Genomic DNA, 467,201 nt, shown 5'->3' with positions numbered 1-467,201 from the left:
CCCCCCCCCGCCTCCCCCCAGGAGGATCATCATGTGGGAGAACATTTTTTCAGACAGTCAGCAGACAAGCTACAAAGTGATTGCGGTTAGGAACACTCAGCTGTTTCTAAAAGTGAATTTGAACTTCAGACATTTGGTCTGTTTTACATATCAAAATCAACTCTCAGCACAGTGGAACACCTCATAAAAATGCATAATCAGAGATATATCTGTACCATCTGAAAATAGATTTAAAAAAAAAAATTGGGGAAAGAATGTGGCATTGGATTTATCTGTGGGATATTTTCCGTGTTTGGAATTTGGAGCACCGCGTTAAGAGACTGTGCACATTTAAATCTGCATTGAAACTAATTACCGCTGAATCTGCAGGACTTGGAACTTGGAACATTGGTGTGAGAACATGTGAGGACTTAAGAAAGCAAAAAGAGCCATGAGCAATTGTTGCTTGTCCACAGTATCCCGAGAACTTGAGCCAGACTCCGGAAGGGGGACTGCTGCTCTAGGCTGATACTGTGTGAAGGAAGTGGAGGCAGCGCAGGGGCAGGAGTCAGCCGACAGGCAGGAAAAAGGCCCGTGGAAGTAATGGTGGTCATAGAACGACAGGGCGGAGGGTCTCAGCTCCTGTCTGAAACAAGTTTGTGTTTTGCTTACACATTTCTTCTTTAGCTCTGCAGCCTATGGAGTTCCATTAGGAATACAACCAGAGAAGGTGTTGACACATTCTTACCTGACATGCAACTTAGCTATGAAGTGAGCAGAGCAGTTGAATGAGTTACCTGTTAGAAACGGAAAAACAATCATCTACTATAGTGCAGTCACACTACCATAAATTCCTGACTATAAGGCGCTACTTTTTTCCCAAACCTTCAACCCTGCGGCTTATTCAGTGATGCGGCCAATTTATGTAATTTTTCTAACAGCCGCCAGGGACTCTCGAGTAGAAAAGGTAAGATTAAGACCAGTGGAATATATGCGTCGAGGAAGACTGCAACTTCTTGTCTTGTGCATAAATTAAATTAGCGTGAAAATACCCTCATCATGGAAAATGCAAAAAGAAAGGCATATGACGCAGCTTTCAAGCTAAAAGCAATCGAGCTGTCCGATAAAGAAGGAAACAGAGCTGCTGCACGTAAACTTGGCATAAACGAATCAATGGCGAGACGCTGGAAACGGCAGCGGGAAGAACTGGAGCAATGTAAAGTTATATTACTATATTATTATTATTATTGTTAAGTTCATTCATTTTCTACCGCTTTTTCCTCACGAGGGTCGCGGGGGTGCTGGAGCCTATCCCAGCTGTCTTCGGGCGTAAGGCGGGGTACACCCTGGACTGGTCGCCAGCCAATCACAGGGAACACATAGACAAACAACCATTCACACTCACATTCATACCTATGGACAATTTGGAGTAGCCAATTAACCTAGCATGTTTTTGGAATGTGGGAGGAAACCGGAGTAACCGGAGAAAACCCACGCATGCATGGGGAGAACATGCAAACTCCACACAGAGATGCCCAAGGGTGGAATTGAACCCTGGTCTCCTAGCTGTGAGGTCTGTGCGCTAACCCCTAGACCACCGTGCCGCCCTATTGTTAAGTTATATTATTAAAACTTTGAAAACTCTCTCTGTGTACCGTCTTTCTTTGTAAATATGTTTACATGTTTTAATGTGGGCACATGCGGCTTATATACAGGTGCGGCTTGTGTATGTACAAAATCGGTTTTCCTCTAAAAATGTAGTGGGTGAGGCTTATAATCAGGTGCGCTCTATAGTCCGGAAATTACGGTATATTCCGTTGCAGTATGTTAGTTTTTAGTTTTCTACAAAATTGTTGCCTCTGTTCATGTAAAATGGTGTAGTATTAATAAAATATGGATGGACTACTCCAGTGTTGCTCGTTTATTCAGCCATCTTGGATCACATACCCAACACCAAATCTACCGTTTACACTATACTGTGTTATCCTGTAAGAGACATCTATTTGGCACACTAAGATGAGAATGTTACTCAGACTAGACTGTTTGTTTGTGTATCTAAACTAATCAAATTAAAGAATCCCATGTGGTGTTGGTGATTCATACCTGCTAGCACTGCGTTCAACTCCCACTCAGAAATCATTGTCCGCTTTATGACATCATCACTATGACATCAGTCAATTTGTATCGTTATGTAAGTGTTTGGTATTGAAAGTGTGTTTGCTTTGTGGCGTCTGGAGCGGATAAACTGTATTATATCATATCATGTTGGAATTTTTTTGTTCAGTTTTCATACCATTTGATTTTACATGGAGCCTTTGGAGTGGTTAATAATGAAAATGATGTTCCACTGTATTTCCATGGGCACTGAGGTAAGGTATGGGACAAAGATCCCAATACAGGCGTAGATACGTACATCCATCCATCCATTTTCTATACCGCTCATCAAAATGCAATATACTAAGTTCTATGTGAAGTATTTCCATAATGCCTCATATTAACTCACTAGCAAGATCTCAGTGTATGGACTGGTCATATATCTCATCTCGTCTCAGGTTATCTGCATACTGTATTGTATATAACTCTGGGAAAAACTGTTGATTTTGTTAATACTTGGGTTGTTTATTTTTCTATATTGTGTATTTTTGTACTGCTTAACTGATTAAGCTCTGTACTCTTGCTACTGTGCAATGCAAATTTACCCACTGAGGGACGAATAAAGGCATATCTTAATCTTAATCCTTACTAGAGTCGCGGTTTAATGCTGGAGCCTATCCCAGCTGTCTTCGGCCGACTCAGCCAATCACAGGGCACATATAGACAAACAAGCATTCACACTCACATTCATACCTATGGACAATTTGGAGTCGGCAATTAACCTAGCATGTTTTTGGAATGTGGGAGGAAACTGCAGTACCCGGAGAAAACCCACGCATGCACGGGGAGAACATGCAAACGCCACACAGAGATGGCCGAGAGAGGAAACGAACCCGTCTCTCCTAGCTGTGTGGCCTGCACGCTAACCACCATGCGTCTGGTGGTCCGCACTCCACTGCCATCTTAGTTGACATCCTAAAACGCTTCCTTATGGGTGAGGGAAACGATACAATAACTGATTTCATAAATTGAAAACATACACAATTCATGATATGCATCGATTTACTGCACTACAGCTCTGTCGCTGCACATAAACAATCTTTGTTTATTGCAGTCTTAGACTTGCTGTGTCATAATTTGCTCTACAGGAGACTTCAAAAACATTCCTTATTGCATTCGGCCAATGGAAGGCTTTTAGATTTGATGTACAATTGTAGCATCTCCCTTCAAAAATGTTCCGATTTGAAGCAGATGTGAAACTGCTGTGTTCATGTTATCATATTTCCAGATGGTGAGCACATATGGACACATAAACTGAAAGAAATGCTAACAATGTGAAGCTGTCGGATTTTAGATTTACACTAAGTTGGCTACAAACGACTATGGAACCCACAAGTGTTTGAGTCTAGCTGGGATTACTAAAGATCACAATGTGACTCGTGTGTTATAAGGCTCGAAGAAGTGTGTCTTTCTATTGTTCTGTACAGTGTGACACGTGTTGCCGTTTCCTATGTCCTTCTAGAGGACTAAGCAAACCTTCCCTATCTTTCTCACTGAGTTGGCCATGGCCTCAGACCTCTACCATCTCTTTGAGAAGATAAATAGCCAACATCCCATGGTAGAAAATATGGAAATCCCCCGTACACTCTCCCCCACACCTGCTGCAAAACATCTTGAAGTTGTTTACAAATGTTTGGACATTACCTCATACCTCACAGAGGCTGTCTACAACAATTTGATTTAGTTTTTTTTTAAGTTTATGTGTTCACCGGGCATATTTCACTAATTCACTATAACACTAAGCACAGATGCTGGTACCTTTGCATATATTGCCTTACATTTAATTGGTTTTAGCATCTTTAATGAAGAAAATGTATCCATTTTTCACAACATTTGGATACACTTGATTTCTACCACAGCTCCTCATCTCCTTATGCAGTATCATGCATATGTATCCCATTATGTTTTCAGTGAGTAAAGAAAATAAAAGAAATTATGACTCCCTTATGAGTTCTTACTATCTGCTTCGCTCAGATGAGGTATCATTTGTCATCCTTGTCCCAAACCTCAAGATACACAGTTGAAGCATCCTGAAAGACATTGGGAAAAAGGAAGAGTGAGGGAGGGAGAGCACTATAGAGAGCATCGCCCAGGGTCCGGGAAGTGGTCCTATTGTTTTCAGGGTCGCCTCGGTTTTCCTTTCAGAGCCACCCGGCGTCTGTTGTGTCCCCAATGGCTGTTGATCTCAAACAAACAAAACTTGTTGTTGCACGATGTGTATTGCACACACTCATCTACAGTATTTTAGTCTCAATTAGTTAAAACTGGGGTGTCCAAACATTTGAAAACATGAAGGACAAAAGGATGCAAGGGCCACTTTTGACATTTCAACAATATATGCTAAATATCTAAATAAATGGTAGAAATAGGTGGAAAAAAATTATTATAGGAACTTCAGTCTTTGCTTTGTCCTCCCATTTTTTTCCCAAATTTCCTTCCTTCTCACATAATATTTGTAAATTTTATTTTTGTAGTATTAGGACTGTCTTCCAATAATATTTGTAAATTTTATTTTTGTAGTATTAGGACTCTCTTCCAATAATATTTGTAAATTTTATTTTTGTAGTATTAGGACTGTCTTCCAATAATATTTGTAAATGTTATTTTTGTAGTATTAGGACTGTCTTCCAATAATATTTGTAAATTTTATTTTTGTAGTATTAGGACTGTCTTCCAATAATATTTTTATTTTATTTGCATGAATTAACTTTTCCCCCAACCTAATAAAAAAAATACAATTTTATTTTGTTTGTCGTAATATTATGACTTTTTAAAACTATTTTTTTTCTTTGCTTTTTCAACTTTATGCTTGTAAAATTACGTTACTTTTCAAAATATTCTCATTAGAATACAGCTTTTTTTTGTCTTAATATTTTTTTCTGTTGCTTTAAATGTTTAAAATATTTTTTTCATTTTAACTTTCTTGAAGTTCTCACAACTTTATTCTCATAATATAACTTTATCAACTTTAAGCCACTAAAACAGTGCTTCTCAAATAGTGGGGTGGGCCCCCTTGGGGGATGTCGGGAACTGAGGCCAGAAGCTTTCATTTCAATGCAGACCTACCCATATGTACAAATTTATGCAATTATGCAACATGTAATTTGACTCTTGAATACGCTTGTATGCTCTCCATTTTGTTGCATTTGCATTTTTAAGTTCAGTTAAGTACAGTACAGATAAATGAATAAATATTATCAATTTCTCTAGTATTTCTAATCAGGGAGGGATGCGAACAAAATGTCTGTCCCTTAGGGGGGGATAGAAAATCCTCACATGAAAGTCAAAACCCACCCTGGAAGACAGAAGAAGATGTACTGTATTTTTGCAGAACAAACAATCTGAACACAACAACAATAAATTGACAATTGATGTTGTTTTCTGTTGCTCTTCTAATATTTTTGTCCCTCCAGTGTCATCCAGGATCTCTTCCTGGTTGGTGCTTATGAACGAGAGTACTGGACTGACCATATAAAAAAACAGCAGGTAAGCGGGAGCACACCTTAGTCCCCATGTTACTCATTAACAGCGCTTCACAGGGAAGTAGCTGCAGACCACGCCTCTCTCAACCTTTGCACAACGTTTGTCCATTTTACAAGCCGAAAAATGGAGTGAATGTGAAATCTGAGAGCCGGCTTACCTCGCATCATTTCTTTCAGGCAGGATGAGAATTCCAAGTGATCAGGTAAGACGACTTGGAAACAGCAGAGCTTGAAAGTTAATCATTCCAGTGCGATTACTATAAATTAATATAATGCCACTTTAAGCATGCTTAAAACATTGTGTGACTTTACATTCCAGTTCCTGGAACTAAACTACAGTTGAACCAATGTCATATTTGGTCATAATGCAGGTGACGCAGGGTGGTGTTTTACTTCCTCGTGATTGGTACTGACAGGCAAAAACAAAGGCTTTCCATTTGTTTTTAATATCCAAGTTAACCATATTAACCATATGATTTAGAATAGATGTTTAAATTGGAATTGACTGTGTGAGATTGTCCTTGGGGGGGGGGGGGGAATGCCACTGTCAGGATGAAAATACTTGGACTTGGCAGCGGGATAAGATGGGAAAGGGGAGTCCTGTTTTGCTGCTCAGTGAAGTTCAGGGGTGAGGGTCGGCCGGGGATGTATTAGCTGTGATGTTTGACAATATACAATTGCAGCTGCACAGAGAGAGAGAGAGAGAGACGGTGCCAGCTCTGATAAGCACTATTTGTGATGTGAAATGCATGTTTAATTGCCATCATATTTTGGAGAATAATGCAGTGCACAGCTAAAAAGATTATATAGCATTATATACCATTTTCAGAATGTTATCAGGATGTTTCATACTATTTGATGGCAGAAAGAAAGAATATTTTCAACCCTCATTAGCCATCATTAGTTACACAAAAATGACTCCCATCTCAAAACACATCCCAACCCTAATAGACATTTGTAGACAAATACAGAACTGTAGGCTTTTCACATACTTGTACATATACTGTACAAACATATGTGTCGAGTGCAAACAAATCTGGACTTCATATCTTCTCTCTTCCTCTTCTAGTCTTCTAACGTCTGGCGTGTGGCTCTTTTGTGCTTTGCCTTTGTGTGGACAGAACAGGAAGAGACAAATGTGCCCCTGTTGGTTTGTTTACAGCCAAGCCTACCGAGGAGAATAGCTGGAGAGGACCAGAGGAAAGAGGCCTAATGGCTGGTAGAGCATTCATGCTATGAAAAATTATCTCAGAGTTATTGGGAGATACTCTATTTTCATTTCAAAAGTAAACAAAATGACTTACTGAAACATCACTTCAAAACTTTGGCAGATAGACTATAATGCTGATTTATTGACGTGTCCAAGAAAATGCTCCTCCTTCCTGAGGAAATTTTGCATGAAGAACCCGAAAGAGACAAAGCCTCCCTGCTGAATGTGAAATCACTGCATGAACATAAACAGAGCTTGTTGGCCTGCATCCTGACAGCGAGCCAACATAAAGACTTGCAGTATGCAAATATCAGCCAAAGCACCAGAAACCATATGTAAAGGGGCTTTCTTGTCCTAACAACACTGACAGTGGTGTCCAGATCTGGAAAATGTGCATCATCAGGAACTGAATGTTGAAAATATACATCCCAGTTATCACAGCTATATTAACATTTACACATGAATTCCTAATGTTGGACCAGAGGCTTATTAATTACACCAGTAATTACCTTCAGTGCCATTCTCAGAGAGCCATAATACTTTCAGTATCTGATAGTGGTAGACAAAAATGTATTAGTACCTTTGTACTGTCATTTCCATGCACCAGTGTACTGTATATGCCACACCCACTAAATTTAAAGAGAAAAAAAATTGTACCGTATTTTTCGCACCATAAGGTACATTGGATTATAAGGTGCAGTGTCAATTAAGGGGTCTATTTCTGTATTTAACACATACACAAGGCAGACCGTATTATAAGGTGCATGCTAAAACATACAGACTAGTGAGTTTAGTTGAGTTTAGTTAACTTTATTCTAATATTTAACAATACACTCACCTTATTTTTAATTAATCTTCTCTCCAAAATCCATCAAATTCTCATCTTCTATATCTGAATTAAACAAATTAACAATTTGGCCATCAAAAATGCCAGGTTCCCTCTCATCATTGTCGGAGTCAGTCTCTTTGTCAGATTAGTAATGACGCCGGCTATCGTAAAAGCTCGAACAACAGTTCAAACCCAGGCATCTGCAATCCATTCACATATGGTGGCGGAATGTAATGTTCTCTGATTGGTTTATCACTACCAGCATACGTACTGAATGTAATAATTACTGTTCTCCGATAGGTTTATTGCTGCTAGCCTGTATTACGTCCTTGTGTCAGCGGGAAATGGTCCAACTGTCAATGAAGTGTTGTGCTTACGGAAAGCACAACAACATTTTTACAGATTTTGGAAGTCAAAATCGATACAAAAAACAAATACATAAAAAGGCAGCATGAGCATAAAGACATAACAGTAAACATATTTAAGAAACTGTGTGCGTGTTTCTGCAATTCTATTATTTTATAAACGCTATCAACATAAAGTAGCTCTTGTCTTATGTGGTGAAGGGAAGTCGTAGCACACGCACAACAAAATATGTTCACACAAACAATGTCGGGGTTGTGCGAGTATTTATCATGACCTAAGGAAAAAGGTTACACTGTATGCGAGCCTTCCTGTTTGGGACACACTTTTCCTGTTGTGGTTCTTATCCTCTGGAGCTCCTGGCAACTCAAACTCAATTAGGATTTCTGAATGCAAGGAATCTATGCACACTTCAAACTAAGTGAAATATTTAGGTAATTGCATTTGGCACAGTTATGAAAAATGTTTTTACTTGCACACATAATTCATAAGAATTGCATTGATGATGCATTTGGAGTTTGGAACAGGAACACCCCCTCTTTCTTGAAATGATGTCTTAGTAAAGATGCATGGCAAGGTTAATAATGATTTTATCTCCACTAATTTTGTTTTATGCTCCTCAGCCTGATTAAAACAAGAGGACGTGTTACTCACATGTGGAAAAACTCTACACTCAAGAGTGTACTGTGACTCAACGTTGCCCTCTACTGGAACATTGTGGTTACAACACCCACTACTTCCCTCGTCTCAGAAGATGCAGCATCTCATACAGTGTGTTTGACCTATTGAAGAACTGTAAATCTAGCTTTAGATACAACAGTGACTGTCAGCTTGGACATGGGGATATTGTTATGCAATATAATAACATATGCTAGAGTTTGTGTTAAAGAAGAAACAAATTGAGTCTAAAAAGGGAAAGACAAGACAAAAGACGGATGGACGCATTGCCAAATAGCACACTAACCACAGCTACAGAAGCTCCAAATGGTGAGCGAACTTTATCAAGTGATGTTGTTTTGATTTAGGATCATTCAAATGATTATTTATTTGTTATTCTTTCTCAGACACAAAGAAGTCCAGCTCTCACAGATGGGAGTTCCTGGTGGCTGTCTTGGCCACCGCCATCTTGCTCTCCATTATCATGGCCGTCGTGGCTAAGTGTCAAGTGATTAGGCGCTACCTGGCCAGCTACCGGCACACTCCGCTCAGAGAGGAAGACGCACATAACCAGTGTGAGCAATCGTCAGGTCAGTCCTCTATCTTTACCTTACATTACATTACATTACCTTAACACTGCATGGAGTCAGCCATGGCATGTCAGACATAACATAGCAGTGGTCTGTGTTCAGGCCTGGAAGTGGAGTTTGACATGCATGGGGAACGTATAATGAACCCTCGCCTTCCTGTGTGTGCTGAAGACGATGACGGCTTCATTGAGGACAACTACATCCCTGCAAGTGAAAGAGAGAGAGCTCAAAGAGAAGCAGAAGACATGGAGGGCACAGAGGAAGAAATGGATGAAATGGATGAAACTGAATTCAATGTGGTTTAGAAAGAGTGGCATCCTCTGCCACATAAACAATTGAACTACTGACCTATAGCCACTCCCGCTTTTCAATGAAAAATCTTAATGTATTTGGTTACAATTGTTACATAATTTATTGTATCATATTGCCATTAAAAATATATGAATAACCAGAAATGTATGTCTATGTTTTTGTGTGGAGGCGCTGCTCATGCTGACCATTCACCTTGCCATCGCGAGAACAATACTTATTCATTGTGATTTCTCACAAAAAGCCCATGAAGCGTTCGGGATCCTTTGAGGCCATCCAATTGATGGGAGCGCACTGCCAGTCTACTCTGCAAGGGGCTGTCAACAGAGTAAACACAGCAAGTCAAGCTCAAATAAGCAGGAGTAACCACTTCCCAAGAGTTGGAACACGTGCCTTCACAGTAAAATCAAATTATCCGTGTAAGTTGACGTTTAACGTTTTTCAGGAACTGCTTCAAATAGCACCGTACTACAGATCTGCTCCAATATGCCTTATAATTTATTTCATTTAAATGAAAAATGAGTGGTGCAAGTACAACTATTGAAAACTAAACGCTACTGAATTTGTAACTAGCTTAAGATGCATGATTAGCAACTATATACCGGAAGTTAGTTTTTTGTCACAACGGTTAGCTTGACACTTTTATGCGGAAGCGCTGTAAAACGACTGGGGCAGAGACTGGAGGAGAGGAGGAAGGATGATGATGGGAGCTAAAATTATTCCACACAAGTGACCCACTTCCAACTGTATATCCGCTCGTTAGAAGCCCGGTTCTTGTACTTGGATTTTTTTATATTACCAACGACAATGTCGGCGTCAGCGATATTTGTTCTGGACCTGAAGGGGAAGGTAAGTTTGTTTGGACTTGTTGGGGCAAGTTGAAGATGAGCTAAAACACCTGCTCAATGAAATACATATGTTTAAGTTCTGCATGTCTCATGAATAATATAATAGTTATCGTATGCCCTTGCAAAATAAAGACTACTTTCTGTCTTCAATAAAGACAGACGTGTCAGGAAGAGAGAGAACTTGACAAACAGGTTCTGCTAGCCAGAGAGAGGACCTGTTCCTGAGCAGCCATGCCGCTTATTATGCCCACCTAATGTGTCATATGGCAAAGTTTCAAACTCAAATATTTAAGCTTAATATAGCATTCTGATGAATGTATGACCATCATAGTTAGTGACTGAACTAAGATTATTGTTTTGACATTGCTAGGCTTCTCAAATTGCAAAAAGTTGACTTAGAAGATCTTTTTTTTGTCAAAACAAATGTGATATATTGTAACTTGTTTAGTCTCACAAGCTGTACACTATATTTTTTCCTTTGAAAACAATGCACAAAATTGATCAAATCTACAGACTTGCAATGATAATAATATATTTTTTTAATTGTACAACTTTGACACTGTTGGTTTGTTTGTGTCACTGATAGTGGTTGACTTGATTAATTGATTCAAATGCGACTCAGGCCTTATTTGTATGTGGATATAAATCCAATATGTATGTGATGTGCTGCAGTAGGAACGGCTGAGTCGCATATATTTGACCTATACGTCAAAAGACATGCAATGTGCTTACCGAGACTTTGATAAAGGTAAGCAAGTTCCACACAAACCGCCATATCCAAAATTTTGTAATTAATCTGCTGTGCAGGATCCTTTGGTTAAGGAAATATTGACTCCTGTTACACAAAATCCTTGAAATTTACACAAACACACAGAGGAGCGCAAAATGCTGTAATCTTTACTTCCCTAAACACACCGAAATGGGTGTGATCCATGTCACTTCCCACATGCTTAGTGCTCACATCAACAAGTCACATATTTTTGGTAATATGAAAGACATAAAAAAAAGCAGATTTTAACAAAACATCTGAATTGGGCATCATACCCTGCAGTGTGAATGTTTGTCCACTGTGAGTGCTGTGTTGAATGTAACGTTACATCCGTTTGCAGTCATCAGGTGCATGAATGCACTGTTCTTGGCTGCACTGTGAACTAATGGTTTGCATGTTGGCCATATAGTCAGGAATTCTGGAAGTGGTTTGAGCATGCTGGAGTTTGACTGACAACAGCACCCAAAAAATAATAAAAAACAAATATTTCTAAAAAAAAAAATGCCTTGGTTCAGTTACAATCAAGTTGCAAGTATTGATCGCCCATGTCAACTGCAGGCTACTAGGAGGGTGGAACTTAAACTGTTGTTTACAAAACATTCTTATGCTACACCCCCATTGAAAAACAGCAGAGTGAAATGTTGAAGGAAACATCCATTCATGCTGACTTCCTTTTGCCCAACTTCAGGATGCTTCCTTTTGGGCTTTTGGGCTTTTTACACCCTGGATGGATTACAAGGCAGACTACACGTAACTAAACGTAGACTAAACATAGACAATCATTCACACTCACTTTTATGACATCGAACCATATAATAAACACAGACGGTTTCTGTATTTCTGTCAGAAAAGCATATTTTTAGATGTATATGCTGTCAATGCAGTGGAAAAACTACTCAATTAAATCTGTCTACACCTAGCTTCATTTATTTGAGGACAGTAAAAGAAATTGGCAAAGATATGTATGCACTTGCTAAAAAACATAGCAGTAAAAACGAACAAGCCCTCATAATCTGGATTTTTGATTGCACAGATCAAAGGTTCTTGCTTTCTGTCGTTGCTTGAGGGCAAGTCAGTAATGTCAGTATCATCACCTTCAGTCCTCCCCACACGCTCTCTTTTCTGACCAAATCTCTTCCCCACTTCCTTACCCTCTTCTATTGGAGATCCTGGGCTGCAGGCTGCACTGTGCTGGCACCCGCTGTGAAAACTGAAATGTCAGGCTATTGGAATCGGCACAACCCCATTTGTTCCCACTGTCTTCTGATTGCATTTTTAATGAGTGGGTCTGTTCAAACCAAAGCTTGGAGTTGTAATGAGCTGGGGGATCATCTCATTGCCAGGGGCAGTATAGTGGGAGTGAAACACACTCAGGACTTCATGAATTCCAGTTTACAGTCATGTTAGTGGCATAGTTCTTACATAGTTTTACTTTATATATAAACTGGACATGTCTCTCTGTTTGTCCTCGGAACAACCCTGCCTCATTCATTTTGCCGATGTGCATACACGGACACTCCGATCATCACATCAAGATCTTTATTAGTAAATAAATGTAAAGAAAACAATAAGTGGATATTCTTATCACTACACTCAATGTAAGTCAACATTGGTGCAAAACATAAACTCACTTATTGGTTCATATAATGGACATAAATGATGGGCACCTCCATAATTGGAGCAGGGCTCGCACTGTGCTCTCCGTACTGCCCAGTCGTTCAAAACCTTAGGTGCTGTCTTTGAACGCAACCCTTCCATGCTTGTAGTAACATGATTAAAAGTGTGATTCAAATGTTTTCAGAACTAATATCAGTCAAATGTGTGCTATTTATTTTAGCTTCATTTAAAGTGGAGAGTTTAGGGTACTTTATTTATTTGTCCTGGTGTACTTTCCCAGAATTGGGAAGTCATTCTCCTGTTCCCAGGCAATGTCAGTGTTACAGTTCCTTTTGATGTAAAGAATTGTCCTTTTCTCATTCTCCTTCTCTTGTGACACCAAACTATCTGCCTTGTAGTTTTTAGACCTCTCTTACAGAAGCTGAGCAGTGACCTGTTATTTCATTCATTCTCTTTTCCGCTCCAGACTACATTACTTTCCTGGTATTTCGTTTTGTATTTATTTCCTTTACTCTTTGTTGCGTCTAGCCCCCATGTGACCCCTGTGCAACACAGCCTCATCTATTACAAAAATGGGACAGTGTCTGTGATCCCTCAAGCATTGGAGCTTTGATCATTTTGTGGTACTTCTGGCACTTTGTATGTCCACAATACAACCGAAATCCAGACTCACTGAATGTGTATCAGTTCTTACAAAGGTAAAAACAGACATTTTTGTCTGATGAAACTTTCTTTTGGTAGGATGCAGAATATTGAGTGTGCCCTAAGTGTACAGTACATGTGGTTGATGTTTGGTTTGGTCGTCTATTTCTAACATGCTAGATGCTGTATCCATCTTTGGTTGTCAATGAGGAAATAAAGCTTGTAAAGAACACTGTAATATCATCAGAGTTATGATTAGCATTTGGCATTTCAACAGATATGCAGTTTTAAAATGTATGTAATATTTTCAGATATTGGAAAATAATATTGTGTAAAATCATAATTCCAAATTGATCAATATTCCCAAGAATAGATTCATATACAGTAAATCGGGCATAGATGGAAATGTAATTTTTTTTGGTCTCTTTTTGAGATGAACTTTGATCATCTCTTCTGTCCCGAGTTGAGTGCTCTTAGTAAGCATGTGGTTACTGAAGCACCTTAAAGCTTGAGTGCTCAGATCTACGTATAACCTCAACCAAGGCTGTAAATATTTCATCACTCTATTGTGCCTCTCTCACGGTGTCCTCTGCCTGTATATTTTCATTTTTATGTGATGCATTCAGGTCTTGATCTGCCGTAACTACATGGGAAACATGGACATGAATGAGATTGACCACTTCATGCCGATTTTAATGAAGCGAGAGGAAGAAGCAGAGATGACTCCGCTGGTCACCCATGGCTCATCACACTTTCTGTGGATCAAGCACAACAATCTTTACTGTATCCAAGGAAAATTAATATTTCACATCAGTGCTTTGTTAAAAGGGATTTTAGTTGGAAAAGAATGGGTTAAGTACAAAATGGAACTCAAGTATGCTTTGGTTTAGCTTCCCGACATTGTGTATCACAGACACTTTAAAAACGGAACATCACTCGCCACCTTTTTTAATGCAAATGATTTAAAGGGGACCTATTATGCTAATTTACAGCCTTTTATATTCAGTTTTAGACTCCTGTAGAGCAGCTACACACAATAACCTGAACAGAAAGCTTTTTAGATCTTCCAGAGTTTGCACCTATTCCAGCTGCATTTCCTTGGATTTCCAAAATGGCCTGTTTTAATTTATTCCAACCCACAGCCACTCCCATATAAAGAAGTCTGGATTACTGTGAAACTCTCTGAAGCTAACTTCTTTCAGGGCTCACTTCCAAATGTGCAAACCTCATTATCAGAAACTTTGGCATTGTTTAACACAGTAATACAACATTTAAACAACATTTATAGGTCAGAAAAATGAAAAAAAAGCATAATAGGTCCCCTTAACAGTCAAATTTCATGAAATATTATTAATTCAGCATGGTATTTTGCTTGTAAGTGTTATTCCCAGTGCACTACATTAGGCATCAGAGCCATTATACTTCCCTGTGGCCATGTTCCCAATTGCTTTAATTTAATTGCAGCTTTCAAATATGTTATGTGCTATGAAATTGTCTCTGCACTTCTCCGTCCTAGATGAACAATTATTTCTTAACAGACCCCTTTTTCAGTGGTGGCCATGACCAAAAAGAATGCAAATGCTGCTCTGGTGTACTCCTTCCTTTATAGAATTGTCCAGGTTTGTATCTTTTCAACATCAAGTAGAATTTGCCATTAGAACTGAACCGCTCAGCCCCTTTTCTGGGATTGAAATAAGTAATAAAAAAATAAAAAGCGCAATTGGTGGTTTACACTTTCAGCCAGTATGATTGTGTTTCTTTAGTGTTGTACCATGTAGTATTTCATTTCAATCATATAAGATAACAATGCACAGCTAGGGGTTCATAAACAATACATTATTAAGTGCCCTTTCTTTAAATGTATTTAGATATGGATTTCAGCACTACTTAAAGAAAAGAAAACCTTCATGCTGACCTAAAAAATGTTGTTTTGCTTTTAGAATTGTTTGTGTGCGCACTGTGCCGACTTAATTCTGCGTATAGGTGTTTCAGGAATACTTTAAGGAGCTGGAGGAGGAGAGTATCCGTGACAACTTTGTGACTGTTTATGAACTGATGGACGAAATCATGGATTTTGGATTCCCACAAACAACTGACAGCAAGATTCTTCAAGAGTAAGAAAAGCACATTCTAATTACTAATAACGTAAATTTCCAAACATCAGTAGGCATGTTCACTTATCCCTTTGGTTCACCATTTGTATTGTATACTTGTAAAACTATAAAAACATGTTTTGTAGTAACATTTTTGGCTTTCTGGAGCAGATTAATTGATTGACATTATTTTTAATGGGAAAAATTGATTTGGTTAACGTCCTATTTTGTTAAAGTACGACCTCCTGGAATGAATAATGACGCTAACCAAGGTTCCACTGTATTTTGAAACCTAACCTGCTTAGCTTACATATCCTTGAACGGACTTAATCCTCAAAGTCATCCAAGATAAGGAGAAATTCTGCTTCCTAACACATGTACCCCTTTGTGTGTGTTCCATGGGTTGTTTCTGCTTTTGTCGCTGCATCCTTTGTGGTCTTTAAGTTTGATCTAAAAAAACAAAAGTGATGCCTTTGTTTCCACAAGCTGATAACACAAGTGAGTCAGGTGTATGAGCGCATCATGGTCTGGGGATGCATGAGTGCTGCCAGCACAGGGAGCTCCTGTTAATTGAAGGAAAACCAAATTCCAACATGTACTGTGACATTCTGAAGCAGAACACGATCCCCCTCATTAGGAAACTGGGCCAAATGGTGGTTTTCCAACATGATAACGACCCCAAACACACCTCCCAGATGACAGCTGCCTGGCTGAGTAAGCTCAATGTGAAGGTGATGGCTTGGCCGTTTGGTTCAGGTCTCCTGCAGGGTTTCCTCCAGCTGAATGTGGGGAAGCGCAAGGTGTCTAACATCCACCACTCTGTGCTGTCATCATCGAGTTGTGGATTCGAGCTGTGCAACCTGCCCAAGTTTAGGCAGTACAAGATAAAAGTGGTTGTCAAAGTAAATATTGACACACAGTACTTACTGTTGACTGTTACTAACTTTGTTGTTACTAGCTTTGTTTTGGCAATAATAGCTGTGCTGGGTTAGAACAGTACATTTTACATAGTACGGTCTGTACATGACATGTACATAACTCAGAAATGTTTCAGTTCCAACTGAAAAATACAACTAATTGTATAGCCGGTTGTTATTTGAATGTACCCTGGAGTTGTGATGCCATTGTTGATTAGTGAAAAGTCACTTAGTTTATGGTGCATTAGTTCTGTTGATTATTTTCCACTAAGTGACGCATAACTAATGACTTAAGCTGCATTAATAATGGAGCTTTATCCAGGGACTAAATGGACTGCGGCAGCTGCAGTGACTCCTCCTGAAGCATGCACTCACTGTTCACAGGGTTGTTTCTGTTTTCTTACACTCAAAGAGCCAATTCTGTCAAATTAAAGGCTTTGTTTGTGCCACAGCTAGCCTATAGTACCACAGCAACAAGTCTTATATGCATCACTTTTGTTCAACAATGTCAACATTTGTTGGAAAAACATTTGGTCCTCTGTTTGTAGCTACAAGCTTGAATATTTAGATTATTTAATGTTGATTGCATCTCTCAAGAGGACTGATGAACATCCTGTTGACAATGGTATTTTCAACATTATGTGGGCCCAATGACACCTACAGTTAGAAACACTTGAGACTGTTAGACTCAAAAGCGCCGCTCTCATGTCTCTGTTGTGCACACAAACATGCACATAGAAACTACTTTGTGGTTTCTGACCTTTTCATGCCCTGACCGCAAAAACAAGCTTTTACTTGCAACATATAGCACATTCTGTCTGGTGACAGTAAATGTATGAAAGTTTGTGATGTGAATGTCACTAAAATAATGTGTGTGCATGCATGTTTTTGACACCTATTGTTATGCTAATCTTGGAGTACGCTGCCAACTTCCCCTTCAAGTCATTAGCATTTCTGAGCAATATCGGGGCACAGTCGAACAATCAGCAAAACAAGAAAGCAACCACACATCGACCCCAGAGCTACCTGTCAGTGCCTTTGATCTCTCAAAAAGTCTTGACTTTTTGTGTCAAGCAAGACACATGCAATACACATGTGTATTGTGTAAATATGTAAATCTGCATGTAGGATGAACAGAATAAGTTTTTCCCCCACGCGTAGATGTACTGTAGCGTACACTTGAAGATGCTGAGCTCCAAATTATTATTTCTATTCAAGAAGAGATAAGGTGATTACATTTTAATCAGAGCTGCAACCCACTAGGTTGTTCTGCATGATTACTGGCCAAGTGTTAATTGTTTTTCTTTGTTTATTTTAGGTACATTACCCAGCAAGGTCACAAGCTCGAGCTCGGGGCCGTTCGACCTCCTGCTACTGTCACCAATGCTGTGTCTTGGAGGTCTGAGGGCATCAAGTACAGGAAGAATGAAGTTTTTATGGATGTGATTGAGTCAGTAAATCTACTGGTGAGGACATATTTTTTTATTTTTATTAAATGTGTGTTTCTGGGTTTAAAACTTTGAGGTTGCGTTTTCTCCCTGTGCCTGTGTATACTGTGGGGGGAAAATAACTTTTATGACCCAGTGATGCATTTTAAGATCACTCCCACAAAGACATGGTTCAGAATTTCTTGGTTGATTTGGGTATTTTGGTGTTTAATAATATGCAATGTATTACAATATGTTATTCTTACAGGTAAGCGCCACTGGCAGTGTCCTCCGAAGTGAAATAGTGGGTTCCATTAAGCTCAAAGTGATCCTTTCAGGGATGCCTGAACTCAGACTGGGCCTCAATGACAAAGTGCTGTTTGAAATCACAGGGAGTAAGTAAAACCTCTTGGCATTCCCATTGAACTCACCCTCTATGTAAATTGTTGTAACTCCCATCGTCCTTGCAACGCTGCATTCACAGTCAACTTTCTCTGTGACGCTATGCGTTTTTTCCTGTTTTTCTAGCTTTAGCCACGTTCCCTTGATGTCTCCCACCACTTGGAATTTTTACGTTCGACTTAATCTTCCCACCAATCAACAGTCATGAAAATGAAAAGTGCATTGGGATTGCCCAAAATATTCTGCTCGGACGTGTTTTGCTATATAAGACACATGTGAAAAAATAATAATTATTATAAATGATCAATGATAAAAATGATGACACTGAAAAATTAAACAAGAAACAGAATATTAATGCACATATTTATCTTCATGTTTTCACTGTACTGTATTGCTGCCAGTTCACATAATTCATCATTAAACACTGCCCTCTTCTGGATGAGGCCTAGAAAGACAGGAAGCTCAGCCATATTAACATATTAACAGTACTGTCAGTATAATTGCTCACACAAAGCAAGTTCTGTATCTGTCAGGCATGTCTTATCTTTACAATGTTATACATAAGATGTCACCTTATCATCTACAGGCTTTTGAACAAACAAAAAATTATCTGGTTGCTATGAGTTTTTGTGGTCGTCTTAGGTTTTACAGTAAAAAGTTCAGAGATGTAGCAACATTTGTTGAGTCAAATGTGGAATATCATTGTAGACAATGCAATGTTTTTCTGGTTATTCCGTTGCTGTATTAGTATTATGAAAATACATGGGAACAGGTGAGAGGAACTACAAATCGTAACCACAGGGGATACTGTAACATTTTCATCCCTCCCCTGACTTGTGCTCACATGTACAGGCTTGTTCCATGGCCCCGTAGGACCTTACAGGGACAAAATGTCTCAAATGACCTTTCATTCTAGTATTTGGCAGAATATTCAATGCCTGTGAGGGTAAGTGATGGACACAAACACATCGGGTGGAACAGAGAAAGAGTGAGAATCAATTCAAAAGTGTTGCTGCGATTTGCTTGAGCTCCCAGAGAAGATGATCGCAGACAATTCTGTCACATACTGTACTCTTGCAAAAAAACTAAGCAAAATCAGCGATTGAAAACATGCACACCAACACAGCATGCATGCCTGTACACATGTACACATTCTTCTTTGAAAATAGGTGTAGCATGTTTTAGCTGACTTTGAATAGTGGATTTAGCTGAAGACCCACTGGCCCACAGTCATTACAGCAGTTTTCCACCACTCAGCACCCGCCATTAACCACAGCAGAGGAGAACACTGGGCTTATTTCTAGTTGAGTATGGATGGCACCATTAAAGAGGTCACTTTTTAACAGCATTTTGCAGTAATCCTGCACTTTTAATTTACTCTTGAGAGACAGTGTCTTTACAAGAAGACACAGTCTGCAGATTTTTGTCGATCACACCCTTTCAGATTCGGTTGATCAGCAGAAAATGTCAATTTATTTATCCTCTATAACAGTGACGTGCGTTGAGGTTCATGGCTGGTGAGGCACTGACCCTTTTGGAGGTTTTTTTTATGTTAATATGGGTTGCTCATTACTAAGATAATAAGAAGAGGAGTCTTTACAATGTTGCAGATTACAAAACAGTGGAAAATGGTAGAAACAAACCTCCTGATTAAAGATGAGAGTTTAAAACTTTTTTGTATATACCAATAGCCACATAACAATACTCTGTGTGCTTTGAAAAATCTATCAAAATAATCCAAATGGCCAGTACCGAGAGGGACAGCTTTTGACAAATTGCTGGAATTGACATAAATTGACATATATTGCTCAATATTCCCAAGACTTTATTGAATGTTTGTTAAAAAGACTGATGGCTGGTCGAACACCAAAAAGGATATTGGATTGTCGAGACAACAACAATTATGCAGTTAGTGTGAGCGATATGAATATACAGTATATAAACCAATGTCAGTGGGTAGCTTGTGGCTTTCAGTGTATTGATGTCAGAGAGCTGGTCTCATTGTTATGGAACTTGGATTGCTGTGATGGAAATTGGTCACACTGCCTCATATACAGTGGCACATTTGGAATATTAAAAAACCTATTCTTCTGAATATTGTTGAGTCAGTATTATTGTACAGCTAGTGACAGTATTTCTGATACAAATGTGTTCTTTGTCAAGACTGTTGACAGCTAAATAATAACAGTCGATATAAGTAAGGCAGATGTTGGCACACTGTTATAATATTTCGGTTAGTTGGCAAGTTTACTTTTCTGACTGTGTACTTGTGTATCTGTGAGAAAGACAAAGGTGCCAAATAGTTCTTTGATTACCTCGACCTTGTTTTGATTCTGACTTTTTTTTCCCTCTTTGTGCATTGTGTGTTCATGTGTATTGTGTGTGTGTGTGTGTCTCAGGAGACAAGAGTAAAACCGTGGAGCTGGAGGACGTGAAGTTTCATCAGTGTGTCCGTCTGTCGCGGTTCCAGAATGACCGGACAATTTCTTTCATTCCCCCTGACGGCGAGAGCGAGCTCATGTCCTACCGTCTTAACACAACAGTGAGCAAACAAACATACACACATCGGTCGTAGTGTATTAATGTACCGCATTCATCATGTGAACTGCATCTGTGCAGCACATATTTTCAACAATGCATATTATCATCTTTTTTTCAAATTGGTAATGTGTGTTGTGATGCTGTTAGCTCTGTACGTACCCCTCTAACCTTGTCCAATCTTTCTTTCCCTGTGACAGGTGAAGCCACTCATATGGATCGAGAGCGTGATAGAGAGGTTCTCCCACAGCCGTATCGAGATCAAGGTGAAGGTAATGACATATGATGCACAAGCATGAACACAAACATTACTCAGGTTTTATCCACTCACTAGTAGTCCCTCCTTTTGAAACCTTGTCAGTATTTGTTACAAAACCTCAACGGCATAGAAAATTAATGGATTGGTGGGATACGACACCATTTGTTTGGCATAGAGACAGCCGTACTGCTATGTGTGGATGTCATTTGCATGGTCCCCTCATCTGTAATGATTTTTGGGTTGCCCTGTGTTTTCTATCGCAGGCTCGGAGTCAGTTTAAGAGCCGGTCGACTGCCAACAATGTGTCCATTTTTGTGCCAGTGCCCAATGATGCAGACTCACCAAAGTTCAAGACCAGCATGGGCAGCGCCAAGTGGATGCCCGAGAAGAACGTGGTGCTGTGGAACATCAAATCTTTTCCTGTTAGTGCGGGACATGATCATTTTTCATTTTTTAGTATATTATGTGCATTTAGAAGCAAAGTGTGAGATCACAAAGAATTATCTTGACATACACTAGGAATTTACACACTGAAATGTTCTCATTGTTAATAGTCTTTTAATGAGGTTGACACATTATGCTCAGGAGTGCTATACAGTACAAGTCTGGGCTGCAGTGTTATGATCTCGCCTTGGTTCATTTGCTTCAAGTTGACTTGGTTATGTGCCCACAAATTGAATGAGGTCACGTGAGTACATGAATATACTGAATGAGTAGGTTTCTTTTTTTCGTCTGGTACAAGTCCAGTCATTTAGGAAACAGGAGTGTGAGGTAGCTTTCTGATGTGCAGCAGTCCAACAGTATACAGGATCTTAACCAAAACTGGGTTTCACGTGACATAACATCCAGTTGTTGTCAGCTTGTGAGGCTTACTAGCTAGCTTCTATTAGCTTGGGAAATAGTGCGTAAAATCTGGTTGAAAATTGGTCATGGAGCTACAACGATGAAGCGAAACGAATGTAAAGAATGTATTCATACACAATAATTTGGTGTAAAAACGCAAATTGACATACAGGGTCCGGCAAAATGATCTGACACTTTTGTAGGTTAAATAAAATACAAATATATTGTTTATATATTGTAAATAAATTGTTTTTATTTTCGAAAAGTACATACAAATGCGGATGTGGGAACAATGATTAACCAGCTTTATGGTTTGATCGCTATGGCGTGTTTAAGCTGATTCAGACACATGCCAAAGCTGATCTTTTATGATCATGAGCTGTTCCATGATGGCACACCTTGTACTGACATCCTAGTTCAAAAACAGCTGTGGATGTGATCCTTTTAACAACTGTGACCTTTCCTCTCCTTTTCTGTGTTATGTTTGTAAAGGGTGGGAAGGAGTACCTGATGCGGGCACACTTTGGGCTACCCAGTGTGGAGAGTGAGGAGCTGGAGGCAAAAAGACCAATCACTGTTAACTTTGAAATCCCCTATTTTACAGTGTCTGGCATTCAGGTGTGTTCATTTGTGGTCTGCATCTCATTTTTTTATTAGCAAAATTGTGTAATAATAGGTGTATAATGTGCTTTGTCACTTATAACACAAATCTAACATACAATTTTGTCTTTAAATCGGAAGCCGTTTTACCAAATCAATAGTGTCAGAATACCCCTGACTTTTCCATATGCGACCCTCGGTAGAAAAAGTTTGGACACACCTGGAATGAAAAATCCTTATTTCAGTACTGTTTTTAAATTGACTCCATTTTGACATGTTTAAGTGATATTTTGTACTCCGTAGGTACGCTACTTGAAGATTATAGAGAAGAGTGGTTACCAGGCCTTGCCGTGGGTGCGCTACATCACACAAAGTGGAGGTGGGAACACACTTAAGTACAACAGAACCTATTCAATTCAGTTTTGTTACAGTTAGCAAACACGTTTTTTTTAAAATAAAATGATTCCAAACTAGGGGCTGCACGGTGGTCGAGTGGTTAGCGTGCAGACCTCACAGCTAGGAGACCAGGGTTCAATTCCACCCTCGGCCATCTCTGTGTGGAGTTTGCATGTGTGGGTTTTCTCCGGGTACTCCCGGTTACTAAAAACACATTCCAAAAACATGCTAGGTTAATTGGCGACTCCAAATTGTCCATAGGTATGAATGTGAGTGTGAATGGTTGTTTGTCTATATGTGCCCTGTGATCCAGGGTGTACGCCGCCTCTCGCCTGAAGACAGCTGGGATAGGCTCCAGCACCTCTGCAACCCTTGTGAGGATAAGTGGTAGAAAATGAATGAATGAATGATTCCAAACTACTTCAGTTTGTTGTTAAAAACCAATTATGTGATACAAAGTGTGGACACAATTAAAATATGTAATTTGCCCCTAATTTGGATACTCACTGATTCTCGCAGCCATGCTGAATTTTGGTCAGATGACACACTGCACTTGAAAGATACAATATATTGATGAGCCTGCTGCAAAACCCTCATCTTCATCATCAATCTCATCAGTCCGAATGAGGGACAAATGGAAATGATATGGAGATTGAAACACAGTACTTCCACGGGACCATTGCCAGAAATCATTAGGTTTCGTACCTGCCATCCACTCTACGAATAAACTCTCATACATCCATCACATCTATTACCCGACTTTGTCAAATACAAGTCAGGAGCTGCGGAGGCTGAATTGCCAACAGGCGCTTTTGTGTGGCTTTCAGAAGAAAGATTACGTTTGTAGGAGTGTAAGCGAGGGCTTATTGTTTGTGTTATCTTACTGCTGGCTGTGGCAATAAGATACCCGTGGTCACATTTCACTCAACTCAACCCACACATACGGACGCTGGTTAAACCACACCTCCGTGCTGTAAAGTCAAGTTGATGACTTATTGTACAGTTATGATAGTTTGGGTCAAACGTCAAGCAGATGTGTGGTTTTGAGTACCTTTTTGTTTCCAGCCTGGACGGGATGTGGACATTTGGTCACACTAGTATATATAATTTAAGAGTATATTTCCATAATTTTCTTGATAATAACCAAAATATTGCGTCAATAGTCAATAGAGTACTGCAAGAAACAGTGCTTTTAGGCATCCCATGTTGTTGTGTTCATTGTGTTCTTCAGGAAACAAACCTTTTAATGGTACAATCCATCCATCCTTTTCTATGCCGCTTATCCTCATTAGGGTCGGAAATGTATGCTGGAGTCTATCCCAGCTGACTGCAGAAACTCACCTATATTATACTGCTGACTACTAAAACATGGAAAAAGGTAGAAACAAATTACACAATATTCTGTGTGCCTTGAAAAATCATCAAAAATGTCCGAAATGTACCGAAAGGCTTTGATCATAGCCAGCACAACCATTTGGAATGTCCTGAAGAAGAATTGAACCACTGGTGTACGTCCAACAGGTACACCCAGGAAAACATCCATAGTAGATTACAGAATAGAATTTGCCAATAAGGCAAGAGATCCATCCATTTTCAACCGCTTATCCTCACGAGGGTCGCCGGGGTGCTGGAGCCTATCCCAGCTGTCTTCAGGCGAGAGGCGGACTTTCGTGGTACCAGCCACAAAAAAAATAACAAACAAGCCATGACTGAAGAATTACATTTAGCTATTTGGTGTTTCGAATAACCATTGCCAGGAATGTCTTTCCTTTCACCTTTGTCGAAGGAAAGTAGTAATTATCGGGTATTTGATTTAGTGAGACAGTACTACAGCCAGTGTGAGTGTTAATCTTGTTTAAGGATTTGATGCTGACAATGATGGGATGTGCAGGAGTGATGACACGGACAAAAGCTGTGTGTTAATGCTCTGCTGTTACATCTCTTGGCAGATTACCAACTCCGGACAAACTAAAGGGTAAAGATGCTGTTAGACGAATGGCTGTCTGTGTGTCTTCCTCTCCGCTGCTTCTTGCTGCGGGCATGGGGCAGCAGAAAACTGTTCCATTCCATATAAAAGCATGACCCCTTCCCTTTCCTTCCGGTTAATTTTCAGCAAAATCCTGATTTAACATTTGGTTCCAAGGGAATTTTTTTTATTTTGAGAGTGCAAGCAAATTTCTGATATCTTGTACTTTTTTATGGCTCAATGGATTTACTGAGTAACAGCAAAAGATCAATTTAGGTTTTTCTAAAAAAAAAAGGTAATCCTGCACAGAAGTGACTTTTTTTATGCCAAGAAAAACAAATTATTACGTGTATAGTCGATCCCTGCTATCGCTGCAAATAGTCCCACCCCTAAACAGGCTCCTGATCTTGGATCAACATTCGCAATAAAAGCAACCGTTTTAATTATTAGATTAGATTCCGCTCCAGAACCCTCCTTTTATCTCTTCAATTGCCATTGCTCACACACACACACCATGAGATCATGTATAGGTACTCACCACTAATGAATAATCAGACAATCCATGAACAGAACACAGTCAGTTCTTTAGCCTAATTATCATGCTCGCACTAGAGCGGGAGCGGACTGACCATAGGGAGTCGGCTCATCAATAATGGTCTGATTGACAGCAATTTATTTCTATATTTATTGCTGTGCCTTGCTTTGGGAAGTCATTACAGGAACATGCCACTGTAGACACACAACAATTGCTGGTGTCCGCAAACACAGACTGTAGACACACGACAGAGGGAACATGTTGGCAGCATCACAGCCACCCCCCTTCCCCACATGCAGAACAAGCACTGTGCATAAGGCCCCTTGATCCATGGTGCTGGAAGGGCCATTTTGTTCAAGGGAACCATATGCGCATCAGTCAGCCAGTCCGTTTGAGGCTTTGTCACTTGTCTTCTGAACCACAAAGTCCACCCGTGCGCTAAAGGCTAGCAGGCCAGCCAAATCATTTCTCCAAGCCCGGTCGACAGAATCCACACTGCTTGTCTCTTGTAATTGATCATGTAGCCATGATGCTCATTCACTTTGCATCTCACATCACACGACTATGGTGCGTTCAAGGACCGCAGAACAATGCTTGACGAAAAAACATTACCAGTGAAGCATGACGACATAATGCGTGGTGTATATTACCTGTATTTCCAGCTTAGGGTGAATGAGACGTGTTTTCTACTGGAAAAAAAGCCTATTTTCAGAGAAATAAATAAAAACAAATACAAAAGTCTGCAAATTTGATGTGTCGCAAATGTGCGGGGATCCACTGTATACTGAATTCGTACAATGCTCACCACAAGGGATATCATGAAAACTTTTTTATAGTACTACCTGGTTGTATTTTACCACGTCTATAGAGTATCTTTACGACAACCTCCATACAGTATTGTATGTTTATGCCTTAAATAAACTGTTGTGTCGTTACCACTACCACTGTGAACATAATCCCCGGTGAAGTAAACCTAAAACCAGCAAGCAAGTCAATGATTAATAAGGCATAATATTGTCTGAGACATTGAGAGTATAGCATTACACCGCCGATGGCCACATGGAGCCTGTAACCTTGTCCTTGTGCTCCAAATCCTTTTGCAGCTTCTAAGAGAGTCTGAGTGAGTGAGTGAGGATGCAACATTTGCCATCTTTACATCTGGTGTTGCTTGGACAGGATAAAAGTCACATAGCGTAAAGTGGTTGCTTAGCGATATGTTTACACATTGGTCTGTTTTTATGCACCAGTTTTTGCAGGTGTGTATGGTTCTTCAAAGTAATTTTGAGTGTTCTCGTTATTATTATAAATCTGTACATGTTTCATTGAAAACTTAGTCAGGCAACATAATGTTGTGTTGTAAGACTTCAGCAACTGATTTCTTCTTCACTGTCATGTGAAGCAATGATGTATTTGGAAATAAAAGGGTTTTTGTACATTCTGGGATATTGAGTGTTTTTTTTTCAACACTAAATGTTGAAATTACATATTATTATTATTATTATTATAAAACTAGATCCCCTGTGGTTTATTGTCTTGTGCCTTGGACCAATGGCGAAGATTAAGTCCCGCCTCTAACCTTTTTTTTGTGCCTCACAAAGAGCTTGGTGTTAACCTGTGCCAGCCCCTGCAGACCACCACTTTGTGCACTGCGCCTCCCGTTTTTGTTGTCACTGCTGCAACAATGGGTCATTGTGTGTCCCCTCTTGCCCCGAGGTAGCATATGCAGAGTGTGATAAAGACCACTTTACTGAAAAGGATATGGAAATTACTCTCAATTGTACTCACACCTGCACAATCTACCGTGACACAATATAGGTAGGGGGTGTACCAGTTTTGGGGATTGATTAATTTAACAATACGTTGACACAGAATATATCATGACTTCGAATGAAGATCCAGAGCAGCGGGTTGCCAACCCCTGGCTTAGTATTACACTTTAATATAAAACATAGAGCTGTGAAGCTGATTGCACTGCCAGACATTGAGTCTGATTATTACTGTTATTATTACAAACAGTCAATGTTATCGTACTATTCCAAAACAATGGGTGTTTCAGGGAAATAACATGCTGTAAGAATTTGAGAATTGAGTTCATGCACAAAAACACATGAAATTCAAACATTTAGTGTGCAATCATCACGTTTCATCAAACAGATGTTACAATTAAGTTCGAAAACGGGTCACAAACACCTCATGATTTACTACCCATGTTATGTTTGTATATATTCATATTACCATGGTGAAGATGAATATATTTTCAGTTTTATTGACCCATTTATTGGACATTCTGTACCTGTAATTCAGGTATTTTAAACCGGTCAGTCCCTTTGTCACATATACACTACACCCCACAAGTATCGGTACAGTGAGGTCAATTTCTTTATTGTTGTCTTTATTGTAGACATAAAGACATAAACATTTGGGTTTGACATCAAAAAATAAGAGAGCAACATTTCAACCTTTACTTCCAGATATTTACATTTGGATCTGATGCACAAAGTGGTGATGATGCAACTGTACAATTAAAGAAAGCATGTTTGGTGCAGTTTTAAGCTGAAAAAAGGCCAACATGGTGACCGAAGTGCTTTTTATAAGAACTCGGCATGCATCTCTCTCCCATAGAAATAGATTCTCCACAGCAACCAGGAAGTCAAAAGGCATTTCGCCGTGTAGCACAAAGGAGGTTACACATCCTAGGGATATTTTAACACACACAATTCAGGTGTATTTGTGAAAATTGTGACTAGTTCATGGTGTTATATTTGTAAAAAAATATAAATATTTTTTTTCATTGAAACCAACCATTTTTTGTGTCGTTTATGTTGTGGCACCATTTTTTTGACATTTTGGGTAAATATATATAGCTACATTTGTGAATGTTTTGTTTTGTTTTATTTTGTTTATATTCTACTGCTGACTACTAAAAAATGGAAAAAGGTAAAAACAAACTATTTTTATATAGCCCAAGAACACAATATTCTGTGTGCCTTGAAAAATCTGTCAAAATCATCAAAAATGTCTGATACCACTGGTGTATGTCCAACAGGTACACCCAGGAAAACATCTATAGTAGTTTATAGAATAGAATTTGCTAATAAGGAAAGAGATCCATTCATTCAACACTTATCCTCACGAGGGTCGTGGGGGTGCTGGAGCCTATCCCAGCTGTCTTCGGGCGAGAGGCAGGGTACACCCTGGACTGGTCGCCAGCCAATCACAGGGCACATATAGACAAACAACCATTCATACTTATGGATAATTTGGAGTCGCCAATTAACCTAGCGGGCGGCACAGTGGTCTAGTGGTTAGCGCACATACCTCACAGCTAGGAGACCAGGGTTCAGTTCCACCCTCAGCCATCTCTGTGTTGAGTTTGCATGTTCTCCCCGTGCATGCGTGGGTTTTCTCCGGGGACTCCGGTTTCCTCCCACATTCCAAAAACATGATTGGCGACTCCAAATTGTCCATAGGTATGAATGTGAGTGTGAATGGTTGTTTGTCTATATGTGCCCTGTGATTGGCTGGCAACCAGTCCAGGGTGTACCCCGTCTCTCGCCCAAAGACAGCTGGGATAGGCTCCAGCACCCCCGTGACCCTTGCGAGGAAAAAGCGGTAGAAAATGAATGAAAGAATGAATGAATTAACCTAGCATGTTTTGGGGAGGAAGTCGGAGTACCCGGAGAAAACCCACGCAAGAAAACCCGTAGAACATGCAAACTCCACACAGAGATGTCCGAGGGTGGCCTCTAAAATTCATCCATCAGAAATAAAAGCTGTAATGCTGCTACCTGGTCTCATATTCATCTATGGATGTCAAAACCAAATGTTTGTGTCAATTAGGACTAGGATTCACTGGTCCAATACTTCTGTGTGTGGGGGGGGGTGGGGGCAAAGTCTCTTCCAAAGGCACCTATGACTTGATTTTAAAGTCTCTAAGGTGAGAATCCGGGAGAAACTGCTGCTCAGGATGCTTTGTTACACGTCCGACCGGTTAATACTGCCTTTCCAGCCGATGCAATAATGCTACCAATGCTATCCAATATAAACGTTTCATATAGCACAATGTCTGGCTGTGAACTTGAGTCCATCTCAGTTAGTTGGTTAGTCTTTAATATTGTCATCCATTCTTGTCGCTACTGTTTGGCTTCCGCTGTCATCTTGCAATGAATGATCATTTTTTGCCATTTTTCCAAAAGCAGTAATCCTGCTGTTACGTCTCATATGAGGTTGGCCAGACTGGAGGTAGTTTCTCTACGAGCCTGGTGGTTCATGTGTCCGGAGATGGTGAAGATGTTGAAAATACGGTCCACAAATCTTTGTCTGTGCCGCGTCCTCTCCAGTAGGATGACCACAACGGAGTATATTCCAACCCCCACCACTGCAGCACCCCCTCCAGTCAGCAACACCACTCCAGAGATGTACATGTCATTAAGTGCTTGGCCCGGTTTAGGCATGTGGTTCACCAGGGCCAGATGCAGTAGAACTCCTCCGCAAATGAGCAGCGACAGCCCGGTAATCAAAACCACGAGAAAGTCAGATAATCCGCCGCTTTTTAGCATGTCAATCTGCTGTCGGCTTCGAACGCAATTCATGTCCTGCACGGCGGAGCTGAGCAGCTGTTTGAGCAGAACCCCCAAGGCGAGCAGACAGAGCGCGGTGCCCGCACCCAACCGCCATTCACTTGAGACGCTGGTGGTGGTGGAGAGCAGACCAACACCTCCGAGCCCACAGCCCAGGATTAGAAAAACAGCGACGCAGTAACACAACAGAGACTTCCCTGGTTCTCTGAACCACCACAGCTCGACTTGCTCCTCCAGGATGTTGTGTTGAATCCGAATTGGGTCAGCGGGCCCGTGGAGGCCCATTTCAGAGCCTCTAGGTCCCCTCAGGGGGGGAAAGTCGTCCAGTTCAGGCATCCTGCCGCCACTCCCAGCCTGATAAATAAGGCAGCCACCACCACAGAGGGAAAAGAATCCACTTAAGAATCCTTTCAAGTCATGTCACCTTCACTGACAGCTACCGCTGCTGGGACCGGCGAGTCCAGGGGTTTTAACGGGGGTCACTTTGGATGTTAACCGGGAGATCTCCCAAGTGGCTGGAGAAGCTCTACTGTGGGAATAGAATACAATGTTGTAAATGTACCAAATCACCTGCCTGTTTGTCCACACTGGTCCCTTTTGTAATCAATTCGGGTCCCCTAGCCCAGGCTGCATACATCTATGGCTCCACATTCACCGTTCTGATTCCATGTCCAAGGCATGAATAGAAACCTGCAAGGGGCGGCAGTCCTCATCTGAAAGACAAGACGGGAAGAAAAGACTTTCTAAGTCGGGGTGCTTGTTGTTCCCATTAAGGGCTACAGCAATTATGTAAACAAACACATAGACACACAGATATATACTAAGAAGTCATGTGTATTTCAAGGAAAAACTGCAGGTTAGTGATAGTATTACCACAATTTCCACACCTTGGATACCCCAAACACAAACAGTTAGTGGTTAGTTCTGCAAACATACCAGAAAAAAGGCAAAAATGTTGATCACCGTTTTCCGAAGTCAACGCTAATGTGTGTGATTAAAGATAATTTGGACTGACAAAGGTGGTTAGCACGCAGGCCACACATCTAGGAGACCCGAGTTCGATTCCACCATCGGCCATCTCTGTGTGGAGTTTGCATGTTCTCCCTGTGCATGCGTGGGTTTTTTCCGGGTACTCCGGTTTCCTCCCACATTCCAAAAACATGCTAGGTTAATTGGCGACTCCAAATTGTCCATAGGTATGAATGTGAGTGTGAATGGTTGTTTGTCTATATGTGCCCTGTGATTGGCTGGAGAACAGTCCAGGGTGTACCCCGCCTCTCGCATGAAGACAGCTGGGATAGGCTCCAGCACCCCCTGCAACCCTTGTGAGGATAAGCTGTAGAAAATGAATGAATGAATGAATGGTCTGACGAAGGCTGCGCGGCGACCGAGTGGTTAGCACGCAGGCCACACAACTAGGAGACCCGAGTTCGATTCCACCCTCGGCCATCTCTGTGTGGAGTTTGCATGTTCTCCCCGTGCATGCGTGGGTTTTCTCGAGTACTCCGGTTTCCTCCCACATTCCAAAAACATGCTAGGTTAATTAGCGACTCCAAATTGTCCAGGTATGAATGTGAGTGTGAATGGTTGTTTGTCTATATGTGCCCTGTGATTGGCTGGCCACCAGTCCAGGGTGTACCCCGCCTCTCGCCTGAACACAGGTGGGATAGGCTCCAGCACCCCCTGCAACCCTTGTGAGGATAAGCTGTAGAAAATGCCAATGCAATGAATGAAAGAATGGTCTGATGAAGGAAATAAAAAAAAATAATTAACAAATTGAAAAGTAGACCCAATTATTGTTGCATACACTCTTTACATCCAAACTTTCTGTTGTGGCTGCTTAAAAACAACATCTCTCTCATTATCTCGATGCAAATGAGTGTTTGCTACAGAGAGCTGACAACATCAGCTGCTGACGCCATGAAAAATGTACTCACACACACACACACACACACACACACACACACACACACCAAAGCAAATTTCCATCACACTGACTTACATTCATTTACGGAATGTTTGGCCAAACAACAACCACATGATTGCTACACCAAGTCTTCACAGCAGATGTCTATGAATTATGGAGAATGAGAAACGTGTCAAGTATATTGAATTTCATTGTCTTTTGCTGCATTCAAGGCTTTACTGTGTGAAAAATACCATTGTTTAGCATGACACCATTTATATTGGATTATATGTGCTTCAAATTCACTCTATAACTGTATTTAATTCATTCAATTTGAGGTTGAATACAGCCAATAATTATTCAAAAAATGAATAAATATGAATGATGAATGGCCAAATGAAGGGGGGGGGGGGTAAGGCGTCGTCCTTTCTATCTAATATCACACCTCAGGAAGAGTCACTCGGCATCACATTCAGTGTTTTGTCACTTGTTGTATAGCTTGTCTTGAATACTATAGTATTTGTCTTATTTTGCAGTTTTTGTGACAGTTTTTTGTGCAGTTTACAACATAGTAAAATAAGCGTCATATGTCTATTACGTGACATTAGTTTGAGGGAGGACCCACTGCTTATATCGGTATTAGTTGATATTGGTATCAGGACATTTGTTAGGAAGTTCCAGAAACCACCAACTGGAACACAACAAGATATGTGCCGTGTATGCTAACCCGAAAATGTACACAAATTGAGGCAAAATTTTGCCTAAATTTTCTACCTTAAAGGGGATGCTCATTTTCGGTCCTTTAGATTGAGTTGTGGACTCCTATAGAGCATCTACACACAATAACACACACAAAATGCTTTCTCGATCTTCCAGAATCTACACCGGTTCCAGCTGTATTTACTTGGGATTTCCTGCTTCCCACCAAAACAGTCTTCTACTTTATTCCACTCATGGCCCGCCTCCAGGCATGCCCACTCCGCTGTAATTGGTCACAATCCCAAGCGCTCCCGGGGACTTCCGGAGTTAGGAGCTACTGCTGGCTCATGAGCTACTCAAAAAATGGTGACGTAGGTTTACTGAGTGCAGGCAATCTTGGGACAACATCGGTAGTGGAAATGTGGTAATTACATGTTTTTTGCGGGACTACCTGTGTTTAAAAAAAACGTGGGTAGACCCACTGATAAGGCCATTAGCAACTTCAGACATCGGTTAGCTTGTAAGTAACATGTATGCAGGTAACTTCTGCCTGATGCTTTCCTCGTTAGGACCTTACCCCCTTAGAAGCATTTCCTGGGAGTCATTGCTAACACCATAAATAGAAACCGAGCATTCAGAGCCATCCACTTTCAGGACTTCTAACAACATTTATTGGTCAGAAAAGTGAAAAAAAAAAAGTATAATAGGTCCCGTTAAGGCTGCACGGTGGATGATTTCTTATAGGCTGCATGGTGATCGAGTGTTTAGCGCGCAGGCCTCACAGCTTGGAGACCCGAGTTCAATTCCACAGTTGCTATCTCTGTGTGGAGTTTGCATGTTCTCCCCCGTGCATGCGTGGGTTTTCTCCGGGTACTCCGGTTTCCTCCCACATTCCAAAAACATGCTAGGTTAATTGGCGACTCCAAATTGTCCATAGGTATGAATGTGAGTGTGAATGGTTGTTTGTCTATATGTGCCCTGTGATTGGCTGGCGACCAGTCCGAAGACAGCTGGGATAGACTCCAGCACCCTCCGCCACCCTCGTGAGGATAAGTGGTAGAAAATGAATGAATGAAAGGTCCTCTTAAACTGACAAACGCATGGCGGATGCAAGCCTCGGTTCCACTGTGTACTTTATGTCTCTGTTTGGCATTTTGTCTCATTGCATCATCTCATTTATCAAGCAATTCTTTACATTTTGTCCTATGGTAGACTTGTCCTCTATGATGCTTTTTTTCCCCAGCACTCAGCATATTTTATCTCCCGCTGTTCATCACAGCCCCATCACGCACAACCACACGTAAACATATACAGCAGGCACACATGCTAACAAACATCCTCAAGGTTATGGCTGTCAGCAGCTTGTCTTTAAAAAGCTGTCAGCGGCTTCATTTCTATCAAAGTCAGCAAGTGTGTGGCCACAAGCCCACATGTCCCAACGCAATCTGACAGGAGTTACAGCTCGTCCTCATCACACCGCTCAGCAAAATAAAAACTCAACATCCTGTGTCTCTCCAAAACACGATTGCTCACTCAGGCTTGGGATTTTGTTTTTGTTTTTTTGCGAATGACACGACAGAGAGATGGATTAAAAATATTCAAATTTGATTTTCTTGTTTGGAGATACATGCAGAATGACATTGCTTATTAATGTCGGCAGGTGCTGCCTTGCAACGGCAATAAGACTGACACCGGGAGATATGAGGTGCATACAAAAGGGCGGGAAGTGACAAGTAAGGTAATTACAGCAGGAAGGCACCGTGTTTATTGGCAACATGCTGTTCTTGATGCATTTCACTTCCTGTGTCTTACTGGTGACTGCGGGTGAGTGTTCAATCCGTGGAAATAAACAAAGAAAGTAAATTCTATGAAATGTGAATATTAGCCAGTAGGAGTGTTTAGTCACCTATAACAGTTTTGTATCACACATAAAGTTGTTTTTTTTTTTTAATACACATGGGTTGGAGTGTGCACGCGTGTTTGTTGAGTCACTAATTAATCCCATCTGGTCTGAACACAACATCAGGTGGCGCCACAAAAATAGGACAGTGAGTCAGCTGGGTTTATGTCTCAAGTTTTTAAGTGAAAGTGCTAAGATAATGAAAACGATATTCCTAGAGACTGAGAGTCTTGAAACTAGGATGTGTCTCGATACCAGTAGTAACCAGACCGAAAAACTAAGTAGTGAACCGTGTTGGATGTCATTGATTTATTTATCATAAAAGTATATATGCAATTATTTATATACATAGTTTAAATGTATTGTAATATTAACTATTAACTTGCTGAATACCAAAGATGTATACCCAAACGATCCTAACAACGTATTATATATTATATTATATATACGTGTTTTAGAGGCAATTTTGATGTAAAACAACCTCCTTTTTGTGTTGTTTATGTTTGTTATAGTTATTTAGATATTTGTAACAAAGCTTGAAACGTGTCTTTCACAAAAATCTGGCTATCTCCCTTTTCTAGTCGGGAACTGATATTTTCCTGAAACTTACCAATGTTCTTCTGCTGATTACATAAGAACGGAATAAGGTTGAAACAAACTTTTTTTTTTTTTGGCAGGTTCCATTTTCATTCAGCCATAGAACACAATATTCTGTGTACCTTTTTCTTTCAAGTTTTTCTTTCACTTGTTGGAATAACTATTGCGAGTTTTTCGTTCGTCCAGTCTTGAAATTTACTTTGGATCAAAAACCAACTTTCCGCAGCAGTCCAGTGTCGATTCCTTGCCTCCAGTTTTAAATTTGAAGAACGTCTGGAGCTGCATGTTATGTCATATTTGAGCATACGCTGAAAGAACGCACCCGGGATAAATTTAAACAGGAAAAGATTAAATTCAATCTTGCTAATATTTTATAATTAAAGAAAAACTGGACTTGGCGTATAGAAGGGTTTAGATTCTGTTCCACGAGGGTGGTAATAGATGTCATTGCCTGGCTCCCGTATAATAATAAATAATAAATAATAATGTGCAGAATAAATAGATGACATCAAATATGAACAATGTACAGCGTAAACAGTAATTTGTACAAATAATTTAAATAATTTAGAATAAATAATAATAATTTAAAGTTTTGGTTGTGCGTGTGGGCAGGTAGAGGGGCTTATTTGGCATTTATGCTAATTCCTGCATAATGCACACCGAAAGCTGCTTGCCAACAGCCAATAAACAACAGAAGAAGAAAATCACAATGAAGAAGGACGCACCCTGACAACTTTCCGTTTGAGCAGGTACAAGATACCTCAATCGGATTGGGGAAAGGAATATATAAACCCATCGTCTGATGTGTCATATAAGGTTGTCTCATACTGAATTATGCCAATCGATTAATTAATGAGCTGATCCTAAAATTGTATTTCATCAGCAGTACTTTGGGCAGTAATACTAGGCAAAAAATGTGGTCGATAACTAAACTCGACCTTGACCATGCAAGAATGACCGTGACAATAAAATGATGATGAAAAACATTGAATTGCCGCAGCCTTGTGACCTCTGAACTCCAACCATATCAGCTTTATCGTAGTGGCGTCAAAATGCGTAAAGATTAACAGATGCTGTGGCAACAAGAAGCACGCAGCAATACGACTGATGAATAAGAGAGTTAATGGTCAGACATTGAGCGAGAGGAAAGAAGTTATTCACTAAAAAGTCAGAATGAGACATGAAAAATATGCTTCTGAGAACAATTCATTGAAAATTGTTTCTTTGAAGTGACAGGAAAAGTAAGCCTATGTCGGAGACTAAGAAGACTGAGGGCAGGCTGACAGTCAAAACACCCTTTCTTATGTAAATGGATTAAAAGTTATGATGAAAAAAACAGAAGGATAATCATAAACCTCAAACATAAATCTCTATCAGTACTTCTCATTGTCTGCGTCTTGGAAGTGCTCAGCCTTACAAGGTCACCAGAGAAGATGTAGAGTTAAAAAAATAATAATAATAAAATACACCACACTACACTCCAATTACCTGGGAAGCTTTGGGACTCCGGAATTCCCCCCTCTGTTATGTTGGCCCGGTGAATTCATTTCACTGGTCATTAGTGTCTCATTTTATTGTTGATGCTTTGTTCTTTCAAGATTGGATGTCTGGCAATATGCTAATCCGAATGCAGATCAGAAGAAAAGGGCTAACACAAGCAGCGGTGGATCTGGAGGGGTCTCACTTCAACACATTTGCAGGTTCTCACAAAAACTGTAGAAGGTAATCTAAATTCGGTCATCCCTCGTTTATCACGGTTAATTGGATCCAGACTCCACTCAGTTAAGTGAATTTATAAATGGAATCGTTGTAAATAAATATTTTGAAAACCTGTTTACAAACGAATTATGGTTTTCTAAATTATTGAGTTGGGCTGCACGGTGGACAAGTGGTTAGCACGCAGACCTCACAGCGAGGAAACCCGAGGTCGATTTTGGAGTTTGCATGTTCTCCCCGTGCATGCGTGGGTTTTCTCCAAGTACTCCGGTTTCCTCCCACATTCCAAAAACATGCTAGGTTAAGTGGCTACATATGAATGTGAGTGTGAATGGTTGTTTGTCTATATGTGCCCTCTGATTGGCTGGTGACCATTATTGAACATTGTTGAGTCCTCTAGACATAAACTAACAACCCTATAGTCACCTTTATGTGTTACAAATGAGTTCCCTAAGGCCTAGGTTTCCAAAGTGGGCTACACGTACCCCCCAGGGGTACACCAATAGTCATGGGACTATGTGGATAAAAACAAAAACAATTAGCGCTTAACACGCCTCACGGAGCAAGGAGAACGGAACAGAAAAGAGACAGAGCATGAAGTTGTTCATTGCCTTGTGTGCATTACATGAACGAATAGGAACGTTTGATCATTTTTTTGTGCATTAACAACGATTTCATTCATATAGTTGTTTCAATTCCACAAAAACCATATGGTATTTTTGTGCTTCAGATACTGCTTTATCATGATTATTAAACTTTAAACTTAAATTTCCTAATAGGTTCATAGGCAGACTTAAACCCTAGCCATTATGAGGGGACAAAAAAAGTGAAGCTCAAATTCAACTCATTCAAACGGAAGGACGGCAACATCAGACTTCATTTTTGACCTGGAAGTACTATAAAATACATTAATTAACCAATTAATTATGTGAAATATTTAGAGTTAATGAATATAAAAAGGGTTTTGTACCTGTTGTGAGATAATTAAAAACTGCAATAACAACCTGTTGTTCTGGCAATCCAGAAAAGTGCTTGTGTGTCTCACCGAAACATTACAGTACACATTACTGACACCTAGTGGCCAGTGTAGAGTACAACATAGTTTTTTTCAATTCCTTATATTTGCCTTTTACTTTTTAATTTTTACGCTTGAAAATGCTCAATTTTGGCAAAAAAATACTTGCATGTTTTGACGAATAGGCTGAGTTCAACCGCAATACAGCATGATTACAGCAAGAGACGACTGTATTTCAACTATGCAGTAACACAAACAGGACGTTTGATACATTAGTGGAAGTTCAGTGTTGACATATAACAAAGTTTTATTCCCTTTTTTTGAGTTTATTGTGCTACACTCAGGTATGACAGTACAATTAAAGTTGCAGTATGCTTACAGTATCTTTGGGAGCCATTGTCTTGTTTTGGCATGGAAGCCCACCTTGTGGTGCTTCTCTATATTTAGGATGTTGTCAGTGTTCACATCCTCTTTTCACATCCAAGATATTGCTGCCAAATAAACAAAAGGAAAAAACATGATGCCAAGTTAAATTTATAGAAGAGATATAAAATGAAGCCCTTCTGGTCCTGTAAGAGGAATATGTATTCTTATCCCTGGGTCTTGGTTTGAGTCGAAGGAGTGATGTTTTAACGTGGTGACAAAGCAATATCGTACTCCTCTCCTTTCTATCTCCCATTCACACAGCTCCCTCTCCTCTAGTCAGGCATTGATTCTCTTAGCGTCCCTGCAGGCGAGGAGAGGGGTCAGGGTTGGCTCCATCTGTCTATGTGATGGGCACTGGTGCCAAGTTCCACGGGGCTGGGACGGACAGAAAAGAAGGCTCATGTGGTGTGGAAGGGTAACGGATGTTTCTGAGCTGTCATCTGTGACTTGAATGCGTGGGGGGGGGGGGGCTGATGTGGCTGTGGGACAGGATAAGGAGGGAGCAAGGACACTGCTGAAACTTCTTGCTGACGTTAATTCACTGGGAGAATCCATGACTCTACATCAACATTATCTTTATCAATGGCTCGCATTTGAATCAACGAGATTCAACCGAATAAGAAGATGTAGCAGGAGGGATCAGTGCTGCCAACTTAGCAACATTAGCCACGTATACATAGACCCAAATATTCAATTTGCATTCGGTTTATTTGCTCAAACGGTAAGAATTTAACCTTTGTATTCAACTCAATCCGAAAGAAAAGTGCCAATCCAAATAAACATATAATCGGATTCCCAGGGGTGGAATATTCCTTTCCCCAATCCGATTGAGGTATCTTGTACTGGCTCAAATGGATGCTGACGTTAATTCATTGGGAGAATACATGACTCTACATCAACATTATCTTTATCAATGGCTCGCCTTCGAATCAATGAGATTCAACCGAATAAGAAGATGTAGCAGGAGGGATCAGTGATTTTTTTTTCCTGTTTAAATTTAAGTTCTTTCAGCGCATGCCCAGATATGACATAACACGCAGCTCCAGACGTTCTTCAGTTTTAAAAATGGAGGCGAGCAATCGGCATCAGCGTTTGTTTTTGATCCAAACTAAATTCCACGACCGGATGAACGAAAAACTGGCAATGCGGAGTTATTCCAACAAGTGAAAGAAAAACTCATGGAAGCCGGTATCACGTGATGTTGATGTTTACGCTTTACTGGGCATGCCCCATTGACTATTCTGTTTGATTATAGCGGCACATGTAGACAAGAGATTGGAATATTCCTTTCCATGTATACCATTGTTTTCAGAAAAGTCATTCAGAAAGATTCAATTCAGAAAGAGGAAAAACTCTTCATGTAAACGTGGCTATGGTTCTTATATTAAGCAACTAATCAGAAATAGCAAATCTCCCGAAGGACTTTTGGAGACTAAAATGGAAAGGTTCTCAAAAGAGTGAAATGCCACTTGGGATTTGACTGATTTAGAGTCGAAAAGTATGAACGGCACTTAGCTTTTTTAGTAATTGGTGGATTTATTAAGCTGTGGCAGCATCAGGGGAAAGTTATGAATAGGTTTCACTTTTGTGTTTCATAGCACATAACCGTGGTGCGTTCAAGGATGGTTGAATAAAGTAGGAAATCTTAATGCTTGAAGAAAAACATAGGCATACATATACAAAGCAGTTGTTTGCAATAAACAAAGCCATTTATTTAACGTTTGTACATAAGAAATGTGAGTTGAATAATTTCAAATATAACTGCAACATTTGCTTAGCATTTATTTGGTGTCATTTTGTTATTTGGCACTTTATTGCCTCTTTTTCTGGTGAAATGCTTATATCTCTCACTGGGCTAACCCAGCCTCTTCATTTCAGATATCGTGAAATAGTCACTCATAGCACATCCATGTGTTCTTTTACATATCACTGCAAACAATTATTATCAAGAGTGGAAATGTTGAATGGAGTAATTCCCATACACATACTCCGGAATCTAGTCTATGGACAAGCACTTCATTTTGTGCAAATGTGCAAGTCCGTCAACGGATGCATCCTAATGTCTCCAATGACCCCTCGCTTTTAATTCCGTGCATATCTTCCAGTAGTTTCTATTACGATGTATTGCCATGAAATCAGGATGGATTTAGTGGCCATGTGACATATTGAGCACATTCCCCCCCAAGCTCATATATAACTTTAATTGTTTAGTTCTAATTATCACACATGATACGACTATGGAGATGTCATATTATCATCATTGTGAGTGAGTCACATTTACCAGCCACACAAAGGTACTAGCCTGGCTGTGGACATAAAGTCTGAACAGTTATTAATGTCACTAGAGGCTTTAAACAGATCCTTCCTATTTCATGCCCTGGAGTGCTCCCTGGCCCTTATAAGATGGTTTAATTCCATTTTTTCTGCATGAGCTCGTTTTTCAGTTTATGGCACAGCACCGGCTATGACCACCCCCACTCTCTACCCCCCCTTACACTGCATCTTATTCACACACCTTCGTCTCCATTTGTTTCCTGTGCTTATCTCGTCAGTCTTCCCGCACCTTTCATTCTTCCTTGTCCCTCACTCCTCTGTTGCACCGCCAGTGCTCTTTATCTCCCTAACTTCTTATCTGGCTTGTCTACTCAGGAGTTGTGGTGTTGCAAGGAGAGAGATGTGTGTCTTTGCTACAGATCTCCCTCTGGCTCAAGGTAATGTCGGACGCCTGATGCAAAGCCCTTGTGGCATTAGAAACGTACATAAAAAACACATAAACACAGTCGACTCGAGCAGTTTCACCATGGAACTGTTGCCATTGTTTTGGCCTCATTCCCCCATGCAATAGTATATCTGCTCGCTGTCATTACCAAATTAAGCAATGCTTGAATCTATATAAAATGTCTCAATCATTAACAGGATAAGCCCTCATAATCAAACATAACTAATATGAAGACAGCTTAAACTACAATAGCTCACCTTGGCACCAGCTTCCTGATTTGAGTTCAGTAAAGCTTAGAAGAGTATACAGTAAAGCCTGATCTGGTTGGGTTTCTATGTAGCTGTATGTAAATAGTGTGACATCATCATCAGCGTGACTCGGCTTAGCCGACCAATGACAACAAAGAACAAAGAAAAGGAACATGACTCAGTAAAGCAAGGAGAACAATGGTGGGCATTTGCGCCCTTGTCTTTTTTTTTTTAATAATTTTTTTGTAGACTATTTGTGTTGTGCGTTTCCCTTTCCATTATTGTTGAGGCTCTATTGATTTGTCAACAAACTGCAGTGTATCAGTGGAATATTTATCAGAAGAAAATAGTGAGCCCCAACAGGTTGCTAATGTACCTCAGATAACTACAGTACTCAATGTACTGAACAGATATAACAAATGCTACACGATTCCTTATAAAAACTCGGAATAAATACTTGCTAGCTAGTAGTAGGTAGGTGCAGCAATCAATATTGCCAACTTGGCAACTTTATCGCTAAATCTGGCAACATTTCAAACCCCTTTGCTGACATATTTTCTCAAAAGCGATTAGCGACAAATTGAGCGGCTCTTTCTGGCGTCATTGGACATTTTTTTGGTCTCTCTCACGAGGTTATGCTTTTTTTTTGGTTCCCATCCCGATTAGTTCCAGACCCAACTGTGATAAGTTAATTTCCACAAAGTAGGATTGCTTATTTATTTATGTACTATTCCATACTTAAAGCACAGAAAATTGAGTTTAACATCATTTGAGCCCCCTTAAGATAAACCTAACCCCATTCATATTACTCAATATAATTGACATAAGAAGAGTTAATGAGCCATTTAACACTTAAATAAAACTCATGCTCGTATGTTGCTATAAATGTGTGAGTGACAGGCAGATAGAAAGGACATCTGCAGTTCAGAGTTGAGTTTTTATTAGGGATTTTTATTTGGGGATTATTGTGAGATAATTCAAACCTGCAATAAAATCCTGCTGTTCTGGTGATCAAGTCTGAATGTCTTAAAGTATCATTACTGACACCTAGTGACCAGTGTAGAACACTACATATCATTCACAGCTTCTTTGAATGCATTTTCCGAATGCCTTATATACTGTATATATGTGTATTTTTAGTTAATTTTGTCATTTTTATGCTTGAAATGGTTTTGTAACAAATATGGAAAATTTGCATATTTTTCATTAATGGTAGCCCATATTTAACAATAGCATCATTTATTAATATATCTTTGGAAACCAGTGACAGAGTGAAGCCTTGAACTTGATTGACTCGGTGCCTCATTTTCCACAAATTCCAACAGGTGTCGCTGCACCCATTTGGTACCATACCACCATACTTGGTACCCCAACGAAAGGCCGCTACAAAATTGCGCAAGCATTTTCCAACGCTGCACTTTTGACAGTGTAAACAAAACAAACCCACCAGATTGAACCAAACTGCACTGCTTGTCATACCGAACTACTTTTCCTCCAGGAGGCGCAAAATGGGACAGCTGCTCTCAAAAGCTGCATCCAAATTTGCTTCTTTCGGATAATCTCCAATTCCAATTTGGAATATAGTTTGAGGAAATTAACTCAATGACGCACATAAAGCTCATGCGTGACCCCCCCCCCACCCGCCGCCCGGTCTTTACATTGGCGCTGTGAAACCCTCTGGACAGCTGCTTGCTTTCCTTAGTGGTGCACAGCTGCAAATTTAAAAAGCTAATCAAATCATATATTAACATGCTGGTCCCCGCCTGCTGCTCTCCTGGGTAGAATGCCACCTTTTTTGTTGTGCGGTTTTTTTGTTTTTTTTTTAATCCTCCTCTTGTGGGTTGAGAGGTGATATTGAGTTTATTCTAATGTGACTTAGGCTGTCTAGCGATAACGATCACAATGAATGAGACTGGTTTGATGTCTGTCTTGTCTATAGACCCGTGAAGTGACAGCCTCTCCTAATATGGAAGCAGTGCTTTTCATACAGAGAAAAAATTGGGCCTTTTAACGCACTGCATCCTGTAACATTAACATTTGTGGCCAATCACAGCGCAGTGGGCGTGCCTAGAGAAGGGCTGGGGGCAGAGTGAATTAAAGTCGATGGAAGTCCATGGAAACACTGCAGAAAGAGGTGCAGAATCTGGAAGATCTAGAAAGCTTTCTGTGCGGGTTATCATGTAGCTACTCTATAAGAATCCACAACCCAATGCAAAGCACCGGAAATGAGCATAATAGGTCCCCTTTAAAGAAAAAAACAGCGACAAAGTATATCATCACATTCACATATTGATTTTATTTATAGCTAATTTTCCAACTTTAATTTCCAAAAATTGCAACTTTATTCTTTGATTTTGTTTCTAATATTATGACAAAATATATATTTTTGTGAAATATGCAATTTATATATATATTTTTTTTTATATTTTTTATATTTTTTATATTTTTTATATTTTTTATATTTTTTATATTTTTTATATTTTTTATATTTTTTATATTTTTTATATTTTATATTTATTTTATATTTTTAAATATTTGTTAATATTTTTATTTTTTATTTATATATATATTTTATTTTATATATTTTTCTTAATATTATGACTTTATTCTCCTAATATTTTGTCTTTATACTCACAACATTAGTGCTTTTTTTTCTCAATTTTTTATGTTTTTTTGTTTAATTGTATTAAAATGGAGACACAGTCACTTCCTGTTCAGTGCAAAATAAGCTTCAAAATATTAACTTGGATTGTACAACAATTTACCTTTTTTTAAGATTCTTCCAGAATGTACAAATCCTTTATTACCAGTGTATCCAAGACATTAAGCAAAATCTCCAAATTGTATTAAAATGGAGACAACAGTCACTTCCTGTTCAGTGCAAAATAAGCTTCAAAATATTAACTTGGATTGTACAACAATTTACCTTTTTTTAAGATTCTTCCAGAATGTACTAACGCTTTATTACCAGTGTATCCAAGACATTAAGCAAAATCTCCAAATTGTATTAAAATGGAGACACAGTCACTTCCTGTTCAGTGCAAAATAAGCTTCAAAATATTAACTTGGATTGTACAACAATTTACCTTTTTTTCAAGATTCTTCCAGAATGTACTAATGCTTTATTACCAGTGTATCCAAGATATTAAGCAAAATCTCCACAGCAGCTCTGTTAGATACGAGTATAAAGTATTGTAATATTGGCAGAATGACCATGAGGCAGGATGACTGTGCACAAATCAGCCTTTTATTGGCATCTACAAAACTGCACTGTATACTGTCTTACAACAAGACACACTCCGCACCTCAATGCAGCCAACGTGGCTTGGTAACTTTTGTGTTCTATAACAAGCAGGCAAATGCCACTGCCGCCACAGAACCACATACCACTCCTGTCGCAACAATAGCATAACAAAAATAAAAATATACACAAATGTCAACAAATTCAATAGGTTAAAGTAATCCTTTTTTATCGCTCATTCTCCTTATGGCTCTGGTGAAAGTCACAAGCTATGATTTTAGGCTACATCGACAACCGCTTATTTCTTCGTCAATCAGCCAGCCAATTGGAGGGGTCGTCGAGATGACTGGGTTCCACTGTATACGATCATATCTAAACACACGTACAGGTATCAGGTATACATGTGCTGTATATTATGGGGTGTCCTAACTTTTTCCTGCGAGGGCCACATTCTGAAAAATCAAAGTATGCAACCAACCCTAGAAGTTACGTATGTTATAGTATAGTTGACAAAGTCAATTTCTTGCTCATTTTTCCATTTTTGCAGTTGTTTTTTGCTGTGTCATTTTCAAATACTTCAACTTTTTTTTTGCCCTGAATAATATTTAATTATTCCAATAATATTTAACTTTATTCTTATAATTTAACGTCAACTTTTCTCCCTTTTTTGCTTGTTGTCATAACATTACAACTTGGAAAAAAAAGTAATTTGAACTACAACTTCTTTTTCTTAATATCATGACATTATGTTTGTAAAATTACTTTTTTCCACTTTTTCTGTTGTTTTGTCTAGTTTTCTTCATTTTTTTAAGTACTGAGGGCCAAATAAAAAAAATTTAAAAAACACCCTGGTGTAGGTGCCGGTTTCACCTTCATGATCTATGTAATCTTTTCTATGATTTTCTTATTATTTGAGCTAATTCCTTTTACTTACTACTACTACTTTTAGTTCAATTCCACCCTCGGCCATCTCTGTGTGGAGTTTGCATGTTCTCCCCGTGCATGCGTGGGTTTTCTCCGGGTACTCCGGTTTCCTCCCACATTCCAAAAACATGCTAGGTTAATTGGCGACTCCAAATTGTCCATAGGTATGAGTGTGTGAGTGTGAATGGTTGTTTGTCTATATGTGCCCTGTGATTGGCTGGCGACCAGTCCAGGGTGTACCTCTCAGACCTCTCAGACAGCTGGGATAGGCTCCAGAATGAATGACTACTTCTATGGTCCAAGTTTAGCTAGACAACCAATATTTTTCATAATATAGTAAAACTGTTGTTGATACTTATTCATCTAATCTACTGAAAACAAATCCTCTATCAGCTCTGAATTGACCGGACTCAGTGGAATTGATTATGCCTAAAGGGGAATGTGTGGATGGAGTCTGTCCAATTACATTTGCAAACCCAGTGGCCTGACATTGTGTATCTGCTGACTACGAAACTAGAAAACCGTCTTTAAGATTCAGCCCTTATCTGTGTTCCACTCTGTGTCTGGCACGCACTACACACATATAAACACCTGCATACCCCAGCCTCACCTTTAAGGGGCTCACCATCCACCAGCATGCCTGTCCGTTCTTTTCTTCAGCACTCTCATCCTTGTGCTCTGTGTTGACCCTTCACTAATGAGGCCCTATCACATGTTGTTTTCAGCCTGACTTGTTTTCACACCTTTGACCAAATCTTGAAAGATTTTTAAAGTTGTGAAGTTTGTTGTGACATATAGACAGCTTGGATGATTCAACTTTGTTTTTAGGTGAGATATGCAACTGGAATTCCACGTCAACAACACTTACCCCGTCTTTGGTCTCTAAAAAAAAAAAGAGTATCACTATGAAGTTCGTGCGGGCCATCCCACCCGTACAAAGGTTATACTGTGATACAATGCCACCATTTTTACTTCCTTGATTTGAATAACGGCAAAAACAGGCAAGGCTCAGCTCAATAAAAGCAAAATTAATTCCATTCAGTATGTGTCGTTATTGTTTCAGTTATTTGTTTTTCTTTGTTTTTATTTCACTGACATTGTCTCATATACAAACTCTTTTTTTGTGATGAATTTCTATTTTAGGCTCATAAAGGTAAATACAAAAAATACTAACAATGCAACTCTGGACACCCATTTATTTTATTTTTGTTTTATTTTTAGTTTTATTTTGTTTTGGGATTTTTTGTTTTATTTTTATTTCACTGACATTGTCTCATATACAAACTGTTTTTTGTGATCAATTCCTATTTTAGGCTCATAAAGGTAAATAGAAAAAATACTAACAATGCAAGTCTGGACACCTATTTATTTTATTTTTGTTTTATTTTTTGTTTTATTTTGTTTTTGTTTTTTGTTTGTTTTTTTATTTCACTGACATTGTCTCATATAAAAACTGTTTTTTGTGATGAATTTCTATTTTAGGCTCTTAAAGGTAAATACAAAAAACAATGCAACTCTGGACACCTATCTATTTTATTTTTGTTTTATAAGCCATACATAAAAACTCATGCATGTTGTACTATTGGGATATTTGAGATTATGCCCATATAAGCTGTAAATGATGGAGAAATGTATACTATATATACAGTATTGACCTTTTTGGAAAAGAAAACTTTGTTGCCATAAAGTTAAAAATCATACTAAAACCGAGCTTACCTGTGCACTCAGCTGATGCCGGCTGTTCCCCGGCGTTCTGCACCGGTCTGAGCTTGCTTTCTATCCGAATTGCAGGTGCTGTCAATGCACCAGTGGGTGAATTCATCCGAGCCTCCAGCGGATCACCGATTCCCGTGGAAGCGACTCAATCGCTCCGACCGCTGCCTCCGCTCGCGCTGACGTTCGTGGGTCTGCGCCACCACGGGGCGGGCGGACTTCCCTCGGTCTGCTTTGCAGGTGTGGCCGAGCGAGACGGAACGAGACGCCGGTGGGAGGGGACACAGGCGGCGGATGGACCTCTGCACTCACGTGAGTTCTATGACTCATTCATATTCTACGTGGGTGTTTTTATGAGAAGACACATGCTGCAAACTTATCAATACCAGTCATTATCAGCTTTATGATAATGTCATTGATTACAATTAAGAACCAATAAGTGTGATCTTCTTCAATGCCATGTACACTGGCCTTTGAAATATAATTGAATATGATGTATGATATAAATTCTGATATTTTATCTGTATATGAAGTACTCTATCCTTCTCCGTGAAAAGTTATAATACTTTCTAGTAAGCTTGTGTATATAATCCAAATATATTGGCAAAAATCCTGCCTTTAGCTTTCTATGGCATGACAAGCACCTTCCAGCTCAAGCACGCCCCCACCTGTTCAGGATGAAACAAGTACTGCAACACCTCCGCGTACGACAATCTCTCTGTATTTTATTGTCCGGTTATAGCAAGAATAATGATATGACACTTATTACACAGACTGTAGAAAGTCATGGTGTATAATAAATGTTTCTGTAACGTTATATTACTGGCCAAATGCAGACAAAAAAAATGTCAGGTGCCATTAATAGTGCACTCACGGAGTGCACTCAGACAATATGGAGACAATTAGAGATGCTTGCAGCAGCCCAGCCTCATGCGAGGTTATTGCCCTGTATTTCCTGTATGAAATGTGCAAATTCAGCAATTTTTACAGAAGAAAATGTTAATATTGGAATCAACAAATATACATTTGGCTGCATGGTGGATGAGTGGTTATCGTGCAGACCTCACAGCTGGGAGACCAGTGTTCAATTCCACCCTCGGCCATCTCTTGCATGTTCTCCCCATGCATGCGTGGGTTTCCTCCCACATTCCAAAAAACATGCTAGGTTAATTGGCGACTCCAAATTGTCCATAGGTATGAATGTGAGTGTGAATGGTTGTTTGTCTATATGTGCCCTGTGATTGGCTGGCCACCAGTCCTGGGTGTACCATGCCTTTTGCCCGAAGACAGCTGGGATAGGCTCCAGCACCCCCGCGACCCTCCTGAGGATAAGCGGTAAAAAATGAATGAATGAAATATAAATTTTGTCATTATTTATTTTATTGTTCATCATGACGTGATGGCTTTATGCAGTTTTTCTATAGGAATACCTGAGTGTTGCTATACTTTTAACCCTGCCAGGTCCCCAGCATAACCTTAAAGCAACTTTATACCAACTTTATTAGCGCTTAGCGTTGTCTTTTTATGTACGTTTGATTGTTTGGAGGTCAAAAGGATGATGCGGAAATGATTGGCTATGTTTTATCGAACAAAGACGGATCTATCAAAGATGAAACAAGAACTTAACAACATTTTTGATTGGATTTTGTCTTTATATCCCCTCTCTGGTCACAACATTGCGTACACATGGAGAATATTAATATGTCCTATACCAGAGCACCAAACAACAACTTTATTATTGTGGCTGCAGATTGCCATGATAGAACAACACTGCCTCAGAGGTCTTCCATATATAAGATGTTCAGCATTTAATATAATAGGCACCTCTGATGTACAGCATTCACTCTACTATTGGGAATAAGCTCTTTTTCAAGACTTTCAAATTCAATATTTCCATCCTCATCAGGGCTACATTCCAAATTTAGATCAAATATTTCATTCGCACTTAAGGGTTGACTCATTGAAGTGCTATCACAGGTCGGCGCCGTGCGATCAGACAAGTGTTATTTATAGAACTAAGCCAGAAAATGTATGGGCGTGTCTGTGTTGATTGGGTGCAATCGTGAGTGAGAGGTGTCAAGATAAGTGTATCAAGGTTCTCTGTGAAGAATACACTCCATAGATTCAATTTATCACCCTACTGCTGGCAGTTAGCAAACAAATAATTTACATGTTTCGGCACTTGCAGCATGATTTGTTCTCTCTAATATATCGATTCCCTGTGGCATAGAGCATTGATCTTTGCATCTCTGACCTAGTGGCTGTTATAGATTGATTTCATTTGGCTGTGTGAAGATTGATTCACTTCTGTTTACATCGTCTGTTGAATGCTAATTTGCTATAATCATACAAACCTGAAAAAACTCCTTCAGGGTGAAATTACAGAGTAGAAACAAATGACTATTTAATACAAAGCAACATGAGACAGCAAGTTATTTGAAATTAATGTTTTTAAGTCTTTTTGACACAGGCTGGGAAGGAATATATTGTTTCATGCTGTAAATGAGCAGCAGGAAACAAAAGCTGCGGTAATTTGTGTTGTGAATGCCAATCGTCACTAAAAGTGAGCATAAAAACTGTACCTGGACGATGCTTTTTATTTTAATTTTGCACATTTTAACTCATTCAATACCAAAAATGTAATTATAAGTATTTATGAACACGAACACCCGATCCCAATTACGTATTTATACGTTTTTGTACAAAAGGCTCAAAGAGATAATGCCGCAACTCCCCGCTGATGCATGTGGCTGGAGAGTAGTTTTAAGTAATAAAAACGGCCACTAGATGGCAGAAATGCATACATACACACATACTTCCATTCAAATGTGAAAATTCTAAATAGTTTGTGGTGTTATATTTGGAAATAAATTGTTATTTTGAGGTAAAACAATCATTTTTGTGTGGTTTATGTTGTTGCGCAGTCATTTTGATATTTGAGCTGTCACAGAAACAAAAATATTTGTGTTATGCCTGAAATGTATCTTTTCAAAAAACGCCGTTTTTCTCCCTTTTCTTGTCGAGAACTGATATTTTCCAAAAACTTACTTGTGTTCTACTGCTGATTAGTAAAGAACGGAAAATGTTAGAAACAAACTTTTTTTTGTGTGACAGGAGTGTAATCTTTCTTTTGGTACATTCCATGTACATATAGCCATAGAACGCAATATTCTGTGTGCCGTGAAAAAGTCAAAATCATCTCAAATGGCTCCAAATTCACTTTGGACATGAAAGGGAAAAATCCATTCTTGTGGTCTACTGGGAAGAGTGTTCAATTACACACCTTAGTGTTTTGCCTTACATTCATTAACTTTGCTCTTTGTTGTTTAAAAAAAAATCTAATCTAGTGCTGTTAATTTGCATTTTTCACAGGGTTTAAAAAAGCCGCCACAACTCTTTGGTTTGTGCATTGTTAACAGTGAGCAAATTAACTAACACATTGCTGTAAAAAATGCTCAGTGGGCTACCAAAATAAAACCACAGAACCTGAAGTAACAAGTCATGTAATTCCATCAGCCATCCTCCAGAGTAATAAAATGCGCTTTATTATGAATGCTGCAATGTTTTATCGAGTATAAAGTGGTAAGTAACAAAAGGTTTATTTGCCCTGTGCAGCGATCCATTTTGATAATTTATTTGTCATGACAGACAGCTCCACCTCAGTGCGTGTTCATTGTGTTGCATTTAATGTGTGGTTATGTGCAGGCATTCATGCTCTCCTTGAGGAGCACGGCTTGAAATTTAGCATGCAACTGTCATTTCTGACAAGGTGGAAAAAAACAACAAAATATTCAAGATAATGCATGCACAGCCTGTTTAAAAATATGAATACACTAGAAAGCAAACATAATATATTCCAGGATGCTCGCCGACCTTTGTATTTCAATAATAATAAACATAATTGTAATAAAAATAATAATCACCTGTAGTTAGCACATCTGCCTCACAACAAGACATGTCTGGGTTGCGAATCTCAACTTGGACTTGTTTTTGTGGCTTCAGCCCCCCTAAAATGTTCTAAAACCCACTTAAATAATTTGATATTTTTTATTGATTTTAAATTTTTTACCAAAAAAATCTCTGACATATTTCTTATAATAGGGCAAAAGCAGGCTAATAAGCAAGCCAATTAGCAGGCTAATACTAGCCTACTACTAGTAGTAGTAATAATCAGAAGAAGAATAATGATGATAGTAATAATAATAGGCTAATTAATAATATAATAATGATTATTATGTAATTGATTACTGTCCACTGGACATAATGGTTACAGAGCTTGAGTAGTGGTTTTGCAGTGTACATTGTGTGTACTTGAGTAAATTTAATGGTGGCCTAAAACAATTGAGTATCTCTACTAAATCTGTCCAAAAGTGGGAAAATTATGTTCCGGTTCTTGTTCATTCATATCCTGTGCATCTCCAGGGGGCTAAGCACCCCCTGTCCTCAGAACTTAGTGACGACCCTAATATGGACAGTAACATTTCGTAATGTGTTCCTGCTGAATCGGACCCCCTCAGAGAGATAAAGGTTATGAAGGATGTTGATAAGATATCGTATACTGCAGTACATCCAAGTACTAAATGTTACCCAATAGTCTCCCTCAATGACACAAATTACAAAGGCTTGTTTTTCATCATGTTGCTGCTCTGGGCCACCATGCTTCACTCCAGGCGCTCCCTCTAGCAGCAAAACTCCATCTGTGTTTATTACTCCTCGAGCTCCATTGCCGAAAAAGGGGAGTGCTCTTTTGAACAGATGTACTGCAATCTGTTCATTCTGATGCAGACACTCTGAAATGGGGGAGGCAATGTACTGTATGTATATGCAGAGTCTCAGACATCCAGGTCATGGTAATCTGCAAAGGTTCAATCGAAGGAACTGGACTCCAGGAGGCTTCTTGTGTTATAAATGTAGATGTGCAATGACCCCTACGTTGGAGAGACCAAAAAATCTTTATACAAACACCCGGAACAAGCAGTTCATTGCATTTGAAAGAGTGTGAAAAAAAAAATCCTATGACAAACTAGAAAGGCAGACGAGGAGGTTTGCAGGGTAGATGATCAGTCAGCTGACATTTAGCTCCCCGCCTGATTCGCTGTTGCTCCAACACATGCAAGAGTTATGTGGTTTGCAAGCTCTAAGCAGGATGACAGAGGAATTTTGTATGTTTGAACGCTTGCGCCCCTATTGGAATTACCATCCATCCATTTTTTACACCACTTATCCTCACTAGGGGTTGCAGGGGCATGCTGGAGCCTATCCCAGCTGACTTCCGGTGTGAAGCAAGCCAATCGCATGGACAAAGATAGACAAACAATCATTCACACTCACATTCATACCTATGGGTAATTTAGAGTCACCAATTCACCGAACACTACAGGGACTACAGGCACTTTTATGGGTCGAGAAGGGTCTTCTTCTTTTCTTCATTTCTCCCCTTGACCAAGATTCATCCAAATGGTTTGTTGTAGTGCCACAGTGACAAGCTGCCACTCATGTTTATCTGTTAAACAGTGTTCTGCTTATCAAACAGTTGTGAAGATATTTGCGACATTAAGATTGCCCCTTAAAATCTCATTATCAGCATTTGTACACTAAGCGCATACTGCCACATAATATAATTTTTAAAGAAAAAATTACCCACATGTAGTCAGTGCATGTATTTAACTCCTTTCAAACATTAGCATACAAATAGATTTCTTTTAATTTGTATACAGCCATTTATGAAAGCAAATATGACAATGGAATGCATCGTTCAGCAGGTACAAATCAGAGCAATGATCAAATGAAAAGTAAATGTAAGCAGCTGTTCAAATGGATTCTAATTAGAGTGAGCCACAAACCCATCTAGCAACAGAACAGCAGCTGCTGCACTCTGAGCAGATCTTTATTCATGAATGGGCGGTGAATGTACAAACTGTCACACACACACACACACACACCATCCCTCCAAGACATAACATTCACCACCATTAAAGTCCATACATTAAAATATCATGAAGTACACTGTAAGGGCCAAATATTACAAGTGAGTGTAGACTTAGTACAATACAGAGAGTTTCGTTACTAGGGAACAGATTTCTCCCAAACTTATGATGAATGGGTAAAGCCTGGGAAAAATATTGATGCAGTATATTGAGCAGGTAAACCCAGCCCTGTTACATTGCTTAAAGAGCTTGATTTAATAGACTTCTTGATGCCAGAATCAATTTGAAGATCATCACAGATTTTTTTTTTGTTCATTTTCGGTCACTTTCCACACAATGCGGACTTTCAGAATGCATTGACATTAATAATCCCTTGTTTATTAACCGATTGTGATAAGTTAATTCATTCATTCATTCATTTTCTACCGCTTATCCTCACAAGGGTCGCGGGGGTGCAGAAACCTATCCCAGCTGTCGTCAAGTGAGAGGTGGGGTACACCCAATCACAGGGCACATATAGACAAACAACCATTCACACTCACATTCATACCTACGGACAATTTGGAGTCGCCAATTAACCTAGCATGTTTTTGGAATGTGGGAGGAAACCGGAGTAGAAAACCCACGCATGCACGGGGAGTTTGTTTGTAACATTAGAGCCCTCTACACTTGAAATAACATCAATATAGTCACCTTTTCACTCCTATTACCCAATATAGTCCACATAATAAAAGTAGCGCTAGGACACCCGAGTTCAATTCCACCCTGTGTGGAGTTTGCATATTCTCCCCGTGGGTATTCTTCGGGTACTCCGGTTTCTTCCCACATTCCAAAAACATGCTAGGTTAATTGCCGACTCCAAATTGTCCATAGGTATGAATGTAAATGTGAAAATGGTTGTTTGTCTATATGTGCCCTGTGATTGGCTGGCGACCAGTTCAGGTTGTACCCCGCCTCTGGCCCAAAGACAGCTGGGATAGGCTCCAGCACCCCCGCGACCCTCATGAGGATAAGCGGTAGAAAATGAATGAATAAAAATAAATAGGACTCGTGCTTGTGTGTGTTACTATAAATGTGTTCCCTGGGGGAACTGAGTGGCAGGCGGACGAGTGAAGTTTTAGCTTGGTGTTGTTTCATGTCCGATGTGAGATCATTCAAACCTGCAATAAAAGCCTGTTGTTGTGGTGATCAAGTTAAGTACCGCTACTAACGAATGATGATATTAATATTCCATCTGGATATTTTGGGGTCATTATTAAGCATGAGCCTCACAACGACTGTGTCTTGGTCACCTCAGACTGTGATGTATGAGACTATGATTCATTGAGCACAAACAAGGAGAAAACTATGCAGAATTTAGAATGGCTTGTGCGAATGATTGATGATTGGATGATTGGGAGAGATACGACTAAAGATCTTTGCAGTCCTATTTTTCAAAGCATGACAACTTGCATCCCAAACAGTCCGGTCTGTCAGATGGAAGATAGAAAATGACAACATGATTAGCAAACCTTTGATTATTCCTGTTTCTCAGGAATAAGGAGACTAAAGCAAAACACATGTCAACCTCAAACTATCCTACGATACTTTAAACATTATCTCATCAGTGTGGCACAGCTTCAGTAACATAGGAGTATTTCCTGCCGCTAGCCAGCTAATTCAAAGTATTCAGCAACTGGATGTCATGGCAGCACTTGGTAAGGAAAGTTATCCTTTCATACAGTAAATATTTTTTGTTACAGACAGGCTCTCTAGAGACTCTTTGATATTTTTACATCTCAGCTCATCTTCATCTTGTCTGTGCCGGTGGTTCTTTCTGAGTGGCCTAAATTGTACAATTTGTCTATAACACAAAAATGATCTGGCATCAGCCGCAACCACTTATGGCTACACTGTCCAGGGTGTAGTCTGCCTTTCCCCCAAAGTCAGCTGACTAGCTAAAAAAAACAACAACAAATCCTCCATTGAGTTATTATACAAACTCTTGACTAGCAAAAATCTACCCTAACATATCTGACAGCTGCAGTAGATGCAATCATTCATTCATTCTTTTTCTACCGCTTTTCCTCACGAGGGTTGCGGGGGTGCTGGAGCCTATCCCAGCTGTCTTTGGGCGAGAGGCGGGGTACACCCTGGACTGGTCACCAGCCAATCACAGGGCACATATAGACAAAAAACCATTCACACTCACATTCATACCTATGGACAATTTGGAGTCACCAATTAACCTAGCATGAAAACCCACGCATGCACGGGGAGAACATGCAAACTCCACACAGAGATGGCCGAGGGTGGAATTGAACCCTTGTCTCCTAGCTGTGAGCTGTGCCGCCTAGATGCAATCAATCACCTGCTAACCACACACATGTTCTGGTCATGTCCCAGCCTTAACAATTTCAGGCGCCACGTCTTTGACACGCTCACTGTGGTGCTCGACGTAATTATTCCTCCTGAATCGTGTGTCGCTTTTTACGGCTCCCCTTCCCGTGCCGCCTCGGGTCTCCCATGGCAAAACGACGAATCCTAGCCTTTGTATCCCTGCTGGCGAGATGTCTTATTCTCTTCAAATGGAATCACTCATCTGGCGACACCTTCAGTAGGACCTGATAGCCCTTAATGGACTACCTGCATGGAACTGTTATCCACGCAGAAAGTACTTAGATGCCGCCGCATTTTTATATTTTTTTATCATTATTTTCTCACCATCTGCTCATCCTTGTAGTATTATATACATAATACTTATCCTTGTAATTGTTTATCTGTCACTTTTGTACCTTATTTACTTATTCATATATATATTTCTGCTCATTTAGTTTCTGTTTATTAACATAGGTTGCACAATGTTAGCAGCAACATTGTTTGTTGTTCCCCCAAGTTTTGTGCTGCTGATCAACTTTGTATGACTGCTGATTTACAAATAATTTCATTCATTCATTCATTTTCTACCGCTTTTTCCTCACGAGGGTCGCGGGGGTGCTGGAGCCTATCCCAGCTGTCTTCGAGCAAGAGGTGGGGTACACCCTGGACTGGTCGCCAGCCAATCACAGGGCACATATAGACAAACAATCATTCACACTCACATTCATACCTCGGGGAGAACATGCAAACTCCACACTGAGATGGCCAGGGGTGGAATTGAACCCTGGTCTCCTGGCTGTGAGGGCTGCGCGCTGTAATGTAATTTAAAAATGGAAATTATATACAAGTAACTGTGCCATTCTGGAAACACTGTTGCTGCAGTTGGTGAAGATGGCTTCACGGAGGGCATCCACTGTCTGGAAATGATGTCTGGAACGTCCCTTGCCATCCATCCCCAAATGTTCAATGTGTCAATGTGCCAGTAATACTGGATGTTTGGTGCTCTTGTGCAAATTCCATATGCACAATTTTGTGGCATTGAAAATGATGATGTTTTGTTTTTTTTCAACAACATAAAAAAAATTACTTACATATTTTTGTCTGACTTACATACCTTCTTTTTTCATTTTTGAAGCTCTACTTAGAACCTCTTTAAGATTGTTGCAATTTCTCAAATACCTTAAAAGTTTGATCAGGACTGTACTATGACACATACTGTATGTCTCTCCCATATGTTTTATCCTCATTCTGCTATGTGGCTGTGTCCCTTATTTGGCCTTCCTGGGCGGAGCCACTGTGGCACACCTGCGTGAAATCAGGCCTCATCAGGCCTTCTTAAGGTTTTGCCGCCACATCTTTTGGATGCCAGACTGTCTTCACTCCTTTTTGTAAGTGGCATATGTTGTATATACCCCCAAATGTTTAATTTAATTTATGAACCACTCTGTGAAAACCCACATTTGACAGACAGTCCATTGACTGCCTTTTCATATTCATACCTTGAGTAGTGTAAAACTCAAGGGTGGCTGGGCTCTCTCTGTGTAAGGAGTTCGGTCATCAGGGAGGGGATCATCCCCTCGTCCACCGCCGAACGAGGAACCAGTTGAGACGTCTCACGTTAGATTCTTCAGTACTACATCTGGTACATTTCAAGGACAGCTGTTTTGATACTATACCTCAGATAAAGGGATGTTTGGGACTGAATATGTATAACCGCAGGGTGCTTGTACCATAATCTGTCCTGATTATCATACCTCAATCCAGACCTCGAAAAACATAAACACTGACACAGATAGAAATAATCAAAAAACCCAGAACACGTTCGACTGTGGAAAAGTGTGCCAAGGTGGAGAAAAATAAAATGAGAAGTAAAAATATATTATAGTGAAGGTAATAATAGAGCAAGTAAATCCTCATAATTATTCTTTGTACAATATGTACCTGTTAAAAGATTTAGAAGCACAGAATCCAGCCAGGAAGCTCAAACGATAAAGAAAACCGATTTGCAGCCTGGTAATCATGAAGGTAGAGAAAGGGAAGATAAATGACTGGACAATGAGTCAGTGAGGAAGGCAATTATTTAGAGGGGACCACTGAAGATGGGAGAGAAAGAGAGAGAGAGAGGATGGAGACGAGTCGGCAATGAGAGCGCGACAGACCGAAACAAAGACGCACATGTGCAGAGAGGACGAAAAACAAAGCAAGAAAATGGTGACGGGGCCAAATGGAGGTTCAGGTGCAGAGAAATGGGGTGGAGGAGATAAGATCAGCAACTGCCATGTGTCACTGATCCATCTCTTAGCTCACAGTTAGTTGATTTCATGTCATGCTATTAACCTGAGAAAGTCTTAATAAACTCCCTTTTGTGTTCATACAGTACAATTAAAGACTGTGTCTAACATTTATAAGATGAGGCGGGCATTGACGTTAATTTGAATAACATGAATACAATTTATTAGTTGTTGTAAGACAGTTAGTAGAGCACAGAAGGCATTAGTATGACCAGATGGACTAATTGGCTGGCCGGTAGGAAGTAACAGTCTGTACACTTGTTTTTGATTGGCTCTAATTATGATCTAGTGCCATGCCTTCCAGAGAAGTGCTGACTGGGGTTTAAAGGAGCCAAGCTTTCCAAGAATAAATAGGTCATGCAAAGGTGTTTAGCAGGTAAAAAGCAGCCAGAGTGGACATGTGGTAATTCCACTATCTGAAGAAACCCCAGGACCTGTAAAAAGCAGATACAGTGTAACGTCAGATAATGGGAACTAAGGTTATTTTCCAGTCAGTTTTAAGAGAGAGAATTAAATGTTTGCACTAAAGATGAAACATGCTGACTCACCTACCTACCTACATGCCTTCAATTTTCATGCAGGGATTATTGCTATACACAGTGGAACCTTGTAAAACAACATAAATCTGAATTTTGACCAAAATGTTCATACATTACATCACACAGTGAGTCGGCATATTGCTCCAAACCTCAGCAAATCTTCCAAGATTGCCGTTCAATTAGTGTCAAAGGCAGTCACAGATACAGATAAGCCCCAAGTGGTGCTGGAGCAGCAGCTACTTTTCCCTCTTGAGTGCCCCTCTGGTCATCATTTAAGCAAGAAACAAAACAAGAGTTACTGTATATGCAACAGGAGGCATGGTCATGACGAAAACGTATCAATTTAAGTCAATTTAACTTAGAGTTATTTGTGGTTTCAATTATGTCAGCAAATTAGTAGAGTACACTTGGCATTTTATAGTAATGGATTCATTCATTTTCTACCGCTTTTTCCTCACGAGGGTCGCGGGGGTGCTGGAGCCTATCCCAGCTGTCCTTGGGCGAGAGGCGGGGTACACCCTGGACTGGTCGCCAGCCAATTTGGAGTCGCCAATTAACCTAGCATGTTTTTGGAATGTGGGAGGAAACCGGAGTACCCGGAGAAAACCCACGCATGCACGGGGAGAACATGCAAACTCCACACAGAGATGGCCGAGGGTGGAATTGAACCCTGGTCTCCTAGCTGTAATGGATTCAAACCCAACAATTTTATATTCATTCATTCATTTTCTACGAGGGTCACAGGGGTGCCGGAGCCTATCCCAGCTGTCTTTTGGGCGAGAGGCGGAGTACACCCTGGACTGGTCAATTTTATATTTTTTCTTGTATAATTTAATTACATATCAAATCCGGGCTGTTTTTTCAAGAATGTTTTTTTACTTTAATGTGACATGTTTAGGAACCCGTTTCTTATCTGTAAAAGCAAGCCATTATGATGTCTGACTCGTGTGGGAAGAAGCAAAACTAAATAATTCCAGTGCATTTTTGTCATTTGCTTTTTTTTTATTATAATTAAAGTCCTTACTAATTATGAATTTAATAAACTTGACATTTATTGGAATGAACTTATATTAAGTAAAATATTTGTTAAAAAAATAATTGACATTACAAACAATTGTGAGCTAAATCAACTTGATGATGAATCTAGTGGAACTATGTTTGTGAATTAGTTTAAGTTGAACTTGACGGGGCTGCACAGCGGACGAGTGGTCAGCGCGCGGCCCTCACAGCTAGAAGACCCGAGTTCAATTCCACCGTCAACCATCTCTGTGTGGAGTTTGCATGTTCTCCCCTGTGTGTGCGTGGGTTTTCTCCGGGTACTCCGGTTTCCTCCCACATTCCAAAAACATGCTAGGTTAATTGGCGACTCCAAATTGTCCATAGGTATGAAGGTGAGTGTGAATGGTTGTTTGTCTATATGTGCCCTTTGATTGGCTGGCGACCAGTCCAGGGTGTACCCCGCCTCTCACCCGAAGACAGCTGGGATAGGCTCCAGCAGCCAAGCGACCCTCGTGAGCATAAGCAGCAAAAAATGAATGAATGAACTTGGCTTTTAGTGAATTGTACTTAAAATACCCAAGTTCAGTACCTTAAAGTGTTTAATTGGAACTCAAGTTGTCATTTCATTACTTTCATTTTTTGGGCAACCGGTTTCCTCTAATTTTAGTAAATTTGAAAGTAAATTCAACTTATCCGGGTTTACAGTATACAACAGACAGCCTATACTACCAGCTCTATTACCAGATAGGAGAACAATCCCAGCTCAAAGATTATGTAATCAATACTCTTTTATGAAGACTGTAATTTGGATAAAGATGAGGGAGAGATGGAGGCATGGTGTTCTAAAGCACAGGCTGAAAATTGGCAACAACCTAGCTAGCATTAAATGAAACTTTACTCCCATGTCGATTAAGTGCAATAAAAGCTACATAGTATCCGTGTGTTGCAGTAATAATGAATGATCATATTGTCGAAGTGGCTGTAACTTTGTGCTACTTATGATGGGGTGCAAAATCAATTTTCGTATTGGATGCAAACATGTCTTTGAGTGTTCATTTAAGGGTTACAAGGCACAAGCAAATTTGCACCCTCCTCTCATTCTTTTCACCATGTTCTCTTCTCTCACTTCTCCCTTCTTTTTCTCCATCCTGACACTGATTAGAAGTGAAGAGGCAAATTAATCGGTGCAGCACCGGGTTGCCAGCTTTCTCTGACAGAGGACATCCACAGAATTTTTTAAGGGAAATGCGATGTCAACTCCATTCAGTGCTAAAGGAGCAAGGCATGCTAGAAGTCTGGATAAGAGCAGCATTGGAGCCATGCATAATCATCCTGTTACTTCCCTGTAAATGGAAGGCTGAAATGATTTAAAAAGCTCCCTCTGATAGACCTGGAAAAGAGAGGGCATGCAAAGAGGGAAAGGAATAGGGCAGGAGGAAGAAAGAAGAAAGGGGACATTTAATTGAGCATAAGTAAGCAGGGATAAGAGAAAGTTTAAGGTAAAATGTTAGGAAGGAGCTTTAAGAAAATGCATAATTGCAGAGGAGGTCTATCCTGCTCCTTTCAGGGGCTTTGAAAATGATATTGAATCCCAGCGGGGTGCTGTACAGTAAGTGTATTTAATAAAATACTCCATAAATCTAAGAAGTGTACATTTGAGGTCCTCAATCACCGGGAAGTGGCCTGGTATCAGTCTGTAGGAGATGTTTTTTAAAATAGTTTTGTAAATAACTACATCAAATTTAACTTAAAAGCATATCAATAATATAAATGAACGCTATTATTTGATTGGGAAACTAACATCCATTTTCTATACTGCTTAGGGAAAATAACAACAAAAGCCCATAGTTGCATGTGCATTTTTATATTGTTTTGTTTTGTTTGCAGTTCTTGAACGCACCATAGTTGTGTGCTCCAAGACAAAATTAAAGTTTATTTGATGTTGCTACAAGGCCTCTGATGTACTTGTTCCTGATCCTATCCATCCTGGTCACTCCCAATGACAACCTGAGCATCCGCATCTCTGCTACCTCCACTGTCTCCACACCAAACAACACGGCTTCCTTTTGTTTTAGCTGAAAGCGCTTTCTGTTTGAATTTTTTTTAACACAATCAACTGTACTGAGCAGCGGTTACAGCTCGAAACCCGAAAATTCCTAAAGTTATGACATTAGATATTCAAAAGATCTCATGGAAATCTCAAGTTCATGAAACCAACCCTCAGTTAAACCATGGATCATTTTAAAAACACACCAACCTCATGATATTGCGCTTCAGCATATGTCTTTTTAAAATGGATTTTCATCCCAAGGCTGGATAAATAAAAGGTAAGGGCCGTGTCTGGCCCATGACTGATCCACGGTATGTCATTAGGATCAAACAAACGGGACACTATTTGGTTAGGGACAAATGTAATGGAGTTTTCACACCCGCCTCAAAGTTTCATGGAAATTGGTTGTGTAGTTTTGTGTCGTCCTGTCAACTAAAATAATGAATAAAGAAACAGAAATCACAAAACAATACCCCAAGCCCTTGCACTTTTGCACCTTGCAGAACAGCAACAACTGAGCTGCATCTGTGTTTGTGTTTGTTGTTACCAAAGGGAAAAAAAACAAAAACAGGAATGCATCTCACCTTTGCGCTTGGTGGAGGCAGTGAGATCTGCCGTGAAATTATATTTGCCTCTTCTTTTTCCCAAGGTCAAAAAGTAAAGAATCTGTCTATTCAGACCGAACAGCTCCACCAACACCGCTGTTCACACATTTTGAAAAACATAACCACCATTCTGAGAAAGATTGTGCCACATTAAGAGCATATTTGTTATTTTTTTTTATGTAATATAACATAACAGGCAGCAGATTGTCGCTCCCAAATCAAAAAGTGACAGCGGAATAATAAAGGTCGACATAAATGTTGTCCCGCTCAAGCCGTTATAATGACAGACAAGGAAATGAGTGTGTTTTCCCTTTTCTACGCATTTCAGCATGCAGAGAATGCTGAGGAACAGTACAAATCAAATTGTAAACGCCGTATTGATTGCAATAAAGACTGTGAAAATTACTCTCATCTGCTTTGAGGAGCTGGAGGATAGTCATTGTGTATAAACATTGTAGTTACAAACATATATGGACTTTGCCACATCTATTCTATCATCTATAAAATGATCCAGAAAATATTACTATACATACACACTGTATACACTAAAAAAGAAACTAGTAGTATCTACTAGTTTGTCTTTCCTTCACTCACCCATCCATCCAAATTACACGCTTATCCTAGTTGGAGTTTATCCACCTGACTTAGAGTGAAAATCATGCACTGATATTCCGTCAATAGTGGACACATAAATAACCGTTCACACCAGTGGACAAGAGTCTCAAGTTAGTAGTGGTAGTGGTTGGTATTAGAGATCTGCAAATTTGTAATATGTAACATACACACAGCTTTTGATCTTGCATGTTATTCTCACTTGACCACTTCCTAAGTAAGAGCAAGTTGCTTTCTGCTCAAAGGACAACATTAGCATTCAGAGCGTGCACTCCATTGCTTTAACGGTGGTATGAGTGTGGCATGACTACAAAGAAATAATGAAAACTGTAACATAAAAGTGAAAGATTGTGATTCCCATTGGGTATACTGTAACAGTAAAGTGACTTTATCTGGGTGAAAAGATCGACCTAAATATTAATAGTTTGATGTCAAGGGCGGTACAGTATCCGTTGAGATTTATATTTTTCAGTTCTCTTCATTTTTAAAAAAAAATATATTTGTGTTTATTGTTGTGTTGTCGATATTTTTCCATTATTTATATATTTAGGGGCCATAAAAGCCAACGGATTAGAACAAGAGCCCATGATAATTTTAGCTTCATTTTAGTTATTATGTTTACTTTACATTTTATGCATTAAACGGGATTTTTAAAAAATATATTTTTACATATTAAAGACAAAAGTATTGGTATCGGCACAGCTGGCTCTGTACTCATTTGGTATCGGATTGATATCAGTATCTCCCATCCCGACCTTCTGACTGCAAGTGTGGACGTGTTTGACGAAGGAAATGTCCTTTCTTTCACAACATCATTAATTAATTAATCGTCATGTGTTTCACTTTGAAATTTCATATAACATAAAATGGCAACAGTCAGAAAGGTTAACATTCTTATACAAAAGTGATAATGTGTATTTGAGTTAAACGAAACTGTTTTTTTTATCTATTTATAAGGCTCACAACACTGTCTCCAGGTGGTTTGAATTGGAATTACACAGCATTTTCTTATTCGGTACAAAATGCAAGTACAACTTTGTACGCATTTATATTTTGTTATTTTAGTGTCGACATGTTTTGCTTTTTTTTTATTAATTATGTATTATTTTGCTTTTTTTTAATGTTTCGTGTAGGAACCTTCGGTCATACTCGTTCCGCCTCGGCGGACTATCTTGGTGGTACCACAAACACAGGGCTCTTCCTCCCCACGTGAAGTGCTTGGTAAATGACTAGCGTGACTTCACATCCAGGATTACTTGAAAACGTATATTTGTCTTATGGTTTTTGTAAGGGAGACCATGGCGCCAGCAAAGGAGGACGAGTTGATCAGCGAGGAATCAGAAGATGAAAACAGCGAATTATCAGATAGTGAAGTGAGTAATCTCACCTTGTTAGCAAGCTAACCGTTTGCTCATGGTTAACTAGTTTACACGGATTTGGGTTGTATAGCCCACAGACTTTTTGTCCTTCATTGAAACGCATGGCATCTTTGCAAATAGTGATACCTGTTTGCTGTCTGAAATATAAAGTTGTTCCGTGTCGTCATCTTTTTATGTTTAGCGGATACACCAACATCTTTAAATTGTGTGTGTTTGGTTTTACTGCATTGAGAAATAAAAATATCTATCATATCCTCTTTATAGCTCCAAGATGCTTTTGCAAAAGGCTTGTTGAAACCTGGAATGAACTTGGTGGTGGAAAAATCCAAAAAGTTCGCCAATAATGTGGTGAGTGAGAATACGTAATGTTTTTTGACTGAATGTTTGTGACATACTGCTTAAGTTTGTAATTCACGACACTGTTGCTTTATTCAGGAGGGTTTGAAACATTGTTTGAAAGACTTGAAGAAAGACCTTCCCTGGGTGGAGAGATTGGACCTGACCAATCCACCAGTTGATGATGTCTTTGCTAAGATTGGAGGAAAAGTGGCAAGTGGCAACGACGGAGAAGTCAATGCAGATGATGATTTCCAGAGGGAAATGTTCTTGTGAGTTTGTGTTTCTATCCAAACTTATATTATACTCTGCACTAAAGAGACTCCAAACTAGTCTACAACATTACAATAAAGGCATGTCCTTTAATTAGTGCAATAACAACGGAGAGCAGATGTAAGATAAGGCTATTCTACTAAGTAGTATTCCTTTTTTTATAAAGACTCATATTAAAGAGATTGCAGGAGATTAGCTTTATGTTTACACTAAAAGAGCTACATTTCCCATGATGCTGAGAAAATAGCACATATAGGATAATGATTTGAGAATGAATAGCTCCCTTGGCTCTGCCTCCTAAATGCAGCACAGGTAGTGCGTCTTTTACTGAATGTCCTGTCATGTAGGAGTGCTGCTCTTAAGAACGTTAACATGCCAACAATGTATATCTGACTGGCATAAAGCCATGAGTATAACCGCTTCCCACCACTATTAAAGTCAGTATGGAAGAGTCAAGTTTAGACACATGGTCTTAAATATTGATCTTTGTCTGGACACTGCTGACATCATGTATTTGACATCTAAAGCTGTCACCTTGTGAGTCTTTGAACAGCTCTCTTGGATGCATCTGGTTCATGTAGTACTTGCCCTTGCTATGTACGTCATCAGCTCTTCTAGACAATGTCCCTGATAACTAGAGCTGTGTCAGCCTTCCGTCTGTTTTCTATGCCGCTTAGCCTCATTACGGTCAAAGGGGTAGTCCTTTTCAGTGAGATCAGATGATCAGACGTATACTGAAGTGAAGCATCAAACTTGATTTAGAAATAATGAATTTTCACTGTCAAATTCTCCCACAGTTACCGTCAAGCTCAAGCAACAGTTCTTGAGGCCTTGCCCCTCTTGAACAAGCACAATGTTTCTACCAAGAGACCTGATGACTACTTTGCTGAGATGACCAAGTCGGATCAACACATGCAGAAGGTGAGTGCTTTGTTTAATGAGCCAGAATGCCGTCGGAATAAACAGTGTTTTCTAAAAATTCTGACTTGATTCTGAGTGCAATCAAAATATCAGGTCAAATTCTTGTGACTGGTCTGACTTGTTTTTTTTTTTAAGCATTTACAAACTTTTGAGGTGGATTTGAAGTGGAAAAATATGAAACAGCATTCAAAGTTTATTCTAACTGACTACATTCTATGAATACACTTATGGTATATTATAACATTCTGATTGCATACAAAAATGCAGCCAGTTGCTGCTGAAACCTTATGATGTGAAAACCAATGTCGTGACCAGGGTTGCTAAGGGTTGGAATATGTTCATGCTGATTAAACAGCAAATCATAACACTGGATCGTTGTACACCTATTTTAGTCCATGGGTTCTAATACAATATCAGGTACAATTTCCAGGTTGGAACATTTTTGTATTTTTGTAATCCTTTCCGTGTGTGTGTTTGTCTTATGTGTCGCCACCTTTTCAAAGTATCCCAATCAGATTTAAACATGTGCACACAACACTTTTCTTACTCACTTATGTTTCACAATCCAGATCAGGAAGAAGCTGCTTTCAAAGCAGGCGATACTGGAGAAGTCGGAGAAGGCAAAGAAGATACGTGAACAAAGGAAGTTTGGCAAAAAGGTTACTTTTTTAAAAATGTTTAAGTCGAAAGTGGAGGGAAATTGTATCTTTCCTTTTAGTAATTAAATCATTATTAATGATTATGTTGTCATGCCAGGTCCAAATAGAAGTGATCCAGAAAAGACAGAAGGAGAAGAAGGCAATGATGTCTGCTGTTAAGAAATACCAGAAAGGTTGGTGCACAGAAGTGGGGATTAAATCCTTCTGATTTTCTGCCATTGTACCGAATCATCCTCTACCTGCTTCTCCTTTCTTTGCTCTAAACTCCTTAATATGTGACAAGCCGTAAATGTTCTGATTATTGTGCTTTCAGGAATGAGTGACAAGTTGGATTTCTTGGAAGGAGACCAAAAGCCAACAAGTACAGACGCATCTCAGAGCTCCAAGAAGGCATTGAACAAGAAAGGGTAAGGCGTTTAGGTTAACACAACTGTTATTCCTCTCCTCTAACATTTGTGACCATTCCTTTAATAGACCCAGTGCCAAGAGGAAGTTTAAAGACCAGAAGTTTGGCTTTGGAGGCAAGAAGAGCGGAAAGAAGTGGAACACCAAAGAAAGTTACAACGATGTCTCCAGTTTCAAAGCCAAAGTGGCTCACGGAAAGGGTACAAAAGGAGGGAAGAAAGGCAAGGGAGGAAAACAAAATGTAAGTAACACACATTGAAATAAACATAAAGACACATACGGGTCCGGCTGCTTGTGCTAATTTGCTTTTCTTTACAATTTCTTCCAGAAACGTCCAGGTAAGTCTGCAAGAAGGAAGATGAAGTCTCGCTCATGAAATGCGGGTTAAGGATATTTGGTAGGACTTGAACTTGGCTTTTAAGGTGAATTTACCACAGCTGGTCGACCTTCGTTCAACCTTGAAGACACACAGGAGTATTGACTGCAGTTTTGGTGAATCATCTGTCATTAAAAGTGAAAATAAAAGTGTGTGTGGCTGGTTGAGGATTTACAGAGCAAGAGAGGAAGACATTCTGCTGTGTTAAGGAGGCCGTTTTGCTTTTTATAGATTTACACCAATCAAACATTGTGTTCCTACAACCAATTTTCACATTATTGTAAAGCCTCCTGAATAGTTATGAAACGCAACCTTTGCCTTTATTAAATGTCATACTCATACATTTGTGTACCCATTGTGCTAATGTGATCCCTGTCCCATCATTAACTTTGTATTATTTTTCTGTTCAGCTTTGTTTTTGCCATGTCAGCTTATTGTCTCCCATTTGGCCTGGCATTTTAATAATACTGAGCATGTCACGTTTGCCCTTTGCTTTTCATTAGCATGTGATGGCTATAATTGCTTTATATAGACCTTCCCAATACAGTACTTTGTTTTTTTTTCTCCCACTGGTTCATATATCATGTTTTTTTTTTAATTCTGTGATGGTTGAAAAATGTTGTCGCTGAATTATGGGGAATAACCTATTAGGATTTGATTCTGTGATTGCCACAGCAATTGGTAATTAAAGACAGAGACTCCTTTTGAATTCATTTCTATTGTGGGCTTACAGACAAAAGCAAACTGTTCATTTAAGCTTCAATCTTGTAACATAACTAGGTAACTTAACTTGGTACTTGCAGTTTGTATATAAAATCCACACATCACAAACACCATAAACATGAGCACTTACTTAGAGATGACAAAGCTACTACTATAACAAACTGGGTGTAGAACACGATGACTTGATGACATCCACTACTCAAATCTACATACACGATAGTTGACTAAGATGTTATCAGGTCCAATATGAAATACTACAGATATGACATTTGGCATCTTAAAAATATAGTGGAACCTTGGTTAATGTCGGTTCCAGAAGGTCCAATTCTAACATGGCAAAAACACTTTGTATAACAAATGTGAGTGCAGAATGAAAGGTGTAAATGAACATTAAACATCACCTTGATTGAAGACGTAATGGCAAAGACTGCAATGTGGCAATGAGATCCACAACATTTGTGTTTGAGTTATTTCTTGAATTCAAAAGTATTTCTTTATGAAAATATTGGCACTTTTGCTCAGTGGTGGGCTATTTTGCAGAATTGGTCATATTGTACACTAACCAGAAAATGTACTACGTAAACAGAGGCAACCGGAAAACATGCTGTGGATATGCTTGTTCGCAAAGTGATTTTTTGCATGAACACACAATGTGTTTTTGCGTCCTTGTGGTGTATTAGAGCGATGTACTGGTGCTCTGTTGGATGCTATTGTCTGTTATTGCATGTACTACTGCTACCAGTAGAGGGTGTGGTATTATGCTCATGGAGCGTTTGACGACTGCGCAGACTATCCAGTTCGTCTTGGTACATAGTATGTGTAGGCGGCAAAATACAGAGCCACAACAGTTCTGATTGGCTGAGGGGAGAACCCATTGTGTTCTGCGTTCTGATTGGCTCTAGACCATTTGCCAATCAATCTCCGTGCAGGATTGCCTGTTCCCCGTTGTATGATGCTAGCTGCTAGCAATAGTACATGTTGAATAAAGGCAGAAGTTAGGCTGCTAACAGCGCCAGGACCAGCCACGATAAGAGGAGTGAATTCGTGAGTCTTATTTTCAAGTCTCCAATCTGCTAAATTAATCATTATAATTCAAATTAAATTTGAAATTTGAGAGTGTTTAAAACAAGAGACAAATGTGATAAAAATGTTCATGCCTATCTGAGAAGGTGTTTAAATTGTATAGTGAGGGGTTTTACAGCCTTAGACATGTTATATACTTATTTATACACTTATTTCACTTATTGTGGGCTATTGGGGAACCAATCCCAGCAATAAATGAGGGAACATTAAATGTATACCAATCTATTGAAGGTTTATTTTGAAGAGCGCAGGATAGACTCTTGATGTTTGGTGATGTCTGAGCTGTGGCGGTAGAAATTGAATCTGCCGTCATTACGATTGGTAGGGATCTGCATACAAAACAAATAATGGGGGGAAAAATTGAGCTGGGATGTATCGGTGGAATGGAAACCAAAAAATCCTCACCAGAGCAGTGGACACCCATCCAATCTCTTGACTCTCAGTCAGTGGTGTTGAATATTTCTTAGTCGGCTCCTGGCGAGCTTTGTGGAAGGCCTCAATGAAGTCCACTTCAGGAAGTAGTGTAGTACATCATTAGCACATACAGTACATTCTCAACACCTCTATACTACGGTATATAGTACAATGTGTTAACTCAGCCAAATACAAGTCGGGGTGTCCAAAGTGCGGCCCAGGGGCCATTTGTGGCACACAAGTCACAATATCAAGAGAAAGTATGAGAATAACGTGAGGAAATCGACTTCATTTTAGTAGCATAAAGTTGAAATATTGAGAAAGTACGTTTATTTATATGTCCTGATATGAGAAACATAACAATGAATAAAGTTGTAATTTTTAGAAAATTAGGTTGGGGAAAAGTGGTAAAATTATGTGAAGTAAAACAATAATAAGGAAATAAAGTCATAATTTCAAGAAGAAATTTGAAATGGTTGGTGAGGAAAACAAAGCAGTAATTGTATTTTTATGAAGTTGTATTTTGTTATTAATAGTTTTTTTACAAGTTGTAATATTATGACAAAATTAAAGAAAGAAAATAAAGTTGTCATTTTTGGAAAATTAGGTTGGAGTCGTAATGTTACAGGAAGAAAGGAAGAAAATTTACAACAACACAATTTTAATATTTTGAATAATACACTGATATGTAGCACAAAGCTGAGATGTGTTTTTTTTTTCTTGAAATTTACTCTATATAACTTATTAGCATATATGCATCTATTGCTTTACCAAATATCATTTTTAAATACCAAAGTGGCTTCCTTTCATTTTTCAGTATGTGGCCATTTGATAAAGTTTGGACACCCAAGCTCCGTACATCCTACAATGTGCCACAGGCTCCAGTCCAGGGTGCTCGGAGACAGCTGGAATAGGCTCCATCACACCCTTGACGCTAGTGAGGACAGGCGGTACAGGCAGTGGGTCTCAAATGGCCCTTGGGTCACATGTTGGACACATTCTTAAACTTTGGGTCTGATGCACAGCCTAGTTCAGTTCAAGTTGTAATTGCCTGCTTTCTTTTTGCATTGTGAAGCTCTACTTATGAAGTAGAAGCTCTACTTTTCAGCTGATCAGGATAATGATTAAACTCACAGTTCTCTGAAATCACTTCTTTCTGTTTCCTGGACATGGGTTTGTCTGGTATGATGTGTACTAAAAGTGAAAAAAAAACAAAAGTTCAAGATGTAAAACAGTCAATGGTCTATTGGAGGTAGTTTCAAAGTACCGTACTTACATTTCCTGTGTGGATTGATGCTGAACTCTGTGTGAAGTATTTGCTGTCTTTGCTCTTTCCGGATCATCTCAACGTGAATCGCATTCTGATGGACCAAATCTTTCTTCTTTGCTGCCATATTGAAAAGAATCAACCAGGACTCACTTGCTGAAATGAAAAGCTTGCTCAGCTACTTAAGAGGCCGTTGCTTAGCAACAGTAAACGTTGCTTCAGGCTGCAATAGCAGGTTCTGTCCACACGGTGGTGGTGCGTGCTCTATTTTGGCTTGTGTGTAGGACTACAGCAGACATTCACAGTATCTCTTGTGGACAGCAGCCCACCTTGACGTCTATCGTTCAGTGAAGGTGTCATTTTAGGAGCATAGAGTTGAAATATTTTTAAAATTAGAATATGAGAAACAAAACAACATAAAGTTAAAATTTTAAAATTTTTGGAAAATTAGGTTGAGCAAAAAGGGAATATAGGAATATCAGTATGGGAATAAAGTCAAAATTGTACAGAGATAGTTACAATAAAAAATCTATAAAGATAATTTAAGAAGTAAGTTGAAATATTTGAACAATTAAAAAAGGAAAAAAAGAGCAAAGCACCTTTGCTACAAAGGTCAGATGCAGGTTACTTTGAAATATATCTTCTTAGCCTATCTACATGTGTTTCTATACAAAATTTCAAAAGTGGCCCTTGCCACTTGTCCTTCCACTTTTCAGTATGTAGCCCTCGCTAGAAAAAGCTTGGTCACTGTTGGGTTGATGGTTCTCCTCAGCCAATCTAACATGACTTTCTTTTTTCTTTTTTGTAAGTAAGTAATCAAAAAATAAACAATTTACTTCATTACAACTATACTTTTTATTTTACCGGATCAATAAAATGGCAAGATCAATAGAAACTGAAATAGAAAGAATACACATTTTCATCATTTCTCATCATAGCACATGTGGACTCCTATAGAGCACCTACACACAATAACCAGCACAGAAAACTTTTAGAACTTCTAGATCTTCCAGAATCTGCACCTATTCCAGCTGTGTTTCCTTCGATTTTTGCTTCCTGACAAAACGGTCTGTTTTAATTTATTCCACCCAAGGCCCGTCTCCGGGCACGCCCACTCCATCCTGATTGGCCACATGCCCTAATTAGAAAAGAACGCTCTCTTTATAATATAGCCGGTATAGGAGTTGATAATGAATGAATAACATTTTTGGACAGCTAATTGGAAAGTGTTTAGGGGTCACTACTCTGTGACATCACAAACGAACAATTTAGCAACGCCCTCTGAAACAGAGTGTTTTGAGCCATCCTAAACTTCTTTCAGGGCTCACTTCCAAATGCGCAAACGTCGGTATCTGAAGCTCTGGCATCATTTAACACAAGAAAACAACATTCTAACTATATTATAGGTTAGAAAAGTGGAAAAAGTATAATAGGTCCCCTTTAAGTTCTGTGGGACAGGTTGGAATAATAGTTTCACTTTCCTTTGTTTCGACAATTCTGCTTCTGTTTGAGGGCACTTGGTGCTGATTAGTAATCAGATTAGTAATCAGCTGGTGTCTTCAGCTTGTTGTTGCCTCATTCATCGTCGGCTGGAATTGTTAGTTTGTAACACAACATGTTTTTGCTCTCGGATTCCTGTGTTTCCCATATACTCTTGCTGCCTGCCTTCCTTTAATATTCCTCCTAATACATTAGTCTTATTTCCTGTACTTACCCATTTGAGTTTTTCTTGCACCTTTCGCAATGATTCCATATTAGCCCCAAGCTGAGCTTTCAAAACAGCTGTTGTATATTTATATTTTGGGACTCGTACTTTTGTGAGTCATGCTGCTCCCTTCATTTTGGCTTAATAAAGATATTTTTTGACTGCACCTGTCAACATGTCCCGAATCCTGGGGCATCACAACACACTTGTAGATCAAAACATAGCATGTCTGGCTTATTTCACAGTGTTATAAAATCATGAAGAGGTCAAACAAAATTCACAATCCTAAAAATATGTCTTTATAATAATGATACAATATACTAAATATTTTAATCTAATAATTTTATCTTAATAGTCGTGTGTGTGTCCCCACACATTGAATTGCATTTCAGAAAATAACATAATGCCAACAGTAAAATATGGTGGTGGTAGTGCGATGGTCTGGGACTATTTTGCTGCCGCCGGATCTGGAAGACTTGCTGTGATAAATGGAACCATGAATTCCGCTTTCTACCAAAAAAACCCTGAACGAGAATGTCCAGCCATCTGTTCATGACCTCAAGCTGAAACCCACTTGGGTTCTGCAGCAGGACAATAATCCAAACACACCAGCAAATCCACCTCTGAATGGCTGAAGAATAACAAAATGAAGATGTCGTAGTGGCCTGGTCAAAGCCCTGAGATGCTGTGGCATGACCTTAAAAAGGCGTTTTATTCTGGAAAACCCTCCAGTGTGGCTGAATGACAACAATTATGCACAGATGAGTGGACTAAAATTCCTCTACAGCGCTTTAGGAGACTCACTGCAAGTTATCGCAAACTCTTGATTGCAGTTGCTGCTGGTATGGGTGGCCATAAAGTGCAAATGTCATTTATCTTTTCATGTATTCATAGCTGCCAGCTTTCTTTTTACTCTTTCCTGATCACACCAGCACTGGTTGGATCCGACCCACCAGGAGTCCCACTGACCTTGAGTATGTCCAGTGAGTGTGAAGAAACACGGAGTGGCATATTTTTAAATTGCCCTGGTGTACACTTGACTTCCCCTGCTCTCATTTGTGTTGTGACACACACAGGAACAAGAGCCTACTTCTTTAAATGCTGTCACTTCTTCTGAATTGTAATTGTGGTCAAATGGTGACAGTGTGATTAAACAGTGTGCTTTTAGAACTGTGGGGCAGTAGCTGACTTGGGACTTCTCATCTCTTCTTTGTTCATTTGAAATTGTAATTTTGCATTCAATGGCGAACACCACACAGAAACATACACTCAATGTTATTGCTGGTAGTGATCACTTGGTTCCTCACAGTAACAAGTTGCTATTAAAGGTTGAGATGCTCAGCTCTCAGTTCCTGTCTCACAAATATATGTGAAGGGTTTATTGCCCCCCTGTGAGAGACGCTGTATAATAGAAACTGCTAATAACACAAACACTCAAAGGATCATGAGTGTGTGGGTGGGAATTTCCATGTGAGTGGGTGGTATGATCCTTGTGTTGAGGAAGAAGACGGAGCAATATTGTATGTATAATACAAATGCTCTCTTTATGCTCTACAGTGCTTTTAAGACAGGAGTGTCCAAAGTTTGTATTGGCACATTCTAAAAATATAATTAACAGCAGCAAAAATGGAAATTTAACAAGACAATATAGTCCAAATATTAACGGATAAAAGTTGTAATGTAACAAGAAAAAGGCAGATTTTTTTACGAGAATACGGTCATAATATTATGACAAAAATGAACATCATTTTATTAGCATAACAATGAAATAGTAAGAAAGACATAATTGTTTAAAGTTGTAATATTATGAGAAACAAACACAATTAAATAAAACGGGGGAAAATTAATATGGTAATAAAGTCAAAATATGACGAGAAAAAAATTACAAGAACAAAGTTGAAATATTTGTGGAAAAAAACTAAAATAACTAACAGAATAAAGTCGGAGAAAGAGAAACAAATATATAATTTTATCACAACAAACGTTATCAGGAAAAATTTCATTTTAGTAGCAATATAAAAAAACATTCTAAGTAATTTTTTAAAAGCTGCACTATTTTGAGAAACATACAAAACAAGTTGTATTTTTTGGAAAATTAGGTTTGAAAAAGTTTAATATTATGGGACTAAAGTCAAAATATTAGGAGAAACACATTTACAAGAAGAAAGTTGAAGTAACTGGAAAATGTATTTAATTTTTATTTAATTTTATTTTACCAGTATCAAGTTAAATATTAAGTTAATTATTGTAATGAGAGGAAAAAGTCACAATGTTACAAGAATAAAATGGTTACATTATGAGGTAACATCATGTCATTTTAGTATCACAGAGTTGAAGTATTAAATGAAAATGTTCTTTTTTTTATACCATAATATGATGAAAACAAAACAAAATTGTCATTTTTGGAAAATTAGGTTTGCAGAAAAATGTAATGTTGTGGGAATAAAGTCAAAATACGAGAATAAAGTCATAATATTACAAGAAGAACATTTACAAAGGTTATTGAAGAAGAAAGTTGATCTATTTGGAAAATAAAAGAAGAGCAAAGCCTGAAGTTCATACAATTAATAATACACTTTTTCACCTACGTATATCATTAAGCTGAGGAGCCGTTTTTTTTTTAATATAGGTATATGACAATAATGGCTGTGTGATGAGGTATTTTCAGAGAACAGTAAATCAATACTGCTTTCCAGGCTTTTAGCTGCTACTATGCAGTTTCTCAGACCTTACCAAGATTTGCACAACTTTGCAAGTTTCTATCCCATACAGTATTTTATTAGTCACGATTTCAGTGTGATCTCTGGCAACGACTGTGAGAAAGTAGTTCTGTGGTTTGGAGCCAGACCTCCATGACTGCTCTGCCTATGGCTGCCAGTCGACTATGACACCAATCTAAGAGCAGATAGAATCTCACCCACCCACCCTAGCCCCCTTTGTCTCCTCACATACTCTTGATAGGTCTTTATCTCAGCTTTTTATCTTGTTTTTTTTGCACTTGGAATAGGACTATGCTCTATACGTATCTGATTTGTATGCTGTCCTGGCAGCAGACCTTTTATGCAAGTGCATGTACATGTAAACACACTGTAGCATCTGCATTGTGTCTCCAGCTATTCATTCTGCGCCGGTAGCACTAAGTGATGACATGTGGTGGTCCATGCACTAACACACACAAGCTCACTTCTCCCTCCCTGTTTGTTTTGGTCGTTGTGTAGGTGTCTGGGGCCCACTGGAGACACTATGGTCATGGGAAAGCTGTGTTACCATCAGATGGAAGTTCTATGTCACGATCACGCTTGTCTGCAATCTCCTGTTTTGTCTCGCTGACAGAGACTTTCTCAGCAAAAACAGACCTCAGCTGAGATTGGACGTTGTTGCAGGTTGCTATACTATAAATTGAGCACGTCAGGCACATGTTTAGATTTCAATTGAATGTTTCATCACTTACTTGACTGCACATGTCTTTGTGAGCAGAGGTGGCCTGAAGTGAGCATGTCATCTTGATGTGGTTTCTGCCCTGATACATACATACATACATGCTAAATACCTCATTGTTGGCTGGTGGAATGGTGTCTTTGTGTGGATAAAATTTTATATTTATGAACGTGTGGGAGGCTACATTAATATTTAGATTAAAAATGAACATTAATATACTGGCGAAATTGTGTTATTGCTCTTACTCAGCCCTGCAATGTGGGTGTTATGCCCTTTACCAAAGACCGTCACAATGCATTCAAGGATGTGCATGCAGAGACATATGTAAAATGCAATCATGGGAAAATTACAGCAATTCATCGTTCATCACAGCTCCAGATGTGGCTTTGTGTGTATGTGGACAGATGTGGGCTTCATTTGTTTTTGCAGGAAACATGTTGAACATGGTTCCCGACACCTCCTCACTTCACCTCATTATATGCAATCAGGCATAAAATACTATCTGTTCATGTCTCCTATGGCGACATCATCAACACATCAGTAACTAAACCAAACACAAACTGACATATTATCACATACAGTATAATAATAACATAAAATAAATATTAATATTTGTCTTTTGGACTGTATTAGAAGTGTATATTCAGTATGATTCCAATCATTACCATTTTCTTAAATAAAAATCACAGATGGGGCTGTAGATGTTGCCAACTTCGGAAGTCCTGGAAGTCACTAGATGACGTCATGCATTGGCTAGTTTGCTATATTTTTGAATATGATGCTGTAAGAGATGCTGCAGGAAAAAAAGCACAACCTCGTAGGAGGGACAAAAAAATGAGCAAAACCACCTTAAGTATGTTTAAAAACTACAAATAAATGGCCTCCAACCTCCACCCTTTATTTTGCAATTAGGACTACTTATTTCATTATCACACAACTTTCTTCTATCACACATTCTAACACACTGACAGGGAAGTGAATATGTTTTCTGTGTAATGAGTAGTAATTTAATTAAGACTAAGTAACGTTTACGTTTTAGATCCCACTCTGTAAGACAGTGCGAGATCCACCCCGGTAGCAACGCGCCTGCACATCACAAGCGTGATTCATGGATGCATAGAGCTGCACTATGCTCTCAGTGTGCGGCGGAAGATGGCTTGTGAGTGCTAAGGGACGGGGTGGGGCAAACAGAAATTGTAGAACAATGCGTGCTTTCACTTTTAAGTCCCAAAATACCAGAAAACTCTCCAAATTTGTGAAAATTTAGCAGTTACGTCACAACCAAGATGGCTTGTCAAAATTATGTCAAATTCACAACGTAATTTCACTCCTATTTCACTTTATAATGGTTTTTTGGGGGGTGTCATCAGCACTTTGAATCTGCTTTATTTGCATATAAAACAACTCTTTTTGAAGGAGCCTGATTTTGCAGTTTCTCCTTGAAATTGCAGTGTTTTTTGTTTGTTTTTTTTGTGATAAAATTGCAGGAGAAAGTGGAAGTTACAATAAATGGTTAAAGTGGTACCCAGAGAAAACCCACACAAGAAGAACAGAAAATCTACACAGAAATGCTCCATTGGACCGAGTGCGACTTAAACAAACAATCCACTATTCCACTGTGCTGCCCAACTGCAGTTTCATGAGCAGTAAAATATTTTATTTCATTTAGTAAAATCTGGTTTTAGGGCATTCTTTTGATTTGCTGGGGAATGTTATGTCCACATTAATTCCAATCAGACGAGCAGCCAGGACAATGAAAAGCATATTGAAGGTTTTACAATATTCTCTGTCTGTTACTGGAAAAAATGAAGCTGTTTCATGATTTGAAGTGTATTTTTTATGGACTCATTTTCATTGTCTTTCAAATAACATCAGTGAGTCTATCCGGTCATTAATGTCAGGTCTTTCCTTCTAGAGTATCATCTTGCGAGAGATTCATTTGGAGATTATTGCTCAAATTAAGATAAGCACACATTACTGAAATTAATCAAACAAACAACTCAGTTTCCACTGCAGGTCAGTCAATGGTGTTGCACGTTGCAAGTTTTGTGTGTTTTTTCACTTAATATTGGCCTGCCTGTCGTTTTATTGTGTCAACAATGTTATACTTTGTTGAGCAAATGAAGTAACATAACAACAATGGCTTTTCAACAAATGTTTGAATATTATCCGGAAAGTAACACAATTGGCTGTATATTTCACATTCTCCGCTCAACAGATGAGCAGTGCTCCCATTCCATGGTGTTTATGGCTTTGCTGCACTGCATCATTAACTATGTGTAGCCGTGGGGCTAATAACATAAACCCAAGTCTGCATGGCTCAGATCTCCTGAATAGGAAGATCGTTAGTGGAGAGCAACAGGGTTATCGCTCATGTCAAATTCCTCGCCAAAGTGGCCACTTTGTTTTGGAAAGAGATCTGGCTTTGTCACGCCTCGGCACTCACTCATTCCCCTCGAGTAAAAGAACTAAAAAGAGCTCAAGACAGCAGAACAAGCCTTTAAAAGATAATATTGCTGTGTTGAAATATTGGACATTTCAGAGTAATGATGAAATTGGCATTGTTTTCTATGTATGTGGAGGCATTAGGACCTCACTGAAGAAAAAAAAATGTCCGAACCAAAGTCATGTCCAATAAAACGGCAAAATATATGAGTAAAGCTGGAATCTTATTCATTTTTTTCTTTTATTTTATAGAAATGTTTCACAAGGGCCGACTGAACTGAACTGAACTTTATACATGCATTGTGGTCATCCCTTGTTTACAGCATTTAATTGTTTCCAGACCATACCGTGCTATGTTTATTTTATTATTTTATAAAAAAAATTCATAATTTCAGAATACAAAACCTTTTCATGACCTTCTAAATATGTATTTTTTAAACATAATTAGAGCCCTCTAGACATTAAATAACACCCCTATGGTCACTTAATTAGTTTTTTTTTTGATGACATAGGTCTTGCACTTGTGTGTGTTGTTATAAATGTGTTTTTTAGGGAGCTGAGTGACAGGAAGCGATGTCGGGGGTTCAGAGTTGAGTTTTAGCCCATGAAACAATTGCCCATTACATTTTTATAAGGGATTATTGTGCCGCTGCAGTAAAAGCCTGATGCTTTTGAATGTCACCAAACATTACAGTAACATTACTGACACCTAGTGACCAGCATAGGATACTGCATGTCAGTCACTGCATTTTTTTTAATGCGTATATTTGTATTTTAGTTAATGTAGCCAATGTAATGATTGAAAATGTTTCATTTAGGCAAAATGTGAACACAAAATATGAAGACGAACGTTATTATTAATGAAAAATGCGATAGAGTAAAGCTGCAAAATTTGACTGTATGAGCAATATTAAATTTTGGGGGTAAAATTACAACACTATTATTGAAAATAGACATTTTTTCTAAATAATATTTTTTTTTTCTTTTCAGTATTCAATAATCTGTGCACACAGTGAGTGACAGCTTGTGCAAAAAGTACTGAAAAGTTTATAGAATTAAGTATTAGAATTCATATTCACTTATCAAGGTGTCACCCGAAAGCCGAATATAGTCAATTAAAGTTTTTGTGAGTAATACAGTTGGGTGTATTCCCTGTTTGAGTTCAAACACACCGGTGGTTATAACACTGTCATCTTTGACAACTAGGACATGACAAGTCAATTGCTGATCCAGTAGTTTTCTCTCTGTGTCCGCTACTAAACACCACATCTGTCAACAACAACCACTTTGGCTTAAGCCACTAAAGTGGGGTCATGTTGCTGCTGTGGACAGCCTTGACACGTGTGGGGTGGGATTATAGATTCCTTGCTTTGAATTTCAACACATATTATACTATAATAACAAAATGGAGAACATTCTAATCTAAGTTTATATGAAGGGCCAGCTTCAGAAATATATTCCATCAGTTAACTACATGTAATGTGCTCAACACTTTACTACTACATTTTTACAGCACTACAAACTATAACCACAATAATAAACATATTAATACCTCTCCTCATCACTGGGAGTGCTTCCGGCTTCCCAGCATGCTTTGTGGCACATGTGTTATAAAATGTGACTGAAGTTCCATATTTAGAATTAACCCGTTGTGGCTGTGGCTTTGTATTTCAGAGTTACACAACAACTAGCCTCTTCATTCCTGACTTATAGAGTCCTGCTAGTCTAAATGCAGTTGCATGCATATCTTAATATCTTTTTTCCTGTTCGAAGGGAAGAGAAATCTGGTGTTGCATTTATTTTGTGAAGCATTCCCTGCAGCTCTCCCACGGTGGCGAAAATGCTGACTGGCACGTTCCGATATACTGTAGAGCAGGAGTGCATGTATAATATAGCCGTACAAAGACTATACACACTATATATTGCAGGGCTTACACGAGTTTACTATAAGTGCTGGTCTGCAGCCAAATGGTGCTGTTTGGATGCCATCATGCCACCCTTTACTTGGCTGTGTCTCAATAGTGCATCGTTTGACAGCCATTCTGTTAAAAAGTGTGTGTGTGTGTGTGTGTGGAGAAGGTGCTAGGAAAAGTGAGAAGCAAAGAGGGAAGATTGTTTATGCTAATCTAACCACATTAGACTCTGTAATAAGCTTCATCTTTGACTGGTATAGATCTGTGCTTTATACACAACAAATCGAATTGATGACTACGAATGCATAGAACCCTCTTGGGTTCTCCTGATGAAATATAATGATTAAATGAGTCTGAATATTTTGTTTATTATGTGTGCTACAACCTGCTTGCTGTTGTTTTGCTCACCTCTACTGACTGGCCAATCAAATTACTTTCTCTTTGGCTCCACAATGGATTCAATATGATAAATCAGCTTGAAAAGCAGCCAACCGCAGCGTTGACATGCAGCACATACTGTATTAGAGGTTACGGGTCCAACGCTGGCCAACAGACACCCATTGATCCATTGTGTCAAAGGTTTTAATGAACATACAGTAGCCTTTGCATCCTCAAATGTACGTATACATCTTGCTTTCATAATTGCTGTATTTAAATGGGCTGGCACATTCAAATGGAAATGCAGTCCAGAATGTCGGAATGGAACATTTGAGAATAATATATGAAGATTTATTCAAATTTATGTGGTGTGATTGATTTCTTTTAATTATCTTTGAATTATGGGTGCTGTTTTTAATTATATAAATGACATAAAACACTTGAATTTGACACACAAAAAGACAATAATTGACTCTTAACACAGCACAGACAAGCCATGAAGATGTCATGAAGATGCATGTAATAAAAATATTGAGTGGCAAAAAGCACACAAGAACACATAACATTATTTGTTTTGTCTCTGTGTGCATAAATAACATCTATACGGAACAACAATGCAATTGTTCTTTACTGAATCCCAAATGGACCTCATTATTGGCTCATTTAAAAAAAATGGCCCATTTGACAGTTAAATCCATGCTCTTTTCCTAAGTGTCCTCATTTGTCCCACATGGACTATCATGTTTTTCCTGTCGGCTGCCTGTGATGCTATCCAAAATGACAGATATCAAGCTGCTCAGTTCCAGACCATTGTCTCACTGTCACACACACTTAATTATATACATATAACCCCTCCCCATACACACACATTGTTAAACTCATATACAGTACTTACAGTGTATTAGGATTTATTTACTCCATGAAGTGAGCATGCTTGCCCACTGACTTTGTGATGAGCGCTTGGCAGCATAATTAATTACAGCCTTTGTACATTTTGCCAAAATAGACACATTTCATTTCACACAGTCTCATAAAATCACCACCGTATCACACACAACTCAATAAATGCGCACCTGTTGACGCAGCTGAATCTTGTCTTGGTATAGGTTAGCATTGTATGCATCCATCCATCCAGTACAGTACAGTACACATTGGTAAGACAGATGAATGAGACATCAGAATCATTTTTTTTGTTGCCGATAATGATATCTGTCCCGAGTTTGATTCCACCCTTGGCCATCTCTGTGTGGAGTTTGCATGTTCTCCCTGTGCATGCGTGGGTTATTTTATTCGGGTACTCCGGTTTCCTCCCACATTCCAAAAACATGCTAGGTTAATCGGCGACTCCAAATTGTCCATAGGTATGAATGTGAGTGTGAATGGTTGTTTGTTTATATGTGCCCTGTGATTGGCTGGCGCCCAGTCCAGGGTGTATCAGGGTGTGTGGGATAGGCTACATCACCCCCGGGACCCTCGTGAGGATAAGCGGTAGAAAATGAATGAATGATATCGGTCAGCAACAAACTTGAAAGCTCATTTTTTCCGCTGTCTGGAATTATCTCAAACATTCACCTTGTAGCCAAGGTCTTAAGATGTCTCATCCAAGACTGTGTGTTATCTATTATTGTTGTCTATTAGTATTTTTTCTCACTTTTTTATCTCATAGTTTTGGACTTATTGTTACAAAAACTCATTTTGCTTCAAACCTTACCTTACCTTAGTCTCAATCACGTCACAGTTAATACGAAAGTCTTTACTCTCATCCTGAGATTCTGCTGTCAGCCTGTGTATACCAGTGGATGTATTCATGGGGAAAGTTTGAAATCACTGCTTTACGGGTGAAACATAAAGTTAAATGAATGATTTTTTTTTTATTGTGACACGTTCTTTTTGCAGGTCGCTGCACAAACACATTGATGCATCACGCATGAGTAATGGCTAGTGGCTCTCTGACAAATGTCTTTCTCCATTAGACTCAAAACATTCCCCCTTTCTTTTGTTTATTTGGAAAAAAAAACATGCTGTGGGGATTTTGTTTCTAAAAAATACCAAGTCAAGACTCCACACAAGGAGGAAACTTTTTAGATTAAATCTACTCAGCGAACTATTGGCAGAATCTGCATCGAAGCAGTGTCTCAATACCATACAATGCATCCCTTTCTCGTTTTTTATTTGACCATTTATTGTGTGCTGTATTGTAATTTCTATGTGTATCCACCCAGGTTGCTTTCTCAATGTTGACTCCAACATTTCCCAGCTATATCCTAAAAAAATATCTTTCAGAATGAAAAAATCCACTAAACGCTAACAAACACACACCAAGCCATGATGTGTCTGACAGGAGGAGGGTAAATGATGGACAGATTGTGGGAGGACGGGGGAGAACTTGGAGGCGTCTGATCTGACGCGCAGTCTGACAAACAGCAGCCTCGCTGTCTCCAGTCTTTATTTCTATCTGACAGTCTATTTCCTTCTTTTACTCTCTTCAACTTTCATCTACTCTTCCAAAAAACTTGCTCGTATGAAATCTCCTTAACCTGATATTGGTTGTTATGCCTTCAGAAACTTTCGTGACATATCAAAATAATTAGTTCAAAGCCTGCACGCCTACAGAAATATCTCGACTCTCTTTGTAGACATACTTTAATTCATACCTTCTACAAACACATACACTCACAATCCACTGATTTTAAATAAACATAATTCCAATAAAATGTATTATAAATGTCATAAATTAACACAACCTAATCCCGTTATCGTTTTTTTTGCGGCTTGAAATAAGATATAACATGGTAATGGTTTATTTTATTGAATAAAATCAAGAAATTTGACGACACGGTTTCTATTCTTGAGAGATAAAGTCGATTCTTCTGGGTGTTTGTGTGTTTCACCAAACATTACAGTGTCATGATTGACACCTAGTGACCAGTGTAGGATATTATGTATCATTGAATGAGTCTTCTGAATGCCCTTATTAGCTTTAGGTCTTGTCATTTATACAGTATATAATTTGAACAGTTGTGGTCCCAGTATTGACCCCTGGGGTACGCCATATGATATATTTAAACTTTAAAATAATGTATAGTGTCCTAGCTTGACATACTGTATCCTGATTGCCAAGTAGCTTTTTACCAAGTTTAACATGAATCTTCTGATTCCATACTGTTCTAGTTTGTTTATTAAATATTGTAAGTGTATCAAATGCTTTTGTTAAATAGATAAATACTGAAGCCGTGCACTCTCTGAAATTTAGTGTTGTCCGTCCGTCCATCCATCCATTTTCTATGCCGCTTATTGGTTATTTCAATTAATGCTATTGTAGCTGAAATGTTCGCTTTGCATCCATATTGGCTTTCCATGAGTAATTTTTCATATTTGTGAATGTGTCTAACCTGAAACTGGTCTTCATAATTACAACTTTAACATAACACACATCACTGTGTGTGTTATGTGGGGTGTGGTTTGAGTGCTCTGAGCAAGAATAAGGCGGGACACAGCACATTTGAACCCCACTGCAGTACCCAATCATGACAGGCACCATTGAGATCATCATCAAAAACACTTTTGGGAACTATTGTAAAATATATTCATAGAAAAATACCAGTGTATATTTGGCCATAGCCTAAAAAAGGAACATAATTTGTGAAAAAGCCCTGAGCTGTCACAATTTAAACTGAGGTAATCACCTTATTCGTGCATGAACCCTGAACGTTGAGCAAGACTTGTTAATGTCAGTCCCATTTTTGTCATCCATCCATCCAGAAACTGCACTCCCTCATCTTCTGAGAGGAAAGTAGAGCCATTTGTCAGCACTGTCATGGCTGTATTTTCTCATTTATCTGTCACTGATTCGCCTCAGTGAGTTAACGGCAACCCGATTCTCTGCGTTCTTTGGTTCTGTGTTCACTCTTGCTCAGGTGTCTGAGACTCGCTATGGGGCAGTGATTGAGCACTCGGGAACTTAACCACTTGAAACTCACATAGGAGAGGAAAGGCTTTCCCCACTTGTGTGCTGATTGATAAATGGTAGTCAGGGGGGCCTTGCAGCCTCTCTCCCCTGCTGCAATAAGTGCTTACACAAGGAGAGGAGGCGCACGGCTAAATCCATGCACTGTTCTGTCCTGCTCTGTCTTTCTTCTGCATGTTTCTTTACCCTCGCTTCCAACAGTGTCGCCTCTGTCTGCGAATCTGCACCTGATCTACAGTGACTTAAGTTATTTTGTTCGAGGCATCATCGTATGGCCGACACGTTAGTATGATGGATTATTAGAAAACAGTGTCAAGCCCATGCTGTAATTGCAGGCCATTTGAAGCCACATTAAATTAGCATCACATTCAGTTGGAATATTGTGAAAACTGTCAATTGAAAAGGAATGGTTTGTTATCGTCCTATGTGTTTATTTTGAAATCAGATTTTTAAATGGCCTTTTGACAGGCTAATTAATAGCCTGTCACTACTCATGTTGAATGTTGAATTCTGACATACTCTCACATAGCACCACTGGAATTGCACAACACTCACTGATGGTACACAGATGACCCAATGTGTAGGGATCGGTAGGTCGTGATCGACATAAGGGACACCCCTGCTTTACACTACCTCCATGACATTCATGCAGGGACATAATTGGAGAATACACTATATACCATTTTTACGGTGAATTTTGCATAGGGTAACTAGACATCCTGTTTTCCAAGGTTCTGTTTTTTTGTGTGTGTTTTGTTTTTTTTAAACAGTGATGAAATTGTTTTGGTTGTTTTTACATCGGGGCTGCACGGTCGGCGAGTGGTTAGCACATAGGCCACACAGCTAGGAGACACAAGTCCAATTCCACCCTCGGGCATCTCCTCATGCATGGGTTTTCTCCGGTTCCCTCCCACATTCCAAAAACATGCTAGGTTAATTAGCGACTCCAAATGGTCCATAGGTATGAATGTGAGTGTGAATGGTTGTTTGTCTATATGTGCCCTGTGATTGGCTGGCGACCAGTCAAAGACAGCTGGGATAGGCTCCAGCACGCCCGCGACCCTCGTGAGGATAAGCGGTAGAAAATGGATGAATGAATGTTACATTGGGTAATTTAATTGAATTAGGGCTTCTTCTTTATCCATATTTCTGACAGTGAAATCTCACTCGAACCTTCCTGTTAAAGCTGCCAGAATTCCTCGGTTAAAGCAAGCAGATGTTAAACAGCTTTGGATTACATGCTCTTTGTGTTACTGATCCTGACTGGCCACCCCCTGGCTTTTCCCCTTCAGCTAATATTTGATCGTCTCAAGCTGTGACGTTATATAAAGTTGCTTGGGGGCAGGGAGCAACTTGAGGTAGTGATTCATCACCTGTTTGGTGCAGAAGACTGCACAAGCGACTGGTGTAAACGTGTGGAGTGAGCATCTGGTGTAGTGGGTTAATTGAGAACGATTAAGGTGATTAATAGCTCAGTTAGAAGCACAAACACAAGACAGATCAACTTGTCTTGCAGAGTAAATAGTTTGGGGAAAATGTGTGGGCAAGATAGTACAATCGTGTAGTATATGTCAAAAATATGTGCTGGGCAAGGTTAACCAACTGACAGATTTGTGTATCGTCATTGAAAGTGGGAATTAACTTTGAAGCCTGATCTCATTTTAACTTATGAAAAATATTTCATATTACAATTTAATAATATATTGCTGCTGGCATTTGTGAATGTACACAGTGTATGCATGTATTGTCAAGGTTTTATTAATTCAATTTAATATGAAATTATTGTGACAAGAAATTGTATACTTGGGAAAATCACTGGTTAAATCGTTTTTTCACACAAAACTATGATTCCACTTATGATCATGGCGAGACAAAGGAAGCACATTATCTCCAAGCACCATATAAACCGACACTATTTTCTTGAACGACAGAAAACAGAGATCTTCATCTCAAAACAAATACTACAATCCCTCCCTCTCCCCTACTTGAAAAACATTTTTGCTCTATATTGCGGCAATAGTTCAAATATCAAATATTCTTTCCGGAATTTTTTGGAACTACTCTCCCAGTTTAAGGTGTCCATAACTGTTGCAATTACCATAGGGACCTCTAGGTATTTGTCCCGTCTATATCCAATCCTCCAGCCCTTGGTTATTGTCATGCAGACTTATTGATGTATAGTCAAGTCAGGTTTCCAGCACCACTATCACCAACCTCACCACCAGCAACAATAATAAGCTGCCCCTCTGGAATACATGGTTTCGTAACACACTACATGGATGGTGAGTAGGGGTGTCACAAGAGTAAAATGTGACAATATATCCCGTGCTGTCTCATGAGAATAGGCCAGCCAGAATCCAATGGGACTGTGAACGACGCCATAGCTACTCTGAATAATAATACAAGTAAAATGGAAGTAGCAATTCACAAGGCGGGCTTGGCGCATGTGTGGCACACATTAAGTGATTTACATACACTATAAACCTTGCAATCGAACATTCCTCAGTGTTCACAACATCAGCAAGTGATGAGGCCGTTTTGTTTTTTTTTACATTTGAGTTGAACAGTTGCACGAGTGTTTATGTTCAAGCAGAAACTGTAGTATATCTACAAAGTTACTTTAAAAAAAAAACATAGATGTTGTGTCCTGTCTGTCTGCACAAAGAAGTGCTTACAATGCAGGTACATTTTGAAATGTAATATAACTTTGTATGCATGATACTTAATTTTTTTCCCACAAATTGAAACAAAAACTGAAAATGTTTATAATAACATAGTTATCTAAAGACATGTAAAATAGATTGCAGATTTCAGTAGATTAGCTTTTATGTTTATGTGAAAAACACTACAGTTCCCACAATAGAAGCAGGAAGTAGTACATTTCCGAAATAGATGCTTGATGAGCAGTGATTGTGTTTTGCTCTGACAAATCTTAAGTGAATTTGATCAAACATCCAATTACCACAGCTTCTGCTTGAACGTTAATAATACTGCAGCAGCAAAAAAAACAGGCATGCGTCGCAAGCAAGTGATGGTGGAAACGAGTGCAGGAAGATATGTTAATATCGAATATTGATCATATAAAAAAGACTCCAGCAGATCCTGGGAGTCTTGATGGGAGAACAGGTCCACTTTGAGGGGCTTGGATCCCATTGGCTTTTTATTTTCATTGTACAAAGATACTAAAGTCAGCCATATATATGTACCTCTACATCACAGATGGCTTACTTACTTCCAAGAGCTTTCTAAATATTTACAATTGATATTGATGGTAGTTGTTTTAGAATTTGACAAGCTTGTGTGTCAAAGGGCAAACATTTTACAATCCATAGCAGAAAAAGTGACAGGCTTTCCAACTTTCTTACCACACCTAAAAAGAATAAACCTAATGCCTTGGTCTACACATGAGTCCAACTCAAACCAGACATGCAGAACATGCAATTTTTGACAAACCTGACAAAAATCTGTCATCTTGTCTGTGTTTTTCCTTTTCTTAGTTTTGGCGTTGGATGTGCAAAGGAGTGTTTGTGAGTATAATCTCGACTAAAGAAAAAAAAAAGTCAAATACAGTATGCTGCTGATTTTGGCACAATGTATCACCGTTACTGGTCCTACTGAGCAACTATCTTCAATTGCAGACAGTCTCCTGGAATGCCCGAACCAAATGTTATTCTTATAGGTTTGAGAACCTGACATCAAAACACAGTCTTATGTGTCATTAAACTATCAACTTCTATGATAACTGCTTTTGAAGTTACCAACAAGCCTGCACATAATAATCACATGGATGAGGTTGCAGATGCAGTTTATTCAGCATCCAAGGGCATGAAATCGGGACCCAAAATAACATCGGGAGGGGTTTGATTATCAGGAATCCAAATGTAGCAAAGAGAGTTGTTTGACTTTGCTTATGTGAATGTGTCAAAAGAATATAATCAAAATCAAGCTGGCCAAATATAGTAGTGATTAATATCTTGGCTGTCCAAACTCTTTTTATATTGATATTATTGCTGCCTGACTGGGTCGACAAAGTTCCAAGCATACACAGTAAATGTGAATTCAGGAAAGGAAATTAATCAGTGAATTATGCAGAGGCTTTGTAGGGTTAATCACAGCTATAAAAGGAAGTGCTGACATTTATAACCTTTATTTGAAGGTCAATAACAAGTGTGACCAGATGCTTCTACTATTTCTTGGTTACCAACTAAAAAAAGTGGTTCTCAAAGGCTGGACTCACCCGTCCCACAAAAAAAGTAAACTAGACTTAATTTCTATTAGTATATCATATCTAATTTCTTGTGCAAATAAAGAAAAACACTCCATTCATGTCATCTTTGTAAGCCAGTTTCGGTGTATGTTGGCACTCAAGTGCGTCATCATTTTACAAGAGTGCACTCATATGGGGATGTTTTAACAGTGTTGAAACATACCAGCATACTCCTTAGACCTGGGGTGGGCAAACTACGGCCCGGGGGCCACATCCGGCCCGCCAAGTGTTTGAATACGGCCCGCCTGTTCTTTCCAAAGTATTTCATTTAAACTTAACATACAACCTGGCATTATTGCTTGAGCCAACCTTATGATGATTTAAGGAGCTGTTTGATCAATTTGGTTATTTTTATGTGGTCTGCTGTTTACAAAGTGCTCCTGAAAAAATGGACGCAAGCACATATTGCAGATTGCATGACACTTTTACAGATACAATAATTCTAGGTGGACAGTTATGTGTAAAATATATAGTATGGCCCCTCGTCAATTTTGTCAAAAAGTTTGCCCACCCCTGACCTAGACCCTAGTGAGGATAAGCCTCATAGAAAAAGGATGGATACATTTTTCCCATTGGAAATGAATTGACAATTTCAATGCAGCCCCCTGTTGCTGGAATTAATTTTACATGTAACATGGTCATCTTCTAAACTGATGGTTGCTTGTTCAATCCTCAGAATAAATTTCAACACCTTTCTCGGACATTTCAACATTCCTTCTACATTTCAGCTCAGCTTCATCTTGTTAAGGATAAAGCTTGTATCCTTTAGCTTGATAAATGATCTTTTCATATGAAAGCGACAGTGAAAACTAGCAGGACAGTGGTCTTATTATTGGCTGGAAGACTAGAATCAATCACAGTGAGCCTTTTGTTAATTCAGGAGAAAGCTTTTCCCGACTCTTCCAGTAAGCCACATGGATAAAAGTAAGGAATTGTTCTCTCATTTTTATGACTGTTGCATTTAATTTTAATTTTTGGATTTCATCTCATTATTACTTTATATTATATGCATTCTGTGTACAGTACAATGTATGTACTATGTATAATAATACCGTCGTTAGCCCAATCTGTACTCACCAAATATGTACTGTATGTTTGGTCAGAGTCAAACATGTACCTTTTTTTCTGTCAGGCAACAGTGCAAGTCATTATTCTGCTGGGCTTTGGAAGAAGTAATTATTGCTATTGTTAAGCTATAAACCAGGGATGCTGTGATAATGACTACAATATCTCACCAGATGACAGATGGAGAGACTCTTTATGCCATGGAATAGACTTATTGATGGTGACAAGCTTAAGTGGTAAAAATGAAATAGTTTGGCAGAAGGGTGAATGCAACGGACAATCAGTCAAATCTAAAATGTTTTAAGCTGCTGCGGGATTTCAAAGAGGGGTTGGGTCAGCCTCTTCAGCACTATAGTGTTTTCCATAGGGAGAGAACACTTGTGAGAGTGAGAGAAAGTGCAGTCTTGCGGTCTGCTTTGGTTTCTAATATTGCAGAGGCAGTTCTTCAGTGGCCAAGTGGCATCATGCGATGGTAACAAGATCGCAACACAGCTGCAGCCACGGGGCACCCTTGGTTTGTCCCAAAGGCTGCTGGAATGATGACAGGGCAGATCCACACATGTGCATGCACGCATACGCTGTGTGCACATAGTCGCACACTCACAAATGGTAAAAAAAAAAAAAAAAGAAAAAGAAAGAAAATCATACAGGATGGAGCTAAGTGGAGCAGCGGTGAGGGACAGAACTCTACCCTGCCTGTTTCAATGATGTTTTTAAAACTGTGAAATTTGGACTGCACCCACAGCAAGGGTCTGTTACACACAGGGCTTTCTTTTCAAAAGAGAGCCGTGTGTTTATTATTCTGTTAAATGAAGGGTGGTGGTGGTCAGCGAGGAAACCAACTACAGTAAATGAGTTTCAGTGGCAGAGAGCGGCCTTACGTGCTTGTTCTCTATTAGAAGCATATTGTTCCAATTAGCTCTGTTGACCAGCTATGAATTTTTGAAGTATGCTGCTTTAGACTAAGTGACACTTTAAGTTTACAGTTATATTGTGTGGTTTGAGTGTCATCAGCTCAAACATTCCAACGCCGCACTCTCCTTTACACATTTACAGCAAATTCATGCGAGAAAAAAAACAAAACACGTCTTGTTCTGCTTTATGTTTGATGGTCATTGTTAGGGAGTCCCTAAGGGATGGATTATCAGGAGGTATTGAAGACTTTTGAAATATCTTTAACAATGTTCAGATGATCTCTGGAGGCCAAATGATGTATTTTAGAATGTCTCAGATAGCACTGTCACTGTCATGTTTAAATAAATGACAGAATATGCTCAAGGCACTGACTTTAATTACAGGTTTATATTTCAGGCTCACAAATAGAGATGGTCAAATATTGACCGAGATGTTCAAACCCCTGCTGCCGCTAGCTAATTAAAAAGGAAACCATGTAACATTGTTGCATGTGTTGCTCTAACGATAGTTGCAGGGGTGCTGGAGCCTATCCCAGCTGTCTTCAGGCGAGAGGCAGGCGGGGTACAACCTGGACTGGTTGCCAGCCAATCACAGGGCACATATAGACAAACAACCATTCACACTCACATTCATACCTATGGACAATTTGGAGTCGCTAATTAACCTAGCATGTTTTTGGAACCCAGAGAAAATCCACGCATGCATGGGGAGAACATGCAAACTCCACACAGAGATGGCCGAGAGTGGAATCAAACTCGGGTATCCTAGCTGTGTGGCCTGCACGCTAACCACTCAACTACCGTACAACCAACCTGTAAAATTCTGTTTCCTTATTTGATGTGGTCTGATGTTTAAAGTGCTCCTGGAAAATAAGGACAAAAGCACACAGCAGATTTTATGACACTTTTAGAAATAAAATAAGTCAATAATTCCAGGTGGACTAGTGTGTCTGTATCAAATACGTATATACTCTGACCCCCCCTGGCCAATTTTGTTAACTGCTCTAAATGCATTTGTGCAAATGTATTAAGCAACAGATCTGATCCTTGCCACAAAGTTCCGCTTTCCAATGCTGGGTATCTTCCATCTTCCAGCCATCCATTATCTTCATTTGGGCAAAATAGCATAGTTATATTTTTGAAATTGAAAATAAATGTTTTGCTATGAACGGTACTTGGTGTTTCTATGTTTCCGCATCGATCATCTCAATGGGCATGGGAGTAGGGGCCGACAGGCAACAATAACAGCTCAATCACGACAACAATCACAAGTGAAAACCCTTACCCTAAAGCAAGACCCCATTACAAACCATTTTAAACATTTCCTTAATGTCTTAGTGAATAATGTGTACCTTCTGCAGGATATGGTTGTTTTCTATGAAGGTATAATATTGGATGCTGATGTGAAATAACATTTTTCAGCCTTTCAGCCAGAAGTCTGCTTTTTACTGGCTGCCATTGAGTATATGGGATTGTATGAATTGAAGTGATTGCACACTGAACATTACTTTGCTCAGCAGTTAATTTCAAATAATTCATTCCACTGGACTCAACATTCTTTTAACCTCCACCAACATTCGATTCATGTAAATCAGACACAAAGTCAACAAAATAATATATTCAGGACCTCCAGTTGGTTATCTCAAAGAACGCACGTCGAGTCGTACACAAACACACACATCTCTGTCATGAAACCTTACACCAATGTTTCTTATTCAGGCTTTGCTACCAGACACCAAAGAGCATGCACGGCTGTTGCACAGTTTGACACAGGAGAACCTAAAGTGCGTAATGGGTTGGCAGACACATCAAACACTTTGTGCTGAACTTAGATACTCAATGTTGCAGATAGTTTGTTGAAATGATCAGAGAGAATACTGCCGGTGGTGTAATGATATCATCCATCAGCACACCGACAGCAGTCTTCCAAAAAGGGAATGGAAAGTCACCAAGTTTAGACACCTTGGATCCATTAGAACTTTAAAAAAAAAATAGTCAACAGAAATGTAAACACAACACTTGCTCCTATTTTTCATGAGCTGAACTCAATGATGTAAAATGTTTTTTATGTACACAAAAGGCCAATCTCTCTCAAATATTGTTCGGAAATCTGTCTAAATGTGTTTTAGGTTAGGGTATGCTTTCCTTGCAGCTTCCAGGAACCTGTGATGTGGATCGGGTGATGTATGTTATGGAAAAGGAACATACAGTTACTGCATTTTATTGATAGCATATCATAATGACATTCATCTAATGCACACCCATGTTGCAAGGATCTTCACGCAATTCCTGGAAGGTCACAGTTCCTGTGTGGCCAACATACTTACATAACCATTCAGCATGTTTAGGATGCTCTGAATTGGCATACAGTAATCAATCGTTTATCGCAGTGAATTGGTTCCAGACATGACTGTGATGAATGAAATTCTATTATGTAGAATTCCTTATTTGTGTTTGTATTGTATTTGTAAATAGAATATTTCTGAAGTAAGAGTATAGAAAATCTTTTTACAACCTTAGAAATACACTTTTTAACATCATTAGAGCCCTCTAGACATGTAATAGCACCCCTATAGTCACCTATACACTATTACCAATGCCTGTCATGATAACAAATTTTGCTGGTTGATAACTGTGCTATTAATTATTGACCAATATTTGATCATTTTGACCTTTAAAAATATATATACTGTATATGTATATATTAAGGTTGTCAAATGATTACAATTTCCATTTGACAGCCATAATATATACATATACAGTATGTATGTTTTTTTCCCTTTGTATATTGGTAGAAGAATGCTGCCTTTAGAGCTGCCAGGTAGGAAGCGTAGAGGAAGACCAAAGAGGAGGTTTATGGATGTAGTGAAGGAGGACATGAGGGTAGTTGGTGTGAGTGAGACAGATGCAGAAGACAGGGTTGGATGGAGGAGATTGATTTGCTGTGGCGACCCCTGAAGGAAAAAGCTGAAAGCAAAATAAGAAATTATTAAAATTTTTCATCAGATTAATCACAGTTTTTCCCAAATTAATTAATCATGATTAATCACCATGTCTCATTATGTCTGAAATATGCCAATTTTTACCGTATTTTTATTGAAAGAATAAACTCTTAAGAACCTCTTAAAATGCCACACCAGTGAGATTAATTGTGACTTATGAATGCTTACTAATACAGATGTGCCTGAAGGGAAAATCCAAAAGCGAAAGAAGATTAATCAGATTAATCAGATTACTCACAGCTTTTAAATTAATTAATCATGATTAATCACCATGTCTCACTATGTCTGAAATATGCCAATTTTTACAGTGTTTTTATTGAACGAATACATTCTTAAGAACTTCTTAAAATGCCACACCAGTGAGGAGATTAATTGTGAATTATGAATGCTTACTAACACAGATTTAGACCGATTTGTCTATGTTGTAAAAGGTTTAGATGTTTGTCACCTCATGAAAAATGGACGCAATAATTAAAGTGTTAATATTTTTGTTGAGGTTACTTTTTGTTTCTATTTTCATATGTTAAGACTCTGCAACATGCTTGAGTATCCACACTAAAATGTTGCTGACGCTTAACCAAACACTTGACTTTAGTCTGGCATGCACTTGACACCATAAAAGAAGCACACTTATTAGTTCTACCCTAGGGTTGGAGAACAAATGTAAATGTGTGAACATCAGCATACGAGAGGGATGCCAAAGCAAAGCTTTTCTCCACTGGACAGAGTGAAATCAATCCAGTTGAAGTGGAAATTAGTCATAAAGAGAGAAGTGCAGGAGTTGAGGTGGCCCACAAAAAGTTAAAGGGCATGGAAAAGACAGGTTGAGGGTGAGAGCGTCGATCCAAAAACATGTTTCAACTTGTTGGAAATGCGTTGTCAGCACCATAGCCTTCACTCAGTAAACACCCTATGTCCTTTTTCCCCCGTTTCTACTCTTTTTCTGGCCCACAAAAGAAAACCTTATTAGACTGGTCAATCATTGCAGATGGAAACATTCTAAAGAGCAATGCAAAAGCAATGAAGCAAGACTTTGTTTGTGGCACTATTCTATCAAGACCGAAAGAACGTGAGGTGCATTTCAGTGTAGCGACACTCTCCATTAAGATGCCACATATCCTCTCGAAGGACACCCAGCAATGATACATGAGGGATGAACGAGCTTTTCCACTTGCTTTGCGGAGAGAGAAAATTGATTTAGATCCTTTTGTCTTATTTTGCACAAAATTCATTATCCTCCCTTTGTGATTGATGCTTATCTTTTAATCATAGTGCAAATGGAAATGTGTGCTTTCAGCAAAGAAAGATATTCCACATCTTTTGACAAACGTCTCTATTGATAATATACAATGCAACTCAACGGCAAAGGCAATGCTTTCAAAGTCACAACCTCATCTTTCTTTGTACCAATCAGCCCTCAGCTCGTCTGTGAGGAGATGGACTGAATAGCATTCCGATGTGCTGGTAGATACGTGCAAACAAAGAGAGCGCTATCACCTGTGTTGACGCCACAAGGTCCAGAGTTGTTAACCATATCTGATCTCCATCTCCGAGAGATTACAGAGCAGCACAGGAAAAAAAAAAAAAAGAGAGGAGGGAAAAAGTAAAAAGCGGATATAGATCAAATGCATCTTCAAACAAACTCTACCCGCACCTGGTTCAGCATACAACAACAAAAAAAAGAACAATGTTGCCTTGGCAACGCTGGCTCTCTCCCATCTTTTGGGCAAATTTCCTATCTTTGTTTGTGTCATGAAGTGATACATTTCAAAGTGATATATTGAGTCTTATGCTGTAAATTCAAGGTGTCCACATACTGGAAAAAGAAAGGACACATGTACTGTAAATATGCTAAGAAGTTGTACTATATATATATTTCAAGAAAAAAATTGCATCCCATTTTTGTGATATAGGTGAAAAAGCGCCGTATTAGTATGGTCTTTGGTCTTTTTTTTCTCTCGTTTTTGCGTTTGCTTTTTATTACTCAAATATTTAAACTTTCTAGTAACTTTATTCCTATAATATTATAACTTTTACCTCAACCCAATTTTCCAAAAATTACAACTTTATTTAGCTTTATTTAGTTTCTCATAATATTGTGACATTAAAAAATAAATATATATATATATATATATATATATATATATATTTTAATTGTATGTTCCTAAAATGACATTATTTTTTCCTAAGGATATTGTGTTCATTCTCTTAAAATTTTGACTTTTTTTTTCCTCTTCATATTTTGACTTTATTATTGTAAAGTTACAGCTGTTTTTTTTTTCAATTTCTGCTGTTTGTTTCTACCACCCATTTTGACTTTCTTTTTTTTAATTAATAACTTCATTTCCATAGTATTTGGACTTTATTGTAACTATTTTGGGTGGCACGGTGGTCAAGTGGTTAGGAGCTTGGAGACCAGGGTTCAATTCCAAGCTCGGCCATCTGTGTGTGGAGTGTGCATGTTCTCCCCGTGCATGCGTGGGTTTTCTCCGGGTACTCCGGTTTCCTCCCACATTCCAAAAACATGCTAGGTTAATTGGCAACTCCAAATTGTCCATAGGTATGAATGTGAGTGTGAATGGTTGTTTGTCTATATGTGCCCTGTGATTGGCTGGCCCCCGCAACCCTCGTGAGGAAAAAGCAGTAGAAAATGAATGAATGAATGAATGTAAGTATTTTCTGCTACCCAATTTTCCAAATGACAACATTATTAGTTGTTTTGTTTGTTTCTCATAATATGACAAATTATTTCTTGAATATTTCAGCATTGGGCTACTAAAATTACATTATTTTTCCTCATAATATTACATTATTCTTGTAAAACGATGACTTTTTCTTGTTACAATATTACAATATTTAGACTTAATTCTTGTAAAATTCAATTGACTGATTTTTCTATTTTTGCTGTTAATTTTCTTTAGTTCTCTTTTTGAATTATAGGCCACAGGCCAATGAAAAAGTCCCCCAAGTTGCAATCTGACTGAGTATACAATGACCTGAATGAGAATTCACAAGCCTTTTATTTCATTCTGAAAGCATCAAAGTCCAAACTTTACTTGATTTTGTGTGTGTGTGTGTGTGTGTGTGTGTGTGTGTGTGGTTGTGGCTGTTTTGAAGTAATGGAGATGGAGGTCGAGGTGGAGGATACAAAAAAAAAAACACACAATGGTGAACTCCAGCAGATACATACATTGCATCATTATGATAATGATGTATTAGTATTATTTAACATACACCTTTTACACTACAACATATTAACCTATAAAATGTACTATTTATGAGGTTATGACATTCATGTGAACATGTGGAAAGTGTTTAGCATTATCTGCATACACATCATTTAAATAGGCTGCATATCCAGGCAAAACCCACACTAAAATCCACATTTTTGCACGTGGTTTGTTATTACGTATATCACTAACTACCTTCCAGTAGCTTAAAAACGGCATCGCTGGATGCTGTGTATGATGTCTCTACTGTTCCTGACAGTGCAAATATGTTGACAATCGCATGTACTTAACTGTACTGTACTGTACACATTGTGGGTACATGTAAAAATGATATTCTATCCTTGTTTTTCATGTCTTCTGTTTTTGTTTTATTCATGTTTTCATCCCCAGATTTACTGCTTTATTTGTTGTTTTGTTTCCCATATAAAAAATAACATATTTCAACGCTATGCTACCAAACCATTTTTGCTCATAATATTACACTACAACTTTTTTCTTAATATTTTGACTTTATAAAATTACTACAGATTTTTCCTCTTTTTTGCTGTTGCTGTTTTATTGTAGTTTTTAGAATGCACCACGGGGCAATAAAAAAAAGTGCAGCTGAGCGCAAATGGGCCTCCTGCTCCTACTCTTGGATTTTGTTAAGTTTATGTGATTTTGACATTTTCCTCAATTCTGTGAATATTCATGGCATAGTTAAATACGCAGGAGTTAGCAAAATTTGTTTTGTTCTGTCTTTGCGGAGGTCTGGACACAAGTGGCATTTTTGTTTTTAATAGAAACCAGGTCCTGTCAGTGAAATACAAGCAAGCCTTTGTGTTTGTATAGTCCATATGTCACAGTGAACCCTGCACATAAACACATCCTAGCGCTTTGGCTTGTCAGGCTCTCAGCAAAGCCTCTACTGAGAAAGGCAATGGCTTCACAGCTGGAGTCCTGCCTGAGCTGCCATGAGGGTTCTTGACAGAGTCTTCACGAGGAAGTGCCAGGGTGGCAGGAGTGCCGGCGCACCAGCTTCGAGCTGTCAGCGCTAACGGATCAAAGGTCTTGCTGGCGGCTCTGACATTTGGCAAGTCCGGTATCCCCTGATCTGATACAAAAATAGAGCATGTGACATTTGAGTCTTGAATTTCTGCTGGTTTTGAGTCAGCTTTGACCAGGTCACTACCCAACAAAGTGCTACTGTGGTGTTTGAACATTGGAAGCAAAGGCGCGGGTATCAGCTCGGGTGAATCTTTCTTCTCACAGCTTTTCCAAGCTTGCTGCACCTCTTTCTTATCCCTACATTGACCTGAGCTTTTATAGATTTGGAAGTTGCCACAGTCGGTTTCTGTGCTGCATGTGCTCTTAAAATGGAAGCACTGATAGAAGTGGAAGTCATGCAGAGGCGTAAATCTTTCACGCACATGGCTGGATGATCCTGCAGATGAGGGGGCTTTGTTGAATGACTGCAAGCCAGGGGTGGCGGGTAGAGGTAGCGGATGAAGCATGGGGAGGAAGGTCGAGTAGGAAAAGGAAAGGTCATCCCGGAGTTCTCTATGTCGGATCTCCCGCTCCAGCATCACGTTCTCCAGCTCCTTATCAGCGAAGGCTCGCCTCTTTCTCATGCGGGCGCTGATGGAGGGACATGTAAAGTGTGCCTCGTCATGCCTCGTCTGCTTGGAGTGACAGGAAGTGACATCCTCTGCTGGTCTCAGCCCTGCAAAAATACCACAAACACATGCTAAGGTGTTTTAAGTGGTTCTCAATCACCATGGCAACAACGAAGTCCGTCATTTGAAATACTAGACAACTTTACCCTGAAGGAGGCTTTTGGTCTGCAGAATGCTTTGCCCTGCCATCTCAGTAGTCAAACGCAAAAATGGTGTCCTCTGTGACTGGGACGCACACTTGATGCTCCTCTTTCCCTGAGCAAGACAAGGACCAGTTAGACATTAAGACATTAAGACACTGGTCATAAGTCAGATTCATACTGATTCAGTCGTATAAATTCATCAGATATTACTGATAATGATGAAAAGAAAAAGTTCCAATGAGGCGAGTTAACGCATACTATGTTTTTGAAGGGGCGGCACGGCGGTCTAGTGGTTAGCATGCAGACCTCACAGCTAGGAGACCAGGGTTCAAGTCCACCCTCGGCCATCTCTGTGTGGAGTTTGCATGTTCTCCGGGTACTCCGATTTCCTCCCACATTCCAAAAACATGCTAGGTTAATTGGCGACTCCAAATTGTCCATAGGTATGAATGTGAGTGTGAATGGTTGTTTGTCTATATGTGCCCTGTGATTGGCTGGCCACCAGTCCAGGGTGTACCCCGCCTCTCGCCCAAAGACAGCTGGGATAGGCTCCAGCACCCCCGCGACCCTCGCGAGGATTGGTAATGAATGAATGTTTTTGAAGGGTTAGCGTGAGCAAAGCAAAAAAAAACATTGAACATCAGCCGCCCAAAACACCTGGGGGCTTGTTTCTATGACCGCAGCATTTGAAAAGTGTAAAAAACTTTGTGAGGTTATGATATTCATGTGAACATGTGGAAAATGTTTAGCATTATCTGCAAACACATTATTTATATTCATATTTATCCAGGCAAAACCCACACTGAAATCCACATTTTTGCACGTTGTTTGTTATTATATTGGCACTAACTACCTTACAGTAACTCCAAAATGGCATCGTTGGATGCTGTTGTTGATGTCTCTACTGTTCCTGACAGTGCAAATATGTTGACAATCGCATGTACTTAACTGTACTGTACTGTACTGCATAACTCTTTCTAAAATGTGCCAAATGTGCTAAAAAAAAACATGGAAAAACACAGACAGTTTCAGTTTTGATGAATCACATTGTGGGTACATGTATTTAAACTACTAGTATATTATACTAAAATTGTATTCTATCCTTGTTTTTCATGTCTTCTGTTTTTGTTTTATTCATGTTTTCATTCCCAGATTTACTACTTTATTTCTTGTTTTGTTTCCCAATTCGGCAATTAGGGGGGGAAAAAAAAACATTGAACATTAGCCGCCTGAAACACTAGCATCACTACAACACCTGGGGCTTGTTCCTATCACTGCAGCATTTGAAAAGTGTACAAAACTTAGCTTAAGTCATCTGTGATCTCATCATGAAAATGGCTATTAAACCCCTTGGAGTTGGTACTTATGATCTGCTGCTATTTTACATTTTGTGCTATATGTTTTGTTAGTAGTGGTGATGTCATGATAATTTGCTAAGGAAAAATCTACATGTACAATTTGTGAAATTTGGAGCTCTTGTATTGGACCTCAGTAGGTTGCGAGTGGAAAATGTTATTCTTTGAGGCATTAATATTAAGCAATATCATCTTTTATGTGTACATGTGTTACCCCTTTGGCTTACAATGATGGTTAGTCCATTCCAAGTCAATTATTCCACAATGGGGGCTTCTCTACATCACTGACCTGACATAGCAATGCCCCCCTGACCTCCGCAGCCTGCTGCCTCCTCAGCGCGACCTGCGCGGCCATGACGCGCTGCCGCTGCACCACCAGCAGGCAGCAGGCACATCCACAGTCCCTCCAGCGGCACAAGCGTTTGTGGCCTTTCAAGCACGAAACCACGCCGTGGTTCCGACAGCGGGCGCATTTAGGACTGCGGGTCATCTTGAGAGGCTTCTCCTTGAAAGGTTTACTCTCTCCGCCTTGCCCGGTGGTCAGCATTGGACTGCTGTGCGCTCCCGAGCATCCATCAGGACTTGTCACGTCAAGAAAATCTTCAGATTTTGGTGCATCAAGTTTGTCTGATGTTTTCAGCTGCAGGCTTGATTCCACGTGAGTGGACATCTATGACAAGTATTGCAGAAGCACAATTATAAGGGATTTAGGCAGCTTTTTACTACTCAACATACAGACACCTTATAGTTAAGTCATCTAGGAGTAAAATGCGGCAAAATAACAGAAATCTTCTCTATCAAAGTTATATCAGAAAAGAAAATACGCACACGATTCCTCCGCTTTAACAAACTATTCCAGTCTTGTTTGCAGTCCCTTCATAGACGTACGTGATCCTTTCACATATTGCTCAACTCCAACTGAACACCAAGCACCGTGTCTCCCCATCCAGCCTCCAACTGTTAAGTGTTTCTGGGTGGAAACATTGCAGCCTACCGCCAGACGTTTGAAAGGTTAAGCCCCCCTCTCAGCTGCTATCTGACGCGCCTTCTAAAAACAAGAGGACCACGATGCTTCCAAGTCCTGGCGCAGCACCTTGAGCAAACATTTGTGGGGGAGCCCACCTGCAAGAAAGTCAACGTTCTCTATTTAAACACCATACCTTCATTACCTTAAACACTTTGCCCACTTTGGACGTTGTCTTGACTTGACAAGCCACATCCTTGCTGGGATTGTAGAACTATAGCAGATACCATGAATGTGGTAAAGTATTGCTTCTAGAATGGAGGTTCTTCGGATTTAAAATACAAATATACAGCAGGGTAAATAATTATTTCACCCCATACATAAATATTCATTACATTCCAATTGTTCTCTAGGAGTGTACTCCGTTAATTAACTTAATCCAATGCAAATGATTCCTCGGTGCAAATACGTGCACTTAATCCAATACTTCATTGTTCTTATCAATACTACATCTGGCCTTTTAACTTCCATGTTTAGCATACATTATGCAGCAGCACAATTAAATTGATTACGCTCCACTCACCACTTGTGCTTACATTGCTGATGCTAATACTTGCTTTATTGGGTACAATAATGTGAATGCTCCTTTGACCTGTGCGGCTGAATTGCAGCTCACTCAGTGTGAAAAGTGCCCTCCCTGCTGGTTCATTAGTGTAACTACATTCAGGGTAATTCTTGGCAGGAAGCACTGAACTGATTTAATGCAATTTCAAGTATGAACTAACGTAAGTTGACTAATAGGACACTAATGAGACTTTTCAGTACAAATATCAGCACATGCTGTGTACTGTATAACAAATGTGATATGTTCCTCCAAATTTGTTATATGCTTTTAATTTGAATAATGCCCATCAATTCCACAAATTAAATATGTTAAAGCAGGGGTCTCAAACACGCGGCCCGTGGGCCAAATGTGGCCCGCAGGACACTAGTTTGAGGCCCCCGCCTTGATATGAAAGTTTAATGTTAGTCCGGCCCGCGCAAGTTTGATATGGATGCTGTATGGTATCATGTACCCAGAAAAAATTATTACGTTTGATTAATGTTCATGTTAAAGGTTAAATAACTGTTAATAGTTATCCTCCCTATCCGTGTGGAAGTGGTAAGTTTTGGGCTATTTAAGTTTAAAGGAAATAACTTGAAGGCTACCGTTTAGGTCGCTAGCTCTCTAGTTAGCATGTGTCACAAGACCCTGCAGTTGCGCAATATGTTGTAAATAAAAAGAGTATAAATGTGACTATAGTCGTGTTTTGTCATGTCTACAGGGCTCTAATAATGCTTTGTTAATTTTAATCTGAAAAAAATTTGTCTACCCACCAACTATATGTGGTTTCTTAAGTTTTTGTTTATTTGCCGTTTTATTATTATTATTATATTTATTTATTACTGATTGATTGATTTTATTTATTCTTGATTTGTTTATTTATTTTTCATCTTATTTTGTGCAGAAAAATAAAAATTAAGTGGAATGTTTTATCAGAGCTTTTATTGTAGAAAATCGGAACCAAAGCACTGAAAAAGTTTGTATATTTTTCTGTTTTTAATAAATGCGTTCCAGTGGCCCCCAAGTAAATTGAGTTTGAGACCCCTGACAAATACATACCAACATAACAGCATATCACAACAGTAATAACAATGCTCAGCATGGGGTGTTTTTCTTACTACACTAGTAATTGCAATTAATTTATTTATCATCAGACTTTTTTGTTGTTTTCATCTCAAGGCATTGAGACTAAAAGTGGAACCTTTTTCTATTTTTCTCATGTTCATTAGGATTACAATTTCAATGAATGCTAGAAGAAAAAATCACGTTTATTCTGGTGAATGATGACTGGGATATACAATGGTGTGAAAAAGTGTTTGCCACCCTTCCTGGTTGAAACTTTTTATCATTAAAGGAGAAAAAAAAATCCAAACCTACACAGCCCCGTGCGAGACCAGGAGCCAAAATACCTGATTGTTCCTCCTGCTACCTAAAAGTGTCCATCAGTGCACTTACCTGACAGCAATGTAAATGATTGCTGTGAAGTGAGTGCGCTAAAAGGGGAAGAACTGCAGTACCAACCACTTTAAAAGCTATCTCCCAACGCCCGTAGCTGTCTTTTGATGCGTGCACCTCTCAAAACATGACCAAACCAATTGACTTCCATTAACAATGGCATTTTACTATGACAGTCCCTGTCCCGTGTCTCTCTCTCTCTTCGCTGCTTTTTCCCTCGATGACCTGCGGTCATGCAGGAGGTAAACCACCCAACTTCCATGTATGCCACACAGATGGAGTTTGACAGGATGCTCGTCTCTCTCCTGTTTGGCCTGCCAGCATGTCCTGCTCTCTGCCTCTCCATCCATGCAGAGCACTCTCAATCATCTTGCAATGTTACTCAAACTAAACAACAAAGACAGCTAACCTGTGAGCTACTTTCAAGGACAAGACGGCTCCTGCAACTTTATGCATTGTGCTGAGGTTTAGTCGAGAGGTAAACACGGGGGTGTGAAGACCGACTCTTTTTTTTCCCCCCCTCAACTAAATCCTGAGCTGAATTTTAATCCTTTTCAAAGAGAGGAGTCAAAAATTGGGCTGCATTTCACAAGGCCTTAGCACAAAGCTTTTAGCACCTTATCCACCGACTTCTAAAGAGTAGAAGACACCTTTAGCAGCTATCAGCCAGGAGCTAGGAGCGTATAAGCTGACAGTTTTAGCAAAAGGTTGAACCCGCACCTTAGAGACTTACCAGGCTATGGAGCTTGGGGAAGTCATTATTAAACATCTCTCACCTCTGTCACATGCTGACACAAACAGGCGGTCTTGTGATGTTGCGGATGATGTTCGAATGTTTTTTTTATGCTTAGTGAAGCAAAAAAATTGGATGCACTGTTATCGAGAGTGGTTATTGGTTAGTGGTTCGAAGCTCCGCTCAGGCATCTCTGTGGGTATTCCGGCTTTCTCCCACATGTTAATCAGCGACTCTAAATTTGTAATAAGTACGAATTACAATATGATGTAATGTAAGTAATAAGGTAGGTACTGAAAAAAGGGATTACAAATACACACATTATTTATATATATTGTTTATACAACAGAAAACTGCTGACTGTTCCCTTTTATGGAAGGACGGCAGTGACAAGCAACTTCCAAGCACACATGCCCCCCCCCCCCCCCCCCTTCAGAGGAATGAGGGAGTGCTGCTTTGTCCGATTGTCACTTTTACAATAAAGACATCAAAAAATCTGTAGAAAATCATTGTGTATATTCAATGCTTGGCTGCACGGCGGTCGAGTGGTTAGCACGCATACCTCACAGCTAGGGTTCAATTCCACCCTCGGCCATCTCTGTGTGGAGTTTGCATGTTCTCCCCGTGCTAAAAACATGTTAGATTAATTTTTAACCCAAAATTGTCCATAGGTATGAATGTGAGTGTGAATGGTTGTTTGTCTATATGTGCCCTGTGATTGGCTGGCAACCAGTCCAGGGTGTACTCCCTCCAGCATAGGCTCCAGCACCACCGCGACCCTGAATTAATATTCAATGTTTATGCAACATTATATTACCATGAAACCAGCAGGAAATGTGCAAATCAGCAATTTTTATGAAAGAACATGTTTTGAAAATTATTGGAATCATACAGAAAATACATTTAATACAGCTATATGGAGAAACAATATTTATTATTATTATTATTATTATCAGTTTTTCAAATTTTTGCACCATTACCTGCCTCCCCTGATCGCACTTACACACATCTGTCAACATTTACATTTGAAAATAAGGAAGATTTTACAAAAAAAATACGCAAAAATATCTGTGTTAACACATAGCTTTTGTGTTGGATTATAATGTAAATTCTGTATGAATTCATTGTTAATGAAATATCTTATTAAATATTACACACATTTGCAGTGTCTCATTTAACGCAAAGCAAAAATTACGATGTATTTGATGGTTTGACATATACTGGATTATACTTATACAGTTTTACATTTTAGTTTGCTATATTTTGTAGTGTAAATTAATAAAAAGATTTAGCTAGATATTTCATGACTTTTTATTCCAATTTCACCTCACGTTTAATAAAGTAACTGTATATCTGGCTAGATATTTTAGGCACCCCTGTTTTTTTTTTTATATCATAGATTAAATACCGTACTGCAATAACAACAAAACAAAAGTCTCCCAATTTAGTTGTCGCTCTATCCACCATATCAGATGGATTTTTTTTTTCTACTATCTTATTTCCTCTTTGTTTTTCAGATTGTCTCAGGCTATCGAGGACAAGACATTATGAATGGAAAGCAATATCCTTTGAGACACATTGCAAAGCACACCGTCGGGTATAGTTATCGTAATATTATGGCCTTCCGGTGATGTTCCAAAACCATGAGTCAGCAGATAAGCAAAAACAATATTCAATTGTGTTTGGAGAGGTACAGACAAAAATCTCAGGCGTTACATGTTGAGGAGGAAATATTTTGTATATCAGGCCATCCTCATGTGGAGTAAGAAGGATGAAACCGGATTGGGAAAATATTTTGACTGTATTTGCCGCACTATAAGGCGAACTGGATTAAACAGGACTACTGTATATATGACAAAATGTTCTCTGATTGGTTGATCGCTGCCAGCGTACGTATTAGTAACAAAATCGCACAACAACATTTTTACAGATTTTGGAACGCTAGGCTGAGTAAATCCACTGAGATGTTAATGGCTTGGTTGGTGGTCAAAAGTTTTTCGGAAAACCGCCTTCTTCTTCTGTAATTTATTTATTTCAATCCAGATTCACTTTACAATGAGGTACGCAAAATAACAGTAGTCGTTAATGAGGAACGAACTACTACCATTTCAAAGTAAACCCCGTGTAGATTCGCTTCCAACAGCTTTCAGTCTGAATGCAGTCGATTTGCCATGTATACTGAGTGTAGAATTATCACAATGAGAATAAACTTTATTGTCCCAAAGGGGAAATTTGCCTTGGGCTAAAGTGCAATGCAGCTGCAAGCATAATAAATACACACTAATAAATACGAGATGTAAAAGGTCACATAAAACATACTTGCAACAGTATTAGGAATGCAGGGAGTGCAACACAAGATACATCATAAAATACACTGTTTCGCTCTTAAAATACATCAAGGCGACTGAGATATGTGTTTATTCGGCAGAGAGACTGACAGGGATACAGTTTTCTGAATTTACTGGTTCTAGATTTAGCAGCTCTGTAGCGCCACTCGGAGGGCAGCAGCTCTAACAACATGCTGAAAAAAACAGCATAGACCAGCATAGACCAGCAAACCAGTAGTCTGGAGACCAGTATACCAGCACGAAAATGGAAATCATGCTGGTCAGTGCTGGTCTATGCTTGGTCCACCAGCACTGACCAGCAAAAAACAGCATAATTTTCATGCTGGTCTATGCCAATTATCCCTTTAAAGGGGAATTGCACTTTTGGGGGAATATTGCCCATCATTCACAATCCTTATGTGAAACATTAATAGATATGTCTTTCCCTTTTCTGTGCATTATAACGTGAGAAAAACAGACAATACGAGCTAGCTAAAGTGCACATCATTGGGACATACATAAATACTTTGACGCTAACAGCTATTTTGTCCTAACAAAAACAACGCCAATAGTGTTTCATTTCCATTAACCGAGAATACAGCGATATTGTTAATGTACTATATATAGTACTATATTTCTGCCGGAATAAGCGTCACTCACAATGCCTGGTACTGTGTTGTTTGTTTTAAAAAGTTAACACTAGGTTTTAAATAATGCTGTGTATTTTGTACCAGTGTATTGTCAAGAGTTATGGCAATAAGCAAAAAGTTGGTCAACTTTGAGTGTTATTTTGAAGTAAAAAATATATTATTATTATATATTATATGGGCTGTGGTCAAGTGGTTGGCACACAGACCTCACAGATAGGAGACCTGAGTTCAATTCCACCCTTGGCCATCTCTGTGTGGAGTTTGCATGTTCTCCCTGTGCATGCGTGGGTTTTCTCCGGGTACTCCGGTTTCCTCCCACATTCCAAAAACATGCTAGGTTAATTGGCGACTCCAAATTGTCCATAGGTATGAATGTGAGTGTGAATGGTTGTTTGTCTATATGTGCCCCGTGATTGGCTGGCAACCAGTCCAGGGTGTACCCCGCCTCTCACCCGAAGACAGCTGGGGTAGGCTGACTCTCGTGAGGAAAAACGGTAGAAAATGAATGAATATATATTATATTAATTCATTAATTCAGTAATTCATTTCCCATGTATTCGTATTACTCAGCATCATGAAGTGATACAGACTACCACAAATAGCACTCAAATTGATTTGAACTTCAAATCTTGTTTTCAGATCAGCCATGAAGGATTTGCCATTATTTAAGCTTACGGCAGCGATATTAAAATGCAACCTTGGACATGCTGAGAAAAACAACATTTATGGTTTGCAACTTGGAAAAAAAAGTTCCTCAATATTTGACAGAAACTGTGCATCACTGACATATCTGGGAGATCGAAAAAGAATGAATGAAATTGGCATTTGACTTTAATCTGAAATAACTGTGTTAACTGTGAGCCAGCTCTTTGCAAGTCATGTGTGTTTGGTTGTGGTTGGGTTTCCCTCCATGAGCTTCGGGGGGGGGGTCTTTTAAGCTATAAAAGTGTAATATTGTCTTGTCTCCGCTCCCTGCTGACTGCATGTGACAGCTGGGGTGAACGTATGGGGAACAATCAGTGGGTTACATTATAGATGTGCTCATGCTTCACTGTTTCTCCCATTAAATGTATTCATGGTTCAAATTAGCTTTCTCTTCTCAACTGTCACATTTCACCAAGATGCGACAAAGAGGGTATGTGGCCCTGATAAGTGCCGTGATGACGGGAATAATGGCATTTCACATAAATAGAATAAATTAGACATTTTGGGAAAGAAAGTGTAGTCTTATCAGCATCTACTGCAACTGTCTGAAAACTCATTAGCATACAGAAACGTGTTTCCACTTTATTGGGTCCTAATTGTCGCTTTCTCTGACTAAATGGCTTCCTCCACCCAGATAATGATGCAATACCCTCCTTCATCCGCAGAAGGTCTCAAACAGTGGAAAAGAGATTGGAAATATATTGGTAGAAGTTGCTGGAGCTGTTCATTTACATGCCATCCCTACCCTCCGCTGAACTGTATTCAACTCACTCTAGTGTGTGACTTGCAGAGAAGAAACAGAATAGGTAAGACTGAGAGCATTGGGCATTGCAGGTCTTTACTTTGAAGAAAACTACCAGAGCAGAATTCTTTCAACCTCAAAGAAAAAGAAGAATACAGATCTCATTGGTGTCAAGTTGAACAGATGCAGCGCTGAGGCTTTAATGTATTTTTTATACATAGCGGTCAAAAGATGCTCTATACATCATATTTGGACTCTTTTCAGTCTTTTGACTGGCTGGAACGTTGTTTTTTGGTGTAAATTGACCATCATATGTTACATAATGACAATTACATTCAGTGGCTAGTATATATCCTATGAAGGTGGAGCAGAACATAACATAATCATTATTCGAAAACATTGGAAATACTTTGAATATATACTTAAAGTCAGCCCACGCCATGTTGCAGTTCAAATTCCGTGGCTCGATCAGGGTATTATTTCTAAAAATGTGTATATTTTCAGCAAATTATATATATATATATTCAGTAAATACAAGCTATGTATTTCCAAGCATAAAAAATGTCTAAAAGAATTAAAATACAAGTAAAAGGCATTCAGAAGACACATTCAAAAATGCTGTGAATAATATTTAGTATTCCATGACACTCGGTGAGACTCGATTGCCAGAACAACAGGCTTTTATTGCAGGCTAGAATTATCACAAAAAAGGCACAATGATCCCTAATAAAAACACAAGATAATGTTATATTCCTAATCCGCGTCAGGCATCACTGACATCACTTCCTGTCGACTCGGGCTTCTTTCATAAGGAGATATATATTCGATATCTGATGCTAGTGCAGTCTGAATGTTTGGGGATTGTACATCTGACCAATAAGGCAACAGACATCTAGTGGCTAGTGGCTAATATATATCCTATGAAGGTGGAGCGGAACATAACATAAACATTATTAGAAAATATTGGAAATACCTTGAATATACACTTAAAGTCAGCCCAGGCCATGTTGCAGTTCAAATTCCGTGGCTCGATCAGGGTATTATTTCTAAAAATGTGTATATTTTCAGTAAATTTGACCCAAGCTATGTATTTCCAAGCATACAAAATGTCTAAAAGAATTAAAATACAAGTAAAAGGCATTCAGAAGACACATTCAAAAATGCTGTGAATAATATTTAGTATTCCGTGACACTCGGCAATCACATTTGATTGCCAGAACAACAGGCTTTTATTGCAGGCTTGAATTATCACAAAAAAGGCACAATGATCCCTAATAAAAACAGAAGATAATGTTATATTCCTAATCTGCGTCAAGCATCACTGACATCACTTCCTGTCGACTCGGGCTTCTTTCATATGGAGATATACATTCGATATCTGATGCAAGTGCAGTCTGAATGTTTGGGTCTTGTACATCTGACCAATAAGGCAACAAACATCCCAATTTGTATGTATTTGTATGTGTAAGAACAAGCAAAAAAATTGTCATCGACCGATTCTACGGCCAAAGGTTAAGAACATTTTACTCCAGTTTCACAAAACCCTTGAAATTTCCCCAAAATCAACAAAACTACGATGGTTGTTTACCTCCACAAACACACAACACAGTGTGTGACATTGTGTTGTCACTTCCTGGAAACATTGCATTCATATTACACACATTACATTACTACATGAGAAAAAACCCTTACTACCATATGTGAACACAGCCTTAGAGTATGTATAATGTATGAACCAGCTCCCATAGTTTTGTAACTGGGGAGTACCTCTGACCTTCTTCAGCAAATGAAATGTTGCCACAAGCATAAATGGATCAGAACACCATGTTCTATCATGTTAATGTTCTATAAAATATTTGTTTAAGTTAAACACAGCATTAATCTACTTATTTCATGTATATTCAGGCATACTGTATAGTCATCTTCTCTTCTCGCATTATTCAAGCCCTGTTGAAGCTGGATGATTATTTGAAGTAAGTGTTTTTGTGAGCATTTTACACACATATTATGTATTTTGAGCGATATCTGATAATATCGGCCTACCAATATTATCGGCCCAATATTAGCATAAGAATGTATTATCGCTATCAGGTGTTTTTTTGGTTATGCAAGGTGGAACCTGGATTTCTTTTTTCAATACTTTCAAGCCATCAATCGGGTAATCACAGAACGGATGACTCGGATTAACCAGCCCTTTTCTATTGCGCAAGACAACGGATGCACCGAACTTGTGTTCTTTGAGCCATGCGATTTTGTTTACAGCCACGCAGAGAAGCTAACAGCTAACACAGATATGTGTAAGATCACATATCGGTATCAGTTGATATTGGCATTGGAAATATAGTATAATATCGGTGTAAGGCTGCACAGTGGATGAGTGGTTAGTGTGTAGGCCTCACAGCTAGGAAACCCGAGTTCAATTCCACCCTCGGCCATCTCTGTGTGGAGTTTGCATGTTCTCCCCGGTGGAATTGAACCCTGATCTCATTCCAAAAACATGCTAGGTTAATTGGCGACTCCAAATTGTCCATATGTATGAATGAGTGTGAATGGTTGTTTGTCTATATGTGCCCTGTGATTGGCTGGCGACCAGTCCAGGGTGTACCCCGCCTCTTGCCCGAAGACAGCTGGGATAGGCTCCCAGATAAGCGGTAGAAAATGAATGAATGAATATCGGCGTATCAGATATCAGCAAAAAAGCCAATATTGGACATCCTTAGTATTTCGAATTCCAAAATGGCCATCCTCTGCATTATAATCCAGTGCATATGACGACAGATTTATGAATGTTGATTATCCAAGAGTGAAAACATGTTCTTATCAATGAAGTACTAGTTTGGAGTAGCAGACAGAAGTGAGGGCATATGAATTATGAATGTAGAGGTGAACCACTCAATGAAGGGTCTATAACAGCCTGCTAAAACAAGTCGGTGCTGTTAAATTATGGAACAGAATCAGTATCTCCCAAATCAGAGAAAATTGGATTGTTTGGATTGTTGGAGATTAGATCACAGCATACCTACCCTTAACATCACGATCCATTGAGAGATATTGTATGTGTGTGTATGTGCACAGATCTATTATGCAGACATCTATGAGGCAAAGACATTAATTATGTGTGCTGTCTAGTATGCTCTAAGGTTATCGTATTGGACAATATGCTACATATTGTTGTATTGAGGAGAACCTTTTTGAACTTTTGAACCTGAGTGGGTCTTCTGAGTTAAATCAAGGCTGAATAAGTTGCATTCTCAACAACATTATTTGTATTGTTCTGATTTGGACCGATAACAGCATATTGCAGCTATTTATTATGCTCTTAAATGTGCATAGTTACATTATGCAAATGCAAGTCAAAACCCAGTCTACTGGCAGTGCTGGGAAAACAACTGGGTCGCTGCTGTCAGGCCAGTTGCCAGGCCAATAGCCTTTTGTTATTTATGCGGGAAAAATGTAAAAAAAAGTAAAGTATGCTGGCTGAGTATGAATCACTGTTCCTATTTGTGCCATGTCAGACTGAATACTCTATCTAAAGTGCATTCATCGGCAGGCTCGGTGACCCCATTGCAGATGAGCGGTATAGAAAATAGATGGTTGGGCTCTTACTTGAATGTACAAAATGATCAGATTATATTTTCAGTTCTGAATACTAAACATAAATGGATGCTTTGAGTTTTGTATTAATTTAATGGGCCTTTAATTGACCTTTGAATTGACCTTTGATCTTCCCAGCATGTTCCATTTACGTAGATGTCAATCAGTTGTGTGCTAAAAGCTATCCTCTCAGTAACATTCGCACAACAAAAATCTGAGCTGGGATGTCGACACTGACCAAAGCATGACATGATTTAAGATCAGTTGATACTGGAGATTGACACCCAGCAATGGTGCGTATATCTCAGAGACAGCACATGAAGAAAAATGTGAGATGAAAAAGAAAAATCAATTCTTTCAGACAGTGTTGGCAGTCATGTCCTTACGAATTAGGATCAAATGTGCTGTTGTGGCCTCTTTTTGTTTTGTTTATGACAATATAATGTATATGAAGCTGATTCTTACATGCTGCTTTTTGTCTTTGTGTCAGTGTACTATTTGGAGGATACATGCAAACAAGTATGTGTATGTTTAAAATATTCATTCATTACCACGTATCCAACAAGGGGGTTGGGTGGGCTGGAGCCTATCCCAGCTGTCTTTGGGCAAAAGGCGGGGTACACCCTGGACTGGTGGCCAGCCAATCACAGGGCACATATAGACAAACAACCATTCACACTCACATTCACACCAATGGACAATTTGGAGTCGCCAATTAACCTAGCATGTTTTTGGAATGTGGGAGGAAACCGGAGTACCCGGAAAAAAAAACCCACGCATGCACGGGGAGAACGTGCAAACTCCACACAGAGATGTCCGATGGTGGAATCGAACTCAGGTCTCCTAGCTGTGTGGCCTGCGCGCTAACTGCTTGGCCGCCATGCAGCCCTGTTTTAAAGTATCTTATATATAAAAAAGACGCTAAAATAATTATTTTTCATCCATCCATATTCGTTTTAAATTTGGATTTATTTCGTAGCGGTGTCACAAGATCTGATGAGACTAAAACATGACAAGATTTCTCGTTCATAAAAAACATATCTCATGGAAACTAGGAAACTATTGCCATGTGCGTTCATGTCTCTTGCCTCCAAACAGGCACCTTAGTGTGATAGAACAATAACATTTTTGTCAGTCATACAGTTTCTTTGTCTTGGTGGGTGGAGGCGGGGGCCGCTAGCATACACAGAGAGTGCAGAAGAGTGTAATTACATTAGTAGATTGCAATACATTGTCATATTTTTTAATTGTACACCATTATTTTGTAATACTTGTTTCTACACTGGTTCTCCCCGTGCATGCGTGGGTTTTTTCCAGGTACTCCGGTTTCTTCCCACATTCCAAAAACATGCTAGGTTAATTGGCAACTCCAAATTATCCATAGGTATGAATGTGAGTGTGAATGGTTGTTTGTCTATATGTGCCCTGTGATTGGCTGGCGACCAGTCCAGGGTGCTGGCCTAAAACAGGGCTTAAAACTGTAATTATTCTAAAAAGAAGTCCAGTCATCCCTCGCTACATTGCAGGTCATCTTCACCGTATTACATATACTAAAACATTATAGTAAAAAATGCATATTTAAGTAATGTACATATTTTTTGCTTCAGTTAAGCATTTTCAAGCATATAAATGGCTAAATGAATTAAAATACAAACATAAACCAATAATAAGACGCATTCAGAGTGTGACTGTAGTATTCTATATTGGTCACTAGGTGTCAGTAATTGTTTGATGTGACTTAAACACCAGGATCAACAAGCTTTTGTTGCTGGGTGTTATTTCATCTCTAAAGATGCTGTATTGACTAGAAGATTAGAAGATCATAAAGAGATTTTCTTTGCCATAACCTTGAAAATATGTTAAATTATCACAGCCTAAAACCAAATAAACACGATAAATGAAGAATTACTGTACCCCACCCCCTTGCTTGCTGCATACTGTAAGAGACAATTACATGAGGGAGAACATCATCTGATAGTGAGGCACGCCATTTCACTGTAAATTTATTTTTAGAAATTTCTCGTTTTGTCTGATGGCGGAGCGCACACAAGCTAAGAGCGGCAAAGTTTCTCACCGCGAGCTTGGATGTTGTCATGTTTTATCGTCTTCTTGAGCCACATACAGCATTCCAACTGAAATATAGATGCATACGCGTGAGTGTAAAATAGAAAATCATAAAAAAAGATGCTGCCGATGATGCACCATATTATGGGAGGTGGGAGGAATGAGTTCACATAAAAGACAAAAAAACACTGATTGAAGAAGGGAACAGTGGAGTGTTCCCAGTGGAAGAGATGTATTGTAAGACTGTGGACGTGTAGGCTTGGCTTCATTTGGTAGCCATAGGTGTGGCATGTGTTCATCTGAAGTTGGAGGGCATTACTATCTCTCTGCAGCTCAGTTAAATGTCAATCTTTGACAAGTCCGGGCACGGGCGATGTGTCCTTTGTGGCTGTCACTCTGATGTGACATGCAGAGATTACAATCTTGTTTACTCATCGACTTATGTATACCTGACCAGAAGTGTGTACACGTGTCTTTTTGTGGGTTGCACGCACTCCTCCATTTCTTGTTGTGGAGCTGCGGGGTGTAAAAGATGAGGAATAAGATTTAAAAAAAAAAAAAGTGATGACATTTATAGTCATCCCTTGACACTTTGTGGGTTGAATTGCGTACTTGACTGGATCACAGTTTTTCAACATAGTGAAGGTCTGATACAATTAATCGTGATAAACGAGGGATTTGGATATTTTATCACTACTTTACATTGTACAACACAAGTCTTGAACAAAAACATTTGAACAATATGAGTCCAAGTAAGGGGCAGTACGGTGGACGAGTGGTTAGACCTCACAGCTAGGAGGACCAGGGTTCGATTCCACCCTCGGCCATCGCTGTGTGGAGTTTGCATGTTCTCCCCATGCATGTGTGGGTTTCAATTGGCCACTCCAAATTGTCCATAGGTATGAATGTGAGTGTGAATGGTTGTTTGTCTATATGTGCCCTGTAATTGGCTGGCCACCATTCCAGGGTGTACCCCGCCTCTCGCCCAAAGACAGCTGGGATAGGCTCCAGCACCCCCGCGACCCTTGTGAGGAAAAAGCGGTAGAAAATGAATGAATGAATGAGTCCAAGTAAGGGGTGGCACAGTGGACGAGTGGTTAGCGCCCAGACCTCACAGCTGGGAGGACCAGGGTTCGATTCCACAATCGGCCATCTCTGTGTGGAGTTTGCATGTTCTCCCCGTGCATGCGTGGGTTTTAATTGGCCACTCCAAATTGTCCATAGGTATGAATGTGAGTGTGAATGGTTGTTTGTCTATATGTGCCCTGTGATTGGCTGGCCACCAGTCCAGGGTGTACCCCGCCTCTCGCCCAAAAAGACAGCTGGGATAGGCTCCAGCACCCCCCACAACCCTCGTGAGGAAAAAGCGTTAGAAAATGAATGAATGAATGAATGAGTCCAAGTAAGGTTTTCTTGAAGTGTAAATGCTGTCATTCAGTGTTTGAGAACCGCTTGTAAATGAACCTCAGCACAATTTGGGTCACTTCTGCTTCCACGTGACTCCTGTAAACCAAGGTTATCTCTGTTGTTAAAATGAGAAATCCATTTTTACATTCATTTTCCATACTTCATATTTTATTCAGGGTCCATGGAGTCTATCCCAGCCAAATGAGGACTACACTGCACTGATTGCCAGCCAATTGCAGGGCAATTGTGAGTGCTGATCCCATATAGCAGAGGTGCGGAGAGGTGCATGACTGGTGAGGCACTGATTCCTTTGAAGTCAGATTTACACATACACCACGATGACTTTTCTCTGCAGCTTATTGCAGCAACAATAATTATATCACACTATGTAGAAAGTCATGGTTTATTTCTGTAGAAATTATATTGGTAACATGTTGAGAAACACATGGGAGCATAGGAGTCACGCAACACAATGTAATGCAGGATGTATTACAGGATTTTTTTTTTTTGGTTCGGATTCAACTGCCTCCCCTGACTGCCTAACATTGCCAGGAATTAAAGTTAAACGTGAACCACTATATGACCAATGGATGAATAAGGAAAAAAGTGACACAATAATAACACAGTGGCGACTCGGAGAACCAACGCTCAGGTGTGAATTTATTCGGATACCTTCTAGACACCTCCCTGCTGAGGTGTGCCAGGCATGCCCAGTCGGGAGGAGGCCCTGGGGCAGACGTAGGACACGCATGGAGAGATCATGGCTCACAGCTGGCTTTGGTGGAACTGGAAGAGGTGGCCGCGAACCAGGAAGTCTGGTTATATTTCACCTTGTGCTTCTCCTTTAGATCCTTGATTTCTGGTTTCCGGTCTGTCCCCATTCCCGTCATCAATTGTTTCCTCTATTTGACCTGCTCCTGCACGGCTTGTAGGTGCAGGCTTGTATTGTCTCCATGTCAGATCTTTGAAGCAGTCAACCGTCATCTTTGTCTTCTGACCTCCCTGAGGCACATATTGTATATGTAGTTATCTAGTTTTCCTGGAAGGATTAGATTCTTTTATGAAGAATAATGATTGGTCTTCTTTATATGATGCATGGGCAAAAAAAATGGTCGCCATCTGGATTTGACAAAGCAAATAGGTAAAAACCTCCCATGTGATAATAATTCATTTTTTTTTAACCCTAACTGATGCAGTGAATACCAACATCGACCATACTGAAAGACACATTCTAGGCCGTGAATGCAACTCTGGACATAAATAAATGCAAATATGTGCCATAATCAAAGCTAAATGTGGTCCAAATAAATATTACAGTACGTAGCCAGGTAGTGTATGAATTCAATGGACTTCTTGGCAATCAACCTTTTTATCACATTAGTTGTTGCTCACCCCATCTGCTCTCGGCTGACCTGGTTATGTTACAGCTGTGTCCTTTCCCCCTTGCATGTTTCATGATAAAATTGCTATCCTTTTGATGACCGTCCATGAGATCCTGATTTAAAATTCACGTGATATTTCAAAGACTGCTTCTCTGCGCAGGAGCCTGCTGTCCCTCTTTGAAATTATAATAGGGCCATGTGGAATAACAGATGCAGGTGAGGAGAGGTGGGAGTGATGGGTGCGGTTGGATGCGGATCTAGTGCTACTGAATGCAAGGATGAGGAACAAAGTTAGGGAAGACAACATGTCTGAACTGAGGGAGTGATGAGGCATTCATGGAAGAATTTGATTTTTGCCATGTATACTATGTGTATGTGTATGTGTGTGTGTGTATTCCACCCCTATAATGCATGGAAAATACAACAAGTAATCAATACACAGTAATAATACAGTGATATGAATCAAATAAATTTGACATTAGAAACATGCAGCCCCTGCCTCTTTTAGTCTAAAGCAATACCAGGGATAAACATTAATTAGGAAGCACATAATACATCATCATTATATGTAAAATATGGTGTTGTTGTTTTGCATTTCTGTCTTCAATCACTATAACACGGAATATGAATAGTGAAGCTAAAGTGCAAACACAAAGAAAATATTGAAGAATTGTGGAGTGAGGATTTTTTTTTACTGCTACAAACAAAAATTTGATAGAGGCTGTACAGTGAACGAGTGGTTAGGAGATCGGAAAAATTAGGTTTGAATCTCCTCTCCATCTCCATGTGGAGTTTGCATGTTCTCCCCATGCATGCATGGGTCTTCTCTGGTCCACACCGATGTCCACACTAAGTACATTTAAGTTTAACAGATGTGCAGCTCTGTTTGTAAGAATTTCGACTCTCATTCTGCAACTACCTGGCAACTCCTGGCTGAACCAAGTAGGTTAATAAAGGCTCCAGGAAAGTGCAGCGATCTGACAAAGACGAGACAGAAAGACAGGAAAATAGACAACATGACACACCTGGGCTAGACACACGACATTGAGGAGAGAGCTGACTTGGAGGAGTCACGACGGTCAGGGCGAGACACACACCAAAACACAAAGAGCACATTGGCAACAAAACACAGCAAGAACCAGAACATAAATAACTTTGTAGTGAACTACACTATATTACATCAATGTTACATACAGTAGCATTGTCTTTAGCACTGACTTTCCATTAAAACTGAAATTATCTTACCTTTTGTTGGCTATTGTCATGTCATTTCTTTCTCTTAAACAATACACACTTGTGTGACAGAATAATATGCACTATGTGGGTGTAGCACAAGCAATGTAGCTCAATAATATTGTATAGATTCATAATTGCCTTAATATGTTACCCATTTCATGCTTAATATGTTAATTGTTGTAGCAGCAAGAGAACAGTGAAATGTTCTTTTGGCTTAATGTGTAACAGAAAAGAGTCAGTGTAGTACTGGAGGGCTCCAGCAGGGGGCGCTTACCGCTTTTGTGCCTTATTAAGGACACTTCGCTTCCTCCTCTTCTTCGGTCATATTTAGGAAAGATCGTGTCCATTTGTACTGATACAATAATTCCCCTTTTCAGGTGTTGTTTCTTCCACATAAGTAGTTTATGCTTATGAGTGTGTTATTGAGTGGTTAAAGGTGTTATAGAATTTATATGTGTTACGGTTTGTGCGTGTATTTCAAGTTAATTAGGTGTAAACAAGCTAATGCTAAAGCTAACGGCACTGCCAAACGAGCTAAAGCTAATATTAAAGGACCCGCCATGTTTATGATAGTGGTGGGGGCGGGATCATTGTTGATGCTATTCTCTCAATGGTATTTTTAAATGCAATCTGACCAGGATCTTTTGGAAGCTCACATTTTTCAAAATGTTGCCAGCTCAGATGAGAGGCTTTAGTTGGCACACGAAGGAGACATGACAGCAGAAAACTAGGGGTTTATGTTTATCTCCATTTGGCCACAGACTTCTCTCACAGCATGGTATTTCATCAGAAGGGATGTATAATAAAGCTGTGCGTATGAGTGGAGTAAAAATGTAAAAACAAAACAAAACACTACACTGGATTGGTCTCACATTTGCAACTGAAGTGTGTGTGCGCACGTGTGCATGCGTTAAAATTTACCTGCAATGCGAAACCTCCTTTAGTGCAACACAGCAAAACAACTGGACCCAGGTGGTCGATCAAAAATCTCTTTATTGCAAAAATATAACAGGCCGAACCACACCAAAACAACATTAGCAAAGCCAGCTCTTTTCTTGCTTGGGGTGAATGCCACTGTCCGTTTTAAAATGCTTTGGAATAGCAACATTAAAACAAAAAAAAACAAATCTTCAACATTTCAACTACAATGCAAACCAGGTGGGATGGGTAAAAGAACACAAGTATAAAGTTAGCTATGTGAAGCAGGTACTCATGCATTGCTTTTTCCTGCACACTCATGCCTACTTCTGCTGCATTAACAACATACTCAGATATACTCAGCAAATATTCTATCTACAACCTCTAAACATAGTACTGCACCCGCAGTAAAGGAACTTTTTGCCCTCAAGTTGTGTGTCAGCCCTCCAATCATGTCTGAGGGATGCATTGTTAATTATATCGCATTAGCCCCGACTTGACGTGGGAAAGGCGTCTGAGCAAAAGAGTCACTAAACACATTTGGCCTGCAGTGTAGTCCTGTGGGTGTTTGGAGTCTAGCTCCCATGTGCAAGTGTGTTGGTGAGTCAGTGTGTCACTACATAGAGTTTATGAGTGTATCAATGCGCTTAACAGGGCATGGTAGCACATATTTGAGTTTTGCATTACTGAGCTCATCGTGGGTAGTGTGAGCGCTAGGGCTGCTATCTTAATTTATACTAGAATGTGATAATTTTTTTTCAAAGATTTTAATTTCTATTTTCATGCTGCATGTGATACATCAACATGATGTATGATCGAGGATCTTTCTATTCATTCTGTTCATTTCTATCAAAAAAGTCCATTGGGAGTTTCCTTAAAGCAAAACAAGACAATAATGAGTCTAATAATAAAAACAACAAACAGGGTGGTCTGTTTATAATATAAGCACATGTCTCTGAACATGTTGTGTGTTCATCCTAAAGAACATTTTATTGTAATTCAAATTTTTTGCATTATACTGCATCCTTAGTGTGTACCCACACTCTCTTGACCTATGATACATGCAGCGTTCCAGTCATATATGGTAGTTTGTTACAGATGTACATACCTCAGGGGGTTTGAACCGCCTCACTCGGTTACTGTTGTCTCGGTTGTGTCGCTCTGTGGTCTCTGCACAGATGTGGTGGGGTAAAAAAAAAAAAAAAACAGGTCATACGGAAATAAAAATCCTTTTCTCTTTTGATATCATATCATAATTTATAATGCTAGCTGATATTGTTTTCCTATGTAATCTCTGGCATGTTAAAACGGTCTATCAAACTGCTGTGTAATCTTTTGGGGGATTAAATTTGTAGGAACAGCATGACTATGCTGGTACCTTTATAACCCCTGCAATCATCCCCTCACAAACACAACAAATGTCGGACTGTTTGTCCAAATGTTACTTTGACGTCATTCTGCAGTGTGAAGCTTTGGGATTATTGTGATGTTTGTGCATGGGATTAGAAACATACATTAACGTAAAGTACAACAGCTAATTAATTACAAAAATGAAAATCTGCAAAAACAAAAGCAAACACATCCCTGCTGGTGGACCTTGCTGGACAATGGTTAGCTGGTGGTCTATGCTGGACCACCATCATAGAATATCAGCATCCATGCTGTTGCTGGTTTATTCAGTTTTTTCCCCAGCAGGGATAACATATATTTCTATGAGGGATGTAGATCTCTCAGTGATAGATGATTCGATACGCATATAGATACATGTGTTATGATACGATTGGTATTCCGGTAAGAAGACAGGGGTCAAGCATTAGATTGTGCAATATTTTGGAGAATAAATTGAATAACGGGGCTGCATGGCGGCCAAGTGGTTAGCACGCAGACCTCACAGCTAGTTCTATTCCACCCTCGGCCATCTCTGTGTGGAGTTTGCATGTTCTTCCCGTGCATGCGTGGGTTTTCTCCGGGTACTCTGGTTTCCTCCCACATTCCAAAAACATGCTAGGTTAATTGGCGACTCCAAATACAACAGCCGTTAAAATACCAGTTCAGTCCGTTCAGTCCGTTCAGTTGCAAATGCTTTTTTTTTGATTGGCTGTCATGTCCTATCGTTGTGCCTCGCTCTGTGGATTGAGAACTTGACCGACACTGTCAGTGCCCTTGTTCATTGCGTTCACAAAAAAGAACTAGTTCTTTTGACTCGTTCGTTCATGACCGACACATCACTAGTCATGTTGTTGCGCTGTTGAGTCGGAACAAACGTGAACATGAGTGAACGGACTGACTCGACACGGAGATCATAGGCTAACGACCAATTGACCGAAATGAACTAATCTTTTTACTGAATGAACCAGAATGAGCCGGTTCTCTGAAATGAACGGTTTTGCCCACCTCTAGTCAAGATCATTTTTATTATATGAGTATTTTTTCTGACATGAACCTCTCTAGCAGTGTCACAGTACAAGAAGCATAATGTGTTTATTCATTACACAAGATGTAAATTGATATTAGTCAATACTAGTAATAATTACACAGTGGCAAAAGTTTTATTGTAAAGTTACTTCATCTTCAGCACCAGTGAGAATGTCCCAACAGCCAAAACTGCTCTAAGGCTGAGAGGGTAGAGATTTGTTCAAATTATAATGGATGGCTTTTGCAAAGGTTTTCTGCTGACAGTCACCTACTGTGACTGGAATATGAATATGAAATATGAATCAGTCTTCCACAGCATTGAAATAAACTGGAATTTACTTTTTTCACCTTCTTTTCCCATGGTGCATTTCTTTGGAAGGAGTTTCTCTGCTTCGTTCCTTCTTGTGTTCTGCTCCTCTCCAGTTTCTCTGGATTTGTTTGCACTCACATTTTATTCACAAATGTTCTCTCATTAGCAGAAATTCATGCACCTCTTTGAGCGAATTGTTGGAACATTTTGGCAGCTGTATCGTCTGTTTTTTTTTTTGCTGCTTATTTTGATTAGTCTCTACTGTGAAACGAACAAAACACTCTGGAGGATGTCAATTAATGTATTTTTTTTCTCTCCCGAACAGACTGTTTAATTAAGCACAGTCAGCCTCTTCAGTGTTGATTTACTCAAAAAATAAGAATTAATACCTTTTATTCAGTGAATGTGAAATGTCTACAAGTACTCTTAGCAAATCACTTGCTTTTTCTGAAGAAAGAGGTTGGATTAGAACCTCAGTTTTAGATTTTGAAGTGCACTGGAGGAGACAAAGCTCTGCAAAAATCTGCAGGAATCCAAATATTGATTTGTGTCGTTTCCATTGCTGTATCTTTTGTACATGCTGTTTATCCTTAATCTCTATGAGGCATCAATGGTACCCCATAATGTGTGGGCCATTGATGCAGTGGGCAACCTCCTTTCGCTCCTTCAGATCCTCCACTATTCACCTGCCGAGCTTTCCGTTGCTCTGCGCTATCTCTGCTTAATTTGTGACTCTCACCCATCGGACATCCGTAAAACTGATTCTCTTCGTCTTTCAAAGACTTGCAACTGGATTTGGACTTTGAAACCAATGACTCGGGCCTTGATTTTATACTTTAATACTTATTCAACTGGGGCGGCATGGCGGTCTAGTGGTTAGCGCGCAGACCTCACAGCTAGGAGACCAGGGTTCAAATCCACCCTCACCTCTCTGTGTGGAGTTTGCATGTTCTCCCCGTGCATGCGTGGGTTTTTCTCCGGGTACTCCGGTTTCCTCCCACATTCCAAAAACATGCTAGGTTAATTGGCGACTCCAAATTGTCCATAGGTATGAATGTGAGTGTGAATGGTTGTTTGTCTATATGTGCCCTGTGATTGGTTGGCGACCAGTCCAGGCCCAAAGACAGCTGGGATAGGCTCCAGCACCCCTGCGACCCTCATGAGGAAAAGCGCTAGAAAATGAATGAATGAACTTATTCCATTGTTCCAGCAAGACAACACATTTTCCCATAGAATCTACCACATTGAACACATCTATTAACAGCCAATCAGGTGTCAGAACAAACAAGGATGCGGATTACATTTCTGAGTGTCAGAGCGGTAGAGAGTTATCCATATGGTGTTCATATGGCCCTTAGGTATCGTCCTCTGCCCACTTTCCTTCACTGCCTTCAGATCTTGTTGAAACTTAAGCGTCTCGTTCATAATCTATGTTGTGACTTGAATCCATTGAATCTTAGCTGGCCATTCCTTCAGTGAATAATGAGTTTTGCATCAAAATTTTGATTTTTCAATTATTTGACAATTTGGTTGCTCTTTGAATCACGTACACTGTACTGACAGTACATTCAGGAATTAGATGGTTTACATATTTTTCTAAATTATTTCTTTGGCACTTTAATGGCAATTTTGGCCGAGGATCAATATGAAATGAGCAAATAGCCTCGCAGGTGTGAGGACATAATGGGCAGAGAGGATATTTATAGAAGAGTGAGAGCAGCTGCTTTGCAGCGTGCCTCTACAGCTAATGAGGGCTCCAGCATGTGCGTCTTTGTACAATAGACTGGAGTTGTAATTGGCTGTGAATATACAGATGGGTGGAAAATTACAGGACAAGCCATCATAGATGTTTATTTTCTTTCTTATTTGGAAGTCAGCTGGAAGTATAGAAATAGCATCTGCGCTAGCAGTTTAAAACATTGTCTGACACCTCGTCGATTGTTCCTATGGAACAATGCACCAAGGTCTTCATTTTTTAAGCTTCGTCAAGGAGTTTACATTTTCATTGTCATTAGGTTGTCATTAGGTCAAAGGTTTGTTTGTTGCTGTTCTGTGTTGTGTCAGGCTGGATTTTAATGGTATTTTACAGAGAGACCGTATGCACATAATGATAATGACATTATTCCATCATCTTTGTTACAGAGATAAAAGGAAAATAAGCAGTGAAACCGAAAAATGACCATAAAAAGCCATCCATTTCTTTTCTACCACTTATTCTATTCAACATAATGGGTGACAAGCAGCCTAGAAACAGACTGGACATCTTTATGAATGCGTTACTGGCATGACGAGGATATGTTTAGACACAAACAATAAACTTGACATCATTACTAAGGGTGTCATGAGATCTTGCAAGATCAAAAAGTGATCATATTTCTCATTTAGCGAAAAGCTGTCTTGGGAGAACAGGGCTGCCAATCAGACTGTGAACTATGGTATTGCTACTATGAATAATAGTACATGTACAGTGGAAGTGGCAGACCGAGAAGCAGGAATAAAACCACACTTAAGTGGTTTGAGTCCACTATAAACATATTGATATTTTTTTTTCAGCTGTCGTTGTGATAATGTCTATGCAGAAGATGGAGTGATTCTACATTTGATCAAAGTTACTCAAGATTTTGTCAGATCAACACACGTAGATGCTCGGGCTTGTCTAATAATAGCTACTACAAACAAAAACGTAAACGTTAAATGTATGTACAGTACAACTTTGAAATAAATTATTTTATTAAGAGTGGTTAGCGTGCAGACCTCACAGCTAGGAGACCAGGGTTCGATTCCACTCTCGGCCATCTCTGTGTGGAGTTTGCATGTTCTCCCCATGCATGCATGGGTTTTCTCCGGGTACTCCGGTTTCCTCCCACATTCCAAAAACATGCTAGGTTAATTAGCGACTCCAAATTGTCCATAGGTATGAATGTGAGTGTGAATGGTTGTTTGTCTATATGTGCCCTGTGATTGGCTGGCGACCAGTCCAGGGTGTACCCCGCCTCTCGCCCCGAAGACAGCTGGGATAGGCTCCAGCACCCCCGTGAGGAAAAGTGGTAGAAAATGAATGAATGAATGAAAGAATATCAATGGACAGGTGGACACCCCTGATGTAAATAAGAGAAATAAAACATGATGCAGACAGTATTGTGTACAAACCACGAAAAGGCTTTGGATACAGCCATCAAATCTGCACAATCTGTACACATTACTGCTCTCAACCCACCTTCTATCTTCCATGTCTACCATGAATGGTAAAATGTAAAAATAAATCAATCAGAAACACTTGCAACAGCACAAGGCAAATCTGTCCTGAGAATGTTCATAGTCTGACCACCCACGTGTATACATAGTGGTACCTGGATGCTATTTTAACATCCTTCGTTCCATAGTAGTATTCGGTATCTTGTGAAACAAATAATTGATATGTGCATATGAAGTTGTTTTTCATATTCCTAACCTACAACTACAGTAATCCCTCGCCGCTTTGCACTTTGAATTTCTTGGCTTCACTCTATCACAGTTTTTCCAAAATATTTGAATGAATAAATCATGCTGTTTTGGGGTTGAATATGGTCTTTTAGTTAGTTAGTGAATTTATAATTGAAAATAATCGTTCAAAAGTGAAAACCTGAGTAATGCAAGGCAAAGATGAGGAGTTTCACATTGCATACTTTATTCTGTTACACCTTTGACATGTCTTCCTTACAATTCCTCAGTCCAACCAAAAAGACAGAATATTTATTCTATCTCACCTTATTCTCAGTGAATTGTGAGAAAAAAAAACAATTATGATCTAAAATCCCATTATAGATTGCTAGTCAACATGCATCTCATAATTTCCTTTTTTTCTCAGTTTGAATGTTTTGATGTTCTGTCAATCAGCATCTTGGCTTATTGGACTTTTACTGAATGTGCATTTTTTTTCTGTTTTAATTTTTGCTGCAGTTTATTAATTGATCATACTTGACAGTTCTCTTCTTTCCCTACCTTTTGTCAGCCTCTTTCCAAAGTGCCTCTCCTCTCTGTAAATATTATGACCTCTTTTTTTTGCCTCGTCTCTCCATTCCAGCTTTTCCCTTTTTATCAGCCACCCACTGCTTTCTATCATCACACTCTCGTCACTGAATGGAAGAAAAGTTGTAGGCAACTATTTCATCCATTATGATGAAAGCAACAGTGATAGTGACACTCTGCATTTCTATTTTTATACTCATTTCCATGCAGTGCTTGACACTTGAATGCTTCAAATACTCGAGATTGAGGGCTGACGGTTTCAGCAACGTACCAACGTCCAAATAATTTACACTATATCCACCATTTTTTGTTTCGTTTTCTTGCTTAATTGTAGTTTTCAGATCTCCTGACTATAGGGGGGCAACATGCTAACTACTTGCAGCCATTATTTTATTGAATCCTTATTTCTGGTTTCCATGCAAGTCTGTAGAGCTGGTGAGTATGATATCATTTCACAACAACAGCTTATTTGTTGTGCACACACAAATGCCAAATTTGGCCATAACATTGATAAAAACCCTTCCATGTAGCCTTCATTTAATTGTGTGTTTCTTCACAGCTCGTGTTGTTTGCCTTTCGAGTAGATGGCAAGGGTGCGGTTCCTGTCTAGTACCCCAACACCCCACCATTGGAGCTATCCAGTGCTGGAATTCTGATTAGTTTATTCATTCATTCATTCATTCATTCATTCATTTTCTACCGCTTTTCCTCACGAGGATTGCGGGGGGTGCTGGAGCCTATACCAGCTGTCTTTGGGCGAGAGGCGGGGTACACCCTGGACTGGTCGCCAGCCAATCACAGGGCACGTATAGACAAACAACCATTCACACTCACATTCATACCTATGGACAATTTGGAGTCGCCAATTAACCTAGCATGTTTTTGGAATGTGGGAGGAAACCGGAGTACCCGGAGAAAACACACGCATGCACGGGAAGAACATGCAAACTCCACACAGCGATGGCCGAGGGTGGAATTGAACCCTAGTCTCCTAGCTGTGAGGTCTGTGCGCTAACCACTTGACCTCTGATTAGTTTAGCAATTCAATATTGTCTGTATATCAGCTTCAGATACAGTATTACTGTTTTTGTATTCCTCATATCTTTATAAGATGAACAGAAACCAATGTGAAATGACTAAGCTCCAATGTAGGGACTGATGTTAGAGGAGGGTGTAGTGAGGCTTGGAGAGAAAGCCCATGAAGGTGGATGCTTGGATTAGTGCCCTGGCTCACTGTTAAATCCATTGCTCATATCCATCAGTGTAGAGATGGCATCTGCCCAGTCACCCAGAGACAAGAGAAAATTATTCAACCATTACCATACAATAGCTGTTATGATAATAATAGCAGAACACCTTTTAATCATATTATTAATGTATTTTCTGTATGCTTCCACTTTCGTAGGTAAAAATTGGTGAATTTACACATATCCTGATCAAATACAGATGAAGTTGCCGCAAGCATCTTTTAGGTGTAGTGTGCAAGCCTACCAAATGCACAGAGTTGGACCATGGCGCCTGACGTTTTTTTTGTCAACACGCCACCAATAATATAATGTGGCAGAAACATTATACTTTACTTTATAATGTGTGATGTTAGACGTATATACAAAGATATCAAGATATCACCTAATTAACTAATTTGTGTAATGAGGAACAGTGTGATGAACAACCCGTATTAGTCATTACCTGTTTTGAACTGAGACACAAACAGAAATAAAAAAGTCATTCAGATTAATTCAAATACTTAAGCTAGTATGTGAGATGTAAGGATTTTTTTGGTTAAGTGTAAATCAGGGGTCTCAAACTCGCGGCCCGCGGGCCAAATGCGGCCCGCAGGATGCTAGTTTGAGGCCCCCGCCTAGTTTGATATGGATGCCATATGGTTTCATGAACGCATAAATGACAGCTTAAAGTTGTGTGCACACCGCACACAATTGACGCGATTATGCCCTGACCATACGCAAGCGAACAAGGCCGCCTGTTTTGCTTTTTCTCTCATCATCCATGACTGAGATCAAAACACTGAAAAAGTGTTTTTTTTTTGAAAACCTGATGCGGCCCAGCCTCACCCAGACCCTAGCTCCAGTGGCCCCCAAGTAAATTGACTTTGAGATCTCTGGTGTAAATAGTCAACAGGGTCGCAAGAAATGCATATAAAAGAAAATGTTATCTGCAGATTGGAGTCTCTGGCTACTGCCTGTTCCGTCCTGTAGTGCCCTTATATCCGAACACCGTATGTCACTTCCTGTCTTCCACTCACTCGCCCCCCCTGGAGATCATATTTATAGCAACGCACACGAGCAGGAGTCTTTTATGTCTTTACTCTTATTATATCTACTATGTTGGGCAGTGTAAAATTGACTATAGGGTTGTTAGCTCATGTATGGAGGACTTTAATAATGTTTAAGGTTTTCTATGCTTTGAGTACATCCATCCATTTTCTATACCACTTATCCTCACTAGGGTCACAGGGCTATGCTGGAGCCTATCCCAGCTGACTTTGGGCGAGAGGCGGGGTACACCCTGGCTGATGGACCAGTTAGTAGTTAGATGATTGTAGGTTGAAAATGGACTGACAAAAGCCAACATTTTACAGAGTACTTTATTGGGTCAACAGTAGATTAAATCAGAAAAATATACATATTGCGTAATAGTGAATTTTCCAGAAAAAAAATGGTTGAAGTCCAAATTGTACAGTTTAATAATCCTTTCAATAAAAATGACCTGATTATTTTGGCAATGCTTGACGATAGACGTAGTTGGAACTTATTCATATCATTTATTTATTCATTTCCCTCAGTGACCGATTTTCCTCATTAAATTGAAATCTGGTCAACATGCTGACAAAGGCTCTATCTTGTTAGTGCTTTTCTTTTCAAATGACCCCCCCCCACCCCCCACCCCACCCCGCACCCACATACCCATTCAACCAATCATCCAGCATGCATACACTGCACGCATACTGTAAATACAGTTGTTTGCACCAGTGGAAACATTGCCCCATTTCAGTCATTTGCATCATGCTCAGTAGATAAAGTAGGCAGTTAGATCTGCTGTTTGAGCTTCAGACCAAGAATTCAGTTGCTCGTTGGATTTCCTTATAGAATGTGCTAGAAAATCTAAGGAGATCATCAACAGAAAAGGGCTTCCTATATGATAGGGCTTCCTCAGCATTCAATCAGTTGTGTTATCACCCCTATGCATCCTACACATTTCAGTGGCATGTGGAGATTGGTTTTATGTTGTGTATTGCATTTTATGTAAGTTGCATAGCTAGGCTGAATCTCTTTGGTTTCTGAGATTACAAGATTCAAAAACACTTTGAATTGCACTAAATATTTGTGCCATGAGATTAACTTGCTGTGCAGCAATGATGTCAGGCGGTCCATGCTTTGACCTAATAATACATCAGGTCCCTGCATAGCATTAATTTATAAGACATAAGAGTATCGCCTAGATTCAAAAGACATTAAAACATGATGAGATTTCTCGTTTATGTCGCCATCACAGGTCAACCAGAAGCCAATCAGACTGTGAATTACGGCATGGCTATTATGAATGATAATACAGTCATATGGAAGTGGCAGTGTACAAGGCATTATTTGAAGCACACATTAAGTGCTTTAGACACACCTTGCAATCCAACCTACCTTGATGGGTGGCCAGCGTCGGTGAGTGTCGTGTGGCTTTTTTTTTTCCATAGGAGTTACACAGCTGCTTTGACCAACACACTTTGCTTAGCTGCTTTACGCCTGCATGGCAAAACATGCATGGGTGTCCAAAGTGTGGCACAGGAGCCATCTGTGGGATGTAGTTCATTGCAGAAATAAACAAAAATGCAGCTAAAGAAAAAAAATTGTTCCGGTTATGCTTGAAAAGAACCAAAATACAGCAAAATACTGTAAGTATTACATGTTATCATAAATGTACCTATTACTACATGGTTTCAGCATGTATATAAAACCATAATACCTTTTTGGAGGCGTTTTAATTGTGGTCTTTGTCGGCTGCATTGGTGTGTCCCATTACGTTTCTCCTTTTTAATCTGTTTTTAGAATGCACAGAAAAGACAAATACGTGTGCTAAAGTCTCACATAAGGATTATGGATGATTTTTTTTAAAGAGCAGTTTTCCTTTAAGGTCCCTAAACTTGTTTTGCGTTGATCATGTGAAAGTCATGATATAGTTTGAGAAACTATAAGGACCGAATACTACTTTCTGCTCTCTATGACCTCACAGAAGTCCTGCTATCTGTCTTTTCTGATATGATATAATGTTGTAAAACAATCATTCTAATAAACTCAACAAACACCCACACACACAGGATATTGAGCTGAAACATTATTGCGAAGACAATGCAAATATAACTGCTAGTATATTTCTTGTAACCGTGACCTGTGGCTTTTGACTTCATCTTCACTCGCTAAATGTACTGCAAAAAAGGTCAGTAAGGATAGTTCGTAATGCCGCCTAAAGAGGACATACTAACTCCTTATTTCTAAAATGACAAATACTTAAACTTGCTGATATAGTTAATCTTCAAACAGCTAAAATAAGGCATAAGGCTAAAAATAACCAATTACCTAAAAATGTCATCCAATACTTCTCTACAAGAGAGCAGAAATATGATCTCAGGGAAGAATTAAATTTGAAACACTTATATGCTAGGACTACGTTAAAAAGCCATAGCTTTTCAGTATGTGGAATCAAACTATGGAACGGATTGAGTAAGACCCTCAAACAATGCACAACGATGAGCCAATTCAAGAAACAATACAAGCAGTTGATGTTTGCTAAATACAAGGATGAAGAGTCTTGAACCAGTCATGATGTGCTATACATATCACTATATTGACACTTACTATGGTACCCATTATGTCATTGGATGCTAATATCACCTCCTACTTCGGTACGGGACATAAATAAAATAACAAAAAAATAAATCAATACAGAAAAAATTAAAGAAAACTTAAACTATATTAGGAAAGCAGGAAGTGAACAAATGTAACAGTTACTGATTGTAAAAGTACCAGATGGAGGGGTAGGATTTAATAAGCTTTGCTTCTTCCTCCTCCTTTTGGACATGTGGAACTGTGAACTGATTATGGGATGCACTCAATTGTAATCTGACGCATGTTCAAATGAAATAAAACCATACACAAAACGGCCATTCTGAGCCATATCATGTAACCAATATATTAGAAACCATTAGGTGTCATAATTGATGTGGTGCTAGCCAATTACAAACTATAATTCAATTTAATGAATACCTTTCTGGTTGTGTCAATCAAAACTGAGCATAGTACTAGGTAGGTTGAATTCAGGTTACAGCTCATTACATTGCGTGAGTGTGCATAATGTGGAGGCCCGAGTAGTTTTTAATAAATAATTTTGCAAAAAGACTTTGCACCCCCCCCCCCCCCCACTTAAAAAGAAAAAAATATCCATAGGTATGAATGTGAGTGTGAATGGTTGTTTGTCTATATGTGCCCTGTGATTGGCTGGCGACCAGTCCAGGGTGTACCCCACCTCTGTCCCAAAATCAGCTGCCTTATGAGGATAAACGGCATAGAGAATAGATGGATGGATGGATGGATGGATATTTGTAAAAAAAAAAAAAAAACACACACAAATAAGTGAAGCTTCGAAAGTCAAAACATAAAGTGTCAGGGTAAGACTGTACAGCATGAGCATGTACAATTATGACAAAAATATATATTGTTGAGACACAAGGTTAGGTTGCCAAATGTTTGCAAGTCGTCGCAGTAGTCCCACCTGCTGTTGTGATTGATGCAGAAAATGTTCTCCTGCAGGTAACAGCATCATTTTGTATTTGTAACTCGTCACAGCTTGCCGTCCAACTTGCTAGTGCTCTGTGTTTTGTGGATAGTCTGCACTTTACAAACACCATATGGCCAGGCTTTTTCAAACCACTTTAATTTGAGTCAGTCATCCTGGGACTTTATTGAATGAAACAAACAGTTCTTCTGTCATGTGAGCAATCCGTGAGGAAGACACCTCTGACCCACTTTTTGCTTCAGACTATTCGTTAAAAAAGAAACAAGGACATATGTCGTTGAAGGTATAGGCAGGGTGGATTTGTTGTGAAGTTTGCAAAATGAAGCTTGATGCTTGGCTAAATAGTATGTTAGTTTCAATGTAGAATACAGCCTACCCATACTTGATTTGTGAGTCCTCTCCAAGCGATATTTCAATTACTAAGACAAGGTTTCAATAATGAGCTTTCAAAAGCACTATGAAGGCTACTAAAACCCACAAAACCAAACCAGAATTGTCTTCACTGGTCTTCAAAGGCCAAAAGAGCAGAACCAAACTCATCGATATCCACTTCCTGTGTGATGTTTATTTTGTCATTACGATTCATAAATAAAAAATTCCACCCGACTTCTGGACTACCTATCCTATTCAGGGTCAAGGTGAGCTGGAGCCTATCCCAGCTGACTTATGTTTGAGACATTCACAAAGAAATTGAAAAAAAAATGCATGCAATCTAATAACCATAACCAAAAGTAACATGTGAATATTCATGGTAAAAAAGTAATTACAGGCTTTTTTTATATTTGTTGAAGTAATGTGTCTTATTATATTTGTATTATTTTCTCATTGGATCTCATTTCATTGGCCATATTGTGACTTTGGCCAATCGGTGAGCTATTTTCAATACAAGCAACTGTCTTATTTGTCATTTTATATCAAGACAGTTACCATTGTTATTTTGTCAGTACTGTAATATTGGTACACCATGAGAGTTTTATGGTGTTGTGGTCAAGTAAATAGGAAACATGTTGTTGTGCTGTGCTTCCACCAAGCTCTTTTCTTCAAGACACTCAGGAGGGTTTAAAGAGATGACAAAGGCTATCTTGCCAAAGCTGCACTTGACCTATTTTAATCGCGTCTTATTGGGCTCGGTGGTGGCAACATGTGGTGGTCTATGCTGACCCCTATCAAGTAGCAAAGGACACATTCAGCAGAAGAACAGAGCACAACCCTATTGTTGATGTCTAAACCCTTACACCTAATCCCCAAGGGATTTTTTTCCCCCAAGAGTAGTATCACTCCAACCACTGTAGAGAACACCAACCACTGTATTATTCCCCCCCAACATCAACATCATATCTTACACCAGGGGTCTCAAACATGCGGCCCGTGGGCCAAATGTGGCCCGCAGGACACTAGTTTGAGGATGCTGTATGGTATCATGTACCCAGAAAAATGTATTACGTTTGATTAATGTTCATGTTAAAGGTTAAATAACTGTTAATAGTTATTCTTCCTATCCGTGTGGAAGTGGTAAGTTTTTGGCTATTTAAGTTTAAAGGAAATAACTTGAAGGCTACCATTTAGGTCGCTAGCTCTCTAGTTTGCGAGTTAGCATGTGTCTCAAGACCCTGCAGTTGCGCAATATGTTGTAAATAAAAAGAGTATAAATGTGACTATAGTCGTGTTTTGTCATGTCTACAGGGCTCTAATAATGCTTTGTTAATTTTAATCTGAAAAAAATAATTTGTCTACCCACCAACTATAGTATGTGGTTTTTATTATTTGCCGTTTTATTATTTTTATTTTATTTATTCATTTATTACTGATTGATTGATTTTCTTTACTCTTGATTTGTTTATTTATTTTTCATCTTATTTTGTGTAGAAAAATAAAAAGTAAGATATTTGAGAACAGTGGAGCTTTTCTTGTAGAAAATTGGAACCAAAGCAAAGTTTTTTTCATTTTTTTGTTTTTAATAAATGCGTTTGGGTTTTTTTTTAAACCTGATGCGGCCCAGTCTCACCCAGACCCAAGCTCCAGTGGCCCCCAAGTAAATTGAGTTTGAGACCCCTGTCTTACACATATACAAACACACAATATGTGCCAATCGACCTCCGAGACCACAGCATGCACATTCATGTACAAATGTACAGTACTTGTGTGTCCATGCAGCACAATGCACCATGTGACATTATTCATTCTTGTTTGGCAAGCTGAGTCAGCATCTTTTTTTTCTGCGACTGATGGGGTTTTATTCCCATGTGGAAATCCATATCCCTTATATATATATATATAATTGCATGTGAAGAATCTGACAAGTATACTTCCTTTACGCTGTATAAGGCATGGAACAGGCGTCCTGTTTTTGTCCGCCTGGTGTTTACTGCCTGGGACTGAAGGATTAGAATTGATCTTAATTTTCAGTCTTCATCCTTCGTCTTAATTCCACTTAAATGCTTGTCTGAACTCAAGCCAGGTCATCCCTATAGCCTACTTTCCATCTCACTTCATTAACATTGTTGCAGCTCTCCACTTTAATCCCTGCTGAATGGTGAATAATTGGACATCCCTCGTGTGTTTGCGTAAAGAAAGACATGTCATACACAATTGGTGTCATGACTTCTGGCCTCTGTCTGTCTGTACATATGTGACTGCCATAAGGTTATATTATTACGTCTGTGAAGGTGCCAATAAAAAGTGAGCATTATTATCTTTTAACAGGAACACTTTCTAATGCAAACCTTGCAATGCATCACATTAGATGTGTACCAAATCTTATGACCAGATGAAAACGCCATCAAAGGCAGGATATGTTTTTATTTTGATGTTTTTTGTACTAAGGGTGGCACGGCGGTCGAGTGGTTAGCGCGCTGACCTCACAGCTAGGAGACCAGGGTTCAATTCCACCCTCGGCCATCTCTGTGTGGAGTTTGCATGTTCTCCCCGTGCATGCGTGGGTTTTCTCCGGGTACTCCGGTTTACTCCCACATTCTAAAAACATGCTAGGTTAATTGGCGAGGTATGAATGTGAGTGTGAATGGTTGTTTGTCTATATGTGCCCTGTGATTGGCTGGCGACCAGTCCAGGGTGTACCCCGCCTCTCGCTCGAAGACAGCTGATATAGGCTCCAGCACCCCCGCGACCCTCGTGAGGAAAAAGCGGTAGAAAATGAATGAATGTTTTTTGTACTTCATTAATGTGATGTTATGTCCATGTTTCTGATTACCCTCATTCTCAGACACACTAACATGTTGTACTCATCAGTATTCTTGAGCTCCAAAAATATTAAACTTCAGTAGGATACAAAGCATCAAGTGAAAGCCAACAAAGTTGCCCGCGAGTAAATGGAAATTGGACACAGTGAGAAAATAATTGGAAATGCCATTTATGATTAGCATTTAGATGAGGATATTTTCATTTTGCACTGGATATTGTTATGATCTGCTCTGGGAAACAGCAGAGGTGTGAGGGAGTGAGTAATGCTGACTGAGCATGGTTCAGCGTAACACACACATTGCTCACTCACATTCATTCAGTCACCAGCCAAGTGTATCTGGATAATGTGAGATAATACGATTAAGAACAAATCAGGTTGAATCATGTTTGAAAAGGACACATGCTGCTGCAAAAGCCAAGTAAACAGCTTTTTTTTTGTAAGTATACTTAACAATTACAAGAGAGACCTGCCTGTAGCTTCGTTATTTAAATCAATCTTGAGCCATCCTGGCTGTCGGGATTTGTTATTCTGAACACTGTTCCTAATCATGCACTGGCACGACGATAAGAAGATGTAAAGTCATGTTCGACATCACATGAAGATGCCAAATTGATATTTGGTAAGCCAGCTCAAGAAAAATACATTTTAGAACAGCAGAATCCAAAGTGCGGCCTTCGGGTCATTTTCAGGGCGCAGCTTGCTTTTTAGTAATATTCTAGAAATGAATTAACCTTGTTTATCTTGGTTAATTGGTTCCAGACCTGCCGTGTCCATTAGTAGGACTCCTTGTTTGTAAATGGAATATTTTCAGTTATAATATTCTGAATAAACACAATTTACCATGCAATGTTGAGAGTGTCTAAAGTGGGACCCTTTTTTAATTGACCTTCAGCACTTTCTAAAAAATACAATTAAAAATAAAACTATAAGTAAAAATGTGCAATTTTGGATAATTGGAAAAATGAGATAATATTACTCTAATAATATACAAACATTATGAGAATAAAGTAATCATATTATGACCAAAAATAATTTTCTGGGGAATATACTTATTACTATATTTAATAATTACTATATTTATATTATTTATATTATATTATTTATATTTAATATATTTTTCTGGAGTATACAAAACATTTCCGCATATCGACATGTTTTGGTTAAAAAATTGTAAAACTTCAGTTTTGTGATACCTGATGGAAAATATTTTAAGTGTGTGTTTTTCATTTGCAAGCAATTTTCCATACCGCTTATCCTTATGAGGGTCGCAGGAATACTGGAGCCTATCCCAGCTGTCTTTGGGAGAGAGGCAGGGTACACCCTCCACACAGAGATGCCCGAACGGGGAATTGAACCCTGGTCTCCTAGCTGTGTGGCCTGCTCACTAACCACATTTTTTGCATTCAAATATTCATTCAGTCATAGGCTGGCAGCAACCCAGTCATGCAGATTTGCTGCGGAGGTCACAGCTTGAATCCTGCTCAAATTGTTACAAGTTGTTAAAAGGATGTCGAGGTGCCTTTGAGACACCCCCCCACCCCCACCCCCACATCGCCTGTATTTTTGTCTATAAGATGTGGTTTCATTGAAAATGCAGCCAATAACGTACCACTCCACTCTGCTGCTTCCAGGCTGCCCCCTCCTGTGAACTCTCACCCCTTTCGGCCTAATGATCTGGCTTCCCTCTATATCGCTCTTCCATCCCTCTCCTTCTCGTTTCCCAGGGGATGTTGAGGTTGAGGACTCAGAGGGAGGAGTGCCCTTTCCGGCTGCTTTGTATCCTTTCACCCCCACCTTAGTAAGGCCCTCTCTTCCAATGTCTTTTCTCACTTTCCTTCTATATACTTTATCTGTCTCTTGGTTAGCTACCGACTACCTAAATCCCCCAAAAGGACCAATCTGAATAGGCAATGCTGCTCTCTTTGCCATGACGGAGGAAGAATACAGATGGCTGTGGAAGAAAAGAGCAGAACTGGAGACATGTGTCTCTATAAGGAAGAAACTATTGGGAAAAGGGTGGCAGTGTTTTCCAAAAACAAATTCATCAGATAGAAATTGGCTCAGATTTGGATTGCAGGCAGAGATAAGAGTGTGGGTATTCCAGCTGGTTTGACAATGGTATCTCAATCTGTGAAAATAGTAAATAAAGCTCATTAAAGTGGAATTTGATGCTTTTGCACACTGTAAATGACAATATATATGCTCTTCCTTTTGCAAACCAATCAGGCTTCCCACCCCAGTGAGGTTTCTCGTTAAACTGCCTGCGTCAACGTCACAGCTCGGCCCGGGGGGGTTGAATAAACAGCCCTATTAGCTCTTAACAAAGCATCTCAGATATGGAACCATGCTTGGGTTCACCACTGAAGCTAGTCAGCCATTATCCAGTCTGCAAATACATGAATGGCTGAAGTCTTTGTACCACACAACAGAGGGCATTTCATGGGCAGAGAGCTGATCCACTTACTGGTGTGCAGCTAAAGCAATGTAATCCCAAATTATTTAACCAGATTACTAGAGCATGAGCATATTTCCACTTTTGAATTATGTATGGAGGGTTTATGTGGTGAGATATGAGTTCTAGTCTATGTGTGATTAGGTCTCCATAAAGTTGAGAGCTTATCCTTCACTTGGAGACGCTCTATTAGCAATGTCAGCAAATGACTCACACTGGGGTCGAACGTAGCATGCTTAGGCCCACTTCACAACTAAAGAGTAGCTATTGTGCCATCAAATCCGGCACACTTCCCCTTGGCGGGATTGGACTAGGTGGGCCAGAGCATGGCACAATTGCCTGTTCAGATTCTTAATGATAACACATTTTATGATAAACATAAAACACAAAGACTAAAAATAATTCAAAAGGCTACATCATAAGGACCAGGAGTCGAGTTAGGTATGGATGGCCTTGTATGAGTATGCCCTAATTTACACATTCAGTATGCATTTCAGAACAAAATAACTGAAGCTGTTGAGGCAGTGACAATGTTAAGCCTGGCCTTGAGTGCTATACGCTACACTTACACTACTACACAATTATACAGAACAATGAAAGGCGTATACGACCTTGACAATTTTGCCTCCGCGTTGTCCCGCAATTTGCTGTAACAATGCATGTCATTTAGGTGGTACGCCATGAAGCGTGAAGAGTTGGCGCACTGTTTGCCTTCTGTTTATTCGGAAGTTATGCACACAATTCATGACTGTAGATGGGTTGCATTGTCATGAAATGGCACTCCACCGCAAAACTTATTTACACTAAAATCAAGTACTGGTTAGATGACGTCATACGTGCATTGTTCACCATTTTGGTAATGGTAATGGTAATGGTTTTATTTCATTTGAACATGCATCAGATTACAATTGAGTGCATCACATAATCAGTTCACAGTTCCACATGTCCAAAAGGAGTAGGAAGAAGCAAAGCTTATTAAATCCTACCCCTCCATATGGTACTTTTACAATCAGTAACTGTTACATTTGTTCACTTCCTGCTTTCCAAATATAGTTTAAGTTTTTTTTTATCACGTACCGAAGTACGAGGTGGTATGACCATACAATGACATAATGGGTACCGTAGTAACCGTCAATATAGTGATATGTATATCGGCACTAAAGCAACTGGGGGTTCAGTATCTTGGCCAAAAATACATTTGTTCACGTCCTGCTTTCATAATACAGTTTAGGTTTTTTTTTTAAATTTTTAATTTCTTAATTTTTTGTCCCGTACCGAAGTACAAGGTGATATTACCATACAATGACATTATGTGTACCATAGTCCACCACATTTTCACCACCACTTCCTGTATTATGACATATTTATAAATGTTTACCAATTTAGGCTAAATATGTTTTCTGTGAAAAAATTATGCATTAAATAAATGCATTCAGGCTGCACTGTGACCGAATGGTTAGCGCGCAGGCCTCACAGCTAGGAAACTCAAGTTTGATTCCACCCTCTGGCATCTCTGTGTGGAGTTTGCATGTTCACCCCGTGCATGTGGGGGTTTTATTCGGGTACTCCGGTTTCCTCCCACATTCCAAAAACATGCTAGGTTAATTGGCGACTCCAAATTGTCCATAGGTATGAATGTGAGTGTGAATGGTTGTTTGACTATATGTGCCCTGTGATTGGCTGGCGACCAGTCCAGGGTGTACCCCGCCTCTCGCCCGAAGACAGCTGGGATAGGCTCCAGCACCCCTTGTGACGATAAGCAGTACAAAATGAATGAATGAATGAATGAATGAATGAATGAATGAATGAATAAATGCATTCAAATGCATTCAAATGTGGTATGGTATAATAATGGTATAATAATTAGTGAGGTTTCGATGTAATGCTGTCCACATTCCATCCGGTCCATTTCCCCTTCAAATTGCACCTGCCTAGCTACTGACAAGCCCTCACTCATGGGTTTTTGGGTCACAAGCTGTAATAGCAGACCTGTGCACACACCATAGACATGCATGCATTCTGCAGGAAAACTAGATAATTTGCTGGCCTTTTCCCTCTGACACTATGCTGCAAGTCAATGGCCTGAAAAGGACAGAGAGTAGAAAATGGGGATGGACGGAGAGAAAATGAGGGAGCATGAGAAACAGGATGAGGGGAACAGAAACAAATAGAGGTGGATAAAGAGACAAGAGAGGAAAAAGTAATCACTTAAAGGTCTTAAGGTCTCAGTCTGAGTCACTCACTGTCCTGCAGCCAAGATGAATGCAATACACAGGGATGAACGATGAACACAATTTCAGCACTGACCTCAAAGGATAAAATCAGAAACAGTTGAATGTGGAAATCGGGTGACAGTTTGCTACTGAATTCTTGCTGCTCTGTGAAATCTTACTTTGTATCGGTGATAACATTATCAGCTATTTCCGATTATCATCATTACTGTCCATATCCATGGAAAGGATGAAAGGATAGGATGACTGATGATAGCGAAGAATCATGGACCGCAGTCACAACGACTACATAAGGAGTCATGATGATTATGGCTGTCTTGTACTGTCAGTACTGCAAATTAGTCACTTACTTACACGAAATAGATTTGTAAATGAATTATATGGCTTGATACTATATACAACATCACATCAAAGAAAGTTACTTTTGGGTAGCAGATGTGCTCCAAATACTGATACCCATGAGTCAACATGATGGAGTCACATGATCTGGAATACGGAGATATGAGCGGAGACAGGAGCCAACTTAGAAACAATTCCAAGTTTCTTCAGTTATTAATATTAGAATAGTGACTGGCTGGCTCTTGTTTAAATCCTATTATCTGAAGTAGATGGAAGTATTTGAAGAGCTTATTCCCAAAAATGGTTATATCCACATTGGGAGATACTGTAGTAAGTTATTTGAGGTTTTTCGCAGGACCACTTTTCTTTTTTTGGACACCTCAAGAACCGCTCACATATTGAAGTGTTATCCATCCATACATTTTCTATGCCGCTTATCCTCACTAGGGTCGTGCTATAGCCTATCACAGCTAACTTTGGGCAAGAGGCGGGGTACACCCTGGACTGGTCACCAGCCAATCGCAGGGCACATATAGACAAACAACCATTCACACTAAAAACTTCAACTATCTGTAAAGAGGAGTGAACTAAAATCTATAAGCCTGGTGGCCAACAACAAGCAACCTCTGACCTTTATGCTTGCCAACAGTTCTTTTTTTTTTTTTTGCAACACTAATCCATGTTTTTCTTGCGCAGACATGTTTTTATGATGATTGTTTCCTCCAAGAGACTTCCGTTCAGCATTTGGCAGCTGTCTACTGAGTCTGGACAGCAAACTTGCTCTTCTGCTCTAGTTCACGATACATTTTAAAGCTCATTGCTACTGCAGGGCAACACTGAAGGTACACCACAAATGGTGTATTCCTCTGGGCTTGATGGATGAGAGATGACACAGTATACATGTGTGGTACTTACATGAATCATATTGTGAACAACTCAAAACCGAGAGGATGTAGGCCAATACCAGCTGTGCACATATTGTTTCTGGTTCATGCCACTGAATAAACAATCATCATTGGACTGAAATACTGTCATTTACTGAGCATTTATTTTGGATCATTATATCTGAGTATTTCCCCGCTTTTTCTGTTTTCTATTTCCACACCAATAATCCCCATCCCAACAGTACACACATCTAATATGATGCATTGCAAGGTTTCCATTATAAAGTATACATTTTAAAAGATAATAATGCTAACACATTTTCCCTTTTTTTTCCACTTTTCTGACCCATAAATAATGTATTATCCTGTTAAACGATGCTAAAGTTTCAGATAATGAGGTTTGCTCATTCGGAAGTGAGACCAAAAAGAAGTTTGGGATGGCTCAAAACGCTTGGTTTCAAAAGGCGTGGTAAAACTTGCTCTTTGTGATGTCACAGAGGGGCGGTCACTTTGGGCGTGTGACCAATCACAGCGGAGTGGGCATGCCCGGGGAAGGGCCGTGGGTGGACTGTTTTGGCACAAATCAAAGGCAATACAGCTGGAATAGGTGCAGATTCTGCTAAAAATGGAAAAAGTTTTCTGTGCGGGTTATTGTGTGTAGCTGCTCTATAGGAGACCGCAACTCAATACAAAGGCTCGAAAAATGAGCATAATAGGTCCTCTTTGATGTATAACCACACAGGAGATAATTGATGAAGGAATACTCACATGAGATATGCCATTCAACACGCTGGTCATTCAATTTTGTATGAAAGTTCTGCACTAAAGACTTCTCTGCTGTCCTTTGATGCATACAGTTTTTACTGAGATCCTACTTTATATATCTGAGTCCCTTCTGCAGGTATCTTGGCAGATATGAATGTTTATTTGTTTAATGTTACCTCCAAATAGAAGTCTCCATGGATTCTTTTTCATTCAAAGAAACTGCTCAAGTGTGAGCAATCGGATTAAGTAGACATGACCTGAAAACGTAACTAAGACAAAGAAATGCCTTCAACTTGAGGTCGTTGGACTGAAAAGACGATCACGTTATGTGGAGCAATTGTCCATGAAAGTGGATGTTAAGTAATAGAAGCAGCTTAATATACCCTAGGAGGAAGTATCTACATTAAACATGGTCACATACTGTATGTGTGTACATACTTAAATACTTCTTGGAAGTACATATGAGTTTATTCAAGCATTCAGTTTTTTTATTTGCAGCAGAGTGCATACTGTATATACCGTATATCTCCATTTGCAGGTTTACAGCAAAGCCTGTTTTTTTGTATGTATTTTTACTCAGAATTGTAATTTTTTCTACTGTGACTAAAGCCTCAGGTTCCTGCAGACTTTGGATATGCTGAGTTACTTTTTGTGCCTAAAATAGATTTCCTTACTGCAAACGGGTTGAACATACTGGCCCAAATCATCCTCCCATGTTGTTGTCTCAGTCAGTAAAAAGAAACGAAGGAAAGTGTTGTACCTCAACTTAACATGAGTCACTTTTCAGTAAAATGCTGGTCTGTCGGGTTTCAAATATGGCACCATATTACAGGTACACACACAGCAAGTGACAAGTGATTTGTTTTCAGCATGCTTTATCGTTCTCTACAGACTGTCAGCAAGTAGAACTGGGGTGGATTTACCTCTGAGTTGCAGCCTGATATTGAAGTGCAGTCAATAATAAAATAAAAACATTACGTTAGTTTGACGGCGATTATGCATTGGAGACCCTGCACCAGAGCATTTTGCAGCCAATAGCTTCCATTGGCTCCAACGTAGCTCACACACGTCTCTTTTCCTTTCTGTATTCTTTAACAAATACAGTGTAACCTAGTTTAGTGCCGTCTTGGTTAGCATATTTTTGGTTAACATACAAAACCATTTTTCTTTGGTATGCATGCATCTTGTTGTGTTGTTAATACACCACCCGAGTCCAACTGTGTTCTTAATGTACTTTTATCATGAAACGACCTTGCTTGTTAGCATCCTATTTGCAAGCTAAACATAATGACAATCACTAATAATTACTCACTAGAGATAAGTGAGTACACCACTATCTGTATCTGTTCACCCATCTAAATGATCTGTATCCGTATCTGTACTCGGTGTGGGCGGGGCATAAACCAGAAGTGGGTGTAGTTTAAACAGAATGTGTGGGTCTTACATCTGTACATTATTTTAAGTCTGAAATTGACATGGATTGATGAGAGGTTGCTATATTTATTATTAACCTGCTATATGTTTACTGTGTATGTATGTAAGTGATCTGTAAGACTTATTTCATGATTTTTTTTCAATGATCTGTGTGAAGCTGTAGATTCATGCAAAGATGGCAGCTTTGTTCACTATATTTTTCTCAAAAAACATAGCGTTCAGTACTTGAAAGCAAAGTTTTCCTAGTGACTTTATCTCACCAGCCAAATTAGAAGAGAGCAGACGAAAAAAAAACAGCTCTCTTGTTCGCTTATGAAACAATTACAAAATGCATACAGTAACATATTGAGTGTAATATTTGACCATAGCCATACAGGCCACAGAGTATTTGAGGCTGCTACTGTGCAGTTGTACCTAATGTTGTGGCCAGCAAATCGGTTAATGTTACCACTGTACTGCCAACTGAAAGTAAAAGTAGTAAAGTAAAAAAGTAAAGTAAAAAATAGCGCTCATGCTACCCCGATTGCATAAGTGATTGACGTCACACAGGCCTTGCATACAAGATTACTAAGTAACTTTAGATACAAACTGAAATAGAGGCGAGCTTAAAAAAGCCTAATAAAGTGAAGGCAGAGTGACCTACGCAACACGAGACGCCGCTCAGCCCCCCTGCTTGCAGAGTGTGTCTCGTGAGAGGCGGTCCCTGTGTGTGACTGGCCAATCACAGAGCGTGACGAGTGAATACATAATGAGCATTTTCTTTGGTGCCACCAATACTGCTCGGCGTTCCTCCATGGAAGCTACTTGTGAGCTGCACATAGTGTATTCTTCCACTGCATGTTACAATTCTTCAATGCGTCTTTTGTTTATGGACCAAAATTACATTATTATTTAATGTATGGGAGCCTTCATAATTACACACCACCATCTGTACATGATACATATAACTCATATAATCATTTTCCACCACTTATCCTCACGAGGGTCACGGGGGTGCTGGAGCCCATCACAGCTGTCTTCTGGCGAGAGGCGGGGTACACCCTGGACTGGTCTCCAGCCAATCACAGGGCACATATAGACAAACAACCATTCACACTCACATTCATACCTATGGACAATTTGGAGTCGCCAATTAACCTAGCATGTTTTTGGAATGTGGGAGGAAGCTGGAGTACCTGGAAAAAACCCACGCATGCATTATCAGTGCTGGGAAAAACAAATTCTAATTACACCACCCGGAAGCGGATAGTACCTTTTACACCCTCATTAAAATATTTTCTGGACTACAGTAATACATTTGTTCTTTCCTTATGGTAAGTATCATTCAACCACTATATGTGCCACAAAACGTGCAAAACATGACGCCAATGTCCTCCATTAACACCAAATGTCACCTCCTGTCTGATTTGTTTAGTACAATCCCCTTCTGGGTGGTGTCATTGTAATTTGATTAACTTTCTGTAAGTGTTTAGCACCTGAGAAGGTAATACTATCTCCTCGCAGCTGATTGGTCCAAACTTTATCACTTCCTGTAAAGCTGGGATTCAGTCCATCCCCTTTTTGTGTGTCATTGCTGCTGTAAATGCAAATGTCAAAGAAAGAAGCAGGAGGAATGGAATGTAATGTCCCACACCAATTCTTACTCTTGCTCATTAATGCGGCAGCATGTTTGAGCAGGTTCTATCCAGAAGTTTAATACCACGATAATGACAGGTGATTATTAAAATATCACAGTGACTCAGCATAGCATTCAGGTAAGCGTACACTCCCAAGCTGTTTTTTTTAAATAAACTACAACTGAATTAACCGCACACCACCTTCTTCTATCCCGCCCATAAACGTCACTGATTCAAACTGCAGCCGAGGCAGCGGCAGAGAAAGGAGGCAGCCGAGTGGATCGCACACATTACACGGACTCAAGCTAAGAGCGCTTTAACACTACACAGAGCGACAGCTTGGGGGGACTCCTCGTTGGGCTTTCTATTGTATGAACACAAACGGAGGATTTTTTTAAAAATGTGGACAGAAGTCGGCAAGCTCGTCCTGTTTCATTTACTGCTTATGGAGCTCCATTACGCGAAAGGTAAGACACTTTACCTCAATGGGAGCATAGGGTTGTACTGATTGTGTGTACATTGCGCACCACAGGAGGAGATTTTGCTAACACTTTAGTCATCACATAAATAAAACGGACCCCCATGGATGATCACCTTTGTCCCGTTTGTAGCGACAGGAGGTGACAGACGCACACTGCAGACGCAACACAACACGTGTTTAACATGCGGTATGCTGGGGTTGTGTGTCATTGTGGGCTGCAATGTGTTTCTTTTTTGGAATTGGATAAATAAGTCTTCAACACCAGTGACTGTCAGCCACTGTGGCACCAAAGTAGCCCACTGACACATGAAACAAAACATATCAATTCAGTTGAAGGAAAAGTCTGGAGTGCTGAAGGCACACAACTGCTGGGGCATTTAAATGTGTAAAACAGAAACTGCACACAATTTAAGAATAATTACCACATAAAAAGCTAACATGACTTTCTTTTTTTTTAATGTATCACAACACAGGGACTCATACTGAATCGGAGTGTGAAACTGGGCAGTTTAAGTGCAAGAATGGAAGGTGCATCCCAGTCCCTTGGAGATGTGATGATGATGACGATTGCTCGGACAACAGCGATGAGGAGAACTGTCGTAAGTAGCCTTGACAGTCATATGCACTGGTGCACAAATATAATGATGCCGTTGTTGTTTGTGTGTGTTACAAAACACACATGACCATCATGCTCAGGTCCTGCAAACATTTTTCAAAGGAGGTCTCCGTCATGCTTCTATCATTAGTCACCCTCCTAATGGCTATTAAGTGGTACATTGCTGGATGTTGAATAAGTTATGTTGAGAATAAGCTACTTTTCTTGCTGGGGCCCCAGCGGAATCTCTTGTAGACATCAATGCAGGACTAGCAAAACTTAAATCATTGGTCACATGGCCTGAGGAATTCACTTAATTCTTACTATATTTACTCCTCTACCAACTTGTATTATGGTCCTTTTAGGTCACATCAGGACAAGTTTTTATTAGGATTTTTTTTTTTTTTTTACACCTGTGCCACCGCTATTGTGTACTCTAGCATAGCGGTCTTAATTTGTGGAATGTTTCTTTTTTGGAATGAGATTATGGATGCATCATGGCTGAGGAATACAGCATGCACTAATGCAAAAATTACTGCATTCAGATATGGATGGACAATAACTCACTGCTTGTTCTTCTGAAGGCCGCCCGTGCTTTTCCATGTTGGCTTTCAGTAATCACAGTGTAATACAGTTCACTAAATATCACATTATATCCTCGAGAAATAAGTGGGGGGAAAGACCAAGGCATGTTATTTTCCCTTGCACTGCCTCGGAATGCCTTTAGGAAATTGCACGGACAACCAGACGGGTAATTATCGCTTATGAATTTGCCATGGTGCTAATTACTTGAATGGTTATATTAGTGGCCGATTGATTCATCACTTATCTTCAGCACCAGCACATCCCTTCTCTCATTTTGCACGCCCACCATGGTAGTTGATGCTGCTGTCGTGGGACTTTCCTATCTGACTGCGGTAACATCACAGTTGCCTCATTGAGTGCAGAGAGAGACTGATTGTTATGCATTTGTTGGTAGAAAGAGATGCTGAAGTATTTGACTCGTACTGGTTAACCATATGATGTCCTGACTCTCTTCTGCTGTGAATTTACCGATGCACCCCTCAGCCGTGCTGTATACTATACCGTATCCATATACACTGTATTCCGGCTTCACACTTTACAAAGGATTCTTCACCTTCTCAGCATTGTAACACCCACCATTTTTACATTTCCTGTGGGTTACTGAACCGTGCCAAAAAGCCTATGCCCACTCGTTTTATGCCCAGAATGAACATCAGCTGACAGGTTGGTTGGGGATAAATCCAGTGGCATGAGCCTGGTTGCCAGAGTGATGCTCAGTAGCTGGCACTGTGCCAACTCTTCTAACAGATGCCACCACTGTGCACCCTCCTTGCAATGTAATATCACTGGCAAGGCTCGGGAAGGTTCAGGAGGACGCAGGGGAATGATAGAATAAGTCTAGATTGAAAAGAACAGGAAGGTGTCAAGCAGAGCTTATGAATGAAAGGGCAGAGTCATTTTGGAGAATGGTCAGGGTGGTAAATTGAAAGAGGGACTGTCTCTGCCTTTTATATTAGGAAATAACAATGTACTACATGGCTCCTATTGTTATCACTGTGTAAAAATTTGGGACACAGCATAACGTAATTGCCTCTTTTTGTTTTGAGTGCAGATGTTTGTTTTGAGTAGTCTTGGACTGATTTGATCATCTTTGACGAGACCGCACTAGAGCTACTGAATATTTCAACTTGGAAAACATTCAAAACTTACTCCCAGATTTATGGTATTTTGCAACATTTTCTGTTATTTTGAAAATTAAATTTAACATAGGGCTGCATGGCGACCGAGCGGTTAGTGCGCAGACCTCACAGCTAGGACACCCGAGTTCAATTCCATCCTCGGCCATCTCTGTGTGGAGTTTGCATGTTCTCCCCGTGCATGCGTGGGTTTCCTCCGGGTACTCCGGTTTCCTCCCACATTCCAAAAACATGCTAGGTTAATTGGCGACTCCAAATTGTCCATAGGTATGAATGTGAGTGTGAATGGTTGTTTGTCTATATGTGCCTTGTGATTGGCTGGCGACAGCTGGGATAGGCTCCAGCACCTCCCGCGACCCTTGTGAGGATAAGCGGTAGAAAATGAATGAATGAATGAATGAAACATACTCATCAGTACGATACAATCATAAGCTACGCTCACACAATCCACAATCTATCGAGAAGAAGGTTGGGTTTATTTTGATTCCTCTGACTGTTTCTTTCAGTGTGGTGGCCATGTCATTGTGTATATGTGCCTACAGAGGTGCAATAATCATACAATCTATACTATATATATATATATATATATATATATATATATATATATATATATATATATATATATATATATATGTCTTTGTGGGATGTCTTTGTGCTTTTTATCACTCTCTCCTCTTTCCCATCCAGCTCCTCTCCTCTATTCTTAACATTCCTTCTTTGGTAGATTCCTCTCTTGTTGCCCTGGGAAACGGAAAAGCGCTGTTGATGGTTGGTGGTGGGGCTTCTTGAGCATTTTTCTGCTTTCTTTATAGTGAATACAACACTGCTAAACATGTGCAAACACATGGCAACACTCCTCCTCTGCATATCTCTGTATGACCTATATTTCAGTCAGAACGTACAGAAAAAGAGGCCTTATCATTTTGACAGCGGATTTAAGTGGATTTAAACATGCCTAATCCAATGTGCCACAGCAAAAATCATCTAAACCTGATGTTAGCATTCAATTGTCCACTATTGCTTACATAACTGTAAGAAACTGTTGAACATCCAACCAGTTTTGATGATGAATGATGAAATAATAATTAAATTTCGTGTTAAGAATGTCGACCCTTGCCACTTTGAATTTCATGGCTTCACTCTATCAAAATATGTTATAAAATAATGCTGTTTCGTGGTTGAAAATGGCCAAAATATATATAGAAACACATATCACATATCTTTTGCCCAAATTAAGCATTTTCAAGCACAAAAAATGGCATTCAGAAGACTCATTCAAAGATGCTGTGAATGAAATGTAGTATTATACAACAGTCACTAGGTGTCAGTAATGTTACTGCAGTGTTTGGTGAGACACCCAATCGCCAGACTTGATCGCCGGAAGATCCGACATGTATTGCAGGTTTGAATAATTTCACAACAGTCAGAATAATTCCTAATAAAAACACAGGGTACTGTTACGGCTGCACCCTATGCCAAGCTGAAACTCAACTTTGAACCCCTGAATCTTACTTCCTGTTGTCCCACCACTCAGCTCCTTTAGGGAACACATTTATAGCAACTCGAGCACAAGTCTTATTTATGTCTTAAATGGCTTATTTACTTTTATATTGTCTACTAAATACACCGACACTATATTTTGGAATAGATCTCTTTAACAGAATAGAAAATAGACTTTCATTAACTCATTCACTCCTAAAGACGTATTTATACATCTTTTATGCTTTTTTTGTGTGACAATCACAAACATGTGATGATGTAACTCCACAGTAGAAGAGAGCATGTCTGAAACTTACCTATGTACTACCGCTTTATTACTAAAGCACAGAAAAAGTGTGCCTTGAAAAATCAGTCAAAATCATCAGAAATGGCCGGTACAAAGAGGGACAGCTTTTGAAAACTGGGATTGAATGAGTTAATGGTCTCTCTTGTAACATGTTATGATCAAAGGAATAGGATCAGGGTTCAGGGAGTGCACAATTTGTGTTCATATATATGTGTGTGTGTGTGCGTGTGTACAGTATAATTATTTGTGGTGTGACTCTATGAGCTATGGCGGACAATGAGCCTGGGCAGGTCAAAGGGGCGGGGGGCGCGTCTCCTCATCAGCTTCCCATGGAGGAGACATCACAACACATTTCACGGCGCCGCACTACATGTTAGGGTGACACCCCCAACTCATGCACTATCACACATACATACACACACATACAACAGAAAATGCAGATGGAGGGGTCCTAGGCATGAAAAGTACTGTAATAACGGGCTTGCACAAACTATACACAGACACACGTACACATCTCTGTTGCACAGCTGAGGTCAGACTTCTAATGGAAGTGTGAGGTCAATGGGACCAGTGGCTTAATCAATTACACACAAGCATACACATACTTACAGCAGTGACTGTCACAGCAAGGAGTGCACGCAGCCCCTTGATTGGACAAACTCCAACTGAAAGGATAAAACGCACAGACCCTCAAAGGGCGACTACTCACTGATCATGTTTGGAGATACTGTGGGTGCACACACGTGTGTTTTGTGACTGTGTGAATTAAGTGTACACAGCTGAAGTGCCCTCGGTTGCAAAGAGCGATACCCACTGCTGTGTTCGTCTTTGCAGTGATGTAGCATCTTCAAAACAAGTCGGCAAGCTATAGGAAAATGCCTGATGATAACAAGTATGAGGATATTAAGTGACTCATGGTTATTTTTTTAGTCATGACACCAGAGTTTCTGAATTCACCATTGTCCTATTCCATTCAGTGTTTGCCACAGGACTGCAATCTATTTGTGGTGACAATGGACGGATGAGACAAATTTGCACATTTTGACATTATTTGTTAGCAAAATTGTGCGAAAAACATGAAAAACAAAACAAATATATATTAGACCTAAAACTGCACTTTCTTTTTTGTTGTATTTTTAATGTCACAAACAAAGCTGTGCTGCCTGTGATTGGTTTTGTGGGGGAGGGGCCCAAAGAATCTTGAAAAGACTCACTTGATTTTCGCAAGTCAATGTTTTGAAAAACGGCTTCCAGAGTGGGAAAATCTGAAAAATTGGCTTGTTCTTTTCGTGTTGACAGGCAACCCAATTGTGGATGCAAATTTTTTTCAACTCACCAAAAAATACAATTACAGCAGCATTCCTGTGTCGACAGGGCCTTATTCCCTGGCCGACCAGGTGCGTTATATTGTGTTTATGAGCGACGACAAATGGGTAAATCTATTTGTGGTGGTCCACATATATTTGTTGCAGGCCGCCACAAATAACTTGAACTTTGTACTGCCATTGGGCCGAGTCCTAAGAAATGGAATAAAGGGGTATGTACGGTAGTCTTCCGACATAGCATTGTACAGGCATGCTGTACTTTGTAAACATCAACTACTTGTACTGTTCCTTGAAATGCCGTATTTCAAGATTGGTTGTTTGGTTTGTACTTCACCGACATATGACTTGTTTCTTTTTTTCTTTCATCTGGTTGCCCCATGCAACAAGCTATTCTATCAGAAGAGAATCCCACAATGTGTGAGAACATCACCTTTGTCAAACACAGTACCACACTCTATGAACTAACAATACCCGGCGTGCTGAATAGGTGTTGGGTGCAGCAGTGCAAAGCAGCGACAGCGGTGTAATTTTAGCTGAGGTCAGTGCTGGCCTAAGGCGATTCTTTCTCTCTGTCCATCCAGCGGAGCTCTGCTGGTCATTTTAGGCACACTTCCCAGCTCACCCTCCCTACACATTGTATCTGATAGACCTTTCTATCCAGCCTTTGTGTTGACATGAAGGTCGGGTACCACGAACCAGTCTTGTATGTGTGTGTTTGTCTCAGGGGGTGAGATGCAGCGGTTAATAGAAGCTGGTTTGATTTCCTCGCCTTACAAGGATAACAGGACAGGTTTCATTGCAAATAACATTTCCAAATAAATTAATGTAATTCACTGCAACATCTTCATATGCAACATTGGGATTTCTGTTTTGTGGAATATCAATTACTCATCCAGACTGTGTTCATTGTGAGCTGCAGATAAACACTGTTTATTGATAAATTTCCCTCAAGAGTTGCTAGAGAATAAACATGGCGGTACGGTGATTGAATTGAGAACTCAAATTTATTGACAACGATACAAGATGTCTGTCATGTCAGCACTGATTTAAAGCTGCTTTTAATGCCACAGACAGATACACCTGATATACAGTTGGACATTTGCATGCAGGGAACTCGATTGTGTTTTGTGAGGATAATGAATTGGTCACAGCGTGTTGAATGCATATAGGAATAAGGACCACATAGTATCTAAAAATTATGCTCATTGCTTTTCCTCCATTTTCCCTAACTATACTTTCTTCTTTGACACATTTAGTAATATTACCTTGAGTTAGTTAAACAGATCTGTGCACGTGCCTGCAGTTAAATGTGTCACTGCGTTTTTGTGCATGTGCCTGTGATTTTGCTGTTATCTCCCCATTCCCAAAGTCAGCTGTCTGACACGGTATCATGGCATTAATCCACAGCCCAGATTAACTGGATAGGCTCATGTGCCTCCATTTTATTATTTACATTTGGAGTAATCTTGTTTTTGAGAGTGCTCTCTTCCGCCAGGCATAGGCAGCTGGGGAGTGACGAGAAATAACAGCTAAGAACGCTGTTGAATAAAACATGACTGTTAATACCTGAGTGCGAGGTTGACACCAAGATGGAGTTCTGCGGCACCACATGAAGTGTTTTGGATGGGGGTTACATTGATGACGTTTTCTAATTAATTTTCAGTTTTCTTTTTGATGCATTCACTGATTCACCTAATGTATCTTTCAATAATTATCTTTTCTTTCTTTCTGTCCGAGTATGAAACATGGACATTTGGGGTTGGGTTTATTTTTCTTAAATGTCATAATTCACCTGCACCATTATCATAAAAAAGGAAATGTGGCTAAAGCTAGCGTTTAGTTTTTCTCTCCGCGGGTTGTGGATTTGTCATTGTTTATTCACAGATTTGTGCAACTAGACTTACATGCAGAGCACCTGCTGACTAGCAGATGGAAGGAAGCTTTGAGGACTTACAAAGAAGCTGAAGACCGTTTTCTATTAATCTTTTATCTCTTAAGTAATAGACAGTACTGATAAGACAGAACACATATATTTACACTGTTCTTCCGTCTGCCATCATAATTTCCTTATTTCTATATAGAATATTTTTGTAGTTGGAGCATAGAAAACCTGTTTACAACCTTCTAAATAGGACCTCGTCTCTCTCATGAAGTCAGTTGGGATAGGCGCCAGCATAATCGGGGTAGAAGATGGATGGATGGATGAGACAAGACTTGGACAGCGTGCATGTGTCTGTCAACCATTTATCGACTATTGGTTTGCCGTGCCCGTGGCCTTGCCTTGACTGTCGAGTGCGTGAGCTGCGTCTGCTGTGTTGACGAGACAGTGACCCATCTACAAAAGCACGTGTATTGCAGAAAAGCTTTTCATTTTGTCACCATGACAGCGGCGACACACCATAGAAACTGCATCTCATATACTGCACATGTAAATTAAATCGATTGTTACATCATTAAAATTACATTATATTTGAGACACAAAAAACAAAAAAACAAAAAAAAGACAAAAAAACCCACCCCTTTTACCTTTAATCTTTTCTGTTGTGTTCCTTACACCTCAATTGCTCATGCTGGTACTGAGATATGCAAGACATATCTCCCAATACATGGTTTGCTGCTTAATAAACCTGAAAATAGTTGCATTCCCTTGAAGGGATTTTGCCTGTCATCCTATGTAGGATAGTGGAGGTCACTCTTTGATGACAGCTCAGTCATGCCAAACATTAGAAAAATGACTAGTGTGATACACACGGTATCTCTTTCTCAGTGAGCGCACACAGTTTTCAAATGTAACACCTTTATCTCGCTGCATTATCACAGCACGCTGACATTTTGTCAATGTGACTAGACAGAGGTAGCGTCGTGTGGACGTGGGTTTGCTGGTTCCGCCTACAGTCCAGAAATGGGGTTAATTCACCCCATTAGTTACTGTTGCTAGGTCTGTGAACTCCATTGAAAAATACAAAGTAATCCTCTCAATGTACCATCCACAGAATCAAAACAAAGAAATAAATAGTTTTGGATGATTGTATTCACAATTGACCAAAATAAACTGCACTGGTTAAGCAAACGCATCACATTTGGTTTTAACTGCGACTAACCCTAATAGTGTGAACACACCCTTGTGTTTAAGAGCACAGGTCGAATCTGCTCTACTTGGTCCTTTTTCTTCAACCTCAACTTTTTCCCCCCCTTCTTTTAGCTGTCTTCTGTCACTTCCTGGCATGTTTTCAGTGTATTTAACCAGGGACAAGTTCTTTTCTTGCTCTCTGATTTGCTTCGCCCTCCTCCCCCATGAACTATTATGTGTCATTGGACGCAGTGCTTGAAAACAGGGTGACACCTCAATGGAGCCTGGGAGGCCCATCCTCTAAGTGTGTGTGTGTGTGTGTTGGGTCCTTGCAAAAAAATCAAATTATTGCTGTTCCAGTTCCTCTCTTGCACTCACAAACTACTCCATATTATACACATCAAAATAAATGTTCTTACATCATTTTGACTAAAAACATGTAAATAAAATGAAAGGAGGAGCAACAAAATGGAGACAGTAATGAGGGAAAAGGGGATGATGTAAATGTAAAAACATGTGTGAAATTTAAGAACCAAAAAAACAGATGTAATGTTCAAAATGTACACACCAACAGAGTAAAACATTGCAGTCACATCCAAAACAAATTGCACATGAGTACACAAAGTTGTGGTTTGTTTTTGGTGAAAAAAACAGTCTGATGGCATTTGGGATGAAACTATTTCAGAACCAACATGGTTCTGCAACGGTCACTGCAGAACCCCTTACCAAAAGCCATCTTGCTGAACAGTCCATGATATGGATGTGGTGGATCAGTGGTGATTATCAGTGCATCAGGGTCAACAGTCGGAGGCTCAAGATGCGGTCTTGAGGATACTCAGAGAGATGGTGCGGATGTGTTGTTCCCCACTTGCAGACACTGAGGTCTGTCCATGAGGATATCTAATAGAAAGTTGCACGGAGGGGGTTCTGATTCCAAGAGAAGTTAGTTTGTCCTCCAGGTGCTGTGGGATGATCGTATTAAATGCTGAGATGAAGCCTACAAACAGCATTCACACATGATATTTTTTCTGCTTCAAAAGGGGAGATTGGATCCTCTGTGGATCAGTAAGTAAACTGAAGGGTATCAAATGAAGGGGGATTTCTTGAAGTCATATGGTCCAGCATGTCATCGTGATCGGAGCCATGCTACATGGTGATAGCTGTTGAGGATGGTGATGGTGGGATTTTTGGACACAATGATTATAGTAGCTGTATGGCCTGATCTAGCAAAGTCTTAATAAAAACGCTTGGTAGTACCTACGCCGCTTGGTCAGCACGTTTATGAGCAGCCTCTGGGAATTTTATAGGGACGTACAGCTTTCCGGATGTCGACCACCCTGAGGGTCCGCCAGACATCAGCTACCTTAAGGCTGAGGGCTTGCTCATCCAAGCAGTAGATGGTCTTCCTTGCCTGGGTTGTTCAGTGCCTTAAACAGGAAAAGACGATTGTTAGTTTTTTCCGAGAACTATAAATAAATAAACACTCTGAACTGTCATAACCGTTGTACAGTTGATCTTAGAAATTCTCACAAAACAATTTACAATGTATGTCACAGAACCTTTTATCTGTAACTCATTCACACAGAATGGGAACTTAGACTCACCCTCTTATCCACTTCAAGTTGAATATCGAAAACCGAGAGCAGGATAATGGGCAAGTTGGACTCATCCAGTGTATCAAAAATATAACAAGCCCGAAAAACCAGAATGTACTTCTTTGTTGTGCACTTAAGTCAAGTACCGTACAGGATACTGCAGTATTGAGTGAATTTAGTAGTAGTCCAGTCAGACCTTTATTAATACCACAATATTCAACATGTCCAAGGGTAACATGTTTATTATGCACAATATTGTATGGTAACCAAGACAGTACACAAGAACTGAGGGAAATTTTTGGTCAAAAACTGGGGCATTCGTAAGACTGAGGTTCCACCGTAGAATTGGCATTTGAGGTATGATTAGCAATATAATGCAATGTTAGGTTTAGTGAAATACTATTCAACCAACCAGAATATTGAGACAAGTCTGTTTTAGCTCTGAGAGTGACAGGAATGTATTCCTGTCCGCCATGGTCCATCTGCCAGTTTTCATGCCTTGTTGCCCATTGTGATGCACTCAGTTTGAGCCCTCATTTCAGGGGGAAAAAAGAAAACAGTTTAGTCTTTTGGAAGAACACAAAAATAAGGACTGTTTTCTCTTCCAGTATGACTGTACACTAGAACATGGAACAAGACCCATAATTGCATTTTGTGTGGAAGAAATTGAATCACACAACTCTCCTCAAACCCCATCAAAGGACCTTGGGATGAAATAGGATGGAGATTGTGAATTGGGCTTTCAAGTTTAACATCAGTGACCCCTGATGATGTAAATCATTTTCTAGATTATTGGACCAAATTGTTGGAATTACACTGAAAAAAAACTTGATTTTCAAGTGCTGAAAGTGTTAAACCAAAAGCAGAGTGAGGACCAGTTCCATATTACCAAACCAAACTCGGTGGACGAGTGGTTAACGCGCAGGCCACACAGCTAGGAGACCCGAGTTCGATTCATGTGGAGCTTGCATGTTCTGCCCGTGTGTGTTTGGGTTTTCTCCGACTTAATTGCCGACTCCAAATTGTCCATAGGTATGAATGTGAGTGTGAATGGTTGTTTGTCTATATGTGCCCTGTGATTGGCTGGCGACCAGTCCAGGGTGTACCCCGCCTCTCGCCCGAAGACAGCTGGGATAAGCGGTAGAAAATGAATGAATGTATTTCAGGAGTGTAATTGTATGCCATATTTGATACAGTTAAAAACAAAATGTATATCATAGAAGCACATTTGTTTTGTAAGATTAAACATAAGAAAATGCTAAACACATTAAAAATTATATCATAGTTTACAATGTTTCATTTTAGGAATGTGCAATGTATTGAACAGTTAGTAATTATTCTTTTCTTTTTCGAAAATGACCATAATACAATTGTTCCATATTGTTGTGACCTGAAAAATCACATTATGTGACACGTACATGTAGGCTTTTTGTAAGCAAGCTCGGGGGAATTACTCGGAGGTAGACAGTTTCACATGGCTTTGACTTGGGTCATGAATATCTAGAAAAAGGCAAAAGGTGCACACAATTTTAGCTGAAGCAAAAAAATGAGCGAGTTTAATCCCTCCAGATCTTTGTAATGAAACATTTAGTGTGTGTTGATGAATTCATTATATCAGCAGCATCTCTCCAGAGGGTCTTTGGGGATGGGTTCAAAGTTAGTTATCTGCCCCAGCTAATTAATTAAAATAACACATTTATATTTCGCTTAGTGAATTAGTGAACTAAAATGCAGTGTACTTGTGTATGTTATTTATGTGTTTATTATGAGGGTGGTTGTTTTTAATGAGATCAGTGGGTACCTTTTTGCATATGCAGATAGTGGGGGGCTTCTTACTCTTATACAATTTAGAATTGTTGTGCCCTTACATGTGCAGGTGAAGAAAATAAAATGATGACATAAATGTATGATTTCGGTGGTCAGCAATAACCCGATGAGGTTAGTGATTGTTTGGTTGAGATGAGAATATCCTTGATCATGCCCCCCCACATGCTTACCCTGGGTTCACACTGAATCCAATCCTTTGGTGGTCCAAATTTTTGCAGACGCTAGTGCAAACTTTGGTCAAGCTGTGGGTTATCGGCAGCCAGAGTGGCCCCCGCTGCTGCAGTCAATATGAGTAGCACTTTGGGGTTGTATGACATCCCCAACAGCAGTGTAGTTCATCAACTTTAATAGCTTTTGTCTAATAATAGTGTGTTTTATACATAGGGCTTTGTGTGCTGTATAGAATTGTTTTTAAATAGTTTGTTTTTCTTTATCTTGACAGCAGTAAAACGGTTTTCCTTTTCCCTCTGTGAATATTTGGCATCGTTTTAAGCCTTGCTCTGCTCCATCTGGGGGATGTATGCATTTTCATCAACAGCAAAATATGTGCCAAGAAAATAAGGCTGTACAAGTGTCATTGCTGTGAGGTTCTTGTTTTCTTCTGGCGTAGGTAATAAGAAAGAAACATGTAACCAAGTGTGCTACGGCATTAGAAGGGAGTCTACAGCATTATTAGACCTTTTTTCTGTCACTATAATTGTGCATCATGGGTAACTTTCCATGACGCATGTGCATGTAATTGTATTGGATGCTGTACACAACAGTCCACATCATTGATTAATTGTCCCCTCTCCCCGCCCCTCCTCATGCTCACAACTTTCCTGCACATTTTGTGCAATGGTCATTTTTGTCAGCTGAATTTCTCTGAGTTACGCATGCATGTCATCTGTTTAACCAATCAAATGTCCTCACTTCCTCACTTTGTTGTTTACACTGACAGAAATGTCGATTTGTGATGAGAATCTCTCATCGCTTCTCATTAGTTTGGTTTTACGCACTTCACACGAGCAGGATGCTGGTATCCTACCTGTAGATGGCACCTATCTGACATACGTACTGTATCCCGAGGTTGGCAAGTGAGTGAGTGCTGAGCACCGCCCGCCCCCTCCCAACCTCCCCTGTGTATTCTTTTATGTTAGTTAAAAGAATATATCTCCCAACTAGCATATCAACCATGTTGCTCTGTGTGAGCACTTGTGTTGTGCTTGAAAATACATAAATTAGGAAATTAATTGGCAAGTCTGTGAGTGTTAACAGTGGGGGAAATACCTTTTATTTCTTCCATAGGGCTGTGTATGTGTGTGTGTGTGTGTGTGTGTGTGTGACACGGCATCCAACAATTACTGTCAGTGTGATGGAGAGTCTATAGATTGGGGTGTCGGTTAATGAGTCTCCCAGTGTGTTTCCCTACATAAAATTCAGAGATGTCCCAGAAATGAAGTGTTTTGTGTGTGTGTGTGTGTGTGTGTGTGTCTTAGTGACTTAGAGGAATGGAGACATTGCATAGTTTTCCCAGAGAAGGTCATTATCTTTGAGGGACGGTAAAGCCAGTGACCCTGGAGTTGGAAATGGATCCCCCTTACAATTCCCTGCTCGCCATCAAGGACTGATGGATCCATTGATGAGGAAGGGACGGACACAAACCCTCGGTTCAACTCCAGACTTAAACCTCACACCGAGATAATGTACACATCATCGAAGTCCACTCTCATGACCTCGTTTGCTCATACTTAAATGATCAATTCTGAAAAAGTGCCTTTTGGATGTACTTTTGGTAATGGTAATGGTTTTATTTCATTTGAACATGCATCAGATTACAATTGAATGCATCATATAATCAGTTCACAGTTCCACATGTCCAAAAGGAGTAGGAAGAAGCAAAGCTTATTAAATCCTACCCCTCCATCTGGTACTTTTACAATCAGTAACTGTTACATTTGTTCACTTCCTGCTTTCCTAATATAGTTTAAGTTTTTTTTATGGTATGACCATACAATGACATAATGGGTACCATAGTAACCATCAATATAGTGATATGTATATCGGCACTAAAGCAACTGAGGGTTCAGTATCTTGGCCAAAAATACTTCGACATGATCACGAGAGGACGGAGGCTGGAACGCCCAGCCTTCAGGTTGGGTGACGACCACTCTACTACCTCAGTCGTGCCGCCATGACTGTATATGTCACAGCACATGACATTGCAGATGCTGAGTCATAAATACCCTGAACGAATCGTTTTTCCGGTACAGTTTGAGTCGTAACAACCCTCACCGTTTTTTGTTTTGTGCACATCGACACAAATGAGCACAGCATATCGGCTGGCATCTGTTACACAGACGTTTGTTAAAAAGGTCAATGACATGCATGGAGAAGTTTTGAATAACAGCTTTGAAAACCAAAAAAATCCAAACAAATAACCGAAATCTGCACAGACACAATAAAACATGTAATTTTGGCCACAGTGTGTCAAAAACATCTTTTTGTACGTCTCAGGTGAAATGTTCATATTGACAAACTGTCGACATTTTTCCCCCAGACTGCAAGGCGCACCCTTTAATCAACTTCCTCCACAAGGGAAGGATATTTCTTGATTTTGACAACATGGTTCTTTTGCTTTGACAGCTAAATTAACTGTTGTCCTGTTGCTTGTAAATCAAAGCAATACACTATTTTGTTCAGGTAGCAATAGGAGTAATATCCAAAATACTGCTGTGGACATGCAGGGTTTAGTGGACGGTGGCCAGTAATTGTATCAAGCAGAAAGCATTCATTTTCTCCAAAGCAGCCTAACAAACTGAAAGAATTCATGGTAGTAAATAGATAATATTATATATATATTATATATTGAATATATTTCCCTATCTACTGCGTGGTCATTACATCCTAGTTGGCTTTGGTGGGACTTGCATACTTTTAAACCCCTTTGGGCTTGTTAGACAGCTCTTTTCCGAGTGTTTGAAATTTTAGTTAATACTCCAGGTTAGTTCTTTGCCTTCTTGTGTGATTTTATGACTTGTCTTTTTTCATGGTTGGTTGATATACGCACTTTCTCTTTCTTTTTAGTGTCCTGTTGCTGTTGTATATTCTACTGACTTTATCGATGACATAACGTTTTATGTAGCAGCCATATCAGTACAGGGTTAGCTGCTTATCTTGACGCTTACAGTCGGCATACAGTAGTTGTTATCGACATAAGACAAAATGTAAACAGCAATTGCTTGCACATTGGGCAATAATAAAGGATTTCTTTATATTGTTTTTGCATATTATAATCTTGATTCTTTGTGTCATATGATGTTGATAATGGTGTGACAACTGTGATTCAAGGGTTGGGCTATAGGGGGCGGTGACGTTAGAACCATTCATTCATTCATTTTCTTCCGCTTATCCTCACAAGGGTTGTGGGGTGCTGGAGCCTATCCCAGCTGTCTTTGGGCGAAAGGCGGGGTACACCCTGGACTGGTCGCCAGCCAATCGCAGGGCACATACAGACAAACAACCATTCACATTCACATTCATACCTATGGACAATTTGGAGTCACAGATTAGCATGTTTTTGTACCTGGAGAAAACCCACGCATGCACGGGAAGAACATGCAAACTCCACACAGAGATGGAGCCGTGCAGCCCCACGTTAGAACCAGTCCAACTGCAAACAAGAGTTGCCAAGCTGGGATGGCGGCATTGAAGTGTGGAGTGTGTCTTGCTGTAATGTACAGTCCTGTTTTTATAGACGCCAATAAAATGTTGATTTTGTGCACAGTCATCCTGCCTCATTGTTATTAGGATGACATTATAATATTTTATTCTCTTATCTTGACTACAAAGACATTAAAGCTTTCGTACTTGCGTAATTTTTTCTCACTTTGGCTAAAAATCTAAAAAAAAAACACATAAATGATGTATAATCCGGGCTAATACTGCCATGCTTGTATTTTAAATCTTATTTTGCAGTGAACAGGAAGTGACTGTTCATGTTTAAATGTAGTACTTGCCACACATTAACCTACACGGACCAATTTTCATTGAAATGAGTCTCAAACTTTGTTCACACAATATTCAGCTCCCCCGAATGAATACATTTAATTGCCCACAACAAGTTATACATTTCTAAAACGCGCACAGAGATTTTTATTTCACTTATTGGTCACTAGACATGCAAATATTCACAATTCCATAAGTGAAACTTTAGTTTAAATCTCTGTGTTAAAACAAATGAAAATCTAATTGCAGTATAACTGAAATGAGATACTTCACTCTCAATATGGCCAATACTTCTATTACATAGCAAAACACAAAAGGAGTTGCAATGTTGAGCACGACTTACAAATGATAGCATATCCACTTGAAAATGTACAGCGGCACTGGCCTTTTCAGGAACTCACAAATTGAACATAAATGTGGTTCCTTCAACATGAGGGGCAGATTGTTTTTCCGTAAAGTAAACATGTCAGCCTTCTCACTTGTCTGCTCCTCCTTTCATCAATAATAATGGAGGCTGCCCTGTGGAGTCTCTCACTCTGCACACTTGTTGAAAGTGCACTGACAAATGTAGTTTAGGAGGACTGCCTGGATTGGTGGATCAAAACAGCAGTGGATTGAATGCCTGCTGTCCGGCTGTCCTTCGTTCTTAACAGAAAACTGCATGTTTTGGAGTATTTTGTCCATCCTCCCCAATCCCGATTCTTTTATTTTACCTGTAAACCCAAAATAAGACAACAATGCTCCATTTACATAGCGTGACCTGCATATTAACCAACATTCAACTCTGATGCTTGTGTGCCTCACTGAACATTACAGTGACATTATTGACACCACTGACCTTGTGAACCATGTAGAATACTGCATAGCATCACGTCTTTGAATGCATCTTCTCAATGCCATGAATGTGAGGGTGTACCCTTCCTTCCTCTCGCCCGAAGACAGCTGGGATAAGCTCCAGCACCTCCCGCAACCCTCGTGAGGATAAGCGGTAGAAAATGAATGAATGAATTAATTAAAGTTGCGCGGGGCTGCACGGCGAGGAAGTGGTTAGCACACAGGCCACACAGCTAGGAGACCTGATTTCAATTCCACCCTCTGCCATCTCTGTGTGGAATTTGCATGTTCTCCTTGTGCATGCGTGGGTTTTCTCCGGGTACTCCGGTTTCCTCCCACATTCCAAAACATGCTAGGTTAATCGGCGACTCCAAATTGTCCATAGGTATGAATGTGAGTGTGAATGGTTGTTTGTCTATATGTGCCCTGTGATTGGCTGGCGACAGTGAAACATGGTATCAGCAACCTTAAGCATACTTGTTGTGAAGCGGTAATAGAAACAAGATGATTTCTTTTACTTGCATCATATTATATCAATTTTAAACATCGTAACATCTGTCCTTTAATTGACCTGTATTTGGTGACATCGTATTGGAGCAAACACGCTAGTGCAAGGAGAAACAGGGAGTGATTGATGTTGACTGAAATGTAATTTTTAGTGTTAGCTCTCTCAGTTTAGTAGCTTTTCTTCCACATGAACAAAGTGTGATATCATTGCTGTAAAGGGATGGAACCCACTGTTTGTCTGCATGATGCTGCATTTGGGCTCTCAGCCTAGGTGCACCTGCTGCTTTGCAAAAGGATGATGGATCCAAGAAGCAGATGAACCCTGTTTCCATGGACTTAGTGCGTGTGTGTGTGTGTGTGTGTCCGTCACTCTGGGCTGTGCCTTAAAGTGAAAGGAAGAGCAGGCCAGCCAAAGATCAATTTCTTTTTTATTTGCTGAGTGGAGACTTGAGATGCATGGCCTCCTGTGACCCAGATTCATCCCTTCCTTCTCAGTCTTCCTCATTGGCACAGTGGCATAACATCAGAAGAATGGGGAGACACCGAGGGAGACATGAAAGCAGGAGCGAAAGAGGGAGACATTGAATGAGAATGGATGGAAGGGAGGCCACAGAGAGTGTGTTGAGTCAAAGATGGTGATGTAAAAAAAAAAGAGGAATCGGAATGTTATTGAAGTATGGGGTTATTGCAAGGACAATGTGAGGTTTGCACCTGCGTTTGGAGACTTTTAGATGAGAGCATTTCACATGCGGCTTCAGTAAAGATTGGCATGTCGCTATGAAGTGAAAAGTAAGAAAAAAAGTAGCTGAGCAATCTATACCAGTCGAGTATTTCACTAAATTGTACATTAACGTCATAGCCATGACCCATTTAAGTTGGTACTGCAGTATATCCAATTGAAGACCGGTGGTTGTTCCACGTGGTTTTCACACCACATTGAGTCTGATCGTGAAATGCCCTTCTACCTACCATGGGAACCAGGCAGGTTAATTGAAAACTGTTAGTAGGAGTCAGTAAGTGATATTGCTGCCTATTTCATCACCTGAGCTGATGTAATATAATCATGTTCATGTTACCTGGTCAGGCGAAGTCTTTCACTGTCGGCAAGTGACAATGAAGTGAAACGAACAAAGGGACAGATTCAATGAATATTAAATGGGGCTGTCAGCAGTCAGTACCAGTGCATTTTTTAAAAAGTTATTATTAGCCAATAGACACCCATTTTCTTTTCTGGGAATGTGGTCACACGATTTAAGATGATGTGAACTGTAGATGGTTTGCTATGCTGCAAACTCAATTTAAAATGATAAAAAAAAGCTAACGGCGAGCAGAAGCACCACAGCTGAATGTGTCAATTTGTCTTGTCCTTCCCTTCTGTGCTGCCATCTGTCCCCTCTTCATTCTCTTCCCAATTACAAATTGACATTGGATTTACATGCTGTTAATTCTGGACTGTATTGGTCGGGCAATTGTGTTTGTGACCATATTCTCCATATCAATTTACATTCTATTAAAAAGTAATTGCACAGGCTTGTGGTGTTAGCCTTGGTTTTGTTTTGGCCATCCTTAGCAGTAACCGGGTTTGGTTGGGCCATCACCGCAGTCCATTCCGCCAATGGATCTTGAGCGAATCCAACTACAGGGGAGGCCCCCCCATCCTAAAAACCTTGGGAGGTGTGAAGGTTATCACATCCACAAGTCTCTCTCTGCTACCCCCATGTCAACTTCCACTATGTGAGGCCATCTGTCACATGGAGAAAGATTGCCAGCCACCGACACACACAGAAATTTAGATGCACTCATACACACGGCGTCGTGCTGAGGGAGGGGAAATGGCTGATTATCCCGTGTGTGTGTGTGTGTGTGTGTGTGCAAGCGTGTGCATGTGAAGCAGTGCAAGGGCATAACATTCTGTCTAAACTCCACCCATCTTTGGCTCAATTGACTAAAAGAGCATAGCCATAGATATCAGATGTGTGTACACACACACTTTCTGTTTGTTACATGAAGTAAAAACAGTAAATGTGTTGTGTTTTTGGACACTTTTGGAGCAAGCACTATTGCTGCATTCTTCATGTACATTCAAAGTGACTGACAGGGTGAGCCTGGAAAACTCACTATAGTCTGTCAAACGCAGATAATATTGGCAAAGTACAAGAAGTTTGAAAAGTCAATAACAATTGTTGAACGCCTTCTGTTTTGCTTCTAAAAAGAAGCCAGTCCATCCAAATTACTCCACGTGAATAAACCATTAAGTTATTTATATATTCAGATTTTAATATCATGTGGTGTCCAATCATCACCATGGCTTTTGTGAGTGCAAGGTTTTATTTGCCACTATTTTTAACTTAATGTTATATTTCTACATGTTTTTATTATGTAGCGATGACTGAACTTTGCAAAAAAAAAAAGTTAAACTTTTAACTCTCTTGTCAGGTTTTTAGTCAGCGAGTTCAGAGAATGTTTCATATCCACAGATCAGACCTTTATCACTGGTAATTGCATATGAATAGAATATCTGCCAGTGTGACTGCAGCAGAGATGAAAAATGGTAATATCCTGTCGTGAAATCTCTGTGATTGATGATGTATACACAAACACATCTAACTTTGCATTACACCTATGGTAAATCAACACAACAGTAAACAATCAGAGTCCACAGACCATTAAATAGATGATGGCAGGCAGCAGGCAGTGGAATAATGACCTGATTACCTGCATAGTGGACTCGTGTAAGCAACATTCAACCAGTGTAAATGATTACAAACTGTAAAGCCCATGCTTGAGATTAAAGGGGTCCTATTATGCTCCTTTTCAGCTCTTTGTATTGGGATGTGGTCTCAACCGCATGATAACCTGCACAGAAAGTTTTTTAGATCTTCCAGAATCTGCACCTATTCCAGCTGTATTTCCTTGGATTTCCAAAACGGTTTGCTTTAATTTATTCCACCCGCGACCTGCCTCCGGGCACGCCCACTCCGCTGTGATTAGTCACACTCCCAAGCATGACGAAGTACTTCCGGACTACTTCTGAATCCCATTTTCTAATTTTGATGGTACTGGAGATGATAATAAATGAATGAACCCTTTGTAGAGGCACCTGACAAGTGGTTAGGAGCTACTGGTAGCTCATGAGCTACTGTTTGGAAACCCCCACCTTACCGTGTATGAAGGAGAAGAAAGTGGATCAGCACTCAATGTCGGACACACTTCTGGTGCCGTGGAGCTCCGAAGCCAGATGTGAGGGCGTGCAGGGAATCTTGGTATAACATCAGTAGTGAAAATGTTGCCATTAACACGTTTTTTGCGGGATGAGCCATGCTCCAGACATCGGTGAGCTTGTAATTTGCATGCATGCAATTAAGACGCTCTCTGTATGCGCGCCTCTATAATGCTACACAGACAACCGGTGAACTAAACTAAAAGCAAAACCCCTAGCTTCCATTCACGCTTCGTAAGAGGAGGTTCCAGCAAGTTTTATTGCCATTTCAAAATGTTTAGGTAATGATTGAGCCATCCGCCAGGGAAATACTCCCCCACACTAGTTTTCCTTCTCACAATGACATCATTCATTAACATTGTCAGTTGGATATAATGTTTGTTTACTTTTTGTGTTGTTGCTGCCTGATGTTTCTTCAAATTTCTTGTTTGATTTTTTTGTGTATGTACGTGCACAAATATAAATACATAGCTTGACTCTACGTACCTAATGTGTAGATAATAGAGGTAATAATAATTAATAGAGATTTTTTTTCAACTCTGCTGTAATTTGTCAGTGAATAATGCATACATCTGAAGACAAAATGGCATATTTTAAAGGTTTGATTGTTCAGCTTTGTATCTATGGAGTGTCATTCTCCTTTAATACCCTTGATTTTTCTTCTCCCCATTCCCTCTGCTCCTCATGTCAAATGTTGTCTCTCCTTACGATTGACTGTCCTCTTCATTCTTCCCTTATCTCCACTACTCTGCCTCCCTCCCAGTATCCCGCTTCCTTCTGATTTAGCTTTCAGTAAGTGTTAATCAACGTCGTGGCTCCAGTGTGTCACAGTGTGCTCATTGTGTAGGATCGATGTGTCGCTTGTCTCCTCGTCGGCTGGACCCTTATCAGTCCAGACAAATCACAAATCCCGTAATGAAGGTCGCCGCACTTTCCATGCTAATTCAACTCTATATTGGAATTAGGCTCATTGTCTGCCATCCATCTCAATGAGGCATAAGGACCCGGAGAGAAGGTTGGACAAGGTGCTGTGACCATTAAGTGCAGTCATGGCTCCTATAACTAAAAAAGCCCATTTAGATAAAGCAGTTTCTCCCAATGTGATGACACTTAACAGTCACTAATTAAACGAGCTTGCCTTAAAATAACACCCACTGAAGACATTTCCTTGAGATGCTCTGGATCTGATAGTCAGAGCTATTGCACCGATTCTGAAGATAAATTTCCTGTCCTCACATATATTTGGTGCACTGGGAAGTGTTGGGAGTAGTTTAGACTAGAGAAAGAGAGGAACTAATAACCTGAAATTACCCGTCATAATGGAAGAGTGAAGTTTGAAAGGAACAAGGTGATTACGTCACTTGATTGAGCAGCACTGATGGATTTTTTTTTCAATTTTTTATTTTTTCTATAATTAAAGGTTGTAACCCAACTTATAACCCAAAAGGATACAATGGGACTCCAATCTGCAGTCAATACATGTCAATCCTTCTTTTAAAATTGCTGTGAGAACTGCACAAACTGCAGTGAGACATGGAACTTAGTGCAATAATAAAGGGGATAAATGTTGAGGATTATTGGACATGTGTAGCGCAACAATGCTTGTTAATCTTCACCCCGATTGCCACAACCACAGTACACCAACACACGCTTAACCAGTCTGAGGGGATAATCGTTCTCCAATCACATGTCAGATGGTGTACTTGGGGGTCTCCCTTCCAGTCACTAATCCTTGGAATAGATCTGGGTAGATTTTGCAATCTGCATGAGATTTCAATACAGTGCGAGTAACTGTTGAATTAAACCACTTTTTCAAATTCAAATGTTGATGTTTTTATACCCATTCAGAAATATTACAATTTTTTTTACAGTACTTAGCTCCCTTTTAATCAAGATGTACATAACCTTCAATAATCTGTTACAATTATTTCAAATTTTACATTTTTTCCAAGTAAAAATTCTGTCACAATATTAAGGTGGTGTTGTTTCATGTGGTTCATTGCTCTTTGCACCTCCAGCTCACACCCCTTTCCTGCCCCATAGCGTTTCATGATCCAGCCATCCAGATAATAGATACTGACCTCTATTTGAACGGCTGACATACCACTCAGCAACTTCTTTAAAAAAAAAAATCCTTTAACCTCAAGATGAAGGTCATGCTCATCTCTTTTCGTCTTCTTTTGTTTTACTGCATGCTTTGCTTCATTTGTTTTCCCTATCTATTGTCGTACAGTAGTCTATGGCTTACGATGCTTTTTATTATTGATAGTAAAGAACGGTTTCACATGCTTTGTTCCTCCTCCCTCCTTGCTATACTGTAATGATGACAGATCCTGAGGGTGAAATGCGCATCTACATCTTTGTGTCTTCACACTGTGTGTGTGCGTTATATACACACACACACACACACACACACCTTACTTGCTCAGGACAGAGGGACAGCAGGCCTTTATATTATTGTTTTACTGCTCCTGTACAAAATATATTCCAATTAACGAATGACACAGATTGATACGGTGGATATATAAAAGTCATTATCTTTTATTGGTTCCCTTTGTTACATTTATTCTAGGGTCACATTACCACATGAATAAGATAAACAAAGGCCCCACCTCATTACTTGCGTGTCAACATCTGTGTTCAATGTAAATAAGCAAGCCAAAAAGCTATTCTCTATAATCTAATTTAGCTATCCTAAAAAAATTATAAGCAACAAATGGGTTTAATTGTATTTAGCACATATTTGTACGTGTGCATTGTAATTGTTGCGTGACGAAATGTCATACTACTGAATATATTTTGATAACTCAATGATGCAAAGATCTAATAATGGAAATTTGTTTATCATTGCGGGGTGCACGGTTAGCGTGCAGGCCTCACGGCTAGGAGACCCGAGTTCAATTCCACCCTTGGCCATCTCTGTGTGGAGTTTGCATGTTCTCCAGGTACTTCGGTTTCCTCCCACATTCCAAAAACATGCTAGGTTAATTGGCGACTCCAAATTTTCCATAGGTATGAATGTGAGTGTGAATGGTTGTTGGTCTATATGTGCCCTGTGATTGGCTGGCGACCAGTCCAGGGTCCAGCACCCCCCGCGACCCTTGTAAGGATAAGCGGTAGAAAATGAATGAATGTTTATCATTGCATTTGCATCTATTAGTACTGTAGGCTTTTTCATTATCATTTGGGTGAATTTCAACTGTTTTTTTAAACTGAATAGACATAATTTCACCAATAGATGAAAACAGTTTTGTCAAAAATGGTATCCTTGGACCTCTGAGGAGATGACTGAGTAGAGTTTGAACTTCTGCATGGCTAAACATCAGGTGCGTCCTGGCTCACCCATATTTGTCCTCTGCCAGACTACGATTCAGGTATACCCAAACTTTTTTGTTTTGTTATTTTTGGAGGGATGGATAAGGAGCCATGTGATCTAGAACTGCAACATAGAATCAATGAAATTATGGTTCATTTATTATCCAATTTTTGGTATTTTAAAATAGTTTTTTTTTAAATAGTAGGTGAAGTGGAATTGTTGTGGAAGGGAGGAAGCAAAACATTGGGAGGCATTTCAGGCAAGGCCTGCCTTGGAGGCTGAAAACAATTCTATACAACATTTGACAAATTGATAGAATTCTCACTACTAAGAGAGGACAAGTTGATGTCTTCAGGTGTTATGGTTGTGAAAAAGACAGAAGGGGAAAATGCCTTTCTGTTCAATGTGAGAAATGTTAGCAATCTTGTGTCCTTGTTATGCTACCATCCTTTTTCAACTCTACTCAACTAGGTAGGGTGAAAGAAATCAAGATGTTCTAAAGCAGCGATGAACATGTTTGCCTCTTTTCTGATATGATGTGGATCAAACCACTAATGGCTACTCGATTTATTGACGGTACTGGACTTTGTACATTCAGTGATATTTTTGTTGTTCGGTCTCCCAGGTGATATCAACATCCATCAATTTACAGTAACTGTGGCTTTGCAGCTGCTATGTTATTATTAAGCATCAATTTGCCTTTCTGGGCACCTCATCTTCTCTGTCAATGCTTTTTGTATTGCATTGACACAGTGAATATGCAATATGTGCTGGCAATGGTGGACTGCATTCATTCTGAAGTGAGATACGGGGATGACTTAGTCGTCCATCGAAACATTACTGCAGTCGCCCCACTGCCACACATCTTAAATCAAACGTGACAACTATGGTGCGTTAAGGTGTCGTAATAATTGTGAAAATGCAAATGTTATTAGAATTTGAAACAGATCATATCCATTTTAGAAAAAAAATTGAGGTAAAATGAAACAACTCATGCTTCATAACACTCTAATGATGCCTTAATTACTTCCATGTTTACTGTCTTATTCTGTTGGGAACACTGATACATGTTCAGTCTAAATTAGTGTGCTTGTACTGTGTACTCAACATCTGAATAGAGATGCCTCAATATAAATTATGGTATCTGCTAGTAGTACTAATGAATTGAGATTAAGATAGCTAGAACTGGTTGCTTGTATACACACTGTATATTCTGATAAACTGTGTTGCCTTCTTTTCACCCAATACTGCATCTTGGAAACTATAGCCAATCTGCAGTTCTGACTGTTTCTTTATTAGTGACCTAAACCAAGAAATATTTTGCTTGTGGACTAGTGTTCTATAGTGTATATATGTACTGTATACCTGACTATAATGCGCAGGACCAGCCAACTAAGTACAATTTATAATCCGGAAAATACGGTATATGTGCCGCTTGCAGCTGATTCAAGCCAATGGAGCTCAAAAAGTGGAAAAAATGTCATGTCGCAGCACCTTTCTTCACTTGGATTCTTCTCCTATCCTTTGCCCCAGTTACCCAAGTACGGTCTGCCATAATGACTTACCCTGTCGGGAGGGTGTTGGTCAAGAGGGAATGACAAAGAGAGAAGGGCGAGGAGGTGATGAGGTGTAAGTGATCTTGATACGTCCTCCTTGTTACATTTCCCCTTCCTACCTCTCATCCACTTCCTGGAGATGTAGACCCAGTGAGTGGAGAAGGTTATAGTCACCGCTCCAGGCCTGTATTTGCTCCTTGAAATGAAACGCAGACACTATTAGTGGAATCGCAAGCGCTGCCATCAGTGTTCAATAGATCGAATGTGAAAGCACACTTCCTGCCTCATCCAGGCATTGCTTGATCCCACATTCCATCTCTGCCTTCTAAGCTTTGCATGCTCAAGGGACCTTGTTCTTTCCCTAATTTATATCGTTAGCCTCCTATAATCCAACCATACCGTATGGTTAATAGTAATACCGTATAATAAGCATATAATAGAGTTGTGTTTCCACTTAATTTTAAATCAATTAATTAATCGCTTATCCTGTTCAGGGTCACAGTTCTAGAACTTTGACTTTGGGCGAGAAACAAAATAAGCCGGAGGGCTGGTTGCCATTCAATCACATACTAACCAAGACACCATTCACATTCACACCTATAGACAGTTAAGGGACTTTGGAGTATGGAAGGAAAACATGCAAGCGATGAGAACATGCAAACTGCACAGATTGAGTGCTCAAGAACCTCAGGGCTGTGAGGCAGACGTTCTCACCACTCGCTCCACTGAGCTAGCTACACTTCATTTATTGTATCAAAAGTATACAGTATATGCAGTGATGACTACACATTTAAACTTGCAGTTGAAATGCTGGAGGCAAAGACTACATTGTTATGGTTGAGCTCCACTCTAATATTTTCTTTGAACAGAATCGCCCTTTGTCTGAAAAAAGAAAATTACACTCAGATGGCTCTGGACTCCCTTTGTTCTACCAAGCGCCTAATCTACAGTTTGATAGTTTGACGATCTTTTGAGTACTTGTGTAAATGCAAGAGTCTGATTAAATTGCATTTACTTTTTATGTTATTTATTTCTGATGGTGAGCCTTTGGAGGCATTTAATTGATGTATCCATTGATGAATAAGGCAGGCTTTGTAAAGATAAGTTATTTTTTATTAATTTTAAGTCATTTTATGACTATACACTAATGATGTAATGCTGCAAATACCAGTACCGATAATCCATGAGTGAAATTGGCCGATACCAATACCAATCACTCAATATTCATTTTTTTAACATTTATTGCATAGCGTATTTCAAGCCAAACAAAGCCAATATGCTTGTTTTACCAGAACATGAACAAAATGCTGGTATCCACCACTCAAATGTAGTATTTCACAATGCATTTATTTCTAGTCTTCTGACATTAGTAACTGAAAACCTGAATAAAGAGCGGGTTTATCCACCTCTGCTGGGTCCCTCCAGCCGCATCCGCTGCCTTCTGAAGCACAGATCCAGCCGACTTCCTCTTCTGAGAGGAGACAGACGTAGACCTGCACACAACGAAAGTTCCTCCTGCACTAAAAGTGCTACAAAGTGTCTTGGGACACTTGGGACGGGGGTTTATACTCGCAAGCTTCAAACTCACCACATCCTTCCTCAAATGCTGCATCCCGGTGCAACATTTTTGACAAACTTTCACAAAGACAGAAAGTCCCACACACGGCAGACATGCTTGTTCTTAATGCTGCAGCTGGGGGCAGAACTGATCGCCGGGAATCTGCGTTTTAAAGCAAATACCGTCCTTTTTCACTGATATCGACCGATACTGATCGGTGGCCGATCGATCAGACCACCCCGAGTATAACATCCGACATCATGTCCAGAGATGTGTATTTGATAAAAATATGCAACGGTCTGGCGGGTACTGATCAGCTCCATGTACGCCTTTCAGTGACTCATGTACGCATGATTTTACTTTACACGGTCATGAGTTATCCGTCTAAACTCAGTGATCTTTTACCGCGTTTTATGTATTGCTCACAGGAGATGTTTGATGAGGTGACAGAAGTCCATTTCCTCATTGTACTGTAAGGTCATGATATTGCTATGGGAACAACATTAGGTGGAAGTCAATGGGCATTTGTAGAGTCATATCACTGTGCTTATAGGTGTAGTATGAGTGCTCCCAGGCACTTAATAGCTGTACTTATATGGTGTGGAAGTGAAGAATAGCTTTTCAGAAATATTAGGGAGAGTTGTCGAGCTGGGATGAAGCTGCATGCAATGTAATATTGGTGCACCTAAGCTTTCCTTTTAGATCTATTATTGCAAAGTGGCTGAATATTTAAGCACAAGCACCTCACTTAGCGCATAATATCAAATGCGATGATATTCAGGGTGTGATCGCCCATGCATGTATTCATTTGAGAAGCTGTGTTACAGTATTACCATATTTCTATCCTGTTGTGTGGCCAGAAGGAAGAGGCTCTCAGCCCAGACACAGTCTCGGCCCGTGCCTAACAGGGTTAGTTGCATGGTATGACTTGAGCAACAAATCACTTTGAGGCCAAATTTTTAATCCATTCTTGTTGATACAGTAGCTTTTTCAGTGCTATGCATGAATTTGGTTCAATTTAAACCATATGAAACCCTACAAAGTACCGTTGGCTCCTGGACTTTCCCAGGACTTAGAAGGCGAAGTCCTGTAAACGGCAAAAGACCAGCTCAAGTGGTAGGCAGTCTCACAAGTCAATGGGCAGAGCATAAAGACTTGCAAGAGTGGAGGGTTATTTTTTTTTTTATTCTCGGAATGTCTTTCTTGCTTTCTTGTCACATTCTTGTCTCTTTCTACATCCTTCCTCCCACTTCTTCATCTTTTTAATGAGTAATGATGGCTTATGAGGGCATTGGTTCCAATAGCAGTTCACCGGGGTTGAATACATGAATGGCACCTAATGAAACACAAACACTTCACTGCCCTGCTGAAACTACTAACTGGAGGACTTGGTTTGAAACCACCACACAGTGTGCTCTTACAGTCACATGCACACCTGGAGACACTTTTTATAGTATGTGTGTGAAAGGGGAACAAAGTAAATCTACATTTTTTTAATGTTGGCACATTCAGGATTGCATCCTCACTGATGCGGTGAGGTTCATGGTTGGTGAGGTTGCTCGGTAAAGTAGTAATTATTCTTGCAAAGTCAGTACACAGTTTACTGTGTGTGTTTGAAACATATAATGATTAAAATGGTATTATTTTTTCACGTTTTATTGTCGAATTCTCTCACACCATGCAGAAAAGTTAGCTGTGAGCCTTCATTTAAATTCCTAGAACCCTCAGTTTTACATATGACTCCCACTTGTATGTACTATGTACTTGTACTTGAATGTGAGCGGTGGTGTGATTCCCGAGTATGCCAAGCAGGTACGGAGATATACATAACAGTGAATGATGCTCTACACGTTGTAAAGTGCATACTCTTACTCTGTCCTTTTCATTCCTCCGAAACGAGCACTAAAGAAAGAGCTGTAAAATTTATAGAAGGACGACGTAGACGTATTTCTTTCATTTGGATAACTTTTGAAAGTTCAAGGTATCCTAAAATGTACTTGGCCCTGATCCTCTTGACAGTGAATGTTAAAGTCATTGACTATAATAATATTCTATTGCCTGGGGTTTTGCTCTTTGTCCATTAATATGAATACAATGTGGCCTTAGGTTGTCATGAGATTACACATACTTATAATTAGAGCTGCAGCAATTAATTCTACCAATTATCCACTGAATAACAATCCTGGTATTTAATTATTTTTATTTAAAAATGTGACTATCTTCTGATTTCCTCTTCTCTTTTTCTTAGTCATCCATGGAGGCGCACCTTTGTGTTTTCGGCAAAACAAGATATTTTCACACATAACTGTTGACTTTGGTAAACAGTGATGGACAGTTTTGCTTCTGTGTTGCACAACAAACTACTGTTTGTTTTTGGTTCATATTGATTTGGTCCATCGACTTTTTGACTCGTGGGCCATATTAAGTTAACAAAATTGGCTGGAGGGGCCGTGGGGGGTGGGGGGGGATCAGACGATATGTTTGATCCATGCATACTATTTACTATTTTACGTGTGTATTCTAACAGACCACCTGGAATTAATTGTCTTATTTTATCTGTAAAAGTGCCTCAGTTGCCTTTCCATTTTGGCCATATAATCAGTATGATAATATATGTACAGATATGGACATGTAAACAAACCTTTATAGTTGGCAATGGCAATTGACCTAATTGGTAACATATGAATACGAGGTTAATATGCCAAGTCACACGGAAGAGGGTCAAATAAAAGATGCAATGAAGGTGCTAGATTCTCTCACAGTGTTATAGTCTCTCATTAGGATTTAATGGGGAGCTGGTGTTCAGCATTGATTTGAAAATCAACACCCGTAGTTCTTGAAAGCAAAGCTCACCGGTTGTAATTATAACATTAAAATCATAACAAGCATCTGTTGTTATATATATCACATGAACATATTGCTTGTTTTAGTTTTTTTTTTAATGGTCTGTGCTTGTGTCACTTTTGTTCTCTTTAGTAAGAGGCCATGGCAGTGTTCGTATGCATTATTTATGACTTGTGTACACATCAATTATGGAGGTTTGTAATACCGATGTTAGATAAATGCATTATTGATGACATTTAATAATTTGGAATTAGCATGCACAAGTAATTTGTGCCATGCCGTGAGCGTTGCCCTGTGTATAATGGGGATCCTTTTGTCCTAATGTAGAATAGGGATATGCACTTGGTGCTTCTATGCTGAGGCGGATTCTTGCTGGGAATGTTTACTTCCCATACGCCGTCTACTGTATATATTTCTTACTGATATTTGTGTCAAGAGAATGTAAAATGTTATTTTTTTTTATTCTCACACTGTACTATGTTTATTATTAAATGTTTACTGGTCTTGTATTTCATCTTCCTTGGTTAGAAACATCACAGAAGCAGCTTCTTTCTCTCCATCTGATGTATATTCTGTATTCTTTTTTAACTTGCTACTCCAGTGACCCAATTTTGAAGCAGCAGCAATGAAATTTTGATGTCTCCCTGCACATAACAATACTCTATGGTCATATACAGTACAGATGTGCGATTTAGTTTGACTTCAGATTCCACATGAATGAAAGCTCTCCTGTATATAACTTTATTGTCTTTGCGGGTTTTATTCCTTTTTATTCCTTTTTCCCACTTGTGATATGTTTTTGTCTCCTTTATTAGCCGTGATCTTGCCAGAGAATCGGAGATTGCGCTATCTACGCGTTTACCTTTCCGTTCTCTGCTTACCGTTTGTTCTCCATCGTAGACTTTGTGAAGGAGGAAAGGAGAGACTGATGTGTACGGTTAAAATCTTTCAGAAGGGAAATGAGGAGACGCTATCACCCGCTCATCTTGATGCAACACAAATTGGTTTTGCTAGACTACCTGCAGCACATTACTCTCCCCCCCGCCCCCCCCCATGATCCCCCTCTCTTATGTATTGTATCTCTAATCATGTCTCTCGCCTCATGTGTTTGCCTCGTCTTTCCCCCACATCTGCCTCCTTCTCATCATAAGGAGACACATAAACAGAGAGCATCCATCGCTGTCTCTACTCATTTCTACACACAGTCATAAAGCTTGCTGACGTCTGTTTTGCTGTCAGATAATGCTGTCGTTGTGCATTTCCAACTGTGATAGAGACATCTATATTACTCTTTTTTTATCTCCTCGTGCTAGATTGTTGCGATTATTTCACATAAGTGCTGTGAACAAGGTGAGGGAAGCAGTTAAAGTTAATTCCTTTTCCTGTTCTGAAGTTGCAAGCCACACCCCATGTAACACACCTGCATGCGCATTAGTACATTTTTGGGAAAACCGTGATAGGCTGAAACTGCAAAATTTGAGGGATGTCTGCAGTTTAATTGGGAATTTGCATTTGCGGCAGTTGCTTTCAAAATATTCATGAATAAACACATTTCGGGGGCGGCACAGTGGTCGAGTGGTTAGCGCGCAGACCTCACAGCTAGGAGACCAGGGTTCGATTCCACCCTTAGCCATCTCTGTGTGGAGTTTGCATGTTCTCCCCGTGCATGCGTGGGTTTTCTCCGGGTACTCCGGTTTCCTCCCACATTCCAAAAACATGCTAGGTTAATTGGCGACTCCAAATTGTCCATAGGTATGAATGTGAATGGTTGTTTGTCTATACATGCTCTGTGATTGGCTGGCGACCAGTCCAGGGTGTACCCCGCCTCTCGCCCGAAGACAGCTGGGATAGGCTCCAGCACCTCCCGCGACCCTTGTGAGGAAAAGCGGTAGAAAATGAATGAATGAATGAAAACTTAACTCATTCGCTACCAAAGGAAAAAAAATCAACCCAACTGATTTTTTGCGCAAGAGGTGATGATGCAACTGTACAATAGAAGTGTCCCCGGTTGGTAAAGTTTTACGTTTTAAAATGGCCACAAGGTGGCAGAAGTGAATTTTATAACAGCACAACCTTTATATTACTGTAATACATGCTCCGCGGCAACCACAATGTGCAAAATCATCTCATTGTGTTGCAGGAAGGAGGTTTTAATGCGTGCACACACAGTTCAGATGCAATTGTGAAAATTTTAACTAGTTCATAGTGTTATATTTGTAAATAAAATGGTTGTTTTCATGTTGTTTTCTTTTTGTGGCATTTTTGTTTATATATTTTGGCAAAATATGCAGTATATATGGCTACATTTGTGTCAAAATTTATGTAAATTACATGGCTGGGATTGAATGAATTAATATTATGGTATAAAATTTGTAAGAACAAAGTACAGTGACATAATTGTTGCCTTTCGACATATTAACACATGCTTATCAATGATCACATTGCTCCAAGCGTGAATACCTGACTATGGTATGAATCTCGAGAACAGAATGTCTGGGCACCCTAATGCTAAGACAAGGTCACAGCAGCCCCCCCTGCTGCCACGAGCCCGGTAGGCATGCCGAGTTTAAAGTCTTCCATTGGCTCCATTTTTAGGACTCACTTTCTGTCACACGTGTAATTTCTTGTTGGAAATGTTGCTTTTCTTTCGTCTTTTTTAAGATACTGTAAGTAAAGCTTGTGATTCAGTGCTGACCGTCAGTGTCACTACCTGTAGCAGAAACCAAGCTAATGACTCAAACTGATTAAACTGCACCAACAACATAAGGCTGTTGCATATTTTTAATCTTTTCCAGGTTGTTTTTTTTTTAAACAGTAATGACAAAATGATGACTCCAACTGGTCCTGAGGGCTTTCGTGGCCCACTATTGGCCCGGCCACACACACACACACACATTTAAACATGTCTGTATCCAAGCACACTCATGCAAAAAAATAATCTCTCTAACGCACGGCACATCTGTTCTGACCTCAATCTGCAAGTGTGTCACACCTTTTTTGACTACATAAAACAGCTGTCTGAACTACACTGTATGTTTTTAAGTCATTTTATTCATCACGCATGCTATTTCAGATATATACTGAAAAAAAATATTTGAACTACACTTGTGTCATGACAAATACTACTACTAAATACTACATCCTAAAATCAACAGCCTGCTTAAAAATGCCTAAATATAGCATTAGGGAATATAATGGAGGAATTATCCTATAATATACCTTGTCACATGAATGCAAAGGCGATTTACTTTACACATCTAATCTCTTTTCCCCTCGACAATAATTGGACTTCTACCTCGAGATCATCCCATCAGAGAGATTAGATTACTATTCACTGGAGCCATGGATGGGGAAAAAAAAGGGATTGAAAGCAACACTAAGGTACATATAGGACGGTACGTTAGTTCTCGGCTGCAGAGATCATCCACCGCTTTTTATATTGCATTGTGCTCCTTTAATAGTTGGACTGAGGATTCAGACGCGCATGTCCTCCAAACCATAATGACGTTTGATTGTGTGCTGGTATAAAAGAATGATGAGTTTCAATTCTGAATGACCTTTACATATAAGACTTGTATCATCCTTTTTAAGGCAACCAATTCATATTACTCATGCTTTGGACTATAAATGCTGTTTGGTACTGAAGTGAAGTGAAGAATGTACTGTCCTTCTGCACAAGAATTCTTAATGTTGCTTGCATGTTCTTTTATTCATTCTTAACCGCCACGAAAGACATTTCTAATAAGGTGATTTTTGTGTGGTTCCAAGTTGTATTATTGAGATGGTTAACTACTGTAGTGAACGTTAGTGAAAGGTCCAAAGGGAACTGAGGCGGTCTTATGTTATGTTCATCAACCAACACATCACAATAACAATGCAAACCGTTGTCATCAAGATTGGAACCTATAAATTAATGTATGCTGAACAGTGCTTTTTACTAATTCAATCCTGTCCCAGAATAACATTCGGTGATGTCTTTTTTTTGGTGACATACAACTCAAACTTTGTACACTACATTGACACGTGAAGTTGCCTGTCACAAAACTATTTTTCCCCCACTGTGAGCACATTAAATTTGGCCTGCATGACACACCAAGCAACCAAGGACAGAGCTCTTAACAGAAGCTATTAAGCCACCACAGAGGAAGGGTGTTGCTGCAGGGGAAGAGCTGCTGCAGGAGTGTCCTGCTGTCTGAGCAGGTTAAGGCACATACTGAGTGCTCATTATAATTTGAATTTAAATGATAATTAAGATCTACAGGACCTCGAGGGTTCGGTCTGTGTTGCCCAGTCGGTTTTGCAAGGAAACGAAAAGTGTCAGCATAAAATATATTCAACAATTGGAAGACATTTTTAATTGGGGATGTTCGATAATATTGATAGGCTGTGATATTGATATTGTATTTTTTTGCCAATAATGAGCGTGTGTTGACATGCTCCACACAGCAACAAGATTGTTAGCTCAGTTAGCATGTATACAGTCTGGAATTATTTACAACGTTCGCTTGTGGATTGTCAGTACACATCCCCTGACATGGCCTTAAAATAAAAAATAAAAAAAACGACACACAATTGTCAGACACTAGCAAACAAAATACGGGTCTTTGAGAAATAGCTTCAGTTTAGAGTGAAAGTGCGGTATTTTTATATTTTTGGAGTTAGAACATAGAAAATGGTTTATGGGCTTCTAAATGAGGTTTTTAACAGTATTAGATCTCTCTAGAAATGAAGTAACACCCCTATAGTCATCTTTACAATAATATTACCCAATATAGTCGACATCATAACATCATTCATTTTATACCGCTTATCCTCACGAGGGTCTCAGCTCTCTTCAGGCGAGAGGTGGGGTACACCCTGGACTGGTCGCCAGCCAATCACAGGGCACATATAGACAAACAACCATTCACACTCACATTCATACCTATGGACAATTTGGAGTCGCCAGTTAACCTAGCATGTTTTTGGAATGTGGGAGGAAACCCATGCATGCATGGGGAGAACATGCAAACTCCACATGGAGATGGCTGAGGGTGGAATTGAACTCGGGTCTCCTAGCTGTGTGGCTTGCGCGTTAACCACTCGGTTCCCGTGCAATGGAAAATAAAACATATTATAAAAACATAAAATAAATAAGAACATAGATTCACATGATAGCATGTTTTCATTTGAAGTCGACACATGATTTCGTATTCGTATCCATGCAGACGCTCAAAGCAACGTCATCTTAGTAGTTGTCTTGTTTTCCTGATTTATTTTGTAATTGCTGCTCTAAACCATCATGCTGAACATCAGTGCCCTCTATAGTTCATACGCAATACGCCTGCCGTTACAGTAACATACTGCCACCTAGTGACCAGTGCAGAATACTACATGTTACATTTAGCCTGCTATACAACACATTAATTCTTCTATTTAATTGTTTCTGATGCATTAAAATGTAAGTAAAACAAGGACAGTCAAAGTGCCTCTGTAAAAAAAAAAGCCCCCCCATATAATACCAAAATAATATAGAGGTAGGCATCGCTTTGCCCATGTTCATATGAAGAATTTACAAACTGGAAAGCATTTTTTCAATCAATAAGCCATTAGCCACCACCGGAGCTGATGCTGTCAGATGTTTGTCCCATGCTGTCGACCTTAACGCCATCCTACAGATTTTCATTTTCTTAACTCTCTCACCTCCTGCGTCTTCAGCCGTGCCTGGTTGAATTTACCACCCCGGTCTCCTTAAAGCTTTACTGGGGATAGGCTTTCAGCTACGTGGCTTAACCAACACGGCATCCAGTCATGAAATGAGATTTTGCTGCTGTCGCTACATTGCCAGGGAAGAAAGTCACATCTCACTCTGACTGAATGCCTCGCTGCTCTTCCCCCCTTTTTTTTTCCCCCGAACCTCAGCACGGTCATGCCTAAGCATCACTAAAACAGATCGATGGAGTTGAGCTCTGTAAGCTACCTACTGTCAATGTCTGTGTGCTGTAATAAGACGGCCATATTAAACAGTTAAAGAGTATTAGCCAAGCAGTAAAAGCGCTTTCTTAGTACTCCGAAACAACACCAAAAGAGCTTTGTTGGCGTATTACCTTGGTTGATGGAACATACAGTAGATATTGACAGCATGTGAAATGTCTTAGAAGAGGAATTTTTCTGCTGATCTGACAGTATAGCCTGTGAAATATCCAGCTCACTTGTTTCTTTTTCAAGGAAATCTTTTTCAATTACACAAAAAAATCTATTAAAAGTATATGCCGTTCCTCTGCTGTTGTTCTCAGAGATTTGACTTCTGGCAAGTGCCTCTTTTTAGTCAACGTTTGTTACATGTGCGCCTTTGAAATCTTTATCAAAAATTCTGTTGGATCCCCCACATGAAACACTTTAAAAAGTTTTTGCTCTGCGGATAAATTCTTTTGAAGCCAATCTTGATCGATCGAACATCATATATATATATATATATATATATATATATATATATATATATATATATATATATATATATATATATATATATATATATATATATATATATATATATACATATATATGTATCCACCACACACACGTATTGATTTTACTGTCTTTTGTATGTGGAGTTTTCTGATGTGTTGGTTTATTTTTGCCATTTTTATGCTTGAAAATGCTTAATCTAAGATTTTGTTTTGTTTTTAATTACTAATAAGCCATAGTCAACTATGAAATCGAAAAATTGTGATCGAGTGAGGCAGCGAATCACATTTAGAGCAATACACACAAGTTTTGTTTATATGTTAAATTGCTAATTTACTTGTATTATGTCTACTAAATGGTTGTTTGTCTGTATGTGCCCTGTGATTGGCTGGTGACCAGTCCAGAGTGTACCCCGCCTCTCGCCCGAAGACAGCTGGGATAGGCTCCAGCACCCCCAAGACTCTAGTGAGGATAAGCGGTAGAAAATTAATGAATGAATGGCTAATTCACTTGTATTATGTCTACTAAATGGTTGTTTGTCGATATGTGCCCTGCCATTGGCTAGTCATTGGTTAGCCCCGCCTGTCGCCCAAAGACAGCTGGGATAGGCTCCAGCATACCCACGACCCATGTGAGGATAAGCGTTAAGGAAAATGGGTGGGTGGATATTGGGTTAATTCGATTCTAAAGTGACTATAGGGGTGTTATTTCATGTCTAGAGGTCTCTAATAATGTTAAAATTGTATTTAAAAGGTTGTGAACAGGTTTTCTGTGTTCTAACTACAAAAAATATTAATTCATAGAAATTCATTTATCACAGTCTGGATCTAATTAACCGATAAACTATTGATTACTGTATTCCACACAATAATGATGAGTATTTGAAGCAATCTGAAGCATTTTTTCCCACCCCAAAATCTGAAAAAATATAAATATATTGTCGAGAATAATTATAGTTTGGCAGAAAACAAATTAATTTATAAATGAACTAGTAATAATCAAATAAATTATACCTTTTTAAAGAGGGAGGCACCATTGGCAAATAGACTAGTTGGTAATGAACAGTATTATACTCAAACTGTTGTGTGTTGTACTAAAACAAAGCTAAAATTCTGGTTGATAACCAATTCGTATGAAAACGGGTGTTTTTTAACACTCTGGTATTTCATTCAGACTGACTTTCCATATTGCTAGATTAAAAACGCTGACATTATTACCACACAATCCACATTACGTTGACTGAGATGGTTTACACAGTTCAGGATGGATCTTGCTGCCTTTTCTCTGTAATATACTCCCTCCTCAGTTTCAATCTGGAGAAATGAGTCTATTTGTCTCACAGCGCTGTATAAGAAACGAGTTTATCTCCTTTTACCATTAGAGGGGCTTATTGCCCACTTTCGTTATTACCTGTCACACAACTATATTACATTTTGACGAACAGTTCCTCACTATGTGACTCCTCCCGATGAATTGTTAGACAGGTCGATCAAAGGGTACATACCTATCTCGCCCTTCTTTTTCTTCTTTGGTGCTCATCTTTTTCGTTGATTTAAAAAAAAAAAAAGATGTCTTCAGAATGAGAAGACCCTTCAATCTTTTCTATCATGCAGGATTTCAAAAGAATTTATTTGCGGTCCCATCACGACCTGGAAGGGTGTGATGCAATTCATGCATTTTCATCCCTCGTGCCGCTCTAAGCATTCTTTCAACTTTCTGTAAAACTGCACAAATGCTGTGTGAAAACAGGGCTGTCACAGATATGGACAATTTCAGTCTCTCTCTCCCTTCACGTCTTTGTTCACACCTGACCGGTAGATAATTGGACAATTAAATTGTGTGACCTCCTCACCTCTTCATAAGATCTTCAAGTGTTGCTGCTGCACTCATCACCTTTTTGTTTTAAATTCCCTTATACACTGTTATGTTCTCTTCAGTCTGTGTGGTCATTTGACCTTTTTTCTTCATGAATGCTCTTCATATACTTTTTTAGAACCAGCCCTACATTGGTCATTTTTTAATTCTTCTTTAGAAGAGGACAAAAATGTTTCATTACAAATAACAACAACAGTTATCCCTCGTTTAGCACATTGAAATGGTTCCAGACCCGACCGAGAAAGTGGATTTTCCACGAACTAGGATTTCTTCTTTGTGAATTGAATTTTACCACAAGCAAAGTGGTGCTAGGAATGGAGGTACGGCACGATGGCGATCATCTGGCACAGTCTCAAGAGGCAACATCAGCACTCGTTGGAGGAGATGAAGGGGTTGGGTCCAGAGTGAGCTGGGTGACCTTGGAGGGTGTAGAAGCAAGCTCTCGGTACGTGGAATGTCACCTTCCTGGCGGGGAAGGAGTGTGGAGAAGGTGGAGATGTTCCTGCTTAATATAGTCGGACTTACCCCGCCGACAAGGGCTCTAGAGCCACTCAGTTTCACTCTAGGGTTGGCAATTCTTGTTGTCCCCCGGCTGGGGGCCTGTACGTTGGAATTTAACCTGGTGAACGAGAGTAGTAACCAGAATATCAGAAATCAACAACTTATATCATACTAATACCGTGGAAACGTCTGTTTTCATCTCATAACTGAAATGTACAAAAACTGAAACAATTGGCTTGTGCTTCATATGAAGATACATTCGTTACTCATTCTTAGTGCCTGTTTGCCAATGAAGCAATTGTGTGTGTGTGTATTTGTATGTGCCTCATCTAAGTGCTGGGGAGGGAACATTTATAAAGTCCGGAGCCAGTGTTTGGGACAGAAAAGGGACCAACATTAATCTAAGAGTTCAATCCTATAGTTGTCACCATGTGTTGGATAGTTTGGGCAAAGGGGTTGTCACTGACTTAAAGGCCTTTGGTCAGGACAATGGCTGCCCTTTATTTGGGGGGGGGGAGAAAGGCAAGGAGTTCAAAGTTGAATCCTCCCAAACATTTCTCTCACGCCTTACTCATTACTTCCCATTCCTTTTCTAACCAACTCACATGTACATATCCATGTTATACTCCTGCAAATCCTTTTCAAAAATAACGTTTGCCCCAACCTAATTTGTGACTTAACAAACCATGTTGATCTTTATTACTTCATTGCAATGCTACTAAAATGACATTACTCACCTTTTTTGCCGAAATATTTTGACTTAATTCTTATAAAATCACAGCTGTTTTTTTATTACTGCTGTTTTCTTTTCTATTTTAACTTTTTTTCTTGGAAAATTTCTCCTTTATTTCCATATTTTGACATTGCAACTTAATTCTATAAATATTACAACTTTATTTTCTTGTTTTGTTTGCTTTTCATAATATCACAGCTTTAAAAACATTAATTTTATTATTTAAACATTATGCTACTTATGTATTATTATTAATAATAATAATATAACAATAATAAATAAATATATATACATATTAATAATAATATCTATTATATAATAATATATAGTTTTATATAATTAATATATAATAATACTACTACTAACAATAATAATAATAATACATTTTATTTGTATAGTGCTTTTCAGAGTACTCAAAGATGCTTTACAGTAGAGAAAAAAATAGAGTTGAGTAAAAACAGAGTAAACGATGCATTAAAATCCAATATCCGTACATTCATTCAGAGCTGAAACAAGGCTAAAAATATTACTATTATTATATTATTGTTATTTTTATTATTATCAGAAAATTAAAACTTTATTCTCTTAATATTTTGACTTTATTGTTGTAAAGTTACCACTGGTGTTTTCATTTTTGCTACTGTTGTTGTTTTAGGTCCAATACTTTGGACACGACTGTTTAAGAGACAGTGTAAAGTTATGTTGACTGAATAAGTGATATCACTTCATTGCCACACTGATTTTGCATAAATATAGCAATCAAAAGGATGATAGGGTTGCACACAAAATGCTTATAATAAGTAAATGTGCTGTTACATTCTTAGACGTAATCAAGTTCTGGGGATATATACTTATTAAATATATGATAATTAAATAGAATAGTTCACTCTCTACATTTTCCCATGCTTTGTTTCAATTCAAACTATTTTATCGGAAACACTCAAGTCAAGTCTTCAGAGAGGTTCTGTAGTTGTTTGTCAGCATCAACATTTAATGCCCTTACACAGGCCCTTAGTTGGATGGGGGTTGTGATGAACAGATGCTGCAAAAGCTTCACATAGAATTGAATAGTGTTGAGTTTTTTTTGTAATGAAATTACACTATTTAATACTCTGGTCACACCATTTCATTCATTAGTAATGCATCAAGTGCATTACCACTTCCATTTATTACACAATTACCGCAGCGGCTGAAAGAATTCCCACTTCCCCAATTTAAACGTAAGCGTGGAAACAGTGTAATCAACTTAACTGTTTGCATCGAATTGCTCTAATGTGGAGAATTTTCCACAGTGGTACACCAATGGAAATTCTGTCTGTGAAGGAGTGGCGACATATCCTGAAAGAGTATGGGGGAGGGAAGACGGATCAGCTTCAGAGTGTCAGCGAGGGATTATTCTCTCGTCTGTCAGATCAAAATTCCATTTCTGGTGTTCACTCACTAGATTTGGGAGCTAACTCTGCTTCCTGATGCCCCCTGGTAATACAATTAAGATTCTTGAGCTTTTCCCATGAATACAATGGGTGAAAGGGGGATTTCTCCGTGTTTCGTTGAAGTAGAGAAAGTGTCAATATGTGTATGTAGTTTTATATGGGCCTCGAGTTTAGACAGTTCAACTCCTGGTCCCTTGTAGTTGTATATATTATTATTCCTTCATAAGAAAAAACTAAACAAAACACTATGATGCTTAGTTATTACTGTCTCTTTCATGGGAACAGATCCTTTAACATGATCAAGGATTATGTAACAATTAGGCAAAACAATTCGTACATGTGGTAAGTCAAATTTCTTAAAACATTTCATAAAACATTAAACTATTTTATAATCATAACATCAGATTCTTATAAAATAATTCCATAAAACGTGAAAGTAAAAAAATTATTAAAAAAAGCTAGGAGACCAGGGTTCAATTCCACCCTCGGACATCTCTGTGTGGAGTTTGCATGTACTCCCCGTGCATGTGTGGGTTTTCTCCGCGTACTCCGGTTTCCTCCCACATTCCAAAAACATGCTAGGTTAATTGGCGACTCCAAATTGTCCATAGGTATGAATGTGAGTGTGAATGGTTGTTTGTCTATATGTGTCCTGTGATTGGCTGGCAACCAGTCCAGGGTGTACCCCGCCTCTCACCCGAAGACAGCTGGGATAGGCTCCAGCACCCCCGCGACCCTTGTGAGGAAAAGCGGTAGAAAATGAATTAATGAATGAAGAGTTAGAACGGTTTTCGGTCTGGATTTGAACATTGCCGAAGTTTAGGATTGTCCCACATCTTCTGGAAGACTGTTCCAGATTTTGGCAGGATAAAGCTGAAACGGAGCCTCACCGTGTTTAGTTCCGACACGGGCACCCGCAGGGGACCACTCCCTGAGCATCTCGGAATCTGCACCGTTCATGTGGCTCTAACATGTCCGAGATATACTTTGGCACAAGACTATGAAAAGACTTGTACACAAGCAGAGTTCTTTCAAAGACCAACAGGAAGCCAGTGCAGAGATCTAAACACTGTACTATTGTGGTCATATTTCCTTGTTGTTGGTGTGGATGTAACTCAGAGTGTTGTTGTGTACATGAGAAGATAATTGGCTTTTCACTAAAACAGTTTTATGCTGATGCTATCGAACCTCTGTGCACAGCGTAAAGGTTAGACTGACATTAGCCTCCATACAAATGAGTTTAGGACAGTGCACACTGAGGCAGATGCCATAGCCAATCTCTTCTTAAAGCATCTTCACTCTCAGGAATGTGTGGTGCGGCACTGCAGGTTGTATAAAGTCTGTCTTGCTTCTCTAAAAACAACTGCGTTGAGTACAATAGCTATAGAATAGCTTTTATTTATAACACTTCAGTTCACACTGCACGTGTGCTTAGCGCGCAGGCCTCACAGCTAGGAGACCCGAGTTCGATTCCACCTTTGTTTTATTGCTATGCTACTAAAATGACATTACTCACTTTTTTTGCCAAAATATTTTGACTTAATTCTTATAAAATCACAGCTGTTTTTTTTATTACTGCTGTTTTCTTTTCTATTTTAACTTTTTTTTCTTGGAGAATGTATCCGTTATTTCCATATTTTGACATTGCAACTTAATTCTATAAATATTACAACTTTATTTTCTTGTTTTGTTTGCTTTTCATAATATCACAGCTTTAAAAACATTTATTTTATTATTTAAACATTATGCTACTTATGTATTATTATTATTATTATTATTATTATTATTAATATATATTAATAATAACAGTATGTATTATATAATAATATTACATAATTTTAAAACCACTGCACGTGTGGTTAGCGCGCAGGCCTCTAGGAGACCCGCGTTCGATTCCACCTTTGGCCGTCTCTTTGTGGCGTTTGCATGTTCTCCCAGTGCATGCGTGGTTTTTTTCCAGGTACTCCGGTGTCCTCCCACATTCCAAAAACATGCTCGGTTAATTGGCGACTCCAAATTGTCCATAGGTATGAATGTGAGTGTGAATGGTTGTTTGTCTATATGTGCCCTGTGATTGGCTGGTGAGCTCTCGCCCGAAGACAGCTGGGATAGGCTCCAGCACCCCCGAGACCCTAGTGAGGATAAGCGGTAGAAAATGAATGAATGAATATACCACTTGACTTGAATGAGTCAGCGGCATGCTTGGAAAGCAGACTATGTGCATTTTCCTTATGGGACCATGTTATGAATTGTACTTAAACACAACTGCCCCGCGTGTTTTGGACACATTTGGTTTTATCGTCTATGTGACAAACATTCAATAATGCAATTATTGGCTTTTCACTTTTTCTCTCTTAGCTTTAACTTCCTGTTGCTCACCTTTCTATAAGCCAACTGTGCTGCTTTTATACAGTAAATCTCTAAGGCTCTTTGCTTGTAGGAAGGAGTGTCTCTGTCTGAACTCTATATTATTTCTCTGGAGGGCAAAAGAGACGAAAGCCCACACTCGTTCCTGCCTGCCCTTTATCAGTACCCAGTCAATTCCTGTGGGCGTCTTATCCATCAGGTGTAAAAGGGCCATGCCAAGCAGTACCAATGAGTGGAGCCACAGAAACGCTCTTTTCTGTGGAGAGAGAAAATGGGAAGACGGTGGGTAGCAAAATATTGGCTTTAAACAACATCCTTGTCATGATATTACACGGATTCTGTGCAATACAAAATTACATAAGTCAATACCGTAGCTTGTGTGCCTGTTTCACAAATGCCCGGTCTTTCTTCTTGTGAAAACGATTCAGTTAGTTTTCTTTGTGTACCGTATTCACATGCAACAATGTGTAGCTTTTTATAGCTGGTGTCACTCGCATATGGTTGTAGTCCTTAATTTAGGCAGTCGACTACTATTAAATCTTAAAGATATTTAAAATAACTCACACCTTACAATACTAGACAGTGCAGCATTGTAAATGTGATCTTTAAAGGTTTGTTTACATGGTAGACAGGACTCCGCTGTCTCGTCGTCCTCACCCACACACGCTCTGTGCCTGAATGAGGACTTCCTTGCATTTTGATAGCAGGCCTGTCTGTTCACAGGCACTCTAAAGAATACTAATCAGAAACGCTGCCACCGTATTCACACTTTATTCAGTCACAGATGTAGACAATAACTTGGGGCACATGATAAATGACTAGTCCCGTATTGCTCGTACGTATTATATGGTCATAGACAGACCAAACAAAGAGAGAAAAGATCATTTGGGATTGAACCTCTGATTCTTTAGAAACTTCCTGTGGTACCTACACAATAAAACATCACAGATAAACATTTCTCTCTTTGAAAACAGTTGGATTTTTGCGCTGCATAAGCAAGGTCTCCGGCAGCTCGCTGTTGTTGCTAAGGTTGGATGCAGTAAGAAATTCATTTGAAACCTCTTAAAAGATCCTGAGCATCATTGAAAAAAAAAAACAAAAAACTGTCACCGACCCCAAGCCGGAGGATTGGCTGACGGTTAAATGAAGCTTGTTACTGGTGGCGAATGCAGGCCAATAACCATCAGGCATCATCTGTTTTTAAGAACAAAAAAATAATAATAATTTGTTATACCATGTGATTAAGGCTGCACGGTGGAAAAAAGGGGTTTAACGCAGGCCACACAGCTAGGAGACCCAGATTCGATTCCCGGCTCAGGCATCTTTGCATGTTCTTCTCTGGTTTTCTCCTCCCACCAAATTGTCCATAGGTATGAATGTGAGTGTGAATGGTTGTTTGTCTATATGTGCCCTGTGATTGGCTGGTGATCTCTCGCCCGAAGACAGCTGGGATAGGCTCCAGCATTGCAGAAAATGGAAAATGGATGGAACATGTAATTATTTCTATAATACTCTATGTTGTTAGAACTGTTTACTATGTTGCTGTAATTTCCATAAGTTCACATAACATCTGTTTCTTTCTCCATCTACCTATTTTTTTAAATCCATCAGGTGTGAAACTAATGCCAGATTACTGCTGCCCATTTGGATCGTCTTGGCACTTGATATAAAATAGCTGCAACACAAGATCAAAAGGAGCAACTTTGGCTTTTCAGATTTAGTTCCTGGGGCCCCTGAGTTCCTTTTTGTTGAAAGGATCTGTTAGTAACACACATGGGGGCCTCCAAGAATAATAGATTTGCTTTTTTTTTTTTTTGCAAGACCCTGAGCATTTCATTTCTTTATATTGCTTTATAATGCCACTATTTTACCATGATTGAGTTTTAGTATTGTTAATGGAGAAAACTTAACATACAAATTAGTAACACCCAATTCAGTGAAGTAAACGTAAATGTTGGTGGCTAATTTGTAAAACAATAAAATATTCAAAACTCACATCAACTTATAAGATAAGAGAACCAGGACTTTGGGATGTCAAAGAGATTCACTTTTCACCTCACTAAACAACGCAAACACACACTTTCAGAAAGAAACAGAGAAATTAGAAAACATTGTTATCCAAGAATGCCCTCCAAAAATGCAAATGCGGTGTAGGCTATTTGACCTGTTGGCTCAGCCTTAAAAAAACGCACTGACCTCCCCAGAATATTGAAAGACAGTCTTGTGTGAGGTTAAAACCATGCTGTTATCGCTGTGAGCCAGTGAGCTCAGCCCGTCTTCCCCCTTTTTTGTTGCTTGTGGCAAAGTAGCGATGAATATAAGGGGGAGAAGAAAGTATTTAAGCTCCAGTCTCCATTATTGGATGCATCCATTGTTTTTTTTTTAATTGTTTTAGCGCACAGATATGAACATACCCTGGCATGGTCCTTAGGGATGAGGCTGATCAGGTTTAAACGCCCTTCTGGCAGGGATGTCTTTGATGGCTGCCGGCTCGATGAATTTGAAGCAGGATTCATTGCAAGCGCCATGACAGGACACCGAGATACGAAAAAAAAAACAGCCTGTGGAAAGAAAGCTCGGCCTGAGGGGGTATAAGAGAGGAAGCCCATGCCAAGTTTGTGTGAAAATGTGACTATTATGCGAGTGAACCAGTGTGCTCACCTTGCTGCCAGTTACAACAATCAAAGTGGACAGAGGATGAGATTGTACAGAGAGTTCTCGCCAAGTAGCCGGCATTCACATTTTGTTCACTGGAAGCCGAGTGTGAAACTTTGATGAAGAGCAATTTGCATCTCTGGATGGCTATGAAGAGGTTGGCTTTGTTGTTGCCACCAAAAAAAGCTGCTGCCTCCAGAACCTGCCAGCCTCATCACCAACCGGCAGCCACCCTCTGCCCTTCACCCTCCACCCTCCTGGCATCTCTTTTGTCTGCTTCAGCCAGCAGCATATCCACTATTGTATTGTGTAGCCAAGGGTACCTGCTAGGAGTCTTTTCATTGACACTCCCTCGGGTGTGTTTTTTTTTTTTTTTTACTTTTGGAATTTAATGTTTAGAAAAAAATAAGCAAAAATAGAATGGCACATAATTTTTGATGGAATATTGGATAGTACTGCTGTCTAGGGTTGGGTATTGTTCAGTGTGTGCTTATGGCACATTCTAAAAATATAACCCAAAAAAAACCAAGAAAATATTCAGCAACAAATCAAATCAGAATCATTTTAGTATCATATCATATTTAAAATCATATTAAAGTGCCCCTTGCATCCTTTTATTTTTTATTATGTGGCCCTTGGTGGAAAAAAAAAGATTGGACAACCTTTGTTTACGTATTATCCAATACCAGTGCCAAATCAGAAGGTGTCACCATCAGGACCCCAGATGCAGAGGCAAAAAGCTGCTATTTTAATATATGATGGTTCCAAAAAGGGGATTGAAAACATAAATGAGCCTGGCTGAGGAAGGTAGGTTAGCAAAATTAAATTTAAAGCAAGTTAGCGCGGCACATGGAGGATTTGGGCGATCTGAAGAGACACAAACAAACAAGGAGAAGGCAGGGAAACAACATTAGTGGTTAGATTAAACATGAAAACGATTTTGAATAACGCTGTATCATGAGGACAACGCAGCCAGGAGCACACACATCTGATATATATGGAAAAGATTTGTGTTGACATTTTAGCCACATGGTGCATGTGGTGCATGTGTAAGTGTATCTAGTGTCATGCATTTATTCAGTAATTAAAACCATCAACAAAGGCAAAGTGTCCATCGAGCTATGTAACGCCGTGCAATGCACATCTGAAAGCTGTAAAAACCCCTCCACAATGCAACCCAAGCCTTGACTAACATGGCCAAGAAGGTTGTGCCTTCCTGGCAAAACAAACATGTGTGTCTAAAGTGTGGCACAGGGGCCATCTGTGGAATGTGGCTCATTGTGGAAATAAAATAAACCAAAACTCGGCAAAAGTGAAAAAATTAAGAAAAACACAAAGATTTGTTTTAAAATATATGTGTAATGTTGTTTTTATATTGTATTATACATACTTTTTTTTGTATTATAACTATCAAAGGACAGCTGGACATCCCAGACGTAAATAAGCATAGGCAAGTAGACAAGAGAAAAACGTGATCATTATTATTATTATGATGATGATGATGATTATTATTATTATATTGTATCATAATAGTGGTGTACTCGGTCTCAAAAAACATTGACATTCATATATTTCAGTGTCAAAAAACAAACATTGTTTTGTGACTCATTAAAAGACGTTACTTTCACAATATCACCTTCAAGCACTTGTTGTAGGTAGCCAAGTCTTTAGAGCTATAAGCCATTAAGATGTATATTGACAGCTTTACTTTTCCCAGCAATAATTATACCGGTATCATATAGCTCAGTTTTAGTGCATAAATACACAACTAAAATACAAAAAGGCCCCTATGATGGTCTCTATTATTAAGAGAATGTCAGTGAAGGGGGTTGGTGTAGGATTCTGTGAATCGGAATAGAAGACAGGGTATGGTGTGTGTGTGTGTGTGTCTGCGTGTGTGTATTTGTATTCCAGTGGCTGAGGGTATCCGTGGATACACCTAGGTGACTGGGAAACATGCAGCATGAAGAAGTGGGAGAGTTGTTATATCACAAACATGCCCTTGATACCCACAATGATTAGAAAAAACACAGTGGAAGGTTACTTTAGGTCATTCCTGACCGTACTGATGCTGATCCACAGATTCATACTGGTTGCGTTTGTTTACTTCTCATTTGTAAGTGATTCTGTGATTAAGATAAGGAATATTGGCTGTTTTACTTACTTTGAGCACAACTGACAGTTAGTCTGGGTATAATTTGTGTGTTGTTTCGGAAGTATTTTTGGTGTAGTTCTGAGGTCAAGATGAACGCATGTGTTTTTAAACATCACTGATAGTAAACAACAAAAAGAAAAAGAAAGGGCTGCTTGCTAAGGAGAACAAGGAAAGGAGTGAAGGAGAGAGTAGCAAGGAAGATGATAAGGAAAATCAAATGAGCGTGGCAGAGAAGACTAAAAATGGAGACTGTGTTCAATGTTTTGTTGCGTGAGGAGATCAGAGAGAGGCGGGGTCATTTTGTCACAAACAATCACATACCCACAGTCACCTCTGGCAAGTCTAAGTTATGCAAAGTAGCAGCTTGCGATTTCCTTTGTATTTTTCACCTTGGAAAAATTCCTTCTGCAGCATCCTTTGAACCTATTTCAAAAGGGATGCCAAAAGCATGCACAGAATGTTAGTATATTCTCAAATGCTGGGATGGCCGGCGACCTTTACATCCTTATTGGTTCTTAGCCATTTGGAATTTTAAACGTTTTTTTTTTTCCTTGTCAGCATGAAGATAATTCCTTCTCTCTTTTGTCTGCTGATGCTCAGCAGGCTCCAACCTCCAACCCACCCCACCTCCAAACCCCCTAACCCCCCTTTTACACTCCCCACCGACCCACACCTCAAATAACTGCAATCAGCGGGTGCATGATTTTTGATAATAAGCCCGGTGGTAATTTGTCATGTGGGCTGACCAGCCGTGCGCCGCGTGTGTGCAGTTTGGGACATGAATGGCGACGATACAGCAAAGAGGAATTACAAGGCTCACAGTGAGTGTCGATTCATACAGCCAGCAGGAACATGTTAGCTTGTTAAAAAGACTTTTTTTTTCTTTTTGTTTTTGTCTGGGTGGGTGTGCAAAAATTCCCATTGGTTCTGTCTGTTCCACAAAAAAATAATTACAGAATGCATAGTTATTGATTTTTCATGAGAGCTGTCACTTAACCAAGCACTAATATACATGATCACTCCCTTGTCTGGCTGTGAAAATAAAATTGCTCCCATCATCACTGTTACTAATCATCTTTTTGTTAAACGCTAATAAAAAAAAACATTTGGCAAATTGATTTCAAATTAATATTTAAGTTGTCAAACATCAGTAAAATACTTTTAATGAATGAAACAGTACTATGGGGGATGGGGCCAGACTCGTATAGCACAATGTGGCACCTCCCCCAGCTTCCTTGGTTCAATGGCAGCAGTGGGACATTGGTGCTGCATGTGCATGTGCATGTGTATGTGTGCACGTGTGTTATGGTGCTAGCAGAGGCGATACTGTATCATTCAGAGTGTATTTGACTCAGTAGTGGGAGGCGTTTCCTAACCTCTACCATCAGACTGGAAGCCTTAGATGTACTGCAATGTAATTTTAATATGCTATGCTCATTTTAATATTCTATACATCAAGCGGTGTTTCCGATTATGGTTGTTTTGAAACACTGTGTGGTCATAAAAAAAGCTGACCGGTCATTTTGGATTATTTTGACAGAATATGGTGTTCAACAGCTACATAGACATGGTTTATGCCAAAAGAAAGGTTTAACGCTCATATTTCAGTGTGTTTCTACCTTTTTTCCGTTCTTTAGTAATTAGCAGTAGAACATAAGGTAAGCAAAATATCAGTGATCAACAAAAAAGAAAGGATACATTTCAGTTTCACACGTATTTAACCATATATATTTATCCAAAATATATAAACAACACAAAACATGGTTGTTTTTACATGAAAATAACAATGTATTTTGAAAGAGGAATGAAAGAGGACTACCCCACCATATGCTCTCAGCTGTATGCAGATGTAGATGCAGTGGGGGTGTACCTTCAGGATTGATAGCTGCTCATTAAAACAATGACCCAGTCCAGAGAACTAAATGTCTCGTCTTGTGATGTGATTGAAGTGTTGGGGTTGGATGTGGGGCATAGGGGAGGAAATGTCTAGCTACGTTTTTGTCTGGTGGAGCATAACAGTGATGATATCGATGTCTGTCTGTGTAATAAATCAATGCAGGTCAAGTCTGAGAGCCTGACGTCACCCGGTCAGTCACAACAGTCAGTCGGCATCAGCCTATGTATCTTTAATATGAGGGCATTAAAGTGTTGTGGTGATCAGAAGTGTGTTGTGTTGAAATTAATAATTTTTTATTTTATTTTATATAAAAATAAAAAAATAATATAATATAATTATACAATAATTTATAATTATATTATATAGAAAATAAAATAAAATATAATGTTTAAATAAATGTGACATCAGAAGTTGAGTTTTAGTTATTATACCTGCAACAGTAACCGGTGGTATTAATATCATTATGTTGTTTTTATTATTGTGCTGTTGTGAGATCAACAATCATCTGTGATGCTTGTATAGATACTTCATCCGTCCATCCATTTTTTTAACTTCAGTGCAAAATATATGTCATTTTTCACAGCTTTCACAGTGTCAGTTTTAAACATTATTCCCCAACATATTGAAAGAAAGACTTTTCTTCATTTCTTAGAGATTAGAAACCAAAACAAGTAACAGTTCCATGTTTCCAGTGAAGCTATAAAAAGATGTATGAGCAGGTGCAGACAAGCATGAGAGGTTGTATACCCCCAGTGAAGTCGTTACATACATGGAGGAGATGACAGCAATTGCATTGTGAAACCAAGGTGTTTGAAATTCACGCTATCTATTCTACAGGATGGGTTTGTGAGCAATTCTTTATATTTGCAAATAAATGATGGATTTATTTGACTTTTTTATTTTAAGGGCTGTGAAAATAGATTATTACATTTCTTGGTTGGTACCAGGAACATAATTGCACTCCACCAGGAAAAATAATTATGTTATATACGGTTGATGTACTGTATGGTTTATTTATTGTGTCAAATGTCAACTATGGCACTTTCAAAAAGGTCAATATAAGAAATAAATGCAACAGTTGTATCAGAATTTTAAAAAAAATGCTACATTTTGGCTACATCATGGCTACCTGTTTTATTTAAAAAATAACCTTTCAAAGGCTGTTTACATGACATAATAGGGATGCACATTTAGAAGATGTACTACAGGTCTTCTTGTTATGGAATTTGACACCGGCTGCCTTGTCATTCTCTGCTGTGAGCCTCAAAAATTCACCCAACTCCACCAAGTGTTTGCTCTTCACATCCTGTATTAAATTTGTGTTGAAGCTTTTTAACAAGCTCCCCCCTGCGAGATATTTTTTCCATGGCGTGTGTTGCAGGATGCAAACTCGACATCATTCTCACAAATGGTATGAAATTCCACATGGCAGACATGATCGTTTGTGGTTTGTCTCAGTACGCCTGCACAGTGTGTCGGAAATGGGGAGGGGACACTGTGCTGCACACAGACTATAGCCTGTGCACGTTGGAAAGCATTGATCGGCACATGCTGATCAGATAATTTTCCCCGGAAAACGGACGATATTGATTGGTGGCCAGTTGATCATAACATCACTAGTAAGAACTCATATCCAAAGATCGTTCAATTCACTGTGCAATTGTTGTTATTGTTGTTCTGTAAGACATTTGTAATTATTTGTAAATCAGAAATCGTAAGGTACATTGCTTTTTCTTCCACTCAGGATAGTATGTGTGATTTTAACAACTTAAAACTTTGTAAACAAGCAAAAACAACAACAAAAAATTCATCCATGGTGTAGTCGTCATATTCTGGTCTTTTCCTTGGCGATGGAGAAAGTGTTTTTAATCTCTTCCCAAGAGCAATATTTTCTTCTGTCCACTTTACTGTGTTTCACCCAGATGAATGTACACACACACAGTTGCACGTACTGTAGACCTTGAAGTATTCTCCACTCACTCATGGCTGTTGTTCAACCTTAGCTCTCTGATTAACGGCCTCCGTCCCTCCACTGACATGCAGTGTTCTTTAGCTCTTTAGCAGATCACAACAATGTGAAGGACAATCCATATCCTCTGTTATTTCTCCTGCATTCACTTTTTTTTCTTCCCCCTCATTTTTTTCTCTTTTCTCGTTTCTCCCTTACGTATTCTTCCAAGACCCACACTTGTGTTAGTTATGACTGAGAATCAGAGGGATGTGTGTTTAAATTGCATCTCATTTGTCACATATTCAGGGTTTTTCCATATGTGACCTGTATGTACATGTAACCCTGTCTTCTGCATGTGTCTCTCTCACACCAACTACCCTCATGTCCTCCTTCACTACATCCATAAACCTCCTCTTTGGTCTTCCTCTACGCCTCCTACCTGGCAGCATCCTTCTACCAATATATTCACTATCTCTCCTCGGGACATGTCCCAACCATCTCAGTCTGCCCTCTCTGACTTTTTCTCCAACTTTTTCTAACATGTAATGTCCCTCTGATGTATGCAGTTCCTGATCCTATCCATCCTGGTCACTCCCAATGAGAACATCAGCATCCTCATCTCTTCTCTCTCTCAAATATAACATTCAAGTTGCACTCAAAGTGCTCATGACACTAAGGTTCATTAAAAACGTAGGCATGGTTAATTATCAGCCCAATATCAGCATAAAAGTATGATATCAGTCGATATCAGTATCTGATTTTTTCCTGATCCTGATGATGAAAAAACAATATTTTAGAAATGCTCTGTATAACACGTGTTTTCCACTGATTGTGGAAGCCCTCTGCAGTGATACACATTCAGTCCCAAACTTCCCTTTATCTGAGGCAGAATATCAAAATAACTGTCCTCGAAATGTACCAAATATAATACCAAAGAACCTGGTGCGGAGAATGCCATTTTTTTAAATGTGAACCGGCTTACTCCATCTGTTCGAGCAAAAGCCTGCCACATGAGTGGGCATAATATCCCAAAAATATTTAACAGAAAATCATAGCAATATGAAAATAATGTATACCATACCATGTCTCTTCGTTCTTCTTTTCCAGTCTAAGACCAGTTCGTTTTTTAGTGCCAAAAAATGTAAAAAAAAAAAAATTAAATATGTCAACATTTGATTACAGACTAACATGTTTTGTTGTTATGTGCACTTTGACATTTGTCACATCCAATGGTTGAATAAATGTATCATGTGAACTCCACCCTCATTAACGTGTTTCTTCTGTCTCGACAGCCAAGAAGACATGTGCAACGACAGACTTTGCCTGCAAGAACGGACAGTGTGTTCCTTCTAGGTGGCGCTGCGATGGAGAACAGGAGTGTGCAGATGGTTCCGATGAGGCTGACGCAATCTGCAGTAAGTAGCTGAGCGGACATGGTTGTACAGACACACAGCCGCGCACGAAAACAAACAATGTTACATAGCCTTGGATGTCGACACGGAGAGGGTCACTTCAGTCACACATTTATCTTTGTAAAGGTCGTGTTTTTGATACAAGCTCATTAGATGATATTGACAAAACCGTACCTACTGCTGTAATGTAGAGCCAGGTAGTCCATACTATAATGGATACAGGTTTCTGTTCACGTTAATAAAACAAAAGTCAGTTACAAAGACACCATCCTCACTTTTAATGACACCAATGCCAATTAAGTCACTTCTGCTCTTTGTACTGCAGTTTGTGCTTAAATGAGCAGACATATGCGTGCGCACACAAGCACAATGTTTAACCAACACAGACACAGATGCTGTCCCTCCGGCACGAAGAGCTCTCAAGGTTGTTTGTGTTGCATGTTCCATTTTTCTGCCTTCATACCTTTCGTGCAGAGGTCACACTACCCTGCCAGTTGTTCCATACATGGTTTGTTCATGACAACTATAACAACTACTAATAGTTACATAATTCCAACATAATTACACCATCATTTCTTTACCTTGGGTGCATTTGTTTGTCCACACAATTTCAAGTCAGTAACATTATTACTGTTGGTCAGCGGTGTCCAAATTGTGGGTAGGGGGCCATTTTTGAAATTGAAAAACAACAGCAAAAATGGAAAAATCAGCAGAATGAAGTAAAAATATTATGAAAAAAAATCTAACAAAAAAGTTGTAATATTATGACGAAAAATAACATAATTTTAGTATAATAAAGGGGAAATATTACAGTTATTTTTTTCAAGTCATGTTATAAGAAACAACCTAAACCTCATCTAAATTTTACATTTTTGATAAAAAAATGACATAACTGAATAGAGTTTAAATATCCATGAAAAATGGTATTATACTAAAAGTAAAAATATGTGAAAAGTAAAAAAAATAATAACAATAATTAAAATAATCAAAATTAGGTTGGGGAAAAAGTTCCAATACATTCCTGATCAAAATTTTAAGGCCAGTTAAAAATTGCAAGGATTTACATTTTTCTCTTTTGGGAGTTAAGGAGGTTCTAAAAGAAGAAATGGGATCGAGACACCAAAAATGAGTGAGCAATTTATTGCAAACAACCATTAAATGAAACATCTCATCAGCTGATCAAAGGTTTGCCATTAAAATCTGAATTTCTGTTAGCTGCTGACATACCAGTTATTGCTGCTGAGGTTGGACATCATTCGGACATCAGTCATTTTAAAGTCTTAAAATATCCTGATGGTCATGGAACAAAAAAGTCAAGTGGGAAACCCAAAAAAATGTCACCGTCCTCGAGCCAGAGAATTTGATTGGCTGTCCATCAAAACACAGGAGATCGTCGGCCAAAATGAAGGTTGTTACTGAGTGCAGTCCAGAAATATTTTCAAATTAATCATAATATGTCAGGAATATTTTAGATACATTTCCGCATCAACCTGAAATGCGTACTACTGAATGAACTTTACAGGTGAATTTGATTTGAGCTTCACTAATTTTGAATGTACCTGCCCAGCATGTTCAATACTGAACATACTTAACAACTTCCTGGTGGAAAACGTTTTGACACCCCTGTGTCGGTGTACTGCTGTGGCACTAATCAAGACATATCTTATCTTTGTGTGACAAACTATGATCCTCTTATATCAGAGAGCATTGCTTAAGGCCTGCACACAAATAAATCATATTTCAGTGTTATGAATGCATTGCTTTTATTCCATTTAATCATGGTTATAGAATTCAAGGCCCAATGGGACTTATACTCAGTACACATACCTGCGTCATCTGCCTGTCTTTGTTCTGGTCAAGTCAAATGTAACCAATGTTGATAGCCTTTATAATAGTGCATTAATGCAATTCAAGGTCTTCAAATAAGTCACCCCTTGCGGTCTTATTTAAAATCTGTTGTAGCTGCTGACTGCTTCAATTATGAAAAATGAAAGTCAAAACGCTGCAATTCTAAAGCTTCTCCTCAGCGTTGGTCAGAGGTTATTCATCACTGCGGTGTGATGAGTGTGAGAGCGATGAGGATATAGGTTGTGTGTGTGTGTGTTACAATTGCATGGCCTTCACATTTTGTTGATTATCATTTGGAGGGCAACAGAGGCCATCCTACAATTTTCTATTCTGCTTGTCCTCATTAGGGTCACAGGTAAGCTGAAGCCTATCCCAGCTGACTTAGGGCAAGAGGCGGGCATTGCTCAGTATCCACATATTGACAAACAACCAATCATACTCACCTTCTCACCTATGGACGTTTTAGGGTCTCCAATTAACCTAAAATGCATGTTTTGGGGATGTGAGAGGAAGCAGTGAATTATATACAATGCATTTAATTAATCTCATCCAACCGGTGTTTTCACCCAAGATAAGTCACAGAACTAAGCTGAACTGTCTTATCAGCCAACTTCATGTGGATGTGACCACAGGCCATCCCTTGTATTTTACTAGCATGATTCTTAAATAGGTGATCAAAGAGTCTTTTGAAGATTGTCAAAATAATAAATATGACTTGCAAACGCTGTGTATGTGTGGGTTTGCTTGTGCACAGCTTCATTAACGTCAATGGCTTCTGCATGACAGTAAATTACATTTGTGGCGCAGGTGACTACAGGATAGCCTCAATGATTTATAATCATTACAGAAATGGTCAATGATGTATACAGTAAGGGCAAGTCACTCACATGCCCTTGCAAAGATGTTTTAATTGACTGTAGTCATATTTTGCAACCAGATTCTTGAGATTTCAAGTCAACCAAGTCTTCTTTTTCTTTACTCTTTTGGCTTTTCCCTTCAGGGGTCGCCACAGCAAATCAATCTCCTCCATCCAACCCTGTCTTCTGCATCTGTCTCTCTCACACCAACTACCCTACGTATGTCCTCCTTCGCTACATCCATAAACCTGCTCTTTGGTCTTCTTTCTATCAATATATTCACTATATAATATATTCACTATATTCCCAGGACATGTAATGTCCCTCTGATGTACTCGTTCCTGATCCTATCCATCCTGGTCACTCCCAATGTGAACCTGAGCATCCTCAACTCTGCTACCTCCAGTTCTGCTTCCTGTCTTTTTCTCAGGGGCACTGTCTCTAGACCAAACAACATGGCTGGTCTCACCACAGTTTTGTATGCAGCAGTCTGTGTTGTAATTATTACCAACCGGGTCTCATTGCTGCCATTTCACAATATATTCATATATATTTTCATGTCTGTAACTCGTCTTTAACATCCATAACCTCACCATGTTGTATTAAAGCCTCTGCTCTGTCCTTTCAGCCCACTCCGCTGTACGATCACCACTTAGTGATCTGAGTTCAGCTTAAGTAAAGGCTTTGATTAAATTGATTTGCCAGGGAGGTAATCGATGTGCTGATCCCTGAAACCTCTGGTTGACTGCTGATTAACTATAGACCGAAGGTAATGTCTCTGAAAACAGCATCGACAACGAAGTTACACATCTGAAAAAGCAGAGAGCTTTGGGTTGATGTTAATACTGTTGACATATTAGATTTTTTGTGTTTTCTTTCATCATTATTGTTTTGATAATATTTTAACCTTTTCCACAAAATTACTACTATATTATGTTTAGTTTGTTTCTCCTAATAGTACAACTTTTTTTAAAATATTTTTTTTCCTTAATATGTCAAATTTATGCTAGTAAAATGACTAAAAATATAAAAAAAATAATTATTGTATATATTATTATTATATAAACTATGAATGTTTATTCATAAAATTCAAATATCATGTATTTTTCTCATTAGATTACAAAGGGGTGGCTTATTGGTTAGCACGCAGGCCTTACAGCTAGGAGATTCGGGTTCAATTCCCTGCTGGGGCATCTCTGTGTGGAATTTGCATGTTCTCCTTGTGCATGTCCAAAAACACTTGAACAGGTTAATTGGCGACTCCAAATTGTCCATAGGTATGAATGTGAGTGTGGTGTCTATATGTGTCTATGCAGTATGTGCGAGCAGTCCAGGGTGTACCCCGCCTCTCGCCCAAAAAACAGCTGGGATAGGCTCCAGCATGCCAGCGACCCTCGTGAGGATAAGCGATAAAAAATGAATGAATGAATGTCATAAACTGATTTTTTTTCCACGCTTCTCCAGTTTGACAATCAGTGCTCATTCGCAGTGTTACAGATATTTTTTTCTACCGTGCATTTGTGTTCATTCAGCGTTGCCAAATTCTACACGGGGATTAACCTCAGCCCTTCTCGCCAACTGAGTTTTTCGGTAAACAGAAGTTCAAGATTATAGAATTGCAACACCATACACTCAGATGACCTTGTTCACTCTCGTATTGAGCTGACACGGAAACACCCTTGAGATTTTCTGTTCTTCAAAACTTTTGTTTTGAAGAAGAAACTTTTCAAACATTGAGCACTGTATAATATGGGAGGTGTTTTATATTCATCATGTACGACTCTTAATGGAAAGTCATCTCATCATCACTTTACTTCGCACAGGCACTTTGCACACAGAGGGGGTGGTGTGCAGAGCTAAATGCTAAGTGTGTTCTTCCTGCTCTGTATGGCTGGTATACTTCCCCCTGCACCTTTCCTTCACACTGCACAGAAGTGCAACCGCAAACCCAAACAAACATGTCTGCCGTGTGCAACACATATACTGTTTGTAAGCAATGTAAAGTTTCCGTGGGTAGCATGTTAAATAACTTTGATTTAATACGGCATTTGAAGAACAAACACGTGTACAAAAATCGTTTAATAGACAACGAGCCTTTCTCCGTGGTGGAAGACACCAGGTTCCGCTGGCTGCTTTGTCACTTGAAGTACCACGATATACCTGGAAGTCTTACCGGAGCTCCATCAAAAGTGATATATGTTCTCTTGAAATCCCCCCCATACGGTACCCCTGGCAAATAGCACTCATCATAAATAGATTGAAAAATGTACAGTTCATCCACTTGAGCAGTATCGTTATCGGTTGATCTCAATCATGCATGGTATCGGAATCAGCAGCATAAAACCCCCATCAGATCACGCCTAGTCCATTTGTATTTATGTATTTATGGCCATACAGTACACACTTCTGTACTGTCTTGGTGTTAAGCATCACTATCATCTGGATTCATTTCAGGAAGCTCATTTAAATTAATGCACATTTACCTTCACAGCAGTTTGTGGGAATTGTATCAATTCAGTGTCAATGTATTTCAGTAACAATGCAATTGGATCAGTTATGAATGGGATGGGTAGGCTGGTGTGGTGTAGATATGCCACCGCTCAATACTTATTAAACTGGTGCTCCCTTGGTAGAAATTTGCAGTTGTCTTTCTAAAAATCCCCCATGGTCTTGTTAATGTGGTCAGAAATATAACAAGTAGACAGTGTATATGTATGTATTTATGCATGTATTCATGGTTAGAGGCTTTTCCGTAGCATAACTCTCCAAGTTCAACAGCAGGGCAATACAATTGGATTTTCCACAAATGCATGACTCGTGACATTTAGAAATGCATGAAATAAATAACATAAACTCTTGTTTAATTATTTTCAATAGTTTCAACATCAGGGGAGAGTTTTGTGTTGTGGGTTAGTAACCAGTGAACTTGTATTTCTTCCGATGTGTACTAAAGTGAGTTTTCCATCCTTGCACGGGGGCAATAGGAAGGTGAGCATTTAAAGCATGAGGCAAAAGGTTGTGTTAATGAATTATTTTTAAATATACACGGGAAGGATATGGTGAGTTGCATTGTCTGGTTTCAATTTCATGCTTGAGGCAAGTGGCAAGCATAATTTCCCGGGTGGCCTCTCTCTCTCTCTCTTTCTGTCTCTCTCTCTCTTTCTTATTCAGACACACAGACACTTCGGCATGCACATTCACCGTGATCATGAGTCATAAGATCAACCAAGAAAAATCGTGAGTTAAGGAAACTCAGAGTAACAACTTCATGTGATTGACTTTATGATCCCGGGGGGTTCAGGTTCCTGCAGCAACGGTAGCCTGTGTTTTTATTAGAGATTGTAATTAGGAATTATTATGTCTTCAGCCTCGCTCACACTGGATCCTGCGGTACTGACCCAATCCGTCTTGCCACAAAGTGCCACTCACACTGACTCCAGTAGGTACTCCGGAGAGTCCGCTCTGGCTGTGGAAACTGCGCTTGCGGGAATAAATGTCCATGCAATAACTAGCCTTGTATACAGGAAGTTCTCGTAAACTTCTTCTGTCTCTTCAGGGTTCCATCCAACCCTGTCTTCTGCATCTGTCTCTCTCACACCAACTACCCTCATGTCCTCCTTCACTACATCCATAAACCTCCTCTCTGGTCTTCGTCTACGCCTCCTACCAGGCAGCTCTAAACGCAGCATCCTTCTACCAATATATTCACTATCTCCCCTCTGGACATGTCCCAACCATCTCAGTCTGGCCTCTCTGACTTTATCTCCAAGGCCTCTAACATGTAATGTCCCTCTGATGTACTCGTTCCTGATCCTATCTATCCTGGTCACTCCCAAAGAGAACCTCAGTATCTGTGTATGTCTCGTATTTTTATTTTAGTGTATTTAGCTATTTTAATGCTTAATTTAAACTTTCTTGTTGATGGATACTTTTTGACTAAAACAGCAATAGGCTGTATTCATATATTATATATATTATATATTCATATATTTTCTGCTGAGGGATGACTGGTTGTGAATAAAAAGTGTGACATGAATCCCAACAGGCATTACATGTGTGTGTGTGTGTGTGTGTGTGTGCGTGTGATATTTGAATCATTAATTATGCATGATGAAAAATGATTCCTATGTCAACATTGAAGGTCATCCCTTTGTCAATTCCTTGTAGACTGACCATCTCTGGGATTCATTGACGTATATTGTTGTCTTGTGTTATTTGATTTATCATGTGTCTTTGATCATATTAATCATGTAAAATGCTTGTTTCACCATATAGAACAAATACGTGCAAATAGAAATGTTACAACACTATGTGTTTCATTAGTCAAGTAAACCACAACCTCAAATTTGGGTGACAACCAATTATGGACAAAGCCTAAATGGTATCCAGTAACACAGTACATGGAAAAATTGGTACTTTCAGATATTCCATTTGGCTTTCCAGACATCAGATTCATTTTAGTTGTAAATTATAGTTTTATTTATCAAATAAAAACAACAGTAATTTATTATCCACTGACCCTGAAGCAAATGTTGTATTGTAGCTCTATTTATGCTGCCAGCAACTACAGTACTTTGAAGTTTAGAAGATAATATGGGGACTACTTGACCCCGACACATGCACTTGTTTATGTGTTCAGTATAATTTGTTGACACATATTAATGTTCATGACCCCCAGTGCTTCTTTTGGAAACAATCCAGAGAGGAAGTGAACTGAGATTTGGGCTTTCAAGTTTATTGGTTGAAACGCGGCACAAGCCATCGGCAAAAAGTGATGAGCTGCGCTGTGCTCCCCCCCCCCCCCCCCCCCCAGAGGCACTGACAGACCCCTGGTCTAAACTCCACTAATGGTTCCACATTATCCAATACCACTATGCCTCTTTCACCCACCCTTGAGCGCCACAAAGATCCTAGAGCTCTAAAGCTTGATGGAAACAGGGCTTTCGTGATACATCATATTTCAGTACCTGCTGCTATAGCCCCAACCTCAACTGCATCAACAATTTTTGGATAGGATTTCCGATGACGGTATCTCTATGTCGGCTTCTTACCAAACTTTTATTCATCCTTTTTTTTTCTGCACCTGAGTCATTTCTCTGTTCTGACTTTGATGACTTCACTTTCAACCACACTCTCAATCTACTTAAAACAGAATGTTAATAAATGGGGATCAGTGTTCCAATGAAAGCCACTAATCAACAGTAACCTTAATTTAAAATTTAATCTGATACTAGCCACATACGCACTTTGGGTAAATTGGATTTCGCATCAGAAGGACAAAAGAAGGGTGACACAGCAACATTCAAGGCAGGACATTTCTGTTAATTGCCTTCGTGTTATGCACAGTGGTCTATAGTTGTCACAACCCAAAGGCATGGATTGAATATACAGAGTAGTGTTTTTGGGAGGGTCGGGACTGAGGTATCCTTGTGGATGTTGTTCACGAGGATGAACCACATCTAGCGTAATGTGGTCGCTGTACTGGGCTGTTGTGGTGAAGAAAGAGCTGAGCTGGAAGGCAAAGGTCTCGATTTACCGGTCTATCTACGTTCCTACGTACTACTCACCTATGATCATGAGCTTTGCATAGTGACTGAAAGAGCAAGATCATGGATGCAAGCGGGCCAAAATGAGTTTCCTCGGATGGGTGGCTAGGCTAACCCTAAGATTTAGGGTGAGGACCTCGGCCATCCTGGAGAAGCTCAGAGTAGAGCCGCTGCTTATTTATGTCGAGACGAGTCAGTAAAGGTAATATTTTCATTGGTACATTTCATGAAGGAAAGGTGCATCGTGGCAAAACCTTAATTTGTTTCTGAACGTTTCTAAATAGGCTTTTTTACTCGGAAAACATTTAGAATTTGAAACCAGTATCATAAATAAACAAATCTTATTTTGAGGTGACACTGTAACAAAAAAAAAAATGTTTGTGTCAGTGTGAGAGGTCTCACTCGCTCACATTTTGTATTTGCTGAACGTTTGTGAGCAAGTTTAAGAGCTAATATGCTAATAATAAAGAAAAGTTTTTTTTTTACAAAAAATATGCTTGCTGACTGTATTGTTTTAAATGCCCCTAGTTCTGAAATTAATATCCTTTTACATAAAATTTGGTGTAATTATCGTTCAAATCGTTGACCACAAATAGATTTCCCCAACTTATTATATCTGCGATTAATTGTGAGTTAACTATAGACCAAGTGCACTTAATCACTATCAAATATTTTAATCGATTGACACCCCTACTTTCTATTCATTAAATACAGTGAAAATTGGCATATTTCAGACATAGTTGTGAATGGTGATTAATCATGATTAATTACTTAAATTTTTGATTAATCTGATTAATTTTTCGAAATAATTTCACACCCCTAGTAGCGATACATTGCTTTGGATACTAACACCATATGTTTTTCAAAAACATCACTGATCTGTGACATTAGAATCACCAGACCGTGTGGTGAATTGTTCAATCCATTTATTAAGCTGACAGCTATTAACCCTCGTGTGAAATGACGCTTTAAGTATCTCGGTTGGAGGTGGGGAAAAAAACCTGCTGTAATAAACATGGATGGTAGTTTTATGTGAAAGTATTCAAAGATGGCTGTGTTAAAAATTAATTTTCAAACTGTTAATCCACGCTATATAATTACAGGCTACCCAATTTATGCTGCATGCAAAGAAAGTACCATGGCAAAAAAATATACGCAATTACGACCCCCCATCTACCTTAACAAGCCTTTTAAAATAATACCAAAGCTCATAAATGAGGTTAACAAGCATCACAATGACAATCTGAGCCACCGCAGTACATCACGGCAGCAAATACTGGACTAAACCATACATGTGTAGTCTTTTATGACTCATTGACGAACACACAAATTTCCATAATTTTTGTCCTCATAAAGATTATTTCCGAAAGCAAAGTTGCACTAAAATATTTGAGTTAACCTCCAGACACCACACTCTTTCATGAAGTTTATTGTCATGTAGTTGATAGAACTACAGTCATCTGTGATAGTAAAGGCGAGTAAATCATTTGTACGCTTTCATCCATTTATCATGTGTTAAATTGTCACATATATTCCTCCCCTGTTCCTTTCCCTTTGACAGTGTGTCGCACTGTGACAGATCGTGAGTCAAGGGCAACGTATATTACCTGCCAGCCTCAAACACACACCTCATGTTAAATAAATTATCTGTGCATTAGCCTGCGAGGCTATGAACTGTCTAAATCAATCAGCGGTGAGGCTAGCTAAGATGCCAAGGAGGCTGCAGGAGAGCGGCCGCAGTGTCATGCTGAAATGCACCAATCCCCTCCCTCCTTGTGAAGGGAAATTAAGAAGGTAGTTAATCAAAAGTGCATTAGCATACGCCGCTGAGCTCAGTCCACCCCAACACACCCTGCACATTATAGTCACTTAGGCAGACCGTGTGAGGAGAATAACAAACCCTAACCACTTTTCATTGTGCTCTTGTTTGACTTAAACAGACGCCATTCGACCTGAAGCGTTCAATGTGTTTTTTGACCTCAAAACCGGGAAAACTTATTTAAAATCTCCCACATCTTTTTCCCCAAAATTGCCCAACAATGTCAATAATATTTGTACTGTATATTGTACATTACTTAATGGAGTTAAAAGTGGTGTTCATTGTTGAGAATATTTTGGTAAATTCCTTAACTCAGTGGCCCTCGGACAAAGCAAATCAAGAATGAGCATTACTATTATGAAGGGCATTGTTTTTGTTATAGGGCCACACGGTGGTTGAGTGGTTAGCATATTGGCCACACAGTCAGGTGATTGGGAAGACCTGGTTAATTGGTGTAATACTGTAGGTATGAATGTGAGTGTGAATGTTGTTTGTCTATATGTATATGTATATGTATATGTATATGTATATGTATATGTATATGTATATGTATATGTATATGTATATGTATATGTATATGTTGCAAGACCCCAGTTCAAGGACACGGAGAAATATATGTTGTATATAATATATACATTGATTATGGTAGGAATTTGTCAGAGATTTGATAAATGTTTTAATTTCAATGTTTATATTTAAAGAGAATGCAATTCAAAGCTCGTGGGAGTTGAGCCTTGCATGCTTTTTACCTCATATGGACTAAAATGAATGTAAATCTCCCTCCTACATGACCCCATTTTTGTTTTCTGCAGGCGGTATTCTATGAATAGGATTACTTAAATATACAATATGCAACATTTATTTTCTATTTACTTTAGGGAATATTATTGTACCAGAGGACTCCAGAGTGGAGTTGAGTTGATGGGCAGCTCATCCAAATTCTGCTGAATTGTGTTGTTTAAAAGGCAAGTGACAACTACTCACACATAATAGCCTGAAATCCACAGAGAGTTTTTTTTGTTGTTGTTGTTTTCGCTGTGTTGATTCCAATTTGAGTCTAAGAAGCCCAGAATGATCACTCCTCACATATATATTGATACAGACTTTTGATAGCAGTAAGAACTAGTGATGCGGTGATACCAATCACATGGTATCGATTTATGATGGTATAGATTGGGAATTTCAACTGACCCCACAAAAAATAGGAATGGGGGCCCATTTTGTTTTGTTTTTTTCTAATGGGACCCAGAATTCTTCGATCAGTCAAAAACGATCTGTGGTCGATTGATCAGAACATCCCTAATAAGAACAAATTGTCTTTTTTGCAGTTGCCTTTAGATCACATTTAGATAAATTGGATGGCACTTCTGTGAGGTGCACATGTATTTTGTGAGTGGTTGTGCAAGCCAAACAACATACACAACATACACAACATACAAACACCATCCATTCAGCCCCCTGAGTGGCGATAACCTTGCCCGTGCTCGCCCATTTCCTCTCTCTGTAGAGAGATTCACAGAAGGATGTCTGCTGTTAGTGGCCTTTTTATGATTAAAGAAAACACTGGGAAAAATACATGCATTTCCAAGATGCTCACAGAAGAGCGTACTAGTCGTGGTTGAAGTGGTCATCGGAGAATAGCTCTTTAGAGCAACGCTAGGAGTAAACTGACTTCTTTTCAAACTAAGCTCATAACAGTGAAAACGTATTTGAAAAATGGTGAAAAAAGATAAATAAAATAAGAATGAAGAATGAAAGAGAAAAATCTAATAGGTACGGTTGACCCTTTTGCTTTCAACAGCCACAACTGTTTTTTCAAAGACGCATGTGAGTGGTCATCATGTATAATTGATGAAGTTGTGTTTGGCGTGCTGCTACATTGTTATCTGGGGACTTGTGCTGTTGGTTTAAAGTGTGTGTGTGTGTGTGCGTGTGTTTGTGTGTATCATGATACATTGGTCATATCTGCTGTAATGGGCTTTTGCCTACAGTTAAGTCATTGATACATAATTCATATTTAGCATATGTGTGTGTGTGTGTTTGTGGTACTATGAAAAGTGAGTTTTCTACATTCCCAACTGATTTCCATTCAAAGGCAATTATTTTGATGGACATTCATTCAAATCAAGCAAGGTGAAAAAGAGGCCTGATGTCTCTTAATAAAACGGCCACCCACTATTACACTGGTGTAATAGCGCAATAAACACAATGCTATTGCATATAGCCTAATCTCTGGAGACATGGATTTGTAATGTAGGTTTGTCTACATCAGGGGTCTCAAACTCAATTTACTTGGGGGCCACTGGAGCTAGGGTCTGGGTGAGACTGGGCCACATCAGGTTTTCAAAAAAAAACCCAAAAAAAACGCATTTATTAAAAACAGAAAAATATACAAACTTTTTCAGTGCTTTGGTTTCCGATTTTCTACAATAAAAGCACTGATAAAACATTCCACTGTTCTCAAATAGCTTAATTTTTATTTTTTTGCACAAAATAAGATGAAAAATAAATAAACAAATCAAGGATAATGAAAATCAGTCAGTAATAAATAAATATAATAATAATAATAAAACAGCAAATAATAAAAACTTAATAAACACATATAGTTGGTGGGTAGACAAATTATTTTTTTCAGATTAAAATGAACAAAGCATTATTAGAGCCCTGTAGACATGACAAAACACGACTATAGTCACATTTATACTCTTTTTATTTACAACATATTGCTCAACTGCAGGGTCTTGAGACACATGCTAACTCGCAAACTAGAGAGCTAGCGACCTAAACGGTAGCCTCCGAGTTATTTCCTTTAAACTTAAAAAAGCCAAAAACTTACCACTTCCACACGGATAGGGAGGATAACTATTAACAGTTATTTAACCTTTAACATGAACATTAATCAAACGTAATAATTTTTTCTGGGTACATGATACCATACAGCATCCATATCAAACGTTTGCGGGCCGCACTAACATTAAACTTTCATATCAAGGCGGGGGCCTCAAACTAGTGTCCTGCGGGCCACATTTGGCCCGCGGGCCGTGTGTTTGAGACCCCTGGTCTAAATGATGATCTTCTGTTGTAGAGAATCTTCTGTAGACACAGACCTTTCAGCGGTAATCAATTTGAGCTGCAAGATAACCGATTTACCTGACCATTTGATTGACTGACTTTTCCTCCACCTCCCCACCCTCACCTCCACCCCTCAATTCAGGCCGACAGACCTGTCCACCGGAGAAGTTCGATTGTGGCGGGACCACCAGCAAGTGTGTCTCGTTGTCATGGCGATGCGACGGTGAAGTAGACTGTGAGAATGGCGCCGATGAAGAGCACTGTGCCGCAGGTGAGTCTGTAGAAATGAGGAAGGTGGCGTGCAAACTTTGGTTCTACTTTATACATTTATACACACTGTCAACACAAACAATGGAGGACAAAACAATGAGGAAAACTGACGTCATTTTAGTGTCTTAAAGTTGCTATGTTAAAGAAAGACTTTATGTTTTTGAAGTCATAACATTATGAAAAACAACAAATGAAGTTGTATTTTTTGGAAAAAGTAGGTTGCACAAAAGGGTATGTTAAGACAAAAATGTTAAGTTTATGAGAATATGGTCAAAATAGCATGGGAATAAAGTCATAATTGTGGAAGAAAATTGACAGAAAACAACTGAAATAGTTGGAAAATGTAAAAAAAACAGCTGTAATTTTTCGAGAATAAAGTCAAAACTATAAAGGGAAGAAAGTTGTATTCTAACAAGATAAAGTCTAAATTTTGCAAGAATACATTTTTAATTTGATGACTACTAACAGTATACAAAACTATGGTGAGACCAGCGCTGTTGTTTGGCATAGAGACAGCGCCACTGAGGAAAAGACAGGAAGCAGAACTGGAGGTAGCAGAGATGAGGATGCTGAGATTCTCATTGGGAGTGACCAGGATGGATAGGATCAGGAACGAAAAAGTTGAAATATTAAAGACAAAAACACATACATCTTTAAAAGTTGTGATATTATGAAAAAAAAACTAAATAAAAGTTCGAATTTTGGGGAAATTATGATGGGGAAAATATTACAATACAATGGGATTAAAGTCATAATATGACAAAAAGAAAATTTGCAAAGATTACTCATGAAGAAAGCTGAAATATTTGGAAATTAAAAAAAAAAAGACATGCTTTTTCACCTGTCCCACAAAGTATATACAGTAGAGTTGTGAACCAAAGTCTTCATCTTAACTGCGATCCAAAACTTTTAATGATGTCTGCAGCCCAACCATTATCATATTTTTCTGTGTCATGCACAATCACCATTAGAACTGGATGGAAGTTCAACACAGAGGGAAAAATAATTGTTCTCTCAAGTACATAAACTCCAAAGTCTCCCTCACAACTTTTCCCTTAACAGCCACAGAGAAAGATGGATAAGTGCCTTTTTTATTCCTTTTCATCTCTATCTGTAGACACAAAGGGCAATCAGGGATGATATGATCGCTTTATTGCCTCTCATATACCTGACCTATATGAGCAGAAGAAAATCAAGGTGTAAAATAATTCATGAAGATCTAGATGATGATTGATTTTCTGCCTTGTTTTGAACGTGTATAGTTGAGGGACGTCTGGGAGTTGTGCCAATATTAAAACCTGTGTGGATCATCGTTTGATCTATCATTTAAAGGTAAAAGTGATGAAAGCCTATCTGACATTTGGGAAAAATCACCTCAAAGCTTACACATGAAAGTCCACTTGAAGAACGGCATAATTATTTCTTTCATGTTAGTTCTCGTTATATCAAAACGAGAGTGATTTGTCACTTTTGACATAGCGTGACTTTCTGGTGTCTTTCAAGAGAAGTATTCCATTCATTGAGTGGAATTGCAATTATTACATGTAATACTTAATGTAATACCTAATATTAAGAAAAAAACAAACAGTTTATGCTTCTATTTTTTTTCCTAGTTTTGTTATCTCTATTGCGACATAAAGAGTATATTTTGACAATTTTTGCCATGCCCCCAACTGAGATGCAAGGGTTAAAATTAGCGATATCCCCATCCGATCTTCAGAATGCAACACCACCATGCAGACCTGTCCGGACGTTGGCTTTTCGTCTCCGAAGCTACAGCGGTAGTTCCCCGTCACTGTGCCCGTACTGCTGTCTCAAGGCGCAGGGAGTTCGTACGGGACCAGTTGTTTATACAAGGAACCGTCAATAAATTACTATTGCTCTGACATGTCATATATTTTAAAATCACACCACAAATTTCTCTATTGTCAGACCCTAATCATATTTTGCTCGCCCATTTTTTCAAATTGTATCTTTTATTGGATGGACGTTTATTGGATTAGCCACCTGACTCATAAGGGTTGGTTAAAAAAGCCAAACAACATGTAATGAATTATTTTAATATGACAAACACAATTTCTCCATAGTCGGAGACAATTTTTTAAAATTAATTCATAGTTGCATGATTAGTGCAAAACAAGGAAGTGCGCGCTGTATCTGGAAATGAAGGGACATGGCTGTTTTTTTTTTTAATAGAAATAATTACAGATGACAGACACCTATCAAAATTAACCATTGCACCCACGCCACTGTTTAAAGCTCAATAGCAATTTTCAATTAGCACTCCCAAAAACATCCACTCTGCTGATATGTTTCTGTTTCATTCGTAATATCGGAATCTGTATTTGATGACTCATTTAAGAAAACACAAACACAAAATTGGACACTAAACACACATTGCATACATATGCTAAATATTGTATAAGGGTAGTATATAGGATGTATCTCATTTAAAGTCAACAGGCTTTTTTCTTCAGCATGATTCAACTCTAAACGTTTGACGATTTAACAAAACAAAAAAAACAAAACAAAAAAAAAAACACAACAAACTTGTGCTGAATATAACCACACACAGAGATCACAATATAACTCCAAGTATATCACCCTTCTGGGATATCAAGCTGTCCAGTTCAGAAACAACAATGATTGGGAATCAATTTCCCCCCCTGTTGTGCAAATGGAACAGACAGCAGGTGGAGATGACAGGCAATTAGGTTCTGTTGTGGTTTATTGCTGATGATTTTTGGTCACTTCTGCATTTTGCCCGTGTCCTCCACACGAGAGCTAGCAAGAGGTTTTGTCTACAACCCACATAACTTGCCCGGGTAGTACAGCTCTGCCAAAATGGTACAGGAATGCACGCTGTGGGAAGAGGTTTGGCTGCATGTGAAGAGCATAAAGAAGATACCAGGAGCTGTAGAGGGGTCCGTAGAAAAACAACCTGTCTGCTCGTTTGAAGGACAAACAAGAGGATCACTACAAAACCCTACGAATCAACCTCCAACAGATCATTAATATGCATGTTTCTGCTCAAACTGTCAAAAACGGACTCAATGAGGGTGGCACGATGGCCCGACATTCCCAAGCGGGGCCAGTACAGTCCAACGTAACTGCCAGAGAACACCAGGACTGGCAGATTCTCCATTGGTGCTCTGGGCCGTACAGACTTCAATGTGCTGGCTGGAGTTTCTCTTTACCAGGATGCGATCTTCAGACCCATTGTCAGACCATTTGCGGTGCAGTGAGCCCTGGGTTCCTCCTGATGCATGACAATGATCGGAGTGTGTCAGCAGTTCCTGAATGACGAAGGTACCGATGCGATGGATTGGCCTGCCTGCTTCCCAGACCTTGAATCCAACCAAGCACATCTGTGACTTCCCGGGAGTCGACTAATTACCTAACCCAGGTCTAAGAGCAGACCCCTCAGGATAACATCTTTTCAAGAAGCGAGAAGCAAGCCCAGACATTGTAGGGAATGCATAAAGGCACCTGGGGGCCACACATACACAACGGAGCCACATTTTTGATCCTCATTGGATCAGGTGGTTGTAATAAAACAATAACGTTGTTCAGTTCAGTCTTCCTCAAAGACTCATCTACAATTGTATGGATGGACATTCCATATACAACGATGTGAAGTGTTCTCCCCTTTCCTGATTCATTATTGTTTTACACGGTCGATGAGTTGTTTGCACGTTGGCCACGCAGTCAGGAGATCGGGAATGGATAATGGTTGTCGATGGTTTGGTTACTATACGGTTATGTTAGTTTGGAGTTCAGAGAGAGAAGATATGGAGCCAGCTAGAATGAGGAAATTGTGTGGAAACATTTTGACTTGATCAGTCAGCGAGAGGTGAAGTGCTTATTGTGTTTCAAGAAGTTGGGGTACAATAATAACACCTCATCCATGTTCAGGCATTAACGTGCCTTTCATGAACAAAAAGATTAAACTGGACCTTCACCCGTCCATGGTAAGGTTAATAGTACTACATTATAATATTAACATATTACAGTATTACCAACACAACCATGATGAAGCTAGCCATATCACATGATACATGGCATTTATGGACAAGAAAACATTCAGTATTTTATATATACTGTATATTTTATCGGGCGGCACGGCGGTCTAGTGGTTGGCACGCAGACCTCACAGCTCGGAGACCAGGGTTCAATTCCACCCTCGGCCATCTCTGTGTGGAGTTTGCATGTTCTCCCCGTGCAAGGTGGGTTTTCTCCGGGTACTCCAGTTTCCTCCCACATTCCAAAAACATGCTAGGTTAATTGGCGACTCCAAATTGTCCATAGGTATGAATGTGAGTGTGAATGGTTGTTTGTCTATATGTGCCCTGTGATTGTCTGGCCACCAGTCCAGGGTGTACCCCGCCTCACGCCCGAACACAGCTGGGATAGGCTGCCGCCTATGAGGAAAAGCGGTAGAAAATGAATGAATGTATATTTTATCTTACACTTTGTAGATTAATCATTTGGTTATACATTTTTTTGTAGTACATAATCATTTCCAAGAGCCAAAACAGATCAGCATTCAATGCATCACACATGAAGATACATCCGCCTGTAATTGTATCCAAGGCCAGCAGGTGGTTTTGTGTGCACATCAAGCTTCAAGAAATGAATCCATTCTCAAACCAGTTGACTGAAATGGTTCGAAGTCTCATGGGGCTTCATCTCGCCATCCCTAGTTTCTTCCCACATTAAAAAAAACATGCATGTTTTTGGAATCACCTGGAAACATGCATTTTTTGTTCTGGACTCTACATTGTCCGTAGGTGTGAATGTGAGGTTGAATGATTGGTTGGTTACCAATCCGGACTCCAGAAGACCCCTGCGACCCTAACGAGGATAGGCAGCATAAAAAGTGGTTGGATGTTTGAGATGATCAAACAAATTCGAGTAAATGGTTGTTTGGCTCTATATTGATAAGTCTTGTGATTCGTCCAAGGTGTACCTGACCTATCCGTAAACGCTATTCTGAGATAGCGCTATATTGTTTCCCTGGTAAGGATTTGTGCGTCGTGGTAGTCAAGAACTGATTATTTACTTTATCTTGAGAGCTTTTCACTGATCTGGCTTCAAATTATTTCTCTGCAGTGTCTGTGTTTGCAAGTAGCTTAGGCGCTCTGGGAGAAAGTGGGCTAAACAGAAACATGGAGACAGCCAGTCAGACGAAGAGAGAAGACTGTACTCTGAGAGACTCCCGTGGGCTCGGGGGACCTGTTGCTCTTTTCACATCACTTGCGCTGCTATGTTACATTACAGAAAGCCGCCGCAGGATCGATGCCCGCGAGGGATATGTTTGTTGGTGTTTTATGGCAGGGCACAGAAGGGTTGCGTGTCTGTGTGTCTTTTTGTGTATTTGTGTTTGCCATTCTGGGTGGAAAGCAAAAAGGTGAGCAGAGAATAAAATTGATGTAAACGATACCCACATGAAAATAGTGCTGCTTGGTGCACAATGAATGCAACCTCTACTCTATCATTTAATAGCAGACCAAAGAGAAGCAAGAGGAGTCCACCCACATGAAAAATAGCTGCTGTGGGATTTTGCTTCTTTATTCTTTAGAGGTGTCTGTAGCCTCTCGTGTTGAGGTTTTTCCTATTACATCCTCCTTCATTTACAATCCTTTGACTGCTCTCACTGTGTGCGTAGGTGGAATGTAATGGAGTATGGATCACAAGCAGGCTCATATGCACCCAGAGGCTGTCCCAATTTTGTTTTAGGTTCAAAGAACCTCTATCTGCCCAGTGGTCCCACGAAGATCATTGCTGTATGTGCATCCTAAGTCAGGATCACCTGGAAATGAAAGCTAAGATAGCATAACCAAGGTTAAGACCTCGCTCCAAACAGAGGAGACAAGCCAGCCATCCATTCAATCCGCCATACATCCATCATCGAGTCATCAAATATATCATGATATCTTACATGTTCAATAGATGGATATACTTTATTACAGAGGTCTCAAACTCAATTTACTTGGGGGCCACTGGAGCTCGGGTCTGGGTGAGACTGGGCCGCATCAGGTTTTCCAAAAAAAAACAAAAAAAACAATTTATTAAAAACAAAAAAATTAAAAAAACGTCGCTTTGGTTCCAATTTTCTACAAGAAAAGCTCTGATAAAACATTGCACTGTTCTCAAATATCTTAATTTTTATTTTTCTACACAAAATAAGATGAAAAATAAATAAACAAATCAAGAATAAACAAAATCAGTCAATCAGTAATAAATAAATAATTATAATAATAATAAAACGGCAAATAATAAAAACTTAAGAAACCACATATAGTTGGTGAGTAGACAAATTATTTTTTTCTGATTAAAATTAACTAAGCATTATTAGAGCCCTGTAGACATGACAAAACACGACTATAGTCACATTTATACTCTTTTTATTTACAACATATTGCGCAACTGCAGGGTCTTGAGACACATGCTAACTCGCAAACTAGAGAGCTAGCGACCTAAACGGTAGCCTTCAAGTTATTTCCTTTAAACTTAAATAGCCAAAAACTTACCACTTCCACACGGATAGGGAGGATAACTATTAACAGTTATTTAACCTTTAACATGAACATTAATCAAACGTAATAATTTTTTCTGGGTACATGATACCATACAGCATCCATATCAAACTTGTGCGGGCCGCACTAACATTAAACTTTCATATCAAGGCGGGGGCCTCAAACTAGTGTCCTGCGGGCCACATTTGGCCCGCGGGCCGCGTGTTTGAGACCCCTGCTTTATTAACTTCAGTTGTCAGTTCTGCTTACTAGTTATCACCTATTACGCAATATTGTATGTGTAAGTAACCTACTGTGTTTGAAAAGTTTAAAGCAGTAGCTGTCAAAATGCTTTAATGCTGATTCTAAATTGTTTACCACTTCTTTTAAGCGATAAAAGATGCAGTATGTCTCACCTGCCTGATGGCTCTCTGAGATTATAAATACGATAAAGATGGACTTCACTAACTGTATCTACAGCAGGGCCAGTGACCATGTCTTAGAGACACACCTCATTGTTTAGTCAGAGGACATTCTGGCTCCAATGGTGTTTCCTTTAGCTCGCATCTTAAATTCCCATCACTGTGGGACTGTAGCGAAGCGCCTTGAGCGGTCAGGAGACTAGAAGTGCGCATCCTACTGTTAATGAAGGTCATTTATCATTCACTGCAATATAACCTTTTGAAGACTCGGTAATCACGATCAAGAATCATGTCGCAAAGGTGAAGCCCCAGTGGTGTTGAGCTATATTAACCCAATGACCCCGAAAATAGATTCTTATAATACTTGATTTACTTACTTTTACACAGGTTCTCCCGATATGTACCTGTCTTGTTCTAGAATTTCATTTTGTTTTTTCTCCATCTTACAGTGTGTTTAAACTGTAATTCTCATTCCTCTGCTACTACACTTACTTTTAATGTTGTTTTTACCCCGGGCAAGGCTGCCTAGCAAGCGCTGCTTACTGCAGAGACATTGTAGAAAATAGTTCATCCAATTCATCCATTTTCTATGCCGCTTATACTCGCAGGGGAGTTGGTATGCTGGAGTTTATCTAGTAAATAGTCATAAAAATCTGTCTTGTTTTACTTGCCAGACAGGACTAGTCTGCTGTTCACTGAACGTTTACGTGATAACAGTTCCTGTAAATAGGTCACTTACTATCCTAACTCTGTTGATGCCTTTTGGCAGAATAATGTTCATTTTGTCTTTTCAAACTTTGGACCTAAGTGAACTAAAAAAAATACTGGTCCATAACACCATAACATTTCAATTATAAGTTATTTTAAGGCAAAAATAATAAGTATATATTATTTTGCCTTAAAGGCTGCACGGCGGTAGACTGGTTAGCACGCAGACCTCACAGCTAGGAGACCTGGGTTCAATTCCACCCTCAGCAATCTCTGTGTAGAGTTTGCATGTTCTCCCTGTGCATGCGTGGGTTTTCTCCGGGTACTCCGGTTTCCTCCCACATTCCAAAAACATGCTAGGTTAATTGGCGACTCCAAATTGTCCATAGGTATGAATGTGAGTGTGAATGGTTGTTTGTCTATATGTGCCCTGTGATTGGCTGGCCACCAGTCTCTCGTCCGAAGACAGCTGGGATAGGCTCCAGCACCCCCGCGACCCTTGTGAGGAAAAGCAGTAGAAAATGAATGAATGAATATTTTGCCTTAAAATGACTTAAAACGTAATAAGCATCATAATATAGTTCCAACAAAACTTTTTTTTTCATATTATACCCAAAAGAGATGACTGACATGCGAGATGGCTCTCTTCCACCAGTGTTCCAGATTTGTGTTGTTGGCTCCGTAGCTGCTAAACAGCATTTGCCAAAAATGCTGGACACTCACAATCCTCTGTTTGTCAGCCAGTGATAAATCAATTTTAATATTGTACTCCTCTCACTGTCTTTCCACATTCCATCATCATGGTGTGTGTGTGTGTGTGTGTGTGTGTGCGGGCTTCCGACATTGATGTTTCAAAGACTTAATGTTGCCAAAGCACCGATAAACACTCAGTGTGGCCCCTGTGAGAATGAACCCCGTGCCAAGTTGCCTACGGTAGACAGAATACTGTATCGCTGTACACACACGCAGGCACACAATCCCCCACATCATACAATACACAATCATACAATGATTTCAGGTAAAAGTTTTGTCTGTTTTTGCTGAATTCCAAAGTATTTGACTTTGAAGGTTCCACGTACTGTGGATCAGCAAAAAAAAGTAAGGTTCTGTCAGGATGATGCTAATAGTCCACTGTATCAGCGTTTTGTTTTTTTTTGTTCTTTTTGCTATTTCTGGACTCTTGATATTTGCCTGTGTTTTGGTGAGGTCGGGGGTCCTGCTACATCAGGTTAGGCTTTTATTTGAGCGTGCATGTTGCAAAGCGGCAGGTCATGCAACAACACTGCTTTCTAGTAACTTCAAAATTTTAAAAGACTACAGCTACAAAAATATGATTTTGTTGTGAAATATTGCAACCCTGCTTTTTAGGGAATATACAGTTTGTATAGTTCTCTCAATAATTACCATGAACACAAATGCCATAGTTCATTTTGTTGGGACACTTCTATGCAAAAAACAGGCATACAAAATAGTGATGAGCAAGTACGCTATTATCTTTATCTGGAACTGTTGACCCATCTAAATGATCGATATCCGTATCTGTACTAAAAATGGGCGGGGCATTAACCGGAAGTGAGTTCCACAATGTGCCATTCATAGGCCGATAAAAAATACGGCCATGACAGCGCGTCATGACATCATTACAGTACGTCACAGAGTCTTTCCTGTTGAGTCGCTGTGTGTGACTGGCCAATCACAGAGCATGAAGAGTAAACAGTGAATACATTATCCAATTTTTTTTTTAAATAAACTTTATTTCTAACAACTACAGAACAAACACCATGATGACTTCCCTTACAGATACACATAATTAACAGCTGTACTTACTCGTAATGGTCAAAAATGCATTATCCATAACGGATAGTATCATTACGCCACTAAAGAACATCAGGCACTATTATGTGCAATTCTCTTTTTATAGTTGAACTCGCCTCTTATCTTTTATCTTGTTTTCCTGCAGGTACAGGTGGTAAACTGAGATCGATGCTTATGTGTACAATATAAGACTACGCCACTTATTTCATGGTTCGCTTAATAACATGTTTAGCCAGGGTGTGATTTAATTCCATGCTCTAGAAACATTAAACCACATACTCTTAAGTGCTTGTGTGCATGTTTGAATACCTTGTTAAACATGTTTCATGTGCACCTGCAGCCATTAAAGTGTGATTCTTGCAACGATAGTTTCATTTCCGCTCAGTTTGACATGTACAGAGCTGCTAAATATATCCTATGCCAATGAATGCATGAATTGTCCTTGAGATCAAGGTCACTGAGCTGAGTCATATCTCTCTGCTTCATCTATCGGCTCTATCGGACAAATGTAGAGAACATTGTTTCACCTCCTTGTCGAACAGGTTGCTGAAAAACCAACCAACTAGCCTTGATAATAAAATACACTACTTTTACCGGTAACGGACACAGGTGATGTGAAATATAAATAGTGTGCACAAACCTGTTGTTGATTGGCGTTGCCACCATGATTCATTTTGGATTCTCTTGGAGCCTTGTGGTGTATACCTGCGGGAATCAATCGACGTGATGATGTCAAAAATAATCAAAGTTCTGGGTCAACAAAGTTGACAACAAAGGGTTAAAACATTTCATAACCCCCGCGGCTGGGTTGTTGAAATAACCCAGCAGTTGTAGTGTCATAGCCCAAATCCCAGTTGAAAAACCCATTACGGGGTGAAACATTTCATAACCGTTTTTTGAGTGCATGTGCTTCCCTGAGAAGCTGTCTTCTCGAGTGCCCCGTGTGTACCCTTTCGCTCATACTGAGGAATGGTTTTGTTGTGGGCACAGTCATCAAAACCAGAATGAAAGGAAGCAAAGACTTGCTCACAGACTTTTAAAGTTAGAAAGATGACAAATGTGATGCATGGAGTCACACACGCAATTGAAAATAATTTTCAATGCCTACACTAAAAATACATGCTCCCAATTTTCAGCTTCTGCATCAAATCATATTGATTTTTCTGAACAAAGATGAGATAATTATATGATCCTGCAGACTTACACTGCATGTTATAAATATATCTCATGGCAACGTACTTTCATACAACTTGTATTTTATGAGTTATCTGTCCTCTGAATTTCAAATGTATGTTATTTTTATTGAAATTACCCATTTTGGAACCCATCACCAGTGTATTCTCCAATAGCTGAGCATCCCAATGTAAATTCTGCCAGGGAAAAACACATTGACAACATGCAGAATACATGAATACGTGCATGCGCTATTTAAATGTAAATATGCATGAAAGAAAACCTGCTTAGTTTTATTTTGTTTGTGCAGCCCATACGCCAAACCAAACAGTTGATGTCCTCATGTTAATTGAATTACCTAGATGTGAGTGAGGATGCTTAGCATGTTAACGGTAATAGCAATAGCCCCTTATCATAATGAGTGTCTTTGGCACACTGTGTGGGTAGGTGAACGAGAAAGCGAGAGCTCAATAGTGAGGTTGGTCTTAACAGTTTAAGACAAGTGTTTTTCTTTTAATCAAATCTATCACCACTGTAATTATGGATACAAAGAAATATTAGAGACTGTGGGAGGAAAAGCCACGTAGAGCTGAGCTTTATAATGATGTGAGGCAAAGGTGTCACTGTGCTGACCAATGGTAGTAATCTGAAAATGCATGAATACAGGTGGTTCTCAGGTTACCTATGAGTTTCGTTTGATACTGAAATATCGATAATTTCGATACCAGCTCTTCATGCTCTAAAATTGATTCTCTAAAATCGAAATAATGCTACTTCAGTCATTAGAGGCAATATTTGTCTGAAACGTGTGTCTGTTAAAATGACGACCGATCGCAATTTAGACCAAAGATCGCAATCCTTCTTTGACTAACATGAATGGGAAAACGTTCTCACATGCTCATTAAGTAAAATTTTCCTTGTAAGATGGAAAGGAGAGCTTATTACTGCTTATATTTCGGGCCTCCCCAATGAGTTTTAATGTATGCTGTGATAAGTTAACTATCTGTCCTCTAATTCAAATTTTCTCTTATCGACTCCCACATGCTTCTGAAGTTAGCTTCTAAGAGGAGCACGAGAGCAAACTTAATTTAAGTCGAAGATAGGTGAAGTTGGCAAAAATCAAATCTATATTTTAGAACGAACAGCATGCAATTCATGGACAAAAGTATTTGGACACATGGCTGGGAACACCTCAAGAAACAGGAAATAGAATAAAATAGATATTTGGTCATATTGTATTGGACTTATCAAATAAAAAATATGGAGAGATTAATTAATTGTATTCTGTAATTATTTCATCTAATTAATCTCACCGAAAAATTGAAGAGAAAAGCCCTTTCTTTGAGGTATTTTAATTTCAATTAATTGATATATAACAAAAAAGTGCCTTCATAAAGTATTGTTTTTAACAGGCTTGAACAGATTCTGCTGTATTTTTTGAAACTGCTTTAGTCCAAAGTGCTGCCTGCAACCGGATTTACAATCATTCACAATCTTTATGTGAAATATGAAGAAATATATTTTTAAATGTTTTAATAATTATTTTATTATTATTTTCACATCTCTCATCTGCCACTCGCCGCGCCTCACCTTGCCCTCCTATAGTTCAGGATGACAGAATAACTCCCTCTGCTTGCTCCATGTTACCCGCAGATGCCAAGGCTTGCCCCGCCAAAGACTTTCAGTGCCGTAACGGGAAGTGTATAGCACCCATCTTCGTCTGTGATGGCGACGACGACTGTGGAGATGCCACTGATGAAGAAAAGTGCTCGGCCCCCAGCTGTGACCAACATGAGTTCCGCTGCAATGACTCAGAATGTATCCCGGCACTTTGGAGCTGTGACGGGGACCCGGACTGCAAGGATAAATCTGACGAATCCATGGAACGCTGCAGTAGGAGGACTGAACCCCAGAAACCTCGATGCATGGTGAGCGAGTTCCAGTGTGGGAGCGGCGAGTGTGTCCGGATGAACTGGAAATGTGATGGAGACGCAGACTGTAAGGACAAATCGGATGAGTCCAACTGTCGTAAGTAAGCTTTCTGTTCATTGTAATGAATAAGTAGGTGCAGTGGATCCCAGCATGTGAATTTTTACATGCTTAACTGGTATTGTTTAGTCGTTTCATACATTGTTATTGGAATCACAACAAACAAGTATAGGTAGGTATACACCCTACTGTATACCTATTGGACATATTATTATTAGCTATACTTGCACACTTGAATGAAGTCCAATAAATGGGGTTCAACAAAAACATTCTCTAAACATAATTCATAATTAATGACTCTGAGCATGCAATTAATCACTACATCATTATTGGAGCTCACTATAGTAGTAGTATCTGATGCTGTGGCGTTGAGGCTATACAGTAATTGATGTCACGACCGAATGTGTTTTCTTTGTTACTACATTTTCAAATTACAGTAGCTGTCGAAGCATTATTTGAGAAAATAATCATTCTTGTTGTGTTCCCAAATGATTGAAGAAATATCATTGCAAACTTTGTCAAATTAACCCTAGAATTGGGTTGCCATGCAACTGTAGAATGTGGAAAAGGAGTGGAGCCAATAGTGCGACTGTGTGTTTGTTACATGTGCACTTGTGGGAGGTCCTTTTATGAGGCATAAAGCCCATCTGGTCTCCTCTTCACCATTTGGGGAGATGACAGGAGCCCTTCTGCAACATGAAGATCACACACTCAAGATACAAAGACTGAGATAGATGTCTCATGTAACATACCTGCACTTACATGGTTGCCATCATCCAAATAGTGAACTAATTACGATAAGATATGCCTTTATTAGTCCCACAAGGGGAAATTTCAGGAATACAGAGTGACAGGGTGGCGCCACAGCATTGCACCAACACTTTGTACTAGACCTATTTTTTTGTTTTTAGGTTTTGGTTTAAATTTTATTGGCCTAGCTAACTTATATTATAAAATAATAGTATTTGTAATTGTAGTTTATCAGTCTACGGTAACTGTGTCTGTACAAAATAATTAAACGATAGGAGACCTTAACTTTTCAATGTAAATAACTCATATATATATTTCCACTCGTCTCAGTTGTATTGTTTTATAATACATGAATGTGAAATGTATAAAAAAAATAGCATCCAACTTTATTGTCCTTGAAGCAAAACACTGTTAATCAAAATTATCATTATTACAGTCAGCGGGTTATAACCGTTACAGGATTATGACTATTCTTCTTGGATCCTGGCATTGATTAGCTGAGTTCAGGTCCAATTTGGCAAGGGTTTGAGTACATTTTGTATTCATGCGTATTCATATTCAGTGTCTCTGAATGCCGATACTAAATAGGTGTTCATAAACAATAAACATATTGAAATATTGGGACACGTTTTACCGCTACAGTTTTGATATTATACAATTTTATAAAAAGAATGTTTCAAATAAATCATTAAGGTACCAAAATTGATGTGACATTCACGCCCATGATGGGTACAGCTTATGTTAATGTTGGACCTGAACTGTAGTGAAGCAGAAATCCATCTCATCTCTTATACATTTGTGACAATAATTCATGATTCATTCATGCTAAAAATGCAAAAATAGGCTTTGCAAATGCCAGACGTATAGAATGAGCAATGTATGAGCAGGTGTTAATCCTCTCGGGGGTTGTTATAATTAGCTGAGCTGATATCTCAATTGTTGAAAGCGGAAAAATAGGAATACAATGTTTGACAGTGGGCTGCACGGCGGTCCAAGTGGTTAGCGCACAGGCCTCATAGTTAGGAGAACCGAGTTCAATTCCACCCTCGGCCATCTCTGTGTAGAGTTTGCATGTTCTCCCCGTGCATGCGTGGGTTTTCTCCGGGTACTCCGGTTTCCTCCCACATTCCAAAAACATGCTAGGTTAATTGGCGACTCCAAATTGTCCATAGGTATGAATGTGAGTGTGAATGTGTTGTTGGGATAGGCTCCAGCACCCCTGCGACCCTTGTAAGGATAAGCGGTAGAAAATAATGAATGAATGAATGTTTGACAGCTGTAAGTGCGGTCAATATCAGAGATGTCCATTTGCACATTCAGCTGAATTCTCAGTTTGCGTCCATGAAATTAGATTTGCATTTAAATCAGTCAGTTGAAAACTATTAACTATTCATGGTTTGATTGATTGCTAAATTCTTCTATCTTTTTGTAATCCTACGAATATGTACTGTCTACTGACCACTACAGTGCAATCCTGATTGAGTTTAGCATATTAATTAATTAATTAATGCCTCAATGTTATTTCTTACATTTTGAAATAAAATGAAAACTGTTTTCAGCACGTTTTCATTCAACGCAGCCATCAATTATGCCCCCCTCCCATTGCGGAGACAGCCCCGAAACAGCCCATCTGAATAATTAAACAGCAAGTTAAAGAGAGAATGAATTTAATGAGCGTATCCTTTTACTGTTGCAGAAGGCCCAGTTAAATGCCAACACTAATAATAATACTAATAGTACCACAATTTCTTTCAGATGAAGACACGGCTGTAACAAAGTAAAATGTCCTACAACTTTACCATTTGTCTGTATTTTGTTCCCCAGCCGTGCTTACATGTCGACCTGATGAGTTCCAGTGCGGAGATGGTTCTTGTATCCACGGCACCAAACAGTGTAATAAAGTTCATGACTGTCCAGACTACAGTGACGAAGCTGGCTGCATCAATGGTAAGAAACATGCTACAGACAAATCAAGAAAAGTAGTTGCTTTTATTTGTACAGATATTTGTGCAGACCACTTAGAAGTCTATCGTAACATTGCTTGAAATAAGTAATGTTATACAGTTAAATATATCTATTAAATATACACCACACAGATGGCTGCACTTGGGTTTAGCATCTACCCCGTTAGAAATGGTTTGACATTTAAAGGATGACTAAACACACAAATATATTACATAAACAGATGTAAAGAAATGTTTGGACTTGAAGAAGCATGCTGATAGCTACAGTATTTACTACGGGGTGTCACAAGATCTCGTAAGAAATTTGTCGTTCAGAAAAAAAAATGGCACAAAGCCAGGGATAATAATAAATTAACTAATTAATCACACAATAAATAAAAATCATTTTGCCGGCCTCAATATATTGGCAGGAGGAAACTTCAATCTAAAACGTAGTCCTAGCATATAAGTGTTTCAAATGTTGTTCTTCCCTGAGATCATATTTCTCCTCTCTTGTAGAGAAGTATTGGATGACATTTTTAGGTAATTTGTTATTTTTAGCCTTTTGCATTATTTTAGCTGTTTGAAGATTAACTATATCAGCAAGTTTAAGCATTTGTCATTTTAGAAATAAGGAGTTAGCATGTTCTCTGTAGGCGGCATTATGAATTATCCTTACTGGCCTTTTTTGCAGTACATTTAGCGAGTGAAGATTGCTTTTATAGATATTACCCCATATTTCCACACAATAAGTTGGAAATGGTAAAACCAGAGAGCAATAAAGAGTCATATTTTCATCTATTGTGATCCCCAGAAATTTATTATCCTTCACCCTTTCAATGTCCACACCGTCTATTTGTATTTGTTGGTGTGTGTCCTTTCTGCAGCATGATTTTAGTTTTACTTAGGTAAATCTATTATCATCAAACCATCTTTTTAGTGTGACCATTTCTTCTCTGACCTTTCTTGTGATTTTCTCTGTACTCCCTCCGCAACAAAAAGCAGTGCTATCATCACAATATATTGCAATATATATAATTTATTTTCCACTATGTTACACTCGTCTGCACTCCACCCCATCATACAGATGGTTGTTGTTGTTCTATGGAACAAATGCACCAATGTGTTGAAACCAATGCACAGAGAGAAGCCTCTTACTGCCTGTTTGGAGGCAAGGGACTAGGGGAAAACAGACAATTTTACGCTGTGCATCTCCACTGTTTTACATGTGGACATAAAACTGTAACCGTAAAATTTATGTGTGTTGACAGTTACAAAGTGCGATGGGCCAAGACACTTCCGCTGTAAGAACGGGGAGTGCATTGACAGCAGCAAGGTGTGTAACAACGTAAAAGACTGCAAGGACTGGTCTGATGAACCTGTGAAGGAGTGCGGTAAGTTTGCTTCTCCTACACAAATACTCATTAAATTGGAGATTCTCTTCATCTGCCGCATCGTGTATGCCCAAGCCAGTGCGGCGCTACTGATTAACACATTGACTTCCAGGCATCATCAACTTCTTTGAATGTGGGCGGTCATTCTTGCTGATAAGAGGAGCTTAATTTGATCAAGGCAGACTAAATCAGGACTTTCTCTGCAGCCTTGTTATGATCAAAGATCCATGTGCCTCTGCCTTCTCTGCCGTGCGAGCTGAGACAGGAAAATGTGATCAGACTACATTACCCATTCAGAACCATACAGATTATCCACACACCATAGATAATTAGCCTTTAGCGCGCGTCAGTCACAGATTCAACATCCCAGTCGCTGCAGAGTACTGCAGTTGAGAAAGCACATACAGGTTCAGAAATATATTGGGGAGCGGCGGTCTACTTTTAAGCTAAATTGCAAGCACATTTATAAATGACTTAATACGCACAGTCCTGTATGCTGAAGTCATGACAACGACAAAGATGGAAGCAGTTCCTCTAGTCAGCTCAAATATAGCGGCTGATGGATAGACACCCTCATGACATTGTACTGGAACCACATCATTATTTAAATCCTGATGTTCCAGGTGACGGGCTGCATGGCAGTCCGAGTGGTTAGCACATAGGCCTCACAGCTAGGAGACCTGAGTTCAGTTCAGTTCAGTTCCTGAGTTCAGTGTGGAGTTTGCATGTTCTTCCCGTGCATACGTGGGTTTTCTCCGGGTACTCCAGTTTCCTCCCACATTCAAAAAACATGCTAGGTTAATTGCCGACTCCAAATTGTCCATAGATATGAATGCTAGTGTGAATGGTTGTTTGTCTATATGTGCCCTGTGATTGGCTGGCGACTAGCCCAGTGTGTACCCCGCCTCTTGCCCGAAGACAGCTGGGATAGGCTTCAGCACCCCGACCCTCGTGCGGAAAAGCGGTTGAAAATGAATGAACGAATTAATGTTCTAGGTGACACCTTCTCTTATTCATTCCTGAAGAGTAATCAGATTTTTTGTGGCTTTTCACAGTTTAACAATCACAGTTTTTGAAAAATACGTCATTTCAAGCGTATAATGTGCACCGGTGTTTAAGCTACACCCACTAATTTTAGAGAAATTTGTACATAAATGATCTGCAGCTTTTTGTTATAGACTTCACTTGCCAGAAGCCAATCATTAAGTATAAAGAAAACTCAAAATGAGCATAACAACCCATCGGAAATAGCAAGAGGCCATCACTCAATATAACAGCCCATCATAAAATCATCACACAGTAACTTAACATTCAAAAGGTAGCTAAGAAATGTACATGACGAGTACCGATATGAGTTTAAAATAAAAGCATCTATTTTAACTCCTTCCCATATGGCGACCACGGTTGCTAGCAGAGGGTAGCTCAGGCAGCCGTTGGCTAATGAACTGCACTTCTGGCGTTAATACAATATGGGAAGAAGTTAAAATTGAAAATTAAAATACTTTTTTTTTTAACTTCAAACTCGTATTGGGATGTATTCAGAATGCCGTGCAGTGCATTCATTCATTCATTCATTCATTCATTTTCTACCGCTTTTCCTCACGAGGGTCGCGGGGGGTTCTAGAGCCTATCCCAGCTGTCTTTGGGCGAGACAGTGCAGTGTAGAACTCTGCAAAGCCTGAGCTCTGCCTAGACATACCAAGTCTTGTACTAAACTATACTTACTGGTTTACTATGTCAAAATGAGGCTGTTGATGGTCTATTTCTTAAAATCTTGATTTGCTTCTGTCTTTCTTCCCATTCGTGCAGTAAGTGGCTCTCTGCAGTACCTGTAGCCTTGAAGCTTAAATCTTTAATATAAACCGGTAATGAAATACCAACTTAAGCTTTCTGCAGTGATCTCTCCACACTCCCCGGGGGCAGCTGAAAGACAAGGGGATAAATGGAAACTTTGAAACAAGATACAATAGAGAAAGGACATGCAGAGGAGACAAGTGGGGGGAATTAAACAAGTGGATGAAGAGGAGCATATGGAGAGAACTGAATGTGCAATAATTGTGGGCGGAAATTGAGTGCATAGGCCCATCTTCCGTGCTGGAAGATGCTGTGTATTGTGGGTCACGAACATGAACACTACCATGCTGACATTGAAGTACAGCTCTCTATGTCTCAGGCTGTTATTTTGAATCAACATTTTCCTGCACTCCAACCCGTGGAAAGATGATCAAGAAAACGTATCACTCAGTTTTGACTTGCTGTTGCTTATTCATTGTTATTTCCAAATGTTGTGTCATAACTCGCATGCATTACTTCTTCTGCTGTTCTTCCCGCAGGCCTAAATGAGTGTGCAGACAACAATGGCGGCTGCTCCCACATCTGCAGGGACCAGAGAATTGGTTATATTTGTGACTGTCCCTCAGGGTACAAACTTCTGGACAAAAAGACTTGTGGTGGTAAAGACAAAAATGATATTCATTTGAAAACTGTGAAATATTCCAACCATGGTTGAAACAACCTTTTTTCCTGTATTGCTATTATGTAATTATGACCAATTTGCAACCCTGTTGAGTACAATCATCTCTCAGCACATCACAGTTCCAATTTTTGCCTTCACATTTTTTAGTATATTCATAAATCATCCTGTTTTGTGGATTAATATGGCCGAAATGCATTTTTAACCATAAAAATGGCTAAATGAACTAAAATATATATTCAGAAAATGCACTCAGATGTCGAAAGGAAATGTAGTATGAGACCCACAAGCACCAGACTTGATCACCAGAACAACAGGCCTTTATTGCAGGTTTGAATTATTTCACAACAGGCACAAAACATGGGCAACTGTTGCTGCCATAACCCATACCAAGCTAAAACTCAACTCTTAACTTCTTGTCCACCCGCCACGCCACTTCCCTATAATAATAATAATAATAATAATAATAATAACACATTGGATCACATTTATAGCAACGGACACGAGCGCTAATCTTATTTATGTCTCAAATTTACTCTTATTATGTCTACTATATTGGGTAATGTGAGTGTCAAGGTGACTCTAGGGGTGTTAGTTCATGTCTTGAGGGCTCTAATTATGTTAAACTTATTTAGAAGGTTGGAAACAGGTTTTCTATGCTCTAATTATGAAAATATTGTATTGAGGATTAAGGAATCCTACTTTGCAGAAATTCACTTATCACGGTCTGATCTGGAACCAATTATCATTTGTTCACATGCCCCCAACCCTTCAGGATGAAGCTAGTACTGCACGTGCCTCCAAAAATGACATTTATCTCAATTTTATTGTCAGAATGGCAAGAACAATGATGTCACACTTGCATTAAGGACGTTACACAGACTGTAGCAAGACCTGGTCTTTAATAAATGTTTCTGGCTTCTCAGCCTGTGCGCCGTGAGTTTGAAACCCGTGCTCATATTTTCAATTGCATACTTCAGATAATAACTTTCTTCATTTCTATGCAGATGATGGGCCTTTCACGCTATTCTCTGCATATATTAGTCGCCAACAACTTTATTATTTGCAAATGGTGACTCACACATTGAATCTTGACTGAATGTGTTTTCAGCAACTTTAGACATCACTGCAGGGTTATAGCTATCATTCATGTACTGTACATAAATACCTGTAGACGTGTGTCCTGCACATTACCTGAGACAATTATTGCCATTTAAATGATGCTATGCTTCATATCCCTACTCCACAATGTGTGTTTTTATACTCCTTTTCATCTGTCTCTGCTCTTTACAGACATAGATGAATGCGAGAACCCAGACGCCTGCAGTCAAATATGTATCAATTACAAAGGGGATTATAAGTGTGAGTGCTATGAAGGTTACGAGATGGACCCTGCCTCCAAGACCTGCAAGGCTGTGGGTGAGTCATTCGTCACACATATGCACTCATATTGAATGGACGGCCGCACCAAAATGCAGACAGGCATATCATTCTGGCAGTCCTATAGCTACTACCTGGTTACATTTTCCACTTGTATATCTCTGCGGGACCCCCTACCCCCCCCCCCCCCCCCACCCCCTTGCTTTGTATGCAGGCCTTGCTCAGCAATCTGTGTGAAGATAAATATTTGCCATCTTTTTCTGCAGTCTTCGCTAATGAAAAGTTTGCAGTCAGCTGCCTCTGCTATCCCAGGGGTGTGTAAGAAAGGATGTTGTTGGAGGCCACTGTCTGTTGGCTAAAGGGCAGAGAGGCTGGCTTTGTCGCCTCGCTTGGCTTGGGTAAACACTCCATGCGCTGTAACAAAAAAGTGCCTGAATCCTGAAGTAGCAACAACATTGTTGCTTGCTCGCTGGAGCTCAGACAGACATTAACATTCCCACATTTGCACATTGCTTTACCGGTAGCTATACAATTTGAGGGTATATCTTAGATTTAAAATTGGGTCCAGATCTAATCTTGCAGTGGTCCCATTTGGGAATGGAATCACTAACCGGTTTAGTTAATTTTGTGCAAAGAGAAAATCAGATTGCGTTAGCCGTCATCGAGACCGTCTGTCTAAGGTCAAGTCATTACTGAATAAAGTGGTGTGGTAATGAGAAAGCATCACAACAAAAAACAAGCCCTCGTTCTTGGTTTAAGTGGTATAAAAACACCACTGAGAGGCCGAGAAAGTATTCATTGAAATACTGACATTTTTTTGTCATGTGTCTTAATTAGAGTGCAAATGGTTGGACTGAATTTGGACCAGAACTGTTACTCAGAGGAAGAAATTAAATTGTTAAAAAAAATAAATAAATACTAGAACATCAGGCAGGGAGCCACAACAAAGAGACTGCATGCGGCTCTGAAGCCGTGGGTTGCCGGCCGCAGTATTTCTTCTTGATTATCAGTCAAGAAGAATGTCTTATTTTATTGTGTGATCAAATGCAAGAAGTGATTAGTGGCAGTATAATGTCTGCACATGTGAGTGCAGGCTGTGAAAGGCCTCTTTCTGCTTTTTTGGAGAGGCACTAAAGTGTCAAAGTCATCTTGCAATTTGCTTTCTATAGTGCCAGTGAAGTACATGCAAGTAATTGTTACATTAGTGGCTAATTACTGAGCGAAAACTGCTTTCTCCAATGTACACTAAGTGCATTTTATTGTAATTGAAGGACAGTAACGTAGGTGCTGGAGATTAGTTTTAGTGTGCAACTAATTGTCTAAATGCATTTGGCTATGAACATTTAATACACTTTTGTCAGAAAGGTAATGCAACTATAACTAGTAGTAGTAAGTAGTGGAACACTAATGTATTTTGGACTACTTCTAACATTTTTATTTTTAATATAGAATAAATAGGCTTATTATAATAAAGTGGTTAGCGCGCAGGCCTCACAGCTAGGAGACCCGAGTTCGATTCCACCCATGGCCATGTCTGTGTGGAGTTTGCATGTTCTCCCCGTGCATGCGTGGGTTTTTTGTCCGGGTACTCCGGTTTCCTCCCATATTCCAAAAACATGCTAGGTTAATTGGCGACTCCAAATTGTCCATAGGTATGAATGTGAGTGTGAATGGTTGTTTGTCTATATGTGCCCTGTGATTGGCTGGCGACCAGTCCGAAGACAGCTGGGATAGGCTCCAGCACCCCCCCGCGACCCTTGTGAGGATAAGCGGTAGAAAATTAATGAATGAATAAAATAAATACATATTCTTAACCTGCACGGTGGACTAGTGGTTTGGATGCTGCCCTCACAGTCAGGAGATGGTGGGTTCATCAGAACATCTCTATGTCGAGTTTGCGTATCTTCTCCCTGGGTACTCCGGCTCCCTCCCACATTCCAAAAATATGCACACGCGGTTAATTGGACTCTAAATCAGAGGTGTAAAACTCAATTGCACCAGGGGGGCTAAAAAAATTTTTTTTAAAAGCTCAAAAGTCTATTTAAGGTTGTGGGTAGGACTTGACAGTACCCCCCACCCACATGGATTTTTTTTTGTAGGGGGAAATATGCATTTTTGTTGTGTTTTTTCAAAAACTACAGTATTTTTAGTTTACAGCTGCGGTATGTGCAGAGTACGCATTTCCCAACATGATCTGCATGAGAAAGAGGTCAGATGATGCTGGACTCTGTGTTTACTGACAAGAGTGAAGATGTAATAGAACAGTAGGAATTATTGACACGTCCACATCCAGGATACAAAAACAAGACAAGCTGTCACAACAATGCCAAGGAAGTTTCTTGTTGTTTCCGTCCCATGTTCCATGTTTTCTTTCTGTCATCCTCCGAGAGCTGCAAGCATAACTACAGTGCCAAGAGCACTTTTTTGACAGTTTGAGCTCACACTTTTGATAAATTGTTTCAATAGGTGGTCATGGGTTTCCTGACACCAAGAAGATTGGTACTTTGATACTTTTAAGTTCTTAAGTTTTTGTCTTTCTGTTTTAAACGGGAAAAAATGTTGACTCATTCAAAACGGTATTCACAAACTGCAGGAAATTATTTTATTATTATGTATTGTTAAAAAAATCACCCAAAAAAGTTTTTCAGATGAAACAAAAAAAAGAAATTTAGTGATATGTACAGTGATTGTGCACCAATAATGATGAAGGATGTTTGCTCCATAAAGCACATTATTGTAACTTTAAGTATAATGACTCCTCAGTGGAATGGTGTGCTCAATGCTATTACTTACTGTATGTGTTTTACGTATACTGTATCTGTACCATATTGCCTAGGTAATATGGTATGCTGTTTTGGTTTGAGTCCAGGCTGCTTTGGAGCATGTGGCGCATTGGGGGTGGCGCTGTCGGCACGATCACTGGATATATTTTAGTATATTCGGGTGCTTTTTTTACCGCTTACTTTCATGAATCACTGTGTTTGTCGCATTTTTACTGTTTTTTTTTGTATATTTTATATGTATTATTTAGTGTAACAAATCTTACATTTGTATGAATGAGCCTGCTTTTGAAGAATGTTGATGTGTCAATTTGCAGCTATAACTTTGTCCTAATAATCTCATCAATGAGGGCACATTTACACGACTTCAATAAGCAAACTTCCATTAACTCTTGTCTGATGTCAGTATTTGCACACCAAACAACTCATTTTCTGCCACTATGCCTGAAATTGGCTAAATTGTCAGGCTTGTAAACCTAGAAGTTGGATAAAATGAAAAAAATTGAATTATTGGGACAAGGTCATCTCTGAATGAGAGACTGACAATGTGGCTGTGTGTGTGTGTGTGTGTGTGTGTGTGTGTGTGTGTGTGTGTGTGTGTGTGTAACCGTGCCAGGCAGTGTTCTCTTGGCATGGCATGAAGATATACTAACATAGAAGATAGGAGAAACTGTGAGCCACCCCATTGGGTACACCTGGCCAACCTAATGATATACAATGAGAGTAGTGTTGACCTCGTCCAATGCATGGAAATGATCCAAAGGCTTGAATCGTAGTGAGCTTTAGACTGCTGACACAAATCCCCCAGGTAACTAGTGTTCTAGTGACCAGCAAATGATGTATGAACCTGAGAAGGGCAACCTAGAAACACATTTATTTCACACTAAAAATAGAACACAGTTTGTTTTTTTTAATCCCTGCCTACACAAAATATGTTACATTACAACGAAAAGACACCCACATTAAAACAATATATTCTTTTTTGTAATTGACATTTTTTGGACTATCTTGTGAAGTCTTATTTTACTGCTAAAGTTCAGTGTAATTGCATGAATAATTAAGTGTGTATCTTGGGTGGTGCCAAAAGCTTCTCTGGGTTTATGTCAAGACTATATTTTCCTTTTAGTGGTTTATTTAGATGATTTATTAATAGTCACATCATTAAATATACATACTGTATGTTTAGAGTTGTAAGAGGAAAACCAAGTCCTCTGTTAGCTTTTATTATTTTACTCATGGAGATTAAAAAAAAAAAAAAATCAGCATTCAGCACTGCGTATTATGGCTTTTGGTAACAAATGTAGCAGCAGCATATCGAGTAATAATAATAATAATTTTTTTAATGTGTGCCATTTTGATGTTGTTTCATATCAGGTGCTGTGTGAAATAGCGTCATGGGTATGGGTAAGAATATGCAAAAAGCCTCAAACTTGAGTGTTCAAAGTCTTTCAAGCAGGAAGCATATTCTGACACTTGCTGCGAGGCATCCGCATCAAACACCTTTTCACCGCGCCACCGCACATAACATTGATTTCACTACTGCATTTTTTGTTGTTGTTGATATTGCTGTTCATGTGATGCTTTATTCTTGTACTTTGTGCTTCATCAGGAAAGAGTCCATACTTAATGTTCACCAACCGTCATGAGATCCGTCGTATTGACCTGCTGAAGAGTGAATATACGCAAGTGGTTCCTACACTGAAGAATGCTGTGGCACTGGATGTGGATGTGGCCATCAATAAGATGTTCTGGTGTGATCTATATCATCGTAAAATATACAGGTATTCACCCAAATGCACACATTATTGTTACACTTAGAAAGTGTGTTTTTTTGGAGCTTTTCAGTTGGTTTACAAACTTATTTAGACATTTTAGTGTGATTTAGATAGTGATCGGTGGTCACTCTGGTGTTTTTTGTTTTTTTTCCACTCTTACTGATGCAAAATTTGACCAATATTTACATTTTCATGGCAAGTCTTGTTGGTTTGTCGTATTTACGTGTTTTCTGTTCAGTAAGCCAGGCTGAATGAGGATGCTGCTCATACTTAAGCAGATGTTTCTCAGATGGATTTAGACGTTCTGTCTACCATCCATGGTCAAAAGAAACTTATTTGCCGCTGTATGACGCCGGCCCACGGAGGCAGAAAAAATTGTTAAACGGCAGTATGGATTAAATGATGAGTCTTTACTTGGTAAAAGTGGTACAATTTGTATTAGTTTGCATACATTAGGCAGATTCTCCAGTCAAGGTATTTATTTTTTAATGAGTTGGCATAAAAAGTGGTGTACACAATATTCAGGTCCCATGTTGTGAGTAAATGTAAAAATAAAAAATAATATTACTGGTATTTCCACTTATTTATTGACTATGTCACCATTCTGGTGGTGTGGGTATTTCTTTGTCAATCACAACTGAAGGATTTTGTCACCTTCTGACAGTTAAGGTGGAGTTGTTTGTCCTCCGCAGACACCCACACCCACTCACAGGAACCACAGTACAGAATGTGTGCGTGTGCATGCATGCTGATGAATAATGATGGTGATTATTGAGGCGGTAAAATTAGAGAGCGAGCATATGGCTCATTTGAGAAGATAAAAAGGCCCTTCCCACTACTTCCACCCAGGTTGTGACACATTCAGGCACGTCTGTATACACGCCCGTGCAGAGGCAACAAATAATCCACTACAGACGGTTGAGGCAATGAAAATGAAGAGACTGAATGAAATATATTATTATTGCAAAAGCTGTGCCACATGAAAGGGTTATTCCATTTATTGAATTGAATCCGAAAACGGCGCTTTGATGACATTACAGTGGATTCTCGCACATTTGCAATTCAGCATTCCCAACCCTGTAAATTTACAGCTTTTTAAAGCTAACTTTGAAAGTTAAATAAGTGTTACTGTTTACTTGAGATTTCACACATTGTTGGTCCTTGAACTCACCAGGTGCTGTGAGGCACAGTCAGTCAGTCAAATTTATATATAGTCTCATTAGTCATCACTGGAATAAAAATAGCCAAGAAGTGTGGAAGGTCAGAGAAAGTTCCTCTGTAGCCCGTTAGCGTCTAGCACTGGCCTGCTGACCATGCTAAAGGCTACACCGTGAATCTGATTCCATCTCTTCATTGGTGTGGTGAGTAGATCCCTTTAAATGAGTGGGTAACACTTTATATCAAGGTGCTTGTAATAAGCCTTATTAAGTAGTAATTAAAGTTAATAAGATTGTTACATAAGATTCTTATATGCCTATTAGTATTACTAATGCTATATAAATGTTAATTAAAAAAATATTAAAATATATTATTTTATTTTATTATTTTATTATTTTATTATTAAAATATTAAAATATCATTACTGCTTATATAGCCCTATAAATGCTAATAAACATTTAATAGTAAATTGTATTAATATAATAAGACTCTTATTCATTTTTTTATCATATCAGGTAATGTGCAGGACACACATTTGCAGGTATTTATGTACAGTACATGAATGATAGCTATTCTTATTCATTATAATTACTACTTATTAAGGCTTATTACAAGCACCTTAATATAAAGTGTTATTAATGCATTTAATAAGAGTGTCATTCATATTTAGGGCTTAAATCTGGATGGAGTCACGTATGATCAGTTATAATTGAAGAAGGGGGGTGGGGGGTGGGGGGTCACTTTTATTGCAAATTTTGATTGGAAATCAGAGAAGGACAACATCAAGCTCGCAGGAGCCAAAATGTGATATTTTCATGGCCATTTTCAGTCAATTCCATCTTTCGCTATTTGCTGGTGGTGTCGGACATTAGCCCCATAAAAAGTGTCTTAATATAGTCTATTAAAGTATTAAGTCAGATTGGGTGTTTACTGTAAATGTACTGTAAACAGTAGAGAATGGGCTTTGGTATAAGTACTGTGACTTTGCGTGCTACCTTCCCAGTTCACTGCTTATTAATTGACATATTTCAATGCTGTTTTTCATTCTTCCACTATTTGCAAGCATGTGTCAGTGGGGTGTAAAGGGGAGCATTTCATTTCCCAACCTTTAAACAAGGATGTCTTGTATTGCCTTTTTTCATAGCACACATGCAGAGAGGAAAGTAATGTGGTTTGTCTGGAGGCCTGCCAAGAGTGAAAGGAGTTGAAGGAAGGAAGGCAAAACAAGAGAAGCGGGAACAGGTAGAGAGCACGTAGAAGGCAGAAAGAAAGATTAAAAGAAATTGAAAAGACGCACAAGCACGGAATGACAAAACCGGAGAAGGAGTCTGGTTGATTTGTAAGCTGAAGATAGAAGTAGACACATTCATTCTCTCTGTGAGCGGCTGTTTGGTGGGCAGAATGAGGTTGTGATAGACGTGCCAGGTTTGGGTGCCCTTGACATTATCTGCAAAGAATACAAGTTTTCTATCATATGTTACCTGCACTCAATCATTTTGACACAAGGATCCAACTGACAAATTGAGCAAGAAAAAATGTAATAATTTACTTTACCAGCACATCTTCTTTTCCGTCTACCAGCGCTTACATCAACAAAGCCAATGACTCTTCGCACCAGGAGACGCTCATAGAGGCGCTCCATTCCCCCGAGGGCCTGGCCGTTGACTGGGTCCATAAGAACATCTACTGGACCGACTCGGGCAACAAGAGTATCTCCGTAGCCACAGGAGATGGTAGTAAGAGGAAAATGCTCATCGTCACGGAGCTGAGCGAGCCGCGGGCTATCGCAGTCGACCCACACCAGGGGTAAGGAGCTGGAGGTGGATTGTGTTGATGAGGTGTAAAAGGTAAAAGGGAGCTACAGTATGTCTCCAAGCTATTAGTCAATGACTTAATGTGATGTCTTAACCCTAAAAGTGGGTGCGTTCTCTTGTAATTAGCATGTTAATGTTGCCTATTGGATATCATAAAGGAACCCATTGAAATTTAGGTTATGCCCGAAACAGATTAATGAAGGTGTAATTTATGCTGTATGTGCACAACCCTGAGAAAAAAAGCATACCTAAAAGGGCAACGGTTCAGTTTTAGTATGGTAACTATATTTTTATTACCAAAAACCAGGACACTTGGCCCAGCAATGAGCAACTCAAATTATACTCAAAGTTTATGCCTTTATGCCTATGTCTTTTTTTTAGGTGTTTAATGCTAAGACTGTGACGGTGTGTTGTGGTTTGGACCACAAATTCAGAGGCGGGCAACACAAGGAGCAGTTTAGAGTCTTTAATAAAAAATCAAAAGAAAATCCAAAAGGGCAACACAGGGCGGTGTCGAGAAAAAAAGGGAAAAAAAACATAAAAAATCACCAAGAGAAGCAGCTAAAGAAAACAACATTTGGTTAAAGGCTGGCTAGATGGCTACGGAGAGCTGGGCTAATCTAGCAGGAGGCACACAAGAGTTAGCTTTAGCAAAAGGTTAAGGAGGGTGCTTGGGAGACCCAAGCGCCGGAGGGCTAGCAGGTTTCTGCAACGAGGAACCAGCGGAACCTTAAGTAGGATGACGTGTGATGAGCTTCAGGTGTGCCCAGTCCTCCCGCCTCCAGCCCGCTCGAGGACATCTGGAAAACAAGGAGAAACACAAGCCAGGAGAAGGCAGGGACTCGCAACAAGGAGGCAGCAGTAGAACTCTGACAAGGACTCCACTGGGCCGGTGCCACTTGGTGCCAGTTCACGCCAAAGATTATGTGATTGGCACGTAGTGGCTTGCTGTGGCGCCGATTTAATGTTCGCTCGGCATGTTGCCATGTTGCCGTTATTTGGTGCCACAGTGAGCCACTACGCACCAATCACATCATCTTTGGAGTGAACTGGCACCAACTGGCGCCGGCCCAGTGGACTCCTAGCATCATTCCCGCAACTTGGCTCGTGCCAGTACATTCCAGTGGATTCCAATAGGTGGATTGTTTGTGACATTTGGTTCCACTTGGTGGACGCTTAAAGATTTTAAACATTTTGAAATTTTCTTGCCGCCAAACTCAATTTTTGCCGCCGTTACGGGCCACCACGAGCCATTTGGGAGGCAGTTTGAGCCACTGCACGCCACTAGGCACCTTATTGCTGACACTATGCGCCACAGCAAATTGCATTGGCGCGAACTGGCACCAACCGGTGCGGGCCCAGTGGACTCTTACCATAAACAACACTTTTGTGGTCCGGGAGGTGGACAAAACTCACCACGCATTCATCAGGGGTCCTGATAGAACCTGAAGAAGGCAAAAAATCCCACTTTTCTGACGAAATATCCCAAATTTGAATGGAAATTGTGCATGACGTCCCCAATTTTACGAGACTCAAACTGAGCATGTACCTCAGGATGATCTCTGTGCATGTGTTTTGCTTATTTTTGCTTAAATTACTCAGTTTACTGGCCCAATGAAAACCAGGGCATTTTCATCACTTCAGAGGGAAAAAAATAACTAGAAAAGAAGAGTATAGCCAGGACAGACGTCAAAAACTGGACACGTCCTGGGAAAACAGTCTGCTTGGTGACTGCAGATTGAGATTTAGAATATCAAATGGAATAGCTCCACCTCCCATGGTTAACAGCCCAAGCAGTGCAATATAGACTATTTATATGTGTGACTCACACATTCATGTTAAACAATTCTCTACACCAGCATGAAATATATGCAAATGATATCAGTCTATGCGCTCTCTGTGACATACACATATACACAGAGGAGAACAATGTCATAGTAAAGTTAGGGCTTCTTCAGCTGCCTTGAGTAAGATGTGGGAGAACTTTGGGAAGTGGGCCAGGTTCCTATATCCGACAGCAGTGACTTCTGACTACACAAATGTTCTTCTGTACATTATTCCAGAGAGACACTTAAAATCTTTAGGAAATCATGCAGGAGGGGAGTGCAAGGAGGCGGACCAATTGTCATCCATTTTTACCTTTAATTGTTAGGTGTCATATTTTTTTTTCTTGACTTGACACTGTGTTTTAACTCATATGACTGAGATTCTGCAATCTTTATCTTTGTGCAATGTATTACGGAATACCATCACTGCTAGGGAGAAATCAGTATATAAGGTGCTGAAGCTGTTTGGTGATTTTGTACGCTATAACATTTTCAAAAGGGACTTTTTTTTCCAACTTTTCAACAAATGGGACTCTCTAAAATGTCTGTGTATCTTTTCACAGGTTTATGTATTGGTCTGACTGGGGAGATCAGGCCAAGATTGAAAAAGCTGGGATGAATGGAGTGGATCGACAGGTGCTGGTGTCTGAGCACATCGAATGGCCCAATGGAATAACCCTCGGTAAAGAATTGCACAAAACATCAAGTCTCACAGTCTGGAAATTGAATGTTCGAATCGCTGCTTGGTGATCTCTTTGTGGCGCCTGTTTTCTTTGGTACTGTGGCGTCCTCCCACATTCCAGAAACGTCCATTCATCCATTTTCTATGCCGCTTATCCTCATTGGGGTCATGGGGGTATGCTGGAGCCTATCCCAGCTAACTTCGGCGAGAGGCAGGGTACACCTCATGTCAAACATTTTAAACATTCATATTAAATTGAGACTTTAAATTGCCCATAGGTGACAATGTGGGATTGGCTGGTGACTAGTGGAGGGTGTTCCCAACTTTGCAAGTTATCTGGAGTAGACTTTAGTTCACCAGTGACGCTAATGAGAACATTGAACAATATAAGAAAGAGTTGTGAAAGTGTTTGCACCCTTCCTGATATCTTATCTTTTGCATATTTGTCACACGTAAATGTTTAAGATCATCCAACACATTTTTATATTAACAGAATGCAAAATGCAGGACACTTGTTATTAGTCATTCATTCATTTATTTTCGCGGGGGTGCTGGAGCCTATCCCAGCTGTCTTCGGGCAAGAGGCGGGGTACACTCTGGACTGGTCGCCAGCCAATCACAGGGCACATATAGACAAACAACCATTCACACTCACATTCATACCTATGGACAATTTGGAGTCGCCAATTAACCTCGCATGTTTTTGGAAGAAAACCCACACATGCACGTAGAGAACACTTGTTATTATTAAGGGAGAAAAATAAATCCAAACATAATGGCCATTTCAGAAAAGGCACATCATACTAACAGTAAAATATGGTGGCGGTAGTGTGATGGCCTGGGCCTGTTTTGCTGCTTCGGGACCTGAAAGGCTTGCTGTAATAAATTGAACCATTAATTCTGCCGTCTGCCTGCTGTCAAAACTTTTGTCAATGACAGTTTGTGTAGAACTTGCTGAGACCTCAGAGGAGCTTGTGGTGATACATCAGAATCAAATGTACCCACAACTACAGACACAAACTTTTTCCTCCGCTTGTGAGTACATTTGCACCCTTTACGATATCGGCAACGTTCAAAGTTCAGACTGAGTTCCATCTCTATATGAAAGAGGCCTGGTTCGCAGTTGACTTGTACTCATCACACTGACAAAACAATTGGAATTGACCTGCAATGTAAACAAAGGGAACCATCACATCACTATCTGCTCGTTGAGATGAGCAATACATCCTTTCACCTCTCTTTCCTGGTGTGTCACCAGTCACTTTTTTGTAAAAGAGTATGTGACAATATGTTTGTAGGACCGTCAACGCCAAGGGAGGCCCTAATGGAGGTGGGATTTTTTAGAAGAAAACATCTGCGGTACTGCAGTCCCCGAGCCTCTGTTATTGCTGTAGCTCACTTTGTGTCTGCCTGTCATCTATCAAGCCAGCAAATATGGGCCTTTGAATTAATAAGCCAGACGCACAGTTCTGTCGATACCTCCCATTATCGCTTTCAACTCCCTTCGCAGCAGCAGCCAATTTTTCTCCGCTGCCCTTGCCTGTGGAGAAACAGAGTCATCGAGTTGCCACACTCTGTGGAATTGAGAGGTCACAACATGTTTATGAAAACAAATTCTGTTTCTGAAAATTGGCCCGACTTGTAGTAGACAGCCCTGGGAACGGGGGGGGGGGGGGGGGGGGGGCATCTCTGATTTGATATAGAAAATAAAACTTCTATCAGGAAAGTAAAGGTGGGGAAGGACAACGCTTACTGATCACGATCTAATGAGAATGACGTAACAAGATGTGTCACAAATTATGCCTTTATAAAGACAATGCTCAGTTTTTACTAATTGGATGTTAATATAAAAATATTGTTATTATCATTACTGATGTAATGGCACTTGTGTTGATTGACAACATTGCTTGGCTTCCCACCCTCAGCCATCTCTGTGTGGAGTTTCCTCCCACATTCCAAAAACATGCTAGGTTAATTGGCGACTCCAAATTGTCCATAGGTATGAATGTGAGTGTGAATGGTTGTTTGTCTATATGTGCCCTGTGATTGGCTGGCGACCAGTCCAGGGTGTACCCCACCTCTCGCCTGAGGACAGCTGTGATAGGCTCCAGCACCCACGCGACCCTCGTGAGGAAAAGCGGTAGAAAATGAATGAATGAATGTTAAAGCTGAGGCTGCACGGCGGACGAGTGGTGAGCGCGCAGCTAGGAGACCCGAGTTCAATTCCACCCTCGGCCATCTCTGTGTGGAGTTTGCATGTTCTCCCCGTGCATGCGTGGGTTTTCTCCGGGTACTCCGGTTTCCTCCCACATTCCAAAAACATGCTAGGTTAATTGCCGACTCCAAATTGTCCATAGGTATGAATGTGAGTGTGAATGGTTGTTTGTCTATATGTGCCCTGTGATTGGCTGGTGACCAGTCCAGGGTGTACCCCGCCTCTCGCCTGAAGACAACTGGGATAGGCTCCAGCACCCCCGCGACCCTCGTGAGGATAAGCGGTAGAAAATGAATTAATGATTGAATGAATGAATGTCACAGCTGAGCCACTTAAGTGTGCTTTAAACTGCTTTTAAAATAAATAGTGTTTATTTGAACTGTTCCTGTTTGTTACTGTTCACTTTTTGTAAATTCCTAGTTCAAATATCAGATTTAAAAAAATGTCCTTTCCTGTAAGATACTAATATAATCATAAAAATATGACATTGCCAGCAGAAATGTTGATTTTTTTTTTATACACAGTTTTCCACAGTATTGTATTTTGGTCTGAGTGTGAGAAAATCTAATTTCTAACAGTTTGTTCCCTTCACCATCGTACCTGGTACGTATGGCACCTTAAAATTCCATTTAAATCCAGTTGAAAAAAGCATATTCTGTGAAGTGGAAACAATTCTGTTAAATGTTGACTTTGCCAAAGCCTGACAGTGTCCGCATTGCTTTAAGTACAAAAGTAAACTGTTTTGAAAATGTCCGCAGGCCTAATTAGTTGGTAAAGTAGGCTCGTGAAATACACATACGTACATCCCCCACTAACAGAGAGGTCAAACAGCATTACAGTATTATAATCACATCATTGTTTTCTTAGCGCATGGGCCTGAGCTTTCACCAAGATTGATGGTGTGCTACTTGGCCAGTGCTTTCATAAACCCTTTTTTTTTCATTTGGAATGACCTTCGTCCCTTTTTCACTCTTGTCTGTTCATTTCTCCTTGGATAACCTCCATTGAATAGCTTTTTCCCTCTCTCTTTTCCATGTTGCCAGACTTGTCCAATAGGCGTCTCTATTGGGTGGACTCCAAGCTGCATCTGCTCTCCAGCGTGGATTTAAACGGAGACAACCGCAGAGTTCTGTTGTCCTCCCAGCACCACTTGGGACACCCGTTTGCCCTCACGGTCTTTGAGGTACGAAACCATCGCATAAGCATATTCTTTGTATACTGTGAACTTCTCAATCGTTTGTTAAAATTGAAATTGTGGGGTGGTAATTGCATCCTGTAACATAGTTTGCAGTGGAAGTCATTGTTGATGTGTTGTTTGCAATACGCACACATTTTCTGCTACACTAATGATATCCAAACTTTGGATATACAATAACAGTTATTACCTTATATGTAAACCTATAACCTATAATGGCCATTGGTTCAGAAAATATATATAATATATATAAATATATATATATATATATATATATATATATATATATATATATATATATATATATATATATATATATATATATATATATATATATATATATATATATATATATAAATATATATATATATATATATATATATATATATATATATATATATATATATAATATATATAAATACCAAATATATATATATATATTATTCAACATATTGAATAAGGATATCAGGCCAAGAAATTTAAAAAAGTAAAAAAAAAAGGAATGGGAGTTTGGTCCTAGAAAATACAATTTGCTCAAGAAGATAAGATGATGAGTCAATTTGATGATGACATAATATAGAAGAAAAAAAAACATACCACAAGATAAATTCAGACATGAGAGAACCCTTGAAGGGCCAACAAGAGGAGAGGCCGAGCAGAGGAATCAATGAAAACTATAACTTGAAGAAATGAAAGAGCCAATCAAATATATATAGATGATGTCTAAGGTGTCGAAGGAATACTGTGGAGAGCAGAGTGAAGATGGGAGGGGGTGAAATGAGATCAGAGGGAAGTACTTTCTTCATTCCTCGTTTTGCTGCACACATTGTGAAAATTGAAAGAAAAGAGGTGGCATCCATCATGTCCAGCTGTGTGTGTGTGTGTGTGTGTGTGTGTGTGTGTGTGTGTTGGCTGGGAAAGACCAGTGTTGCAGGCAACCAAGTTCATGTCTGATGATTAATCACTCTGAGTGCTTTTTGTATGCGATCTGTTCTGCTTAACATATAAACTAAATTAAAAATCCCTCAGCATGCAGTTCCTGTTCCGATAGACCGAAGCCTGGATGATACCGGGTCTTATCCTAGATAAAAATGCTCACATTTACAGCCTAGTTTCAGCAATAGCAATCAGAATTCAAGATCTGCAGTTTATGATTACCAGTCTGTTTGTGGTCTGTCTCCATAATAGAAGCACAACTATTTGAACCACTACACGACCAATGGTTTACACACAGTGAAAAGGTGCAGCTCCGGTGCGGCCGCCGGTGGCATTCCGTAAGAATGAAACCCCATGACGGCCGTACAGATTTTTTGATTTTATTTTTTTCGGACACCACAGATGCTGGAACAGTCTCTCGTCAAGTTGTAAGCTTCTGCAGCCGAAGCGGCTTAGAGCTGTCAACTTTTTTGGTTTTATTTACGACTGGCAACATTTGTTCAGAGGCCACACAGCTAGGAGACCCGAGTTCAATTCCATGCCATCTCTGTGTGGAGTTTGCATGTTCTCCCCGTGCATGCGTGGGTTTTCTCCGGGTACTCCGGTTTCCTTTCCTTGGCTGAGTCCAGGGTGTACCCCGCCTCTCGCCTGAAGACAGCTGGGATAGGATAAGCGGTAGAAAATGAATGATTGAGCATTTGTTCAGTATCTTAAGTGATTGACATGATCACGGCAGGACAGAGAATCAAACTCACAACCTTCAGGTTGGAAGACAACCACTCTACCACTCTACCAACATGCCGGCTATACCGCCGCCATTCCATTTTTTGAAAAACATTTATTGTCATATACCAAACACATGTTTTTTACAGTTTTTTTTCCATTAATGATTGATGGATGATTGATGGTCCTATCTGATTGACTTGGGGGGTGAGAAGGTGAAAAGGGAGAAGAATACAGGGAAAATAGACAATAACAATAACATTGTCAAGAAGAGGGGGAAATAAGGGCACTGCTTTGTTGCTACCAATACATGATTTCAACAGGTTTTCAAGCACTCCTTATTCCATGACATTACCTCTGCATAGCTTCCTAGAGTATAAGAAATTAAGTCCTTCATTCCTTAATGATGAGAGGCGGAAATACAGTAGCTCAATCCATAAGGACTTGGGCTTCACCGGAGGGTCCTGCTCAAAGGACAGAACAAATTGTTGGAGAGCTGCTTGTCACTTTTCACTACTTGAGGTGTGAAAGAGGTGCTCAGCTCGTGGACGCACATCTGTCCTTACATGCCTGTGTGTGGTTTGATTCACAACACAATATATACAGCAGAATGTGCATTTAATTTGCTCTTCAAAAAAAATTTGTTTCTGGCCTGAAATAAAATTCATACGGTACTGCAAGCTTGATGCTGTTTGTCGGACTTGGCAACCACAGAGTTAAACTGAGTATATCTTCATGAACTGAAATGTTCTGAGGTTTGTTCCTGCAAGGGATTTGACCTGCTCACTGTTATACTAACATTTTCAGCTTTCAAGGTAGCAACACGATTGATTCACACATTTGTAAAAGAGGAAAAAAAAGGATGAATTTTAGCTGACGGAGCCAGAGCAACAAGACGCCACAGAAACGACTTAAAACATTTGAGTTTTCATATCAACATGGCTGATATTTATTGCTTTGCATGTCAGCACTACTGTCATGTGAGGAAAGGTTATCTGAATCTGAAAAGGGTAGAATTCCGAAGCAGCTCAGAAAGGTTAAGTCCACTGATATCAAGAACAAATAGAGATCTTAGATTGCAGCTATGGCCAAACCACTTGAGATACATAGGAAACACTTGGACACACAGGCCACATCCAACAAGTCATTTGCATTTTAGAAATAGAGAAACAGGTAGATATGCACCGGAAAGCACGGTTCCATGTGTTCCATTGAGTGGTTATCTTTCCTCTCCATCTTAGTCGGAAGTGACCTTTATATATCATTCTTACTCCGATTCAGCTTCTCATTTTTCTGTCATAAGGCTACATTTTTTTAGGTGTAATGTTATCATATCTGTCTAGGATCGCATATACTGGACCGATCTGGAGGATGAAGCAATATACAGCGCCAACCGCCTGACAGGGAATGATGTGGCAAAGGTAGCTGAGCATCTTAATAACCCTCTGGACCTGGTGGTGTTCCATGAACGGAGGCAACCTAAAGGTAGGCCAGCCATTTATGCTTTGCTGCATACATACTCTTACCCAATTGATTTAATCCGATTAATTAGTTAATTAGTCGTATGCTGTAATTAAATAATTACATACATAATTTATTAATAATAAATTGTGTAAACAGCATTGTGAACTGAAAATAATCTTTATTATTTGACTATTGCATATGAGCAAATTTGTGGGTCCACTACGCTTCCAAGATGGATGCCACATTTTCCATTACAAATATTCTGTTGTCGTACATCACCATGGTCCTTTCCGCTGTGGCATGTGACAATTAGCATTTATATTTTCATGCCTGGTTTCCTGCCCTCAATCAAAGCTCAAAGCGCTCTTGTTGGTCGGGAATTAATTGCATTGTCTCATTATAAGGCAGAGACGTCTGCTCAAAGACATATCACAGCAATTAAACATGCATGCCAAGCAACTATTATGTTCTACAAGACTAAATTAACTTCATAATCCCTCTGAAGTTATTCTTAACTAAATCCGGTCTTCTTTTAGCTGGTAATTATTTGCCAAATCATGGTGACCCCGACCAGATGTGCAGCAGAAAGTCAGCGAATGATGAAAATCACCAGCCATAATACAGTAATACATGTACTGTACATACATTGCACTTTATTGGTACAATTTCTCACAAAAAGGGCTCCTTCCTTTTTGTTGTAGAATTTTTTATTAATTTTTCATTTTTTGATGAAGTAGCTTATTCAGTAGCATGTTCATTACTTCATTACCGATATCAACAAATAGCTGATTAGGCAGCAGCTCTTCCCTGAAACTAATGTCAGGTTACATCCGGTGTAATGAAGACATTATGATTCTTTTTCTGTGGATGCGTTTCGCAAATAAACACTACAAAAAAGAGACAAATACTGCAATACAAAAATACCAAATACCAAAACAATACCAATATGAAACTGATTCTTATGCCAGTATCGGTTGATAATATTCAATTTCAGTTTCTTTGCATCCTTTTTACCATCTCTACCAAAGGTCCAGTACAGAAAAAGTGCACGTCTACAGTTGCTGAAATACTGACATGATTCCCAAGTGTGTTCCAAGCTTCCGATGTTGCGTGACTGATGTTGCTTCCTCCCAGTGCGTCACATGAATTCTCTGATGCACTGCTCCCTAAAACTGCACATGAGAGGCAGAAACGACCACAACCTGACCTATTTCTAGTACATCTCCACAAGACATGAGCAACTCTGGGGTTTTTTTCTGCACACTTGAGTCTCGGGTTAGGGATGTGAATATTTTATTTCACTCTAGAAATTGAAAGTAAAAGTTTTGGCAGCCCGCTCTTAACCAATCAAGCAATCGGTCAACTAAGTTTCATCTTGTGATTCAGGGAAATGATAATAATAAGAGCAATGGGATAGATTTTTTTATTCATTACATTCACTACTCAGTCACATATTGGTAATCTATGTCTGTAGTCACATCTGCCCTGGGGTAGTCTGATGAAAACATGGCTACCAGTTTATTTCTTTTTTGCCATACAATGAGCAGCTCCTTCGGTAGACACAGACAGCAGTCAAATCATTAACACACAATTGGACCCAAAAGCCGTTGGTCTTAAAACATGTATTCTTGTCTACTGATCTATGTGCAATGTGACATTAAATTAAAACTGGGGGACAAAATTGAATCGCACAAGTGCCCTCAACATCATCCATTGACTGTATATATTTAATAACATATTCTAATGACACTACTGGGGTTTGTATGACTATTTTCAAATCCCGCCTGATGAATTCCTACCTGGTTCCTTCACATTCACTTTTCCACTCTACGTTTCTGGTGTTTCCAATTATACTTTAATGCTGATGGTACTGACCAAAAGTAGGGCTGCTCTTCAATTCTTAATATAGCGTTTCCTGTGAGCAATCTGCCTTGCGTTCATATTCCAAACACAGTCGGGAGATTATATTTTGCTTCACAAATGATAGAAAAGGACAGAACATGTTAAAATTGCATTATTTAAAGTAATGAATTATGGTTAGTGAATGGAATTACCGTCATGAATCAATGTACTTCTCCTCTAAACCACTAAAGTCGTCCTGTGTTAGAACCGAACAGCACCACAATCCCCTCATTCTTTCCATTGCTTTCAACCCGAAAGACACGATGATCATGCTGATCAATACTGAAATATTGATAACGCCAATACCAGTTCTAAAAGCCACAGGCTTCTGAGCTGTTTATACACCGGAAATTGCTGTGATGTTCAAATATGTAAAATTGTATGTACTATATTATGTTTCATGTGCTGTATGTTTTTTTTTTTGTGTGTGTCCTAGCCCCTGATACCTGTAACATGGGAAGTCTGCCCAATGGTGGCTGTGAGTACCTATGTTTAAAGGCACCTCAGATCACAGACCACTCCCCCAAATATACCTGTGCCTGTCCCGATGGCATGGAGCTGGGACCTGATATGAGGCGCTGTGCCACAAGTAAGTCAGACATTATATTAATACATTGTATTTAGAAGCGCTAAACCTGAATAATGCAATAATGCAAGCAGAGCAATACAATAGGCTGTAAATAAAGCAATAAAACACAGGAAATATCAATTAGATGGAAGCAAAAACACATTAGCATTTATAAGTGTATCCACGCAGTTATAAATGGGGGTGGTAGTTCCAGAGGGAGGGGGCAGCTTGTGACTCCAATTCATCTGTTCAATCAATGATCTTTATCATTAATTAGTGGTAAGTACTTAGAAAATATAGAGCCCGCCGTGTAGTGGTGTAGTGGTTAGCGTTCTGGACTTGAGTGCGGATGCCTCAGGTTTGAATCTCCACGTGTAAGCACCATCGGTATTCATCAGGAAGGGCATCCGGACTATAAAAGGCTCAAGCCAAAAATCAGTATGCGGATCACAAAAAAGATCCACTGTGGCGACTCTGTAAGGAAAAAGCTGAAATAAACAAACAAAGTATTTATATTTTATTTTATCATTTCAAATGAATTTAAAGCATATTTGGTGCACAAACCTGGATTGTTATCCACCATTGCTAGTTAACAACGGCAATTGAAGAGAGAATATTCTGGAGCTGAATATCATAATTAAAACAGTCACTTTTATTGCAAATATTGATCTGAAATCGGAACAGAACATCAGCATCTAGCTAGCAGGAGGTGTTTGGAGCTGTAGGAGCCATCTGTGCCATCCAATGGTAGGTGTCGAAAAGCAGGCGTCTACTATACAGTACAAAAACATGCTAGGTTAATTGGCGACTCCAAATTGTCCATAGGTATGAATGTGAGTGTGAATGGTTGTTTGTCTATATGTGCCCTGTGATTAGCTGGCGAACAGTCCAGGGTGTACCCCGCCTCTCGCCCGAAGACAGCTGGGATAGGCTCCAGCATGCCCGCGACCCTCGTGAGGATAAGCGGTAGAAAATGAATGAATGAAAAGACTATTATGTGTGTTTACATTTAGAGGATTGAAAGCTGATTGTGGTGGTAACTAATATTTCTAACTTCTTTTTCTGCTGGGCAGTCCGAGCAAGAACAACCACAACAGCAGTTCCAACCACCACCACCACCACCACCACCACCCCCACCACGACAACAGCGACCACAACCACCACAGCGAGCACAACAACACAACCTACACATCATCCGACAACAGCGGTTCCAACAACCACAACAACCACCAGCACTACTTCTGCTTCCACCACAACCACAACCAGGCATCTTGAACCAACCAAACCCACCCAGAACCTCAGGTCCACTTCCACAAGTACACAGACGACCAGGTTCAGCAGCACCAGTCAGACATCGACACCGACTCGCACGCCCTTACTGGGCCCAGTGGCTCCCAGCAGCATTCAGAGAGAGAGCAACGGCAACCTATCCCACAGAGGTAAGTGTGTGTGTGTGTGTGTGTGTGATGCTCTGCAGCCACTACAGCTGCGGTATGTCTGCCATCGACCATTATCACAGCAGGGAAACACCTTAAATACATCCCCCATCTTTTGTCTTGAACTTGTCTGTCTGATGTCTCTCTTTTTCTCCATCTCAGGCTATTTTTTTTCTTCCTCACACTCACTCTCACACACTAGCACACAGGAGTGTATCGTTCAGCCTGCTTGCCGTGGGTCCCTCATGAGCCGGGTGTAACAGAGCTGTCAGATCTAACTAACGGCAGTCCCTATCGCTCTCGATGTTCACCTCCCGCCACTTTGTCCTTGCTCACTTTTTGACAGCATCTCTCTTTGTCTTTCTCTCCCTGCCTCCATCCCCCATCCATCCACCACTCACTCTCACTCCTCCAAGTACAAATGGAGCTTTACCACCATTGGCAAAGAAACACTGCTTTACACTTAGTTTCTTAGTCAAACAATACAACAATAAGTGTTTTATAACAGCATCAACAATGGTTTACAAAGCGCTAAGCCTTTATTGTGCTTGGAGGGGAGGAGAATCTTCCTGGAGAGAAACATTAAACAAAATTGATAAATTGCAGTGTGTGAAATCTCATGCTATAATGAGACTTTGCATGACTTGCTGGAAGAAATTGTGTTTTTATGTTTGCAACTTGTGGGTCAGTATGTTACCTTCAGGGTCCACAACTAAACAAATACAGTGCATTCCAAAATAGCTGAAGAGTCCGCACGCAATACACAATACACATGTAATCCAGTCAGTTTCACGCTCTGGGAGAATGTGAGTCGAGAGTGCTAGCCATTGAGCTAAAAGCCCCAACTGTCAACTCATACTGTCTTTGCTATAACACTCTTAAATGTTCACTTATAACATTAATTTGTCATTTATATGCATTTACAAATGTCTTATGTATGCAAAACTACTACTTCAACATCAACCACTGATGACATCATAGATGGATAACAGAGTCGACATCCGGTTTGCGTTTCCGTGGATTAGCAAGCGGCTAACAAGGACATTTTGTGATAAAAATACACACTTGCACTCATGCACTGTATTAATAACACTGCAAAACGCACACCATATAGCATGCTATCCCGAAAATGTTAACCAAAAAACATGCTAACCAAGGTTCCACTGGACATGCAAAATGTACCTACTGATGATACATGATACACAGTATTATGCAATAATACAAATTATTAATTGATTATTAATTGAAATATGAAATAACTGTCAGGATCAGCTTACCGGAAGCTATTTTTGATTATGATTATATAGATTATAGATTATGATTATATCACAATCGCTGACATTTCTGCCTATGCAGGTCTTTTACAGGTTGATTATGAATCTATGTTATCTGCTTATTTAAGCAGATAATATAGATAATAAACACTCAACTTGCCCCTTGACACAGCAAAGGTCAACTTGTAATTGTTTGTGTAAAAGTTAGAAAGGCTAAATGGGTGACATTGAATATACAGAGAAATATAAGTAAATGACCTGCATAGGCAGAAGAGTCAGCTATTGTGGGTATGAAAAAAAGCTGCATGGTAAATGAGGCAAAAGCTGTTTTGAAGGGAAGACAACGATAACTTTTGGGTCTGGTGTGTGTTTTGGTTTTGTTTTTTTTTTTACCCAAAAACCCTTATTTCTTCTCGTCTCAGAGGTTTTCAGCTTCCTCACCGTCATCATAAGCGCTCTAGATGAGAGCCGAAGCAAATACTGAGTGGAAAATGGGGCAAGAACAAGTCATATCTCCATACCTACGGGCCATGCGTAATCATTTTCAACTTAGTGCACACTGTCAAGTCAGCTGTTACACATGTGCTGAGAGGCGGCTGGCGTTTCGCAGGAAGATAAAGCCTTGGGTTTGTTACGGGGTTGAAGGGTGGAGATAAACTACTACTACACATAGCACATATATGCATTTACAACTCTAAATGTTTCTCTTCACTAATGCTTGTCATAAAATGTGTCGAAAATAACAGAAGAATATTATTTAATGAGCTTCCACTATAAATGTTTCTCTGAAATAAATGTTTTGTAGATTAAGTTGGTTTATCAGTATGGAAAAGGTTATAAAACCTTTGGGACTCCAGCAAACCACAGTGAGAGCCATTATCCAAAAAGTGAAGAAACTTCCCAAAATGACCCCAAGAATGTTGGGTAACTCATCCAAAAAGTCACAAAAGACACTAGTCTGACTTGCCTCAGTTAAGGTCACTGGTCATGACACCACCATAAGAAAGATGCGAAAGCAGCCTGCATGGGAGCATTCCAAGACGAAAACGACTGTTGAACAAAAAGAACATTAAGGCTTGCCTCAATTTTGCCAGAAAAAATCTTGACGATCCCTAAGACCTTTGGGAAAATACTCTTATCCAGAGTTGTTATGTAAGAAATGCAAACGCATATGTACCACTGTTTGTTTTGTGGTAAATTATGTCCGATAACAGTAAGGGGAACCCACGAGTGACAAAACATAATTACTTTAATTTTGTATTATCTCCTCAATTACAACTGATTGACTTCCTTTTCAAAGCCTAGCAGTTATTTGAGCAGCATCAGTATGCAAGGCTACTAGCACTATTGTCACTTCTGTTAATCTTCTCCTGAGACTTCATTAAGGCCATCATATCACTCTTACTAATGACTAGTCTGCTGCTAATTGGAAAGCTTGAAGCAGAATCTCTACTAGAAGTTTATATCAACTTGTTGGGGTTTAGAGGGAGAAAAGGGAATGAACCACAGCACTTTGTGTCCAAGTAATTGGCCCAAAAAAAAAAAAAATAGAAAATTGAATTTTAGTTCAAGGTCATATAAAAGTCAGCAATAATAGATGTAAGCATTTATGGCTGAATTCACTGTAGTCTGTTACAAACTTCACTATCAAAAGTGGACAGTTAGAGCTGTATACTTGTTCACATGAAATTTATTGTAAATGTCAGCAGCAGGTACAGTCATTATTACACACACTGACCCAGCTTGCTTTCTATCACATCCATCCATTCTCCTGGTGGATCCCGAAGCGTTTCCAGGCTACTTGAGAGACATAGTCTTAACAAAGTCTTCCCTGAGGCCTCCTAACAGTCAGACGTGCCCTGAACACCTCCCCAGGGAGGCGTCCAGCAGGCAACCGGATGAGAATTACCTCATCTGGTTCCTCTCAATGCGGACGGACAGCAATTCTACTAAGGCCACCATATAAACAAAACTCAATTTTCTTTTTTCCGTCACCACGCAAAGCTTATGAACTTTAGGTGAAGGAAGGAGCTTAGATCAACCAGTAAGAGAGCACATAACATTCATTCATTTTCTACCGCTTTTTCCTCACGAGGGTCGCGGGGGTGCTGGAGCCTATCCCAGCTGTCTTTTGGGCGAGAGGCGGGGTAAACCCTGGACTGGTCGCCAGCCAATCACAGGGCACATACAGACAAACAACCATTCACACTCACATTAGACAATTTGGAGTCAATTAACCTAGCATGTTTTTGGAATGTGGGAGGAAACCGGAGTATCCGGAGAAAACCCACGCATGCACGGGGAGAACATGTAAACTCCACACAGAGATGGCCGAGGGTGGAATTGAATCCAGGTTTCCTCGCTGTGAGGTCTGCGTGCTAACCACTCGACCGCTGTGCAGCCAGCACATAACATTCATTTATTCATTTTCTACCGCTTTTTCCTCACGAGGGTCGCGGGGGTGCTGGAGCCTATCCCAGCTGCCTTCGGACGAGAGGTGGTCGCCAGCCAATCACAGGGCACACATAGACAAACAACCATTCACACTCACATTCATACCTATGGACAATTTGGAGTCACCAATTAACCTAGCATGTTTTTGGAATGTGGGAGGAAACCAGAGTACCCGGAGAAAACCCGCGCATGCAAATTCCACACAGAGATGGCCGAGAGTGGAATTGAACCCTGGTCTCCTAGCTGTGAGGTCTAACCACTCAACCGTCGTGCCGCCCCAGCACATAGCATAATAAACATAATTATTCCTTGACTGGAATCTGTCTATATTGTCCTAACTCTGAAATAACCAATGAATGGATGCTTTGTTTGGGTACTGCTTGTTCCATCAAACACTTAATCCTACGAAACCTTGGATGTACGAAAACCGAAAAACGAAATTCTATGTTGCCTTGAAAAATCATGCAAACTACAACTGTATCTCCTTTAGCTGTATGGATCCTTGGTCCATGTGCCAAATTTAGAGTAAAATAAGAATATATATCAGCCCATATACAGTAGCTTATATTGCACACGTTTCCAACATGAAACTTCCCTGCTGCAACATGCTTTACTTTCTCTCTAGCAAGGTCTTTGGGGATTATTTTGAAAAGAACTTTGGGCTAAGTTGTGTTTTTCTCTCTCTCTCGTTCCTTCTTGTCATCTCAGCTGCGAGTGATCACTACCTCATAGGCAACAACATCACAGTAGCTGTCTTGGGGATAGTCATTCCTATCGGTGAGTTATCTTGACTTCTAGCTGTGTTGTTTTGGCTTTTTTTTTGCTTGCCTGCTTTCCCTCCTGGCTTCTCCTTCTACGATTGTTGTGTGTAGATGTGATGGTTATGTGTGTTTGTGTGTGCATGCATGACTCTGACTTAACACGTCTTTGTACGCCCACCTGCCTGATTAATGTGACTTAATTTGTGGTTTTAAACACAGACACGTCCTATGTCTGCCATCAGTGGTTTGGAGCTGAAAATACTTAACAATGTAGTCATTCGGAAAATGTGCTATTATTCAGCCGCAGCCTCCAGGCCGCTGAAGGATGCTATTATAGGCCAGTAAGCTGATCAGTCAGCGGTGGTCTTGGTAATGTGCACATTATGTCATTATTAGGAGGATTCAAGCAATTGTGAAATTCGGTTTGTTTTTTCATCACATTTGACCGGCGACAAATAGCATTAAGTCCCCACTTGGAGCCTATAGTGTTTTCCCACGGCAATCTATGCATTGCCATGACCCAGTTCTTGAACCCAGGCTCACCCTGGGCTGCAATCAGGTTTTGAAATAGATGAAACAACAAAAGGCTGAACAAGAATTGATTATACGGGGGTTATTGCACTACTGCTTTGTTTCTTGGAGCAGTAGCTCAAACTTAAGCTATAACAACGTTGCTTTTGTGTATAAAATACTATGAGTTCACCTTAACAAAACTAAATACACAATACCTTTGTTTTGACTCCCATTTTTCCACACATTAGGTAGAAATTATTATTATCTATAACAGTAATAAATACAAATTCTGCATGATATGTAAGGCATTACATGCCACTACTCATTTCAAAGTGGTTAAAAAGTATGAAAATTGCACAGGTCCTTGAAGTGGTCACAACAAGAAGACACAGTGAAGGCTTTACTACACTACAGCGTCACTGCGCTGGCATAGGCAACAGTGGCTTCCTACACCCCCTTTCAACCCTCCTTTAGAGCCTGACGTGCACCTCAAAAATATATATGTTAACTAAGGATAGACCGATACATCGGCCGATATTTGCGTTTTTTCCTTGAATTGGTATCGGCCGACACGCATGTGGGTTTGCCGATATAATTTTCCGCCGCATGATTTACAGTCAAGCTACAGTCAAGATAAAAACAATGCTAGATAAATTTAAACTACGACAGAATGTTTTGCACATGGTTGAATATTTATTTCTTTTAAAGTTGATAATGCCGTTTAAATGTGTGTTTAAGAAAACTGAATCCTACTGTGTTCAGTGTTTACATTTCAATAAATATTTCTTTAAACATGAGACCTGTGATATTTGTTATCATGGTCATTTTTTCATGTAAATTGAGGGATCAAAAGCAGTATCGGCCACAAATATCGGCCCAAGCAAAATCGGCCATCAGCTAAGGGAGATGGAAAAAAATCGGTATCGGCATCGGCCCCAAAAAAACCATATCGGTCGATCCCTAATATTAACCTCATGTCAACACCGATGCGGAATGTAGAGCTTTATTTCCCGGTATCTAGCTTTTCCGGTATTTCCTTCATATAAAGTGTCCCTTTTTAAATCTGCAAAACAACAGAGAAATCTGAAAACATTTGCATATATGAGCACTTACGGTTTCCCACTGTCACTGACTGAGAAATGTCACACACTCCGCTGTCATCAGTAGGATCAGTGTAGTAACAATGCTAAAGTATAATGAGGCTGAGCAAACACATTTGATTTGCTTTGCTCTGATAGAGGGGCTCATTTCATTTCAAGTGTGAATGATATTGTCCAAATCTTTATTTGTACCAAACAAGTGGACCAAACCATTTGAAGAGCTCAATATTGGCCTGTTTAAATAATCATGAAAAGCATGTGATGAGGGAAATTACAACTATATACGAGCCTTGTGTCATCCTGGCTTTTTTTAATCAATACATTTGATAAGTCATTGGTATCTCAGCTGGGAAACTAAGTACAACAAGCATCATATGTACTATAATATGTACTAATATGTAATATGTACTATAACTTAGTAGTACAAAACAGTTCAAGTACACCCTGGACTCGTCGCCAGCCAATCACAGGGAACATATAGACAAACAACCATTCACACTCACATTCATACCTATGGACAATTTGGAGTCGCCAATTAACCTAGCATGTTTTTGGAATGTGGGAGGAAACTGGAGAACTCGGAAAAAACCCACACATGCACGGGGAGAACATGCAAACTCCACACAGAGATGGCCAAGGGTGGAATTGAACCCTGGTCTCCTAGCTGTGAGGTCTGCGCGCTAACCACTAGACCGCCCATGCCGCCCCGTTTGTTGTTTATGTTCCTTCCAAATTTTACATCCAAATCGAGAATCGTTAGGAACTGTAATCGAAATGAGGAATAGCAGTCAGAACCGAAACATGTGTCCAAAAATACCCGGTTCAATTCCCCTAGCGATAACATCTGTTATTATGTCTACTATATTGAGTAATACAAGTGTAAAGGTGACTGTAGGGAAGCTATTTCATGTCGAGAGGGCTCTAACAATGTTAAAACCCCTATTTAGAAGATCATATAGAGGTTCACTATGCTCTGATTAACCAACTTTCTTTTGTGAATAAGGGATCTTATTTTGCAGAAATGTACTTTAATTGTGTCAATTAACCATGGTAAACGAGGGTTCACTGTAATTACTTTTTATACACTGAATTGTGATGAGTTAAAGGCACACCTATCCGATATTGAATCAATGAATCAATGTCTTTTATGGCAGCCTTACATTTTATTCATTTATTGGAAAATGGGAGTAAAATTATAACATACAAACACGCCGTAGTTTCCAGCAGTCAATCATCCCAAGAATAGTAATAGTTTTGCTATTCTACTGGATGTGATTTAAAATGAGAATCCAATTTCATGGAGTCAAATTGAGAATTCAGCTGGATGTAAAAAAAGGCCTTTAAGGATCAGCATATGCCTGAAACCTCTTTCATCTCCGGTATTGAGCACAATGGCACTTCTCAAACATTGTACTGCTACCCCCCCCCCCCCCCCCCCCCCCTTGCCAATTGAGATATCAACTCAGCTCATTATAACAACCCCCAAGATTATTAACCCCTGCCCATCCGTTCCATATTCTACAATTCATTGAAGCAATAAATCCCTTTATTCTGCATTTTTGGCAGCTCTGCAACATTAATTATTGTCACAGGTCTACAAGGGCCAGATTTCTGTACCCTAATTCTGCATCCCCATCATCTAATGAACCGCGCCCACCCACACCCCCTCAAGGGGAATCCGGCCGACTGTTATAATCACTACTTAGCCAAAGTATGGCATTTATGTTTCTCTGTAATAGGACTAAAATGTTCTAAATGAAGGAGGCAAAAGCTGAACATACACTACGGAGAGCAATAAAACTGTGTGGGGTTTCATCTTCAGTGAGGGAGTTCGAGTGCATGTCTAATACCAGAGTGGTTTCAGGGCTCTGTCACTGATGAGCATGATGAATTTATGGATGGGCAAATTAGCTCATTTTTAATCTTTTTTTTTACCCCCTCTTTATTGACACGTTTTGTATTAATCATGTTGCATGCTTATTATTATCAGCGCAGTACAGGTACTTCGGAGTACACATAATAATTAGGCTAAAGAGACTGAGCTCATCTCAAACACTCCAAAGAGCCGAGCTTTCAATAATCATCCAAACACCATTATGAAGGGGTATTAAGATGGTCTTGGAGTTCCTAAGCTTAGGCTTTTATTATGCAAAAAAAATAATCTAAAATCAATTCAATCAATTTAAGACTGATGGTGAACTGTCCCATGCATGTTGTGTGAATGTGTCTTTGAGATAGAATGCATTGATGCATGCAAGTGATCATGCACGTGTTATGTTTCTGTGTTTTTGAGTTGAAATGTAGCCTGAGGATGAATGTAATAGAATGTATTGTTGTTGTATCATAAGAAGGCTTATTATTTTCTTTTTGTCAAGGTATAGATTCAGTTTTTCAGCAGAGGGGTCCTGCAGGTCTTTTTTCACAAATGGCTGTTTGCCATGCCTTAACCAAACTAGTCACTGACTATATTGATTGGATGTAAAAATAATAAAAATGGGTTATTTAATGCTAGGAGTCCACTGGGCCGGCGCCAGTTGGTGCCAGTTTGCACCAAAGATTATGTGATTGGCGCGTAGTGGCTTGCGGATGTTCGCTCGGCATGTTGCCATGTTGCCGTTTTTTGGCGCCACAGCGAGCCACTACACGCCAATCACATCATCTTTGGCGCGAATTGGCATCAACTGCCGCCGGCCAAGTGGACTCCTAGCATCATTGGCGCAACTTGGCTCGAGCCATTACATTCCAGTGGATTCCAATTGGATTGTTTGCAACATTTGGTTCCACTTGGTGGACACTTGCATCAAGCAATCCGTGCGACAAAGATTTTAAACAATTGGAACTAAATTTTCTTGCCGCCAAACGAAATTTTTGCCAGGAGGCCGTTGGAGCCACTGCACGCCACAGCAAATTGCATTGGCACGAACTGGCACCAACTGGCACCAACTGGCACCAACTGGCGCATCAGGTGCTAAAAAGTATCAATAATTATTTGCTAACTCAATTTATTACAGGACTAAGCTTGAAGCATCTAAACAAGATTGATTGCAATTAAATATCACCTTTTTCAATTAAACTGTGACTAGTGACACGCAGGTGAGACAGAGCCTTAAAAAAATGCAATAAATATAAATATTTGTCCATTGAAGTTTATTCTAAACATATTTCTGTATGATTCTAATCTTTTGAAAAAAAAATTTTAATACAAATTGCTGAATGCGGACATGTCCTGATCAAATATGGGGCCAAAAACAAAGATGAGGCTGCCGTGAGTGTACAAGATGAGTGTACTGAGTTGGATTATGGTGCCTGCCAGTTTGTTGCCAATATACGATGTTTCAGAAACCACACGTCACCGTCAACTCTTTGATTCATTTGGTTTTGAAAAGTGAAGAAAGAAAATAATGAGCCCTCGGAAAGCGTGTGTGTGTGTGTGTTTGATGTATGAGTGCTTAATGTGCCGCTCTGTGTCCCCTGGGCTGTGTTAACGCTCCCGCCGTGTGTTGTTGTTGTGTGTGTGTTAAACACATGCAGTCCCTATCCTTGCCACAGTGGTCATTGGGTTGCTTTGCTCCGGCGCATACCTGGTGTGGCGAAACTGGCGGCGTAAGAACACCAAAAGCATGAACTTCGACAACCCTGTTTACCGCAAGACCACAGAAGACGACGACGACGAAATCCACATCGGCCGACACAGCGAGTCCATCGGTCACGTCTACCCGGCAGTGAGTGGCAGCCACAGTCAGCCGTTCATAGCGCTTCCTCTAGGGGGCGGCATTAGCGACAACAACTCTCATTGGTACTCAGGGGCGCCAATGTTATCCAGCGGTAAATGAGAGACAGAACAATCAGAAAAGTCCAGTTGTTGTCTACGTGCACACAACAACACACTCACACATCCAGTTTGCAGTAATAACTGAAAACACACAAAGCCCTGCACCATGCTACCATTCCTCGACCCACCATGATCATATAGTACACACATTTATCAATTATGCATTTTTTGATATCATACTTCCATTCCAATTTTTGTACTGGTAGTTTTCCTATGTGTATAGGTGTTCTGTGAATACATAATATTCTTTTTTTTACTGTCAAGGTCCGTGTTATGAAACGAATCATCGTCACTGACGCACATCACAGAACTGACGTTTTATTTTATTCATATAAGTGATTACTGCAATAGAAAAAACACTGGGACCCTTGTCAGTGAGCACTGGTGACTCAGAGATTTTTATATGCAATGTCGCGTCATTAAGACTCATTGCCTCCGCAGCGCTAGCTAATATTGATTCACTGGTGGTAGAGCTCCGTAGGTCACCAAAGAAAGCCCACAGGATAGCACAATTGTTTTTTTTTAGGTTATTTATGCAATGCCGCTATCAGAACCAGAAAAACTTCTGGTTCCAGGGTTGGCACTCCCTAACTACAGAATACACGATATGCGTAGGTGGACCCCGTTTTACGCAAATGCACCGAGGATGTGCATCACTGCTGTGAGGCGTTGAGCTCCAAGTTAAAAAGAGGAAATAATCTGACACCACACTCATTGCCATCGTGTTTGGCAGCCTTGCAGCAAAATAAGATTAAAAAAAAAAAAAGCTAGAATTCACCCACTTTTGTCAACGCCAGCAGGGTGTGGCTGAGATCCCATCCACACACAGTTTATTTTATTTTATGTATGCTTCTGTGTATTTCTATTACTCCAAAACATGTATCCCAGTAACTGTAGGCTCAAGTGAAACAGCCTTGAATGGGTCGGTTAGGTCCTAGAGATGCGGTGACCACAGCTACCATGGGGGCGGGGGGGGTCCAAATAACATTCTGCTTAAGGCACCAAGTCCAGGTTTGGAGAGTGACAACTGCCATAAGAAACGATGCGTTCAAAGTCCAAAAAGGAAGCACAATCATTGGAAACATTGATTCCATATCATTTTGTTGTCAGTGTTGGAGAGCACGTAGAGATGGGCATCCAAAAAGAACAATAGGGGAGGAATGGGATGTGGGGGGGGGGGGGGGGGGTCCTATCTCTTTGATCAGTTGGCATGGTAACCCAGATTTCTTTGTACCGCTCCAATGGGGAAGGCGGCACACAATTTTGGATATATTGGCATGATGACAAGCTGAAGACAGGTGCATGAACGTGTCATTTTTAAAGGGAATTAAAAATTGCTTTTGGTATTTTGGTAAGGAGGTGAGGGGGAGTTTAGGTTTTTTTTTTTTTCTTCCTTGTGGCAAAGCATTTGCAGCCAAAGGCAAGCACAAAGCATCCCTCAAACAGAAAAGGTTGGAGCTAAATGTTAGAAATCAATGGCTGAAGCATTTATTTTTGTTGTTTTTGTCCATCATTTTCTAATTTGCATTGGTAACATGTTTTATCTGCTGTTTCCAGCTAGTGGCACTCAGTCTGGAGGACGATGGCTATCCCTGAAGAAGGGATACGGCCTGTGTGCCTTCGTTCTCACCTTGACCCCTCCTCCCTCCGTCCCTCCACATCCATACCTCCACAATGAGGCCTGGCTCGGCGCGGAGGAGACACTCCTCCTGTTGCTTCCTTTTTAAAGGAGCAGGGATGACACGTGCAACCCGTATATCCCCGCCTTTATCCCATAGATCTCACACTGTAGTCTACTACCACTAGCTGCTACTACATTCTCTAATTCTAGTGTGTAGTAGCCTGTTCTCCTCCTCTCTCTCTCTCTCTCTCTCGGTAGTGAGTGCATTAACATGCTGCTCTTCTCAAACTAACCTCATTGAGCTCATTAAGAGAGAGAGAGTCATCATGCATTCTTAATTCTTCATGTTTTATTTATTTTCATGTTTGCTGGTGTAAATATGTAACCAGTACATCCAGACAGATTTTTACTCCGCTCAAATGACACTGAGTATTCGGAAAAGACAATTTTTTCCTTATTCTGCTTAAATGTTTATCTGTAACATTCTTCGGAGGAGGTTTTTTTTTAAACTTTTCCCTCCCCAGCCGTTCCCATCTGCCTCTGCCGTGCATATTGTTCTGAGGTAAGCAAAGGAGGCTGTGAACATGACAAGGTAGGGATTGGTGTGGACGTTTGGAGGTGATTTGAGGGTGGAAGAGTAAGAAAGGAGCTTTTTTTTTTTGATGTGACTACAAGGATTTATTCCACCAGAGGGTAGCGCTTCAAGGCGAAACGCAGCAAGGCGGAAAATAACAATTATGAGTAATCCTCTGTGTTGGCATCAGAGGTATGCGTACTGGTTACGATGAACTTGAATGAGTTTGTTTGCTTATTCTCAGTCAGTGTTTTAGATACCTTTTGTGTGCTTGTCGCTGCTGCTGCTACTGTAGATGATGGTTCAAGCCCGGGGCTGGATAAAGGGGACAGTCGATCAGTCATTGTATCCCGATGAAATTAGATATATTTTAGTATCTGGACAGAATGCTGACTACAGGTGGCCATGGGGTTATGTCTCTCGAAGGTTATGTCTCGCGGGCCTTTCTACTGTCTTTTCTTTTCTTGTAACAGTGCACAGAATCCATGAACCCTTCAGCATTGAATAATCCTAATCCTTCATGAATGCCACAACACTCGGTTGGGATCAAAAGTGCGGCCAATGTCAGTGGAGGTTTCTTTTCTCTCTGAGCTTTTCGTGATGTTCATTTCCGCGGCAATGGGTTTCCTTTTCTTTGGCGCACTGCCGCTCAGGAGACATAATGGAGACTAAAAAGTTAATAAGTATTAGTGTCAAGATGCTGTCTTATCCAAAAAAATACAATACAAAATACAAAATATACGCGAGGACAAACAGACTTACGCTATGTACGCTCATGTTTATGCTAAAAGGACTACAGTTCCCATGGTGCTGCACTGCTTGACCAGGAAGTATTGAGTTTCGAGAAAGGATGCCACTATCACATGTTTTGTATTCTGACAAATCTGAAGTAACTTTGTCGAAATGTAGGATTACTACAAAAACAGCCACACGCAGTGACGCCGGGAACGCCGAGTGCATTTAGCATTGCAATGTTTGTAGTGTGCGTAAAGCGCTTCATGTGCGAATGTGAGTGTGAATGGTTGTTTGTCTATATGTGCCCTGTGATTGGCTGGCGACCAGTCCAGGGTGTACCCTGCCTCTCGCCCGAAGACAGCTGGGATAGGCTCCAGCATCTCCTGCGACCCTCGTTAGGATAAGCAGTAGAAAATGAATGAATGAATGAGTAGCGATGCCATAGTTCACAGTCGCGAGACGGCGAGAAATATCACCCCTACTGGTGACACCATGACAGAGTCTCGCATTTATGTACAAAAAAATCAGTGTTTGATTCCTTCAAGGGAAACATTGTAACACCAAGGATTGACCACCTGTAAAGGAAAATGTAACAATGTTATAAGTCATTTTAAATCTACATATGAGAAGAAAGGGATAATCAAGTTTTATTGTTTTTTCAGTTGGAACATTTGGTTTCATACATTGGTGGTAAACCATTGGAAAGCATTTTTTTTTCTTGCTTTTGCGTGCTGCAGAAATGTTCCAGACCCACTGGATGGGCTTAAATGCCCAGTGAATATTGCAGTAATTGGCCAGATGACTTTGTAATGGTGATGCACTTTAAACCACCAGAGCAAGTAAACATGATAGCCGTTGATATGGCACATTAACACTTCTACCTAGTGCATGCTTTTATATGGGGAACTGACATGATTGCATGTTAAATATTATGCTTAATTCAATTAAATATGAAGCATCAGGCAGGACAACACCACATTTTGTTGAATATGATTTTTTTTTTTTATTGATTGTGCTGTGGAGTTTGCATGTTCTCCTTGTGCATGCGTGGGTTCCAAAAATATGCTAGGTTAATTGGCGACTCCAAAATTGTCCATAGGTATGAATGTGAGTGTGAATGGTTGTTTGTCTATATGTGCCCTGTGATTGGCTGGCCACCAGTCCAGGGTGTACCCCGCCTCTCGCCCGACGACAGCTGGGATAGGCTCCAGCACTCTGCGAACCCCATGAGGATAAGCAGTAGAAAATGAATGAATGAATGATTGTTCCGTATGTAGATGTGACATGAATGGACCAGTTCATTTTACAGTACTGGGGAGGTGTTGGTAAGTTACACTAAAAGGTACTCATCAGTATTTATTAGTAATTGATCCTCATGTCTCAACACCACAGAATTGGTACACCCATCAATAATTTTAAGTGCTATCTTGAAGATATGTGCTGAGTTGAACGGACCTAAGAAACCAAATTCTAAAATTGGTCATGACTTTTGCTCCCTGTCCAACCCCCCCTCGGTTTGTTTTTCTTGTAGTACTCTTTGCACTCCCCAAGTTGGTCTTCCAGATCGCCGCATAAGCAGATAATTGAATTTCTTACCCCACCGGATGCTTTCTAACACCAGTGACACCTTTACCACATCTTAACTGCATGCACTCCATCACTAAAGAGTAACACCACAGCAACATCAGCATCTTTTCTTGTATTCCCGTGTCTTGTTTCTGTGGTTGTGATGCGCCTGTATTTTAGTGCCCCCCTCCCCATCATCTCTCTCGCTATCCCATTTTCATCCGAGCATCGCCATCTTTTCTTTGCAAGGGCTATCACTATGATGAAGGTAAACACACACACTAGAAGACCACATGAAAAGTGTCAGGAAGACACTTTCCCAAGGAGGAAGCACTTAAAAAGGATGCTGGCACAAAAGAAGTCGCCCCCTCGCCTGCATTTTGGATCATGAAATGACCTCTGTATCTTAACCAACTGAATTCTCCTATTTTTTTTCCTTTCCATGTAAAATGTTTTCTTTCTGACTGTTGTTTTTTTTCTCCCTATATGGAAATGACGTCATGTTATGGATAATTGTAACGTTTAGTTTTTTTTCATCATCTGCAAAATGAACACAAAACAATGGGGGTTCCATCCATTCCACAGCCATACAGTCGACATTTTTTATGCTGTTTGTTGCACAAAAAACTTTTTCAAGAAGCCTTCTGCACTGTGTAAAGAGATAATGCTCTTAGGAGGGGAGGGGGGGAAAGGTGAATCGGTCCGGTGGTACAGTCCAATGGTTTTGAATTATGACTTGTAAATACTTTTCATACAACTTTTTGATAGTGTTTTAAATGTATCTGTAAAGAAAACATGTACATAAACCACTGGGGTGAAAAAAAAAAAAACGAGTGTAGACTATATGAAATTATTTGTACACAAGAACACTGGATTTCTTTACTACTTGATTGTAACTAAAATTAATAATCTGCCAAAGTGTTTTTATTTGACTTTTACCTGTTGTCTGTTCCATTTGTTTGCTTTTTAACAGAATTGCAGAGTTTTATGTTCATATACTGTATTTAATTCTGTTGAATAGATTTTGTTGTTGTGTGGGTGTATTTTTTTTCCAGCTGGAGAGGGGGGTGGGGGTGGGGGGGTTATCTTTTTAATTTATTGGTGCCTTGTTTTGTGCTCCTGTATACTTTTACCCTCTGTCTTTCTTGTGTTCTGTGTCTGTAGGAGGACAGTCGGGATTCATTGGTGGCTTGGTGGGAGCAAGGGCTGCGGGAGTTAAAAACTTAGCAATTTATGTACTTACATGGGATATCTGTACTGTATGCCAAAATGGTCTCACTCACGTTTCTATGAAATCAAACTGTTCATAAATATCTCTATATATTGATATATTAAATTTGTAAAACAGTCTGCTGTGTAATGCTGCTTTTTTGGAATTGATCAGTATAAAATATCCCAAATTACACATGCAAGCAAGTGGTTGGCATGCATTACCATTGTAGTAGTTATGTACTTTTAGTCCCTGTTTTTTGTCCATTATATTATCATATATTATACTTGTTACAGATTAAGTTTGCATAGCATATTACTCATATCTTACTATTTGTGTACTTGTATACTCCTTAAAGTATTCTTAAAGTTTACTCATATTCATACTTATACCCACTCATCTTTGCAGAATTGTTGTAATTCAGCCACATTAGAGGCCAATCCAGCATAAACCATCAAAGGTCCCCGCAGGACCCAAAATGGCAAAAAAGGACATTTTTCCATTTCCGGCAGGTCAATTTTCATGTGAAATCGCATTTTTTTTCTAAGTTCATGAAACAATTTTCACACGATGAGGTTGACCTCCGGGACAGAAGAATATGTTTTCAGCAACGTGAAAAAAAGTAGTACATTTCCAGACTGCCGCAGACCTGAAAAAATGGCCAAAAACTGCCCAGCACCATATTTGATTGACCAAGCACCAAGTTTGAATGATCTCATAACAGACACAATCATCCCAAATGAAAACACAGGCTACATTTGCAGCCGTGACCCAACTCAACTCTAAACCGCCAATGCCACTTCCTGTCTGCCACTCATGCTCCTCCTCAAGGGACCACATTTATAGTAACACACAAGCATGAGTTTTATTTATGTTTTAAATGGCTGGTTTACTGTTATTATGTCTCCTATATTGGGTAATATGAGTGTAAAGGTGATTATGGGGGTGCTAGTTTGTTTCTAGAGGGCTCTAATAATGTTAAAAAATAGGTTAAGTATGGTTTCAAAGAAAGTATGTTTTTTTTATTTATGTCTTAAGTGGCTGGTTTACTGTTATTATGTCTCCTATATTGGGTAATATGCGTGTAAAGGTGATTATGGGGGTGCTAGTTTGTTTCTAGAGGGCTCTAATAATGTTAAAAGTAGGTTAACTATGGTTTCAAAAAAGGTATGGTTAGTCAAGTCTTAAATGACTGGTTTAGTCTTATTATTTCTCCTATATTGGGTAATATGAGTGTAAAGGTGATTATAGGGGTGCTAGTTTGTTTCTAGAGGGCTCTAATGTTAAAAATAGGTCAAGTATGGTTTAAAAAAATTATGTTTTTTATTTATGTCTTAAATGGCTGGTTTACTCTTATTATATCTCCTATATTGGGTAATATAAGAGTAAAGGTGATGTAGGGGTGCTAGTTTGTTTCTAGAGGGCTCTAATAATGTTAAAAATAGGTTGTTAATTATGGTTTCAAAAAAGTATGGTTTTATTTATGTCTTAAATGGCTGTTTTACTCTGATTATGTCTCCTATATTGGGTAATAACAGTGTAAAGGTGATTTTAGGGGTGCTAGTTTGTTTCTAAAGGACTCTGATAATGTTAAAAATTGGTTGTTAATTATGGTTTCCAAAAAAAACTATGGTTTTATTTATGCCTTAAATGGCTGGTTTACTCTGATTATGTCTCCTATATTTGGTAATATGAGTGTAAAGGTGATTATAGGGGTGCTAGTTTGAATCTAGAGGGCTCTAATAATGTTAAAAATAGGTTGATAATTATGGTTTTAAAGGTGATTATAGGGGTGCTAGTTTGTTTCTAGAGGTCTCTGGTTTTAATAATGTTAAAATAGGTTGTTATGCATGGTTTCAGCAACAAAAATAAATATTGCGACAGCCACAGACCTGAAAAAAAAAAAACGGCCAAAAACTTACCTGTCTGAAAAAGTTTTTTGGTTATTTTCAGGTTCTCCCGGGACCCCTGAGGCATTATTAAATGTTCATTTATTGTTCAGTGGAGAGCTCTTGTCTCCTTGTCAATCATTTGACCCTCAACATGAGTAATATGTCGACCAACAACAGCATGGTTGTATCGGCGTCACTCACTGCTAACAAGGAAGCTAACGCTTCCAGTTCCAGTTCCGACTGCAAGGAATAACACGAGATGTGACAAAGTATTTCTAAGTAGTAGCTGCACTTGGTATAACTCACCATTTAAGTGTGACTTTTCATATAGTGGTATACCTTGAAACATTTAGCTCTCTGCTGCCCCCTGCTGATGAGCTGCCCAAACGACCAAAAAAGTAACTAAACAGTTGATGCTGACCAAAAAAGCTATGGTTTCGCTTTCACCTTAGGTCAATGAAGCAGATTTATTTAACATTTATTTCATCACCATGTTCCACCTCACAATTTCATCTTATTGTTTCCCATCATCGCTAATTATTTTATACTGTAATTAAAAAAATAATCACCTTTCGTTTTGTACGTGTTAACTTGCTGTGCCCTTTCACCCGTTTTATTCCTCTCATAATTGTATTATTGTGTCGCTGTTTCACGGCTCAAAATATAATACGGCTTTTGTACCATCTTCCAGGTAAAAATGCAGTAAAGTCTCTTCCTGTTTTAAAATGCGCACGAGCGAACACGAGGCCGCGTCCCTGTCTGGCCTGTTGTTGTCTCTCGCCGCCTTCCTCTCGCTTCATGGATGACAGGTCCATTATCTCCTGGATAATAAGTCGCACCGATTAGCCACAAGGGGCAGACAGAGTTGTAGGGACTCGCCACTGTCTTTCCGTGTCCACGTAACGTGTGTTTGTGTGCATTAATGTGCGTCATTAGCTTCCCACTAATGTTTGCCTGTGTGTCTATTTGTCTTCCTGTGTGTGTTTGTCTGTATAGATGTTTCTCTCACTGCTTTGCCTGTCTGTTTGCCTTTGAGTCTGGTGTCTGGGTAAACTCTGATATGTGTTAGCGTGTGAATGCCTTTATGCTTTGGAGGAGTTGACGGGCCAAGTGCCATTAGCAGATAATTACCAAGACGTCTCCTAAGGAGGATGGCTCATCATCTTGATGCCGGCAGATGGAGAAACGTGACCACATCTGCAATTCAAATGATGTTATATTTTCTTTGCGTATTTTGTGCTTTTACGTCCTCGTTCTCTGATAAGCTTGTGTGTATTACATTACATTTGTATCACCAATCAGAAAAGGAGTGTATAAGTCAGGGGTGGGCAAACTACGGCCCCGGGGGCCACATGCGGCCCACCAAGCTTTAGAATCTGGCCCGCTAGTTGCTTTCTAAGTATTTCAACTTTTAATACACAAACTGGACTGCACAACAGTCACATGGTTAGCGCGCAGACCTCACAGCTAGGAGACCAGGGTTCAATTCCACGTCAGCTATCTCTGTGTGGAGTTTGCATGTTCTCACCGTGCATGCGTGGGTTTTCTCCGGGTACTCCGGTTTCCTCCCACATTCCAAAAACATGCTAGGTTAATTGGCGACTCCAAATTGTCCATAGGTATGAATGTGAGTGTGAATGGTTGTTTGTCTATATGTGCCCTGTGATTGGCTGGCGACCAGTCCGGGGTGTACCCCGCCTCTCGCCCGAAGACAGCTGGGATAGGCTCCAGCACCCCCGCGACCCTCGTGAGGAAAAGCGGTAGAAAATGAATGAATGAGTTTATGAGTGCTCGTTAAAAAACATGAGAACATACAGCTGACAGTATAACACTTTTACAGATAAAATTAATAATAACAATAATACATTTTATTTTTATAGTGCTTTTCAAAATACTCAAAGATGCCTAACAGTGAAGAAATAGAGTTGAGTAAAATAAAAACTAGTAAAAAGTAGTAAAAACGTAGTAAAAAGTAGTAAAAACGTAGTAAAAAGTAGTAAAACGTAAAAATTAAACAAATAATTCAAGGGAAATTATAAGCATAAATTAGTGTGTATGTGTGTTAAATATATGTTCTGCCCCCCGACAATTTTGTTAACTCAATGCGGCCCATGAGTCAAAATATTTTCCCACCCCTGGTATCAGTAAATGGTTCAGTTGCCAGGTCTTGTAAAAAAAAAAAAGTCTCAACAGGCAACCCACCACATTGCGAAAGAGCTAATTTCCACCAGAACCTCAATTTAGAAATATTTGAGGGGATTCTCTTCGACTGTGAGTGTACCCCTGGCACAATTAAATAAACATAATGTTCTGCTTATTAATAAAGCACATGAACCCTGGTTTGCACAGAGGACTAATTGTGATTCATTATTCCGTCTCTTGTGTGTGTCTGTGTGTCTGTGCGTCTGTGTTTCCCAGCTTGCAAGCACTTATGAGATTTTGTTAGAAAGCGCCGTGTGTTTATGTAACCACTGCAGATGGAACACCTAAAAAACAGCACTGACATCCTTTTTTTCCCACTTCATTCGAGAGCAGATCACTCTCCTCACCCCATTCTCTGATGACGGACCATCTGGTTGCCGTACAATTCCTGTCTATTGTTATTCCTCACCATGTTGTGGTTCAATGTTTTCCGAAAATCATGCTGTTGAATATTGTCTATTGTTAGTCAAAATATGTGCATATTTAAGCACTTCTTAAAGTGTTTTGTCCAAATTCTAAATTTGCAAGCATAAAAATGAACTCATATACAGTACATATATAAGGCATTCAAAAGATGCATTCAAAGATGTTGACGTAGTATTGTACAGTAGTCACTAGGTGTCACTAATGTTACTGTAATAATTGGTGAGACACAAAAGTACCATAATGATTGACAGGCTTTCATTGCAAGTTTGAATGATCGCACAACAGACAAAATTGTCCCTAATAAAAAATACAGGCTACATTTGCAGCCGTGACCCAACTCAACTCTAAACCGCCAATGCCACTTCCTGTCTACCAGTCATGCTCCTCCCCAACGGAACACATTTATAGTAACACACACAAGTTTTATATGTCTTAAATGGCTTGTTTACTGTTATTACATCTCCTATAATGGGTAATATGAGTGTAAAGGTGACTATAGGGGTGCTAGTTTTGTTTCTAGAGGGCTCTAATAATGTTAAAAATAGGTTAAAAACAGTCCTAACTACAAAAACAATTATATTTATGAATAAGAAATCATAAACTTGCCCAAAATTCACTTCTCATAGTTGGGTCAAAGTTGTTATTTTTTTCTTATTCATGAATGTGAGCTTCATTTATGACTTGATATATAAATATGAAAGTGATTTGTCCTCCTGTGAATGACAGGGCGATCAATCCAGGCAGGGTGTCCCACGCCCCCTCACCCAAAGTCATTTGGAGTTAGGTTCCAGGCCTTCCCTGAACATGATTATATTGATGATTTTAGGAAATGAAGGATGCAAAGTCTCCCCCCAGCATGTTCTCCCTCAGGAAATCAGGCAGATAACAACACAATAAGCAATGCAAGACCATGATGAAGATAACACAGCCTAAAGCCTCACATGTGCTCTCTTTCCCCTTTCCATCATTTTAACAGGTGTATACTAAGTAGCATACTTAGCATACATACAACATACCATAAGTATACACTCATATGTTTACACTGTACAGTAAAAAATACTTATTTTGTTCAAGTATGTGGTTTACCTCCTAGGCGGTAGTCCGCTCACGTTGTAACACTCCCATCTTGTGGTGAATTTTGGTATTACAACAATTTGTGTCAGTTACTGTCTTTCAAAGGTTCTCAACTGCATGAATTATAGCATATAAACTCAATCGATCCCTGCCTTTTTTTTTTCAAAAGCCGTCCCTCTCCTTATTGGCCATTTTTTGATGATTTTGACTGATTTTTCAAGGCACACAGAATACTGTGTTCTAGGCCTATATAGACATGGTATATACCAAAAGAAAAGTTAGAAACAAGTTTTCTGTGCTTTAGTAATGAGCAGTAGAACATAGGTAAGTTTCAGCAAAATATAAATTCTCAAAAAAGGGATAAAACAGCTTTTAACTTTCACTTTGACACAAATATAGCCTCATATATTTAGCCAAATATTAACAACTATGTATGCAACACAACTAACAACACAAAAATGGTTGTTTTACCTGAAAATCATTTTTTTCTTACAATCTATTTACAAATTTCACATTTGGAACTGAACTGTGAATGTGCATACATAGCCTCTTCAACGCTAGACTTCAACGCCTTTTCACTTCCTGGTTGCTGTGCAGGGTGTATTTCTATGGGAAAGTTTTCCACCATAAAAATGCACTAAACATGATCTCTTCTATTGTAGAGTTGCGTCATCGAATGTTTTTCCTCTAGCACAGTTAAGTTTGTTTTTCGCCATCGTAGAGCTTGCCGAGTTTGAATAGAACTGTGGTCCTGTATTATAACTCATTGGATGCAGTTATTTTCCACCGCTACTCACCTTGCCCTCCCAACTACAACGGGAAATCAGCTTATGCTGAAAAATAGCAGCCAATCAATAAACAGAAATAATAACAATTACTACTAACAAGAACAACTACTATATCCTATCCCAGGAAGGGATGTATTTTTGCTGAGTGTATGTATAGAAAATTAAGAAACAGGACAAAAGGGCATCATGTTTGTGTTTATTTTGAAATCGTTCTCCTCTTTCCAACACATAAGCCCGCTGAGATAACACAGAGCAGTATATCTTATTATATTTATTATATTTCACTGTCAGAGTCAACCATTTCTATTTAAAGTCGCATATTCATTATAGCTTTCCATGATAGCTTTAACGTGTCAACTGTAACACGGAAGGGCACGTGAAAAAGTCACCAATACTACACCACCTGTCAATCCATCTGATTATCATCGACTTGGCCAGTATTGTATTTCAATCACCGGAATCACCATGCATACATATATATCTATATATATGGTAAAAAATATATCATTTAGAATAAATATTTCATATTATTTGTAGAGAGTATTGTTTGACAATAGAGGTTATATAGTTTTCACAATGCTGTATGTACATGTGTTTGGCTGGCATTACAGGAACACATAAGATATATATTTAACCCCGTGTGAAATCGATTTCATTTCAATTTGTCTTTGGCAAAAACCTTCTTCCTGTAACATCCGGGTCACACTGGATTAAGCATATACATGATTTCCATGTAGACCTGATGGCACAGAGGATCAATATACCAAATTATGTTAATAACACAACTTTGGGAAGATATTCATACATGTGTGCATCGATGCACAAACAAAAAAAAAATCCCAAATGAGACAATGTTCTGGCAAGTTTGTGCAAACGAAGCCTTATTGTGTGATTGCCACTTTTGAAAATAACTTCTCTTGTCATGTATTCACAGTATATGTTTGATATTATTAGCATATAGAATTGATGTACTCTTTACGTCTACACATTTCCATATTAGCACAAATATTACAAAGCACAGAATGACAGATATTTATCATAGCTGAAGAAAGGAAGTGCATTTTGTTGTAATTGTATTTTACTGTATTATATGATATGGAGTAAATGGGTTTGCTGGAACTACAATCTCACCACTTTATGTACTCATATTTTTTTTTATAAATTTATGTAAATGCAAGAATAAAACAAATTTTTACACATATCTACGTACGTCAATCCCGGTAAAGTTCCAATTGCTACATTTTGAAAAAAAATATTTTGGAATGTATCAGCCGCTCAGACATTCATTGTGCATGTTGTTGCATACATAAAATAAACAGGTGAAGAAGACAAAGGTGATATTAGGACACATGGAGGGGTGTCAGACAGTACTACAACATACTGTTTACAACTTCATGGACAGCCAAGAGCGACTAAGTGTATGTCATGCACAATACAATCTTCTTAGTTACAAAAAAAAATCATATTTTGTGGATAAAACAACTTTATCACAGAATGAGGCATCAGTGTTTCTTCTTGAAGCGTGAACTTATATAAAAAAACACATTTAATTTTACAAAAATAAGACACTGAATGTTGTCAAATGGGTGCTGCAAAATACTACAGGAATTATATTACTATTACTTTTTATTTCTATAAGCTATAGGCCTCTATACACCAAAAGGATTACTTACACAACAATGATTAAAAATAAAATTAGTAGAAAATACAGATTTGGTGTTTGTATGGATTGTACATATATGTTGTATAATAATGGCTTATGTACACATTTTTTAAAAAAGTATGTCAATGGCGAGGGGGGAAAAATAAGATGTAAGTCATAGTAAATATCTTCCATATGTGTTATTTAAAAGGTAGAGCATGTGCTTATTATTCTGATTGAAGAGTATTATAAAGAAGCAGCAGCAGTTATTCCATGTATCCCTCTGGCTTCATGTCACTCTTCATATTCTCTTTTTATTCTCCGGGGAGCATCCTGTCAAATCCTTGTCAGTGTCACATGACCTCTTTCATCAAGGCGACCACCCTGGTGTCCAGTGAGTTACCTGGCTAATGCAGCATATCTATGAAAACTGCACAGGGCATGTTGGCAGACCCGTGGAAGAGAAATGTAGCCGTAGACTGTGTCAGTCTCCCACGGCTTGAAGGTAAACAGCACATATGCAGAAAGAGAGAGGGCTATCTGTGCATCCCTAGTTTAAGTTCCTCTGTGATGTTGGCAAGATGAGCTGGAGAGGCTTGGAGGAGACATCGCCTTGGATCAGTGGTCAGACTTGGACTTGCTATGTGCTTTGAGGTGGTCAACGATGTCTGGGTGGGAGGCTCCCTCTGCCACCTCCTGAGCGGTCTGTCCATTCTACAGCAAAGATACAACAGGAAATGACGTTTATTTCTAAGGTAACTGCAGTGGATATTTTACTCCAGATAGTGGCAGTATTGTGCTGTTTTAGGCATGCTATTGTATTATCAAAACAGAGAGAAGCCAAATACCAAATGATGTTAACGTTACAATTTATCATGGTTTGGTATTATTTTCTGTACAAATTTAATATTGGCAGGCTGAGACTATCATTGCAACTCTTCTTGGCATCATAGAAAAAGACATGTCTACTCATAGAGTACAAGTACAGCACAGGTCATTGGTGACTCCAAATTGTCCCTATAAGTATGAATGTGAGTGTGAATGGTTGTTTGTCTATATAATTCATTAAAAAATGGCATAAAAATCAGTAAAGTGTCATCATTTTATTTGAGTTCAACCCATTTAACAGTTAAATCTCGGTTAGCTTAAGGTTAGCTTAAGGTTAGCATGTTTTTTGGTCTGCTATTTACCCAAAATGTTAACCAGTGTGCATTACTTTTCTAGTTATCATAAAATATTGATTGTGTCTTGTCTTATTAATACACAGCGTGAGTCCAACTGTGTTTGTAACATATTATTACCACAAAACAGATTTGTGGTAATTGCTAACAAAATGAAGGCCAAAACCATAAGTAAGCACGTTGATGATGTCATCAGCGTTCTTTGCTAGTTCTTTGCTAGTTCTTTGCTAGTTCTTTGCTAGTTCTTTGCTAACTAACAACGCCACAAATCTCTTTCTTTTGACCACAGCTGCCAGCAAAAAAAGATGAAAAACACTATTGAATTTGAGAAATAACACATTAATGTTGAGACTTTTTGGTAAAGAACTACAGCGTCAACTGTTGATGACATCATAGACGGGCTAAGGTGCTTACTTCCACTTTGGTCCTCCATTTTGTTAGCTATCTAATAGACTGTTTAAAAAGGCAGTTTTGTGGTAATAATATGTTATGAGCTGACTTCTGTGTATTAGCAACAAATGGGATGCTAACAAGGATGTTTTGTGATGAAAATATATTAAGAACAGTTGAATTCACTCAGTGAATTGATACTGTATATGCATAGCAAGGCTAATTTCCATACATGTTTTATGCTAATGGAAAAAACATGCTAACCACTGTACTTACAAGAATGATACCCAAGTATAACATACTTTTGTTATGTTGAAATACTTTCTGTCATTATCTACGTTCAATTAGCTATCTACGTTCAATTTACGTTCAATTACCAAATATGGTTCCCAAACCCATGTTTAGTTAACCCGAAATAAATCAAATAAACAGTAAATTAGGAGAACCTCTCAGCAAAGCCTGGCTTTAATATAATCGGACAGATAACATATCCGATCATAGTTGCAGTAGTGATGAAGTCAACGTGAAGGTACCTTATCCGTGAGGCTGGTGTCACAGTGACCTGTCTCCAGCAGCAGGCGGGCAATGTGAGTGTGGCCGTGCTCACTGGCACACATCAAGGCCGTGGAGCCCTCGCCATCCTGAGCGTTTACATCTGCGCCACAGCTCAGCAGCAGCTTCACCATGGAGAGGCGCCCGTGGCACACAGCGAGCATCAACGCTGTCTGACCCGTCTACAGGAGGAGTGAGATTTAAATTGAAAGTCAAGCTCCAGGAATGTTGGAGAGTAAAAAAAAAAAAAGACAGAGGGGAGTAGAACCGGTCACGATGGAGAGTACAAACTGAAAAGAGGGATAGAAGATGAAAGTGACGGGGCAGGCAAGTCATGAGTGACTTTAATTAAATCTTAATGTGGTAGCACAAAGTCTGAATATTGATTGTGGTCGTCTGAACATACCTGGTTTTCTATGAAAGGAACAAAAAATGAAAATGTAACAGAAATGTTTATTTTTTTAAACAAGATTTTAATTTTGGTAATGGTAATTTTTTATTTGAACATGCATCAGGTTACAATTGAGTGCATCACATAATCAGTTCACAGTTCTACATGTCCAAAAGGAGTAGGAAGAAGAAAAGCTTATTGTATCCTCTTTTACAATCAGTAACTGTTACATTTGTTCACTTTCTGATATATATATTTTTTTATTTGTTGTTTTATTTATATTTTATTTATTGTATTTATTAATTTATTTTATTGTATTTAATTTTAATTTTAATTTTAATTTTAATTTTAATTTTAATTTTAATTTTAATTTTAATTTTAATTTTAATTTTAATTTTAATTTTAATTTTAATTTTAATTTTAATTTTAATTTTAATTTGACATAATGGGTACCATCGTAGCAATCAAGTTCTTATTTGAACTTTGACCTCAGGTATCACATTAACCTTGGGTTCTACCGCTTATCCTTCACATTCTGGTTGGCGTACAATTTGACGCTTCGTGACATCTGTATCTAACTGATATTTGGCAGGGTTTATTTTAAGATGTGTAGCGAAGCCTCCTTTTTTTAAGCTGTCCTCCATGAAGTAGCGGTTACATCCATCAGGATATCAGGCTCATATTACTGTTCTAACATCACTGAAAAGTCAATTTAGTGTAATAGGGGACCTTTAACTCCAAAAAGATAGCATTCGGTATCTCACCTGTCTTGAGCGTGCATTAACGTCCCCAAGTTGCAGCAGCTGCTGTGCCACCTCCAAATCATCTGGACTCTCAGCAGCCGTGAGCGCGGCCAGCATGACCGGAGTATAGCCCGCCTTGTTTATGTTGTCTGTTTCACAAAGACCTGAACACAAATGTTTCTTATACTCAGTGAGAGAGTTGGTGTGTGTGTGTGTGGGCAGGCACCCACTGTGACATGCAGCTCACCTGTATCCAGCAGCAGTTTTACCACAGGGAAGTTTGAATGCGATACACTGTAGTGCAGAGCCATGTTCCCGTTTCCGTCCGTCAGGTTAACTACATACGGCAGCAGAGTGGGTGTGGTCAAGCCCACTTGACGCAGGTATGACCTAACGGTATCTGCCTGCGAGGTTTTCTGACTTGAAACTTTAAACCACTCCTGGTAAAGGACCACTAGAACCTGACGCTGAGGGCAGAGAAATGTGAGAGAAGATGGAGATGAAGAAAGGAGCAGAAGCTTACCCCAAACATCATATTAAATGGTCATTAACTTGTTGGGTAAACCATACTACTGCACACGATCCCTCTCAAAGAGGCTGCAGCTTTGTCTTCAAACTACATTTGGGTTTTAATTACATTTGCAAAAAGTTAATTATGGAAGGGAGGAGCATGACAAGGCATCTTCTCCCCAGCATGAGAAGATGAATCTGGCTGGTTGTTCCAGCACAGCATGTCTTGTAAATGCAATACATTAATGAAACAACCTGTCGTTTGTGCATATAGACATAACCTTTAGGGGACAATCAGTAATTAAAAATACTTACCATTTCTTTATCTGGGGATGTAACCTCCTCCATGCGATCCTTTACATAAAGACAAGCATCTATAAACCCTTTGTCGACTTTTTCTCTGAAATCCAAGACCAGAAGACACATTCACAGTCAGTTTTGGTTGAACATTGTCATAATGCATTTCATTTGTATGGCCCTTTCAGGACACTCAAGGTCACTTTACAGCAGAGGTGTCCAAAGGGCGGTCTGGGGGCCGCAAAAATGGAAAAATAAGCAGCAATTGTACATGATTGATGTCAAAAATATTCAGAGAAAAAAGTTGCAATCTAATGAGAAAACTGTAATAGAATGAGGAAAAATAATACCATTAAATATATATATATATATGCATATATTTAAGTCATAATATCACATAATATAATCAAACCAAATGTCTAATAGTTAAAATAAATTGTAATTTATGTAAAATTAGGTTGCGGGAAAAAACACAGTATTAAAATATGCCAAATAAAGCCGTAATTACAAGAAAAAGCTGGAAACATTAAATAAAAAAATAGTAGGAAATAAATAAAAAAACAGCAGCAAAAATAGAAAAAATACTCAAATTTTATGAAAATAAAATCACAATGAGTAAAAGGTTGCATTATAACGAGAAAAAAGTAATAATTTTCTGAGAATAAACCAGCAATATTATGAGGAAGAATAATGTGATTTTTGCAGAAATATTAAGGTAAACATATTTGTCAAATGTTGTAAAATGACAACCATTCAAATGATGTAATTTTGGAAAATTTGGTTGTGTAAAAAGTTATAAAATATGGGAGTAAAGTCAAAAATATGACGGGTATTAAGAAGAAAGTTGACACAAAATCAAATCACAAAGCTGAGATGCAGTTTTTTTTCTGAAAATATACATAACGTCTTAGAATATTTGCTAAATATTAAAGCCGCCTTTGCATGTGTGGCCACTGTGTGGCTCTCGCAGGAAAACGTCTAACAATTAAAAGTAATCCAGACACGTGACAATAAACCAACATAAAATATTAAAATGTGTAACTTGTCATATGGAGTAGAAAAGACTAACAAAAGAAAATGGTTTTCTATAGCATACCTAGTGTGAAAAGTGTGAAAGTGTGAAGAGATTGAACATCACTGCGGGAGTTAGGGAGTTCCAGAGATGAAGGCCTGCACAACTAAATGACCTGGAGCCACAAGAGGATAGACTTACATTGAAAAGCATGAAAGAAGATGAACGAGAGTACGAGTTGGGACACAGGGATGGATGAGGACAGGGAGTTTAAGGGGTGCAAGGTTATGGAGAGACTTGAATGTGAGGACAAGGATTCTGTATTGTTTGACTGGGGGCGAGGGCAGGTTCTTCAAAATGTGGGCTCCTTGGAGAGAGCTGTCATTGGTAGACCAGAAAGACCAGTGTGCCAGTACTTGAGGCGGACTCTGGCAGGATGGCAGGATCCTGTTTTTTTTTTCCAGATTTTTGGAATTTGGTTATCATTTGGCTTCATTCTTACAAACACACACCCATAAACAAATAAAATATGTAATTAAAAACACTTGATTTGCTTGTTACGACACACACAGCAGATTAAGGATGCAGTCTATGCCCCATCTAGCGCACTGCGGATGAAGACAACCCGTGCCTCATTTGCAGCTATACAAAGTGAATAACATTGCATATTAATTAACTTTTTGCACTTCATCATGTCTCCCTAGCATCAGGCAGGCTCGTGTGGTGGAAATGTGCCAAGCAAAAAAAAAAGTCATCACCATGGAAGTGAAAATGAACATCATAAGAAGAAACACCAACCAATATTGGCCACAATTTTGGTCTTCACTGTTCGACTGTAAGATTGTAACCATCAGTTAAAGGATCAGTGCCAGTGAAGCAGGAGTAATAACTTGCAGTGCTGGATGGATGTTGGCCACTATTTTTCATAAACTTAACATTACGTATACATATGTATACACTTATCTTTTTGCATATTTTTTTTATGATGTGACGACGATTCAACACTACAACTTTAGATTTTGAGTCTTAATTTAAATTTTAAATGTATATTGTGGGGCGGCACGGTGGTCTAGTGGTTAGCGCGCAGACCTCACAGCTAGGAGACCAGGGTTCAATTCCAATGTGTGGAGTTTGCATGTTCTCCCCGTGCATGCGTGGGTTTTCTCCGGGTACTCCGGTTTCCTCCCACATTCCAAAAACATGCTAGGTTAATTGGCGACTCCAAATTGTCCATATGTATGAATGTGAGTGTGAATGGTTGTTTGTCTATATGTGCCCTGTGATTGGCTGGAGACCAGTCCAGGGTGTACCCCGCCTCTCGCCCAAAGACAGCTGGGATAGGCTCCAGCACCGCCCGCGACCCTCGTGAGGAAAAAGCGGTAGAAAATGAATGAATGAACGTACATTGTGGGGCTTCACGGTGGGCGAGTGGTTAGCTTGCAGACCTCGCAGCTAAGAGACCAGGGTTCAATTCCAATGTGTGGATTTTGTATGTTCTCCTCGTGCATTTGTGGGTTTTCTCCGGGTATTCCAGTTTCCACCCACATTCCCAAAACATGCTAGGTTAATTGGTGACTCCAAATTGTCCATAGGTATGAATGTGAGTGTGAATGGTTGTTTGTCTATATGTGCCCTGTGATTGGCTGGCATTGGCTTTTAGTGTGAGGATGAATGCTTGTACCTCAGTGACTTCAAAATGTCTTTCCAATGGGAAAAGCCAACATGACCCTTCCTAATAGTGATAATTTGGCAAGCGCTATTGCTTTAGCTGCCAAGCTAAACAACAATTTAGCGCTTATTTAGCATTAGGAGTTGGAATGACTACAAAAATATTTGAACTCCACCATAAAAATGTCAGCCATTTCAGCCGGAATGACTCGCTTCTTTCACTCTATCTCACCCTGAAGACGCTTCCTCCAGGAGCTCCTGGCTGCTCTCTCGGTCCAGCAGGTCTTTTTCGCTCTCTTTTTCCGCTGCCACTGCACCCCCTTCGCTATGCAGGATTTCTGCATCTTTCTCCTGTGCATCTGCTCCCTCCTCGGGCTTTTCTGCTGATTTAGGCTCCTTGTCTTTCTCCTCCTCTGCCTCTGAGCTGTCACCCTTGTCGACATCCACTTTTGCCTTCTCGTCTACACTGGACTCATCGCTAGATGTGCTCTCATACCTGGAAAAGGACAGCAAATTCATAATGGTAACCAAGAAAATGTGCCTTCCCTAAATGTAAACATGTGTACGGGTTTTAAACAAACACACCACATGACCACATAACTGAAACACAGAATCTGCTAGAACTAATATGAAAGCCATCAGCAAAAGTCAACATGAGCCAGGTTTGGATACACACTAAAAGGTAAACCCTGTGAAATGAAAAAGATGCTTGTTTAATACAACCTTGGCTCACATATCCAAAACATCCTTCACAGATACATAAATAAAGATCTATTTAAGGTATGTTTTCATGCTCACATGAAATATGGCCTTGTTTAGTGAAGAAAGTTGATGATACAAGGAGCTGGGGAGGTTGCCAAATGAGTATAAGGTGGAGACGTTAGTCTTCAGTGCAACTCATTCATGGTTATTTGGTTAATAGAAATTAGATATTAGAATAAACATAATCTGGGGATCTCAGGTGAAAACAAAATAGGTTAGCATGCCAAATAAAAGTACAGTCATTTCTGGTGTATGAGCCGAACCCTCTAACTTTAGAGAGAAAAACATACATTTGTACAAAAACATTTGTATATACAGTATATAAGCCACTGTGAGGAATAGGTAGCTCGTTTTTTGGCAGGAACTATTAGTCATTACTCAATATCACAGTCCGACTCCTAGTGCAATCTTACAAAGAAAGTTAAGCTCATCACACAGCAACTTAACACTAAAATGATAACTAAGAAATACACAACACAAGTACCAATGCAAGTTTAAAATAAAAAAAATAACTATTTCAATTTTACATTATTGTTGAAGACACAATTTTTGCATATTTCATATGATTTTGTCTTTATTTTATAATGTGAAATAATTCACTATTACCTAGAACAGCCTGAATTTTAGTCAGTATTGCATCGGAAAGAAAATCAGTGCTATAGCACATCACAAATGTTGGGTTTAAATGCTTACTTGAGCAGCTCAAGCCGCCATTACTACTATAAATTTATACCCCTGTTTTGTGCTGATTGTATGAAATTTATATTAGTATTGGTCAATACTGGCTGAAATATCAAAGCTGAAGTATCGGTATCTTATCAGATGTGAAAAGATATTATTATTATTATTATTATTATTAATATTATTATTAGGTAGTTATTATTAGGTAGTTATTATTGCTACCTATTATTATTATTATATATTATATGATATTATATATACATGCCTACTGAAAATGGATGGAAGAATGCGATTATATGCTCACCTTTGGGCCTTCTAGGCGTACGAGCCTTACAACATACTCCAGTCTTTTTTTGGAAACTGATATTTATTGCATTCTGTGTTTACCACATGCAATGGCTTTAAAGTAAATCTGACTTATCAACTGGAGAAAAGAGAAAATAACAAATCAAATGAATGTCAATGTTTAATTCAAGGCCACCGACGACTAAATGATATGATTTCTACTAAGAAATATCACCCCATATAACAGTAAACATTCTATTCACACTGGTAGTATCAGCTGTGAGGCTGAAATTCCCAGAAGTGTGTCGTCCATTGTGCATCAGTAAGTAACAGAGAGATGACAAGTGAGTCTAAAACAGCGTGACGCTTATGTTGTGTTTGCATCTCTCGCCTGTAAGGCGTGTCAACTGGAAAAAGCCTGTTCCGAATACATCCTCTTACCACGAGGAATCACTCAAATACTACAGACACCGAAATGAAAACATCAAAAGCTGACAATTCAAGCAAATCCAATTTGTTAAGTATAATATTCTGTTAGCGCGTACTTATCCGAGAATGTTGACAAATGACAATGACGATGATAAGATCAACCTCACACAAAGACAAATACACACACGTGCAAAACACATTAGGCTATGAATCACACACAGATTAAAGTGGACACTGATTAAAGTGATTTTACCCTCCATTCACCCCAACGAACTTCAGGTTTTTCTTGGTTCCCTTGCTCCCCCGCTTGTCAGCAACCCCATTTTTCTTCATAATAGATTTGAGACCTGGGGAGTAGTGCAGAAAATGAGAGAAGGAAATGACACACTGATTTAAGATCGCGCAAGGCACATTTTGCCTGTTTGTCCATTCGTCCATCCATCATTCAATCCACTCAAGTATACAGCAACCTTCTGCTCATCTAGGATTCCTTCCTTCTTCACTGCATCTTCTTATTTATCATTAAATATTTGATGTGTGTCTGTGTGACCTTTTGTCAAATCAAAAAAGATGCGAACAATAATAAACTGCATTTATCGGAGGGATGCTAGTCTACTTTCTGACTACATTGTTTATCACTAAGGAATATTGAATATAATGCATTATCTTTTAGCATAATGTGATGCATGATATAACCTTACCTTCCTTAGTCGGAGGCAATCAACTGTCTTTAGAAATCAAAATGTAATCTAATGACTGCAAAGGCAGGCGGACCAAAGACTCTCATTGCTTTCTTTTGTCAAATCCCCCCCACCCAAAAAAAACGTTACTAGCAGGAAAAATGAGTAGACAAGATGTTTGTGTTGAAAGTGATGGTAAATAACAACCATAAACAAAATGAAAAAAAAAAGTATAATTATTCATTTTTCTTGGTTTAGGTCACAAATAAAGAAAAAGTAAGTAAAAAGTGCAGATTGGCTGTAGTTTCCCAGAAACAGTATTGGGTCAAAAGAGCAAATGTATGCAAAATAAGACAAAAAGGGTAGTTTATTCATTCAGTGTGTCTACAAGCAAGCGGTTCTATCTGAAAGCCTGTCTGCACATTCCAATATTCATTCATTCATTTTCTACCGCTTTTCCTCACAAGGGTCGCGGGGGTGCTGGAGCCTATCCCAGCTGTCTTCGGGCGGGGTACACATTGGACTGGTCGCCAGCCAATCACAGGGCACATATAGACAAACAACCATTCACACTCACATTCATACCTATGGACAATTTGGAGTGGCCAATTAACCTAGCATGTTTTTGAAATGTGGGAGGAAACCGGAGTACCCGGAGAAAACCCACGCATGCATGGGGAGAACATGCAAACTCCACACAGAGATGGCCAAGGGTGGAATTGAACCCTGGTCTCCTAGCTGTGACGTCTGCGTGCTAGCCACTCGACCGCCGTGCCGCCCTGTATAATTATTATTATTATGAATCAAACCACAGACACATATTAAAAAGCTTTTGTACTCTCGCACTGAACTTAAAATGAACTCAGAACATAAAACATGTGCGTGATAGCACCGGGAGCAAGTCTGGTCCCCAGCTTCCTGGCCATAAACAGAACTGTGAAACGTCAAGGGAAGAAATAAAGACATCGCTTCATTGATGTGTGCACTGTCCAAGCCATTCCACTGTCCATTTTGTATGAATACACACCCAAAATGTGTGTATACATACTATACAGAAGGAGAGGGGTTGTGTATACTAGCATAATATCTGATACCACAGTCACAACAAGACATTGGACAAAGTATATATTATCTGCGTCAAGTAGCTAAATATGGGTGGCACGGCGGTCAAGTGGTTAGCGCGCAGACCTCACAGCTAGGAGACCAGGGTTCAATTCCACCCTCGGCCATCTCTGTGTGGAGTTTGCATGCGTGGGTTTTCTCCGGTTTCCTCCCACATTCCAAAAACATGCTAGGTTAATTGGCGACTCCAAATTGTCCGTAGGTATTCAGTCTTTGACCAACGTTGGGATGTACTGTAAGCAAAGAACTTACCTTGTTCTTGCTGCTTGTTGGCAGCAGCAGATTTCTGACCCGGTGAGTAGAATGCAGAAAGAACACTAAGAGAACTGACCAGTTGACTCTGAATTGAGCTCATTTTGGAAGGGCCAGGCTTCCCTGCTGGTTTCCCTGTGGTTGATGCTTTCCCCGCAGGCTTGGCCGATGCTACATTTCCTGCCTCTGCTTTTTTCCCTGCCGTCTGTTTCTGTGTGCCAGGGCTCTCCTGCTGGTTGACCAACTGTTGAGCTCCAGAACCGCTTCCCAGCTGAGCCCACTGCTCCCCCAGGAGACCTGTTAGCCGGGTTACGACTTGACCCAAAGCTGCAGGCGAGGTTGGTGACTCACTTGAGCCTCTGCGTACTTGCTGCGCTTCACCGGTGTCATGGCGGGAGGCCACAGCTTCACCAGAACTCCGACGCTGCGCCGTTTCAGTGGAGCCTCTTTGTGATGTCTGTACTTCAGGGTCTTTTTGAAGAGGTTGACTCACATCAGAACGTCTTCGAAGCTGAGTTTGGACCTCACCCGATCCCTGGCGTTTTGGTTGGATGTGGTCACCTCCAGATCCACGTCTTAAAGGCTGTGATACGCTAGATGCCCTAGTAGGTGCTTTCAGCTCTTTTGAGTCCCGTCGGGTTGTAGTTTTAGACTGGGACTGAATTGATTTGGGACGAGTCTGGACCTCTTTGGACATTGGCGATGGGCACTGAATCTCAGTTTGAGGTTGTGATTGAGATGGTGGCTTAGTGTTGCTTGGTGATTGGGAAGGTGATTCGTGTTTTGTTGGTTCAGAGAGTTCCGCAGGGGATTTAGAGTCTTTGACTGTCTTTGACTGCTGACTTTGAGTTTCACTGGAACCCCTACGAGGACGGACAGGAGTGGTTTGAAGTTGAGGAGTTGCCTGCTGTGCCTGATCTGCTGATGACCTACGACCTCTTTGGGGTCTTACTGGAACTTCTGTCTTTACAACGGCACTTTCTGGTGCCACTGCAGCAGTGACAGTACCCAAAGTCTTTTTTGCAACATGCTGCAATTCAGCGCTTTCTGGGGGTAAGGTCGATTTTGTTTCTGAGTTTGTTTGTGCAGGGTTTATTTCAGTTGCAGAGTCTTCAAGTTTTCCTGTTGCGACACATGGACTTTTATTGTCTTCAAGCTGACTTACAAATTCTGAACTCAATGTTCCTTCAACTACACTTCCTTTAACTGCAACAGAACTGTCACTAATAACTTCCGATGCCACCCTTTCATCGTCTCTGTGATCTTTCTGAATTCCGTCACTTACTTTCTTGTTGTCTTCTGTACTTTCACTGACCACAGTTTCAGCTTCACCTTCTCTCACCCGACTCTCTGCTTCAGTATTTCTGGCTGGATTGTTGTCTTCTGGTCTTTCTACTTCGGTCTCAGTATGCTGGTCAATCCTCTGTGCAACCTCTGTCTCTGTCACCCTGTCCACGGTGTCCACTCTCTCTGTCTCTGTCCCCCTGTCAACACTGCTGGCCCTCGGTCTCTGTGGGTGGTCTGTCTCTGTCTCTCCGTCTGTTTCTGTGACCCGGTGTACCCTTTCGGTTACCGGTGTCTCAGTCATCTGATCCTGAGTGGTTGCTCTTTCAGTTACTGTACCCTGTTCCATGCTGTTGACTGTAGGCCTTTGTGGACTAACAGATGCAGATTCTGCCTCGACTACTGTCATGGTAGTCTCTGTTCCCTGATTGATACTTCCAGATATCGGTTTGCAAACAGATACTTCAATACATATTCTTTCAGTATCAGTTCCTTTATCAACTGTACCAGGTAATTCTGTCTCCGTCTCCTGGTTGGAATAGTGTACTCTCTCAGTCTCTGTCCCAGTGTCTATACTTTCTCTTCTTGGCCTGCTGTACGTTTCCACTGGAGACACCTCAACGCTAATTCCGTCGCTCAACTCTAGTATTCTCTCCTCTTTCACTTTGTTCTCTGCTATTTGTTTTTTCAACAGATCATTAGTTCTCTCCAGCTCTTGACTAGCCTGAAGAAGTTTAGCCTCCAGTGTTGCCAGCTTTTCATGCAAATTCTGGATACTCCCCGAGTCCTCAAAATTCCCTCCTTTTGCAACATTGCTATCTTCCTGCGATGCATGTTCCAGTGGACTACCTACTGTCTCGTTCTGTTTGTCTGACAACTGTCCTTTCCAATTAGACCCTTGCTCACAAATGTCATGACATTCTATTGAGCTCTTCACTGATCCCTGATTCACTGCCTCTTGTTCAATCACACTATTTGCACCTGCAATACGTTGTTTCTCTTCATCAGTTACTGAAGTTGTTGTCAAATGTTTCGAAGTTTCCAAATTCTTATTGGGTTGGGGAGACAAACACAAATTCAAACTTTCTTTATGTCTGCTTGACTGTGGTTGGGTGTTTATTCCAGGATCAGTAGTCTGAGCCATTTTAGACGATGATGTGGAAATGTGGGCCTTTTCTTGGGACTGAAGCTGCCGTAGTAGCTGCTCCCTCTCCATCCTCAGTGAGCAAATCTGAGCCTTAAGTTCAGGGATGGTTTTGACCTGTTCCTCCAGCTCTCTGACTCGCTTCAATGCAACTGTGATCTGCTGGTGAATCCCTACTCGTTCTTGGGGTATGCATCTTCTTTCTGTTACATCTGGTGAAGCTCTGAACATGTTTTCAGTTGAACCGTTCTCTGGTGTTCCAACAGTACGATCTGGACTACTTGAATCAGAACCTTTCCGCTGTTGTAATGTGATTGGCATACTTGATGCGCGAAGCAGGTTTGGACGATTCTGAGTGCCCACAGTTTTATCATCAATTCCCTGGGACCCAAGAACTCCTTCATCTCTGAGCTTAGCTGAAACAACACTAGCTCCCTGGCTCGTGGTCCCTCTGCTTAAAGTTCCTCCTTCATTTGTTCTGAAATCAGAGATCTGCTGAACCTCTGTTAAGCGTGACTTCGGTTTTGGTCCCAATGTAGACGTCCCAGACCATGGACTGTCTTTAGGAGTTGGCCGTATTCCATGCCCCGGGAGACTGAAATTCCTGGGTAGAGTACTGAATTTGGGTGGGCCCTTGACCCGCCGCTGGATGTGGACTCGTTTGATGGTATTGCCTTTTTCGATATCATCCACATATTTGAGAAAATCCAAGTCCAGGTGGAAGCCATACGGAGTTTCCACTGAGTAGGGTAGTTGCTTTCTCTGTACACCACCTTCACTGGCTTTGGTCTGGAAGCCATTGGCTGTTATGGAGGAATAAATAGTAACATTGTCAGTGTTTCAACTTCACTTTTCAAAATCCACATTCATTATTCGGAGATAAAAATTACCATTGGTATTTATATATACCCAAATGACATGCTGTACAGATGGTGCTAACAAATTATGCCCATATCTAAAACTGCATCACTTACTGGGAAGCAATTATCATGCAGTGATTACACCAAAACAAATGGATTATCCAAAATGCTGCTCATGCTGTTCAATCTCAGAAACATACTTTGAGACAAGAAAAGTTATTACCTGAAATATAAAAATTTAAACATTTATGGCCACAACAGCAACAGTATTTCTTTTTTTCTGTACAGCATATGTATGTTCCATCATGAAGTATATACATATATATATATATATAGTATATTTAAAAAAAAACACATTACATTACAGTTGCATGCTCATGTAGCTGTACAAAATTCATATTGCCAAAAACAAAAACAGCTTCACCACTTTTTTTGTCCATCATGGGATGCAGGGATGTCAGTCATGGACTACAGTGCAGCCTACAGAAAAGAGAAAAGATACATTTGTTAGAAAATTAATATATAAAAATAATACAAGTAATGACAACCCGAAGATAGTTAGGATAGGCTCCAGCATACACGCGACTCCAAATTGTCCATAGGTATGAATGTGAGTGTGAATGGTTGTTTGTCTATATGTGCCCTGTGATTGGCTGACGACCAGTCCAGGGTGTACCCCGCCTCTCGCCCAAAGACAGCTGGGATAGACTCCAGCACCCTTGCGACCCTCGTTAGAATAAGCGTTAGAAAATCTAATAATGAATGAATATTTTTTTTTAATATAAATTGAGCTTCAAGTTGCATAAAAGTAACATGGAAGACAATCCAGCAATATCTGTCAATACTTTTCCGGGATTATGTGAAGTTTCCGATCATCAAGACTAACACTACTTTTACAACTCAGACAATTGTCCCAGCCCTGTATGTTCACAGAAGCCCTTGGGGAATAAAATGCTTACCGTAATGCATTTTCAAAGGTATAAATGATGCATAATTTCAGTGAGGAAATTACCATTATGCAACATGAGTGATTTTTTTTCCAACCCACTCCTCATTTCTCACATTCAATTATGTCCCGAATGTACAAGCAATGTTATGATGAATACTGTAGCACTATGTATATCAACAGAGCAACAAAGCTATGGTTTGTACTCTTTGTTATGCATTTTGTTTTTAGCTTCCTGGGTACTATGTAGTATTCTTGGGTCTGAGGTCTGAACTGAATTCCAAACCGAAAACCACCTGGCCGTTGGGCCAACTTGCTAACCACACACACCACTGTGTTGCCCAAGCTGCAGTAATATATCATTCAAATCGTATTTGTGAAGCTGAAATAAGTGCGGTGGTGCAGTGCTGTGCAAGGCCTTTATAAGGCAAGCATTGGACAAGCTGTAAAGTCATCAATCAGTTTGACAGTCCGCTACCTGCAGGGGGCTGAAACAGGAAGTATGACAAGTTCTATGTGGCCTTTACCCCATCGTCACAGATGGACCTTAATAGGAAGTAGTGATCTGCAACACAAATGTTGCGTCTGTTCGAGATGAATATCTCACAGCAACTGCATAGGATGTCACGCCATGTGACTATGTTACCACGGCAACCATTCGTTAACCCGCTAGTCCTTCCTGTCCCAGGAGTAGAGTACAGGCATTCCGGACTACTCCTGGAATTTAATGGGACTGCAGCTTACTGTCCTTAAGGCTTAATTAGCCAATTAGGTGGCTGAGAAATGTTGATCGTCATTGGGAAACAGCGAGTCTGAGGCAGAACTCCATTGCAATTATACACTGTAGGCACACAACAAAACCCTCTTTAATTAACACATTACCGAGAGAGGAAGGTTGGGAAGATAAAAGAAGACAAAGTATAGATCTCGTCAAAATTTGAAGAAAGACAAACAGCTGCAACAATGAAATTAAATTACTTCCTAAAGACGGTCTCACAGCAGCTTTGGAGGAGCCGGCGGGATGTTCACCATAAAATGACAAAGCCTTAAAAATGAAAGCAAATGAAGAAATATTATTGTAAAATCCACCGATCTTAATTTCATAGTGCATCTCTTGACTGCCACTGTCCATGTCTCTTCTCGTGAGATGGGTGTATATTATGTTTGTGTATGTATGCAATAGTGGTGGTCGTCAGAAGTGGACTAAGTACCTGACAAACCTGGTACCAAATGCACAGCTGCACCTGTATTGATATTGTTTATCGTGCTGCTCTATACGTAAGTGCTCTTGGACATACGCCACATTCTCTCAACGCCAGTCCAGAGGGCATGACAGCTGGCTGAGCGGCGATGGCAAAGAGGCGTAATGAGAGTATAGTTAATAAGCTCCTACTGATAACAGGGTGTCATTAAATGTCATCAGCATAGTTATTTAGAGAGTTATTTAAAACGTAAACCTCTAAATCACTGAAAAAATGGCACTGGCAAGAAACAAGTACCCGCATTGAACTCAGTTGTTAATACAGAACGATATAAACCCCCTCAGGCACACATCAAACATTCTGTCCATAAACACAATTTCGCTTGGGCCAGTCCACCAGGAAATAAGAAAATCATTAGTTAGAATGGTCACCTCAGTGCAAGAGATCAAATTAGCCTCATACAGTGATACAGCACAGGCTCAGGGGATGACAGCGTAACAGGAAATAGAATTGGCGAAAGCAAGCAGCAGACAGGAGGTGGGCGGTTAAACGAGAGAGAGTGAAAAACGGGCAGGCTCAGGAGTGGCAGCTGTCCACATTCATATCTCGTGCATGCAGAGCAGCTTTACTGTTAACTTTGCCCCGCTGTCATTTTCACCGCGGTTCTCTATCTAATTAAGAAAACATGCATGCATGAATGCATTACGATATCTCCTTCACACACTGTTTAGTTAAGTTCACGTCGTCTGAAGGGGTCAAACTGCAGAGCCAGGCCTGCAAAAATAACCATGTTCCAAGTCTTTATCACAGCACTAACTTGGGCCCAGTTATCTCAGTTTATGCTTGTTCTAGCCTGAGAATTTAGCTTTGTACCTTCGTGTAGCCCAATTCACTAACACTCAGCCTGGGGAAGACACAAGTAAATCAAACAGTGGAGTGTATTGTTAGAACAGCTGCATTTTTGTATGGAAAAAAATATGGCACGGCACCAACCACTTATATTGGCAACATACCAGGAAAAAAAAGCAGTACTAGCTCACACTGAGTGATATTTAAAAATCATAATTTATCTTCTAGGGACAATGTTATAAATTGTACAGACATCACTTAACAACCTCACAACTTAAATTTTAGGCGGCAGCAACATACTGTACCACCATCACTGTCTGGTCCATTGTTGCTCATAATGCCAATGAAAAGCCTGGCATACGTCACTGACACCTGTTTGAACGGCAAACAGGAAGTCAGACAGAAGCATGATTGAAATTACTCAGTATTACTGTAGGATAGTGGTGTGTCGGTCATGAACAAACGGGTCAAAAGAACTAGTTCTTTTTTGTGAACGGAATGACCGAGGTCGCCGCCCCTAAAATACCCGTTCAGTTCATTGAGTTGCTTTTTTTCGATTGGCTGGAGAGTCAGTTCACCGTTCATTTTGCAGGGCGGGAATATCTGCGTGCTTGCCTGTCTTATCCTATCGTTGCGCCTCGCTCTGTGGTTGGGTGGGGTTAGCTGACTGAAAGACAGGTCTTTCTGACCGGAAGCACAATCGCAGCATCGGGCCGAGTGTGGGGGGGGTCGGCCAGGGGTCGTAACGCCGGACCAGGGAGCTGAGAGGGCTCGAATCCGGAGGGCTGTCATAATACTTCAGATTTCAAGGTACGTCATCACGTGTTGTTGCGCTGTTGAGTCGGAACGAACGTGAACATGAGTGAACGGACTGACTCGACACAGCTGACCGGGTCTATGCACAGGGGGAGATCACAGGCTAACGACCAATTGACCGTAATGAGCGAAATGAGCGAAATGAACGAAATGAACGAAATGAACGAAATGAACGAAATGAACGAAATGAACGAAATGAACGAAATGAACGTTTCTTTTTACTGAATGAACCGGAATGATCCGGTTCAAAATGAACGGATCTTTTTACTGAATGAACCGGTATGATCCGGTTCGAAATGAACGAAATGAACAAAATGAACGAAATGAACGAAATGAATGAAATGAACGAAATGAACGAAATGAACGAAATGAACAGATCTTTTTACTGAATGAACCGGAATGATCCAGTTCACTGAAATGAACGGTTTTGCCCACCACAACTGCAGGAAGATCATGTATGCTTCCAAATACATAGAACGGTCTTTACCGTGACAAAATAACATCAATAATGACTCAATTAACTTTGTAACTCACTGCTTAACACAACCTACAACTACCTAGTAGTAGTAGTCTTTCATTTTTCTTCATGGTAATACTTTGGCACGTGCACTATTATTACCTTTACTTTGTTGTCAGAATACATGCTTTGCAGTAATGTGCAGCCAGGGGAAGCAGCTGAGTCATGATAAAAAAAAACAAGCATGAATAACACAACATCAATGTTATTTGTCCATTCCACTTTGTTATGAATGTATTTTCCAGTATGATTCCAGTAGTTTTCAAAAGCAGTGTGACGATTCACAATATTGAAATTTAACATAGAACAATGCAAGAACATTTTGTTCAATGTCCAATCCTACTGCTGAACATGATTTAATAGAGCACAGTCGTTGTCAATAAAGCTCCAATGGAAAACCCCAGTGCACATATTGTATTACGCTGTACATCTTCTCACACTCTTTTTCTACGTCACTCCCTTCATGGTCTTATTACAGACATTTTCATTCAGTCCTAATCCAATAATGCGTGGTACAAATCCAGTACAACAGTGTCTGGATTCATCAGAGACCAGAGTATTCCCTTTGCGCTACATAGCAGCTGGCCGGCTCAATTCCACAGATACAACAAGAAACCAAATTCTGTTGATAGGCTTCATTAAGCAGCAGCCAAATGATCCTCAAACCCTTTAATGTAGGCCATAAGAGAGACTCCTTTTAGTGACAAATGACTAAGTCAGTTAGTGGCTTTTGTCCTATTCTTTGAGTGGGAACCTCAGGAAATGTTCCGACCCGATACAGAATAACTGAGTATTGCTTTGAATAGCTGGAAACGATGCGGTTTCCTATGTCTAATTTATAATGCAAATATATACGTATATATATGGATGTGAGTCTTTGTAGGGTTTCATTTTACATGAGGAAAAATGATCCGGATGAGAGTGGAAGGAGACCTCTGACATGAGGAAAGATGGTGCGGGTAAGTAAAATGTGACTGGAATGCTGAGATGCATCATTACGCAAAAGTCTATTGTCACAATCTACTCGATTCCTTGATCAGCAAAACCGTCTCTTATGAGAAATGTTCCTTTCAAGAGAATTATCACGCTTGGCATTCGGTCAGTTCATTCATTAAAAACAGCAACATTCCACACTCAATGTAAACGAAAGCTTTTATTATCACTGCATTTAATTATCTTAAGTAATTGCTGTCCTATGGAGAGAGAGATGAGGCTGTCATTTCAGCCCGGCTTGAGCGATGAGCGCTGAAAAAAATATATTTCATTGTCTATGCAGTTGTGGCCTGGGAATAAACAAATCCATCGGAGCTGCTTTTCTCAGCAGAGTTATCCGACCCTGTTTGTCTGTTCTGAATTTCAAATATAGATGAATACACCCTGCAGGGGTTTATCGCAGACAGAATAAATCCTGCTGGTGCCTGAACGATGCATGAATGTCCACAAGTGTTAGAAACTCTCCCTGCTAAAACAGAGGAGTAACTCCTGCCATCCAACACATCCACTCCCTTGTATTATTTGATCAGCAGTTTTCACATAATGATACAATCTCTTGATGGTTTTGGCGACTTTTTAATGTTATGTTTTTAATGTAATCCAATAAAAACATATACACAATGTCACAACTTGACTGGATCTTGTGTATGGCATATTCTATGACAAAAAGCTTCGAAAATATATTTTAAAAAGCATCCATATGCACTACCGTGCAAAACACACAGATAAACCCTGCTGCCATTTTAACATTGGCCAGTATCTTTGAGCCATGTAGCGTTCACACTTGAGCTAGTGGATAATAAACCCCTTCTTCGGTCCGCTTGTTTGGTGCACACCAGGGTTCAGAGATAGCTTTCACACTTGACCAAATAAACTGCATTATCAGAACAAACACACCAGGATTATTTTTCCCTCATACATTCAGTATATTTCCATTTTGGACAGTTTTGACTTTGTTTCACACGAAAACTTCATTTTCTACCAATTATTCTCACAAGGGCCCCAGGTGGTGCTGGAGCCTATCCCAGCTGTCTTCGGGTGAGAAGTGGCGGGGCACACCCTGGACTGGTCACCAGCCAATCACAGGGCATATATAGACAAACAACCATTCACACTCACATTCATACCTATGGACAATTTGGAGTCGCCAATTAACCTAGCATGTTTTTGGAATGTGGGAGGAGAAAACCCACGCATGCACGGGGGAGAACATGCAAACTTCACACAGAGATGGCCGAGAGTGGAATTGAACTACGGTCTTATAGCTGTGTGGCCTGCGCGCTAACCACTCGGCCTATAGTAAACATGATAACAGAAAATAACACATTTATTAGTAGAGCCTTCTAGACCTGAACTAACACCCCTACAGTCACGTTTACACTTGTATTACCCGATGTAGTAAACATTCATTCATTCATTTTCTACCACTTATCCTCACGAGGGTTGCGGGATACACCCTGGACTGGTCGCCAGCCAATCACAGGGCACATATAGACAAACAACCATTCACACTCACATTCATACCTATCGACAATTTGGAGCCGTGCAGCCATGCAGTATATTATTTTAACTAAAATTAAAAAAAAATTCACATATTTTTTTCCAGATGAATATGTTAACTACTGAATGAAGTAATACACCAACTCTGTATAACACACCAGTTATCTATAATGCAGCTGCTCTTTCTCAGCAATAAAAACAGCAGTAAATATCCACTCATGCCACTTCAAGTTAGCTGTGCTTTTAGCAGTGATAATCACTCACATAGTGTACACTGTCTTGTTCTCCATCATGTCAAATGTCCAATGCGTCCATATGTCTACTCTTCTCTTTTTCCCAAGTGTAGACATGTTGCAGAGTGTATACAATATTGCTTTGACGGTGGAAAATCCAACCACCCTACCTCACAAAGACAGTAATTCTGGTGAATGACACCCCCATACGCAGCTAAAGTACAGTATACTGTAAAATTTGTTGACTTTACTTGAACAAACTTAGGAAACCGATTTCCAAGCAGTAATTTGCAATTGTTAAAGCTTAAAATAACTATGTTTAGTCAACTCATATCATGGCAGTAACCTTGAGTGTAGTTTACGCAAGATCATCAGTTAAGTTCAGATAACTTAAAGGTCTGAGTTATGTTCAGAAAGCACTACTCAAAAACCAAAATATTAGCTCATTAGTCAAAAATATTGTAAGACAGCTTATATGTAGTCTTCTGGTCACTAGACATCAGTAATGTTATGAGACATGATGCATGATGACATTAGCTTTCCCACTGCATGGAGACTGGCAATTAAATCAGCTAGCTAGCTAGCTAGTTAACTAGCTAGCTAACCCTAACCCATGCCATGGCTGAGATCGAGTGGAAAAAAAAGGTTATTCTCTCATCCGGTGTGGAAGTGGTAAGTTTCTGGCGTCTTTGTCCTTTTACCCACCCTATGTGAAACAATTTCTTAAGCTTAGAATAATTGGAGATGCTAACTAGTTAGCCCCATAGCTTGCTAGTGGCTATGTACAGGAGCCTACACAATGTGATTAAAAACTATTTTTATACTATCAGACTTGAAAAAAAAAGGGTTATTCTCTCATTCGGTGTGGAAGTGGTAAGTTTCTGGCTTCTTTGTCCTTTTACCCACCCTATTTGAAACAATTTCTTAAGCTTAGAATAATTGGAGATGCTAACTAGTTAGCCCCATAGCTTGCTAGTGGCTATGTACAGGAGCCTACACAATGTGATTAAAAACTATTTTTATACTATTAGACTTGGAAAAAAAAGGTTATTCTCTCATTCGGTGTGGAAGTGGTAAGTTTCTGGCTTCTTTGTCCTTTTACCCACCCTATTTGAAACAATTTCTTAAGCTTAGAATAATTGGAGATGCTAACTAGTTAGCCCCATAGCTTGCTAGTGGCTATGTACAGGAGCCTACACAATGTGATTATAAACTATTTTTATACTATTAGACTTGGAAAAAAAAGGTTATTCTCTCATTCGGTGTGGAAGTGGTAAGTTTCTGGCTTCTTTGTCCTTTTACCCACCCTATTTGAAACAATTTCTTAAGCTTAGAATAATTGGAGATGCTAACTAGTTAGCCCCATAGCTTGCTAGTGGCTATGTACAGGAGCCTACACAATGTGATTAAAAACTATTTTTATACTATTAGACTTGACATGAATTTAATTAGATGGATATTTTGGAGTAATGTACATACATGGGAAACACATTTTTCAATACATTATTTTTAGAGCAAAATAACACATTTACTTTGCCTTAAAAAGTAGCAGCTGTACCATGACGCCACCAGGGACTGACAGGCGGGTTGGTGAATTCTGCTATTTTACTCTCTTATGTTGTTGTATGCTGTCAATCACTGTTGCAATATGTGTGGTGTCACATTACTTTTAGTGTCTTTTTTTTCTCTCCTGTCTCAGGCTGACTTGATGTGTTAAACCTCAAAGCAGCGATGCACATCTTTTGCACATTCGCCAAGAATGCATCCCCCACCGGAACCCCCCCCTTATGTATTGTGGGGGCCTTGGGGTCACTTGCAGAAACTATAGAGAATATTATTTGCACAAAAATTAACATTGATCTCTGACTTTTTTTAGTCCTAAATCTTGAAGAAGGTCTTCCCAGAAGAGAAAAGCTGCCAACTCCACTTTCCTTTTTATTTTCTGGTCCTGTAGGTTCCCTAATAATGTTTTATATAGTGTGCAAGGGGGAATTAGGGAAGGTGAAAGACATTACACAGAAGCTTTTTCAAAAGGTTTCGGACAAATAGGTGGAAAAAAGGTGTGCTGACAGCATTAATTGTAAAGGTCTGGATATGTGTTACCAGCTAATCAGTCTTGATCTTCCTCCAAAGAATGAGACCATCTTCTTTTTCTGTGCTCCTATTGAGCTATCCAAGCACGGAGGCCTGCTTTTATTAGCAATAAAGGAAGTAACCCACCATCTATTATTAAGTGGAGCACATAGCCAGCCTCTTAGCTGGACCTCTAGTACCGCAAGGGCTTCTTTCCCTTCCTTGGAGGTCCAATAACATGCTGAAGTAAGTACTACAGCTTATTAGTGTGTGGGATGTCACTCATTAGCGGCAACTGAAAATGTGAGATATAAGTGTGGAAATGTGTTGGTGGTGTTTAACTTGGAAAGAGACGGAGAGATCATGACGAATAGTGCTTTAGGTTGTGTCGTATTGATAGTAGGAACCAAAACCAAAATATAATTATAACAGAGTTCAATGTGATGACCTCATATGTTTTGACGACAGATGTAGGCAAGTGTAGCGTAGCCAAAAAGTCACACAGTTTGATGCTCTAAATTTATTCTAACCCAAACACATCCACAGCAACTCTACTAGTTGCACCAAACGCGCCGCGACAAAGGAAAAAAAACATCAAGCTTCAACACATCAAATCCTATCAGCCAGCAGAAATGGCAGAATCGCTACAATGCCCAGGGGCTTGTTTCTATCGCTGCGGCGTAAAAAAAAAATGTTTACCAGAAACGTGATGTGAAAAGTTCTTACTTTGTATCTGTATATGAAGCCTTTTCTTCTCTGGAATAAGTTCTGATACTTTGTTGTAAAAGTCTGGCTTGTCCTCTATGGAAGAATGGCAGTGACAAGCACCGTCTAGCTCATGCATGCTCATACTGAAGTGCTTCTCATATGACATTTCTATTTACTTTATAGTCCGATTACCAAGAATGATGATGTCACACATACATTAAAAAATTAAAAAAGTCATAGTGTATGACTGTTTGGCGACTCGGCAGGCATACCTCAGGATCAGGTCGTCGATTTTTACTTTAAAAAATTATTGGACTCATAAAGAAAATACATTTAGAATAGACTCCAATAGGCTAATATTCATCATGACTGGTGAGGCTGTGTGACGTTCGCAAACACGTCTATCTGTTCACCTGAACACAATAGTTCCTCAATCTCATCATACTACCGTGCGGTGCATTCACTGACACACCAATACGAAGGTCACAACAACATGTTTAATGTATGTATGACCTAAATAAATAGAAGGACTCAAAGTTAAAAAAAAATAGGAAAGTGCGGCGGGAAAGAATGTTTCCCGGGAAAAATGGGAGGGTTGACGGTTGTGATTTTTGTGGTGCCTTAAAAAAGTTGCCTTTATATTATATATTATATACATTAAATATATAAATATTTAATGAACAAAAGTGTTTAATTGGATTGGAAAATGTGTTCCTCTTTATCAGTATCAGGTTTTTCCCCCAATATACTATATAAGGCATACTGCAATAATATTGTATTTCAAGTTACTCTTCGATTCCCACCTCAAACATCTAAATACTGTACTTATATAATATGTAGTATACAGTAGATGCCAAAAAGTGTCTTATTAAACAGTTGTGGCCAGCTGCACATAATAATAAAATTCTCCCACACTTGAGCATGAGATAAGACATGCAAGCACACAAACATAGAGATATACACACTGTTTACTGTATTTGAACCTACTCCCACCTTCTAATGTGATAAAGAGCCAGCTCACACCAGCATGGTGTGAAGCATAGGCGGAACATGGCGGCTCAGTACATAGTACATTCTGCACAGCAGGCACTCAGTCATTAACATGAATTCAGTGTTTATTGATCTTTTTCCCAGTGGGTTCTCTGTGACTCCACCAACAGGACACACATGGGTATAGACACGCGTGGCCATAACAACACCCTGGACATGTGACTGTTCAAAACCACTCCATGCACTTATTGCATTTACATGTACGACATTATGTGACACAAAACGTCTCACCTACAATTATATAGCCATTGTTTCTTTCACACTCTTTCTCACACATCCTAGGCAACACCATGTGACCTATATTCTACCCGGCAAAAATAGAAAGTGAAAGAGGGAGTAAGAAAAGAGGGAAGAAAACATGTGAAGTAAAGAAAATAACATGACATCATACGTGATCGCATGAACAGCGGTCTTTTCTGGAAAAAGACGAGCTAGAGTAAGAAGATCTACGAATCAGAAGAAGGAACACACGATCATGAAAGGGAGACCTCTCACCTGCCGCATACCTCCACACTTCCTGTGCTTCCTCAGCATCAGTATCACACCTTGTCTGTGCACTCAGCTCAGTGCACACCAAATGTGTAAAACAAAATACACAGGAAAAAAAAAAAGAGGGGAGGAGGCCAGAGCGACATGGGTGGGAAATGGGTGGAGGTGTTGACAGAGGTTGTTGAGGGGTGGAGAAAAAGGGGAGACAAGAGAAAGGCGGTATCCATGCATCATTCACCAGTATTTCCAATTCAACCTACCAGCTAGACAGCGGCATTGCCTCAGTAAAAGAATAACAGCCAATGTTCAGCCTGACCGCCACGACTTCACAGACAGTCGGAGCATAGAAGTCTGTTAATTTTATATGAAGCAGTCATAAAGTCCTCAACAGGCTAGTATTGTATTGTATTGTAGCAACACAGAGGTTCTATGTGGTTTGTTGACTTCTTCCACAGTGGACGAGTGGTTAGCACACAGGCCACACAGCTAGGATACCTGTGTTCAATTCCCCCCTCTGGCATCTCAATGTGGAGTTTGCATGTTCTCTCCATGCATGTGTGGATTTTTCTCTCACATTCCAAAAACATGCTAGGTTAATTGGCGACTCCAAATTGTCCATAGGTATGAATGTGAGTGTGAATGGTTGTTTGTCTATATGTGCCCTGTGATTGGCTGGCGACCAGTCCAGGGTGTACCCCGCCTCTCGGACCGAAGACAGCTGGGATAGGCTCCAGCATGTCCGCAACCCTTGTGAGGATAAGTGGTAGAAAATTAATGAATGAATGTTTACTATATCGGGTAATACAAGTGTAAACATGACTGTAGGGGTGTTAGTTCATGTCTAGAAGGCTCTACTAATATGTGTTATTTTTTGTTATCATGTTTACTATAGGATGAGTGGTTAGCGCACAGGCCACACAGCTAGAAGACCGGAGTTCAATTCCACCCTCCATCTCTGTGTGGAGTTTGCATATTCTCCCCGTGCCTGCGTGGGTTTTCTCCGGGTACTCCGGTTTCCTCCCACATTCCAAAAACATGCTAGGTTAATTGGCGACTCCAAATTGTCCATAGGTATGAATGTGAGTGTGAATGGTTGTTTGTCTATATGTGCCCTGTGATTGGCTGGCGACCAGTCCAGGGTGTACCCTGCCTCCCGGACAAAAGACAGCTGGGATTGGCTCCAGCATGCAATTCCTTTATGAACCTGGCTTTGTGCACTGGGTAATGACTTTCCACAAATAAATATGCAAACAGTCTTGGGAAGATGAAACAATAAGATTTAAGAGGTTGTTCTTGATATTTTTCTCAGTGTAACGTGTGTTTCTAAGCACAGATGTGAGCGTGTAAAGCTTTCTCAGTATGATTAGATTTTCCTCAAGTGCAAATAACCCCAGGAGAGACATGACTATCGTTCATTCATGGATGTGTGTGCACTGCATGTGTGTGTGTGTGTGCGCTATTATGAACCACCATGCACCAGTCTAATTATAACTGGAGGACTTCCAGGCAGCAATTGCTGCATCACCACATAACTGCTTTACATGTAAGCAATTCTTGAGGCATCACGTTGGCTCTTGGAGATACCAAGTCTATGTAATGAGTAAACTCTCATATGTTCATGTTCAGTTCAAGAACAGAAAGTAGTCTAATGCTTAAACCCTGACTGGGCCTAGTTGGTTCTGAGAGTAAATGAGGTAAATAATTAACAACCTTTAAATAAGCTAACTGCCCAGGCTAATGGCCCTATATTTTATCTCTCCTGTACGATCCCAGTAAGAAAAGTGGTGGTAATTTCTTAGTCGATGAATGTGCAGACCACATTTAAGAAGAAAACCCTAAAGCAAGGCTGCAGCTAAGATGGGGCCTCTGTAAAATGAAGAATAGAGATTGCATAGAAATATGAATAACATTAAATATTAATTTGTTTATGTGGCACACTTAAAGCAAGACCTGGGATCGGTTTGATAGATAGATAGATTTGATAGAGTGCAACCCTCTTGCCCAAAGTCAGCTGGGATAGGCTCCAGCATACCCCCAAGGATAAACGCCACGGAAGATGGATGGATGGGCTTCACTGGGTAATAGCATAGTAACATAACGTGAGTTTTCGCTTTATGTCGCGCTCCAGCAGAGCTCTAGCTATATCGCTGTGTCGGAGGAATAGCATCTTAGAGGAAAACTGCATTTATGTAAATGTTGCCCTTTTTCCACATTCATATGTGAGTCATATGATTTTGTGTGTGTTTTAAAGATATAAAAAGAGCTAAAAAGAAGCAGTTAATTACTTTGCGTAATGGGATACAACTATGCCGCCTACAAAGACCGCTATTAAAACATGCCGTGACCATGTAGTAACAGGTACATTCATGATAATATGTAATACTTACAGTATTTTGGTCTTTTTAAGCATTATTGGAACTTCCTTCCTGGAAGGCGTACATAAACAAAGAAACACCTACACCTAGTGGCAGCAGGTCCAATATGTAGGGTTACCTTTTTGGTTGTGGACAGACACATTATGAGCGTGGTGCAAGTGTATGGTGAAGGTATTTGCTAGTTAGTAGCTTGCAGTTATGGTGTCGCAAAGGGTCAGTGCGCCAGTAACGTAGTTCGATCATTGTAACAATGTTAATAATAATAATAACAATGTTAAAATGCATGTCACATTATTAAATGAGGCGTCAGGAGTATGTGTTTCCCATTATGTGTTTTTTATATCTTTAGAACGAACATTTTTTTTAAAAAGTGCAGTTTTCCAGGTCATGCACGGTGGTGAGTGGTTAGCGCGCAGGCCACACAGCTATGAGATCCGAGTTCGATTTCACCCTCGGGTATCACTGTGTGGGGTTTTCTCCGGTTTCCTCCCACATTCCAAAAACATGCTAGGTTAATTGGCAACTCCAAATTGTCCATAGGTATAAATGTGAGTGTGAATGGTTGTTTGTCTATATGTGCCCTGTGATTGGCTGGCCACCAGTCCCGGGTGTACCCCACCACTCACCCAAAGACAGCTGGGATAATGGTATAAAATGAATGAATGAATTAATTAATGACTTTTCCAAGTCCTCCTCCAACTCAAGTTTGACCAAGGCACGCAACTCATTGTAGCATAGCAAGTGAATTGCACAAACGCAAGGTGCATTCAGGTACAGGTTTTTGGCGAAGACCCAACGGCGGCACTGAAAACGGTTCTGTGACCCACCGGCTGAGAATCACTGGTGCAGGACATATTCTTGGCCATAAGAATAAGCGTCCTTTGTATTCTAAAATGTACTATTGATGTGCATGTTTTGTGGCTAAATCCTGCCTGCACATGCAACACATTACATAAAATCAACTTGCCCCCTTTCATCTAATGCAGCCAACTGAAAGAGGGTGTAATGTGGCCCAGGGGGTTAATCTTCTCGCTTTCCGATCACATGAACTGTCTGCTGTCAGTGGGGATCAGATCCCATCTGAAACCCCTGGGACTTTTAAGAGTCGGACCTCTGTTGCATCTTTATGCATATTTTGATATTTCATTACGCTTGTTTTTAAACAAATTTAAACGCTGCTGTCAAAGCAATGCAGAAGTCTGTCATTAATGAAGACAGGGTACCCTGTCCTGTGACCACTGGGTTAAAACTTGTAAAGTTAAAATAACAAACGTGTAATTATGACAGGTTAACTTTTACCTAACTCATCGGTATTTACCTTTTACCTACAGGCAATAAACTGCTAAGAAGGTTAAAATGTTTCTTAGAGTTTATTCATTCATTTTCTACCGCTTATCCTCATGAGGGTTGTGGGACCCTGCCCAGCTGTCTTCAGGTGAGAGGTAGGGTACACCCTGGACTGGTCGCCAGCCAATCACAGGGCACACATAGACAAACAACCATTCACACTCACATTCATACCTATGGACAATTTAGAGTCGCCAATTAACCTAGCATGTTTTTGGAATGTGGGAGGAAACCGGAGTACCCGGAGAAAACCCACGATTGCACAGGGAGAACATGCAAACTCCACACAGTAATGGCCGAGGGTGGAATCGAACTTGGGTCTTCTAGCTGTGTGGCCTGCACACAAACCACGCCTCCGCAATTTCCTAGAGTTGATGACGGCAATGATGATTATTGTGATTTCCATTATTCCCTGTAGGGAAAAATGTTTTACAAATGAAAAATAAATTCCTGAGCCACGGAATGGATTATGTTTTCCACTCCACAAACACGCCATGCATACTCACTGAAAACATGACATCCTCATACAACAGAATTCTGAGTTAGAGTGAGAGCATCAAAAATGTTAGTTTAATTACATAAAGGCCTCAAAAAGGTGGAATAAAACATTTTTTCAGCATAAAAAAGGTAAGGTATTTGACCATTCAATAACAAACAGGCTTCTTGAGCAAGATAAGAAAGCACATGACTGTGGAAAAAAAAGACTACTTAAAAGAGTCTGGTGCAATCCATGTGAGGGGCACTTGCAGGTGGCTTGATTTCTCTCATCGACCCATTGGCTAAGCACAAAGAGACCACATGGTGGTTGGCAGGCACTGCGGGAATTAGTGCAAAGTATGCTTTGTGCTCAGTCAAGTGTCCAAGGCAAGGACTTTACTCTGATATTCAATTTAAGCATTCCTGCAAAGAACACACCGTAAGTATATCAGTTCTTTCATATTTGGTTAATGGGAAATGTTATTCATAGTCTTCTAATCATTTGTAATCGGCATAGAGCTATGATAAATGGTAAGTGATCACTGCAGGCTTACATTAAATCAGTTCACTTCTAGTGTTAAATGTCTGGCTCCATGGCAGGAGCTGTGCTGTTTTTAGATATAAAACACTAACTGTTGCCAAATGCAGTTAGAAGTATTTGAGTGTTCCAACTCCGAGTGGGTGCAAGTGTGAACAAACACAAAATCTGTTTCTACTGGCAATACTCAAGGTTCACAAACACCATTATTTCAGATGGTGAGACTGAGAATCATTAATATTCTATCTCAAATCAAAGTTTTGATCCATGTGCAAATAAACAACCCTGAATATCCCAGGACAGTAATCCCTCCCTCAGATCCGACTGTGATCAGATTTCTGTAACTACAGAAATATTTCATTTAGAAATATGGAATTTTGCTAATATAACTACTAGTTAGAGCATAAAAAAACTGTTTATGACCTTTTCAATAGAAATGTTAACATAATTAAAACTGCAAGCAGTGATGAGCGGGCTCGAGCACCCCGACGCGGTCGGGGGTAGGCGCGGGTCGGGGGTACACGCGGGTCGAGGGCGCGCGCGTGTTCGGACGGGCGCGCGGACGCACCGTACGAAAAACCGCAACGATGGGATAAGCGGTAAGGGAGTTACGGCACTTGCAATTTTCCGCCCGGAGGGGGCGACGCCGGCGGCGAGGCTGGTGCGCGGTCACGTCCCGTCCGGCGCCCCGAACCGCCATAAAAAAATTTGCGACGATCGGACCGTGCGGTAGGTACTTGCGGCGGATATACGTTTCCGCCTGTGGGTGGCGCTATACAGTCTATGCGCCCACACGGTAATGGACCGGAGGGTACCCCGAACCACCAGAAAAAATTAGGTGCCGATCCGACCGTGCAGAAGGAAGTTACGGCTGATATACATTTCCACCAGTTGGTGGCGCTATAGCGTATGTACACACACTGTCATAGACCAAAGGGTAACCCGAACCACCAGAAAAAAATTCGGGCAGATCCGACCATGTGGGAGGAAGTTACGGCAGATATACATTTCCACCAGTTGGTGGCGCAATAGAGTCTATGGACACGCAGATTCAAAGAGTGGAGGGTGACCCGACCGACCAAAAAAAATTTAGAGACGATCCGACCATGTGGAAGGAAGTTACGGCTATATACATTTCCACCAGTTGGTGGCGTTATAGAGTGTATGTATACACACAGTCATAGACCAGAGGGTACCCCGAACCACCAGAAAAAATTTGGGACCGATCCGACCATGTGGAATGAAGTTACAGCTGATATACATATCCACCAGTTGGAGGCGCTATAGCGTATGTACACACACTGTCATAGACCAGAGGGTACCCCGAACCACCAGAAAAAAATTCGGGCAGATCCGACCATGTGGGAGAAATTTACGGCAGATATAAATTTCCACCAGTTGGTGGTGCTATACAGTCTATGTACACACACAGTCATAGACCAGAGGGTACCCCAAACCACCAGAAAAAATTTGGGGCCGATGCGACCATGTGGAAGGAAGTTACAGCTGATATACATTTCCACCAGTTGGTGGCGCTATAGTGTATGTACACACACAGTCATAGACCAGAGGGTACCCCAAACCACCAGAAAAAATTTGGGCAGATCGGACCAAGTGGGAGGAAGTGACGGCAGATATACATTTTCACCAGTTGGTGGCGCTATAGAGTCTATGTACACACAGTATAACAGACCAGAGATTGACCCAACACACCAAAAAAAATTTCAAGACAATCTCACCATGAATCAGGAAGTTATGGCAGATATACATTTCCACCAGTTGGTGGCGCTATAGAGTCCATATACACACACAGTCACAGACTGGAGGGTGACCGAACCCACCCAAAAAATTAGGAGACGATCCGACCATGCGTGAGGAAGTTACAGCAGATATACATTTCCACCAGTTGGTGGCGCTGTGTTTTGAACATGGGTTCTGGAGCGTTAGGTGCGTCCTGTCATGATAGACTTCTCCACCGAAAATCATAGTGATACGTGCAACGGGTGGCGAGGGATAATGATTTGAAACTTCTAGGTGGCGCTAGTGTGTCAATTTAGATTGGTGTCACATGGGAGCACCACCAGGGCGCTCAGGCCTGGATTTTGACCTTACGTGTAAGATTTCAGCAGCCTGTGACCTTCTGCGGGCGAAATATGAGCCTTCGATGGTCAATGGCGAAGGCTGACCATTTGCCGTGGCCACGCCCACCACATGTGCTTTACACACATCACATTCCATCAACTGACATCATCAGTCTGTCAGTCAAACTGTGTATTGACTTTGATGTACATTGCTTCAAGGCAAGGCCAGACACCAGGCAGGGCCAGATAAGGTAAAAGTTAAGGTTAAAGTAAAAGTTTGGTGGCGTGCCACGCCCACATCCTAAGTAGCAGCCCAAAATCCTTCGCAATTTAACGTGGGCCATCCGTCTAGTGTCCGTTGATGCTACAACGGACTCATTCGGTCAAACCCCCTAGGAGGAGTTCGTCGAGATACGACCCCTACATCCTCCCCCAAATGGCCGCCGCCACCTAAAATGGCCGACTTCCTGTTGGTTTTTGAACATGGGTTCTTGAGACTTTTTTGTGCGTCCTGTCACGAGTGATGTCTCCTCCGAAAATCATGCCCATACGTGCAACGGGAGGCGAGGGATAATTATTTTAAAACTTGTAGGTGGCGCTAGTGAGTCAATTTGGCTTGGTTTCAAATGGGGGCCCCACCAGGGCCCTCAGGCCTGGAATCTGCCCCCCCTTATGAGTTTTCAAGCACATGCGACCTTCTGCGGGCGAATGATGACCCTTTCTTTGTAAACGGCGAGGCCTGAGCATTCGCCGCCAGGCCACGCCCACCACGTGCGCTTTTCCTGCATCATGGTCCATCAACAGGCTTCACCAGGCTGTCAGGCAGTGACCTTGTGACCTCGGTGTTCATCTGATGAATCTCCTGCCAGAAAAAGCCTCATGTAGATGACACGCCTTTAGCCTGTCGCCAATAGGTGGCGCTGCGACGAAATCAGGAAGTGACCTACGGGGACCTTCGGGGCGGGGCCATGATCACATGTACCAAGTATGATGAAGATCTGACCATGTGGAGGCAAGTTATTCACGTCTACAGTTACGCTCGGCGTGCAAGGCCCGGGCAGATGAAAAAGGGCAAAATTTGGGGGCGTGCCACGCCCACATCGTACGGAATATCCCAAAATCCTTCGCAATTTAACGTCGGCCAGCCGTCTAGTGTCCGTTGATGCAACAACGGACTCATTCGGTCAAACCCCCTAGGAGGAGTTCGTCGAGATACGACCCCAACTTCTGGCCCGAAAAAGGCCGGCGCCATCCAAAATGGCCGACTTCCTGTTCGTTTTACAATATGGGTTCTTGAGACTTTTTGGTCCGTCCTGTCACGATAGACGTCTCCACAAAGTTTCGTGACGATAGGTGAAACTGGTCTCGGGGGCCAATTTTTTCAAAAATAAAAGGTGGCGCTAGAGAGTCAATTTTGGAACATTGTTTTCGGGACCCCCACCAGATCGAAATTTTCGGCAGACCTGACGCGCTTGCAAAATTTGGTGAGTTTTCGGGCATGTTCAGGCCCTCAAAATGGCCGTCGAATCGGCAGAATAATAATAATAATAATAATAATTAAAACTGCAAGCAGTGATGAGCGGGCTCGAGCACCCCGACGCGGTCGGGGGTACGCGCGGGTCGGGGGTACACGCGGGTCGGGGGCGCGCGCGTGTTCGGACGGGCGCGCGGACACACCGTACGAAAAACCGCAACGATGGGATAAGCGGTAAGGGAGTTACGGCACTTGCAATTTTCCGCCCGGAGGGGGCGACGCCGGCGGCGAGGCTGGTGCGCGGTCACGTCCGGTCCGGCGCCCCGAACCGCCATAAAAAAATTTGCGACGATCGGACCGTGCGGTAGGTACTTGCGGCGGATATACGTTTCCGCCTGTCGGTGGCGCTATACAGTCTATGCGCCCACACGGTAACGGACCGGAGGGTACCCCGAACCACCAGAAAAAATTAGGTGCCGATCCGACCCTGCGGAAGGAAGTTACGGCTGATATACATTTCCACCAGTTGGTGGCGCTATAGCGTATGTACACACACTGTCATAGACTAAAGGGTACCCCGAACCACCAGAAAAAAATTCGGGCAGATCCGACCATGTGGGAGGAAGTTACGGCAGATATGCATTTCCACCGGTTGGTGGCGCTATAGAGTCTATGGACACGCAGATTCAAAGAGTGGAGGGTGACCCGACCGACCAAAAAAAATTTAGAGACGATCCGACCATGTGGAAGGAAGTTACGGCTATATACATTTCCACCAGTTGGTGGCGCTATAGAGTCTATGTATACACACAGTCATCGACCAGAGGGTACCCCGAACCACCAGAAAAAATTTGGGACCGATCCGACCATGTGGAAGGAAGTTACAGCTGATATACATATCCACCAGTTGGAGGCGCTATAGCGTATGTACACACACTGTCATAGACCAGAGGGTACCCCGAACCACCAGAAAAAAATTCGGGCAGATCCGACCATCTGGGAGAACGTTACGGCAGATATAAATTTCCACCAGTTGGTGGTGCTATACAGTCTATGTACACACACAGTCATAGACCAGAGGGTACCCCAAACCACCAGAAAAAATTTGGGGCCGATGCGACCATGTGGAAGGAAGTTACAGCTGATATACATTTCCACCAGTTGGTGGCGCTATAGTGTATGTACACACACAGTCATAGACCAAAGGGTACCCCAAACCACCAGAAAAAAATTTGGGCAGATCGGACCAAGTGGGAGGAAGTGACGGCAGATATACATTTTCACCAGTTGGTGGCGCTATAGAGTCTATGTACACACAGTATAACAGACCAGAGATTGACCCAACACACCAAAAAAATTTCAAGACAATCTGACCATGAATCAGGAAGTTATGGCAGATATACATTTCCACCAGTTGGTGGCACTATAGAGTCCATATACACACACAGTCACAGACTGGAGGGTGACCGAACCCACCCAAAAAATTAGGAGACGATCCGACCATGCGTGAGGAAGTTACAGCAGATATACATTTCCACCAGTTGGTGGCGCTGTGTTTTGAACATGGGTTCTGGAGCGTTAGGTGCGTCCTGTCATGATAGACTTCTCCACCGAAAATCATAGTGATACGTGCAACGGGTGGCGAGGGATAATGATTTGAAACTTCTAGGTGGCGCTAGTGTGTCAATTTAGATTGGTGTCACATGGGAGCACCACCAGGGCGCTCAGGCCTGGATTCTGACCTTACGTGTAAGATTTCAGCAGCCTGTGACCTTCTGCGGGCGAAATATGAGCCTTCGATGGTCAATGGCGAAGGCTGACCATTCGCCGTGGCCACGCCCACCACATGTGCTTTACACACATCACAGTCCATCAACTGACATCATCAGTCTGTCAGTCAAACTGTGTATTGACTTTGATGTACATTGCTTCAAGGCAAGGCCAGACACCAGGCAGGGCCAGATAAGGTAAAAGTTAAGGTTAAAGTAAAAGTTTGGTGGCGTGCCACGCCCACATCATAAGTAGCAGCCCAAAATCCTTCGCAATTTAACGTGGGCCATCCATCTAGTGTCCGTTGATGCTACAACGGACTCATTCGGTCAAACCCCCTAGGAGGAGTTCGTCGAGATACGACCCCTACATCCTCCCCCAAATGGCCGCCGCCACCTAAAATGGCCGACTTCCTGTTGGTTTTTGAACATGGGTTCTTGAGACTTTTTTGTGCGTCCTGTCACGAGTGATGTCTCCTCCGAAAATCATGCCCATACGTGCAACGGGAGGCGAGGGATAATTATTTTAAAACTTGTAGGTGGCGCTAGTGAGTCAATTTGGCTTGGTTTGAAATGGGGGCCCCACCAGGGCCCTCAGGCCTGGAATCTGCCCCCCCTTATGAGTTTTCAAGCACATGCGACCTTCTGCGGGCGAATGATGACCCTTTCTTTGTAAACGGCGAGGCCTGAGCATTCGCCGCCAGGCCACGCCCACCACGTGCGCTTTTCCTGCATCATGGTCCATCAACAGGCTTCACCAGGCTGTCAGGCAGTGACCTTGTGACCTCGGTGTTCATCTGATGAATCTCCTGGCAGAAAAGGCCTCATGTAGATGACACGCCTTTAGCCTGTCGCCAATAGGTGGCGCTGCGACGAAATCAGGAAGTGACCTACGGGGACTTTCGGGGCGGGGCCATGATCACATGTACCAAGTATGATGAAGATCTGACCACGTGGAGCCAAGTTATTCACGTCTACAGTTACGCTCAGCGTGCAAGGCCCGGACAGATGAAAAAGGGCAAAATTTGGGGGCGTGCCACGCCCACATCGTATGGAATATCCCAAAATCCTTCGCAATTTAACGTCGGCCATCCGTCTAGTGTCCGTTGATGCAAGAACGGACTCATTCGGTCAAACCCCCTAGGAGGAGTTCGTCGAGATACGACCCCAACTTCTGGCCCGAAAAAGGCCGGCGCCATCCAAAATGGCCGACTTCCTGTTCGTTTTCCAATATGGGTTCTTGAGACTTTTTGGTCCGTCCTGTCACGATAGACGTCTCCACCAAGTTTCGTGACGATCGGTGAAACTGGTGGCGGGGGCTAATTTTTTTTAAAATTCAAGGTGGCGCTAGAGAGCCAATTTTGGAACATTATATTTGAAACCCATAAAATATAAAATTTTTCGCCAGACCTGATGCGCTCGCCAAATTTGGTGAGTTTTCGGGCATGTTGAGGCCCTCAAAAAGGCCGACGGTTGGCAGAATAATAATAATAATAATAATTAAAACTGCAAGCAGTGATGAGCGGGCTCGAGCACCCCGACGCGGTCGGGGGTACGCGCGGGTCGGGGGTACGCGCGGGTCGGGGGCGCGCGCGTGTCCGGACGGGCGCGCGGACGCGCCGTTCGAAAAACTGTGGCGATGGGATAAGCGGTAAGGGAGTTACGGCACTTGCAATTTTCCGCCAGGAGGGGGCGACGCCGGCGGCGAGGCGGGTGCGCGGTCACGTCCCGTCCGACGCCCCGAACCGCCATAAGAAAATCCGCGACGATCGGACCGTGCGGTAGGTACTTGCGGCGGATATACGTTTCCGCCTGTGGGTGGCGCTATACAGTCTATGCGCCCACACGGTAACGGACCGGAGGGTACCCCGAACCACCAGAAAAAATTAGGTGCCGATCCGACCGTGCGGAAGGAAGTTACGGCTGATATACATTTCCACCAGTTTGTGGCGCTATAGCGTATGTACACACACTGTCATAGACCAGAGGGTACCCCGAACCACCGGAAAAAAATTCGGGCAGATCCGACCATGTGGGAGGAAGTTACGGCAGATATATATTTCCACCAGTTGGTGGCGCTATAGAGTCTATGGACACGCAGATTCAAAGAGTGGAGGGTGACCCGACCGACCAAAAAAAAATCTAGAGACTATCCGACCATGTGGAAGGAAGTTACGGCTATATACATTTCCACCAGTTGGTGGCGCTATAGAGTCTATGTACACACACAGTCATAGACCAGACGGTACCCCAAACCACCAGAAAAAATTTGGGACCGATCCGACCATGTGGAAGGAAGTTACGGCAGATATACATTTTCACCAGTTGGTGGCGCTATAGAGTCTATGTACACACACAGTCATAGACCAGAGGGTACCCCAAACCACCAGAAAAAATTGGGGGCCGATCCGACCATGTGGAAGGAAGTTACAGCTGATATACATTTCTACCAGTTGGTGGCGCTATAGCGTATGTACACACACTGTCATAGACCAGAGGGTACCCCGAACCACCGGAAAAAAATTCGGGCAGATCCGACCATGTGGGAGGAAGTTACGGCAGATATACATTTCCACCAGTTGGTGGCGCTATAGAGTCTATGGACACGCAGATTCAAAGAGTGGAGGGTGACCCGACTGACCAAAAAAAATTTAGAGACGATCAGACCATGTGGAAGGAAGTTACAGCTATATACATTTCCACCAGTTGGTGGCGCTATAGAGTCTATGTACACACACAGTCATAGACCAGAGGGTACCCCAAACCACCAGAAAAAATTAGGGGCCGATCCGACCATGTGGAAGGAAGTTACAGCTGATATACATTTCCACCAATTGGTGGCGCTATACAGTCTATGTACACACAGTATAACAGACCAGAGATTGACCCAACACACCAAAAAAATTTTCAAGACAATCTGACCATGAATCAGGAAGTTATGGCAGATATACATTTCCACCAGTTGGTGGCGCCATAGAGTCCATATACACACACAGTCACAGACTGGAGGGTGACCGAACCCACCCAAAAAAATTAGGAGACGATCCGACCATGCGTGAGGAAGTTACAGCAGATATACATTTCCACCAGTTGGTGGCGCTGTGTTTTGAACATGGGTTCTGGAGCGTTAGTTGCGTCCTGTCATGATAGACGTCTCCACCGAAAATCATAGTGATACGTGCCACGGGTGGCGAGGGATAATGAATTGAAACTTCTAGGTGGCGCTAGTGTGTCAATTTAGATTGGTGTCACATGGGAGCACCACCAGGGCGCTCAGGCCTGGATTATGACCTTACGTGTAAGATTTTAGCAGCCTGTGACCTTCTGCGGGCAAAATATGAGCCTTCGATGGTCAATGGCGAAGGCTGACCATTCGCCGTGGCCACGCCCACCACATGTGCTTTACACACATCACAGTCCATCAACTGACATCATCAGTCTGTCAGTCAAACTGTGTATTGACTTTGATGTACATTGCTTCAAGGCAAGGCCAGACACCAGGCAGGGCCAGATAAGGTAAAAGTTAAGGTTAAAGTAAAAGTTTGGTGGCGTGCCACGCCCACATCCTAAGTAGCAGCCCAAAATCCTTCGCAATTTAACGTGGGCCATCCGTCTAGTGTCCGTTGATGCTACAACGGACTCATTCGGTCAAACCCCCTAGGAGGAGTTCGTCGAGATACGACCCCTACATCCTCCCCCAAATGGCCGCCGCCACCTAAAATGGCCGACTTCCTGTTGGTTTTTGAACATGGGTTCTTGAGACTTTTTTGTGCGTCCTGTCACGAGTGATGTCTCCTCCGAAAATCATGCCCATACGTGCAACGGGAGGCGAGGGATAATTATTTTTAAACTTGTAGGTGGCGCTAGTGAGTCAATTTGGCTTGGTTTCAAATGGGGGCCCCACCAGGGCCCTCAGGCCTGGAATCTGCCCCCCCTTATGAGTTTTCAAGCACATGCGACCTTCTGCGGGCGAATGATGACCCTTTCTTTGTAAACGGCGAGGCCTGAGCATTCGCCGCCAGGCCACGCCCACCACGTGCGCTTTTCCTCCATCATGGTCCATCAACAGGCTTCACCAGGCTGTCAGGCAGTGACCTTGTGACCTCGGTGTTCATCTGATGAATCTCCTGCCAGAAAAGGCCTCATGTAGATGACACGCCTTTAGCCTGTCGCCAATAGGTGGCGCTGCGACGAAATCAGGAAGTGACCTACGGGGACCTTCGGGGCGGGGCCATGATCACATGTACCAAGTATGATGAAGATCTGACCATGTGGAGGCAAGTTATTCACGTCTACAGTTACGCTCAGCGTGCAAGGCCCGGACAGATGAAAAAGGGCAAAATTTGGGGGCGTGCCACGCCCACATGGTATGGAATATCCCAAAATCCTTCGCAATTTAACGTCGGCCATCCGTCTAGTGTCCGTTGATGCAAGAACGGACTCATTCGGTCAAACCCCCTAGGAGGAGTTCGTCGAGATACGACCCCAACTTCTGGCCCGAAAAAGGCCGGCGCCATCCAAAATGGCCGACTTCCTGTTTGTTTTCCAATATGGGTTCTTGAGACTTTTTGGTCCGTCCTGTGACGATAGACGTCTCCACCAAGTTTCGTGACGATCGGTGAAAGTGGTGGCGGGGGCTAATTTTTTTTAAAATTCAAGGTGGCGCTAGAGAGCCAATTTTGGGACATTGTATTTGAAACCCATAAAATATCAAATTTTTCGCCAGACCTGATGCGCTCGCCAAATTTGGTGAGTTTTCGGGCATGTTCAGGCCCTCAAAAAGGCCGTCATTTCGTCAGAATAATAATAATAATAATAATAATAATAAACATTACGATAACAATAGGGCTTTCGCACTGGTCAGTGCTCGAGCCCTAATAATAATTAAAACTGCAAGCAGTGATGAGCGGGCTCGAGCACCCCGACGCGGTCGGGGGTACGCGCGGGTCGGGGGCGCGCGCGTGTTCGGACGGGCGCGCGGACGCGCCGTACGAAAAACCGCGGCGATGGGATAAGCGGTAAGGGAGTTACGGCACTTGCAATTTTCTGCCAGGAGGGGGCGCCGCCGGCGGCGAGGCTGGTGCGTGGTCACGTCCCGTCCGGCGCGCCGAACCGCCATAAAAAAATTTGCGACGATCGGACCGTGCGGTAGGTACTTGCGGCGGATATACGTTTCCGCCTGTGGGTGGCGCTATACAGTCTATGCGCCCACACGGTAACGGACCGGAGGGTACCCCGAACCACCAGAAAAAATTAGGTGCCGATCCGACCGTGCGGAAGGAAGTTACGGCTGATATACATTTCCACCAGTTGGTGGCGCGATAGCGTATGTACACACACTGTCATAGACCAGAGGGTACCCCGAACCACCAGAAAAAAATTCGGGCAGATCCGACCATTTGGGAGGAAGTTACGGCAGATATACATTTCCACCAGTTGGTGGCGCTATAGAGTCTATGGACACACAGATTCAAAGAGTGGAGGGTGACCCGACCGACCAAAAAAAATTTAGAGACGATCCGACCATGTGGAAGGAAGTTACAGCTGATATACATATCCACCAGTTGGTGGCGCTATAGAGTCTATGTATACACACAGTCATACACCAGAGGGTACCCCGAACCACCAGAAAAAATTTGGGACCGATCCGACCACGTGGGAGGAAGTTAGGGCAGATATACATTTTCACCAGTTGGTGGCGCTATAGAGTCTATATACACACCCGGTCACAGAGTGGAGGGTGACCCAACCCAGCAAAAAAAATGTGGAGACGATCCGACCATGCATAAGGAAGTTACGGCAGATATACATTTTCACCAGTTGGTGGCGCTATACAGTCTATGTACACACACAGTCATAGACCAGAGGGTACCCCAAACCACCAAAAAAAATTTGGGACTGATCCGACCATGTGGAAGGAAGTTGCGGCAGATATACATTTCCACCAGTTGGTGGTGCTATAGTGTATGTACACACTGTCATAGACCAGAGGGTACCCCAGACCACCAGAAAAAATTTGGGGCCGATCCGACCATGTGGAAGGAAGTTACAGGTGATACACATTTCCACCAGTTGGTGGCGCTATACAGTCTATGTACACACAGTATAACAGACCAGAGAGTGACCCAAAACACCAAAACAAAATTCAAGACAATCTGACCATGAATCAGGAAGTTACAGCAGATATACATTTCCACCAGTTGGTGGCGCTATAGAATCTATATACACACACAGTCACAGACTGGAGGGTGACCGAACCCACCCAAAAAAATTTGGAGACGATCCGACCATGTGGAAGGAAGTTACAGGTGATATACATTTCCACCAGTTGGTGGCGCTATACAGTCTATGTACACACAGTATAACAGACCAGAGATTGACCCAACACACCCAAAAAAATTTCAAGACAATCTGACCATGAATCAGGAAGTTACGGCAGATATACATTTCCACCAGTTGGTGGCGCTATAGAGTCTATATACACACACAGTCACAGACCGGAGGGTGACCGAACCCACCCAAAAAAAATTGGAGACGATCCGACCATGTATAAGGAAGTTACGGCAGACATACATTTCCACCAGTTGGTGGCGCTGTGTTTTGAACATGGGTTCTGGAGCGTTAGGTGCGTCCTGTCATGATAGACGTCACCACCGAAAATCATAGTGATACGTGCAACGGGTGGCGAGGGATAATGAATTGAAACTTCTAGGTGGCGCTAGTGTGTCAATTTGGATTGGTGTCACATGGGAGCACCACCAGGGCGCTCAGGCCTGGATTCTGACCTTACGTGTAAGATTTCAGCAGCCTGTGACCTTCTGCGGGCAAAATATCAGCCTTCGATGGTCAATGGCGAAGGCTGACCATTCGCCGTGGCCACGCCCACCACATGTGCTTTACACACATCACAGTCCATCAACTGACATCATCAGTCTGTCAGTCAAACTGTGTATTGACTTTGATGTACATTGCTTCAAGGCAAGGCCAGACACCAGGCAGGGCCAGATAAGGTAAAAGTTAAGGTTAAAGTAAAAGTTTGGTGGCGTGCCACGCCCACATCCTAAGTAGCAGCCCAAAATCCTTCGCAATTTAACGTGGGCCATCCGTCTAGTGGCCGTTGATGCTACAACGGACTCATTCGGTCAAACCCCCTAGGAGGAGTTCGTCGAGATACGACCCCTACATCCTCCCCCAAATGGCCGCCGCCACCTAAAATGGCGGACTTCCTGTTGGTTTTAGAACATGGGTTTTTGAGACTTTTTTGTGCGTCCTGTCACGAGTGATGTCTCCTCCGAAAATCATGCCCATACGTGCAACGGGAGGCGAGGGATAATTATTTTAAAACTTGTAGGTGGCGCTAGTGAGTCAATTTGGCTTGGTTTCAAATGGGAGCCCCACCGGGGCCCTCAGGCCTGGAATCTGCCCCCCCTTATGAGTTTTCAAGCACATGCGACCTTCTGCGGGCGAATGATGACCCTTTCTTTGTAAACGGCGAGGCCTGAGCATTCGCCGCCAGGCCACGCCCACCACGTGCGCTTTTCCTGCATCATGGTCCATCAACAGGCTTCACCAGGCTGTCAGGCAGTGACCTTGTGACCTCGGTGTTCATCTGATGAATCTCCTGGCAGAAAAGGCCTCATGTAGATGACACGCCTTTAGCCTGTCGCCGATAGGTGGCGCTGCGACGAAATCAGGAAGTGACCTACGGGGACGTTCGGGGCGGGGCCATGATCACATGTACCAAGTATGATGAAGATCTGACCACGTGGAGCCAAGTTATTCACGTCTACAGTTACGCTCAGCGTGCAAGGCCCGGACAGATGAAAAAGGGCAAAATTTGGGGGCGTGCCACGCCCACATCGTATGGAATATCCCAAAATCCTTCGCAATTTAACGTCGGCCATCCGTCTAGTGTCCGTTGATGCAAGAAGGGACTCATTCGGTCAAACCCCCTAGGAGGAGTTCGTCGAGATACGACCCCAACATCTGGCCCGAAAAAGGCCGGCGCCATCCAAAATGGCCGACTTCCTGTTCGTTTTCCAATATGGGTTCTTGAGACTTTTTGGTCCGTCCTGTCACGATAGACGTCTCCACCAAGTTTCGTGACGATCGGTGAAACTGGTGGCGGGGGCTAATTTTTTTTAAAATTCAAGGTGGCGCTAGAGAGCCAATTTTGGAACATTATATTTGAAACCCATAAAATATAAAATTTTTCGCCAGACCTGATGCGCTCGCCAAATTTGGTGAGTTTTCGGGCATGTTGAGGCCCTCAAAAAGGCCGACGGTTGGCAGAATAATAATAATAATAATAATAATAATAATAATAATAATAAACATTAAAACTGCAAGCAGTGATGAGCGGGCTCGAGCACCCCGACGCGGTCGGGGGTACGCGCGGGTCGGGGGTACGCGCGGGTCGGGGGTGCGCGCGGGTCCGGACGGGCGCGCGGACGCGCCGTACGAAAAACCGCGGCGATGGGATAAGCGGTAAGGGAGTTACGGCACTTGCAATTTTCCGCCAGGAGGGGGCGACGCCGGCGGCGAGGCGGGTGCGCGGTCACGTCCCGTCCGACGCCACGAACAGCCATAAAAAAATTCCCAACGATCGGACCGTGCGGTAGGTACTTGCGGCGGATATACATTTCCGCCTGTGGGTGGCGCTATACAGTCTATGCGCCCACACGGTAACGGACCGGAGGGTACCCCGAACCACCAGAAAAAATTAGGTGCCGATCCGACCGTGCGGAAGGAAGTTACGGCAGATATACATTTCCACCAGTTGGTGGCGCTATAGCGTATGTACACACACTGTCATAGACCAGAGGGTACCTCGAACCACCGGAAAAAAATTCGGGCCGATCCGACCATGTGGGAGGAAGTTAGGGCAGATATACATTTTCACCAGTTGGTGGCGCTATAGAGTCTATATACACACCCGGTCACAGAGTGGAGGGTGACCCAACCCAGCAAAAAAACTGTGGAGACGATCCGACCATGCATAAGGAAGTTACGGCAGATATACATTTTCACCAGTTGGTGGCGCTATACAGTCTATGTACACACACAGTCATAGACCAGAGGGTACCCCAAACCACCAGAAAAAATTTGGGACTGATCCGACCATGTGGAAGGACGTTGCGGCAGATATACATTTCCACCAGTTGGTGGCGCTATAGTGTATGTACACACACAGTCATAGACCAGAGGGTACCCCAGACCACCAGAAAAAATTTGGGGCCGATCCGACCATGTGGAAGGAAGTGACGGCTATATACATTTTCACCAGTTGGTGGCGCTATAGAGTCTATGTACACACAGTATAACAGACCAGAGATTGACCCAACACACCAAAAAAAATTTCAAGACAATCTGACCATGAATCAGGAAGTTACAGCAGATATACATTTCCACCAGTTGGTGGCGCTATAGAATCTATATACACACACGGTCACAGACTGGAGGGTGACCGAACCCACCCAAAAAAATTTGGAGACGATCCGACCATGTGGAAGGAAGTTACAGGTGATATACATTTCCACCAGTTGGTGGCGCTATACAGTCTATGTACACACAGTATAACAGACCAGAGATTGACCCAACACACCAAAAAAAATTTCAAGACAATCTGACCATGAATCAGGAAGTTACGGCAGATATACATTTCCACCAGTTGGTGGCGCTATAGTGTCTATATACACACACAGTCACAGACTGGAGGGTGACCGAACCCACCCAAAAAAAAATTGGAGACGATCCGACCATGTATAAGGAAGTTACGGCAGATATACATTTCCACCAGTTGGTGGCGCTGTGTTTTGAACATGGGTTCTGGAGCGTTAGGTGCGTCCTGTCATGATAGACGTCTCCACCGAAAATCATAGTGATACGTGCCACGGGTGGCGAGGGATAATGAATTGAAACTTCTAGGTGGCGCTAGTGTGTCAATTTAGATTGGTGTCACATGGGAGCACCACCAGGGCGCTCAGGCCTGGATTCTGACCTTACGTGTAAGATTTCAGCAGCCTGTGACCTTCTGCGGGCAAAATATGAGCCTTCGATGGTCAATGGCGAAGGCTGACCATTCGCCGTGGCCACGCCCACCACATGTGCTTTACACACATCATAGTCCATCGACTGACATCATCAGTCTGTCAGTCAAACTGTGTATTGACTTTGATGTACATTGCTTCAAGGCAAGGCCAGACACCAGGCAGGGCCAGATAAGGTAAAAGTTAAGGTTAAAGTAAAAGTTTGGTGGCGTGCCACGCCCACATCCTAAGTAGCAGCCCAAAATCCTTCGCAATTTAACGTGGGCCATCCGTCTAGTGTCCGTTGATGCTACAACGGACTCATTCGGTCAAACCCCCTAGGAGGAGTTCGTCGAGATACGACCCCTACATCCTCCCCCAAATGGCCGCCGCCACCTAAAATGGCGGACTTCCTGTTGGTTTTAGAACATGGGTTTTTGAGACTTTTTTGTGCGTCCTGTCACGAGTGATGTCTCCTCCGAAAATCATGCCCATACGTGCAACGGGAGGCGAGGGATAATTATTTTAAAACTTGTAGGTGGCGCTAGTGAGTCAATTTGGCTTGGTTTGAAATGGGGGCCCCACCAAGGCCCTCAGGCCTGGAATCTGCCCCCCCTTATGAGTTTTCAAGCACATGCGACCTTCTGCGGGCGAATGATGACCCTTTCTTTGTAAACGGCGAGGCCTGAGCATTCGCCGCCAGGCCACGCCCACCACGTGCGCTTTTCCTGCATCATGGTCCATCAACAGGCTTCACCAGGCTGTCAGGCAGTGACCTTGTGACCTCGGTGTTCATCTGATGAATCTCCTGGCAGAAAAGGCCTCATGTAGATGACACGCCTTTAGCCTGTCGCCGATAGGTGGCGCTGCGACGAAATCAGGAAGTGACCTACGGGGACGTTCGGGGCGGGGCCATGATCACATGTACCAAGTATGATGAAGATCTGACCACGTGGAGCCAAGTTATTCACGTCTACAGTTACGCTCAGCGTGCAAGGCCCGGACAGATGAAAAAGGGCAAAATTTGGGGGCGTGCCACGCCCACATCGTATGGAATATCCCAAAATCCTTCGCAATTTAACGTCGGCCATCCGTCTAGTGTCCGTTGATGCAAGAACGGACTCATTCGGTCAAACCCCCTAGGAGGAGTTCGTCGAGATACGACCCCAACTTCTGGCCCGAAAAAGGCCGGCGCCATCCAAAATGGCCGACTTCCTGTTCGTTTTCCAATATGGGTTCTTGAGACTTTTTGGTCCGTCCTGTCACGATAGACGTCTCCACCAAGTTTCGTGACGATCGGTGAAACTGGTGGCGGGGGCTAATTTTTTTTAAAATTCAAGGTGGCGCTAGAGAGCCAATTTTGGAACATTATATTTGAAACCCATAAAATATAAAATTTTTCGCCAGACCTGATGCGCTCGCCAAATTTGGTGAGTTTTCGGGCATGTTGAGGCCCTCAAAAAGGCCGACGGTTGGCAGAATAATAATAATAATAATAATAATAATAATAATAATAATAATAATAATAAACATTACGATTACAATAGGGCTTTCGCACTGGTCAGTGCTCGAGCCCTAATTACGATTACAATAGGGCTTTCGCACTGGTCAGTGCTCGAGCCCTAATTAAAACTGCGAGCAGTGATGAGCGGGCTCGAGCACCCCGACGCGGTCGGGGGTACGCGCGGGTCGGGGGTACACGCGGGTCGGGGGCGCGCGCGTGTCCGGACGGGCGCGCGGACGTGCCGTACGAAAAACCGCGGCGATGGGATAAGCGCTAAGGGAGTTACGGCACTTGCAATTTTCCGCCAGGAGTGGGCGACGCCGGCGGCGAGGCGGGTGCGCGGTCACGTCCCGTCCGACGCCCCGAACCGCCATAAAAAAATTTGCGACGATCGGACCGTGCGGTAGGTACTTGCGGCGGATATACGTTTCTGCCTGTGGGTGGCGCTATACAGTCTATGCGCCCACACGGTAACGGAGCGGAGGGTACCCCGAACCACCAGAAAAAATTAGGTGCCGATCCGACCGTGCGGAAGGAAGTTACGGCTGATATACATTTCCACCAGTTGGTGGCGCTATAGCGTATGTACACACACTGTCATAGACCAGAGGGTACCCCGAACCACCGGAAAAAAATTCGGGCAGATCCGACCATGTGGGAGGAAGTTACGGCAGATATACATTTCCACCAGTTGGTGGCGCTATAGAGTCTATGGACACGCAGATTCAAAGAGTGGAGGGTGACCCGACCGACCAAAAAAAATTTAGAGACGATCCGACCATGTGGAAGGAAGTTACGGCTATATACATTTCCACCAGTTGGTGGCGCTATAGAGTTTATGTATACACACAGTCATAGACCAGAGGGTACCCCGAACCACCAGAAAAAATTTGGGACCGATCCGACCATGTGGAAGGAAGTTACAGCTGATATACATATCCACCAGTTGGAGGCGCTATAGCGTATGTACACACACTGTCATAGACCAGAGGGTACCCCGAACCACCAGAAAAAAATTCGGGCAGATCCGACCATGTGGGAGAAAGTTACGGCAGATATAAATTTCCACCAGTTGGTGGTGCTATACAGTCTATGTACACACACAGTCATAGACCAGAGGGTACCCCAAACCACCAGAAAAAATTTGGGGCCGATGCAACCATGTGGAAGGAAGTTACAGCTGATATACATTTCCACCAGTTGGTGGTGCTATAGTGTATGTACACACACAGTCATAGACCAGAGGGTACCCCAAACCACCAGAAAAAAATTTGGGCAGATCGGACCAAGTGGGAGGAAGTGACGGCAGATATACATTTTCACCAGTTGGTGGCGCTATAGAGTCTATGTACACACCCAGTCATAGACTGGAGGGTATCCCAAACCACCAGAAAAAATTTGGGGCAGGTCCGACCATGTGGAAGGAAGTTACAGGTGATACACATTTCCACCAGTTGGTGGCGCTATACAGTCTATGTACACACAGTATAACAGACCAGAGATTGACCCAACACACCAAAAAAAAATTCAAGACAATCTGACCATGAATCAGGAAGTTACAGCAGATATACATTTCCACCAGTTGGTGGTGCTATAGAATCTATATACACACACAGTCACAGACTGGAGGGTGACCGAACCCACCCAAAAAAATTTGGAGACGATCCGACCATGTGGAAGGAAGTTACAGGTGATATACATTTCCACCAGTTGGTGGCGCTATACAGTCTATGTACACACAGTATAACAGACCAGAGATTGACCCAACACACCCAAAAAAATTTCAAGACAATCTGACCATGAATCAGGAAGTTACGGCAGACATACATTTCCACCAGTTGGTGGCGCTATAGAGTCTATATACACACACAGTCACAGACCGGAGGGTGACCGAACCCACCCAAAAAAAATTGGAGACAATCCGACCATGTATAAGGAAGTTACGGCAGACATACATTTCCACCAGTTGGTGGCGCTGTGTTTTGAACATGGTTTCTGGAGCGTTAGGTGCGTCCTGTCATGATAGACGTCTCCACCGAAAATCATAGTGATACGTGCAACGGGTGGCGAGGGATAATGAATTGAAACTTCTAGGTGGCGCTAGTGTGTCAATTTGGATTGGTGTCACATGGGAGCACCACCAGGGCGCTCAGGCCTGGATTCTGACCTTACGTGTAAGATTTCAGCAGCCTGTGACCTTCTGCGGGCAAAATATCAGCCTTCGATGGTCAATGGCGAAGGCTGACCATTCGCCGTGGCCACGCCCACCACATGTGCTTTACACACATCACAGTCCATCAACTGACATCATCAGTCTGTCAGTCAAACTGTGTATTGACTTTGATGTACATTGCTTCAAGGCAAGGCCAGACACCAGGCAGGGCCAGATAAGGTAAAAGTTAAGGTTAAAGTAAAAGTTTGGTGGCGTGCCACGCCCACATCCTAAGTAGCAGCCCAAAATCCTTCACAATTTAACGTGGGCCATCCGTCTAGTGTCTGTTGATGCTACAACGGACTCATTCGGTCAAACCCCCTAGGAGGAGTTCGTCGAGATACGACCCCTACATCCTCCCCCAAATGGCCGCCGCCACCTAAAATGGCCGACTTCCTGTTGGTTTTTGAACATGGGTTCTTGAGACTTTTTTGTGCGTCCTGTCACGAGTGATGTCTCCTCCGAAAATCATGCCCATACGTGCAACGGGAGGCGAGGGATAATTATTTTAAAACTTGTAGGTGGCGCTAGTGAGTCAATTTGGCTTGGTTTCAAATGGGGGCCCCACCAGGGCCCTCGGGGATGGAATCTGCCCCCCCTTATGAGTTTTCAAGCACATGCGGCCTTCTGCGGGCGAATGATGACCCTTTCTTTGTAAACGGCGAGGCCTGAGCATTCGCCGCCAGGCCACGCCCACCACGTGCGTTTTTTCTGCATCATGGTCCATCAACAGGCTTCACCAGGCTGTCAGGCAGTGACCTTGTGACCTCGGTGTTCATCTGATGAATCTCCTGCCAGAAAAGGCCTCATGTAGATGACACGCCTTTAGCCTGTCGCCAATAGGTGGCGCTGCGACTAAATCAGGAAGTGACCTACGGGGACCTTCGGGGCGGGGCCATGATCACATGTACCAAGTATGATGAAGATCTGACCATGTGGAGGCAAGTTATTCACGTCTACAGTTACGCTCAGCGTGCAAGGCCCGGACAGATGAAAAAGGGCAAAATTTGGGGGCGTGCCACGCCCACATCGTATGGAATATCCCAAAATCCTTCGCAATTTAACGTCGGCCATCCGTCTAGTGTCCGTTGATGCAACAACGGACTCATTCGGTCAAACCCCCTAGGAGGAGTTCGTCGAGATACGACCCCAACTTCTGGCCCGAAAAAGGCCGGCGCCATCCAAAATGGCCGACTTCCTGTTCGTTTTCCAATATGGGTTCTTGAGACTTTTTGGTCCGTCCTGTCACGATAGACGTCTCCACCAAGTTTCGTGACGATCGGTGAAACTGGTGGCGGGGGCTAATTTTTTTTAAACTTCAAGGTGGCGCTAGAGAGCCAATTTTGGGACATTATATTTGAAACCCATAAAATATAAAATTTTTCGCCAGACCTGATGCGCTCAGCAAATTTGGTGAGTTTTCGGGCATGTTGAGGCCCCCAAAAAGGCCGACGGTTGGCAGAATAATAATAATAATAATAATTAAAACTGCAAGCAGTGATGAGCGGGCTCGAGCACCCCGACGCGGTCGGGGGTACGCGCGGGTCGGGGGTACGCACGGGTCGGGGGCGCGCGCGGGTCCGGACGGGCGCGCGGACGCGCCGTTCGAAAAACTGTGGCGATGGGATAAGCGGTAAGGGAGTTACGGCACTTGCAATTTTCCGCCAGGAGGGGGCGACGCCGGCGGCGAGGCGGGTGCGCGGTCACGTCCCGTCCGACGCCCCGAACCGCCATAAGAAAATCCGCGACGATCGGACCGTGCGGTAGGTACTTGCGGCGGATATACGTTTCCGCCTGTGGGTGGCGCTATACAGTCTATGCGCCCACACGGTAACGGACCGGAGGGTACCCCGAACCACCAGAAAAAATTAGGTGCCGATCCGACCGTGCGGAAGGAAGTTACGGCTGATATACATTTCCACCAGTTGGTGGCGCTATAGCGTATGTACACACACTGTCATAGACCAGAGGGTACCCCGAACCACCGGAAAAAAATTCGGGCAGATCCGACCATGTGGGAGGAAGTTACGGCAGATATACATTTCCACCAGTTGGTGGCGCTATAGAGTCTATGGACACGCAGATTCAAAGAGTGGAGGGTGACCCGACCGACCAAAAAAAAATTTAGAGACTATCCGACCATGTGGAAGGAAGTTACGGCTATATACATTTCCACCAGTTGGTGGCGCTATAGAGTCTATGTACACACACAGTCATAGACCAGACGGTACCCCAAACCACCAGAAAAAATTTGGGACCGATCCGACCATGTGGAAGGAAGTTACGGCAGATATACATTTTCACCAGTTGGTGGCGCTATAGAGTCTATGTACACACACAGTCATAGACCAGAGGGTACCCCAAACCACCAGAAAAAATTTGGGGCCGATACGACCATGTGGAAGGAAGTTACAGCTGATATACATTTCTACCAGTTGGTGGCGCTATAGCGTATGTACACACACTGTCATAGACCAGAGGGTACCCCGAACCACCGGAAAAAAATTCGGGCAGATCCGACCATGTGGGAGGAAGTTACGGCAGATATACATTTCCACCAGTTGGTGGCGCTATAGAGTCTATGGACACGCAGATTCAAAGAGTGGAGGGTGACCCGACTGACCAAAAAAAATTTAGAGACGATCAGACTATGCGGAAGGAAGTTACAGTTATATACATTTCCACCAGTTGGTGGCGCTATAGAGTCTATGTACACACACAGTCATAGACCAGAGGGTACCCCAAACCACCAGAAAAAATTAGGGGCCGATCCGACCATGTGGAAGGAAGTTACAGCTGATATACATTTCCACCAATTGGTGGCGCTATACAGTCTATGTACATACAGTATAACAGACCAGAGATTGACCCAACACACCAAAAAAAAATTCAAGACAATCTGACCATGAATCAGGAAGTTACGGCATATATACATTTCCACCAGTTGGTGGCGCTATAGAGTCTATGTACACACACAGTCATAGACCAGAGGGTACCCCAAACCACCAGAAAAAATTTTGGACCGATCCGACCATGTGGGAGGAAGTTATGGCAGATATACATTTTCACCAGTTGGTGGCGCTATAGTGTATGTACACACACTGTCATAAAGCAGAGGGTACCCCAAACCACCAGAAAAAAATTTGGGCAGATCGGACCAAGTGGGAGGAAGTTACAGCAGATATACATTTCCACCAGTTGGTGGCGCTGTGTTTTGAACATGGGTTCTGGAGCGTTAGGTGTGTCCTGTCATGATAGACGTCTCCACCGAAAATCATAGTGATACGTGCAACGGGCGGCGAGGGATAATGAATTGAAACTTCTAGGTGGCGCTAGTGTGTCAATTTAGATTGGTGTCACATGGGAGCACCACCAGGGCGCTCAGGCCTGGATTCTGACCTTACGTGTAAGATTTCAGCAGCCTGTGACCTTCTGCGGGCGAAATATGAGCCTTCGATGGTCAATGGCGAAGGCTGACCATTCGCCGTGGCCACGCCCACCACATGTGCTTTACACACATCACAGTCCATCAACTGACATCATCAGTCTATCAGTCAAACTGTGTATTGACTTTGATGTACATTGCTTCAAGGCAAGGCCAGACACCAGGCAGGGCCAGATAAGGTAAAAGTTAAGGTTAAAGTAAAAGTTTGGTGGCGTGCCACGCCCACATCCTAAGTAGCAGCACAAAATCCTTCGCAATTTAACGTGGGCCATCCGTCTAGTGTCCGTTGATGCTACAACGGACTCATTCGGTCAAACCCCCTAGGAGGAGTTCGTCGAGATACGACCCCTACATCCTCCCCCAAATGGCCGCCGCCACCTAAAATGGCCGACTTCCTGTTGGTTTTTGAACATGGGTTCTTGAGACTTTTTTGTGCGTCCTGTCACGAGTGATGTCTCCTCCGAAAATCATGCCCATACGTGCAACGGGAGGCGAGGGATAATTATTTTAAAACTTGTAGGTGGCGCTAGTGAGTCAATTTGGCTTGGTTTCAAATGGGGGCCCCACCAGGGCCCTCAGGCCTGGAATCTGCCCCCCCTTATGAGTTTTCAAGCACATGCGACCTTCTGCGGGCGAATGATGACCCTTTTTTTGTAAACGGCGAGGCCTGAGCATTCGCCGCCAGGCCACGCCCACCACGTGCGCTTTTCCTGCATCATGCTCCATCAACAGGCTTCACCAGGCTGTCAGGCAGTGACCTTGTGACCTCGGTGTTCATCTGATGAATCTCCTGCCAGAAAAGGCCTCATGTAGATGACACGCCTTTAGCCTGTCGCCAATAGGTGGCGCTGCGACGAAATCAGGAAGTGACCTACGGGGACCTTCGGGGCGGGAACATGATCACATGTACCAAGTATGATGAAGATCTGACCACGTAGAGCCAAGTTATTCACGTCTACAGTTACGCTCAGCGTGCAAGGCCCGGACAGATGAAAAAGGGCAAAATTTGGGGGCGTGCCACGCCCACATCGTATGGAATATCCCAAAATCCTTCGCAATTTAACGTCGGCCATCCGTCTAGTGTCCGTTGATGCAACAACGGACTCATTCGGTCAAACCCCCTAGGAGGAGTTCGTCGAGATACGACCCCAACTTCTGGCCCGAAAAAGGCCGGCGCCATCCAAAATGGCCGACTTCCTGTTCGTTTTCCAATATGGGTTCTTGAGACTTTTTGGTCCGTCCTGTCACGATAGACGTCTCCACCAAGTTTCGTGACGATCGGTGAAAGTGGTGGCGGGGGCTAATTTTTTTTAAAATTCAAGGTGGCGCTAGAGAGCCAATTTTGGGACATTATATTTGAAACCCATAAAATATCAAATTTTTCGCCAGACCTGATGCGCTCGCCAAATTTGGTGAGTTTTCGGGCATGTTCAGGCCCTCAAAAAGGCCGTCATTTCGTCAGAATAATAATAATAATAATAATTAAAACTGCAAGCAGTGATGAGCGGGCTCGAGCACCCCGATGCGGTCGGGGGTACGGGCGGGTCGGGGGTACGCGCGGGTCGAGGGCGCGCGTGTGTCCGGACGGGCGCGCGGACGCGCCGTACGAAAAACCGCGGCGATGGGATAAGCGGTAAGGGAGTTACGGCACTTGCAATTTTCCGGCAGGAGGGGGCGACGCCGGCGGCGAGGCGGGTGCACGGTCACGTCCCGTCCGGCGCCCCGAACCGCCATATAAAAATTCGCGACGATTGGACCGTGCGGTAGGTACTTGCTGCGGATATACGTTTCCGCCTGTGGGTGGCGCTATACAGTCTATGCGCCCACACGGTAACGGACCGGAGGGTACCCCGAACCACCAGAAAAAATTAGGTGCCGATCCGACCGTGCGGAAGGAAGTTACGGCTGATATACATTTCCACCAGTTGGTGGCGCTATAGCGTATGTACACACACTGTCATAGACCAGAGGGTACCCCGAACCACCGGAAAAAAATTTGGGCAGATCCGACCATGTGGGAGGAAGTTACGGCAGATATACATTTCCACCAGTTGGTGGCGCTATAGAGTCTATGGACACGCAGATTCAAAGAGTGGAGGGTGACCCGACCGTCCAAAAAAAATTTAGAGACGATACGACCATGTGGGAGGAAGTTATGGCAGATATACATTTTCACCAGTTGGTGGCGCTATAGAGTCTATGTACACACACAGTCATAGATCAGAGGGTACCCCAAACCACCAGAAAAAATTTTGGACCGATCCGACCATGTGGGAGGAAGTTACAGCTGATATACATTTCCACCAGTTGGTGGCGCTATAGAGTCTATGTACACACACAGTCATAGACCAGAGGGTACCCCAAACCACCAGAAAAAATTTTGGACCGATCCGACCATGTGGGAGGAAGTTATGGCAGATATACATTTTCACCAGTTGGTGGCGCTATAGTGTATGTACACACACTGTCATAAAGCAGAGGGTACCCCAAACCACCAGAAAAAAATTTGGGCAGATCGGACCAAGTGGGAGGAAGTTACAGCAGATATACATTTTCACCAGTTGGTGGCGCTATAGAGTCTATGTACACACCCAGTCATAGACCGGAGGGTACCCCAAACCGCCAGAAAAAATTTGGGGCAGATCCGACCATGTGGAAGGAAGTTACAGGTGATATACATTTCCACCAGTTGGTGGCGCTGTGTTTTGAACATGGGTTCTGGAGCGTTAGGTGCGTCCTGTCATGATAGACGTCTCCACCGAAAATCATAGTGATACGTGCAACGGGTGGCGAGGGATAATGAATTGAAACTTCTAGGTGGCGCTAGTGTGTCAATTTAGATTGGTGTCACATGGGAGCACCACCAGGGCGCTCAGGCCTGGATTCTGACCTTACGTGTAAGATTTCAGCAGCCTGTGACCTTCTGCGGGCAAAATATGAGCCTTCGATGGTCAATGGCGAAGGCTGACCATTCGCCGTGGCCACGCCCACCACATGTGCTTTACACACATCACAGTCCATCGACTGACATCATCAGTCTGTCAGTCAAACTGTGTATTGACTTTGATGTACATTGCTTCAAGGCAAGGCCAGACACCAGGCAGGGCCAGATAAGGTAAAAGTTAAGGTTAAAGTAAAAGTTTGGTGGCGTGCCACGCCCACATCCTAAGTAGCAGCCCAAAATCCTTCGCAATTTAACGTGGGCCATCCATCTAGTGTCCGTTGATGCTACAACGGACTCATTCGGTCAAACCCCCTAGGAGGAGTTCGTCGAGATACGACCCCTACATCCTCCCCCAAATGGCCGCCGCCACCTAAAATGGCCGACTTCCTGTTGGTTTTTGAACATGGGTTCTTGAGACTTTTTTGTGCGTCCTGTCACGAGTGATGTCTCCTCCGAAAATCATGCCCATACGTGCAACGGGAGGCGAGGGATAATTATTTTAAAACTTGTAGGTGGCGCTAGTGAGTCAATTTGGCTTGGTTTGAAATGGGGGCCCCACCAGGGCCCTCAGGCCTGGAATCTGCCCCCCCTTATGAGTTTTCAAGCACATGCGACCTTCTGCGGGCGAATGATGACCCTTTCTTTGTAAACGGCGAGGCCTGAGCATTCGCCGCCAGGCCACGCCCACCACGTGCGCTTTTCCTGCATCATGGTCCATCAACAGGCTTCACCAGGCTGTCAGGCAGTGACCTTGTGACCTCGGTGTTCATCTGATGAATCTCCTGGCAGAAAAGGCCTCATGTAGATGACACGCCTTTAGCCTGTCGCCAATAGGTGGCGCTGCGACGAAATCAGGAAGTGACCTACGGGGACTTTCGGGGCGGGGCCATGATCACATGTACCAAGTATGATGAAGATCTGACCACGTGGAGCCAAGTTATTCACGTCTACAGTTACGCTCAGCGTGCAAGGCCCGGACAGATGAAAAAGGGCAAAATTTGGGGGCGTGCCACGCCCACATCGTATGGAATATCCCAAAATCCTTCGCAATTTAACGTCGGCCATCCGTCTAGTGTCCGTTGATGCAAGAACGGACTCATTCGGTCAAACCCCCTAGGAGGAGTTCGTCGAGATACGACCCCAACTTCTGGCCCGAAAAAGGCCGGCGCCATCCAAAATGGCCGACTTCCTGTTCGTTTTCCAATATGGGTTCTTGAGACTTTTTGGTCCGTCCTGTCACGATAGACGTCTCCACCAAGTTTCGTGACGATCGGTGAAACTGGTGGCGGGGGCTAATTTTTTTTAAAATTCAAGGTGGCGCTAGAGAGCCAATTTTGGAACATTATATTTGAAACCCATAAAATATAAAATTTTTCGCCAGACCTGATGCGCTCGCCAAATTTGGTGAGTTTTCGGGCATGTTGAGGCCCTCAAAAAGGCCGACGGTTGGCAGAATAATAATAATAATAATAATAATAATTAAAACTGCAAGCAGTGATGAGCGGGCTCGAGCACCCCGACGCGGTCGGGGGTACGCGCGGGTCGGGGGTACGCGCGGGTCGGGGGTGCGCGCGTGTCCGGACGGGCGCGCGGACGCGCCGTACGAAAAACCGCGGCGATGGGATAAGCGGTAAGGGAGTTACGGCACTTGCAATTTTCCGCCAGGAGGGGGCGACGCCGGCGGCGAGGCGGGTGCGCGGTCACGTCCCGTCCGACGCCACGAACAGCCATAAAAAAATTCCCAACGATCGGACCGTGCGGTAGGTACTTGCGGCGGATATACATTTCCGCCTGTGGGTGGCGCTATACAGTCTATGCGCCCACACGGTAACGGACCGGAGGGTACCCCGAACCACCAGAAAAAATTAGGTGCCGATCCGACCGTGCGGAAGGAAGTTACGGCAGATATACATTTCCACCAGTTGGTGGCGCTATAGCGTATGTACACACACTGTCATAGACCAGAGGGTACCTCGAACCACCGGAAAAAAATTCGGGCCGATCCGACCATGTGGGAGGAAGTTAGGGCAGATATACATTTTCACCAGTTGGTGGCGCTATAGAGTCTATATACACACCCGGTCACAGAGTGGAGGGTGACCCAACCCAGCAAAAAAACTGTGGAGACGATCCGACCATGCATAAGGAAGTTACGGCAGATATACATTTTCACCAGTTGGTGGCGCTATACAGTCTATGTACACACACAGTCATAGACCAGAGGGTACCCCAAACCACCAGAAAAAATTTGGGACTGATCCGACCATGTGGAAGGACGTTGCGGCAGATATACATTTCCACCAGTTGGTGGCGCTATAGTGTATGTACACACACAGTCATAGACCAGAGGGTACCCCAGACCACCAGAAAAAATTTGGGGCCGATCCGACCATGTGGAAGGAAGTGACGGCTATATACATTTTCACCAGTTGGTGGCGCTATAGAGTCTATGTACACACAGTATAACAGACCAGAGATTGACCCAACACACCAAAAAAAATTTCAAGACAATCTGACCATGAATCAGGAAGTTACAGCAGATATACATTTCCACCAGTTGGTGGCGCTATAGAATCTATATACACACACGGTCACAGACTGGAGGGTGACCGAACCCACCCAAAAAAATTTGGAGACGATCCGACCATGTGGAAGGAAGTTACAGGTGATATACATTTCCACCAGTTGGTGGCGCTATACAGTCTATGTACACACAGTATAACAGACCAGAGATTGACCCAACACACCAAAAAAAATTTCAAGACAATCTGACCATGAATCAGGAAGTTACGGCAGATATACATTTCCACCAGTTGGTGGCGCTATAGTGTCTATATACACACACAGTCACAGACTGGAGGGTGACCGAACCCACCCAAAAAAAAATTGGAGACGATCCGACCATGTATAAGGAAGTTACGGCAGATATACATTTCCACCAGTTGGTGGCGCTGTGTTTTGAACATGGGTTCTGGAGCGTTAGGTGCGTCCTGTCATGATAGACGTCTCCACCGAAAATCATAGTGATACGTGCCACGGGTGGCGAGGGATAATGAATTGAAACTTCTAGGTGGCGCTAGTGTGTCAATTTAGATTGGTGTCACATGGGAGCACCACCAGGGCGCTCAGGCCTGGATTCTGACCTTACGTGTAAGATTTCAGCAGCCTGTGACCTTCTGCGGGCAAAATATGAGCCTTCGATGGTCAATGGCGAAGGCTGACCATTCGCCGTGGCCACGCCCACCACATGTGCTTTACACACATCATAGTCCATCGACTGACATCATCAGTCTGTCAGTCAAACTGTGTATTGACTTTGATGTACATTGCTTCAAGGCAAGGCCAGACACCAGGCAGGGCCAGATAAGGTAAAAGTTAAGGTTAAAGTAAAAGTTTGGTGGCGTGCCACGCCCACATCCTAAGTAGCAGCCCAAAATCCTTCGCAATTTAACGTGGGCCATCCGTCTAGTGTCCGTTGATGCTACAACGGACTCATTCGGTCAAACCCCCTAGGAGGAGTTCGTCGAGATACGACCCCTACATCCTCCCCCAAATGGCCGCCGCCACCTAAAATGGCGGACTTCCTGTTGGTTTTAGAACATGGGTTTTTGAGACTTTTTTGTGCGTCCTGTCACGAGTGATGTCTCCTCCGAAAATCATGCCCATACGTGCAACGGGAGGCGAGGGATAATTATTTTAAAACTTGTAGGTGGCGCTAGTGAGTCAATTTGGCTTGGTTTGAAATGGGGGCCCCACCAAGGCCCTCAGGCCTGGAATCTGCCCCCCCTTATGAGTTTTCAAGCACATGCGACCTTCTGCGGGCGAATGATGACCCTTTCTTTGTAAACGGCGAGGCCTGAGCATTCGCCGCCAGGCCACGCCCACCACGTGCGCTTTTCCTGCATCATGGTCCATCAACAGGCTTCACCAGGCTGTCAGGCAGTGACCTTGTGACCTCGGTGTTCATCTGATGAATCTCCTGGCAGAAAAGGCCTCATGTAGATGACACGCCTTTAGCCTGTCGCCGATAAGTGGCGCTGCGACGAAATCAGGAAGTGACCTACGGGGACGTTCGGGGCGGGGCCATGATCACATGTACCAAGTATGATGAAGATCTGACCACGTGGAGCCAAGTTATTCACGTCTACAGTTACGCTCAGCGTGCAAGGCCCGGACAGATGAAAAAGGGCAAAATTTGGGGGCGTGCCACGCCCACATCGTATGGAATATCCCAAAATCCTTCGCAATTTAACGTCGGCCATCCGTCTAGTGTCCGTTGATGCAAGAACGGACTCATTCGGTCAAACCCCCTAGGAGGAGTTCGTCGAGATACGACCCCAACTTCTGGCCCGAAAAAGGCCGGCGCCATCCAAAATGGCCGACTTCCTGTTCGTTTTCCAATATGGGTTCTTGAGACTTTTTGGTCCGTCCTGTCACGATAGACGTCTCCACCAAGTTTCGTGACGATCGGTGAAACTGGTGGCGGGGGCTAATTTTTTTTAAAATTCAAGGTGGCGCTAGAGAGCCAATTTTGGAACATTATATTTGAAACCCATAAAATATAAAATTTTTCGCCAGACCTGATGCGCTCGCCAAATTTGGTGAGTTTTCGGGCATGTTGAGGCCCTCAAAAAGGCCGACGGTTGGCAGAATAATAATAATAATAATAATAATAATAATAATAATAAACATTACGATTACAATAGGGCTTTCGCACTGGTCAGTGCTCGAGCCCTAATTAAAACTGCAAGCAGTGATGAGCGGGCTCGAGCACCCCGACGCGGTCGGGGGTACCCGCGGGTCGGGGGTACACGCGGGTCGGGGGCGCGCGCGTGTTCGGACGGGCGCGCGGACGCACCGTACGAAAAACCGCAACGATGGGATAAGCGGTAAGGGAGTTACGGCACTTGCAATTTTCCGCCCGGAGGGGGCGACGCCGGCGGCGAGGCTGGTGCGCGGTCCCGTCCGGCGCCCCGAACCGCCATAAAAAAATTCACGACGATCGGACCGTGCGGTAGGTACTTGCGGCGGATATACGTTTCTGCCTGTGGGTGGCGCTATACAGTCTATGCGTCCACACGGTAACGGACCGGAGGGTACCCCGAACCACCAGAAAAAATTAGGTGCCGATCCGACCGTGCGGAAGGAAGTTACGGCTGATATACATTTCCACCAGTTGGTGGCGCTATAGCGTATGTACACACAATGTCATAGACCAAAGGGTACCCCGAACCACCAGAAAAAAATTCGGGCAGATCCGACCATGTGGGACGAAGTTACGGCAGATATACATTTCCACCAGTTGGTGGCGCTCTAGAGTCTATGGACACGCAGATTCAAAGAGTGGAGGGTGACCCGACCGACCCAAAAAAATTTAGAGACGATCCGACCATGTGGAAGGAAGTTACGGCTGTATACATTTCCACCAGTTGGTGGCGCTATACAGTCTATGTACACCCACAGTCATAGACCAGAGGGTACCCCAAACCACCAGAAAAAATTTGGGGCCGATGCGACCATGTGGAAGGAAGTTACAGCTGATATACATTTCCACCAGTTGGTGGCGCTATAGTGTATGTACACACACAGTCATAGACCAGAGGGTATCCCAAACCACCAGAAAAAATTTGGGGCAGGTCCGACCATGTGGAAGGAAGTTACAGCTGATATACATTGCCACCAATAGGTGGTGCTATACAGTCTATGTACACACAGTATAACGGACCAGAGATTGACCCAACACACCAAAAAAAATTTCAAGACAATCTGACCATGAATCAGGAAGTTATGGCAGATATACATTTCCACCAGTTGGTGGCGCTATAGAGTCCATATACACACACAGTCACAGACTGGAGGGTGACCGAACCCACCCAAAAAAATTAGGAGACGATCCGACCATGCGTGAGGAAGTTACAGCAGATATACATTTCCACCAGTTGGTGGCGCTGTGTTTTGAACATGGGTTCTGGAGCGTTAGGTGCGTCCTGTCATGATAGACTTCTCCACCGAAAATCATAGTGATACGTGCAACGGGTGGCGAGGGATAATGAACTGAAACTTCTAGGTGGCGCTAGTGTGTCAATTTAGATTGGTGTCACATGGGAGCACCACCAGGGCGCTCAGGCCTGGATTCTGACCTTACGTGTAAGATTTCAGCAGCCTGTGACCTTCTGCGGGCAAAATATGAGCCTTCGATGGTCAATGGCGAAGGCTGACCATTCGCCGTGGCCACGCCCACCACATGTGCTTTACACACATCACAGTCCATCAACTGACATCATCAGTCTGTCAGTCAAACTGTGTATTGACTTTGATGTACATTGCTTCAAGGCAAGGCCAGACACCAGGCAGGGCCAGATAAGGTAAAAGTTAAGGTTAAAGTAAAAGTTTGGTGGCGTGCCACGCCCACATCCTAAGTAGCAGCCCAAAATCCTTCGCAATTTAACGTGGGCCATCCGTCTAGTGTCCGTTGATGCTACAACGGACTCATTCGGTCAAACCCCCTAGGAGGAGTTCGTCGAGGTACGACCCCTACATCCTCCCCCAAATGGCCGCCGCCACCTAAAATGGCGGACTTCCTGTGGGTTTTTGAACATGGGTTCTAGAGACTTTTTTGTGCGTCCTGTCACGAGTGATGTCTCCTCCGAAAATCATGCCCATACGTGCAACAGGAGGCGAGGGATAATGATTTTAAAACTTGTAGGTGGCGCTAGTGAGTCAATTTGGCTTGGTTTCAAATGGGGGCCCCACCAGGGCCCTCAGGCCTGGAATCTGCCCCCCCTTATGAGTTTTCAAGCACATGCGTCCTTCTGCGGGCGAATGATGACCCTTTCTTTGTAAACGGCGAGGCCTGAGCATTCGCCGCCAGGCCACGCCCACCACGTGCGCTTTTCCTGCATCATGGTCCATCAACAGGCTTCACCAGGCTGTCAGGCAGTGACCTTGTGACCTCGGTGTTCATCTGATGAATCTCCTGCCAGAAAAGGCCTCATGTAGATGACACGCCTTTAGCCTGTCGCCGATAGGTGGCGCTGCGACGAAATCAGGAAGTGACCTACGGGGACGTTCGGGGCGGGGCCATGATCACATGTACCAAGTATGATGAAGATCTGACCACGTGGAGCCAAGTTATTCACGTCTACAGTTACGCTCAGCGTGCAAGGCCCGGACAGATGAAAAAGGGCAAAATTTGGGGGCGTGCCACGCCCACATCGTATGGAATATCCCAAAATCCTTCGCAATTTAACGTCGGCCATCCGTCTAGTGTCCGTTGATGCAAGAACGGACTCATTTGGTCAAACCCCCTAGGAGGAGTTCGTCGAGATACGACCCCAACTTCTGGCCCGAAAAAGGCCGGCGCCATCCAAAATGGCCGACTTCCTGTTCGTTTTCCAATATGGGTTCTTGAGACTTTTTGGTCCGTCCTGTCACGATAGACGTCTCCACCAAGTTTCGTGACGATCGGTGAAAGTGGTGGCGGGGGCTAATTTTTTTTAAAATTCAAGGTGGCGCTAGAGAGCCAATTTTGGAACATTATATTTGAAACCCATAAAATATAAAATTTTTCGCCAGACCTGATGCGCTCGCCAAATTTGGTGAGTTTTCGGGCATGTTGAGGCCCTCAAAAAGGCCGACGGTTGGCAGAATAATAATAATAATAATAATAATAATAATAAACATTACGATTACAATAGGGCTTTCGCACTGGTCAGTGCTCGAGCCCTAATAATAATAATTAAAACTGCAAGCAGTGATGAGCGGGCTCGAGCACCCCGACGCGGTCGGGGGTACGCGCGGGTCGGGGGTACGCGCGGGTCGGGGCACACGTGTGTCCGGACGGGCGCGCGGACGCGCCGTACGAAAAACCGCGGCGATGGGATAAGCGGTAAGGGAGTTACGGCACTTGCAATTTTCCGCCAGGAGGGGGCGACGCCGGCGGCGATGCGGGTGCGCGGTCACGTCCCGGCCGACGCCCCGAACAGCCATAAAAAAATTCCCGACGATCGGACCGTGCGGTAGGTACTTGCGTCGGATATACGTTTCCGCCTGTGGGTGGCGCTATACAGTCTATGCGCCCACACGGTAACGGACCGGAGGGTACCCCGAACCACCAGAAAAAATTAGGTGCCGATCCGACCGTGCGGAAGGAAGTTACGGCAGATATACATTTCCACCAGTTGGTGGCGCTATAGTGTATGTACACACACTGTCATAGACCAGAGGGTACCACGAACCACCGGAAAAAAATTCGGGCAGATCCGACCATGTGGGAGGAAGTTAGGGCAGATATACATTTTCACCAGTTGGTGGTGCTATAGAGTCTACGTATATACACACCCGGTGACAGAGTGGAGGGTGACCCAACCCAGCAAAAAAAATGTGGAGACAATCCGACCATGCATAACGAAGTTACGGCAGATATACATTTTCGCCAGTTGGTGGCGCTATACAGTCTATGTACACACACAGTCATAATCCAGAGGGTACCTCGAACCACCGGAAAAAAATTCGGGCAGATCCGACCATGTAGGAGGAAGTTAGGGCAGATATACATTTTCACCAGTTGGTGGCGCTATAGAGTCTATGTACACACACAGTCATAGACCAGAGGGTACCCCAGACCACCAGAAAAAAATTGGGACCGATCCGACCATGTGGAAGGAAGTTACGGCCCATATACATTTTCACCAGTTGGTGGCGCTATAGAGTCTATGTACACACACAGTCATAGACCAGAGGGTACCCCAAACCACCAGAAAAAATTTGGGGCCGATCCGACCATGTGGAAGGAAGTTACAACTGATATACATTTCCACCAGTTGGTGGCGCTATACAGTCTATGTAAACACAGTATAACAGACCAGAATCATAGTCCATCGACTGACATCATCAGTCTGTCAGTCAAACTGTGTATTGACTTTGATGTACATTGCTTCAAGGCAAGGCCAGACACCAGGCTGGGCCAGATAAGGTAAAAGTTAAGGTTAAAGTAAAAGTTTGGTGGCGTGCCACGCCCACATCCTAAGTAGCAGCCCAAAATCCTTCGCAATTTAACGTGAGCCATCCGTCTAGTGTCTGTTGATGCTACAACGGACTCATTCGGTCAAACCCCCTAGGAGGAGTTCGTCGAGATACGACCCCAACTTCTGGCCCGAAAAAGGCCGCCGCCATCCAAAATGGCCGACTTCGTGTGCATTTTCCAATATGGGTTCTTGAGACTTTTTGGTCCGTCCTGTCACGATAGACGTCTCCACCAAGTTTCGTGACGATCGGTTAAACTGGTGGCGGGGGCTAATTTTTTTTAAAATTCAAGGTGGCGCTAGAGAGCCAATTTTGGAACATTTTATTTGAAACCCATAAAATATAAAATTTTTCGCCAGACCTGATGCGCTCAGCAAATTTGGTGAGTTTTCGGGCATGTTGAGGCCCTCAAAAAGGCCGACGGTTGGCAGAATAATAATAATAATAATAATAATTAAAACTGCGAGCAGTGATGAGCGGGCTCGAGCACCCCGACGCGGTCGGGGGTACGCGCGGGTCGGGGGTGCGCGCGGGTCGGGGGCGCGCGCGCGACCGGACGGGCGTGCGGACGCGCCGTACGAAAAACCGTGGCGATTGGATAAGCGGTAAGGGAGTTACGGCATTTACAAATTTCCGCCAGGAGGGGGCGACGCCGGCGGTGAGGCGGGTGCGCGGTCACGTCCCGTCCGACGTCCTGAACCGCCATAAAAAAATTCGCAACGATCGGACCGTGCGGTAGGTACTTGTGCCGGATATACGTTTCCGCCTGTTGGTGGCGCTATACAGTCTATGCGCCCACATGGTAACGGACTGGAGGGTACCCCAAACCACCAGAAAAAATTAGGTGCGGATCCGACCGTGCGGAAGGAAGTTACGGCTGATATACATTTCCACCAGTTGGTGGCGCTATAGCGTATGTACACACACTGTCATAGACCAGAGGGTACCCCGAACCACCAGAAAAAAATTCGGGCCGATCCGACCATGTGGGAGGAAGTTACGGCAGATATACATTTCCACCAGTTGGTGGCGCTATAGAGTCTATGGACACGCAGATTCAAAGAGTGGTGGGTGACCCGACCGACCAAAAAAAATTTAGAGACGATCCGACCATGTGGAAGGAAGCTATGGCTATATACATTTCCGCCAGTTGGTGGCGCTATAGAGTGTATGTACACACACAGTCATAGACCAGAGGGTACCCCAAACCACCAGAAAAAATTTGGGACAGATCCGACCATGTGGAAGGAAGTTACGGCAGATATACATTTTCACCAGTTGGGTGCGCTATAGAGTCTACGTACACACACAGTCACAGAGTGGAGGGTGACCCAACCCAGCAAAAAAAATTTGGTACCGATCCGACCATGTGGAAGGAAGATACGGCTGATAAACATTTCCACCAGTTGGTGGCGCTATAGAGTCTATGTACACACAGTATAACAGACCAGAGATTGACCCAACCCAGCCAAAAAAATGTGGAGACGATCCGACCATGCATAAGGAAGTTACGGCAGATATACATTTTCGCCAGTTGGTGGCGCTATACAGTCTATGTACACACACAGTCATAGACCAGAGGGTACACCAAACCACCAGAAAAAATTTGGGGCCGATCCAACCACGTGGAAGGAAGTTACAGCTGATGTACATTTCCACCAGTTGGTGGCGCTATAGAGTCTATGTACACACTGTATAACAGACCAGAGATTGACCCAACACACCAAAAAAAATTTCAAGACAATCTGACCATGAATCAGGAAGTTACGGCAGATATACATTTCCACCAGTTGGTGGCGCTATAGAGTCTATATACACACACAGTCACAGACTGGAGGATGACCGAACCCACCCAAAAAAAATAGGAGACGATCCGACCATGTATAAGGAAGTTACGGCAGATATACATTTCCACCAGTTGGTGGCGCTGTGTTTTGAACATGGGTTCTGGAGCGTTCGGTGCGTCTTGTCATGATAGACGTCTCCACCGAAAATCATAGTGATACGTGCAACGGGTGGCGAGGGATAATGAATTGAAACTTCTAGGTGGCGCTAGTGTGTCAATTTAGATTGGTGTCACATGGGAGCACCACCAGGGCGCTCAGGCCTGGATTCTGACCTTACGTGTAAGATTTCAGCAGCCTGTGACCTTCTGCGGGCGAAATATGAGCCTTCGATGGTCAATGGCGAAGGCTGACCATTCGCCGTGGCCACGCCCACCACATGTGCCTTACACACATCACAGTCCATCAACTGACATCATCAGTCTGTCAGTCAAACTGTGTATTGACTTTGATGTACATTGCTTCAAGGCAAGGCCAGACACCAGGCAGGGCCAGATAAGGTAAAAGTTAAGGTTAAAGTAAAAGTTTGGTGGCGTGCCACGCCTACATCCTCAGTAGCAGCCCAAAATCCTTCGCAATTTAACATGGGTCATCCGTCTAGTGTTCGTTGATGCTACAACGGACTCATTCGGTCAAACCCCCTAGGAGGAGTTCGTCGAGATACGACCCCTACATCCTCCCCCAAATGGCCGCCGCCACCTAAAATGGCGGACTTCCTGTTGGTTTTTGAACATGGGTTCTTGAGACTTTTTTGTGCGTCCTGTCACGAGTGATGTCTCCTCCGAAAATCATGCCCATACGTGCAACAGGAGGCGAGGGATAATGATTTTAAAACTTGTAGGTGGCGCTAGTGAGTCAATTTGGCTTGGTTTCAAATGGGGGCCCCACCAGGGCCCTCAGGCCTGGAATCTGCCCCCCCTTATGAGTTTTCAAGCACATGCGACCTTCTGCGGGCGAATGATGACCCTTTCTTTGTAAACGGCGAGGCCTGAGCATTCGCTGCCAGGCCACGCCCACCACGTGCGCTTTTCCTGCATCATGGTCCATCAACAGGCTTCACCAGGCTGTCAGGCAGTGACCTTGTGACCTCGGTGTTCATCTGATGAATCTCCTGCCAGAAAAGGCCTCATGTAGATCACACGCCTTTAGCCTGTCGCCAATAGGTGGCGCTGCGACGAAATCAGGAAGTGACCTACGGGGACCTTCGGGGCGGGGCCATGATCACATGTACCAAGTATGATGAAGATCTGACCACGTGGAGCCAAGTTATTCACGTCTACAGTTACGCTCAGCGTGCAAGGCCCGGACAGATGAAAAAGGGCAAAATTTGGGGGCGTGCCACGCCCACATCGTACGGAATATCCCAAAATCCTTCGCAATTTAACGTCGGCCATCCGTCTAGTGTCCGTTGATGCAACAACGGACTCATTCGGTCAAACCCCCTAAGAGGAGTTCGTCGAGATACGACCCCAACTTCTGGCCCGAAAAAGGCCGGCGCCATCCAAAATGGCCGACTTCCTGTTCGTTTTCCAATATGGGTTCTTGAGACTTTTTGGTCCGTCCTGTCACGATAGACGTCTCCACCAAGTTTCGTGACGATCGGTGAAAGTGGTGGCGGGGGCTAATTTTTTTTAAAATTCAAGGTGGCGCTAGAGAGGCAATTTTGGAACATTATATTTGAAACCCATAAAATATCAAATTTTTCGCCAGACCTGATGCGCTCGCCAAATTTGGTGAGTTTTCGGGCATGTTCAGGCCCTCAAAAAGGCCGTCATTTCGTCAGAATAATAATAATAATAATTAAAACTGCAAGCAGTGATGAGCGGGCTCGAGCACCCCGACGCGGTCGGGGGTACGCGCGGGTCGGGGGTACGCGCGGGTCAGGGGCGCGCGCGTGTCCGGACGGGCGCGCGGACGCGCCGTACGAAAAATTGCGGCGATGGGATAAGCGCTAAGGGAGTTACGGCACTTGCAATTTTCCGCCCGGAGGGGGCGACGCCGGCGGCGAGGCTGGTGCGCGGTCACGTCCCGTCCGGCGCCCCGAACTGACATAAAAAAATTCGCGACGATCGGACCGTGCGGTAGGTACTTGCCGCGGATATACGTTTCCGCCTGTGGGTGGCGCTATACAGTCTATGCGCCCACACGGTAACGAACCGGAGGGAACCCCGAACCACCAGAAAAAATTAGGTGCCGATCCGACCGTGCGGAAGGAAGTTACGGCTGATATACATTTCCACCAGTTGGTGGCGCTATAGCGTATGTACACACACTGTCATAGACCAAAGGGTACCCCGAACCACCAGAAAAAAATTCGGGCAGATCCGACCATGTGGGAGGAAGTTACGGCAGATATACATTTCCACCAGTTGGTGGCGCTATAGAGTCTATGGACACGTAGATTCAAAGAGTGGAGGGTGACCCGACCGACCAAAAAAAATTTAGAGACGATCCGACCATGTGGAAGGAAGTTACGGCTATATACATTTCCACCAGTTGGTGGCGCTATAGAGTCTATGTATACACACAGTCATAGACCAGAGGGTACCCCGAACCACCAGAAAAAATTTGGGACCGATCCGACCATGTGGAAGGAAGTTACAGCTGATATACATTTCCACCAGTTGGTGGCGCTATAGTGTATGTACACACACAGTCATAGACCAGAGGGTACCCCAAACCAACAGAAAAAAATTTGGGCAGATCGGACCAAGTGGGAGGAAGTGACGGCAGATGTACATTTTCACCAGTTGGTGGCGCTATACAGTCTATGTACACACACAGTCATAGACCAGAGGGTACCCCAAACCACCAGAAAAAATTTGGGGCAGGTCCGACCATGTGGAAGGACGTTGCGGCAGATATACATTTCCACCAGTTGGTGGCGCTATAGTGTATGTACACACACAGTCATAGACCAAAGGGTACCCCAGACCACCAGAAAAAATTTGGGGCCGATCCGACCATGTGGAAGGAAGTGACGGCTATATACATTTTCACCAGTTGGTGGCGCTATAGAGTCTATGTACACACAGTATAACAGACCAGAGATTGACCCAACACACCAAAAAAAATTTCAAGACAATCTGACCATGAATCAGGAAGTTACAGCAGATATACATTTCCACCAGTTGGTGGCGCTATAGAATCTATATACACACACGGTCACAGACTGGAGGGTGACCGAACCCACCCAAAAAAATTTGGAGACGATCCGACCATGTGGAAGGAAGTTACAGGTGATATACATTTCCACCAGTTGGTGGCGCTATACAGTCTATGTACACACAGTATAACAGACCAGAGATTGACCCAACACACCAAAAAAAATTTCAAGACAATCTGACCATGAATCAGGAAGTTACGGCAGATATACATTTCCACCAGTTGGTGGCGCTATAGCGTATGTACACACACTGTCATAGACCAAAGGGTACCCCGAACCACCAGAAAAAAATTCGGGCAGATCCGACCATGTGGGAGGAAGTTACGGCAGATATACATTTCCACCAGTTGGTGGCGCTATAGAGTCTATGGACACGTAGATTCAAAGAGTGGAGGGTGACCCGACCGACCAAAAAAAATTTAGAGACGATCCGACCATGTGGAAGGAAGTTACGGCTATATACATTTCCACCAGTTGGTGGCGCTATAGAGTCTATGTATACACACAGTCATAGACCAGAGGGTACCCCGAACCACCAGAAAAAATTTGGGACCGATCCGACCATGTGGAAGGAAGTTACAGCTGATATACATATCCACCAGTTGGAGGCGCTATAGCGTATGTACACACACTGTCATAGACCAGAGGGTACCCCGAACCACCAGAAAAAAATTCGGGCAGATCCGACCATGTGGGAGAAAGTTACGGCAGATATAAATTTCCACCAGTTGGTGGTGCTATACAGTCTATGTACACACACAGTCATAGACCAGAGGGTACCCCAAACCACCAGAAAAAATTTGGGGCCGATGCGACCATGTGGAAGGAAGTTACAGCTGATATACATTTCCACCAGTTGGTGGCGCTATAGTGTATGTACACACACAGTCATAGACCAGAGGGTACCCCAAACCAACAGAAAAAAATTTGGGCAGATCGGACCAAGTGGGAGGAAGTGACGGCAGATATACATTTTCACCAGTTGGTGGCGCTATACAGTCTATGTACACACACAGTCATAGACCAGAGGGTACCCCAAACCACCAGAAAAAATTTGGGGCAGGTCCGACCATGTGGAAGGACGTTGCGGCAGATATACATTTCCACCAGTTGGTGGCGCTATAGTGTATGTACACACACAGTCATAGACCAAAGGGTACCCCAGACCACCAGAAAAAATTTGGGGCCGATCCGACCATGTGGAAGGAAGTGACGGCTATATACATTTTCACCAGTTGGTGGCGCTATAGAGTCTATGTACACACAGTATAACAGACCAGAGATTGACCCAACACACCAAAAAAAATTTCAAGACAATCTGACCATGAATCAGGAAGTTACAGCAGATATACATTTCCACCAGTTGGTGGCGCTATAGAATCTATATACACACACGGTCACAGACTGGAGGGTGACCGAACCCACCCAAAAAAATTTGGAGACGATCCGACCATGTGGAAGGAAGTTACAGGTGATATACATTTCCACCAGTTGGTGGCGCTATACAGTCTATGTACACACAGTATAACAGACCAGAGATTGACCCAACACACCAAAAAAAATTTCAAGACAATCTGACCATGAATCAGGAAGTTACGGCAGATATACATTTCCACCAGTTGGTGGCGCTATAGAGTCTATATACACACACAGTCACAGACTGGAGGGTGACCGAACCCACCCAAAAAAAAATTGGAGACGATCCGACCATGTATAAGGAAGTTACGGCAGATATACATTTCCACCAGTTGGTGGCGCTGTGTTTTGAACATGGGTTCTGGAGCGTTAGGTGCGTCCTGTCATGATAGACGTCTCCACTGAAAATCATAGTGATACGTGCCACGGGTGGCGAGGGATAATGAATTGAAACTTCTAGGTGGCGCTAGTGTGTCAATTTAGATTGGTGTCACATGGGAGCACCACCAGGGCGCTCAGGCCTGGATTCTGACCTTACGTGTAAGATTTCAGCAGCCTGTGACCTTCTGCGGGCAAAATATGAGCCTTCGATGGTCAATGGCGAAGGCTGACCATTCGCCATGGCCACGCCCACCACATGTGCTTTACACACATCACAGTCCATCGACTGACATCATTAGTCTGTCAGTCAAACTGTGTATTGACTTTGATGTACATTGCTTAAAGGCAAGGCCAGACACCAGGCAGGGCCAGATAAGGTAAAAGTTAAGGTTAAGGTAAAAGTTTGGTGGCGTGCCACGCCCACATCCTAAGTAGCAGCCCAAAATCCTTCGCAATTTAACGTGGGCCATCCGTCTAGTGTCCGTTGATGCTACAACGGACTCATTCGGTCAAACCCCCTAGGAGGAGTTCGTCAAGATACGACCCCTACATCCTCCCCCAAATGGCCGCCGCCACCTAAAATGGCCGACTTCCTGTTGGTTTTTGAACATGGGTTCTTGAGACTTTTTTGTGCGTCCTGTCACGAGTGATGTCTCCTCCGAAAATCATGCCCATACGTGCAACGGGAGGCGAGGGATAATTATTTTAAAACTTGTAGGTGGCGCTAGTGAGTCAATTTGGCTTGGTTTCAAATGGGGGCCCCACCAGGGCCCTCAGGCCTGGAATCTGCCCCCCGTATGAGTTTTCAAGCACATGCGACCTTCTGCGGGCGAATGATGACCCTTTCTTTGTAAACGGCGAGGCCTGAGCATTCGCCGCCAGGCCACGCCCACCACGTGCGCTTTTCCTGCATCATGGTCCATCAACAGGCTTCACCAGGCTGTCAGGCAGTGACCTTGTGACCTTGATGTTCATCTGATGAATCTCCTGCCAGAAAAGGCCTCATGTAGATGACACGCCTTTAGCCTGTCGCCAATAGGTGGCGCTGCGACGAAATCAGGAAGTGACCTACGGGGACCTTCGGGGCGGGGCCATGATCACATGTACCAAGTATGATGAAGATCTGACCACGTGGAGCCAAGTTATTCACGTCTACAGTTACGCTTAGCGTGCAAGGCTCGGACAGATGAAAAAGGGCAAAATTTGGGGGCGTGCCACGCCCACATCGTACGGAATATCCCAAAATCCTTCGCAATTTAACGTCGGCCATCCGTCTAGTGTCCGTTGATGCAACAACGGACTCATTCGGTCAAACCCCCTAGGAGGAGTTCGTCGAGATACGACCCCAACTTCTGGCCCGAAAAAGGCCGGCGCCATCCAAAATGGCCGACTTCGTGTGCATTTTCCAATATGGGTTCTTGAGACTTTTTGGTCCGTCCTGTCACGATAGACGTCTCCACCAAGTTTCGTGACGATCGGTGAAAGTGGTGGCGGGGGCTAATTTTTTTTAAAATTCAAGGTGGCGCTAGAGAGCCAATTTTGGGACATTATATTTGAAACCCATAAAATATCAAATTTTTCGCCAGACCTGATGCGCTCGCCAAATTTGGTGAGTTTTCGGGCATGTTCAGGCCCTCAAAAAGGCCGTCATTTCGTCAGAATAATAATAATAATAATAATTAAAACTGCAAGCAGTGATGAGCGGGCTCGAGCACCCCGATGCGGTCGGGGGTACGGGCGGGTCGGGGGTACGCGCGGGTCGAGGGCGCGCGTGTGTCCGGACGGGCGCGCGGACGCGCCGTACGAAAAACCGCGGCGATGGGATAAGCGGTAAGGGAGTTACGGCACTTGCAATTTTCCGGCAGGAGGGGGCGACGCCGGCGGCGAGGCGGGTGCACGGTCACGTCCCGTCCGGCGCCCCGAACCGCCATATAAAAATTCGCGACGATTGGACCGTGCGGTAGGTACTTGCTGCGGATATACGTTTCCGCCTGTGGGTGGCGCTATACAGTCTATGCGCCCACACGGTAACGGACCGGAGGGTACCCCGAACCACCAGAAAAAATTAGGTGCCGATCCGACCGTGCGGAAGGAAGTTACGGCTGATATACATTTCCACCAGTTGGTGGCGCTATAGCGTATGTACACACACTGTCATAGACCAGAGGGTACCCCGAACCACCGGAAAAAAATTTGGGCAGATCCGACTATGTGGGAGGAAGTTACGGCAGATATACATTTCCACCAGTTGGTGGCGCTATAGAGTCTATGGACACGCAGATTCAAAGAGTGGAGGGTGACCCGACCGTCCAAAAAAAATTTAGAGACGATCCGACCATGTGGAAGGAAGTTACGGCTATATACATTTCCACCAGTTGGTGGCGCTATAGAGTCTATGTATACACACAGTCATAGACCAGAGGGTACCCCGAACCACCAGAAAAAATTTGGGACTGATACGACCATGTGGGAGGAAGTTATGGCAGATATACATTTTCACCAGTTGGTGGCGCTATAGAGTCTATGTACACACACAGTCATAGATCAGAGGGTACCCCAAACCACCAGAAAAAATTTTGGACCGATCCGACCATGTGGGAGGAAGTTACAGCTGATATACATTTCCACCAGTTGGTGGCGCTATAGAGTCTATGTACACACACAGTCATAGACCAGAGGGTACCCCAAACCACCAGAAAAAATTTTGGACCGATCCGACCATGTGGGAGGAAGTTATGGCAGATATACATTTTCACCAGTTGGTGGCGCTATAGTGTATGTACACACACTGTCATAAAGCAGAGGGTACCCCAAACCACCAGAAAAAAATTTGGGCAGATCGGACCAAGTGGGAGGAAGTTACAGCAGATATACATTTTCACCAGTTGGTGGCGCTATAGAGTCTATGTACACACCCAGTCATAGACCGGAGGGTACCCCAAACCACCAGAAAAAATTTGGGGCAGATCCGACCATGTGGAAGGAAGTTACAGGTGATATACATTTCCACCAGTTGGTGGCGCTGTGTTTTGAACATGGGTTCTGGAGCGTTAGGTGCGTCCTGTCATGATAGACATCTCCACCGAAAATCATAGTGATACGTGCAACGGGTGGCGAGGGATAATGAATTGAAACTTCTAGGTGGCGCTAGTGTGTCAATTTAGATTGGTGTCACGTGGGAGCACCACCAGGGCGCTCAGGCCTGGATTCTGACCTTACGTGTAAGATTTCAGCAGCCTGTGACCTTCTGCGGGCAAAATATGAGCCTTCGATGGTCAATGGCGAAGGCTGACCATTCGCCGTGGCCACGCCCACCACATGTGCTTTACACACATCACAGTCCATCGACTGACATCATCAGTCTGTCAGTCAAACTGTGTATTGACTTTGATGTACATTGCTTCAAGGCAAGGCCAGACACCAGGCAGGGCCAGATAAGGTAAAAGTTAAGGTTAAAGTAAAAGTTTGGTGGCGTGCCACGCCCACATCCTAAGTAGCAGCCCAAAATCCTTCGCAATTTAACGTGGGCCATCCATCTAGTGTCCGTTGATGCTACAACGGACTCATTCGGTCAAACCCCCTAGGAGTAGTTCGTCGAGATACGACCCCTACATCCTCCCCCAAATGGCCGCCGCCACCTAAAATGGCCGACTTCCTGTTGGTTTTTGAACATGGGTTCTTGAGACTTTTTTGTGCGTCCTGTCACGAGTGATGTCTCCTCCGAAAATCATGCCCATACGTGCAACGGGAGGCGAGGGATAATTATTTTAAAACTTGTAGGTGGCGCTAGTGAGTCAATTTGGCTTGGTTTGAAATGGGGGCCCCACCAGGGCCCTCAGGCCTGGAATCTGCCCCCCCTTATGAGTTTTCAAGCACATGCGACCTTCTGCGGGCGAATGATGACCCTTTCTTTGTAAACGGCGAGGCCTGAGCATTCGCCGCCAGGCCACGCCCACCACGTGCGCTTTTCCTGCATCATGGTCCATCAACAGGCTTCACCAGGCTGTCAGGCAGTGACCTTGTGACCTCGGTGTTCATCTGATGAATCTCCTGGCAGAAAAGGCCTCATGTAGATGACACGCCTTTAGCCTGTCGCCAATAGGTGGCGCTGCGACGAAATCAGGAAGTGACCTACGGGGACTTTCGGGGCGGGGCCATGATCACATGTACCAAGTATGATGAAGATCTGACCACGTGGAGCCAAGTTATTCACGTCTACAGTTACGCTCAGCGTGCAAGGCCTGGGCAGATGAAAAAGGGCAAAATTTGGGGGCGTGCCACGCCCACATCGTATGGAATATCCCAAAATCCTTCGCAATTTAACGTCGGCCAGCCGTCTAGTGTCCGTTGATGCTACAACGGACTCATTCGGTCAAACCCCCTAGGAGGAGTTCGTCGAGATACGACCCCAACTTCTGGCCCGAAAAAGGCCGGCGCCATCCAAAATGGCCGACTTCCTGTTCGTTTTCCAATATGGGTTCTTGAGACTTTTTGGTCCGTCCTGTCACGATAGACGTCTCCACCAAGTTTCGTGACGATCGGTGAAACTGGTGGCGGGGGCTAATTTTTTTTCAAATTCAAGGTGGCGCTAGAGAGCCAATTTTGGAACATTATATTTGAAACCCATAAAATATAAAATTTTTCGCCAGACCTGATGCGCTCAGCAAATTTGGTGAGTTTTCGGGCATGTTGAGGCCCCCAAAAAGGCCGACGGTTGGCAGAATAATAATAATAATAATAATTAAAACTGCAAGCAGTGATGAGCGGGCTCGAGCACCCCGACGCGGTCGGGGGTACGCGCGGGTCGGGGGTACACGCGGGTCGAGGGCGCGCGCGTGTTCGGACGGGCGCGCGGACGCACCGTACGAAAAACCGCAACGATGGGATAAGCGGTAAGGGAGTTACGGCACTTGCAATTTTCCGCCCGGAGGGGGCGACGCCGGCGGCGAGGCTGGTGCGCGGTCACGTCCCGTCCGGCGCCCCGAACCGCCATAAAAAAATTTGCGACGATTGGACCATGCGGTAGGTACTTGCGGCGGATATACGTTTCCGCCTGTGGGTGGCGCTATACAGTCTATGCGCCCACACGGTAACGGACCGGAGGGTACCCCGAACCACCAGAAAAAATTAGGTGCCGATCCGACCGTGCAGAAGGAAGTTACGGCTGATATACATTTCCACCAGTTGGTGGCGCTATAGCGTATGTACACACACTGTCATAGACCAAAGGGTAACCCGAACCACCAGAAAAAAATTCGGGCAGATCCGACCATGTGGGAGGAAGTTACGGCAGATATACATTTCCAACAGTTGGTGGCGCTATAGAGTCTATGGACACGCAGATTCAAAGAGTGGAGGGTGACCCGACCGACCAAAAAAAATTTAGAGACGATCCGACCATGTGGAAGGAAGTTACGGCTATATACATTTCCACCAGTTGGTGGCGCTATAGAGTCTATGTATACACACAGTCATAGACCAGAGGGTACCCCGAACCACCAGAAAAAATTTGGGACCGATCCGACCATGTGGAAGGAAGTTACAGCTGATATACATATCCACCAGTTGGAGGTGCTATAGCGTATGTACACACACTGTCATAGACCAGAGGGTACCCCGAACCACCAGAAAAAAATTCGGGCAGATCCGACCATGTGGGAGAAAGTTACGGCAGATATAAATTTCCACCAGTTGGTGGTGCTATACAGTCTATGTACACACACAGTCATAGACCAGAGGGTACCCCAAACCACCAGAAAAAATTTGGGACCGATGCAACCATGTGGTAGGAAGTTACAGCTGATATACATTTCCACCAGTTGGTGGCGCTATAGTGTATGTACACACACAGTCATAGACCAGAGGGTACCCCAAACCACCAGAAAAAAATTTGGGCAGATCGGACCAAGTGGGAGGAAGTGACGGCAGATATACATTTTCACCAGTTGGTGGCGCTATAGAGTCTATGTACACACCCAGTCATAGACTGGAGGGTATCCCAAACCACCAGAAAAAATTTGGGGCAGATCCGACCATGTGGAAGGAAGTTACAGCTGATATACATTGCCACCAATAGGTGGTGCTATACAGTCTATGTACACACAGTATAACAGACCAGAGATTGACCCAACACACCAAAAAAAATTTCAAGACAATCTGACCATGAATCAGGAAGTTATGGCAGATATACATTTCCACCAGTTGGTGGCGCTATAGAGTCCATATACACACACAGTCACAGACTGGAGGGTGACCAAACCCACCCAAAAAATTAGGAGACGATCCGACCATGCGTGAGGAAGTTACAGCAGATATACATTTCCACCAGTTGGTGGCGCTGTGTTTTGAACATGGGTTCTGGAGCGTTAGGTGCGTCCTGTCATGATAGATGTCTCCACCGAAAATCATAGTGATATGTGCAACGGGTGGCGAGGGATAATGAATTGAAACTTCTAGGTGGCGCTAGTGTGTTTATTTAGATTGGTGTCACATGGGAGCACCCCCAGGGCGCTCAGGCCTGGATTATGACCTTACGTGTAAGATTTCAGCAGCCTGTGACCTTCTGCGGGCAAAATATGAGCCTTCGATGGTCAATGGCGAAGGCTGACCATTCGCCGTGGCCACGCCCACCACATGTGCTTTACACACATCACAGTCCATCAACTGACATCATCAGTCTGTCAGTCAAACTGTGTATTGACTTTGATGTACATTGCTTCAAGGCAAGGCCAGACACCAGGCAGGGCCAGATAAGGTAAAAGTTAAGGTTAAAGTAAAGGTTTGGTGGCGTGCCACGCCCACATCCTAAGTAGCAGCCCAAAATCCTTCGCAATTTATCGTGGGCCATCCGTCTAGTGTCCGTTGATGCTACAACGGACTCATTCGGTCAAACCCCCTAGGAGGAGTTCGTCGAGAAACGACCCCTACATCCTCCCCCAAATGGCCGCCGCCACCTAAAATGGCCGACTTCCTGTTGGTTTTAGAACATGGGTTCTTGAGACTTTTTTGTGCGTCCTGTCACGAGTGATGTCTCCTCCGAAAATCATGCCCATACGTGCAACGGGAGGCGAGGGATAATTATTTTAAAACTTGTAGGTGGCGCTAGTGAGTCAATTTGGCTTGGTTTGAAATGGGGGCCCCACCAGGGCCCTCAGGCCTGGAATCTGCCCCCCCTTATGAGTTTTCAAGCACATGCGACCTTCTGCGGGCGAATGATGACCCTTTCTTTGTAAACGGCGAGGCCTGAGCATTCGCCGCCAGGCCACGCCCACCACGTGCGCTTTTCCTGCATCATGGTCCATCAACAGGCTTCACCAGGCTGTCAGGCAGTGACCTTGTGACCTCGGTGTTCATCTGATGAATCTCCTGGCAGAAAAGGCCTCATGTAGATGACACGCCTTTAGCCTGTCGCCGATAGGTGGCGCTACGACGAAATCAGGAAGTGACCTACGGGGACGTTCGGGGCGGGGCCATGATCACATGTACCAAGTATGATGAAGATCTGACCACGTGGAGCCAAGTTATTCACGTCTACAGTTACGCTCAGCGTGCAAGGCCCGGACAGATGAAAAAGGGCAAAATTTGGGGGCGTGCCACGCCCACATCGTATGGAATATCCCAAAATCCTTCGCAATTTAACGTCGGCTATCCGTCTAGTGTCCGTTGATGCAAGAACGGACTCATTCGGTCAAACCCCCTAGGAGGAGTTCGTCGAGATACGGCCCCAACTTCTGGCCCGAAAAAGGCCGGCGCCATCCAAAATGGCCGACTTCCTGTTCGTTTTCCAATATGGGTTCTTGAGACTTTTTGGTCCGTCCTGTCACGATAGACGTCTCCACCAAGTTTCGTGACAATCGGTGAAAGTGGTGGCGGGGGCTAATTTTTTTTAAAATTCAAGGTGGCGCTAGAGAGCCAATTTTGGAACATTATATTTGAAACCCATAAAATATAAAATTTTTCGCCAGACCTGATGCGCTCGCCAAATTTGGTGAGTTTTCGGGCATGTTGAGGCCCTCAAAAAGGCCGACGGTTGGCAGAATAATAATAATAATAATAATAATAATAATAAACATTACGATTACAATAGGGCTTTCGCACTGGTCAGTGCTCGAGCCCTAATAAACATTACGATTACAATAGGGCTTTCGCACTGGTCAGTGCTCGAGCCCTAATAATAATAATTAAAACTGCAAGCAGTGATGAGCGGGCTCGAGCACCCCGATGCGGTCGGGGGTACGGGCGGGTCGGGGGTACGCGCGGGTCGAGGGCGCGCGTGTGTCCGGACGGGCGCGCGGACGCGCCGTACGAAAAACCGCGGCGATGGGATAAGCGGTAAGGGAGTTACGGCACTTGCAATTTTCCGGCAGGAGGGGGCGACGCCGGCGGCGAGGCGGGTGCACGGTCACGTCCCGTCCGGCGCCCCGAACCGCCATATAAAAATTCGCGACGATTGGACCGTGCGGTAGGTACTTGCTGCGGATATACGTTTCCGCCTGTGGGTGGCGCTATACAGTCTATGCGCCCACACGGTAACGGACCGGAGGGTACCCCGAACCACCAGAAAAAATTAGGTGCCGATCCGACCGTGCGGAAGGAAGTTACGGCTGATATACATTTCCACCAGTTGGTGGCGCTATAGCGTATGTACACACACTGTCATAGACCAGAGGGTACCCCGAACCACCGGAAAAAAATTTGGGCAGATCCGACCATGTGGGAGGAAGTTACGGCAGATATACATTTCCACCAGTTGGTGGCGCTATAGAGTCTATGGACACGCAGATTCAAAGAGTGGAGGGTGACCCGACCGTCCAAAAAAAATTTAGAGACGATCCGACCATGTGGAAGGAAGTTACGGCTATATACATTTCCACCAGTTGGTGGCGCTATAGAGTCTATGTATACACACAGTCATAGACCAGAGGGTACCCCGAACCACCAGAAAAAATTTGGGACTGATACGACCATGTGGGAGGAAGTTATGGCAGATATACATTTTCACCAGTTGGTGGCGCTATAGAGTCTATGTACACACACAGTCATAGATCAGAGGGTACCCCAAACCACCAGAAAAAATTTTGGACCGATCCGACCATGTGGGAGGAAGTTACAGCTGATATACATTTCCACCAGTTGGTGGCGCTATAGAGTCTATGTACACACACAGTCATAGACCAGAGGGTACCCCAAACCACCAGAAAAAATTTTGGACCGATCCGACCATGTGGGAGGAAGTTATGGCAGATATACATTTTCACCAGTTGGTGGCGCTATAGTGTATGTACACACACTGTCATAAAGCAGAGGGTACCCCAAACCACCAGAAAAAAATTTGGGCAGATCGGACCAAGTGGGAGGAAGTTACAGCAGATATACATTTTCACCAGTTGGTGGCGCTATAGAGTCTATGTACACACCCAGTCATAGACCGGAGGGTACCCCAAACCGCCAGAAAAAATTTGGGGCAGATCCGACCATGTGGAAGGAAGTTACAGGTGATATACATTTCCACCAGTTGGTGGCGCTGTGTTTTGAACATGGGTTCTGGAGCGTTAGGTGCGTCCTGTCATGATAGACGTCTCCACCGAAAATCATAGTGATACGTGCAACGGGTGGCGAGGGATAATGAATTGAAACTTCTAGGTGGCGCTAGTGTGTCAATTTAGATTGGTGTCACATGGGAGCACCACCAGGGCGCTCAGGCCTGGATTCTGACCTTACGTGTAAGATTTCAGCAGCCTGTGACCTTCTGCGGGCAAAATATGAGCCTTCGATGGTCAATGGCGAAGGCTGACCATTCGCCGTGGCCACGCCCACCACATGTGCTTTACACACATCACAGTCCATCGACTGACATCATCAGTCTGTCAGTCAAACTGTGTATTGACTTTGATGTACATTGCTTCAAGGCAAGGCCAGACACCAGGCAGGGCCAGATAAGGTAAAAGTTAAGGTTAAAGTAAAAGTTTGGTGGCGTGCCACGCCCACATCCTAAGTAGCAGCCCAAAATCCTTCGCAATTTAACGTGGGCCATCCATCTAGTGTCCGTTGATGCTACAACGGACTCATTCGGTCAAACCCCCTAGGAGGAGTTCGTCGAGATACGACCCCTACATCCTCCCCCAAATGGCCGCCGCCACCTAAAATGGCCGACTTCCTGTTGGTTTTTGAACATGGGTTCTTGAGACTTTTTTGTGCGTCCTGTCACGAGTGATGTCTCCTCCGAAAATCATGCCCATACGTGCAACGGGAGGCGAGGGATAATTATTTTAAAACTTGTAGGTGGCGCTAGTGAGTCAATTTGGCTTGGTTTGAAATGGGGGCCCCACCAGGGCCCTCAGGCCTGGAATCTGCCCCCCCTTATGAGTTTTCAAGCACATGCGACCTTCTGCGGGCGAATGATGACCCTTTCTTTGTAAACGGCGAGGCCTGAGCATTCGCCGCCAGGCCACGCCCACCACGTGCGCTTTTCCTGCATCATGGTCCATCAACAGGCTTCACCAGGCTGTCAGGCAGTGACCTTGTGACCTCGGTGTTCATCTGATGAATCTCCTGGCAGAAAAGGCCTCATGTAGATGACACGCCTTTAGCCTGTCGCCAATAGGTGGCGCTGCGACGAAATCAGGAAGTGACCTACGGGGACTTTCGGGGCGGGGCCATGATCACATGTACCAAGTATGATGAAGATCTGACCACGTGGAGCCAAGTTATTCACGTCTACAGTTACGCTCAGCGTGCAAGGCCCGGACAGATGAAAAAGGGCAAAATTTGGGGGCGTGCCACGCCCACATCGTATGGAATATCCCAAAATCCTTCGCAATTTAACGTCGGCCATCCGTCTAGTGTCCGTTGATGCAAGAACGGACTCATTCGGTCAAACCCCCTAGGAGGAGTTCGTCGAGATACGACCCCAACTTCTGGCCCGAAAAAGGCCGGCGCCATCCAAAATGGCCGACTTCCTGTTCGTTTTCCAATATGGGTTCTTGAGACTTTTTGGTCCGTCCTGTCACGATAGACGTCTCCACCAAGTTTCGTGACGATCGGTGAAACTGGTGGCGGGGGCTAATTTTTTTTAAAATTCAAGGTGGCGCTAGAGAGCCAATTTTGGAACATTATATTTGAAACCCATAAAATATAAAATTTTTCGCCAGACCTGATGCGCTCGCCAAATTTGGTGAGTTTTCGGGCATGTTGAGGCCCTCAAAAAGGCCGACGGTTGGCAGAATAATAATAATAATAATAATAATAATAATAATAATTAAAACTGCAAGCAGTGATGAGCGGGCTCGAGCACCCCGACGCGGTCGGGGGTACGCGCGGGTCGGGGGTACGCGCGGGTCCAGACGGGCGCGCGCGTGTCCGGACGGGCGCGCGGACGCGCCGTTCGAAAAACTGTGGCGATGGGATAAGCGGTAAGGGAGTTATGGCACTTGCAATTTTCCGCCAGGAGGGGGCGACGCCGGCGGCGAGGCGGGTGCGCGGTCACGTCCCGTCCGACGCCCCGAACCGCCATAAGAAAATTTGCGACGATCGGACCGTGCGGTAGGTACTTGCGGCGGATATACGTTTCCGCCTGTGGGTGGCGCTATACAGTCTATGCGCCGACACGGTAACGGACCGGAGGGTACCCCGAACCACCAGAAAAAATTAGGTGCCGATCCGACCGTGCGGAAGGAAGTTACGGCTGATATACATTTCCACCAGTTGGTGGCGCTATAGCGTATGTACACACACTGTCATAGACCAGAGGGTACCCCGAACCACCGGAAAAAAATTCGGGCAGATCCGACCATGTGGGAGGAAGTTACGGCAGATATACATTTCCACCAGTTGGTGGCGCTATAGAGTCTATGGACACGCAGATTCAAAGAGTGGAGGGTGACCTGACCGACCAAAAAAAAATTTAGAGACTATCCGACCATGTGGAAGGAAGTTACGGCTATATACATTTCCACCAGTTGGTGGCGCTATAGAGTCTATGTACACACACAGTCATAGACCAGACGGTACCCCAAACCACCAGAAAAAATTTGGGACCGATCCGACCATGTGGAAGGAAGTTACGGCAGATATACTTTTTCACCAGTTGGTGGCGCTATAGAGTCTATGTACACACACAGTCATAGACCAGAGGGTACCCCAAACCACCAGAAAAAATTTGTGGCCGATCCGACCATGTGGAAGGAAGTTACGGCTGATATACATTTCCACCAGTTGGTGGCGCTATAGAGTCTATGTACACACACAGTCATAGACCAGAGGGTACCCCAAACCACCAGAAAAAATTAGGGGCCGATCCGACCATGTGGAAGGAAGTTACAGCTGATATACATTTCCACCAATTGGTGGCGCTATACAGTCTATGTACACACAGTATAACAGACCAGAGATTGACCCAACACACGAAAAAAAAATTCAAGACAATCTGACCATGAATCAGGAAGTTACGGCATATATACATTTCCACCAGTTGGTGGCGCTGTGTTTTGAACATGGGTTCTGGAGCGTTAGGTGCGTCCTGTCATGATAGACGTCTCCACCGAAAATCATAGTGATACGTGCAACGGGTGGCGAGGGATAATGAATTGAAACTTCTAGGTGGCGCTAGTGTGTCAATTTAGATTGGTGTCACATGGGAGCACCACCAGGGCGCTCAGGCCTGGATTCTGACCTTACGTGTAAGATTTCAGCAGCCTGTGACCTTCTGCGGGCAAAATATGAGCCTTCGATGGTCAATGGCGAAGGCTGACCATTCGCCGTGGCCACGCCCACCAGATGTGCTTTACACACATCACAGTCCATCAACTGACATCATCAGTCTGTCAGTCAAACTGTGTATTGACTTTGATGTACATTGCTTCAAGGCAAGGCCAGACACCAGGCAGGGCCAGATAAGGTAAAAGTTAAGGTTAAAGTAAAGGTTTCGTGGCGTGCCACGCCCACATCCTAAGTAGCAGCCCAAAATCCTTCGCAATTTATCGTGGGCCATCCGTCTAGTGTCCGTTGATGCTACAACAGACTCATTCGGTCAAACCCCCTAGGAGGAGTTCGTCGAGATACGACCCCTACATCCTCCCCCAAATGGCCGCTGCCACCTAAAATGGCCGACTTCCTGTTGGCTTTAGAACATGGGTTCTTGAGACTTTTTTGTGCGTCCTGTCACGAGTGATGTCTCCTCCGAAAATCATGCCCATACGTGCAACGGGAGGCGAGGGATAATTATTTTAAAACTTGTAGGTGGCGCTAGTGAGTCAATTTGGCTTGGTTTGAAATGGGGGCCCCACCAGGGCCCTCAGGCCTGGAATCTTTCCCCCCTTATGAGTTTTCAAGCACATGCGACCTTCTGCGGGTGAATGATGACCCTTTCTTTGTAAACGGCGAGGCCTGAGCATTCGCCGCCAGGCCACGCCCACCACGTGCGCTTTTCCTGCATCATGGTCCATCAACAGGCTTCACCAGGCTGTCAGGCAGTGACCTTGTGACCTCGGTGTTCATCTGATGAATCTCCTGGCAGAAAAGGCCTCATGTATATGACACGCCTTTAGCCTGTCGCCGATAGGTGGCGCTGCGACGAAATCAGGAAGTGACCTACGGGGACGTTCGGGGCAGGGCCATGATCACATGTACCAAGTATGATGAAGATCTGACCACGTGGAGCCAAGTTATTCACGTCTACAGTTACGCTCAGCGTGCAAGGCCCGGACAGATGAAAAAGGGCAAAATTTGGGGGCGTGCCACGCCCACATCGTACGGAATATCCCAAAATCCTTCGCAATTTAACATCGGCCATCCGTCTAGTGTCCGTTGATGCAAGAACGGACTCATTCGGTCAAACCCCCTAGGAGGAGTTCGTCGAGATACGACCCCAACTTCTGGCCCGAAAAAGGCCGCCGCCATCCAAAATGGCCGACTTCTTGTGCATTTTCCAATATGGGTTCTTGAGACTTTTTGGTCCGTCCTGTCACGATAGACGTCTCCACCAAGTTTCGTGACGATCGGTGAAACTGGTGGCGGGGGCTAATTTTTTTTAAAATTCAAGGTGGCGCTAGAGAGCCAATTTTGGAACATTATATTTGAAACCCATAAAATATAAAATTTTTCGCCAGACCTGATGCGCTCAGCAAATTTGGTGAGTTTTCGGGCATGTTGAGGCCCTCAAAAAGGCCGACGGTTGGCAGAATAATAATAATAATAATAATTAAAACTGCAAGCAGTGATGAGCGGGCTCGAGCACCCCGACGCGGTCGGGGGTACGCGCGGGTCGGGGGTACGCGCGGGTCGGGGGCGCGCGCGTGTCCGGACGGGCGCGCGGACGCGCCGTACGAAAAACCGCGGCGATGGGATAAGCGGTAAGGGAGTAACGGCACTTGCAATTTTCTGCCAGGAGGGGGCGACGCCGGCGGCGAGGCTGGTGCGCGGTCACGTCCCGTCCGACGCCCCGAACCGCCATAAAAAAATTTGCGACGATCGGACCGTGCGGTAGGTACTTGCGGCGGATATACATTTCCGCCTGTGGGTGGCGCTATACAGTCTATGCGCCCACACGGTAACGGACCGGAGGGTACCCCGAACTACCAGAAAAAATTAGGTGCCGATCCGACCGTGCGGAAGGAAGTTACGGCTGATATACATTTCCACCAGTTGGTGGCGCTATAGCGTATGTACACACACTGTCATCGACCAGAGGGTACCCCGAACCACCGGAAAAAAATTCGGGCAGATCCGACCATGTGGGAGGAAGTTACGGCAGATATACATTTCCACCAGTCGGTGGCGCTATAGAGTCTATGGACACGCAGATTCAAAGAGTGGAGGGTGACCCGACCGACCAAAAAAAATTTTAGAGACGATCCGACCATGTGGAAGGAAGTTATGGCTATATACATTTCCACCAGTTGGTGGCGCTATAGAGTCTATGTATACACAAAGTCATAGACCAGAGGGTACCCCGAACCACCAGAAAAAATTTGGGACTGATCCGACCATGTGGAAGGAAGTTACAGCTGATATACGTTTCCACCGGTTGGAGGCGCTATAGAGTCTATGGACACGCAGATTCACAGAGTGGAGGGTGACCCGACCGACCAAAAAAAATTTAGAGACGATCCGACCATGTGGAAGGAAGTTACGGCTATATACATTTCCACCAGTTGATGGCGCTATAGAGTCTATGTATACACACAGTCATAGACCAGAGGGTACCCCGAACCACCAGAAAAAAATTCGGGCAGATCCGACCATGTGGGAGAAAGTTACGGCGGATATACATTTCCACCAGTTGGTGGCGCTATACAGTCTATGTACACACACAGTCATAGACCAGAGGGTACCCCGAACCACCAGAAAAAATTTGGGACCGATCCGACCATGTGGAAGGAAGTTACAGCTGATATACATATCCACCAGTTGGAGGCGCTATAGCGTATGTACACACACTGTCATAGACCAGAGGGTACCCCGAACCACCAGAAAAAAATTCGGGCAGATCCGACCATGTGGGAGAAAGTTACGGCAGATATAAATTTCCACCAGTTGGTGGTGCTATACAGTCTATGTACACACACAGTCATAGACCAGAGGGGACCCCAAACCACCAGAAAAAAATTTGGGCAGATCGGACCAAGTGGGAGGAAGTGACGGCAGATATACATTTTCACCAGTTGGTGGCGCTATAGAGTCTATGTACACACACAGTCACAGAGTGGAGGGTGACCCAACCCAGCAAAAAAAATTTGGGACCGATCCGACCATGTGGAAGGAAGATACGGCTGATATACATTTCCACCAGTTGGTGGCGCTATAGAGTCTATGTACACACAGTATAACAGACCAGAGATTGACCCAACCCAGCCAAAAAAATGTGGAGACGATCCGACCATGCATAAGGAAGTTACGGCAGATATACATTTTCGCCAGTTGGTGGCGCTATACAGTCTATGTACACACACAGTCATTGACCAGAGGGTACCCCAAACCACCAGAAAAAATTTGGGGCCGATCCGACCATGTGGAAGGAAGTTACAGCTGATATACATTTCCACCAGTTGCTGGCGCTATACAGTCTATGTACACACAGTATAACAGACCAGAGATTGACTCAACACACCAAAAAAAAATTCAAGACAATCCGACCATGAATCAGGAAGTTACGGCAGATATACATTTCCACCAGTTGGTGGCGCTGTGTTTTGAACATGGGTTGTGGAGCGTTAGGTGCGTCCTGTCATGATAGACGTCTCCACTGAAAATCATAGTGATACGTGCAACGGGTGGCGAGAGATAATGAATTGAAACTTCTAGGTGGCGCTAGTGTGTCAATTTAGATTGGTGTCACATGGGAGCACCACCAGGGCGCTCAGGCCTGGATTATGACCTTACGTGTAAGATTTCAGCAGCCTGTGACCTTCTGCGGGCAAAATATGGGCCTTCAATGGTCAATGGCGAAGGCTGACCATTCGCCGTGGCCACGCCCACCACATTTGCTTTACACACATCATAGTCCATCGAGTGACATCATCAGTCTGTCAGTCAAACTGTGTATTGACTTTGATGTACATTGCTTCAAGGCAAGGCCAGACACCAGGCAGGGCCAGATAAGGTAAAAGTTAAGGTTAAAGTAAAAGTTTGGTGGCGTGCCACGCCCACATCCTAAGTAGCAGCCCAAAAGCCTTCGCAATTTAACGTGGGCCATCCGTCTAGTGTCCGTTGATGCTACAACGGACTCATTCGGTCAAACCCCCTAGGAGGAGTTCGTCGAGATACGACCCCTACATCCTCCCCCAAATGGCCGCCGCCACCTAAAATGGCCGACTTCCTGTTGGTTTTAGAACATGGGTTCTTGAGACTTTTTTGTGCGTCCTGTCACGAGTGATGTCTCCTCCGAAAATCATGCCCATACGTGCAACGGGAGGCGAGGGATAATTATTTTAAAACTTGTAGGTGGCGCTAGTGAGTCAATTTGGCTTGGTTTCAAATGGGGGCCCCACCAGGGCCCTCAGGCCTGGAATCTGCCCCCCCTTATGAGTTTTCAAGCACATGCGACCTTCTGCGGGCGAATGATGACCCATTCTTTGTAAACGGCGAGGCCTGAGCATTCGCCGCCAGGCCACGCCCACCACGTGCGCTTTTCCTGCATCATGGTCCATCAACAGGCTTCACCAGGCTGTCAGGCAGTGACCTTGTGACCTCGGTGTTCATCTGATGAATCTCCTGCCAGAAAAGGCCTCATGTAGATGACACGCCTTTAGCCTGTCGCCAATAGGTGGCGCTGCGACGAAATCAGGAAGTGACCTACGGGGACGTTCGGGGCGGGGCCATGATCACATGTACCAAGTATGATGAAGATCTGACCACGTGGAGCCAAGTTATTCACGTCTACAGTTACGCTCAGCGTGCAAGGCCCGGGCAGATGAAAAAGGGCAAAATTTGGGGGCGTGCCACGCCCACATCGTACGGAATATCCCAAAATCCTTCGCAATTTAACGTCGGCCATCCGTCTAGTGTCAGTTGAAGCAACAACGGACTCATTCGGTCAAACCCCCTAGGAGGAGTTCGTCGAGATACGACCCCAACTTCTGGCCCAAAAAAGGCCGCCGCCATCCAAAATGGCCGACTTCGTGTGCATTTTCCAATATGGGTTCTTGAGACTTTTTGGTCCGTCCTGTCACGATAGACGTCTCCACCGAGTTTCGTGACGATCGGTGAAACTGGTGGCGGGGGCTAATTTTTTTTAAAATTCAAGGTGGCGCTAGAGAGCCAATTTTGGAACATTATATTTGAAACCCATAAAATATAAAATTTTTCGCCAGACCTGATGCGCTCAGCAAATTTGGTGAGTTTTCGGGCATGTTGAGGCCCTCAAAAAGGCCGACGGTTGGCAGAATAATAATAATAATAATAATTAAAACTGCAAGCAGTGATGAGCGGGCTCGAGCACCCCGACGCGGTCGGGGGTACGCGCGGGTCGGGGGTGCGCGCGGGTCAGGGGCGCGCGCGCGACCGGACGGGCGTGCGGACGCGCCGTACGAAAAACCGCGGCGATCGGATAAGCGGTAAGGGATTTACGGCATTTACAAATTTCCGCCAGGAGGGGGCGACGCCGGCGGCGAGGCGGGTGCGCGGTCAAGTCCCGTCCGACGTCCCGAACCGCCATAAAAAAATTCGCAACGATCGGACCGTGCGGTAGGTACTTGTGGCGGATATACGTTTCCACCTGTTGGTGGCGCTATACAGTCTATGCGCCCACATGGTAACGGACCGGAGGGTACCCCGAACCACCAGAAAAAATTAGGTGCGGATCCGACGGTGCGGAAGGAAGTTACGGCTGATATACATTTCCACCAGTTGGTGGTGCTATAGCGTATGTACACACACTGTCATAGACCAGAGGGTACCCCGAACCACCAGAAAAAAATTCGGGCAGATCCGACCATGTGGGAGGAAGTTACGGCAGATATACATTTCCACCAGTTGGTGGCGCTATAGAGTCTATGGACACGCAGATTCAAAGAGTGGAGGGTGACCCGACCGTCCAAAAAAAATTTAGAGACGATCCGACCATGTGGAAGGAAGTTACGGCTATATACATTTCCACCAGTTGGTGGCGCTATAGAGTCTATGTATACACACAGTCATAGACCAGAGGGTACCCCGAACCACCAGAAAAAATTTGGGACTGATACGACCATGTGGGAGGAAGTTATGGCAGATATACATTTTCACCAGTTGGTGGCGCTATAGAGTCTATGTACACACACAGTCATAGATCAGAGGGTACCCCAAACCACCAGAAAAAATTTTGGACCGATCCGACCATGTGGGAGGAAGTTACAGCTGATATACATTTCCACCAGTTGGTGGCGCTATAGAGTCTATGTACACACACAGTCATAGACCAGAGGGTACCCCAAACCACCAGAAAAAATTTTGGACCGATCCGACCATGTGGGAGGAAGTTATGGCAGATATACATTTTCACCAGTTGGTGGCGCTATAGTGTATGTACACACACTGTCATAAAGCAGAGGGTACCCCAAACCACCAGAAAAAAATTTGGGCAGATCGGACCAAGTGGGAGGAAGTTACAGCAGATATACATTTTCACCAGTTGGTGGCGCTATAGAGTCTATGTACACACCCAGTCATAGACCGGAGGGTACCCCAAACCGCCAGAAAAAATTTGGGGCAGATCCGACCATGTGGAAGGAAGTTACAGGTGATATACATTTCCACCAGTTGGTGGCGCTGTGTTTTGAACATGGGTTCTGGAGCGTTAGGTGCGTCCTGTCATGATAGACGTCTCCACCGAAAATCATAGTGATACGTGCAACGGGTGGCGAGGGATAATGAATTGAAACTTCTAGGTGGCGCTAGTGTGTCAATTTAGATTGGTGTCACATGGGAGCACCACCAGGGCGCTCAGGCCTGGATTCTGACCTTACGTGTAAGATTTCAGCAGCCTGTGACCTTCTGCGGGCAAAATATGAGCCTTCGATGGTCAATGGCGAAGGCTGACCATTCGCCGTGGCCACGCCCACCACATGTGCTTTACACACATCACAGTCCATCGACTGACATCATCAGTCTGTCAGTCAAACTGTGTATTGACTTTGATGTACATTGCTTCAAGGCAAGGCCAGACACCAGGCAGGGCCAGATAAGGTAAAAGTTAAGGTTAAAGTAAAAGTTTGGTGGCGTGCCACGCCCACATCCTAAGTAGCAGCCCAAAATCCTTCGCAATTTAACGTGGGCCATCCATCTAGTGTCCGTTGATGCTACAACGGACTCATTCGGTCAAACCCCCTAGGAGGAGTTCGTCGAGATACGACCCCTACATCCTCCCCCAAATGGCCGCCGCCACCTAAAATGGCCGACTTCCTGTTGGTTTTTGAACATGGGTTCTTGAGACTTTTTTGTGCGTCCTGTCACGAGTGATGTCTCCTCCGAAAATCATGCCCATACGTGCAACGGGAGGCGAGGGATAATTATTTTAAAACTTGTAGGTGGCGCTAGTGAGTCAATTTGGCTTGGTTTGAAATGGGGGCCCCACCAGGGCCCTCAGGCCTGGAATCTGCCCCCCCTTATGAGTTTTCAAGCACATGCGACCTTCTGCGGGCGAATGATGACCCTTTCTTTGTAAACGGCGAGGCCTGAGCATTCGCCGCCAGGCCACGCCCACCACGTGCGCTTTTCCTGCATCATGGTCCATCAACAGGCTTCACCAGGCTGTCAGGCAGTGACCTTGTGACCTCGGTGTTCATCTGATGAATCTCCTGGCAGAAAAGGCCTCATGTAGATGACACGCCTTTAGCCTGTCGCCAATAGGTGGCGCTGCGACGAAATCAGGAAGTGACCTACGGGGACTTTCGGGGCGGGGCCATGATCACATGTACCAAGTATGATGAAGATCTGACCACGTGGAGCCAAGTTATTCACGTCTACAGTTACGCTCAGCGTGCAAGGCCCGGACAGATGAAAAAGGGCAAAATTTGGGGGCGTGCCACGCCCACATCGTATGGAATATCCCAAAATCCTTCGCAATTTAACGTCGGCCATCCGTCTAGTGTCCGTTGATGCAAGAACGGACTCATTCGGTCAAACCCCCTAGGAGGAGTTCGTCGAGATACGACCCCAACTTCTGGCCCGAAAAAGGCCGGCGCCATCCAAAATGGCCGACTTCCTGTTCGTTTTCCAATATGGGTTCTTGAGACTTTTTGGTCCGTCCTGTCACGATAGACGTCTCCACCAAGTTTCGTGACGATCGGTGAAACTGGTGGCGGGGGCTAATTTTTTTTAAAATTCAAGGTGGCGCTAGAGAGCCAATTTTGGAACATTATATTTGAAACCCATAAAATATAAAATTTTTCGCCAGACCTGATGCGCTCGCCAAATTTGGTGAGTTTTCGGGCATGTTGAGGCCCTCAAAAAGGCCGACGGTTGGCAGAATAATAATAATAATAATAATAATAATTAAAACTGCAAGCAGTGATGAGCGGGCTCGAGCACCCCGACGCGGTCGGGGGTACGCGCGGGTCGGGGGTACGCGCGGGTCGGGGGCGCGCGCGTTTCCGGACGGGCGCGCGGACGCGCCGTACGAAAAACCGCGGCGATGGGATAAGCGGTAAGGGAGTTACGGCACTTGCAATTTTCCGCCAGGAGGGGGCGACGCCGGCGGCGAGGCGGGTGCGTGGTCACGTCCCGTCCGGCGCCCCGAACCGCCATAAAAAAATTTGCGACGATCGGACCGTGCGGTAGGTACTTGCGGCGGATATACGTTTCCGCCTGTGGGTGGCGCTATACAGTCTATGCGCTCACACGGTAACGGACCGGAGGGTACCCTGAACCACCAGAAAAAATTAGGTGCCGATCCAACCGTGCAGAAGGAAGTTACGGCAGATATACATTTTCACCAGTTGGTGGCGCTATAGAGTCTATGTATACACACAGTCATAGACCAGAGGGTACCCCGAACCACCAGAAAAAATTTGGGACTGATCCGACCATGTGGAAGGAAGTTACAGCTGTTATACATTTCCACCAGTTGGAGGCGCTATAGCGTATGTACACACTGTCATAGACCAGAGGGTACCCCGAACCACCAGAAAAAATTTCGGGCAGATCCAACCATGTGGGAGAAAGTTACGGCAGATATACATTTCCCCCAGTTGGTGGCGCTATACAGTCTATGTACACACACAGTCATAGACCAGAGGGTACCCCAAACAACCAGAAAAAATTTGGGGCCGATGCGACCATGTGGAAGGAAGTTACAGCTGATATACATTTCCACCAGTTGGTGGCGCTATAGTGTATGCACACACACTGTCATAGAGCAGAGGGTACCCCAAACCACCAGAAAAAAATTAGGGCAGATCGGACCAAGTGGGATGAAGTTACGGCAGATATACATTTTCACCAGTTGGTGGCGCTATCGAGTCTATGTACACACACAGTCATAGACTGCAGGGTACCCTAAACCACCAGAAAAAAATTGGGGCAGATCCGACCATGTGGAAGGAAGTTACAGGTGATATACATTTCCACCAGTTGGTGGCGCTGTGTTTTGAACATGGTTTCTGGAGCGTTAGGTGCGTCCCGTCATGATAGACGTCTCCACCGAAAATCATAGTGATACGTGCAACGGGTGGCGAGGGATAATGAATTGAAACTTCTAGGTGGCGCTAGTGTGTCAATTTAGATTGGTGTCACATGGGAGCACCACCAGGGCGCTCAGGCCTGGATTATGACCTTACGTGTAAGATTTCAGCAGCCTGTGACCTTCTGCGGGCAAAATATGAGCCTTCGATGGTCAATGGCGAAGGCTGACCATTCGCCGTGGCCACGCCCACCAAATGTGCTTTACACACATCACAGTCCATCAAATGACATCATCAGTCTGTCAGTCAAACTGTGTATTGACTTTGATGTACATTGCTTCAAGGCAAGACCAGACACCAGGCAGGGCCAGATAAGGTAAAAGTTAAGGTTAAAGTAAAAGTTTGGTGGCGTGCCACGCCCACATCCTAAGTAGCAGCCCAAAATCCTTCGCAATTTAACGTGGGCCATCCGTCTAGTGTTCGTTGATGCTACAACGGACTCATTCGGTCAAACCCCCTAGGAGGAGTTCGTCGAGATACGACCCCTACATCCTCCCCCAAATGGCCGCCGCCACCTAAAATGGCGGACTTCCTGTTGGTTTTAGAACATGGGTTCTTGAGACTTTTTTGTGCGTCCTGTCACGAGTGATGTCTCCTCTGAAAATCATGGCCATACGTGCAACGGGAGGCGAGGGATAATTATTTTAAAACTTGTAGGTGGCGCTAGTGAGTCAATTTGGCTTGGTTTCAAATGGGGGCCCCACCAGGGCCCTCAGGCCTGGAATCTGCCCCCCCTTATGAGTTTTCAAGCACATGCGACCTTCTGCGGGCGAATGATGACCCTTTCTTTGTAAACGGCGAGGCCTGAGCATTCGCCGCCAGGCCACGCCCACCACGTGCGCTTTTCCTGCATCATGGTCCATCAACAGGCTTCACCAGGCTGTCAGGCAGTGACCTTGTGACCTCGGTGTTCATCTGATGAATCTCCTGCCAGAAAAGGCCTCATGTAGATGACACGCCTTTAGCCTGTCGCCAATAGGTGGCGCTGCGACGAAATCAGGAAGTGACCTACGGGGACCTTCGGGGCGGGGCCATGATCACATGTACCAAGTATGATGAAGATCTGACCATGTGGAGGCAAGTTATTCACGTCTACAGTTACGCTCAGCGTGCAAGGCCCGGGCAGATGAAAAAGGGCAAAATTTGGGGGCGTGCCACGCCCACATCGTATGGAATATCCCAAAATCCTTCGCAATTTAACGTCGGCCAGCCGTCTAGTGTCCGTTGATGCAACAACGGACTCATTCGGTCAAACCCCCTAGGAGGAGTTCGTCGAGATACGACCCCAACTTCTGGCCCGAAAAAGGCCGGCGCCATCCAAAATGGCCGACTTCCTGTTCGTTTTACAATATGGGTTCTTGAGACTTTTTGGTCCGTCCTGTCACGATAGACGTCTCCACAAAGTTTCGTGACGATAGGTGAAACTGGTGTCGGGGGCCAATTTTTTCAAAAATAAAAGGTGGCGCTAGAGAGTCAATTTTGGAACATTGTTTTCGGGACCCCCACCAGATCGAAATTTTCGGCAGACCTGACGCGCTTGCAAAATTTGGTGAGTTTTCGGGCATGTTCAGGCCCTCAAAATGGCCGTCGAATCGGCAGAATAATAATAATAATAATAATAATAATAATAATTAAAACTGCAAGCAGTGATGAGCGGGCTCGAGCACCCCGACGCGGTCGGGGGTACGCGCGGGTCGGGGGTACACGCGGGTCGAGGGCGCGCGCGTGTTCGGACGGGCGCGCGGACGCACCGTATGAAAAACCGCAACGATGGGATAAGCGGTAAGGGAGTTACGGCACTTGCAATTTTCCGCCCGGAGGGGGCGACGCCGGCGACGTGGCTGGTGCGCGGTCACGTCCCGTCCGGCGCCCCGAACCGCCATAAAAAAATTTGCGACGATCGGACCATGCGGTAGGTACTTGCGGCGGATATACGTTTCCGCCTGTGGGTGGCGCTATACAGTCTATGCGCCCACACGGTAACGGACCGGAGGGTACCCCGAACCACCAGAAAAAATTAGGTGCCGATCCGACCGTGCAGAAGGAAGTTACGGCTGATATACATTTCCACCAGTTGGTGGCGCTATAGCGTATGTACACACACTGTCATAGACCAAAGGGTAACCCGAACCACCAGAAAAAAATTCGGGCAGATCCGACCATGTGGGAGGAAGTTACGGCAGATATACATTTCCACCAGTTGGTGGCGCTATAGAGTCTATGGACACGCAGATTCAAAGAGTGGAGGGTGACCCGACCGACCAAAAAAATTTAGAGACGATCCGACCATGTGGAAGGAAGTTACGGCTATATACATTTCCACCAGTTGGTGGCGCTATAGAGTCTATGTATACACACAGTCATAGACCAGAGGGTACCCCGAACCACCAGAAAAAAATTGGGACCGATCCGACCATGTGGAAGGAAGTTACAGCTGATATACATATCCATCAGTTGGAGGCGCTATAGCGTATGTACACACACTGTCATAGACCAGAGGGTACCCCGAACCACCAGAAAAAAATTCGGGCAGATCCGACCATGTGGGAGAAAGTTACGGCAGATATAAATTTCCACCAGTTGGTGGTGCTATACAGTCTATGTACACACACAGTCATAGACCAGAGGGTACCCCAAACCACCAGAAAAAATTTGGGGCCGATGCGACCATGTGGAAGGAAGTTACAGCTGATATACATTTCCACCAGTTGGTGGCGCTATAGTGTATGTACACACACAGTCATAGACCAGAGGGTACCCCAAACCACCAGAAAAAAATTTGGGCAGATCCGACCATGTGGAAGGAAGTTACAGCTGATATACATTGCCACCAATAGGTGGTGCTATACAGTCTATGTACACACAGTATAACAGACCAGAGATTGACCCAACACACCAAAAAAAATTTCAAGACAATCTGACCATGAATCAGGAAGTTATGGCAGATATACATTTCCACCAGTTGGTGGCGCTATAGAGTCCATATACACACACAGTCACAGACTGGAGGGTGACCGAACCCACCCAAAAAATTAGGAGACGATCCGACCATGCGTGAGGAAGTTACAGCAGATATACATTTCCACCAGTTGGTGGCGCTGTGTTTTGAACATGGGTTCTGGAGCGTTAGGGGCGTCCTGTCATGATAGACTTCTCCACCGAAAATCATAGTGATACGTGCAACGGGTGGCGAGGGATAATGAATTGAAACTTCTAGGTGGCGCTAGTGTGTCAATTTAGATTGGTGTCACATGGGAGCACCACCAGGGCGCTCAGGCCTGGATTCTGACCTTACGTGTAAGATTTCAGCAGCCTGTGACCTTCTGCGGGCGAAATATGAGCCTTCGATGGTCAATGGCGAAGGCTGACCATTCGCCGTGGCCACGCCCACCACATGTGCTTTACACACATCACAGCCCATCAACTGACATCATCAGTCTGTCAGTCAAACTGTGTATTGACTTTGATGTACATTGCTTCAAGGCAAGGCCAGACACCAGGCAGGGCCAGATAAGGTAAAAGTTAAGGTTAAAGTAAAAGTTTGGTGGCGTGCCACGCCCACATCCTAAGTAGCAGCCCAAAATCCTTCGCAATTTAACATGGGCCATCCGTCTAGTGTCCGTTGATGCTACAACGGACTCATTCGGTCAAACCCCCTAGGAGGAGTTCGTCGAGATACGACCCCTACATCCTCCCCCAAATGGCCGCCGCCACCTAAAATGGCCGACTTCCTGTTGGTTTTTGAACATGGGTTCTTGAGACTTTTTTGTGCGTCCTGTCACGAGTGATGTCTCCTCCGAAAATCATGCCCATACGTGCAACGGGAGGCGAGGGATAATTATTTTAAAACTTGTAGGTGGCGCTAGTGAGTCAATTTGGCTTGGTTTCAAATGGGGGCCCCACCAGGGCCCTCAGGCCTGGAATCTGCCCCCCCTTATGAGTTTTCAAGCACATGCGACCTTCTGCGGGCGAATGATGACCCTTTCTTTGTAAACGGCGAGGCCTGAGCATTCGCCGCCAGGCCACGCCCACCACGTGCGCTTTTCCTGCATCATGGTCCATCAACAGGCTTCACCAGGCTGTCAGGCAGTGACCTTGTGACCTCGGTGTTCATCTGATGAATCTCCTGCCAGAAAAGGCCTCATGTAGATGACACGCCTTTAGCCTGTCGCCAATAGGTGGCGCTGCGACGAAATCAGGAAGTGACCTACGGGGACCTTCGGGGCGGGGCCATGATCACATGTACCAAGTATGATGAAGATCTGACCATGTGGAGGCAAGTTATTCACGTCTACAGTTACGCTCAGCGTGCAAGGCCCGGGCAGATGAAAAAGGGCAAAATTTGGGGGCGTGCCACGCCCACATCGTATGGAATATCCCAAAATCCTTCGCAATTTAACGTCGGCCAGCCGTCTAGTGTCCGTTGATGCAACAACGGACTCATTCGGTCAAACCCCCTAGGAGGAGTTCGTCGAGATACGACCCCAACTTCTGGCCCGAAAAAGGCCGGCGCCATCCAAAATGGCCGACTTCCTGTTCGTTTTACAATATGGGTTCTTGAGACTTTTTGGTCCGTCCTGTCACGATAGACGTCTCCACAAAGTTTCGTGACGATAGGTGAAACTGGTGTCGGGGGCCAATTTTTTCAAAAATAAAAGGTGGCGCTAGAGAGTCAATTTTGGAACATTGTTTTCGGGACCCCCACCAGATCGCAATTTTCGGCAGACCTGACGCGCTTGCAAAATTTGGTGAGTTTTCGGGCATGTTCAGGCCCTCAAAATGGCCGTCGAATCGGCAGAATAATAATAATAATAATAATAATAATAATAATAATAATAATAAACATTACGATTACAATAGGGCTTTCGCACTGGTCAGTGCTCGAGCCCTAATAATAAACATTACGATTACAATAGGGCTTTCGCACTGGTCAGTGCTCGAGCCCTAATAATAATAATAATAAACATTACGATTACAATAGGGCTTTCGCACTGGTCAGTGCTCGAGCCCTAATAAACATTACGATTACAATAGGGCTTTCGCACTGGTCAGTGCTCGAGCCCTAATAATAAACATTACGATTACAATAGGGCTTTCGCACTGGTCAGTGCTCGAGCCCTAATAATAATAAACATTACGATTACAATAGGGCTTTCGCACTGGTCAGTGCTCGAGCCCTAATAATAAACATTACGATTACAATAGGGCTTTCGCACTGGTCAGTGCTCGAGCCCTAATAATAATAAACATTACGATAACAATAGGGCTTTCGCACTGGTCAGTGCTCGAGCCCTAATAATAATAATAATAATAATAAACATTACGATTACAATAGGGCTTTCGCACTGGTCAGTGCTCGAGCCCTAATAATAAACATTACGATTACAATAGGGCTTTCGCACTGGTCAGTGCTCGAGCCCTAATTAGAGCACTCCAGACATAAAATAACACCCCTACAATCACCTTCACAGCAATATTACCACTATCGAGCAGACAGTAAGTGACGTTGGTGGTTCAGAGTTGAGTTTTTGCTTACTCGTTGTTTACTGCAACAACAGTGGCCCGTCTTTTTATGACGGATTTTTATGAATGATTATTGTGACTGTTCATTCAAAACCTGTAGTCAATTCCGGCAATCAAGTCTGATGTTTGCGTGTCTCACTGAACATGACTGCAAGTGAACAGTGTAGAATACTTAGCATTCACAGTGTCTTTGAATGCGTCTTTTGAACTCCTTTGAGGAGATCTGGCACATGCATCATCAAACATTCTGTCTTGAATTTACACAATCTGGGATACAAATAATATATAAGCACTGATTTTATTCAACTGATTGACAGATCAGTACATCCGAATTCCACAAACAAGCAAGGCAGTTTACTTGGAAAACATCCTCTTAAAAAGAAATACATAACATTCAAAGCATTGCTGTACATAAGCCAGTGAAATCCCTGAGTGATGGATGAAAAAAAAAGCTATTTCAGGTGCACAGAAATACTCAACGGGCTGCTTCAGTCATTTTTACTACAAGTATCCATCACTGAAATGGTTTTGGGAGGAAAAACTATGACCAGGATTTTCCACCACGGACATATTTTGTGTGCCTGTGTGTAAGTGTGTCGGCGTGTGAGTCGGGGGGGGCAGGCCTGGCAGACATCCTGAGGAAGGCCAGTTGCTGATAAGGGAGGCAAAAGACTGTTTATACATTGAAAACGACGCCCCGTGAACTGAACACAGAACACACTTCACTGCTCAGGTGGAAATGACCTGAACCTTTGCAGATGCATGAATGTGCGTGTACGCCGGGGGCAACCAGAGGCAACGTTCACACCAACTTGAACCCTTGAACAAGGAAATAAGCATTCTTGTCATGCATGCGATGCAATGACGCAGTGCAAGTGACACTTGAAACAAGCCTTTTCTGGTGCATTTACTTGACACGTAAACACACTGACATGCTTACATAAAGAAAATCAATTTTTTTGGCGTGTACCTAACTATAGTTAGCCAACTGAACTTGAGAGACCCGACCTAAACTTTCTCAAATGCAGTGAAATAAAATGGAAATGGCAAGCCATAGGCCCTATTGTCCAACATTAATGGTATCATTCATTTCCATAGATACAATGCAAAATCCAGAAGTAATGACAGCTGTTATACCTCTGGGGGTGGGGGGGTACCAACCCTTTAACCCTTTAAGGGTGTGGTGTCATGATACAATTATCCATTTACTTGGTGCTTGGTGCTGTACAGTAAATCATGACTATAATTTGAATATAGGATTCATTCATTCATTCATTTTCTACTGCTTATCCTCACGAGGGTCGCGTGGGTGCTGGAGCCTATCCCAGCTGTCTTCGGTCCGAGAGGCGGGCTACACCCTGGACTGGTCGCCAGCCAATCACAGGGCACATATAGACAAACAACCATTCACACTCACATTCATACCTATGGACAATTTGGAGTCACCAATTAACCTAGCATGTTTTTGGAATGTGGGAGGAAACCGGAGTACCCGGAGAAAACCCACGCATGCGCGGGGAGAACATGCAAACTCCACACAGAGATGGCCGAGGGTGGAATTGAACCCTGGTCTCCTAGCTGTGAGGTCTGCGCGCTAACCACTCGATCACCGTGCAGCCTTGAATATAAGATATACAATATAAATATTCATCCATCTTTGCCCATGCATATATCTGAACATGCTAGTGGGTAATACAAGTGTAAATGTGAATATAGGGATGTTATGTCGTGTATTGAGGGCTCTAACAATGTCAAAACTGAATTTAGAAGATCATAAAAAGTTTTGTATGATAATATTAAAATAGCCAGCTCTGCAAGTCCTGTTGTTGTAAAGGTCATATGTCCTTTTGTCCAGGACAAATGTGTATGTGCAGGCTTGCATGGGAAGTAAAATGCAAAAAAGGATAATAAGCATATTGTGGACAATAGAAGACAGTAGAAGTGCACATAAAAGGCACATAATCTCAGTTCCTGGATCCACTTCTGTATGCCTGCTTTGTTTCCCAGACATTCCGACTTGCCCAGATGTTTCCCTTTTTACTGTGTAAGGTAAAAATGTCACAGTTCTCTGGTTTCTTAAGCCCTTTCTATGTTCCACTTCAGTCAGGACGATTAAAAAAAAACACTGCCATTTGGATAAAGCTGTATCTGGCAACATGCTGTCCCTGCCCTTCCATAAGCATACTCTGTTTGTTTCGAAAGTTTTCCATTCATAAGTGATTTTCAGCAAAGTATCAGTTCTTAACAAAAAAAGGGAGAAAAAATATTTTTTGGAAAAGATACATTTCAAGCATAACTGTCACTTTGTCACAAATTTTGCCACATAGCCAAAATGTCTACAAAACCATGCCACAACATAAACAACACAAAAAATTGTTGTTTTACATGAAAACATTTTGCATCCATTTTGCTAAATACAAGGATGAAGAGTCTTGAACCAGTCATGATGTGCTATATATATCACCATATTGACACTTACTATGGTACCCATTATGTCATTGGATGCTCATATCACCTCGTACTTCGGTATTATGGAAAGCAGGAAGTGAACAAATGTAACAGTTACTGATTGTAAAAGTACCAGATGGAGGTGTAGGATTTAATAAGCTTTGCTTCTTCCTACTCCTTTTGGACATGTGGAACTGTGAACTGATTATGGGATGCATTCAATTGTAATCTGATGCATGTTCAAATGAAATAAAAGCATTCCCATTACCATTACATCCCCACTCCACACCCACCACCAGTACCATAGCGGTGTTTGGACCACCATAAAAAAAAAACATAGAAACATCTCTAGGATGTCCCTTCCCAATAGCAGCCATGCGCTTCCGTGTAACGGCACTTCAATATTTAATGGGGACTTATTATGCTCATTTTTCGACCCTTTGTATTGAGCTGTGGTCTCCTGTGGAGCAGCTACACACAATAACCCGCACACAAGAACACTTTTTAGATTTTCCAGAATCTGCACCTATTCCAGCTGTATTTCCACTGATTTGTGCTTCCTGCCACGGCATGCCCACTTAGCTGTGATTGGTCACACGCCCAAAGTGCGTGACGACGTGCCACTGTGTTTCATACTACGTGCTCTACTGTGTGTATGACGTCTGACCCGAGGCGTGTTTGCTCTAGCGGGCATGCGTTAATTGCAGTAAAACAAAGTTTACGTTATGAAAGAAATTAGTTACCACCACTAATGCGTTCTTTTTGACAACACCATATGAAAGTTATACAATATTTACAAGAAGACCTTAGAGAAAAGAAAAAAAAAGACCTCAGAGAACCGCACTTATGAGATAAACATATAATATATGCATAGATCATAGCCTGATATAATCAAATACAGACTAAGTATTGCTCATACAACACAGAGACATCTTTATGTGGCCACTTGGGAGTTTTTTGTCAGTGTTGGACTTTTAAAAGTAAATAGGTCTTTCGTTTGGTAAATAAACTCACTTTTGTGGGAATTTTTCCCTAGTCTGGATCCAGCAACATGCAAACAAAACAGTGTTTTAGTCTCTAACTCATCCCTACCCAAGGTTTTATGTGAATTGAGCAAAAAGAGGAAATGTTCACAAAAAAATAGAGTTTAAGAATTGAAGCTTCCATGTCATTATGGCGCCCAATCACTTTTCATTTGTCGGGCTTTTTACCTTTCTTGACATTCCCTGTCCACACAGGAATGTTCTTGGGATTGTTTTTTTTTTAAACAAAGTGGCCTCCACACTGTGCTGGATTAGTAAATAGTGGATTTTCCGACGATAAGTTGCACTTTTTTTCATAGGTTGGCTGTTCCTGCGACTTATACCCCAGAGCGACTTATAAATGAAAAAAAAAAAAAATAATAATAATAATAAATAAGGGCTGCACAGCGGTCGAGTGGTTAGCGTGCAGGTTATCTAGGTGACCTGAGTTCAATCCCACCCTCGGCCATCTCTGTGTGAACTTTGCATGTTCTCCCCGTGCATGCGTGGGTTTTCTCCGGGTACTCCGGTTTCCTCCCACATTCCAAAAACATGCTAGGTTAATTGCCGACTCCGACTTGTCCATAGGTATGAATGTGAGTGTGAATGGTTGTTTGTCTATATGTGCCCTGTGATTGGCTGGCGACCAGTCCAGGGTGTACCCTGCCTCTCGCCCGAAGACAGCTGGGATAGGCTCCAGCACCCCCCGCGACCCTCGTGAGCATAAGCGGTAGAAAATGAATGAATGAATGAATATATAAATACAATAAAATAAATGAAAATATATATAATTTCACAGACAGCCACAAGAGGGCACTCTAGACTTCCGCACCAATTCAAATGCCCCGCCTTCCAAGATGACATTGTCTGTTTTGGTCAAGTAGTTTGTAAAATAAATTAGCCACAAAAAATGTGACTTGTGCATGTTTTTTTCAACCTAATTATGCATTTTTGTGTGACTTATAGTCCAGAAAATACGGTAGTTGCATCCAGACAGGAACGGATCACTGTGTGAAAACGATGTGATACATTTGGCACACCTACTGTATGTGTGGCGCTGTAAACACTCACGCAGACGGAACCACATCCATCCATCCATCCATTTTCTATTACGCTTATCTTCATTATAGTTGCAAGGGTATGCTGGAGCCTATCCAAGCTGACTTCAGGTGAGACTGGTCGCCAGCCAATCGCAGGGCAAGGAACAACAAGCCAGCATTTTCAGATTTTCACTTTCAAAAAACCCAGTTCGATCACCCAGAACGCCATTTCCATGTGGACGTAAGCCTGAAACGATAAAATGCTTGGCCGTTTTGACCTGAAAATGATTCCGTGTGGCTAGCTCCTCGGACTAATCCGAAAGATGAAGTGCGAACAAAGAGGTTTGCTTGTTGGCGTTATAGAGCAACAGCTGCCTGCAGCAATAAAGCGAAGAGTCATCTCTCTCCACCTGTATTTATCTCCATTCTTTTGTCCTCCTCCATTTTCCATTCCCCCACGCCGGCCGGGAACACCAAACACAGCACAGCCCTGCAGGCAGGAAGCCCTGTTCAAAGAGCAGCAACATAATATTGGACCAGCACGAGGAACAAGAGCCACGAGGCTTCCTTCAGTGGTGCGAACGACCAAATAAATCTTAAAAGGTTGAAGTGATGAAGAAAGAAAAATAGAAGAGAGCACAGCAAAGGCACTCTGATAAGAGTTACGCTTTTAATATGAAAAAAACAAATGGTGCCTGGAAGTTCTGACAGTCTAAAATTTGCCCAGTCCTAATCCGTCAGAAAGATTATAGATTCAGCCAGCAGCAACGTGACTGCAGAGACACCATCAGTAGCAGTTCTATCAGAATAAAATCCAGAATTAAGAAGAAACCATCGTCAGAAGTCTGCATCCGAGAGAGGTTATATTTGCTTCAAATAGCCAGACTTGACACCCCCCCATACATCATGAACTTAATTGCTGCTACTTACCCCCTACAACCGGGTCCTTAAATCAATCCTTGGGTTCAGCCATCAGCTCTTTCGGTCAGTTCCCATTTGCAGCAACCCTACTGTAGTCTTTGAATGCAACCTGATGTCACCTTCACTGTTCTACAGACCTTGTATTTTTGTATATCTTGTCACTGTGACGATCTTCTCCCTGCACCCCGTCTACTGGAATGATATTTATAAAATGGAGCAATGACTTTTGAACTTTTATTAGTTACCACCCTTTGCATGGGTGCCATATAACTGACTCAAAGCCATCCATCATCAAGATGTGTAGACCGTGGTACTTATGTAACAGGATAATGATGATGCTCATTTTAAGTCAAGCTCTTAAGAAAGACATTTGTAGTGTGTGTGTGTGTGTGTGTGTGTGTGTGGAGTCACATGTAAAATGATAAAAATAGTTTAAAAATCCCCCCCTCCCAAGAAGGGGAACCTGAGTGTCAGTGTACTAGAGGTGTGTCAGTCATGAACGAACGGTTCAAAAGAACTAGTTCTTTTTTGTGAACGGAATGAACGAGGTCACCACCCTTAAAATACCCGTTCAGTTCGTTCAGTTGCAAATTCTTTTTTTTTTTGATTGGCTGGAGAGTCAGTTCACCGTCTGTGTACTTGCCTGTCTATCGTCACACATCGCTCTGTGGGTGGGTGGGTTTAGCTGACTGAAAGACCAAGACTGAGAGATTGAACGACGGTGTCGGTGACCTTGTTCATTCTGTTCACATAAAAGATCTAGTTCTTTTGGATCGTTCGTTCATGACCGACACACCACTAGTCATCACGTGTTGTTGCGCTGTTGAGTTGGAACGAACGTGAACATGAGTGAACGGACTGAATCGACACGGCTGACCAAGTCTATGCACAGAAGGAGATCACAGGCTAACGATCAATTGACAGAAATGACCAAAATGAACGGATCTTTTTACTGAATGAACCGGAATGATCCAGTTCACTGAAATGAACGGTTTTACCCACCACTGCAGTGTACATTACAAGTGTGTTAAATTGAGGTAACCACCCAAGATCAATCAAACAAAAATGGCCCTTTTCTTTTTTTACAAATGTAGAAAAATACAAAGACACACATTCACAATTCCACTCAATAGAGTAGTCCTGAAAGAAAGCTGACAGTGGGGATAAATGCCAACGAATTATGCATGAACAATACCAAATCACAAAATCTGGAGCACTTCCAGTCTGTCCGTTCTACCAACATGTGACTGCAACATAATTGGCACAGCAAGTGATCCCCCCCGTCCTTAAACTGTGTTGTTTTCTGGTGAGACAGCCTTTGACAGAAAGAAGAGGATGACTGTGATGGTAAGTGAGTGACAGAATACAAAAGAAGAGGAAATGAGTTCCACAGAGACAGGAGTTTTGATTATTGGACGTCAATAGCGAGAACCCATTTAACACAAAGACATATGTTGGTGTTTGTGTGATACTGCCTATGGAGATATAGCATTTATTGGAGGGTATGCATACCCGATGAGCTGTCCCAAGGCCGACCCCCCCCCCCCCCCCCCCCCCCTTAAATGGCCACAAGCGGTCTTTACTAGCTGTCACTGCAAAGCGAGGTATTTGATTTTCATAATGACAGCAGCATTTGTTCACCTTAGAGGTACTATAGTGAGAAAGCGGTGATGTATGTGTTGACTGTGGCAGTAACCATCCATCTACTTGACAGCTGAGTGAGCTGTATAAAACATACATGCTCATATACGGCAGCACACAAAAGGGGAATGTACGTCACACTGACGTACATTATCAATAGATTAGAATGCACACACAAATTAATTTTTGTATGTAATTGATGTTTTATTTATTAACTGTATTGCTTGTACTGCATGATGACCGGGTCTGCAAGTCTGCAATCAGGTTTATATCCCCTTGACCAGTTAGAAGAAATACAAATACTTCCCTAAGAAAAAGCATTGTATTGGTGTACTATGTACCTAATAATTTAGCTTCTATGCAGTCAAGCCAGCATGCAACTCACCTCATTCTGTCTATCACTGCCTTCCAGAAGCAGTCTACCCCAGCAGTTACCATGTGGGATCATGGCAACTGCACACTTGAGGTTCTAACAGAAAGGCCAAACATATTTGTTAAAGACACACTGCGGTAGAGTGAGTAGGAAGTAGAGAGACGAATTTAATTTGAGAAAGTGTTACCATGAAATGTAATATTTCACAGGTCTGGCAAAGAGACTTCTATTTATGTGGCCTTAAAGGTGTTATGTTATATTTGCAGAGTTTGTTCTAAATGCATATTTTGATCACCTTTGGTGGTTTGAGGCTTATTGGTCATAGTCAGATATGTGCCAGGCTTTGTCATGTTTACATTAATTGGTCTTGTTTGGTTTGGATCACCAAAAATGATGTTTTGGTTGTTTCATTGGTAATTTTTTTTACAAGAATTTTATTTTATAGAACTGTGTTAAGTCCTGGAAAGCATTGGATTTAATATTGTTAAACAATTTGCCATGTAGTTATCCATTAATTTATGCATGAAATGCATGCAGCAATACAGAAACTGAAAGTATGTTGGCCATTAATATCATCATCTAGCTGCAAAAGGCAAAAATAAAACACACAATAAATCCAAATAAACAAAAATGCAATTTAAAAGACTGTTCTGTGACCCCTTGGAGCGAAGCCTAGATTCTGTCTTGCACAATCAATAAATCTAGGCTCTGTCCATCAGGGAAATACAGTGTGTCCAATCAGTGGACCTTATTAATCCCACAAGGGAAATTAAAGAATGTGGAGATGCCAGGAATCACTGCGCTACAGCCCCAAGGAACAGCATATTCTGTTCCAGAAGTAAGCAATATGGTATCAAACCAAGCATGTCGTGGTCATAAACCACCAGTCAGACGTTTCTGGCTTGGCTTCATGAATGTTTGGTTTTAGGCATGGTGGCCTTTGCACACACATGAAGTTAAAGTGGATATTCCCTTCACTAAGGCTACTGATTCGTTCTCTTTACTTGATACATTTGAAGTTTCCACAGGCTGTGCTCCAGACCGGAGACACACTTGAAGTCTTGAGTTATATCATTAGAACTCAGATCAACTCGGATGGAAATATAAGAAGATGGAACACTGCCCTGTTGATTTACAGTCACAAGCTTTGGGGAATGACGACAAGGACGATATGATGGGTACAAGTGGCCGAAATGGGTTTCCTCCTTAGGGTGGCTGGGCTCAGACGCCTCCGTGGGGAGATTCCCAGGGAAGACCCAGGACATGTTGGAGTTTCTCTCAACTGGCCAGAATCCCCTGGGACGAGCTGGCTGAAGTAGCCAGCAAGTTTAGCTTTCTATGATTAATGTTGCAGGCATTTCACTCAACTCACATTGAAAGCAACACACACGATTATGAGTCTTATTCACGTCTTTAATGGCTTATTTTCTCTGATTATATCTCTTATATTGGGTAATATGAGTGTAAAAGTGACCTATAGGGGTGTTATTTAATGTCTGGAGGGCTCCAATAATGTAAAAAAAATGTACTTAGAAGGTCGGAAATAGGGATGAGTTGTAAACGAGTATCAGTTACGGATAATGAATCCTTATTCACACTTGTATGCATTTTGTCCTAATGCTACATGAATGCTTAAAGCGGACCGACCACTTTTCTGACCTATAAATGTAGTTAGAATGTTGTATTCTCGTGTTAAACAATACCAAAGTTTCAGATAATGAAGTTTGCGCGTTTGGAAGTGAGCCCTGAGTGAAGTTTGGGATGGTTCAAAACGCTCGGTTTCAAAAGATGTGGTAAAACTGCACCTTTGTGATGTCACAGAGGGACTTCCTTATATGGTTCATAGTTATGAAGCACAGCGATCACAGTGAAGTGGGCATGCCCGGAGGCGGGCCGTGGGTGGAATAAAGTCTGAGGAGCTGTTGCATGGACTCACACCATACACAACGGGACTGAATAATAGCTCTCAGATAATAACTGATTCACAGATGTGGGAAGTGGTAGTGACAATGCATACCCATGTGGGGACAGTGTAAACAGTACTCGACAAGTTGTAAATAAATCGTCCATGATGATAATTTTGTGCCATTTTTAGTCACAAATTGTGTACCAAGTGCATCATTTATACGTCGACAGAACTCAAACAGTGTAAAAACTGGTCTTCAGACGTGCCATAAATAAATAAATGAGTAATAAATAAGTCAAAATGCGTGCCAGTGTAAACACAGCTTTCTCATATGTTTAAAATACCATGGTCAGCTACCAGTTACTGACCAGACTACTGGCATTCCACACAGTTCACAGCTTACTGTTTACTGTTTCCAAATAACCCCATGGATGAATTACACTGCTTGGAGGCAACATGGTGAAACAGGAAATGTGGGTAGGACTGTATACGCCAATGAGGTTAGCAACAGCCTCCCATAAATTGTACATCATTGAATGACTCAATTTGGCATTCTAAAGCTGCCGCACGTGCCCAGCAGCCCCACTTCTCCACTGTATTTAATGCACATTTAAAATCCAGTCTCATCACAACGACAGACCTTGTGATTTTCCCTGAGCCTAATCAAAATCTGACTAAATTCCATACAAAACGAAAGCGAGTTAAATATGAAAATACTTTTTTTAGTTTGTCTAAACAATTCAAGATCAGAAGCAAGTACGTGTTTTCTCAGCAAGTCAGCCCAACTCTCCTTTGGATTGCTACGTGTGAACTGTTCACAGCGCTGATCAGAGAGACTGGCAGATGCATCGCAGAGGCCCTGCGGATATTAAGCAGTCTAAATATCTGGACCAGTTGGGGAGTTCAAAACCTGCAGTTGTGAAAAGTGGTGCAGTGCTATTGTGAATGACAATGAGAACGCTAATGAGCTACGGCCAATTAGAGATGCATAAAGTTGCACGACAATTTCTTTTGAAGTTTTCAAGACGAGATGTATTATAATAGTCTCGGCACACATGCCCTTGAGGAAGGGACTTAAATCCCTCCATTAGTTCCGGGGCACTAAAGAGATGCCCAGTGGTCACTATGTGCGTGCTGTGTTCACAACTATTCAAAAGTCAGTAATTATGTATGTTTGTACATGACAAAATATAGCCTGTTCCATAGATGAAGCAATCATTCCCAGGTCCCTCAGCTCCACTGAAGAATGATTGTACAAATTGTCATTTTAAGTACAAATGACTACATATTATGCTTGAATATTATGGTCGCTAATCCTATTTGTTGTTCTCTCCAGTTTTTCTTTTGCTGCTCTTTTTTGTGCCGCATTACAAGTTCAAGGCACTGTTATACATATAAGCTCAGGCAAAATGATCTGACACATTTGTAAGTTAAATGAAAGGCAAATAAAGTAAAAAAAAACAAAAATGTGTTATCATTTTTGAAAAGTACATATAATGCCATTATGTTTCATTATGTTTTAAAAGTTAAATCAGGGGCTGCATTGCGGTCGAGTGGTTAGCGCACAGACCTCACAGCTAGGAGACCAGGGTTCAATTCCACCCTCCTTCCACCACATTCCAATTAATTAATTAGCGACTCCAAATTGTCCATAGGTATGAATGTGAGTGTGAATGGTTGTTTGTCTATATGTGCCCTGTGATTGGCTGGCAACCAGTCCAGCTGTCTCGCCCGAAGACAGCTGGGATAGGCTCCAGCACCCCCGCGACCCTCGTGAGGATAAGCGGTAGAAAATGAATGAATGAATGAATGAAATTAAATCAGTTCTGGCAGTGCGAAGTCGGCCGATTGATTTTGGTTTCAATGCATATTCAGTAGAAGTTGGTAACCCATAACAAGATGGTGTTTCGAGCTGGTACGGGATCATGTCTACAAGTACAAACGGAATGCTACTTGTGTTGCAGTTACAGATTTGTTTTGATAAACGTTTCCACAATGAAAAAGCGATGCTCACCAGTCCAATTCATAGCAGAAACTGAAAAAAAAACAAAAAACAATGGCATTATAAAGAAACAAAGCAAAATATTACATGGCATTATATAAAAAAAATGACATTATATGTACTTTTACGGTGGCACGGTAGTCGAGTGGTTAGCGCGCAGACCTCACAGCTAGGAGACCAGGGTTCAAATCCACCCTCGGCCATCTCTGTGTGGAGTTTGCATGTTCTCCCCGTGCATGCGTGGGTTTTCTCCGGGATACTATGGTTTCCTCCCACATTCCAAAAACATGCTAGGCTAATCGGCGACTCCAAATTGTCCTTAGGTATGAATGTGAGTGTGAATGGTTGTTTGTCTTTATGTGCCCTGTGATTGGCTGGCGACCAGTCCAGGGTGTACCCCGCCTCTCGCCTGAAGACAGCTGGGATAGGCTCCAGCACCTCCCGTGACCCTCGTGAGGAAAAAGCGGTAGAAAATGAATGAATGTACTTTTACTTTATTTGCCTTTTATTTAACCTATAAATGTGTTTGAGGACCATCACTGTGTGTGTTTGGGTTGCCTTAGCTTTATGCCAAAGTATCTGCCAGCTCCAGAGCCACGCTAAGAAGCGAGTATTGATCTGTCTTTTCTTAAAACTGTAAAAGAGAACCGATGCGCAAACATACCTGAAGAATAGCAACTGAATGGGAACCCATGAACTACACCAACAAAAGAAAGGGAAGTTTTATTTGAAAGATTTGTGTAGTGTTTGCTTTGTTGATGTGCAATAAACACATCACAGAGAGCTCTTAAAGGTTGGAAGAGAAAGCTTAGTGTATACACTTTTATCTACTTCTACAATGACAAGACTGTGCGCTAATCTCAGTGGACTCTAATTTGGAGTTTTAAAACAATACCAGCTGCAGTCTGTCCCATAACCATGATCCAAGCAGATCATGTTAGAATTTCATGTAAATAGAGATAAAAAACAACAAGCCATTAATTCCAAGGGTGGCTTTTATTCTGCTGTAAACCAAAGAGAATACCCGCAGATAGCAAGGCCGAAACTGAAAAAAGGGGGGAGTATTCCCTGAACAGGGGCATGATATCAAATTAAATCCATCTCTCCTCCTCTCCTTTCCTCCTCCTTTACTCAAGGAGAAATAAAAAAGGGAAACAAAAGGTGGCCAAGGTCACTTACATTCACTCATTCTCCTGTCTTCTAAGATACATTAGAATGGAGGACATAGAGTAGATGATATGTCCTGACGATCCATTTTCTATGCCGCTTATCCTCACTTGGGTCGTGGGTATGCTGGAGCTTATCCCAGCCAATCACAAGGCATATATAGACAACCTACACATTCATTCATTCATTCATTCATTCATTTTCAACCGCTTTTCCTCACGAGGGTCGCGGGGGTGCTGCAGCCTATCCCAGCTGTCTTCGGGCGAGAGGCGGGGTACACCCTGGACTGTTCACCAGCCAATCACAGGTCACAGGGCACATATAGACAAACAACCATTCACACGCATGTTTTTGGAATGTGGGAGGAAACCGGAGTACCCGGAGAAAACCCACGCATGCACGGGGAGAACATGCAAACTCCACACAGAGATGGCCGAGGGTGGAATTGAACCCTGGTCTCCTAGCTGTGAGGTCTGCGCACTAACCATACGACCGCCGTGCCGCTCCCTACACATTTATATCTATTGAAAATATGGAGTCTGCAATTAACCTAGCATGTTTTTGGAATGTGGGAGGAAACCGGAGTACCTGGAGAAAATCCATACACGCACAAGGAGAACATGCAAACTCCACACAGAGATGGCCAGACGGAGATTGGTACCCAGGTTTCCTGCGTGGCCTACATACTAACCACTCGACTACCGTGCAGCCTTGCCATAAGATGTATTATTCAGCGGCATGAAGTACCCAAACAAAGCATCCAAGTGAAGGCTGGGACTGAGTGGTTCTTTTAGAGTTGGGACACTATAGACAGATTCCGGATACGAGTCCTTTATCATGTGTGTGACAATTTTTTGCTTTTTGCTTTTTTTTTTGGCTTTTTTGCTGTGTAGTAAGTGCCAGAACTTTGATACAGAAAGTGAGAAACACTATTGAATTTGAATCTGTGTGGCTCTTGTGTGGAGCACCAGTGATTACCAGTACCAGTACTAGCACTCATACGATACCATCTTTTGTCACTTACTTTGCCATATACTGACCTCTGTTGTTTAGAATATGCTGTCAGAAAAATACTCCGCTGGCAATAATGTCTCAAAAAAGGATGGCCGCAATTTAATTATTCATGACAAAGAAGCACTTTTTTTTTACATGTCATTTTAAATCTGAAAAAAAAAAAATACACAAAAGAAAGAGTCAGAGCCAAACCGCACAGTGGCAGTCAGACAGAAACATAAAGGGGCTGCAGAGAGATAGATAATTTGAGAGGGAGAATGACTTGCAATGCCTCATTATGAGTTTTACTGTCAGACCAAATATACTTCAGCAATGTATCAGTGCATCAGACTGCACAAACACACACACACACACACACACACACACACAGACAGACACATACTTGGATCACATACACACTAGTACAATCAGAACATGCATGGAGTTGAATTGCAAAGCCTGAGTTTAGTGTTAAAGGTCAAGTTACAGATGATTGCACTAAAATGCGAAATTAGACACACACATACAGACATATAGACACTGTCAAATAATAACTTTGCTCACATTATGTTCCTGCATATTAGTGTCCCTTCAAAGCATTTCCCCGCCAGGCAAGACGGTGTATCCTCTTATTTTTAGTCATCTTGTTTTTATAGTCATATTAGAAATGATCTCGGTAACACAAGAAGAACAGGGACTGGAGAAGTACCACTAGGTGACTCCACATAGACACAAACTGACAAAAATAATCGGAAGGGATGTTGAGCCATTTATGATATTATACATAAAAGATATATATTATATACAAAAAAATACAAAAAATCTGAGCTTTGTGATATATGTGACAAAGCATATTATTAGTATGAACCTCAATCTTTCTTCTTTTTTCCGATTTTTGCTTTTTTAAATCATTTTTTTGACTCTTTTCTGAAATGTTCTTTTTGGAATATTATGACTTTATTCCCATAATATTTTACCTTTTTCCTCAACCAAATCTTTCCAAAATGTCACAACTTTAAAAAAAAATCAATGAGGTTGATTGGCAACTGTAAATTGTGAATGTTTTCCCCCCCTCATAATATTACATAATATTACTTAATATTACATAACATTAATATTTATTGTCATAAAATTCCCAGATAGATTACAACTTTTTTCACTCAATATTTGGACTTTATTCTTGAAAAATCATTGCATTATCTTTTTAGAATCTGTCACAAGCAAATAAAAATAAAAATAAAAATAAAAATAAAAATAAAAATAAAAATAAAAATAAAAATAAAAATAAAAATAAAAATAAAAATAAAAATAAAAATAAAAATAAAAATAAAAATAAAAATGTCGCACTTTCGACATCCCTGATTTAAGGTATCTACACATCACACAGGTACGCTCAATCTTCCATATAGCCACATGAACCTGGCTAAACCAAAGAGGGCAAACAAGCAATCAAACCCTGCTTTCTCAGCATTGTTTCCTTTCCAAACCTTCCTAAAATAACCAGGTTCTTGAAATAGGATAAAACCAATCTCTATAGTAAGAACAAATGAACAAATAGGCTTTTAGTTTCACCGTGGGACAATAGAAGGAAGTGTGAAGTGACACACACCCTCTCAAATGAAACAAAGACAATGATGCAAATGTCATTGTGTGCATGATGAGGGTATTATATCCTACCATATCAAACGGAATCAGGGGGTTGGCTTTAGTGCCTTTATTCTCCTATGAAATACTGTATATTATTTCTCTGTGTGCATGCAAAGCTGCAGCAAAAGCTTGGTCAACTCAATCTCAAAGACTCCTGCATCAACAGTCCAACTATGCCTCAAGCAAAATCCCAAAAGAGAGAAAGAGTCTCTTTAAATAACCATCATAGGCTTCCAGAAGAATGTTTACAAGACTTTCTTAGAAGAAGCCTCTCACATAAATGAACATCCGGGGATTCTAATTGAGGTGAGTTTGATGGACGTTTGCATGGAGGACATGAAGCTTTTTTCATTTTACTTCAAGGCAAAAACAATTTGAAGCAAACAGCTCATCTGATGTGCATTGAAAGAACATGACACACTTAGGACCTTGCTGTACACATTCAGAATAATAGAACTGACAAAAATAGGTTTCCTCGGGACACTGTCAAATGTGGACTTAGGTTAGTCTTCTACCCCTGCACTCAAAACTAAAAAATAACTCCAGTGCTCTGGATTTATATTTCTGGTGGAGTTTGCATTTCCTCCAGTGAAGTTTAATTAGAGACTTTATATTACCCATGGCAGCGAATGTAGCGTGAATGCTCGTTCGTCTATTACAAGTGCCCTTGTGGCGAGTGCCCCTTGCCTCTCAGTCAGCTCCAAAAGGCTCCTAATGAGGAAAAGTGATATAGAAATGGTAGGACAATGTAGTCATTTTAGTACAACCAATAAAATGACTGCTTGTAAACAGTTGGATGGCAACTGTGAAGGATCACCTACTTAGTGTGGTGGACCAGCTCATATGTTCACTACAGTCAACTCTCGCTACATCACAGTGGGAAGGTCGCTCCCTCACTCTAATACCAAAAATTGTACGTTTTCATAAACCCTGATACTGCATCCCAGCAATGTATATAGACACCTTTTGCAGTAAAACACACAGTACAGGAAAGAGGAAGTGAGAGAGCATGGAGGAGTTTGGCATGTACCACGTTACAAATTGTAGGGGAATGTTAACGTATTTCCACATAGTAGCTGCATCATAGTTGATCTCCACTTGCTCCCTTATGCCATAGAAACGGTATGATACACAATTTTAGTGGCTTTGAAACCATGACTTTTTCATACCATGGTATACCTTGAAACCGGTATCCAGTGATGCCTATATGTGACTATAGGGGTGTTATTTCACAGCTACAGGGCTCTAATATTGTTAAAAATTTGATTGAGAAAGTCAGTTTTTCTATGATCTAACTATGAAAATATTCTGTTTATTAATATTGTATCCTATTTCACAGAAATTCGCCTATCAAGATCGAGTCTGCGGTCAGTTAAACACCATAAAACAAAGGAAACCCCATGCAGTAGCACCTCGGTTTTCAAATCAAGAGTCTGAACATTCTTTGACAACAATAACAAAAAAAACAGACAGAGACTTTTTTCCAATAGGAAAAACATCACTCCGGAAGCCAAATACAAATGTGCACATCATCTGATTGAATATGAATATCACTAATCTTTTTTAGATAATAGAAATATTATAATTCAGACTATTATTTTGATGACATTTTGCTGACGTGATTTATGAAAACCAAAAGCAGCATCATGTCCTGAAGTTGTCTATTATTAGGGGTATTCCAATTGATGATTTATGGTTGCTATGACAGTGACAGAAAAGCGATTGCTATTGTTTTTTTCTGATTCCAGACCCGATCGGGATAAGTGAATTTTTGCCTTATAATAGGACATATTCAAGCACAAAACAGCATGATTTTAAAGGGGATCTATTATGCTCATTTTCAGCCCTTTGTATTGAGTTGTGGACTCCTATAGAGGAGCGACACATAATAACCCACACAGAAAGCTTTCTAGAGCTTCCAGAATCCGCACGTATCCCAGTTGTATTTCCTTTGGCTGGTCCCACTCAACTTGTACATATACAATACAATAGCATACAATAGCTTGTACAATAGCTTGTACAGTTTGCACCCGGGCACGCCCATATAAGGAAGCCCGGTTCACTGTGACAGTGAGCCAGTGCCTGAAATGGAGCACTCAGAGGCTAATTTCCCCGCCAGGCTAATTTTGATGCTATAGTACTTATTGCAAAGATACTGTATGTCATAAAAACAATTTTGAAGCTGTTTCTTTGAGGAAAAATTATTATATATCGTGCTGTAGTTCGGCCTGTATGACCGCAGTCTAATTGTTGATGTGAACATGACTTTACATAACAACCACCGCTATCCTGTTGACATGCAATCACAGCCGTGTATTTTGGAAACACTCAAAGGTCATGCCCTTACAAAGAGGGCAAAAGGAGCCACAAACAGGAAGTGGGCAGATATAGTAAACTGGTCCCTGCAGGGGGATTTCCCTGCTTGTCCACTCTTCATGTTCCGAACACACTCACTACGTTTGATTTCTTCAGTATGCATAAAAAGTTCCTGCCTCTTCAGGGTTGCTTGCACACTTGGTTTCTTGATTTCTTCTTTCTCTTTTACGTCTCAGCTCTGTTTCTCCTGCTGCTCTCTGTCAGCAGTGCCCCCCCAACTCTCAACTCTATACTGCTCTTCCCTGTCGTTCCCCTTCACTGACAGACCACTGGTGTGGATAATATTCAGGTTATCAACCTGCTCTTGTGGAAAAAAAAATGAGCCTCAAGTTGTACTGGAAGAAAGTCAAAATTAGGATAGTTCTTACAGCAATGAAGGCCGGAGACAACCTCATGTGACTATTTTTGGACGTACAATGAGAAAATCTCAAAAGAGAACAGAGGTTGGTGTTGATAAAGGATGGGAAATTACATAAGCCCCCTTTGAGGTTGAGCCATAAATAGCTGAGAATTAATATCAGATTACACCGACACCATACCGGCTACATTTGAACCAATTACTTGAATAATTACAGATTAGTTTCCATTGCCTGAAGTGAAACACCAGGTTTTATATTGGAGAGAAAATGGAATTCAGTGGAACCTTGGTTAGTGTCATTAATCCATTCCAGAAGGTCCAACTCTAACACCAGGCTCACGCTGACTAAGCTGCACCATCCGGAGCTATTGTGAACCTACAACAGGGATTTCAATCTTGCGGAGTGTGAACATACAGGAACATACAGAAACAAGAACATACTCTAACCAAATACACTTTCCCCATAAAAACTAATGTAAATCCAATTCATCTGTTTCAGAAACACAAAACATGTTTTTATAGTTTTACAATGATATTTTACATGCTGAAAACAACTTGAAATGCATGAATGAAAGACTTAAATGAACAACAGGTGACTTTTTTCTTCACTGACGATGTGATGATGTGGCAGCAAAAACAACATGGACACCACCTTCTTGTTTTGCCGTGAGTTATTTCGTGAATTCAATGTTTCTCACCTCAAGTCTTCGACTTCAAACCCAAAATGGAGCACATATGTACATGCACAGGCGACATTGTGCAGGGATACGGTAGGAGATCTGATACTCTTGAGAAGACATTTTTGTTTTACTGTTTTGAGAAGCTAAAATCTTTCCGTAAATGTCCCCAGCAACTAAGCAGAACTACGATCTCCATCACCAACATCCAACCACAACTGGACTTATGCTAGGAGTCCACTGGGCCGGCACCAGTTTGTTGCCAGTTTGCGCCAATTCAATTTGCTGTGGTGCCTAGTGTCACCAATAAGGTGCCTAGTGGCATGCAGTGGCTTAAACTGCCTCCCAACTGGCTCGTGGTGGCACGTAACGGCGGCAAAATTTGAGTTTGATGGCAAGAAAATTTCAAAATGTTTTAAATTTTCGTTGCGCCACTTGCATCAAGCAATAAGAGCGAAGTGTCCACGAAGTGGAACCAACTGTTGCAAAAAATCCACCTATTGGAATCCAATGGAATGTAATGGCACGTGCCAAGTTGCGCCAATGATGCTAAGAGTCCACTGAGCCAGCACCAGTTGGTGCCAGTTCGCGCCAAAGATTATGTGATAGGCGCGTAGTGGATCGCTGTGGCGCCGAATTATGTTCGGTCGGCATGTTACCATGTTGCCGTTAATTCGGCAGCGTGGGGTAAGTCGCTGTTAATGAACTACAGTGCTGATGGGAGTGTCATACGATTTAATGTCAAAAAATGCGAACTACCCCTTTAAATGTTTAACATACTTGTAATTACCTTTCTAGTCATCAATCAGTTTATAAGCAAGTGGCCTCAAAGGGCCTGATGACACAACAAGGTGACAATATAGTGATTTATATCATTCAGATTTAGATCACTGCTGTCGCCATTTCATGCAAAACCATCTGTTACTATTTTGCACACGCTGGGTGATTTCAGGAAATAAAAATGTAATCAGCTTGTCTCCTATTGACAAGAAATATTCAGACCACTGTCAAAGAGGATGATGGAGCAGATGGACTGGGACATGCAGTAGAGATGGCTTAATGTGATGTACTGTATTGCGAGACTGAGTGGAAAATAACCCCAGCAAGGGACATAAACATAAGGGAATGTAGAAGGGCACAGTGTTCCTTATTATATATAAACAAAAAGAGGCAATAGTTATTATTATTATTATTATTATTATATCATACCGGATGTTGCTTTAAGAGCACAGTAATTGGCCTCTATTCATTATGATCAGAGATGCAGCAACATGCACCCTCTGAAAGTCCTGCTGCTATATCATTTTCTCATTATTGCTTCCCTCTTCTGCCCTTCATATTGCCTTGATAAGTCAATACTGGATGACCTCTGACATGAAATCTGTGAGCTGAAAGATGGAACTATAGCATGGCTAACTACAGCTTGGCAATGAGGCATAAAAAAATATGACATGGTTTCCTTTACTAGTTGATAGTATGCATTCATCCGGACATTGGTTGGTAAATTACCTTAGTATAGTATAATATAACTATTTATTCTATTATCATCTATCCTGTTCAGGGTTCAGGCAGACAGTCACAAGGCACTTTATACTGTATTTAACAGTTTGGTATTGTGGTCGGAGTTTGCAGGGGTTGAGAACTAGATTACATTGGTAATGGTAATGGTAATGGTAATGGTAATGGTAATGGTAATGGTTTTATTTCATTTGAACATGCATCAAATTACAATTGAGTGCATCCCATAATCAGTTCACAGTTACACATGCCCAAAAGGAGTAGGAAGAAGCAAAACTTATTAAATCCTACCCCTCCATCTGGTACTTTATCAATCAGTAACTGTTACATTTGTTCTCTTCCTGCTTTCCATAATACAGTTTAATACATTTTTTTTTTTTAAGTAATGCACCTCGTACCGGGTGATATGACCATCCAATGACATTATGGGTACCATAGTAAGTGTCAATATAGTGATATATATAGCACATCATGACTGGTTCAAGACTCTTCATCCTTGTATTTAGCAAACATCAACTGCTTGTATTGTTTCTTGAATTGGCTCATCATTGTGCATTGTTTGAGGTCCTTACTCAATCCATTCCATAGTTTGATTATTACTGACATTGACATTATATTGATTGTTAACCAAAGCACTGTACCGCACAATAATATACATTTTTGTTGAATTGTGACAGTGTCAATAAAACCTGAACATTATTATTACCGGAATTTTCTGTACTATAGAGCGCACCGGTATGTATAAGGTATAAGGTAAACAGTCATCCTCTTCAACAACACAACTGAACAGCCTTTGTCACACACTTTGTCAGCCTCTCTCTCTCTCTCTGTCTCTTTATTTCATTGTTGATACATTTGTCTCGAGGCAAATTAGCCATTAGCTTGAGCTATCCTTTTCATCACACAGTAGTCTAACCTTTCAAAACCTGTTAGTGATAATGGAAGGTTGGCAGTCCAACCAGAAATTCTAGTAATTCTACACTTAAACTTACTTCAGATGTGTCAAGAAATTAATGTATAGTATAGTATAAGGAGAGCTGGAATTTACAGTATGTACAAATAGATAAAACATTCATTCATTTTCTACCGCTTATCCTCACCAGGGCCGCAGGGGTGCTGGAGCCTATCCCAGGTGTCTTCAGGCGAGAGGCGGGGTACACCCTGGACTGGTCGCCAGCCAATCACAGGGCACATATAGACAAATAACCATTCACACTCACATTCATACCTATGGACAATTTGGAGTCGCCAATTAACCTAGCATGTTTTTGGAATGTGGGAGGAAACGGGAGTACCCGTGCACTAACCACTCGCCCGCCGTGCTGACTAGATAAAACATTTTCCATTATGTATATATTTTTAATCAATGGATGTTCTGCATTTTGGCATCAAGATCCAACCACAAAGCCACTATTGTCCCCATTACACAATATAATCTCCCCTTACACAAATACCATCCAGATAGCATAAAGCATCAGGACATTGCTGTTAGCAGCTTTACATTGGGCATGAACATTTTCAATCCAATAAAAGGTGCAAGCCAGTATATGTTGTTACATACAGTAGATCCCACATGAGCCAAGGATGACATGACATGAAAAGCTGCTGCGCCCTTTATGCTGTCCTCAACCTTCTCGAAGAATCAATAAGCCACCGAAGGAGAAACTAAGGAGTGTCTGACAGAGCGGGAGAAAGATATGCGCCTTAAAATGTGTTTCTGGTGGTGCCAAGGAGTCAATGGAGATGATGTAAACAGGACAGGGGTATGGTCATTCTAAGGATTACACTTTAATCAATCGAAAGCCCTTTCCTCCCCTCTACCACCATGCTAATCCTATGAAAGCCTACTATTTCTGATTGTCAGAGTGTCCATTCAGCACAATATGGAACATGCCATCAAACTTTTTATCATATGGAGATGTCAAACTTCCACTCGGAAGCAATGAAAAACATTAGCACATTTGAACTGAAGATGAATCGATTATTTAATTACTCAATCATTCATTCATTCATTTTCCACCGCTTTTTCCTCACGAGGGTCGGGGGTGCTGGAGCCTATCCCAGCTGACACATTCGAACTGAAGATGAATCGATTATTTAATTACTCAATCATTCATTCATTCATTTTCTACCGCTTTTTCCTCACGAGGGTCGCAGTGGATGCTGGAGCCTATCCCAGCTGACACATTCGAACTGAAGATGAATCGATTATTTAATTACTCAATCATTCATTCATTCTCTACCACTTTTTCTTCACAAGGGTCGCGGGGGTGCTGGAGCCTATCCCAGCTGTCTTCGGGCGAGAGGCAGGGTACACTGGTGGCCAGCCAATCACAGGGCACATATAGACAAACAACCATTCACACTCACATTCATACCTATAGACAATTTGCAGTCGACAATTTGGAGTACCCGGACAAAACCCACGTATGCACGGGGAGAACATGCAAACTCCACACAGAGATGGCCGAGGGTGGAATTGAACCCTGGTCTCCTAGCTGTAAGGTCTGCGCACTAACCACTTGTCCGCTGTGCCGCCCTAATTACTCAATCCATAAAGAAAATAATAATAGATTACACTGTGAAGACATGGGTATTTCTTTGCATGTCATGATTCTGCAGTTGTGGTGTTTTACACAGTATTTTCCTTGTACTGTTTGGCAGTATTTCGGCTACAAAAATCCTAAAAAGTACAATAACGCTGCAATAAATCTTTGCTTTTTGAAGAACAGAATATTCTGCGAACTGTGCCATGTGAACTCTGCTTGAAACAAAATTGGATGAAGAAAATATGAAAGCGGATGGCCGCCACAGGTTTCCACGGTGACCTTTAGAGTTTGCTTTTTTTTAAAAAAGGATTGCATATCGTCAATAGATGCAAGAAAATATGTATTGGTTTTATCGTCTTAAGCAAATATAGTAATAAACAGATGTATGTGGGTAGATGAAAACATACATTCACACATATATACACATGCAAGAGAAGAGAGTATGTTGACAAGAAGTGAGAGTCAGAGGTGTGCAAAAGAGAAGAGCAATTGAGATAAAAATAACTCAACTTTTCCCCAGTGGATACCCCCGCCCCCTACCCCCACCCCAATACATTTGCTGTACTGTGTGGAGTATTTATGTTTGTCTGCATGGCATTATAACTCTGAAGGATAAGAGGATAATGTTTGTGACTTTAATAAAGAAGACAGATGGGCTCAAACATGCACGCATACGCTGACACCTTTTAAACAGGCTGGCATAAATCTACTGGCGGATAAAAGACAAAAGGTGCGTGTTGTGTCAAGAGAAACTCTTCATCTTTTCACGGCAAACCAACAGATGGTCCTCTTACGTTGACACGCCAACAAAGACACTCTGATAAAAAAAGACAAACGAACTGGACCAAACAGACACTAAATACGCTCCATCTGCGAGAACCATAGTGACAAATTGGGTTCGTTACTGAGGCTCGTTATTTTTTCTCCGCTAAGCCCACGGTTGGCACGACCGGACTTAGTGAAATGGTTTAGGACAAATCCAGGGCTCTGGGTTGTTGCCAATCGCTGCATTGCATAGAAGGGGATTGAAGCGGCTTAGACGGCTGCAGACAATGCACAGCGGTGGCATCATGACACAGAAAAATAAAGTGTCAGTAGGTCACTTTTGATTTGTCTTTGTGCTATAATGCATACTGGACAGACAATGCCTTGCAGGCATGCTGACCGCATGACCACACAGGAGGAATTGATATTTATTGCTAGTATTATTTGCTATGATAGAGTCAATGTAGTGTCTGGACTGTTGAAAACTTGATTGTTTCATCATCGTCTCGTCAATATGTCCTATGTCTCCTGCGTCTGGAAGGCGTCCTGACCAGATGCCCGAGTCACCTCATCTGGTGGTTCACATCAATGCAGAGGAGCAGCGGTTCTAGTCTGAGTTTCTCCCGGATGGCACCAATGATCTTGTCATTTCGGTCACCACCCAAAGCTCATGACCATAGGTGAGGGTAGGAACGTAGACTGACCTGTGGTTTTTTTTTTTCGCCTCAGGACCCTCTTGACTGATACAGAGACTGCATCACTGCAGACACAGCACCAATCCGCCTGTCAATCTCCATCCTTCCCTCACTCATGAACAAGACCTAACAAGACCAAGGCATTATTCATTCATCATCCTTGTTTGTTTTCTTAAACATTTTTATGTCCAGGAAAATGTTCTCCAGCAATGTAATGGACAGCGTGGAACCCTGACTCAAACTCAGGGACTGGGTTGGTAAGGAGAGACAAACTGGTTGCTGGGGAGAACAGAGGCGATAGAGACGCAGTGTCAGCACTTCAGAGAACACAGGATAGACAGAATCTATCATGGGGATATTATGGATATATTTACAAGTCAAAGCCAAACCAGACTGCTCATCCATCAATCTTCATCAGCTCTTTTGGTTGCTCCCCAGCTGCTCCTCACCTCTCTCAGGCACAAGCTGTTCACCCTCAGACTGCCAAACATACAGCTGAGTAGCTGACGTAAGCGCAGCTCATTACATTGACATGACATTTAAAAAATACACTAGCATCAATAAGTATAACATTTAACCAATAACATAATTGTCATTGTTAATTTTAATTTTTGTCCGTGTAGTGTGTTTTAGTAGTGAGCAAAGCTCATATCGCAGAGCGCTTGAATGGCATTGAGAAGGCGCCTCCTCCGTGATACAATCAGTGTGATTGGTGAGCGAGCAGCTGAAGAGCTGCAATCTCACCTAAATTGTCTCAGTGACACCTGTGCCTCCTCAAAATGCCTCTTATTCCGTTTTAGGAATCTTGTGTAGACAGCCTTTGCTGTGATTTGCATGTAAGTACTTTCACACAGCAATATAGAGAAGTAGCTTTTCAGTTCACTACCCTAATTCAGTGGTGAGGAGTGAGGAACGCAACTATTAAAGCAACCCAAAAAAAAATAGTGGGGCATCGACCACTTACAGTAGGTAGGCTACATATAAGGAAAAATACATCAATCTGTCAAACATATGTAATTTTATCCTTTCTTTTCATCAGTTTGACCCATAAGCCAAATAATATGGTACCATATCCAAAGGGTCACAATAGGTTTGCTGTTGTTGTTGTTGGCCAGCATGGCTGATGGAACGACTAACCTGCATGAGAATAGGTCGGTGGATATTGTTGTCCTCAAAGGAACAGCCCTTCTTTTTGAGGAGCAATTGATCAGCTGACTCTGGGTTCGAATAAACTGTTCTTCTAGGTTGTGCTTATGTTTTTATAAAGGTTGCTTGGTCTTTGCAAGAATTTATATTTTGCACTGTTGGACCTTTAAGAGGTTCTAAGTAGATCTTCAAAACACAAAAAGAAGAAATGTGATTAAGGCAAAATACTAATAATAAGGAGTGAGTTATGTTTGCAGTATTGGAGACCAGGTGATGTGGGTTGCCATAGCAATGGCGGCGATGCTGTTCGGCTTATGACAAGCCAGTATACACTCAAAATGATTTCATCAAAATGATTTGCGGGGAACATTTGCACACAGCACCAGCTAGTCCACAGTCACGCTAGAAGCAGTTGCAGAGGAATCTGACTCAAACACACCACGACTGTGTATGTTTGTACAATAATAGAAACCACCGGGTACACACTTAAGTACACAATGTGCCGTCAAAGTCCCTATTGGTCAAGCAACCCCCAAAGAGGCATGAGAAAGTACAAAGTTCAATCGCATTTTGCAGGTTGAGGTGCAGACAGTTCAAGGCTCACTAAACTCTGGAAGAACGGCAACTCCACTGAGACAACACACACATGCAAGCACACACACAGACACACACACACTGTATACACTATGCGTGCAGTGGGCTTCATGGTCTTGCAAAGAATTCATCAGTTGATCTGCATTCCTGAGCCTCATACACCCCATTAGTGTGAGCTATCTCGCAGACATTTGTTTGAAAGATGGGACATCAAACACATGCCCGCATACACGTGTGCGTGCATACATACACACGTACAAATGCACGCAATGCTCCTTTTCTCATTTTTCATCTTGGTTTCATCTCAACCTGTCTTGCACTTTACTTCTCCGGCATCTCCAATGTGTGTTTCGACTCCCGGGAGCCCCTGGCAAGGTCAGAACTATGTTAGCAACAAAAGTAGGTATGTGCTTAAAGATGAGATTTATTAAATGGTTAGTAGGAAGAAAAGCGTTTTCAGCTATAGAAAGCCCACGTTGAGGTTTTGGAAATGGTGTAGCAGCACAAGAAATAAGAGAAAATGTAAAAACTTGGAGTTTTTTATTCAATAAAGTTAAGTAGGAAGGAAATATACTAAAACCCTAACCAGGGTTATAAGCATAGCATAGAACAGGGGTGTCCAATGTGTGACCCGGGGGCCTTTTGTGGCTAATGGCTGTTTTTTTAATCGGTCCACTGCACATTGTAAAAGTATAGTTTAATATGGAAACTAAAAAAATCAGCAACAATAGCAAAAATTTAAGAATCAGCAGTCATTTTATAGGTATAAAGTCAAAATACTAGGAGAAAAAAAGTTGTACTTTAACGGGAAAAATAATTGTATGATTTTTTTCACAAAATATTTAACACATAATTTGACAAAAATAAAGTAATATAAAGAAATTAAATTTAAGTAGCATGAAGTTGAAATGGGAAATTATTTTATTTTTTTATTTTTATTATCAGTAATAATAATAATTTTAGGTTCAAGATTTAACCCTGTAGTTATATAGCATCCAATGTGTGACCCGGGGGCCATTTGTGACTAATGGCTGTTTTTTTATTGGTCCACGGCACATTGTAAAAGTATAGTTTAACATGGAAACTAAAAAGACAGCAATAATAGCAAAAATTGAAGAATCAGCAGTCATTTTATAGGTATAAAGTCAAAATAGTAAGAGAAAAAAAGTTGTACTTTAACAGGAAAAAATATTTTTATGAATTTTTTCACAAAATATTTAACGCATAATTTGACAAAAAATAAAGTAATATTATAAAGAAATTTTATTTTAGTAGCATGAAGTTGAAATAGGAAATTATTTTATTTTTTTATTTTTATTATCAGTAATAATAATAATTTTAGGTTCAAGATTTAACCCTGTAGTTATATAGCATCCAATGTGTGACCCGGGGGCCATTTGTGGCTAATGGCTGTTTTTTTATTGGTCCACGGCACATTGTAAAAGTATAGTTTAACATGGAAACTAAAAAAAAAACAGAGAATCAGAATCAGCAGTCATTTTATAGGTATAAAGTCAAAATACTAAGAGAGTTGTACTTTAACAGGAAAAAAATATTTTTATGAATTTTTTCACAAAATATTTATCACATAATTTGACAAAAATAAAGTAATATTATGAAGAAATTTTATTTTAGTTGTTTAGTTTTTTATTTTAAATATAAGCAATAATAATAATTTTAGCTTCAAGATTTAACCCTGTAGTCACAAGCAACATTTTTACAAAGATTAAAATGCCATGACACATCTGGGGCGGGGGGCATTTGGCCAGAGATTTATTTACTCTATTTACAGCCTACCCCCAGTTGATCAAAACAATCAAAAGTGTAGAAAATAACGTCAACATGTGTTTAAACGTCCTACCCTGAGAAGCAGGATTCAGTCGACCACGGATCCAATGTCCCCATTTAAACACACACTAAGAAAGCCAAAGGTTATTTCAGTACAGAACAGACAGGATTCTACCACAGACACATCCGCACATGAACACACACATTGCGTACACACACATTGCGTACACACACCCTCAATAGATTTTTGACTCCCAGCAGGGAGCGGCCATTTCCATCGACGCCCAACCAGGACGTTCCTCCCTACTGGAGCCAGCCAATAAGACGACAGCATTGAAAGGCGAAGGTACCATTAAGGAAGTCCCATGTTCCCTTCTGCTCTCTCTTTGCTTGTTTCCAAACACTGTTTTTTCCTGCTTGTCAATGCCAGGAACCCATTAAGAAGTGTGTTGGGCTTCAGCACAGGGAGACAATATAAGGATGGACCGAGCTATTGTTTCTCCCAGTTGCTTCTTGAGAAATGTCCGGTTGGGTTACTTTTTGGTTTTTTTTCATGCTGGGCTGTTACTGATCTGTGTGAGTTTGATTTTTTTTTGCTCAAGGTGATCCTTGATCTTTCTGAACTACACTAAAACATCAGTCAACATATGTTCCGGTTTAGTGTTTTTCAGTTAACATAAAAAATGAATGGTTTACAGTTTGCATATATATTTACAATACATTTAAATCCAATACCAAAATAGTTGTCGAATAATTGGATGATTTATTAATAAGCCATTCATCGATTAATCATTGCAGCTCTACTTTATTTTTGAATGCTATTAGCAAAATGCCACTGCTCTGTAACCACTGTGTTTCTCATGTACGACAATAAACCGGTTAAATCTTGATCCTAAATCATTAAAATAAGATACAAAATACAAAGGTACCTCCTGATATAATTGTTGCACCAACCAATGAATTAAAAGCCATTTTGTGCATGATCAGTTGAGGGTGTCCTCAAATTCATTTATTCATAGACCAGAACTGATAGTCCAATGCACTTTGGTGTAGTTGGACCATGTTGTGAATTGTTCTTGGCCTGCTGACAGTGCTTTAATCACAAATATGCTTTCATAGCAAGGATGAAAATCTGCCTACTTTGGCAACCGCATCAGCAGCGGTTGGCTACTATCCAAAAAATGGGCGGGACCAACCACCACAATAAACTTGAGAACTGTTGAGGGTGTGCAAAGTGTCTGTCTGCATTTAGTCAACAGTAACTGTGCCATTAGTGTGGCTCTACAAAAGCCTAGTGGCGGAAATAATCATTTGAGTGCATGCTAATTTTTCAATTTATTCTCTCACAAAGGCATGCCCAGTAGAGATGCAGAATATCAACAAAAAAATAAGTATTTTTTATTATGTTATGTATGTGTTTTAAAGGGCAACACATTCACAATTGCTTGTCCAGATTGGAAATGCTCCGCATATCTCAGGCACACTGACGTGTGAGGGAGAAAGACTTGAAAGCAGAGCTGAGAAATGGTGTGTAGACAGAATGTGATTACAAGTCCCATAACCAGGCTCTCATCAGCTCATGTGTGTGTATGTGTTTACTGTATGTGTGTGTGTGTGTGTGTGTGTGTGTGTGTGTGTGTGTGTGAGTGTCGACTTCCAGCACTCATCTGTGCTGTATGTTCTCAGCAAAGGGGGTTTTGAGCCGGTTTGAATGACAGAAAGAGATTTTAGAGAGTCCCTCTTCCTCCTTCAGCAGCGCTAAGAAGCCCTAAAGCGCCTTAGACCGGCCTCCGCCACTTGTTTGATGAAAGAACATCATTTTTAATAACACTAAATACCGTAGCGATGATACCCACCCAAAAGACATCCAAACTAGTGTCGCGCTTCAGGGATCTTTGTCAGGCACAATTGCAATAAATAACGGCAGCTACTACCACCACTGGCGGCTTAGCAGCTGAATATTTGGTCCTCCCCCCCGATTCTGTCGCTCTGTCTCAACAAAAAGTAATAATACTCACATCTTTAGCTCTCAAGTGATCGCACATGTATACAAACCATGTATGCCACCAACGGTATTTTCCAAAAGGCCCTGCGAGGTGTCATTGCCTGCAGGATATGAACCACATGACGCATACAGGCACTTCACCACACCGACATCAGCCAAGTTATCTCTCACACACACACAAGTCATCATCTAAGTTGAATAACTGGTCATGCGGCCAAAGTGAGAAAAAAAAAACATGAAATGCAAAATATTCATTCATTCATTAACGACCACGTATCCTCACGAGGGTCGCGGGGTCAAAGCTGTCTTCAGGCGAGAGGCGGGGTACACCCTGGACTGGTCGCCAGCCAGTCACAGGGCACATATAGTCAAACAACCATTCACACTCACATTCATACCTATGGACAATTTGGAGTCGCCAATTAACCTAGCATGTTTTTGGAATGTGGGAGGAAACCGGAGTACCCGAAGAAAACCCACTCATGCACGGGAAGAACATGCAAACTCCACACAGAGATGGCCGAGGGTGGAATTGAACTTGGGTCTGCTCGCTAACCACTCGGTCGCAGTGCAGCCGAAATGCAAAACAAACGTTTCCACTTTTCCAAACTTACTTTCCTTTTTCGCTTTTTTTGTTAGTTTTTTATGCCACAAACAGGACGAAGCCAGAACCGGAATCAGAATCAGACTCAAGTGTGATTATTTAATTTGAGGTATTTTAAAGAATATTTTTCTTTTTTCTCTCACATTTATTTTTCAATCTCACTGAAACAATACCATTGTTTCATTCTTTCTTTCTTTTGTACTGGACTATGTACGATATGATGACGAGTAATGAACTGGTTGCTCTTGGCACTTAGTTGGGTGCCTCAAGCTGGGTGAGGGTGGTTGAATGTGGGGTTTTCATTCTGGTAGGAATAATATATGTTTTGATAAGTAGATAACTAGATAAGTCTTGATTTCTTCCCATTCCCTTTCGAACATGTGTATGTTTACATGTACATGGGTATTTTTATTGTGTTGATTTATGTTTGGTTTGTTGTGCTTTGGATGATGTTGGAAATAAAGAAGAAAATAAAAAATCAAGAAATCGGAATCATAATAGGAATCTCGCAAACTCAAATGATACCAACCCAACCTTAGTATGAGGTATGTTAAGAAGCGGAATTACGAGGTCATCTACTGTACTGTAGATAGTCCCATCATAATATGTTTATGTTCAAAAGCAAACAGGCAGCACCAAATGTATTTCTGACGAATAAATGCTAGTCTGAAAAGTATGAAAGTATGGTAACGGTCTACGAAACAGAACTTTCACATCAGATTATCATTAAAAGAAATAAATAAATAGTGTGGAACACCCCCCCCCCCCCCCCCCCCAAAAAAAAAACCCTCTGTTTGCTGATTATGGTTCCCTAACACATCTCGCAGATAGTTGTTCTGTCAGGGGCACTTTGCAAATCACACATCATTGCCTCATTACAGTAACGCCTCTCGAAGCCAGTAGCCTGCAAGATGAAATGAATCACCTTTCAGCACCTCTAAGGAAATCATACTGACACACACGTACACACATACACACACAATGTGGCGGACTGGGCGCTAAAATTAGTCAATCTCATTGCAAATGACAATGTGTATGAATAATAATATGCCCTTTTAACACACATCCAGTACGGATGGTGGTTTCCTGTATCAGATATTTTAACCATGGGGCTGCTGTTATAAAAATGAAGTGTTACGCATTAAAGACAAAAGCTGGTGAGCTTCCTTGGCTGATTTCTTGGCTGATTTCATATTTGGAGTTGATTTATTCATGCCAGCAAGATGCAGACACTCTTGTCAGTCAATCGCATACAGAGTTGTAACGATTAAGATGAACAGATAGCAAGAAAACTAATTGGGCCGATAAGGAACTATGACGTCATACCAATAAATCTGATAACAGTAAAAACAAAACATGCTAATGAGGCGAGATTACCCATGATGTGCTTTAACTTAGTTAGCAAATCAAGCGCTCCTTTTCTGTAATGCGCAAATAGCCTTGTGGACTCGAGCTTACTTGTAATATTGAGTGTGACTTCTCATCGTTTCAGTGAAAGACATTTTGCCAAATGCTCTGCAAACACAATACACCTTCTCAGACACCTGAAACGCCAGCATCGCAACAACACTCGGGGTCCGGGACTTGTTCCTATCATTTTAAAAGTGCAAAAAACCTTTCCAGAGAAACTATGCCCTTCACCATTCTTGAAGATACAGCTTTTTTGTTGAGTAAACCCCTTGCAGCCATGTTTTTTCAATGTTTTTTTAATAGTGGTGATGCCATTATAATTAATTAAAATTAATTATTATTAATTTTATTAATTAAAAATAAGGACAAATCTACAGGTACAGTTTGTTTGAGTCATTCTAACCTCCAGATGTGCACAAACTCCAAAATAATACATATAAAAAGTAATCTGAATTGGTCTTCAGAAGCAGGGAGTTAATAGCATTGGCTTAAAAAAATATTGTGCATCCCAGAAATTAATACAAAGGTAGCGCCAAATGTATCTGTGGCGGGACACAACAAATGGATGTATGGAAGACACTGCACACGCATCATAAACATTGGCACCGTGGCTCCTTGTAAACAAGTCCCTTATAGCGGAAATGGGTGGCTTTTTTTTACTGCTGTCTAGCTGTGGTTTGCCAACCATCCATGGCCGATGCTGTGTGGCAGGCATGCAGAGTAATGACCGAGACTGACTGTGAATACATGCACACGCTGAGAGAGCTGAGATAGAGGAAAGGCGGGGAGGTTGTAAATGAGCGTCAGAGAGAGAGAGAGCGAGGGAAAGGCAAAGCAGTGATGCAAAGTGAATGCATGCAGATCACCAAGAACACATATTATCATTCTAAACCATCTCCATCCATCTATTTTTCCAACACCTATTTGATGAGCATACCCTCTAGAATGTGTGTACTGTAACTGCGTACACATGTCAAGCACCAGCTGTAAGACATTAGTCAGGTCAGCAGGGAACTTTACCCAAAACTGGCACAGATAACGAGAAGCTTGGGAAAAAAGGATCGACGGTACGGATGCTCTAAATCCCTGACAGTTGAACTAAAGAAGAACCTCAGCACACAAAAGGCTACATGTGAGCACAAATACTTAAATGTTGACTTGAGGATGCGAATATGGCGCCGTAAAAAGCCACTAGACGATCTTTAAAATGAAACATAATATAGTCAGTTGAAAGAACAGATTGAAAAACTTGGATACAGTCACAAAAAAGAAAGTTAAAGAAAAGAAAAAACTGTATCATTATTGTTCTTCCCTTACCTCTGTAGCTGTGTTCAGAATCCTTTGGAAAATCAGCTGTGCTACACTTCCTCACTTTTTGGCGCTTTCCGCAGTAATTGTCTCTACCATGCAAAAGTGTGCCCACGAGGAAAGAAACGTCTGTATGTGTGTGTGTGTGTGTGTGTGTGTATCCTCGATGCTGATGAACAGTGGAAAGTGAAACTACACTGGAGGGGAGGCAGACGGACTGAAACACAAGAGCAGTGAGAGTCGAGGAGCAGACTGAGTAGGATGGAAGGGTTAGGGCTTCCTAACAGAGCGGCTGAGTGGATACACCCACATCTTCAGCCTGCATCGCACATGGGAGTCGCTCAGATGCTTCTCACAATGCAGAGAGAGTGAAGTGGAGAGAATGTGTAGGCCAAGCTATAACACTGACTACATTAAGTACAACTGCATAATCTAATGAGTTTCAACCACTAACCACAAATAGGAAAATGCTATTCTCCCTATGAGATCTCCATGTTGGATGTATGCACTCAGGACAGGACTACCCATGATTGGAAGGGCTATAATTCAATATTCAGTATGTGTCTGTTTTCCTCGTCTCCATGTTTGGAGTCGGGGGTTCACTCACTTTGTGCATTGGTTTCTTCCATAGAACAACAACATGAATGGAGTAAGCTGTTTTATCAGTCGTACAGTCTCTTTATCCCGGTGGGTGGAGGCGGGGCCGGCAGCATACACACAAAGTGTAAAGTAATAGAAATTGTTGGCCACACATTCTGGAAGATCTGGACAACTCTGTGTTGAGTTTAAATGTTCTCTCCGTGCATGCCAAGTTTTTCTCCGGGTACTCCGGTTTCCTCCCACATTCCAAAAACATGAATGTTAACTTAATTGGTCACTCCAAATTGTCCTAGGTAGGAGACCCACGTTCAATTCCACCCTCGGCATGTTCTCCCTGTGCATGTGTGGGTTTTCTCCAGATACTCCGGTTTCCTCCCACATTCCAAAACATGCTAGGTTAATTGGTAACTCCAAATTGTCCATAGGTATGAATGTGAGTGTGAATGGTTGTTTGTCTATATGTGCCCTGTGATTGGCTGGCGACCAGCCCAGGGTGTACCCCGCTTCTCGCCTGAAGACAGCAGAAATAGGCTCCAGCACCCCCCGTGACCCTAATGAGGATAAGCAGCATCGAAAATGAATGAATGATGGTTATACATATTGTCATGCGTTTCTTCACTGTAGTTTTATTACCTAGTTCGCTGCCAAAGACGTTTTTTTTTTTTTTGCATCATCACAAAACGGTGATGATGCAACTCCACAATAGAAGAGAGCATGTTTGGTGCAGTTTTAAGCCAAAAAAAAAACAGCCACAGGGTGGCAGTAGTGAATTTTATTAGTGCATCTTTTCTGAAGCTTACTTATGTTCTACTGCTGATTACTAAAGAATGGAAAAAGGTAGAAACATTTTTTTTCTGATGAAAGATGAGTCTTATCACCCCTAATATTCAATCATATGGTTATGCCATAAACAGAAAGAAGGTGTGACATACAGATGCAACATTATCAACCCAAAAATCAAGTTACCGATCACCACAATTTGATGCTCACAAACAACAGTGTTGTTATTTACACATCAAATAACATACTAGGTTATCTAATTGGACAGTAAGTTTTAAGTAAAGCTGAACACAGACAAGTGGATTGTTGCCAGGTGAAATACAACATACCGGACATTCTTGGAGTGCACCTTTGCCTATCGCTCAACGGGCTTTCAATTCCCCCCTTATTGCCCCGCTGGGGTACATTGCAGGTGGAGGAAGGGGGGTTTGTTTCGTATCACGGGCCAAGGCTTTTGAGCCGCCAACCCGCCCAACTCTGCTCCTCCAGCTATGAGAGTTCTGTGCCTCTTGGGACAAAGCCTGCCTTGATAGAGGCCAGCTCTACTGCACCATGCATTGACAATGACCCTCATTACTACCCCAGGTTGGGGGTTAAACTCTCACAGGATCTGCCTGCAGGTGGCCACTATACTGAAACATGTGCGTTCACTATTGGATGGTTTGTACACATCCAACAAAGCAGCCTCTTTTTCCCAAGAAACCAGTAGCAACGGACCTCCTTTTTCCCCCAATGCACCACCAATTACTGAAGAGTATAATATTGAAATAAATAGCAGACAAAGTGATATTTTTGAAAAAAAATTGTCAAGCACATCAAGGTCAAGGGTCAGGTGCAGCTAGAATAGTATAACAGCCCTTAAACAGATGTTCACACTCATCTTGCTGCTCAAATGTAAGCCATCCAGTGAGTAAGAAAGGGCAATCCGTAGAGCATGCAATGTGCAGTGACCTTCCTCCATGAAACACCTGCTGGCCTATAAATCACCGTGTATTACTAAACATAGTAAACTTGCTCAGTATTATGGTGGCATGTGATATATGAGCTACACCTTGCTTTACTGTACACTTGAAGCCATTCCTGAAGAGATAAGACAAGGATGAAGGTGATGGCAAGCAGTCGCTCTGTTATTAATATATTACCACCAGAGATTGCATCCCCATAGGAAGCCATGCATATCTTAACTACTGCAATTCGCCACTGTAATGCTATGACTAAAATCACTTGGTGACCAAGTCAGAAGGCTCCTGGTGGGTTAAGGAAGCTGTAGCTGCTACTCGTCCATCGATGCATGCACTTGCTGCTGACCATGCAGCTCACTCTGCAGCAGCTCCATTATGCATAAACACCATCGTTATTGACAAATACCTCCCCTCAATGACATATCACACACATGTCTTTTCTTGTTTTTCCCCCTCCCGCCGCATTTAAGTGCAAGCGTCTTCTTCTCGCAAAACAACTCTGCATCCCCTCCTCATTTTCATCAACATTGCATGTGATTCAAATAAAACATTCGCACGGAAGCAAGTCGGGGTTTTTTTTTCTCTACAAATCGCACAACAGAAAAGCCAAGAAAACATAAATAGTATCTCACCGTTCAATTTGTGGACGAGTAGCCTGGACTGACTGTCAGATGTGGAGATGCTCCGGTGACGGTGGATGATGCCGTTGGATGGCGTCATGGTGCCAGTGACAGGAGAGCCCCCTGCTGGCCGATAAACGACATTGACTTTAACAACTGCACTTAAACCTTCAGGTCTAAAGGTGATGCCTTTTGTTTGTTTGATTATTTTTTCAAGTAATGGGCGGGCAAACTACAGTACGTATAGTACTGATTTTACCACTGTATTACAGTACAGTTGTTATTATTTCCAGGTCAGGCCACGTATTTGAACAGCTACTCATTTATGTGAAGAATCAATCACCGATTGGAACAATTTCACTTCCTGTCTTATTTTCACAATTGTATCTGTACTAGTTGTGAAGGGGAATGAGACATGCATGCGTTAAGATTTTGTATGCCATTTCATTCAATTCAAAATCAACCGAGCTTCAGCAATGTGCATTTGAAGTTAACTTTACGACCGTATTACTTATTTATTATTATTACTTATGTATTACAATGTAGGCTCGTCTGTTTTTTTATTGGAACTCACTACCCCACTTTAGTCTTTTATGGCGTTTGTTTGACTACAAACTACTTCCGCTTGGAAAAAACCGGTGAGAACTACAAACATGTCTTCTCAGAAATCTGGATGGCCCTAAAGGATATTGGTGTCCGATATTGCGCCTGATACAAAGAACACAAATGTTAATGGTATTTAATTTGTTTAGCTGATAAATTTGTCATTTCAATAGCGTCATGTTGACTTTGTCAACTATCACAGTTGACGGCTATCTTAGCACAAATATTTGACTGTTTTTGACGTTTGACTGTATTGCCACAGTTATTCTGGCGGCACACAAGTCAGTAGTTCGTCCGATGGAAAAAAGCGCCAAGTTGAGGTGCAGCGTCAATTACATTCTAGAAGATTTAAGTCGGGAACTAACGTAAATTGGATGTAGAATGAATTAAAGTAAGTATGTTACAAATTTTGTAGTTGGGTTTCTCAAAGCGGAGAAGCAAAACGTGTCTTTCGCTTCCCACTTCCGCCTTTCACCGTACCGTTTTGACCCAGTTTTGTTTTGTGGCTATCACCAGTAAAGTCATGAGGGCAAATACTTTCTAATGTCGGCGAATGTTTGTCGTTTATAGTGTGTCAATACATTGTGCTCGGGATATTACAGTCGCGAACAAAACCCATTGATAACACAAATGAAAGCTAGAGTCTCAACATTGTAAGTGCTAGCCAACCGACATTATATAATTTCTTGTTCGGTCGGTAACCGCGTTACAAGTCCTAGTTCTGAATCTTTAAATGCAGCTACTTTGTATGTCATTTTAATCGTACTTTAAACGTAGCCGTGTGCGTACTGGTGATTATAATTGAAACTTTGATGTAGCCGGTTTATACGAAGTTATGTTTGTTTCTTGTGCCGTACAGGGGCGCTGTTGCAACTCCTTCAAGGAAATCAGCATCAGATAGTGGGGTGAAGATGCCAGGTCTGCAGGGTGAACATGTATCCTCGCTTGGGAGTCCCATCAAGAGGAATAAACTCTCTCTGAAATTCTTCCAGAAGAAGGAAACTAAACGTGCTCTCGATTTCTCTGAGCCTCAAGCGGAGGAAGCCAGGTCAGTGTAAAAAATGTATTGTTTTTATATTTATTGAATACTTGTCAGTGTTTCCTGTACCATGATTTATTTGTGGCGGCCTGCATGCTTCTACTAATGCACAAAATGAAACAAACTGGTTTTCCTAAAGCTCTATTTTTAAGGACACCACCAGACAAAAATGTGGACGCACCTCCTCATGCTATTGAATGAGTCAAAAGTTTGTACACACTTCCTCATGCCACGAAATGAAAGTGTGTCCAAACTTTCGACTCGTAGTCTGCGTTTCCGTCTGTATGAAAGGCCATAGTGCATAGAAAAATATCAGTTTTCATGCGAATATGGTCCTTAAAGGAAAACTGCACTTATTTGGAATTTTGCCCATCATCCACAATCGTTATGTGAAACCTGAACACGTGTTCTAAAGATATGAAAACAGATAAAAAAGGGGCCACTACAAATGCATGTGATAGGACTCACCTATAAAGCATTATTTAAGAACCTCCAAAACCCTCCAGTTACATAATATAACATGCATATGTTATTATTAACATTGTTATGCTGAAGAACTACGTTACTGGCGTAGTGACACCTCGACACACACCTTATCGGCTTGGATTGTGCATAATGGCCAAAATAAAATTAAAAAAGTGCATTTTTCCTTGAGGGACTTCCGCGTCATGGCGACTGATGCATATTAGACAATAATGTAATCAATGGTTATGCTGCTCTCATAAATGCCTGCGCTTTCAGACAATATTTTTTCCAGCTCAAAACCTGTCTGTGTTTGTGTTCGCAGCTGTGATCAGGTGGTGCCTGCTCCATCTTCACGCCCTGCCTCTCCTGTTCTTTTGCCGTCATGTGAGAAGAGAGACGACTTGGTGCCATTTGTGGGGTTCAGCAACGGGGGCAACACCTGCTATTTGAACAGCATTTTACAGGTGAGTTGTCATTTTCAAGGCTGTTTTGTCGAGAAAAGTCATGGCTCAGGTGGGAAAGTGGTTGTCTCCTAACATGAATGCTGCTGGTTGTCCCTTTTTTAAAATGTGTTTTTGCTTGATTGCAAAACATATCAAGGAGGTCTGGGAAGTAAATAAGTAGATGTGTTTGCAGGCTCTTAGTATTCAGTGTTTTATAGTTCATATATTTTTAGCATGCAGTTATGCAAATCAACCTCCAGATGGTTAAAGTGCTCCTGGGGAAAAAAAGGAACCCAAGCACATATAGCAGACTGTACACCACTTTTACCACTAAAATAAGACTAATAATTCCTGGTGGATTATGCAGAAACATCTTAGACGAGTGGAAGTTATTATACCCATAAAGAGGCCCTGATCCCATGTTTAGTTCCTTTAGGTGTGATGGCCAGGTGAGTTTGTCATACTTACTATGCGTGTACAATGCCATGGAGTTGATCATTCAGGAATACGGCCACAAAAGGTCCTTACCGTCTGAACGATTGCTCCTGCAGGTGCTGTATCACTGTCCAGGCCTGAAGGAAGGCATCAAGTCCTTGTACAAGTTGTCAAAAAGGAATACTAAAGTGACTGAAGAACCTGGTAAATGTGAAGAGGTCAGTACTTTTTTCTCCTCCTCCCTGCTTTTCTGTCACGATCACAATTGACTGTATCCTTCCATCTCATTTCTAGCCAGCAGAGGGTGCTGCTGAGTCTTCAGCGGCACACATCGAGCTGATAGGGAGCTTTCACAGTCTGATAACCTCTGTGGAGCAGGTACAGGCCAAATTCCTGCTCAGTCCCGAGAGCTTCCGTGAGAGAGAGCTTGACACATCGCCTCGCAAAATTCTTCACACACTCAGGTAGCACCGTTGAACATGTTAAGCTTGCAGTTAGCCAAATTGGTTAAGGTTGTTCGTCGAGGCTGTTTTATGGAAGCAAACTTGTATTGAATATAACAATATTTTATTGAGCCACCTTATTGGAATGTACATGTTTTATTATAAAAGCTTCAATATTTTGAATGCAATATCACATTAAAAAAAACAGTACACCGACTGATTTTACTGGTTACATTTCTTGCAGGCAACTGAACCCAATGTATGAAGGCTATCTCCAGCATGATGCCCAAGAGGTTCTGCAGTGTATTCTGGGTTACATCCAGGAAGCCTGCATCACCATTAGGAAGGAGCAAAAGCTGGAGAAGCAGGATGTTGGCAATGTGACCGAGGCCGATGTGGAAAATGGCAGCCATTCAGTGCAAGAATCTGATAGTATCACAGAGGATGATGGTCAAGGGAGTGGAAAGAGGAAGAGCGATACAGAGATGGGGAATGCCAAAAAGAAACCAAAATCTAGTAAGCCTGGCCAATCGACGGCCGAAGAGGAGCACGAATTAAGCGCACCTGTCACACGCTCCAAAAGGAAGTCGTCTTGTAACGTCACCCAGAGCAAAGCTGCAGAGGAAGAAAATAGAGACAAGGAAATGAAAGTGGAGGAGGAAGAGGATGATGATGATGCCAAGACTTCCAACGAGACTGATGGGAAAAAGAAGAAACGTACCAAACTGAGCTGGCTCAGGCCGGTTGGGAAACAAACCAGCATCATGTCCATGTTTCGCACGGTCGGTAAAATCACTTCCTCTTTTGGAAAGAACCCAACAAAAAGAGAGCAAGGAAACGATGTGACTGATGACGGGCAACCTCAGGTTGAGGAGTCGGAAGACAGTCAGGTCATCCCTCCAAACATCAACCATGTCAAGGAAACACAACATCACGGTATGACGTCATGTTCATCCAGCCTTGATGGAACTCCTACATAACAATGTAACATGAACCTGGACCTTCTCCTTGTGCTTCTGTTGCCTTGCAGACAGTCTAGACTTGATGGAGCGCTTGTTCCAGGGTCAGCTGGTTCTACGGACTCGCTGTCTGGAGTGTGAGAGCTTCACAGAGCGGAGGGAGGACTTCCAGGACATCAGTGTCCCCGTGCTGGATGAGGAGCCCAGCAGTCCGGACGACCTCTCATCAGGTGAGGGTTTAAAGCAATCCATCCACCGCACAGGCAGGGCTTATAAAGTCGCTGACAGTATAGTTGCACAGGTGGGTTTTAGGCTGGCCACAATAAAAGGCCACACTAGTACCATGACATAGGTGGGACTGTATTTGGTCATCCTTTTGTTGATACAAATTGGGAAGACTCCTCAACTGGATAGTTCACTAGGAACTGGTCTTGGTGTTTTTCTGGTTTAGGAGAAGGGGTTCTCAGCCTCTTCTAGAACATTATGTGGTCTGAAAGGTTGGGAAACGTTAAAAAAAACAAAACCTTAACGTATAGCTTTAGGCTTGTGAAGTTGGTCATTGCAGGAAAGGTCAGAAGATCTACTCATCTCCGAACAACACACACCTTTCTTATTGATATTTCTTGTCTCTACAGTTTCTCCATATCCAAAATTAGAGCAGAAGACCCTCAAATGGTCCATCTCACAGTTTGCATCTGTAGAACGCATCGCTGGAGAAGACAAGTACTTCTGTGACACGTGTCACCATTACACCGAGGCCGAGAGGAGTCTTCTGTTTGACAAAACACCAGACGTCATCACCATTCACCTCAAGCGCTTCTCCGCCAACAGTTTAGAGTAAGTTGCTAACCCAGGGGCGTCCAAGGGCCACATACAGAAAAAATCATGTTAACAAATTACATATAGTTATAGATGAAAAAAATTAAATATTAAAAAAAAAATCCTGACACCAAATTTTCCAAAAAGTCATAATTTCATGACTTTTAAAATGATTTTTTTCTTTAATATTTCACGTTTGTGTTACTAAATTGACATTATTTTTCCTCATTACATTATGCATTTGTCTCATTAGAGTCCAACTTTTTTCCTTAAATTTGTTGCTGAATTTTACATTTTTGCTTGTTTTTTAATTTCTTGAATATACTGCATTCCTCATTTCACCCTGCACAATTTGTCATCATCTTTCTTGTGTTTTGGTTGTTCCCTCCCCTAGAACTGATCCGTACGCAGGTCTGTCAAAGGTGAGCACACCCTTGCAGACACCTTTGACTTTATCACTGGAGGAGTGGTGCACCCCTGGGTCATCCAGCAAAGGTCAACACTATGAGCTCTTCGCCGTGGTCATGCATAGCGGCGTGTCCATCAGCAGTGGTCACTACACCGCTTACGTCCGCATGAGTGGCTTGGAAGATGCCAAGCTCTGGCTTCAAGACAGGAAGGAGACAGAAAAGCAGCAAGAGGAGGAGGTGAAGGACTACGACGATGGAGAGGTTTCTATTAAGCAGAATGCTAAAGAACAACCTGCACCCAGCATGACTTGCGGCAAACTAGGAAGCAAGAAGCTTCCGGAAGGTGGGGTCGGACTCCTGGGAGGTCAGCGGAGCTCAGTGAGCTGTGACCTCGGTAGTATCAAGGACGGAGAGGGAACACCGAGCAGCGGGACAACAGAGGGGTCCAAACAGAGAAAAACTCTAAACCAGAAACAAAACGCAGAATCGGGGACAAAAAAGGAGGAACCTTCGACAACATCCTGTGAGGAGGTGGCGGCCTCGGAGCAGAAGGCTTTGAACAACCTCCTCGAGTACGAAGGCAAATGGCTGCTATTCGACGATTCCGAAGTGCGTTTGTTTGAGGAGCAGGATGTCCTCCAAGCCTGCTCCCATCAGACCTGCTCCTCCTCAACACCGTACCTGCTCTTCTATAAGAGAGTAGCCGACACCACACACTGACAGCACCTCAACGTTCACTCTTGATAAGCTCTACTATGTACTGTAGTTATTTAATACTACAGTATATACTTTTGATACTTGTTCTGTATATGTGCAAAGTCACCGCAATTAGAGAAGCAAACCAGCTTTCTTTTAAAAATGCTTTTCTAAAGTATTTTTTGTACTGTGTATGATTTTTTTTTCTCTGATTGTATGTTGGAAGTATCATTTTACTTAAAAGTTGCGTGAATGAAAGTGCTACACTTGTCTTGTCTCACGTTCTTAAAAGCCATATATATATCTATATATATATATATTTCTATATCTATATTTCTATTACTTTCCAGACAATAACAAAACACCAACTGATTATCAGCGTCCCACAACTGAACATTAAAATATTTATTTTGTAAAATATTAAAATTAACAAAAACAGAACTACATAAAATTATACATTTTCAGTACCTAACTGAAGCATTGTTGCTTTAACAAAAAGTGGTAAAGCAATATGATAAATAATGATACTTTTTTTTTGCACATTTTCATTTTTCCACCCCCCCCCCCCATAATAACATTAACTTTCAAGTTGTAAAATGCATTGCTACGCCAGAATTTAAAAAAAGTGCACACATTGAATACAGATTTCTTTGACACATACGTTAATTAAAAAGACACCTTGACATTTAAAAAGGTTTGTCAGAATTTGGCGTAAAAAGTAGTTTTTTTGGCACTTCAACCAATAACTTAATGTCAACATTCTTGGTAGCATTGGTTTGTTTTGGTAGCTTGCAGCAAGCTGGCTCGTACTTGTGGAGTGAAGGTTAACATAAAATTGTTAAAAAAAAAAAAAAATGCACCCTATGAGGAAAACATTCCCCAAGTCTAAAAAGGTCAAGGTGTCTCTTTAAAACTGAAGATCCACTTGTTCGTCCCGCAGATTGAGTTGTGTGTAAACAGGATAAGACACTGGAATGACGTACCGACTTGAAGCCTTTTCACGAACCGTTCTGCTATTTACACTCAAGAATAAATTAATATTGCATCTTCTGGTGTGGCTTTGCGTGGCTTCTTCAAATGTCAACTTTGCGAAGACTTAGTCTGCTGAATGAATCTCTGGAAAAAAAACAAAAAAAAACAAATTTTTACTCCGAATGTTCATCACACGTTTTTTTTCATGCGGTGCTTTGGTGAAGAGAAATGTACGACAGAGTATTAGGGTCACACTGGAAAAAAACAACCCTGACATTTTGAGTATAAAGTCGTACATTTATTTTAAAAAATAGTATATAAATTATGAGAATTAAGTCTTAAAATTTCTGTTAAAAAAGTTGTAAATCTACAAGAACAAACTGGTACATTTACGGGAATAAAGTCAGAAAATGTATAAGACTAAAGTTGTAAACATATGAGGAAAAAGATTAAAATCTACTAGAGTTATTTCGTAAAGTTACAAGAAAAAAAGTAAAAATTTACATTTTCGAGAATAAAGTAATTTGTGAAAAAAGTGGTAATGAGAATACAGTAATAATTTTACAGAAAAAAAGACTATTCTTGTACATTTGACTTTACATACTTTTACTTTGTTACTTTTTTTTTGTAAATTTCCAACTTTATTCTTGTAAATTAAAAAAAATTAAAGTAAAAAATGTAATAAAAATTAAGTTGTACATTTAAAAGCTGTAATATTATAAGACTAAAGCCATAAATTTAAGAGGACTGAAATCGCAAATGTGCAGAATTTTTTTTTAATAATTTTTACAACAATTAAGTCATAAATTTACAAAAAAGGCACGAATTTACAAGAATAATGTAACAAATTTACGAGAAAAAAATAATACATTTACGAGAATAAAGTTACACATTTACGAGAAAAAACATTGCACATTTAAGAGAATAAGTTGGTACATTTTCGAGCAAAAAAAATCATAAATGTATGAATTTATTCTCATGATGTTACGATTTTTTTCTTGTAAATGTACGACTTTATTTTAATAAATTTACAGCTTTAGTCAAAAAATCTCTGATTATTTAAATACTTTACTTTTAACACTTTAATACTGTCATAACAGGCCTTGGGCAAAGGTAATATTACAACCTTTTTCCCCCTCAAAAATATACAACTTTTTTTTGTCTTAAATTTACTTTTTTTGGTCGTTTATTTCCAACTTTATTCTTATTCTTCTCGCGTCGCTATGGACCAGGAAGGAAACCTACCTGTGCGAGTTGACCTGCAGCACTGGTTTATAAAGCTGAGGGATCTTTCTGTTGATGAGAGGCTGCAGCGCCTCCTTCAGGCGGTGGTAGTTCCTCTCCAGCTCCCTCTGGTATTCCTTCTGGTCGGGACCAATCAGGCTCTTGTTCTTCCGCAGGGCATCTTCACATCTTGGGGAATGTGGGTTTTTTCCAGAATAATTATATCATACTTTATTCCGAAAGTTCATCAATTTGTATTCTACATAGGAAGACCCGGGAAAAATCTGGGCAGAATAATATATGAATACAATGGATCCCTGCACGTCGTAACACTCACCAATTACGAGTGCACCTGAACGCCTCTGAGCAGTAAGGTGACACTGCTCTGTGTGCATCATATGAACAAATACTGTAAGTTTGATGATTATTTTGTGCATTAATAGTGTTTGATCTTAGCTGCACTGTGCCCCAGTGGTTAGCATCTTGACCACACATTCCGGAATCTCCATTTTGTGTGTGTTTGCATGTTCTCCCCATGCATGGTTGAATCTAAATTGTCCGTAGACTGGATGCTTGGATGCTGCTTTATCATGATTGTTCAATTTCCTATCAATTTTGTCCAATATTTCCAGTTTCCTACCTCTTTGTGAAGTCCTTGAAGCAGAGTCGTAGCTTATTATGGTGTCTGTACAGTTTGGGGTCGCTAGGGATTTCGGATAGGAACACCTGGGCAACCTCCAACGGCCCCTGAACAAAAGACACATTTGAAAACAGATTTAGAACGTTAAGGACTTGTCTGCTTAACAAGTCGGGACCATATGAGAGATGGTATCAACGTTCACCTGGTTGACAGTGGTGCCCACGGACCCCTGTAGGACCATCTGCAACATCTTGGCATCAGAAGGATCCTGGTGGGTGGCGAAGGCCAGCTCCTGTGTCTTCTTCTGCATGTCTTCGATGGCCACCTCAATGGGGGTGGAAATAATCTGGAAGGGGACAACAAGAGTCACTTTTCTTCTTGTTGATGATACGGAAGGTATCGGAGCTCTGGTATTGGTTGATATCGGAAGATCCGGAATGAAAAAAAATGTGGATCGATGGTCACTTTTTCTTAATTTGTCTTATTTACCTCCTCTTTGTGGATGATGTTGATGCGTGTCTTAATGTAAGGGAAGGCATGGGAGGTGGTCAGGATGGTCTTGCGCTTGAACTGCTCGTGCAGGTCCCCATGCGCTCGTCCATCCAGCGTGAAGGGGGTGCAGTAGACAAAACGCCGCAGGTTGTAGTTCTTGTCGAAATACGTGATGCGGTCCTTCATTTCGTAAGTGTCGAAGTACGGTTCCACGTACGTGATCTGGATGAAGGCCTGGAAAAAGACAGGAGTTAGCCTATACCGTTATGGTCGGATAATGTTTTGATTTTGTCCAACCTTATTGGGGTCGAGCTTGCACTTGTCTACTGGGTTGGAATCCTTAATGACTTCCACTTGATCTTCACCAAACTGATCCCCGTAGAAACCCTGCGAGGAAACAAAAAGGTACATGTTCATTGAACCGTAAATAAACTAGAGTTAGGTAGCATCCCGAAAACATGCATGATAAAACATGTCAGAAGACTTGGAATTGTCAGCTGGTGAAAAATAGTATTGTGACTATTTGGTCGGCCCGATAGTTATCCTTTCATTCATTCATTTTCTACCGCTTTTTCCTCACGAGGGTCGCGGGGGTGCTGGAGCCTATCCCAGCTGTCTTGGGGCGAGAGGCAGGGTACACCCTGGACTGGTCGCCAGCCAATCACAGGGCACATATAGACAAACAACCATTCACACTCACATTCATACCTATGGACAATTTGGAGTCGCCAATTAACCTAGCATGTTTTTGGAATGTGGGAGGAAACCGGAGTACCCGGAGAAAACCCACGCATGCACGGGGAGAACATGCAAACTCCACACAGAGATGGCCGAGGGTGGAATTGAACCCTGGTCTCCTAGCTGTGAGGTCTGCGCGCTAACCACTCGTACTCCGTGCCGCCCCTGATAGATTTTTTAAAATAATATACAATGAGCAAGCATATTTTTGTGTTACTATTTTTCGTTATCATTAGCATTTAGCTCTTAAACTCACCCACAATGCTTCAGCAAATACAAAATGTTAGCGAGTGAGACCCCTCGCATTGACACAAACATGTTTTGATTACAGTGTCAACTTCAGCAACAGTCATCACATCGACAGCCCATCCATAGCAGCTGTAACTCCAATTTTACTCTCATTTTTTTCTACTATATTGGGTAATATGAGTGTAAAGGTGACTATAGGGGTGTTAGTTCATGCCAGGAGGGCTCTAATAACATTAAAAAAACTTATTTAGAAGGCTGTAAATAAGTTTTCTATGCTCTAACCACAAATATATTTGCTTCATAAATAAGCAAAGCTTATCACGATTGGGTCTGACCCATGTGTGATAAACGAGGGATTACAGTTTGGATGTAGCCACAGACAAAATCAAATCAGTATTACAAGTACCTAAAATTAATGTGTAGCCAATGTGACTACTAATACGTCTTTGCAATACTCACCTCCAGCCTGTGAGAGATTTCAGCCAACTTGGTGATGGCTGGTTCTTTGTAAACAAACTCCTGCTCATCTAAGTCGCCAAATTTGGAACCGTAAAACCCAACACGAAAGTATGTTCCAAACATCCTCTTTCCATCCTGCAGACAAAAGAAATGACGTGTAAGTACTGCGTGAAAGCAACACCCGCATCAGAAAATAGTTCAAAAAAGGTGTACTCAATACAGTTTAGTATGCGGCAGGAAAATGGAGTCATTTGACTTTTTCTTTAACGTACTTATCAATCTTGGATCTTTTCTCATTTTGATCAACCCCCACAATTATGAATATGACACCAAAGGAAAACTAGCTGTAATTTTTACCAGCCATCAACATATTTCATTCAATTCCAGAATTACCCATACGCATTTAGACCGACATGAATTAAATTGTACTGCCACACAAAAACAAAAATTGGCGCGACTTGTTGTCAATGGAGTTCTCTACAGTAGATGGCATCAGAGAACAAGAAGATGTAGCAGGACGGATCAGTGTTGCTAAACTCAGCGAGTATTCAAACAGAATCAAAAACAGATTTTCTGATCTTATTGGACATTTCTGAAGACTCCAACAAGCACGAACGTATTGGCCCCCACCCATCTAAAAGCAGGCCTTGCTTTTGACATGACAAAAAAAAACCCACAAAAAAGCAACAGAAGAAAGTTGTTTGTAGCACACATTTTGTCTCCTACAGCATCTATAAACATTATACACACATGCATCTTGACCAATTATTCAAATTAGACGATGTCGCCAATCATCCGCCTCTGCAAAACACCACCACAAATAGATTGCAGTCTTGTGGGAAACACAATCTCAAATGTCAACATCAACATCATCCCAGATGATGAACAGGTCACACATGAAGATAAATGTATGGTGGACAAATATCCGGGCCAGGGTGCCACATTAGGCCCGCGTACATTTTTAATAGCAAAACTGACTTGCAGTGCTACTGTTGCAAGCTTGAGTTACCAAAATATCTACTACAAAAAAAACGATCCACACAACCCATCAACAGACATGGCGGACAGAGTAACGTACCTACTGCACCATGTGTGCATTCAATTAAATATCTATGCACAATACCCATGTCCCCCCCAAAAAACATATTTCTACCGCAAGGCCTGCTGGGTAGCTTGCACTATTGTTTCTCCCAGCATTATTGCTTTACTGCAAAAAATACATTGAGGAGCTACCTAGCATGCCTTGCGGGCATTTGGAAATAACAGCTTTAGGTTACCTGTTATGTTTAGCGCTTAGCTGGTGTTTGTCACGCATATAGTTGTAGTAGTAGTTGATTTGTCATGCATTTACTTGCTATGGATGTGTTCTGTTTTCATTTCGTGGCACCTATATATAGACGTTGGTAACATACAAGTCAATTGTTTTTATCCAATGTGGCCCACGATTCATAACTTTGCCTGGCCCACCCCTTATCTAGGCTGATGTCCACAACCTGCTCACAAGTATGGTGTGTGTGTGTGTGTGTGTGTGTCTGTGTGAAGCATAAGAAACGGAAAGACTGTTAATAAATAATGATAAATCCAAAACTAAATGCATTCAGGAGTGCCATGACATATGCTAATCGTAAAATTAAATATGAGCAGAAATGTGAGAAGCCCGGAAAACAAAGAAACTTACCACAAGAAACAATTAAGTAAAGTGGGAAGGAGGGGTCGGCAACCAGGAGAATAAACAAAAAAGGAGAAAACAGAACAAATTTTAATCAGAATTAACTTTCCCCCAAAATGTTCAAAAACAACACAACTAACAATCAGCACGTTGGAATTTACACCAACAAAAATAGAATGTCAGAACAAGAACTGATTGTGGAGGATCTACACCATGCAAAAGGTAGATGGTAACAAAGGGGGGAAAAAAATAGTCAAACAGTGAGAAAATAAAAGGTCCACAATCTCCAAAACACACCATGCACTGTCAGTGCAGTCAGTGCAGTTTCTGAAGAAATGAGTGCTCTGTCCATGCAACAACCACAAATTGTTAATACTGTTAACTAGACATAGTAAATGGATGGAAATCATAATAAACAGGGGTCGATTTAGTTTAAACAAGTGAAAAAACAGGGTAAAAATAAAAAAATCAAGTTCAAAAGCGATCACTGTGACTTTTAGACAAATCATCTTGAGACATATGATGCTCTCAAGCTTAACTCTGATGCCAGTTTGTATCATTATCCAATTGTGTGTGGAACACTGACCCATGGTTAAACCAGAGAGGCCGAGACATAAAAACACTGCACTGAAATCGAGCCCCGGGAGTAAAGATATGAGGAAGTATGACAGCGAGTGATGTCAGTGTACGGGTGTGCTCTGACTGACACACATCAGGCGGACAGAAGATGAGGACTAGGAAAGTGCAGAATGCGCAGGTAATGCATTCACTTCAAGACTTTTAGTGTCAGACACTGTGGCTCCCATGCACACAGCCTGTTAACGGTGTCACATACAATAAAAGGTCCCTCTCGCACTACACGAGGGGAGAGGTGAGAGGAAAACAAAAGGTGTTGGTGCCTCATGGTGGCAGGCAGTTGACGTTGCCTGCAGATGTTACTGGACTAGACGTATGTGAAAAGCAAAGCGAGTATCAGATAGCTTGCCGCTAGCAAATGAAATGAGTGTGAATAAAAATCATAATGTGAAAAAAAAAAAAAGGTAAATAAACAAAGACGAGCAGGGCCAAGCAGGAACAGTTTAACCACCTACCTCCCAGCCAGTACTCTGTGTGATAAACAGAACACAGGACATGTGAACGACAGCACACTTACAACTCCTGCCACACATTCAGTCATGTTACAGGAGGACTCTAATTCCATGCCATAAGTCCTTAAAAACTTCATGCACACTTTGTTTCCTGCCAAACAAATAGTAAAAGGTATTTGCAAAAGTATACACACTCACTCAGTGGGTGTAATATCGGGTAAAACGGCTAACTGGTGCAATGTAATAAAACATGCATGCAATAAAACGCTCTCAAAATGCACACATTGTGAATGGTGGTATATGTTGCTCAGTTGTTGTTTTCCACTGCATTCATTTCTCGAAATGCAATATTAAGAAATACGGTGTAAGCATGCGACGCTGCGGTTATGTAAAGGATATTTTGGAATTTAAGTTTCTAGTTCAGGACCAAATATTGATACTGAAGTTTTTGGGGACGAGTACCGCCTCAGTACGGATTTGGGAGCATGCAGACACTATGTAGCACTTTCCGTGCAGGAGGAACTTTCGTTGTGTGAGGGGCTGCGTCGGGTTATGGTTGAAGGGTGACACGCATGCCCTCTGCAAACGTGACGACGTGGTGGATGCACGTCAGTCTAATGAGGACCGTGACGAGTGAGCGTTTGCGCCACACTTGGAAAAAAAACAACAAAAAAACTTGGTGACCCCAGATAGAGGTACATCTAAAAAAAATAATAATAATTAAAAAGTTCAATACTTTTAATTTCAGTATGTGAAACCCATATAGTATACAAATTCATTACACAAAGTGGAACATTTATTTCTTGAAATTTTGATGATTTGGGCTTATAGATGATGAAAACCCAAAATACAGTATCTCAGAAAATATGAATATTTAGCCTTTAAATGGTCTCTCAGTCTGGGTCAGATGGCTACACCATCATGGGGTGGACTCACACATGATGAATGAGGGATGACTGTAAAATAATCTGCCTATGTCAACATAAATCCTGCATTAAACCATGGGGGCTTTGAAGAGACAATGCAAAAAGAATACATATTCACCTGATGGACAATTTTGCCAAAGGCTTCCTGCAGTTTACCATGGATGGTGGCTAACTTCTTTGCATCCCGGTTGGCTTCATGGATTGGGATCAGTACCTTGTACACTTCATTTACTGCCTCGTACATGCCAGCCTAACAGGGAAAAAAAAAGATACACTAAGAATTGTAACAGCATTTGATGTAATTACAATTACCAACAAGCCCAGTGATTTGTGGTTTGAGAAGGAATGATGCACATTCTGTAATCCTTCATCCACCCTTTATCATTCTCACCAAAGAGAAGGATGAAGCAGCCTGTTCCAAGAGTCCCACTAGGCCGAGCTCAGTAAAGTATTTCCCTGAGCAGATGCCTTCCTCATCCGGTGACACCACATCATCAGAAACTGCAGACTCCTCCAACACATTGGAGGAAATATACTGCACGTACATAAATGCACAAACACAATGAATAAAAAAATACACATACACTGGCGGGTAGTTCACATGCAAAAATGTCACAAGATGTCCTGACCTGGAAGGTGACACAGCCGACAGGAAGATACTTGCGATCCTCCAACATGCTTAGGTATTCCGCTACCAAGGCAGCACTGTGCACCAAACACTGAGCAGCTTCGGCATGGTTGTTCCTCTCAGAGTGCTTTCCAGCCATGTTCTGGAGCCATGTGAGCCGGAGGTCTGGTGACGTCTGGTAACCTTTGGCAATTCTACAGATGAATATGGATTTAATGTCATTAAAATACTGATGATGACCGATGGGGAACATACTACACTGTTTACAGCCGTGGGGGGTGGTGGGGTATCAACACAAATTGCTCCTCTACTTACAATTGAGGCTCACACATGATGGTAGGGGAAACACTATAATTTGCATTCAACAGGGATTTATTGAATGTGCTACAGCTTTCTACCTGTACATGAGATCAATAAGCATCTCTGGGTCTTCCTGGTGTTCCTTCATCTTGACTGTGTCAGACAGGATCATGTGCAAGTTAAACACAAGGTCTTGCACCTAAAACAAAACCAAAGTGAGCATTCAATTCCATAGGTTATTTCCCAAAATTCTGCCAGGTTTACGGTAACACAAATCACAACAAATATATTCTGATGTCATAGTTATACCTGGTCTGGAAAAGTAGTTTCCCTAAGCTCAAGGTCTTCCTCAGCATAAGTAAGGATGGTCTTCAGAGATCGGCGTAGGAACTCCTCGTTAAAATTCTGGGATGTTCCCACCAATGAAGAAAGGGACATGGTCACCTGCATCTTCACTCTTGCAAAATTCTAAAAAAAATGACAAACAGGAAATAGCAGACACAAAAATGGTTATGACAAATAAAAGACTTTAATAATAGAGGGGAGATAATGCCAGAAACTCATCATCAACGGTATCGATCCATCAAGTGAGGGATAAACAATACATGCTTGCTTGCAAAAGTGAACTCACGTTCCCAATCTCAAAGTTCTGCCTCATGAGGAGGTAGAGGGAGGCGCTGGCATGGGCCCTGATGGTACTTATACTGCTGCTGCAGCTCCTTAGCAGTCGCAGACACAGGTCGGCACACTGCTCCGTCTCCTCTTCAAACAGCAGTTCAGGAAACTAAACCGAAAGGAAAAACACCCACGTCACCCAAAGGCAGGCTAATAAAAACAACTCACAACGCAAGTATTTTAATACATGCTGTTATATTTAAAGATTACCCACCTTCGACACCAGTGCTCTCTGTGTGGCAAAACAGTGCTGCAGGTAGAGAGCGCTCTGATTGCAAGCCATACTGTGAAGCAAGACTTTCAGCACCCCACCAAGGACACTCTCCTTTGATTCGGTCACTGATACCGTCTGAAGACAGACAAATAGTTATTGTTAAATAGTTGAACAAAACCCCACCTTTAACACCAAGTCAGCTGGGATAGGCTCCAGCTTACCCATGACCCTAATGAGTACAAGCAGTATTAAAAAAAATGATGGATGGATGTTGTCTGAAATACCTGCACAATGATCTCCAATGTATCAAGGATGATCAAGTTGGCCTCCGTTGCGAGGTTGCCATCAATAAGCGCTTCATGCTCCAACTCTGCTCTGGTCCTACAATCACAATCACAAAAACAGAAACCAGCATCAATATGTGGGAAGTACCAACACTTCAACATTGCCCAAAGTAAAAAGTCCAGGAGGTCTTATTTCCAGGCACCACAATGAAGCAGATTTTCCCAGAGAAGATATTAGAAAGTCATTTTCGTAAATGGGAGATTTTTACAGCAGTGGTTTGTCTTCATCCTTGTAAAAGCCACAGGCACCAAAGGTATGCTGCTGTCTCTTAGGGGACATAAGGGCCCATTTCCAATTAGATTATCAATTAATACAACATTGAGATGTTACCTTCTCAATAATAGTAAAATACAACAGAAATAATTCTTTGTGATTGATTCATTTTTCATACATAAATGGGGCTGCTGAAAACGTAGCGATTTTTTCTTAGACTGGTTTGAATTGCCCGACCTAATTATTTACATTACAGTGGTCCACCCCTTTAGAAGTGCCAGAGCATCAGAGTTGGATTCTTGTGTTCAAACTCTTGTGTTTCAGCAATACTGGCTTACAAAGATACCTCGTGATAGCCAGACTAAACCTGTGACACATCAGGGGAGTTAAGATGTATTCATGTATTAAGACTACTTATTGGGTAGCACAAGGTATTAAAGTAAATTTGAGGATAATATTACCACTTGGCTCTGATTTCCCAGAATCTATATATATGCTTTATGATAAAAAAAAGAACAAACGACAAAATGCTTTTTTTATCTGCCACATTAAGAAGGAAAACACACCACTCTCAGGCTAACAATCAGCAACACACATTAAAAAGCCATTGCGACTCAGCCACCACTAATCAAAACAAGCACAATGTTATTGGGACAGATCGAGTGTGTAAGGGTAAGAACCAGCATAGAGACATTTCTTGGGGTGCGTTCACGTGCATGGGGGACCTTACAACTCAATTGTGATATTACTGCAGCAAGATATACAAGATTAATTTTACTGCGGTATGTTCTTGGCATTACAAATGTACGTAATTATGGAAAACAGAAATAAATCTCTTACAGCTATACAATTGCACTCCAGATGATTTAACATATGAGTACAGTATAAATAAATATTATGGTTTCAATGTTTCTGCTTGGGTAATGTAAACAATGTAAACTGTTACTGACTATCTGTCAGTACTTCACCATGCAAGTGAACACACACACACACACACACCATTCAAGGAACTCAAAGAAAACTGAGATTCAAAAGAGAACACAGCAAATATGGACCATACAATACCTGACTGATCTGTGATTCCTACATAAACACACAGCAACATCAAAGAATTAACAGAAAACTACTCTGGAACTGGAACAGAATGATGAAGAAAACTAATAAAATATATCAAAATGCAACATAGCCTCCGACAGTTGCTGAACCAAACTTTAAATTCTATATTTGGTTCTAGCTGTTTCTAGACATATGCTGAAATAAAAACTGGCGGGCTAGTCTTGTTTTTGGAAGACAATAACTGATAATTTAATTATCGAGCCGTATCACAACATAACCTACTTGTCTAGTCTCTCACTGTTCTGTCGCCAGTGGGTCATGTCCTTCCTCCACCGCAGATTTTCCTGGCTGCCAAAGGCACTGCCTGATGGACTACGCTCTGAAAGCAAAATAATTATTTACTTTTTTCATTGTGTAGAAAGAGTGGAAGGGTACACAGTGAGGCAGACATTTTAATTCACTATCACAAGTATGTGTGTTTCTCGGCCAAATTTACACAATTTTGTACATTTTGTTGGATTTCCACAATCACCTGTACAGGCAGGAAATTGATCACTCCATAGCCACATGGAGAATATGGGACAGACCATGGTGTAAACTCTTCTACTTCTGAACTGCACACGTGAAATTTGACATACTTGGAGTAAAAATGACTCTAGATAGTGTTTTCTCTTCAATGTGTGTGCATGGTAAACTCACCAAGCTGTCCACGGCTGCGACGCACCATCTCCTGTCTGGCACCGATGCTACCAAGTATGGCCTCTTCCAACTTGGCCTTCATGTCTTTGGACTTCTTAAAGGTCAAACTGTTCATGCGCTCAAACGCCTTCTTTCCCTGCATGGTGAACACAACATGGGCCTTGTATCCAGGAAGTAGAGGGTGAGTGGAAAAAGAGAAAAATGCAGGAAAGTCATTTGCAGCACAGCACTCGTGAAGTAAAGCAGGTTAATTGTATGAAAACATGCACTAACATAAAAGAGAACACAGCAGAACAGAATGAATAATAAGAAATAAAAATGCATGCTTCTAGAACACAAAGAAGGCGGTTTTGCTTTGTGACAAAATTCAGTAACCAAAGCATATTAGTTGTAAAGCGAACAATGTTAGGCATCTTACCTTGTACTCAAAGCAAGAGACACAGAGGTAGAGGAGCTCTAAAAGGCGGTTCAGCTGGGACACTGAAAGATCTGTGAACCACTTTTGTAGCACCAGCTCATCTGCATTTTTTAGCACCCACAGTAGACAGATGAGCAGACTGCGACTTGACTCAGCCGAAAAGCTCCCATGCTGACGATTCGCCTTGAGAGACGCACGAGAAAGTCAAATCAATTCAATGGGTAAAAATTCAAGTGGTGTGAAATAGTGCTGTCAAAAATAGCTCGTTCACTAATTTATTTCATTAACTGTGTTTCAAATTTTAGCGTCATTAACGCATCATGTCAAAACACATCACCCTGTAATGACGGCAGACGGAGCCACAATAGTGTGCCGCTCTTTTATAACGTCATACTTAGCTAAACACATCAATAGCAGTGCAATTGCAACACCACATATGTATCTCCAACTCACAAACACGTCTCTCGCACGCTCGTCTTGGAAACAAACCATCCTCATTGTCATTCAGAAAATCACAACAACATCTTTATTATGCATGTAAGTTTTGTCTAAATATCTAAATAAACAAAAAGACAAAGGAAAAACAGTATGTGGATATTCTCATCGCTCACTAACATATCACTAACATAACATAACATATCATTGTGCGGATGTACAATTTGATGCATTTAAGTATGCTCGGAAATCCCAGAGACTACATCCTACACTAATGCAACCCTTCTTTCTTGCTACTATAAAGAGACTAGCATTAGGCAAATACATTTTCAGGCATGTGTGATACCTTTTATCTACATTAAATGTTGAGTTCATTTGGAGCTGTTAATACATACAAATATGTATATACAAACATATATACTTGTGTCCTGTCATTTATCTTTCTGTTCATAAAATACAGACAAAATGGGTGTATTTCAAATATGGTGATGAATGTGATCAATCATGATTGGATTCATTTGAAAACTGTCATTAATTTAATTAAAATGACTCAATTGACAGCCCCAATAATAATATCAAATTTAATTCAGCTTTGTGAAAAAAAAAGGATCCATCATTACCTGCGAATTCAACAAGAAGCTGCTCGGTCGGGACATCGAAGAGGTAGTGGCAGTGCCCGCTATTGCCATGGCGACAGTCTGATTAATCATGCTGTTTGCCTCTCCCTCAGCGTCTTCCCCATTGCTGCTCACAGGTGCTCCCTGGGGGCCCCCTGGTCGACCCCACTGGTTAAGTGACTCTAGTAAAGGAGAGGAATGTGTTAGGAAAAACCGACAGATCACATATCACATATTATGTATGGCTATTATAAATACAACAATTAGCTGGAAGCTGATGCTTTCATTAGTACCTGTAAAGTCATGAAGCTGTGGCAGTGTCTCCATGACAATGCCAATCAAAGGAAGGTAAAGCATAGCAACACGGGCTTTGACCTCGGGATCTGCATAACGGGGGTCGGAGTCATGGCTGGAGAGCAGGTTATGAACAACACTGACCACTTTCTTATGCAAGCCAAACATCCTAGGAAAAGAAATGGGGACACAAGAAAAACTAACTATTCAGATGCATTGTGATCATGGCTGGAAAAAACTGTTATTTAGTACAACAACATAAAAACAGTTAGCATGACCAAGTTAATAAGTTTAGTTTATTTGACTGGACTCATATTTTAAATGTTATTCAGTCAATCACTCCTCAAGTAAGCTAGTGTACCCGGCACATACTAACCCCTCATTGTCTGGGTCCAGTATCACAGACAGTTCTGACAGTACAAGCCCAGCCATGAAGTGTTGTTCTCTGAAGGGCACAGAGAGTTCAAACATGTTTGCTATTTTTTGGTCCTGGACATGAGTGGAGAACCCAGAGCTCTGTGACAAGAATGGAAAAAAAGATAAAGAGTCACTTACATACAATAGAAAAAGGCACCTCATATTTGCCTTAAGAAAAATAATTTTTGATTAATGATTATTTGGAGCATACAGATAGATTACTGTCCATAACAGGATCATGTTTTGATGCATTCAGATTTTTCTTCTAACTCATATACACATTAAACTAGCTTGTTCTATGTCTGTTTAGCAACATTTTATGATCTGACCTGCGAAGTCGCTGAAGAGACAGACGGTGATGGTGAGGCAGGTGGCGTGAGCAAGCTGCAAGGCAGGTTGAGAGTGACGTAGTGTTCATGGCTGCACACTATTCTCAAGAAATCAAGTCTCAGGGACTCCAAGGTTGGGTTTTGCAGCGTGAAAATCTTTGCGGACACCTGTTGAGAGGAAATTGTGAACTTTATAAAATGAAAAATCAAATACAAACATCAATAAAAATGATTGTCAGGTGAACTAATTTTATACCCACATGTAGTATAATGACTATGACTATCGCAAAGACTATTTTTCTCCTTATCATGAACCAGCTACCACCACATGATTTCAAACCCATGAACCAGATACCTCCAAACAATTTCGAGCCTACGTTCCCAAAGTACACCAGGGCTACAGTCATGGAGGTATGTGAATAAAAATAAGAAACAGTGTGACTACTATTCATCTAAAACACTTAAGGCTTACATAGTGCACTTGAACGCGTCCCCATGTAAACTATGCCTACGCCTATGCCTAACTATAAGTACAGTGCAGAAAAAAGGAAGAAGGAGGTTCTATGTGCAATATATGAACAAATAAGTTTGATGTCTATGTTGGGCATTAAGAATGCTTACTTTTGAAGATTACATTCATAGTGTTATCTGAATAAGAACTGGTCTTATGTGCTGCTGTAACAAATTAGTGCATTTTCTGATGTTATTTGAAGATAAAAATCAGAACACTGTGTTGCTTGCATAATTCTGTAGTGCTTGGACATGTATTATGAGTAAACCAACATAAATGCGGTAAATGTTCAAACATCCCAAGTGGGTAGTTACCTGCTTCCAGTATGCCCTGATAAGGGTAAAGACAAAGCCTCTATCCATGACTGACAGCAAATCATTGAGAAAGAACGCTAGACTTGTATTCAGTCTCTCAACCAGTTCCAGATCCTGATAACAAGAAGCACAAGTTACCGTTTACTCTGCTTGTATGCAATGACAATTAAAACACAGGTATACATAAAAATGTGCAAAAAGACAATTTCTATAGGCAACAACATCAGTTATATCTATCAAGATTCCATCAATAAGGCTTATATTAGTGCTATTAGAAGTGTTTGTCGCTGTAGCACCGATGAGAGTCATCTACCTTCTGGAAACGCGACACAATGTCCCCTGCAATGGTGCTGACCAGTGCTGTAATGTCATCCATAAAGCGTTCTGGGAATCGGTTCTTTCTGGGCGACTCCAGGCGATCAGCAAAGTAAAGGTGGTGGATAATGCTCTTCACCTGTGGTTTGAAGTACCAGGATACCAGCACAGAATACTGAGTTGTCATGTACTTTATAGAAGGTATACTGCAACATGCAGAAACATGCCAATTTACAGGGTTTCAAACTGGGTAAAGACGTGAGGCGTTTCCTACCATGAGTTCAAAGAAAAACCAGGCCTGCTGGAGGGCTCCCTCCCTGACGCTTCCACTGCTCACCACCCACTGGAGGGCCAGTTCCTCATGAAAGAGCTGGATGGGACAGGAACGCAGAGCAAACAAAGGGGTTGACATGGATGGACAGAACTAAACATCAACATTTTTAATACATAAGAGTTTTGGGTAAAGTACTGTATAGTCACTGTAAAGTTCCATATGAATCATATGTGAGGCATGATATACTTTTGGCATTTAAGTATATTATGTAAGAGAGTATGTAAAGTATGTAAATTGATGACGTAGATGTGGCAGTTTAGATTGAAATATTCACAAATCATTAAAAAACATAAGGCAACCATAAGCATCATGCAGTGTTATGACCATGCAAATTGTACCTCTTTACAATCAATGTTACTTTCTGCTGATAAATGAAACAAAAGCCAGTATTTTGCTTACCTTTTTGATTGTGTTGTTTTTTTAATGTGTGCATTGGTTTAAAATGTTCACCATTAAACGCACACTCGTGACAAAAACATTTTACAAAAAGAATAATCAGTGCCTGCCAGAATTTCACATTTTAAACTGACTTTTTCCTGACCCTTCAGAATGCTAAACAAGGAAGAAGCAAAAGTTGAGAAACACTTGACTCTTCTGTAGAGAATGACTATACAATGTTGCATGATGTCGAGTTTCATGTTGACAGATCATTTTTTGCGTTACATCAACCTAGAATAGCGTTCATTCATCAACAACATGCACACAGATTTAGGAATGACAGTACACAATGTGTGCAGCATTTGCAAGACTGAAGCCATTTTGTGTGTCAAATGATATTCCCTTAAATGTTCAAAGCAATCAGTTATGATCAGTGACATTCAGCAAGACGCCACAACCAACAAATACAACACCGACCAATCCAGAGCCATACTGTACATCCACAGACAAGACAAGTGGGGGAGGGGGAAGCAAGGAGTGCGTGGGGGGTGGTTTCCTCCTCCGGTGCAAGTGGCTCTACCTTTTTTGTGGGCAACCGTCCTGTTAAAGTTTGCAAGAAACTGGCGCTCTCTGTGTGCGAAGACATGCGATTGCCACAGCGCTCCATGGCCTATGGGTGGAATGAATGGAAGGTGACAACAAAGTTAGTGGAGGAGCAACAGGAGTGTGGGGTTGCACCTTTCCTTTACAGCATAAAGCAAAAGGTGTCTGGGTCTCAAACAAACAAACGCACACAGCCTTGTCGTACAAACACACACACATACAGACACACACATGGACGCGAAACAATAACAGTTTCTGTAGTACTCGATTTTAACTCTTAAAATATAAATAATGTAATATTCAATATGTCATAGAGGGACCCTGGGTGCAAATATTACATTACTGTTTCTCTTGATTTTACAGCCCTTCCTATGTATGGGCCATATATTGCATCCCTCGGGCAAAAGGTGGGAAAACGGATAGAAAATGTAAATATTGAGGGGGGGATGTCAGCCTAACGTCAGAGGTTAAAAGCCAACAACATGCTCTGTTACTGTATCCTCCAATTGATCTTTATGATGCTGGTTATGGACATAAAATACATGTTCAGATTTAGAATAACAGAACAAGACACCCATGAAGACGAAACGCGAGGCAGACAAGCAAACACACAGACACACTCTTTCATTCACATGTAACATGCTCCAGTGACAAAGTGAAGGATATGAGAGGTTAGTAGGAATTCATGCAAATGAGTAGACAGTAGAGGCTAAATCAATTAAAAGGAATAACTATGATTAAAGTAGTGTTGGAATAACTACAGTATGCTGAAGAGGCTGACTAACACCACTCTTTTTCTCCACTCCATCCACAATAATTACTACTGAAAATGACTTTGGATGTGTTTCCCTAATTGAGTGTATTTCAAACTCATAGCTAATTAAGCCTTGCATTACATTTGATAAGCTGAAACATTATGTATGAATGGTAATGATTTCCATGGAGAGCAATCATCTTATTGCAAATATAGCAAAACTATACTTCGTGTGTGCTGGGACCTGGCACCACTCCCATTACTGGGACTGCTAGTGATGTCCCTCTCCCCAACAATAATAAAAAAATAATCATTTTAAAATATTCCATTATTATTATTATTATTAGAATTACAGTCCATGTAAACACAGCCATTGGAAATCACAGCAAAAAAGTATCTGCTGTATACTTGCTGTATACATTGGAAATCACAGCAAAAAAGTATCTGCTGTATACTGTATATAATAATTACAAGGAAAAAGAGCGGTATTCAGTCGGGACTTGATGATGAAATTACTACATGTGGGGTGGTTGAGGGCAACTATGATTCATGTGTGGGATCATGGGAAAATTATGATTGTAATTCTAGTAGACTACTGAATTATTATGAAGTTTTGGTATTACATAACTCATACTTTACAAGCCCCCATTTTCAGAAACAGGAGAAAAAAAATTACTAAAAGGAACAATCTGAATAAAATGTTTAGTCAGACAGCTCATGGCAACACATATCACTAACAATACGTTAATGAGAATAACAAAGTACACACATAACACCAAAACTCCAAATATGTCAGTATTCTTCCAGGGTGAGCATGGTTAGATATTTTCGGTGAGGCAAAGCAGAGGACGGGGCATTCATAAAACCACCTGCATGGTTTCTGGAGCAGACCCAGGGCTGGATCCCCAAGGGGCACTCTTACAACCCATGGTGTGTACCCACGAGTTGGACCGGTCTAAGCCCTAGGGCGCCAAGGTCAAAAGGACACAAGGCAAGCAGGAAGCAAGGCAATAAGCGAGCAGCATGGGGGAAGCAGGAGGGAAGGAATAATCACAGGTTAAAGAGGTCAGGACGGCTGGTTGATTACAAGGACCCAAAAGATCATTTGTCATTATGTTAAAAATCACCACAGCAGAACAATCTCTCTTTCTCACCCATCCATCCATCCCTTTTCTATGCCGCTTATCCTCACTAGGGTCCCTTTAGTAAGAATTCTTCCCCCACTCTCTCATGACTGTGTTTAGCTAAGCGTTGTGGACGGAGAGTGAGTTGTGGCCGACAGCAACTCCTGTGTGAAGGTTCATTGCATATGTGCTCTCTGCTTGTTAATAAAGTGACTGAAGTACATTGTGAGTCTCTCCTTAACCACAAACAGCGGCATTACATTGGTATTCCACACTCACCAGTAGGTGTCAGTAACATTACAATGATGAGACGATAGCAACCGCAGGAAATTCACTGCCGATGCTAACATGTGAGTCTATTCTGTCTTCTTTATGTCCAAGATGTTTTTTTCTGTTATTATGGGTAATGTAAATCTAAAGTGGATTATAGGGGTGTTGTTTCATGTCTAGAGGGCTCTAATAATACTGAAAAAACATATCTATAAGGTCATAAACAGGTGTTCTATGCTCTATCTAGGAAAATATTCAATTTATATAGAAGGATTCAAATTTCATGGACATTCAGTTATCACTGTCAGGTCTGGAACCAATTAACCACTATATACATGGGATTGCTGTAATTTTCAACTTTGTCTTGTCTTGTCTTTTCAACCAAACCAGACATTGTGCATTTTTCTCATGGCAGGCGGCTTTTTTTTACCAGTCAGCGATAAGATGTCCAAACTTATGTTTACACATGATATCTAGTTTACATACTGATAAAAATAGACCTCATGGTCACTGTGTGCATGGAAGGTAAGCTGCCTTGGTGTGGGTTAAGAACTGCAAAATCAGTGCAATCACCTTATACGAGCCATCAAAAAGACATCACAAAATCAATACGCGCTAAAGATGTCAGTGCTGGTAAATATTTAAGTTTGATAAGCACGTGCAGCAGAAACACAGAAGTCAGACAGAGCATTGCCATCAAGTAACCAACAGATTTATACATATACTGTAAATTAATGTTCGTGCATGTTTGCATATCTTACCTTGCTGCCAATGATGGAGCGAACCTCATCGTCAGGAGAGGTGGGTGTACCGGAGATGTCAGGGTTACTATTGCTAAGGCTACGAGAGCGGTTGAGGTTAAGGCTGGCTGGTCGAACTGCTGATCGAGCCATGGTGGCATAGTGAACAGAACCACCCAGCCCTCCAGGGCCTGGTAGAACACACACATAAAAGAAATTAATAACCTTGGATGCAAAGGGAGTGACTGTTTTTACCAATATTTTGTAACTACAAGCTCCTTTGGATTAAAGCAAAAATGTAATTCAAAATAATACTCATGTTGCAAAAATGTCAACTGAATTTGTTATCTGATAACTTAAGCTGTGCAAATGATGCATTTATTTGCAAAAAGCTAGTGATTGGCTTTGTGAGTAGGATTTGATTGATATAAAAAGGGCTGCTAACTGCATAATTACCACAAAATGCAAATCAATCCTTTGCAGTAATTATTGAAATAAAATGTGAACTGTCTGCAGGCCTGCAACATCTCGCACTACTTAAACAGCTACAGCATAAAACTACATGCAAGTTCAGTGGGATTAAAAAGAATGGTGGAACAAACAGTATCTACCTGTAAAGCATGTTTTGTCTTTAGTAGGCAGGCAGACGTTGCGGAAAGAAAGAAAAAAAGTAGCAAAATGGAAAATGTAAAAGGAAAATATGGCAGAAAATTTTTAAACAAAGACATGAGTACAACGGATGTGATGAGGTTCAATGTAGAAACGTCTTCAAATAAAAAATCTGACATGTCAGAGGTAAAAAAGTAACAAGTTTCCATCAGTAAATACCTGGTGAAGGTGCATTGGGGTCCGTGCTCGGCAACCGGAAGACATAGTGGATGTATGAAGACAGCAGACTGTTGCGGCCATGCATGTCCTGGCTGGTGTCCAGGTACTTATGGAGGCGGTTTACAATGGATGCCATCACCTCAAATGATGCCTGGCCAAGATTCACTAAAAGCACACAATCACAGACAGACCGTATTTTAGTACAAAGTATAAAAAAAAACAATATAGTCAACAGTCGCATGGCTGAGATTGCCATCTTTCAGTTTATGTACACCATCTCCATGATTGTACGGCCAAACAGTGCACCTAACAAACTAGTCGGGTGCCCAAACAAAGCATATTGCTGACCAGTGACTCTGTGAAGAATGGAGTGGTCCTTTCAGAGATGGGACACTATAGATTCTGTCCGGAGAATCATTTAATGATCCTTATTATGTGTATGCGGGTGGTTTATTTTGTCAAATAAAGTGAAACAGAACGATGAACAACTCTGTATCTGTCTGCTACCATCCTTATTCCGAGCCCTGTCCTGTGTGCTACCAGAGTCAGTCAGGCCATTGTGTGTAATGATGATTGTACCTGCTGCTGAAGTTTACAATAAAGTTCAAGTGAGCAAGTAACTGTCCTCTATTCAAAGTTATGTTTGTAACAGACAAGAAGGATACAGTGTCTGCATGGGCTCTTCCAATCTCCCCCTCCTCTCATCTACATGTTTTCTAGTTTTCCATGAAGGTACAAAGTCAGGTCAAATGTTCATTTAGCCATTTAATTAGTCACCTCGCTTATTTCTCTGCATTTATAACTATAATGTGTTTTGTGATAATATTTTTTCTTATCTGGAACATATCAATTGGATTTAATTTTTTTTTTAAGGGAAAAATGTGATTCGGTTGTCATATTTTTCGGTTGCCGTCTGACCTTTTGGAACGGCTTAATAAGAAAAAACAATTATAACAATAATCTCAGAATATTCAGAGTATTAAGTGTCTAAGAAGATGCATTAATATACCAATTTGTCCAGCGATGACTGGCGGTCGGACCACAAGCAACACCAACTTGTCAAGTAGAAGGTGCAGGAATCGAACAACTGGCTCCAGCTGGGAAGAGTTCAGTGCAGCTATGCTGGACTTCAGCTCAGTTTCCAGGTTGTTCTCCATGATTCGCATGTCTCCTATCCTGACTGGGAACATGTGCTCATCCAGGGCATGTACCAAGGCAAAGAACTTATCCAAATACTGATCCTGGAATAAATGAGAGAATGATCCAACAAGGTTGAAAAGGGAACAGAAAAATTTAAAATATAGAAAATATGCACGCAAAGAATATATCTCTTCAAGATAAAGATGTCAGAAAATCAATAGCTTTTTTCAGCCATGACTGACAAGATAAGTGACTGTCCTGTGGTGAGCACCAGCAACTAATCTACTGGCGATAAATTATAGTGCAGTTTAGTTTGACTTGAACTGAAAATTTAACTGTGCAGTTGATTATTTCCTTCTGACATTAAAATATGAAACCACAAATACATAGCTGACGTTAAGTGCGAAGGAGGATCAAAGATGAGATGTGAGGATGGTTAGAGACTATAAAAGTCAATATTTCAGTTACCTGTGTATGGATGGTTGAAACAGCAACCACTTCCACATTGAATACTCCACGATGGTTGTCCACCCACTTCATCCCTGGGAGTGGAACCTGAAATCCAATAACAAAGGATCTCTAAATATTATGACATTAGATTGTGAAACCTAGTAAATAGCACTCAACAGATGTTTCTAGTATTAGATACGGTATGGGAATCTAATATTATACCTCATTAAGATAACATTTACTTAGTTTATTCATTCTCTATGTTATAGTTCCTACTATTTTGGTGGAAAAAAAAAACACTCTTAACACGGTCTTACATCTGGTGAAAGTACAGAGTATGACTGCGGTGGTTTTTCCAGTGACACTGGAAGACAAAAGTGCCCTGTCCGCAAACGTCCATTCTGCAACATAGGGATCCACTGAAAGAAAAGAACAGAATCACTGAATGTTAGTTAATCAAAGTTACAGCACAGCATCATGCAGCAACCTCACATTTGTACTCTATGTATGCCTGGCTAGATTTTACAACAGTGTGCAAGAATTATTTTTTTTGACTATGGTCACTATTTGGTTGGATTCACAATAACTGTATTGGACCTACCGTGTACCCCACAGGGGTCTCCAGCAATGTGTTTTGCTTCTGCTGGCAGCTGACATGGTAGAAGGTGAAGAGGATGTGGTGGTGGTCTGACAAGGAGGCGGGAAGCTTGATCTTGATTTCATCATGAAAGTCAGGGGATCTGAAGATAGAAAACAAGTGTCAAATCCTTAATTGGATGCTGCCTTATCATTACTTAAACATACTTTAAAAAAATCTAAACGTTAATGAAACGTCAGAGAACTTGATCTATCAATAGACTAGTATTACAGGACTTCCGTCTGCTGGCAAATATCCAAAAGTAACATAAGCACATACGTGTATTTTTCATGGACATTAATGTAATTCATTTATGGTTTTTAATTATTTATTTCACTCTATTAAATTAATTCAAAATTTAATTAAATTAATTCAAAATTTAATTAAATTAATTCAAAGTTCAGGGGGAATGAACTTAGGGAGTATTCAATCATATGATCTCACAATAAATGTGGAGAACAGACTGTACCATGCACATCATGTCTCATCCAACTGCATGTGACGTACTGTGGTTAACACCCTTACCGATTGTGGTACACTACAGAAGTATAGGCCTCTTTGTAGAAATCAGCACAGCTTGACTTCCCAAAGATCACCTGGGGATACAATGACACGCTTATAAAGGCATAATTTTACCCATACAAACACAGCATGATACAAAAATGGCTCACATATACTGTAAGTGGAGGCATTTATCTTATTTGTGAGTCAAATAGTGCTAAACAAGCAACTATTGTATCATAGGATGCCATACCTGCATAGCGTTATTCGGATCCTCTCCATTCATAAATTGCACTTTCACCGTAATGTTACGGGCCGAGCCTTGTCGGTTGGCAAAGTTGAGGCTCTGCGGGTTCACATACAGCAGATTTCTGCAAAATATATGAGGTTAGAGGAGATTATGTAACCAATATATATAATAGAAATCAAATAAAAATAAATTCAATGTCTCATGCTGGGTCAAAAGCCCAGGGGTAAACATAAGCTTTTGAGATGGGTTCTAAAAGTGCACAATTCTGTCTAATATGTGTGTGTATGTTGGGGGGTCGGGTCGTCCCACATTTTGGGAACAGCAAAGGCTCTGTCCCCTCTGAGCACTTTCAGGAAGAAACCCTGTTGGCTATGGTTTATGATACACCGAAAGACAACAAATGCTTTGGAAGGAATGTGATAAAAAAATACACAAAGCGGTTTGACTATAAAAATCCTGGTCACTTTGCAGCCACTTGTAAGCAGGCAAAAACAAGAGTTACCACGCCTCATGTCAGGAAGTGCAAAGTAACCTAGGTTCAGTGGATAAACCACAGTGACGTCGATGATTCACTGGGGAATGAATCCGCAGAGATCACAGCTGGAAACACAAATTGCATGTATGGGAATCTGTCTTGTCCAATCATTAGAATGCTTCTTGTCAGGACAGAAAAAGTATTCAAATTAAAATGGAAACCATGAACAAGTAGTTTAACTGCTATCATAAAAAAACTATTCAACAAACTTCAATACAATGTGAAGCAAATGTTCACTTTCCGATGCTTGATGCTGGCTTAATATTATTATACATTATTACCAATAAGTTGTAAGTCTGGAATTACAATAGGCAAGCATGGGTTATGTAGACTGGGCTTGGAGAAACACCTTCTCTGGCCTACTAGCATCAGTCTAGTAGCGGAGGGGACTCCGAAATACATTTTTATGGCTGTATTATTTTTTCCCCCATTCGCTGGTTGTCCTGGATGGTAAGCCCCGAAAAGAGGGGACCTACGTTATAGCCCATAAGAATGGTTCAATACAATAAGCCTTTATGATTGATGTATAATCACGAAAAAGAAACCAAATTTACCCAAAATAGATGATGTGATAGGTCATAGCTATATAAGCTAATTTACAGTAAACAGGCTAACAATGTATCACCTTATTAGCAAAAATAATAACAGGAAAATTATGTGATTGGTCAATTCTACTTGTACAGGTCAAAATACATTGTGTATAGTCTTAGCATTAGAAACACAGTTCTGTTAAGTTTAGCTTTTCAAGTGTGATCTTAAATTTCGTAATATACAGGTATAGACAACACTCATAAAAGAAAAGTATGATAAGCAAGCACTATAAAACACAACTCAAAGTGATGAGTTTACACTGTCCAACCATGCCAACATCTTTCATGCCCAATAGCTGAACCCTGGCACAAATGACAGGCCCACTCCATGCTAAAAATCAAAAAGAGGCTGGTGCAAGGCTGACTCAGCATGAAGTTAAATCAAGCTCGGGACCATTAATTATACATCGCATTATCAATCAGAGTAAAGTATGCATGTAGTTCTAAATTTTGAGATTGACTGGACAGGCAATCAATCAAACAGCTGTGATGGCCATTGTTGGATTTCTGCTGATCAGCTAAAGCTCTGCCGCACAGGGAGAACTGAGGTGTGGTATGAAGAGGGGATTGTAGTAAATGGGTTGGGGGGGGATGTCATTTGCTCACTGCTGTGATTTGTTTGTTCAGGAGGAGGAGGACAGCCGGGGGATTTAGGGGGAGGTGAGCAGCAAACTGGTAGGGTTTAATAATCAACTTAGCCCCCCCTCCTCCCCGGAGCGAGCAGTATATAACATGGGGCGGCATGCCTCTAACATCAAGTATCTGGACGTCTGAGTGCAGGGTAGAAGGAAAAGGGTGTTGCCAGTACATTTAGACAGCAAGCACTGTGGAAAAGGAAGACAGAAACACAAATAATGATGCAATTTTTCCTCTTACTGCTGCTAGCCAGTTCCACGGTCGTTATTTCTTTGGAAAAGTTTGGTCGAGAAGATATGCTCACAGTAACTTCCAAAAGCCTTACAACAGAACCAAGTCCTACAGAGGCAAAGTCTCGCTTTGCCATGCTCGATGATGTTCGTCTACTAGCAAATGGCCTACTTCAGCTCGGGCAGAGCTTACGGGAGTTCGTACACAAGACCAAGAACCAAATCAATGACATTTTCCAAAAACTGAATATTTTTGACCGGTCCTTTTACCGGCTTTCAGTGGTCACGTCAGAGATCAAGGAGGAAGAAGAAGAGCTAAAGAGGACAACAAGTGTCTTGCAAGCCAACAATGATGAAATTAAGAACATGTCTATGGAAATCAACTCTAAGATCAACAACATTGTGCAGGAACGTGTACAGCTGCAGAGTAAAGTGGGGAGTCTTGAGGAGAGACTCAAGGGACTGTCCCAGAGTATGGTCCCTGCTGACCAGATCAAAGAAATTACAGCACTCAAAGTAAGTAAGGGTGTCACATTTTCTTCTACTACTGCACAAATCATGGTAAAACAATGTGTTAATACTTGACAGTGTCCAGCAGAGCCAGAACTCTTACATAACTGTATAGTGTTGCATTTCTGTAGTCGGTAAAGATCAATAATGTAACTGACATTTACATGTCCTAACCTGCACATATGCAGGGCTGTTGCAATAAGCTTATCATGACCTATACACTATGTTTCCTCTTTTCATTCTTGCAATTAATATTCCAACTGCCACCTGTTGCGAGAGATGAAATCATAGTGGCTTTATTTAATTCATGTGATATTCATAGTGTTGTGATTAGTAGTACTGGAAAGAAACCAACCGCTCCAGGAGGTCCGACTCAAACCTAAATGGAAGCTAACTGAATAAATTTTTCCCCATTAGAAATTATGCAAATCCGATGGATCTGCTCCAGAAAGCCAAAAATGTTAACACAAAAGCCGTTTCTATACTTTTACATGCAGAAAACATTTCAAAATGCAAATAAATGATGAATGAAAGGGCAAAATTTTAGGTTACTGTTCCCGAAGACACAAACTACCACGAGTTACATATCGCTGCAACATCGTGTCTTTGGAACAGTCATGTCCTCAATGAAGATGAATTTATATTTGTTTCCAAAACGCAATTACAAGGTGTTTTGTGTTAACACTTTTGACCACTGATGACATCTTAGACAAGCAACATGAAGTAGCAAACCTCCAGTTCCGGATGCCATTTTGCTAGCTAATGGGACGTTAACCAGGAAAGAGGTTTTGTGATACAATTACATTAAGAACACAGTTGAACTCACAAAGTGTATCAATGACACAACAATATGTGCACCATTTTGTACGCTAATACAATAAGCTTTGACCTGTCATTTCCAGGATGTGATTGAAACTCAGGAGAAAACAATCACAAGCCTACTGAAAGCTGTGCAGGATCAGCATGAGCAGCTAGATCAGCAAAAAAACAAAATTAAGAAAATGGAGGAAAAGGTAAACGATTCTTTGTTTAGAATACAATTTTAGGGTACTTTTTTTTAAATGTACTATTTATATGAACATGAATGTAGAGCACAGTCTGGAAAGAAAGCTGACAATATAGCTTTAATCATGTGAATGCGTTGGTGTTGTTTTGTAGCTCAACTATGACACCTTCCAAGAAACCTTTGATAAACCAGTAGATTCAGAGACTACAGCTCCTGATGCGTTTGAGTATCTGACAAACGCCACTGACTTGGATGAAAATGGTAACATTGTTGCACAAAGCCTCACGTCACTTTTAATGACTATTTAAACAAAAATGGTCATGACTTGAATTGTTGCTTGCTGGTTATTTCAGATCTCCCCATTGATTGCAGTGAGTTATTTGAAAGAAGAGAGACCCGGAGCGGAATCTACGTCATCAAGCCAAAACAATCTGAGCCTTTCAACGTTTACTGTGAAATGGGGTCTGGTGGGTGAAACTTTCAGCATTAATCATTATATTCATCTTAACTCAATGTGTCTATTCCAGAGTTGCTACTCATCATAACGGTGTCAAATAGGCGTCCACATTCTTGTGTACGCTCTAGCTTGAAACTTAACCAAGAAAATTATTCCCCATGCATTCTTAGATGGAGGTTCAACTGTGATCCAACGTCGGGTTGATGGTTCAGTAGATTTTGACCAGACATGGGAAAAGTATGAGAAGGGCTTTGGAGATCTGGAAAGTAAGTATCGTTTCAAACTGTAAATAATCCAAATAAAAAAATTACAACTGCTTGGTAAAGTTTATCCATCAATGTTGTTAAAAAAAACCCACTGTGTCTTATGTAGAGGACTTCTGGTTGGGTCTAAGGAAGATTCACAGCCTTACAAACCAAGGCGTGTACATTTTGAGAACCGATCTGGAGGACTGGAAGGAGGCTAAGCACTGGGCTGAGTACCACGTCTCTCTAGACGGTCCCTCTGAGCACTATACCCTCCATCTTAGCCACTTTACCGGTGACCTGGTGGATGCCATGGCCAATAGTTCCAGTATGAACTTCATCACAAAGGACAGAATTGACACCAACCAACAAAACTCTAACTGTACACGAAGTTATACAGGTATACAGTACTTCAAGCAGCCATGTCAAAACAGAAAGTTCACTTTAGAAACCTGAATCTTAACAACAATAGTCTGCTGTAAACCTTTTTGCAGGTGGTTGGTGGTTCACCGGGTGCGGAGAGAACAACCTCAATGGAAGGTATGTATGGGTCAGAGCAAAGGGTCATTCTGCGAGGAGGAGGGGTGTACAGTGGAAACCCGGCAACGGGTCAGCATATTCCCTGAAGAGGACCAAGCTCTCCGTAAAACCAGTCACGACTGCAAAAGGTTTTAATTGAACTTGTCATCCCACGTGGTCTATTCATTCATCTTCATATTCACCATTAACACCAATACCGTATACAGCACTCAACCAAATAGGGAAAGCACTGAAAGATAAGTCAATAACACCACCACATTATTCATGCTGTGTTAAGCTGGTTATTTCATCAAAACCATTTTGGGAGATGGGGTTGTAGCACAACTAAAACAGCACAAGTCACAATATATAGTACTGCAATGGAGAAATGATGGAACAATGCCAGACCGGTCATCAACCTAATCGTTCCATCCAGTTAAGCCAATAGAAATGCCCGCATGCAATATCAGCAGTCACTTTCAACATGAAGAGATTGATTAACCACGTTGTGTGCAATGTCATGATGAAGCAGCAGATGGAAAAACAACAAGGAGGGACTGAAAATCAATTCTAAAAAGTTGCCTTACTTGGCTATTTATTTCAGTGAACATGAAGGTGTCTAGTTGACTCTATCATGCTCTAGCAGCTTAAGACACAAACTAAAAAAAGGTAAAAGACAAGTCATGGAGAAAATGAAAGACAAAACACTTTCACTTTGCACTGTTTTTAAAAATACCATAGACAGATAATATATTGTTGCCGTGTATGTTGCTGCACTGGGAATGTGACTCCGGTCTAGCATCACTCTTTTACAAAATAATAAGGAAAAAAGTTATGAGAATAAGCATAGACAGATCATGTTACAGATTACAAATGACAGGTATTGCTTCTAGAACAATGTTGTGCAAACGTCCATTGGTGTGAATAATACTATGTATGTGGATAAATACTATGTGTATGTGTGACGGGGTGATATGGTATTTAAAACACCCTAACTAAAAATTAAACTGTACTTTGTTTTGGTAGTGAAATGCATTGTGAAGTGTTTTATGTGCTATCCTTTTTTACTCTGTGAAATATTTAAAACATGCCCCTGCAATTATGGTATGTATTATGGTTAGACAGACATAATTTCTGTGTATCTCCCAGTCTATTGAGTCATATTGACTCTTGTTCGTTGGAAACTAATGTTCTGTCAATGTTTTTCATACATCACGTGTCATAGACCCTGACAATGTAAGCCTTTCAAACCCACATGTCCTAATAAAGAAAGAAAAGCTTGAATGACTTTATATTCAATACTTTTTATGAACTGCTCTCAAGTACATAATCCTAATACTATTTCACTAACACCTCCGCATTACGAAAACAGAGAAAAGGCACAATGTCTGTGAGCCCGAAACCAAATTGCATAATGCTGCTTTGATTTTGGAGCACATTTGTAAAGCATTCTAAAAGAAGGTACCAGGTTGCTTCAGTCATGGAATAAATCATTAGACCACTTTGTTTCTTCAGTTTCTTGTGCATTTGAATGCCTGGTACAACTAAAAGGTACGATGACAACAAAAATAGCTCAAAAGAGTTTAGTTTTTTTGGCAGTACAATGCTATAGGTATTTATGTAAAAACTTAAGTGGTTTTGGTTATTATCAAGAAAGCCGTGGAATTTGCTAGATATCATCTCTTAAATTAAACTCATACAATCTGTTTTTATTATCGTTAGATCAGTCCAAACAAATGTACCTTGAGTTGTAGCAGGCATTAAACGGATGGATAAGATGAAGAAACAAGTGTGGTCTAATTAATGTTTCCATGACTGTATATTAGCAGTAGGAAAATTTGAGTGGAACAATTATGGACTGTGCAAATGTTTTTTTTTTCTATACCTGTATGTGGTGTTTGGCACATAGACATCCCTGGCCGGAAACTCCAAGATCTCCCGGGTGGGTCGTACTCTGCTGTCAGGGTAAGGTTTAACCTGCAGAAGGTCAGGTGTCAAGCAATAGTGGGGGTTCTCTGGGGCTGGGGAAATGTCCAACTTCAACTGGGCTGCAGGGAGAAAACAGCAAGTAAGTTTGAAGAAGCAACTGATTTTTACACAGATTTCTTAATTAAGAGTCTAAGACAATCTTCCATGATATGTTTATACCTGTGATGGGTCTGAGTCTCCTCAATACTGAAGAAGGTCGTCTCATATCAGCAAGAAATTTGTACAAGTCCTCATCACTCAACCTATCACCCTCCTAAAATAAACATGCACATCAAAAGCTTGAGCAAAATTTTATGCCTTAACAAAAAAAGTATATTTACACCTGATTGCAGTGGCTGTGCAGACCTGTTTAAAGAAGTTGGTGATGGTGAGAGTAGCAGGTCTGAATCCAGTGAGACTACATGCTTCATCGCCACTGGTGGTTCTCTCCAGAGACCGCCTTCCCATGATGCTTGAGTTCCTCCGTTCTGACCATGAGCCTTTTCTCTCTGCAAAAGTAAATTCCAAAAAACAACAGAACAGTTTATAATATTTACTCCAAAGCTAATCCTTGCTTTAGTCCACTAGGCTTTAGACAAATCAGATAATTGCATCAGAACTGTCATAAAATATCGAGTCTGCGTAGCAACAACATTATACCACCATTGTCAGCACTGAAATTTTTTTTAGTACAATATTCTGGAATCTATGATTTTTGTGCCTGACCACAAGACCTCTGTTACATGCTTTTCCTGCATGTGCAAGACTGACAAACATTGATTCTATGCACACACGCATGCACACACTGGATATGCAAAGAGTATTAAAAAAACAGACCTGAAAGACTCATCTCTAGCTCAGTGTCTCTCTCTAGACTGCCAGCACTGTTGACAATATTCATTAGGTGGATGGCTGTCCAAGCAAAAGGCATTCGGTACCGGCCAAGGCGTTGGCAGAACTGCTCAGACTGGCTGCGTAGTTTCTCCAATTTCTCTTTATTCTGCAAAAAAAGATAACCACTATAATTAGTGTACAGCTTTTCCAATGCAGACAAACAGGGGAGGCAGGTGAGACATCATAAAAAATAATAAGTTGGAGTTGTACTGTATATCTGTGACTCAAACCAAAGTATGCATAATAAGTGTCCCCGCTTTGTCAGTGAGCGTACCTTGGCAGCATCTGATTCTTTGAAGACCATGTAGGGCTCAGCACATTCCCCAATATCCCCTTGCTGCAGTACCTTCTCCAGCTGAGATGGGGGGAAAAAGATTTCAGTCACTGCATCAACATACAGCCTAAAGGTGATCATAGATAGAAAAATCATACAAGTGTCTGACCTTGATGACCAGAAAGACATCCTGAGAGGGGTACGTGATTGAGAATACGGCAGAGCGTGCCAATGTGGAAATGGCTGCAGTCTGAATATGAGGTCGCAACATAGCCTTTGTCTGCTCGGAATTTAAGTCAAAGAAAAAGTTCTCGGATATCTGTGGAACACAACAAATTAGGGCTGTCAAAACATTCATTCATTCATCATTTGACACTTTAACTGTGTTATTGTGAACAGTGAAAGGGTGCGTTCAAAGACACCACTTAATTCAAGTTTGAGAAAATTAATTAGCATTGTATTAATTACTTAGCATCATAATAAAATGCAGCAAAGTGTACTTTTGCAGTAAGAGCTACTTTAGGGAGGGAATGTCTACTTACTGTTTTTCTTTGTCATTCTGTTTATTTAGACCACACATACAAGCCTAATAAAAATGTGTCTGTGAATGCGGACTAGACAGGTGTGGGAGTTAAAGATACATATATGGTGTTGGAATTGCACCGCTGTTGATGTGTTCAAGTCAGAATTAAGTAATAAAACCAAATGTTCAAAATAGCCTCTCATCTCCCATCTCTCACAAGGGAGGAATAACAACTCACCTTTTTCTTCTCCTTCACATCGTATAAAGCCAAACTAGCAAATATGGGTTCAATTTCGATCTCAAACCTACAGTGGGTACAGTAGGGGAGAAGACATAGTGGATCAGAAAAAGCTGCATTAAATAAAAAGAATTTTGCTCTCAGAAAAAGCCATCCCACCACTTACTTCAAGGACAAGCACTTTACAAGTAGTCTCTGGCCAAAGTGCTCTTTGGGTACATCGGGCACACAGTGACGCTCAATAGGGTCCTCCTACAGAGCAGGTATATAAATACAACTTTATGAAAAATTATGTTGAATGTAAAGTGTTAAAAATAAAATCAATAATATAATAAACAATGGTATATTAAAGACTAAGTTCTACCCATTCAAATCTGAAATTACACCGAGGCTACAGAGCTTTGCTATAACTATTTGACACATTTTAACATGCTTAATATATTCTAACATGTAACAATTGTGTTGAATATTAGAATTCACAAGGAAAAGTCTTCATGTACTGCTACGTAAGGTATATGGTATAGTACCTCATCAAGAGCTGGGTGGAGAGCAAAGAGTTCCCGATGGCGGTTGGTCTTGCGTTGCTCCTCATTGTGTCTGTCAATCTCTTCATTGGGCGCACGATCGAGGAGATGAGGGAGGAGAGCGTCAGGGAGGGAATTCTTCAAGTCAAAGATGCTGCACGCCCAGCTTCCCCGAGGCGTGTCATCAATGGACATTGAGCGCCGCTTGAGGTCATCCTACGGAACAACACTTATCTATTAATACAAACGTCATAGGCACAACTACAACACTTTGTGGTACCTGGTCATCCTGATAGCTGCTGCTCTCCGGCAATTCATCAGCCTCAAACACTTGTTTGGGTAAGCCTTTCTGACGCTCTTTCTGCTTATCCAATGAATTTGGGTTGAAGCCTGTGCCAAGTTTGTGGTATCTGACGATAAGGTGATATTTAGCATAAAAAAGTTAAGAAAATACTTGCTCGTGGTCAGATCTGTACTGTTTACTTCAAACTAATTGCATACTTTTACATAAACAAGTCTTACTTTCTGTTGACGATGGCCCAGTCCTCTGTGTAGGATCTGACGCAGTCTCTCACATGAGGGTCTGTGTCCCTGGAAGCAGCCAATTACAAAGACGTGTCTGGTTTTGCATTGCACATCACAAAAGCATTGCACTACTTTTTTATGGGAGGCAGGCTGGTCTAAATTAGCTAGAACAACCAGTAAACGCTAAATAATTAAGTTATTGCCTTATGTGCTCTAATAGTTTTGTGACACACATCCATATAGGTAATTATTTTAAACATAATGTACACAAAATATGTTTTTTTTGGCATCTCTCATTGTCACATCTAACAATAGGTGACACCTGGAAGAGCAACAACCTATGAATCAAAACGGAACCATCGACTCATTTCATGATCTCCTCAGGATGCAGCCTGCTTATTATTTGATTTTTTTTTGCTATTAAAAATCCGGCTTGTTGGTAAAGTTGCCTTCAGTAAATGCTTACCCTTCCTCTGGCACGGCTTGTACCACTGTGCGACACTCCCTGGGAGTGTAGATGACCTCAATGTCATCCGGGGGAAACTCTATCAGATCTCTTAGAGGTCCTGACTCCACAATTGGAGGGTGAGTGATGAGGTACTCCTCAAAATCCACTGGCTCCACTGCCTCTGTAAGTGGAACCTGGGGGGTCATAAAACAGACACAAAAGGAGAAATGAATGAGATGAAGACAGTCAACCATACATCAATTGTTATTGCATGACAACACCAAGCAAAAGAAAATAAAACAATAAGTATTTCATTATTAGTTCTTGTTGTTTTGATTTATTCAAATAAACATAATACGCAGTGATCCAAAATTTGTCTAGTGACTATATCGAAAACCATGATGCAATGTCGAGAGTCTCTGTTTGACAGACTGAAGAATCTATCAGTTTGGTTCAGGCTTGTGTGTGAGAATGTGTGCCCATGTGTTTTTCAGTGTGTTTAGTTTAAACAGCCTCAGTTTAAATAAAGCCCAATGGTGGCCTAATTAAGAGGCTGAGAGCAGGAATTTGCTAGCATTCTGCTAATGGTTGTTCAAGGCTAACCCTCCAACATGTACTTTGACTCTATCGGAGAGTGGACAAGCCAGTCATTGAATGCCAATAATCAATATACCGTATTTTCCGCACTATACGGCGCACCGTGTTATAAGGCGCACCTTCAATGAATGATATATTTTAAAACTTTTTCCATACATAAGGCGCACCGCATTATAAGGCGCTACAGTAGAGGCTGTAGTTACCTTATGCAACCATTAGATGGTGTCGCGCTAAAGGGAATGTCAACAAAACAGTCAGATAGGTCAGTCAAACTTTATTAATAGATAACAAACAAGCTTTCCACAACTCCATTCACTCCCAAAATGAATAAACAGCTGTTTTATTATTTTCTCTGAGGTAAAGGATTTTCGTGACACATTTTTGACATCTTTGAACAACAGCAAGGCATAACATTTTACTTTTCCTCCATTTAGTCAACACGCAAAAAACCGTCTGATACTGTTATGGTAAATTAAACGTTAGTGCAATCGCAATATAGTGACACAGAAACTTTGTTTAGTCTTCTTTACTCGGCGCAGCTCATCCTCATGCTTCCTCCACTTCCGCACCATCGATTCATTCATGTTAAACTCTCTTGCTGCTGCTCTATTTCCGTGTTCTACTGCGTGACTGATCGCCTTGAGTTTAAACTCTGCGTTGTAAGCGTGTCTCTTAATAGGAGCCATTTCAGGGTCTTTATACAAACGCACAAATGAAAGTGAATCGTTGTTTAATATTTCCCAGTATGCACAGCGCACTTCTTCTTCTACGGGAAAAATGGAGTCGGTGGCTGCTTACCGTAAGTTGCGAGACCTGTCGCGGCTCAATATTGATCCATATATAAGGCGCACCGGATTATAAGGCGCATAGTCAGCTTTTTAAAACAAAATCAGATTTTAGGTGCGCCTTATAGTGCGGAAAATACGGTACTTGAACTTAACATATGGCTATATGGCAACATTTTGTAACAATTCTATATATTTTTTAAGGACACCAACACAAGTGTTACTGCTGTTTAATACATTTTAAAAAATTGTTTTGAGTAGCAAATTAGATTGTAGCTCCAATAACTGATTTAAAAACAAATATCAAGCCTACTCACTGTGTTACTTGCTGTATTGCCAACATTGGGGTTTTTGAAGAGTTGTGGGGAGCCTCCATACGGGCCCGCTATTTGCTTCCTGACTTCTGCTGCCACAGTCCTGCACACAAAAGAAACATTTCACGAAATGACAATGTATTCCAAAGTATTGCACAACTCCAGAAGTTAACACAAAGGTCATAATGCTCAAATACACTTGGTTTAGTCAGGTCTAGTTCCATGGAACTAGTTCATTTATTTATTGTTGTAAATAGGAGTATAGTATAAAAGTACAGTACGAACATGCATAAGCTTACACTGACTTTCGACTGCATTTTTATGTTATATTTCACTAAAACCTAACAAGCAAGGTATTGTAATAGATTGTGCATAATGTAACAAGAACATTTTATCACACAGTAGTTTTTTGTTCTGTGTTAGAAGCACACAAGCTTATTTGTGCCTGTGAGCACTGTGTGAGGTCCAGAGCGCACATCCTGCTTCATCACTTACGGTTGATGCATTGAGATGCATTGCGAACACACTCACTGCAGCAAGAAGACACACGAAACTGACCGAAAACCATTGCTACTACTGAAAACTTTGAGCTCTGATTTAATTACGAAAAAAAAAAAACAAGCATACGCAGCAGTTTATAGCTTTTGTGGGCTATGGCTGCTAAGAAACATATGTGAACTGGTATCTGCAGTGTCCCATGCATCTGGCAGCATGGGTTTGAGCTTCAGCCAAAAAGTGTGTTTCGGTCTGACCCAGCGGGTCCAACTTTTCCATTTGAGGATGTTGTTCATCAAAAGCTGTAAATTTTTGCTTAAACCTCTCCTAAACATCAAAGCTCGACTGAAACTAAAAACTTAAGCTGAAGATGCAGACTGTGCCCCGATTTATTGTTGTTGTGTTTTCATGAAGTCATGTCTATGTGGTGTGATGTTTTAAGTATATATACTGCATACATATTGCCAGTGACATTTTTCATAACCATGGCAAGAGATGTTGGTTGACCAAGTTTAGCTACTAATTTCATGAGATGAAAACACATTGCACAGATCTAGCCGCGTTTTAGAACAACAACATTTTCATTAATTTCTCCAAAATAAGTTGTATTTATAGGTCCAGCAGGGTCTGGAGCCAATTAACCACAATAAACAAAGAACGATCGTAATTTGACTTTGACTAATAAATAATTAGACTATTTTGACTAACATTTGATTTTGCTTGCTATGTCCCAATTGTGGTACCCCTTTCAAGAGACTGACCCATATAACAAATTAATGAACAGCAAAGGGGTCTGTGGGATTGTCATGTACCTGATCCCCTTGCAATACCAGCTGGGGTCTCCTCAGGGGTCTTTAATCTTCATTGCTCTTAGTCTTGCTCATTATTAATATTGCCACATGGGGGCTGTGACATTTGGTTTTGCAGCATCTTTTAGTTTAGTTCTAGTACATTATCTTGCATTGCTCCCCACGAAGCTCCATTCTTACGCTGTGTGTATGCTGCTTTACCCACAGAAATTAAGTGACCGTATGACTGACAAGAGGCCTCACTCTGTTCATTGTCTATGAATATATGAAGCGTCTCGGTGCGAACCCTCTTCCTGCTTGCTTAGAGGCAAGAAACGAGGAAAACATGAAATGCAGCCAATCGCAGAGCACATACAGTATAAACAACCTTTCGCACTCACATTCATACCTATGGCCACCAATTGATCTAACATGCTTATTTTTGGAGGACTGAGTACCAGGAGAAAACCCACACAAACACAGGGAGAACATGCCAACTCCACACAGAGATATCCAACAGATCTTCCAGATCTCCTGACTGTGCGGCCAACATGCTAACCACTCTGCCACCGTCAACACAAATGAAATATCCTCCGATTTTTTCTGTGTGTACATGGCTGCGTGTTTACAATTTGACATCTGCTATCTATTGTGTGTAAGGAAGCAAGTGCATTAATAAAGCAATACGTCTGAATTCTAACTTTATGACTAATTTGGAGTTGTTTATGAGCTTTCTAGAAAAGAAAGCATGTGAAATGGTCCAGTGGAGGAGTTAGCAATGTTTGTTGCCTCTAGGGGAAACATTAAGGCAACTGACTGCACATCGTCTAAACTTGACATGTTATGTTGCAGTAGGTATTGCATCAAAACAAATATTAAACAGCTATTACAGTCCTTTTGTTTTTAATTAAACTTGTGTCATGTGTTGAGAATTAGTCCATCAATTTTATTTTATTGGCTATTCATAAGACTGACTGTGTTTCTGATGAATGGGAAACAGAATCATGCTAAAACCAATAAATGAGAAAATGCAAAGAAAAGATGAAACCAACATGGTTGATTGCAATTGACAGTACAAAACTATTGTTAAAGAGATTACTTAGATCCGTCTGGGGGGCGTGGATAATGTTGTTGTTCAGGCGTTTATTCCCAGATTACTGTATTACAGTACATTACATTTGCTTTGTGCTCTCCGTTGTGCATTTGTTATTGGCATCAGTCGTTGTAGATCAGTCACATTACTAGCAATGCCAACAGTGTGTAGCCTCAACAATGTTAGCTGCAGAAGGCAAGACAGCTAGCTAGTCAAACTAACGGTTTTCATCGTTCTGTCAAATATCGTTACGCACAGAAATTGACAAGTCTTGCTCATGCTTGGTCGTGTTGCATTCATTGAACCACTGTTTACTGTGTATATTGTAACAGTTCATTCCGCTGTCTGTCTGGGTGGGTCTGAGCATCTTTCCCGATACGGCTAACAAGCTAGCTGGGAGCACCAAGGCTATGCTGGGCCTCCTCCGTTGGGTTAGCTAGGCGGTGGGCTGTCGGTGACCTACTTGGAAGCTACATACTGCACGGTTTGTCTTTGAAGAACGCGTTTAGGACTTGTCTTTACCTGCTTATCTTCTGGGCGAAGGCGCGGCGTTCAGCCATGGCAGTGGCCGCTGATGTGCTTGGAAGAAATTCCCAGAGAGCCAGCCAGCGAATTCCACTCGCTCGCTCACTCACTACCGCCACTGGGAAAACGGGAAAACTGGAGAATGGTGGCGTTACATCTTACCGTAATGACTATAGTGCTGTGCAATCGAACACACCCACGCAAAATTTTTACCTCACGTTATATTTCACAATTATTTATATTCAATATATTTTTTTTGTTGTTTTTCATGTTTCAGATAGGTAGATGAAAAGTAATCATAGATACTACATTATGTGATATTGGGAAATATAAGAAATTACTACAGGATTTGTTATAACACATGGACGTTATTACTTTCAAACTAATAAATTGCTTTTATATTTGCAATATTCGTATTTAATAGATACAAAGATAAAAGTAAACATATATTGAATATAAAATACCAAGCATGGCTAGTTAATTATTTTCAATTATCCAGCTAAGAGCGCTGCTTTAAAATGATGAATTTATATATCTGGCTGTGCTGGTCTGAATAAAAAAACATAACAAACACATGTAGCGCTATACAGTAGTTTCATTGGGTTTCAGAATGTTTCGACACCGCCCACACGGGTCAAACCGATACACCAAATCGAGCCTCCACAGACCTCCATCGCCTTTTGTTTGGCGGAAACATCGCGAGATCAGCTGACCTCCTTCCTCAAAAATGTAAACATTGCAGTTCGCTAATCGCAGTGCAGTGTTATGTTCCAGTGCAAGCTATGGGAGGCTGTAGAACGGATTACATTATTTGGTCATCGGAATGTGACGAAATCTCGACGTGATTTTGACTTAAAGCACACCTTCACGGAATTTTAAGGTACTACTTTTGTCAATGTAATTTACAGTTTTGTCACACGATTCGGTTACTCATAGTTGGCTTTACGCGATTCTAGGAGCATTTCCCTGCAGTATTGGAATGGGTGACATCCCTCCTTGGTCCAAATGGAGAACCAAGGGAGCGACGAGGTGGAAAAAATGAAGACAAAGTTATTGTCTGTGTGGCACAATGTGAAATACAGTAAGTGAGCTATAGGGCAGAACACACACACACACATCACATTAGTCAGAGTGCCCAAACTTTTCCCACGGATATCCGCATCCAGAATATTTTTCATTTTGATACATTTTTTGCAGTAATAATGCTAGAGCTAATCCAGTGTAGCTCAGTGTATGCTAAGCTATCTGAACAAAACATCAACATCCTAGCTTTTGTCATAGGTGATAAAACAAATTAATGTAATATGTAATGATATATCATATTAACAGTTGTTTTTAACACTATTAGAGCCCTGTTGACATTAAATTACACCCCTATAGTCACATTTACACTCGTATGACGCAATAAAGATAGAAAATAAGACATCATATTGACTCCTAGCATACCTAGTAACCAGTGTAGCTTATTACATATCAACATGTCTTTCAATACGTTTTCTGATTGTCATATATTCCTATTGTGGCTAATTTAGTAATTTTAGGCTTAAACAATTTTAATTTAGGCCAATAACGCATAAAATTTGCTTAGATGTGTACATTTTTTAATAGTAATGTGCCACAGTCAACCACAAAAAGCAATGGTTCAATATGGTTTAATACATTTTGAAAAAAAACATGAAAGAGCGAAATTCAAAGCCTGATGTCACAACTCTATGTTCTGTACATTTTGATGTCTAAAGAGTAACGTAACATCTTGTCTTTTTCTGAAATATTTTAGGTTGGGCTCTGAAGTCAAAGACACCATTCAGCAGAAATTCCCCTGTGCTTCTTTTGGGAAAATGTTACCACTTTAAAGTTGAAGGTATGCGGTGCTGTTTATGAACATGTTTGTTGTTTTCAGCCATCATTTTACCATTCACATTCAGTATTTCCCACAGGACCTCAATTTATTTGTGGCAGTGGTGGTGTTCTGAGACAGGGGGGAATTACATAATTGTCGAATTGACCAAAAAATGAGTAAAAAACATGAAAGCAAAACAAATATGTTTACACCTAGAAAGGAACTAGAGTCACCTGGTAAATGTAGCGACACAGATCCCTCCTGCTCCTTCCTCTTATTCTCTGCCAGATAATTGCTTTATAATATCTTTATGCGCGAGAGCATACAGATAGCGCCAAATTTATCTGTGGCGGTCCAAATTTATTTGTTGTGAGGTCTCCGCTTTTTGTTATATTTCACCAAGATTTGAAGGATGTTCTTCATATCTAAAATCAAAACAGCCTGAGATTATGTGCGGTGGTGTAAATGGTGAAATATGCTGAATCACATGTATTACCCTAGTATAGTAAAATATTTATTATAATGTTTGAGTAGTTTGACTTCCAATGTGAATCATTTTCATTTGTGCCAGATGATGATGGTGATGTTTCAGAAGCCTCTTCGGAGGCTTCCAACCAAGACTCTGTCGTGGGAAATGTAGAAGATTTCCGGAAGGATTTTGGATCTCGTGTGTGGCTAACCTATCGGGAAGAGTTCCCACCTCTGTCTGGCTCTGCGCTGACGTCTGACTGTGGCTGGGGCTGCATGCTACGAGCTGGACAGATGATGCTGGCTCAAGCACTAATTCTGCATTTCTTGGGCAGAGGTGAGTATTTTTGTTGCACCTCCTTCCTCTGAGTACACCAGAGGAATAGAAAAATAGATCACAGCTAAGTAGCCAATATTCCATTCCAGTTCACCTAGTTTTTTTTGTCTGTGTGTAATGGATTCCAGCTGATGCTGCTGTGTGGTAATGTGTTGGTAAACCTCCCAGATGCCTTAAAAGAGAGAAGCAGGATATCCACTTCTGGAATTTTAGTGTTTTAAACTCTCATTCTGTGGACCCTGCTTCAAGACTGTACCATTTATAGGTCAGAAAAGTGGAAAAAGCATAATAGGTCTGACTGAAAAACTGTGATTGAAAGCTAATGATAGAAAATAAATGGGTTAGGCTCCGACTGACCCTAAATAGTCAGCAGTATTGAAAATGCCTGATTGGATAGAGCAGTGCTTCTCAAATAGTGGGACGGGTCCCCCTTGTGGCACGTGGGTAACTGTAAGGGAGGGCACGATAGGCTTTCATTTTAGTCTGAGAAGCCCTGGGATAGAGAGACTTCATTTATTTTGGTATTTCCCCCCACAAACAGAAAGCTTTACACAAGATCTTCCACTAGAATTCCCCTGACCTCTTTGGCCCGATCTACTGACTCTGAAATGTCCTCCACTTTATGCGTCCTCATAATCCGATGTCATGCCATTTTAATGTGGTCATTTAGAAAACAATATTTAAAACTTGTTTTAAACTGCTGTCTATTGCAAAGTATGCCATTAATGAAATATTTCTCAATAAAATGACTAATGGCCATTTAAGAATATTTATTGATCAATTTCACTTGGATTCTCTTTGAATCAAGGTCATATTGTTAATGCTTTCGATTTGACTCTGTGCTATTTTTTTATAGCCCGAGACACTTCTCTTCCCTCCATTTCTAGCTGCTTCCCTGTTTGTAAGAAGAAGGTGCAATTAAAGTGAAATATTCTGTCATTCATATTTATAATTTGATAAAATGACACCTCTTTGGTTCTCAGGAGGGCTCAAGGTTCTGTCTTCTTTAAAGCAAGTTCTAAAATACTTTATATCTGCAATGGTGATGTGAAAGATTAAACGTCAGGATTAAAGATCAGGCTCAGGAAGCACACTCAAACACCTAGTCAAATTATTACCTCTCATTACTTTCCATAATTAATACCTATATAGTGAAGAAGAAGAAGCAAAAAAACGACCCTCTGTTTTATGTCTGGATTTATGTATTTTCTCTTTTATAAGCTATGTGATTTACAATAGAAACCCATCCCATACTCCCGTACAAACATAATAATATAATTAATATTGACAATATGACAGGGTAGCTTAAATCACTAGTGAAAATTTTGATGTCTTTTTCCTTCTTTAGAAAGTCAAATAGACTTCCACATAGATGTTTTACATATGATTTATTTCCTCATATCCTTTCAGACTGGACGTGGTCAGAAGCACTACAGCTCCAGCCTTTAGACTCTGAGTCGTGGACCACCACTGCAGCTAAACGGCTGGTAGCCTCCCTGGAGGCTTCTCTACAGGGTACGCAGAGCAGGCCCTCCGATCCTGGATCACCGGATGTACCTCACGCTCAGGATGCTGGGTCTGCAGAGGAAGCAGATGCCCACTTAAAAAAAATGTACCACAGGACACTGGTTTCATGGTTTGGAGACAACCCATCTGCTCAACTGGGCCTACACAAACTGGTGCAATTAGGCCTAACAATGGGGAAACAGGCAGGGGACTGGTATGGACCTGCAGTGGTGGCACACATTCTCAAGTAAGTCAACATACAAAGAGAAATTTTTGAAATTACAGTTAAAAACAATCTAGTACATATTCAGGGGTATAAATTGTATCAGCGGCTACATGGCGGTTGAGCAGTTAGCAGGCAGGCCACACAGCAAGTGTCCATAGGTATGAATGTGAGTGTGAATGGTTGTTTGTCTATATGTGCAAGACAGCTGGGATAGGCTCCAGCACCGCCGTGACCCTCGTGAGGATAAGCAGTAGAAAATGAATGAATGAAAAATATAAAATTAATTTAAAAAAAATAAAAACAAATTAAAAAAAAAAGAAAATGAATGAATGTAAGTTGTATCAGGTAAAAATGCATTGTGAAGATTTATTGGTATTTATAATCAAGTTGTCAAACACCAAGACGTCAACAAACTAAAGCTAAAGAAGCTGAAATAACTCTTTTTTTCTGAGTAAAGGGAGACAATAAAAATATACATAATACATGTCAGCATGCATCCCAATGTGTACAAATGTATCCAAAAGCTGCGCACAAAATTACCACCACTCGGGGTGCACCACACTCCACCATCCTGCGCTGCACCACAAAAATAGAGCCCCAAAAGTTAATTTGTGTATTCACAAATTAATTTAAATAGCCTGAAAAATGTGTGTAGTTCATCAGTGGCTAACACAGCAGTTAAAATCTCCTAATTATTGTTAATAACACTGCATATATGAACAATTATAGTTGCACATCACTTGATACATTTGTATACCAAATTGTGTCACAAGCTCAACTCAATGAATTATTGTGGCCACTAGGCGTCAGCAAAAAACACCCCAGTGCATGTAAAATTATTTTCTTATATAATTTGCACCTGACTACTGTATATATTGCAGGAGCAGCCAAACTATGAGAAAAAGTGTGACTTCTACTCCGGAAATACAATATATACAAATTGCAGAAACATGTACAGCAAACACAGCTTTAGAAAAGCAGATGAATGCATGCTTTAAAGGGATTACGCTTTTACTGCACAATGTTTAACTATTGAATAAATAATATCATAGCAGCACATGTATGTATCCACCCTGAAGACCAACTGCTAAGTTAACAGCTAACTGTTAAGTTTCACAGGTAAACTTTGGGCATTTCTCACTCTCCCAGTCTGTCTCCTCTGCTCTTTTAGGAAAGCCATGGAGGAAGCGATGGACCCTGCCTTAGCGGGTGTAACCGCTTATGTCTCCCAGGACTGTACAGGTATGGAAAAATGACCTTGCTGTTGATAAAAATACAACGCCACATTTGATTGCTAGTTTCTACAGCATATCTTATTGTCTTCAGAGATGCTGTGAAGCTGATGTAAAGCGTTGTGCCAACTAGTCACCAAAACAGAATACCATCTTCCATACCTTTCCTTTGGAAAATAACTCACACAACCATTATTGTCTAAATAGCTCCTAAAATAACTGTGTCATGCCTGCTGTACAGTATGTTGGTCATAGTGTCATGGTCTGGGGCTGCGTGCGGGCACTGGGGAGCTGCGTATCATTGAGGGAAACATGAATCCAAACACATACTTTGACATCCTTGTGAAGCAGTTTTTCAACATAAGCCTAAACACACCTCACATCTACCTTGGAAACTGAAGGTGATTGAGTCGCCAAGTCTGTCTCCAGACTGGGGCATCCTCAGATGGAAGGTGGAGGAGCGCTAGGTCTGTGATGTCATCATGGAGGAGTGGAAAAGGATTCCAGTAAGAAGATGTGCAGCTCTGGTCAATACATTACAGTACAGTACTTGGGCATTCAAGAAAAATATTGTAAAAAAAAAAAAAGTACATTTTAAAAATGATGTCTCAGCAGATAAGAGAAATGGTGTGAATGGCCTCACAAATTAAAAAATGCTACAGAATTTGTCTTCCCCTTCATCTTTTCTAGTGTACAGTGCGGATGTGATTGACTGCCACAAGGCACCCAGGGCAGGGCACCCAACTGCATCTACATCAGATGCCCCGCCCCCTCCACAAAACGACCAATCACCGTCTGCATGCACCCTGCCAGACAGTCAAGCTGTTATTATTCTCGTACCCGTGCGACTGGGAGGGGAGAAGACCAACCCTGACTACTTTAACTTTGCAAAGGTGAGAAATGCATACAAAAACGTTTGGGTTTTCATAGTTCATAGTTCAAAGTCTAGTTCATGAAATACTGTGCCACTGTCAAGTAATGAAATCAGAATACACATTTGTATTGTCATTGAAGCAGAAGAAAACAAAATGATGCAATATTTGTATTTTCATACAACATAGACAATACTGAGTCTGGAGTACTGCATAGGCATCATCGGAGGGAAGCCCAAGCAGGCCTGCTACTTTGTAGGATTTCAAGGTGAGTGTTTGCCCAAAGAGAAAGCCAACGAGAGAGAAAAGGGGGTCGGTGTGAACAGTGGCTTATTTTGCATAATATACCTGTGAGAAGATAAAGCAAGTTAATGTATTCCTGTTTGCACATGGAAAACGCAGAGGAGATGGAAGCAAGTGAAGCAGGACTTACTTTATTCTCTCTGACCCATCAAAGCCTCGCCCATTTATCACAAGTAAACCTCCCAAGTTGTGGGCTGTAATTGATTTCCATAGGAGGCATGCATTAAATTTCTCCCTGGCTCCAAAGTGAGCCACTCTTCATCACCTTCAGACCCTGGGAGGAACCGTCAGTTGTACATCTTGGCAGTCAATATTTACTCATTTACATTTGACCAATGTGATATACGACATTGGATGATGTCTAAATGACAAGCGATACATTCTCTCTGCCAAGGCGCGGCTCACTTGTGAATTCATCATATGCAAATACTTGTATATAATTGCATGTTTGTTAAAGTACTCCTCCCCCAACTGACACACGCACAAATTAAATGGCAACCTCTCTTTTGTGGGTGTTAAGAATGTGGTTGTACAAAGGCATCTGATTATGCAGAATTTAATCCCAGCGTGGTCGATATTAAAAAGCAGCAACTGACTGGGAGGCATATTTGATGCACAGGGGACCAACAAGAGAGCACACGGGTGACTTTCAGCTCCTCTACATAGAAATTGGTGGGAGGCACACCTTTTTTTTGTAATGATCAATGTTTTGAATAACTTGTCTTGTGTTTTGTCCTTGCAGATGACAGCTTGATTTACATGGACCCTCATTACTGTCAGTCTTTTGTGGATGTCAGCGTCAGCGATTTCCCTCTTCAGGTACAAGGAAATTACACAAACGAGCTGACTGGAAGTCACTAATGTGTGAACGGGATCATTTTTGTTTGTACTTACACCCCATCAGTCATTTGGGTATACAGTGGTCTCTTCACACTTCACATTTAGTAGCTTCACTCTATCAAGCATTAAAATGACTAAATGAATTTGAAGCTGCTGTGTCAGCCACTGAAGACATCCAGAACATTTTCACAAAACTCTTGATATGTAGTATTCTACACTGGTCACTAGATGTCAATAATGTTTGCCGCCGCAAGAAGTCCCGAAAGTAAAAAAAAACAACAAACTCTCCCAATGCAAACATGTGTGAGCCTATATAATGTCTTGATTTCTGTTATTTGGTCAACTATATTGTGTACCACTGGTGTAAAGGTGACTATAGGGGTGTTATTTCATGTGTAGAGGGCTCTAATAAGGTTAAAACGTTTATTTAGAAAGCTGCAATGAAGTGAAGTAAGAAGTGTGATGTAAGAAGCGTACTGTAGGAAGCGTGTGCAGGCAGGAAAAATGTCATGCGTGATGTGTGATAGTTTCAGCTAAAATTAAAGGAAAGGTATACTAAACTGTGGCCAGACCAGCCATGTTGTTTGCTCTAGTGCCACTGAGGAAAAGACAGGAAGCAGAACTGGAGGTAGCAGAGATGCTGATGCTTAGGTTCACGTTGGGAGTGACCAGGATGGATAGGATCAGGAACAAGTACATCAGAGGGACATTACATGTTAGAGGCCTTGAAGATAAAGTCAGAGAGGCCATACTGAGATGGTTGGGACATGTCCAGAGGAGAGATAGTGAATATATTGGTAGAAGGATGCTGTCTTTAGAGCTGCCAGGTAGGAGGCGTTGAAGAAGACCAAAGAGGAGGTTTATGGATGTAGTGAAGGAGGACACGAGGGTAGTTGGTGTGAGAGAGACAGATGCCTAAGACAGGGTTGGATGGAGGTAAGAGCCGAAAGAGAAAGAAGATTTAGAATGCTGTGAATAGGTTTTTTAGGTTCCATGAAAATATTCTTTTTATAGAGATAAAGGAAGATGCATTACTTCCCCTTTCATACTGGTACATATTTAGCTGGAGCTGCAAACCATAAGAACAATAAGAAGTGATATAAAACAGGTCAGCATTAATTTTGGATGTGGAAATGTTAAAATCTCCCCTCAAAAAAACAAAAATAATTTATATTCCATTCACCAAATAATAATTTTGGGTTTGACACTGTTAACACTAACAAACATACCGGGATGCATAATTCATAAACGATGAGCACACAGCTCAATATATCAACATTGTTTGAAGTGTTTATACGCAGTAGTCTAAAATGTAATGTAAAGTGTATTGATGCTGTGACAGCAGATGAATAGGATTTCATCACACATTCACTTGGCCCTTCATCTTGAGGAATATCTAAAAGATGTACTTTGTCTTCTTTTGTCTAGTCCTATCATTGTCCCTCACCCAAGAAGATGCCTTTCACAAAGATGGACCCAAGCTGCACCATCGGATTTTACTCTAGAAGTGTCCAAGACTATGAGAAAATCAGCCAAGAGTTATCTCGGGTGAGAATTGCAGTCATTATACTGTTTCACTATTATATTGCTTATAAATGTTGATATGTGGAACCTATTTTTTTTTTTCATTTGGGACAGGTAGCCACTAGGTGTCAGCATTTAGCCATGTATCTCCTAATTCCTGTTTCTGGCTCTCTCCTGTAAGACTGTCAGGAGCTTCAAATCATCCTCATCTCTTAATTGTATGAGACATTATGAAAAGCCTATGTATGCCAAAATTAATATCATTTAATTTTCTAAAAAAAAACAATAGAAAAAGTCTCACAGGATGTGTACAATATTGAGCACCTCTTAAATGTCTACCTGTTTTGGTTTCAGGTGTTGCAGCCATCAGCAAGCGACAAATACCCGGCGTTCACTATTCTGCAAGGTCATGGCAGAGATTACGACCTGTCAGCAGGTTTGACCCCAGAAAAGAGAGTGTGGCCCTTCATCCGTGACCCGAGAAGGACGGTCACCACTACTGGGGACTTTGTGCTACTTTGACAGAACGCTTTAGCTCCGCGAACATGGAATTTTTCACTGTGTGATGCCTCAAAGCCTTGTGTTGGAGACAGATGTAACATTGAATTTTAAAACCGGTCTGTCCCTGCTGTGCGCGGAACTCCTAGCCAACCCTATCGATTCACTTTTTGTGAACTATTGGATTGCTGTTAGTGTTATTTTTAGAGCTCTGCTGAATTTTGTGACATATTTTTATACTAATCCGATAAAGAGAAAAGTAGCGGAAGTACACACTTGTTTCTAATTTATATATATTTTTCCCCCCAAAAGAACTAAGACATTTTAATACAGGAATATTAGCTCAGTACCACCACACTCACTTGTAATGAAGTGTTGTAGCTCACATAGGCTCATTTCGTCGTCTTATTGAGTCTACAGTATGTGTTTCTTATGTTCAGATTTTTTTTTGTATATTAGGTGGAGTTTTACCTTGGTATGCATTGAAACACAAAGGTAAACCTCCATCTAATCTATTGTACCTAAAGAAAATATATATATATTTTTACAAATTTTATGATTTTTGTTGTTGTTTTAACCAACAGAACTCAATATACTTAAAAAACTGTTAATTTTATTTTTTTAATTTTAAATACTTAAAACTAATCACATAATGCAGTGTTCTGTTAAATCAACCCCGAAATTAATATTTTAATCACATTTTCCTACATAATACAAATAATGATTGTGTTTTTATGAGCTGAAAACAATATTCAACCAAATGGTAAAATGTACAATAAACATAGGAAACCTTTTATTCCCCCTTACTCAAAAAAATATTCATGAAATGTGCTTTTTTTTACAGTTTTGAGAGACATCAATAACAATAGAAAAACATCTACACAGGCTTAAACCATTCACTGTTACATTTTAACTTTTTATTTTATTTTTTTCAATGATTGTGGTGTGGAAACATTTCTTGTATTTGCATTTTTAGATTAGTATTCATTTTTTTTTTTTCCCCAACACAGTCAAAGCCCAAAATATTGTCCGTGGCTGTATAAATTAGGCTAATGGGTTGTATTCCATACAGGCATGGCCAAATCATGGCATGTTGTGACTGTAAAAATGCATCTTAGATGTTAATTATGTTTAAATAGACTTTATTATTATCGTTATTATACATTATACTGTGATTGGCTAATAACCAGCCTAGCCCACCACTTGCCCAAAGCCAGCCGGGATAGGCTCCTCGCACAGA

General features: G+C 41.3%; 12 protein-coding genes across 46 annotated transcripts; 7 read left to right on the top strand and 5 right to left on the bottom strand.

The window, feature by feature from the left end:
• Positions 1-5,732: 5,732 nt before the first annotated feature.
• Positions 5,733-9,605, top strand: c5h1orf210 (chromosome 5 C1orf210 homolog). The gene is made up of 4 exons (XM_058073686.1): positions 5,733-5,818; positions 8,641-9,004; positions 9,082-9,264; positions 9,367-9,605. The coding sequence occupies exons 2-4, from the start codon at positions 8,953-8,955 to the stop codon at positions 9,567-9,569; spliced, it is 438 nt and encodes a 145-aa protein (XP_057929669.1). The 5' UTR covers positions 5,733-5,818; positions 8,641-8,952; the 3' UTR covers positions 9,570-9,605.
• A 499-nt stretch (positions 9,606-10,104) lies between these two features.
• Positions 10,105-34,791, top strand: ap1m3 (adaptor related protein complex 1 subunit mu 3). Of its 3 annotated transcripts, none has more exons than XM_058073271.1 (12): positions 10,106-10,422; positions 14,076-14,232; positions 15,001-15,068; positions 15,433-15,563; positions 17,778-17,925; positions 18,155-18,281; positions 20,688-20,830; positions 21,027-21,098; positions 21,349-21,507; positions 22,421-22,546; positions 22,832-22,907; positions 34,271-34,791. In XM_058073271.1, the coding sequence occupies exons 1-12, from the start codon at positions 10,381-10,383 to the stop codon at positions 34,291-34,293; spliced, it is 1,272 nt and encodes a 423-aa protein (XP_057929254.1). In that variant the 5' UTR covers positions 10,106-10,380; the 3' UTR covers positions 34,294-34,791. The 3 variants fall into 3 exon arrangements, with proteins under 3 accessions (XP_057929252.1, XP_057929254.1, XP_057929253.1); XM_058073270.1 differs by lacking the exon at positions 34,271-34,791 and adding an exon at positions 24,874-26,899 and having other exon boundaries at positions 10,108-10,422; XM_058073269.1 differs by lacking the exon at positions 34,271-34,791 and having other exon boundaries at positions 10,105-10,422; positions 22,832-23,235.
• On the bottom strand, positions 29,027-47,374 carry LOC131129577 (transmembrane protein 125). 3 transcript variants are annotated; one of them, XM_058073274.1, is made up of 3 exons: positions 47,113-47,374; positions 30,641-30,718; positions 29,027-30,534 (listed from the first exon to the last, which is right to left on the bottom strand). In XM_058073274.1, exon 3 carries the CDS (start codon positions 30,339-30,341, stop codon positions 29,643-29,645), a length of 699 nt encoding a protein of 232 aa, XP_057929257.1. In that variant the 5' UTR covers positions 30,342-30,534; positions 30,641-30,718; positions 47,113-47,374; the 3' UTR covers positions 29,027-29,642. The 3 variants fall into 3 exon arrangements, with proteins under 3 accessions (XP_057929257.1, XP_057929258.1, XP_057929256.1); XM_058073275.1 differs by having other exon boundaries at positions 30,661-30,718; XM_058073273.1 differs by having other exon boundaries at positions 29,027-30,718; positions 47,113-47,372.
• Positions 47,375-56,711: 9,337 nt separating this feature from the next.
• ebna1bp2 (EBNA1 binding protein 2) lies at positions 56,712-67,548 on the top strand. Of its 2 annotated transcripts, none has more exons than XM_058073136.1 (10): positions 56,712-56,782; positions 63,782-63,863; positions 64,134-64,217; positions 64,305-64,477; positions 65,276-65,399; positions 65,969-66,058; positions 66,156-66,231; positions 66,372-66,465; positions 66,533-66,704; positions 66,792-67,548. In XM_058073136.1, exons 1-10 carry the CDS (start codon positions 56,757-56,759, stop codon positions 66,837-66,839), a joined length of 969 nt encoding a protein of 322 aa, XP_057929119.1. In that variant the 5' UTR covers positions 56,712-56,756; the 3' UTR covers positions 66,840-67,548. The 2 variants fall into 2 exon arrangements, with proteins under 2 accessions (XP_057929119.1, XP_057929120.1); XM_058073137.1 differs by lacking the exon at positions 56,712-56,782 and adding an exon at positions 63,624-63,711.
• Positions 67,549-68,600: 1,052 nt separating this feature from the next.
• Positions 68,601-87,741, bottom strand: cfap144 (cilia and flagella associated protein 144). 2 transcript variants are annotated; one of them, XM_058073139.1, is made up of 5 exons: positions 87,626-87,741; positions 70,336-70,446; positions 70,194-70,253; positions 69,051-69,154; positions 68,601-68,974 (listed from the first exon to the last, which is right to left on the bottom strand). In XM_058073139.1, the coding sequence occupies exons 2-5, from the start codon at positions 70,400-70,402 to the stop codon at positions 68,879-68,881; spliced, it is 327 nt and encodes a 108-aa protein (XP_057929122.1). In that variant the 5' UTR covers positions 70,403-70,446; positions 87,626-87,741; the 3' UTR covers positions 68,601-68,878. The 2 variants fall into 2 exon arrangements, with proteins under 2 accessions (XP_057929122.1, XP_057929121.1); XM_058073138.1 differs by lacking the exon at positions 87,626-87,741 and having other exon boundaries at positions 70,336-70,453.
• Positions 87,742-97,534: 9,793 nt separating this feature from the next.
• Positions 97,535-100,756, bottom strand: dmrt2b (doublesex and mab-3 related transcription factor 2b). The gene is made up of 4 exons (XM_058073626.1): positions 100,634-100,756; positions 100,117-100,473; positions 98,452-98,560; positions 97,535-98,352 (listed from the first exon to the last, which is right to left on the bottom strand). Exons 2-4 carry the CDS (start codon positions 100,471-100,473, stop codon positions 97,535-97,537), a joined length of 1,284 nt encoding a protein of 427 aa, XP_057929609.1. The 5' UTR covers positions 100,634-100,756.
• A 43,275-nt stretch (positions 100,757-144,031) lies between these two features.
• lrp8 (low density lipoprotein receptor-related protein 8, apolipoprotein e receptor) lies at positions 144,032-267,917 on the top strand. 4 transcript variants are annotated; one of them, XM_058072223.1, is made up of 20 exons: positions 144,032-144,177; positions 144,284-144,506; positions 144,994-145,119; positions 197,568-197,690; positions 210,972-211,100; positions 223,389-223,763; positions 226,299-226,421; positions 227,689-227,811; positions 230,145-230,264; positions 231,578-231,703; positions 236,054-236,225; positions 238,959-239,183; positions 241,581-241,699; positions 244,958-245,097; positions 248,112-248,253; positions 250,571-250,723; positions 251,776-252,141; positions 256,575-256,643; positions 261,790-261,962; positions 263,630-267,619. In XM_058072223.1, the coding sequence occupies exons 2-20, from the start codon at positions 144,440-144,442 to the stop codon at positions 263,666-263,668; spliced, it is 2,910 nt and encodes a 969-aa protein (XP_057928206.1). In that variant the 5' UTR covers positions 144,032-144,177; positions 144,284-144,439; the 3' UTR covers positions 263,669-267,619. The 4 variants fall into 4 exon arrangements, with proteins under 4 accessions (XP_057928206.1, XP_057928205.1, XP_057928207.1 ...); XM_058072222.1 differs by having other exon boundaries at positions 261,772-261,962; XM_058072224.1 differs by lacking the exons at positions 261,790-261,962; positions 263,630-267,619 and adding an exon at positions 267,733-267,917.
• A 6,431-nt stretch (positions 267,918-274,348) lies between these two features.
• Positions 274,349-411,139, bottom strand: kank4 (KN motif and ankyrin repeat domains 4). Of its 6 annotated transcripts, none has more exons than XM_058072409.1 (10): positions 411,051-411,139; positions 290,470-290,525; positions 286,758-289,988; positions 284,957-285,050; positions 282,779-283,042; positions 279,885-279,969; positions 279,307-279,526; positions 279,081-279,223; positions 277,907-278,107; positions 274,349-276,516 (listed from the first exon to the last, which is right to left on the bottom strand). In XM_058072409.1, the coding sequence occupies exons 2-10, from the start codon at positions 290,486-290,488 to the stop codon at positions 276,421-276,423; spliced, it is 4,353 nt and encodes a 1,450-aa protein (XP_057928392.1). In that variant the 5' UTR covers positions 290,489-290,525; positions 411,051-411,139; the 3' UTR covers positions 274,349-276,420. The 6 variants fall into 6 exon arrangements, with proteins under 6 accessions (XP_057928392.1, XP_057928397.1, XP_057928393.1 ...); XM_058072414.1 differs by having other exon boundaries at positions 284,978-285,050; XM_058072410.1 differs by lacking the exon at positions 411,051-411,139 and adding an exon at positions 408,086-408,932.
• A 733-nt stretch (positions 411,140-411,872) lies between these two features.
• Positions 411,873-417,624, top strand: usp1 (ubiquitin specific peptidase 1). Of its 2 annotated transcripts, none has more exons than XM_058072857.1 (9): positions 411,873-412,032; positions 412,501-412,689; positions 413,468-413,609; positions 414,140-414,241; positions 414,318-414,487; positions 414,711-415,402; positions 415,497-415,655; positions 416,061-416,262; positions 416,639-417,623. In XM_058072857.1, the coding sequence occupies exons 2-9, from the start codon at positions 412,553-412,555 to the stop codon at positions 417,372-417,374; spliced, it is 2,340 nt and encodes a 779-aa protein (XP_057928840.1). In that variant the 5' UTR covers positions 411,873-412,032; positions 412,501-412,552; the 3' UTR covers positions 417,375-417,623. The 2 variants fall into 2 exon arrangements, with proteins under 2 accessions (XP_057928840.1, XP_057928839.1); XM_058072856.1 differs by lacking the exon at positions 411,873-412,032 and adding an exon at positions 412,134-412,294 and having other exon boundaries at positions 416,639-417,624.
• Positions 417,625-417,727: 103 nt separating this feature from the next.
• dock7 (dedicator of cytokinesis 7) lies at positions 417,728-456,470 on the bottom strand. Of its 19 annotated transcripts, none has more exons than XM_058072841.1 (52): positions 456,313-456,470; positions 453,418-453,517; positions 451,737-451,912; positions 451,268-451,336; positions 451,026-451,155; positions 450,749-450,961; positions 450,388-450,473; positions 450,222-450,288; positions 449,630-449,779; positions 449,461-449,541; positions 449,130-449,292; positions 448,659-448,801; positions 448,473-448,566; positions 448,210-448,372; positions 441,600-441,717; positions 441,371-441,441; positions 440,810-440,948; positions 440,526-440,627; positions 440,227-440,313; positions 439,628-439,859; positions 438,619-438,783; positions 438,402-438,419; positions 437,812-437,981; positions 436,526-436,618; positions 434,880-434,969; positions 433,862-433,957; positions 433,586-433,726; positions 433,273-433,386; positions 432,448-432,615; positions 432,078-432,217; positions 431,701-431,870; positions 431,411-431,589; positions 430,356-430,538; positions 429,938-430,073; positions 429,521-429,617; positions 429,248-429,265; positions 427,909-428,005; positions 427,625-427,759; positions 427,367-427,519; positions 427,045-427,203; positions 426,834-426,934; positions 426,437-426,629; positions 426,199-426,342; positions 425,926-426,057; positions 424,885-424,899; positions 422,125-422,250; positions 420,976-421,065; positions 420,676-420,912; positions 420,389-420,532; positions 420,187-420,293; positions 419,568-419,735; positions 417,728-418,466 (listed from the first exon to the last, which is right to left on the bottom strand). In XM_058072841.1, the coding sequence occupies exons 1-52, from the start codon at positions 456,348-456,350 to the stop codon at positions 418,424-418,426; spliced, it is 6,444 nt and encodes a 2,147-aa protein (XP_057928824.1). In that variant the 5' UTR covers positions 456,351-456,470; the 3' UTR covers positions 417,728-418,423. The 19 variants fall into 19 exon arrangements, with proteins under 19 accessions (XP_057928824.1, XP_057928818.1, XP_057928819.1 ...); XM_058072835.1 differs by having other exon boundaries at positions 417,729-418,466; positions 429,938-430,097; XM_058072836.1 differs by lacking the exon at positions 424,885-424,899 and having other exon boundaries at positions 417,729-418,466; positions 422,125-422,259; positions 429,938-430,097.
• angptl3 (angiopoietin-like 3) lies at positions 443,490-447,703 on the top strand. Its single transcript, XM_058072858.1, has 7 exons — positions 443,490-444,103; positions 445,000-445,110; positions 445,256-445,364; positions 445,457-445,570; positions 445,731-445,826; positions 445,933-446,205; positions 446,300-447,703. Exons 1-7 carry the CDS (start codon positions 443,576-443,578, stop codon positions 446,482-446,484), a joined length of 1,416 nt encoding a protein of 471 aa, XP_057928841.1. The 5' UTR covers positions 443,490-443,575; the 3' UTR covers positions 446,485-447,703.
• A 547-nt stretch (positions 456,471-457,017) lies between the features above and the next one.
• On the top strand, positions 457,018-466,879 carry atg4c (autophagy related 4C, cysteine peptidase). Of its 2 annotated transcripts, XM_058073862.1 has the most exons (12): positions 457,018-457,195; positions 457,272-457,396; positions 458,093-458,176; positions 458,727-458,960; positions 460,371-460,713; positions 461,864-461,934; positions 462,615-462,817; positions 462,986-463,064; positions 463,842-463,918; positions 465,368-465,487; positions 465,578-465,681; positions 465,818-465,964. In XM_058073862.1, exons 2-11 carry the CDS (start codon positions 457,321-457,323, stop codon positions 465,641-465,643), a joined length of 1,353 nt encoding a protein of 450 aa, XP_057929845.1. In that variant the 5' UTR covers positions 457,018-457,195; positions 457,272-457,320; the 3' UTR covers positions 465,644-465,681; positions 465,818-465,964. The 2 variants fall into 2 exon arrangements, with proteins under 2 accessions (XP_057929845.1, XP_057929844.1); XM_058073861.1 differs by lacking the exon at positions 465,578-465,681 and having other exon boundaries at positions 457,019-457,195; positions 465,818-466,879.
• The last annotated feature ends 322 nt before the right edge of the window (positions 466,880-467,201 follow it).

Source organism: Doryrhamphus excisus, chromosome 5 (assembly GCF_030265055.1).
Source record: "Doryrhamphus excisus isolate RoL2022-K1 chromosome 5, RoL_Dexc_1.0, whole genome shotgun sequence".
Taxonomy (NCBI): Eukaryota; Metazoa; Chordata; class Actinopteri; order Syngnathiformes; family Syngnathidae; genus Doryrhamphus; species Doryrhamphus excisus.
Note: the sequence above shows the minus strand (reverse complement) of the source record. Positions and strands in the feature narration are given on the sequence as shown.

Excerpts from the sequence above, each read along its gene's own strand:
- atg4c (XM_058073861.1), top strand. The coding sequence starts at position 457,321 with ATGGAGAACCAAGGGAGCGACGAGGTGGAAAAAATGAAGACAAAGTTA. Across the intron at positions 460,714-461,863 it reads GTGGTGGCACACATTCTCAA|GAAAGCCATGGAGGAAGCGA; the intron begins GTAAGTCAACAT and ends CTGCTCTTTTAG. Across the intron at positions 463,065-463,841 it reads CTACTTTGTAGGATTTCAAG|ATGACAGCTTGATTTACATG; the intron begins GTGAGTGTTTGC and ends TTGTCCTTGCAG.
- lrp8 (XM_058072220.1), top strand. The coding sequence starts at position 144,440 with ATGTGGACAGAAGTCGGCAAGCTCGTCCTGTTTCATTTACTGCTTATG. Across the intron at positions 245,098-248,111 it reads TTGCCCTCACGGTCTTTGAG|GATCGCATATACTGGACCGA; the intron begins GTACGAAACCAT and ends ATATCTGTCTAG. Across the intron at positions 256,644-261,771 it reads GGGGATAGTCATTCCTATCG|TCCCTATCCTTGCCACAGTG; the intron begins GTGAGTTATCTT and ends AAACACATGCAG.
- ebna1bp2 (XM_058073136.1), top strand. The coding sequence starts at position 56,757 with ATGCCAGACTGTCTTCACTCCTTTTT. Across the intron at positions 64,478-65,275 it reads TTCCAGAGGGAAATGTTCTT|TTACCGTCAAGCTCAAGCAA; the intron begins GTGAGTTTGTGT and ends ATTCTCCCACAG. Across the intron at positions 66,059-66,155 it reads AAAGGAAGTTTGGCAAAAAG|GTCCAAATAGAAGTGATCCA; the intron begins GTTACTTTTTTA and ends TTGTCATGCCAG.
- c5h1orf210 (XM_058073686.1), top strand. The coding sequence starts at position 8,953 with ATGGACGCATTGCCAAATAGCACACTAACCACAGCTACAGAAGCTCCA. Across the intron at positions 9,005-9,081 it reads AGCTACAGAAGCTCCAAATG|ACACAAAGAAGTCCAGCTCT; the intron begins GTGAGCGAACTT and ends ATTCTTTCTCAG. Across the intron at positions 9,265-9,366 it reads CCAGTGTGAGCAATCGTCAG|GCCTGGAAGTGGAGTTTGAC; the intron begins GTCAGTCCTCTA and ends GTCTGTGTTCAG.
- ap1m3 (XM_058073269.1), top strand. The coding sequence starts at position 10,381 with ATGTCGGCGTCAGCGATATTTGTTCTGGACCTGAAGGGGAAG. Across the intron at positions 20,831-21,026 it reads CCTACCGTCTTAACACAACA|GTGAAGCCACTCATATGGAT; the intron begins GTGAGCAAACAA and ends TCCCTGTGACAG. Across the intron at positions 22,547-22,831 it reads TTACAGTGTCTGGCATTCAG|GTACGCTACTTGAAGATTAT; the intron begins GTGTGTTCATTT and ends TGTACTCCGTAG.
- kank4 (XM_058072409.1), bottom strand. Across the intron at positions 278,108-279,080 it reads TTAATGCACGCTCAAGACAG|ACGGGTCAGACAGCGTTGAT; the intron begins GTGAGATACCGA and ends CTCCTCCTGTAG. Across the intron at positions 276,517-277,906 it reads ACACCAGCCTCACGGATAAG|AATGGACAGACCGCTCAGGA; the intron begins GTACCTTCACGT and ends TCTTTGCTGTAG.
- dmrt2b (XM_058073626.1), bottom strand. The coding sequence starts at position 100,473 with ATGTCCACTCACGTGGAATCAAGCCTGCAGCTGAAAACATCAGACAAA. Across the intron at positions 98,561-100,116 it reads GGAGGCAGCAGGCTGCGGAG|GGAAAGAGGAGCATCAAGTG; the intron begins GTCAGGGGGGCA and ends TGTCTTGCTCAG. Across the intron at positions 98,353-98,451 it reads GACCAAAAGCCTCCTTCAGG|GGCTGAGACCAGCAGAGGAT; the intron begins GTAAAGTTGTCT and ends GTATTTTTGCAG.
- cfap144 (XM_058073138.1), bottom strand. The coding sequence starts at position 70,453 with ATGGCAGCAAAGAAGAAAGATTTGGTCCATCAGAATGCGATTCACGTT. Across the intron at positions 69,155-70,193 it reads AGAAGTGATTTCAGAGAACT|TGGACTTCATTGAGGCCTTC; the intron begins GTGAGTTTAATC and ends TACTTCCTGAAG. Across the intron at positions 68,975-69,050 it reads GATGGGTGTCCACTGCTCTG|ATCCCTACCAATCGTAATGA; the intron begins GTGAGGATTTTT and ends TTTTGTATGCAG.
- angptl3 (XM_058072858.1), top strand. The coding sequence starts at position 443,576 with ATGATGCAATTTTTCCTCTTACTGCTGCTAGCCAGTTCCACGGTCGTT. Across the intron at positions 445,111-445,255 it reads TTAAGAAAATGGAGGAAAAG|CTCAACTATGACACCTTCCA; the intron begins GTAAACGATTCT and ends GTTGTTTTGTAG. Across the intron at positions 445,365-445,456 it reads CACTGACTTGGATGAAAATG|ATCTCCCCATTGATTGCAGT; the intron begins GTAACATTGTTG and ends TGGTTATTTCAG.
- usp1 (XM_058072856.1), top strand. The coding sequence starts at position 412,272 with ATGAAAGCTAGAGTCTCAACATT. Across the intron at positions 412,295-412,500 it reads AAAGCTAGAGTCTCAACATT|GGGCGCTGTTGCAACTCCTT; the intron begins GTAAGTGCTAGC and ends TGTGCCGTACAG. Across the intron at positions 414,242-414,317 it reads AACCTGGTAAATGTGAAGAG|CCAGCAGAGGGTGCTGCTGA; the intron begins GTCAGTACTTTT and ends TCTCATTTCTAG.
- dock7 (XM_058072835.1), bottom strand. The coding sequence starts at position 456,350 with ATGGCTGAACGCCGCGCCTTCGCCCAGAAGATAAGCAG. Across the intron at positions 451,156-451,267 it reads TGGGCCATCGTCAACAGAAA|ATACCACAAACTTGGCACAG; the intron begins GTAAGACTTGTT and ends CCTTATCGTCAG. Across the intron at positions 449,293-449,460 it reads AAGAATCAGATGCTGCCAAG|AATAAAGAGAAATTGGAGAA; the intron begins GTACGCTCACTG and ends CTTTTTTTGCAG.
- LOC131129577 (XM_058073274.1), bottom strand. The coding sequence starts at position 30,341 with ATGCCTGAACTGGACGACTTTCCCCCCCTGAGGGGACCTAGAGGCTCT.